Consider the following 454,434-nt stretch of genomic DNA (forward strand, 5'->3'; position numbering starts at 1 on the left):
TCCACACCCAGGGGGTCTGACACATGCAAAATGAATGAACCTGGACTGATTTCCGACTGTTTTAACCCAAAGAGAAGTGAAACTTGCACTGTGGACATACTGTGGCTTTTAGCCGCACCTTAGTGCAGCAAGGGGGGGGGAAATTATGGTACAGATGAAAGCGTATCTTCATAGATAAATTCTATTTGAAGAGAAGATGAATCATATCACATCAGCTCGGGGAATACCAATCCAGACAAAAACACCTGTTTGAACAGCGGGGCTTGCTGGGCATCTTCTGTTTTCCCAGATTTCTCACTTGAGCATTTTGATGGCGGAGTCCAGGCTATTTTATAATAAACTACCCTTTCGGCAACCATTCCTGCAAAGGCTCAGCGTAGATGGCAACGGTCACACCAGGGCTTTGGTGCTAAACCCAGCGATGCCTCCTTCTGCGGCTTGGCAGTCTGTGACAGTCAGGCCACTGACCTGTGTGGGGAAGAATACAACTCACGTGGCAGGTGAGGTTTGACAAGTCAGGGTTTCACGAATCACACCCGATCTGTCACGTCTCACTCACACTTAAACAATTTAGGAGAGTTTCACTTTCCTAAAAGCAGAGCAAGCCTGAGGCTCGTACTCTACACCACCACACCAGCAAGTGCAGACGTGCACAAAATGTGCCATGTATTTGTGCTGTTCACAAAGGATTTAAAGTGATATTCAGAAAGGTCGTAAGGTGCCAAATAATGTTCTGTCTCCCTTCATTCTTCATAAGAGATAAAACTGATACCTATGTAGCATGATGAAATGATTTCTATTTAGAAATTATATTTTGTTGTCTGAATAAATGGGATTTTTTTTCTCTTCTGCTGCTTGGGACCTTGATAGAGTATCGGTCCTTCCTCTCCTGCTCACCTTTTCAGTTTGCTGCCCGTATCCCCGTGATCTATAAAGAAGAGAAGAGCCAGGCTTGCAGATGTGACGTTAGCCCCATCCTCTGCTCTGTGGATATCCCTCCCAGCAGTGGACGCGCTTCCTTACTGCTGCCCTACAGCTGCGTGGTCCAAGAAGGATGGCGGTGACCACGATAACCTCCCATGCACTCACTGGAGTTGAATGCTCATCCATGCAGTAGCATTGCTAACAAAGCCCGTGTATATTTTTAATTCCCAGACAGCCTATTCGGTGTGGTGGGTGACACGAAGCAGATCTCTCCTGGGCTCAGTTGTGCCCAGGTTGAGGAGTGGGAGCATGTTTATACAGTGCCATTAGGGCTAGGGTTTACTGTGGGAAGAAAATAAATCCTGCAAAAAAACCCCCAAACAACTCTCTTTAAAACAGAGCTTGATTGTCCTGCTCAGTGCTTAGTTACAAGACAGACAACCCCATATGGTAAATGAAGAGGTAAACTGACATTTTTCTTGTGGACTTTGCTGCAGCCTCTAAATCACTACCACACATCATTTTTATTCCTTTAGCGCAGCTTATCTCCTGCTAAGCTTGCCATGAATTCATTGCATGTTTTTTAACTCATGACTATAATATTGAAAAATATAATCCAGACAGATGGATGATTAATTATATGAGAAGTAATTAAAAAGAAACATGATCTCATACTTTCATGAGTAGCAGGATTTTTGGTAGTTGTCTTGTTCTCCGTGTCCTGTAGAACTTATTGATAAATTATAATCTAGATACCAACACTTCAAACCAGACAAGAAAAATTAAAGAGCTTCATTTATGCAATTTGAAATTAGACTGGAGGACTAAAAAATAGAGGCAATTAAAATTTGGGATGTCTCATCTGCCTGATTAAACATCCAACAAGATGCGTGACTGACACTCCTCTCCAATCTTCATTTATTTGTTTAATATTAAAAAACTCCTCAGATGTATATAAGCCATCTGCTGTTCTCAGATTCACTGAGCCTTGGCATATTATGCATCTGCAAAGCATTTTCATTTGATGCCATTAACTATGGAAATTTGCTCATGAAAATTTCCAGTAGAAAAAGCTGATGTTTTCTAGACATTTCTGCTTATGGCCCAATCTTCTTTCCTCTTTTGTCTGCAACAGCTCTATTTTGATCATTACAGCTAAGCTGCAGACTGCTTTGGTGTAATAAATAACACTGGCCAAGTGACAGCAGCCAGGCTGGGTCCTTCTCAACATGTTTGAGCCACTTAACCTTGTTCTTTCCTCAGCGCACTGCAGAAATCTCCACCTGGAGATGGGGCCCTTGCTCAGCCTGTGGACTATAGAGCAGCTTGGAACCTAGATCGCAGTGTGATGAACTTCATGGTCTAACAGTGCCAGGGTGAGCGTGACAGCATGTGAGGAGTTTCAGATGGAGGAGGAAGTCGTGTCCACTGATGTGGACGTCAGGCAGCCCAGGGAGTGACTCACCTGGGTGAGCATCCCAGCTGGCCACCTTCGCTCCCTGCTTCACACCCTCCATCACACTAAAATAAGCTGAATCATGCCTTAGCGCTGCCCCTTCCCCTCCTGCAAGGGCAAGGAGAGCCCGCAGCCCTTCCCAGACAGAAGCAGGGTTGCAAGGAGATGTGGGAGGAAGCCCAGCCTGGGTCAGCTTCATCCAGACCTGCCATGCAGCTGGTGGGGAGCTGCTGTCCTCTTTCTGCCTCCATTTGCCTTCCTACCTACTGTGCCTTCTGTCTGCTGGAAGCTGTTATACGTTTGTACAGTAACAAGCGTGCTGGGATTTGCTGGGACAGCTGCTGTAATACAGCAAACATATGGAAATGAGAAGGAATACATCAGTGCCATAAAAGAAACTAGCCCTTAGGTCCTGGATGCAAGCTGAAGCAAGACATGGCAGTTGCAGTTGGTTAACACTGTGAGTTACTTCAGGCGTTGGACTTCCTGGTTGACTCGTGTTTTTCTCGATTTGAACAAGTACCTGTGGCTTTCAGTCATCTGCCTGCCTGCCAGCTGCAGTGTCTGAAAGATGTGAATCCTTAGAGATGGTTTCTTCTCAGCCTTATGCATCAGGACAGGGATGAAATAGCAGTGTTTCAGTGGGTAGCTACCATTTGACCTCCAGTGCTGATAATCTGCTGCCAACAGCAAAATGCCAGGAGAAGGTCATGCACAAGGGGAATAGTCCCTAACCCTCTGCTGCAGGGAGCCCATTATATAGCACCAATTCTGTGGGCCTCTTCAAGCCCCCTGAGGGAAATAGTGGTGGTGGGGACTCTGGCAAGTGAGGCATGATTTCACTGTACCAGGCCCCATCACACCGTAGAAATGTCTTTCTCTGAGGAAAGGTGGTAGCTGACCCTCTACCTGTGCACGTGGCACTGCTCGGCTTCCCCCCCCTTCATCAGTCAACCCACTTAGCTGCATGGAGGGGAAGTCGTCGGTGCAACACAGCAAAGATTTCATCTCTCTCAGGAAAAAGGTGAGAATGGAGTGTGCAACTTCTCATTTGTGAAGCATGCAACCAATTTTCAGGTCAATCGCTATATGACTTGGGCTTCTCTGTAGGCTTCACCTACAGCTGCACCAGCACTTCCCATTCACATTGCAGGAGTAGCCAGGACTCGATGCAGATATGTGGAGCAGAGTGAGCTAGGCACATCTGAAGAGGTGGATGAGCTGTTACAGAAGCTGATGGATGCAAAAGAACGGCTGTGGAGACTATCCAAGTGTCTTGCTGGGTCCAGGTATATTTAATGCACTCCTTTTTTCCTCATGCTTTTCCCTTTTGCCATCTGTGTTTGTACAACCCTCCCTCCTCCTCATTCCTTGCAGAGATGCAGCAGAAGAGCGCAGTGAAGTCAGCAAGCTGTGTATGTTATTGGTCATACAGCAGCCTCTCCACTTCGAATTCCAGTGTTTGGCTGCACAGTGCAGTATGTGCACTGCACGCAGTATCACAGCCCCACTGCAAACTAAGAGAACTCAGCACGAGAAAGTAAGCTCGGTGTATTTTATTTTATTTTATTTTATTTTATTTTATTTTATTTTATTTTATTTTATGTCTCTCTGTTCCTAATGACCCTTTAGTCTCCTATGCAGCAGAGCATGAAAGGAGGAAGTGGATAAAAAGGCAAATTGTTATGGTCACACCTTATCCACTTAATGTACAGAATGCAAGTATTAAACCAAGAGGACTGCAAATGCAGAGCACCTGGCATATGCGCAAAGAAGCACTCCAGTTTATGATGGTCTCTTCCTGGACTGGATAGAGATTTAATCCAGTGCAAGCAGTGTCTGGAGCTCACAGAGTATGCTGAAGGGATAGGCTGCCTGTCACTCCAGCAGGCACCAACTAACTCAGCTCTTGCTGTGGCTGCGATCATTGATAATGATCTTTATTATTGTCACTGGGGCCAGTTTCAAAGATAGAGACCTTCCTATAGCTGTCTGCAGGGTCGCCCAAATAAGCACATGCTATATAGCATTAAACATGCCATGTCCAAGGTGCACGTGCCCTAGGGGCACTGGATTTAAGATTTACTGTACTAGCAGTCTGTATATTCATACTGAACAAATCAAGGGTTGTTTGTTTACAGCCAAATCAAAACTAACACTCACTACAAACCAACCCCCCCCAAAGATTATGAGATTACTAGAAATCTGGGAAATATCCCAAGTCCTCAGATGATGATCCCAAATGATGCCAAGCAGATGTAATTTCTGGATGGGGAAAAAGGACACATCCAGGAGCAATGGCCATGCAGTAGTCCTACACAAAGGATACCCATAATTTAAATTCTGTTGCACTGTATCAGCCTTTGTACTATATTTTTATAGTACACCTCTTTATTGCAGTGTGGTTATCGGCAAAGTTTTTTTGTCTGCTTTGGAAAACCATTTAATAAACTCTTCTGGGTTTTGTTTGATTTTGCAAAAATAACAACAGCAAACCAACATAGCACTGAGTTTTGGTGAGGGCAATAGCACCTTGTGGTGTTAACAGCAGCAGGTACACGGAGTACTATTGCTCAGTTACTTTTTGACTGAGCACTGAAGTGGAGGCAAAGTCTGGGGGCTGTGTCAGATTTCCTCACTCTGTTTTAAAACTGCTTGAAGTGTTCAGGAGCACTTTTGACTACAATGAAGAATAATACACTTCTGCTTGAGTCTGTTAACCTATTCCATAGAGGGGTTTGTGATTTTTTTTTTTTTTTAAACGTCTCTCACTTTTCCCCTGAGGAAAAAAGAGACATAGATAAAACCCAGTCCTGTAAATGACAACATGTTATTTTTAGTTCCTGAACTCAGCTATGCTTAATTAGTTTATCCAGCTGAAAATGAAAAAGAAAACCCCATGCCCTACAGCAATATGCATTCATGTAGAGCTCCTAATAACTTAAATCCTTTAATTTGTCTGTAAAGAACACCCATTAAAGTTGTGTGTGAAGAAAGTGGCACAATCCTTTATATACAATCCTCATACTTAAAAAAGTACAAATACTTTCCTCTTCTTTATAAAAGCGGGCAACTTCACTGTCAACCTGCACACACCTGTAACATGCCTTGAAAAAAGCCATCAGAAATCTAAAAGTAATGGAAGAATCCCATCCTCTCTGTTGGTTTCCTGCATAGCTCTTTCTATTCTGTTGTGTTCGCTCCTCGCACAGCCCATGGAGTTAATCTCTCTGTGACTGACATATTTTTCTAAATTACCTCTTCTCTCCAAATATGGAATATTCCCTTTCTTATGTTTTCTTCTTTGATGTGCCTTTCAAAATTCTCATCTTTTGCACTATTTTACATGATTTGTGTCACATGCCATATCATTGCCTCCTTTTTGTCCTTACCTTGGTTTTTCCTTAAAAGAAGTGGAGCTTTTATAGCTCTTCGTTTAAATGGCATGTTCACAGGATGGTTTTGGTGTTGCCTTCTCTATTCCTTTTCTTTGCAAACGTACCCATGCTCAGAGCTTTCTTCATGCCCCACTTCACGCCTCATTTTATCGCCCCCATGTCTGTGTCCATAAAGTGAAGAAAATAAAGTGGTCAAGAGAAGGCAAGGGAGACCTTATGGCCTGTGAACTTTCCATGCACTCTGAGGTCAAGTGCAGCCAAAATTCAACCCCCACCCCGTACAGAGATCTTCTCCCTGTGTCCTGCCCATGAAGGCTGAAGGAAGAGGAGCCCTGGGGATGTTGTGAGCCTCCTGCCCCTGCCCTGGGATCTGGTGTTGTCCTGGTTTCGGCTGGGACAGAGTTAACTTTCTTTTTAGTAGCTGGTACGGTGCTGTGTTTTGGATTTAGTGTGAGAATGATGTTGATAACACTCTGATGTTTTAGTTGTTCCTAAGTAGCGCTTATCTTGAGCCAAGGACTTTTCAGTTTCCCATGCTCTGCCAGCAAGCAGGTGTGCAAGAAGCTGGGAGGGAGCAGAGCCGGGGCAGCTGACCTGAACTAGCCAAAGGGGTATTCCATACCATGGAACATCATGCCCAGTATATAAACAGGGGGGAGTTGGCCGGGCGGCGCGGATCGTGGCTCAGGAACTAACTGGGCATTGGTCAGCAGGTGGTGAGCAATTGCATTGTGCATCACTGGTGGTTTTTTTTTGGTTGGTTGGTTTTTTTCCCTTCCTCCCCCCTCCTTTTTTTTTGTTATATTCCTTTTCTTTACTATTATTATTATTATATTTCATTATTACTATTGTTAGTATTATATTTTACTTTAGTTATTAAACTGTTCTTATCTCAACCCACGAGTTTTACTTTTTTTCCCCTCTTTCCTCCTCCTCACCCCACTGGGACGGGGAAGGGGGAAGCGGCTGCGTGGTGCTTAGTTGCTGGCTGGGGTTAAACCACGACAGGTGTTGAGGATGGTGTGTGCTCCAGGCACTGAAGCTTTGCAAAGTGGTTGGTGGTACCATAGCCGTGCCCGCTCCTGTATGCACATACGTGACATACAGCATATTCAACAAGCTGGGGAGAGCTGTCACTGTGGTTATGCCAGTACAGAAAATAGAGTGGGCCAGGGCCTGTGCTCTGTTTGCTCAAGGGGCCCTGCACAGCTCATTCACATGCTGCTAAAGCCCAAAGCAGGGTGTACCCATCCATACTGACTACTGGGGACAGTCCCCGGCCCATGCTTTCTCCCAGTCTGGGCCAGCCTTGATGAGACTTTGAGCTGGCCTTACTGAAAACCATGCCAAGGGGTTAGTGACCATGCCACAGCAATGGTGGTCAAGGGTTGGTGCCTGAGGCCCCGTCCTACATCAGTGTACTAGGCGCTACAGAGCCTGAGCAGCTGCCATGCCCTAATCTTTACCAACCACAGCTGTGGGCAGACCCCGGGCCCCCCTCGTCAGACTAGACTTGGGGGGATGGAGGGGAAGGGAGAAGGAGTTTGGCGCCAGCACAGGTTTGCTTTCTGAAGGAGGTACAGCCTTGGTCCTTTGTCTTTGCAACTACATGATAACTCCCATCTGCAGTCAATGGAAATTGAATCTCAGAAGATGACCTGGGAACTACTAGTATGGCATCATACTTTGTAGTCAGCGGCTCCGCTAAATAAAATAAGTCAAATCTGAGTAAAATCCTGTTGCTGTCAGCAAGTGCTACATAGCTATTACTATTCTCATTTCACAGAGGAGTGTGATACCAAGAGATTAAATATTACAGCCCAAGTGCCACAGTGGGACTCCACGTCACAGCCACAATTCAATTTGGGCCATTAGGTTGAGGTCTCACTAGCAAGCAGTGTTGCTTCTTCGGAGAAATCCCAGAGTGTCTTCTGTTTACATAAAGTTTCTGTGGCAGATACAGCTAGCAGAATGCCTTGCAATTTTCTAGCACAAAGGGAAAAGGCCTGCATTTTCTTCTTGGTTTTCCGGTAAGGCTTGGACCTCAGAGTAACAGCTGTGTTAAAGTAAAGTAAGTAGCCACCTCTACTGAGGAAGCCGAGTCTTCGTTCTTTTCCAAGAGGACAAAGACATACCTACACACCATTAATTACTAATGCATTGGCCCAAGCAGGTTTTCATCAGTCATTTTAAATGTCATTATAGAGGATGTGAGTGTTTTCAGAAGATAGCTTTTGGAGTATATATTCCAGCCAGCTCCAGGAAGTCATGTGTATGTAATTTGGAAGCAGAAACTCTATTTATTAAGGAGCCCCCACTTCCAACATACTGACTAATGTTATGCAAAATTATATGTCACACAGAGCAGACTGAGAGTCATAATAGTTACACTGGATGAACAGAATGAATCTCAAAAGGTAGGAAGCTGGTCTTGTAATGCATTATTCATGGCTGGCCAAATTAATCCCAGAAACTGGAAGCAGGGGAAGAATGCACAATTTATAGCTTTTTTTACTCTCCAAAGGTTCTGATTCCAATGTCACATTTGCTCCACACATGATCTCCTTGTTTAAGCAATCTTCAGAAAGAGGTTTCAGGGTGATCAGATATTTCTGCATTGTAAGTTTAAAAACTGGCATAGTTACCAATAAATGTATTTTGTTTTGCTGTAATAAACAATTGCTTCTGAACAGGAAATAACTCGTATTTTTTCTGATGAGGCTGGCATTTTAATTTATTTGCATGGTAAGTCATCCTTTGGGAATATGAACTTTCTGGCAAGTCAGAGAAATGACGACGATCCCTAAATGCATCAGTAATTTTGTACTGCAGATTACTGCTCCAACAGTGCATTCCCTGGATAAGAGGGAGAGAACCCATCCATAGCCTTTCTAGACATACAAACCAAAAGCATTTTATTATCTCTGAATTAGATTGCATCACAACCAGGGCACAGCCCTTTTTTCAAACAACTACATTAATAAAAGAATCTGAATATTCAAAATACAAATGGTACCTGACTTTCACATTCAGTTTTACAAAGTTAACCTACAAGTCTCTTGCTGAGAGATAAACCAAGTAAGGTTTCTCTATCCTCTGTCATGATGAAAGACTGTAGTACCCTTTAGAAGAGGAGTTTTAAACTGTCTGTAGTCATTTCTCATGTGTCCTGGATGGGTTATCTGGTTTGTGAGTTAACCAGGTTGTAGAAAAAACCCAAAGACCTAACTTTTTGATGCCTGTCCTGGTTTTGGCTAGGACAGAGTTAATTTTCTTCCTAGTAGCTGGTATAGTGCTGTGTTTTGGATTTAGTAGGAAAATAATGTTGATGATAACACACTGATGTTTTTAGTTGTAGCTAAGTAGTGTTTATACTAAGTCAAGGATTTTTCAGCTTCTCATACCCAGCCAGCAAGAAGGCTGGAGGGGCACAAGAAGCTGGGAGGGGACACAGACAGGACAGCTGATGCAAACTGGCCAAAGGGATATTCCATACCATATGACATCATGCCCAGTATATAAACTGGGGGAGTTGGCTGGGAGGGGCGGATTGCGGCTCGGGAACTAACTGGGCATCGGTCAGCAAGTGGTGAGCAATTGCATTGTGCACCACTTGCTTTGTATAGTCTAATTCTTTTAATATTACTATTGTCATATTATTATTATCATTATCATTTTTTTTCATTTCTTTCTGTCCTATTAAACTGTCTTTATCTCAACCCATGAGATTCTTTTTTTTCCGATTCTCTCCCCCATCCCACTGGGGGGGGGGGGGGTGAGCGAGCAGCTGCGTGGTGCTTAGTTGCTAGCTGGGGTTAAACCATGACAATGTCTCATTTCCACTTCACAAGATGGCATGTGCCTAATTAATAAATGTTTTTGCTTTAAATATGTTTTTGCTTTAAATATGTTTTTGCTTTATCTAGATTTCCTCAGATATTGAGGAGCTGACCATACTCTGAACTGTCTGAAGCTGAGTATGCTTCATTGAAAGATCAGGAAAGTAAAACCACAGGATTTGGAAGTACGTTTGTTTCACGTTCCTCCGGCTTGACTCTGGATTGGACTGAGATGCCCAAATTAAGAGCTTGATTACCTCAAACCCCATACTGGAGCAAGAGAGACACAGCTCCCTTCCTCCTGCTCCTTTGATATGTCAGGACTCCTAAATTTAGATATTTCATATAAAAATGCCTAAACTTAAGTGAGATTAATCTATTTCTACTCATATATGAGCCATCTGAGTCCAACCCATTGGTTTTAACAAACATTGTCTCCAAAGTGACTTTAGCGTGGCTGAGACTAGGCATCACCTAACTGGCTGTACACTCCAGGTCTCATCGATTCACCCAGCTTCCATTTCTACTTCATTGTATAATTTATTCTAATGTAAAAATGTAATCCAGTCTTTGCTAGTGTATATTATGAACTCCTGACTCAAGTAAAAATCATATTCTCCTGAGGTTCTGGATTTTTTTTACCTGAAGACTTTTAGGTCATGGTAAAATCCAGCTCCGATGATTAGGTGTATATTATACACCTCCATGACTGGAATTCCATGTTAGTTATCCAACTGTAAGTAAATAATATTTCTTGTTACTGAAGTGAAAGAGGCAAAGAGATGATACTTCCTGGAGTGGATAATACAGTGTGCTTCCAGATAATGGCAACCTACTGAAACAAGTTAAACATGGGAATGTAGCTCCACAGGAGGAGTTGTTTATGGGATAGTACCAGGTTAGATTTGGATTACATGTTATGTTAGCAATATATTTGCAGTAAAACAGCAAATTCAACTGTTAAAAGGAGACATGTTTTGCAGTGCTTTGTCCTTATATATTATATATAATTCAAAGATTTGATCTTAGCACTCTGCAATGATTGATCCCAGTGGGACTTGTGACATTTCAGCAAGATGTACCAATAAATGAGATGTGCTGCTCTTTTTCCTCTGCTATATTTTTGAAACAGCACTCTTAAGAGTGTGGTGGTATTTCTGCTACTAACCATGAGGTGGCATAACATGCACAGCAGAACAGCATTCAAACCTTCCTTTTAATATTCCTTTGTACATCATATTTCTTGGCATATTAGATTTTAATGGTGAAAGACAGGCTGTAAAACTAGTTGAGCTTTTAGAAACCCTACACTATTACAAAAGCAATGACAAAGATACATATTTGCGTGTGTGTATGTCATGGTGCTTTTCATTCTAGCGAATAATCATTTTGAGCATACTACTACATGATGATGTTAAAAATAAAATGACAGTTCTTTTCCTTTTTTTTTTTTTACTTTGCTTTCCACTATCTAGTTTTTTTTTTAGCATGCTGCCTGTTGTAAGTCTGATTTATTTCTTTTCCCAAATCTCTCTTTCTTCACAGGGCTAGCCTCTCCAGGCTTGATTTTCCTTTCAGATTTTTGTGATGTGAAATAAATTTGATGAGTTAAGAATAGCCACAAGTCTGATTTCTTACTAACTGGGCAGATTAATAGGAGTGTCTTTTAAATCAGATACATATTACACATCTGTTAACTACATACCTGAGTTTAATACTTGCCAAACACACAACTTACCTTAACAAGATGGACTCTTAATTTGGATAAGAACACCTTTATCAGAGTGCATGAATTTAATATTTCATCATCAAAAGCGCATCAGAAACTCGTTTCTTGAGCACAGCTTTTTGTATTTGCTTGCTTGAAGAAAAAAGGCCAAAGATTCTGTAATCCTAAATAGAATCCAGCACAAAAAGACTTCTGGCAGATTTGGAAAACTCCCTGGCAAGCCATAAATCAGCAAATGGACTATATGCCATGGGTCTTGCTTCCCTAGTAAACAGTCTCTATTACAGCTGTCTCATTTTAATCACCAGAGCACCTTACAATAAAGGAATGCAAAGGGAAGTCATTTTAAGCTGTCAGTGGAGGATACTTTATACAGGAATAATCCCAATCCTCCCCTTCCCAGCCCACAGAGAGAGGAGTGGAAGGATGGAAGAGACGGGGCCAGGATGAAGGTGTTATGTGAGCCTTTGTTGAGGGCAACAGGAGGGGGGATGCTTGGCCAGGGGAGGCAAGCCAGGAGCTGCAGGTGATGGCCAGACCGGCAGGACCCTGCCTTACCGATGGGGCCCTGTCACCCTGTGCCCAAGGAGAAGAGCAGCCACCATCCAGAGATCACCAGAAAAGGTGGCAATGACGAGGCAGGTCCGAGGTGGAGCTGAGAAGCGGCATCAGCGAGTTGGGGTCAGGGAGGTCCCTGGCCAGGCACAGGCATGGCCACAGCACAGCTCAGGCAAGCACCACAGCCCAAGGCCTGGGTTTAAATGCAGTTAAATGCAGCTCCCAAGCAAAGCAGGGGAGGTCCCCGAAGAGGTCTCCCAGGACTGTTTCCCAGCAGGCTGCTGCAGGTTGCAGAGCCCAGGGGTGGGACCTGGCTGTGGCAGCCAGACCCTCTTGCTCCTCTCAGAGCTCTGGGTTTTCTCCAGAGCTGCCAGCCAGTGCTGGCACCAGGACAGGTCCTGGGCGTGCTCCCATGGGCAAGCAATGGTCTCCACAGGTGTTATTCTGGTCTCCCAACAATCCAAGTGACACTCCCTACAGCAGTCTAGATACAGCCTCCTCTAAATTTCAGGGAAAACAGACTTATTTGAATTATAAGGCCTTTAGAAACCAAAACATGACTGTGAATATATATGTGTAAGAGTGGCATAGAAGGTTACTGGTTATCACACACCTGAGGATCTGGCTGCAACCTATAAGCCAAGCAGCTTTATTTGCTAAGAAAAACAACACATTGCAGTGTAGATTATTAATATCAGACCAAGGTTGTTTAAACAAGTTGTTGGCTTGCATTTGCCCCAGCAGCTGGGACTCTACCTGCTTGCCGCTCTGGTTCTGGCTACACAGATAAAGCAGGATAAGTACACCCTAGTGACGTTTTATTGAATAGTACGGGCCAACATGTGGACCTGATTTGTTTGCTCATATGTAACACATTTCTCATTCCAAATATGTCACATGCTAGGAAATGCTGTAACCCTTCCTTGTATATGATGCTCTACTAATTGGGCAGGTACGCAATGTTGTGGAAAAAGAGAAATTAGATTACTCTTGGAATTGCATTCAGCCAATTTATAATTCAGCTTCAGCGAGTCTGCTTGGCACTGACTTACAGGAGTGTTTTGAAAGCATAGTTGCATGTGGCTGGTGTGAAATATATAGGAAACTGGGACAGAAAGCTTAAAGTGATACAGGGTCCTAGGGGGATAAGCGAAACAAGGAGAACCTTTTTTGCCTTCCTGGTATTATTTATGCATGGCTGCTGTTTAGTGAGACTCTTCAGAGTCTGTTGCTGTTTTTGAGAGGCAACAGACTATGCAAGGGCAGCTATTCCACAAAGCTGTCACAGCCAGGACTGTGTTGTGTGACTGACCAGCAGGTACTCACATGGAGGCAGGAATTAAATCCAAATATTTAATTTGTTTAAAATCAAAGAGAAACATTCAAACTACGACTTGTGTGAAGGAAATGGAAATTGCGGCAAGAAACCATCATTTATCAGCAGTTGCCTATCAACCTGGGGAAAATGGCACATCTTATATGTAGTTGTCAAACAGCAAGCAGTACAGGCTAGACCTGTGTCCTTAGCTGCTAAATAATTATTTAGGGTCCTGAACAGCCTAGTGCCCCCTTACAGTGAAGCAGAGTGCTGCTGGTACTCCCGGGTGATCAGGGCTGCTCTGACATGCTGTGAGCACACCACCAGCATGCAATGCAGACATAGCTCTAAGGGGCAAACCCTGCAGCAGTAATCTTGATAAGAAATATCTTCTTTATGCGCCCATTTTCACAGGTCTGAATTCCCTGATTGTCCGTAACGCATATATTAGTTTGCTCATGAACCCTCTGCAAATTAATGAATCTTTCAGGCTGATTCCCAGTTATGGTTGCAGGGCTAGTCAGCTCCTTGGACAGAGAAGAGAGAGAGAGACCATTTCTTTAAGGCTGCATTGACGAGAGCACCCTCCACCTTATGGAGCCCTAGCTCATCAAACCTCTGACATGACCTCAGGGTACAACCCAGCCACCCTGCTGTAAAAGCGCTATTCTGGCAGGCAATGACATGGCCCCATCACTGTGTCGGGCACTAAAGAACAGGTTTCTGTCAAAAAGCTCAGCATAGCGGGTAAGAGCTGAATTCGTTTGCGAAAAATGCCCTGCTGACATTGGAGCTTTACATGGAAGGAACATTTTCCCAACTTGAAAAGAAACTTCTTCAGTGTATAAAAGAGCTCCCAGGTTGTAATTTGTTATAATTAAACTAGATGAGGCTGATACTGGAAGGAGACAAGCCAATTAGTTTGGGATGTCAATTTTTGTTTGCCACTGTCAAAGTCTGTTAAAGGAACTTGACAGATTGCTGGGTTGGCTTTTTCAACCAGATAATCCCCATGTGAAAGGCAGGCAGGCAGCCGGGTGCAGAGAAGCACATATTGCAGTTGGTGTTGAAAAAAGGCTGCACCTGCCGATGTGGTGCTCGGAGGTGACAACGGCGTTGCAACGCCTGAGCTGTGGACGACTGGGTGGAGAGGTGAAACTCAAGATCCAAACATGGAGAAGAGCCCTGCACGGCAGCTGTGAACAAAGAAAGCCTGCACTCAAAGTTGTTTGAAAGAGACAAGCCACCAGTTGTTTGGGCTAAATTCTGTCATTTTGGGGGGCAGGACTACAGGCTTTTGAGCAGCCCAATTATGTGTTCTCAGGTTTTAAACACGAAAAGTTAGTCTTGCCGCATGCTAACCAGCAACCATACCCCTATCTTCAAACTCTGATATCCTTATTAATACACGGTAAACACCATCTTCTTAATACCATCTTCTGCACTTCTGAAAGAAAGCAGATGTTAAATAAAACCAGGCGTAATTCCCAGGGTTTTAACTGGTAGAGCTCTATTGAAAATTATTTATAGTAGTTAATGTCATATTCTAGCACTAAAAAAAACCTTCAGCAAATCCAGGCTATGAACTGTTTCATTTTAGAGAGTTCCTTCAGATTATAAATGAACTTCAAAAAATTTATTTATTTCAAATTTTTTGTAAAAAATCTCTATGGATAGGGAAGAGCTGGGGACATCAGCCCAACCAATAATTCCTCCAGCAACACCAGACATTGTAATATATAATCACTCTATGTCACTGTACCAGGCAAAAATCTGTTAATTTCTTGATATAGTTCCTGTTTCCAGGTCCTGAAGACATCAGCTGCTCTTTTACGAAACTGGTGGTACCTGGCTCTGTCCTTAGTGAACATGTAGTGCCATATTTCTGCAGCCACATCTCCAGTTTTGCTGTCAGTTAAAGTACCGTTGCAAATCTGATACTCTGTAAAACTTGAATTAAGCAGAAACTTGGGGAAAGGAAAAAAGTCTGAAAGTTGGAAGGACAGATCTTCAGCTGTTCTAAGTTGTAACAGTATGACTTATTAATGCCACCAGAACAGTTTATACCAACTGATAATCTGCTCTGAGGTTTCAAGATTGTCAGCAAATTCTGTTTTGCAGTACAAACCTAGTAATTTCCTGAAATTGCATGTTACAGTTAAGCTTAAGAAAACTATCCAAGTTTATTTAGAAAGCCAACACTTATTTCCTATGTAGCTGGCTGATCTGGGACTCACCTAACACCTTACTGAAAGTATGTGTTGCAAAAATAAAGGAATTATTGCTCAAGGCTTCCTACCAAAATGTTAGCCAATATGTTCTACTATATTGGAGGACACAGCAATTAACGTTCAAATCCATTTATTATTCTCAAGATTTTTTTCCCCCAACATGTACAGATTGATTGGTACTATTTTTTGTGTCTCAATTTAGAAAAGAACGACAGTTTCCTTCGGCATTACAGTGTGCATTTTGGCTTGTTCTAATGAAGACAAATTCCTCTCAATCAGGATCGTTCTGTTCATTAAGTGAGACAGATGGCAGACTCGCTGTATTGGTAACGATTCTGAGACTTTAAGCCTATTTGGGATATACTGGTTTGTGTTCCCCAGCTAAAAAGTGATCGATATTTCAGATGGAAGAGAAGTCAGGTTCTGTCTTTGCAGAATTTTTGTGGTATGTACACAGTTCTTCATTAGCAAGCTGAAAATCTGAAGGACCCACAGAAAGGCAGGGTTTAGACACATTCAGACAAATTTGTAAAACATGGTCCAGCAGACGTGTCTGTCTTGGTAGAAAATTAAACACGCGCTTCCAAAGCTCTGCCAGAACAGAGTGTGAATCTGTGCAACCAGCGGGGATGTAGCGCTCCTTCCCTTTCCTCCTGCCTGGTCCTGAGGTAGCACTGGGTTCAGCTGGAGGCCTTTAATCTGCCAGACCATAATAATTAATGCAGGGAAATTAATGCTGAAATGTAAAGCCCAAATGGAAACCGTGTTGATCATAGGAATCATTGTGCTAGAGGCCCCCGTCCTGGGCTCTCTCTGTGCTTGAGAAAGTTGAAGCAAGGCAACCTCTGGAAGCTGTCAGACACTGAACGGTGCTCAGATATCCCCATCTCCGAAGTTCTGGAGCCATCACAAACACAGAAGGCTGCATGCACTGGCTAGGTAGACATCATCACTGTTTAAGGCATCATGTAAAGAAACGAAATAATCTGTTGTGCTAAGCAGAAGTAAAATATTACAGAAGTAGATAAGAATGTGTTCACCTTATTAAAATATTACAACTATAAAAAGCAATTCACACTGTATCTTCTTCATGATGCCTCAAAAATGATATTCATATTAGTTTTGTTGCAAACTACTTGTTTTTTAGTGCTAAGATGAGGTTTTCAAGATGGGACAAACCTGGTACTTTGGTACTTTGCAGTATTCTAGAATATAGGGGAAAAGAGTGTATGAGGGAACACACAAATACATAAGGACAGATGGCTTTATCTTCATACAAAGCATCCCTCTTTTTGGCACAGTCTGACTTCACACACAAAGACATACCACTTGAGGTATATCCAGTCCTAGGAATACTAAGAAAGGGCTTTATTCAGTTGTCATTTCTGTTGACTTTATCTTAACATTTACTTTATACTCGGTCTCAGGGAAGGTTAACCTATGTTCAGGTTGTGTTTTCTCCAAAGAGGGTGAGGTCTTTGATTTAACCAGCTGGGAAACAGGTGGATGCACCACGAGAGCCTTGTCACCTAAGTGATAAGACTCTACCTCCGTTGTATTTATTAGCACCCTCATTAGCTTCGTATTGATAAATAACACAAATAGACTTTAGAAGGGAAAGAATCAAGACAAGCCTTCTTCCAGCTCTCTCTGCTCAGACCTGAAAATATATGATTCAAGAGAAGACTGCAAATTTAGGATCTAAATGTTGTTGGACCAGAAATTACCAGCTGAAGACTGTTTAGGATATTTATGAAGGAACTTAGTGGACCTCTGTTCAGCTTCTGGTGGAGAGGTAGAGATACACATATCAGAAGGAATGTCCTTCCTGACAGTCCCACAAAAGAAATCATAAAATGAGAAAGTGCATAAACCAGAAACAGCCCCAAAACCTTAATGAAGTTTCCGCTGAATGCTGAGGCACGTAGGCTCTGTGGAGAGACGTAACTCTCTGGGGCATACAACTGTGCACAGTACTTTATATAGTAATTAAGAAGAAAGAAACAAAGTGTTCTATTAAAAAGACTGCCAGTTCCCCAGAGAAAATAGCTTTGTGTATCACTTTATGCTAGTGGTGACAGAATAGAAAACAAAGTACCACAGAGTTACATACATGTTCTTTGTCTAGAAGTATTTACAAATAACTTTACAAATTTTTACACACATCTTCAGGTTTGCTTGTTTACTTTTAAATTAAGAGCAAAATTAGTCCCCAGAGGCTTCTAAGGCTTCAGTTGGTGCCTTGTACTGTACATTCATGCTTGGCTTCTTCCTGGGAGAAGGGAGGAAAAGAGTTTAAAAATGTGCAAATCACAGACATCTAAAGAGCCCTGGATGTAAGGGTTCCTAGAGACTGACATCCGTACAGCGGGCGTCCTACTTCTCTTCAAATCAGAGACAGCTACTGGTGGTGGGCTCAGGGCAAAAGAGATTAGGAAAGGAGAAGGAGCCATATATGAATTGCAAGAATTAGATGAGTACATTAGTGCTGGAACATCTGTTCAAACAATGCAAGGAATGGACATTGTGAATTCTAAATACAGCATTGAAATGATCTCTTGTACACTGTTACGGTTTGACTCCTGCTGCATATTTTGGAGTCAAAATTACTGTTTACTGACACAATCTTGACCAGGCACAGTATGATTCTATCAGTCAAAAAATACTGACTTTTTTGAGAAAGACGCACCCTTCTCCTAGTTTTCACAGGTTGTTTTGTTTTCATGCCTTAACACTAAATGTTGTAAAAATATTGAAATTAAAAAAGAAAAAATTTACAATTTACAAGTGTCCATATAAGTAAATTATTCAAAAATTCAAGATAATCTACAAGGATCTATGAAATAACAACGCTGATAATGACACTGAGCCTGTGGGAAGAACAATCCACATGCCGTGAGAAACGGATGGTGGGTTTCTTCCAGAATGATGAGTCACAAGATTGGTCTTTTCTTCTAAAATATGTTTCTTCGGCTACAGCAGCAGAAGTCTTGAGTCCATGTTCATTACTTACTTCGACCTAAAAAGCAGAATAGATGAATTACTTACAAATGAAAACCTATTCTGTTTATCTTCTAATTTGTGAGATGTAAATTCACACCAGCTGACAGGTCAGTAACTAACGAACAAGTGGATAAATCACCTCTGGTCACTAATTTCCTCAGCTGTAAGACCCACATATAAGGTCAAGAATGAATAACTGGGTACAAAGCAGTAGCTTGGTATCATGCGTACCACAAAGGCAAAAAACATTTGGGGAAAAATCCCTCAGGTGGTGAAATATGTTTGAAGCTCACATAATAATAGATTCTTTTTAGCATAATAAGTTTTAACAGTGTAAGATGTATTTTCACCAGGTTATAAAATTCTGACATGACCTCATTACAAACATGTGCATTTGAGCTGGACTCACACTATTTATAGTCCTCACCACAACCACACGCCTGCTGAATTTTTGTATTCTCACATGACTCCCTGTAAACCACGTTCACTTGTGTAACCTCGGAAAATCTATGATGGTCTTTCGTAGCAATTTTACAGTGGGTAGAGTCTCAGGAGAAGATACAAACAGGACAGGACCACACAGACCCATCGCAGAGCGGTGACCTCTCCACTGGCAGAGTTTCTCAGACACTGAATCAGCCACATGAGCAGAAGTTAGCAATGACCCTAGAAATGCTAGGGATATCCCTAATCGGAATTAGGGATTCAGTGTCTGTCCAGACAGGGCTGCCCAACGCTATAGTAGTACTGGGTCAGATGTACTCATCCAAACAGGAATAAGGCACATGTAAACTTTAACTTCTGCAAACCATTAATAATAATAATAATAATAATAATGATAAAAAACCCTAATGCAAGCCTAAAATGCAACTTCTTATTATTTTTCTTCTAATCCCCATGCCTCTCTCTTTTCCACGTAGTAGTACATGAAGCAATTCTAAATACTATCGAGTGACCTGGCTGTTGATATTGTGCTTGAAACAGATGAAAACACAACAGTCTTCTTTATAGTCCGTGTGCTTTAGTCCCAAAGAGAACATGATGATTTTTTTCCACTCCCCCTGTTGTCTCCTGCCTTACACACATCTTAACTGAAACTGCATGGTTCAGGGCAAAGATCCTGCTTCTCCTTGTCCGGTAGCCTAATGGAGTTATAGGCAGAATGAAGAGCAAACAGACAAGCTATGATCATTCATATTTGCATTAAAAAATGATCCCCATGAGAACAAGTTCAAATTTAACCTCTTCTCAGGGGTGGAAAGGAAAACTAATCTTAGACTTGCTAATCATTAATAACTATGGCAGCACTAAGTAGACATACTGAATAAGAGTACTTGATAAAAACAGACTGTCTTCTACGTAGTTTGAATGAGGCCACAGAACCTTGTATTTTCAATGGGCTATGCTTAGTTCATTTATGAATGAAATAAGGGAAATAAAAGGGGTGAGAAAAAGGGAAATATAGCCAAGCTTTCATCTATAAAAAGCATCATGCTAATTTTTCCCATGAATAAGTGACCTGGTTTTGGGATACAGTTAATTTTCTTCCTAGTAGCTGGTACAGTGCTGTGTTTTGGATTTAGTGTGAGAATAATGTTGATAACACTCTGATGTTTTAGTTGTTGCTAAGTAGCGCTTATCCTAAGTCAAGGACTTTTCAGTTTCCATGCTCTGCCAGCAAGCAGGTGTGCAAGAAGCTGGGAGGGAGCATCGCCGGGGCAGCTGACCTGAACTAGCCAAAGGGATATTCCATACCATAGAACGTCATGCCCAGTATATAAACAGGGGGAGTTGGCCGGGAGGGGCGGATCGCTGCTTGGGCACCGGTCAGCGGGTAGTGAGCAATTGCATTGTGCATCGCTTGTCTTTTCTTGCGTTTTATTTCTCTTTTTTTTTGTTATATTCCTTTTCATTACAATTATTATTATTATATTTTTATTATTATTATTGTTAGTATTATATTATTTTGTTTTACTTTAGTTATTAAACTGCTGTTGTCTGAACCCACGAGTTTTATTTTTTTTTTCCCGATCCTCCTCCCCATCCCACTGGGAGGTGTGAGGGGTGAGGGGTGAGCGGCTGCGTGGTGCTTAGTTGCTGGCTGGGGTTAAACCACGACAGTAAAGTGGTAAGAATGGCAAAAGATCTGTAACCTTTTTTAAGGTTTTGAATTTATTTAATAAGCATTATTCGTGTTCAATCCTAAGAGAACAGAAATGGAATTTTTCACAGCCTGGATACCAGAAGTCACATTTCTTAGGGATACTATGGATTTTCAGACTATATATAACTGATACAGATAGCAATTAACTTATCAAAAAAGTATTGCAAGCTCACCAACAACCCCAAAATCCTTTGAGCTACTTAACCAAAATCTGCTATCAAAGAACAAATTCTCAGATTCTGTGACTTTTCTACTGCAAAACAAATGAACATATTTTGCAGGAACATATTTATAAGTGTCTTGTGAAAATGTCCTTTTTTCTTCTCCTTTAATTATAGTACGTTTGCTAAGAAAGTACAAAACATTTATTCACTTAATACTTTAAAATTAACCTGAATGCAGGTTTAGAGATTAAAATCTTTCATGGAGAGGTGTAAATGTTGTAGCTGTGGCTTTCTTCCTCCTGGATACCAATTTCACTTTTTCAGTCTAGCAGCTTATTCAGAATGGTCAAAAATCCATTTTGCTGTCATCTTTCCCACAGAAAATGCAGCAAAACTGGCATTTAATGAAATATTACTGAAAATGCAGATTCCAATGTAGAGGGTGTACTTAATGCCATGTCAAACTGTTCATTGTGTCCTTTTGTTGTCTCAATGTGATTTTTTTCCTGTTCTAACATACACCATCATACTGAGAAAGGGCTTTTCTCCTTTTTGGGCCTTCATAATCCTACAATATTTACTCACTAAATTTGAGTAAAATTTTATCCATGTTTATTTCTACAAACTGAAAGCTGCAGCACAAATAAAATATATTTAAAAACCATGCAAAAATTAATAAAGTCACAAGCAAAGTTCAGGTGTCAGGTGCCGACTCAAAACATTTGGTTAGCAATTGTCCACTTTAAATCAAAACTCCCAGCACATGCACACATGCGTACACCAGGAAAAACCTTCAAACCCATTTTAATTCTGTTAACTGGTAAGTAAAAGACAGTAAGTCATTAAATCAGTTTCAGTCAATTAGCTGCACATGGGTTTCATGTTGCATTTAAGATGCATGAAAGGCCTGAAGGTAAATTTAAAGACAGAAAGCATCAGGGCAACAATTTACAAGCATCTAAGAAGAATTTCAAATTGACAATCTTCTGTTTTACCAATAATGCTTTGAAATATCATCTATTTGAAGTATTCTGAGCGTCTGCCAATATATGTACTAATAATGTCTCCCCATATCTTAATTTATTCCAAATAAAAAGAATAGATATGCATCCAAACTTATTCATTAGGTACCAGAGTAGGAAAAGTCTATGAAAACATGTGATTTTTATGGTGGGACCAAATAAGTGATGACAAAGAGATATTGAACTTCCAGTGAAACGCTACAGATAGATAGATTTTAAGCTGATTAGCAGTTTTTCAGCAAACATTTTTCTTTCAGTAGCTAGACAAATGTAAAGGCTTCTGCTTTTCCATAAATGGCTTAATCTCATTAAGGTTTATGCAGCAGCACCAGCCATAAACCAGCTCTTTTCTTGCTAAAAAGTCAGCAGGGAAGCAATTCCATCCTTCACTGAGAGCTTCTCCTTGCGTTAAGCTGAGGCACGACATAGCAGATGTGATGATACCTACTAATCCTTGCTTTAGCGGATATGTCATCAATGAGAAAGTGTCCTTACTCGCATGTTTGATGCGGATTAATTTTCAATTAAGTTCTAATTAAAATATAATTAAATTATTAGTAACCTGATGCCAAAATTATTTCAGGAGAAGGTTAGCTTTCAGTCCAGTTAGAAGGATTAATGTGGTCCGTAGGACCAGAACCTTACCTACAGGCTTTACAGGCTTTAACTCAACATGTTCCTGGGGGGGCTGTCGGTAGGAGTATGTGTCAAGTCCGCCTATGAAATCAACTGAAAATACAACAGTTCCAGAAATGAACAAATGGAAATGAAAATATGTCAACTGAAAAAGAAATAAGGACAAATTATGTTAAAAAAATTGTAAGCGCATGCACAGGTTTGCATACAAGAAATAAACCAAGTAGGTAAAGACGCTGTGGGAACTGCTTACAGAAGACTCTGTGCTCTGTCTTCCTTGGGGTCCATTTAGCCCGGCGCCTGGCAAGGCAGGCTAGCAGCTGGCTGACCAGACATATACACGCCTGCCAGTGCGCGCGCAAAAGGAGCATTCACGGGTCTGTGGCGTATGTAAACAGAAACCGCTGTGGGGTAATGTAGCTGCTTCTCTTTAGGACAATCTCAGCATATATTTCATAATTCACTTTCAACTCCTTTTGAAGCGTTTAGAAGTTTAGGCAGTGGAAACAGTTTAGCTCGTGAACCTAATTTAACCTAAACTTTTACAACTCAATGGACTCATAGGAATGTAACGCACCAACAAAAAACAAAGGTGTGTCCGCTGAGTTAAGAGTAAACAGGTGAGAACTGAATGTGAAAAAGCAGCATCATCTTCTCCGGATGACCTTGTGGGGACAGGAAGCCTTTTCAGAATCCTTCCATTTTCTCTCAAGATTTCTATGTCAGAAATAATGTGGGGCTATCTGCTCTTGAGAAGTTTTTAGTTTCTTCTGTAGTCATAATGATTTTAAAATAAGACATTTTAGTCTGAGTCTTGTATCTTGTTATTTTTGGTAAGATTTTAAGCAGCTTCAAGAAGCCACATGTCCAAGCTATCCTAGAAATCTTAAAAGCAGGTTCATGGAGAAGGTTATTTTTCTGTTGATTTAGAAGGGCTTTTTGCAGACCTGTGCAGAGCTGACAAATTCACAGCACGTTAGGATTCTTTGGTCACATGGAAAGCAACTGCCTTCATTTGTTTATATATAGGCATACATATAAAAGTCCTAAGCAGAATTTAGATCCTCATTGTGTTAATTGCCATATGAGCACCTAATAAGAAACAGCCCTTTCCCAGGCAATGTATGCACTAGGTAAACAAAGAAAGAAAGAGTGCTCATCCAGGATAAGGAGATGGGAAAGTAAGGCTTAGAGATTGAAGGGCTGATGAAATACCCACTGAAATCTGTGGAAAAGCTCCTGTTGATTTTAGTTGCCTCTCCTCTTGAGTCCAGGAAAGGGGTAGCTTGGCTGAAAACTGAACTCGATGTACTTCAGCCATACAGCATCACCTTAGCCGCAAGACTGTTTTCTTAAAACTGTCTGAGCAGTACATAATGCTGAAGAGCTAGCCCAGCCTGAGTGCCAGCCCTAGCCTATCTGCACCTCCTCTTTATACTGTATTATTTCTTTCCTGTTGCAGCTATCCTTCAGAATGTTGTCACTAAATAAAATAACATACATCAAAATTGACTTAAGCACTATTGGGACCGAACCCTTACAAAGAGACATATTTGCAGATATATTTTTGTAAAAGTTCATTTTTAAAATATCTAGATGTCTAATGTAAGACATAGTTACTGATTCATCTTTTAGAATAAATCGTGTCCATAGTGATATAATTTTTTTTTTTTGTGTGTGGTTATATACTTTAGTTTTCCCTGCTCTGTGAAGGGGTCAGTTTTTTTTTACTGAGGACATGTGATAGGAGTTAGAAAGTATGTTTTTGAGATAATTCATCACTTCAGAACCACACATCATTCCTCTCGGCAATCACAAGCATCATCTGCAATTGTAAGCAGGGAGAGAATTTAAAGTAACTAGTCCTTCTACCAACAAATCTTTTGGAGAAAGAAATGAAGTCAATATGTATTAATGATTGACAACATAGACGTGTCTTTGTCTGACAAAGAAAACATATTTTATAGCACCATCCAACAAGTTTTGAGATGAGCTGCTCAAACCTGTTTAACTGAGGCTTTTTCTTTTGCAATCCAAGATGTGTTATATAGTATTAAAGTTGAAGTTCAACTTAAAATTCATGTGAAGCTCATTCTCAAGGCAAGAAGCTGCTCTATCACACAAGACAATGGAATGTGCCATTTTTCATTATGCACTCTATTTTATGGCTGATAGCTCTTTAATATGAAGATTCATCATCAGTTGTTTGAATTATAAGTTACTTTTAGTTTTAAAAATTCAGTCTGATTTTACCTGATATTTTCACCACTTATATCTAGTAGACTTCCAGGACTAAGACCACAAAAGGCCATTAAATATAGAAATTTGAATTTTTATTTTCATTCGATACAAAGACATTACTATGTACGTTTCAGTTCAAACAGACATCTTAGACATCCAGCTTTGATCAAATACTTTAAAACTTTACATTGACTGAACTTTTCGGATGCATACATCCCTTTCTTTAATTGGCCAAAAATAAACAGCAGCAACATTTGTATAGGTTTCCCAAGGGGAAAACATTAGTTTAAGGATGATATCAAATAATTGCTTTTGCTTATTTCTGGCCTGGTTAATGGATTATGGATAATTTCTGCCATAGATCCATAGCACTACAATAATTAACTTCAGAAAGTTGCATATGCCTGGAAGAAAGTTCAATTAAAAAAAATTTTTTTTCTATACATTTCTATAATTCTATGCATTAAATAAATAAAAAAACCCAACCCACAACTTGTTAGCAGTAGGGATATTCAGTCACTAAACAAGGAACACCCCACGGAGTCCAGTCATTAACTACAGTCATGCAGAGAGAAACTTAAAATCCTGGGGAGAGGATTTTTTAGCACCCCACAGATAATAGCAGATTACAGCAGAAGCTAGTTATTTTATCTGCAGCTGGCTGCAAAACATGATCCATATTCCCGGGGAATTGCTCTCTCCTTGTGTCACCTCAGTTTTGTGGTCATGCTGGATGCTTAATGGCCAGTGTGAAATGTTCCTTTAGAGTTCACTACCTGCTGGGCTTGGAAGTGCAAATCTGTGCTGGCTGTCCACCGCGGGTAGTCCATTAAAATGATGTTCATTCACTCATGGGCCATATCAGAGGAACAGTTGTCATAATCTGCCTGAGTGAGAAAAGTGCAATACGCTGCTGGCTGAGGAAAGTGTATCCACTGTCATCAGTAATTCTGAGGGCTATTCTTTTCTAGACAGATGACATTTAGGTTTGCCTTACTACTATTAATCCAGCGCATTCGCCCATATGCCAGTTAAAATTTGCTTTCCTTTGAAGTTAGCACAGAAGAATCAGAGCTCTGAAAAAATCCTTTCTCCTTTCCCACCCTCTCATCTGGAATTCAGCTTCTCTGACAATATCCCACTGACCTGCTGGCAGGCCCTGTGCAAACACCTGCCAGAGCTTGTCAGCCCATTGGTATATTACTAATTTCTCCTTTCAAAGTTGGCAAATTCTAAGCATGTCTGGAGGTGCAGGGTATGAACAGAGCAGCAATATGCAGATAGCACAATTCGTAGTAAATCCTGCAGCCTCTTGGCCTGGAATACCTTACATCCTATTGATGCTTGCCTCTCCTTTTTATAAATGAGGGTAAGCCCCAAAACTGACAGCTTGAATGGCTTTCCAAGAGAGGGGCAGGCTAGCAGCTGCTTGAACGTGTGTTTTTATGTACAGAAGATTTTCTTAACCTATGGGGTTCCAAATACTATATTGCATTGCTTTATTTTTCTTGTGCTGCGATTTTTTGAATGGCAATATATTAATGCAATTGCATTAATTTTAAGAAAAGGTATGTAACTGGGGAGGGTGCAACCAAGTCACGTAAGTGACAGGTAGTAAGAAAAGGAGCCAAAGTCAACAAGAAAGAGGAAGCAAAAAGGGAGGATTGATGATAAGTCAATGCTAGATGCATAAAGTCCAAACTTTGGACTTTCCAATGTTTGCACTTGTAGCTTATATAAACTTTCCAGATAAGCATGGTTTTTTCCTAGGGTCTCTACTTTTTCAGTTGCCTTCTGTTCTCAAGAGACACACTGTTCTTACACCCTTCACTGAACCAGCCAGACTGACCCAGCTATCTGTCTGGAGCCAATACTATCCATTTCCCCCTCTTCATACTAAGTTTGAGCACTGAAGCCTCAAGTCACGTAGCAGAAGAATCACACGTTCCTTTGCAGGATCCTAGGAATAGCTTCTCATTTATGTAGAGGACTAAAGGAGAGAAAATGTGTGCAAGACAATTAAGAAAGGGAGAAGAAGAGACATCTGTAATCATATGTGGCACTGTGATTGCTACTCTGTCTCTATAAAGTACTAGCAGACGGTAATCAGGTTAAAACAGGATAAAGTGGTAGAAAATTACTAAAAGACAACCTTTTACATAAACTTTTATTACTGGAAGCTAGAAGGGGAATATTTCAGGGTTCCACAGTGATTATTAAGATTTTGCACCAGATTTTCTTCTTAGTCTTCACCTATTGAGATAGACCATCATTTTAAAAACTGCCCTACATTGTAACACGAGTATCACGCTTCTCTGTAGGACTGCGCTGAAAGAAGCATCCTCTCACAAGCTGCCTTAAAAAGGGCACCGGTACAGAAATTTTAACTAGATCTTTGCTATTGAACTCTCTCATCATTGTGTCAGTGTTGTGACATCCAAGATTTTAATATCGGATATTCAGAGATTTTTTATTTTCCAAGGATATGACTGCCCAGTAAGATGAAAAAAGTATGAGGAAGATCAAAGTTATTAGAAAGTGGCTCAAACCTTCTTAGCCCAGATCCCTGAGTCATTCCAAATATGAAAATACCTTTCCAAAATGTTCTCTGTGCCATGCCTTTAAAAGCTATTTACAGCCATACCATCCCACTACTGAAGTTAAATGACAGGCTGCCTGATTATGGTTTTTTTCTTAAAGTAAGTATTTCTCAATCACTTTCAGGTCATTGAGGACTCCTGGCCACTACATGGTAAAAGTCCCTAGAAAAGTACAGTCATCACACGTAAGGTCTATAAGAAAAATACTTGGTTATTCCTCCTACAATGGAGGAAGGAGCAGCAGAGACAATGTGGGACTAACTGACCGCAACCCCCATTCCCGCACACCCTGCGCCGCTGGGGGGAAGGAGGTAGAGGTATCGGGAGCAAAGCTGAGCCCAGAAAGAAAGGAGGGGTGGGGGGAAGGTGTGTTTTTAAGATATGGTTCTATTTCTCATCATCCTACTCTGAGTTGGTTGTTAACAAATTAAATTGGTTTCTTTTTCCCCAAAATTGAGTCTGTTTTGCCTGGGACCGTAAGCGGTGAGTGATCCCTCCCTGTCCTTTTCTCGACCCACGAGCTTTTTTGCTGTAGTTTCCTTTTCCCCATCCCGCCGGAGGGGAGGAGTGAGCGAGCGGCTGTGTGGTGCTTTGTTGCCGGATGGGCTTAAACCATGACATAGTTCTAGTATAAGACTTCAAATACAGTGAAGGGTAGCCTTCTTTCTGCGTATGACCAAAGTAAATTGTAAATAATTCCAATTACAACTTCCTACATAATTTTTATACAGTAAGAAAATTAGAAATGTGAAAAATCTTAGCTCACTTATTTTCACTAATTACTGATTTTTCCCTCTCCGGCACCCTTTCTGATCTAATCCCTTTTGGTGCAGAATGCTCTGGGATTCCCTCTTTTTCTTACCATTAAAGTTACTATACTGCCTATGTACAAATTAAACTAGCAAAGGAAAAATAATCCATGCATAAAACATATTAAATGCCCAGAAATTACATCTATCAATTACATTCACAAAATACCAAGAGAGAAACAATGTGTCATGGCTTAACCCCAGCCGGCAACTAAGCCCACACAGCTGCTAGCTCACTCCCCTCCCGGTGGGATGGGGGAGAGAATCGGAAGGGTAAAAGTGAGAAAACTCAGGGGTTGAAATAAAGACAGTTTCATAGGGAAAGCAAAAGCCATGCACGCAAGCAAAGCAAAACAAGGAATTCATTCACTACTTCCCATCGGCAGGCAGGTGTTCAGCCATCTCCAGGAAAGCAGGGCTCCATCACACGTAACGGTTACTTGGGAAGACAAACGCCATCACTCCGAATGTTCCCCGCTTCCTCCTTCTTCCCCCAGCTTTATATGCTGAGCATGATGTCATATGGTATGGGTATCCCTTTGGTCAGCTGGGGTCAGCTGTCCCGGCTGTGTCCCCTCCCAACTTCTTGTGCACCCCCAGCCTCCTCGCTGGTGGGGTGGGGTGAGAAGCAGAGAAGGCCTTGACTCTGTGTAAGCCCTGCTCAGCAATAATGAAAACATCCCTGTATTATCAACACTGTTTCCAGCACAAATCCAAAACATAGCCCCATACCAGCTACTATGAAGAAAATTAACTCTATCCCAGCCAAAAGCAGCACACAAAGCCATTGAGTTTTCACAACACATACCAAGTCAATCCACTAAAATGGCAGCTCAGTTAGTCAAGAGTAAAGGCTGTTGTACAGAAGGCTGCTACAGCTTCAGTCACACCTCCAAACACATGATCTTCATGATAAATGTGTCCAGGCTGGCTTCAGAAGAGACAGAACTCTGAATCTGCTCTTTGAAGTTATGCCTTGATCTTTTTTGGTATTCGATTCAGGGATACATGTTATCTATTAGCATGCCTTTATATTTCTGCTGAGTTTGATGCCATAAACTACAGAGTTCTTTTAAAAATGTTTAGTGCAGATGCTAGGACTGATTGGAATTGATATATTCCACTTACAGTTCATTGCTAAGTTGCAAGTTAGGTGTTTTGTTCCTTCAAGTGGTTCTTTTTTCGTATCAGTTGAGTCCCACGGGTCTCTATTTCTGGCCTGTTGTTCTTTGTATCCATACCAATTTCTTTTTGCTTCAGTTATTTGTCAGTATGATCCAATTATTTAGTTTTGAGACAATGGTTAAGTATTTATATCTGCCGGGTTATTATATATCCAAGAATATCACAACTGCTGTTTCTAACCTTAACTCCAAGTCACAGAAGCTTTAGTGTGTGAAATTAATGATCCTTTTATATAATGCAGACCCTGTTCAACTTTAGTGAATAATTAAAGATAAACTTCCTACAGCAAAGTATTTACAAGATCAAATACATGACGTAAAACCATGCCTTTCAGAACACTTGTGACATTTGGAGGAAAGGATTTCTACGCATAGAAGAAAGTTCACATCATCCATTCACAACAGAATATTAACTTTATTTTTAAAAGTAGATTACAGGACTGGAGGGATTCTTTTTATCATGGAGTGATTCTGGAATTTTGTTCCCACCTTCCTAGGGATGGAAGACTGTTCCTGAATTTTGCTGCTATCGTCCTTTGTGACATAATATTTGCTTCATGTGTTTGTATCTTTACTTGTCTTATGAAGAGTGAACAGGAGTGAGCCAAGGATGTTCATGAGAGCGTGTCTGTGTTCATGGCACAGCGCAGGACACAAGCCAGAGGCAAGGAGCTGCCAACCTGCTCTTCAAGCAGAGGCTGCAGTGGGGAGCAGCAAACCAGGCGGGCCTTAAAGATGATGGAGAGAAGGCACGGCTAAGGACTCGGGAGGCCAAGCAGAGTCTGCTGCATTCAAGAAGCCGGAGACTTGGCTGAGACTCAAATGGGAAGCATGGTTCTCCAGCCGCACAGACACAGACAACAAGGGAGGAAATGTTATAAGCCTCTCATTTCTGTTCTGTGTGATCCAGTAACTTTGAGTTTTCCATTTAAGAAATGTGTTAGTTTATAATCCAATTAATTCTGCCTTTCTTGAGTTTTGTGTTGTGGTTTTCTTTGGGAGTTTTCTATAAAGGGGAGTGTGCACATCCACTTCAAAGATCTGGCTGACTAAAGCTCTGTCACATTCAACCCATGTTGCAATTTTTCTTGTGTTTCCTTTATAGCCCTATTTTAAAATCTTTGCTTTAAAATCTGCTTAACATCTCTGCCCGTTAACATCTTTTGCTGTCAGTCAGGAGAGTGTCCTTCTTCCCCGACCTTTCCTTCCTTTATTAGTAGCTGACTTCACTGGGATCCAGGTACAGAACTACCATCTTTACCTTGACAGACTTGACATCTTGAACTTGATACACGTGCTAAAACCTGTACTTCCAGTAGCCTGAGAGGTCAGGTATCAGCTTTTCCAGAAGAATACTGATCTAGTGATATTTTCCACTTTATGATATCAAGCACATTAACACTGTGTAACACTGTTTTCCATTTCAGATGAGGCAATTTCCATTTCCTCATCCTCCTTCTCATTTGTCATCCTGCCTTTGCCCCCATGACCATCAGTGACATCCTGTGCAGAAATCCTGCTTCACCACATAACATTTGCTCCTTAGTGTGGGGCATTCCCTCCTCTGCAACTACACTGCTCACAGCTACACCTTGCTTAGCAGTGGTCTGCTTCAGTCATTGAGGAGGCAGACCCCAAGGCTTTCTACCACACATCTTCCAGGGTTTCAGCCTCTTTAAACTCCAAACTACTTTTTTTCCTCTGCTAAGCAGACAATGCTGCCTCCAGCGCCGCTGGAGCCTTCCTCTCCTCATCCCAGCAGAAAATCCCACATTCTCCCTCCCAGCAGGTAAGCCTATGGTCCTAGTGTGCTTTCTCTGAATTCAAGTCTACAGATCAGAAGCAGAAGTGGATAAACTCTTTCTGTGATCTCCAGATTCTCAATCTTCTCCTTTCAATCTTTTATCTCTGTGGATGAGCACAAACCAGCAAGCTCTAATCTTCTCTCTGTTCTTGCCTTTAGTTTTTCAAGATGTAGAAGCCAACAAAATAACCCTTCTGTTGATCAGTGTCATGCCAGCGTCATGCCAGCCTTCTCTAGCCCCAGTAAATGCACTATCAAGTCCTTCTATGGTACCCTCAGTTTGCCCCAGAATATCTGATCATCCACTATTTCAGAGCCATTGTGGATATATCTGCTAAGTCTACTACTTAATCGCATCCAAGTGCATCAATGAGTAGTTGTTTGTCTCCGTAAGTGTTTCTCTGCAAATGGGGAAACCTATTGCACCTCATATTGTTATTGCTTTTGTCCTGCTCTATCTTCACCTTCAAGTCATCTTGCTGATCTCTTACTATTTCTTTTGGCATTACCATCTCTGTCACCAACTCAAATCAGCTCCTCAAAACCCCAAAATATAATATGACTACATTGTCAGCTTTGAAAATAGAGCTAAGAATGTAGAGCATTATAAAATTGGAGCTTACAATGGCCAGTGGTCTTCTCATATACAATGGAGTGAAAAAAGAAATATCACGCATGTCAGCAAATGTGATGGCTAGGAAAATGGTTTTCTCATTGTTAGAAAGTTGATATCATTTCATATTAGGAGAAAGATGAATGTGCAAAAGAGAAATAGAGTCTGCAACAGGATTAATACTCACTTTGAAGCCACCAGTGAATCAATTTGCTAATGATAAAGATAATGCAATACTGACCTCATCCATAAAAAATCCTCTCCCTAAGAAAGATGAAGTAAAAAATACACTTTTATGAAAACCTTGCAACTCTCGAATTTCAGTCCTCCAAAATAACACATTGTCATGATTAAGGAGGAAAAGAAAACGAGTAGAGATCAATGCCAAGAGTAAGAGTCATCATACAAATGGTGCGAGTCACACAGCATTACTTGGTTTTGCTGCACCTAACCTGTAATATTGAGAAAAACACAGATGTACTGAGATTAAATTTCTGCTAACAAAACCAACTGTATATTTACTGATTCAAGGCAAAAGAATGTCAAATGAAGTTTAAAGTGAGTCCAGCTGTGACCCAGATTACAGAGCACTGGTAAGAGAAAGACTTGTTAAGATACAGAGCTAATAAAGCACATCAGCAACACAGACTAAATACAATAAATACAATGTAGCCTTTTTGAAAAGTAGGTTTTCTAGGAACAGGTAATATATTTTATTTGACCAACTGGCCCAGCTGGAAAACCATACCAGCTATATCACCCAATTTAGTGAGATAACACCTCTTGCTTCTCTTATATCCTGAAATCATTAGGGCTATTGAAACAGTACAACTAGAAAACCTGAAAAGTACAACGCACAGACAACAAGTCCAGGTTTACAAATAGGAGTGTGCTGCTTTTGGCTGGGGCAGAGTTAATTTTCTTCATAGTAGCTGGTATGGGGCTATGTTCTGGATTTGTGCTGGAAACAGTGTTGGTAATACCGGGATGTTTTTGTTACTGCTGAGCAGTGCTTACACAGAGTCAAGGCCTTTGCTGCTTCTCACCCCACCCCACCAGTGAGGAGGCTGGGGGTGCACAAGAAGCTGGGAGGGGACACAGCTGGGACAGCTGACCCCAACTGACCAAAGGGATATTCCATACCATATGACGTCATGCTCAGCATATAAAGCTGGGGGAAGAAGAAGGGGGGGGGGGGGGGATATTCAGAGTGATGCCATTTTGTCCTCCCAAGTAACCGTTACGCATGACGGAGCCCTGCTTTCCTGGAGATGGCTGAACACCTGCCTGCCGATGGGAAGTAGTGAATGAATTCCTTGTTTTGCTTTGCTTGCGTGTGTAGCTTTTGCTTTCCCTATTAAACTGTCTTTATTTCAACCCCTGAGTTTTCTCACTTTTACCCTTCCGATTCTCTCCCCCATCCCACTGGGAGGGGAGTGAGCTAGCAGCTGTGTGGTGTTTAGTTGCCGGTTGGGGTTAAACCATGACAAGGAGGAATTTAGAAAGGTTGTTTTATGAAAGGCTGAAGGTATGATGACATCAGAGACACAGTAAAGAGAACTAAAGAACAGGTAAAAATTCAACAGGATAAAGAAAAGAGTTTAGCAAAAAAAGCTTAAATTAGTTTTAATATTTTAATATCTTCTCCTTTCTCTTGTTCTTTGTGGTTCTTCTAAGAAAACCTTGTGATACTTTATTTGTAAGGGTCTTTCTCTTGTTTTGATTTTATCAATAATCAACATTGTTATCCCTCCCTATTCCAAATAAAATTGACAACTTTTCTTGGTGGAACATGCTGGTTGCCTTTAGATTTATGAGATTTAGACCTGAGATTTTGAAAGATGGATAAAACTGTGGATAGTTAAGTCTTATTTGAGTTGTTCGATTTTGCCACATTTTGAGAAAGTATACATTACCAAATAAAATGGTCTTCCAAAATTACCTGACTATGACCTGAAATTTATGGCTTGGTTCAATGTGCTTCACTGACTTGTGCTGGTTAGCCATCTCCTCTTGAATTTATACAGTAGCTGCTTTGCAAAGTAGTTGTTTGAGTAGCCTCTAAGGGTCTAATGTATGATTACATACACTGGGATCCATTACTTACAATGGGACCCATGTTGTATGATTTTTGTCATGGATACTCCCTTAAAACAAGAAATGAGCAGCTTTGGCTTTTTTAGTGCTGTGTTTCAAAGCTTAGTATTGTTAGAAAGGAATTGTGAATAAACCTCATCTTCAGGAAAATTCAGTGGCAGTCTCTCAGCTCAGCTGGTCTGCATGGATCTGTTTTCGTTTTTGAGGCTACTGTCTGTAAGGAAAAAGGGAGGACTTTTCTTTTTTCTAATGAAACTTCACCATCACTCTCTCAGGCTAGACGTGGGCATAAAGGAAAAGGCATTGAGAACTCTGGCCACCTAAACTGCTAATTCATCCACAAGTCTGTTGAGTGTGTCAAACACGTTGAGATATGTATAACGGGAAGCTGTGGGAATATTTGCCTCAATTGTAACTGTTCAGCTCACTGAATCCCCAGATTCCTTATCAGCATATAACCAAGATAATTTACGGCCCAGTGTAGAGCCTGATTAATCGTGTACCCTCCTTGGCTCAGTACAGTGCCTCATCACACGGGCGCACCACTCGCTCCAGGCTTATGCTTCCCACACCAAAGGCAGCAGTTATTACAAGACAGAGCTCTTAGGTATGATGTGCTAACTGGGAAATTATCTCTCAAGCAACAACAGCAATGAAATGGATATTACTTAAGTTGAGGCCCAGAAATTAGGATAACCCATCTGCATGAAAGCTAAGACTTGGGGGAGACGGCATTTACACAGAAGAGTGGGGGTCTGAAAAGTTTCTTTTCAAGCTCCACAAATTAAAACAGACACAAAGATGTTGCCATTTAGAAATCAAGAAGTAAGAAGATCGGTACTGGAAATGGAAAATGGATTTGTAAAGAGGTTTCATTTTAATGGAGAAGCTGGGTGAAAGGTAGGGACAGGAAAGGGCACCATTTAGGCCTGTATGTGATGTCAAGTGGAAAGCTCGGAGAGGGACGCTGGATGCTGGAGTAAGATTGATTTAACAATAGATGCAATTTAAGTGAAAAGGCTAAGGTGCTGGCAACTGGGGGTTGGGATAGCATCCATTTAAAAGCAGATTTAATTTAAACAGAAAGGCCAAGGAGGTGGAAGGTGGAGACTAAAACAAAATCAATATTAAATTAGCTAAGTAGAAGCTTGAATCAAATCAGCTAGTTAAAAAAAGGGCGTACTGAGTATTTGGGAGTAGGGAAGCAATGCATGGACCTAAGAAATGTCAAGGAACTCTCAATAAACAATGTATCCCCTCTAATCAGAATAATAACTCCATTTTAATAAGAATATTATTTATTAAAGTACTAAACCAAAAAATCTCAAAGGAAGGTATGATCCCCAGTTTAGGGAAAATTATATGATTATAATTATATTCCTATTGAAGTTAATTGTCTTTTATGTATATATATGTGTGTGTGTGTGTATAGAATCATAGAATAGTTTGGGTTGGAAGGGACCTTTAAAGGTCATCTAGTCCAACCCCCCCTGCAATGAGCAGGACATCTTCAACTAGAGCAGGTTGCTCAGAGCCCTTGAATGTTTCCAGGGATGGGGCATCTACCACCTCTGTGGGCAACCTGCTCCAGTGTTTCACCACCCTCATTGTGAAAAAAATTCTTCCTTATATCTAGTCTGAATATTCAGAATCAATGGCAGAAATACTTAACACGAATTATATTTGCAAAACTTTATGAGGTAGCAGTGAACTAGCCTTTAAAAATTCTCCTTTCTAGTTATCAGTCTGGAAATCAATTAAAAGCTAAGGGGAGTCTGTATATACCTACATTTCAAACAAAATATTTATATATACAAATACATACCCATCCATATGCATATACATATCCATCTACACACATCTATACATATATGTATGCACGTCTTTATCCAAACAAGTAAAAATTGTCCAATATATGACATAATACTGTTCTGACACATTTCTCTGTTCAGAGAACTGTGTTAATACTTTCTGCAAATAATACATAAAAAATATTTTGCTTTCCATATGGATATTTCTAAATGCTTCATCTGTACTCCTGAAGTCGCATTTAAACCATTATATATATATGTGCATGTTTCTACAGTCAGAATCCAAAATCGTGGATGGAAGCTAGTGATTGCAGCTCTGTACGTTTTGGTATCTGAAAGCTCACACAATTCATTGGTATGAAGGACATCTTAAAAAAATACTGAATTTTACACTCCTAAACTCTCCCTCAACTTTGTACAAAAAAGAATGAGTGGATAACTCCGACTTGATCGAAATGACCAAGTATCATTTTGATGTATGAAGTAGAGGAGAGTATGTATCATCTACTGAGCTATCTGTAGTGCCAGGCAGCTGACTCTGAGTACTCGGGTTTTTCTCACCCACACAGGAACACTTCAAAGCCATACCGTGTGTTCACCACTACTGCTCTCATCTACTAATACTCTGGGGAATATCTGATAATAATTCTTTGTGCTAAAGTGATTGAGTGATTCTTTCCTACTGAATTTCAGGAAAAAAATTCTGTCTTGTGCTTATGGGAGGAATTGTGGGAAGGCACCAGAGGAACTCTTACAATTTGAGTGATTTACCCTTTTCCTTAATGAAAAATAAATGAGCTGCTGGCTTGCATGGAAATGGCATCTTGACTATTATCTTCATACCTATTTCCAGGGAAGTTAGTCCGAGTTTAAAGTCATAATTAAACTCAGTACAGGAAGAGAAAATTAGAGGCAACCCTACAGTAAGAAATGAATTCTTTACTGAAGATAAACTAAAATGTTTTACTCAAGTGGTATAGAAACTCAAGGGGGATTTCTTCAAGTTATTAGATTCACACCTTATAGTAAGCTATGCTCTATCAATGAAAAACTGGAATTAGTTTACACATGTCATTTAGATGATGCCATTTTCTCACATTTTGTCCGCACCCTATCTGGATAAACCTTACATGTTGCATTCCGCATGAAATGTATGGTACTTTCAGGCAGATAACTTCTGCTGCTGCTAGAAATATTCCACAACCAAGACTTCCCTTTTCGTATACTGTGCACTATCTATTATTTAAAGACAATCTCTCAGCTAGAACAAGGTGCTGTGCAACAGTCCATGGAGATTACAACTGGAAATGAAGACTATTTTGCACATTTTGCTAGGGGAACATAAAAGCAAAGGGTGGCATGGATATATATTTTTTTAGTCGTTTTCCTGTGACGGATTATTCATCTATGGTTTTTAAGCAGGAAAAAAGAAGGGGGAATCATGCCTCCGCTGCAATTTTTTTGCCACTGACTTACTAGGATCAAGATTTTTTCTAGTTTTTAGTATTTACATTGTTTAACTTCTTTTATTTTACACCACTTCAGAGGTTTTACCCTTGGTTGTGTGCATTATATCTATGCACATGTTTCCATAGGAACTAGAGCAAATACTTGCTCAGGCAGCGTATGATAACTTAATGTAAAAAAAAAAAAAAAGGAAAAAAAAAAGAAAAAAAAAGAAAAATTGAAATAGGAGGTAGTGGTAATTTAAATAGTGTAACATCCCTGCTGTATTTCTTCCTTCATTAAATACTTCAGAATTCATTGTGTTAGTTTAGTGTAGGAGTGAGCATGCATTTTCAGTTAATTCACACCATAAGGCTAATGATAAATAGGAGGACACCAATGGGCCTGTAAGACCATACAATGTTGTTAAAGGTTTATCCTTTATATTTCCAGTACGGGAGAAAGTGGAGTCAGGTATAAGTAGGATAGTAAATAGGTGAGTCTGCATCTAATCAACAAACTTCAGCTGGACAGACCTCTAAAGCCTACAGAAACTGTAACTTGACATTTGTCTCCATTAAATGTTTGGTGGGACTGGCCTGGGCCACAGCTGACCTGAGGGAGCCCCCTGGATACTCCTGGTGCTATTGCTGATCGCACTTCAACCTCTCCTTTGGTTCATGCTGGGCATCTGCAAGGCGACAGGAGCAGCTGCTAGCAGGGAACGAGTCACTCCCTGGCACCAGCCACCCTGAAACCTGGGCAGCACCTCAGTGCAAGGAGCAGCAGGAACCGCCTATCATCAGCCAGAGGTTTTATGGCGTTAGCTGGGGTCCCTGGCTTTCCAAATGTCACAGACCATGTTTGAGGACAACTATGTTAGACTTCTCATCTCTGCAGGAGTCCACATCTGGGTTTTTTTTTTTCAGAAAACTGTTCAGTTGAATGAACACTTACAGAATACATTTGGGTTATGGATCCATTACAATTCTGCACCTAGCAATATGTATACTCTACGCCTGGCGAAAATAACTGATTCTGTTGTTTTACCAAAACTGGTATAACAAAATTCTGGGGTTTTGGCTTGCTTGTCCAGATGAACAGAAAGATGCAAACTGCTTTTCAAGCCTTCCAAAAATACTGATAGTCACTGCCATTTTACAGAAATGCCAAAGCCAGGAGAATGCTGTCAACCTGGCAACTGTAGTGCTGTTTCAGTGCCAGGCAGTAAAACTTATTATCATTTAAAAAAGTCTGTGTTAAGCATATTCATCCGTTGGTCAGTAACAACATGTTTCAGTATCTCAAGTCATTATGTCCTAAAGGTGAGCGCTAAAGCCCAGTGATGATCTGTGCTGCTGGCTGCTGTTTGGCAACTTGCATAAGTCCTCATTTTCAGTGAGGTAATTTAGGCTAGTCATTGTCTGGGGATGTTTGATTTTTGTATTGCCCAACAGAAGCGTAGTGCAGTATCCTCCTTGGTCATCCTTGATATTAACCATTTTATGATAAAAATTTTTTCTAGAAGGTAAATGGACTCAACCACATGGGCAATTGCAATTGATGTAAAGATACTAGTAGTGGGTTCCCAAAAACTCCTTAATTAAGGAAACTTGTGTATTTACATATAAAGGTAATCACACATACAAACATATATAGGTCTGTCGCTAATATTAGCTATTGCTAGTTCTTAATTCATTTTGCAAAAATTAGCATATTTATAAGAAATTTATCATTGCTGGACCTACTGTGTAACTACAAATATTAAATTAATTGTGAGGAAAAAATTCTTTCTCTTGTTTGATTACTGCCAACAGATGCTCAATGGTGTGTATAAATATAATGCCATATGTCAGATAAGGCAATGCAGTAGTTTTTCAGCGGTCATAATAATGTACCTTGTTTTACTTAGTATTTGTCTAATGATGGCATATGGAGATTCCTATTGATACCACAGTATGGGGAAGCTCTTTCTTACTTTTTAAAAACAGATTAATCTTCCTCTCTGTTCTGAAAGTGCAGTTGAGCTCTGAATACAGCTAGCACAGAGGAGACACAAAAAAAAAATCATATTTTGTTTATTATTTTGTTCTTGTGGTTTCATTTAGGGCATAAAATGTCCTTCATAGTGAATGGAAGCCCTTTCCTTTATTTTTGCTCATGCACAAAAGAGGTTTGAGCTTCCTTGGATTGACCTTTTGGTGTTTCTTGGTCTTGTTTTTATAATAAATGCTGAAACTGCAATTGTACTTTTGTGGCAAATCTTCCCCTCTGATTTCACTTTTTTTCCCTTATACAATTTGTATGCAACTCAGCTTCCACTCCACAAATTCACATACAGTACAAAACTATCACTTCTGACATGTGTCAATGTTGTATTTATGAACTAGTATTTAGCAGCAATAGTGCTAACAACTGTTTCTCAAAAAAGTCCAGAAACTATTTAGAAATTTAATAATGATTTTAACAATGTATTTTGCCTAGTCTCCAGACTCTGCTTTATTAAAACCATTCAGTAACTCTGACAAGGTAGCAACAAGCTTCTGAGTTCATTTTTAGGAGAAAATGATTCACAAACAGGATAGTGACAGGCTTTTATGATTACAGATTTCACATATTCTGTTCCTTCAAAAGGGCTTATATAGATTGATAGATCTACAAAGAAAGAAATGAAAAAATGAAGAGAAGAGATATAAATAGACTTTTTCATTAGGATGAATGATGGAAGGTATTAACCCCACTACAGCAGTGTGCCTTTTACATGTCTTCTTTTTCATTCCTTTTGACCTGCTTCGTCTTCCTTCTAAGTAAAAGTTAACTACAGTCTGAAACGTAGGTAAGGTGAGCAATAGCTGGAAATAAATGTTTCCTCAAGCATTATTACTGTTCAGAAAAGTGTCCATCAGCCGAAATGTCAGGCTCAAAATCCATTTAAGCACTGCATAGAGGCTAAACAGGCAGCTGTTATTAATTTTTAAGTCTGCCTGATGGGTTTCAGACCAAGAACTGGGGTTAACTTGATGCACTGAATATTGCAGAGTATATTTAATTAGGGAGGCTTTGACTGTCAGATGGCTGAGGATTTGTTCTGTGCAAACTACTGCAAAAATATGATGATAGAATAGCTGCATCTACCTAAGGAAAGAGTCTGCTGCATCATACCAAAATGCATAAAATTGCTCTTTCATTGCAGTTTCTTGGACTTTTATCCTAATGTAATCATTGTCTACTTTTAACCTGACTGTTTTGAAGCACCACTGTACTTCTCTCTTAAATATATTTTTGTTCATTATGCAAGTTAATAATGTGATTTTTTCCAGAATAAGTCCTGTTCTTCTCAGCTAATTACCAAACCATTCTCCCACTGTGCCTTACACAGACATTTCTTCATTTAAAACATATCTGTGGGATTGCTATGAATGAGTTAACATTTGTCTTTAATGTATTTATCTATAAGCATAGAGGACTCTAAAACACAAATAGGCATTAAGACACAAATCAGCAGAAAGTGAGATACTAAAGGGCTATTTAGTTGCTTTTGATTGGATTCAGGATCTTGGAAGGGAATAAAAAAGTAACAAACCAGAAATTATTTCCCTCCGCTGGTTGTAACATCTCCTAGCTGTATCTATTCTGCTTCTTTTCTCCACTTCCAGCACACCGCTCTTGCCCCTGCTCCAGATCATCCTCTGCTAACTAAAAAAATCTATTCACACAAGAAGAGATTATATATAAAGGTACAAGTGAAAATGGGAAACTTGCCCGTTCCTAACGAAGGACATTGAGCTAAATCACACCATACTTTCCAAGATGAGTGAGATGATTTTCACTTGTAACAAAACACCAAATTGCCATCGGCAGTTCTGGAAGACAAGCAGAAATTAAACGTAGATACCCAATTCCTTTGTGGGGAATGGGCACTGGGTTAGTTTTACATACTGCATCACCTTAGCACTTGATGTGTTTTACTGGTTAATAAATGTCAGCTGTTCTCCATTCTCAGTGATTTAAATTTCCATTGGTATCATATGGCATGAAACTCTCAAAAGACAGTATGGTGGGCTCGCAGTCAAAGGAAAGTGGATTGGGCCTTGGATGTCAAATACAGACCTTGTCCCAACTCTTCTGAAGTAGACATGTTTTCTAAGTGAGCAAGGCCCTTAACTTGAAAATAACCCTCTTGTGAGGCTCCTGAATATAAACCACAAATACCCTTTAGCAGGTGACTGCATTTTCCATGAACACGTATTCTTTGGTGGGAGTTTTGTCTTTCTTTCACACATGCATAAAATATGGATGTATGAAGCACACTATAAAGGACTAAACAAACCCAACAATAATATAACATACTTGTGTAAAAAGTGAAGATCCTGTCTTCCCAGGTACAGATATATCTGTGTTTGCATGTGAGTGTGCGTGTACACACTTACTCTTTTAAAGGCACTGTAGTTTGTGTCTTCCTTATCAGTCTGCCGGCCCTCCCAATCATTTAATGAAGCCTCCCTCTTCCAGGAATTTAGTTAGTCATTGTCTCATAAAAGAAGTTTATAGATATCCATATGAAGCTCTAGCTACCATCATGACTCACCACAGCCATACGGAAAGGAGTTGTCTCTGGATTTCACTGACCAAAGACTGTTTATACATCCCAAATTACACAGCCATCTTGCTGCTGCGCTGTTGTCTGCTGTTACCCTGTGTTACTGGTTCCTGACTAACTGGCAATTCCCAGCGAGCGTTCTCTGGCTTTTCCTCCTCCTCAAGACCTACATTTCATGTTGCTTCTCCAAGTGTTCATATTTCTCCTTTACAGCACCAGTCTTTGTCCAGGCTCCTTGCTCCTTTTCACAGTACACTACGTGCACAACATGCTTATGACTCCTTCCCACTCAGTTTTATCTGAGAATCTCTTTGATATATTTTCTTCCTATTAGAAATCTAAATGAAAGTGTTAAAATAGATTTGACACTAATGTCTGTTGCATTATGATGGAGAACCAAACGTTGTACAGTTTGTAGCAATGGAAAAGTATTTTGTTTATGGTCCTTCACACTGTTTTCAATCAAAAAGTCTGCTTTTCCATCACAGCCATGAATTACTTGAATTATGTTTTCAATAAGATTTTGTAGATATTATCAATTGCTTTCCTACAAACTGAATTAATTTTTTCTACTATATTCATTTCACCCACTAGTGTTATTCTGTGAAGAAACAAACCAACTATGTTAAGATTTATGAATAAAAGTTTATGAATAAATATTTGGTTGTGTATTATTTATCCTATAGCCATAAAATTGTATTGGCATTTGTTCCTTTTTTTTTCCCTAGAGGTAGATATTTTACTGCTTAACTCCTCATATATGAGAGGAAGTAACTGACATGATCACACGTTGTCCCTTTTTTAAATAGGCTTGTTCTTGTATTCACTCCTCTTTGCTCATCCAATATTATTCCATTCTCACTGCTGCTTTTACCAATCGCTATGCTAGTCATGTGGGTATGGTGACCTTGTCAGGCAGTTCTCACATCTCTTTTCACACAGCATCCTACCAAAATGTCCAGCATATTCAGAATTTTCCAATGCCCATTTAATGACTTTTGATAAATACTTTTTAAAGGTGTGCACATTTTCAAACTTTTTGAACAATATGGGTATGTATATAGGGGTTTTATTGATAAAGGCAGGTTAAGAATATGGGGTCAGCATTTTAGATGCATGGTCTATTACTTGTAAGTGTTGAACAGGTCTATCTAATTATTGATCAGAGTGATACTGCACACTGTAAATGGCTTGATCTGTCATCTCCAACAACTTTACTGCTGACAAAGCTGTCATATGGAAAAACAGGCTCAAGGGCTTCAGGAGCTTTGATTCAAATTTAAATGTACATACATAAAGACTTACATAAATATATATATGCAACGTGGATCACATGATTTTCAGCAGTGTGCTGCAAGCGGTTCACAGACCTCTATGAAGAACTTTAGTAAGTACAATCCTGACACCTAGATAAGGTGGTAGTACCTAAATAAGTCTGTCTGAGCACAATTGGTTGTGCACATGAATGCCAGATTCTGCCATTTTTCAACCTTTGTTCTTCGCCTTGGTAGTTAATGCAAGACTAAGTCTCACCCCAGGTACTGTGGCTCCAGAGATGGAGAGGTGTGTATCAGTACTTACAGCTGTCCTCCTCCTCCATGAAAATACTGATCACGTAACAGGCATACACAAATCCAATCAGCTGTATGAAAGAAGAGGAAAAGCAATCATTAGAACACATTGAACAGTTATTAAGCTTTTAGTACAATGGTATATAAATACAGATATCACAGCTAAATTTAAAAAAGATTTGCTTCCATTTCCTGTATTTATATGTAAATTTCAGTGCAAATGGTCAAAACCAGTTAAACTAAAGGGACTTTCTCTCTTTTGCTCATGTTGCATTTTATTTTAAAATCTTTTCCTAGTCCCACTGAGATCCGTATTGATGAATACTACTATTGAGTAATACTGGTGGAAAACACTTGGACCTTGATGTTCAGCTATTACTTACATTCCTTTGTTTGTTCAGTACCTCTGTTCTCACATGACTTTGTCCACATGAATGTGGACACCTAATTACGCCTAAGCACCTAATTTACATATTTAAAAGATAAAATATTTATTGACTGCTACAGAATTAAGTCACAGTAAAGCTTGTATGGAATCCACAAGAGGTGTCTTTGTGTTGCATAAAGTGTCCCAGTGAAGAACTGTTTGGCAAAAGTTTAATTTGATATGTGAAGTGTCATGAGGTAGCTGAATAGTAAAGCTGGGTTATGATTCATCAGTGTCGGGAAACACCTTATCAGAAGGGCCTATCAGTAAATCACATCATGAACTATGCAAAAAATGAGCAGACTCATTTCCCCAAAGGACAACGCCAGCAAAATCATGCCATTATTTTAACAGCAGCTCCCACAAAAACATCCTCCTCAACCCAGATCTGTGTCAATTGTGCCACCGAGAGGAAGGGTTTAAGATCTTTAGGATCAGGAAATAGAAACTCTGCTCATTTGTTTTCCATATAGACAAAATGTTTTCTTATGACCACCACCAAAGAAGAAGAAAATCCCACTGGGCAAGGAAACCTATTAAACTGCACTGCCCAGACGTGTCCATGCTTGAGAAAATATTGTTTGTGCAGCTGTACACAATTTGTGCTATCTGAAAGCCTTGAAAAGACTGTTCATGAGAGATTTCTAAAATAACCCAGAGATTAGTTTTAAGAAAACTCCTTTTTCTCTGGTCCATTCAAAAAATCTAATTAAAATAGTTCTTCTAAGGGTGTCACGGATCAACCATCTGAGAAAGAGGTAATTTAATAGTATCTAGACAGGTATAAGCTCCTTCAGAGGCACAGAAATCATTCCAACCTGCTTTCTGGTTGGGCTGCATGAGGAGCTTTACAAGCAGCTCCAAGAGCCTCTCTGCAGACAAAAAGCTTGTCCACACAAGGGAATTCAGGGAAGTTAAGATGAATTAACTAAAGCTGTGAAATCAATGCACATAAGATAAAGTACATTAAATCCCTGTGTGGCCTTTCCCATTCAGAAATAAAGTGGCCTTAGTTCACTGTAGCTTAATCCTCCTCCAAGGGATTAATCTTCCCCATGGAGAATTAAGCTACAGTACGCTGAAGCTGAGTTACTTGTGAATGAGAGCTGTCACAGCGCTGCGGCACAGTCCTGTCGGAGCGTCCCCTCCAGGGCATTCACCTCGCTGGTGTTTCGGGAAAGTGAGTTTAATCCAACTTTCCTCTCGCTCTGAGCAGACTGCAGTATCGGCAGCTTCCCTGGCTTTTTTTGAGTCCAGTTTACTGGGGCGGTATTGCCACAGCCTTTATCAGGTGGACACCACTTTGTTGCACTGATGCTCTGAGCCAGCTAAATGCAAACCAGCTCTGGAGGAGGCACTTGCTGGAGATGGCTAGGACCAGGCTGTGCCTGAGCTACCAAGCCCCACTGTGCCCATGGTGCCTGCAGGTGGATGGGACCTCGAGCCACAGCGGGGCTGGCCGGCTCAGTGCAAGCCCACGTTTACCTGCTGAAGACTGTGCGGGTGGGTAAGAGGAGTGCAGCCTCCTGCTATTAATGAAAATGGGATCCTGTGGTTCTGCTGCCCTGCACCTCTAGGACCAGCACTGGCTTACAGACTCCTTGACAGATGAAGCACATTTTTTCCCTAAACTTCACAGTTTAGAGCACCTTTCAGGCATGACTACTGAAGCAATATGATATAAAGGCTTCCAAGGGATCAAAAAACCAATCGTACTTGAGGTATATTGCTTGGGCCACCTGAACGTTACATATAGATTAAAGTATTTTGCATTAGTACCACACAAATACCAGAAAATAGGTGACTTTTCACGAGGGAATGTCACCTGTTTATTTACAATATTTCCTGTTCACTATTCGTGTTGTGCAATTTGACTGCGTAAGTCATTTGGGTTTGTTTCTTTTCCCTAAACATGACTGAAATATTTTGAAGAGTAAAACTGCTGAGTAAATAATGAACATGATAAACATGAATTGTAGCACATCTTGTGGGTTAAATGTTTGTGAAGGAAGATCAAATATTTAGAATTATTTACCATTTTCCAATTGTGTCTTTCTTTTTTCTTCTTCTTAGTATTCTGCATTAAATTAACTTTATTTTTATAAATGCAATTCCTCCTTTATATGTACATGTGTACTCCATATCCATGCATATTATATAAAACATCTAACCGTGAGGGCTTCCAGCAAATTTCTCACACATGTCTAAGATGTTGGACAGGCGGATAAAGCACAGAAAGAGACTTCCACTCTAATGTGTAATAAACCACCTGACACAAAGAAGAAAGCAACAGGGAAAAATACTCTAAGGGGTGTTCCCTCCAAAAAAGTATGGGGCATGGCAAGCCTGATTGTTTTAACAGTCCTAACAGCTTACATCTTGCTCTTTCAGTAGATCTTCTTCTTAAAGTAAATCTTCTCCCACTCTCTTCAGTGTTTGAAACACACTTTGTCTAATCTATGACCTTCTTGCAAAATCAGCAGCCTCTCTCTGCTTCTCAGTATTTCTTTATATTTCTCAGCATTAGTAGATAAATATTCCTCAGTCAGATAGAAATCACTGCCACCTGTTGTATGTATGGCATATACTTGTTTAAAATATACCATTTCCCCCCCTCTGTTATGTTATTAATACCAGGAGAAATAAAAAAATATATTCACCCTCTCTCAATTTCATGGTCTTTTCGGGGGAAAAAGAAAGATCAGGTCTCTAATCATGCCGGGAGGTATTAAATGGCAGAATGCACATTTCTGAAAGAATAAATCAACAAAGAGGAAAAAGAGCCCTTTAGCATCAATTGTCAGGTATTGCTGTTCAGAGGCGGACAGCAATGTTTGGCTTGTAACTAACATACTAGTAATTACAGTTGGGTAACTGATATCTACAGTACAATTAACATGAAGTGATAAAGTGGGAATATACCCCTCTACAGATGAGACCTGTTTCCAGATCCTTGAACAGAGTTACTGCCACCACAGTATGAATATTTTTATAAATGAATTAATTAAAACCTCTTCTTTTGCTTTATTGATGGACACACTAATAAAATATTTATTCCAACAAATTACTTTTACTATCTTGATTAACCTAGCTGCTGTTTAATTAATAATGTTATGCGCATGCGAACCCATCTAGCCATCATGTTAATTACCAATTTGCAGTGAGCTGACTGATGTGTACTGCCCGGTTTCTTGATATTGAAAATGTTGGCTATTGGCCTGGCACCAAGTGATAGACTTAAATGTGTGTTGTCTGATAACTAAAGAAAATGTGATGCAAATGAGCTGGAAGATACTTAATTTGCTTATCTTGGGTTTCAGTAATCATTCAAAGGGACCAATGAAGTGGTTGGAACAGGATGTCCAAAGCGTCAAAGGTCACAAGCACCTGAAAGTATAAATGGGAGCCTCTGGCTTGATCCAGACAGCAATTTAGATGGCAAGGTGGACTTGTCTTGACAACATTGAGTTTCAAGGCATGGAAACCTTCTGGGATACCTGCAGTGTACAGAGGACTGCCAATCTTGCCTGCAGAGCCCAGTATAGTAAACTATCTCAGAAGACACTTGTTAGTGCTATTCTGCTGAAAACCAAGTGGGAAACTGTGGGAAGAGGCTGTTGTCCCCTGCTCTCATCCAGCTACACAGTGGTTAGGGTACATATCTTGCTCTGGAGAGAATAAGCAATACATAAAATACTCAGATATTTCATGGAATCACAGAATGGTTTGGGTTGGAAGGGACCTTTAAAGATCATCTAGTCCAACCCCCTGCCACAGACAGGAACATCTTTCACTAGATCAGGTTGCTCAAAGCTCCATCTAACCTAACTTTGAACACTTCCAGGGATGGGGCATCCACAACTGCTCTGGGCAACCTGTTCCAGTATCTCACCGCCCTCACCGTAAAAAATTTCTTTCTTATGTCCAATTTAATCTACCCTCTTTCAATTTAAAACCGTTGCCCTTCATCCTCTCACTACAGACCATGGTAAAAAGCCTCTCTGTCTTCCTTATAAGCCCCCTTTATATATTGAAAGGCCACAATAAGGTCTCCCCAGAGCTACATAACTCCAATTCTCTCAGCCCTCCGATCATTCTCATGGCCCTCCTCTGGACTCGCTCAAACAGACCCATATTTTTCTTGTGCTGGGGACCCCAGAGCTGGATGCAGTACTCTAGGTGGAGTCTCATGACAGTGGAATAGAGGGGGAGAATCACCTCGACCTGCTGGCCATGCTTCTTGTGATGCAGCCCAGGGTACAATCGGCTTTCTGGGCTGCAAGCGCACATTGCTGGCTCATGTACAGTTTTTCATCCACCAGTAGCCCCAAGTCCTTCTCCACAGGGCTGCTCTCAATCCATTCATCCCCAAGTCTGTACTGATATTAAGGATTGTGCTGACCCAGGTGCAGAATCTTGCACTTGGCCTTGTTGAACTTCATGAGGTTTGCACAGCCCCACTCCTTGAGCCTGCCAAGGTCCCTCTCTTCCCTCTAGTGTATCAACTGCACCAGTCAGCTTGGTGTCATCAGCAAACTTGCTGAGGGTACACTCAATCCAGCTATGTCATTAATGAAGATATGAAATAGCATTGGTCGCAGTACGGACCCCTGGGGGACACCGCTTGTTACTGGTTTCCATTTCGACATTGAGCCACAACTCTTGGATGTGGCCATCCAGTATTTTCAGAACCACCAGTACTTTTGTATCAAAACCTTATTTCTTCAATGACTAGCTCATAAATGTTGCTCACACTCTCCAAATCATAGCAATGAGCTGGCTCAGGGTGTGGGAAACAATTCTCACCTAGGCTAAGTTGTCAGAGACTTCAGTGTGGATTGCACAAAGGCATTTCTTGTTAGTGGAACATGGGTACATTTATATGATGCTATTATCAAGGCTTTTGATGCATAATGTATTTTCTGCTGATAGCCCTAGCTAGAAATGAAGTAGTAGTCTCTGTTATTTTTCTCCTGTGCAGGCAGTATAGTCTCTAGAGGACCTAAATGCTTTAGTCTAACTAAAATCTCTAGGCTTAAGCTATGGACATCTGCATGAAATATAAATGCCCAGTTTAATAGAAGTGAAATTAGATTATATAATTGTCCATCATTAAACTGTAAGAAACTATGAAAACATGTAAGAAATTAAAAAACAATCATCTGAACAAATATATGCTGTGACATATAATTGCTTTAATAAATGAATATTGCTAGAATATATCCTATTAAAAATAAGAACCAAACTGAGTGTAAAATGTATATTTGCTTGCAAATTAATGTATTTTAATAGTTACCAGTTAATGTGGATTAACCTTTCCTTAGGAAAACAAGGACAAATGCAAAATAAAATTAGAAGTGATTATTTAAATCAAGCCTATTGCCTGCAGACTGAAATATGTTTGATTAAAATTGATGATTTAGATAATTTTGATTTAAATCTTTCTGCTTGGCTTTGTCATCATCAGCTATGGCCTTTAAATACACTCTCACAGTATGTGATTACTTTCCTATCTATCTGTTTCGCATACTGCAGTTCCACTGGTTCAAAGGAGATATGTCAGTGTATACTGGGTATTTAAGATTACATGAAGCAGTGCCCTAGGCTATCAATCAGGTTAATCTTCAAAATCAGGTCTACAATAGGACACTTATCACTGTTAAGCTACTACGCAGAGTTTTGTAGAGATCTCATTACAACAACATAGGACCATCCAAATAAACTAAATAAACGTTCAGTAGTCCTGGCTCCCAGAGGATGTATGCGACGTTATAGGTAAAATAGATTTGGAAGATTCCTCCAATCAAAAAGATAAGACAACTGTGCTTCACGTCCTTCCTTGTACACACCCAGTCCACCCAGATTGTCATCTCACTGAATACAGCTTTTTCTTGACTTCTTTTTTGCTGATGACAGCTGAAGAACATTATTTCCCATCTATCTCTGTGGTACTTCAGAAGTGTAACTTGGTGAACACAACTCCTGTTTTCTGCAAGATATTTCACTGTTACCCAATTTCCCACAAAGATTGAGGGAGTATGAAAGGAGAAGAAACTTTTAAAATTGAATGTTTATGTATAAAAAGGGTGTAGGATACAAAGCTTGACAAGATGTCTTTAAATTTAACTTATAAAATGGAAACTGTGTAGCAAGAGTGAATTTACTGAGTAAAAAGGTAAAAAAGCATTAAATTACAGAACGTCCCAACTATTACTATTTTCTGACTAGCATTTTCAGGAAGCTAACAAATTTTGAGGAAAGGGTGAAACATGAGTAGTTCATCTTCTTAGCAACCTACTTGCCACTAACATTTTTAAGACTCTGCAAAGAGGACAGTAAAGCCCTTTTCTTCCATTAAAGACTAGAAAGCGTTAAATCAGAATGGGAGATACATAAGAGAAACAGGATATTATCCCAGGATCTGTGTGTATACACATGTCAGTAAGATAGAAATAGGACTATCAGGCACAAAGAAATTATAACTCCACATATTTCAAGACAATGACAAAGCAACCAGGATCAAGAGTAACAGTAGTATATAGTTGTAGTATAATAATAATCGTTCACTGTAACTGCATAATTATATACTATATACTATTCTATATAGTTATCCAATTATATGACTGTATATAATTATCCACTATAACTGCTTGATTATACACATTTTATTAGAAATATATTGTAAAACTATATAATTATAGACAATTTCAAAACTGAATGCAATTTTTTTAATTAAAGAGACAGTCTCAAAGGTATGTTCTCATTTTCTAGAACTAAATGATGAAATGCACAACATTTTACAGTGGTAGCAGTAGGAGCCTCAACCTTAAAGTACTTAGAAATCTAAAACCATAAAAACAGGCAAACAACTGGAAAAATGTCCAGAAAAAATAGCAGGATATGGTAGCAGCAGCTTCTGAAGTATACTATGTTGTCTAAGCATTATTTTTTTTTTCTTTCCTTCATCTTCCTAAAATCTATTGGATTTGATTTGAATAAAATTCAGGCTTTAGGGCATTGTCTACCAATTTCGTCAGCACGACCCAGAGCCAGTCTGGTCCAACTGTGCCATTTATAGCTGTAGTGGCGAGTTCCCAGAGGCTAGAGCTCTGATGATAGGCCTTAAAATGTGTTAAGGACTCTAAAAGCAGATGACAGGAGCTTATGGGTACTTTTGCTTTATATTGATCGGGGAGAAACAAGTGAGCAGATATACTAAAATAAATGTCTATTCTCAAAATACATAGAGGCTGCTGTTGGCTGATACTGCAGGAGGTAATTCCTCTTGAATGCCATCTACCTAGCACTGGGAGGGGAGAGCAGCATGCCGGAAAAGACTATACCTGTTAGCTGCAGTGCTTTCTGAAGTTCTACCCTTTATCCGCTGTTCTCAAATCCTGGTTTCCACAGTGTCCCTTCATCTTTAAATTAAAAATTGTATCTGACAATCTGATTTTCCCAGGCCAAGATCAGAACCATTGTTGCCTGCATTTTGTCGGGAATTTATTTCTCCAGCAGCATAAACATATAATTACCCCTGTTGCCCAGTTGCCGAAATGGACTTTACCAGTTAAGAAGGAGGACCGATGTATTAAGTTGCCAAGGTGTGTCCCAGCTTTGTTAGGATTGAGAAAAACAAGTGAGAACATCCTGTGTTCTCTCTCCCCCTCTCCCTCTTTAACTTAGTTATGGCTTATTTTCCCTCCTTTGTTTTTGCTGCAAGACCTTTAGAAAAAATATCATATGTTCTGAGAGAAGAAAGATGGAGGATTTGGAACAAACTGTGTAATCCAGGCTCCTGTGTGATTCTGTAGGTCACAGAATTTCATCTAGATACTTTGGTAGCCTAATGATAACGTTGTCAGAGCATCCATCACAGACTAGGTTGGGGTACTGCTGCTCCAGATGAGCTATGTGCACAGAAGGGATCTGGGAACCTTTGTCCTTCACTCACACAAAGAAAGAAATAGACCTCAAACATTAATCCTTATTTATTTGGTTGTCTATCATGTGATAGATATCTAAGTTTTACATTTTGAATGAAATTAAAGTCTCAATATGTAAAAACACTGAACACAGTATTTAAACATGACTGGCTAGAACACAGTGTTTTATCTTGCAATATATTAATTGCTTGTTAATGATTCAACTGAATACAGTGAAAGTCAATAGTGTAAAATAAAGACAATATTAAACTTTGAAAGTTAAAGAACAAAACAATGGAAAGTGAAGGGGGTGAAGGTAGTAAGAAGGAAGAGGGAGAGGAAGGAGATCTACATCTGAATAGACTCTTAACAAAATCACCAGAAAAGACTGGATAAACAAGCAAGACTAGATCTAGTTTCCCTCCAGTGGTAATGAAAGTAAAAGTTCTCCTAAGAATGGGGTCAAAGTTCTCATATTTAGGTTAATGACTAATTAGCTTGTCAGCTGAATAACAGGGAGTGAGAAAACCCTTTACATCTAGTTTTACAATAAGCAGACAGAAAAATGGCCTTCCTTCATTTCTGTAAACCTGACTTTGTGTTATTTGTTTTTATATTTTCTAAATAACTACTTTTATTTGCTTTTACCTTAACTTGTCAGTGTTAAGGATAATTTCAGAGCTACTTGCAGATGACACGATATTTCACATCTTTTGATATAGCAAAGAAATTCAGGTTTGATGGTGTCTTGTAACCTGAAGTGTTTCTTCAAGGTATCCATCAGGTAATGACTTCACCTCCACTAAGTTGCACGTACCACTTTGGAAGCTGGTAATGAAATCAGAAGAAAGAATGAAAGAAATGTCTGCCAGTGACTAGACCCAATGTAAATCTCTTCGGCATGTGACAAGGTACTTTGCAAGGTTTCTGAATCCCAGGGAAACCGATTATGCATGCAGGGAGTACCAAAGTAAACTCCTTTCAGAACAGCAGAATATTGCAAATCTTGGCCATTTTTTATGCTAATACTCCTTTTAAAATTCTTCCACTGCTTATACTGCAATTATGAAAGATGTCCTTTGTTGATAGAATGCCAAAAGATATTTTTTCCCTCCTTATTAGATCAGAAGGCACATAATGAGAGTATTATTTCCCCTTACTTGTGGCAAAAGACACAGAGAATGCATTTTAATTCCAACACTGCATTGCAATCTGCAAGAATTACTTATTTTCTACTGAATAATTTCTTTCCCTTCATGCACGATGTAAATAACACATGCATGAAACTATTATATCACCATGAGGCAGTACCCATTTAAAGACAGACAAACTGTGGCACGGAAACAAAAATAACTAGTTCAAGATTTCAGTGGGGTGACAGTGAGTGTAAAAATAGAAGTACTACAGTCTGATCCCCACTATTATCTAACCTCCTTTATAGATACTTCTTAAATATCTAGGTAATAATAGCTAAGACTGAACACATTATTATTCTAGGTCCTGTTAATCCGTAAACATGGCTTGAAAATTGTATGAAAAAACATGCAAAGCTTTCACTAACACCAATTATGCCAGAGTATACCTCAGGGAAAAATAGAACAACAAAAAGCAACCCACAGATAAAACCTAAGCCATCATATTAACTCATGTTAGGAAACGTTATATGATCTAATGAACTGCAAAGTAAGATTTAATCTCTACCCATACTAGGCTGCTCATATTAGCCCCCCTAGTGGAACCCTCAGAGAGGATTTTCAGGGGTGGTAGACACAGAAATGCACCTCAGAAGTAAGCTCCAAAGCCTGAAAGACATGCACCAGCTTAGACCCGGCACTAATTACATCACAGGGAAGAAAAAGGCTTGAATAATAACCAGGAGCTGGTTAAAATTCACAAGAGTGTAGAAATTCATATAAGGCAGCATGGATGAGCACAGATTGTCTGAAAACTTTTCTTATAATCTAGTCTGCAGGGGGAGCTGGAAAAGCAGCATACAGTATTTCTCTCTGTGGATCTCAATCCCAAATTATTTTTGGATATTGCATAGTTCAATTTTCTTTTTCTATTAATATTTTGTTGAACACAGACAAGGAAAATCACACACACACAAAATTTTGTTGTTTTTTCTTGGATGCGTAAATATGTACTGGAAAGTCTTAAAATCTTATCTTTCTTAGAGGACCACAGATGATAAGTCTGTCTATTTTTGGCAAAGAAAGTTTACCTCCATCTTTAAGAAAGTAAGAAAAGACAGAACAGGCAAACAGATGATGGCTTTTGAGTCTCAAAAATGAAAAATGAAATAAATCACTTCTACATCCACCAGACTTTGATATTGTTTTGCCTTTTTGTGTGTATTTGTTGAAATACTACAGTGATGAACAACAGTATATCACAGATAGACAAGGTGAAGAAAAGAAACTCCTTCCTGATCATCACTTTGTTTTTCCTAATGAATTTCCATCTAACAGGATATTTAGCAGATGATCTACCACATGTGTGCTTTCACTTGTGTATGAATCTGCTGTATTCAAACCACAGAACAAATGACTCTATTCTGAGCCACAGTTGAGCTGGTTGTGCTCTTTGGAAGAAACAATACTATAATCAGAAACGTGGCTGGATTTATGTGTTTGGCAGGTAACATAGCAGACTCTTCATTCAGCTGTAACGTCTAAAACTGTGCAACACAAAGAACTCTACAATAGCAATGCAGGTCGTTTTGAAAAACCCTTGTTTGATAGTTGGTTTTCTTTTATGGATATCCTTCCCACTGTAGTTTTTCTTGTTATGGATAATATTGTTTAATTCCTTCAAGCTGCTACCTGAATGTGCAGATGAAGGTACATAAACACAACACACACATGTCCTTATGATGCTTTGTGGAGTGATCTGCTGTGATACGTGAGAAACAAGGCTACCATAAAAGCAGCAATGTTATCAGTTTGCTCAGGTATTCCCAGTTACACTGTGCGCTAAAAGGCTTTTGTGCTGGATTCCCACTGGGCAGAAAAGCTATCAAGAATTGCAATGAAGCTTCACTTTCTATCAGTGCCTAATGAATTTCAGAAGCTCCTTCTCCAGTCATATCTGACCCAGTGTGATCTCTTATACCACATCGCCCTGGCACAGTTTATTTGCTTGCAGTATATAGTCCCCATACGTATGTTGTGGCTTCGTATCCTATTCACTCCTGTTTCTTACCAACAGCTTTCACTTGACACTGCATCCCACTGCTCCCTTTACCTTCATCTGGGTCTGATTCTGCAGCCTGAAGCCCAGGGTGCACCCAAAATCGATATTTCTTTTCCAAGGAGCCTAAGCTCAGCCTGTAATCAGGCAAATACACAAGCCACACTGGAGCCATTCTAGAAAGGACTTTGTCTCCCACTGTCAGTACAAAACCAGCATAAGCATCCCTACATGGCTGGTGAGCGTGCCCCCACGTGCTGGGCGTATGGGCGGCAGCAAATGTATTGCCCCAGAGCCAACTGTCAGGATGTTTTAGCAAATGGGAGGCAGATTTGGCCCTAACTCCTACCTTGAGGCTACTGCCAGAAAGAAATGCAAATGCAGCAAGAGAGTCTGCACCTGATAAAAGCAATTGCAAAAGAAGCCAAAGCAGAATTCGCTGCACTGAGAATACGTCTTGACCAGAGACAGGTATTAACTGGAAGCACGTCTTTGGAGTCCTTGACTCTGGCTCACCTAGACTGAGCTTTTGGCTACAGCACATAGAATTTCTTTCCAGAAAACAAGCTCAGATTTAAAGAAATCTAGGACATAGGTGATGGTGCTTATTTGGGTCTTGTTCTGACATGAAGACAGACTCTGAATTACACAGCCTGAAAGAGAGGAAGTGAGGCAGAGAAAAAACTAGCCCACTTCCCCTCCTCCTTCTCCTTGCATCCAGAGCTGGGACAGATCTTTGCCAAGAAATCTCCCCCCTGTACATGGGGGACACCAGGACCTCAGGAGTATGTCCTTAGTCCTTGGAAGAAACCTTAATATACATGGGGAGACTGAAGGCATCACCAAAGCAAGCAGCTTTGGACATCTAGAGTACATTTCTAGGGTTCCTCTGCTTCCATTGGACTGGCTGTTAGCTCGAACCCCCTTGCTTTGCTTCCTTGCAGGTACAAATAAGTTTAAGCCTGCTAAAGCATGCGGTGCTGCACAGACTAGCTGAATAAATAGCTGGGAGGTTAAACTTTATGGCACTCTTTCCCCTGCTGTTACAATTCCCTTATATTGTTAGCAGAAGTAGAGCTAGCTCATTTAAAGGCAGCTCAGGTAGGTCTATTTTATTGACAACTCTCACAGTTCTTTGGAATATTAACTTTTACAAAAGCCATTTTTCATCAAAAAGAACATAAAGGAGAGGCAGTCTGGCTCCTGTAATAAGCAAATTGGCACAAACTGTAATTATTCAAAAGGAGGACACGGGAACAAACATGGTAGAATGGTGAAGAATGAAAGATGATGGAAAAGAAAAGCCATGTCCCATGTTAAAGCTCTTTGGGGGATAAGTGATCCAATTGATATAGAGCACTTGCACCTCCAAAAATTTGTTGACCGGATCCCTAATCACAGTTTCTCAAGAATAATATGCTGTCATGGAATAAAAAGGATTCATCTCTTAATCTCATAGATTGGTAAAAGAATAGAATAGAATAGAATAAAATAGAATAGAATAGAATAGGACTAGACTATTTCAGTTGGAAGGGACCTACAACAATCATCTAGTCCAACTGCCTGACCAATTCAGGGCTGACCAGAAGTTAAAGCATGTTGTTAAGGGCATTGTCCAAACGCCTCTTAAACACTGACAGGCTTAGGGCATTGACCACCTCTCTAGGAAGCCTGTTCCAGTGTTTGACCACCCTCTTGGTAAAGAAATGCTTCCTAATGTCCAGTCTAACCAGCCCCCTGGTGCAGCTTTGAACCGTTCCCATGTGTCCTATCACTGGATCCCAGGCAGAAGAGATCAGCACCTCCCTCTCCACTTCCCCTCCTCAGGAAGCTGTAGAGAGCAATGAGGTCGCCCCTCAGCCTCCTTTTCTCCAAACTAGACAAGCCCAAAGTCCTTAGCCGCTCCTCACAGGACATTCCTTCCAGCCCTTTCACCAGCTTTGTTGCCCTCCTCTGGATGCATTCAAGGACCTTCACATCTTTCTTACATTGTGGGGCCCAGAACTGCACACAGTTCTCAAGGTGAGGCGGCACCAATGCTGAATGCTGCAGGATAATCATCTCTTTTGACCGGCTGGTTATACTGTGTTTGATGCACCCCAGGATGCGGTTTGCCCTTTTGGCTGCCAGGGCACACTGCTGACTCCTATTGAGCCTGCTGTCGACCAGCACTCCCGAAGCATAAGGATAAATAAATGGTGTACGAGTAGATCAGTGTTCACAGTGGGGGAAGTTATCTGTAGTGCCCGATACAGAATCAGGCTCAGCCCTATGCATTTCAAGTATTCATGAATGATTGCGAAATAGGGTGAGGAACTCAATCAAGACTGGTGACAATGCAAAATGAAAGTCCACAGCGAAATGTTGTATATGGATCTCATGACACTGAATGACTGGGTGATAAAATTAGAGCTGAAATTCAATGTCAATAAATGCAAAGTAATGCACATAAGGAAAACCAACCGCAACTACACATATACAGTAATAGGCTCTAAATTTGTTATGACCTCTTGGAAAACTTGTGAATAGTTCATTATAAACATCAGCTCAGTGCTCAGCGGCAGTCAGAAAGGAGAATGAAATAGTAGAAGAGCAATAGAAAAGAAAGTAGAATACATCATTATGCCACTGTACAAATCCCTTGTGTCCTGTATCCTCAGAGCTATGCACAGTTCTTTCTCCTCATCTCAGAAAGGAAGTAGTTGAATCAGAACAAGTACAGAGAAAGGTGTCAAAGATAATCAAAGATATGACTGGCTTTCGAATAAGGAGAGATTAAAGAAATTCACCCTTGGAAAGGAGACAATTGATGACAGAATTCTAGAAAAAAAATAAATGAATGGCTTGGAAAAGATGAATACAAAATAATTAATCCCACTTTTCATTATATAAGAACAATGGAAAATCAAACCAAATTATCAGATCACAGACTAAGGGGTTGCCTTTCATCACTGACTGAAGGAAGGACATTTTCCACACAAATCAGAATTAAACCATGGAACTCAATGCCCAGAACATGCTGGAGAGGTGAGACCTATAGATGGGTGTGGTGCTCCCCCGCCTCCAACCTCACCTGTATTTCTGTAACCCTGCTCAAGTGATAACCACCAGTGGCGGTCGTAATGGATGCATCTGGTCGTGTGGATTCTGGGGAGACAGATAGCAAGACAATAGCCAAGGGGTAATTTGAGCAATGTGCCCACCTAACCACAGTGCTGGTCAATGTCCGACTCAAGCCAAATTTGGAAGAAAATAACATCTGTAGTTGATATGTAAATATAAGTTAATTATCTTACTCCATAAATAGTGGACAGCCTAGGGCCTGTTGAGCTCTCCTGCATGGCAACAGGCTGCACGCCAGGATCTCCCCTTGAGTAGGGACGCCTCTCAAGGTTACTCCTTGAGGTTGAGAGATTCCTTGCCACTACAGATTCTCAGTAAGTGATCAATAGCATGCTAAACTTTGAAATCCTAACTAAGTGATATAAAGGATTGATTGTGCACATATAATTCTTTACACATAAACCATTGACCAAGTCTAGGACTAAGTCTGGATCCAGCCACACCTAAACTCCCCTCCAAGAAGGAGTTTAGAATGCAAGGGAGGCCTTTCTGAACATCATGACTCAACGGGAGGGTCTCCCTGACAGTTTTGTCTGACCCTGTCCTCTATGCAGTAAATAATCAAGTGAACCTTGCCATCGAATCTTGTTAAACCACAGTCACATTTATTATCAAACTTTGTTAAATCACTGTTTTATATCAATAAACATATTGTCACTTCTATCTTAGGAGAGAAGTGCGTCACTCCATCCACGACAATGGGTCAAAAGCTGATTAGGCACATTCAGGGAAAAAATGTTCATCGAAGGCTATGAAAAACAAGATTTCAGCTACAACAGATTTGTCCCAGGAATTCCCAGGCAATATTGCCAGGAGATGTTAAGCACTCATGTTTGCTGCATTAAACATGTCAATTTATTACTATTTACATTTGCTAAATTCAGCTGTAAATCACATAGCTGGAAAATTAGACGTATGGAAGTCTAACTTACACAATGGGAAAGAGATTAAAATGTTAGCTTTAGGCCTAATGTATGTATTATAATTTCAACCCACTGTTTGTTGAATTGAAATGCATTAACTGAAGTTTGGTTGCATTCATATTTTGGAATTCATATGAAATGATTCAGTTAGGTATGCTACCTATTCCAGATGAAAGGGAAGACATAATGTTAGATACTTCCATGTAAAATATGGAGAATAGATATGAGTGATGCTCAGCTATCATGCTAGATTTCTAGGATTACTCTTAGCAGTTCATAATCCAAGATTTCCTTGCAACTTTATTCATTTTGAGAAATATGGCCTATGATAGGGGCTGGGCCAGGAAAACTTTTATTGTTTAATTATGAGTAAATTGGCTATAACAAAATGTCAAAATACTTTATGGATTTGGTTCTGAAGTCTTTAAAAAGTCAAAAAGTCACACTAGTCGGCCAATCTTTGCTGGTAAAAAATCATTAATACTTAAGAACTGAAACAACTGCAGGGAAAAAAAAGTCCTCTTAAATGAAAGGAAGGATGTGTTACATTAATCATTACATTTCCAAAATACTATTTAGTTGACTGTGGGACTCATATTCACAACCTTATCTCAAAAACTGACATCAGTCTTCCAAGTACTAACCATACCTATGAGTCCTTTGTATTTTTCAGATTTTTGGAAAATTAGTTCATCCATGGTCAACTTAGCAGATATGTTGAAATGAAAAGCTGTGCACAGAAGCAACTTTCCTCTGTGACCAAAGGCCTAAAAGCCTGTCCAGTGGGAGAGGACTGAACTGTATTCATAATCCAGAATATCAACTAGTTGGTCCTGAAAAATGGCCTGATAAAACTGTCCCCAAGTGAAGAGTACTTAGAAGAAAATTGTTCTTTTGTTATATATCCTATTTTCTTATAGACTGGCCTACAAAATTCAATGCCCTCTTTCTCCATTTAGGCTCTCCAGAAAAAAAGTGACCTGAGGATTTAGTTAAGGGAGTTCGGTAAGTTTACTAAAACCTAAAGAACTCGCATTCATCGGGTAAACTCCTACTGCCTGTTTAGAGATATTCACAACTCTGTGACTCAAGCTTCACTAGGACTCATTCTTCCTTAATTTTTCTCTGTATTTTCTTAGGGATATGGCTCATTCTTTACATGTGTAGATGGGAAAATGTGTGTGCTTACAAAATGACACATCCAAAAATACCCAGCATTAAACGACAAAGATTTTTAATCCCTAAATTATATGTACATTAAATATTTTAAAATAATTATCAACCAAAAACTTGTATTATGCTGAACTTGACATTTATTTATTTTAAGTTAGGGGAAAGATTCTATGTTATGAAAAGAGGAACATTCTATACATGAAAAGAGGAACAGAGCAATAAACCAATAATATTTGGTAAGAATGAGGTTTAAAAGATAAATGGTAAAATATCTTCACCATGTGAGAGCCAAGGGACATCTCTGTTTGTTCTGGGAAATACCCAATAACCAAAGTGCAATAGTCAACACGCCAATACGCAAGTCATACCTAAAATGTGACCTGTGGCTCCTTATGTCTTTTGCACACTAAATGCTAAATTGTATTGATCACTGATAGAATCTTAAGCAGGAAGAAAAATGGACTCTAAAGAAACAACAAATAATTATTTCCAGTGGCATTCAATCTGATTATCTGGTAGCATATTAGCTGGATGATGTGAGAAACTGAACTCACTGGTTCATTGACTCAATCTTAATTGTAGTCTTGATTTGATCATATATTCCATCCTTTCCATTAGCTGAGTTGAAGTAAATTATCTTAATAATGTGCTTGCTTGGGGTCCTATTTGTTTGCTAAATGTTTTAACAAAATCCATAAGAAGTTTATAGAATAAGTTGTCCTCTCAAATTGCAGCATGGATCATGAACACAAGCACAGTTAAAGAAGATATTTACAATGCACTTGCCTCTGTGTCCAAATTGACAGGGATATTGCAGAATGGATAAAGAGTGAATTAAAGAAAACAGTATAATACAATTCCCCAAATTAATCTAAACAGAGAAATAATTTTCAGATAGTTCCTTTAAGACAAAAAAATAGCTTGTGCATCTTTACTGGTGAAAAAATTAAAATACAGATATCCAACAACTTTATTTAAAAATCTTTAATGTATTAAGGTAAGAAGAAACTTCTTAAAATAGCTTTTGATAGATTATAAATTATTGTATAGCAAAATGCTAAAATGTCAGTAATCTCTTTTACAATTGGAAATATTTCTAATAGTCAGGGAGCAGACAAAGTTCTACATGGAAAATGAACATACAATTTCAGCTTGTGAAATTCTTATATAACTTTTAAAAATTATTAAATCTAGCAATTTGGGGAACTCAATGCAACCCTAATAACTGTTAATATTTTTTGTAAACTTCTAATATTCTTAGATAAATATTGTTATTTGTTTTAAGAACACAGTCATTTTGTCTTCTATATGGTTTCTCTAAAAACTTGCATCACTGTGAAGAAAAAACTTTAAGTATTCCTTATATTCCTTTAGAGGTAAGAACTGTTACTAAGAAAGCTTTAAAATCTGTATGATCTTACTTTCATGCAGAAAGTCCCGTGAAAGGGATTAGATTTCCTTTTTATGTTATAATGAATAAAACTGATAACAATTATAAGAAATAACATTGAACGGGAAGACAGCTTGTACTACAGAAACCGTGAACCACTATAGGTAACGATTCTAGGAGGAGAACAGTGGAATGAGGACAGTAAACACCCAGGAACCAGATTGCAGTGACCCGAGATGGAAGGTAGCTTCTAGGAGCAAACAGGTCTATCAGAAAGAGAAGTTCAAGAAAGTGGTCAGACTGACTGGAAGAACACACACTGACCAAGCACGGACTTTTCCAAGCAGAAGCATAGAAAGTTATGGATTTGGCTCAATAACAGTCTCTTGGATGACCTGCATACAGATTACCAGAGACAAATATACAATAAAAACAGAAATGATTAGGGACGAACTCAGAAAGGTCAAGACACAAGATACAACTAAGAAGAGAATAAAGCATAATAAAAAATATTCAGTGGCATATTACTAATAGAGAGCAAGCTCAAGCAATGAGCTGTCACAGCCCTCAGTGATGTGACCCTGAGGCTGTAGGTGCATGTGGCAGCAATAATTATTTTCCAGCATGGGCAGCTCACCCATCAGCTGGGCAGCCAACTCCAGCTATGCAAACATCTTCTCCAGCCGACTGGAGGCATGGGTTTGAGCAGCTGGATATAAGGTTTGGCTATGTTAAATGGCATTGCCTTCAAGGGAATGAATACAGAACCATGGCCTTGAGATGGCTGAAAAATCCAATCTCTTTTCTCTTTATTCCCTTCTTCAGTAGAAAGATAAATTGTGGTCAGTGAAGTAATGCCACTGACACTAATGAAGGACTCAGGTGAGAATAAGGAAGAATATGTTATTGATCATTTGCATAAATTAGAAATCTAAAGAAATTCAGATGTACCAGCCCTGGTAAATTCACCTCAAAGCATGTAGAAGTCTGGCTAAAGCAATCTCAAGCATGTTAGAGCATACTTGTGAGAATTCGATTAAAACAGGGGAGGCTGAAGACCAGAAAGTCAAAGATTGTCCCTATCTCTTTACACAAAGACAGGAAAACAGAAGGGAAAGAGGACACACAGAATTATATTCCTAACTTCATTTACTATAAACTTATTGAAACAAGGAATCAAATTATTAGTGGGTAAATAAACATACTAGTAAGAAGACAAGGTGATAAGTAATAGCCAATATGAATTTATCAGAAACTGAATCATGTTAAATCAAGTCTGTTCCTTTTTAGGAGAGATAATGGGCTTTGTGGTTAGGGAAGGAGCAACAGGTGTGATATATCTTGATTTTAGTAAGCATTTTGACACTGCTTGACATTCTTATAAGCAAACTATGAAAATATTGCTTAGACCAAAGTACTGTTATATAGATTGAACAACTGGCTTGAAAATTGCACTCAGAAATAGCTACTCATTGTTCTCCATCAACTTAAGAGACGGTAGCCGATGGGGCTCCGTAGAATTCCACCTGGGTCCAGTACTATCGAGTGGTTTCATTAGTCACTTGGTTATCTGAAGAGATATTATGCCTTTTACACTTCCAGATGGAAGCAAGCTGGCAGCAGTTGCAAGTCCCATGGAGGACAAGATTAGAATTAAAATAATCTTAACAAATTGACAAAGGGTCTGGAAAAAAATAGGATGTGATTCAATAAGGCCAAGTGCAAATTACTATACTTAAGTAGGAATAATAAAGTACTCGAAGACAGAATAGCGTGAACAACAGGCTACGTAGCAGTTCCACAGAATAATGAATCACACCCAGACTATGACTTGATAATATAGCATTGGGGAAAAAATCAGACAGCATACTGGGATGCAAACCTGAATTTCAAGGCGAATACAGAGTGCCCTAGAACACAGCACCAGTAAGGCATCAGTTGACTGTGTATATTTTGGAGATTTCCCTTCAGCAAAGATGAGAACCAATTAGAGGAAGTCCAGATAAGAATTATAAGGACGATCAAACATCTAGAAAACATGACCTCTGTGGAAAGCTTATGATAGTAAATTACACACTTCCTTAAAACTTCTGGATCTGGGAGACCGCATTTACAGTGTATTGTTAGCTCACATTGTTCATAGAAAGATTAAGTGCAAAGGGCTTCTTCAGACTGCTGCCATCTAAACCACTTATCAAACAATTTTATTCTAGAAATAATAAGTTACTGTCAGAGGATAAAAATCTTAACAGAGCTTTTCAAATTCAATTACAACATGAAATAACTACTAATATCAAAAGACTCAAGGGTTTTCTCATTAGTATTTTAAAGCAGCATGACAGATTATTTTGAGTGTGTCAATAATGATTCATACTTCTGGTTGAGTCCCCATTGTAAGGGAAAATCTTAAGACAGTTGAACTGTCTTTTTTCAGCCCAATATATGAAAAACATCATTAAAGTTGTTATGAATCTAGACAGGGCATAACTTTTTCTGACAGCTATAACAAGAGCAGATGAGATGCAAAGCAGAATCTGATCACTTCAGGTTTTGTGCTGGCTACCATGGGGGCAAGATTCAATTATTGTGAAAGAAATGTGACACACAGGAAATCTGTCCAAAGCTGAAAAGAGAAACAAGGTGTGTGGGGGTATTATTCTCTGATGGTGAAGAGATACTATTCAAGATGGGATATTACCTTCCCAATAGGCTAAACAAATCATCACCATGAAATAGTAAACATCTTCAACATTAAAAAAAATGTAAATTACTGCTGGACCCTGGGCTGTACATGAGAATAACTCTGTAATTCTTTCTAGGAAGCACCTCTGAGACATTGCCAGTCAGAGGTCCAGATGCCCACAGCTATCCAGAAGGTGAATAGATGCCTAAACATACATATCTAACATAGTTTTAGGAATCATAGAGTACTCTGCCACACTTCCAGTTGCCACTCCAGGAGGTCGATACCTTGTAGGTCCCACTTCACACCCATTTACCACGTGCAGATGTCTTAGGCATTTAAAATACCAGCTGAAAACTTGGTGGGATAGCATAAGGCGCCTACAATGACACCAAATACTTTCATTTAGAAGGCACAATATATCTTCCAAACTGGGGAGAATAAAAAAAAAGGTATTCTAGAAAGTTTTTCTTCATTATCCAAACTTTACCTCACTTATATTGACCCAAATGTGATTAAGTTTTGTACAGTTGTACTGTACAAAATGCTTGATGTTCTTCCTATCTACATAATACAGCTTGACACTATCAAGAGAAGTTGAATTAGATGTGGGTTGAGGGTGGTTGTACCTAGATTAAAGTCTTCTTCCCAGAGGAGGCAGAGGAGAGCAGGAACCTAGAACTGGTCCATAGGGCACAGGAGAATTTTCTTCTAAAAGGTGTGGTTTTGTGCTGTGGTCAAAAAGACACCAAGAAACACAAGTTTCAGATGAAAACTAAGTGGAATGGGTGAAAGATATGTGTTGTACTAAAAATACTGTGCAGGCTACAGAGATCACCCTCCAGACTCTGGGAAAATAACACATTCAGTCAAAGTCTGAAATGGCAGTCTCCCCTGTCCTGCATGTACCTACAGAGATGTTTAACTAATTAAGAAGGTGGACAATCTTAATCCAGACTAAGAATCAGGAATTACTTGATTACAAGATGGTATTGATAAGGAATAGTTATTATATTTTGGTTAATGTCTTAAGTTTTGAAAAATTACAAAATGAGTTCAGGCAATATGTTTCTTTTTGGTCTGGACCCTCAAAGGAGTGACATGAGACCATTTTTACATCCTTTCCTCTATGAACTTTCTCAAGATCACCTGCAAAAAATAGCAGAAGGGCAGAGTGAGAGTTGTCAGTTTTCCAAAGAAGGAGGTGAAGGAAGTGGAAAGGAAAGCAGAAGTGCCTGGCTGTATGTGTATCTGATAACTTCGTTTTCAAGAACAGTTTGATTCTCAGTGCTTATTGGTTGGGGGATTGGAGAAGAGGAGCTGTACATCAAAAGGCCAGTGAAGGATCAGGATGTGATGACTTGTCCTACTCTTGCATCAATGCATACCTGGCTGCCTTTTTGAAAGCATATGCAAAATTAAAAGGCTGTGCTTTCCAAGCTTGGCTGAAGAGTATAAAAGAGGTAAAATCTTACCTTAGAATATGTTAAGATACAGTCCAGCTGGCTTTTAGAGAGCAGAGAAAGATCCTGAATAATAGTAATGAGAGCTGCAGTTAAGTGGGAGGTGACATGAATGGTGGTTCTTACTGTGAAAACCTTTGTCAATAAGGTTTGTATAGCTTTATTAAGATTTAGTTGACTAAAATGTAGTGTATAAACATGAGCGATTATTATACTGAAAAAGTGGTAGTATTATACAGAATGAAAATATTTTATAATTGCAACATTTCAACACAAAAATTCCTGAAAGCTGTATCCATCTCAGATTTTGAAGACAGATCAAGAGGTTACACTAGCAAAATAACTATTGTTTTATCTTTTTGTCAGAAAAGGAAGCTGTATTTTTGGCAGTAAACAGTAGTAAATGCAATTTCCTTACTGCATTTTGCTCATTTTCTTATTCTCTCTTTTCAATATATGCCTATCCTATCTGTTTTGTACCTATGCCATGTCCTATCTGCATTACAGAAGGTGAATAATCCAGGCTGGAAGAATTTTCTCTGCTTATTTGTCTGTACAGAACCCTGGGAAATGAGATATTTTGACTGGCATTTCTAGTTACTTTTACTGTTAGTTGTAGCATTATATATCTCCCAAATACTTCCTAAAAACGTTTACTTCATCTGAAACTTCCTTAGATGAGTTGTGCAGAAAAACTATTATTATATCATGGTATATAAAAATTAATCTCTACTGTAGCAGAATTTCTATTTGTGGAAGACAGTTAATTCAAAGAGTGATTTAATGCATGTGAACACCAGTTTAGGTACTGAGTTACAGTCAGAAAGAGGAAAAAAAGATATTGACATACAGGCAGTTAGGTAAACAACTCTTCTACCATGCATTTCCCATATTTTTAATAACGTCTTACTAGTACAATGCATCCTTTGTCCCCAGTAAAGTGCTTTACAGACCCACTTCCACCTATTTAAAATATCTTTCTTTTTTAAAGTGATGGACTAGCAAGAATAAAGAATTCCGGTTAGTGCAGTGCATATGCAAACATTATCTTCTCTTAGGTAAGTGACGGCAGTTTTGTCTTCTGCCCAGTTTAGCTAGTTTAACATGGCTAATATGCAATAGGCATTAACAGTTAGCTTATCTTATCTTGCTTCCTAAGGTTTTTTTATGATGTGCATGATGAAAATTGACAGAAAGGAGAGGTAAGGGGAAAGAAGAAGAGATACTAGAAGTGAACTAGAGGTGGTGTGGGAAAGAGGACTGGCTAAACCAGAGCAAAATCCTTCCTTATATTTTCTCATTGCTTGCTTGCAGGAGGCCAGCTGACTCCACAAAGGGCTATGGAAATAGCTGCGTATAATCTGCAGCTTAGCAAGGATTTCAGACTAACTGTTCATTCTAATGCTATTGCCTTGCTTATTTTCCCCTTCAAAGGAGGATCTACTGGAAAGTTATGTATTTATATTGCATATAGATAGCATGCTTTGGATGTCATGGTTAGTGTCTCCAGCTGCAGAGCTCAAGGACATCCTCCGTCACAGTGGTTAGCTGTTTTCCGTCCTCAGCTCTCATGAAGCTAACTTGTAGTCAGAGCAGCAAGTCAAGATCAAGAAAAGAAGGAACTTGGGTTTTAGGATTTATATATCTAAAGCATCCTGCAGTCAAAGCTCAGCTAAATTCAAAGAAAAGCACTTATGGAAAGCAATTTCTCTACTTTAAAAGGCATCTCACTCTAGCAGTAGATGAGGTTGGCAACCCTTAGGAAAGGCACACCTGAGACTGCTGGGGTCCTTAGGGGAGGACAACTGATCTCAGCTGAATCCAGCTGGACTGCCCTAGTGATTGATTCATTAACAGAAGAATGGGTCACCATAGAAACTGTTTTGACGTGGCACAGGAAAAACTTTTCTATTCCTAAAAAACTCAGTAGAGGGTTTACAAGGCCCTACAATAACTGTTTGAACTGTTACTTTTATAGCATATTTTAAGCAAGCGCTCAATAAAAATATGGTACACTATTGTATAGAGTGGATATTTAAACTTGCTAAGATAAATTTGCAAAACCTCTAAAAAAGCCTGACTAGGTATTGCAGCTGAGGCAGCCGAGAGAGAAGTCATTTCTTCAGTGAATAAAAGCTGATATTGAGATAGCATTTATTGGATTATAAACATGGTAGCATTCAAACATGGGTTTATTGAAACATTATTTTAATACTGTTTAAGATCAAATGATTCCAGATGGTTAATCTGGAATCCCCACAGCTAGGCCTGTCAGATATACTGAAAGTTTAATCAGACTTTTAACACACCAATGGGCTTTGAACAGCCTGGATCCTCAGGAAAAAAAAAAACCTTAGGAACAATCACGAAGAGATTGATGAAGATACCTGAATAGTAGGCAGCAGCAGTTGTGAACATCAAGAGAATGCTTGAGTGCACTGAATTCAGGCAGAAGGTAATAGCACATTAAAGCAAAGCAATTGTAGCCAAGAATAATGCACTTCTAACATAGGAAGCTGTGCGTCTGATTTTCCCTACCTTGCTGAAGAAACCTGGCTGAGACTTCAAATCTTGAAAAGAAAGGCAAATATATAAAGGATTAGCAAATATTTATTTTAACACTTTGTGCAAGACTTACCTATAGACAAAGATCACACTAATCATTATCTCTAACGTTTCACTACTGACAGAATATGACAAATTACTGTCCCTGTTTTGCTATGGACAGCAGCTGTTCAACCTAGAATGAATCCAGAGTAGATACTTTCCAATCCCTTCCTTTCACCGAAATGCAAAAATTGTGCTTACTTCTGTAAGTACAAACATTGCTAATTAACCCTCATATAAGGTACGTAGCTACATACTGATATTTTCATTTAATAGTTATGGAAGCATAACTATTAAACTATTCCCCATCCTCCCCAAGTGTCACACACAACAAGAATAAGGACCAAGACCTAGCAAGCTTACAGGTTTCTATCAGTGAACCACCTAGATTTCATCTCAGTTTTTAAAGGTACACAGTGTGTTAAAAGATATCAAGTCAAATAATGATAACTCATGAACATATTTTAGAGCTTTTCTGATAAAAGCCCAAATCACACAAAAAAAAAGTTAGATACTGGAGTTTAACTGTAGCCTGGCAGAATAAGAGAAGCCTAAGTCCTGATCCCATGTCACATGCTAGCCAACACCCAAAATCTCGTGCTAACATAAGTAGGACAGGCAAACCCCCAAGGTGCAAATCAGGTCTCTAATCCATCCTTATCTCTGTTTCTTGCCTACAAAATACTTCCGATGAGAGTACTTCACACAGAATTTTTCCAAGCCAAAGCAGAAGACAATCTAATCTAATGACCAATAAACACACTTCAAGTGGTGTTTCTGAGAGGTGCTGTGATACAATGAATAAGAAGCTGATCTGACATGAAAGAAATTTGGCTGCTTCTCCCAGATCTGCTAAATCATCCCACTGAGTCCACTGTGCCCTCTATGTTTCACCTATCGCATCAGTAAAACCAAGTGAAAGGGTGCACCTCTTTATTAGGGATGTGGCATCCCATCACAGGAGGCTTTGAAAACGTCTGTCTCTCTCAGCTACTCCCTAGAAGCGCAATTCTGCTGAGGCTCATGCTGTCCTGAAAGGCTAGTCTAAAAACCAGTTGCATCCAAAGGCATTTCTGTGGCTTTCCAGAGACCAGTCTGAGGTTGCTCCACACCACCTACCTACCCCTGGCTCCCCAGAGGAAAATCCACACAGTGCAGGGGTCTGAGCCACTGCAACGCTGTACTCCTCCATAGGAAAAGCAGGGGAATAAGGATATGCCGCACAGGTAATATTGGCCAGATTAAATGGATGATTGTATCAAAGACCCTAATAACAGCATACGGGTGCTACAGCCCCACAGAACCTCTCCTGTCGGCAGCTAATTGTTTCTGCTGTGGGTCTCCCCGGCCTTACAGGGTGATTAATAACCCATTCTCTCATTACTAGAGTTTACATCTCCCATGTCAGGTCATAGCCTATCTCTCTCATAGGTAAAACTCATTCAGAACAAAATGAGGGATCCTATGTCACGACAATTATTATCTCAATTAGTGACATTATTAATATGCTCTAGCAAAAGAACAACCGCACTTTACTGCATTAACAGGTGGAAATGTTCAATTCTTAATTAACTTTATAGGACAGAAAATTATTAGACTACATCTAGAAAGGTCAAATTAAAGGGTAAGAGAAGAGCAGAACTATACTGTAATAAATTCTGTAGCCAGGGAGCCCATTTCAGGTTGTGGAACCCTTTGCAAAAGACTGAAAAGCAGAAAGCCAAAGATCTCTTCGCACAGGGACAATTTCTGAAGGTGTATGCTATGTTCTTCTAAGAAATCAATACTGCATTTGTAGAGCAAATTATTGCACAAATGCTAACGTGCAGATGCACTGTTGACTGCCTCTGCATTTAGAAACTCCAAATCATAATTCAGAGTAACAGAAAAAGACTCCCCAACGTGCTTTTTCATTGACTACTTAGCCAGCCACGCAGCAGGAATTCTCCCACCTTTCATGCCCTATGTCCTTCACCATCCCTGGAGGTATTTAAAAGACGTGTAGATGTGGCACTTAGGGACATGGTTTAGTGGTTTAGTGGTGGACTTGGCAGTGTTAGGTTTACAGTTGGACTCGATGATCTTAAAGATCCTTTCCAACCTAAATAATTCTATGATACTATGATTCTATTATTTCCCTGGTTTCCACCCTCCTTACTCAATGAAAGATGACCTGAGGCTAATTCACAATATAGTAGAGAAGAATGTAAAAATAACAGTTTTTACACAGCACTTGCAAATGGTTGTATGTTGCTGAAGCTTCAAAACTCAATACTAGGCAAATCTAGGCTCTCCTTCAAAATTCCCAGGCTTCCAATGAACCTTTTCTTTTTTTTTAGCCCAGTCACTCTGGTTTTTAACACTCTCTCTTCCTGTTCATTATGTTTTTTTCTAAGGATTATCTCATACAATGTTTACAGAATTAGCAATTGGGTTTTCAGAATACCACTAAATAGTGTGTTTGTGTGGAGGAATTAGTCTCAGTCTTTAAAGACTGAAGCTATTTTCCCTTAATAAAGCCTGTTCTCATATTTTCAGTCCTCACAGCTTCACCACAACAGAACTAAACAATATGGTATTTATTTCACATGCAAACTTAGCCATGGAAATCCAGAACAAAGTCTTCAAGCTTCATGTTTGGGTGTACAGCAGGTCAAACAGTCTGAGGGGGTCTCAGGGCACTTTCCCGAATTATTTTGCATTGTTGTATTGCAAAATTGATTTAGACTGGAAATTCATCTTTGTCCAGAGTTTTTGGCAGGTGCCTATAAATACTTAGACATGGAGGGCAAATTGAGTAAGTCATTATTTATACATTTAAGAGGATTTATGTGTATTTCATAGAGTCTAAAATCCTTGCAATAGACATTGCCTGCTCTGCTGAGAAGCTTCAATAGTCGATATGGTGCCAAAACTTGCTTTCAGACTTTGTGTGGCCTCAGTGAAGTTGGACACGATAGGAGGACTGACAGCCAAGGAACACGCACAAAAGGGAAAGAGAGCACTTTGGGCTATGGGAATAACATAAGAAACTTTGTGAGATGGCAGAATTAACTTGAAAGTGAGTAGAATACGTTATTCTGTAATGATTGCCATGCTCCCAGCAGCAGACAGATGTACTGAGTGAAGAGCTTCTCTCCCTTTCATTATTATTATGGTTATTATTGCTGTTGTAAGGAAATGGTACCTGAAAATTTATGGGAGACTGATGTGCTATTTCCTTTTCATTAATTAATCTAAACTACAGTTATCACTTAAACTCTCAGCATTTTTTATTTTTAAATGGCATTGGAGAATGTATTCTGTGCATGTGGTAAAATCTGTACACAAAGGAAAAAGATTTCCTTTCTTATTTAAACCAGTGGGAGTTTTGTGATTTGTTGCACCAGGGCCAGGATTTCATCCACACTCTTAACTTCTCTCAGATTCCTGCTTCTCATTTTGCTAACAACAGTGATGTCTAAAAATAATTTCCCATCTTAGGAACTAGCTTCCTCCCCTTTCCTTGTTAACTGCTTCTGTATCTCTTATCTGACAAGGGAGTGAGAGAGGTGATTTAAAGACTTTGGTTGTTTTCATTTGTATGGAAAAAAGCAAAACATTTTGCTTTTCAGCACCCAGAGTCTTTGGCAACGGAGGCTGAAGTTACCCAGGCACTTCCATCACCAGGGAGGTGGATTCCTCATCCTGAATCCCCCTTGGTGTCTCCTGTTTGCCTGTGGCACGATCTGCTGCTCTTCTCTCAGCTACGCTGCTGGCACTGTTTGTGCACACAGGCTGTAAGACTGATGGTAGAAACATCTGAACTTTTGAAAAAGGCGAGGAAAAAACCTTTAAAATAATAAACAGCAAAGAAAAAGATTTAAAGTGTGCCAGCACAACTATTTGCATCAGTAAAGAGACAGGGAGCTGCCGCATGCTGGGTCAGAACATTGTCTTCCGAAATTGGCTTTCCTGCTCCGCAGGCAGGTTGGTGTCGCTGTGCCCAGAGGGGCTCCTCCCACTTGGAAAGTCCTGGCTTGTGAAGGCTGAGGCTCCCACTCTGCACCATGCAAGCAGTGATTAGCCATGCAGAGCAATCGTCTTGAATTTTCACTTCTCGCACGTTTTCGTTATTCGTGACCCTATCACACTCTTTCTGCAAGGGAAACATTCACTGAATTGAAGCTTCGGATGGGTTTCGATGCTTGACTCTTTTTCTCATTTTTTTGTCAAATCCATAACATATTTACTGATGGAATAGAACCATTTTCTTTCCTACTTCTTTTCATATTCATTATTACTCTGTTGACAAGTTAACCTATGGGATATAGAAACCTAAGTACCTTTACTTTGAATCGATAACTTGCAAAAGGGACACAGAACCTCTGGAAGTCCTTATGTAAAGGGTACATGATCTCTTTAACTCTCTGTAACTTAACAGAGCTTTCCTTTCAAATAAATGACCTAGGATCTCAAATAGTCTTCAGCCTTCAGGTTTTTCCCCCTCTCTCTTTCTCTCTCTCTTTTTATTTATTAAAATATGGATCAAAATCACATTTTCCTCTGATGCTTTTTCATCCTGACTTTGAATGTGTGTGAAATTTTCCCTGGAAATAAATGACTATGTTCATTTTCCAACAGATACTCAGATAATGAAAATGCTTTCATAAGTCATGTCTGTATAGATTTGATTGAGAGTCTATTTTCAAGTAGAAGGAAACAGTCACATTCATTTCAGAGTTCCCCAGATCAGGCATTATTTGTCCTCCATCTTCTTCAACTCTCTAATTATATGTTTTATAAGGTACTTATATCATGATACCTATTGTGATTCCTTTTAATCCAGTAGATTTATGTTTAGACCTATACTTTAGTATCTCAGGTGGCGTATGCTTAGAATGGATATTGTACTTCTCTGCAAGGTAGCAGACTTTGCTTCTAGTTTTATCTACTGGATAAAAGCAGTTTGAATTCTTTTTGTCAATAAAAAAAAAAGCAGGAGACAGCTGCTTAGTTTTACTGCTCTTGTCTCTGCTAACATCCTCATTTGTTCTTATGAGATGAATCATTTTCTTCCTTCCTATCAGAATCAGTGGTCAAATGGAAAATGTGAATGGCACGTAACGAAGTAAATAAGGCACAATGCGGGGGAAATTTGGTTGGTTAGAGCAGAGGTCTAGGATATAAGGACAATAATAGAGCTCTAAAAGTGCCATATGGTGACTAAAAGGCTCAATTTGTTTCAGAAGCGCCGCATTACACTAGATAAAAGACCTTTTATATCAGCTTCTTTATATCTCGTCTTTGCAAATAGACCCTACTTTATTCCTTCACTCATTTACATATTTTTCTGCTGTTAATAGCAAATGTAAGAAAGCTCAAAATTGCCCAAGTTCCATAAAAAATCAGATTTATTCTTCACAAGGTTGCAAATGTATGGATAGTCTTAGAGATAGAAAATATATCTATTACACTTTTGCCCAAGACAAATATAATAAAATACAGTGTATGGATGGAGATAGGAGTTATCTATAAAATCAGAATTCACTAACATATACCAGATGATTGTGTTAATCAGCTAGACCATGAAATAAGTCATTTGCATCTTTCATTTTTTGATTGACATAATAACAGTTTAATGTATACATACTAAAATATGTTATCTGTATTTCAATTTTAGAGAAAATAAGGCAAACATGATTTTAGGAAAGGAAATTAATATCTGCCTACAAAGAAAACAAATCACATTGGAGTGCTAATTGTATACACCCCTAATTTGGCCAAAACAACAAGCTTGATATCGAAGCAATTCAATTGTATGGGTTTTCATTTCTGTACAAATAATACAAAGATACATAAAGCCAACATTTGCTACAGAGGACTTGGTTCTAATCTTGCTGAAACTAGCACAAATCAAAGGCTGCTCAGCTAACAGCAGTAGAAATACAGCAATGTAAAATAAGTGTGAAGCGAGAATTAAGCCCATACTCTCCTTTTGGCACAGCTTTTTTCTTCCGAGATGTAGTATTATGTGCTGTTCTCTCAGCACCAAAGACACTGTCTTTGCCAAGGGCATAAAATGTATTGCCTGGCACACAATAAAAGAACTCATATTAATGCAGAATGACACTTTAGAGTAGGGTTTGGTTTGCCATGTACTCCTGAAAGACATAGTAAAGGATAATTGCTATTTTCATTAACTATCTCACTTACAGAGTTACTTGCAGTGGTTTAGAAAGCCAGCAACCTGGACTGATCCCAAAAAAACACGGATAGCTGTCTCTTTGATACCCTGATAGCCAGAGGCAATATTCAGTCACTTCTGATAGACATGCAGTATCTTTTAATTGAATGCTAGCACTTCTTTATACAGCCAAGCAAAAATCTTGGAAGTATACGGAACAGAAGTGAAAACTGGCCAGGAAAATGTTTTGAGATTGAAATACTCCACTGCAGTCAGTGGGACAAGATACTTATGGCTGTGAAAATGCCACATGAATCTGCACTTCTCACTTCAAATTCTTTCTTTTAAAAAGAAAAAGAAAAAAAAAACCATAACAGACTATTTTAGTTCGCATTCCACTAAGGCTTCATTCAGTTTTATTTTCCGTAATCCATATAAGAAATGCAGGTCAGTGACCATTAGCAGCAATGTATCTTGAGAACATTTAGAAATATGTGTCAGAAGCCCGAGTGCAATAAAAGACAGAGTAGAGCGTCAGAGTACAGCGTATTCTATTCTTGAGTATCTGATGTTCTTGGAGAAAAGGTGAGGAGTCACTGGATAGACATTTAGCAGTGAAAGCTGGCCAAAGAAAAATGGAAAGAGGAAATGAAAGAGAAGGCAAGCAGACTGTCTCTTTGCTTCCCTTTAACCTCTTTCCTTGAGGTTCATTGCTTTAAAAAAACAAAACAAAACAAAACAACAACATCAGGAAAACCTGACTCTGGTGTTCCAGAAACACGCCCAGTGGAGAATCAAAGAGTGAGCTGTTATGGCCTGGGGAGTATGAGCTTCCCTACACCATAAATAAATGAGTGCATAAAGAGTCATAGAGCTATATATTTTTCATGAGAGAAAAGATGGACACTAGAATTTAATGAGGCTGACATTTTATAACAAGGAGATCATATTCTCCTCATAGTTACCTAAAAAAGGAGATAGTGAGAGCAGTATACGAGAAAAATAGAACAAAGAGCATATATATAAGGATTTTGTTGTAAAAATGCCATTTTTAATACTTAAATACACATTGATTTGGGCTGTGCTGTATCCTCACATGCATCTGTTTTCTGGAAAGATCAAAATTTGGCCATTAGCCATTGTGCCTGAATATCACATAAAAAGGTTGATTTCTGCCATATAATTTCAAAAAAATGAAAACCTTGCACAATACCCATTCTTCTGTTGATAATTCCAGCCCAGTATTTTTAATCATTGTTTTACAAGAAAAATGTTTGCCTAGGATTTCGTTAAGTCTTGCTGCTTACATTCAAATATGGTTGCTGCCAATGCACACTCGGTTTGTATAAGTGAACTATGCCACACAAAACTGGCACTCCTGACTTTTAATTCTTATTAATAATTAAATTATAGATTGCTTTGAAACGAAACCATTAACAGTGGCACAAGTAGGAATATACTACAATTCTTCCTTTTTGTTCCGGGGGACGTCCAGACAGCGATGGTCTGACCACGTGTACGGGAGCATTAAAAGAGCTGTATTTTCAGCGTGCATTACTGCAGTGTTATGAGCCATCACCACCTTACCCTGTAATTTCCTGTGATTACCTTGCTGATGTCTAACACATATAACAGTGAGACTGTAGTACCCACTTACATTGGAAAGCTGATACAAAGTTTCCTGAAATCAATAAGAGGCATAGCATGTTACATTTATTATTATGGTAAGCAGAAAGTATGGGCTGCTAGAGAGCCCACTGAGTATTTTCAAGTGTACATTCAAACTCTGAACTTTAACCATTCTCTCTTTTTTCTAATCAGACAACTTAGAGTGTAATTATCTTGATATATGAAAGGAGGAGGGCTGAGCAGAAACAATTAATACTTGCAATGCTTGTTTCATCTGCTAGCAGTGGACTTCACCATCCTTCACTCCCTCACGGTGCCATTTAATTCTTGTTTAAACAGCTCCTGTCTTATTATTTCTTCAGCTGTGACTGTTGAAACATTTCTCATAGTCATGGCTCTCAATATGATAATGGCTTTGCAATTTTCAGGCACCTGTTCCAGATTTGTTTTCCTTCAAGTTTCCTCTATGAACGTATTTCTTCTAGAGTTACTATCTAGCATGAACAGAATAATTTACCTAAAGTGGACTAAAAATGACACTCATACACAACTAATTTTAGAGGATTTTTCTGTCAGCTCCTAACCCTCTTAATGTATGCATTTATGTGGTTCTCCATGTCTCTGCTTTTTGATTTTGTTGTGCTAAAATACATTTATATGGATTGACCACATTTGAATTAAATAAGCAAACCCTGTGTTGAAAAGAAAATCAATCCTGTTTTAATTCTGAACATACCACTTTGTATGTAGGAGAAAAATATATCCTCAATTAAACATGTGCATGAAACCACACAGACAGAAATACAGATTGATCTTTCAAAATCATGTCCTTTAAATATGTATGTAATAAAAATGGGCCAGATTTTTCACAGCCACTATCAAGTAATGAGAGGAAGTAAAGGAATTCAAAAGGACCTACTGAAAAAGACAAAATTATTTCCATTTTTCTGCATCCTCATTCTAGATTTATGATGTTTTAAGTCATTTTGCAGCTGTCCTATGCTTACCTCTGGAATCCATATCTTATGCTTTTAGCAAGAGTCTAGCTTGTCAATTTTTATCAGGGGCTTCTAGAAGATGCTAATAATTTACATCAGTGGATATAGATTGCCACTACCATTGAGCCTGGTTAAACAAAATATTCCTGAAGTCTAACTGACCATTTCTAACGAGAATATTATAACTCTGTATTCAGTAGTTTTGCATTCAGTACGTCTTTTGATAGTCCTAAGGAACTTGTTCATTGTGGGCTTTCCATTTAAAAATCCACAAGAAAAATGAAAGTATGTTAAGAAGGATAAAAAATAACAGCACTCATCATGAATCAGTTTCAGGACTACAGGCTGGTCTAATCTCCCTATACATAGTGGTAAATCTAGTTGCCCAGACACAATTTTAAGCTTTGTGTTTCTAACCCTCATTTTGGTTTTTCCTCCCATGAGCATTTCACTGGTAACTAGAGCCACATAATTCAAGCTGGTAAGTCTATGAATGTATTTAAGTATTATTTACATGAGCCAAGATTTCTAGGACTGAGTGCCTAGCTCCTCAATCCCATCTCATACCTTCCATTGTTTTCAGAGTCAGAGTCGTCAGACTTATTTCAATAAAGCCTGAGTTTGCGCATGCCTGATGTATTCCCAGCGATGCCAAAAAAGCATCTTCTTCTTCATTTCTTTCTCTGCAGTCCTGGATTACTTAACTCTTGAAGGAGCTCTGGGATACACTTTCTGTCTAAACGTCTAAAAGGCAGTTGCCACAGTGCTGTATTGCTAAAGAGGAGATAAAACATTATTCTTCAGAGCCAAGAGACCTCCTTTCTCTGAAAATAGCCTTTAAACCCAAATGCATTCCTGAACCAAGATTTCTCCAGGCAAAGAAGTAGAAGATAAAAGCAGCGGTGACTCTTCCCACGTACATTGTGGAGAACCAAAGACATCTAGCTTGTTACTCAACTAAAATGCAAGGCAAATAAAGAGAGACTGTCAAGAGAAACAGCATAGACACTGCTGGCTACAATAAAACGAATTGCAGTTCCCCTCCTTAGTGGGAACTCTAAACATCACAAGCTACTGCTTCACACCACTTTTTAGCCCTATCCTTGTCAAACAGACCTTGCATATCCTACTGCTGCAATCCTACTACTTTTCTCTAGTTTGGTGATATGATGGATCCTTCTGGCGAGGTTCAAAGACAGAGATAGGACACATGTTCTTTTCTTTGTCCCATATTAGTTCCTTTATCCCTCATAAGGCTATCTATTTTATTTCCTCTAAAAAAAAGTGTTCTCTCCATGTTCTCTGCTCCACTCTCCATCATTCCTTGTGTCAGACCCTGCAATTGTGACGTCGGCTGCTTCTTTGTGCCGGCTTCAGTGTTTCAGTGTTACCCATTCTGCTACCTCCTTGCTGCTCTGCTTGGTGTTCTCACGGTCTCTCCTCGTCCCCATACCTTTTCACTTCATTACTTATCCCCATCAGCTCCTATGGTGTCTTGTATGCTGTCCACAGTCATGGCTCTCAAACACATCTCTTCATCCATGGTGTGACTCCCTGCTCATGTTATTTTATGTCTCTCTCTGTTTTCAGGAATGTTGACACTTCTAAAAGCAAAACTGCTGCACCTCTTCTGCAGAAGCTACTTTCATATTATTTTTTTTTTTACAACTACTGTATTATCTCAGTTACTTTGATATAAAATATTAAAGTTGGTTTTGATTAGTTTCCCTTTCCTTCCTTTTATGTTCATATCAGTATTCTTGCACACAAACTAATCTTCTTACTTTTCCCCTTATAACTGTTCTAAATTCCTCTGTTCTCCTCCACTGTTATCTAAAACCATGATACGGCTATGGTTTTATTTTTTCTTTGTGTTTTATCAGAACAACAAATCATCTTCTTTTTTTTAGCCTTCTTGGACTTCTTTGCTTTCAAAAACGAACTTACAACTATTTATAGCAACAAAACTGGAGGGCAGTATCTGGAAGGGCAAAGCATGCTCCGAGAAGACTGAAATGAGTAATCTGTCACAGGATGTACACAAGAATGAAGCAAGGCCATGCTCATTAAAAATGCATGTTAATTCCTTAAGCAATGTTTCTCATAGCCTTTCTAACACAGCCTAAGCCTTTTACTGTTAGCTGGGACTTCTCAGAAAATAGGTATTAACGAAGTCTTGCAGCAGTGATGAATAGAGACTAGTAGATCCTTCAGCTCTCTGTGAAGAGAAAATGTCTTTTAGTGGCAGAAAATTAGACCTTTATTCTCTCCGGTCCAGAGGGAGCTTTCAGTTATGCAGTTAAACAAATGGCATGTGCTCCTCTTCTCTTCATTTATTCTGTTGGCAGTACCTGTGCAGGCGTTATCCTTGTGAGACTGTTAGCGTTATGCCATTTAAGATTAATTGAGCAAGGTTAGGAATGAAATTAATATGATTTCATTAATATTGAACAGCATGTTACAACTGCCTATAAGATTATTTATAGCTCTTTGTGCATCACAATATCATTAATATATATTGTCGAAACGAAAATCTTGTATTCAAAATATGTTTGATATTGTGAATTAAAATACATACTACAAGGTGAATGCATGTAATAAACATATTAATTATTAAGATAAATATATATGTGCATTAGCTAATTATTTTATTAACATTTCCCAACTAGCAGCAGAATGAATCCATGTGTGACACAATTCCATAAATTAATTGCACTGTAAATAAATTGACCTTGCTTCACCCTTCTAAACAGCCTTAGAAGGTTAAAAAAAAAGAATATTTTTGCATGCTCAGAAATTCAATTACTCAAGCCCCAAACCCGAGACCTATTTGTAAAAAAAAATTTACTAATCTTAAGTGAAGTCATAATTTTAGTTTTACTCTGTTGGTCGAAATACAGGCAGTAAGTTGCAGTAAGGCTCAGAGAACTCCCCAGGGCAGCAACCACCCCATCCAGTCAGTGCAGTGGTTAATGTTTTACTCAGAGGAAAGATCAGATTAATTTGTTGTTGGTGTAGAAAAACAGATATGTAGTTTCCCAAATATGCACATTATGCTAAAGTAGGAAAAACCACGAACAGAGGAAATAGGATAGCAAGGAAGAAGGTGGCAATGTGGGCAGGAACAGGAGCTTGAGATCCAAGTGGCAAAAAAAGCGGGTCAGCACATTCTGAAAATAATAATCTAAACCATAACTTTTCTGATGGAAATACTTGCAAAGCAATAATGCTGGGAGAAACTAAGGGGAGATACAGGTCATAAACTGGATGTGAATCTGTGCTGGGAAACAAAGGAAGCCAGTATGATTTTGAGACGGATATGAGTAAGCAGTGTGTGCTAGGACACTGATAGCCCCTTTCTACACAGCACCAATAAAACCACATCTAGAATCTCCCATCTCAGTATGAGAAGATGCCAACAGAGAGAAATTTTGAGGAAAATAAATAAATATATGCGTGTGAGAAATGGAGTTTTCACACGCAGAAAGATGAAAATAATGAAAAGACCCCACCCAAGACTCTAGAAGTGGGAATATAATGCTGGACTCCCAAATTTACAGCTCTATGCCTTTATGTATGATTTACTTAAAATGTATTAGTTTGTCACAACAACAAGAATTTCTCCTCAACACCTTTAAAGTAAAGCTACTTAATAAGGAAAACCAAACTTATTAACATAGATTTAAATTTGGCAGATTAACCCACTTTAGGTTCCTTTCTTTAATTTTCATTTTCAGTTGTTGGCTATTATGCATTGTTTAGGTGAAGTGCTGAAATAAAAAAAAAATATATTTCAGGAGGTACAAAATTAGAGAAAAAAAAATAAGAATTTTGTTCACAGATATTACAATAGTGAGTAAATAGTATTTCTTTAGACCTTCTGCACTTCAGTGTGTTCTGAGCAAGTGCTCATGTTTTGCTCTTCTTACAGCTGTAGCAACCCTTCCCGGCTCCAGAGTGTTAATTTGGAAAGGTATATCAGAATATTTTATATACACATATACTATATGAGTATGTAAATAAACTTTAAAGATCAAAAAGATGAAAGAACCAGAAAATATTTGTGATACTGAGATAGAATGGGAATCAGATTTTTTCCCATATGTTAAACAATGGGAACTATTATAACCATCATTTAGAACTGGATTATATGTTTCAAAGCAGACTTCTCTGACCCTGTATGGATGTTGAACAGAGGAACTGTTATTTTTGCATCTGTGATTTAAATGGATTGTTAATTTTTACCTTCGCTTGTAAGAAAACAGCGCAATGACAGAAAGAGGGCAGGAGGGCAGAGCCAACCCAGGCTCTACGTCACCACTCAGGGCAAGACGCAGAGCAACAAATTGCTCAGATTCACCATTTTCCATCTGAAAATCAGTGAGGTCGTGCAGAGAAATTAGAGCTGCCTAATATTTCCTGATAGTTCCAGTTTCCTCTGATCACTCATTCTCAAGGACAGCGAGTCAGTGAGTTCTCCAGTTTCCCCAAGCACCTTTCTTTGCTAAAGCTGAGAGATTTGTTGCAATTTATAGCCGTGCCCAGAACAAAATCTCAGATGGTTTTAATCAGCTGCTTGGCTGAAGAACAGTGCCTTGGGTTCATTAGGGCAATGCAGGAGGTATTTGCAGACAGTGCCCTAGTTCTTTATTGTTGTTTCTTTTTCATGTTAAAGAAAATGTCAACTAGGCAAAGTCGGCCAGTTAGAAATGCTGGCAAAAAAATGCCTGATTAAGATCTAGCATATTCAGAATTTAACATTAATGGCAGAAAATGTGCATGGTCAGAAATGCAGGTACCATATATAAATGTCTGTGTCTTGGATTATTATAAGAAAAAAACCATACTGCTCAATATCTTGAAGAACTAAGAAGGGATTAGTGATGAAAAGAGCAGGTATTTCATTTCATCCTAGACCCCTTCTGCAGCTTTTGCTAGTGATAATGACTTCTGAGGCAAACTAATTAGCTGATCAGAGACCTACCCCTAAAAAAGCCTGAAGCAAGGGTCACTTCAAAGGTTTTGCTAAATCCAATTCTGGTAGATTTTCAAGGCTGTCACATTTTGAATTTGATACTTTTGATTGCCCTGATTCCAACAAGATGTTCAACTGGGAAAAAGAAGTCTTGTGAGAAATACATGAACGATCTCACAGAAAAAGATGTTTTATGGAAATGAGAGCAGTGTTTTTGAGAATGTGGAGGTGCTCAACACTTAGGATATCTTTCTCCCTGTGTTTCAGCGGTGTTTTAGGGGGCCTCTTCACAAAACATTCCCACAGACAAGTGCTTTGGCAGTGCATTTTAGGCAGTAGCCTCTTAAATTTCTCCACAAGGCATTGCCAGGACTCACCTGTGCGCTCACTGTGTTGCTTTTAGAGATTTTTGTAATGAGAAACCTTTGGTGCTTGTCTGTTTTCTCCCTTAACAGCCTCATGCTTACAGTCCTTTAACTTCTGAAGGGAGCTGAATTGAGCAGGGAATGGTGGCTGCCCTTTACAAAGGACGGCTAGAATGGAAAGTGAGCGTAATAATAATATATGTGACAGCAAGTCAAAGGATGGGGAAGACTGGTGGGAGGAGATGCCAAGCAGGCAGGTGAAGCCTGGTGCAAGCAGTGGGATAACGGGGAGGGTGCACAGCTGAACTGGGATGCAGTTCAGGCCCATTTTGAATGCACTGTTGAACATCTCTGGAGATTAAGGTCAGAGTCTTGTCCTTTGTTGGTTTTTTTTTCCTAAGGTTAAATTAGTGGGTCTTTTTATCAAACTGACCAAAACAAAGAACAATTTCACTTTTTAAGCATGTGTATCAGAAGTTTCAGAGATTTGCAAATTTAGCAGCAGATCCTGCTTGCTGCTGCTGCTGCTGCTGCTATATGGTGTATCTTGATTTAATCTGAAGAAAATAAGTCTTTTCAAATACATCCGGTGATTGTTCAAACAGAATTATGCACACTAAAAATTTCTGCTAATTTATTTTAAATAGGGAAATGCATTTTCAGCATATATCTTTTTTCCCCTGAAAGCAATTTTCCAAGCTGAACTTTGAAAAAGATCTCACCCAAAATTAAGCTAACAAAACCCAATAACCTTTAAACTATTCCCCATTTAAATGACACCTATTAATCAATTAAAATGAGTAAAGAAAATATTCAAAATATGATTACACAGACATTGTTATAAATTTAAGATTTTCTTCATTTTACAGTCAACTCTACTTGCAAACTACAGGTCATAATCATATTAAAACTTGGTAGTTTAGCCAAAAAAGAGAGCAAAAGTTTGCCAACAAAGCCAGATTATGCCCTCTAGCAAAACGAATAATTAAAGTGTGATTACTTACTGTTGTAGCAAAGCACAGTTTGAACTGATTTTAGGAAAATTATTTTCCCACTTTTAAATACGTTTCCACAACCCTAGACTTCCTAACTATATAATTGTATATATTTATAAATATAGATTTACAATACATATAATATGTTTATATTTATTATTTTATAATTATAATAATATGTCATATATATTGTCCTTCTAAGGGCTCATATCTGTATAATTCAACCACAAAAACAAAGCACAGTCAGAAGGAAATACTAGAATTATTGAGAACATATGTTCTCATTCATATTAACTATTCAGGTGAATATGAATTTTTTCTTTGAATATTTTGGGAGCAGACTGCAGTTGGTCCTTGGAGCCAAGTGGACTAAGCAGTGAAACAAAGCCTGAGAAAGGGTAGCAGTTTATAATAGCTGCAAAAACATTCCTGCAAAAGTTTGCTTTTCCAAGGAGGACAATATTTATGAACGTAAAGTTGCAATGCAATTAGTGTCTTATGAAAAACTTCATTTATTTACATTGCTGCTTCTTTCCTGAAGATATAGATCAACTTGCAATTCACGTGCAGACTGTATAGTCCTATGAGGATTTTGAACATAACAAAGCTAAGATACAGGTCGGCAAGGTGCAATATCCCTCTCATTTTTTTCTGCCTGTAAAAGCATTTTACAATGAGGTAATAAGGCAGAAAAAAACGTAAATGTAAGAAAAGTTCCTGCATGCATGTGAATCATACTTTCAGATAGCACCAATATAATGAGATTAGTTCAAACTGGGATCATTTCCCAGCCTCATTTCAGCCTGCAGGTCTTCCTCAGACACTGGTCGCACAGGTTCATTTGAAGCATGTGGGTGCTCAATTAGACTTTTTTATGATGCCTATTAAATTATACAAGGTGGTCTATGCTTAAACCTGTGAAGCACTCATTAGCGCGGTTTTATAATGGTGAGCAAGCTTGATTGCAAAAGCAGAGGCTGAGTAGCTCGTTCATGTTTTCTGAATGAAACGGATTTTAATTGCCTGCCACCTTACACTCTGTGCCATTGCAATGCCTCATCCTAACAAACAGTACCAAAGGCTCTACCAGCTGTGCCCACGCTTTCATCTTCCTTTCAATAACAGCTTCATCAAGAGGACTTAGGACGTAGGACTGTGGTTAACCAAGGAAAGGTGAGCGCTTCTTGGCTCAAAGAGCCCCTGTAGGAAGACAACCGGTCAGCCAGACAGTAAGATCAGCACAGCTTTATGCTTGACAGATCAATGGTGCTGCATCCCTGACAGTATGTTTGACTCCCATATCAGAAATAGGCAGCTTGACTTGATTTCCTTAACTTGCTCACAACTCTCTGTTGCTGCTTTGCAAGGCTGCTGGAGCCTGCTGCAAGTTTCCAGCAGCCTGGAAGCTGCTCTGAGCTTTTTATTTCATTCGATGTTTCTCTCAAGCACTTGTGTTCAAAGGGAACATCAATTACTCCAAATCAGACTGATAGCTTGCTTGCATGAAACACATCCGTGAGTCCGATGCCTCTGACTCACATCCCACCTTTGTTCGCTATTAACCCTACTGTTACTTGGCTTTTCTTTTAATTTCGACCTGTCTTGCAACTACCTGTAACTCAGCAGCAAGCCAGAGAAGAGACTGATCCATGACTAATAGTGTGAGCACGGCGACGCGCCGTGTGACAAGCATATGTCAACACTGAATAGAGAGAGGTCGTAGGACAATAAACCAGTTAATAACACAGTAACGGCTGCACAACCCAGCTCTGGGAAAGTGATAACACCAGCGGTGCCTCGCCAGGGAAGAAAATCCCCCCAGAGACGCCCATAGGTGAGGCCGCGACACCTCTCCGCGCAGTTGGTGATGTGTTCATTGTGCAGTTACTTTGCTGATTTTGACAAGCTCCCCTCCACAGTCAGGTGCTGCTCAACCAGCAAAACGCGGCCTCACGGAGCAATCGCGTGAGGTAGCAGGCAAACCACGACCTGCGTGCAGAAGGAATATTCCTGCTTCTTACCCGCAGTGTAATTTCAGGCTACATTAGAGTGGTGCATAACACGTTTCGCACAAATATTTACTAAGGGATGACTACGGCAGTAGTACTGACATATCTCTTACCGGCTCGCAACTGTTTCTATTCCCACGCTGACCTCCTTAAGAAAGAATCTATACCTTCTGCATATTTCATTTACAGCAAAAGTAATTGAAAAATAATTTTGCCTCTGGCTGCTATGTAGAATATGAGAAAATGGCATTTTCTAGGATTGCTACACAATGCTCCCTTCATATTAAGGAGTCTCTGAATGGAGAAAGTGACTTTTAGCAATTCCCTCAGTAGCAAAATAATATACATGAGGCAAGATAATATCTGTTATCAGATCAGCTTTCAGACATAAAGAAGGAACCACATACCTGGAATCTTGTTTGTTCTTACCAGCTACAACCATTGGTCTGATTTCTGTTGCCCAAGTTTCGTACAACCTTTGTAGATGCCTGGGGAAGAGCCTCACAGATGCCAGCAGAGAGGCGCGATCAAAGTTTAGACTGGCAAGACAGAAGAAGGCCAGACTTAGGGAGGCTCTGCAGTCACACCATGAGAGCAGAAGCAACCCATGAAGAAAGAAGGTCATGTTATCTAAGATATACATGAGGCTCACCGCTCAACTCACCGTATAGTGGGTGAAATTTTTAAATGATGCATTTGGAGAATTTCGCACAAGTATGAGGTAGGATGACATCAGAGGTTAAAGTCTACCTTAGCTACCATGTTCTCTGTTGGGCACCACACTTCAGGAAATATTGGAGAGAGTCCAGAGCACAATGACAATAATCACAGGTTTGGCAAGAGTGACCTAAAGTCACAACTGGAAGAATTAGTACAGCTGATCTGGAGAAGAAAAGACTGGTAGTCAGCAGAATATATGATAATAGTTTTCAAATATGTGAAAAAAAATTCTAGAGAGAAATGTAATAAATTTTTTTCCTTGTTCACTGAATGAAAAATGTGGGGGAAAAAATGTTCTTCATTTTTAGCACAGAAAACCTAGGTTGGAAAACTTTCTATATATGAGAATTGTTAACTAGGAAGACTGGAAATGCTGGCATGGTCAGACTTTGCAGAACAGATTGTATGAACATCTATAAAAAGTGGTAAAGATTACTTGATCTTGCCTCCGTGCAGAAAGTGAGACCTGATGATCTCTGGAAATACCATGGAACTTTTTTCAGATATTCAGTGATGTCTTAAGAAACAAATATTACATGCACTAAAGAAGTACGCACTGCAAGCAGTAGAATTTTTTAGCAAACATATGTAATGCTGAGCCATATTAACAGTCGTTGCAGACTAGAAAAAGGATAAACTGAGAGCAGGTTTTTGTTTCTACGGCTATATGTCCAGGTCAGCTGTTTGCTTACCTGTTATCCCCAGCAGCTATGTCTGCAGTAAATTAACCACGTAGACTACTTTCTCATAGGAAAAAGATACAAAGAGGATAATAAGTCAGTGTCCAATCATTGCTTTTTCTTAGATATTGCATAAATATATATTCCTAAGGCTTTCTACCGTCCTCGGAGCTTGAGCAATAATTTCACACATATGTCTTTCTGTGAAATGCATAACGTGTGTTAGCAAGCTAAAAGCAAAGTGTGTGTATGTATGTGGTGTATGATAACGGGAGGAAACAACTGAGGAATTCCTTATAAGCTGTAGGTTAGATAAGGCAGGTCCTAGTTATTGTTTATATATCTCCATGAACTACTGATGGGTGGGTTGATTGTGGAAAGGTTCAAAGCAAAGCAAATAATTCCTTCTGCATGTCTCAAAGTTGTTTGGAGGTGTTTTTCAAAAAAGGCACTGAAGAGCTCTTTGCAGAAAGGCAACAAGAAAACTAGGCAATGGTGGTTACCGCTATTTACTCCAGTAAAGTGCAGAAGAGGAAGGTAGAAAGAAATGTTGGCAGCAGGACAAGGAGAGTTGTATGGCAGTGCCTGGCAGCGTGGGCTCTGTGCTGGATGCAGAGACAATACAGGGCACTGGCAGTGTTCATTTTCATACCTGCAAACCAACACGCAGTGGATATACTTGTCTTTTAATACTTCACGTCAGCTCAAAGCAGAGTCCTTAAATGCAACCAAAAGACAACCCCCTCCTTTGCTACTTTTTCTTTTCTGTCTGTTGCCATAAATGCTCTTTTTTCCTTGAATGTTGTTCTTGTCAGCCTATGAAGTGCCCTCACCCTGGGCATGGAGAAAAGGAAGGAAAAAAAAATAAATCCTATGTAGGGGTTGAGAAGAAAAGCACTAAGCACTGGCTATGTTGCATGCTTAGGAAGGGGGGACATCTAGGTATTTGTATATTTTTTAATACCTGTCCCATTTTGAGCAGTAGGTAGTAGGAGGGTGAGAGAAAAGAGACTGAATGCTCAGGAGGACAGAAAGATGATTAGAATGGTGGTAATGCCATCGTGCTCACAAATCAACACTTTAAGCCTTTCTTACAATCACATTAATATCACACTGTGCTGATTGAATATAGTCTCCTCTCATCTTTGGGCCTCCAACAGATGTGTGATAGCTCCTCACACAAGTTTTAGACAGTACGAAGTGTCCCAGAGGCCCTATCATTTTGCTAGCCCTCCTCCAACCTGCCACAAGCTCCTCTGCTTTATTATGTTGCTACTTTCCGTCCTCTGCTTGCAGACCTGCTAGTTGATCCTGCTAAGTGACTGTTAATCACTCAGAGGGACCTGTACTTACCCTCTCTCCAGAGAGGACTGGTACCAGCAATCATAATATGGGACTACCCAGAAGTGTCCGCACACCCCACAAGCTAGAGCAGCAAGGGGTGGCATCCAGCTGCACACCCACGTTTCATCAGGAAGGTGACACTGGGCTGGGGTGGTCTCAGAGCAGCAGTGGCAGACGCAGGCAGGCTGGCAAGCCAGGTACTGCGGGACACCCGTGAGAAGGCATGGTCATTGCACGTCACTTCTTCTGGGGGAGGAAGCATCCAGCCTTGTTAACAAGCAGGGCAAATCAGCAGTTTCCAAAGGAAGTGTGATAATGCTCATGAAGATGACATATTGTACCCAGGCACAGAAATGGCTTATGAAAGAAAAAGATGTCAATGAAAATAAATCCTAGTTCACCCACAAGAAATCTGAAGTTCAGACACATCCTCATCCCCACAAGAAATATTCCTTTTTACTCCCTGAGAGAATCAAGGGTTCCAGCACTTGATCTTAATAGTCCTCTTGTCTATTACAGCCATGTTTGTATAACTAGAGAACAGGGCTTAAAACACACGGCTGAATGACTGACCCATTTCCAGCTGATAATTATTTATAATTAGTACAATCAAAAAATTGTGCAGGCAACTGACTGCCTAAAATTTATTTGTGTGGAAGATTTCCTGAATAACTTTCTGTAACAAAATCAGAAAAATCAGTCTATTGACACGAGATTCATGAATGAATGTGGGAAAAATTTATTTGTAATTATTTGCTGCTAGTAGTTGGCCCCACTAAATATTCTCTCCAGTTTAACAGACCAGGCCATGATTACACAATCACAGATATTAATGGTGGGAAAGAACCAGATAATTTTCTTCTCTAGCTGAGTACTGTTGTCCTCTCTCTTCATGATGTGCTTCCTAACAAAAAGCCATGAGGAATTTCTACAGTGTCTATGCATTCCTTTGATGCTTTGTACTTGTCCAGTCTCAAAATCTTCAGCATTGCTTTGAGCATGTCTGCTCAGTTGAAATTGTGTTAATGACATTAGGTTTTTTACTGCTTACTGAGATTGATGCTTTCTTTGAAGGCTCCTTGCTCATTTAAATCTTTGCCTGGTAGTTAAAAAGCAGTAGTACACGCCATGTGACAGGCATCAGTGTTCTGTCTGCTTCGTCCCACGTGTCTCGCTTTGGCTCATTGTGAATCATAATTCACAGACAAGACACTACTAAAACTTGAGTGAACAAATGTTTTGAGAAACTCAAAACACCAATTAGTAAATGACAGTCAGATGCAATGAGTTCCTGCGTATTCAGGATTGTAACTTCTAAAATAAATTGGTCTCAGTATGTAAACCAGCTTTTTTGCCACTAAATTATCCTGAAGAAGCTCTGGAAAGTCTTCAGTTACCACTGACCATGTCTTGTGCCTGTATGACAGTAGCCCAACATCAGGCAAACAAACTGGTGAAAGCGGTGACCCACTCTCTCTTAGACTACTTATTTTCAGCTACATATCACTGGATAAAGCCTAAGCACAGCGTTCAAGCAATTGCTCACCACAGAAAAGGAGAGAGGAAAGAGTGGGAAAAACCACCTTACGGTATCGTGTGGTGCATACAAGGAGTCTGACCATGGCTATACGGAGCACCCTTCTTCCAGGGCTGCCTTATTTTATTCATTTGCAGATGACGGTGTTTCTGTTTGCTAAGCACCAGCACTGTGCTTACCTGTGTGGACAAGTACAAACAGAATCACTCAGCCAACACATTTACATCAAAGAGTTTGATCTGGGAGGTGCTCATCACCTTCTGAAGATCTTCAGCATTTTTTTCAGAATCAGACAGATGAGAGAAAAGTTACCAAAGACACTACAAAGGAAAAAAAGAATGATAAAGATAGTGTAATTTGCCCTAGATTTTACAGTACACGTCACCTGAGCAGCAACTAGCAATTCTTCTGAGCCTTTGCATCCTTTACTTCCTTGAAAAAGAGTAAACAGCAATTAGCCCTTATATGAGCAGGTATGAAATAGCCCAGTGCCAATTACTGTCTGTATAAATGCATAGAAGAATAAAGTTAAGAGAATTGGGGTATTTCAAAATTGGTACTTAATTAGTAATGCTCTTTCACTTGAGTTCAGACACACTAACTGTAGCTAACACTTAACCCAGAAATGTCAGGCTAGATTAGGCATGCACGATAGTTCAGGTACTGATATGGAAAGGTGCTTAACACTAACTGTGAAGGATGGATCAAAATATGTACAAGAAATAGAGCATCTGTGCTTTCATATAGGATGTGAATACACTGCTTAGAGTCAGCTTATATGTCTTCTCTGAAGAGCACACCTAAGGTTAGAAGCGGAGAATTTCCCCTCTCCTTTTATCACTTAGCCTCTTCATACATTTTTCACTTTTCTGCCTTCTCTATCGATCCTTGCTTACCTTGCTTCCTCACATGTCATCAGCAAAAGCACAAGATCAAAAGGCAATGCCTTTCGGTCACTCCTGGAGGAGCTGCTCTAAGTGAAAGGTTTGCTGGGCCTTTGCAGCTCACCTATGGGGACAGTGCAAGGCAGCTCTGAGGGCTGGAGCCTGCTCTGCATTAACAGAATAATCAGAGAAGGAATATGACATGTTTAAGAGAAGTTACTGAAACAGGACTCCACCAGATTTCTGTGTAGTCAGAGAGCAAAAATATTGAACGTCAGAGGACTCCCCTTCATCTCTTCCTTCCCGCAGACTTCAAACTCCTGTTCTACAACAAGGTTCTCCTCGTTTTTTCTAATTGGCAGGGTGGACCATTTTATCTCGGTCTCATTCTCAGAAAAGTTTTGATAGTTGAGCTAAGTTAGCTTCAGATATTAACATACTAGGGAAAATTTTAGGCAGAATGTTTCAAATTTGGTAGAATTAGATGCTAGCGGAAAAGATTTTATAAAGCTACTCAACCTTAACAACAATGATGACCAGGGCTGTGTCTACACTAGCAAGCAGTGCAGACCCACAGGCACAGAACTGTACAGTCAAACAGCTGGACCTGAGAACATCACACCCACACTACACACACATCAGGTTCTTCTGTTTTGGTTTGGCTTTAACTTTTGGACTGACTCTGGTCTGATTCCATCAGCTGAATGCCCGTTTGGGGCTTTCATGCCTGATGTGTCCTCCAGGAGCTCACCTTTCCGTTCAGTTCCATGCAGAGGGAATCCAGCTCACATACTTGGAGATCTCTCCCTGATGTGGACCGCAGCACAGCAAGCTGGCATGGCTGAGTGATGTGCTGTAAAAGCCAGCTCTCATCGGAAATGAAACACTAATATAAATGCACACTATCAGTACTAAGGATAATATTGCAAGAACTGTAACAAGGTTATACATAAAATGTGATTCCATTACCATGGGTTCTGGACACCTTAATCTTCCATTTACTTGCACAAGGGCTCACCTGGCATCTTTTGTGCTCAGAATTAGAGGTTCTGATTTCAACAGAACCTGATTTGGGGTTCAGCAGAAACCCGAGTTAATGACATTTGCCCATGTCCACTCTTCAGAGTGAAACAAATGTGACATGATTGATCAGCAGCAGAGAGAAATGTCAAAACGGAACATAAATGACTTAGCCCTCAGTTTAGAACAACTGACAAATGAAAAAAAAAATTCCTAAAGTTGCTACAAAGACAGTAGATTGTGGTCTATTTTATGACTAATGGTGAATCATGGAAGAGGCAGATGAGGGAAGCATGGAAATTACTCTCAGCTGAAAGATATTAATATTAAATTTGAACTGAGCATAGACTTGTTCATGTGATAGTACCAGAAACCAAATGAATTACGCATTTCAGGAAAAGGGCAGCTTTGCAGACCATAAGGCTCAGCAAGTTGGCAGTTGGCATTCTCAAAGCCATTGTACCTGTAAAAATCCAACCAATAAAGTGTAATTTGATTCTTCTGGGTTTTTTTATTTGTCTCCATTCCTTTCCACTAGGATTATTGCTCAGTCAGGACTGCTCATTGAAAAACTACTAATCCACAGAGCCCAGCTGATGCTGCCTCAGGTCAAAGTGCAAAGCAGCTCCTACCTTACATTCTCTCCAACCCCAGCATATGCTGTGTGTATTGGCTTTGAGAATTACGTGGTCATAGACTAGTTCCTCCTGAATTACGCCCCAAAATATTGTCTGTGAGTAACTGTCTAGAGAGTATGCATATGTGATGCAGAGCCATGCTGTTAGATGTATTAAGCAGTAACCAAAACATTAGGTTTTACTTTGAACTAACATGGTGCACATTATAAAATCTCCACATGCTGGAAGAAAGAGTAAATCCTCTGTGGTTTACTCATAAATATTTATGGGATTATTCAGTCCATTGTGTAGTGAATAACCAAATGCATTCTGATGTAAACCAGCCCAGCTCCTGCGTTTATATAGTCTATCTGACAGAACACAATTACAAAACACGTTTTTCTTTTTTAAATTTCTACTTGAGCTCCTTGAAGCACCTAGAATTTGAGCTTGGCAATATAGAACTGTAATTGTCCAGGGACCTGGCATCTTACAGATTAGAAGTACATGTATTCTTCAAGGACAAAACTATATACTGTATAGTTTATATTCACATAAATGTATTCTGTAAGGACAAATCAATATATTATATACGTACATCCTGTATTTTTGCTCCTGGTAGGGAATTCTATCGCCAAGTAGAGCAAACCCACAAAAACAACTTAACTTTACAGATTCAAGAAAGGAATACTGCATTTGCTTTTTATGACTCTATTTTATGTTCAAAATGAACATGGCTCAGGTGTAGGATGTGAATTTCAGTTTAGCATATTCATGACTGGGGCAATTGGCAAGGTCTGCTATTTCTGACAGGTGTAAACAGTCAGGCTCAGCCCTAAATGCATCTTGTCTTTTTGTATTTATTCTGGTTGTTCCCCACTATTCAGTTTATTTGCTGTTGAAAGTTCTCTTTTATCAGAAAATCATAATCTGAGCCAGAGACTGAAATGCTGATTTCAGCGACAAATTAGAAGCTGAAAAATAAGAGATGAAAGGAGTGGGAAAGTGAGTCTGTACTGTGCAGATGCACTTTCATTCTCAAGAGCCTCTGTTTCCTCAAATGAAAGGAATTCTGACAAAAAAAGGGTTTAATTCGCCATGGAAATGTGCAAAACTTTTCAAGGCAAAGTCTTTGCATATGCTAGAGGCACAGATGATGTTCCATGTAAAGCATTACTTTTATCTTTATTGTTTTGAATATGTTGGAATGGATGCACTCCAACTGCCACTTCAAAGCTGTACAGATAATCCCACATCCCACTTGCTTTGTTTGCATTTTTAATTTTGCTCAAGTAAAAGCAGAATCAAAGCTCATACTTTATTCTCTGAAAAACTTCTGTACAACCTTCCTCAAAAGTCCAGCTCGTCTGCATCAGGGTGAGTTACAAAGTTCCTAACTCATTTGAGGATATTTCTATTTACTCTGTGTGTTTGCCTTATTTTACATGATAAAGTGCTTCAATTTCTCACTGAGTGGAAGTCATCAATCTCCACCATGTTCAAAAATTCTTCCCGTGTAGATCAGGGGGCCCCTAATCTGTGGAGCAGGTGTTGGTGTTGAAGCAGGGGCAGCAAGAGGAATGTAACTGTTTCTGATGCACGTGACAGTCCTTGTCACTCAGCCTGCAATGCAGGTGTCAACAAAAGCAAGGTCAGGCTCCTAGTTGCAGGACATTTTTACCTGTTCTGGTCCCTGAGCCTGAAAAATGGGCCTGAGAGCAGGCAGTCTGTCCCCGGCTGCAGGCTCCATGGGCCGGTGTGGTGCCCGGGGTGCCTTGCTCAGAGGAGAGAAACAATTTTGCAATTTGCAATTGCAAAATTCCTTCATTCACTGGTAACACTTTCCCAGGTGACAGGGAGCAGAGAAGTCTAGGGCCTCTTCACCTGCCAGCTCTCTCCATTCCTTCTTTGAATCTCTGTTCAGGCTCTAAAGGAGACCCCAAAAGATACAGTCCCCATGTTGACATCTACCACTGAAAGACTTGCCCCCCCAGAAAGAGGTCGAGAATATTAATATGAAAGAGAAACAGTTAGTTTGGAAGGGTTTATAGATCAAGTGCTTTTCAATGTCATTTCTGTTCAAAGCATTTCAAACACAAAAATAAACGCAAGTTAGGAGAGCTTTAAGTGAATAACGCCTTTTTCTAGATGACATTATTCCCTCAGATAACTTGATATGCAGTGGCTGGTAATTAGAAATAAATATATCATGGTGATACTCCTTTGGTCTTTCATGCAATCTAGCGCCCTATATAGCAAACGTGTGGATGCATTCCTTCTCACCAGAAGGAATACACCTTTCATCCCTTCTGTAAAACCTTACAAAGAAATGAGTGTCTAGAAACACGCTATTTATTGTAATGAGTGCCCTAGGTTCAATAATGCTGCTAGGAAATATGTGAAAGTCCTCGAAACTGCAAGGTCTAGGCAATCTTCTCCTTATTCATTGTTTCCTATATAAATTCTTTATCAATGAGCACCTAGGGGCTTATTTTTCACTTGCATCGGCTTTACAACTGTATATTTCTATTTATTTCACTGGAATTATTTCTGGTGAAAATGGTGGTGTGTTTTAGTGGTGTTTTAGTTTACAATATTTTAATAAAAATGAATGACTCCCCTATGAAAAAGAAAAATCCCGAATCAGCTATTTTCAAGCGGCACCTCTAGACTGAAACTAATAGACCAAAGGAGAAAACACCAGTGGCTACAAAATATTCTTAGCCTGGAGGTATGAGAATCTGCCAATATAACATCATGAAAAAACAAGTGCCTGGGAGATTTCAAAGTTATTTATGCTTTTAGTCTACAGACCTCCCATGGAGTCCCATCTCCATCATCTGGGGACAAAATCCACAAATCAGTAGAGTAAGAAGAATTTCCAAAAGGCTTAAAACCAAAAGAAAACACCCGACTCTTTCAGGCACTGTATTACAAGAGTAAATTGGACACCACCCCATGTTTGGTATAGGAGCTGAAGAGTGCGTTTGTATGAAATCACTGACATGGTAGCAAGCAGTCACGTTCCTGTGAAATTGAGTATATTTCCTCAGGAACTCCTGGAGGTGAAGTATGAATTCTCATTAATGTGGGGCTGTGTGTAATCTCATAACTGGCCAACACAGTCTCCCTGTACCAATGAAAACTGGACAGGCAGTGTGGAAAACAGGGGAACAGGGAAAAAATAAGACCAAAATAGTCCCAAACCCTGAACAATTTTGGTAACTGCATCAGGCACAAACACCATGGAAATGTCCCATTTGTGACGGTGAATCATGGAAAACCCAAGCAAAGAAACTCCACAGCACTTTTGCTTCCAGGGGCTACATGGGAGGAGTAAATGAAATGGGCCAAAGTACAATCCCGGCCGCCCCAGGGTAAGTGGTGTGGCCGGCATGGCTCACCCCTCAGCACCTATGTCCTCCCCATCTCTCTCCCTGCACAGCCCAAACAGGGTGGGTTCATCTGTTTCATCATAGTCCCTGACCTGCACTGTGCCCACCATTGGTGGTAACATGGCCAAAACTGTGATGTTAACGTTCACACATGATGGGTAATAGAGGACGATGCTCAAACTCATTTTCTGGCCCTGTTGGGTTCATTGGTCTAGACAGAGCTATTGAAGTTCTGCAATGCACGCCGAATGTGTTGGAAATGTGAAGATGTCCTGCCTATTAGTAGGAGCGATACAGAAAGCAGAGCATCAGAGGGGAATGGTGAACTGCTCTTTTTATGACTTTCATACCCCACTTTAGCTGACTGCGGAAAAATGAGCAGATTAAAATATCCTGAAGTCTTTTGTGCTGTTTCCTTGGAGTCTAATTACTTGGATCATATTGTAGTTAGGTAAGATTGCTAGGGAGAGTTATATTATTACTATTATTAATTGGATATCATATGATAATATTAAGATAATTACACATTATACTGTATCAATATAATTTTATATTAGTATTCTAGCTCGCATTAGAAAAATTTCCGTGGTTAGGAAAAGCAGACAAACTCTCTGGTACAACAAGCCCTGATTAAGGTCCCGTCTTTACATCATTTTTGTAGGATTTGCACAAGAAAATAAAAAAATTAAGGCCAAAAAGAATCTTGTAATGCGAAAGTTTCTCAAGACAGTCACTACATTTGATAATTATATCTATTAAGCTTTCCAGTTGGAAGGGCCTATCCCAGATTGTATATTGATAAATGATTGTATTGTATTGTATCACTTGTTAAAGCTTGGTAGCATGAGGCAGATATGGTCCATGTTACCAGTGAACAACATGATGGCACAGATAACAAGACTTTCATTATTGAAGACTGAAATGTGTTTAAATGGGGCTGTGGTTTGGGTCTGCAAATGAATTAAACATGGCTTCCAGTACTCTTTAAAAATAAGAAATGGAGCACAGAGATTTTTCTTTTTCTTTTATAGTTCGGTTTTGGTCAAGAATCACTTTGATGGTTCATTTTCTGCTCACATAGACACTAAACTCACTGCCTTCCAGAATACAGGGGAAGCTTCAAATGTCTGCTGAATTTGGCTGATACCCATGCCTATGTAGTTTATGCAGATAAATCTTTTATTTTCAATTGTAGTAGATTTGTTTGGCTTACTTTTGGATAAAAGCAATAGAACAATTTAATCTGTCATAGACTGCTGTTCTTACAAGCTTTTAAGTAAACAAAGTACTAAAGAAAAAGTTCTGTGCTAGTTTCAGCAAAAAAAAATTGATTAAAACCACAAAAAGTGGAGAAAGCCAAAACCTTCAAACCTTCAAATATTATTTAAAACCTTCCCTTCCCACAAAAAAAGTGCAAATACTGCCAACAAACATTCATAAAGTTGTCCCCAGACAATTAATATTGATCCTGGGTTGCTATTCTCCTACACAAGAACTGTTGCTGTGTCTTGGGCTGATAGAAACAAGGCTAGGGGGCTGGTTTCAAAATCCTTCTTAGGTCTTGTGGATGTAAGGCACTGAGCATTAAACAGTGCCTGTAAATGCTGCCATGTGGATAGAAAAGGTATTTTGAACCTAAGAAGGGGTAAGATGTTAATAAAACCTTTGCTCATTATTGTAATATTTAAGCATGAACTGGGGTTTTGCATCATATTAAGATTGGCTTATTTTTCGCTGTATCTCTGTATATCTTTTTTAGTACTGAGTTAGCAATACAAAATGTCAAAACATTTGATATGTAAGATATTAAGGAAGAATTTGAATTAAAAAAAAGAAAAATCCTGTATTTCTTTCCCTCAGGTTTGACTGGGAGAGAGTGAAGAGATGAGTCTTAATGCAACCCACCCTCATTGAGCACACAAATCCATGGCATGCGATATACCCGTGGCAAGTCTCATGACAGTGCAACCTTCCTGCCCCACCGCACGTCTAGGCTAGAGAGGTCCCGTGGAGAGATGGGTGAATGACTATGGGACATGACACATCCATAGGCCCAGATGTTTTTCTGCATTTTGGGTGGGAAAGGGATCTTTAGAGGATGTTTAGGGGGGAGCTGAAGTAAATTACTTTAGTAAACCTGTCTCTTCTTTTTCTTTCTTTCTTTCTTTTTTTTTTTTTTTTATAAGAAGTAATCCCCTTCTCTATTTGAAAGTTTAAGGAATTGCATTAAAGTTGCTTTCTAAAGCAAGTTAGGTGAAATGGTCTGGGGTAGCTGTTATTGCTAATAAAGTCTAAGCTAGACTCTTTTCAGACAAAGCAAGATAAACACACACAAAAGAAGGTAGAAATGAACAGCAAAGCCAGAAAATATAGCTCCTTTTTCTAGCACGGCCTCTTATGTGTGAGGTCAGTGGTGGGAAACCCCAGTACAGTATGGCTTCCCATAACTCACTCCCGCTCCTGGTCATTTGTACCCATAACAAAATATTTAGAAAATTGATTTCAACTGCCTAAAGCAATGACAGAGTCATGGCAGTGAAGGAACAGATGCGTTTCATTATAGTTAAGCCAGATCTCACTGCAGAAGTGGTAGAGAAAATAAGGAAATAAAGTGGAGAAGTAAAAGAAATGTAAAGCTTGCAGTCCAGTTGTGTTCTAGACTCAGACAAAGCTACTGCTCCTCTGTGGGCTGGTTGAGGGAGAGCAGCTTCATGTGGTGTTACTGGTGAAATCATGGTCCCAGGAAGAGGAAAGGGAGAAGAAGGAATAATGAAACACTTGGGTCTTTCCAGTTCACTCCTGCTTGCCTGAGTAAAAAATCAGTACCCAGGCAGGGGGAACTTGGCAATCCATGGCCGTTAGTGATGAGAGCTACCAGGAAGATCAAATTTGTAAGAAAAGCCTACAGGTGATGGAGAGTGTATTTCAAATACCCACCATGCAGGATTTCACTCTTGAAAACTCTTTCTGGAAACCAGTGTATTACCTGAATAAACACTCAAGCTATCTGGTATAAGTGACCAGAATGTAGCTTTAGTTTTCTGTGTTGATCTTTATATTTTAACTATTTATTTGAATCTGTACACATGTACGTGTGTGAATATATCAGGCGCATAAGTTAATAAACAAGATAAAAATAAATTAATCACAAATAAAAATGGAAATGATCATGTTCTTTTAAGAGGCTGTTTAATTATCTACCACTTTTTACTGTCATTCACAATGATTATCAATTAATCTACATAGCAGGAATTTACACAGGAGGTAATGGAAAGTTAATCTAGAAAAGTTCCACCTTACTAGGAATGATTTCTGGAAAAATCTTTACCTATATCATAGATTCAGACAGAGATCTAGTAGATGTCTTTTGCAACATCTGATTTATTTGATTATCATTTTGATTCAGACTAACATCAGAATTATGGAGCAACACCATTATTCATCATTTTTGTCCTTCCATGTGGGCAATTGTTTCAACTGAAGCCTTCTACATATTACACAAGGGTGAGAAGAAATGAAATTTGCTTTTCAGGCTTCTACTTTAAAGTGATTTTGTTCTCTCAGAATAGTTACTGACACCAGACAAAAGCTTACAAGCTGAAAGTAATTCACATCAGTCTCCCTTTCAAGACCACTAGCAATCTTACCTGTTCAAATCATAATCAAACCACAGCAAAGAAATGCCTCAAGCATCCATTTCACTCAATCTCTGTCTATTCCGAACCTTCAGAGAACACAAAAATCCTTATATATACTTACTCCTAGCCACAACCTCAACCACCATCCTTCTCACCTGTTTGTCGGTTTTCTTTCCATGACATGAGACTCATTTCTTTTGTTCTATAAAAGTGTATTAAAAGTGCTTACTCCCTTAGGCAAGTCTGACAACCACTGAAAAAACAAACTCAAACTGAAAAAAAGGCAAATTCATCAGGCAACTCTACGTAATTTACTACTGTGATATTGTAAAGCATCACTTCTTAGGTACTTATCAACATGCATCTTTGCGCACTCATGTACAAAATTTGTAATAGTCTCCCTTGTTATATTGCAGTGTCACCTAAACTCTGCTGTCTGCTACCTATGTGAATGAGTTTTGTGGGTTATACTTTATATATAGGCTCAGTGCCTTTCCCTACAGTCTGTGTCAGAGGATTTTGCATGAACTGGGCTGTTTCCATGCCCAGCACCTTCCATGGGAGAGCTGATAGGAGCTGAGCCGATATTTGTAGCAGAGGATGGAAAAGCCCTGTAACAAGTCCGCCGTGCCCCATTTCCAAACCTGTCACCTACGCGGGTGCCGGGGAAACACACCTCGTGCTGGACCTCGCACCTCCTGGTGGGATTCCCTGCTCCGCTTTGCAGAAATATAAAGGAAACTGTTAAAAGAAGTTTTACAACAGTTTCTGCGATGCTAGATGGTGAACTAAGAACAGTCAAAAGATACGCAGATATATTACAGCATTTGGGCCAAAAGCATTAACTCTAAAAGCTTATGAAGGCAGCATTCACAGAACACAGACCTTCAGGCCTTTTAAAATTTACTCTGGACTGCAATCTTCCTAAATCAAAATATATTTTCCCAGAAAACCTTGTCTGTCTTTCTGTGAGTTGTTCTGAGAGGAGCACACATACACATTGACTTTTTCCTTAGTGAAAACCAAATCATTCCCTCAAAGCTTGAGGAGTACGAGCTTTTCACTGCTTGTTTAGTGAAATCCCTGCTCTGGCTTCTTATGGTTCCCTAGGACAAAACAGAGAGCGTTGCAAATCATCAGGGACCACAGTCAAGAGAAAAGAAGAATTCTTTCTGCAGTCAGGTCACATTCAGGCAACAAATTTTAATGGAAGAGCCAGGCTGTGAATTCAGTAGATGATTAAAAGAAAAATGTCCTGTCAGTGGAAGCTCACACAGAGACGGGTTTTAATCAGTGAATATTTTTCCCCCATGTAAGAAAGTCTGGTCATGTGGTTATCAACTACGATATGCAGAAGGAATCATTCTGATGAGTATGAGTGAGCACAGATCTATTGCTGTTAGGATCAGCGAGACCACAGCGTGAGGCTTGCCTCTGGTTTGCCTGCATCCTTTACACTACATGTGCAGACGCAGGCTAAGGAATCAGACCCTCTTAGTAAAATACCTTTTCATTATTTAAAAGCACGTCTGCATGTAAAAATCAATTAGAATTGCGTTTTCTGGAATTAAAAAAACCCAAACAAAGTCAAGCCTATTCAGCCAGAGCTGTCAATCACCATGCAAACACAGCGTAGACAAGCAGTTCATTTCCGTGGTTGGTTCATCAACTTTGCAAATGGAGCAGACCTGATGCAGCACACTGCTGGAGACAGAGCAGAGCTGTTTGCACTGAATTGCAGCTTGGCAGAAAGGTATGAATTTGATTCCACCTTCCGAGGAAACTATCATGCACTGATTGCCACAGAGGTTGCTGAAAGCTCAGGAGTGTCCTGAGGGCACGAAGACAAATATCCTTGGGAGCACCGTGCTCTGGCTTTCTGAATTTCCAGGATCTTTGGTGTCTCAGTAGCCCATCAAACAGTTAATGGCTTCAGACAACATAGTCAATAAAATATCCCTAAAGTACAAAGGAAATAGTTTCAGTTTTTATAAATAAAAAATGTTGGATTCCCTTGTTCTCTAAAAAAATGTTTAAATTGCTAATCTTTGCTATGCTTTCCACTTTCTCTTAAATTTCCAAATTCCTAGTGCAACATTCAGCATTCTGCTCAGCTCTAAAGACAGCACGTAGGCATACAAGTTTGCAAGGCACTTCAACATCTTTACCTCTTCCACTGCCTCTCTTGCTTATTTGCAGAGATGCTGCCTTGTATTTGAATCGGCAACCACCAAGTTTACTGTGCACCCGGCCGCTGCAGTTCTCTGTTCAGTTTCAGTTCAGGTTAACTTGAAAATACTGGAAATGGGTCTGAATGAAAGTATCTAACTGAGAATTACAGACATATAGTCTATTACACTGCTTCTGCCATAGGAGAGGTAATTTTGGGCAAAAGCTAAAAGGGAAAAAAATTTATATTTTCCAAATCTTCCATTTATCTTCAGTGTTTCTGCATCATTTTTATCGAAATATTAATGAACTAAAAAAAATTAAAATAAGCAATTGACTTTTATTTTTACTCTACATATTTTTCATGTAAATAAAAATGTTTCATAATACCTGCACACAGTTTCATTGAAATTTTTGTACAATATTGAAAAAATGCCATAGTAACTTTCACGTAAAAAGGAAAACAAATCTATACCAAGTACTGCAAAATGTCTAGAACAATTTAGTTCTCATATCGATTAGTTGACAAGGTGAAGGCACTACTATATTGCGAGTGCTTAAATTGCTGTCCCCTATCCCCTTACCTTTAGCCAGCTCCACTGCAGAAGTTGCCTAACTCTTTCTCACAAATTCGTATCATAACAGTTAATGAATAAATGAGCATGCAAATAACTATAATATCAGAGGTTTCAGTTCCTTTTAAATGAGCTGCTTGAAAAAGCAGATGCCCCCGGAAAGGACAACTGAGATGGAAAAAACACATTTTTCTTGATTCTGTCTCATGTAGCGGCTTTATTGACCCAGACTGGTAATTAGAGAAATATACTTGTGTATTTTACTACCTACGCACTACCATGCATAATGGGGTCTAATTCTAACAAGAAAGGACAAGGTCATTTCTAGAACGTAGGTGCAGATACAGTCTCTCACTAATTTTGTTTCTCTTGGTTATATTTTTTTAACGCTGAAGGCTTGATATTGGCAAAGGGCTGTATGCATCCCTGATCTAATGCTATAAACATTGGAGGAACTGCACAGGGCATAGATTGCCATAAAAATACAATAAGGCAACTACTACAAAGAATTGGGGGTAACTTCAAAAGCCATTTGCACAAGCTGTCTTCTCTGTAGTCTGTTCCAGAGACTGACAGCTCCTCTGTAACATTGCTCAGGCTGAAAACATTCTTCTGAATTTTAATAATCTGGTGATCATTCTAAACTTACTAATGAATCTTTGAGAAGACAACAGTCTACCTTAACTCACTATTCACATGGCTAAAAGACAAGTGTTCCTGGCTATGATGATGATGATGATGATGATGAAGAATAGGTATGTCTTTCATACCCTCTTTGGAGTAATATTGAACTTCAGCTCTGCAGACAATGCAAAGTTAATTTTCCATGCCACTCGTGCAATTGTTTATTATGGAAAAGGAGACATGTTAACTGTTTCCTAAACAAAAAAGGTGAAAAAGTTGCAAGCAAAAATTCAAGAAAAGATGTAATACCTTCAGGGCAATTATATTTTACTCATGTACCATTCCTGTAGCCCTTAACACTAAATTACCTCATGTTTTTCTATCACATGCTGATATTGACCAGCTTTCTTAATCACACGTCACTCAAGGAAATGGAAAGAGAGCAAGGAACCTGGCTGAGCACTGGTGTCAGCCCCTACAGGGATTTTCTTTGGAGAACAACATACATGATGTGCTTCCTAGCATCCTTTTCTGTCCAGTTATAAAAATAACAGGGCCATAGCTAATGGGGAAAAAGGGGCTGCTGCAGTGCCCTGGAGAAACCACATTATATATTGGTATCATTAGCCCTTTTGTTACATTTAAATGAATACGAACCAAACTGCAGCTCTGGCTGCCTGAAAGGAGGGGCAAAAGCTGCTCTGCTACCTCTTTCGGAGCAACTCCTGGAGCTTTTCAAATGGCATAGAGAAGGCAATCTTAACATCGGGGACACAGGAAGAGCCATCCAAATTAACCCAAAAAGGATTGAAATGTGTGGCTCAGTAGTAAAAGCTTGGTCAATGATCTGAACTTCATTAAGTCACTCCGGCACTGCCCCTGATCTTAGTCTCTCTGTAGCTCAATAGTCACAATGTTCCCCTTGATTAATTATTTACACGGGACTCATAACCGCCATTTTAATGTCTGTTGTGCTAAATATGGTTGTTAATTAAATTCTATTTTTCACTGATGAAAAAAAGCATTTAAGTCTACCAAATGTCATAATTCATTTTCATATTGAATAATCAACATTTGGCAGATTCTTTGAAGACAGCAGGGCAGAAATAATTCACAAAGTGAGCGTGCTGCTTTTGGCTGGGGCAGAGTTAATTTTCTTCATAGTAGCTGGTATGGGGATATGTTTTGGATTTGTGATGAAAACAGTGGTGGTAATGCAGGGATGTTTTCATTATTGCTGAGCAGTGCTTACACAGAGTCAAGGCCTTCTCTGCTTCTCAACCCACCCCACCAGCGAGGAGGCTGGGGGTGCACAAGAAGCTGGGAGGGGACACAGCCGGGACAGCTGACCCCAAATGACCAAAGGGATATCCCATACCATATGATGTCATGCTCAGCATATAAAGCTGGGGGAAGAAGAAGGAAGGGAGGGACGTTTGGAGTGATGGCATTTGTCTTCCCAAGTAGCTGTTACACATAATGGAGCCCTGCTTTCCTGGAGATGGCTGAACACCTGCCTGCCGATGGGAAGCGGTGAATGAATTCCTTGTTTTGTTTTGCTTGTGTGCATGGCTTTTGCTTTCCCTATGAAACTGTCTTTATCTCAACCCACGAGTTTTCTCACTTTTACTCTTCCGATTCTCTCCCCCATCCCACTGTGAGGGGAGTGAGCGAGCGGCTGTGTGGCGCTTAATTGCAGGCTGGGGTTAAACCACAACAGTGAGAAATTGCATAGGGTCAGTATCAGGCACTGACTGGTGACAGATATCCAGAAATAATGTGATCAGATCACATTGTTTTTCATTTCCTTATGGAAGTGACGTATGTTCTGCGGAGAAGAACACACATATAAGACATCAGAGACTTGTGAGGAAAAAGTAAGAGGAATTAATTCCTCAAAAATAAGAGGGACAAATGATCTTTATGACAGGCATGACTGCAGTATTATGAATCGTCATAATAGCAACAAAAATTCAAAATCTTTGAAATCATCCTAATTGTTAATTAAAACAGGAGAACCTACAAATGTAAGGATGACAAGTCTAAGAATATTAATGTTTAGATTTTTAAAAGTGTTCAGCATCAATTTACATCAATAATTATGACTTTTTTGGACAGGTAAGTACTATTTTTACAGAAAATTAGGGAAGAGCTAGAAATATTATCAAATTTCTTTTTTAGCATAACATGCCTCATGAAGTTCAACAAGGGGAAGTGCAAAGCCCTGCAGAACAACCCCATGCACCAGTACATGCTGGGGCCACCCAGCTGGAAAGCAGCTTGGCAGAAAAGGCCCTGGGTGTCCTGGTGGACACCAGGTTGAACACGAGTCAGCAATGCGCCCTCGCCACAAAGAAGGCGAACGGTATCCTGGGCTGTGTTAGACAAAGTATTGCCAGCAGGTCGAGGGAGGTGATCCTGCCCCTCTACTCAGCGCTGGTGAAACTACATCTGGAGTACTGTGTCCGGTTCTGGGCTCCCCAGTACAAGAGAGACATGAACATACTGGAGAGAGTCCAGAGAAGGGCCACAAGGATGATCAAGGGACTGGAGCCTCTCTCGCATGAGGAAAGGCTGAGAGCTGGGACTGTTCAGCCTGGAGAAGAGAAAGCTCAGGATGGATCTTATCAATACCTGAAGAGGTACAAAGAGGATGGAGCTAGGCTCGTTTCAGTGGTGCCCAGTGACAGGACCAGAGGCAATGGGCACAAACTGAAGCACAGGAGGTTCCCTCCGAACATCGGGAAACACTTTTTTAGTGTGAGGGTGACTGAGTACTGGCACAGGTTGCCCAGAGAGGTTGTGGAGTCTCCTTCCTTGGAGATATTCAAAAGCTGTCTGGACATGGTATACATGGAAAGTATACACTATTTATAGATTCAGGAACTGAAAGATGCACTGAGAAGACATCTTCTCTGGACATATATTTTAGTGGTTATGTTTTATATACTCTTGTTGTCTAACTCAAATCCTGGAAGACAGCAATCATTTACATGTGGTTTTGTCATCTCTTGCATGCAGATTCATAGTTGGATATACCCAGATATGAAGTCATCCACCTCTAACTACTATATAACGATGCAAGCTGCTTCCACACTGTCACACTGCTGTACCCATACTGGATGCATTCCTGTAGCAGAGTGAACACATGATCCAGACCAACGCAACCAATACTGAAGGAAGACCAACTACTTTATCTTCAAACTCTTTTAATGGTTTTGGCTCCAATGGTCTCTAGAGCACCATAGAAAGAGTTTCAGACTAAAACTATGGTCAGCAGCCCCACTACTTCTGATAGTATCTTCATTCCACCATTTACACAAAAGACAGACCTTCCTTGGGGGCCAGAATGAGGCCAAATATAAATGAAATGAATTGCCACAATAAATAAAGAACATCTCAAGCCTTGCAGATCTGTACCCCAAATTCAAGGTATTTTCAGCTTTCTTCTCTGTCTGCACATCAAGAGGGCACACGTTCAAGAGTGAAACAACATTCAGAGAAACAGCACAGAAACTCAATCCTTATCCAGATGAAGCCTCAGCTCCACGCCCTGTTGTCCATCTCGGGAGAAGGTGGCAGAACAGACACGAGACAGATGTATGTTGCTTAATGCAGGGCTGGAGGTTCCTGCATGAGGATGGTAGAAGAGCTTAAAAGGACAGAATGCCCCTGAATGGAAACCCACCACCATCTCTAGTTTCTTCACTGGTGGAATTAGCTCACCTCATAAGGGAATATTAATAAGAATAACAATTCATGAAATTAGTCCAATATTGCTTGCCTGACATTGTGTACTGCCATAAATGTCACTGTAACCACTAGATGTCATGTGAAAACATATCTTTCTCTACCATGTCAAAAAGGTAGGGGATAAGTTTCTCTGGCAAAGACTTAAAAAATAAAATGTTGATATAAGTCACTGACTTCTACAACCCTCTAGCTAAAGAGGCCATTCCTGCCAGCTCCTGCCTCAGTCCACTCTGAAGAACAAATTGCGGCTGGATGTTTGCCCACTATGGCTGCATTAATAGGAAGGAATTCCCGCATGCCTGGGAGTGTTCCTGGCACCGGCACACCATCACCCATGCCGCTACATGCGCATGAGTTTGTCCTGCTCCAGCCAGCACTCTCCCCACACAGTTTCCAGGCACAGTTTTGGTCAGGAGAACTGACAAAGTTATACGGCTGCTAATTCCAGAGCTACCTCGGTGAACCCTAGCTTGGGGGGTGTCTGTTTGACAGTGTAGCTGTGCACAAGCTTACTATGATATTAGGCTCAGGGTCTAATACAAAACTCTCTGCAAGAACCTGCAGAACTTTTTAAATCTCAGGCTATTAAAACCAGTGTCTACCTGGCATTTAACATTCTCAGTGTGCATCATCTATTTTCAAATAACAAAAAAGACTGTGTGAAGGGCCTTTCTCAAAGTTGCTAAGTCACCATTTTGACTGTACTATCCATTTGTTCTCCAAAAATTCAGGTTTCAGTAAAAATGATCTGCCTTGCATTTTAAAATTAAAGGTGTTGTGTGGAAGGATTTGTTCATCAAAATAATATGTACTGTGCCCTAAGCATCAAATAAATGTAGATTTTAAACACACAATTTAAATATATTTCTTCTTTACTATTAATTGCATCCCACTCTCTCATATTTCTCTTGATTTTCCCTCAATTTAAAGAAATGCTTAACACCTTCAACTCCCAATCACTTCAACAGCCACCCAGAATCAGGATGAGATACAAAGTTACCATTTCACCAATAAAATATACTTTTTTTTAGAAACAACCATAAAGCAAATACATAAAGAGCCTTGCTATGTTAGAATTAAATAAATGACTGTCGAGCCTATTGCCTGAAGCAGGGTCTAATGTAGTCACAGCTGCAGCATTCTGTGCATATAAAAAAATTTATACCAGTTAAAAAAAAAGATTTCAATAAAAAGTCACCTTTCAAAAATGGAGAACTGCTGCTAGTGAGTTATATATCTTGACAGGTATCCAATATTTACCCCTGGAGGGATTGCTTCTTACAGAGGCTCTAACTCCCTACCAAATGGAAGTGCTCACCTTCCCAGTCATTTGGACAAAAGTTAGCACGATAAAATGATTTGTTATGCCAATAAAGTTTTTGTTACGCTGTAAAATGGTTTGTTACGCTACTGCTGCTACATAAAAATGTTATGAAAATTAAGTAGGTTGTAAGGTCCAAAAAGAAATAGGCTACTTTTAGGACTAGATACTAGGAAAAGAAAAAAAGGAAGGATCTTCTGATCTACAATTCTTCAGTACTGTAAAAAGACAACCTAAATGACCTTTTAACTAACAATTGAAATTGGTACCCCAATTAGGAAAGCAGTTATGCATCCGAAATGAATGGGAACTTCCTCAGGTCAACAGTACTCAGAAAATGGGAGGAAACCGCAACAAGTCTGATAATCTAGGCGGTGACTTCTGTCCTGTGTGACAGTAAATTAAACAAGCCTAAATTACAATTCAGAACAGAAACTGAAGAACAGACTCATGGTATGCTAATCACAACGTGTCACAGATGGGATAGCGAGATAACAAGACTGGAGGAAAACCTTACTTTGCATATGGGATTTTAATTTTAACATTGTGTATATCAGTCAGTCAAAAGCAGTATCTGAAACTGGCAACTATTTAATTCACAGTCAAGCCTTGTAAGTTCCTGACACATTTTGAACTTGCAATGAATTGTATCCAGAATTTATTTATGATTGTTCCAGGCAATCAGTCACTCCACAAGAAAGGGAAGGCCTGTGACATCCTATTCTTTACAATTATTACATAATTTTTATACTTTTCCATTTTCATATTTCTTTTAGTTAGTATATAGTAAAAGTTTTTATTCTATTATTCTAATATTAATATTTGTGTTCCTGTCATTAGTAAATTTTGACCAGAACTGTACTGCACTAAGTGCAGAAGAAACTGTTTCTGATTTCAACAACCAGTTGTATTCCCACTGAACTCTAAATTTCTTTCTAATCACAAAAATTCTAGAAAAATTTCTAACACGATACATTTTTTCTTATAGAAGTTCGGAAGTTTGGAAATATTTATGGTTTTCTCCTTTTAAACCAACCACATCTCAGTTTCCCTAGTACAGGCTCATTGAAGCAGAGTGAACAACACTGCATTGCAAGGGGAATTTGCTGCAAACTAAGAGCTCATGGGAGAATGAACCTGCTTTGAGTATCAGGCCCCCACAAGAGTAAGGCAGGTGCATTCAGTTAAGCTTTGCAGATGTAGTGTGCAAAACTCTTCTGCAAGACCTGCTTTCACAGAGATGTTATTATGTATGTTGACATACACAGGGCCGGGCCTCAAGAGAAGTAATTTTGTCTTCACTGGAAAAGATCCTGACTCAAAGTCTTTGCTGCCTGACTGAATGACAGTCAGGAGAAGGCTTGTGTAGGTGCTTGTGATGTCACTGGTGCATGAGAAGCTGACAGGCCAGGAGCAGACACATGGCTTGCGTAGGTGCTTGTGATGTCACTGGTACGCTAAGTGCACTAATTCAGACCTGGATTGTCAAGGGGAAGTTCATTAATCACTGCTGTAAGATACAAGTTTATCAAATTTTGATTAAAAGCAGTGGCAAGGAAAAAGCACTCGGCGTCTTACAAAAGGCATTTAGTAATGCAGAGAAATTATCTTGAACTTTTAGATTACTTCATCCTACACAGTTGGACAGGATGATAGATGTAACCACATACACTGATTTTTTCTGTCAAAAGAGATATGTCCTTATCTTGAAAAAATGTAAAAATTAAAATTTGAAAACATTTTTAAACTAATGAGTGAGTTTTATCTTTGTGTTGGGTTTGTGTAGGGGGAGGGGCTACAGGGGCGGCTCCTGTGAGAAGCTGCTAGAAGCTTCCCTGGCTCCAAACTCGGACCCACCTCTGGCCAAGGTCGAGCCCATCAACAACGGTGGTAGTGCCTCTGGGATAGCAAATTTAAGAAGGGGAAAAAGACTGCTGAGGTAGAGAGTAAAAAATGAGGGAGTAAAAAGGTGGAGGAAGATGGAGGAAAAAGAAGAAGAAGAGCTACAGTAAAAAAAGAAGGAGAGGAAGAAGAAGATGGAAGAAGAAGAGGAGCTACAGGGAGGAGAGGAGTGGGATGTGAGAGAAACAACCATGCAGACACGAAAGTCAGTGAAGAAGGAGAGGGAGGAGGTGTGCTGGAGCAGAGATTCCCCTGCGGCCCGTGGAGGACCCCACACCAGAGCAGGTGGCTGGGCCTGCAAAAAGGCCGTGACTGTGGGAGAGCCCACGCTGGAGCAGTTTGTGGAGGACTGCAGCCCATGGAAAGGACTTGAGTTGGAGAAGCTCGTGGAGGGCTGACCCCTGTGAGAGGGACCCCACGCTGGAGCAGGGGAAGAGTGTGAGGAGTCCTCCCCTGAGGAGGAAGGAGCAGCAGAGACAATGTGGGACTAACTGACCACAACCCCCATTGCCGCCCCCCCTGTGCCACTGGTGGGGAAGGAAGTAGAGGTATTGGGAGCAAAGCCGAGCCCAGAAAGAAAGGAGGGGCAGGGGGAAGGTGTGTTTTTAAGATATGGTTCTATTTCTCATCATCCTACTCTGAGTTGGTTGTTAACAAATTAAATTGGTTTATTTTTCTCCAAAATTGAGTTTCTTTTGCCTGGGACCATAAGTGGTGAGTGATCCCTCCCTGTCCTTGTCTTGACCCACGAGCTTTTTGTTGTATTTTCTCCTGCCCATCCCGCCAGAGGGGAGGAGTGAGCAAGCAGCTGCGTGGTGCTTTGTTGCCGGCTGGGCTTAAACCATCTTAAACCTTAACCAAGGTTAAATCTTGCAGATCTCTTTTACTTTGCTAGTGGCAGTATTTGCCAGTCAGTTAGTAAAACAGCTTGAAGTACTGAATAGACCAGGAATATCCAGTCTTTCTGGATTGCTCAGACCAGGTACCTCACCTGACTAGTAGGTGTGGACTGCAGACTGCATCTCTTTTCCCACTGTCTGACAAGCACTGGTGGCCATGGTTAGGACCATGAGCCACGAGCATTTATGTTCTCAGAAGAGGTCTGGACATCTGAGGTGTATCAGACCTATGTGCACCCATTGGGGGTGGGCCAGTTGCTACATACTACATAGAGCTATGTAGAGAAAGAGCTACCACTTCTAGGAGATCATACGCAGCTCATGCCAAACAACCTTTTAACCACAAGCAGAGGCAGCCATCAGATTGAGGAAAGACTGTGGCCAAGACTGGGCTGTTGCTCCCAAAACGACTCATCTAGCCCCAGCGCTTCCCTGCACTGCAGACTTTTTATAATGACTTCTTGTATTTGCAGTTTTTGACTGGCATTGCAACTACAAAATATGGATCACGGAGGTAGAGTATTCTGATAACACAGAGTTCCAGCAAAGAACAAATAACAAGGTTAAATATAAATGAGTACTTTAATTCCTAATACTTCTCTGACCTTTTTCAAGTGTTACATTCATATCTCACTTTGGGAAGAAACTTAGCCATGTATCATGTAAAATATATTTACATTCAGGGCTGAATAAATACCGTCATTGATTGCGAACTTCAGAAAGAGTTGGGCAAATTAATTTTGGACAAGTCTGCTCTCCTTTGCTGTACATGTCTCAGTGAATGAGAGCTAAGAACTCGAGTTAATTTTCACCTGTCCCAGCAAAGGCCAGAACGGGGACTATGCCTGTACAGACCTTTACGAGATATAAGGAAAGAAAAGAGCAGTGCACATTTTAATAACGTGAATATCATTCTCTAATTCAAAATACAATTAAAAATCTGCGCTGCTATCCATCAACTACTATGTCTCCCTTTCAGGACAGAGACACCCAACAGCAGCAGACTGCATGCAAAAGGACTGCCAGAATCCGAGTACAAAATGAAACAGGAACTTACAGAGAGGAGTATTTGGATAGCGCTGTGAATGACCTCTAGGTACTGGAAGTCAATTATGCAGCCTGTCACGGAGACGTAGGAGTAATCCTCTAGGATGCCAGGGGCAGAAGGACGCACCACCCTTCGTATGCAGCCGGGCCCGTGTTCCCTCCACCAAGAGCGGTGCATTGAGATGTTAAAGGTCATGAGATCGGTTTCCTAGGAGACAGGGAGCGAAAAAGTGTGAAAACCTCTAACTTTGTGTTATTTAAGGTAAAGCAAGGGAAATAAAAGATGTTTTCAATTATTATAAGGAAAATGAGATAAATAACTTGCCTTCCCCCTCACCCGATGAAAGTAGGCCGTTAAAGGGGAGAGAGGAAATTGCAAACATTTATCGTTTATTTTGTAATTGTGCATAGGAGCTTCTGTCTGGCAGAAGAACAGTCGTACCAGGTACTGTACAAAACACAGTGCATATCCTATGTCTCCATGGACTTACAGCCTGAAAAGCAATTTCATTGTTACTTGTTTAGAATGTCACTTAAGAATTTTTTTAACAGGCAACAGAGTTTTACCCCATGGTACTGGAGACAATCTAAAACAAACTTCCACCATATTTTATTTAAAATATTAACTATAAATTATAGCTATTATTTTAAGTAGAACCACAGCAGGGCAGTCTGTTCCAGCTGTCAAAGATTCAAATGAAAAGCCATCTCCAGCCAAGCACCCTGCTCTCTTTTCTCCCCTCTGCCCCCCATCCAGGTTATCATCTTCTCAGTTTAGTGAAAAAACCTGCTTCTGTGAACTGATCTGGGTTTAAAATACAAGCAATAACTTCTCTTCACGCAAATCATCCTCAGCCTCAACCACAGCTTGTCTGATCAGGCCTTAAATCTACCCTAATGGGTACTGGCTGCATTGTAACCCACATAGTATGTATAATGTCTGTGCATTTTAGTAAACATCATCCCACTTCCACTTGGAGCAGTGAAAGTGGCAAACATACTAATGTACTAAAGATTTTCTAACAGCTTATCTGTAAAGTACAAACAGGAAAATTCATCTGATTCAACAACAGATTTAGGTCTTTAGGTCATGCTCAAGTAAAATACACTGAAGTTGAATGGATGCCATTTAAATGCAAAAAAACCCCTCCTCACTGGAGATAAACGAGAGTTGAGTTACATTGATACTTTAAATAATTAATTCATATTTACGTTTCCTGTTCTCAACTCCAAGGTAGTTGTAAAAAATGTGTGCAAAGTTGTCAGCTGTATGCTCACAAAATACCCCCGTTTCCATACATGCCAGTTTGTGAGCATTGCTGTGACACTGATTTGCCCTTTACATCCCACTCTGAAAATCTGTCCTGTCAGTCTGTCTGTGGCCATTTACTTTCACCCTGACCAAAGGCACATTCAGTGCAGATTCCAGTTGCAGAAGGAGTCCTCTTGTTGTTTTCCTCTGTTAACTGCCTTTATTCTGGCCACACCTGAAAATTGATGGGTGAATTACATCCTGCCAGTCTCTGTTACTGCTAGTTAGCAGTAACGAATCTGCCTTTGTGATCTGCTGTTTTGCTCTCCATAACTTCTTTACCCTTAAAATGCAGACTTGCTGGAGCATTATTTACAGTTGATGAGGCATTTGTCTTTTGACTTTGCATGTCATTCCTTGATACTGGTTTAGAAAATTTTCAGCTGCAATATGAAAATGACTTGTGAAATCAGAAGTTGACAGAAAATTCAGTTTAATGAAAATATAATTATAAATATATAGTCATAAGAAACAGCCGAGGCTTTCTGTGTACAACAATGCCAGAGATTGCACAGTGTTATCAAGTGTTTTTAACAATTGTCAACTGTAAGAAATGCCATTTGTCAAGCAGCACACACATATTCACTCTCATCTATTTCAGTAACTCTTTGTTGAGTAGGAATATGGATTTGCCACGTGGGTTAGTGTGTATCAAATATTGCACGGTAATGCTTTGTTATCACAACTGTGGGAATAAATTGTGATGTCTGTGGTGCTGGTGTCACAACTTTCTTTGCTCTTGAGGGTTTTTTTCTTTTTTTTTTTTTTTTTGTCTTTAAGTTTTGATTACTATGCCCTGTTTCAGTGTTTGTGCTTGGCTAGTTCACAGCCAATGGCAAAGAAAAATGGTAAATTTGCATAGGGGAACAGCTTGATAAATGTTGCCGACACATTTAGAATGTAATAATTGGGCATGTGGTCAGTACAAACACCTCTTATAAATAAAATTTTTCATTTCTGGAATACTGTTATGTTTGGTTCGTGGGGTGATTAAAAAAATTGCTTGACTTGATGGTCATGTTTAGAGATGCTTAACTAGATGGTCATGTTCATATTTCAAGGCTGCTGGTGATGCAGTGAGAGAAGGAAATGGCAATATTATAGTTAAAATTCTTTGATTAAAAACAAAAGAGATGTCATCACAGCACTCGCTGCTTTTTTTAAAAAGATTATTATTCAGAAATTTTGGATAAAGGCTGGGAGAAAAGCTTTTCATAATTACTTTTCACTATGTATATGTCCTGAGTCCTCAAAGCAGGTAAAAGCGGACAATGATGGCCCAGCAAAGATCAGTTTTAGAAATGCAAACAAAACCACCTGGTGCATTAGCTTGACCTCTAAAATATCACTTCACAAAATGGCAGCTGTAAGCTGTTTGAGCTGATAAATGTTAAGCTGCCAATCAATAAAAGAAAGCCTGAAAAAAAATCAATTCTTTTTTTCACCGGCTGAAGCACACTCCTCTCTAACTTCTTGGAGATTCTTAATCCATAAAGTGAGTCGAATGTGCCAGGCGTTAAAAAATTAACCTGTATCTTTCTCATCATTTACAGAAGTTTAGAAAATTCAAAAACTCTTTGCCTGGGTATACAGGTTTTAAATATCAGTGAACTTCTGACAGTGTTTCAGTATTTGTGAACTCAGTGCTTGGAAACCCTGTGCATGGTGGAAACCGTGCTGCCCAAGTGGCTTATTCTGAGTTGTATGCTTAATGAAAGTTTAGAATTCTTTCAGAAAGTACAAGCAGATACTTGAAGTTTTTCAATAGATCATGTACTGTTTTCCAATGTCACAAGCAATCATTAAGCAAATGTGTATAAAATGCTTAATCTTCAGCAGGTGATGTAATGTAAACTGCTTATTTCTTATAGAAGAATGCTGCTGCTTCATAGCAAGAGACTCGTTTTCAGGCTCTGTACCAGAGACTTCAAGTAGTCTCTTTGATGAAGCCAGTTGGGATTCATTTAACAATTGAAATTTCAATCATGGATGGAAAATTGCCGTCTTCTGAGCTTCAGACTCATGACATACATCTTGATTTTAATTCCATACATCAGCGGGTAAACTATACTTCCTCAGCTGGTAACTTCTCAGACAGATGCCATAAACGAAGAGTGGGCAGAACATAGGTAACAGGACTTCCAGGAAAATCATGTGGGACTTATGGAAGTGACACAGGGAAGGGAAATCCTGTGTCTTACTCCTCCCTTTTTCAGTCAGCACTAAAGCAATACTCCAGTCTGTGGTAAGAAGTTTGCTCCTGAGTGTAGGATCAGCCCAATAATCACACTTCTACTGACGCAGAGTCCCGGTTAACTGTCTACGGCTTTTTAAGCTTTTAAACTATGTATAGGATTTGTGTTGGCTGTCAGCCCAAGGATTAATTTTGATCATTATTGGAAATCATTGCTATGGCAGGTACTTTCTTTTAGGTGAGATGTAATCCCTTTAAGTCCCAGTAATACTGTTTCTAAGAGCTTGGAGATAATGTTTAATTTCATTATATCATCTGCTTAAATTCTACATTTGGTTTCAAGTGGACATTTTCTATTGGGCAGGGCTTTGAGCAACCCAATCTAGTGAAAGATGTCCCTGCCCATGGCACAGAGGTTGGTCTAGAAGATCTTTGAAGGTCCCTTCTGACCCAAACCGTTCTGTGATTTTATGATTCTATTTTTAGGTGGTGAATCTAGATAAATTTTAACAGATAACTGTAACATATATTATTACCAGTCATAAGCATAACACAATTTATTTTAAAACTAAAGAGCATTAATAAGGATTATGTTCCTTTCACTTATTTGTATATACTTTATGTACAGTGCCTATAACTACAACACAAAAAATTAGTGAGAAATTAAGACTAACTAAAATCACCAGATATAAAGAAAAAAAGACACTAAAACTCCAGGGAAAAAAACAACACACCAAGATTGCCTTGTATAACAAACAAATATTATGCTGTGAGATGATGATTATGCATTGCAGAAATATTTTTTTTCACTGTATGTTTCTGCTTTATGACATGCTATTTTATATTTCTTTCATTCCTTGTTAGTATCTGAAAAATACACTCTTAGGAAAACTGTAAAAAAGACATTAGCGTGTTGAGTGGTATGGGGGAGAAGCAACTTTTTCTCCACAAGACAGCAGTCAACACTTGAAATTTCACAGAAAGGTGCAAGAGCACAAAGGCCTGGCAAAGCATAAGGTTAGAGATCTTGACTTTATTGTTGCTTGTGTGGTACCTAGCCCTTCCTAACACTTTTTATTTTATTGATACATACTATAATGCTTATTATAAATGAACATTAATTAGGCTGAGGCAATAAATATTCCCGTCCCATTTCCTAAGAGTAACAAGGATGCGCTAGTTCTGACTTGCTACCCAGTTTCTGTTTTTACCAGTGAGGAGAAAAGATTTTCAATCAAACACCTGGTCAAAAGGTAATAAAAGATAATATGCATAATGCTAGGAAAAAAAGAGTACATTTCCTTTTAATTCCCTACACCCAGTTAAGCTCGTAGTTAAGATGCAGTGGTGTTGGCATGGACAACGGACACACACATTCCTTAGTATCTAATTTCAAGGAGACATTAATCCTCATTAGATACAAATGATGTGTTCCAGCGTTAACGAAACCTGCTTTAATTGTAGAAGTACTTTGAAGCATGAGCATCAGCTATTACCAAAGACCCCCATTGGCAGCATCAACCTTAGTTTTCCACCCTGTCATTTCCTGAAACCACAGGTTCTGCTCCCAGCTTGCTCTGCGTGTGACCAGTTCCGCTCTATCTCCTCTCACTACCACTGAACAAATCGGTTTTGAAGGCCTGGGCGGATAATACTGAAGAAGTCCACTGGCAAATAGGGAAACTTGCGTCACTAGCTCCCACACTGTCTTGATTGGGATGATCATTTTTGAATATTGACTATTGACTCATTTTTTTTTCTGTTTGTTTTTAATTTAAACTCTTGCTTCAGTGTTACACAGATGGCTTTTACCTGCCCCATGAGCTAGAGATCGAAGGTAGCCCACTCAATAATTTTGACATTCCTGCTAATGGGATGGAACAATGAACCATGCTGCTTCCAGGCAAGCTCTCTATGTTGAGGTGGCTGCTGAAAATGTAATACAGTGAATATCTCATCCTCATCCTGAGCACTCTGGTGAAGAGATTACATGAAGAGCATTCTTAAATTGAAGCTTATGGGTTGACTCTATTGGGACTATTAGCTGTTTGAACTGGCTGATAGACTAGACCTGGAAAATTCATGTCTTTGTGGTGGCAAACCCAATGCACACTAAACCAGAGGAACCATGTGATACACCTAAATTAATTACCACTAAAAAAGAAAATTCACAGTATCGAGATCTTCAGACATAGACCATGAGGTAACCCCAGCATCACGGGCTGAGAGTGGTTAAGAGAGGTAAAGAGGCAAAGTCACTTTTGGGTGGTGTGGTTAGAGGTTCATGGTTCCCACTCACTGAGATTAGAGGTTCACAGATTGAGCAAATCCTGTAACCATGACATCAGACCATGGCTACAGGAAAGGATTTCCATCTCAAGCATAACTACTGTTAGAAAGTTACACTGGTTTAATCTTTTTTTTTTCCCAATCAATCCACACTACAACACTTGTTAACCATTTGGCTACAGGCCACCCCCCACCCCTACACCCCCCCCAAAAAAAGATGTATGAGTTAGGCAGTACTGTCTTCTCCTTCTTTCACTACTTTTACTCCTTGGGCTATAGAGAGTGTTGTCAGAATTTATTTTATTTTTTAAAAGTGAACAAAAGAACTTTTGGAAATTTATTTGGAAAACAGGCAGATGATCTACCTAAATGATAAAAATAGTTCCTCTGTGTTGTTTAATTTGCCACATGCTCAGGGATCTGTTTCCTGCCTTGCAAAACAGGCAATTTTAAAATTAGATTTACTGAACTTACTAGCGAAGTGGAATGTCTTTAGAAAGCCAGAAGGCAAGAAGTCAACAAGAGAAGCATATTGCTGTCTTCTTCATGCAGTGTTAGTGTCAGTATTAGTCACAAGAACAAGTCATAAGAACCAGCAAGGAGCTGTTTTCTGCAACTTGTTGCCCCTAAAGATGAGCTCTGATCTTTGGCAATATTCAGATCCATGCTCAAATCCCAGCTCCATGGTTTATACCTTTTGCTAGGTCTACCTCCCTTTTGTGGCAGTCTCTCTGTCTGAGAAACAGCCCAGAGAGGTAACACAGTATGGCGGAAATAAGCTCCAACCCCAAAGGAAAAAATGGCATGAACCAGGGTAATTGGATCAATATGAGCCTTACTCATCACTTGTCACAGGAAGTTTAACATGAGCACAGAAGTTCAACATGAGCACAAAGAAGTCATGACTGCCCAGAAAAGCTGTTGTGCTCTGACGGAGTCCTTGACATGTGATTAAGCCAAGCACTTAGTCTGAAAATTGCTCTCATCTATTCCCTCTGATGATCCAGAGGTATGAGTCAAACTAGGTTTGGAGTGATGGCAAACTGTGAGCACTGCTTCAAGCCCTGAAGACTGGGAATAGAATAAAGGTTTGTGCGAAATCAAGGGTTTGTGCAGGTTGGTGTGTCCTTCACTCAAGCCATATCTGATTTTGACTGAAACGGAGAATCAAGACAAGACCGAAATGTAACTGTAATAGTAGAGAACTGGAAACATCATTGGCAGGGCATATATAGCCACCAGCACAAATGCTGTAAGAAAACTTCTCAGGGCAGAGAGCCAGAAAAGGTAAAAGAAGGCTTGAAAAAGCCTCGGTATAAAAAAAAATGTGAAAAAGTTCCAATTATAGACCATTAAAAAAAATCTGTCCAAAAGGTTCATAAAACTATGAACATTTGAAAAAGGAGTTTATAATGTAAAGCAATTTTGAGTCTCAGCAAGAACATTTTAACCTATCTTTTTTTTTTTGCTGTTTTTAAACAAAATTGCTGAGATCCCTCTGAAATCCCTATGCATAGATTTGAAATATCACAAAATTAAAATTTGTCACCAACATACCTTCCCTCAAAGATAAACTGCCTCAAACAGCTATAGAAAGCTCTTCCCACACTATTTTGCAACATTATATTTATCGATACCCAAAGCAGAAGGGATCAGACTCATGTGCCTAAGTACCTCGCCACTGTATACAGCCTTTAAGCATTCAACAAATACATTGGTTAAGAAAGTATGTACCTATTGAGAAGACTCTTGCAATGTTGATGGGGACTGGGTTTCTACACGTAAAATGGACAGTTCTGGCCTGGCTTGATCATGCTAAAACTGTTTGTTCTTCTGTAGTTCGCTGTCTTTTGTACCATGGACACCCTAATGTGACAAACCCTGCAAAACTAACCCTTTCTTGAGGTGGTAGGTCTAACTTTACTAGGAAATGTATGCAAATAGGAGACACAGTTCGTGCCTAAAGCCCACATAATCCAGTATGAGGAACAGATGCAATGTAGCCCCTAGCCAAAACAGGATTCAACTTCATTATTATCCAAATAACTGTGTGCACAGTGGTTCTGAAAAAAGACAAAGCATGAGGATAAAAGCATGATTAAGAATACAATGCTACAATAGTAGTACAGTTAATTTTAATAATTTCCTTCACTTCTGGGGGGTTCTGTGCTCTGTCTCTCTGTCCCAACTATAGGCATACCATAACATCTCTTGCTATATAAGGAGATAAATGCTACACTGCAGATAAATGCACGAGAGAGTGGGTCCTAAATTTAAGGGTCTGTACCAGACTCCAATGACATTAAAAAGCACAATAAAAAGACTTCTGAAAACTCACTTGAATGTTAAAATTTCTGACAAGAAAAATAACTCCCTCTTTTGAGACTAACCAGAATGTTCCTACCTGCATCCAGGAACACTTTTAAAGATTAATAGGCCAGTTTAAGCAACTGCTGTTGTGTTCTCTGCTTTGCTTGCTCGAAGCAATGCAATTGCTCACAATATTGCCAACTCTTGTTGTTTTATGGCAAATCTGGTTATGTTCAGCATTTTTGTTAAAGCCTCCATTCCCAGGGACATGAGATTACAATAAGAAGTTTGGCTTGTTACAAGAAAGTGAGCTGAAGAGTAAAAGCTTCAAAAATCATGAGCCCTACTGCTACGTACTTCCAGTCTGTGCTGTAACTTGCATTATTTGCTGCTTTTCTTAAAGCTGAGCTCCTGGAATCTAGGTGGGAAGCATCTGCATCACCAGTTCAGATCACGGCTATCCAGGGCACCATGTCCCCCATCTCAGACAATCATGGATCCTTCAGGGTATAGGAAAGGATCAGCTGTTTTTTAACTGTGATCAAAGGGAATGACTGACGTGCACCCTAAAAGCTTAAAAGTCAGAGGTCATAAACAATACTCATTTTTGTGGTTATTTAAATCAAACTGCATGATTTATTCGAACTTCTGTCAGATCTTATTTTTTGTTTTAGAGTGCATGCAAAGGGCAACCAGAAAGCTGTGCTAATTCACTGCATCTTTTGAGTGAACTCCTATACTGCTCATTGTATAAAACTGTCTGCCACTAACAGATTGCCAAGAAGTGAGTGTCTGCACTGCTGAAGCCCTTCTGAAGACTCAGAATACAAAATGAGACAAGATGCAATAAGCACCAGAAGTGTATTGAACTGCTAGGGGTCTATTTTCTTACTATTTTCATTTCAATGAAGCACAAGATGCTCCTAGAAACATATACTTTCTCATGACACTTTTGTTTCTATATTTCTTGCCTGTGATATCAGGTCATCACATTTTTGCCAGTCCCTCAAGTTTTGTGGTGCTGTTTGCCAATGACGTTGGCTTTAGCAGAGCAATCCTTTAATCACAGGCCTCGTTTGCATTCTGCTAGAGCAATGACAGTCGTCTCCAAAATGAATTTAATACACACTTTTAAAAAAGCAAAGACAGTCCCTATAGAAACTTTAAGGTCAGATGATGAAATTTGAAATCCTCCCTCTCCTAGCAGAAGAAATGAAGCACCGATGACTATGGAAAAGAGAATCTGCTGTAGCAGAACTCAGTTAATATGATTTATTAAATTATTCATTTCAGATTGACTATAGGCATTAGTCCACATTTTAGGTTCCTTAAAACACTTTATGTATTTATGTAAATATATAAATATATGCATACCGTGTATTTTATTTATGTATATGCAGTATGCATATATTTACATAAATATATAAAATAAGTATATTTATATTTACCTGTACAAATTAATGACTCAACAGTGCTTTCCTGAGAACAACTGTCAACTGTGGTCAAAGAAGGCAGCATTAACAATCATCTTCAGCAATGCATTGTACCCTGGCCTTAATCAGATTAATTTAATTTGCAGCCTAATCCACCTCCAAACCTCAATAACTCTCACAGACATTCACACAAAAGAGAGTTTTCATTTGTCCTCTCCAGTAATTTTCAGATTTTCAGCAGACTATTTCAGGAACAACGAACCTTTTTTCTCTGACATACTCTATAGCAGGTCTACACTCATCATAATCAAACTTCTCAAGTTCTTTTAATGAGATCAATCAGAAGGATCTGATGGTGTCCAGTAACTTTTGGATAATTTCATGTTTGTCAGGCCAAAGGAAATCAGTGAGGTGCTAAGTCTACTTACATTTTTTTTATTCTGAAGAAATTTCTCACAAAAGTTCCTTTAATGAACATGGTTGAATATGTTCCCTAGAAATGTATTTTTAATTCAAGAGGGAACTATAAAAGGCGCTGTCAAGAACTTCAAGTCTAGGTGGATTACTTAATGGTCCTGTTAACAGATGTTATATAAATCTGGTCACTTTAACAGATGAATAAAGCCACGGAGAAACCTAATGATCCGTTCACTCTTTAACATCACAGAATTGTCGGTAATCTGTCTTCATGCAATTTTTAATACATCCTGCTCTAATAAATAAGAACAAAATGAGACCACTGCGAAGATATAACAGCATATTGATATTTGAAATGATAGTTTCATTTGACTGTCAAATTTGAAATAATATTAACAGACAAAGGGAAGAATAGTAATCAATTTTTAGATAGGCTGATAGAGTTGTGAATGACAGCAGGACATAACTGTAAAATGACAAGTAATATTAGCATCAGTTTACATACTTACTGAATACAAAATCAAGACTACTACATAAAGAGTTTCCTCAAATATAATAGAAAAAAAAATTTCAGTTTGCCTGAGGAAAAAAAAAACCCAAAACATTGCCAATATGAGGCCTCTTCCTGCAAGCTGCTGAGTATCTACAAAATCCAATACACTTTGGAGATCATTAATCTTTACAATAAATAATAGTAATTACTAATGTAACTAGCATTTTCACTTTGTAAGTGTTTCTATTTTTAAAACTGGTTTTAAAAGCAGTGATATGAGGATGTCAGTGTGACTCCAGAAGGCAGCTGAAAGTCTGAGAAGCCTACAAAGCTACAGAGTTGATTCAATAAGCATTCATGCACGTTACTTCATTTCAACAAACATCCCATTGACATTAGGGATCTACATATATTGGCTGGATTAGGGCCAGCAAGAAAGGCAATAAGAAAGATATGAGAGGAAAAGGATGAGAAACGTAAGAACATGTGAGTACTTACTACTAAGAACAATCTTACTAGCCTAATTGTATACGTCGTGGAGATAATACAGAATTTCTTTTCAGTATAATATGTCCTATAGAGTTGTGTAGTGCACTGATGCATAGACGAAGATTTCCTTGAACAAACATGTGGCATATTTTGCTGTAAAACTCTAGTTAAGTCTGTGAAAACAGTCCACAGGTAACTGTAGTGGATGTTAACATTACTCTTGGGTGCAACTGCTGCTGTTTTAAGAATATGTTTTTAAAGGTGAATTTCCCTTTCAGCCTCTGGGAGAGGAAGAGGAGCATGAAGAGAGTAGATGTTGTTTACATTTAGCTTATTCCTCGCTTGTAGCCACCTAATGTCTGTGTGCTAAATAGCAAAGATATAGACAAATTCAGTGCTAAGCATCTCTGGGGGGAGACAGTAGATAGGATAAAGCAGGGAAAATTTGAGATGTGGAGTTATTAAGTAGGACGGGAGAAAGTTTCCTGCCTCTTATTACACCCTGGCCCTTGCAGACTTCCCCACTGCTGCTCTTTCAGTAATTGCCTCTTCTCAGAGCCAGAGACTGAACAACAACTTTGCTTCTTAAAGCATTGCTGAGGGCTGGCTGGATGAGAGGGGACGGGTCAGCTTTAATTGCTTGCTGGCTGGGCGCAGGCTGCGTGTCTGTGGGCATCAAAGCAGCGCCAGCTTAGGTGACAGCAGCTGTGGGGAAGAACAGAAATCAGCCCTGCCCAGGAAAGCCGCCTCAGCGCGGTGTATTTGGATGTTGTTTAACAAGGCTAGGGACCAGGAAACACGATGGGAAAAATCTCACCAAGCGCTACTCCCTCTCAGTACTTCTAGGTAACTCTCATGTCTTCACATCTATAGCACTGCAAGTCTTAACATCTACACATTCATGGATTTGGTTTTAAATATAAATTACATAGCAGCGATACGGCCAAGCAGCCATTGGTAGTACAGACCCTCAGGAACTTCAGATAGCTTTGAATTAGATCCCTTTCAGCTTAACTCCGGGACAGGGAAGCACACACCACTTTGGTCTAAAACAGAAGGATCTGAGATGACAGGATAGCCACAGGTGCTATAAAGGCACATCAACATGCACACCTAGGAAACAGATATGCCTTCACTGTCCTCCACTGAACTTTGCTTTCCTGTTCAGAATCAAAATAGATTTTTGCCAACTTGATATTTCCTTTTAAAAAAAAATACAATTACTTGCGCAAACACAAGGAGGGCCTTAAGTTACCCATATACTGTAATTAGCTATGGCTTTGCACAGCATGCAGAACATTGTGGGAGGGGTTACTTAGTTTTGCAAGTTAGAAAACAAGGTAAACATGTGCAGGCATCTGAACTTGACAATCCTTTTAAAAAATGAAATTGTTATTTCTGATTTTTTCTCTTGCCAACAGGAAAAGCAAATATTGCACAGTAAAGACTTATGACCGGAACATGGAAAATTAAAATATCCTAATGGGAAAAAAAACCAACCCAAACAAAACCCTCTGAATGTCACATTCTGTTTCATTTTAAATGCATTGGGAAGGAAGCAATTTTTCAGCTGAAAATGCACTTCCAAAGTAAGAGTACTAAAAACCAGTAATAAAAAGACCATATGTCTCAAGGTTTATCTCTGAACAAAGAATATGGCCTAGTTAGAATCTCATGAAAAGGAGAATTTCTAAGGAGAGATCTGATCTAATTTCACAGCTTTAAACATAATCTAGAATATGTTACGTATAATTCTGCTACTGGTCTGTTTCTTACAGAAATATGATGATTATTTCACATGATTTTATAAAGTCATTACCCATATCAGTCCAAATTTGAAACAAAAAATTAAACGTTTGAGATGTCACCTTTAAAATGCTCCCTCACATGATTTTACTGAACTCTCTAACCTGAAGTTAGTGATCTAGTTAGAGTTTCTTTGTAAAAAACTTTTAGTGATAAAAGCTACTTGGTTTTCAAAAGATTCCAAAAACTTTACCATTAACTTGTTACACTTTATTAAAGTCAGCTTCTACTTGGGAGAAAAAAAAAATTACAAGTTTTAATTACTTTCACTGATATAGTTCAGAAAGTATGAGTCTTGTAAAATCGTGCTAACTTTACTGCGCTGTATTTTAGAGAGGTAAAATCTGTGGGCTGCAGTTCAAATCTGTCAGTCCACGGTTGCCATTCACTTTCCAGCTAATTCTCCCTGTTGGAGGTATTGTGGGCTGCTGAGTGCTGGAAGCCACGAAGCAAGATATTTGTGGAAAAGAAATCCTAATCCTATAATCAGCCAAACTGCTCAACTTTCTTTTCAGAAACAGCACAGTGGATTGGATGCTCTGTTGGTGTAGCTTGAAATTTGATATTGGAACAGGTTGCCCTGTGAGAGAAGTTGTGGATGCCCCATCATTGGAAGTGTTCAAGGCCAGGTTGGATGGGGCTTTGAGCAACCTGGTCTAGTGATAAACGTCCCTGCCCATGGCAGGGGGGTTGGACTAGATGATCTTTAAAGGTCCCTTCTAACCCAAACCATCCTGTGATTCTATGCTTCTGTGAAATAATTCCACTGATTTAGGTTCCAATAAACACAGTTTATGTAAGTATATGGCAGGGTTACGTCTCCTGTTTGATAGCAGAATGAGCAACTGCTGAAGTCACTGTGAGTCAGTAACATCTTCTAATGCCACCACTAAATTCCTAAGTCAAGAGTGAGACTCATAGTCATTTAAATTAACTATTTTAAAAATGTAGATGACTACTCTTAATTCAACTTTAAAAAATATGTGATGAGAGATTGACAAAAGTAGGAAACAATGTCTAAATGTCATAAACAGATTATGGTGTTAACATGTTTACACATGTTATGTAATTTTAAGTAGTGGTTGGCAGAAACGAAGCAATTAAACTCCAAGGCTCTGTCATGGCCTCTCTTACATCCCCAAAAGAGCTTTATTGGAATGTACTTGCAGAATGGAGTACATTCAGGTGATACTATATAATGAGAGGAATGAAATATTGGTACAAATGAGGGCAACTCCTAATGCTAGCATTATGATTCATGGAGGCATAACTCTCTTTTTATTCCTGTATTAGTACATTGCTACTTTAAAATTCACTTTCCTGTGATTTGGGGAAAATATCTATGTTCTTCAAAAGTTGTGTTAGTCTGATTTGTCAGTCTAAGTCAATAATGCTGTGATTGACAGAATAATAAAGTTATTGAGATTACCTTAACAAGATTATACAGATGGACTTGTCAGCAAAAGGATGTTTCAATAGCTATGACTAGCTTAACTGATTACTTCTGTGGAAGGTGCACTTTCTTTGAAGTGGGGAGACCACCTCCACTATATGATTTAGACTCAATTCAAGTACAATCCCTCCCACAAGTTTTTTAATTTTAAGGTATGTATCTCAGAAAGGCCAAGAAGGAGTGAGAAAAGAAAAAAAAAGACAGCTTTCTACAAAACACCTGATTTCTAAGAAAGCAAACAATTTGTTCTCCCTGAAATAAAAATCATAAAACCCGACAAACTTTATACATGGATTAAGCCTGTAGAATAAATTCTTTGGAGTCCTCTTACTAAAGCAAAAAAGAGAAAACAGCTCTAATCAAAGGAGGTTTGTTCCTGCTGACTTTAAATACTGGCACAGGCGATTCTTTGGACAACCTTTAATCTCTAAGAACTTTACTCACGTAGATCATGCCAACTCATGAATGAAAAGCAAAAAAATAACCTAAATCCAGACAAAACAAAAAATTCCTATTAACGGAGCACGAGTAAACCATACAGAAGCAAATCACACAGATTGCCACAGCCAAAGCCTGGTTACAGAGTGGTACTATTTCAGCTAAATTGATATAATTAAATTGGCATGACTTCCACCACCATAGAAACAATTATAATGTTATAAAGGCATTTTAGCAGTCTTTCTTATTGTGCTACAGTATGGAAAATAAACTATAATGGTATGAGGAAGCTTTGCAATATAAAGTATAATAATGACCATGGTGGTGACTATACCGTTTCAATAATTTAATTAAAACTAAAATTTCACCCCTAACTCTTGTAGTAGTACTGCTGTTTAGCCCAAGTCTTTACTCCCTGTAAAATGTAAAATGGTCTATCAAGGAGTAAATTACCCTGCAAATGTCATATAAAGGGCCCTAACAAAATTACAATTGGCCATTCACTGCAGGTGTGACTCAAAGTCCACTAAAGAATTTTTTTGCATATGGTCCTTACAGACACTTTTAAGGAAATGAGAGAGCCTGTTTGATCTGTACCTAACAGCTTCACCAATATGCATGGATGAAGTACTGCTTTGGGTGGTAATCTACTAAATTCTGATAGTGATGTATCAAGTTTCTGGAAATCCTAAACAAATGACCACAGATCATGTGCAGAGCAGCTCTACATCAAATATACATCGTGCAGACTGTCTGACTTGCTGCGCGTCTCAGGTCAACTGAGCATTTGCAGTACATTCCAACTGAGAAATGTTGGACCTATCAGTCTTGAGCGGCCAATACTCACAGGTGTATAATAAATCAGGTATGCTTTTTAGTCTGATCCTATCTGTTTTTTGTTTGGTTTCCTAATGAAAGAAAGCTCATAGCATCTCAGTATGTACACGTGTCTGTCCCTCAGTTCCCTCGGGGCATTTTAACGCATTTGCAAATGAGGAAAGGTGTCAGGTATATTAACTTCCCTAAAGATTTCATTAAAATGAGAAACCAGGAAGAAGAGAAGGATGCTAGGGAAAGTTTGCCTTTTTCTGATATCAGAGAAACCATAAGGGAGATCGATGTCAAAGCACAAATATAAAATGAGGCATCTTTACTTCTACTGCTCGTACAACTACCTATATTGAATATTTACTAGGGTTTCAACAATGTTACGATTGAATGTTGTCAAGCAATGGAATTACTACATTTTTGGGAGAATGGCCATCAGAAATTGTGAATTATTTTCAAAGTATCAAAATATATTATGTACCCGTTAAAAGGAAAAAGAAAGAAAAAAAAAAAAGCTTGCCCCACTGGAACCGAGAGGCACAGACTGACCTTTTCCTGCCTGCTGCATTCAGGCAGGATGTCCAGGGGTGCTGGACTTCTTACAAGAAGATCCTGTAAGAGCAAGCTAAGTTGAAACAAAACGGACAGCTTGCATGAGGCAAGAGGTTTAAAATCCTAGAAACTGGTACCGGTTGCTCAAAGACCATGAGAGAAGTCCTCCCCGCTGGCCAGCCTTGGTTGTTGCAATAAGAACAGGCAGCAAAAGAGCATGTGGTCATTGAGTTTTATGGGCAGAGAAGGATGTTTGAAGACTGGGCTGAGGAAGGCTCCCAAAAAGAGTGAGAGAAGGTGTCTTGAAAAGAGACAAGGGAGCTTCTCAGGAAAATGGGTCTCAGGTCTTTTGTACGTATTCCCAAACAAGGGGGATTGGTAGTTCCTTTTTCCCTTTTTGATACCTAAAGACATGTGGAAAAAGCAACAAAAGTCCAACCTAGGGTTTGGGAGGAAACATGGTTAAAAAAAAGAGGAAAGGCTGTAAATAAACAACCAGATACAAACCGGTGATCTAAGGGAGAGAGAATGGGAAACCAGGAAACTCACTCCAAAACCTGTAAACAATCGTTGCTATCCTAAAGAGCATATGACTTAAATTTAAGATCAGAAAGTAAAAAAAAAAAAATCATAGAAGGAGAAAAAAAGAAGTTGCAGGCTGGGGAGGTATAAGACAAAGTCTTAAAAAAGTCTGAAAAATACTCCACCAGGTTTCTTGTCTGTCATGACCAGGAGGAACTGATGAGTGAGAAAAGAGAGAAAGCGTACAAGAAAATGAAAGTGCTTAGGACTGGTCTTGTTGAGCTCTGCATAACAGCAAACACCTTCCCCTCCCCAGTATGAAGCAGGGAAGTCATCAGAAGACAGCTCCCAGTTTACATCTTAGAAGTATTTTGTAACACTCCTTTCAGTATCATTTCTTTCAATTCCTCACCATTACTTCTACTTAAAGCCACATGTATTATCCTACAGAAACTATCTGGGTCTTGTGTCTCATTATATCTTTTTAGATTTATGTCTTGTTCTAGCTGTTACTTCAGCAGATATGAATCACTTATTCTTTATTGCTCTATTTTCATAATATAGTCCATTTTGCGTACTTTGATCTGTACAGAAAACAGCTGCAAAAATTACATGAATCACATCTGGTGAAATGCTGGTCTACTGAAACCGACATATGTTTCTCTGTTGATTCCTCTGGAGCTAAAGTTTCACTCCAGCTGCATTACTTTTGCTTCTCTCTCTGCTTAAATTTCTACATCCTATGTTGAAACTTGTCCTTGTCTTCCAGACCCTACTCTTCCCCAACTCAGCCACCACGCTGGATTGCTATTCCTATCACAATCTTTGGTCCTTTAAATTGTGCCAAAGACTAGGTACTTTTTCTGTGCATTTTTAATGCCTAAAGAAGTAAACAAGAATAAATGAAAACAACTATTATCTACTACAACTCATAGTATTTTAAAAATGTTCTTCTGTAAATAAATCAGAGAATTTATTTTCTACCATGGTACAATATGCAAACAAAATATATAGTCATGGGAATTACTGCTCCAGAACATGACATGAGGCTGTGGCAGTACGGAAACACTTGGCTCTTTTTAAAAGTTATGAATGGTTATGAGCCCTTCCATATTACATAAACAACAAAGGAAGAGAAAACATAATTCAAAACTAATGCTATGCTACAGGGGGAAAAAAAAGTTTGTCTCTCTAGAATATTTCCTTTCCTCCATCCCTAGCTTAGATTCTCTGCTAGAGAAAATGGGCAATGAAATGCATTGATGCACCTGCACTGAAGCGAATGCAGAGAAGAAAGTTTAGCTTGCTAAAGAGTTTGGCCTTGGGAATGTGGTAGTCAAGGAAGAACAGAAACTAGGCATTGGATTTTAGCTTGGAAAAGCAAATAGTAAGAGAATAAGAAACACCAACAGTTACGAATACTGACAGCATCACTTGGGTAATTAGAGTTTCTGCAGCAGCAACATTCTAGGCATTAAGGCCATTGTCATTTATAGCCATAGTGTAATTATTAAAAGTTTAAAAATCTCCTGTGACTGAGGTTTACTGTTGCACATCAGACTTACAGTTAAATAACTACTGCCATCATATTTTACAGCATTGTCTATTGCTGTGAATAATTCCAGGTGTCTGACTGGAAAGATACACAGTGATGCTAATATTACCTTGTTAATATTTAATCCCTGTCATGTTCAGAGAAGTCTTTTTTCCTATCTTTTTGCTTTCAGGATATTAGGGTGGATTTAGAGAAGTATTTTCACTGATTTTTACAGGTAAAATTGGTTGAAATTATAACATTGCAAATATCACATGTATTTCTCCTATTTCAGTATTTGATTTTGTAAACTGTATAAAATACCAAAGCTGCAATCATGCTTCATTCAGAATGTTGATTAGCTAGTCCGAGGTCATTTCAGCCCTGCTTATTATGAATTGCTTAGGTTCAGTTTTTACGTGCATGCTGGCTGTCTAAGAAAGGGGAAAAGCAGCTCCAAATCAACCTTACGCTTTTGCCAAATCTTGGTGTCAGGCTAATTCAGAGCAATCTTTTTGTAACTCCCTATTCCACCAGCTAAAATAATTCCTCTTAATGGAATCTCCTGTACGTAATGCACTTCTCAAGTATTTTTTTAAAAGCTCTTAGTGTTGCAAACAGGTGAGGTAGGTTTACGACACGAGTCTCTTAACCTTGAAGGAAATCCTCAACCACTTATTTAAAGCAGGATTATTTGGACTTTCTTTAAAGATCTTTCCAAAGAAGTACAATGAAGGGTGGCATCTGTCCCACCCTCTGTCTGTGTCCCTCCAGTTCTTCAGAAATATCTAAAAGTGGCACCTGACAGACACCATCTGTATCGACAGGATCATCAGTAGGACGTTGTCACAAACAAAATGCTGGAGGCAATGTCATCATTAACATCTTCCTCCTCAGTTTAGGCATGTTTTTTTCCTGAAGCAGAAGATAATGTAAAATAGATTAGCAGCACCAGCCAGGCAGGGAGATATCATCAGTAGCAGCAGCAATCACGTAATTACTCCCACTGCATCATTTCTGAGATGTCACAGGAAAAGCCTAAACTTTCAGTTTTCCAGAATGCAGCTAGTTTGCCCAGAGTCAAATGGTGCAATAGCAGTGAAAGAGCTCTTTTATTCTCTGAAAATGGCTACAGATTGCTAAGGAAGGGTTTAAGTGTACTGGAAAACACAGTGTTTGCCTCAGTGCTCCTCTGCGAGTGGTTTATGCTCTCAGTCCATCATCCAGTGTGGTCTTCAGTGTTGCTAGTGACAGTCTGAGAAAGAAAAATAGGTAAACACAGCAGCTAATGTTGAGAACCTCATTTTTTAATGAATCCTCTGGAAAATTTCCCAGATTCCACATCTGCCCTGGCACAACAGCCTGCACTTCAGAAAGCAAGTCTCACTGGAGGTGCAGTGAGAACAGCTACATTTACTCACAGTGGGTAGGCTGTTTTCCCTCTCTTCATTTGAAATACTGTGCCTGCTACTTATCCTTTCAAAAAATCCAGCTAGTTAGTAAGAACAAGAACAATATAAAAGCCACAGGTAGGTCCCCTTCCAGTTCCCAATATGCCAGTTGTGACACCAAGAGCAGAAAAGGTGGAGAAACAGATCCATATGACAGACAGATCTTCAATACAGTTAAGATGCTTTCTTTTGTTGTGTCATTGCAATACTTTTAGCTTGTCTCCTGTGTTTCTGTCCTTAGTTGTAACATGGAAGTGCTAGTGATGGTCACGACACAAAAGGTACAGTCCCAGGCATTAATGCTTTGGACAATTTTTCTATAGTACAAATATCAGGTTCAATTTCCCATATGTAATCTTTTATCTCCCATAGAACTTAATTTTTAGAATATCTCCATCCCTATTGCACAGGATTTATAGCCACGTAATGTTAAAAAATAAGTGCCAAAATAAAGCATTGTATGATTTCATGAAAGTCATTGTGTTTATTCAGCGTTGCCAGTAAGTGAAGAGGACATCACAGCGTATAGGAAGGAGTCCCCTTATTTCTGACAATACAAAAAAATGACAAATATTCTGGTGTTTTTTCCAAGATGTCCAACAGTAAAATGATGCATGCTATACAGACTGACTGACTATTATTTTGCCATATTCTTAAACTACAGAAGTTTGAAAACAGTGGAAAACTCAGCCAGTTTCCAACATTCTCACAGTCCATTTTTCCCTCTAAAAACAACTCTGTCTTCTCCTTGTGAGGAGAATGAGATAAAGAAAATCCTAGTAAGAAAGAAAAAATGGCAGAATTGCTTGAGAAGCTTGCATTTTCATTTACAAGCTGGAGTAGATTTAAGAAAGTGCCTGTTCATTTCATAAGGAATTTTTGTGTTTTGCAGAGGACTATTTATTTTTGTGTAAGGAACAGTAATTGAGCAACCATAACACACAACGTCAGAGTGTCCTCTCTTTTCTTTGTATGGCTAAAGGGGGCACTATCCCCACAGGACAGCCCTTCCAGTCCTTTCTCCTCCCTTGACCCTCCCCAAAATAATCCTTTGCATAGAGGCCCCAGTTCAAAACCTTAAAAGAGTTTCTTAAAAAAAACAACCCTGTAATGGGCCCTGTAAGGCCCCTTTTTTTTTCATGGCTATTCATCTGATGGAGAAAATAAGTTCTGTATCGGCAATGAAATGTCATTTGTTCTGCAGTCCCATTAAGGCACCTGTGTGCGTGTTCCCCAAGGACCAGGGTACATCTCGAGACAATCATGGGCTCAGGTGTGCTGAAAAGGTTATTCAAGAGAGCTCAAGGGCAATCACAGTCTCTTCATTCATGTACCTTTTGTCCCTGGTAAGGCTCCAGCGTGCACATACAGTATTGGACATATTTTCTTACAAGTTTGAGATCTTTCTCATGCGCTGGTTCTGTGCTCTCCCTGGCCCATAAGTCAGCTGTTACATCATATTTTTCATAGGTTTCACTACAATTAAAGTCTTACAGAAGATGCTTGAATATCTATGTGACCGTAAATGCAAATAAACCCCATTCTTGACAGGCAAAAGAGAAAAAGCAAAAACAAAGACAAAAAACAAGGAAAAGAAAAGCTACCATTAATTCAAAGGCTAAGAAAGGAAAAAAAAAATCAACATCCCTTAACTCAGCTGAAGGAAAACTAACTGCTGATGATATAGACTGGGGGACTAAAAGATGATTTGTTAACTGCTGAAGATTGTATTATGATAGTGGACCTGCGGAAAAGAGTAACTGTTTGTTAAAGCCGTTTCACTTAGTTCAGAGGACTGCACAGGTCATGAAAATGAGGAGAACAGAAGGAGATATCCAAGTCAGTGACCTAGGAGTAAGGTGTGCACTGTTGCTAATATGACTTGTCACAAAAATAATCAGCTGGTATAATAACTTAGCCTTCTCCAATTAGAAGGTCTTCCCAGGGTACCAAATTTAGTGACAACAGGCAAGTAATATCTAGCATTACTCTCTAACAGTCCCACTCTGACTGAAACTTTGACTTTCCAATTACTATATATCAAACAAATAGCCCTTTTTAAAGATCTGAATTAATATTTAAATAGAAGGATGATCTGATACAGGCTTTCATTATTTTCCCTTGATAATAATCTTTTTCTTTAAATAAAGAAAATAGAGAAAGATTTTTACTGAGGATAACAATTTCTAAGTCAATTAATAGCAAGGAGAGTGACAAAGAAAGAATCTTAGGCATCTTACAGGTGAGAGAGATAAAAAGAGAATTTTGCCTCTCTTTATCAGTTAATTAGTTAAAGCTTACGTTTAATTTTACCAATTCTTACTACAACTTAGATGGATCTAATTTGTAGAGCCATGCAGTCCATTCACCATTTATCTAAAGTATTTCAATGGCACACACTAGGAGTTCTTTTACAGGGTATCAAAAGGAAACTAATGATTAGACTCTCAGGAGGAGATCAATCTCACCTATCTTCAGTAGGTCTTAAGTGTCTAAAAGTTAAGCACCTCATTTCAGCCAATTGTCTATCCCTCCTTCAGAGATGTACCTCTGAAGGGTGGTTGTTCCTACAAATGGGTATTTAAAAGTAGTGTGAGATGCCTCTGGAGGATGTCTCTCACTCTTTCCGCTGAGGATGGAAGGAGCCCACATAATCAACCTAGACTAGTTTGAGATGATTAATTCTCCAAAGTGTTTTGAAATGTAAATTAAGACTTTAAATCCAGCAGACAGGATCTGCACTAGATGCATTTATTTAATAAATGGGTTTTTTTTTCATCATTTAGAGGTACTGATGAGGCTAAATCCATTTATATGTATAAGTTGCTTTCATATCCTGGAAGATGGTGTATAATAAGGTGACTACTTCATATTTCTAAATAGCACACTAAAAAGTTGAAATATAGTAATTTAAAAGGCAGGCAACAGCTTGGTTTTCTTTAAATGTAGTAATCATACTAATAAATTATATTAGTAATTATCAATAATAAGATTTTCCTTTAATAACAGTTTGTTCCAGATTGACATTGCCATCTTTTTATTTTAGTAGTGAAAATCTAATCCAATTTCCAGCTATAAATAACGCTGTTCTGAGCTCTTTGGATTTTGAAAGTTGTTGACAAATAGAGGATAAAGTAGAAGAGAAATAAAACGATTAAGGAACTGAAAAGGCTGTTCTAAGGGCCCAGTAGAGTAGCTGGTCAGGCTTAAGCGTTTTGGGTACTAGGTACTCCAAAGCAGGACAGTATGTTCAAGTGCATAAACTGGATTTGGACACTTCACAAGAGTGTAACGGGATCTTAAGAAGAAAGTCAATGGATGTTTGGGAGCATGGCAAAGGGTAGCTTGCTGGGCAGCCCCACAAGGCTGCAAGCCCTCCAGCCACATTGCTCTGAACACCGAAGACGGGGTTAATTTGTTCCCAGGAGAGTAAAATGCTGAAAAAACCATGGAAATGTCATGTTCTTCAAGTCTCCTCTTTAAGAGAAGCTTTATAATCCGCCTTCACACAGAAAGGGCAAATGAGGCTTATAGGCCCTAAAATATGTGGTATTGTGGCATTGTCGTCCTTCTGTGTGGATGGCCAAAAAATCGCCAGTTCGCGGTTTAGAGCTGGTCCAACACTAAAACTCCTGTTGCTTTCAGACTGCTCCATCAGACTGCCATTCCTCTTTTGTCTAACCTGATCTCTGTTGCCTTCCATATATACTTCTTTTGGTGTATCAGACCTTTTATAACCCACAATCTCTGCTCTTCCCAGAAAGACTTTCTGGAAGGGCTGAATACTTTTTTCATAACTTACATACATTTATATTTGCACCACATGTAGGAAAAATAAATCATTTTTTGTGTACTCACAATTTATCAGTATCTATGAAATAACCATTTCATAATTATTTGATTCCTTCCAAACTACAAAACATGAAAGTAATCTGCACTCCTAAAGTAGAGAGGAGCACAAAAATCAGTGTACGTCTAGAATGACTTGGCATTTTGTAGCGAATAACTTCCGCTGCATTTATCAAACTGAAAAGCTCCTTTCCTCAGGGGTGCATAATCCTTTCTGCTCCTTGCATTATAATGAACTAGATTTATCCCTAACCTTCTCTTCTGTATAAAATTTTGCAGACCTACTACATGTCGGTTTTAAACCAAATCTGCAAAGATATTGCTTTCCAATTTTCTCGAGAAAAGCAGTCTTAACGCTTTAGGGAAGTCACTTCCTATATTTCCTTCTTGTTCTGCTTCCAGGCACAGAAATCACACCATTAAGCTCCATAAAAGTGAAAAAAATCCAGAAATCTCCACCAGCCAATATTTTGTGAGTGTGTCTATTTTAATAGCTGCAGTTACTCTTGCAAGTAGACTAGCTGAATTCTGCTCTCAGTGCCAGTTACAGAATTGTGTTAAATATGAAAGCCCAAACCCAAATAATACTCTATGTCTAAGAGTCAGCAATTTTCTCAGTGAACAGAGGGCAGTGGATAATGCTAAGGAATATCAATGACAGGTCACTTCAAGTCCAAAGAGAAATTTGACTTCATAGTATTTGCCACAGAAGATGAATACATGATAGAAAAAAATCTCAAACATTCCTTTAAAAATAGCATGAAAATAAATTATTCAATAATTCACTACTTTTCTTCACTAACTTTTCATGACTTATAGCTTAAAATTTCCAAAGTCAAATTTGCAGAATGAGTAAGGAAAATAATATTAATTTTTCTAATGAGATGTAATCCTTTTCACCCGATGTAATTTGAAAGCAAATTGGGTTAGCAAAGTTAGGTTGTCCAATAGTCAAACATCAGCTCTAGCGTATTCAGAAATAGTCAGAAATATCTGTGAAACCAAATCAAACAAAATTCACTGTTTCTTTGAACAGCATCCAGCCTTATCTGCAAAGGGAGAGATATAGACACGAATGTGGCAGAATGGCTGCTCTCTTGTGATATGAAGTCACGTTTTCCTAAGACAAAAAGGCTACCACCAATATTTGTCCTCATGGAAATGGTTGCCAAGGGAGAATAAATGCTAAGAGAAATTAATTACACTAAGATAACGGAATTATTCTTTCAAAGATACAAGTTTCAAGAACAGTTCAGAAAAAAAGTTCTCATGCATACCTGACGAGAAAGATATGATGTAGGGTTATGTTTAGTCTATTGAATCCAGCTCATGGGTATGAAATTGAAATGCAATAGCTATGAAATTGCTGAGATTAAGTGGCACATGGACAGAGCAATAGTGTATTTGATTTCTCTACCACATTGGAGTCCAGGCTCAGGACAAAACCAGAAATAAATGTGGTGGCTTCTCCCTAGGGTTTATTAAAAAAGATCAAAATCCTAACAATTTTCCAAATTAATTTTTCCAAATAAAACAAAAAAAGAATTCCTGGTTCATAATAGTAGACATATCACACACTCCAGTCTGATGGGTACCACACCCTCTAATTTGCTGGCTTTTCCTGGCAGCAGTGCCTGTGTTCACCACGTTGTGCTCAGTAAAGAGGCACGAATTGACCTAGCACCCCTATGAAAAATAAATCCTTCAATAAGTTCAGTCATGGACAAAATCGGAAAATAATACATTGTGCTCTTATATATTACTTCTTTCTTGACTGAACTGTAGTGAAGCAAAACCAAACCAGGAATTCCTCCCTGAGCAAGATGGACCGGAGCTTTTCTATGATTATACTCAGGGTGAGAATTTGACCTTCTAGCTACATTTTTAAAAAACTCTGGAAAACGTGCCCTCTGTTGCCTGGTATCACATTTAACTTTGTAGAAAATCCATAAACAACACTGTCTCTTGCCTTGTGGAAGCAAACAGAAGGATGATCATTGGCTAACTGAAAAATAGAATAACTGTTTTTAAAAAATAATTTTTGGTGTACCAGCAGGAATTTTCAGATAAAGGAAAAGCAACTCTGACATCAAGCACCAACTGATATGGACCTTATCCCCATATAAAAAATGGTATATCTCCTTTTGGATGACAAAGGATTGCATGCGTACACTACCTGTAAAGCAGTACCAGCAGACTTATGTTCTCAGATCCATAAACACAAAATGATGGAGATGTCATCTTCAAGTAATCAGGTATACTTTGAAGTTACCAGCAGCATCTTTATGTAATCAACATTGGCAAAAAACTACATTTATGTAAACTAACTTTCTAAATGGCTATTGCAATATGTAACTGCTGAACTAAATTTCAGAGAAATTATGGCTTTAATTTAAAGCACTTGGGGGAATTTTCCTTACCCATTTTATTTTTCAATGCCTGTATAAACATGAAAAGAAATCTTTAATAATTCTATGAGAAATGCTTTATACATCCCGAGCAATTAACTATTTCTGCAGAACATTTGTCAGCCACGTTTGAAATAATCCAGTTGTTTAGTGACTAATTATCATGCAACCTGCAGTTTTTAGATCTCATGAAAATGGTGACTTTTAGAACACAGAAAAAAAAGGGGATAATTATGTACTACTAAGGATACTGTGTCATCAGTTTTTACAGTATAATTAGGAAGATGTTACATTATTGTATAGAAAAATAAGAGCTGACAGGCAGTGAGGCTGCATAATTAGGACCCCACCTCAGTGGTGATGGCAGATGCAAGGGCAAAGAGCGAATCATTTCCTCTCCCAGAAAGAGCAAGTAGGGAGTGCACTCCCACAGTGCTGTTACTGATATGAAATGGGATTTATGCGCAATGAGGGAAACCAGATTCAGGAGTTATTGCCAGGGCTACGACTTTTAATACCATCGCGAGCACCTAAGAACATTGTGAGGAAGAAATACGCCAAGTGCTTCACAGACAGAATGATACATGGGCAGGGAACGCAAAGTTCTTTCTGAGCATCTCAAGCTAGTTCTTAGTTTCTAGCAACCCAAATCTTAATCATGATTATTTTCGTGACTAAATAACTCCTTGTTATTAGGAGTTATTCTGAAACACTGAAAACATTCTGAAACACTGAAAAGTCTGGCTGACAGCTGAAGAAGGCATGGTTTTAAGTCATTCAAATCCCCTCTCTGCATCTCTGATGCTCTATCCAAACTAAAAAAGGAGCCATAACCAATGCACTAAAAAAAAAAATCTCCCAAACTAACTTTCTGAACTACAAAGGGATGCTACAAGTTCCCCCCTCAAAATATTCAGTGAAAATTCCTCTTAGTGAGTGAATTTACTTTAGCAATTTTAGTTACAGAAATCCCTGCCACAGCCATGATGATAAAGTGTGCCTTCCACATGAGAAAGATCAGAAAGGAGAACTTCCCGAGCTGTTTTATCCTGCACCCCACTTTCAACGGAGCCCAGAAAGGACTTTTGAAGGGGTCACAAGAGCTATCAAGATTGGTTTTCTACAACCACAGGCAACTACGCAATAGATTTTTAGTTCAGAAAGGTCCACATGATTATCCTTCCACCTATTCCCGTATCTATCCATAAAACCCTTCCCAGAGCTTTGTAGAAAATGTAAGACCTGCAGTACAAAAGACCAAAAACTGCAAAAATATAACTTAGTTACTCTGAGTTCATCATGGCGCTGATGTGATTGAATGTATAGATCTACTTCAAGAAATTGCCTTGTATCCAGATCCCTTCATCTTCTGCTCTCATGGAGGATTTCTCAAATCAAAATTAGGAGTTCTACAATGCCATGTAATGCTCTGTTCCTCTAGAATGGTGGTTTTTTTGTGTTTTGTTTTTTTTTTTTAACTGTGTTATCAAACCATCTTTCATGGTGTAATAGCTGACACAGCCAACATTTTTTCCAATGCAGTTTGTTCATTTTTCTTTTCTTACACTTCTTTGGGGAAAACTGTTTGACTCTGGGTTTGTACCAGCAAAGGAAGGATCAAAGCTATGTCCCTGCCATGCCTCCCATCTCGGAAACAGAGCTGAGGTCTCAGTCCCAGTGTGTAGTACTCCATTTGGGGACGAAGAATTATAAGGCCAAGAACAATCTGCTTTATTTTATTGTATATATTACTATCTTCCAGCTGGGCTCCTGGCAGGCTGACAGAGTAAACCTCAGCTGGGAAAGATTTGGGGCATCTGAGCCTTATCTCATTTATGTATATTTATACCTGCCAAATGTCATGGCCACATACTTGTCCCGATGGCTCTGACCCCTCCTGAAACACCACCTACGCAACAGAGGAGGAGATTGTTTTCACTTCCCTCTTGTAGCCACTCAGGTTTGCTCTTGAAGTAGCCCAGATCTGAAATTGTTTCTCTGCCTCATTCAGACAACTGTGGATTTCAGCACTGTTTTCCTTTGGGAACAGCATGAAGCCATTCTAGCTCCCTTTCTAGGAACCGAGTCAACTAATTTGGGAATATTACAAAGGCTTATCTCCCTGGCCTTCCTGCAAACCCTACGGTCTTCTCTGTGTGCACCATAAAAGATGGAATAACAGACAGATGTCACTGATGTTTGATGTTGAGTGTGCAAAAACATATTTTTAATAGCTCCAACTGAGAAAGCTAAAGTTGTTTTAAAAGTACAGCTAAGTGGGAAAGGGAGGAGGAAGGGGAAAAATTAATGGTGAAGAGGAAGAACAGCAACATCTACTTCTATTCTCCTCACTTGTGTTCTGACTGCATAGTAACAGAATCAAATTAGAACTGGAGAGAAATAAATGAGGAATAATACTGGGGCAGAGGACGATGGATTGAGCTAGTGGAAGGCTCATGGGATAGGACAGAAAGAGGGCTAGAGCTGAAGGAAAGGGCACTTGCAAATATGAGAAGGTAGCAGTAACAGAGAACACAAAAAAGCCAAAGGAAAAAAAAAAAAGATAAAAGGGAAACAAAGAGACGTGATCAGCGGAGAGAGAACACTACAGATAAAAATAGATCTAGGAAAGCAGGCCCAATTATAAAAACAGCTCCCTTACTTCCCATGCTCACGCTGATGAAAAACATCCCCCTTGAAGCTACACCGACCTTCACAACCATGCGTCCTGCCAAACACAGAATCACTTTTTTGTGTTCTCCGATACCTGCTCACCTCTTCACAAAATCACATTACTGAGATGAGCCATTAGCAAAAAGGTACTTAAAATTCATTTGTGAGCACATTAATTTCTTTCTCCTCTGTTCTGTCTCTTCATTACCTCACTGCACTGCAGACTCTTCTGTGGTCTTCTGTGCAAACCTTTATTTGCCCATGCTCAAAGAATTTTTAAATACTGGACACTTAGTAGTTTTGGAAACAAGACAGAAGTGGAATTGTTAGCCAGATTGATCCAAATTTAAGCTTTTAATGCTCCCTTCTTTGACTTACTGCTGTGACATTGTAAAATTGTATTTAATTTTCTTTTTTCCAGATCTTCAACAGCTGAGAAGCATGTAATAAAATGTAAAACACTCACAAAGTACCTTTATTGCCAAGCCTATGTAATGTAATCTGTCTCTGTAATATTTCATGTGTTCACTGATGAACTGGAAGAGAGAGTTTCTTATCAGCAATAAAGTTCAGGTAACATGCCAAACTAGAAGATGTTCCAAATAGCAGCATAGGAAATGGATTTATGTGCAGCTGGAGAGCTGGGAGTAGCTTAGAAGGATACTATATTTGGGAGAGAGGGTGAGAAGGGAACAAAAGGTCCCAATAGGGAGTTGGGACTGTTAGTCTTGACAGAAATGCAACACTGAAGGAAGCAGGAAAAGACAGAGGTGCCAGGGGAATACAGATCAGGTAGAGGATAAGGCTCCTGCATGGTGGAGTGGGACTGACAAGTGAGGAGGAGAGGACAAAAAGAAGGAGGGAGAAGAAACAGGTTGGGGAGGACAGAGCAGAAAGTGGCAAACACTTCACCTCCCCAGAGCTCTGTGCTTCCTGAAGCACAGTCACCTCTTTGCCTGTGAGTGGAGTCCAAAAACTCCTATTCCCCTTGTCCTGGTTTCGCCTGGAATAAAGTTAATTTTCTTCCTAGCAGCTGGTATAGTGCTGTGTTTTGGATGAGAATAATGTTGATAACACACTGATGTTTTAGTTGTTGTTAAGCAGTGTTTATACTAAGTCAAGGACTTTTCAGCTTCTCATACTGCCCTGCCAGCGGAGGCTGGGAGTGCACAAGAAGCTGGGAGGGGACGCCACCAGGACAGCTGACCCAAACGAGCCAAAGGGGTATTCCACACCATATGACGTCATGCCCAGTATCTAAACTGTGGAAGCTGGCCAGGTGACACCGCAGCTCAGGGATTGGCTGGGCACCGGTCAGCGGGTGGTGGGCAATTGTATTGTGCATCACTTGTTTTGTATATTCTATTCTTTTTTTCCCCCATCCTTTTCTGTCCTATTAAACTGTCTTTATCTCAATGCACGAGTTTTACTTTTTTTTTCAATTCTCTCCCCCATCCCACTGTGGGGGGGAGTAAGCGAGCGGCTGTGTGGTGCTTAGTTGCTGGCTGGGGTTAAACCACAACACCTCTGTAAAACCCATGGGCAAAATCTCTTCTCTCACTCCAGTTCTGGTCCACCAAGATGTCAAAACACTTTTTCTAGCTGCTGTTCTACTAGTTACAGTGGCAGAGGTCTATGCCAGGGATCAGAAAGCTCAAATCTAAATAACAATCCATGCATCAATATTATTAAACACACATAGCTCTGCTTAAGAAGTATAACAAAGCCCTTCAACCAAAAATAAAATTTCTGTTTTGTTTTGGTGAAAAATTGGTACCCCAAAATTTCCTCTTGTCCAAGTAGAAAAAACAATAACTAAATTTCAAAAAATAGAATGGCATTCTAAATATTATGTATTTAGAAACCTCAAAACAACGTGGATTAGCTTTAACAATTCCTTTCCCTTTCTTAGTTTATGTAAAACAGTGTCATACAAGAGTGACAGAAAACCTGAAGCAGTACAATGAAAGTGAGACTTCCTGACCTAACCAAAATGGAAAGTTTTGAGAAGAATCTTACTAAGATGTCAATTGAAATCCATACGCTCCTGAAATTTCATTCTGTGGGTGGAACATTTTCTGCTAGGGAACCCTTTTTTCAGAAATTCCTGTCCAGCTGCTAGTCAGCTACAGAGCTGAGATGCAATGCCAGGCTGCTCCTGGTGTGTCCAGACCCAGATCAAGGAGGAACTGGGGCAATAGTGGCAGTTTCCACAGAGAAGCCCTTTGCAGTTCCAGAGCAGGCTGCATGCAGCAGAGATCATTTAATTTTATTGGATTTTTTTGCTGTACATGACTAGTGCAGAGAGTGCAATTTCATGCTGACGAAGTCAGAGGAGGATTTACCGTTTGGGAGTAACCAAAGAGGCTGCAATCTCCTCCCAGTCCTGATGTCATGGCAATGAAATGACCGCCCAGCTCCCCCAGTCTCTCTTGTAGTAGCAGGTGGTTCTCACTGGAGACCTTTCACAGTATGACCCACCATGTAATAAAATAAACCTAAATACATTCAGTATTAAATCATCACCCTGCATCCCACTCCACACTATCCACAGTCGTAAAAAATTAAAACCAAAACCCAGCTAATTTGGTATCCTTCCCTCCTACTAGGTTTGTGCCTGAGAGCTGGTCTCCAGTCAGTGGCATTCCTGGTTCAGGGCAGCCCTTCTCCCTCACCTCCCCACCTACGCATGGGGCAGAGACTCTCCAAAACATGAGGAGCCACACCAAACCCAAGGAAAGCAAGGAGACATTGTTCCACTCTCACATTCTGGAGTTTGGTGACAATTTCTAACAGTTTCCTTTACATCCTCTGTCTGCTAGAGCAGCAGTAAAAAACAGATAGGAAGAAAAAAAGTGCAAAGACTTAATGGTAGAGGGCTAAGTATCTCAGCCAAAAAGAAACAGAGAATCTCCCAGGGGAGGATCAAAAGCAGGGGGAGGAAAAGGATGCTGAGTAAAAAAACTGAGAATAAGAAATTCCTCCTTGAAGAGGAAGGAGACTAGAGTAAAATACCAGTCTGTTCTTTAAAAAATAGAGAATAATGTACCATAGATAGAAAAATGTGGAAAATAATTATTTAAAGGGAACTGTGATATGAGGAATAGAAAGCGAGGAGGTGATATAAAAGAACAGAAAACAAAGGCTAGATATGTATAATAAAATTTATTGTTTAATGTAAATTCTAAGTAAAATCTCAGTTCTACAAACAGTGTATTTTCTTCCCTCCTTGCATTGACCCGGTTTGTGCAGATGGGGAGACTATAGTAGTTTACAGACCTTGAAAGGTTTACACACTAATTGGGTGAGAAAGAGGATTCAAATAGAAGTAAAGCAGTGAAATTCTTTTTGTAGAAAGCCTTGCAGATTCATAAGAAAAACTGAGAAACCTCTGCTTCTTAAGATAACTAATTAAAAAAAAAAAACAACAGAGGACAAAGCACTGTGTAGAGAATACATTGTCAAAGACTAAGATGGACTGAGGACATAACTAGCTTCTGGCAATGGACTTCTTCACTCCCTGTGTAATTTTCATGATTCCATACTCCTGCAATTTTGGGGGCACAGTCTATGTTAAGAAAAAGAAAACAGGAAAAGCATTTGCATGTAGAAATACCATTTGCATGTTAAAATTGGATAGGAAGGAACCTATTTCATCTGCATGCACTTATCTACGTGTAGAAGGGAGCTTTTGTGGTGTCAGTACTAGTTCATGAAGACCTGAGGGCTTAAATGTGGAGGCCAAGTTGATGATCATTTACAAATTAGACAACTTGGACTTTTTCATTGTAATCTTTGAAATTTCTTTTTTTTTTTTTTTCATAACTCTGTGGCCAAGAACCACATTGCTTCCAGAGAACCAAAGATGGCAGAAAGGCATATCAGAGAACAGATTAAAGCATACGGAACCAGCGGCACTCAGAATAAAGGCAGAGAGAACACTGGGATTTGCTTGGCCACAGATTGCTGCTTTAAACCTCACAGAAAAATGATTGAAGAAAACAGGTCATTACCGATAGATGAAAACCACAATTATTTCAGTTTCTTCTGGCAATATGGCATCTTTAGAGGTTGCAGGAGAAAATAAACAAATATAATAATAATAACAATAATAATAATAATTTCTGCTAGAAATTATATTGGAAATTCTGTAGCTCTATTGTAGGGCTCAGTGCAGACTAATAGAATCAATAAAAAAAAGGAGGCTGCAAATGCATTGTGCTCCACAAGGAATTAGCAGCATCACAGTGTAATTTGTGGCTGCCACAACAGCAATTGTTTCAGAGACCCAATTCTTGTTTCTTATTCAGAGAACAGAGATGAACTGGATCCAAGGGAAATAAGATTCTTTCTTAAACTAAGAATTTCAAAAGCAATAAACTACAATTTCAGACAAAATAATATCTTTATTGTATATTTTGAGGACTAGAGCTTATACTGTTTGTTCCAGTCTTGGTTGTGTTGGCTGCATGTTATTTAATGCAGAGGTGGTTTAAAGCTCTGCTTTTAGGCTGTCATCAACTACAGATGCCCATGCATTCATCGCTAGGCAATTCTTCCCATGCAGAACACATTTGTATGATCATATGGACAACTCAGCAAATGGCAGATGTTTACATAGGTTCTGGCACAAAAAGTAGGTATGGCCTAGTAAAAAATTTACTCTCTGGGACACACCAGAAGTAGAAGGTATCAGTAAAAAAAAGAGAACCACAATAATAAATGGTGTGAACCAAGTCAATTTTTAGTAACAGATGAAATCCAATAGTCCAAAAGTCTTTCACTTAGGGAATGACTACGCATGCTATAAAATGATCATTTGGAAATAACTTGAGTTTAAGCAGGAATGGAAGCTTTAGTGTATATTGGAACAACTCAGAAATGCCAGTGCAAAAAGGAAACGGCGGCTGTGATCCACCAGAGGTAATTCTCAAAGAAACAGGGAGGCTCTGGCACAAAGCACTGGTGGGATCCCCACCGGGTCAGGTCACCTGTGTTCAGACCATCCGTGCTCAGAAGCTACAGCAGATGCAAAGAAGATTTACAGGGCTGCTCAGGGGAATCTGGAAGTACTGAGTGAAAGGAGACCAGAAGTCTGGCATGTTTAGGCCAAGTAAAATGAAGGCTAAAAGGTTCATGCACTGATCGGGGGAAAAGGGGGAGGGAGGAGAGGAAAATGCTGGTGTCAGGGGCAGCGGGAGGGGAGGTATCAGCAGGAACCCACCCCCATCACTGACACCAGCCAGTTTTGTGTGACCCTTTTATTAGCATTAGGTAGGATCAGAATTAGGGTCACGAGTCAAAATCTAGGATCTAGAGGAGATGTGCAGGAAGCTCACTGGAATACATTCAAGCTCAGTGCCTCTGAAAATCAGATCACTTCCTTGGTGCTTCCCTCAAACAGCACAACTATATGAAATTACCCTTAACTCTCACCATGAATAAAATGAGGCTATTGTTACCTAACACAGCTTTGAAGATCTGTAAATGATACACATCCCAGGTTGCAAAGATTATCAAATCAGTGAAAGGAAGCAGATTATTATTTTTTATCTCTAATTATTTTATTTTACATTAAAACATAATGATTTTAATAATTTATGTATTTTTAATACAAAAATTTTTAAGTCATTTTGGATATATGAATCTACTGAAAGCAATGGGATCCAGAAGCAAATATACAGAAATCTCCATGCTCTTCAGTATGGAAGAAAGACTCGTGACATTTCAAATAAAGTTAAAATATATCACTCAGAAGACTTATGGAATATGCAACTACAGCTTCCCCTGAATGCAGAAACAAGGAGAGACTGAGACAAGTTATCTAAAGGTAAAGCACCTAGTATTTTAATTTGAAATGTCAAAGTGATATGATTTAGAAGGAAGAACTAGGAGAGGATCCATAAAACAGAAAGTATTATTGTTTTGTCCTTTCATGACACTACTTTTCTCATTCCATTAAAGTACTCAGAATCTTAAGGCTTGGTCTCTAAGTTCCATCCAATAAATATGTGATACTGTCATGGATTCTTCTTCGATCTGTGTTTAGGTTAGAAGGGCACTATTCATTTCTGAGTGAAAATCTCTGAGGACAGAACCTTTGTGGAGTCATCTGTCTGACACGCTTAGCCTGTACAGGAACGAAGAGTACCTCTTAAATTACTTCCAAATCTATATAGGTTTTTCCCCTATACTCTGCTTTATTAGCTTGAAAAGGGGAGGGGAAGGCAGCTCTGACTTCCCACAGTACAGCTGTTAGTAAACGTAATGCGCTGGCCCAATAGCTAAATACTCAGCTCAGCAGGATTTAAGACAGCTCCATCCATCATAGCACAGCTCCTTCCATACAGTTATACCAACCAAATGGATGCAAAATAATGATTGTTCTAAGCAGTCAAATGAAAGGAGACAGTGAGAGCATAATATAAACTCTCTGGACACTCCAGCATTTCTTGGAAATCTTTCTCTTTCTCACTCTGCTTCAAGTTAATTTATTTGCTATTCTTGCAATATCTATTTCTATAGTAGAGACATTAGGGTGAACGTTGCATTGCAGGGCATACTAAGACTTTCTCATCTGAACTGAGATTACAGCAAAGAAAACAGGGTTAAGCAGGACTGACAGCAAAGTAAATGAATACAAGCAGGCAAATCTTGGTCTCTGGTCCAACAGTTGGATGTAGAGGGTTGCATGCATAATGCATAATATTTTTTTTTTATTCAGATGATGAACTAGGAAAAAAACCCAACAAACAAGTCAAGCCAACCCCAAATCATTCTTATACAGTTTCCTCACTGAAAGGAAAGTTAAAAATGTTACTTAAATTAATGCCAGAGAGAACTAGTGAACATAATCTTCTATTAAGTCTGTTAAGTCTCAGAAATAGCAGGGTGGAACATTTTCACTTTGTCCTGTGAAGGATCCATTTTACAGAAAACATTCAGAAGTTTTATACAAATGGGTCACACAGCCCCTGTGAAGGACCTGGAGATTTATTTAGAAGCATAGGAAAGCAACTTCCAAACCTATGATCTGAGGTCACCTATGGCCTTTGAGTTCATATGCTATACTAAAGGGTAATTGAATAAACTAGCTCTGCATGCTTTTAAGGGATTTTATTTAAAAGCCTAAGCAAGGTAATATACATGTTAACATGTATATAATAAGCACACTTACTGTAATATAACTGTTCATTAAAGTGGAGCAACATAATGACCAGTCTGAAGGTGGGGCTCAGACTATGTCAATGTATCTTCCAGTTTCATTAATAGATTAACACAGCTTACAAACAAGTAAAACAAGCAAACACAGTGGAAGGCTAACATCTGCAGGTTCTATCCTGTGCTAAGATTAAAGGTAGCAACTACAGCACTTTGACCCGTGGTACATGGTACTCAGGGAAGGACGATGGCAGCAGGATTCACTCAGTTGCGGCATTATGCTGCCACCATAGCAATATTTTCTGTTCTCAAGTTAGCTATTTTAAAGCTGCCTAGCTAACTGCTGCTGGGAACAACAAAGAGTTCAAGATCTATGAAAATGCCCAGAGTTATCTGGGCATTAAATCAGTTTAAGGATATAAAGCTACCCAGCACAATCTCCTTGTATTTCACTGCTATCAGAAATTACTGGCTGTTTTTCTAACAAAAGATTACAATGACCAAATTCAATGATGGACTGACTTAGTGTGCAAGCCTATGTATAAACAAACAAATAATAAATGATATTTGTCCTGGTTTTGGCTGGGATAGAGTTAATTTTCTTCTTGGATTTAGTGTGAGAATAATGTTGATAACACGCTGATGTTTTAGTTGTTGCTAAGTAGCGCTTACCCTAAGTTAAGGATTTTTCAGTTTCCCATGCTCTGCCAGCAAGCAGGTGTGCAAGAAGCTGGGAGGGAGCAGAGCCGGGGCAGCTGACCTGAACTAGCCAAAGGGATATTCCATACCATGGAACGTCATGCTCAGTGTATAAACAGGGGGAGTTGGCCGGGAGGGGCGGATCGCTGCTCAGGCGTTGGTCAGCGGGTGGTGAGCAATTGCATTGTGCATCACTTGTCTTTTCTTGGGTTTTATTTATCTTTTTTTTGTTATATTCCTTTTCATTACAATTATTATTATTAAAATATTTTTCTTATTATTAGTTAGTACTATATTTTATTTTAATTTAGTTATTAAACTGTTCTTACCTCAACCCATAAGTTTTACTTTTTTGTTCCCCGATCCTCCTCCCCATCCCACTGGGAGGTGGGAGGGGGGAGCGGCTGCGTGGTGCTTAGTTGCTGGCTGGGGTCAAACCACAACATGTTAAAGTATCATTTCACTAAAATATAGGTAAAAATAGTTTGCACTTTTTTTTCCTTTCGTTTCTTGAACAATCTGTTTCACAAGTACTATTTTCTCCAAACAGGTGGGACAGGCTTGAAGCCTTTCTTGAGGCTGCAGATTGCTCAGCTTAATCCCATCAATTATTCACAGTTTTCACCTCTTTTTCTTCCAGATAGCCTGTTCAGAGGGCTTATAACTTTGGATCTTGACACAGACACATGCAGAATTAGAAATACCTGCTTACCTATTTGCTCTATTCAGTGAATATTTTTTACAGTTTAAAGCTCACTTAGGTCAGTTTGAGAGTTTTGGAAAGGCAATGCTGAATTGTTCCTTTTATAGCGGACACTCCTTAGGCTCGTTCATGTACAATACCTAAAGACCACGAGTCCATTCCAGGACTATTTACTCTGAAAAGTTAAGCATATGGAGCAACACTTTGGCACACTGGTCTGGAATAATTACGGAGAGAAGTAAGATGACAAAACGGTCTTGTTTTCACAAGGTCAGCTCAGACACTCTTTCAGAGATATGCAAAGCAGGCTTTATGAGGAAAGTTTTGCTTTCAAAGCTGAGAGGCAGTAGTCATAGCAAAGACAGAACTGACACAAGGATGAGAAGGACCAGAGACATTAGAGGCCCATTGGTTGCACCTTGTGCAGGAGAGATCATGCAGTTGTGTTTTTTCCTCCCTCTTCTCCCTCTCATTCCCCACCCCATGTCCCAACATCACCAGTATGGTTCAGTCAACCCTTGATATTGGAAATGCACTTGAGAAAAATAATTTCTCTATAAAATAATTATCACATCCTGAACACAGTTCTCTTCCTGGCAAGTACGTGAATGTTCTCCATACTGCTTAAAATGTCATGATTTTTTTTCCAAAAAACCCCCATGGAAGATTAGCGGAACAGTCATGACTTTCACTAATGGCTTTTTACCTAAGAGAACTTAACATTTTATTGTAATAAATTATTTTACAACTTATTTACTTATCAGTATTTGTGTCTGAACCATTTAACTGGAACTTTCCAGAAATAATTCAAATTAAGATAATTCAAACATCAGGTCTGGAAATGTTCATCATAAATAGCTTTAAAAACCAAAAAAAAATTACCACTTTTATTTACTATAACTGTGAACAGTAGACAAAGGGCTCAAATGTAATAAATTCAGCTTTAGTGGGACTAATCAGTTGCTTTCCCAGGCCAGACGAGAATGATCAACACCTTGGAACCAATTATCATTAACACATTTCCACGCTGTCACATAACTGGTATTTTCAGTCATTTAAAAAGCCTTAGCCAAATGTTAACTTATGCATTAGGCCCTTGCTGCCTTGAACTGACATTTCCCAATCACACCCTATGGACAGATGGGAGTTTCTGCACACAGTGTAATCACTCAGTAAAAGCACATACACTTTTGCTCAAATGCAACTAAGCATAAAAACTTTCGCTTATTCAGTCAGAAAGATTCTACCTCTACGTGATCAAACGTACTGTTAAATCTAGATCAGAAAGCACTAAGCATCGAGTAAATTGTGTGTGATGGCTTTGGGAGGGCACTGTTCCTCATTTTGTCCAGCAGACCATACCACAATATCCCCTTCATATAGGGAAGCTGTTCAGGACTGCAAGGAAAGAAATCTGTGCTGTAATGCATCATTAAGTCAAATTAACCCAATCACCCACCTGTTCAGTGAACAAAATGAAGGAAAACCTCATTCTCAGCAAGTTCCTTTGCACACAGTCGGCAGAGAATGGCTGCATCATGCCAACAGTTCCTTAATCTCATTAGTTAACTTTCAGTTCTTTTATAGCCAAGTAATGTACTTTGCTTCTAACTTTTTAGCACATTTATTACTGCCAAATACAAGTTCTTTCTCAAAATTAACTGTCATAGAAAAATTGTACTTCCTTTGAATGCTTTTGTTTGTTTTCATGGGAAGTGGGATGTGTTTCTTTATTACATAAATAAATAAACAAACAAACACACACAAATCCCTAAGCAGAAATATTTAATATTGAAGATGTCACTATGGTACTTTCTACTTTTAGTTTGCTTGTGTTATGTCCCCACCCCATCTGGGCCTGGACTTCCACTTAAAACTACATTTTTCTTTATTTACCTCCTCTTCACAACCAGTGACATGACGCACTGGGAACTCCCAACCTTTGCTGGTTCAGAGTGGGGACTAATTTGCTTTTCTTCCTTACCAACACAGCATCATGAAAACACAAGAACTATCCTAGAGCATTTTTTTCCCTGTAAGACTGGTTAGTGACTGAACTTCAGGGGAAGGTATGTGAAATTGCAACAGGCCGCTTATTAGAAAATAAACTACCACCTATGAAAATTGAATCCTAGTCCTACTTCAGTTTTACAAATTGAAGTATCACACTTCTAAGCCCTGCAACAGCATTTTTGTTAATGTGCTCTGACACCGCATAGTTTTATTATTCATATAAACATGGTACCTTTCTTGGTTTGGTAATTTATTGTATCAATAGTATACAGTTTTCTTATCTGGTGGAAAAGTATTTTATTTTTTAAAAAGTGAGGTCTTGCTTAAGAGGGGGGTAGGCGGGAGAAAAATCATGATATATTGGCTGATATAGGAAAAGTTACAAGCCACTTTCCTATTATTAATTATACTAAATGAAATCAAATTATATTTGGATTTACACAAATAAATAAACCTTCTTGTTTATTAAGGGAAAGTAGACAATCCTTTCAAAATACAAACTGGAAACTTAAAAAGAAATCAGGAATGACTGCAGTTGATCTACTTCCATTGCATCTGGCAGGTAAAGAATTGTGGGTAAAAAAATTTGAAAAGCTGTGGGAGATATGTATCTATTGTGTTTATTACAGTAAAGAATGAAGAGAAAGGTTTTAGGTTGGACAATAATTTAGAAGCATTGAAGATCACACCAGAATATAAAATTGTTTCTTAGAAGATGAAATGTCTCTTGTGATCCTATTATTAAGCCTTGGTTTTGGTTCTGTGGGCAGATGTACATATGTCAATGAGGAGATTAAAAAAAAAAAAAGGCAGCAAGAAAAAAGGGAATTTAAAATTATGTGCTAAGGTTTCTATTTAAGATTACCTTTTTCTACATCCTGGTCAGTCTATTTTGTAACTACTTTTCATGCAGTAAATTTTGAATTTAAAATGTGGGATAACAGAAATATGCAGAAAATGCTGACATTCTACAATTTATAACTAAGGACATAATGGAAAAACTACCCAGCAAACATCCAGCAAACAGAAAGCGAAGAAATGTGCGTGCAATAAACATTTTATTGCTCAATTTCCTGAACAAACAATAAACCTTCAGTCTAGCTTTCAGATAGGATAAAACCATTGATAAAATAGGAAAAGAGACTTAAGTGTGAAAAATAATTAATGCAACAACCTAATTATTTCAGGGATACACCAGGCTCTTCAAAAATTTTATACATTTTCAACATTTAAAATTTTTGCACATACCTACTGTATCCATAGGATGTGTGTGAAATTTACAGTGGAAAAGGCTTTTGTGATCAATGCTGTGGAAGTACAAACTCTGTTGACAAAGCAGCAAGGTTCTTTGCCCAAGGTGAACTACTGTTGCACAGTATAGTAGCACAAAAGGAGGGACTGAAGAATAACACAAAATCATCATCCTTAATGGCCTGACATTCATTGGCAAAAAAACCCCACCTGAACAACACCACCATCTCCCCCCCACAAAAAGGGTCAGAGAATAAAAAGCATCTGCTTTCAAAGTAGCATGACAGTAGCATTTGATGCAGTCAGGGCCATCACCCATAGCTCTGACCCTGACCTTCTTGAGGAGAAGCAACACGTGGGGCCAGTGTTACCAGGGGCTGCGAAAACCTCTTGCTTCGAGCAATGTCATAATTCTTGTACGGTATGAATTCTCTCTATTACCCTCGAGCTAACCTGGGAACCAGGAGCGTAAGTTAGCCTTTCACTCTCTGAGTCACATTTAGGGCTTGATCCAAAGGCATGACCTGGTGTTACAGACCAGTAAGGTGTATATTCATGCTAGTCTCCAAGAGCTCTCTTTGATGTTATCTACTGACAAACACCAAGTATGTTTGTCCTCTTTTGAAGAGGCTGTGAGGGTGTTTGGGAACAACCTTTAAGTGACTCGTATCACTCAGACTGAATCCCTACAGGCAATATTTTGTCTACATCAAACTTTTTTCTGCAAGAGCCAAAAGGCTGATCTGCTATTGCACGCAGTTATCTAACACAGGCTGATTTCTAAAATGAAAAACACTTAAGAATTCCTCTATATAAAAACAAACCACCTTTCTCTTAGTTTTCTTAATGACCAATGAAAGCTCCTGAAGTGTTACTGCTTTTTAGCAAAACACTGAAGTGAGGCATTTCCTGAGATAAAAATGTTTTTTGATGAACGTGATTCCTTTACAGCATCCCCCACTAGGGACGGGATCTCCACCTGCATGGCTGAAACACCAGGATACTTGGAAGCCGCTTTTGAATATCAAGCAGACAGTGCTCTTGAATGTCCAGAAACAGAACTTGGGGAGAGGATTTCATGCAATACAATTAAATGGAGAACAGAAACAAAAATCCTTGCACATGAGACAGTTGGTCTTGATTGGTACTGGCAAAAAAAAAAAAAAAAAGAATTACAGAACTACCATCAGACAGTAAACATATTAGTTTCTCCACTGGATATCTCAGGTTACTTTGAACCTACCTCCCCTTTGCTCTTTGCCCCTGACCAAGATCTCTCTTATGATATTTGAAGCCCTCCATAGGTAGACGTGATGTACACTTCAAAATTGTTAAACTGAGGAATACCTTAAAAGTTTAAACTCGGGAGAAAAAACAAAAAATCTCTAAAGTGAAAGACCAAAACTTGAATATGAGCTCGACCAAGCAGGAAATCAAATGGCTCCACAAAAAGAACATTTGCAGGACTTTAACTTTCACATTTTTTCCCTAAATATATTTTCCTCTCCCTGTCTCTCTCTCACACACTCACCTATCTTTCCACCTCTACTCACTAAAAGCTATAAGCAAGCAAAGTGTCTCTATTACCCAAGTTATTCCTCTTTCAGCCAGACTGGGAAAAGAAAGAGCAAAGGGTCTCTCCACTCATTACTCATGAAATACCATGAGCTGCTCAGGTACTGTGTGTTTTTTATACCATATAAGAATCTAAACAGATAGGATTCAAACTCCTTGCATCACCATAACATGTAACACACAGAGAATTGTTTTATAAAATTCATATTGCTGTAGGTGAGGATGCTAATCAGCATATGATATAGGTTTATATAATTATAACATTTTAGTTGATAATTAGGATAGAAGCTGGCAGCTAGGACCCAGTATGGGGCTGAGTAATGCTGAATAATGCTGGATCATACTTAATGCCGGCAGGCAAAGGACACAAGGGTCCAGCAGTCCAGATGAAGCTGGGCTTGCAAATAGCCATATATATGCCATCTCCTTTAAAAGGTCACTTGCAAGCTGGAGCTACTCCAAACATGGCAAGGGTGTGCAGGTGACACTCAGTGGCAGAAGACACACATATGTACGTATATACCTGTGCACCTGAAGTCTATAACTATGTTTTGAAGTTAGGATGTAATGCCCTGGAATATACAATGTAGAGAGAAGCTTTGATTAGTAAGATTTCTTTGTGCTTCTGCTTCCTGAGGTATAATATAAACTGAGTTTTTGCTCTGCAGCTTGCTATATTGCCTGACAATCCTCCTGCTGCACTTGATGGGGCTGAGGAACTCAGCAGGAGGGGCAGCCATCACATGAAAAGACAAAAACATGTTAAAACAGAGGTTCCCAGACTAAGCTCCACGTATCTCTGCATGCAGGTATACCACAGGAAAGGAAAACGCAGATCCTGTGTGATAAGCAAACATCTCATCTCATGTATGTATAGACGTATATACGTATAGATGAATATATGTATAGATGTATATATGTTACTAGGTAGTGCTGCTTCTGCTTTCTCAGCGGTCAAGAGCAAATTAGGAAATCCCTGTGTAAAACATGCCTGTGCAGGAAATAAACCATAGGCCTCCAGCTCTAACAAATACAGATCAGAGACATTTTCTGCTCTACTCCAAAGATTTTCTATGTCTTTTCACTCCCAGCTTCCCAGTCACCTCAGCTGCAGGATGGATGGCATGAAAGAATCTTTCAGAAGGGATGCTGAGCAGCCCAAACATCTGCTTGGATTGGAGAAAATTTGTTGAAAATATCTTCAACATAGAAGATCCATCTCTGGGATGATTCATTCCATTAAAAATGCAGACTCAACTTACAGAGTCACCATGAAAATAGCAATGCAGCAATATTTCATACAACCTTCTTAAAAACATAGCTGTCTGCTCATATCAGTAAAAGCACTGGAAATCATAGTGGATTGTATATACAAATTACTGACAAGGGAGACAATTTTTAAATTTTCATTTTATTACTGGTTTTCTCCTATGAATGATTTTGACTTTCTGGAACAATCTTTAAAAGAAAAGTGGAACCTCTTTTATCATGCAAATGTGAATGCAAAAATGTGAACAAAAATTAAACTACAGGTTACACAAAGAAGAAAGAAACATATCAAAGTTGCTCTGAAAAGCTCGCTTGTCCCTAGGGAAATTAAACTTGCAAATGTATTCCCTTTCTTTTCAAGCGTTTTTCCTTTTTTTTTTTCCCCTTTTTTTTCTTTTGCAGGTGCTGGTGGGAAATCAGGGAAGGTATTCAAATGTAGATTAATTTAAAAATATACGTCTGATTGGATACTGTATTTGCTGTGAGCTTTTACTGACTGCAGTTCAAAGGCTCAATTAAGACAATAAGAAGAGACTAAGATGAGGCTCTTCTAATAGAGGCCTTTTCTTTCCATGGAGAGCAAAGATTGTTAATTTAAAAGAAAGGTCTTGTACAGCCAATTCCATCTGTGTAGCTGAGCCACATAAATGTTTATTTTCAAACACTCTTCCATAAGTGATAAATAAACAAACACACATACACACAGAGAGAAATAATCACCAACATGCTGCAGACACACATTCAAGATCCAATATTTAAATCTATATATTCTGCAAACCTGCCACTCATTAAAATTCTGGCACCAAGTGATTACAAACATTGGTGACTATCCAAAAGGATTACTTGTTTTCTTCATCGAGAATATCTGGTACTCGGAGAACGGGAGAGAGGAGGAGGCAGGATACCAACCACTCCATTTAAAAAAAACCTGAAGCAAGTGAGAACACATGAAACAATACAGAGAAGGCACATTTTTCCCTTTCATACACTTTTGCTGTGGTCACTGCCTGCATCTCCCCCATCTTGCTGGGGTCTACATTGGGACTGTCAGGTGTGTGTGCAAGTTCTTTAGTTTTTCCACGGTATCTGGATGCAGCAGCACTTTGCTGGAGCACTGGCAGAGCCTCAGCTGAAGAGCAACCCTCAGACAAATTGGGTGTACTGGGCCCATGTGGTGACCACATCTGGAAGCCCTCTCTCCCAAAGCATCCTAAGCCTTCCAGTAACTATTCTGGCAAGTCACCGAGTACAGCACCTACACCGGTGCCCCCAACATCCTATCAGAGTTTGGGTTAATGCATTTACTAGGCAGTGGATTTACTCGAAGTAATGCCATCGCCATAAGAGACCAGAGGATGGCAGGGACCAGTCAGGATACTGAAAGCCACAGCATTTCCAGTGTAAAAATCCCCAAAGATAAAGACATTTTCTGTTAAAACAAGGAATGAGAGCAACTCTGCCCATTCAACAGCAACTGCTCGTCCTTTCTCCGGTGCCTTTCAGCAACCATCTCCACCTAAGAAATCCACCCGAACCAGAAGCCCCTGGAACCTACCACGTTAGCCGGTAATCGGGCCCCTGGCTTTCCTTTCCAGAAGTCTCAACTTTGAGCACGAGGAAAACACCCTGGGAGCGGACATTTGAACTCTCTTCATTTGCTGTAGTGGAGCAGAGCTGGACGGTGCAGGAACCCCGAGGGGTGGTGGTCACCAGCATACTGCCCTGTACCCTATAGCGGAGGGTACGCTGCCTTTACAGCAAAGCTCGTCCAGCTGGAGCCACTGCTTAGTGATCTCCTGCTTGTGCTGGAGCTAACGCAGCCCTGAGCACCCTTTCACTGTCTCGCTACAGCAACACAACTTTATTAAAATATCCATTCACTTCCTGAGTCTCCCCCGTGCTGACGAAAAACATAAGACAAGCTAATGTAATCGAAAGTCAGGTCTTCAGAGACTGTATGCTTTACCTCCAGTATTAAATATATTGAATTTATTTATTTTAATTATATTTATATTATTAGCTCTTACATTAGAAGCTGCTTAAACTGATTTATTCTGAGAAAGGAATTATGAGAATGATGTATTTATAATTTTAATTCTGTTTTCATCAACGTTTATTACTCTGATGTGTTTTGTTTGTTATTGTTCTTAAAACATTTGTTTTTATGATGTTTTTCCTGCAGCAAGTTGTTTTTCTATTAGTGCCACTGTTTGTTTATGCAGTTATGAGATTTGCTCGATGTGCTGTTTGCCTGGGCACTAGGATAGATAAATTGAGGAGAAATGTCATTGCTCTCCATTCAGGCACAGTTATTACGCTGCAGTTTTATTTTCTACTGAATAATATCTGACTATGATATTTTTCAACTGATTTAGATTCTTTGATCTTCAGTTCTGCAGCAGATTTAAATTATGAATAACTGGAGGAACACTGAAAAAAAATGTTACTTGGATAAACAATTTTAAACATATTTTCATATCATTGCCGTTACCACTAGCAAGACTGCCACTCTCTTCTACAAAGTCTATTGATTATCACCTCTAAGTGTAGCAAAAACAATTCATAGAGGTTACATGTATAAAGCCATACTTTATGCAACCTAGAAAAACATGAACAGAAATATGAGTGCCACGTGTCTTCAATGCCGGGTTTTGAGAGGTCATCTGTAGTTCCTGCCTGATCTGCTCTTCTGTAGCTGTCATCACTGCAGCTTCTGTATCTGAGCTTCTGTCAACAGGACCTGCAAAATAGCTTCTCTGTACAATGTGAGGTACCTGAGTTAGGGTAGATAATTTCCTTTTTTTCTTCTTCTTCTGTTCACACATTTTATGATGTATTCTTATACACCTCTGCAGAGGTAAATGGATATATGTTTTTATATAAAGATAGATGCACACAGATATCTATCAATATATACATACATACACGTATACATACAGGAGCCAAAATACAGTGCTATTATGCCTATAACCCAGATGCTATGGTAATGGTGTAAAAAAATGCTGGAGCATTGCAGAAAACAGGAGTATTTGCTGAAAAAGTAAATACTTTAGTGGCTGTTACATGCAAAACGTTTTGCAGAGAGGTCTATAGTGTGTATCTGAAAGACGAAGCCAGGGTTGAGAACGCAAACATGGAATTAAACTCACTGTCTCCTTTCTGTCTTTAAAGGTTTTAGCAGTTATCATTGTTTTCTTGTTTGTTACATCATTTATGGACTTCTGGTGTTCTTGTAGAAAACTCTAATTTACACCTGAATTCCTATCACTTACTACTATTTTTACTTTAACCACTACATTTTAATGCTACAGTTACTTATTCCAGATAAAAAAGATTCATAGAATCCTAGATGCTTCTTAGACAACACCATAAATTAGCCACAAACAAAACCCATAGGTTTTATACCTTGCTTTTGGGCTTTAAAATAAACAAAAAAGTATTACTGATCTTGTTAGGGACTGTAGCTAGTGCACCCATCTCTATGGTGATGAATAGCTTGTGTTTTAATAGGTAGTTTACATAAAAATTACTTGGTGTCTGTGAATAGTAAAACTATTCTAGAATGGAGACACTTAGAGTTACTTTAATACATTGGTTTAATACACTTCAGCAGCACTCCTACAGCGTGTTTTCAACTAGGGAGGAAAGATTGGGTAATTTTTAATTGTTCAAACCTAGTTTTAATGTAAACTGGCTGTGCTCAGCTGTACTTCATGACTCTGAGGCCTCTTACTATGGTGGAACAATAGCATGTGATAATTACCACTTCTGCCAGAGCAGTAGGAGTGAAACAATATACTTGATAAAATTCAATGACCTCGAGGTTACATGGTCTGTGCTCTCATATATAAAACTGTGAATGCCAGGAGGAATAAGAGCTCATCTTGAAAAAGAAAATGACTGCTGCCAACAACATGCCTCAGCAACAGGTATGGCTCAACTGGCAAAGCTCAGAAGGCACTTGCAAAGGTAGACAGGGAAAAGCAGCATTAGGCATCCTCAAAGAAATGATTGTAAGTGAATGCTGTTTGTTTGTCCTGATCTAGAGTGGAAATATTTACTCATGGCATCAGTGGCAAGTATAATCTTCATAGTACACATAAGCCATTTGGTGGTAGGTCCTCAGCTTAAGGACTGCACAAGCATGTTGCCCAGGAAACCCTCTGGTGTACTTCATGAGTGAGGAGATTAAAACAAAGAAAACAGAGTCCCACAGGGAGAGCAACAGATGATGCTTGCTGCAGTACATTACTGGTCTTACTGGTTATTGGCCAGCAAAAGTTAGGGACCACTACTTTAGCGTATATGCTCCTCAGACGAAATACTTTGTCATCTTACCTGCTTGCTGTGTATTTGGTACATTTCATTGCTGAGGTCATCATTCATCAAGGCATTCAAGACTGTGTTGGATTTAACAGTAACTCAGAAGTCAGGCATGCATTTAAGTGTTTGGCTGAAAGATGGTCTGTATTGTGAGAAATAATATCTGCACTTATACCTATTTTCCAGCTTACACACCTCAAACTTCATGTTTATGTTGCCATAAGCATGGCAGTCAGATTCAACCAGGTACTAGGCAATGAGTTTCAGCTGAGATGACCCAAGACTTTAAATATCTGGAATGCTTTGTTTTTTTCCTCTCCAGACATGCACTTGTGCACCAGTTCTGGCATAAATATTTGCCATACAACAGTTGACAAAGTAACCATTCACACCTACTTTCCCAAGCTTTGTCCTTCATTCACCACAATGCAATTCATAAGGTAGATGATGGCACTAAAGCTGCAGAAAAAAAAAAATTGTCAGGATTTCTTCTTAATTTTTCATTAGAGTCTCAAAATGGACGTATACAGTAGAAATTTACACAGACAAATGTTAGTGATCCATATAAAACTCACTATAAAACCTGTTTAAGGTGGAGTAAAAACAGCATAGGATTTAGGTTTTGCATTGGATCTCTTTTTCTGTTTCTTTAAATGGACACTAATGTTCACTGAATGAACTCTTTAGCAAACAGAATGTATTGGGTTTGCGTGGCAAGGTTTTGGTAGCGGGGGGGCTACAGGGGTGGCTTCTGTGAGAAGCTGCTAGAAGCTTCCCCTATGTCCGATAAAGTTAATGCCAGCGGGTTCCAAGACAGATCCGCCGCTGGTCAAGGCCGAGCCCATCAGCAATGGTGGTAGTGCCTCTGTGATAACATATTTAAGAAAGGGAAAAGAAGTTCCAGGGGAGTTGCAGTTGCAGCGAGAGACAGGAGTGAGAAGATGTGAGAAGAACAACTCTGCAGACACCAAGGTCAGTGAAGAAGGAGGGGGAGGAGGTGCTCCAGGCACCAGAGCAGAGATTCCCCTGCAGCCTGTGGGGAAGACCATGGTGAGGCAGGCTGTCCCCCTGCAGCCCATGGAGGTCCACGGTGGAGCAGATATCCACCTGCAGCCTGTGGAGGACCCCATGCCGGAGCAGGTGGATGCCCAAAGGATGCTGTGACCCTGTGGGAAGCCCGTGCTGGAGCAGGCTCCTGGCAGGACCTGTGGACCCGTGGCCCTGTGGAGAGAGGAGCCCACGCTGAAGCAGGTTTGCTGGCAGGACTTGTTACACCATGGGGGACCCACACTGGAGCAGTCTGTTCCTGAAGGACTGCACCCTGTGGATGGGACCCATGCTGGAGCAGTTCGTGAAGAACTGTAGCCCGTGGGAAGAACTCACGTTGGAGAAGTTCGTGAAGGACTGTCCCCGTGGGAGGGACCCCACGCTGGAGCAGGGGAAGAGTGTGAGGAGTCCTCCCCCTGAGGAGGAAGGAGCGGCAGAGACAACGTGTGATGAACTGACCCAAACCCCCATTCCCCGTCCCCCTGCGCCGCTCGAGGGGGAGGAGGTAGAGAAAATCAGGAGTAAAGTTAAGCCTGGGAAGAAGGGAGGGGTGGGGTGAAGGTGTTTTAAGATTTGGTTTTATTTCTCATTATCCTGCTCTGATTTGACTAGTAATAAATTAAACTAATTTTTCCCTAAGTCGAGTCTGTTTTGCCCGTGACGGTAATTGGTAAGTGATCTCCCTGTCCCTGTCCTTATCTCGACCCATGAGCCTTTTGTTTTATTTTCTCTCCCCCTGTCCAGTTGAGGAGGGGGAGTGATAGAGCGGCTTTGGTGGGCACCTGGCATCTAGGCAGGGTCAACCCGCCACACAGAAGAACTAAAAACAGATCTTCTTGAAAAAATTCACATTAATGAATAAAAATAGAATAACGGACATGTTGATACTTTATTTCAGGTAGAAAGAATAAATTAAGGTACAAGCATAATCCAACTGTGAGCATCTGCTGAAGGTGTGTCGTACACTCTTTGGTATCATTCACCAATATAGGAACCGCAAGCAAGTTCGGCAACTTTACTTCAAGGGGTTTGAGTCTTGCGCATTATAAGCAGCCCAGCTGCTTTTCCTTCTAATTTTTCCACTGAAACTAGGAATGAAGTTGACTTAAACTGATAAAATTTACCTAATCTGTGAGATAAGAAAAGCTATGCTGTCTGTTACTGCAGCTTAGAGGACGTAGTGTAACTTATTAAACTCTGGCAGATGGATCACCTGTCTGAGCTGTTGCCACCTTCAGCACTGTTAGGTACAAAAGATCTGATTTACAAGGTCTGGTTACTTACTGGTCAGTCACAGTATCCCGTCTCCTAAAGTGGTCCGCATTTGAAATTTTAGAAAATAAAAGATACACAAATACACTTGCTTCATTGTTTGACAGGGCACAAGAGATGAAATTCCCTCTTAATCCTGGAGCTTATACATAGATGCTTGTGCACTGTTATCTCAGTTCACAAAGACTGCTGTTTGTCCTCATAGCAAATACAGATAGATGATCTTCAAACCATTTTTACAACAGCCTTTCCAGCTTGATTTGCAACTTGTGTTCAACAAAAAAAAAGGAAAAGGAAAAGGAAAAGGAAAAGGAAAAGGAAAAGGAAAAGGAAAAGGAAAAGGAAAAGGAAAAGGAAAAGGAAAAGGAAAGAAGAGGGGAGACGTTTCCTGAAACAAGAGATCCCCAAAGCAGTAGCAATGTCTCACTTCAGAGGCCCCTTATTTGGTTCCAGAGAATGAAGGTGCAAATACCATAACAAACTGAGAAAAGAAAAGCATAAGAGTGGAATCCACATCCCCAAGTGAATTACGAGGGAGGGGGTGACTGAACACAGCCACAGAGATATGCACAAGGTGCAGCTTTCATTTATGCAGCCAGCTGCCTCACCAAGAGAGCACCCAACCTACATCAGATGAATTGATGCATTTTACAACTACCAGTCCCACTAAAAACCAAAGTAGTCAGACAATATGTAAGTAATAAGGTGCTATTAATATAAGCACAAGACCTGCAGATGGCGTGAAAACTGTTTTAGAAACGTAACAAGGCAGAATTGCTGCCACACTACCTATTTTATTTCAAATGTTGGAAGAGACAAAGCAGACAATGAGTCTTTTCTTGGATGATTGCTTTAAGAAGCAAACAGTCATTTGGAGATTCTTGCTTTTTTTCTTTTTTAGTTTTAAGTCAAAACATAGAAAGAAGAATCCTCTTGTTTTCCACAAGATGTTCATGGAACAGCAATAAAGCATCCATTTCTTGGACTAAAAAGCCCCCACATTATTAAGGCATCCACTGTTTCTCATAACTGCAGCTACGGGATCTGCTGCCCTGTGTTGGTCAAAAAGACTTAGAGTTATAGGAGTAGCCTATTTACAGCAGATAGCCAGTTACTCTCATTCCTGTTTGGATTTACCAGAGAATACTCCTGCAAGGCTAAAGATACGTAAAGTAAAATCAAGAAAACAAGCATCTGAAAAACTACATGTTACTATGAAGTACTACATATTACACAAACATTGCTTTATCTACCCTTATGGACTATAAAAACAGTAATTTTTTTCCCTTTAAGATCATAACGGTAATGAACACATCTTTCACTCATTTCTTCGCTTTTAAGGAGTTCTCAAAAGAAATGCCTGAAAGGGTGACATTACTTTCTTTTCTAATGCCTTCAGCCATCAAGTTCCACATGGGTCAAATTATCTTCCATACACTGGGAACCCCCAAAGAGGCAACAACAGGTGAAGCATCAGCATTTTACATAAAATGCCCAAATCTGCATCTTTTTAAAAATAACATTAATAACATTACTTTTCAGCTTTCAGAATCACTATGCATAAAAAGAGGTGCTAATTGTAGGAAAGACTAATATAACCGGGAAAGAGAAGGAGTACTTCAGAAAAACAAAAAGACAATCTCATTATTTTGAAGTCATCTAAGTTAGCTTGATTTGTTTGGGTGATGGGTACTAATGAAGCTGTCAACCTACAGAGGGAAAATTTTCAGATGAAAACTCTTAAAGAAGCTAATAAGAGATTAAGATCATGTTCATTCAAGAGCCTAAACCAGTCATAGGTTTCACTACTTTGCAAAATTAACTCAAAAACTCAAGTCTCTAGCTTTGATAATTTTGAACGCACAAAACCACACAAATGTACCAATTCATCCGCAAATAAAGAAGTAGACAAAATTCTAATCAAGATATTGGAGACTGGGAAAGAAGCAATAAGAATTAAGGATTAATAAACCATGAATCATTGACACGGGTTTGGACCTGAAAATCAGACGTTTCCAGTGTGAAAAAAGCACATTTTTTTCAAATCCTATTACTAGACAGTCACTAGGAAGTAATCTTTACACATCTCAGAGGATGAAGGATGAAAGGTGTGCTACATTGTTAGCTCCCCTTAGAGATTTTGCTACTTTTGCTTTGATTTTCATCTGAGTTAAAATCTGGCCATTTCTTTAAGGTAATACTCAAACCGAGGCATTGACAAGCAATTCTAAAATTTAAGGATTAAGAAGTGCAGCTTGCCAATGGCCTCCTAATATCTCTCACTAGAAGCATGCACATCTAAGTTAATGATCCCTTTATTTCATTACTACCAACGAGAAACTTCCCTTATTGCTGCTTCAATAGACTTGTTGGCATTGCTCATCTGCTCATCTGGGAACACCTTCTGTACTGGAACAGCTCGGCAAGCAGCTCTCCTAATAGACTCTGGCACTTACAGTGAAGGCTTCTGGACCTGGATGGCTTCATCCAGACGTCGGGGACAACAGGAATGTTTGTATACCTTTAATTTCAGTACTGCGTTACAGATCATTGGAGCCTTTGAGCTATCTGTGGGGTAAAAGTGTGTGATGGGCGATCTATGTCATTTCCCTGGTATCTGTCTCTGTCAGTGCTTCATGTGGACAGAACTCTAATGCCAAGGCAAAATGAAACATCGCCTGACTTGCTTCCCACGCACCTTGTGATCCAGCAGTCATAACGTACCCTCTTCTTGAATCTCCTCTCTATTTTTTCTTCAATAGGTCTGCTTATTTTAACCCCCTCTGTAACCATTTACCATTACTTTATCAGTAGTTGCAACAGTTATTTTATTATTTACAAATATATGATGTATATATTAATATATTTATTATATTAATATGCTAGGCTACGATTGCAGCAGAAGAATGTTTAAGAACTGTACCTTGTTCAAAATGCAAGAGTTTAGCCTTTGTTATTATAGAAGACATTATGAAAATACCCTAAGATCTGAGACATCTGAAGGAAAATTAATAATATTCATTTCTTATTTTGAAATCTCATTATTTTTCTGGCCTTGATTCGTTACTTTTGATTGTCTGGGTTAACAGTACTCAACCTTACCAATAATTCTGAGGTAGTGCTGGACTCAATCCTTTTGAAACATATGGAAAAAAAATTCTAAATAAATAATTGTTCTTTAAAAATCCTCCGGTCTTTCGCAATACAAAATGACAGCAGCATTGCCAGACTCCACTTCAACGATACATGTACAGTGGTTTCACATTGCACAGCCACACGGTGGAATTACTCAGGAATCATCTGACAAAATTATTCAGACAAAAGCTATTATCTACAGAAATGTACTGGTTTGGGTAACACATAGAGGTTTCTGCTAATAACTTCTTGTGTTTTCTGACCTTCTGTATCACAAGTCACTATGTTGTGCGAGCTCTCAAAATTTCTGCCTACTGGGCAGCACCGCTACACAATGCTGAAAGACCCCAGGACTAAGGAACTCAAGCATTTTAAATTATAGAGCGGCTTTAAAATGCCTTAGAGATAGGTAAACCTGACCTTTCAAACTTTCAGGAGCCTGGAAGGACTGGAGTCCTGAGGTTCCCATCAGGAGCCAGGATTATCAGGGCCTCTGTGTTGCCTGTTATCAGGGGATTGCTATGACTCCTCTATATTTCCCAGGAGGTGCCCAACTTCCTGGGAATGGCATCTCTTTGGGCCAGGACAGCTGGGGAATCTGCAAGACTTGTCCTACCAAGTTGTTCTGGATTAGGATTTTTTTTTTTTAAAAAACATAACAAAACATAAACTTGGTCACTCGTCTCAAATATATTTTTATTTCAGAATGTCTTTTTGCTGAGAAGTTTTGGAGTTTCTCATTTCTGTTCTGATCTCTGAGTCTTAATAGCTCATTTTCAACAACACTTGTCAGGTTTTGCACCAGCCCTGAGGAGCATTCAACAGCCACCACAAAAACCTGCAGGAAACATATACAGCGAAGATAGGCTGTGGTGCCAGCTTTGGACTTAGTTCCTTAGTGGAAATGCAGAGGGACTGTAGTGTTTTCATCTAGTTGTTATCTCCATTTGTGCCACTGTAATTTAAAAAAAATTGCTTTAAAAACCTAGATGCAAGATTGCAGCATGGATGTAGATAGGTCCTGATCTTCTACAGCTCTGGTGGCTGCACCCAGCCTTTAAGATTACACAGTGACAAAATGGGTGACAAGACTGACCTAGTTGGACGCCATCACTCTCCCTGGTTCTTCTGGCTGCCTGCAACAGGAGCTGCCAGCAAGGAAAAACACCTGAGCATGCTTAGCCACTGTGCACAAAGTCACACAACCCCTCTGCTTTCGCTCTTTCTGAGCCACTTTAACAAGGTCAGAGTGCTGCTACCAAGGAGAAAAGAAACATTTGGCGTATAATAAACAGTGCTGTTAATCAAGAGAGAGACTTTCCCTGGCTCTTGCCCAGACGCGCAGGGCTATAAACAACATATGAGGAGTTTTGCTCTTTTTTGCACCCTCTGGGCAAAGGCAGGCTTTGGGGAATGCAATGACCGCTTCTTCTATCAACGCCTGAAGTGCAAATTCCTCCAGAGGTGCCCCGGAAATGAGAACCACAGTTTCAGTCACAGTCCAGACTCACGCTGGGGTGTTGGCCAGCTGAAAAGGAGCATGCATGCTGTTATCTCTTTTGGGCAGAACCACTCAGAATTAATGCGTACCAACACACATTGCCTCATGTATGGTTTCGTTTTGAAATGCTTTCAAGATGTGTAACTAATTACCAGAACAGTCAGGACCTCGTCTCTTCCCCATTCCTTTAAAAAAATCAATAGAATAGAATTGTGCTCTGAGACTAATTCAGTCTCATTAAACACCAGTGTAAATATCCATGCTTTTCCCATTTAAAATGCAATTCCAAATTAATTCAAGCATCAACAATAATACTCGGATACACACTGCTCCAAGCAAGTACAACTCAAAGCATATCTGCTAATTTTGCTGTAACTTCCATACTAATGGTTCATCTAATCACCAGTTGAGCAGAGAAGAGAACCTATGAGAAATTATCAAATTAAACACTTAGAAACAAAAAGATGCAGATAATAAACCACTATATCTGTTGGTCATTGATGTTACAACTTTGTTGTTTTTATTCAAGGGCTCATCTAAGAAATGCTCAAGACAATTCTGATTGATTGGACAATTCTAATTGAGATTTTACAGACTGACTGCATAATATATGGAAATGGAAAGTGCCCAAAAGAAATGACTGATGTTTGAATTTTCCAAACCTTATATGAAAATTTGCACCCCTATAGCTTCTGCAAAAAGACCTCCTTGTTAATTGAGGAATTCTATAAGAAGATCAGGAGCTCACAGAAAACAACTATTTTTTTGACAGAGTTTTGAACTGTGGCTTCAATTTTGCAATGAAGGAGTGACCAAGGTTATGGGGTTTAGGTGGGTATTTTTTGGGTGGTTGCAGTTTTTTTGTCTCCACCACCAGAAATGTGTCTGTGGCTGGGAAGACTAGGTTTCCAGTTCAAACAATAATGAATTCTACCACCAGCAGTCATTTCCCACTCTTTGACAAAGAAGTCTGTAATACGTGATTCTTTATCAGCCCCACCTGATAAATGCATCCAAGAATGAATGACACAAAGTTCCCATTTTTAAGTGAACTACAGAAATAGGCCAGCTGCCAAAGAAATATTTAAATGCACAAACATGCACACACATGTATACACAAACAAAGCATTTCAGAAAAATTCTTGTAGCACACAACATAATCCTCTCTGTCATCAACACCTACTATTATTTATTCACAGCTTTTCAAGATGGAGATGAAAGGATTGCTCTTCCAGCATCCATCCTTAGATGACTAAATTTACAGTAGCAAAAGTGATAAAAATAAATCTTTGAGAAATGCTGCAGTTTTAATTCATGATGTTGTATCATACTGAGAAACCAGGTCTCTGTCTGAATGCCAAGTCTAACTACGTAGGAGTCAAACATCCATTTCTGTCTAAGTTATACCTTCATGACAGAATTCCTGTGGATTTTTTTAATTGTTGTTATTAACTGTTACAACTGTCTGATCTTTTTATCGTGATTCAGTAGCTACTGTATCAAGTAAAACTTTCAAAATTTGATTACTGCCCTGTTTACAAATTTTCCAGAGTGGTAATTTTCCATATAAAGGAAGATGCTGTCAGTCAGTGTAAACTACATGGGACCTCATTACTGAGTACAGACATTCCAATTAATCTTAAATACATGTGGTGCCAAGAGAGTAATTAGCATCAATAAATTGCTGTGACTTTTTAAAATAACAATCGCTTCTACAAATCTCATTAATGCTTCATAAGCCCCAAAATAGGAAAGTGTATTATTTACTAGTGCTATTTTTAAAGACACTAGTTCTTTCTGATTTTCACCAGTGAGCGACCTGATTTACAAAGTTAGTCATTTTAGCAAACTCCTCCATGGAAGTCCAAAGCATGTGAATTTTGCAAAATCAAGCATAAAAAGTTATTACGTGCAAGAATTAAAATTGCTTATGCAGTCTTTACTTGGCCCCTTTGTGCATTTGCAGTTTGATACAATCTTTAGTTCCGTGAACACATGCTTTTTTTTTCCCTTAAGAATTTATGTTCTTTATAATAAGTATTTGCTTAATTATTCACTCTTTCCTTTCATATCTGTTTAGTGCATAACTCTAAATCTTTACTGCAAACAATCTACTTACTTGTACTGGATGTTGCTTGGGGTGGCACACTTTAAATTTGCCTCCACAACTTCCTTGGGATATGAAGAGGTATTACCGTCCCCATTTTACAGAAGCAAGAGCAGCTCCAAAAGATTAAGATCAACACTGTTTGGGGTATCCAGCATATTTCCTGCTTTTGAAAACATCAGCCAAAACATGCATTTTGTGCAGAACAGATCTTGCTAACCTTCTCTGCAAGCACTCAGTATTTCTGCCACTCTGCTTCTAAACAGTAAATCAGAAAATGAGGAACATGTGACTAATGACTATTACAATGCTTGTATTAGGAACTGTCTCATGCTGTGCCAGCAACTAAAGGGTTAAGAGAGGCTATTCATCTACCTGGATGTCGCTAATGGATTATCCAGCAACAGCAAAGGGGTTGCAGGTGAGGTGGGAAGATGGGGTTGCCGCAGAGACAGATGTTTCCCAGCAGGAGCTTGTCCATTATGGACTGGCTGAGATGTGAAAGAGCAGTCATACCTCCTGCAAGGAGTAAAACAAAGGGTAGGTATGGCACTGTGTTCCCCCCCACCCAGAACCATGCCTAGAGCTGCAGTGTGGACCACAAAGCTTATAAGGCCAGGTGAAAACCACGGCACAGTGGTAATTCTTTGACTGATGGCACAAGTACAGGCATACAAACTTCTCCGGCGCTGGCCAGTGGCAAAGGAGGTGCAGGTAGGTCACTGTGTGGTGACACCAGAAGGAAGCAGAACAGCAGCACCAGCAGCTTGGAGGAGCTCGGCAGCACTGCCTCAGTCACCACTGGGTCCCTTGATGGCCGTAGCCAAACCCAATAATAAGATGTGGTTGGGGGGTGAATGTCCTTACTGAGGCTTTTTTTTTTTTTTAATGACAAATTGTAGTTGTTGAGATCAAGGGTTATGTTGTGGTTTAAGCCCAGCTGGCAACAAAGCACCACGCAGCCGCTCGCTCACTCCTCCCCTCCGGCGGGATGGGGAGGAGAAAATACAATGAAAGGCTCGTGAGTTGAGATAAGGACAGGGAGGAATCACTCACCACTTGTGGTCCCAGCCAAAACAGACTCGATTTTGGGGAAAAAAGAAACCAATTTAATTTGTTAACAAGCAAATCAGAGTAGGATGATGAGAAATAGAACCATATCTTAAAAACACACCTTCCCCCCACCCCTCCCTTCTTCCCAGGCTCAGCTTTGCTCCCGATACCTCTACCTCCTTCCCCACCAGTGGCGCAGGGGGGGCGGCAATGGGGGTTGTGGTCAGTTAGTCCCACATTGTCTCTGCTGCTCCTTCCTCCTCAGGGGAGGACTCCTCACACTCTTCCCCTGCTCCAGCGTGGGGTCCCTCTCACAGGGGTCAGCCCTCCACGAGCTTCTCCAACTCAAGTCCTTTCCATGGGCTGCAGTTCTCCCTGAACTGCTCCAGCGTGGGCTCTTCCAAAGAGTCATGGCCTTTTTGCAGGCCCAGCCACCTGCTCCGGCGTGGGGTCCTCCACGGGCTGCAGGGGAACCTCTGCTCCGGCGCACCTCCTCCCTCTTCTTCTTCACTGACCTCGGTATGTGCATGGCTGTTTCTCTCACATCCCACTCCTCTCTCTGCTGCAGGTTTTTCAGCAGTCTTTTTCCCCTTTCTTAAATATGCTATCCCAGAGGCACTACCACCATCGCTGATGGGCTCAGCCTTGGCCAGAGGCGGGTCTGAGTTGGAGCCAGGGAAGCTTCTAGCAGCTTCTCACAGGAGCCGCCCCTGCAGCCCCTCCCCTGCTACCAAAACCCCGCCACACAAACCCAACACAGGTTATGACCAGTTGCTTCCCGCTATTTTGAGGGGAAGACGCAAGTAGCCTGCCATGGTCTGACTCACAAGCAGCTCTTGGCATCCAGCTGGAAAGGTGGCCTTACTAAATTGGCGTGCTGGGTTGTGAGAGGAACATCTGATACCACACTTATACCAATCTATTTTTTAGTAGAACCACTGCAGGAGCTGGGCCCAAGAAGAGCTTTTGGATAATAGCTGGTGGCTTCAGGCAGTAGACACTACTGCACATCATCCTATATCATTTCCGCCTGTTCCATCACAGCTGATACCGTAACAGCTGGGCTCTTACAACTTTGTGAGAACTGGCCTAATGAGAGACTGGAGAACACATTTCACTCAATTGCTGAGAGACACACCAACCCACAGACCAAGAAATTGATTTGAAGCTTTAATCAAAAGAAATGAGAAAAGGCTTCACATAGATGCGTCTATACCACTGGGAGACGATTCTCCTATAATTTCAGATTGCTGTAAGAAAAATCTTGCAGGCCTCACCTAGCTTTTTTTCTTTTTCTTTCTCCTGGGAGCATGTGGAGCCTAGCAAGAGAAAGCTAAAATCACAGATGGACCCGTTCCTCCCTGATAAAGAAAAATTTGCACAACAGAGTCTCCAGGAAGTCCAGCTGGTACCAAATGCATTTACAGAAGGCATCCTCCTAAATGTGGTAATTAATTCTGTTCTCTTACTCCAAATTACTGAAGAGGCAAGGACAACATGAAGACCCACAGAAGTACAACTTACAAAGTTTATTAACCAGCCTGCAAGAAAGACAGACTGTGATATCAGATTAGGTATAGGATTATAGGACACTTCAGGTTGGAAGGGACCTTAGTGGTTCTCTATTCCAACCTCCTGCTCCTTGCAAGATCAGCTATGAGATCAGATCAGGTTGCTCAGGGCTTTATACTGTTGGGTCTTGAAAAAGTCTGTCAAAATTTTAAAAGATTCTCATAGTCTTCTACCTTGACAAGTTCAAACTGGGACTCAGTATAGATCATTTGACAGAAAATCTTAACCTCCAACATAGGAGTGAGTATTATTTTTGACAGATGCCTTCCATGTCTAAGATCTAAAAAAGATGGAGGGATGGGAGGGAGAAAAGGAAGAACAACATTCAGAGCACTTTCAACTATCCCAGTTCCTCTTCTTCAACCCTCACTTCCCCAGGATAAAGGCAAAAAGTCTTTACACAGACTTAGGCTGCCACAGTGTTTGATTTGGTGACTTGCAGTAGAAAAGGTTCCAGAAACCAAGATGACATTTGTAGAAATCATTCTGTAAGAACTAAATTTTTAATGTTCATAACAGCTCCAATTCTATAACATAAAGCTAAATTCCATCCCCAGGAAGTCAGATTTCTTTAACAAGAGCTGCTGAGTAAGCTTAGTGTTGTAGAATACAGGCCGCACTCATCACCATGAATACATCTTTGCAGCTATGAGATTAAGTGGAAAATGCCTAATCACAGTAAAAAAAAATCATCACTAATCCACTAAAGCCTAATAGCACATTTACTTCTGGGTTGGTTTGCACTAAGTAGCTCGATGAGAAACCAACATTCAGGAAAACTAAGCCGAGACTTTATGCTACTTAACAATTTCGGCTTGCAATTGAGTTATTAAACACAGAAATGTTTCTTGAGAGAGTTAATGCACATGTTTAGCAGAAGCTGAAGGACTTCTTGGAATACATGCCTTTTCTGAGAATTTGCTCCAAAATAAGCTAGCCTATTGCACACTGTCTACTTTTGTTTAACTCTTGGTGTGGATGTCATCATGTATTAAGTGAACTGAATTAATTCACATATTTTATGTGCCCAGGATTTCCACAGTGAGTATTAAGACACAGTAGCTAGCATAAATTAAAATCTTAGTGTCCTTCACATTTTCCAGGGTAGCTAAGCCCATAAGACAAACCTAAATTTAAAACCTATGTTAGCGTAATAATGCAACTTTTTAACGCCGTTCTTAATATCGTCAAAAATCCTCCGATACTCGGCTAGAAAGAAAAGGTACCTTTGCCAAAATACCTTCCTTCTTTTGTTCTGGAAGCTGATACAAAATAGTAGCTACTGGCACTAAAATATGAATGCTATGCCACTATAAAATCTGTTCCAGGGTGCACTCAGCCTTGCAGGTAATTTCCCAGGTCAGTCCCCCTTGCTTGTAGTGAAGTCAAAAAAAAGGTATGATAGAAAAACGTTTTATTGTGAGATTAAGAGGTTTGCTAGACTAAGTTGAAAATTCATCAGTTCTTTCTCCCTTAATTCCCCCTCCCTCTGATAGTATTTATTATTAGTTTTGACTCATTTACAGCACAGGGTTTGTTCCCTAGTTTGAAGGCTGTTTGAAAGATACTACAGGAAAGAAAACAGCCCCGTGGTACATCTATTTCACTATCAAGTGTGGCGGGAGACTTGGACATCTGACCCTTCCATCCAGTCTCATGATAACCAGGTTTTGTGCTCCAAGCACAAAGGAGTCCATGAAATGAGGCTGATAGTGACCATAAGAATTACGGCTGCTGCTGTTCTTCCTCTGAACTGCCTATTGACCCCATCCATCCCTTCCCTACACCTTAGCCATACTTCTTTGTCATTCATTTCTAGAACGCTCTTCAGACTTGGTATGGCATGATCAAAGCCAGGCCCACTTTTCAAGAAGGCGGGCAGTATGCAATGCTATTAAAGATGCATTAGCATTCCAGTTTTGAGGCAAAAAAAATGACATAGCCCTCATGAGGAAAGAGAGCAGGCCCTTGGCAAGTGTGAATGGCTGGCATTCAGCCGGAGGGTCTCACAGCACCAGGGGAGCTGGGAAAGGCCAAGGTGTGCTCAGCCACACTGCCGTATGAACCACTCCCATGGGGTCAGAAACACTCCGTATATGCTCACTTGTGTAGATACAAATTGTACACCACCAATACCCACTGTGTCGAGCTCGACCATAGACTGAGGGGAGTTTGAGAGGGGGTTATTAGTTCACGATTAATGAGGAAACACTAACTGGCTTCCCTCCTTCCACGCTTCTGGTAGACGAACACCTGGCATTAGCTTCCCCTTACCAACATGCTTGTTTAGAAGTGGTAAGCACCCTACCACACATACTCCTTGCTACCTTTCAAATTGAGGTAGAATAAACATTTCCTCCAAGCTGGCTAGATCTCTCATTAAATGCTATTGACATCTCCATCCAGCACTAGGTTTGCTATAGATTTTACCTTACAAGTATAGGCATTTTTCAGTTCTTCCCACCTAGAACCTAAGGAAAATATAGCTTCTGACTCCTAGCTACGTACAACAAATGACCCACACAGTTAGGACAGTGTTATTGCAGCATCCCTCTTTTAAAAACATAACATAATGATCTGAATATTTGATACCATTCATATTAACTGGAAGGGAAGGAAACTTTTCCCAGGAGCTGACAAAGTATGAAAGATTATTTTGCCTTCCTAAGGAGGCAGAAGAGGTCTAGTCATACCTGGTCATTCAAAAAGCAAAACCATGTTTCACCAACTTCAACAGTTTTCTTTCTTTCTTCTCATACAGTGTCTACTTTCTGTGCTTTTAATTCATTACCCATAGTATCCATCCAGGAGTGACATGGAAGATCTTTCTGCCTTCCCTTTTGGCTTGCTCCCCTCTTACAAATGAGGTACTAAATGCAATTAGCATCCTTATCTATTCATTTAGTGCTGAAACGATATAAAAGAGCCAGCAAAGAAGGAAGCGATTGTTGAACCAAGCTTGAGAAAGGAGCCTGCAAGGCATTTGACTGGTGGCACTTAATCTATAACATGAATGAAAGATGTGATCTCCTACAATCTTCTCCTCTCCCATTCATGAGAGTTGAAAGATAGTGCCCTCATCCTCGGCTCCCTTGGAGACAGATCTCACTGACTGAGTAATACACAAAAGCATCTTCCTCTGACATATAGTGCAGGTATGCCACAGCATAATCCACTGTTGCCCGTCCACTAAATGGCTGCTCAATGTCTAGGGTGCTTGACATCCAATCTATCTTTTTCAAAGCACACTAAAGCAAGCAGTCCACTGCAGCAGCAACTGTTTACTTCAGAAATCTGGGTATGTATCTGCCCCTAGGAGACCAGCTCCCTTTGAAGGTTTTTATATATCATTTGTGTGGTCTAAAAGCATGGAATATTTTGTATGAGTGGGTATAAATTCTCAGAAGTAAGAAAGCAACAACGCTTTGTATTTATATGTTGTCTTTTTAAATAGTGGTTTCAGCTTCTGTATCTATATTAATTGATTCTAAAATATAGCCCAGCAAGTAACCAGAACATCTATAGAAGGATTACTTCAGCAATCCCTTGGGCAGGAATACAGCATTTCTTTTTAATACTGATAAGAAATACCTCATCATGTCAAAACACTGTGGGGACTGCAGATACAGGAGAGTGCTCAACTTCAACACCAGCTAACTGTTCCAGAGCATCTTCAATGATTACAAACAGGCAAAATTAGATTTTTAAAAGACGGCAACTTTAGTAGTGTTGTGCCTCTTGGCACCATGCCAAACGCTAACTGGTCTGGGCCTGATTTACAGGAAAAAGAACAATTTAACTATTTTCCCAGATAATCTGCTTTCTATTTATGTGTGTCTGTTGTGCACACCACAACAAGAGACTGGTTTGATTATTCCTGCAAACAGCATCTAATTTACAAATAAGCAAATACAAATACCTTCCCACCCTAAACAGTGCTCTTGCACCCCAGTGCTTTAGATAGCACCACCTTAACCAGAAAAATGATGTACAAATGTAAGGCTATGCTTGTGTCCAAATGTATCAGGAAACTGTTCAGAGTAATTTTAAGGTAGATTTAAAGATACCTGTTGTTTTCCATTAATAACAGCTGATTAATTGCAACATACATTAAAAGCCTATATAAATAACTAAAACATGGAAACTCCGGTAAGTTTTATTAACAATTCCTAAAAATGAAGAGTCAGCTATTTAAAAGAACTCTACATTGGCAATTTTCACCTAGAGAAAATAAATCTAAAAAACTCTTGAAAACAATTCTCCTCTTTTTAAATTTTGAGCAGCAAAACTCATCCTGGAATGGGAATAGACTAATCTTAAAATGGGAAATAACTTTTGGAATGAAAACTGATATAATAGGTTAAAATTAGATTGTAAGCACTTTGGAGAAATAAACTCCACCTTTATTTTGCCTAGCACAAGAAGGAGAGGGAGTCTAGCCTCCATAGGAGAGATTCTGAATTGCTACATTAATACAAACTATTAATAAAATGTTAACTTTCTGGGAAAGTTAGTGATTAAAGCTACAGACCAGAGTGTTGTTGCAACCACCATATGCAGGATCACACGCCTGAGCAGTTGTCCCTCACAGGGTAAGACAGAGATGAAAATGCTGTTCCCTGTTAGAAAACCCTAAGGTTTTAAGTACCTTTCAAAAAGGATCATTATTAGTATTTGATTTTACTTTGAAGCATCTTCTTAAATTTCTTTTGGATATACTTGTTTGCTTATCTGTCTTGCCAGTCAAAGTGAAAAAACAGACAGTAGTTCTGGATCAAATACATATTTCACTTCAACACACAATATTTTAGTTCAGGCAGATCTTTATCCAAAACCAAAACATCAGAAACAAAGGTGACTAGAAATAAGAATCTTTTCCCATTTAGAGCAACCATTTTGTTAGGGCAATCAGCCAGGCTACTTAAAATCCAGGTTGTTACCCTCTTTTGGATCAAAAGGAGAGATTTAAATGATGATCATCTACCTTTTAAAAAAAGTTCCTTTGACAACAAGCTACTCACTCTTCTGGGGGATGTTTTCCTTTTGAAATCATTCCACTGCACATGAGATATTTTAGTTTGTGTCAAAAAGGAAAGAGAGTCCTCGTGGGAGCTGTGGGTCCACTCTGGGAGAGAAAAATATTAGAACTTAATCAAATAGATCCTGTCCAGAGCAGACCTAAAAGATAAAAGAGAGCACAGAAGTCTCTGCTCAGCAGTAAAATTAAGAAATAAAAGTCCCTGTACCATCAATTCCCTGACTACTTTACCCAGAACCACCTCTCTCTCACATTGAGCCCTTTGATTTTTTTGCTTGGAGCCCCTTCACTACCAGCTGTGACTAATAAAATCTACTCATTTTCAAATATCCCTTCTTAAGTTTTGCCTTGCTGCAGAGAGCCCTTGTGACTTAGGCAGTGCCATCTGTGCACTAGCAGTTTAGACCGTGAACCCCTCTCTCCCACATCGTGGCTATGATGTGCTCTGACCATTGATGGCTGAAAAAAAAGCAGACAGTAGCATCACCATTTTCACTCAGTTTGCGACTCTAGAATGGGGAAAAAACCTCCAAAAGAACATACTACTGAAACTTTGGGGGAGTTGAGGTCACTCTTGCTGCTTGATGCTCTTCAGTAGACGAATCTTTTGTTGGAAAAAAACCCATGAAAACTTAGAATTTGCTACAGTACCTGTCTATGTCCATCCAGAGCACAAAATATTCTCTTCTTGATGCTAAACCAAGCTTATCCAGCTGGCATAAGAGTGTGTACAACGCACACCTCTCACCCACTTAATGCACCTCAGACCTCACCTGATGGGAGCAGTGCACAAGGGCTGCTTCTGCCTCCTGTAAAGCAGCACTACGTAGCAGAAAATGCTCCTAAAATCTTTACCACATCTTATTCTTGCATCAAACCCCTCACCACACTTAACAAAGAGTTTTAACACATTAATGCTATATTAGTGCAGTGAAAGTATGTGTCTATATGGACAACATGTTGTGCATACATTTTTAACAATTTTTTTTTTCTAATGTCAGCACTGGGAATGGTGCCAGTTACTGCATTTGAAAAAGGACGTTTTAAAATGTAGTTCATTAGTTCTCGGCCAGTGTTAAAAACTACTTCCCAATGGCTGGGCTCTGTTCCAGTAAATAATGATTCTCTGTACCCAGTCCCACCTCTATAAGCTGTCCCATATGGATAGGGATGCTGTCAACAGAACTGAAATAAATAGGTCGTTTACTACTTCAACTTTACCTAGTAGTTTGGATTAAAAAAAAAAAAAAAGATGTTGAAGGTGAGAAACCTAAAACTGGATCAAACTACAGAATTGTTCAAACACAGTGTTCAAACTGCTCTGGTAAAATTATTTTTATAGGGGTGCTGTCTTCACTCTTGGAGAGTGAAGAATACCTGTTGTTTGGTGACATCTTAGGCTTAATACACAGAAATAAAGTAACACACACACCCCCAACCATCAGCTTGGTGGTAACAATTTGGAGTGAAAAAGAAAGGATTCTGAAATATCAGCTCGATGTTAACAGCAACTGTAGTTTGTTTCTTCCTCCTATTTCCTTCAGCTGACTACAGATCATAGCATCACAGTGGTTCAGCAAGAATGGAGAACATGGCTCAACATGGGATGTAGTCACCTCAGATTTCTAGATCAGAAAAGAGAATTAGAGACACAAGGCTGGTCTGTTACTCCCATGAGATGCTGCAGCAGCACTTCTGGATCAAAACTATCAGATTTCAAGTAAAGGTGCTGTTTCATTGGGAAATTTTTAGTTTTCCATTTACTTATGTTTAAAATTTTAAATGATCTCTGAAAAGTATTCTCAGTATCTGCAGAGCTGCTTCTCATAGGCATACAAAGCTCTGCCCATCATAACAAATACTGTATTTTTTATAATATTATATAAGCTACCCTTATTGGAGCACTGAATTGCTGTAAATATTACCTCAATTCAATGTGAAACAGTCCTTTTGTAGCATAAGTGCTGAAAAAAAATGATGATACAGTAGGAAAAACTATTCTTATATTCCACATTTACCCTTTCCTCAATGAGGTCAGAGATAGAGCTGTAACCTAGAATGTACTAGATGAAACAATGTAACTTTGAGCTATATCTCAAAACAGTGGTCCCAGTCATATTTGACCACAGGCAACAGTACTGACACAGAATGAGCAGTAGGCAACATCATCCTCCGCTTCCTCAGAATGTCTAGGTTTTATTTTTGTGTTTTTAATTTCCTATGCCCACAAGCAAAGCTCGAAAGTCTTGTAGGCAGCACATTGTCTGTGACCCTAGGATAGAGAACAGTGTATTTAGTATTTCCCCAACACACATCAAAAGATCACTTATGCCATGTCTTCACTTGCCAATTCCTCTTGGTTTTCATTTCTCATCCCAAAAGAGATGAGCTATAACTTTCCATATTTCTATTGTGAGAGAAGGCTGAGAATCAGGGGAAAGAAGAAAAGTTATGTACTTGGTGCACTTCATGCAAAGATACGGCTTGTAATTAACAGTTCTAACTCAACATTGAAAGCACTGAAGAAAGTCCACTTTTCTTGTTTTTTTACAGTTATGTCTGAATACAGAAAAAGTGTTTTCCTTTACAACAATGTAACAGTGTAACAGTCCTGTAAAACAATATACTCACCCTGGCTCAGCTGTAACCTTATCAGATCTATCTACAGACCCTTGGTGCAGTTAAATTTAAGAACAAAATGACACACAACTATTACAGGCACTTTTCACATGGTTGTGACCAAGTGCTTATCTGAAAAAGGATTTAGCTGTTTTCTTTAAGATGCTCTGTTGGTTCTTCTCCGGAAATAAAAATCTCAGTCCGAGAGAAGTAGTTCAAAACCACCCTTGCTCTTCTCCTGTGCTAGGTGGGATGGTGTCCTGAATTTATAAAGCAGAGGTCTTCAGTAAGAGTCTCTGTACAAGAAAGGCAGTTACAATGCTGAAGTATAGAGAAAGAGGAAAAAAAAGAGACAAGATGGTTAAGGGGTTTTCTTAAGATCATAAAAAATACTTAGTGTCAAGAGAAGTCCGTCGTGTTATCCAACAAATCCAAAATCTGCAACTGCAAATGATTATGTGGTACGTGGATCATAAAATCCATGTATTTTGTTATATGGCAAAATAAAACAACACTGGATCATATAATCACATGATATGTAATAAATTGATTAGTTTATGAAAGAGATAATATGAGAGGACTGTTGGTTATTCAAAAGACTGCACATGGTGACTGAATAAGTGTCTTTTATGTCCACTTTTCTTAATCCAGCCCCCTTTTACCTGTTAGCTCAGAAAATGGAACTATCCTTAACAGGATGCACCATTGGACACTCTTTGTTCCTGGATTTTTTTCCTGCTTTGAGATATTTGCTTCACTTGGCTGACCTACGAAATACCAACTGGATGCGTCTCTCACTGAGTGGGCCATGACTAATTGATTTGCCAGATTTATCCAACAGCCTTGTTATATTATAGTGTATTTGAAAAGGGGAAAAATCTTCAGAAAACCCTGAGGAAAAAATAATGAAGCAAAGACAGAAACTGTGAAATCTGTCAAGATTTATTAAAAATGGCAAGAGCAATGCCATTGAGATTAAATTTTCAATTAGCAAAGTTACTTTGGTAGCCAAGTACGAGATGTTATTAAAGTTTTCCGAGTTCTACTGTTTGGTTTAAATGTACAGAAAAAGTAATGTAAAATGTACAACAGAGAGGTAGAAATCATTATAGTTAAAACTACTGTGCAATTTCTGCTATAGCAGTTTTAAAACAATTTAAATCTCAGGTTTGAGGGAGCTGATGTATTGACTCTTTCTTCCTAATCGCTATGTTTTTCAGAAAATGTGAGCAAAGTACGGCAACCTATTCTTTAGTTGTTCAAGGAAAGAATAAGTAGCTTATTTCATCGCTTGAGTCGATATATGTAATATTTATCTTTGAGTATACATAAGGTCGTAGGCTGTGAAAGATTATTCACAGACCTCCCAAAAGCATTTTCTAACACATTCCTTTATTCTGAGTAGTTTATTTAGAAGATGTTCAGGTTTCAACAATATTTTCTACCCCTTCCAGTTACCTTAAATAACATAGTATCCTGGACATTTCCTAAAGGAAGATCACAACAGCACACAAAGAAAAAAAAAAAAGGGACAATGTAAGTGTTCATTTTAAAGATGCTTTTTTTGTCTGTGTATGTGAACACTTATGCCTACTGCACCTGCCTACATCCATCTCTCCTAGGGGAGACCCAAAATGTGCAATAACATTTCATGATGTGAAAACATTTTCTGACCTTAACACTACAGAGGGATCACTTACCCTTCTAATAAATCCACTCCTGTTTTCTGACTTACACTTCTCATCTATTTGATGTAAATATAATTCACTCTGATAAAGATGTGCTAAAATAAAGCAATCCTCTTTTTAGTGACCTAAATGATGTAAATATGAGGAGGTAATGAACGGTTATGTGACTGAGTCTGTGAACCGCAAGGGCTGCATTCAGGACACAGAATGAGTTGTCAACAAGGATGGGATTTCATCATTGATTTCTAGTGATAACGTCTTCAGAATTCAACACTGAGCAAAAGGATATTATTTACTTTTTAACGTGAAGTCACAACCTATTAAAAATTTAAAAAAAAAAAAAAAAGTGTTGTCTTCTCATTGAAGGCGAACGTTAAACAAGAAAACTAATTTACACCAAACAGAACATCTTCCTCACAAAACACTCACTAAGAAGTCTAAGTATATATTTCATTGATGTACTTGTCCCTCTTCTCATTTTTCAGCTATGCCTTATTTTTTTTTTTTTACTCTTAGAAAGAAATAAAACATCTCTTCCATTGTTCTGGAAAAAACCTGCACAATCATCAGAGAAAACTGACTGCGCCAAGGAAAGTTGCATCAAAATATCATGATACAATATTTTACATCACGCAAAATATTGCCAGATGTTCAAAATAAAGAAAAAAATCCCCCAGATTTTTTCCATATAAGATATTAATGTAATTGTATAAAGCAGCAGGTTAAAGACATCCAGAGAAAAATCAAGATTTTAAAATCAGTGTTTTTCTCTGAAATCAAACACTAAAATGGTTACCAAGCAGAGAAGGTGTTTATTCCTTGCATCATTATAACTATTTCAATTATAGGCAACTTTGCAAAAGGAAAACAAGCATAAATTTTAACAAGACTGCCATTAACTGTGCTGGAAAAGAACTAAGATATCATAACCTTACTGCTAAAGACTAGCCTAATTAACAGGCCAAATTCATTACCACAAGTTTTCAAATCTGTGATATTAATTAAGAAACAAAAGGAGACAAATGGCCTGCAAAGAGATGTATCTGCCTTCTGGCCTACAAATGAGCACTCGCAATCTGTGTAATCAATACCAAGAAACCTGCTGGAATTAATGCCCAACCTCACAGCTTTCTGCGCCAGCTCCTTCATTTACCTGACCTTTCAGGTAAATGTATCTTGTGGTTCTCAAATGACTAACTGGCACCTTTCATTACTTTAATCATTGACCTAAAAAAAGTATGTAAATGTCAGCCTTTCTAAGACCACAGTTTGATACATCCATAATTTCAGTACGGAAAGGTGTGTCAGTATGGAAAGGCTGGGAAATGGTCAAGCTTTAGGAGTTCTGAGGGGAACAGGGAAAATTAAAGTTATATTTTTCACTGTCTTCCAGCTGTAGCAGTAGTAGGGCTGCTGCTTAGTGTGCCCCAGAAAAGACTTTACATGTTATATATACCACTTCCTGATATAAAAGACACACACAGCTGGCTTGAACGGCAATTAATGTAAAAGCCATAATTCAAATGGAGATGTGTGGATCAGGAAAGTAAATGTTCTTCAAGCTTTTATTAAAGAAAATAACAACATATTAGATACCAGCACCTGGAATATTCAAACTGCAGATATTTCCCTCCATCAAGATGAGGGAGTTTAAGTACTTCCAGACAATCAAAGACGTAAAACCAAGAAACAGCCATTTTCTTTACCCCTCTTTGAATGGCACAAAACTCTCCAAACTAGACATCTCTGTAGGACCTGCTTGTATACTCAACTGCCCATGGAGATGGAGATCTGCCACACTGAGCTTATCATAAGAAGTCTAAAACAAGACCAGTCTAAAACAAGACAATAATGCACAGGTTTTTCCAATAATGTCAACATAGAAGGCAGTCTGGATGACCAAACAGGTTTGAATAAAATAAGAAAGACTCACACCTTCTTCTAAAACTAAATGAACTTTCTTGAACTTTGAATTACCAGAAACAAGAACAAAAATTTCCAGAAAAGCAACAGAAACATTTGCTTTAATAAGACTTGCAAAAAAATTTCTAGAACCAATAGATTTTTTTGAATTAAGATTATGAGTAAACTACCACGTCCTTAGTCTCAGTCATATCCAAAAAGGCTTGTTTTGATACAATAAACATAAGAAAGTTCAAATTTCAAATAAACTTTCCCTCTATGTTTCATATATGTAGATGTGCCTGTGAAGTGAGGGCACATCGTCCCGTTGATACAAGTGAATCTGATTATGGAACAAACTATCAGGGCTTTTTTTTTTTATTTGGTTGTTCGTGGATTTTTTTGGTTGTTTCTTTAATTTTTTTTTGTTTTCTTTTCTTTTTACTGATGGGAATGGTTCAAAGCTGTGTCAGAGGAGGTTCAGACTGGACAGTAGGAAGCATTTCTTTACTGAGAGGGTGGTCAAACACTGGAACAGGCTTCCTAGAGAGGTGGTCGATGTCCCAAGCCTGTCAGTGTTTAAGAGGTGTTTGGACAATGCCCTTAACAACATGCTTTAACTTCTGGTAGGCCCTGAAGTGGTCAGGCAGTTGGACTAGATGATCGTTGTAGGTCCTTTCCAACTGGAATATTCTATTCCATTCTATTCTAAAAGTAAGCATTAAAAGCTTTTTCTATAAAAATAAACACTAAGCCCTCCAAACACTATTTTATCATTACTGTAGAATACACAATCAATGAATTAACCCCCCAAAAACACTGGCTTTGGAGAAAAACTGTGAAGACATGATTTGGGATAGCTAATGGTTAGGAATCACATTATGACTTAGGATGGTCTCTAGAGAACAGTATCTTGCAAGCTTGAGGTCTTGGTCCCTTAACCCTTCACAAGCCTGTCCCAGCTGAAACATACTTTAATCAGGAATTCTGCTTACGTCTCATACATTTTCTTGATCTTTCTCTCCTCTCCAGAATGTAATACGAGGCTTGATATTTATGTAGAAAATGCCAATATTATTTGTTTAAATTTGCTATTGAATTAGATTCACATAGAAGTACTATATGACACTTGCAAAAAACCAATTAATCATCTAGTGAATTTATAGTGTTCTCCCTCTCTGTGGACACATGCTCCTATATTGTGTGCAAAGACTGCTGATCGGATAGAATGAGCAATGGAAGTTTTGATCAAGAAAATAACACACTAAATTCAAACCACAACATCCTTTGTCCACCCTCAGGTGACGTCTACAACCACAACCACATCCTGCTTTTCACTCATAATATTCTCTCCCATTTTCATAGCAGAACCCATGAGTTCACACAACATGCTCAAAGGCAACACATGACAAAATTACTTAACTAGTTCATTATAACATATTCCATAAATTCATTGCAAACCGCCTTGGTTATTTTTGTAAAGATTTTGTAATCCCAAACTACTGAGATTAAGAATATGCTTTTTCATCTTTTTCAGCAATTTTTTACCTTCTTTGTTCATCAAAAAGCATTTTCCCTAGTGAATTGACCCCAGATGACTCATGCCTCTCAAAAATTTTTGATAGGTAGATGTCAAAGCAGCTTACGTTTTCCAATATAAAAATTGGTGATAAAATGACAGGGCTTAGAGCACTCAGATTTTAAGGGAAGATGTTGCCTGACATACTCAAACAGAAATCCACAGATAGCAGAAAGTGGTTTTTACAAAGCTGAGTTTTCCATAAAGTCACTTGTTCCATTACTGCTCTTTTTGTGGAAGCAGATAAAATAAGATCCTCCTTGCATTTACTAAAAAATGAAGATAAAACAAGCCAAAGAGTCAGAAACTGACAGTAACAACAAGTTATAAATTATGTGTCCCAGAACATTTTAAAACATGACTTAGATATTCCATTGATAGAGAATACCATGAGATGTTACTTGGTTTCTTAATTACATCCAATAATCCAGGGATCTTCAAACAAGTCACTAATTATTAAACTTTCACTCTCATGATTTATTATTGTTTTGATTACACCGTTTTGACATGTTTTCATTTAAAATGGTAATGAAACTAACAGAAACAAGGTTTCCTTGCAGGATTACTTTTTATTACAACACATTTTGGAGCTGGGAGTTCCAAGTTATTTTAAAAACATACTAAATTCACGCTAAAAGTTGACTGCACCTTCCTCAGATAAAAACAGATGCAGTGCATGTATAAATTGAGTAACATAAAAGAATCATCAACCGTATTGTTAGGATACTTTTAGCCATAATGCTGCAATCAATTTTTTTAAAACCAAATCTTCTAAATAAACAGTTTTTAATCAGACTTGTTTTTTAGTCCAAGTATTTATACTTGAGAGAGGGCAATACATACGGTAGCAATTTAAGATTGTTTCTTGCTTATTGTTCTTTTGTGGTGCTATTTGGTACTTATAAGTATCTATACAAAGACCTTTTGTTTGTTAATGTCAGGTGGCCAAGAACAACATAAGGCATTGCACAAGATCAGAGGGAGACCAATAGCAAACAGCCCAGGTGTGGTTATTTGGAGGAACTAGCATTTGTAGAGCATCAGAGAGAGACAAAGTAAATGAGCTCACACATGAGAACAAAGTATTTAATACTAATGCTAAAACATCTTTCCTAAAATTAATTTGGCAGCCTACTTTGTTTAGATTCAACACTGGAAAGAGAGCTTGTTTATAACAGTTCAAAAGAGCTAGAAATTTGCATTCAGTCACTTCTCATATGAGAAGGTTGTTGTTTTGTTGTTTTTTTTTAAAGAAGAGAACATGAGTGGAGGAACTGTGTTTCTTCTACGTAATTCAAAGTAATGCTTCTGTTATCAAGTCAGATCTTATGACGTTGTGAATAACATGCAGCCCATATCTTCCATGCTTGAGGTCTGGCTGGTAAAATAATTACTATTGCAGACCCAATTTAAAGCTGCTTTTCACACTTCTGAAAAATCAAAAGCTGAGGAAAGATTTCACAGGCCACTTGGAACTAGCTTGTACAATATCGATCTGACTTACCAAATAACCCACGTAATACCAGACTAGTGGGCTAATATTAATATGTATTCACTGACCACTTCACTTTTTTAATTCCTGTGATGAAGTTCTAACATTTTCTGTTCTTGTCCATGGAAGCTGGAAGGGGAAAGAAAACCAGTAATTTATTAAAGAACTGTCATAGCTTTCCTTTTTGAGGAAAACTGGGTGAGGGTTGGCATTCAGATAAACCAAAGATGAAAGCAGATACTAATTTGGAGTAGGCTGATTTGAAACGCAAGGAATAAAAAAAATACTCTAAGACAGCTTTAGGCAGAGTTTACTTTTGCCTTGCTTATCCACAAAGCAGCATCGCTGAACTCGCTGGGAGACTTCATAACTCGTATTAGCACTCAGCGAGGTGAATTCATGTACTTACATGTGAGGCAGGAGATCTCACAACAGCAGCACTGTGCATTACCAATAGCATCGTGGCCTCTACCACTTCGCATTGCCACAAGTTCTCATGCAGGCAGGCTTGACTGATGTTCCACCAAAGGAAAGAGAACTACGTGGACAGTACACTCACCTCACAGAAACTAAAAAGGGAGCTTTTAATAAAGCAAGTTGGAAAAGGAGCCTTTCTGTGCATATGCATGTATACATTTTGGGCACAGTGACTGAATTATAAATCAAAAGATGCATAAGTAAAATGTCACAGCAAGACATTTGCTATAAGGTTTTGTCTTTTCAATAAATCAGAGACTAGGGACTTTTTGCTAGTGGGAAAGTGAATAAAATACCGGCTGGGGACAATTAGATGCCCAGATGTTAACTGACATTTTTTCAACACCCTGTCTAGTCCAGTACGATGAACAATCCAGGTCCCCTCTGAAGCCAGACTTTCATTTACTGAAGGATAATTCAGTTCATTCTATTTTTTTCCCTCTGTTTTTTAATGAATATTCTTAAGAACCTATTTGTAGTGAAATATCCCAATATCTACTACTCTCTGTGTTACAACCTTATTGGTTTAGTGTGTGCTTCCCACAAAGCTGTTCAAGCGTAAGAGGAAAGAGGACTGATTTCTTCCTTGATGCTTGGTTTTTTTGCCTGTCTCTTCACTTGTTGTTCCCCCCCCCCAAATACTTCCTGAAAGCAGAATTTTCCAAAGGCAACTCCACCTGGCACGACTGAAGAAATTACAGGAATCCCAGGCTAGCACCTAACCCATCTGCAAATACTAACACACATGGCTACTAATATCAACAGAGTGTATACAAAACATTGAATTCATTGTTTAATACAGCAACAATATCCATTCATTCCCTATAAACAAACTCAAATCCACTGTCATCAGCTAACATGTGTTACCTGGGATGCATGCTGGCTGAAACCTTTCACCAGTTTGGCTGGAGTAATAGGAGTGGCAATGCCTGAGGGATCACTTAGTTCCCAGAAGTCCAAACTGTCACCTGCCTGTGACAACTATAGCTTGTCTGGTTTACCAAGAGGTCCATTCTTTTTTTTACTCTAATCTCTGTTAGGTTTGCCACACATTTCCGTTGCCTCTTGTTACCACCTGCCTGCAACACAAGTGCTTATCAGCTCTCAGGTATCCCTGGCTCATACAGCTGAACAGGACTGTCTCTGGATCTTCTCCTCCAATGCATTCTTACACATAATTCAGATCCCAGTGGTCTGTATCTTTTCCTTTGTCTCTTTTTATATATAATACTATCTCAGACTCTTTTCCCCAAGAGATTCTTCTGAAAATGTTGAACTTTTAAGTTACAGTGCACCTCCTCATGGTCACCTTTTAAAATGTTCTCCAGTGTTTGTGATCATTGTCTACTTTAATGGTTTCCTGTCTTTGAATCATACTGATCAAACAATTTTCCAGGTGAGCAGCACTACGAGACATTCTTCTTCATGCCCATCTGCTAGGGAAGAAAAGTCTGGTGTATCGACAGGGTAATGGCGAAGGAAAGAGTCTCCTGTCAATAGTGTTAATTTCTGGTTTTACTCATTTGGACGCCATGTCCAGAATACTCCAGGCAATGCAATTTTAGGCTGACTGGCTTTCTTCCTCCTCAGAGAGTTATTGAAAGTAGAGTTGTCTTAAGTTTTTATGCAAAAAAGTTTTTCTGCAAAATCTAGGGATGTCATATCCCTGATAAGAAGAATTTTATTTCCTCATAACAAATAAGGAAGTTTCAGAATGAAACTTTCAGTGAAAATTTTGGGAAAGATTTATCATACCTGTAGAGTATACCTTTTAAGATGGGCTTTTAGCAAAAGAAATTAAAGTTCACTTTTTCTATTTTGGCAGTTCCTGGATTATTCGCTAGCTGCGATGACTTCTTTATACCAAGGACCTATCCAGACCAATAGCCTGCAAAACTGGCCAGGTTTTGAATAAGTGACTACCAGAAAGTACTCTGCAACTATTTGTTGCAATTATAGACAATTACTTAAAAGACAGAGAACCTGAGCAGGAGTTATTTCATGTCAAAAATAAGTTCTGGACAACAACACAGTACCTAAGTTAGTGCATGTCTGAGTGCATGCTCATTTCTGAAGGTCACTAGAGAAAGACAAAGACGGTGTCACTTATACTGAAACTGCTCCCATGATGTCAAAGAGAAGGTCGTTAAGACAGTGATGAAATACATTCCTTAGGTCAAGTACTGCATGTCTACATGCCATGGAAATACAATGGGAACTGAGTTGCTAGGAAGACTTCCAGTTTAGTTGATAATTTAAAAAAAAAAAAAAAAAAAAGAGTAAATCAAGACAAATATTCCCCCCTCTGGCCCAATGTGATATTGTGGAACCCAACAGATCATCTTCAGAAACTACTTTGATAAACATCGCTTACAGAGAGCAGACAAAATGGCAAAGCTGATGCGTATTGCTATACTGCCAGCCATCTGCAGCACTTACAGTCAGAATTTCTGACATACCTCAGAAGAAAGAAGGTATTTCGAAAATATATTACTGTGTTTATGAGATGTAAAATGTCAGCACAGCACCATACACCACTGCAGCACATGAATGTCTAAAAAGATCATATATAATTTCCCTTGAAAGCGCTAATTTGCATGCATACATACTTCAGTTGCGGTAGGAGGTCTACGTGCTGTTCTCTACCCAAGCAGAAATATAGCTCAACCTCAGTGGTAAGCAGTCCTTCAGTAAACTTTATAATCTCATTCCAAACTCCGGCTGTCAGTTAACAGCTTTTCAGAATGACAGTTTAAATCAAGAAAATGTCACATATGTATAGTAACAGGTCTAATCTTGTCTGTAAATTGCTGCCTGTGGTTTTCAGAAACAGTAAATTGCTGGCGATTTACAATGAGTCTCACTGCAAGGATAACTTGACTTTTGCACATTTAACAAAACAGTCTTAAATTATTCATGCATATCATTCAATGTTTGGGCAATTTTGAGAGTCATTGATTTCAGAAACCAGTAGTCTGCCTTTTTGCTAGATAAATATAAATCTTACACTTGACTTTTACTTCTCAAATGTAAGACTGAGAGTCTATCCTGGTACCAAAGATCTATAATACATTTTAGGACTCACTCATCAAGCTTAAGTGGCCAACTTTTTTCAAACACCCAACAAATACAAACAATGTTTTAGACTGTCTTTGTATAGTACTTCAGGTACCTCAGGGCTACTGGTATCTACAACAGAAGAGATCTGATCCTGGTGATCCAGAACACTACAGCACCCATGTCCCTTTTAAAAACACAGTGAAGCCAATGTTGTCTTCCATGAGTCAAATATCTAAGCAATGGCTGTCTGGAAAGCAAGGGATAACAGAAATACATAGAGGAAAGCTACACAGATCAGGTTGAAAAGCAATGGCATGAATTGGTGGACAATGCTTTATGGAAAAAGGACATCACAGCAAAATTTCTTCTACCCTGGTAGATGGATGAGGTGGGACTGCAGCATCCTTCTTTCATGGATGGGAAGAGGTATGGTCTATTTATGGAAAGGCATAGTAGGAAAAGTCCTGAGCACACAGATGATGCCCTCCCCTCCCTCTGGAGAGGCAGCAAGACTCACAGAGAGACAGTTCCCTTCCCAGCATTGCCACCAAGGCAGAGTCTTCAAAGGAGAAGCTTCATCCTAGCCCACGAGAGGCCTATGTGAAACCTGTGACTGCATCCCTAAAAACGCATTGTCGGTGTCAAGTTAGCTTTACATTACTGCCCTCCAGGGTTTCTTCCTCCTTAGAAAAGGAAACAAAACCCCATCTCTCCTTTAAGGTTACTTTGCACACAAGTGTCTTCCTTTTCTTTAAAGAAATAACTCAGCCAACAACGTCAAATTTTTATCTAATCTGTATGATCAGAGTTTCAATGCTTTTTCATGTAGCTATGTCAGTTTATACTATCTCAGCAGAAAGCCAAGAACTTTGAAATATTAACAACATTTCACAAAATGAAATCCTATTTTTTTCTCCTAAAAATGGTATTTACCAACAGCCCACACATGAGCAGCAGAAAAATCTGCAGGTATTGAAATATTATATTTTGTTATCAGTACAATGTATAGTTATTATGTAATATCTTCTGTTCATCTTAGTGTAACTCATAAGCTCCTGTGTTTCTTTTCATCTACAGTAAAACCTGAATTAAACAGCCACTCAATGGACTGACAAAATAATCTATTAATGCAAGTGGAATTACAAGTAAAAGGGAGTGATAATTCTGTTAGAAAGGCAGAACACAACCCTGCAAACTATTAAATCATACTTATTTGACGCACCAACTTATTTTACTGTTGGCAAAACACTTAAATACAGGAATGCATTTATATTTCCATGCTAATAAAGGGACTCAAAAGGCAAGTACTAAATTAAAAGACAAACTATGTCAGAAAGACTATTTATTACACTATTCACAGTCTTGGTGATGTGATGTAGCAGGACAAACTGTAATGAATTATTCTTTGCTAGGTGGGTCGCAGATCATAAAAAGCAACGTATTGTGCAGTCTTTTTCACACAAACCTAATGCTTTCTTTGGCTCTCAATCTTTTTGGGTTCCAAGAATAGCTTTAATTCTCAGTGGTTTTTTATTCTTCTTTATAAGAACTATAAGTTTTTTAAAACACTGAATATTTCAGAGATGCACTGAAATAGTAAGCTAAGGCGGATGATTGCTTAAAACAAAAACATTAACACAAATTTCATACATCTACATATCCTTCCCTGAATTTTTCTGACTCCAATTCATTGAATTTCTCTCACCTCATGTTATGTATTGGAAGAACTGACAAAGCACAAGCACAACAGAAGAGATGCCACAGTAATATATACAAGATCAATACAAGTAAATGCAACCTAGATGACCTGAAAATGCTGTTTAGAGATACTATTAAGCAATATTGTAATGTGCATAATATAAAAACATAGAGTAATATAGATAGACCCATACATCAGCATTTGTTTAGTATGTTATATATCAAACATATCAAACCTTTGCCTTTCAACTTTATCGCATAAGACAAGATTTTTTGTATCTATCTGATGAATACTTGGGGTTTTTTTTCAGCTTTTATGTTAAACCCTCCTCCCTTTCCCAAACTTGAATATATGAGAAGTGGAGAGGTCTATGGATTGCCTTTTATTTTAATGCTGATTCTGCAAACTACTTAAATGCATAGTAAGCATGTGAGTAATTTTATTGAGTTTAATGAGACTACTCATGCATTTTAAGTTAATCATGCATCTTGCTGTACTGAAGCTGCAGAAAAAAACTATACACAAATCTAAGTAGCGGGAATACACAATGTTATAGGACAATAATCACTGTAATTTGCACACGCTATCCCTCTGCTTTAGGCTATAGCAGCCTTTTGGGTGTGTGCTGCTCTCATTGCCTTTCTGAAGCAGACGTAGAGGTTGTGCACATTAAGAACACAGCAAATACTTCTCAGCAAGGGAAAATACATTTTTACCATACTGTCCTGAAGGACTCAGAGAAAGTAAAAGTCCACGGTATTGAGCAAGTCACGGAGAAGGGCTGTGGAGGCTTTAGGTGAGTGGCACATGGAATTTCAGGGGTTAATAAGTTAAGGAGTACTAACTCCTTAATATCAGGTCCAGAGCTAGGGTGCTTTGGGTGAAGGAGAGCAACTGGGAAGGAATAGAAAATGTTCTCTTTCCCTTCTCCTCCATTGTGGTCTTTCTTCTGATTTAGTTTAAACTAAAGACAGCAATTATAAAGTTTCTAATGAGACGTTGCAGCAACTTTTCTCTCTGTGGAGGCACTAGATGACAGTTTCTTCTGTCCCCTCTTCCGGCTACCTTTTTTCATTTGTAATGGCACACATATACAAGAATTTAATTACAAAAGGTTCATCCTTTGTGAAAATTTCTGCAGTCAATGGGTACAAAAGTTTTCAGTGCCAGGCACACAAACACATGCATACACTGATTGTGTCAGCCTGTTCCTCAAGAAACCAGAATAAAAATGGAGAAAAGATTTCAGTCAATATAAATTAGAGGATATACAGTGGAGAATATTTAACGGGGAAGAAAACTATGTCAGGTAGCATCCATGCTAGCAAGGTTAAAGGCAGTAAGAAATTGTTCATTAAGATTATTAGGAACAAAAGAAGTTATAGAGATGATCTAGACCTACTAATAGATGAAGACTGTGAATTTTTTAAAGAGGCAGAAAAAGCTGACATCTTTAATAAATGTTTCTGTTCTTTATTTAGTAAAGAACAGAATGAGAAGAGGAAGAAGCACTTTCTAAAACATTAGTAAATGATCTACCAATTTATAAATCGTATTCAGTCTTTAGGCCTGAACAACTTGCAACCACACAAAAGCATTGGATGCTGAGATCCATTAATGTAAAGAAGTTAATTTTTAATAAATCTTGGGAACTCCATGAGACTGAAGAATTTTAAAGCTTATATCAGGTTCAAAATGTGCACATGCAATGGTTCAAGGACAGTTAGTCTAGCATCAGTCCCAAAGTAATCGAGGGAAAGATGACTTAAAAAAAGAGGCTTGAGAACCAGCAAAAGCAGTATAACTGATGCCAGTCAATAAGATTTCATGAGACATTAGGACCTGTTAAACAAACTCAATTTCATTACTTCAAGAGGTTAAAAGTTGAGTTGATAGAAGCAGCTGCAAGAAGATAATATACTATAGACCTCTATAAGGCATTCACAAAACATTCTTATTGAAAAAATTAGAATGGTAGTACATTTTTAATGGACTGAAAATTAAATAGATTGAAAATTAGCTAATTAACATAGTTATCAATAGAAAATCATAGCAGAATAAAAGTGTTTCTAGCAGGACTCCCTTGGGATTGATGTAAGGTCTGATGTTATTCAACGTTTTCATCAGTGATCTAGAAGTAAATATAAAATCACTGCTTGTAGTGGATATATTTGCAGATGACACAAAGAGAAGGAGAAGTGTAAATAATGAAAAGGCAAGCAGCTGTACAGGGCCATCTGGACTACTTGGTAAGCTGGGATCAGCGAAACAAAATCCATCAAATTATAGGCACAAGCAAAGTGATATAGCCTGGAAGCAGGAAATACAGGTGTTCTGGTTTTGGCTGAGATAGGGTTAATTTCCTTTATAGCAGCTAGTACAGGGCTATGTTTTGGATTTATGCTGGAAACAGTGTTGATAATACAGGGATGTTTTTATTACTGCTGAGCAGTGCTTACACAGAGTCAAGGCCTTCTCTGCTTCTCACCCCACCCCGCCAGCGAGGAGGCTGGGGGTGCACAAGAAGCTGGGAGGGGACACAGCCGGGACAGCTGACCCCAACTGACCAAAGGGATATTCCATACCATATGACGTCATGCTTAGCGTATAAAGCTGGGGGAAGAAGGAAGAGGGGGACATTCGGAGTGATGGGGTTTGTCTTCCCAAGTAACCGTTACGCGTGATGAAGCCCTACTTTCCTGGAGATGGCTGAACACCTGCCTGCTGATGGGAAGCGGTGAATGAATTCCTTGTTTTGCTTTGCTTTGTGTGCATGGCTTTTGCTTTCCCTATGAAACTGTCTTTACCTCAACCCACGAGTTTTCTCACTTTTACCCTTCCGATTCTCTCCCCCATCCCACTGTGAGGGGAGTGAGCGAGCGGCTGTGTGGGGCTTAGTTGATGGCTGGGGTTAAACCATGACAACAGGTTATGCAACAGAATTGGAAACTGCATCCTAGACAATAAAATGTTTGGATAAAAGTTAATATGATCCTGGAATGTTTAAGCAAGCTGCCTAGTTACAGATGTAAAAAGTGATCTTACTTAGATGTTTAGGAATGAAGAAATCCTAGGAAACTGAAGGCATAGCTAACATCTAGGAACATTTTAAAAACTCTCTAACAACCTTTTAAATCCATTTGGTTATTTTATATATTAAAACTAGGTAAATTTGTGTCTCAAGCGCATTTTAAGATGTACACATTTTCACAAATATTAAGATGTTGTATCAGAGTGAAGCAAGAAGTTTTCAAAGAAAATGATAGCACAAGATGATTTAAATTTTTTATAGAAAATTGCAGTTTTAAAACCAGAATATAAAGTATATTTTTAACTAATCATCAGGTAGTCAACTGATTCATAAGAGTAAAATATATACAAACTAAACATAAAATAGATACAAATTTATTAATAATCACTTTTTAATTTGTACTTCTTGATATTTTTATTACTAGCTTTTCAAAAATAACTATTTACACTGACTGTGCTAATGTTTGCAGGGTATACACAATGTCTACATGCCTACAACATTTAACAATAACAATAGCTAGCTCATGTGAAAAACAAGGCATAAGGATGGAAGATACCCTGAAGCAAACCATAGTTGCGAGTCAGGGTAGATGTGAAGCATATGAAAATAGTCCCAAAACAGCATGAACAACTCTGAAGTTAAACAATGTACAAGTATATTTGAGATGAAGATCTACTGGAAATCAGTTTCTTCACAGCTGGACAGGTACATAGTTTTTTCCTCACTGAATGTAGTCTTTTATCCAACAGCATCCCTTTGAAGTGGAAAAAATAAGAAGCACTTGTGAATGCCTCGGTAACAGCTAAAGAGAAAGAAACATTAATTTAGTCAAGATGAGAGGGCTCAAAAGGGAAAATCATCTGCCCTGGCAATTCTGGCCATGAGAAGGCTGGCCAGTAGTTTGGTCACTTCTGATCAAACTGAGGAAAACTACTGAACTGAACGAAAATAAAGCTGAAAAGTAAAAATATCATCCGTAATTCACAGAAAATAAAGGTAAAATGAATCAACTGTGTTATATCTGCTGCAAAGAAGTAATCTAGGTTTTAGGAATAACACCTATGCCCCTCGCAGCAGAACTAGACAGAGGGTTCAGCAGGCAGCTCAGAGAGTTCAAATTGTCTCAGCATAAAAAAAAGTGTCCAAGCCTGCAAGCATCTTTGAGATAGATAAACAAACTCCCAAATCAAACCTGAATCTCTCTATCTACCACAGGAGGAAGGAAGGGGGGGGGGGGGGGGGGGCGGGAAGCAGCTGCTTCCAAGCACGCAGAAGTGAGATCCATAGCAGTAACACAGAGCAGCAGTTCTCAGCAGACGGGTATAATATATTCTCCCCCTGCAATGGAAAAGCTATTCCAAAACAACATCTTACAGAACTTCTACATGCTCTCTAAAGATATAAGCAGAGAGGGAATCCAAGTTTACAGAATGCAATGCTGCTACAACACAGAGACAATCAAATTATTCATAAACAGCATTTGCCCTTGGAAGACAGTCTCAGGCAAGCACTGCTGCCATCACTGTGACTTTTCTTCCAACATTTCTGCCTTCCCCATTTGACTGAATAGGTCAAAAAGACCCAGCATTATTCCTGGTATAGTAAAGCCACTCTGAACAATAAACCTCCTAGCAAAGCAAAGGGCAGGAGGGCAGCCAAACCCCCAATAGGATTCTCTCACTCTTTCCCCATTAATCCGAACTGAAGAAGTCTGCTCAAAGGAGTGCTGATGCTCATGAATAATAAACTCAGTCACATCAACATGAGCGAGGAATTTCCCTGAAGGACAGCTGAAAAAGGAAAAGAGAGTACAATAATCTAGACAAGGAATAAACCCTCCAATTCCCTTGTGCATTGAGAAGGAGTTCTCAAAACCCATTCACCTTATGAAGGTTAAATAAATTATTACATGGAAACCAAATTTAGGAGATAAACTTGCTCCAAGACTGGAACCGCAAAGATTAAGAGACTACTTCCTATGACCTACAGAATCAAAAGCCTTCTTCCAATTAAGACAGATTAACATAACATAAATGTTAAGCATTCTACAAGAGAAAAGATTGTCAAAACAGACATGTTGGAAATATATTTAAGGCTTACCCAAGGTATGCTATTGAACTAACTAGAGGGCTTTTTGTTTGCTGAAGCCTTCAAAAGAAATGAATACTGGGAGTAAGGCAGGGACACTGCCCTATAGTCCCCCTTATTGTGCACCAAGAAAGAACCACTCAATAGGAGCTGAATGGCAAAAATTTCTTCCAGATGCTCTTTTGAAAAATCTGGTGAAAGTCAGGTTCAGGTAGGCCCACCAGACTTACAATGTTTGTAAAACTCAAAGGCAAAATGCCAACACCAGACCCCTGGAGCAAAGTAATTTAAGGCAGATGTTAACTCAGAAAGTTCAAGACTATGCACGTCTAATGCCAAGATAGAAGAAAATCCTGAAGAACCAGGAAATCTCTGAGTGGATACACAGGCTCTATGTAGTGAGTAAAATTGCCTTCGTTGTCAAATGCAAGTCTATGAAAAGTAAAACAAACTTGTATCCTCCCTTGCCTTTCCTCTAAATTAGTTAGAGTTCATGAATCCCAAAGGATGTAAGTGCAGTCACCTGGATGACATCTAGAGGTGATGAGCAATCACCTGCTTCTTGTATTTCTTTTCCAGGTCAAAGATAGGCCCATGTTAACACATCTATCTACATAATATCTACAGAGGGACCCGGACAGGCTGGATCGATGGGCTGAGGCCAATTGTATGCGGTTCAACAAGGCTAAGTGACGGGTCCTGCACTTGGGTCACAACGACCCCATGCAACGCTACAGGCTTGGGGAAGAGTGGCTGGAAAGCTGCTTCACAGAAAAGCACCTGGGGGTGTTGGTTGACAGCTGGCTGAATATGAGCCGGCAGTGTGCCCAGGTGGCCAAGAAGGCCAATAGCATCCTGGCTTGTATCAGAAATAGTGTGGCCAGCAGGACTAGGGCAGTGATTGTCCCCCTGTACTCAGCACTGGGGAGGCAGCACCTCAAATACTGTGTTCAATTTTGGGCCCCTCACTGCAAGAAAGACATTGAGGGGCTGGAGCACATCCAAAGAAGGGCAACGAACCTGGTGAAGGGTCTAGAGAACAAGTCTTATGAGGAGCGGCTGAGGGAACTGGGGCTGTTTAGCCTGGAGAAAAGGAGGCTCAGGGGAGACCATATTGCTCTCTGCAACTACCTGAAAGGAGGCTGGAGCGAGGTGAGTGTCGGTCTCTTCTCCCAAGTAAGAAGCGATAGGACAAGAGGAAATGGCCTCAAGTTGCACCAGGGGAGGTTTAGATTGGATATTAGGAAAAATTTCTTCACCGAAAGGGTTGTCAAGCATTGGAACAGGCTGCCCAGGGAAGTGGTTGAGTCACCGTCCTTGGAGGTATTTAAAAGATGTGTAGGTGTGGCACTTAGGGAGATGGTTTAGTGGTGGACTTGGCAGTGTTAGGTTTACGGTTAGACTCAATGATCTTAAGGGTCTTTTCCAACCTAAATGATTCTATAATAGCCTGAAGTCACACTATTATCAAGTCCATAAGAAGCATTTGGCATACTTAAAACTCCCACGCAATTCAGCATCATCATTTCTGGGAAGAACTTTTTCAGATTCTACCATCACCAACAATAAATCCTTTGTACTTTCATCAAGGTACAGAATCATCTGTACATGAAATCTTCATCATCTTACATGTAAATTATTACAAAAAACTTACTTAAAATTAAATTTTCTTCCAAGCAAGCATTGTCTTCAAATGGAAGAAAAAAAAACCCAAACAACTTATGAATCTGTGCAAAACTCCCTTCAAAACAGTAAAACTGTCTTAAAACTGGACATCAATTGAATGCAAATATTTATTAGAAGACTGATGAAATGATAGGCTTCCCCATAAATAGGAAGAACTCCTTACTTGGCCAATGTAGGAACTAAAATTCCAAAGGATACACTACAACAGAGAAACAGTGTATAGAAATCATTAGCAAAACCCATCAATTTGACCTTAGGAGGCAGTAAATAGAGCCTGCACTAGCACTAAAATAAGTATACTGTCTTACATAAGGGTCAAAATCTGTACACTTCAGTCACTCTTGTCAGTAGGTAGAAGCTGCTGGACAAACAGCAGATGTGGTTGATCCAATGTCTAAACAAGAATATGATTAAAGAAATAATCAAATTATCTTTCATTGCAGTTTTGCCAGAAGGACATCACATTTACAAAGAAGAAAACCAAAATCTCAGCAACAGTCTTCCCTTTTTCTACAATAAGGGCATAACAATCACTACAAAATAGATCAAAGTGTCAATAAGTAGATAAAATAATACCCTGAGCAATGAAACCTACGTTCACCCTTATCTACAGATGGATTTGCCATACTTGCTTACAACCAACCCATAACTCGGAGAGATTTCCCTTCCTCACTCCATGAACAAGCTAATCAATTCAACTTTTTCCAGACACATCAGGTTAGAACAGATGACTAGATGGTCCTTCCTGCCCTTATACGCTCTGATTCCTTATTCTGTATGTTCTTGTTGTACATCTAAATACCCAATTCTTTTTCAAATTTTGCTGTGGGCTTCAGGTACAGATATGCTAGAGGTACTCAGGAATTCACCCTCTCTGCATCACTAGCCCTTGCAGCCTGCACTCCTGCATCACAGGACCCAGTTCAGACTGGGACTGCATCTTTATTTCTTTTTCATATCCAAAGGTGTCTTTGGAGAAATTTTGCAAGCTACTTGAGCTACTTACCTCCTCCCTGTGAGGCTGCATTTTAGGTTTGGGGTTTTGGGGTTTGTTTTTTTGTTTTTTTCTTAAATCTTCAAGATCCCAGAAATTAAGCTAATGATCTCAAACAAATATGAATGTGATGTTTGTATTAATAAGTTTACCTGTGTAGCAGTTAGCTAACCATATATATCACACCCATCATTCCGAAAGCCAATCAATCATGGATATTAAATGGATTATTAAAAAAAAAAAAAAAGAAGCCACAGAGATATCATCTCAGTTATTTAAACCAATGATGGTGGCCTACACCTCAAATATCAGCCTTAGAATTTAGTATCAAAGGGTTATAAAAGAACACCAATTCTGTTTGCAAAACATATTTTAATGGTGCTGATTGTATATAATATTATGAACCACTGTAAATGTCACCTGAAAGGATACAAAATTCAATTTTTTGCACCATCTGGAATGTACTCCTGATTAAGTTGTTCAGCAATGTGATCGTATCACCTAAACAAACTAATTAACATCAGAATGACACATTCTGCAGTTTCGGTGGCATTTATCTGTGTCCCATTTGTTCCACATAATTTTTTTTCAGAATGACCTTATGCTCAAGTTGTGCCACCAAGCTAGCTGCATGTTAATTCTCCTTCCAAGAGTAAGCATATATTTCATTAAAACTTACATGATGCTACAGCTTTACACAGCAGTGAAACAGACTGAATAACAAATTACTTTGGTTACGTGAAATCTGGAACATCAAAAGACAACCACGAAGTCTCTTCAGCTAAAATAGAAGTCTTTGAGGCTAGTTCATTGTTGAAAATTTTGAATTGGAGGAATGTGCACCGATTTCAATATTACAGTACTAACAGATTAAAACTTTTCTGCTCTTTAATTTGCGCCCCCCCTTTTTTTTTTTTTAGGAGAGCATGTATTAAGTCATCTTCTTAAGCACTCTGCAGGCAGCATTCCTTTAGTTTTATTTTCAAATGGCAAGCACGAATGTGTAGTTATTCCCTTTTTTGGCTGAGAAATGTAAATTGCAAATAAAAAGATAATGCATTTTTCCATAGCTTCACCATTATGAATTCACAGTTTGTGGCTAATCGTTTTCTAACTTTTCACAGAAACAGTCATTGTATTCTAAACAGAAACTACCACACACACTTTCTGGTCCTGCACATACTGATGTCAGCCTAACACAACACCAAAAACCACTGTTTGCAAATACCACTGAAAGGCACAGCACCGACACACTGAATCTATGATTAACGGTACCTAATACCAGCCAAGGCCAGAGCTATTATTTTGAAGCGCTGAAATGTTGTTTCTGTTCAATATTACACTGCATAACTTCACAGTAAATTGGTTTCCAAGTTTATTGCCAAAGTAATTAAAAATTCAAAAGGTTGCTGTTTGAACAGAACATTATGGAAAAGTATTAAATACAATTGAACCTGGAGATTATTTCTCTTTATGGTGAGAGAGCAGCAGGATGGGAGGAGCAACTTGCATAAGGGAGGTCATATTAGAAGTTCATATTTTAGCAAACACATTTCAGTGGAACCTCTATTGTAGGAAAGGGTACAAGAACAACAAAAAGGAGGCAACTGGTTCTAAAAACTTGGTGTTTTTTTTAAAAAAACAAACCAAAACAAAACCAAAAACCAAACCTGTTACTTCTGAGAGCTGGTTCAAAGAAAGAGTGAAGACCAAGGGAATTAAATGGATTATATGATGCAAGCATTAAAACTTATATTGGGTCTGTTTTTCTTTGCCTTTATATTAGTTTAATTCTATTTACTTAAATAGTGTTTAATTAGCATTCCTCCTTTTTCCATATCAGAGAAGATTCTGGAACATTACTTTTAAAGCAACAGTTCTTTAAACCCTTTTGGAATAATAAAGTTGGGGAAGGAGGAGGCAGCAAGAGGGTCCAAACCTCAAAGAAACGAAAACAATCTTTTCATCAGGTTTAATTTCTGCAAGTTGAATTTTATTAGTGCACACACTAGGAAGAGGTTATATTTAACTACTGCTATAAAACTAGTCATTTGTAATGTCTAGAAATTGTAGAATGCCTACAGCTACATCCACTGCTTTAGCGTGATCCGTTATTGTGCATATCACAGCTAGTAGCAGCTGATGGCATCAGCTGAAGCAAATGGACATATAGTAGTGGGGAGAATAAGAAGGTAATGGGTATGTAGTCTCCCAAGGCCCAAGAGAGATGCTGACCAAAAGCAACTGATATGAATCAGAGATGTGTGGGAAGAAATTCTCAGCTGAGTTTGACATGAATGTATGCACCATGTCCAGCAGCGAAGAAATATACTATTATCACTCTCACATTGTCCTCAGTGAAGGATGTGTTGCTGTGAAAGGCAATGATTTGTGTTCAATTAAAAATCCATCAACAGAACAGAAAGCACATGAGTCTTATCTGTAACAGATGTCTAATCTCTATCAGGAGCGAACAGCAATGACAGCATCATGTCCCACTTGGTGTCACACAGCTGAACACCAAAACCCCACCTGTGCCTGCTCCAGAACTGTTGTCAGCCACCTTGGAGCCTCCACTGGGGTCCCCCATTTTCTGTGTCCCTACACACTCGCTGGGAAGAGAAGCCAGAGACACCCCAAGTTCCCCAGCTGGAATGCCACTTCTGCCTAAGTTAATGAGTCCCTGAATTGATTAAAGATGAGGTTTTGAGTCTTCAACTTGTACTCACTTTTTCATTTTTTAACACTCTTACCCTAAACTATCCATGGACACTAACTTGGGTTTTTATCTTGACAGAGGCTTATTTCTATAGATTAAAAATAGTGGGGCAGAGGAGTGTCCTGGTTTCAGCTAGGACAGAGTTAATTGTCTTCCTAGTAGCTGGTATAGTGCAGTGTTTTGGATTTAGTAGGAAATTAATGTTGATGATAACACACTGATGTTTTTAGTTGTTGCTAAGTAGTGTTTATACTAAGTCAAGGATTTTTCAGCTTCTCATGCCCAGCCAGCAAGAAGGCTGGAGGGGCACAAGAAGCTGGGAGGGGACACCACCAGCACAGCTGACCCAAACTGGCCAAAGAGCTATTCCATACCATATGACATCATGACCAGTATATGAACTGGGGGAGCTGGCTGGGAGGGGCGGATCGCGGCTCGGGAACTAACTGGGCATCGGTCAACGAGTGGTGAGCAATTGCATTGTGCACCACTTGCTCTGTATAGTTTAATGCTTTTAGTATTACTATTGTCATATTATTATTATCATTATCATTGTTTTTCATTCCTTTCTGTCCTATTAAACTGTCTTTATCTCAACTCACGAGTTTTTTTTCCTGATTCTCTCCCCCATCCCACTGGGTGGGGGGGAGTGAGTGAGCAGCTGCGTGGTGTTTAGTTGCCGGCTGGGGTTACACCACGACAGTCCTTTTTGGCACCCAATGTGGGGCCCGACAGGTTGAGATAACAACAAATCTGACTGGAATGTGTTAGAACAAATTTGTTATAAACATACATTATATTAGTTCAATAGTTGCTGGTCACAATGTTAATGTATTTGCTCTCAAAGTTGGTGCGCTTGTTCTTAAAGGTGCGTTATGTAATACCTTACTTGCAGTATATGCTCCCTGTTGTGCTGTTTATCACCCGTGGGAACTGGGCCAGAGTCATCATGTTGTTCTACTTTGTAACACTGGCTTATGATACGATAGAATTGCTGGTCATGAAACTAATCTGGTATTTGTACTCAGCATTGCCGTCACCTCTGTACTTTGGGAGCCGTCTATCAGAAACTATTAATAATTACACCTTGTACCTTTTCTCATCGGAGAGCCAAGCCACGGAGGAGACACATTTCTTCAGCTTCCCCTTCTCCTCCAGGCAAATTACAGTAGCTCTTGAGAATTTTGAATATCCTTGGGATGTTCAAACCAGCATGTTCCTATTGTTATGTCTCCTGAATGTGTTCCAGGTCTTGTTTAAGGTTAAACAACTATTTAAGAATACCTTTCGGAAATCTGCCCCAAGGCTTCATAGCCATGGGTGGCCTGGCATGTGGGAGAATATGGGCAGGTATCTAGAGAACTTCTCACCTCCAACGGTTTGGAACTTCACTCCCGAACAACTACAGGACCCTGATAAAAAGTGATAGACTATCTGAAAGGAAAATGCTGTGGCTATTCCGAAGAGGCACAACTTATCGCACTGTGCTGGGCCCTGGCTAGTATCTACCAAACACTGCTCGATACTGTGCAGCACCCTCAGGGGGAAGGGAGGGAAAACAGACCGACAGATACTGCGGCTACTCCAACCCCTGCAACAGACACAGTGGCTACTGCAACCCCAGCGACAGGCAAAGCGGCTACTCCAACCCCCACAACAGGTACTGCGGCTACTCCAACCTCCGCAACAGGCACTGCGGCTGAACCAGAGAACCAATCTGTGCCAGTATCAGTCGCCCCTATACAGAAGAAGAAATATACAAAAAAATCAGTTCGCTTAGCGAAGGACGAAGATGAACCAGGGTCATCACGAGAACAGGAGGAAGAGGCAGAACCAGAAGTAATCACCCGATCTCTACCCCTGAGTGAGCTGCGGGATATGTGAAAAGATTTCAGCCGTCGTCCAGGTGAGCACATTATCACCTGGCTGCTCCGATGCTGGGACAATGGGGCTAGTAGCCTGGAATTAGAGGGTAGGGGAGCCAAGCAGCTGGGATCAGTTGCTAGGGAAGGTGGCATTGATGAGGCGATTGGAAAAGGGACACAAGCCCTCAGCCTCTGGAGGTGACTCCTGTCAAATGTGAAGGAAAGGTATCCCTTCAAGGAAGATGTTATATGTCAACCAGGCAAGTGGACCACCATGGAAAGAGGTATTCAGTACCTGAGGGAATTAGCCGTGCTAGAGATGATTTATTATAACCCGGACGGTGCACAATTACCCAGAGATCCAGACGAAGTTCAATGCACACAACCCATGTGGCGAAAGTTTGTACGGAGCGCACCATCATCGTATGCCAACCCATTGGCAGCACTAACTTGGAAAGACGAAGAGGCACCAACAGTGGATGAAATGGCTCACCACCTCCGGCAATATGAAGAAAATCTCTCTTCATCCCTACGAGCCTGTGTCTCGGCTGTGGAAAAACTGTCTGAAAAGTCCGAAGAACTGATCGAACTGATCAAAAACTCCTACTAACAAACTGAGCTAACCACTGGGCAAACCAGAGGACTGTTGTGGTTTAACCCCAGCCAGCAACTAAGCACCACGCAGCTGCTCACTCAATCCCCCCCACCCCTGGGATGGGGGAGAGAATCAGGAAAAAAAACTCGTGAGTTGAGATAAAGACAGTTTAATAGGACAGAAAGGAATGAAAAACAATGATAATGATAATAATAATATGACAATAGTAATACTAAAAGAATTAAACTATACAAAGCAAGTGGTGCACAATGCAATTGCTCACCGCTCATTGACCGATGCCCAGTTAGTTCCCGAGCAGCAATCCGCCTCTCCCAGCCAACTCCCCCAGTTTATATACTAGGCATGATGTCATATGGTATGGAATAGCTCTTTGGCCAGTTTGGGTCAGCTGTGCTGGCGGTGTCCCCTCCCAGCTTCTTGTGCCCTCCAGCCTTCTTGCTGGCTGGGCATGAGAAGCTGAAAAATCCTTGACTTAGTATAAACACTACTTAGCAACAACTAAAAACATCAGTGTGTTATCATCAACATTATTTTCCTACTAAACCCAAAACACTGCACTATACCAGCTACTAGGAAGACAATTAACTCTGTCCTAGCTGAAACCGGGACAAAGAGTTACCTAGATCACGCCACACTGATATTCCTTTACTTCATTCTTTAAAATATCCGGCGATGCTGCTTTGTAACAGCTTTAGATCCTATTCAGTGCCCTTATTATTAAAAAGCTTCTCCTGACCTCCAACCAAATCTTCTTTGCCACATGCTCAGCAAATTATTTCTTGCCCTTCTTCCCAGTGGATATGAAAAAAACTGATCACTTTTCTCCACATAAAAGTCTTTTACATGTGAGTAGATGTACGACGACCTACCTTCAGTCTTCTGCTTAGACTAAGGAAGTCCTTTATCCTCCACCTGATTTTCCATATAGGTTTTATGGATGCTGCCAACTTTGTCCATAAGCTTTTTGGAGGAGTGGGCTATCCCATAGAGCTAATTATGATGATAATTACACCAAAATAATTGTCTCTGTTTTCTCACTTACATCAGCACAAGTTAGAATGAGAATCACTTTTTCTTTCATATTGTTAGCCTAAATTCAAGCAACGCTTATGCTTTCATTTCACATTAAAAAAAAAAAAGAAAAGACAACACAAGCCCTAGCATATACCTGTACGTCTCTATTAATTACGAAATAACATTGGCTTTGAGTTTAACTTACTCCATTTGAGATGATTAGATATAATTGCACAACAATTAAGGATTGACTGACATGCACCAGATGGAATAAATTGGATTCCAGAAGTAGCCCGGATGAAGTCCACATAATTAGTCCCCACTGTGATATACAATATTTTGTTTAGAAAAGAGTACTAGGTTTCCGTTCCCACAGCATTTTACTAAGTAATTTATTAGTCCATTTTGTCCTTGGATGGAATAAATCATTAATTTTAACAGTTATAATTCTATCCTCCGACTACAGATCCATATAAGAATTTAGCCCATAGTTCTGTCTCCAGCTTAATAAAGTTGGCTGGGAGCCCTACGGACTTTGAACTTCCATTGATAAAAGTACATATTACTAGAAAAAAAATAGGTGAAAAAAGATTGTTTTATTAATTAACATATGCAAAATTTCCTTTTGCTTCAGGGGAAAGGTTAATGAAGCTAGTGTCACAGGCACATTAGAGAGTTGACATTCACCTCCATTCAATACCTAAAACTAAGGACCAGATAATAAACATAAGCTGTTTTAGAACTAGTTTCCTACTGAATATACGAGCGTTTGTCATGCAAATCCTTGGCCAAAAGCAAGAAAAGAGTCAGCTGACAGAGCGCTCAACCTTGAGAGCTAAACTTAAAGTAATCCAGACTGAGTCAAAGTTCATGCTCAAGAAGCATGCCACACAAAAACTGTGCAGAACAAGCAGAAACATCATAGAAAAAGAAAAGAGCTCATCAGCATTGCCCAGCTGCTTAGGTAAGGTGTATCAAACAACAGGAAAGGAGTACGCAGTACTGGAATGCTGCTATACATTTACTGAATAAAGGCATTAACACATGCAAACAAATGTCAGTAACTCACAATAAAACAAGCAGTAGAAAAATGGTCTATCAAAAAGTATCAGCTGGAATAGCAAATGATAAATACAAATAAACACAGCTATTTTCATACTGGATCTGAAATACTGGAGGGATATAAACGATAGAAATAGTAACTGTACACACTAAACAAATGAAGTCTCCTTTGTACAGAAGTACATACAGGAATGTATTGCCGGGATGGAGGGCTGGCTTATACAAGTTAGAAGTTCTTTCACCCATATTTAAGAAGTACAAAACTTCAAAATAACAGCTTCTGGTATTGTATCAGGTAAGACACAATCAATGTTTATTTCAAATGCTCTTTAGAGAATTTTTTTTGCCTCTTATTGCTTGAGATTTGTGTTTATGTCTATATGTTTTAAATTGCCACATTTGAGAGTATGGACAATTAGAACACATTTTCATTTCAAGACACAGAATAAGATCCAAACAACTAACGAGCTTATGTATGGACATAGCAATCTGTCATCCTGCTGTGGAGGATTAAAAGGTCATGTTATAATAGCAGCTTTGTTTCTCTCATACAGAGTGGTCAACACTAAAAATTATGGTTTCAATTTAATAAAAGTAGTAAATGAAAAATACAGGCAAATTTCATTTTTCATACAGGCAGTTTTTTCACTGCTAAAATCAGAAATTAAAAGAGGAATAAAAAACCCCTAAGTTAACACAAACAAAAAATATTTATATGGGTATATTTATTTTATTTCTGATCAAATACAATTTCTTTAGCCCTGAAAAAAGCATTAAAATTTTATTTGCATATCTGTAACATAAGTGAAAAAGGAGCTTGACTTATGTGTTGTTTATAAGGTAGTTAAAGAGGAACCTTTACTCATTAGCTTTCTACTTACAAAACTTGGCTGTGGGAGAGCCAGATTTATTTCCCTTTCACACCTGAGAAGACTTGAATCCCTATCATCCTTTTCCCAGGAGATTGCCCTGATTACCATACTGTAGTTATTGGGGGGTACTTCGACAGAAAGCTCTTCTGTGAAGGTTTCCCTCTTTGTATAAAATAATATGATATTACTTTGAGCAGGAACTGAGACCCAAGTGAATTCCTTGATGACAAGCCTATAGCCATATATACAGTCTTTCAGTTCCCTGCTCACTCCTCCCCACCAGCTTCCTCCACTCAAGTCTACCAGTTTGGCCCTCCAGATTATTAAAAACAAACTTTGGTGGGAATTTGGGTATGTATGAAGTTGCCTTTTTTTTTTGCAAGTTAGTTTAAAACATGAAATGTGTTTTCAACTAAAAATATACTTTCCATGTCAGTCTTGTGACGAAACATCATACTTTTCTGAAAGAATGGAAAATGGAAAGGATCAAGTCTCATACATTGTGTTTGACACTGGGAGGGCAGATGGCAGAAGTTTTCATCATTCCTTATCAAGAAAAGTTTAAAGATCTTGGTGTACTAGATCCATAAACTTTAAACTAAATATCAAGCTGAATATTATGCATTATAATTGAAGGAAAAACATTTCCTTCAAACTCTCACAGCAAAGAACAGGCCTAAATTACCTACATCCTTCTTATTCTTATCAAAATTTTCCATTAACAGTAGTGGAACTTCTTGGCAGAATTCAAACAGAGAATATTCAAAGATCTTCCTTTCTGCCGCAAGAATAAGGTCTGAGCAAAAATTCAGTGGTGGAGGGTTCCTATTAGGACATTTGAAAAGTCTGCCCACATTGTATACATACCTCATGTGAAGACATTGAATTAAAATTACCATTTAATATTGCACCGAGTTATATTTTCTGATAGTATTCATAATCAAAGACCTAATAAATTCACAGGACTCCAAGCAACAGCTAACTCCAATTCTGATCGGAGCAAATATAAACATGATAACTCTTAAAAACAAACAAGCCAACAGAAAACAGTCAGCTGCCCGACAGCACCATAATTTTCCCTGATAGTATGTCAACAGAAGTTAAAAATTATGATCAATCTGCATTCATTTCAGAAACAAAACCTTTTTTTAAATGGAAAAATAGAACAATAGCAAGAAAAAAGTGAATATTCCCTGCTGAGATTTCAACGCTGAGAAAATAGCCATCCTTGAAAAGCTTCTGATAGCGTTTGATTTGCCAACCACACTAACGTACCTTGATAACAGCACCTTTCTATCATGCCTGACAACATAGGAGCATATTCACAGAAAGCAATGATGACATTTTTAAGCTAGCATGTTGGGGAAAATGTGGGTCCCAATTAAGTCAGTGTCAAATACCCATCAATTTGTAAATACCCAGGACTTTATGCATACGGTGCAAAAAGACCTCAGTCTCTTGACGACTGCATCATCTCTAGCACAGTTTTCAGAAACAGCATTAAATGAACCCCAAATTCCATGGTTTACGGAACAAAATTCTTGATTCTATCATTACTAACTTGGTCCCAATACTGGTGCCTTTGATGTAATCTATAAAAGAGCAGTTAACTTCCATGAAAATAATTTTGTGTCTATCACCTTGTTGAGAACTACTTTTCAAATGTTGTAATCATAAACCACAAGATAAAAATTCCACCAAAATTCTGAGACCAACCAAAGTACATACTAATAAAAGAGATTTTTCTCAACTGTTGAGTAATATTTGTGTTACTATTTCTCTGCATTGTGATTTGTCATATATGTTAAGTAAGAAGACCTAAAAGTGAAATGCAGTGGTAAAACTGGAAGATACAGGATTTCAATTCATACCTGCTGGTTTATAACCCCCTTACACTAAGGATATGATCAGAATCTTTTGCAATCAATAGAAAGACAACTAAAATTTTCACAAACTCAGGGGTCAGACTAAAAGTTTCACTTCACTTCCTAGGCACTTCGATAAAAACATTAGTTATCTATAAAAATACAACAGTCACTATAAAAACAGTCATCACCCAACTGATTGAAAAAATACAAACTCTATGTATAATGAAAATGAACAATTCCTTTGGGCATTCATAATTTCCATGTGTTGCTCTTCTGTTCCTCTAATAGATTTTTAAGTCAGAACATACCAATATGATCATTTATTTTGATCGTCTATGAAGTGCACTAATTTCCTCATCAAGCTTATGACTTTTGGTGAACTACATCATATTTGGAGAAAAAATAAACTGTTGTAGCTTTTCATTATGTAATTTTATCACCAAAGGAATCTATCACTGAAAGCTTTAATTTTAATGGAATTTTTACTGAGTAAATTAAATTTTATTTCTTATTAAATTGGATTCAACAGTTTTCTGTTTGTTGTCAGCCAAAAGCTAGGACTTTTAATGCCGAACCCAAAAAAGTATGTAGCTCACAAATGTTCCCATCTGAACTGAGTGGAGTTCACAATTCTCTAAAAGCATTCCATGAATTAACAGTGATGTAGTTCATATCACTAAATCTACAACCAATAATGGGGACATTTATTCTATTAATAATACCGGGATCAGCATGCGCTATGGGCATACTGTGCCTGGAATCATTTAAGTGTGAATGTGGTAAACAAAGATCAAGATCATCTATGCCCAACAGGAGGATAAAAACCAGCAGATGTTGTATGGAACTCACTGTAGATACAATGCTAAATATAACCTATGCTAACATAAGCGCTACCTTGTACAAACGCAACATGTATCTCAATACTTCCAGCAGACATTTCTCCTCTAATCAGAGGTTTGAATAAGGAGTCGGTGACCTAGAGCACTGAGTGTCATGTAAAAGAAATTTTTATTCAGATGCAAAAAAAGTCATCCTTTGCCATTTGTTCTTTTTTATAAAGAATTAACATTCTCGCCGTGAGACCAATTTGCTCAACAAGTTATTACATGAACATTCTTAGTAAATTTCTTTAGCTGCTTTCAAAGCAGTCTTGGAAATTCAGATACATTTTTCATACACACTTGAAAATTCAACCAAAATGACATTGTCTGTTTTTCAACAATCAAAAAGGACCTCAGATTTTCCACTGAGTAACCTCCCCCCGCCCCGATAGTACTTCAGAAGGCAACTGTAATTCAGATTCATTGCACTTATGTACTTCAAACCCATGACTATTTACTATCAGAGACAAGTTCAAACACTGGAGTTCTCGGTGGAGGGGAACTCTGAAGATCAAATTGTACGTTCAGACAATCACATTTTTCCTCTGTGGTTCCAGCCTTCTAAAATCTGAGAGTCCTGCTGTTAAAACACCCTCCTATAAGTCTGAAGAAGGATAAGTGACCTACCTTAGAAAGTCCGCCTACTTCCAAATAGAAGCAGATAATGAAAACATTCCAGGTGACCCACAGGGCAGTCCACACCGTGTACTAAACACAAAGCCAGATGAAAGCAAAAAGACAGAAAAATAAAATGTGAAGATGAAAGGACTTTATACTGAGCAGATCAATAATAAAAAACCCGATATCAATAAGCATTGTTCTTCTGGGAACAGCCAAGCACAGAGAGTTCAGAAAAGGAGTTCTCCCTGCAGAAGTCCCCTAAGAACCATAGGAAATTACAAATCCAATATTCGTTGCTGCTCTAAATAAATACCAATAAAACAGATTTATTCTTTACAGTTTTACACTATCCTACTGATACCAATTAAGTCCAAAATGCTGACTTAAACACTGGTTTTGGGGCAACTGTGAGTCATTCGTAAATCAAGATTTAGCTTTGTTAAAGGAGATTCCAGAATAGTACAATAAATTAAATAAGCAAAAATTATTAATATAATATTTAAATATTATGAAGAAAGACACAAGAAAAAAACAACACCAAATAAAACAGAAGATCTATTGATCTGATAATTTGGATTTTTTTTTAAAAAAACAAACAGGTAAAGGGTAAATCTGATCTCTTAAGAGTCTTTCAGTAAAAGGTATTTTAATTACATTAAAAATAGCTTACTACTTCTCCAGCCCTTGCGGCCATGAACCCAATCCTGCAATGCACCCTTAACACCTGAACGTATCCATATCTCTTCTGGGTTCTCCAGTATCCTACCCTAGTGCAAGACTGAACTCATACTCCACCCACAGCATGAACAGGAGATTAATTTTTCTACCTTAAATCATCTTTTGCATTTTAATTGTCAGCATAATTGACTGGCACTATTTCCTTACAGATGCACTGTTTACCTACATACGACCGTAAACTATGCCCAATTAACTCTCCAAGCAGCACACCTCAGAAGCATTTCTGTCTGACGGGCTAAGTGCACTCAGCCACGCTGGAGCTACACCCACCTGAAAAATGCAAGGAGCAGCAGCACTGCCGCTTTACATTTATGCGCTTATAACCTTCACAGTGGAGAACTGCTGCTAAGTGCCTTTGCAAGTCTAATTAGCTGTGACCAGGTGAGCCTAATACGCTATTGTTTTCCTTCAATATACTCAGTAAAGCTCAACACCCTTATCTACAATATGCTGGATCCCATTTCCATTGCACAGGTGCCGTCAGCTTGGCTTTCTTGGGCAGTTTTGGGTTATGTTCCCCTCTTCCTTCCTCTCCCTGTGATGTATAATGTTCAGGTGAAGAAGGCTGAATGTTTCCCCACTTTGATTACCCCCACATGCATACAGTCTCTGTACATCAAACAGGTTAACTGCTTTAATTTAATTTCTTATGAGGTACGTAGGCAGTTTGGAGATGGCTATGGCATGAGAAGTAGGTCATTAATAAACAAAATGAGAGTAACACTCCTGGGCTGTTTCCTCTGGCTTACAGAGAAGGGCAGTGTGGCAACTGAAGGCTGGGCTATTAGAAAATAGACAAAGCTGCTGTGGTCTGTGCAGTATAAGGTCTGTACTACTAATAAGATTAACTGAAAAGAGGGTATCACATTTTACCACATTTGCTGACTCTGTAGTAACTCATCATAAGCTCCCGATTTTCCAACGTATGTCCCCAGAACATTAGGTGCAGAGTGTTCAAAATTAATGAACACTTAATACAAGCCCAGCTGCTCATAAAAAACAGATTTCAGAATATTCAGGAGAATTCCCCTTTTTAAGAAAGGATTTTTATCTGTCTGTCCTGGTTTCGGCTGGGACAGAGTTAACTCTCTTCTTAGTAGCTGGTACAGTGCTGGGTTTTGGATTTAGTGTGAGAATAATGTTGATAACACACTGATGTTTTAGCTGTTGCTAAGTAGCGCTTATCCTAAGCCAAGGACTTTTCAGTTTCCCATGCTCTGCCAGCAAGCAGGTGTGCAAGAAGCTGGGAGGGAGCACAGCCGGGGCAGCTGACCTGAACTAGCCAAAGGGGTATTCCATACCATGGAATGTCATGCCCAGTACATAAACAGGGGGGAATTGGCTGGGAGGGGTGGATTGCGGCTCGGGAACTAACTGGGCATCGGTCAGCAAGTGGTGAGCAATTGCATTGTGCATCACTGGTTCCCCCCCCCTTCCTTTTTTTGTTATATTCCTTTTCATTACTATTATTATTATTATTGTATTTCATTATTACTATTGTTAGTATTATATTTTACTTTAGTTATTAAACTGTTCCTATCTCAACCCATGAGTTTTACTTTTTTTTTTTCCCTTTCCTCCTCCTCACCCCACTGGGAGGAGGGAGGGGGAAGCGGCTGCGTGATGCTTAGTTGCTGACTGGGATTAAACCATGACACTGTCCATGAATGAAATCTGTCATCACCACAACAGGAAACCTACTTGATCTGCCAGGCCAAGCCAAATCTGTTAATGGCCTCATTCTGTCCCATGGGCAGCAATGACAACTCTGAACCACGCAGGCAAAAACTGTCTGAATGTGCTTTCCCAGGTCAAGCTACGCTGTTTTACACAGTCAGGACCTGTTCGGTTCCTTATCCCCTGTGAGGATTACTGAAAGATAAGTGCAGGTGCAAAGCAGGTGTGCACCTTGAAACCCAGCTGTTGTGTATGGAGAGCATCTTCCTATACTCTCACTGAACTGCAGGAATATAAATTTAAGCTCCATTTGCTTTAAGAACATAATAATTACATATTCAGTAATTAGTGCTATATAATTTTTAAAAGTAAAAGAAAGTTATTGTCCACATTTGAAAATACATGTTTTTGGATATGCAAGTAGCAGATTTTTTCCTTGTATAGTGTCATAGGTACTTAACGAAGACTACATTAAAAGAAAAGTTTTGAGACAGCAAAAGCAAGAAAGCAAAATTAGGAAATGTCAGGATTCTGGTTATATTTGCCATCTTAATTTTTCTGTTTTGTGGATGTGCAATACAATGCAAACATTAATTAAATCATCATAGGTATATTTTTATTTTAAAAGACCCTACCTTACTCAATACATTTTATGAACAGCTAACTCAATACTTCATTTCTCTTTGTCACTCAGACCCTGCTCTGAGGACAGAATATTAATTTCCTCATGAGGTTTTCTACGATGCTCACCGCTGTAATGTGAGAGAGCTGCACAAACATTAACTAATTTATTTTATGTTATAAAGAAATGATACAGCTCTCAGAATGCAAATGATGTTCTGATACATGCAGAGATTACGTTCAGAAGTATTCATACATTATAGGCATCCAACTCAAGATGCTTATGACTTCACTTTTCAGAACACTTGGGGTTATACAGCACTTTAAGCTCAGTGTTCAGCTCCCGTGGCTGAGCATTCAGCACTTGCGCAAATCAGACCAGAAGGTCTCAAGACAAGAACCCAGAATGCAAGGGGAAAACAAAGCACTTGAGAAGTTTGGTTTAAGTGACTCGCTTTGTGTCAAAAAAGGTTTTGGTAGTTGAGGGCAGAGATAAAACTCACTACCCAGAGCAGCCTTCACAACAAAAGCAATCCTTTTATTCTTGCTGTCACATGCCTCATTCTTCCTATGTCTTCTGTTTTCTGCAAATCAAGTTTCTATTCTATAGCTACTATCACCAGAAAACCCAAATGTCTGTCCTTTCTATTGCAACTGAGGTGCTCCTAGAAAAAAATTGGTATGCATCCACACAGTTCAAAACTGCAAATATATAAAAGGATGACATTAAGATTGCACAGGAGGGCTTTAATAACAGCTTTTTTAAATTTTTGAGTGTTTCTTCCTGAAAAATTTGTAATACTTTCTGAACATTATGTGTGTAAATTTATACATATATGCCTTCAAGGTTTTTAGAAAAAAAAAAGTAACAATACTTCATTATGTGGCATCACACTAACACCTGCTTGGGTTGGTATGTGAGGCTTAACTTTTAGATCCATTACGAAGACCTCTCCTTTGAGCTAGCAGAGAAACTGCCCGCCGCCCTGGGTTGTCGTCCTTTGCGTGAAGGGACAACAGGCAGGGGAAGGTGTCATGCATGCTGGCAGACATTTGCTGTCAACAGAGGAATGGTTAGGGTCTGAAGCATCAGGTTCACACTGAACCTCAGGGTTAATTTCCCTCCCAAGGAGCCTCACTTATCCTGTTTCAAGACCTGACCTGCCATTCAACCTCCCACACACCCTGAACAGTACCCTGACCATCCTGCTGTGCCTGCTCACTCTTATCCCCCCCCACCCAGCGATTCCTGCCCCAGTTCTTTGGCCACCCACATTCAGTCCCCCTGGCTCAGCTGGTCTCATGCTCAGCATCACAACCCTCACCATACCTGGCATGAAGAAGGAATTTTCCACACAGGTGGAATCAATAAGAAGAGTTGAGTTTTATATTTTATAGCCCATATGACGCACTACTTAAAAATCATCTGGACATGTTCGCTTAATGGATTCCTTCTGCTGGAAGGACCTAGGACACTGGTGATAATCTTTGCAGATTTCTCCCTATGTATACTTTCTTGCTTTTGGTCTTTTGCATTAAGGATTGTATACTATGCGGTGTGAGGAAGCATTTGGAATCTTATAAGTTATGTGGAGACAGTACTCCCCAAATCTTACAGGTTAAATGTCTTAAATTATTGTTCAACCCAGTAGGTTCCTTTCAGATTGCCTTTCTTAATGCCAGCCTCTCTAGAATAGTGATATTTCTATACCTCTTTTGACTCTACAGGTCATATTGAAGCTGATGCAAAGATACGTTTCATATACCAGTGAAATACAACCATTTCTAGAGTTAATATTAGATGGACACAATGTCACAAAAGGAAAGGGTTAAGGAAAAATGCAAAGGATGGCTTCTTAAACTGAAAGGTAAGAGAGAAAAGGGAAATTTCTAAGTTTGAATATTACAAGGATTGTGGGATAAGTTTAGCTTTAATGAATAAACTATCTCAAGTGTATATTAATCAGCGCAGCACCTCCTCTGACAGTGTCTTGGCATTAGGGGAAATGAATGTTGGCTCAGGGATACTGCAAGGGAAAGGCAGCAACTACTGAGTCATCAGATCATCCCCCTGTAATACCTGGCTGGGCCTCAGAGGCATCAGTACTTACAGAGCCCTACTAAGTCATATTTGTGAAAGATGGCAAGGGAAGTGGCATAAATCAACATGATGGAACAGTAACAACTCAGGACTTACCAGGAAGGATACTCAAGGAGTAATTTTGGATGCCTAAATATTTCACATGTGCTTTGAGTGTCTGTACAACATTTGCTTGAATACTGTGTAAAGTATCCTGTATAGCCTTTCTTCTGCTTTTGTTTTTTTTAAGAAACTACCTCCTGGCTTTTCAGGTGTACACATTGCCTATATATCATATTATTTAATGGAATAAATTAAGGCAAGTAAAGCAGAGATTTCCACCTTGTATTCCCCCTATTTAAGTGTATTATTTTCATCTCTCACTGTTCATTAATACATTAACTTTCAGCTTTGGGCCAGGTTTGTGCAATTTTAGCTACATGACTCATCATTCAGAAGGCGTTTGAAGTCCCATATCAGAAGTAGGAGAGGGGAAAAACCCCCGACTTTAACAAGTATCCTGTCATCACCTTTAATCAATTTTAACAGCCTGAAAATCTTGCTGGTGATAGCAAGTTCTATTAAGAAAGGAAAAGCATGCACAGGAAAATGGATCACAGCAGAGCTCTGGAGCTGCGTGATGGGTGTGTTACAGTGTAGTTAGAACTGAAATTTAGCTGTTTTTCTTCTTTGCAAATGTTTGGGTAAGTTTCAAATGCGCTAATATGGGAAAATTAGGAATCAGCTCTGCACTTTTATGTCCCCTGGGAACTTTGCACTGATTTAATTCAGCCACAAAATATTCAAGTACTGAAAATAGCACATCTGCTTAGTGACAGGACAAATTGTTCACAAAAATTGATCTAAATTACTAATTAATACAAAAACTATTAGAAATAATTCTTGGATTTAAACTAATTAGGACACTTGGAATTAATGCTGTTGCTTTCTCTGTCTCTCTCTCTGTGTTTCCTAGGCTCTGAGGACTCAGAATTTTACCTATGAGCAAGTGAAATTCCAGATTTATTTCAGAATCACCATCCTTATAGTCCTGTATCTGAGGGACCATAGACAGGGAACATGAGCCACTACCTTTATCTACGTGGAATGACAATTGTATTCAACGGAGATGCTTCATGACTCAGCCATTGCGTGGCAGCTCTTAGACGGTGGGGCATTTTTTTGGTAGAAAGCTCTCAGACCAAATTTTATATCACTCAAACTATGAAGCAAAACTCATTTCTTTATTCAGACTTTTAATCTACAATGGCTATGCTTATGCTGCTGTCAAAGAAATGACTGTAGCTTATGTAGTCATTAAATGCTAGTGATAAACTAGCTAGCCTAGGTTCAATGACAGTGGAAGAGTTAGAAACATCCAACTGCTTTTGTGTTTATCCAGCTCTATTGCAGCTGCACTAGCAAAGCTGATCTCCAGGGAAGTCTTAAGGAAAAGACAATGGATACTAAGCATACTTTTCTTGAAGTATTTGGTTACTTTCCCAGTTAAACTGGATTTAGCTGAATCTAAACCAGAAGCTTCAGCAATCAGAGTACACAAAAGCATGACTCAACATATTTCTTTTGCCAAAGCCACAATACCAAATTCTTGCTCTAATGTGAGACACCAACCACTAACATATCCAGGGGCTTAGATGTGGCTGAAGGTGCAGTTATGGACTCGGAAGCCCATGAAGCTTCTCAATGAATTTGGAGCCCAATTCACTACTCAGAGCCCAGTAGGAATCTCTCTGCATTGTGTTTAAGTAATACTGAAATTCATGACCCTGCTGAAGATTTGCATTAAACATATTTGAAGCCAGCAGTAAAAGTTTACTGCTGTAACAGGTGGACTGTGTTTTTAAAGGCTTTCAGAAGCAGGGAGGCAGTCTATGTCCTTCCTTGGGAGAAGTGCCTTCGGATCCCCTTTTGCCTTAGTAAAGACAGCCTGGAGCTGGCACTGGTAGGGGTCTTTGCTGTCCATACCACTGACTCCTCTAGGGCCTCTGAGGACAGTTGGCAAAGCCCAGCTGTGGCTGGGACAGCCCTAGGAAGCACAGCTTCTCGGGAGCATGTGTTAGGTATAGCCTAGAAGATCCCCAGGCTATAGCTTAACGAGCACTTTAACCTGGTGTAACCCTGCACTGCTGCAGAAAGACTCCATGCACTTTTCTCCTTCCTCTGGCTACTTGTTCCCATTTGCCCTCTCGCACCTCCTCCCTTCTGCTGGAACAGCAAACAGGTCAGAGAGCTGACTGTCTTGGTTTTGGCTGGGATAGAATTAATTTTCTTCCTAGTAGCTGGTATAGTGCAGTGTTTTGGCTTTAGTGTGAGAATAATGTTGATAATACGCTGATGTTTTTGGTTGTTGCTAAGTAGTGTTTATACTAAGTCAAGGATTTTTCAGCTTCTCATGCCCAGCCAGCAAGAAGGCTGGAGAGGCACAAGAAGTTGGGAGGGGACACAGCCAGGACAGCTGACACAAACTGACCAAAGGGATATTCCATACCATATGACATCATGCCCAGTATATAAACTGGGTGGAGTTGGCCAGGAGGGGTGGATTGCTGCTTGGGAACTGACTGGGCATGGGTCGGCGAGTGGTGAGCAATTGCATTGTGCATCACTTGTTTTGTATATTCTAATTCTTTTAGTATTATTATTGTCTTATTATTATTATTATAATTATCATTATTTTCTTCCTTTCTGTCCTATTAAACTGTCTTTATCTCAACCCATGAAGGTTTTTTTTTTTTCAATTCTCTCCCCCATCCCACTGGGTGGGGGGAGTGAGTGAGCAGCTGCATGGTGCTTAGTTGCTGGCTGGGGTTAAACCACGCCACTGACCTACACTTAAATTAACACCAGAAAAGAAAATGGTTGCTTTTCAGCTGGATCTGTTCTGGTTTGATAGTTTATCAAGTGGCTGAACTGACACTTGTGCTGGTGCAAATGAAGGAACAGCACAGGGACTGAAGGTAGCAGCTGAGCAAAGGGAGGATTATTGCTTATGCTGGCTTGAGGTATTCACTGAATTCAGCCTGAGGGTGAAGCTAGACAGGAGGCTGAACTGACAAGTTTGTAGCTAGCAACAAGGGAAGTCTTGCATCTCCTCCTGTCCCCTCCACCTCTGCACTGCTGTTCACAACTGCGCAGTGCCAACCCTGACTTATGCTGGGCCTGGCACCCACTGGGAACTTCACAGACTGGATTCAGCTCACCAGTCTAGCAAAAAACTCTCCACTTTCTGCTATGTTGGTTTTCTGACAGCTGTCCTGGTTTCGGCTGGGACGGAGTTAACTCTCTTCTTAGTAGCTGGTACAGTGCTGGGTTTTGGATTTAGTGTGAGAATAATGTTGATAACACTCTGAGGTTTTAGTTGTTGCTAAGTAGCGCTTATCTTAAGCCAAGGACTTTTCAGTTTCCCATGCTCTGCCAGCAAGCAGGTGTGCAAGAAGCTGGGAGGGAGCACAGCCGGGGCAGCTGACCTGAACTAGCCAAAGGGGTATTCCATACCATGGAACGTCATGCTCAATATATAAACAGGGGGGAGTTGGCCGGGAGGTGTGGAGTGCTGCTCAGGCATTGGTCAGTGGGTGGTGAGCAATTGCATTGTGCATCACTGGGTTTTTTTTCCTTTTTTTTTTCCCTCTTCTTTTTTTTGTTATATTCCTTTTCATTACTATTATTATTATTATATTTTATTATTATTGTTGTTAGTGTTATATTTTCCTTTAGTTATTAAGCTGTTCTTATCTCAACCCACAAGTTCTACGTTCTTTCCCGATTCTCCTCCCCATCCCACTGGGAGTGGGGCGGGGGAGTGAGGGAGCGGCTCCGTGGTGCTAAGCTGCTGGCTGGAGTTAAACCACGACACAGCTTAGGGGTGGAACTGGCTTACTGAAGGGTCCAGTTAACTGCTGCCAGAATTGGTGGAGAGGGTTTGGAGAAGTATTCAGCCAGGGAGAAGAACGGTGGGAATAGGGAGGCATGCAAGGCACCCCCTTCTGCTGGTGTTGAGCTGTGACACTGGTTCCAGACAGCTTGTGTACTTCCACTCTTCAGACTTCAGGACTTGGCTCAAACTATTCCTACTTCACCGGGAACCTTACGTTAGTAAGGACAGAAGCTGCTCTAAAGTCTTGATCTTCCCAAGTAGTGAGTATTTGCACCTACTATAGCTTGAGCTCTTAAATATATGCTTAAAGTTAAATCAGAATGTGAGTTCAGTTAAGTGTGAGGATAAAGTATCTTCTTGAGGTGTTTCTTTCTTTAATTATGAGTTTTCTACATCTACTTTAAAACAACTTTAATATAGTCTAAAATGTTCATTTAAATTGGAAAAGATATAGAAACAGTCAACATCTGTTGTGTTGTGTTTCATTTGAAAACTAAAGCAGAGCTTCCACCACTGAACAGCAGTGCTGAACCTGAGGGGCAAGAGATTTTCTGGTGTTGCACTTCAGACACGAATTTCCTATGTAATTTTACAGATGCTTTCCCTCACCTGCTTCCAATGTCTTATGTCTAAAATGGAGAACATGAAGCAGAAAGGTGAGTCATCAATATATGGCTGTATATACACTGCTGTCCAGTTCTCCAGCCACAGGTAATAGATAAAAGGCCTATTATTTACATCAATCCATTTTCAATTACTTATAGTCTGCTTGTGAAGCTTAGCTAATGTGAGTATAAAGAACCTTGGGTGCACTTTTTGTTCACTTTTTCTTTTAAGACATGAAAAGAATTACAGGATTCCAGGCTTGACTAGAAAAGATGAAGCTTTTTAAGTATTTGTTTAATGAGTTTTCCCCAGTAGACATTTATTTCACTCTTTCATGAGAAAAAAAAATAACTTTAGCCTCTTAAAATCCATTACTGACAACGCAACTGAAATGTTTCAGATACAGACACTGCCAGGTAAAGACATAATACTCATCCATTCAGGAGAGACTGTGGGGGAGGAAAAGGGATATTTTTTGTTGGCAGTTTCCTTCACAGCTTTGAAAGTTTTTTTTATTCCTGGCTATGTTGAGAATATGGGAAAAAAGTCTGTGAAGCTTCAAGTTACAAGCATCAGAGACAGTTTACAACAATTTAGGGTCAAAGCTGTAAATACAGATCTTGGCAAAGTAAGTTAGATGTGAGAAGGAGATTTCTTTGGAAGCCATGGGTCACAGGACCAAAGGAATTTCTATAATCCTTGCTTCTCTCTGTTTAAGAGGAAGATGTAGCTAAATATAACTTGACTATTACAAATATATTTTTTTAAATGGCCATTGATGCTGCTTGTCTCTTGCAAGGAGAACAACAATTTGTATTTCTTTTCTTCATTTATGCATAGTCTAATTGTAGATGTTCCCATGACCCATCTAGGTATTCCATTCTTTAAAGAATCTTACTAAGAACTTGTATCATGGTCATAATTTTGGCAGTACTTTCTCTAGGTTACTCGTTCTTCATAGCTTCCAAAATCTCAGAAATGCCACTCAGTAGTCCTAAATTTGCAAAAAGACATGGAGACCTCTAAAGTTTCTGCAGAAATACCATCTGGTGTTTTGAAGCCAAGAAAATTCTGCTTTGTAATATGACAGGTTTTAGAAACAATTGCAAAAAAAAAAAAAAAAGATAATAAATGATACTTACCACGACTATATATCGAGGCCTAAACTGGATGGTTCCAAACAAACCCAAAATGACAACTATTATTTGTAGGAAATTGCCAAGGATAGGAGCCCATTGGAAACCAAGGAAGTCAAAGATCTGTCTCTCTAATGCTGCCAGCTGTAAGAAAACACATAAACAGAACATCCACTTTTTAATGATGAGTGAGACAGAACACTTGACATTTTGTTATTTGCACCAGGCTTCACCAGAGAAAAGTACGGCAAAATTCTGAAACTACAGTTCCTGGGTGCAGCCTTTGTCAGCATTGTCAGTACACTGGTATCTGAGGATAGCTACTAGTCAACATACAAATCTTCTAATGAAAAAGCATTTGGAAAAAAATTTAATTTAAGAAAATATTTGTAAAACCCTCATATAATACAAAAATACCTCTACAAACCAAATGCAGACAAGTTTTATTCTTGTATGCTGGAAACTCTAAGGCTTGACAATATTTATTTAAATACATTTGTCTTAAACAGAAGCTCACCTAGATTGAGCAAAGCCATGTGAACTTTGCTATTGTTACTGAAGTATCATCATGCTCCCTCCCTTCCCCATGTCTTTGTTTTCTTAGATTTAGTCTGAACTAGACTTGACTGCAAGTTCCCCAATCTATTCCTAAAGCAGAGAGATTTGGGCCAAAAAGGGCAGAGCAGGCTCAGAGGAGACCCAGATGTGGCTATTGGGTACGTTCCCGGGAATTCCCTAATGCAGGAATTAAGAAAGACTGCTGGGACCTCCTCGCTATCTGAGGCACGGAGGTAGGCTCAGGGAGTGAAAGGCTGCAGAAAATGTTGGAAGACCTGGGAGTAAGCTGCTTCAAAACCAACAGCCAAATGAGCTATCTGCACTCTGCCAAAAGCTGCTAGGTTACTTTGGGCAAGCACGAATCAGAAAGACAAGGTGGCAGCCCAATGGCTCTCTTCCCACTGTTGGGTGTGGAAATGGAGGAAGCTAAGAAGCATCAACCTTCATCCTTGCATCAGCATGTGGTTCTTAGGTAATTCTGCATTTCTGAATGTTAAGCAAAAAAGAAGAAAAAAAAAAAAAGCCAGATTAAAATTCTTCTGCAAACACATTTGCCACTCGTTTTTGGCAATCCAGTCTATTGTTCTAAAGATACCAAAATCAACTTTCTCAGCAGCACACTTGTTGAAGTTTAAACTTGGTTCAATATTTTTCCAGCCGTAGCAAGACATTTTGGAGCAGCTAAACAGAATCCTACTGAGAAACAACTGATTTCTGTGCTTGCTAGAATTCATTACACATCTACTTGATTTTACTACATCGTTACAAACCCTAAAATTTACTGAAATATGCACTTAAAATATTTATAACTGAGACAGATGGAGTAAGCATGGCCCTATGAATACCAACCAAAGTATTATCATATGTGGGTATTTCACATAAAACATTTCATTTTACACATAACGACCAGATTCAGTCCTCACCTACAAGATGGGGCTAGGTGTCACGGAGATCAGAATCCATCTTTTCTGTACAAAAATCATCCCTTACACCAGTCATGAAAACCACATTCTCTATGCTGAGGTTAATAAATATGATAAATTTAAACAATTAAATGAACGAAGGTTGAATCATCAACTTGGTGCAGCTCCTCTGCAATCAGTGAAGTTACATTGACTTTTACCAGCTAAACATCTAGCCCAGTATATATAAATGAAAAATTATCACACAGCAATGTTAAAATGATATTATCCTCTTGGACATGTAAGATGTTCTTATCTTTACAGAAATTATCTTATCCTTTTCATGCTGTAGGTAAGCGAGCGTCTCAGAGGGAACACCACGCCCATGTGACTGAAGCTGTTGGCTCATGTGGCATTAGCTATCTACCTTGCTTTTGTCACACTCTGCCCTCTCTTCTTTTAACTCGTCCATCTGGCTCAATAATTCGTTTTCTTCCCTAGATATGGAGAAGTACTACAGAAGTTAATGACCAAATCCAGAAAATGACATATTTACATGGACCTCAGATGGAATTTCAGTGCCTAATGCTGTGGTTGTCACATTCCTGGAAGTATGTGGGCATCCTAACTAGTACACAACAACAGTGTACCCGATGTCATTCTTGTAATGACTTCACCTTGTAGCAGACTCACGAGCATCACAATAATGGCCTAGTTGGCACTTCACTAGGGACACCTCAGAATCACTTGCTTTTTCTACCACTCTCTAATGCACTCCCTCAGGCAATTCAGGTGACCTCAAATTTGGGAATATCCCTGCCTGTAGCTTCCCTAAACCACAGCATACATCACACAGTACAGTACAAGGGTGCCTCAAATCCCATGTGTGAGATGGTAGAGAGTTTCAAAAACTCTTCGGCACAGGCAGAACTCATAGTTTATGGTATTAGCAACAACGTACCAAGAGTCCTGTCCTGTATCACATAGGAAGACATTTATGACATCCACAACCAGAGCCTGAGCCTGTTGCATTCCCACCACTACAAGTGGAGATCTTCCAGGGTCAGCAAGGCACCTAAATAATTCACAGACCACGATTTTTCAGAGACAATGTGTCTTCTTCCTGGAGCCCCACATTACCAAGCGAGCAGAGGATGGAGTTGCCAAATCAGACTAGAATCTGCTTATCAGCCACCTCGCCCTGACGTTCATTGAAACTCCCATGTAGCCTAGGTCTTCACCTGTACCAATAAATTGAGTGTGTCCTATAACAGTCCCAGCACTGAAGGCACCTGGCTTAGGATTGCCTCCAGTAAAGTGTTCTTGGCTCTGAAACAGGCAGCTGTGTGCAAACTACATACCTACCTACTCAAAATGGTCCCTGGGCATGGGTGAACTGTCTGGGAAGACTGCTGATCACAATGAGTCGGGTTAACACGATGGAGGACTCTAATAGCTCACTAGCACCCACAATGGCATGCTACTGCCTGGCTTCTTCTCCAGACACATGTGAATTTGCTGGTGTAGAGAGCATAGGGCTTGGCCAGAGTGGGTATTGAGGAAATTCATTTCACACAGATGGTTCTCTGCAAGAGATGGCTGCCCTTAGACATTTTATGTAGTGTTGAAACACCTACCTAGAGCTGTCTGAAAGACAAAAGCCTGCAGCACAGATATGAATACTGCAGCACAGATATGAACGAAGCTGTTTAGTATGTGTCCCTTCTTAAACTGATAGTTAGGAGCAATTTTCAGAGCCATGTAGATCAGCGCCTTAAATGCCTGAAAGACATAGTACTGCAACATCAACTAACACAGCCACTGCACTTTGCCAACAGACCCATGTTAACAGGCTTGGTACTCAGCTCATGCCTAAACTGGATCAGATACAAAGTTTGCCTTCATGTGTACCTCCTTGCTATCTGCCAAGCAAGCTCTGAGCACGTCTAGCAGGACTGGGCTCCCACAAAATAGCACAGTGGCCACAAGTATGTTCCCAAAGATGATTGTACAAATGTGTATATGCACTGTAGATAGACATACACATATAAAAAATAGTCTTTTTATGGATTGCTGTGGTAAAGGCGCCCACCACAAACACAGAGAAATAAGGTTCAGTTTCCTCTCCTGCTGCCTACCGAGGTGTCCATTCCTCTCCTCCCACCTCCTATCCATTAGGATACCAAGGGGGAGAGCTTCTCCTTGAAGCTGTGTCACCGGCCAAAAAATAAAAATTTGTATTTAGTGAGTCAAAAAGAGAGCACAAGCAGAAACATGAATCTACAGCCTACTGCTTATGGCACTTATCCGGGATTGGGAGAGTTGCTTGTATTTCTCGCCTGCAGGGCTCTTTCTTTATTTTTATATACAGTGACAGCATGTAAACCACCAAAGGAGTCCTGGGAGCAGGACACCAAACATACAGCACCATTCCTTCCCCACTAACAAGTGCTTTCACCACCGGGCTATGCAGTGAGACTTTCCTGTGCAGCTAAGTCTCATTTATTTTGCTCTTGTCGCCAACACAGAGTAATTTGTCTCATCCCTAAAGCCCACAGAATACATTAGTGAGGGGAAAAAATCTAAAGAAAAGAAAGAGGTAGGAGGCATTTCTATCATGCTCAAATTGCTACTCTCTTCTAAATTATAAAACCTTCTTGCAGACAGCACAGACAGAAGTTAAAAATCTAATAATTCATGATAATGGCAGAGGAAACATATTAAGTTCTGTTTTCTTTATACCATGAGCAATATGCACTGAATAGTCAAAGCATATAAGTGCTGCTGTTCTTATGTCTAGTATTTCACCCAACAGAGTCCCCAAGCAGAGGTGAAGGCCACAGACTTTTTAGCTCTGTGCAAATGAATAAAAGCAGTCCCTAACCCAGTCTGTGTTTCAGGTAATTCACTGCACAGAAATAATCAGAACAAAGGGAAGGAAACAGGTAGCTGTGCACAATTACAGGCTGTTTTCACACAGATATGAAGAGCCAGTACTATCTGTGTTTGCACAGGTCCAAAATCTCAGTAGCCACAAGTTGCCACCAGACTAACTTACGCCACGTGGTGCAGTCGGAAAGGAGCAGACACTGTGACAGATAGTTTCTCTTGGAATTACGTGCATGCGAGTACTTTGAAATGTTTCACCAAAAATATTTTGATGTAAAGAGGCTGTTTTTTCTCAATGAGAAATTTTCCCAAGAGAATTTCTGTTTTCATCCCCATTTTCAGATTCTTCTGAAAACAGCCAAAAAAACTGAACCCTGAAGGCAAGGCAGAGGTTCCCAAAATTAGCTGGTGCAACTTCTCCCATTGCTAGAAGACAGATATCAACTTAGCAGGGCAGAGGAGCTCGAGGCTGGAGAAATGAGGTATGCTTGATGTGACTGAGGTCCTCTGGGGGTTTACCGTCATATCACTTTCCTAACAAGCACATGTTGGGAGAGGCTGGCACCTCTACTACTTGTGGTAACTAAGACAATAAAGTTTGGGAGTGTCCATCATAAATTGGTGTTTGATACTGTTTTTTAATGATTAACACAGAAGTGAAATGAAAACCCAAACCTTTCTTGCCAATAAGAGAGGAGGGTTTCAGTTTTGGCAAATTAAATAGAGGGCCTGTTTTTAGTGAAACCTGTGTCCAGTTGTGTGAAAAATTTTCATGAGAACTTGTAAAAATCTATCAAAGTTGATAGGAAATAACATTTTCTTATCACAGCAACACTTGGAAAAGGAGACATAATATTTCTTATTATTGCTGCCAAGGGAGTGCTTTGTTATTTAGTCATCATCAGCACCGACAATCTTGTAATGTAAAGTGCACAACTCAGGAGACTAGAACTAGCAGTAAAATGCTCTAGTGGGACTGTATCAGATCACTTAATGAAGATGTGCCACATTTGTTTTGTTCTTTTACCTCTTTGTTTCACTAAGCCTATCAAACATTCCCCATGTCCCTCTTTCTGCAGAGTGCAAGGAGAAGCTACTAAGCTGCAGGACAGGCTGAACTTTCTCTTCTGGCCATGCCCAAGCCCTTTTGTGTTAAGAGCGGCAAAAAGTTCAGGTGAGCTAATCTGTTTGAATTTTGAGCTTCTCCACCTAGATGGATCAACCAGATGTGCAGCACATTTGGAACATCCTGAACAGAAGAAATAGGGTAGCTCTAGCCTTAATGCCCCATATGCTGCTTATGGTGAAGGAGTAACAAAATAAAAGGTGAGGCAGTCAATAGTTTGAGCCAAATCCTGAAGTCTGAAGAGTGGAAGTACACAAGCTGTCTGGAACCAGTGTCACAGCTCAACACCAGCAGAAGGGGGTGCCTTGCATGCCTCCCTATTCCCACCGTTCTTCTCCCTGGCTGAATACTTCTCCAAACCCTCTCCACCAATTCTGGCAGCAGTTAACTGGACCCTTCAGTAAGCCAGTTCCACCCCTAAGCTGTGTCGTGGTTTAACTCCAGCCAGCAGCTTAGCACCACGGAGCCGCTCCCTCACTCCCCCGCCCCACTCCCAGTGGGATGGGGAGGAGAATCGGGAAAGAACATAGAACTTGTGGGTTGAGATAAGAACAGCTTAATAACTAAAGGAAAATATAATACTAACAACAATAATAATAAAATATAATAATAATAATAGTAATGAAAAGGAATATAACAAAAAAAGAAGAGGGAAAAAAAAGGAAAAAAAAAACAGTGATGCACAATGTAATTGCTCACCACCCACTGACCGATGCCCAAGCAGCACTCCACGCCTCCCGGCCAACTCCCCCCTGTTTATATACTGAGCATGATGTTCTATGGTATGGAATATCCCTTTGGCTAGTTGGGGTCAGCTGCCCTGGCTGTGCTCCCTCCCAGCTTCTTGCACACCTGCTTGCTGGCAGAGCATGGGAAACTGAAAAATCCTTGACTTAGGATAAGTGCTACTTAGCAACAACTAAAACATCAGAGTGTTATCAACATTATTCTCACACTAAATCCAAAACACAGCACTGTACCAGCTACTAAGAAGAGAGTTAACTCTGTCCCAGCTGAAACCAGGACAGGCAGCAATCAGCAATGCTACATAGGATCTACAGAAGGAAATCACCAAGATGGTCCTAGTCAATAGAGAGGTCAAAAAACATTTTTGAGAGCAGACTTCAACAAATGCCCCCTATGGAGTAAACCCCTCCTCTAAATGCTCAGGTCCTATTATACTTCAAAACACATATCAGAAGCTGTCTGAGTGATGAGACACCACAGCAGAGTTACAAAGTCAACTTCTCAAAATGAGTGTAAAAACTCAATTTTCTCTTCTGTCAGAAACCTCTTGGATAACAGTTGGTTTTATATTTAAATGGAAAAGCTTTTATAAATGACACGTTAGTTTGAGATGAATAAACAGATCTACATCCATAGCAGAAAGAGTCACTGGATCAAGAAAAGAGGCTTCATATGTAACAGATCATTTTAGACAAGAAAAGACCTACAAGTGGCTTGGTAAAAATATAAAAACATTAAATTGCTTAACATAAAAATAAAAGATTAATGATATATAGAAATATCTGCAAATTTGATACCTTATAAATTACTGAATTTACAAAATTGGGAAAGTATAATCTACTCTGCATTTGATATTAAAAAGCTGCTTCAATTTGTCATGTAAGACAATCCCTAGAAATTACAATAACCAGAAGAGTATCCATTCTATATCTAACTAGCTTGTATTCAAGAAATCTAATAGTAATCATAAAATTAAATACATAGTAACTGCAGAGCTGTAAAACTATATAGTTTTGAAATCTTATCTGAAGTAAAAAAAATCTGAAAACTAGGAAAAAAAGACACAAATTATTATGACTTCCCAAATGGACACTGTTTCCCCAGCTTTCAAAAATGAAAATAATATACAAAAAATGGTGAATCCAAAAATTACAGTCCAGAGCACTCATATTCTAAGTTCAAGTCAGGAATTATCTGAAACATTTGAATTATGCATGTAAGACTCAGAGTTGGCTGATGCTGTTAATAATTACCACAGGAGAAGTGCCAGGGCACAGCTCATCATCCATACTAACTACTGCTCCTAAGGATAAAGATGTTTTCTCCAAAACTCTCTGCTTCATCTTATGGCCATAAATTTAATCTGTGGCTTCAGAAAGAGTTTCCTGGACATGAGGAATCTCTGAGGACGTTGCTCCTTTTACCATTACTACTAGTTTCCAGCATGCCGTGCTGAATTACAGACGATTCAGTCCAGTTTGGTAGATGCAACTGTTAAAATCTGAACTGGTTCTCAAGCCTCCTCCAGGAAACTTCACCTGGAGCTTTAAGTGCCCTCTGTTCTGAAGCCCCCGGACACTTTTGCTGAGCTCAGCAGTGCACTCACCTTTCTTTCCCAACCCATCCTTCCGTCCCATCCCATCCCATCCCATCCCATCCCATCCCATCCCATCCCATCCCATCCTCTCTCTCTGCTTCCTTCTTTTCTTCCCTCCTTCCTCCCTTCTTTATTGCCCAGATCGCTGTGTGCCCCTGAAAGCTACACACCAGCACAAGGAGGAGGGCAATGATGAGGCAGGAGAGGAGCAGTGGGAGCCACTTACACCACCTTGTAGCCTGGGTACTCGGCTGGAATAGAGAAGACCTTGGATCAAGGTCATTTTTAGCACTAACCACATTTGACTTAAACTCTGTCTTCACATTCCAGTGCTCTTAGGCATGTATTTCCTTTTTCTTGACAGATGTTCCACTGAGGAAACACTTTTGTAAAACCTCAGGGCAAATGCACAATGTTCACATCATACTTCTACATTATTTTGGAGAATATGCACTTTCTAATTTAAGGGAAAAAGACACCAAAAAGCTACCAAACTAGTCTGGATAAAACCCCAGCATTGGAGAGTAAAAGATTACCAAATGTTAAAATCCAGAATTTCTAACAGAAAACTAACAAGTGAAGCAAGAAGGTGGTTAAAAAAAAAAAAAAACATAAAAAAAAATTAGTTGCATCACAGACTGACCGGTAAAGCATAAAACACTTTTTATACAAATTTTATACTCTTGGTGTAATTTCAGAATTTTACTGACAGGCTTGACTTCAGTAAGAAGGAACATAAGATTTAACATGAGAGAAATGCCAGGTTTGTAACGGAGGGGAGAACATTTAAATCTGGAGTGGAAAGGTGGTGTCAGATGATTGCTCTTGGCTGAAGAATGCTATTTAGGAAGTTACTGTCCCTCAGCTAAAGGTTACAGCCTCCTTACCTGTGACTTACCACCTTTCAATAGAGGCTTCATAACCACAGATGAGTGTAGTCTGTGTCACAATGAAATGTTAAAATTTGACTTAAATCACTTCTTTATACCTTCGGTGACAGTTAAAGCAATCATCTGACCACAGAGGAGATTCCCATTAGATTTTTAATGATCTGAATTCACTTGTCTAGGTGAAATACTAGCTTTTGGGTGATTTTAAGATGGTAACCCCTTATAACAGCTCACTAAATACATTTATAAGATTATGTGACATGAAGGTTATTGAATTTCAAGGAAGGTTCTGAATAAATCACTAATGTTTATAGTAAGTTCAGTTTCATGGAGCAAAAGAGAAACTGCTAGCTTTCTGACAAGTAATTGTCGAAGAAGAAAAACCCTTATGATCTAATATCAAAAGTGCCTTTGCAGTGTTGGTCAGATAGATAGGTAATTGGCTGTCACTTGGGTAGCTGTAAGACTGGATAAAATATAATGCAAAAGAAATATATATGCTGAAAGAGCTCGACAAAAGAGTAGTAGCCAAGGTTAGTGAAGGCCAAAGCACAGAAACAAAGAAAAGGCAAGTACGAAAAAACCCCCATCCTTCTTTTTAAGAGAGTCTGTGTTGCCTTTCAAAAGTGAATATTACTCTTATTCAACTCTTCAACTCATATGGAAAATATTCAGAACTAGGTAATGGTCTTTCCACCATTCTTGCAAGCTCTTTAGTGAATGAGTTCATTGGAGGATGATGGTAGTGATAGCACATAATATTGCAGAAGACATCATATTTTAGCAAAATAATTCAAAGTATTTTTTTGGAGACAAAAAAATGTGTCACTCATCAATACTTTACCAGCAGTTCTTCGATAACTGCTTAAGAAAAAAGACAGGTAAGTAGCGAGCAGTATATGTTCAATTATTTTTGAAAGCCAATACGCTGTGCTAATGTCTCAGAACCAGCCACCGCTAAACGACTGGCAAAGAAGTTGATCTCATCTGAGAATTTGGTCCATAGTATAATAAGGAGAGCTAGTAAATGCCAGATCTTAGAAATCTGTAATTATAAGATGCTGAAAGGGTTCTCTTCCTTAGCTCATTTTCTCCACATCTTAACGAATACTTATATATTTTTTAATATCACTATTTAACATTATCAGACAGGCACAAACCAAAGGTAATTCTTAAGGGAAAAATGTTTTCCTAATTATGTGTACTACAAAAGCCTTGCAGCTACACCAGTGATGTGCAGGAAGCTTTTGAGCGATGGATTTGATATGAGGGTGTTGCATAGTTTCACCAAACAGAGCCTGAGCCTCCAGTTTTGGCTCAGACAAAACTCCCGCAGAAGTCAAAAGGAGCTGTGACTGCATCAAGGCTGCAGGACCTGGCTCAGAAAGGCAACAGTAAATTATTTAAGAATCTCATCAGCATGGAAGGAAGAGTCTGTTAATATTTATTCTGCAGGGTCGCCTGACTGCAGTGATGTAAAAGGTGGCATCAAATAGTCCCACTTCCCAGAACATTACGGGTGCCAGTGTGATATACCCGAGGCTGACTGCTACATCTGTACCAAACAGAGACTATAAAAATGCAGTTACAGTCTATGGGTAGCCATGATAGGGAAGAAGCCAACTATTGTAATAAAACCCCGTAGCGCCAACTCGTTACAGCACAGCGATTTAAGATTGAATTTCAACCCTCCAATGAAGCTGTAACTGATCCCAAAACACTGAAGTCAAGCGCCTTGGCTGGTTGACCTATACAATCCTGCAAACAGCTGGAATGAACGTGCTTATAATGGCATTTAAGACTCCCTTGGTTGTTTCATTTAAATGCCAGCACACATACAGCAAAAGACAGTGTAAGAGATGGTTAAAGGTTAAAGATCTTTAAAGATTTCTATCTTACTATGAATGATAATGTCCATGTCAAAAGCTACTACAGAAAAGGGAAAAGCAAATTAAAATTTGTCTTTGTAATTATATCAAGCTACACATGCGGTGGCTTTAATCCAAAAGAAAGCTTTTATTTGCCACACCATTATATCCCTTCATATCTTCAAATCCTAAATTCTCATAATTGTAAGGTGGTTTTTTTTCATTTATTTGCACATTTGAACACATCCAGTAAATCTATGTACCTTTACAGGCTTCCTCAATCGCTGCTTAAGAAATGGTGGAGTAAAGCACTTACTGACTAACTAACAATAGTGAGAAATGAACATGTTTACTACTACACTGAATTCCCAGGGCATAGTAGGTAAGGCAAGGAGGTAACTGGTGATGCCAGCACTTGATAACAGTGATGCTGACAGCCCTAGATCCCTCCTAGATACTGATGGTTATGGTACCCAGCCAAAAAAAAAGAGAAAAAAGAGAGAAAAAGAAAAAGCTGGGAACATTTGCTGCAGGATCTGTACCCAACCCATCCCCAGCATGAACAGACAGACTGTGAGCGTGTGAAGGGAGAAAGGCTGAGATGGGCACTCAGACTGCAAGGCATGAGATGAATTGAAATCCCCGTAAGGTAAACAGATAAAACAGTATTTAAAGCCTCTAGTAGATGAATGGCGTGCTCCTTGTGGCCAAAGAACAATCTTCTACTCTTATGAAATACATCAAGGACTCTTTAATGCCCTATAAACCCCTGGGTTTAATGGAGGCTCCAAAAGACAGAAATTAAACCAGATGGAGCTCTCCTTCCATGACTAAGGAAGACACATGTTCAGAGTTCACAAGGAGCTGGACAAGTCACACAGTTCGTTCAAGGACTGAGTTTAATCGAGTCAGATTGTTTGGTATGAGCTCTGGCATAAAACATCAAACGGCACAAATTGACTCATGCCAGATCTTGTGAAACATAAAGTTTCCCACAGGATGGTGCATCTTCTGTTAGGGTTTAGTTTGTCATTCCAAAGAGGCAGTATATCTTAAATCACCAACTCTCTTCAGGCAAAACAAAGTATTAAGCCAAGGCAGCAAAGTAATAAAAATCATGTGCTGCCTGTTACCCCTAATTTAAGCCACAGCATAGAGCCTATTTCCGCAGCAGGGAGTTCAGATGTCTGCCTGAATAACTTTTCCTTTCTTTCCCCAGAAAACTTCTCTCTAGTGCCTCTCTCGAGTCCCAGCTATGCAAAAATAGAAGAACAAGAGGCTGCATCTGCTTAGATTCACCAGATGTGCAAGGGAAAAACAAGCAGTTTAGCACCAGCTCAGAAGTCTGACGACGTGTCTAAAGCGATCCCTGCATTGTAGTTCATTCATTTGCTATCAAATGCCAAGTTCAAGAGTACTAGAAACAATCATGGATCCTTTGACTTCTTCATTGCATACGGGTTTGACGAGAAAACTCTCTGATACTGGATCATTTCATGCTGCCACATAAACCAGACAAAAGTCCTTCCCTGTTTACAGCATAGCAACAATATCCCTCCACCTCATGAGTTATTTGGCCAAGAAGAAGGGTTGTGGTGAGGACAGAGGATGCACTCACTACTTCCACACGCTGAAAAGGCTGTTGCTTTTTTTTCTTTGATGAAAGGAAAAGATATTTAGCGAGTATCAAATTGACCTGAATCTCTTCCATAGTTGTCTTTACTGTTGCCTTTTTTTTCTCCCTTCAGAGCTCTGTCTCATCCTCACAAGCAGCCCAGCTCACCCCTCTGAGGCAAGTCCAGTGAGACTGTTCACGACATTATAATTGAGCAAGTCAATTTACATTGTTGTTAGGAAGGTAAACTGAAGTAACTGAACCAACTGAACCTAAGGCAGCAACATCTAGAGCAGATGTCCAAGCCTGTTATTGAAAAATAATAAATACAAAGCTGCTCTTTGTTCATTCTTCTGTGTAATCAAGAATATCTAATGCTTCCAGCAGTTCTGCCTGCTGTATGCTGAAATCCTGCAAACACTCAAAATATAATGCAGGATCTGGACTGGCATATACCAGCTTGTATCTCCTAATTCCTACGGATCCAGGTAACTGGCTGGATGTGAGCCACCAATGGTTCTATGTGGAATGCCCTTTGCACTAGATCTTTTTTTTCTCATTCAAATACCATACTTTAATATCAAATATCTGGTCATGCAGCCTGGACACATAAACAGCATCCCATGAGCATCCTCTTGCCAGCTGCTATCAACAAAAAGTAGGGCAACTGTTTTCTTTTCTTTTTCTAACCTCTCCCACTAAGGGAAAGAAAAGGATAGGACTGAATAGCAGCATGACAAATTATTTTGACCTCATGTTATCTCAAGTAATTCATCAACAAAGTTTATTGTATTAATAACTTCCAATAGGGGGCTATATTTTACAAAGCTCTCTGCGTTGTTTCTCTGTTGTGGTTTAACCTCAGCCAGCAACTAAGCACCACACAGCCGCTTGCTCACTCCTCCCGCATCGGGGTGGGGGAGACAATCGGAAGGGTAAAAGTGAGAAAACTCATGGGTTGAGGTAAAGACAGTTTCATAGGGAAAGCAAAAGCTGCGCACACAGCAAAGCAAAACAAGGAATTCATTCACTACTTCCCATCAGCAGGCAGGTGTTCAGCCATCTCCAGGAAAGCAGGGCTCCATCATGCATAACAGTTACTTAGGAAGACAAACGCCATCACTCCGAATGTCCCCCCCTTCCTTCTTCTTCCCCCAGCTTTATATGCTGAGCATGACGTCATATGGTATGGGATATCCCTTTGGTCACTTGGGGTCAGCTGTCCCGGCTGTGTCCCCTCCCAGCTTCTTGTGCACCCCCAGCCTCCTCGCTGGTGGGGTGGGGTGAGAGGCAGAAAAGGCCTTGACTCTGTGTAAGCACTGCTCAGCAGTAATGAAAACATCCCTGTATTATCAACACTGTTTTCAGCACAAATCCAAAACATAGCTCCATACTAGCTGCTATGAAGAAAATTAACTCTACCCTAGCCAAAACCAGCACATTCTCCACCCCATACCACTACATCATGCTCGGGTCCCACACTATCCAATACACCCTACATGCTTCTGTGAAGAAAAGAACAAGAAAGAGGAGAATGACTACTAAATTAATTGAAATATGAATTATAGGTTTATTGGAGAACTGGGAAGAGAAAGGTACTGTGTTAATGCCAGAATTAGTGTTAGTGGCTGACATGTTAATCCTGTTACTTTGCTACTTTAGAAATAAGAATGCTGAAGAGCACTTAAAGTGAGTGTAAAAAGCAGGATTCAGTGCAATCTGGCTGCAAAAGTGTACTCAGTGTGCCATTTCAACACATTCATAGGGCAGGGAAGTAAGCTTAATCACATATGAACAGGCCTCGATTCCCCTAAATAGGGAGTGGCATGTATATAGCATACAGATAGGAAGGCTAAAAGGGCTTTTATGGCTCATTTAGACATATAAGAACATTCTGATTAAAAACAATGGGAGGTTTGAGATTATTCTCAAACATGGAAGAACATAACTATAGTTAGAGGTGGGTGACAAAATAGTAATATCCTGCTTTAAATCCTGCTCTTTTACACGTATTGTAAGATCTGGCCATTCTCTTGTAGAAATAAAACCCCAAACTCCCATTGATTTCTGTGATTTTGTAGCATCCTCACATTGAATGGAGAATGAAATTCTCGAAGTATATATATAACTACATGTGTGGTTTACTAGAAAGTTGTCAACAGAAGCATGGAACACTATGTACACTATGCAGAACGAGGTCCTAAATGTGAAAGTGCCCTGCCATAAGGATGGTATTTTGTGCTGAGTGCAGGACTCTTCGCAAAGCCGCTGATTGGCAACTCTTTCTGGAAAATGCTGCAAGATTGATTGTGATAGAGGTACAGGGGACTAAAAGATGTCTTTTGGGTCATCTAAGCCTGTTCCCTGATACCAAAAGCAACTTCATTCTATTACTCCTTTTAAGAATTGTTTAGGTTGTATCTAAACTAGCTTGATCCCACTAGCCTTTCTGGGATGCCATTCCAAAATGTTGTCTTTCAAACAGCAATATACCTCACCTGCTTCACCATGAATTCATCTTTCCTGAACATGCATGGCCAGAATTCTCCTAGATGTGCAGATGAACTCTCATTTGTTCCTTTTCCAGTGGAAATACCTATTTTCATTTGGTATCAAATAAAAACATCTCAACTTTTGCTTGTCACTAACTGGTAATCCATAGTTCATAAGAGAAAGAGGGATGAATTACGATCTGAATGAAAAACGAGCATTTAGAAGTAGGGATGATACCTTTCAGCGCCATTTTGAAACTCAAAGGTATACATAAAGAAGTACAAAAGTTCTTTATATATGATATATTTGGAACTCTTTCATAAAATAAGTGTTCAAATTGTTTAATCTTAATATTTCTAGTCTGATTTTAACAGACCTTAATTCATCTCTCAGTGACTTACTTCCATTTGTCTTGTTATTTCCATTTAATTCTCCAGCTTCTGCTTTTTCTCCCTTGAATGACCTCTCATTGACAAACAACACTGATTTAGCAGTTGGCCTGCAGTGTTTAGAAAAAGTTTATCTAGCCTTGTCCCTGCAAACCACAGATGCAGCAATTATCTCCCTTTACCTTCACAATTCCTGCCGCTCTCCACTAGCCTCACTGCTGGTATTTCAGTATACACTACAAAAAGAAGATAACTAGTGATATTCAGTGGAGCTCTTCATTTATCTCAGCAGTGTTCTCTCTATTCATCTCATCAGTCAAACCTTCTCCAGCAGCTCTTTTGTCCATTCCTAAGCTCAGCCAGCAAACAGAAATACCCAAACTTGTCAATTGTGTCTCAAAAGGCTTGGAACAGAACAAACAAGTTGAGGAAAGCAGCAGGGCTACCAGAATGTCATGAAATATACCAACGTTGTTCAAAGGCTAGAGGTAATTAATTATCCCTAATTATCTAGAGATGCTCAGCAAGACTACACAGGCAAATGGAAAGAGAGAGACTGGTCTGAAGTCATGTAATATAGTAGATTCCCATGGTACAAGATTTCTCCTTTGGATTTCAGGGTACTGATTCCAAAGGTTTGCAAAATCCCCCAAACATTTGTCAGTGCATCATCAGAAGGAGGTGTTTGTGTTAACGCTTTATACGTAATGTTCCTATACAGCTGAGGTAAGAATGCAACAGCCTTAAATAGTTGTAAAATATCACACTTTTGTGCTGTGCTTTTCTGAGCTGGAGCACAATAATGTATCCTCCAGACTATTTGCATTGCATAGGCTGTTTATGGATAACAAAAATACCAGAGCTAGTGTGCTGTGTAAGAGATACCTCACAATCCATTTCAGACATAATCCTTACTGTAACAGATGTTGTGCAAATACCTCCTGGCTATCATCTGAAACTGTACAAACTGCCCCACAGGAAACACAAAGAGACTGGATGGTTTTACGGAAGACCAATGTTAAAGTTAATGCATAGGTCCTACTTGAGTACTAGTAGAGCAAAAATGCTTCATGGAATGGTTAAGGTTGGAAGGGACCTCTGGAGGTCATCTGGTCCAGCCCTCCTGCTCAACCAGGGCCACCTAGAGCAGTTTCCCCAGGACCGTGTCTAGATGACTTTTGAATATCTCCAAGGACGGAGACTCCACAAGCTCTCTGGGCAACCTGTGCCAGTGCTCAGTCACCCTCACAGTAAAAGTGTTTCCCTTTTCAGTGCCTTTCAGTATATGATTTCTAGTGAATTCAGCAGATGTGCTATGACGGTATCTGTGGAAAAGGGGTAACTTTGTGCGAATACAAGAAACTCGAAGGCATGTTTCTGTCTTCAAAACATGCTATTTTTATTGCTGTGGTAGATTTGATAGGACTAAATCAGGATCAAATTTATAAACTTGAGCAAGCTAGAATTTCATAAGGAGGACAAAAGGAGACAGTAACAAATAAGAAGCTAAGAAAGACAAGTTTAGAGCAAAGGCCCTGGCAAAACTGAGGGCAGTCATACCAGCATCAGAACCTGAAATCCTTACTCTCAGCAGAAATCCCAACGAAGTTGCTGAGGTTGTTCAGGAACGTATAAGCTACAGGATGACATAAATGAATGGTAAGTGTGCTAAAGGGTAGAACTGCCAAAATTCACCCTCAGCTCTATGAGATAAAGGAAGATCTTTATAATGTGACTGGAGCACCACAGCACTATGCAAGTTCCTCTATAAAATCATGATGTTAACTTAAGCGAAATGAATGTCAGATGAATCAGAATCTGATTAGAGATACTTGCAGTGGAGAAACATGTAAGACCAAGCAATCAACTGATCAGTGAATTAAACATAAGATAAGGATTGAGAAGTAAATGTACCTCAAGCATCTGTAGAGGAAGACAGTATTGCTGGCTTCATGGTTGAAAAAAATTACACTTGGGAAAAGCAGTTGCTACCAGAAATCTCTAGCATTTGCTATACCAGAACTATTGGGACTACAGACCACAGTGAGACTTTTGGATGATATCATCTAGAGATATTTGTTATGCAACTATTGAAGTTCATATTAATGACAGCACATGCAGTCGAAACACTTCAATGCTGCTTGTCTCCTCTATTAACAGAGCATTAAGCATGCCTTAGGACATTTACTTTGCCTAGTTTTCTACAAAAGACACACATTGCCTGCACATAGTTTGCAGTGCTAGAAAATATTCTCACCTGCCCAACAAGTGTAAGGCTGGAGAGAATATCTCTACCAAATTGGACTTTACTAAGTTCTATGTACTTCAAGACTTTCAAGAAGCTGTACTATTTATATGATGGCAGATTTTTGTCACTGTGGCACAATAATCTGTTTCCCAGTAGAAGTAGGGTTGTGGTCTTGAAATTTCAGTATTATGGCTTGATTTCATGATTCAGCAAAAAAAGGAAATGAATCAGAAGATTTCAAACTCTTATTTGAGCACAAATACTATCAACAGAAAATGCAATGAACAAAATTATGACTATCAAATAGTTATGTTTCATCTTTAGTGTAATATTTGTCTGAAGGTCTTACTGCTGTGAAGGTCATTCTTAAAAGTTAGTGAAAAGAATCTTTGAAAAGACCAAGCGGATAAGTATGTTACGTGCCTTCCTTTCTTATACATTTTATCTACCAAAAATAGCTGGATTAGTACAAAATGTGAAGGGAAGCCTTTAAACCCAGGAAAAAACCCTGCTGCAGACCTTCTGCCTCATTTAATTTTACTGTGCAACTTCAGAAAGGGAAGACCGTGGAGAGAAAATACAATGCTAGGTATCATTGTGAAAACCAGTAACCACATTAGGCGGTCACATGCTTATACATCCAGTGGGTTTCAGTCACCGTAGGCTTATTTATTCCAGCTTCATCTCCCTGATGAGAGACACCAGTTTTCAGCAGGGTTAAGCAATCAGTCTGTGACAGGGAGTTTTCAGACCCCAGGGAAGACGTGCTGTAATCTCTGTTCTTATCACCGCTGGAGTAGGCATAAAGACAAGGTGAGCCTGCCTTATCTGATGCCGTGGCAAGAAATGACAAATATTCATTATCTTGCAGGAGCTCCTGAAAATCCACTGTCAGAAGAGAAGCCTCTTTAATCCAGTGATTCAGCAGATGGCAGTAATATGGAGGAAGCCGATACAATGAAAACCTACTGTATTTCTCCATGTGAGGCAAGCCCCCCATATCTCTGTTGTCTCATGTCCTTTGTAACTTCAGAGTTGGAGAGGCTGCAAACATGTTTATTCCTGCTTCCACCTGAGCCGTCACGTCTCTTGTTTCATCTTGCCATAATGCCTTCTTTGCACACTCACATGTCTCCTCTGGGACACGCTGCCCACTAAATCCACAGGTCTTCCTTTTACTTCTTTAGGACCAACATATTTCCTGTGTGCCTCCAACACACTCTTCTGTAAACTCTTAATGCAATGATTGTTGCATTTTTGCATCACCTGGGGTATATCCCACCGTCTGGTGTACTCGGTATTTCTAAGGGATTCCTAAAGTTTGAGGTAAACCAGGTACACCTTAAGCTGTTGGTGGCTTTATGTTTGTCGGGAAGTTTGGATTCCAAAAATGCACAGCATATCATATAAGTTATGTTTTGCTATTTAATGCTCAATAAGGTGACAAACAGATTATTTATTCAGAAATATCCCAGAACATGGACACTTTCACTGTTAAATTTATACCTTACAGACCTTTTATTCCTGGCCTTAATTAAGGGTTGATGTCTATCTGTTCTGCTCTAGGGCTACTTTGGAGACAAATAGCAATGATGAATTTTAATGACTTGCCTCTACTTTCACTGAAGAACAAAGTAAACCACAGGACCCAGGAAAGATGCAGTTTATATTGGGTTTTGTGCCCTTTGCACTCTGCCACTTCTCCATCCCTTATTCCCCAGAAGAGAAACGTGGGAACAAGAAGCAGTTTCATGCTCAAGAGTCAGCTGCATAGTGTGTTAGGAAGGGACAAAATATTTCTTACAGTAATTCTTTGATAAAATTAGTAAAACAATAATCCTTTTTGATTGCAAATGGGCAATGTATTAACACTGTCTTTTCATAAAGTCTCTGACTGTCAAAATCCCCCCAAAGTCCCTGTATGTTTCTCACACTCTCTCCTAAAAATCTGAGCACTGTTACAGATAGGAAAGTGGATTACCTAAGTATTTGCTCTGATCCAGTATGACCATTCTTACGTTCTTGAATGTTCTTGAATTCCTGGGAGTAATTTATTGCAATCTATTACTACTTCCAAGGCTATTGCAACTCAGTAAGATGAATAAAATATCAACCTTTATCTCTGTCTTATGACTACTTACAAAATACAGTGAGAGGCTGTCATCACTACCTTCATTCTCTACTGTAAACTCATCATATTTCCTTCATTATAATGTATTCTTCTACAAAAGTCAGAAAACTGCTGCTTCAATTGAAATATCTTTTATATTCAGATGAAGACCTGGAAGCACACAAAATATTTTTCCAGAAAATAGGTAACTTCCTCTACACTAAAAGGATAAGGACAAAATCCAAATTCACTTTCTCAGAGGTAATTCAACTTTCTCATGCATCACTTGCTCATGGTAGCTGACTTCCAGACCCACTCTTAAAAATACCATGCACACGAGCGGCCCGAGGAGGCTTTTCATTTTCAAGCGCTTCCACATACTCTCATACCCAACCTCCATCTTTCCCCTACCACTGGTAGACAATAAATACATATAACCTCTTTTTCATGCTGTAAAAACACAACTCTGAGGAGCTGCAACACAACTTTCACCTTTTATTTCAAGCTTACCTCAGATTCTTGGAAGAGAAGAAAACCGCGCACAACAAGAGCAGTTATGCCTTTGCACCACAGGCACACCACAGAGAGCCCAGAGGAGCCTGCTGGGCTTCTTTCCCTTCTCTATTTGGTAGTATGGGTGTACCCTGCGTTTTAGTTCAATTGGCGCTTGCAGGGCCTTTTACTAGGCTTCCTGTTTTTAAATTCTAGGTTTCTAACATAATATACATATGTGGTGGGTTGACCCTTGCTGGATGCCAAGTGCCCACTAAAGCCGCCCTATCACTCCCCTCCTCACCTGGACAGGGGAGAGAAAATATAATGAAAGGCTCATGGGTCAAGATAAGGACAGGGAGAGACCACTCACCAATTACTGTCACGGGCAAAACAGACTCAACTTGGGGAAATTAGTTTACTTTATTACCAATCAAATCAGAGTAGGATACTGAGAAATAAAACGAAAACTTAAAAACACCTTCCCCCCACCCCTCCCTTCTTCCCAGGCTTAACTTTACTCCCAAATTCTCTACCTCCTCCCCCCCGAGCGGCACACAGGGACAGGGAATGGGGGTTGCAGTCAGTTCATCACACATTGTCTCTGCTGCTCCTTCCTCCTCAGGGGGAGGACTCCTCACACTCTTCCCCTGCTCCAGCATGGGGTCCCTCCCACGGAGACAGTCCTTCACAAACTTCTCCAACGTGGGTCCTTCCCATGGGCTGCAGTTCTTCACGAACTGCTCCAGCCTGGGTCCCATCCACGGCGTGCAGTCCTTCAGAAACAGACTGCTCCAGTGTGGGTCCCCCACGGGGTCACAAGTCCTGCCAGCAAACCTGCTGCAGCATGGGCTCCTCTCTCCACGGGGCCACAGGTCCTGCCAGGAGCCTGCTCCAGCACAGGCTTCCCACGGGGTCACAGCCCCTTTGGGCATCCACCTGCTCTGGCATGGGGTCCTCCATGGGCTGCAGGTGGATATCTGCTCCACCGTGAACCTCCATGGGCTGCAGGGGGACAGCCTGCCTCACCATGGTCTTCACCACAGGCTGCAGGGGAATCTCTGCTCCGGCGCCTGGAGCTCCTCCTCCCCCTCCTTCTTCACTAACCTTGGTGTCTGCAGAGTTGTTTCTCTCACATATTCTCACTCCTCTTTTCTCCGGCTGCAGGTGCTGTTGCGCAGGGTTTTTTTTTCCCCCTTCTTAAATATGTTATCCCAGAGGTGCTACCACCGTTGCTGATGGGCTCGGCCTTGGCCAGCGATGGGTCTGACTTGGAGCCGGCTGGCATTGGCTCTATCGGACATAGGGGAAGCTTCTGGCAGCTTCTCACAGAAGCCACCCCTGTAGCCCCTCCGCTACCAGAATCTTGCCATGCAAACCCAATACAACATAATACAGATTAAGATAACTATTAGCTATATTGCCTATTCTGCAATCAACACCTGTTTAACCAGGTAAGATACCCATCTTCTTTCTATTTTTCTCCACAGACAAGGCAAATCCATTTCTTAAAGTTAAGAATGGACAGGAATAATAGGACAGGGAAAAGGTACAAGATATGTATGTCCTCAGGTATACCTTTAATCTTATCTCCATTTTGACTCTCTAATGATCCAACTTATGGTATATTTTCTCTAAACATAAATTCAAGATCCTACTTCTGAATTCACAGTACATACCCTAAAGTGCTTTGTAGTTAAAAAAATGTTCTTGTTCTGATAAGCTCTTTGTATTACTCACATAAAAGAAGTCAATTCAGAGCTATAAAAATTTCTCCAAGCTCAACTGTAAATTAAAGCTGTCACCTTGTATTGAAAGCCTGGAGATGCTACATGGCTTTGGGAACGCACAAGGAACCATCACCTTTCTATCTCCTTTTTCTCTTCACATTCCATGTTTCTGTCTTATTTTAAGTATTTCTCTGGGAATAAATATCTTCCAGTTTGTTTTCAGTGAGGACTTATTCCCATTACACAAACACAGGATTACACCACAAGGCCAAGATTTCAATCAAAAGTCAATGAAAAATGCTGAGTCTGTCTACTGGGAATACTAAATCATGAGTGTGATTTTTTGCTGTTTGCAAAGTTTATGTAAATAGATTATGTTGTTGCATTACACTTTTAGCCACCTTCAGTATTCATTTCCTTTTTTCCACGGTATTAGAAGTTATCATTTTGCATTCCCCATCCAAAGTTTGTAAGAGGTCCTACAGAGAATAGAAGCCAGTGAAACAGGAATATATAATTTATCAAAAAATGTTTCACTGAGGTCATTCAGTCAAGTCTTTGGAAGAGCTGGAAGCAGAATACAGTTCTTAGATTTCTATTTCTAAGCGTTCCCTTACGATATATCCCAAAGTATCCAAACCGTTTTTTTATGATTAAGGAATAGTCTTGTGGTTAAAACAAAGGAGACATTTACAACAGGCTCCTGCACTTCTCCCCATAAAGCTGTGTATGGTCTGTTTAAGAAGGCTAGCATCAGACACGAAGGCAAGTCATGTATGTCCATGAAAATATCCAAATGTGCAGGGAGCTAGTTCATAACATATATTTATATAAAATACATATACATATATGTAATTTATTCAGTGTCCCTGACTGTTTGGATACATAAGCAATTGTACAGAACTCATTCTGAAAGTCTCGCCCAACCACACATACAGTCTATCTAGATTCAAAATTGCTCCCTTTTCTGAACAACGGAAACCCTGTAAATGGTATGAGTAAGCAAATCGTAATAGTGTAATAACAGGGAGGTAATTTAACCCAAAAGCTCTTCCCCCAGGAAAACTACTAGGTTCAGCGGAGCATGTGCATGTGTGAGGAGGGCAGGGTTATGTCTGATGTCCTCCCACCAGCAATGGCACCTGCAGGATCACCCAGACTAATCCACACTGTCCCCACACCAGCACTGAATCAAGTCATCTGTGAGGTCCTTATTCCAGGGGGAAGAATTGGCTTGTGGCTTCTCATCTCCACCAAGCACTAGGACAAACTAACCTACAGCAGCTGATGTCCCACAGAATCCAAATCCTGGAGATAGCCGCAGCACCAGGATAAGGAAAAGGTGTGGGCAGGAGGTGGAGACCAGCTGTTCGGGGAGCCCTTTCCGACCACAGCTACTTGCAACTCCAAGCAATTTCCTACGCCTGAACACAGCTCTGCTGGCAGGGCTTTTTGGCCCTCTACAACATGGTTATTGCAAAGACTGAATTCTTACATCAAATACAACTCTCTAGGTATCTGCTAATTTTATTTCTTCAGTGTATTTTCTTCTTGTGTATTTGTTTATATTGCACATCTACCTGCTTTCAGAAACATTGTAAAACTGGTTATGGACTCATATTCGGTAAAGTCTAACATTGCCTGACTAAGAATTAAACTCTTGCATTTGAAATAAAAGAATATTTTGAAATCAACAAGGTTTATATACTATCTGTCTTCTAAAGGAAAAGATTATCTTTCAGTGATTAAACTAGGGTGCAGCATTAACATTGTAGTAGTAGTTCTTTTCAAAGAACTTAATGTAGTAGTTCTTTTCCACGAACTTAACTACCCACTTCGATGTGAGGAAATATTTACTTAAATGGGAAGGTCTGATTCTTCAGACACAATGACAACTTGACATAAGGCAATTACTCAAAACTACCACATAAACTTTTCCCCGAAGATGTTTTCTTTGACTGACCAAAAGCACTACAATTAGCCTCATGTTACAAGATAAAGTCCATCTTGGCCAAAAGCATGCCAGACACAATAAGTTAGAGTTCTTTTCCCAAGATATATGATTAACGCATTTTAAAAGCTACTGCAATAAAGCTTTTGTTTTCTTAGTAGACATGAAAAGGTATCAGCTCAGATTCAGGCTGTTTTTAAAAAAAGACCCCAAAATAATAGAACAATTCTGATATAATATTTATAGGATTCTAAATAATTTGGGGGGTTCAGGGCTTTTTGGAGACAAGAACACTAGAATTTCAATATTTATCTTCATTATTTATCACTTCCCTACTTTTGCATCCCTGCAAATCTTATAAATTATGATTTTAGATTTTCTGTTGGTCATTATTGAAATGTTTGACAGCACAGGACCCAAAGCACCTATACAACCATTAGGAATATGGCCTTTAAACATAATATTCTTAAACAGAAATCCCTGAGGAAATGGTTATATTTTAAGAACTAGAGTTAATGTATTTTTAGTGTATTTAAGGTATGCTATATAATTTTCATAAAAATTTAATTTCTTGATTGAAATTTCATAAGGTGCCCAATTAAGCACATTACTAAGCACTGAATATAGTAGTAAATAATTCACTTATGACTCCTTCTAAATTGTTACATAACATTAGCTCTCTTCTGGAACTTCTTTGGTGTTCCAAAATATGGTGAAAAGCAAGATCAAATCCTGAGAGAATTCCTCACCTAATTCTTTCAAAACCTCTGAATGCAAGATACAGGAACACGCTCTTTTCAAAACCTCTATCATTTTAATATTTAGTGCTAGACATCCTCTCAAATTATCACAGGATCAAAAAATGTTTTATCTTCATTATCTTTTCAAACACCTCTATCATTTACTTCTTTGGATTTTTTCCCCAAAGATCAAGAAGAAATACTGAGTGATCACTTCTGTCATTGCTACATTTTTGAGCAATTTGACTATTCTATCACTGCTTGAGACCCACATCATTGTTAACATCCTTTTTACTCCAAACACGTTAATACTTATTTCCATGCCCTATTTCCATTGCCACAGTTTTCTTCCTTGTGCTCTTTTGATGATTGTAGCAATTTTCTCACAGCTCTAGCTTCAGACATATATTGCTACATACTGGAATATATATCAATTTTTACCTGACGTACTTTCATTTTCCTTCCTAGTATGTACATTTAAATGCTAACATTGGTTACATTAGATTTAATATTTTCTGTGTTAACCTAAAGCTAAGTGAAGTGGGTTGCTTCTTGTAACTGATCTTCATTCCTTGAGTTTTAAGGGAAAGTAAAGGGAAGATAATTTTTTTCCCAAGGCCCAAGATGTACATTCTGTGGTTTAGCCAAAATCCCAGTAAGTTGTATAATGTGACATATTGTATAGCTATTCTTTTTTTATATGTTGTACACTTATTAAAAAAAGGATGTGAAATTGAAAACTTTCAGTCATTTCTAGGTACAGAGTCTTGTTCATTGTAGCATATCATAAATTTAGTTCTCTAGACCGTTTTACAGAAATGACAAGTACTTGTAGAATTGTTAAAAACTATTCTGCTCTACGATTTTATAAAATAGCCCCAAGAGCAATCTAGTAGAACATTACAAAGCTACCGTGCTTTCATCTTTCCTCATTATCATCCTGCTGCATCTCTTGAGCTAAGCAAAATAAGGAGAAGATGTACTGGGGAAAAAGCTCCCCTTATATACAGCTATTGCTTCCTCTTTCCTTTTCAGGAAATTTCCTTTATTTCCATATTAGTGGAATGGCTACATCAAGATACCAATCAATAATCAGTTGTGAACCAGGCTTTCGGTTACTACAAACTGCTTTATGCAAGCAATAATTCTGGTCCTACATTTTATTGTGGTCCTCATGACATAGCCCTAGGGGAACTACAACTACTACAAAATCTCTGCTGAGTATGAGTATGTGTGTGCAGAAAAGGGCACACAGGGTGAATAATAAATAGCTGCTGTTAAGAAATCATATTTAACTCTATGAGATGTACAACTATAGGTTTCAGAGCCATATTTTTAAATTTTACTGCTCCACTTTTTTGCTGCTATTTCCATGGAAATGCAGTAAAATGCCAAACAATATTTACTAAGCAAGTATCTGAATCACAGTTTAGAAAGAGGACAACAAATGAGTTGAAAGAAACACATTACAGTCAAAGGCCTGCATTTCAGAGGTATTATTCTTCACCTGAAATGAATTATGAAAAAGTTATAGGACCTTGCATTTGGTCTAGTATCTGTAAAAATACCATATGTAAATAAATTGGTCCTGTCACTATGTTATAAGAGAAATCAAAGCTAGTGATGAAACCAAGATAAAACATGTAATCCAGAGACCAAGCCTGTTGAAAGGTCTGCATCCAGTCTCAGCTCATTTTCCATCAGGAAACAGCAGAACCCCATTTATTTAAAGGTCAAGACAGAATGTATTTAAGTTAGTGGAATACTTGCTTCTGTTTAAAGATATAAACTCCATCAGCAATAAGGAATTATATTCCAGCAGGCACCACTAGTAACTAGCTGTACAGCCACTAAATTCAGATCTGAGTCCACTGGATTTCAAATTGGATAATTATGGTTAAAGATAAACAGATGAAAACTCTCTTTCATAATGTCCTATAATGCAAATAAGAAAGTCTTGTCAGCTTGGAAGAATTGCCCAGACATGATAAGACCTCAGAACAAAACCATGCTGAAATGGCAGTATCAAGCGAAATGAGCCAAGTCCACTCCCCACCCCACGGGAGTAAGCCAACACTACTACTCTTGGCAGTATTTCTCATGTGTTGAAATAAGTATATGGGGTGATGATGAGATGATGAAGAAGATGAAGAAAAGGGAAACTAGTCACTGCCCAGGATCCCTTTGAAGACTGACATACACATTTTGTAGCAGTCATCACTATCGAAGTGTTGTGGGTTGTTGAAAACCCTTTTGTCCCCTCCATAGTTGCTCATGCTAACTTTGGCATGTCTATAATTCCCACATAAGAACACTTTTATCAATAACTTTTAATATTATTAGCATTCATTATAAGGATTTGTGGCATAATGCTCAGCATACCACTCTCTATTACAGCTAACTCTGGTTTTTAAACTTATAGAATTGCAAAGCTGGTGCCGGTTGAAGAAATGAGTATGGGCATATTCATCTGTTTCCTATAATGGCACCAGTGAAGGTGGAGGTGACAGGCTAAAGGATTGGTATTTTGTGGGCTCTGATTTCAGAGAACTTTAAGTCTATGTTAATCCTGATGTGCAATTAATACATTTTAATTTGACTGTATATACTGCTAACTGGAACAGCTGTTCAATCTGAGCACATTGTGTGTCCTCTGGGGACCTGTGTTCATTTTCAAAATGTCAAGATGTGCTTGGGAGCAAGTGTTGAGCAGTCTCAGCTTCCTATAGAATGAGGAAAATGCTCTTTAGAATAAAAGAGTATAAATATCACAGTTGTTATGTTGAAAGCCTTTAAAAGGAAAGCAAAACAACTTGAAAATCCTCAAGGCCTATTTTGGCAAGCCATGGAAATGCCGTATGTTACAAGGGTATTTTATGCTGGTGCAATTACCTCGGGCTGCAGGGGTTAACCAGAAGTTTTGGAGGTAAAACCAAGAGAACCACTCAAGTTGAAGGCTAATTGTGTTTTCTCTTTTGACCTAATTCTTAAATGACTCCTATTGGGTCATGTACTTTCAAGACATCAGTTATCCCTATTTTGCCAGTATTGTCACTGAACTACTCTTTCAGTCAATCAAGAATTAACTCAAAATTGGGACAAATGGGGGTATATATCTCCAAAAAGGAAATGCCTCTTAACTGGCACTGGAAATTTCAAAGCAAGTTACTAATCCAATAAGTATATTTCCATGAGAAATTACAATGGGGTTTAGATCTACCTGTAATGATTCAGGGATAATATATCCAATTTTATGGCACAGAGTGACACAAGCTATTAACTACATGAAGTTCTTAGCATCTTATGTTCCCATAGCCCACTATGGAGTTCTACCCCTTTCACATGGAAAAATCACTGAGCATTATTCATATTGAGATTGATTCTCATATATGGGAGAGGATGCTTTACAACATTATGGCATTATAACATAAATACAGTGTAAATACATTTCATATACTACATTAAATTTAGAATCAGTGCGTCTTAAGTGTTTTAGAAGTGTGAATAAGCTTTACTATCTCCATTCCACAAATGGGGAGGAAAAAAATCAGACAATTATGGGCTGCAGTTTTGCTCGAACTTCATGTGCGTGCAAGGAGATAAAAATTAAATCTTTGTATGGTTATGGGAGATAAAGAGTCCAAATACATAGAAAGCAAGTAAGGACTTGCATGCTGTGCATCATATAAGGAGCGAGTGATATGAAAGCTTTAAGAGCTAAACGAAGCAGATGAGCAAGTGTACGTTTATGTTAGGTTTTCTGTGCTGATGTAGTAGTTTTACTACAGACAAGAGGTAAGCAGCTGATTATTATCCCCCAAGAGCAAGAGGAAGCCGGTAAGCAATTATTCTGAATTGTGGTATGAGGCACAATGTCTCCCAGAGCTATTTGTAGGTTGATGCAATTTACATACCATTGTTTGCTCAAGCTCGTGCTTAAAAAACACAGTTTATCCAAGGTAATGCTGATGTGCATGAGCGGTCAGGTCTGAAACAAGCTTTCCTGTCTCATTGTCTCCTTAGCTGCTTTCAGAGACATTTTGCGGCTTTGCTGGTGAAAACGGAGGGTCCTCTCCTTCAAACTAAAACATTAGCTGAAGGAGCGGTGTTGTTTCTGGAGTGTCAGTGGGAGATAAAAGGAGATGTCCATGTCTGACTGTTATGGGAAATTAGGAAGGGAAGGAATGGACCAAGTCTTTGTCTTCCATACATGGGGATGGAGATGGAGCAAAATAGAAAGTCGAACTGCATTTCTGAAGAACAACTTTAGTGTGGCTTGGTTTTGTTTTTTTTTTCATTTTGAAACACCGTAATATTCCCCTGTTCCTGCCAAGATGGAAGCTCTTCGGGGTCCCAGATTCCTCCCCAACTAACATACAGAAAGGGGTCTGGGTGAAGAGGCAGACACAGATGTAAGTAGGCAGCAGTTATCTCATGTTTCCAATGGAAACCTCCTAAAGTTCAGTGGGAATCTCTCCAAATGGACACACTCAATGATTCTTTTTCCTTTTTGTTTTAGCAACATCAGAAAATTTCCAACCAGCCTTTGAAAATCCAAATGTTAATGGCATCTATTTAATAATAGGTGGCTCAACCAAAATCTGTAGTTGAAAGTGTTAATATTGCTCTTTGAAATGTGTGTGATATGTGAAAAACTGAGGGTAGGAGGGTTTGTATACATAGAGATATCTGTCTATATATAAATAAATCAATAGCTGAAGATTGTAGCTAAGATGGCATATGAAGCTAACATGAAGACTTCTTTTATATACTGTCCTGGTTTCGGCTGGGACAGAGTTAACTTTCTTTTTAGTAGCTGGTACAGTGCTGGGTTTTGGATTTAGTGTGAGAATGATGTTGATAACACTCTGAGGTTTTAGTTGTTGCTAAGTAGCGCTTATCTTAAGCCAAGGACTTTTCAGTTTCCCATGCTCTGCCAGCAAGCAGGTGTGCAAGAAGCTGGGAGGGAGCAGAGCCGGGGCAGCTGACCTGAACTAGCCAAAGGGGTATTCCATACCATGGAACATCATGCCCAGTATATAAACGGGGGGGAGCTGGCCAGGAGGCGCGGATCGCGGTTCGGGAACTAACTGAGCATCGGTCAGCGGGTGGTGAGCAATTGCATTGTGCATCACTGGTTTTTTTCTTTCCTCCCCCTTCCTTCTTTTTGTTGCATTCCTTTTCATTACTATTATTATTATATTTCATTATTATTATTGTTAGTATTATATTTTACTTTAGTTATTAAACTGTTCTTATCTCAACCCACAAGTTTTACTTTTTTTTTCTTTTGCTTTCCTCCTCCTCACCCCACTGGGAGGGGGAGGGGGAAACGGCTGCGTGGTGCTGAGTTGCTGACTGGGGTTAAACCACGACATATACCTAACGTACATTTTCCTTTGGAAATTATTTAGACAACAAGATTTTTTTTTTAATCTATCCTGTGGCATTGTCCTTTAAATTCTCACTTTCTTATTTCCAAATTTTCATACAAGAGCAGCAAAATATAACCATAACCAGACTATTTTCTCTGTTTAAAAAGCAGGTCTGTTTCTGTAGCCCAATGATACGAAACGTGAAATACCCAGACTTTGCATAAACTTAATGGCATGTAAATTAACTTAGACCTAGAACAGACAAGAATGCATTTCATGTAAATTATTGAAGAATTCATACTATGAGATAAGTGTACATTTTAGCAAACTGCATAATTTTTGACAGAAAGGGTTGTAAGCAAAATTGGAATCAAGGAAACAAGCTAAAATAAATGAGAACAGGTGGTCTGGGATGTATATAGGTCCAGCCATACAAGGCATTCAAAGTGAACCCAAAGGTATCGGGCTCATTTGTCTCTCACCAAAATGTCACATGCTGCTCATGTCTTACTTAAAAGACAGCCCATATTTCTAACCTTGGAGAAGCTGAAGACTAAGTCTTCCCCGTCCTATGGTTATTCAGAAGTGGTATTAGGAAACAAACACCTTTCTACCGTAGCAAGGAAAAGGTCACCCTGATTTTAGTCTAGCACTGTGGCAAATCGGTAGTAACCCCTTGAAATACTAAGTAGTTAGGCATGCTTAAAACAATGTAAATGAGAGAAGAATTAAATCCCAGGAGACAGATCCTTGCCTGGTGTAAATATCACAGCTCTGTTAAATCAATTGTTTTATGATAATACACTATGAGTGAGTATTTGCTTATATGTTGTTTTTTTCCACAGAAAATATAAATAAATTGTATCATCTCATATATTTTGGGTTTTGAGAGCAATCACCACTAAAACAACTTCTAAAATAGTCTGCTCTTTCAATTAAATTTGATTTAGGACATTAGAAGCTCTAAAGGAAAGTATGTGGAGGGCAAAAGGGTTAGAGGGGGAAGGAAGACTCAGAAATTGTCTCTCTTCAGCATTCTTTCTCTTGTTCCTCATAGCTCAAACTATATTCCTCATCTGTTCAGAGATCAAGTGTATTTTTGTAATTATTTCCTCCTGTCAGGAGACAATCTGAGAAAAGACCTCATTGTCTCATTCTTTGAAACATATAAAACTTCATTACTAAGGCTGCTGCCTTAAGTTTAACTTATCGAGTGAAATTAGACTGCCTACACAGGTTCCTAGTCTGCCAGAAAATCATCTTTTCCCTCTTCTGAGGCTCACAATGAATCTTGCATGAACCACGTCTGAGTTAAAAACACCTATTTTTGTTCATTTGTTTTTATTTTATTATTAGCATGTCTGATTTGCTTTAAATTCTATGGGCGTTACTTGGAAATTGTTTTGACAGTGCAGCTCCTCAGCACAGGCTTTGCCAAGACTCGCCATTGCAGCTCATTAGGATTCAAACCGAATTCAGTCTCCTTCCAGTTTCTCCGGGTTGTTATCTTGTAGGCTGTCTTGAATGTTAAGCCCCAAGTCAAGGAAATTCTATCTCAATAATGTCCTAAAACACCTACACTGTAAATAATAAATAACTGTGTCAAGCCAGGGGGATGTTCAAAATGTTTGTTTCAATCTAAGATCAACAAAATCTCCGCAAAGCAAATCATTCATATGCGAGAGCACTGTCTATTATACAAGTACAGGATTGATTGGGTTGTCTCCCATAAAAGCCATTGGGCAATAGTTATTTACTGAAGGAATCTGAAGAGCAGCACTACTATATGATCTTAAAACATTTTACGTTTGCTGTGTGCTAGATCAAGAACCCTGGCTAGATAACAAAGTTAAAATTTTACTGTAAACTCTGTTCTTCATACTCTTGAATAGAAGCAAGGTATGAGCAGTTACACACTTATACGAAAGTTCAAAATGCTTGTCATGACCCTGCTCCCCACAGCTGGATAGCAGAAGAGCCTGAAGATGATCATAAAAATATAGGGTTGGTGTTTCAGAGGTGGTCCATAATGATTTAATGCCTGGGGATGCATTCAAGCATCCTGCAAGTGTCTTTTAGCACACGAACTATAAATTTCTACAAGCAACTCTGAAACTTGAGTTCTTGCTCACTAGACAACATACTATAGACAGAAAGTGAAGAGATTTCCTTGATTTAAATGAGACTTCTCATTTATAATAATACGATTAGGACCTGAGGCTGTTTCTCTCACTAATGACACTGTGAAGGCTCAATGATGTCAATGAGTGAAGTCAAGGAACTAGTCCCATATTTAGCAATTTAAATCTTTTATTCTGCCTTGAACTAGAGTTTAGGAAATCATCAGAAGTTTCTATCTTTGTGTTCTAAACCGTGCTTAATCAATACATAATGTTTGGTTTCACTATTTTCAAATTGTACAATTTTTTTTGATTGACTTGTTGGAGTCTCATTCAATATATCACTTATGTATCATATTTATGGACCATTTGATCGTGCTTCATTTGTGGTTTGTGCCCTTCCCCAGATGAAATAATCAGCCATGGTGGTTCTGAGATATTCTTGAGGGAATTGAAATCCATTCCTCTGCAAAGAGCCAGAGGGAGCAGTTTCTGCATCATTAAATTCCAATTTAACCCTTCAAAATGAGGCTTGAGTAAGTACTGAAGAGACATATAAGCTTTCTGTTAACCTTCTTCAGAGGAATGAACTTCTTTCTACTATGATTATCTTTTACTGTGTATCTGTATAACTATAACTCATTGACCAATGGAAACATCATTCTTAGCACAGTTTTCTAGACAGTGCTGTTAAACATTTTTTTCTTCTTTTCAATAATAATTTGATACAAGAGGTCATTGCCTTTATGCTGTTTTTTTTTTTAAAAGACTCCTACTACTGCAATGAACTTTGTAATGAACTATCTTTTCCTGTTACATTAACAGTTTAATTCTATGTGCACCTTCCATAGATATGGAACAAAGCACTAATATAAAAGCACTTAACAACTAACATTTTAGCTAAAGTCTGCTGCAACACCATAATTTGACTAATTCTGCTGACAAGCTACAAGAAAATGTGTGTTAAATGATTCCATTCAAAATACAAAACTAATAGACCTTTTTTTTTTCAGACTGAAGAAGACAGATTCTCTATCTGGATCAATTTTTACTTATATTCAACTTTTTAATAGCAATTCAAAAATAGAGAATGAATCATTAACATCACAAGAAAAAATATCAAAGAATATTGTAAAATCCATAATTCTGTCTGACTGTAAAAGTATGCTTGCTTTTTCTTCCTCTGCTCCTTTCATTTTTCTGGCATTGACACATATTCTTTCATGGCATGATTAGCAAGAAACGCTAACCTGATGAAAGCGTCATCACCATATATTGTATGTGTCCTGTGAAACAAGCATTTTTCACAGCCATGATAGCAGAGTCTTAAAAAAAAATGGTTTTGCTTTTCAAAGATACATGCTGAAAAATTGTGGATGTCAAAATGTCAGTGTAATCAGATGGGACCAGATACAAAGTAGGCATATATCCCGGCTACTTGCCTAAGAAGCTGCAGCAGAGATCCTTATTACTATTTCAATTGTAGCTGAAATGCATTTCCACGCGGACAAATTGTAGGAGCACCTGCATGGCACTTAAGTTCTGCTTTAGCATCTTAAGTGAGGCTTATCGCTAAGGCCTCTCCATTTGGGTTACTTTCACCATGAATAGGACACGCTTTATATAAATCAACATATGGCAGTACAGACATATCAGAGAAGTTTACAGTGATGAGTATGACAAGAAAATTATTTCTGAAACCAGTTTAAACACTTGAGTAAGGTACTCCGAGTTAAGAATTGCTATTACTATTCTAGTGGTGTAAACATCCAATGCACACATATAGGCAGAAAATGATTAGGAATCATTCTGATGGAGCAGACCAGCAGCCATTCTTGCTATTTGCATGACCTGCTTTGTCTTGCCAAGAATGTCTCTCTCGCATGCAAACAAAGGTATATGCCATGTTCAAGTCTATTTCAAGAAAATAGATAAAAGCAATATATATAAATTTATGCGCATATGGGTCAGTCAGAGCTAAAAAAGCTATTCTGAATAAAATTAAAAGTATTTTTAAATCTTAAAAAATTAACTAGGCATCTACACTAGAAGATATCACAAACAGACACTGTGATAAGACGAGCACATCCGCAACACTTCACATAAATAAACCCTACACTTTATACTTCAGCATCTAATTTTTAACATGATTTACTAAGGAAATGTGTGTAATCACCTTATGCACCAGCATGTTTCTGTGTCTGTCCCCTATCTCTGCTCCTCCTTTCCTTGTGTGGCCTATTTCAACTGCCCATTGAAATATGAGACAGGAGGAGACGTCTCAAAGATAGTATTTCAAGAAAATAAGGTAAAAGAGACATCTTCTTAAGCAAGAAAAGGCTACAACAAGCAGTCTCATTTGGTAAAACACCAGACAGAGATTACATCAAAGCCTACACCAAAGTCAATTAACTGGAAGACAAACCTGTAAAACTCGGCTCCTCCTTCCAGAGCTCATAAACCTCCTCGCAAAGCCTGGAGAAAGGGAAAGATCCAACTCTTGTGTCTCAGCAGATGTGCAGAGAAAGGCAAGGCAGCTCAGCTGGCTGACCTTGCAGGAGGTTGTGGTTACGAAGTTCAGTTCATTTCTTGATCGTACACAAAACTCTGCTGTCTCTGAACTGAGACAACCAGCACCGAACACGGGTGCAGAAGGAAGGATGACAGTAACAAGGGTCACAGCTAGGTTTGTGAGCTAAAGCACTGACAGGCTCAGGCCCTTTGAGAGATGGGTTCCACTCCCTGGACCTCTTTGAATTGAGATGGGTGTTTTTTCAGGTTTTATGTATGAGGGAATGCCTCAGTTGACCTAATGTATAGGTGACATTATGGTATCCCTACGGAAGTGGAACCTTTGTCCCTCCCGCAGGCTAAAAGATATCGAGAAAAAACATTTAACTAACAGTTAACCTTTTAAATTAGTATCAATTAAGCAGCAATTTGGTATAATAAGGTGAAAGTCCATCGTGGTGCACTAATAACGGGATTTCAAGATCCATATTTAACTTTGATAATAGGGAAAAGTGACTCTTATCATGTGCAAAGCATAGAGAAGATATGGATATTTTATTTGTTCACTTCAATATCTCTGTTGGCTTCTATTTCACTAGAAGAAAGTCAACAGCACAGGTCAATGAATGGACTAAAATTCCACTTTCAACATGCTCAGAGTTTTACTGAAAGGAAGTTGGAGCATCTGAAAAGACACTAAGATGTCTGTATTATGTTCAGCTCTAAAACCATTAAGTGATTCATACTGTATATTATAATCAAAATAGGTACTGAATAATTACCTCTGAAAGATGATTAGAGGATAATGTGTTTATGTGAATACCAGCATACTGAAATATGCATATTGAAATGAAACAGAATGTGGCAACAGGAACAAATTGGAATAGAAGGCACAATGTTTGATTTACTAATAGCTTCTGTTTAAAGTAATTTAGCATACTCTAAATACTGTTTGCAATTTTTTTTTTTTGTTTATTAAATGCATATTTACTCGTAAATGGAAGGTGCTTTCTTTACGGCTGACAGAACTGTTATTAAGAGCCACATTCAGGACTTGACCACAAAATTGTAGTGCTTAGTCTGTTTCATGTTTTCCATAAAATCCTCAAAAGACAAAATTCTGTCATATGCTTATTCCACAAAGTGTTACACAACAGCACAGAAAATAGTCTAAGGCAATTCCATATAAATCATCAGAATACATTACACACACATATCAGACTTGCTGATAAGCGTAAGTTTGCTTATATCAGACAGTATCCTTGTATTACAGATCTTTAGTATTTAAAATATTGTAAAACTTGATGACCATACCAAGAGCTTTTAAAATGGTAAAAAAGGAACAACTGCAAAATACGCGAGCTGCCATTTTGCAGAGAAGAAATGGAAATTTTCATCAGCTTGCACCGGTTATGTCTAAACCAGTTATGTCTAAACATGTGAGCGTTTCTCAGCTCCCAGGCCCAGTGCCTGCCCTGGCTGACATCTGACCATGCTAGACTGAAAGCCAGGCGTGCACCAGCATACCCTGCCTTCCCTCTTCTCCCTCCCTGCCTCCTCGAGCATGCCCATTCTCCTGGGGCCAGGTGACACTTGGAGAACACTCCTGCCAAAAGCGTCCGTCCCACAAACGGTGGTCTGGGACCTCAGCAGAGCAATCAACAGAGCACGAGATGAACTGGAACTACATTTGAGGCTTTTTACCCTGCAAAGGTATTTCTGGGGAGAATTAAAACATTCTGTCTGCAAACCGACCAAAAAATGTTGAATGTAAATGCGCTAACCCCATAACCAGGCCAACCTACACAAAGTGGGTTGGGAACACTGCCAAGCGTAAATTGTGGTAACGTATATAGGCAGTGCAGCATGAAGGCTCTTGATGACCGGAATACCTATGGAGTCAATAAAGCAAAACGCTATAGATAGCAGTTTTATGAGTAAAGGGATGAAGGGGACATGGGTGTAGCTTGTATGTGGACTCTGTAATGCCTAGTGAAGCGACAGGTCTGATAGGAAGCTCCCTGCCCAACAGCCTTGGCTGGCTCTCTCTCCTCTTTCTCTTAAACAAGGCCAGTAGATTAAAAATACATCAACAGGAGTGAAAACAGATGGATAAACAAAGGACTGGGTGTAGTTTTTAAAAACCTAGGCTAGGATAAAGTTCTATTACAAAGCTTAGACTAAACTGTGGTCATTTCTAGCTTTGTCACAGACTTCCTATATGGCTTTAGGCAATCACTTAAACCCCATTTATTAAGGGGCCCAACTACTTCTAAACACCTGGCCATCAACTTCTCTGCCTCTCAGTCGCCTATAGGTAAAATACAGGTAGTACCATTTCTTTTGCTCACATCTTTGTCCATCCATTTAGGATAGTAAACTATACTCAGGCAGCACCTAGCAGAAGTAGCCCCTGAGGAGCTCTGCTGTTACTAGAATAGAAATACTGAGTCAGGCAGTTCAAGAAGGAGCTGTAATGTATATATGTACATATAAATATATATGCTAGTTAAACAGTCTATTCTGGGGTAAAAATACACATAGCAACTCATCTGCCCCAGGCTGTATGATTCCAAAGTTGGAATGAAAGGGGAAAATATGCCTTTGTTAAGGACATACACCTTCTGAAGAGCGATGTCCTTGATATATTGGGTTGTACATATCAATGCAGTAAAGCACCAGCTTCGTGACATGTGGTGGTGTAGGGCACAAATAAGTTTGGAGGAAGAAATGGTCTAATAGTACTTCACTGAAACTCCCACAACAGTCCCCAAGTATCTGCTAAGATTACCAGAAGTGAGAAACATAACGATTGTGAACACGCGAGTCATTTTTTTAAGAGTACTACTTCCGTGGTAAAAGTGTCGTTGGTTACCGTAGCAGTATATGGTATAGGAAAAGTGCAATTACAAACACAACCAGCCACTGAGGTATATAATTAGCTGATCAAAAGACGAATACATACAAATTCTTTTGAGGGTTGCCTAATCTAAGGTGTTGTGACTACCTCCCTCCATTGACCCCAGCGGGGAGCCAAGGTCTGGCACCCTTAAACACCAGTCTAAGATGTCCAAGCCTCATGAGGGTAGATGTAACAGTAGACGGCAACAGGTGTGAAGATGGCCCTAAGTGTGAGGCTACCAAATGTGTTTGACTCGGAGAATACATTTTTGGTCAGAAATCACTGTCCTCCTTTCTGAAAACGTGACCCTTAAAATGACCCCCTTTCCTTGAATACATCTTCCTGTGTCTTCTCCTTCCTTTCTTCCACTTATTGCTCCTCCTTCCTCTTCAGCCCTTTGCCCTTATCTTTCCCACATGCTGTTGAGCCTGATTTTTAAAGCAAAAATCAGGTGGGAGCAGTCCTACTTAGTGCAGCTCAAGTTAGCAGAGAGAAGTAACCAGTCTTTCTTCCACGCTTTCTCTGCTCTTTAGACAAGTAGTGTTGGAAAAGGTTGTTTGGGAGCAGGTGGCTGAGTCCTATGTAAGAGATTAAGATAAGTAATAGTAAGTAATGTAATGTAAGATAGGGGTTGGGTCAAAACGTTGTGTGGAAGTCGATATTACATATATTCTCAGTAAAACCAGCAAAGGAGCAGGATCTTTCTTACTGGCCAGAATGGAGACGTGTAAGGGCAGGTTTAAAGGAGGACAGCTCTTTATTTCGAGACCAATGGAAGACTTCAAACAGAGTTTGTTTTCAGAACTGGCAGTTTCATTTGGAGAAAGAAGGAAAAATCACTGTTCATCATGGGAGCGCCTTCTGTGAAGTTCTTAATGACGGCACGGGCAGAAAAGTGAGAGCAGAGCAGGCTCTTTATAAGAAACTGAATGCAAAAAAAGTAAAGGTGCTTTATAAAACTATAGAGAAAGAACAGGGGTCAAAGCATCCCTGATACTGCTGTGAGTTTTCTTAAATTTTAATACAAGCAGTCCAACTTTGTTCATAATCTGTATCTACAAAAAATCATCCACAGAAAATGAACAAGCAGATACCTTTCTGCAGTGCCAATTTACACTCATACTCTTAATACTACCAATCCTCCAAAATCATGAATATCAGACCTGTCATCTATGAAAAATTGGTTTAGATAGTAAAAGAATCTTTCTTGCAATGTTTACACCATTTAACAAAAAACAAAAAATAACCCTGGCAGTAACATACACCAACAGTCACCAGCCAGTATCTCTCCAAATGTCACTTTGTGTGCACTCTCTCTCTCTCACCTTTTCCTTTTTTGTGTGTGTTTTTTCTACAGGCTTGTTGCTCCCTTGCTGGCATTTGCAATGGGCTGCCTCAAGTCAGATCTCTGTTGTCTCACAGATCTCACGAAGAAAAGGCTTTTTATCTGCTGACACATTTGAACCATCTGTGGGAAAAGCAGCAGCACTTTAGCACCAGGAAGGACAAAGAAGTCACAGTCCTGTCCCCGTGATGTCTTCCAGAAGCCCTCGCTCATAAAAATCAGAATAAAAGCAATTTCAGCTTTATTGTTCCCATTGAGGGAGAATGTAACTTCAGTGGAACCAGTGACTTCATGTAACTTCATGGAAAGAGTGAACATAGAAAGATGTCTATACAAAACTGAGCTAAAGCTGAATATATTAATACACATAAAAAGAGGCACAGGATTCAGTGCATCTCCCCCACACAAAATAAAGCCTGTATCAGCGTGAGGAAAGAGGAAAAGGAAATGGATTGCTATATACCCGTCTAGTAGAAGGGAAAGCACTTTGACTAACTCCACCAGGGACCAATTAGGTCTAGTGAGTCCAAATAAATATTTATCAACATAGCCAAAGGGCATGTCCTTGTCCACAGGTTAATTGTGTAAGCTTGTATACTATGAACATAAAACTTGGAAACCAGGGAGCTCCGATCCCGGTTGGTCCGGATTTACTTGTCAGTGTAGCAATGTGATGTGCCATCTTTGCATAAGTGAGTGCAAACTCCTCGGTGAAACTTACATCCAAGCTCTTGAGATTCATTTGGGATTTGAGATCTCATGCATACTTCTCTAAATTAGAGATAGGCATTGACCAGAGGTCTCACACCATCTGGCTCTCTTACCCCCGGAATTTCAGGGACGTTTCAGGGAAGGCAATAAAGTGCAATGCATTTCTTTTGTTCATTTTCTTTGAGCAACATAGCGAGGCCACCTCCAATTTTGGAGTAGAGTGGAGATGGAGCTTTCATCTCTCTGCATACACCTCTCTGCAAAAAGTTAATATCAAATGCTAGCAGAGCTCACCAGGGTTTTCGGCACTGAGCATTCCTTGGTATGGCCGAGTTTACTTATACAGGCTCAGCCTACAAGTCTTAGATGGCAGGCAAGATATATCTTCTCAAACACAGATACTACATGGATTTTCCACACATTCAGAGTTGCCCAATAGTTGAGAAAAACAGGCAAAATAAATAAATAGTTCAAGTCAAGTAGGGGGCAGAATGGCTACTTCATACATCTTTTTGTGAGGAGCCTGCCTCCGTGTTTGTGTCTAGTTAAGCGAATACAGAAAGAGAGAAAAGCACTGAAAAGGACAATGGAAGAAGCAGTAACACAATTGGGTGACTCCCCCAGGAAAGCCTACAGGAACCCAAGAAAAGAGTGAAGAGAAGCAGCAAAACATGGCAAGAGTAAAGGGCTGGGAGGGCAGACACAATATTTCCCATTGCCCATCAAACCCATGTGCAGAGAGGTAAAGTGGCCTTAGGCTCACTCAATGGGAGAATAAGCAGTGAAGGAGGAATGAATTATTGGATTTCACAGCATATTCCTCATGTAGGGGAATTCAACAAAGGCTGATCCCAAAGATGAGGTTTCATGGCGATTTATCCCAGTGGGCTTCACTACATTACAGAAAATTATGAACTTCATTAATAACAAGAGCAAAAAAGTTACCATATAAAACAGCTTCCCATACACATAAGTAGCGAATGAACCACATTTACACCACATGTTATCAGTTGGAAGACACAAAAATTAAACAAATTTTCAAGACCATATCTCTGGCATTAATGTTTATTGTAAAAACCAAGACACTCCAATCAAAGGTCTACACTTTGCAGGAGGCACTTAGAAACACATCATGAAACAATGATTTCTGACGCAGGAAGCTTTTCCTTTTTCAGTCCCAGAACAGCACAATGGGATTTGCTGTATTAACCTTTGAAACAGAGGTTGGATTCACTCAGAAAAGAGTAAATCCAAGAGTATCACTGCAAATCTGCTACTGTGCTGTGACAGCCAGGAAGGACAGACTCAAAGAAATCAAAATGTTCCTTCTCTTCTGTATGGTCAGCAGGCAACCAGAGCACAAAAGTATCAGCATACTGCACTCTGAGAGCAAAAGCCTAGCTAGGTAAAGAGAAGGGAATACATTAATGCCAAAGTTTATGGAACAGAATATTTATTTACAGCTTCCAAAGAATCAACATCTTTTCATATACAGGCAGAGGAAAGTTTGAATATGAGGTGTAAAGGGGATAAAACCACTGTCCTGGTTTCAGCTAGGACAGAGTTAATTTTCTTCCTAGTAGCTGGTATAGTGCTGCGTTTTGGACTTAGTAGGAAAATAATGTTGATAACACACTGATGTTTTTAGTTGTTGCTAAGTAGTGTTTATACTAAGTCAAGGATTTTTCAGCTTCTCATGCCCAGCCAGCAAGAAGGCTGGAGGGGCACAAGAAGCTGGGAGGGGACACCGCCAGCACAGCTGACCCAAACTGGCCAAAGGGATATTCCATACCATATGACATCATGACCAGTATATAAACTGGGGGAGCTGGCTGGGAGGGGCGGATCGCGGCTCGGGAACTAACTGGGCATCGGTCAACGAGTGGTGAGCAATTGCATTGTGCACCACTTGCTTTGTATAGTTTAATGCTTTTAGTATTACTATTGTCATATTATTATTATCATTATCATTGTTTTTCATTCCTTTCTGTCCTATTAAACTGTCTTTATCTCAACTCATGAGTTTTTTTCCTGATTCTCTCCCCCATCCTACTGGGTGGGGGGGGGAGTGAGCGAGCGGCTGCGTGGTGCTTAGTTGCTGGCTGGGGTTAAACCACGACAACCACTTAGTTAGAAGGTCTGAGCTATTTTACAGGACCCTTGAATAACCTAAGAGGCAAATTTATTCAACTCACATTTTAGTGGGACATAAGACATCTCACTATCACACAATAAGTGCTCAAATCATAAAAACTCTGTGCTTTGACAGTTCTCTAACAGGGGTTGAGCACTTCTTGGGACTTCCTGGGAGTATGTTCATTTACATACTTACAATCTATAACAATTAAGCTTACCAATGATATCTTGACAAGGTATCTGCTTCCTCCTTTAAGTAGTTTTGTCATTGAACATAATAGGCATTGTAGAGGAGGATTTTGAACACTTCTGCTCTTATATTACATTTTGATAGGAAGTGACTTTCTGTGGGAGAGCCCCAGATAATAAATCACTGGAGCACTAAACTGTATCGATAGCACATCTCTTTTAACAGTATGCAGTGCCACATGGTGTACTGCAGAATAAACTGTTCAGCTGGAAAAGGCTTTCACATCTGTTAAAGGACCTTTGCACATGTTCACATGAATTCACATTTCATATTTCAATTTTTTTTCTGAAATTGTACCTGTGCAAAACGATCCAAAATCTTAGGAACAAGCATGGCTGGGATAGGGTATAGCAAGTTGAAAGAGTCAAGATATACTTTTCTTTTTTTCTCTCCCTCTCAGTAGATTAAATCAGCAGGAAATCAGAGGAAAAACCAATGATGGGAGTTTAAAAGGAGGGCATTATAGACCAGAAATGACATAACAGGAGATAGAGAGGGAAGCAGAAGGAATCCAGAAACCGGAGATATTGGCCAAGAGGGAAAAAGTATTGGTCCTACCGATGACATGTTAAACCTGAACTCAAAAAACTCTTTTTTTCTGAGCTCTTGGTACTATGTTCTTCCATAACCTTGAGCATATCATTTCACCACACTGTATCTCAACTCTAGACACATTACATGGGGACCACGACACTTTCCTAACTACCCAACAGCAATACTGCCAGGATAATGGCAATACTGTCTAGATGTGTCTAGACACTCAGAAGGACCCCACTCCCAAAGACACAGCCATAATACTAAATACTAATACAGAATACTAAAACCTGAGAGTGGCACTAACCAAAAAAAAGTAGTACAGATCTAAGCAGAAGCCACAACAAATTCTGATACAGGAAAATAAAACTTGTTTTATTAAATCAGTCAATTTCTTTGCAAATATATTCCTTTGCGAAATGCTCATTTTTTCCTAAAATATATTAATTAGCCACCTAAACCCAATGCTTTTCTATTTAGAGAATATATTTTTTACTTCTTTCATAAGACCATTCTTCAGAACTTAAAAATCTTCTGAGAGTCACCCATACTCAGATGAAGCAGTTATTCTTGTTAGCTTTTGGCAAGAAAGCTCCAGTTTTTCATGTGTAATGAGTCATTAATTTAACTCTCTAGAAGGCTTAGTAAATAACAAATTTAATCCCTAGTAACCATGAAAAAGAAAAACAGGACTGTCTTGTTACCTTCTCCTTTTACACAATCACAAAACAAGTGAAGTGCAGACATATACCATGTATTCTAATCCACTGCATATCGTTAACCTAAAACACATGGAAAGGGAACGGGAAAAAAACACCAGCACGGGCCTTGTCTTGCTAATGGGTTTAAAGGACGTTGGCCAAGAGTATTCCAGATGGCTAGGTTTTATCTTAACTGTTCACAGAGTGAAAAGGTCTGTTGCTGTGAGTGATGCCCCACATTAGTAAATGTTGGTCTTTCTCATCACATAAATCATAAATTATCTATCTTCCTGATGCTATCAGTCCTCTCAAGATGCCTCAACCATGACAAGAAATAATGTGAGATTAATTAAACTGTTAACCTGTTCTGTAGTACTAGCCATAGTAAGAGAGAGGGAAAGATGGTCCTTCATGGAGAATGCTGTCACTACACCACACCTTGGCGAACAAGTGCTCTGAATTAGCCCATGACTCTACAGAATGTATAGAATTATATTCTATTCATTATACTCTATAGAATAGTATATGCAGGAATTATATTTTATATAATTTTGTAAAAGAAGATTTAGCCTGCTGTGATTATAGCTCATCCATACAATGAACGACGATGTTAAAGGGTATAAATGATGACAATTTTAGGTAAGTTAAAGGCAACCCTTAGGCACCTGATAAGTTTCCAGTCCATGCAATATTTTCCAAGAATAAACATATGCTGCAGCTGACAGGGACACAAGTAAAACAACAAAGCAAAGCTACTTGGATATATCAAATAGTCTAAAAATCACATGCAGCGATACTGGCTGAGATTGGGAATAAGTGATTTCTGTTCCTTGTAAAGAGGAATACTTAAAAAAAGATAATTTATCATCTTGTCCATTCAAACTCATTACTAGCACAAATAAGCTTGTGCGTGCAATAGAAGCAATACAGCAAACAATGCTGTGTAGTACAAGCACGTCTATTGAGCAAAACATCCAGTCTATAGCATATGGAGGGGCTTACTTTGAACTAGCCTGGTCTCATGGAATGAATGCTCCTGGTTTATTTTCATTTGAAGGAAACCTAGTTCATGTTCTGAGAGTGCTCCATGACAGAAAGCAAAGTGCAGTCAAGAGGAGACAATCAGGATGTTCCCTTCAGAAGCACTAATGCTAATGCTACTGTAGACACAAAGTTTGTTTTCAATGAGAAAGAAAGAAGCATAATACATAGTTCCTCAGTAGTTCTGCATTCCAGTAAGAATGCAATACATCCTAAAAAAGGAACCTGAAACTTTAGACTCCGATACCACACAAATGAAAAACCTTATTTTTATGCACACAAGTCCATGCAGATTGGCTTCAGTGGGACTGTTACATGTTGCCATTTCAGCAAAGCAATTTGAATGTGTCTTCACAGTTACGTGCAGACACCTCCCTTCATGCTTTCAGTTGAGTTACCTGCGCATGAAGTCCTGAGAGACCTGAAAGGTGAGTCTTACAAAGCAATCCAAAATCACATGCTGATGTGTCTACATGAATTTAACATTACATATAGTTCATGTTTCACCAGTTCACTATGCCATGACTGCCTGCACTTGACTGGATAAACATGCCGTTCGCTGTCAAAGGGGCAATGCTTGGTTGAATGGATGGGTTTAGATTCATACCTTAAGCGGAGCCGAGCACTGCAAGCAAATCATCCATGTATCAGAATAAAATGGAGGAGGAACTATGGAACAAAGTACATCACAAATTTGTGACACAGAATAATTACTGCTTCAAAAACTTGATAGTACTAGATTTAAATTTCACATATGTAAAAACACAATCACTTGCATTTACATTTTTTCTCTATTTCTGTTGAGCTGGAATTCAAAATTTGGAATAAAATCCTGACACAAATAGCCCTTTGCTATTTGCAGAAGAGTATTTCAGCCAGCTTCTGGGATCAGGCAAAGCTGATTCATCCAAATGAACCAACATGTGAAAAAATCAAAGACATTTTGTTACTAGAATATCCACTTCTCATAGGGCAGTAAATGTTGCTAGGGAAATGACTTGGGTTTTTCCTATTTGAAAAAGACCTTGAATCAATGCCTTCTTAATTGTGAAATGTATTAAGAGTTTTCAGAAATGACATTATTCTCTAATGCCCCTGTCCATTAATGGAGCACATTCATTGTACTTATTAAGATGGTAAAGAATCATTAGACTGGTGGGAATGAGGGAAAGAAAATTGAAACATTCCCTGCTAAGAAACTAATTTCACAAAAATGACAGGAAGTCAGTGGAACTGAAAAGCAGGAGATGTTAGAATTAGGTCTACTCATTTGAGTCACGTTTGATGGCATCAACAAAGGCTGCTTTGAAGAAAATCATCCTGGTCCTCCTGCTCTCTCTGTTTTTCCACAGAGTACTCCCTATTCTTTTTACTCTCTTCTGCCTGAATGCCTGTGCCCCTACTTCATCCTCTGTAATGGCTTCTGAACCAGGGACTGACCCCTTCAACAGTGCTGGAGTTCCTACTGCACTGCCTCAGATGGCTTTAAAGGCTATAAAGTTGTATAGTCTGTTTTATTCTGGTTATATAAATGAATTGTAATCATTTCAGTCCACCAACGCATATAAAAGGTTATTGACCATTCAAGGCTTGGAATGGATACCCTAAAAGCACAGGCAGGAGGAACATATGCAGTAGTGTTAGGAGGGAAACACTTTCCTGAAATGATTTTTTTTTTTTTTTTTTTTTTTTTTTTGAGATTTAAAAAACGTTCATTATCTCTACGGGGAGGACCTGTGCTCATCCCAGCATTTTGGAAAAAAAACAGGGATGGCAAATGCTGTGCTAGTGATCATCTAGCAACCAGGGAGTTAGCCTGGGATATGGGAGCTGAAGACATATTTGGATTTGACCTGATTCAGATTCAAGAGTTAGATCTTGCTGTCCTGCATCCAAGGGAACTGTCCTAACATGGATGAAATCAATCACATTCGTGGTCTGGTACAGCAATTCTTTTCTTTAATACTTCAAAGTGCAAAAGATAAGATACAAAGGGTAGGCCTAAGTTTTTAGTCTGGAGTGATGTACTTCATATAGAATACGAGATACTGATGTTTGCTTCCCTAGTCTGACTCAGAACTTAGCACTCAACATGGGCATCCTCATATCCTGGCTGAATTTTCCAGGCTTCAGGTATTTCTGGGGTCTTGGGTTTCTCTGGTTTTGAGAAAAAAAAAATCAATTATGGAATACAATATGCTTCCTCTCAAAACGGAAAACAGAAAGGAAAGCAGTTCCCACCAAAAGGGAAAGCAATTATAATAAAATTCCTGACTAGCCATGCTCTGTGGTAAAAGAGTAAATGGAGATGAATTTCCAAAACAAACTCTGCATCAGATTGAAGTCTCAGAAAGTGGTAAGGTGGTTGATTTAGTGTTTCATAGTTTTGCTGCCCAAAGTCATTACTACACAAGTGAACTGTAAGAAGACTGACTGCACCTATGGGACAGCCCCACCACAACACAAGGGCACAACTACTAGTATGATCTTTTTCACAGGATAAGAGATAGTGGTTTCCCAATAGTCAGCTCAAGATCCAAGCCTTATTTTGTAACTCAGAACCTCAGCATTACTTTGTCCTATTTCTAGTATTAACCTGCAGACATATGATCTGAATCAGAACATAGCAAAACAGGCAGCAAGAGAACTACTCTTCCATTCATTGGTTTGCTATTTTAAATCCAAGGATGATAATAGCAGTAACAGTTGAGCTGGAGGTGTACGGAATCAGCCCAGGGAGAACAGCATTAGCATGGCTTTAGTGTGCAGGCTGCTGGGAGCAGAGGATTCAGAGTGTGGGTTTGAGCAGCCAGGGTGTTTGGGGAAGGGAAATCAAGCAGGTGGTGAATAGGAAAGCTGGATCAGTAAGTGGAAAAGAGCTGTCAGGGGAATCATTAGGAGCAGTTGCCTGGCCAGCTCCCATTTAGAAGCAGCAGCTGTGCCAGCCTGCTGAGGGGAGGGGATGCTGCTCCACGCCAGATGTGCACACCGTGAGCGCGCTGTGTTGGCTGCCAGAGATGGGGAGGAATAAAGAGGGAAGCCGTAGGGAGGGTGGTGCGGAGAACTAGGGGAGCAGCTGCCAGGTTACTACAGGAGACAGATGCTGTGAACAGAATAGCACGTTCCACTGCTGCAGCCCTGTGATCTCTGAGCCATTTCTGCCTAGGAGTAAGGGGTTAAATAAATGTCCAGGGAAAGAAATATTTCAGGGGCTGTAGGTGTTGATTAGGCTGATCCATGCCTTTGTGATCGCTTCCTGCAATCAAGATGAGCCGGTATTTTCTGCTTGAACTACTGCTTAATTTTATCACTGTACAGTAGCTAAGAATTATTTCTTGGACTAGACACTGGTTTAAAACTGCAGGGAATAATATTAGATTTTGTTCTGCCGACTGCCCTATGAAGTCTGATTTTTCTCTCTCTTTCTCAGCTCAAACGTAATTTGTGAATTCACTCAGAATAGACACGTTTGGCTCCTTCTGAAGCTGAGCTGTGATGAACACCACAGAACGCAATCAATCAAAAGTTTCAAGACAGTGTTCATGCCTTGGGACTCTGAACATCTATTTCGATTTCCTCTCTTGGTGCTATGTGATGCCTCTACTCTGCATTCGCACTTCTTTGACCATCTTTTGCTGAAACTCTTCTGACATACGGTAGCAGTTATATTTCTGACCATATGGCGAGGTCTGAGTTTTGGCTTGAATATTATAACCCAGCAAGCATGTTCTGCCTCCCCTCTTTTATAGCAAAATTTCACTATTTCATCCTTCATTTTCTGCAGTTTTTTCAAGTTCCTGTTTTGCCCCACTTTCAGTTGTTGTATCTGTAGAATATTCCTTGTCTCTTTGGGGAGATCTCAAGTTTTTTAAACCATAATTTTTTATACATAAACCTTTCAAGCAGGATTCTAACACCCCATTCCCCTGACATTGCCGCTGGAGTACAACAGTATGAGCCACTGAATTGAGCTAAGCTAAACCAGCATTTTCTGTACTTCTGCTTACATTTCAATTCATCAAAGAGAGCATATCTGGTTTAGGCAGCTTCTTTCTGCCTGTTTAGAAGTCAGAATATAAATAAATATCAATTTTTATTTCTCCCAAGAGATTAAGCTAACTGCCATAATATACAAAGAAAGAGGGAGCATGTTTTATGCAACAGAAAATTCCATCAGAAACATTGTACAATGAGCAGGATAGAGCAAATAATTCATAGTGATTACATTATTAGAGAAGCTTAACATGTCTTTTGTCTAAGGCACCGATGCCAGGAGATTTCTATTCTTTTAAATGTGTACAGTATTCAGTGTTTATGCCATTTTTTAATGTCTAAATGGATTGAAATAGATATGTGCTAATACTTCCTAGTTATTATTCACTGACTGAGTTATTAATCAGACTAATTAATGAGAGGTCACATATAGCACACATTTTGAAGTCTGGATAGAAGTTGCATAGAATAACCTTTTAAAGCAAAAAGATGTATGTGCAAATGCAAAATATGTTCTGCTAAACCAGGTACTTCGATACATTCTCTTTTTAGTCTAGTAAAAAATATAAAAAACATAAAAATGTTATAAATAATATAAATTGTTATATAAAATGTTATAAAAAACCATGCAGAAAAAAATCAAGCATTGGGATAAATTTTGTTAAGGTATATTTTCACAGCTTTAAAGAAATGTTATATTGTTAAAATAGTATGGACTATTTGTATTTAGGCAGTTTTTGACACTCTAATGATGCATACATTTAGATAAAACCAGGAATAGATATGATTCCCTGCTATATTATTACTCCTATAAAAGTAAACACCTCAGTAAAGTTCTACAATCATCTTGTGCTCCAAACTCAGGTCTTTAGTGCACTTGCAATATCATTTTCAATTTAAATAAAACCAGCTCTTGAGCTTGTAGCCTGAATTACTAACATGAAATAGAAAAGGTCAGACTGTGGTCCCAGCTCATGACACCAGAGTAAATAGTCCTTTGTGAGTCTGCAGTCTGTATTAACACCACCATTCACAAAGTTCTCAATTTCACATGACCACAACCAAGCTGGTGAGAAATTATGAAGGCGGACCATGGGCCATTAGTCAAAAAAAATGGAGTCTCCTTTTCTAGCCAGTAAGTCATTCTTTAACTGCTTACTCCATCCTGTTAAAGCCCCCACAGTAAAGTTTTCTTCTGTACGACACCAATCATCTGTGACTGATTTATTGTCTTCATTCCTCCCTCCTACTCCATATATAATTTGAAGTAGGTAATTAAACACTACAAAATGCTTAGTTGAAGCTGCTGGGTGTAACACAGAGCCTGGCATCAAAACCAGAGGACAGGTTTCCAAGGTGCAACATTAAGACACCCTAACAGCATCATCATTATTAATTTCATAATTATAAGACACTTTTGGAATTCCCAGTATTGGACAATATTTAAGAAGTGCATCTTGTTTGTCACTGAAATAGGTATTCATATTTGTGATAATGGTTATCATATGCTTTTACAGAACTTAGCCTCTACATAAAAAATAATTGTATCCAGTAAATACATCTATGTAAGCTATAAACATATATAAGATAGAAGTATGTCCAACATATTTGGACGCTTTAGCCCTGATTTAGGCAAGCATTTAATCAGATGCTTAACAGCGTGTAAAAAGTCCAAATGAACTCAAATTTTCTTCTTTTTTGCCTTTATTTAGATATAAAGCTTGATCACACAGGCCGCATCTCACAAGGAACATTATTCACCAAGATATACACTGAAATCAGTGCAATGCACTTACACGTATTTTTATTCTAAAACATTGCTTCAACTCTCACACGCACCACAGAAAGGGAAAGTGCTGCTTGAACTGGGGAACTAAGAGAAGCCACTAGACCAGAAACTGTAAAATGAAAAAACAGTGCAAACCTCGCAAAAAAAAAAAAAAAAAAAAAAAAAAAAAAAAAAGATTTTTTTTCCTGCCTTTAATTATCAAGATGAGATGGAAATAGCCTTGTTTCAGAGAAATTAGCATCCAGAATCTTTACTATCTCATTAAAAATCTAACTTGAGGCTTAACAGAAAAGCTAACACAATTTTTAGGAATCCCTCCCACTAGAAAGAGATAAAGACAATCACAATATTGTAATTGTCTTAGGTCATTCTGCCAATTTTCATTTTAAAATAATGTTCTGTTTTGTTTTGAGAATTTCATACTGCCTTAGTCAAATTGTGGTCAACAATATTATTCTGATGGGTTTCTCCCCCAAAACGGCAGATTTTTATCTGTTTGACCTCTGTCACACGGACAGAAAAAGCTAACTGAAGAGTCTGGATGAAAGATGGAAGGCAGAGACATAAAGTTTGTATTCCAGCCTATTTCACCTAGGGCTTGCATTAACAGACATCCTCAAAATATCTCAATTTTCCATTTTACACATTGCTTTTATCTTGCTCTTTGCAAATAAGCAGAGATTTCAGCGGAATTAACCCCATGACACACTGGAGTCTGACTTGCCAGAACTCAAGCTTTTCTTCTGCGTTCCGCCACAAGCCCTTACAAAAGGAGTTGATCAGGGAAGTACTTGAAACACGAAACCCCAAAATACTGGCGTCACACAAAATTCCCTCAACTTTTATTATCCATCAGACTAAAGTATGCATTTCAAATTCATTTTCTGGAATTATCTACTTACTATCCACCCTTGTACAAGAAATAAGACTTTCCTTGGTCACAGCATCCTCTGCCATAAAAGACAGCCATGTAACCCTACCATTTGCACTGAAGTGATGTTGTATCTCACTTCAGTTAAATATGGTGAGATGATAAATATACACTCTATCTATATATCTCTGTAAACTCAAAATCCTTTGCATTGGCCCAGTAGGAACTAAAGTGAAAGAGACCATGAAAGCTATTTTTTTTAAGCTATCCAAGCCATTGACAAATGTCTTCTTGGTTTCAAAAGTTTTCTAAATATCCAAGAGAGCACAGTTCGGAAAATTCTGCAGGAAATAATACAAAGATTCAGTTAGTTTCCATTTTTCTTCTCATTCTCACCCTTTGCCTAGGAGCTGTCTTGCTAGTTCTCCTCGTTTGAACAGTAATTTATTACATATGTTTATTCCCTCTTGTGTACTTAAAGCATTTTATAGTTCCTAATTTCCTAGTTATAAGATTATACCCTCTGATTTCCATGGCTCTCTGCCAAATATAACAGTTCATTCTGGATTATTGAAAACATATGCAGAAGCTTCAGCAAGCCTGATTTCCCATCCGTCTTTATTTCTTTCACAAACGTTCTTTCTGAACACACCGATGCCTCAGACCTTTTAACATTTATTTCTTTTCTTTTCTTCATGGACTTGCTGCAGTCACTAACTACGGTCCCTTGCAATATTAACTGCTTCAGAAATTGCTCACCAGATATTTTGTAGTAAATGGGGCAGACTCTGAGCAGAAGTAAATTGTACAGATGGAGTTACAGGAGCGTCCAGCTGCTCTGGAGGAGTTGCGGGCTTACCTAAAGGAGGAGGCTTTGGACTCCAGGTTCCCCCACCCTGCCAAAGGCGCTACAAATATCTAAGGTTTTGCCTACGGGGCAGATTAATGAAGCAGCTGTATCTAGCAAAGCAGCTGCCATGGTTATACCCTGACACTGCTCCACTTGTACCCAGCAGAAAAGCCATTTGCATTGGTTTTTGCCTTGCTTCCCTTGCTAACAAGTTTCTTTGTCTATTAATGGAGCAATAACACAACATCTAACTCATTCGTATCAGTAAAATCTTAAAGCTTTCATGCAGTCCACGAAAATCCTTTCTGAAATTGTTTCCACTAAAATCCTACAGGGAACACTACAATTTTGACTCAAAGGAGTGCTGAACATATCCCCTGTGCTTAGTGTCCTAGCCTTTCCACAAAGCTGCTGCCTCCATCTGCATAAACATTTCCTAGTCTGTCTTTTCATTCTGCCCTCGGAGATCTGTAATAGTTCCCTGTGATTGCTCTTATGCCTTTCCTGTGCTTCACTTCAATCAAAGCTGTCTCTGCACTGGTAGCCAAACCACATGTCATTTCATCCTTCTGTCAGAGTGTTCTCCTTTGTCTCTCATGTTCCTCTATATCGGTGCTGCAATCCATTTTAAAGTGTCTGCGACCCCGTTAGACTGCAACAGGGGAAAAAAAGTACACAACGTGCAATCTCGGAGAAAGATAAGAAAAAGAAAGATGAGGAGACAAAGCAAGGAGACGACTAAGTTTGAGAGAGACTTTCTGCTTTATCTAGAGAGGCAAAGTCCCCACCGCCTGCAGAGAAAGCCTGCCCATGGAAGGAGGCTCGCGCTCCCCCCGGGACAGTCGCCCACCTTCCCGCGCCGCTCTGCAGGTCACCACGAAGGTACAGGCATGCTTTCAAAACCTGCTTCATGCCAGAAGTAATACTGGGAAGAAAAACAGAGGTAAAGCTGTCCTGGGAGGTACGATTCAAATAAAAGCATCTGCTGGTTATTTTTCTTTAAGCCAGATCTACTAAGGGGACATTTTACTATGCTGCCCCAACTCCTCCCAGCAGCTCCAAGAGGGGCTCTGAAGAGACCTCTGCATTTTCACTGGCCACATGGTGATTTGCCCACATTTCTTTCCACAGTTCCTTGCCACGCTCCATTTGTATCTTAAATCTACCTGGCTGAAAAGTTCCACAGAATATATTTTGTTTATCTAAATATCCAGTTAAAACTCTAGGTAACTGACAATTATTTTATGCAGAACTAACAACCTGAACTGGTTTGAGCTCCCCAGCTCACTGTCACACAACTGCTTGCTAAGGCACCATACCCACAGCTGACCTGCACCCACACCTACCCTGCACCTCCAGCCGAGCAATGGTGTCTCGACACAAGCAATACAAACATGCCTCTAGGAAAGCAACTCATTCTTCTCCTATTGCAGAACATTCTTCCTATGCCATGTAGATGAAGTCAAACTGCTAACGAGATAACAGGGAATAAACATCACTTGTGGTCATTTATCATCTCGCTACTCCATTACAGGCTGAATACTTGGTTTATGGGGTTTTTTATTATAACTGGCTTTCATCTGTGATGTGACCAGGATGAGCTTGGTCCTGAGATGTACTCCTGTCCTGGTTTCAGCTGGGACAGAGTTAACTCTCTTCTTAGTGGCTGGTACAGTGCTGGGTTTTGGATTTAGTGTGAGAATAATGTTGATAACACTCTGAGGTTTTAGTTGTTGCTAAGTAGCGCTTATCTTCAGCCAAGGATTTTTCAGTTTCCCATGCTCTGCTAGCAAGCAGGTGTGCAAGAAGCTGGGAGGGAACATAGCCGGGGCAGCTGACCTGAACTAGCCAAAGGGGTATTCCATACCATGGAACATCATGCCCAGTATATAAACGAGGGGGAGTTGGCTGGGAGGTGTGGATCATGGCTCTGGCATTGGTCAGTGGGTGCTGAGCAATTGCATTGTGCATCACTTGTTTTTTCTTATTTCTTTTTTGTTGTATTCTTTTTCATTACAATTATTATTATTCTTAGTTAGTAGTGTATTTTTATTTTTACTTTAGTTATTAAACTGTTCTTATCTCAACCCACAAATTTTACTTTTTTTTTTTTCCTTTCCTCTTCCCCACCCCACTGGGAGGGGCGAGGGGGAAACGGCTGCGTGGTGCTTAGTTGCTGGCTGGGGTTAAACCACGACAACCCCAGAAGGGGAGGCAGCAGACACCAGCCCACCTTTTCAGAGGCCACAGCTTCCTGGCTATCATCTTGACTGTGGCACTCAAGTCCAGCTACAGCACCATGAATCCTCAACAACTACAACAAATATTTTAATTAGATTGCCTTATGCTTTGAAGCATAGACAGAGCGTGAATAAAAAGCATGTTTGCTATATTTTATACAGTAATTTTGTTCAGAAGAGAGTCATAAATTGAGTAGCAGTGACTAAAATTAGTGTCAGAAAAGACAACAGTTTGTTACTTGAAAAATTTAAACTGTAAATACTGCAAAGTTATTTGAAATGGCTATTGTTTGTGAAAATTCATTTTCCACACTGCATTGCCGTTCTTGATCAAATCATGAGCATTAATGTACCACTAGCAGCTTATTTTTCTCAAAGAAGTCTGAATTACAGTGAGCAGGGAAGCAGTGAGAGGAAGTGAGCCAGAGATAATTCTTAGACAAGGTGACCAAAATTACAAGCATGCCTACAGACTCAGTCTTTATCTCCAGATTGATTTTAATTGCATCAAAAGGCTACAATGCCTGATCTAAATAATAATAATAAAAAAAAGGTTTATATGATCAGTTCTATTGGAAAATCTATTGGTCTGTCAAGCTAATTATCTGACACCACTGTTGCAGTACATTAAATTCTGCATTAACAGGCACTTGGCATCCTCGTTTGTAGATTCGTGACTCCTTGGGAGACTGAACATTTGATAAACAACAAGCTACCAGGCAACAGGACTTTGGAACTTCCTACTTCCCAGGCTCCATTTCTCTCTCGGTGTATACACACTATGCTTCCCCCCGTGCACACCATGTATCCTGCACGTGGAAGGAAAAACGAGCTGTCTAACAAGCAGCTGAAGAAAACTACCTTTCCAAACCGAAGTGCTTTGGGATTTCCCGTGAAGGAGAACCATCACACTGAACTAAACCATGTCTGGATCAGTGTAATCCTCTTCTTTGACTAATTTAACTTTGGTTGTGTGTTGGTTTACAGTAAGACACGGCCATTGCAAGCATGACACTGTTTAAAGTAGTAACGAAAGCCTTGTCATCCCCTGTGCAACAAGCAGGACAAAATCACTTAGGGGGATTCACTGAAAGCTTGTTGGGTCTCCCCTCTGCACTCACAAGTGTGAGGAACAAGACTGAGGAAAGAAAAAGCGTTGTCTGCTACCTTTGTATTTCTCAAGCCCACAGCTACCAGAAGGAAGGCTACGGGGAAATTCTCTTCTGGTTACTTGGGCTGGCTTTAATGCTGCTTTGTGTCAGTGAAGACTCTCAGTTACCTTACGAGACCTTATGACCCAGAGCTGGGAGCTTAGGGTTTCACAGATCTCGAGGTACCAGCTGCTATAATATTCAAATATCTCCAGTTTATCACATTTACAATATAAACTGGCAATAAGAATCAATTTAATGTCCGAGGTTGGACAGGAGGAACTCTTTAAAATTTTATTTGGCAGTTTGCTTCTATAAAATCTCATTTTTTCTTTTTCACCATTTTTGTTATGTTTTATAATCTTGCTAAGCTCAGATACGGGCAGAGGTGGTGAACACATAGCTTGCATATAAAATAAATGAGCTTTTCTAATTTTTGCTGATAAAATAAAAACTTTTCAACCTAAATTAGGTTGAAATACACATCTATTCTTCTGCATTTATGTGGCTTTATTTATTTTAAGTGCCTCTTTGTACTTCAGTGAACAATTACAAATCATTTTCCCAATTTCTTCAGACACTCAGGCATGCCAAGAGCTAATTAACTAGTGTGACAATTGCAAGAAGCAGCAACATAATTCAGTTTTTGAATGGCTGGAAGGTATTTAATTTGAATAAAAGAGGAATTAAATAGCAGTAGTAATAAATGGTATTGACAGGTAGGGTACACATATCAGAAAGGTCGCTAACAAAGTATTTGCAAGTACTTTCAAAACTCCGCTTTGGAGTTGTGAAATTAGGATTAATTGGCTGGAGCTGTTTTATAGACTATTTCACACATTTAATACCTTACAATCTATTGAGGTAATCAGCCATGTGTAAAGAACAAGTTTTGAATCAATTCCCTGATTAAGTAAAATATAAGGGTCTTTGTATGCAAAACGTGGAATGCTTACTGCAAGATTCATCTGGCACAGTAGAATACGGGTAGGAAAGACCTTTTCAGTGTTATGAATCCCAGTGTTTGAGATATAGTGCTCATGGCACTGAACTTATCAGAATTTGAGCAACTGTTGTCACAGCTCAGAAGCGAATCCTGCTCTTGCTGTTGGAAGTAAATTTGATAAAAATAATAACTGAATTATGTAGACTTCTATTTGGTAACCATCAGTGGTATCCTACATCCACATTTTTTTCTTGTTTAGTTTAAGTAAGCTTTCACTGTGTCTTTTAAAATACCAAAAAGAAGAGATCCAATTGGCTAATGGGAAAATATTCTGCCTTTCTCTTCCTAGAACAATAAAATATATAAGAATGAGTAAGTTTCCCAAGAAGTTTGCAAAGCAGAATACAGTTATGAACTAAAAACCACATTGCCCAGAATTACTGGTCCTATGGGAATTGGATTTTGCTTGACATTCTACCTCAGCCACCACTCTCATGTTATGGACTCAAATTACTCCTTATCCAGGGCAGTCCACCATTATTGCCCCTAGTTTGTGTGCTCCCAGTATTGCCCTTCCCTTGAGTCGAATATCTTGTAGCAGCAAAAACAGTTGGATCAAATACGTGATGGACTCAAAAGAAAGAATAGTTCTCCACCACTGATCCAGAGAAGGGACATATAAGCATGGGTAGACTTGATTACAGAAGACTTACATGGTTAAATCTTAATGGAAATCATAAGTACAATCGCATTCCCATGGAGAAAAGGTGCATCATCTATGGGTACATTTATATTAATGTTCTTTATTTCAGAGCAGTAGCAAAATTAAGTGAATCCCCTGGTCATTCCCACCTATTATGTATTTGTTCAGCTCTTCGAAGCTGGCAGATGCACTGTAGAGAATCACAAGAATCCAAACCAAGAAGTAGGCCCCACTGTGACAAAGTCTTCCAGTGAATAGTGACACCAAAGTACTGGTAAAAGGCTCTGAAACTGTCAATCTGCAACTCCCTGATGTGCTTCTTGTGCTTCCCTATGTGTGGCATGCACAGAGAGGCCCACAAAGATCAAAAGGACTGCAGTTTCCCCAGGACTGGGGGCTGCAGAATACATCTGAACAATCCCCCCAACGGAAATTTAGGACGTGTACAGGTTGGAAGGCAGATCTATCTATTTGGCATAGCAGGTGGTCGGCAGCTGAGGTAGAGCTTGGGACCAGTAACACTCTTCTCATACCTGTCCTTTATATTTTGGCAAACATGAAAGCCACCTGACCTCAGTCTGGTGTGCAGAAGAGACGTACTTCCACTCCAGAAACTTTCAGGCCCCCAGGAAGGGAGAGAAACAGAAAAGGAAGCTCTGTCCTGTTTGCTAACATGTCACTCTGAAGTCCCTGGCATGCCACACCATAACCCAAGGCAAGATGAAGATGTAGGCAAGATGAAGATGTAGGCAAGACCGTGAATGAGGCAGAATTTCAAGTAGCTGACTACCAAAGAAGCCATAGTGTTTTTTACAGTCTTGGCAACACATCAGCCCATCTTCCAAGCCGAATAGGGAGTGTCTTGGTGTGGAACAAGGTCATATTAAACAGTGGTTGGATGTCCTCACTGAGCTTAAAAGCCTCATCCACCATCTTTGGGGACATTTGAAGCAGTAACATGTTCTCATAAAGCAAAGCATGACATAATCATGGAAACTCACTCCTACTTTTCTTCACTCTCACTGCCTCAGGCCTTTCTCCCATTTGAGCACCTGAGAGCACCTCTAGCTGTCCTGCCTTTTGCAGCTACCAAGGCTAGCAGATAACAGAAGAAAGATTCCCATGGTACATTGCTGGCCATGGCATAAAGGTAACTTACCAGTTTTGAGGTAGCTCATCCTGTTCAGATCTCACCTTCACCAGTCCCTCTCAAAAATTAGAGAAGGAATGGGTAAATCTCAGTACTACACAGAAAATTGTGCCCTAGAGAACCAGGGGGCTGTAGGGTGGATGGCTGTAGGCAGTAGACTTGCCTTGTAACCTTGCAGACAGTCCTGGACTCACAGACTTGCTTTTCTTTCCTCCACAGAGGTAAGCCACAAAAGCTTTGCTCTCTTCCAGTTTCCACCCCCAGCCTCTGGTACCTCAGCCCTACATTTCCTCAGGCAGGAGGTAGTGTATGTCTAGGATGCCATCCTAGAAAACATGCTGTAGTATCAGTCTAAGGCAGTGTTAGGCAGAGAGGAGGGAGAGAAGGTCAACTCAGGAGATGTTCACGGACAGGATCATCCAGAGTCCTTAACAGGCCTGACAACAGTTCTTGACGAAGAGGCTTCAGATTGCAGAGCAAGGGAGCAGGAGGCTCTGGAGATATGGCAGGAGCAGCCTGTGCTCTTGAGTGGCAACTAGTAGACAGGCAGATGTAGGAGGAACCAATGGAAGAAGGAAAAGAGGACCAGCCAGGTCTGGGGACCACCATCTCCACCAACACTTGCTGTGCAACCCCAGACCCCCTCTAGACGTCAAGTAGTCTTGGGAAGATAGTAGTAGTAGGCTCTGCATAACCCGGTGACTGTTGGGCCTCTCCTCTCCTCCTCACATCCGTGGTCAAAACAGTGCAAGCGACAAATGAAAACAGTTACAGCGCAAAAAGTCCTAAGAAAGTCTTTGTCCATGTTACTTCCTCACTCAGCATTTGGTAGAGTGGCCCACTGAGGAGCTCACAGACAAGAAGCAAAGATCAGTTTTCATCTGAAGAGCCTCAGGCAACAGGTACTGGGGATGTTAGATCTAGGGGATCAGCCTAACTCTAGCCTAAAGTAGAAACTGATGTCTTCTATGGTTCAGGAAAATGGGACTCATGTATTTTTACACATGTAAAAAATTTGCATCAGATAAGTATCTGGGACCATTGCAATTTCTTCTAAATGAAAGAGTCTAGCAATTTTTTTTTTCCTAGCTGCTCACTTTAAAATGGTTACAAGTTAGGAAAGGCAAGTGCAAATTCATCTGTATATTAAATTAGATGAGAAGGATTCTTATGTACTAACTCTTGCCAGAAACAGATGGGCTTGATAACAGTACACTCTAGTTGGGCAAATACTTTGCACTCCAGTTCCTATGTAATGTATCAAACATTATTTAAATTCTATGTTGAGTGTTTAAACACAACATGTTACAGCAGTGCTAAACCAACAATCTTTACTTTTCATTGTGATACAAAATCCATATAAATTATTAGAGACAGATGAATTTAGCTCAACTGTCCTTTATCAGGACTCCTTGCAACACGATCAATATACAAAGTAGTTTCTTATCTTTTTGGGAGATACTCATTTACCATAAATCTCCTGCTCACCAGTCTGGCTGGTATGTGTCTCAAGGAAATAAGAGCATCAGCTTTGTAGCAGTTAGATTTAGTTTCTCAAGCGAAGAAGTGATTCAGCACGAATAAACTTGGAAATATTCTGCAGGTTGGACTAGGAATCACGTGACTGATAGGAATATATTTATGTATCTATGTGGAGTTTTTGAAAAATATTTTTCTGGTTTGTTTGGACTATTAAAAAAAAGTACATACAACTTATTAATAAAATCATCACATGGTGTTACATAATAACTGTTTTTGTTACTAAACACTTCTCTTTTCCTTTCACGCTGATAGCATGTTCCTTATAGCTATTTACTTGTTAGCCATTCTTTGATCTCTAGGCTACAGCTTTTTATGTTACAAGCAAAAAAAAAATGCTGTTTACTTCCTGCATGACCAAAATACACAACTTGAGATCTTTGTGCACCACAGTTAGCCCCATTTCAACTTAAGACCTTCCCAAGTACAGTTCATCCTGCTCATTAAAAATCATGCTGTGCTTGTTTCTTCAGAACAAAATTCAGACTTTGCTGGGAAGTCAAGACATTAAAAGTAAAAGAGATTTTTTGTATTTTTTAAAGAAAGTAAGAGCTGATTTGGTAATTTTTTTGGACAGCTGCCTTTCTCATAATCTGGACTGCACTCTAGACAGATCTTCTTTCTTTAGTTTCAAACCTTGAGTTCAATTTGCTGCTTTGCATTCCCCAGTCAGAAACAAGAGGCCTGAAATGACAATTGAATAATGGCACATAGAAGTCAATTAGGTCACTATCCTTCTTTTTGTTTGTAGATTCCTGTTCATTTTTTCTGTAGAAATATGATAAATACTATGAGCCATTCTAACATATCCCTTTTTGCTTGCCATTTATTTCCTGATTCTTCCTATTTGAGTTTATCATTACTTCCTTCTTGATTTTTCAAGAATATGTCTACAAAAGTGTAAACGAAAGACTTGTGTATCCTGAGGGAATGCCCTCAGAATGAAAATATATGGATATATTCATCCCTGGTGGCAGTCTACTAACACATACTGAGTTTGTCATGAGTTACCCAAATTTTGAGGGAACAGATTGAAAGAAGAAAAATCTTTTAGGCCCAGGAGAAGTCTCTCCTATTCAGTCTTTTCATAGAGTCTGGACTAGGATAAGATTACTAATCTATGAGGGACTGAAAATGTACAGTTAGGAGACTGAAAAGCATTATCTTGTAAAATTCTTCTTTCACTAAGACAGCCATATATTTTGCTTCAGTGGTAACCACCCTTGCAAGAAGAGATTCTCTCAAACACTGAAAATAGAACTAGCAAGAAAAAAATCCCCAACATTTAAATTTACAGTGCTAAAATTCATGACGAAAATACATCTGTAGAGGTAAGGACAGCATCAGAAGCTTTTCCAGATTTTCATATTCCGTGACCCTGCTTAATCTCACAAAGCACTGTGCAGCAGCATGGAAAACCACCTATAATTTCTCTAACAATATGATGTGCACTTCATGGAATAGACAGTTGTTGACCTATTGTAGTAATTGTTTGGTTTCCAATTGCACAGCTTGAAAAACATCCAGTCTTTGTGAGAGTATGTAAATTTTATCAGCTAAATGCACCCCTTATTACTTCACTATAGTCAAGCTATTCTAATGGAATTACATCAGAGATTAATTTTGTCCAATGTATTATTTATCCAGTGTATTGTTTAACAAAAGAAAATCAAAATATCAATTAGCTGTTTTGAAGAGAAATAACAAAGAATATAGCAAAGGGTATTCATAACTTTTTTTTAACCTTTGGACGCTAGCCAAATTCCAGAGCTCTGTAAAATGTTTGCATTTTGAAGAGACATTAATGGGGGGGTCTGGTGTATTTAATCTGATCCTGCTTACCCACAAAGACTATACAAAGACCTGTTTCTCTGAATTCAGTAGGCAATACTTTCCTGATGGCTTCAGCATTGTTTCATTGTGTTCAGCTCAAGAGCTATCCTTCTAAGTTTTCTCTCTGCATCCACAAAATTTCCCCTTATTCTTTGAGATACAAATCACCTCCATGCTACATGCTTATCCAATATCCAACACAGCAGCCACATCAGAGGAGCTGCCACAACATTTAACAATAAAAAGTAATGATGCTTGAGCTACCTCTGTATCTGCTGGAGGGACAACACAGCAGGGCACAAGCAATCTAGGTTTCTGGAGTGCATTGATGACAACTTCCTGACACAGATGATCAAGAAGCATAAGAGGAGAGATACTCTGCTGGACCTTACACTTGCAAACAAGGAAGAGCAGGTTAGAGATGTGAAGGCTGGGGGCAGTCTTTGCTGCAGTGACCACGGGATGGTGAAGTTCAGGATTGTGAGGGGTGAGAACAAAGCAAATAGTAGGATCACAACCCTCAGCTTCAGGAGAACAGACTTTGGCCTGTTCAGGGATGGGCTTGGAAGAATCCCATGGGTGATGATCTTGGAGTGAAGAGGGGTCTAGGACAGCAGGTTGATTTTCAAGGATTGCCAGACCAAGATTGGTCCATCCCCATGTGCAAGAAGTCAAGCAAAGGCAATAGGGCACCTGCATGGATGAACAAGTAGGTCGTGACTAAACTCACACATAAGAAGGAAGCATACAAGAAGTGGAAGAAGGGTCAAGTGACCCAAGAGGAATATAGAGACACTGTCAGAGCATGCAGTTATGGGGTTAGGGAAGCCAAAGCCCATCTGCAGTTGAATGTGGTAAGGGGCATGAAGGGTAAGGTTGTCCTGGTTTCAGCTAGGACACAGTTAATTTTCTTCCTAGTAGCTGGTGTAGTGCTGTGTTTTGGATTCAGTAGGAAAATAATGTTGATAACACACTGGTGTTTTTAGTTGTAGCTAAGTAGTGTTTATACTAAGTCAAGGATTTTCAGCTCCTCATGCCCAGCCAGCAAGAAGGCTGGAGGGCACAAGAAGCTGGGAGGGGACACCGCCAGCACAGCTGACCCAAACTGGCCAAAGGGATATTCCATACCATATGACATCATGACCAGTATATAAACTGGGGGAGCTGGCTGGGAGGGGCGGATCGCGGCTCGGGAACTAACTGGGCATCGGTCAACGAGTGGTGAGCAATTGCATTGTGCACCACTTGCTTTGTATAGTTTAATTCTTTTAGTATTACTATTGTCATATTATTATTATCATTATCATTGTTTTTCATTCCTTTCTGTCCTATTAAACTGTCTTTATCTCAACTCACGAGGTTTTTTTCCTGATTCTCTCCCCCATCCCAGGGGTGGGGGGGGAGTGAGCAAGCAGCTGCGTGGTGCTTAGCTGCCGGCTGGGGTTAAACAACGACAAAGGTCCATCAGCAGCAAAAGGAAGACTAGGGGAAATACAGGCCTGCTGCTGAATGAGGCAGGGGACCTGGTGACAAAGGACACAGAAAAGGTTAAAATACTCAATGCCACCTCAACTTAGTTGGGGAGGAATAACCCCATGTACCAGTGTAGTCTGGAGGACAACTGCTTGGAGCTGGAAAACAGTTTAATGTAAAAGGCATGGAGTTCCTTGTGGACACCAAGTTGAACACGAGACAGCAATATGCCCTTGCAGCAAAGAAGGCCAACAGCCTCCTGGGCTGCATTAGGCAGGGCGTTGCCAGCAAGTAAAGAGGGGAGTAAAGAAGATGAAGGCAAACTCTTCTCAGTGGTGCCCAGTGGGAGGACAATATGCAATGGGAACAAATTAAAAAATAAGAAATTCTATCTGAACTCAGAACACTTTCTTACTGTGAGGGTGGTCAAACACTGGAACAGGCTGCCCAGAAAAGCTGTGGAGTCTCCCTCTCTGGAGATACTAAAAAACTGACTGGACAGTGTCCTGAGCAATCTGCTCTAGTTGACCCTGCTGTGAGCACGGGGTGGAGGAGGGTGGACTAGACAATCTGCAGAGGTCTCTTCCAACCCCAATTGTTGTATGATTCTATAATTTATAGGTAATTTAGTTTTTTTCTGAATTATTTGTCTATATTCATAACCAACAAGCCATTCCACTTTCTGAATATCCTTTAGCTTCTCTCATCTACACCATTCTTAAAGTTCTCGTCCCTGGCTTTAAGTAACATCTCTCTTCATTACATCAGCTTTCCTTATGACTCTTCTCTGCTGCTTACCCTTCTCTTCATCAACTCCCCATAATATTCCACCCCCATTTTCATGTTTTCTCCCTACATACTGATAACTACACGCCAGCTCCAGAGAACATCTTGAGTCTTTAATATATGTCTGATTTATATTAAATTATTGGGAAAAATACTTGGGAGCAAAGTTTTCATCTGCATTTCTCTCTCTGCTATTATATCCTTATCTACCACCCTTACTCACAATGTGTAGCAAGTTCTTTCGCGAAAAATCCCACAAAAATGGAGTAGGTATCCTTCAGCAGCAGAGCACTGCACAACAATAAATTATAACATCCAGAAAGCATCACAGAGTTTTCTATTTCAGAATTTTAAAAAATGTGAATTTCTTTTAAAAAGTAGAAATAGTCAACAAAGTAGTTTGATCACTTTATACCATCAATGACAAGATGCAGCAATAGATATGCAGGACTTTGGCTATATTGCCTCTTCTTGTTCAGTCATTCTAGTGTGCTTTCAAGCAGTCATGTAGTTCTTTTTTTAGTAAAGAGAAACACAAACAGATTTCTTATAACAGGTGGACTGTTAACTCATTTCTTGTTCTGACCACTCATCACACAACTACTAGGAAGAGTTTTTCTGACATTTCCAAGATAGAGATTCAGCCTACAACCTTCAGAGACACCCTCATCCCACTTTAAATCCTGTTGAAACTTCTTTTGTGTTTTTGTAGCACCCTCTTCTCTCATCATCCTTCGCAATAAGTATACTTTCTTACTATGGAAGCAGTAAAAATTACTACTTACAGGGTAAAGAACTCTTCAGCCTGATTGGGCTAACAGACTTGGTGAGCATTTGGTGAAATAAAAAAATTATTAACAAAGAAAGAAGAACAAAACACCCCAAAACCTGAAAATAAGATATTTAGAGGACCTTTTCTTATTTTGCAATTAAGTAATGTGAAGAAGGGAAGTTTTGACCTGTCGTATCAGAGCATTCCTTTTCAGCAGGCAATTATGAAAGTGGGAAATTGCAGATACTTGTTCACACATGCGCACACAAAGATATTCCCTAATATACATTTTTGGAGTATTTTCAAGCCTTTTTCAAGAAACTTTTTTAAGTACTAAAAATGTAACATGTCACTATTAATATGTTCAGATTGCCTTTAAACAAGTTGAAATAAGTGATAAGATATAAAATGTAATAAAGCTCTTGCATCAACACTTGCCTTCCTTCTATCAGTAGAGATGCTGACTCTCATGTTGTTGACCTAATATTGGTGATTGATGTAATTCTCTAAGAAACCCATTGTTCACTAAGGATTGGACAGAGGAACAGTGATTCACAGACTAAGTTTGAATGCATCAAACTTTTAAAGAACATTTAGACAAGACAAAAATACAGAAAAGGAAAACCAAATCGGTAATATATCTATGTCAGCAGTTTTCTCAGATCAAGGTGCTGTGTGAAATGCGCTTTTGTCTACTTCTACAAGGTGATCACGGCTGACGAAAAATCATACAGACATTATCAGAAACTTGAGGACAGAGACATCCATGTATACAGCAGGATATCTACATCTCTGCACACTGGCACACCTTACAAACACTATATCCACCAACTCCTTGACCTTAGTACTCTAATTTTTCTGCTTTTTCTTTTTCCTGCCTGAAATCTAAATTCAGTGAATGACATATAAAAATGGCGTCAACGAACGGAAAAGATGAAAATGTGAATTTATACTGGCAACATTTAATGGACAGAAAAGTAAAGATTAATTGTAACAGACAAATTCAAGTGCGCAGACAGGCACACATACAATTACCTAAACCTTTTTACAACAAACTGCACTGGCCATAAATGGATTTAAATAGATGCTGTTTATTTCTGAAGCTCTCATAGAGGTATAACCCAAACAAAGGGGACAGAAAATCACTATATGATCAATAGTGAAAATACTGCAGTTGCTCAGGTGGTTTCTGGACATTTGTCTAACATACAGAAATAACAAGATACTAACTAGTACATGGGATGTAGATGAGCAAAGGGCAAATTTTGATGCTAATACTGAGACAAAACAATGTGAAATATAAGGTAATCTGCTAGGTTTTAAATATTTCTTTGCCTTAAGTAAATACACTGTGATTCCTTGGTGAAAAGGAATCGGTGATAAATTCTTCCTGCAACCATTGTATTAATTACAGCTAGAATGAGGAGCAAAGACTTGTTAGCGAGAAAGAGAATGTGATTTTTACGGAAGAGAACACACCTATGTAAGTACTTTACTTAGCCAGATGAAAGAAGTCTTGCACCCCACCTTTGGATATACCTAGGTTTCATCTTTAGCCAAAAATGGATCTATGAAGTATGAATCTGAATAAGATTATTCAATAAATGTCTTAAGTTTAGTTACATAACCAGATTGTCCCAAATGTTCAGGATCCAAACTATTTCAATGAATAGTAAATTTTCTTTAGTTATGTTTCAGGAGGAATAACTGTAAGTCACGATGTGCTGGCAAATAAATCTTCCTAACAAGCTACTGGCATAATAACACTGTGATTCTGTCCTAATGACTCACTCCACAATTACTTTGGGTCAAGTTAAGTTCCTTTTCTCATATTAAATAATATCTTATTCACTTCAATAGGGTAAGATATTCTGAATGGGGCTACTTTTCAGTAACATACATCTCAATCTGACTAACATGGAAGAATCTGTTCCTAAATAATTATCACATAGGGGGCTGTTGATTATATGATGTTGAAATATGAAGGCATGTAACTAGGCATATTGTACATTGTGCTGGTTTTGGCTGGGATAGAGTTAATTTTCTTCATAGTAGCTGGTATGGGGCTATGTTTTGGATTTGTGCTGGAAACAGTGTTGATAATACAGGGATGTTTTCATTATTGCTGAGCAGTGCTTACACAGAGTCGAGGCCTTTGCTGCTTCTCACCCCACCCCACCAGCGAGGAGGCTGGGGGTGCACAAGAAGCTGGGAGGGGACACAGCCGGGACAGCTGACCCCAACTGACCAAAGGGATATCCCATACCATATGACATCATGCTCAGCATATAAAGCTGGGGGAAGAAGAAGGAAGGGGGGGACATTCGGAGTGATGGCGTTTGTCTTCCTAAGTAACTGTTATGCATGATGGAGCGCTGCTTTCCTGGAGATGGCTGAACACCTGCCTGCCGATGGGAAGCAGTGAATGAATTCCTTGTTTTGTTTTGCTTGCATGCACGGCTTTTGCTTTCCCTATGAAACTGTCTTTATCTCAACCCACGAGTTTTCTCACTTTTACCCTTCCGATTGTCTCCCCCATCCCACTGGGGGAGAGTCAGCAAGCGGCTGTGTGGCACTTAGTTGCCAGCTGGGGTTAAACCATGACAACCTCATACTCAGATAACTCTAAAGATAATGGCAGTTAAATTACATGATCAAAAAATGTCTCCTCTTCATATTTGAAAACCAGGCCAAGAAATGTTGTAAAGTTAATAAACTGTCATGCTCATTCTTCTTCTATGCCATATGAAAGAAGCTCAAAGGAAAATTTCCTTGCAAGAAGAAATGCAATTAAACAGGACAGAAAAATAAAAGCAAAAAAGCTTCATCAGAAAAGTGTCTAAGCAACCTTTTCTTCTCTTTAAATATTCAGATGTTTCTGTGCCAGAGATTAACATCCAGTTCATACTCTCAAAAAAAAAAAAAAAAAATGCAGAAGAAAACAGCAGCTTTTCTGCTTGAACTGCAGTATTCAGTAGAGTGAATGAATGACTTAAAAAGAAGTTCTCAAAATGACACAATATGCTTTGATTTGTACCTTCTGGAATATCGCTGAAGTCAATTAACTCAACTGAGGGTTTGGCTTTTACCTGCAATGTACAAAAAATATGAGATTCAAGTGATTAGATCATGAACGAAGGGTATCTGCTCAGAACAAAGCTGGCTAAAATGAAGGATAGCTTTTTCAAAAAACATTTATGTTTGTTCAGAATTTGTTTTCAATCCAAATTGAACCTTTTTTTTCCCCGAGAAATTTTCCAGTGAACTAGAAATTCTGAGAACAGGCTTTTTAAGAAACAAAAGGACTACTGTGGCTGCCTTCTTTTCAGTTTTCATGTTTGATCAGTTCATAACTCTTCAGCTAGTGACAAAATCAGAAGACAGTATGCTCTTTAACAGTAGAAAGGGTCAAGATGCTAGGACTAGCCATCCCTGTCCACCACCATATAGGACTAAATAGTAATTTTAACAAGAAATAGAAGATTTTCAATCTTAATTTAATTTCACATCAAATTCTACTACCGCTGGTAGAAAAGTCTGCTGACAGTGGTATAACTCAGTGCAGCCAGGACATACAGTCCAACCTCAATTTTGGCAGGTCAGCAACCCACATTACACCAAAGCTTCTGTGGAAGTTTTGGATACCCCTAGTCAGGACCTATGCTAAAGGAACATGAGGACACATCAGGTTACACCTGTAACAGTGACAAAGCAGGTTTCTTCGTGGAACTGAAAGGAGGCACAATACCTTGCAGTACAGTGGAGAAATGCTAAGGCTGAAGCTCTGAGACATCTATGAGAACTGCTGTAGTACCATTAAGCTCTCAGTAATATGGACCGGACATGCCAGCTGGAGCCTGTAGGTCTATCAGCCCTCTGCTGACATACGTATGCATGTTAAGGATGCAAAAACCTTAGGTGGCACCTGTCATTCTACCTCCACAGTATGACTGGAGCAATACGGATTTACACCAGTTGAGAGCCTGACCTAGCAGCTGAACCCTCTGTGAAATGGGTGGAAGAAACCTCACCCATGCAAACTCCTATGCCGAGACAGCCACAACAGCCTCTTCATGCGCTGCACCTCCACGTGTGCAATGTGGCAGCTACAGCTCTGCCAAGAGCCTCCCTGGACCCATTTCTGGTAAGAAACAAGCTGGAACTTCCACTGTGGACCCACAGGAGATAAGGTCAAGTCAAATATTTATCCTTTGACCTTTTGCATCGAAGCGGGTAATTGGAAAAACAACAGCAACAAAAAACCGAGTGCACACGTCCCTACAGTAGCTTCAATATATTACTTCATTAGAAATGTAGAAAATTACCTAGGAAATCCAGTGCCAACTGGCACCACTGTTACTAAGAAAAAAAATGCCAATGGCCACAAAGAGTCTTCTTTATTAACAATACTTTCTATTACAAAAACCTTTCCTTCAAGCAGAGTCTTATTAGTAATGACACAGGTCACATATTTTGATTCATTTATTGAATCCCTTGCTCTTCTGATTTATTAATAGGGGACTTCCCCAGGTTGGTGGGGCTTATTACAATCCTGTTTAATTCTTCTTCATTTTTCATTATTAGGTTCTTACACACTTTAAGCCACTACTTTTTTCTGCTTTCTGAACTCCAGGCAACTTAGCCCAAAGATATAGCACAGGAATAGACTGCAGATAAGGAAAATAGAAAGCTACAAAATTCTAAATATGCTTTAACTGGACAGTGGGCAGGGGAAGCTTAAAAGACGTTTTGATTCAAATATTCTCCACTTCTTCCCACTAGGGACAGCGATACTCTTTTTATTCTGCAATTTATATACATATCCTCCCACACGTTTCTTTTAGTCAAAGCTTTCAGGCTAAGCCGATGACAGGTGGCAGTCCTAGCACGAGAGGACCACATGCTGTGGACATTAATGAGTTTCCTTCAGGCCCAAATGGAAGTTTTATAACCTTAGGTTGACTTACTCTCCTCTTCAGTTAAATAAAAATATTTCAGCTCATACAAACAGCTCAGCAAGACACAGAAACAGCAAGATCCAAATGAGTGGAGGGATTTAGAGCTTTTCCAAGGTTTACTTCCAGTTCAATCATTTTTAGTCACTCATTAGGCAATGCCGTAAATCTCTTACTCTCTCTTTTGGAATCCAACATGCATTACCCAAAAGTAAGTGAGAAAGGAATACTGGGATTGTAAAAGTGTATTCCAAAGTTTATTTTTACTTCTGTGATGGACTTCAGTGAAATATAACAAAACAGCAATTCTGGCTATAGCTAACAAGCTGCAAATGCTGCCCTAAAAGACTCAGTGTAATGCCACACATGTGGAATAGATCATTTTGATGTTTGCAGTGCCTTATAGGCTTTAAATATTTTATGCCTTCCCCATTTGTTAATGTTTTGAGTCTAACACAGAAAGAAATCAGAATACAGCAAGTTGACTAAAACAGCGGATCATGAGGACAGAAACATTCTTAGCAAACGGCAAGTTTTAGTTGTGGATTAAATGAATGGAGCTTTGGCCTTCCTTCATTCAGCTGGACTTTTGGGAAGCTTCAAACCCATGAATTCAAACCTTAGATGGCAGAAAAGAAACATGATTTTTGCTCATGACAATCTTCTTTATACCATGCCTGAGAAAGGAAAAGAAGCAAGTCTGTATAACAAAGCATTTGGCTCTAAATGACCTGCAATAAGTACTGGATATATACTCTCTCTCTTGGATGACCTCTGGTCTCACAGTGACCGTGATAAAGATTATGATGTAGAAATCTAGACATAAAAAAGGCTGGACAAACAGAATATGTATCAGAGAGGTAGCGCTGTGATGCTCAAAGAGTTTTAGCTTACTGCAGGACATCAGAAAGCAAGAAAGTCTCTACATCTATCCACTTGCTTATCTTCCTGTTTTAAGTACCTCATGCTGGTTTTTATCATCAGGATAAAAAGATCCCCAGCAGTCTTCAGGTGATAGCGACTACAGCAACCTGGACTGGGATTTAAATGAAGGACTTTGAGGTGAAAGATTCTCTTTCTCATTACCAACTGCATAAGTCATAACTTATTTATCCTGCCCTTAAAATAAACCACATTTCCAAAAGTGTGCCTTGACGTCTCTTCTCTTTTCCTTCAGTTATGACAAATGGAAAAATTTGTACAACACGTATTTCTACTCTGACTGACAGCTTATACAAATTATTCCTTTATGTCTTTGTAGTTTTACATTCAATATTTTAAATGTCTGAAATTGCATATAGTTGTATTGAATTCCATTAGGATTCCTGAGTCTGTCAGAGTAATGATATATTTGAGTTTTTGAACTTCATACATACTTCATTTCATTTACAATGGTGAAGTTAAAAAGTCTATTTTCTTATCCTTTTAAACCATGTGCAGAACAAATTCTAATCATTATCCCATGAGATCATGAAAAATTATTATTTTTCTATCAATATTTGAAGCTAGTCTTTCAGAGATGGCTGCAACATATGTACTTAAAAAAATGTGCACCCATCCAAAGGTCTTCCAATAACCTCCCTAGTTCTCATTACACATGCAGGATTCCCTCTTAACTTTATGAACATAGATGCCATTCAGATGGTCCCTTCAATAAAGCCGTAGGAGAGACTCCCTACTGCCCAAAGAAATAAGAAAAATGGGGCCCTATGGCTCCAAACGATAGGACCGCAGAGAGAAGAGGAATCAAAATTGTACAGAAATGTTTGATAATCTGAGTATCAATAGTAGAATATTGTTTTACTCTTGCTCCCAATGTTAAATAGAGCTAGTTATACTAGCAAATGGTGAAACAGGCCATTCAGCCAATTTCCACCCATTACCTGATGGTTTTGCAGTAAATACTTACTAGGTCATTTAAAGCTTTCAGTGTCATACACTGCAATCAGTCTGAGTGCTGAACTTTCATGCATTAAGCATCAGAATGTTCCAGACATTTTTAGTCAGGAGCTGGAAACCCTATTTCCTAGTCATATCAACAGACGTTCGGCATACACAGCATGAACAGCTTATACGCAGGCTTTGAGAGAAAGGGCTTTTCATAAAAGGCATAATATATGAACATAATATATAGACATAATAGGCAACAGGAGTAGATTAGAAATTAAAACTGTTATAAATCTGAATCCTTATCAGCATGGAACGGAATATCTGAATTATGCATAATGTGGGGAAGAAGAAAACACAGTAGTGCACACGCACACACTAAATTACAGGATGAATATCAGAGCCCATCATATTTCATCCTCTACCTCCCCTTCACTAATGACCCTGCCAATGAAATAAGCCTCAACAAGTTTTTCTCTTGCTTTGTCAGTTCCTCTTGTTCATTGTACCTTACACGTCATCCTGATTTACTGGTCTTTCATACTCTGTCTCTCCTAAGGAGTAATTTTTTCACAATGCCCCGAAGAAGCAAACAAATAGCACATATTAAATTCCGAGACAAATCCTTCCTCAGTCTTCACAGTATATCCTGCCTCTCTGTGTCTTCATTTAGATTTTGAATACCTCAGGTTAAGGATTTCATTTGTCTGCTTGTACAGAGCAAACACATACAGTGACATTTAAGAAAGACTCGATCATCATGATAATTAGCTCCTTAAGTTAGCATCCAGAGGCTATTGCTGAGGTCACAGTATATTGCGCAATATCCATAAGCTCATACAGAGAATTCACATATAAACTCATTAGAAGACCAGGCCAGTCTCAAAGAGTTTACAGAGTAAAAAGCAAAGGCAGGCGCTTGGCTGCACAGAGCAGAAACTGAGTCTCCACTATGGCAAAGTAAGATGCAGGGCACCTCGGGCACAGCCAGGGCAGGCAGAAGGCTGGCCCTGTGCCTTGAATGCAGCCGAGGTTACCACACAGGCAACCTTCCTCTCCTCCGCTTTTGGCCAGATGCTTGCAAAAATCATTCTCATGAAGGTGAAGGGAAAAAGGCAGGAGGGACTGGGGCCAGGGGGAGAGAGTACCTCTTGCTACAGGAGGCTTGGATATCCAAGGGGACAGAAACATGAAACTCATCATTTTCCCTTCTACCTTTCCTACACACTCAACATACCGACTGGATCGTGAAGTCAGGAAAAACATTTTCCACAGTTCAGTAGCTGTTATGCTCTGTATGTACATCTCCTCATTACTCCAGGGATGCCCTTTCTGCTATGTCACTCGCAGGCAGAATATGCCCAGACAAGGTAGCTGTGACCTCCAGTCACTCCCTGCGTGGTACGGTCTCTAGCACCAATGGCCTTGTTCATGTTTATCCATTTATGCCCAAATGTTTACAATGTTAAAATAAATTTGTTTTGATTTTGAACACATACATTGTACCTTGAACAAATGCAGAACGGATAGTTTTTGACCATATGGATATACGATGGGCATTATTCCAACTGTCTCCCAGTTAAAAGAGATTTTTGTGTATAAGAAATTTCTTTTTTACTCTAGCTTTTTGCCTGTCCTCAGGGATTTTGTCATTATTGATGAGGTGCAAAATTAGATCATAACCTGACTAAATAAAATTTCCTTTCATATGACAGTTCTTTGGTCTCTGCTTCCCATGTCACTTTATTACTCATTGTGCAAATTATATTAAAAATTTAATTTTCCTTTTCATGTAAAAAGAGAAATCAAGATATCAGACTGCATCCAATTTACATCTATCATTCATAATGACAGAACAAAAATAAACCTGTCTTCACATAACAAATGAGCATTGCTTCACAGTTTTGATTATAAACACAATACATCTTTTGCATAAAAAACTCTAAAATGTACTCTCCCACTTCTCTAAGTTCTTCTCTAAGTCTGCTTGTCATTGTTTGGAAATTCCTGCTATTTAAAGGGAAGTTGTACACTGTTGCCAAGAAGTACCTTGTCCCAGAATAGTACAGGGTTAGACATCTTGACTGTACTGTCACCATAGTATCTGACTTTGCACATGGTTAGCAAAATAAAAAACCAAATCCTTGCAGAACTGGATTTTCATTTGTTACAGCTCCGTACTATATCACTTTTTATCCTTGTCTATTGTGCTGACTGAATACTGAAAAACCCTCCTATGATACAAACATTGCAAGCAATGCATGGCAAAGATTGACAACATAGAAGATTTCAGATCAAATATTCAATAATGTATTTGACTTATCATAACAATTTGCTATGAACAAAGCATCTTGAAGCTAGCTGTTAGCAGGACAGCAAAGTCATGTTTAGCTAGTCTGGAAAAGAAGGAGCAAACTAAGAGAACTTAAAAATGTTTTTCATTAAAATTCTGAAGTTAACATTTAGGTGAAGTTTCCCATGTGATACTGTTGCACACAGCCTTACAAGCTCTCCCTTTTAGCATCTGAGCAGTGTGAAATCCTGTACTGCTCTGAGACAGAGTTTTGGGGGGAAGAGGCTGTAATAAATCAGAAGAGAATTTGGCCTCTGCCCTGATTAAAGTCAATTTTAGAGCAGAGTTGGGTTTTAGTCATGAGCATGTTTACTGAAGAGCATATCTGTAAAGTGTAGGCTTGGCTTTTTTGACCATTTTGTTCAGTTACGGATATGTTAAACAACTACAGACTATGTTTATTTCTTCACCAAACCCACCTGAAAGCCCCAACAGCAACTAAGATACAGAGGGATAAATATTCTTATTATTTTTACATGACAGTGAAACCTGGAGAAACAACAAAATAAAGTCAGGACTTTAAGAAAAATCTAAAGCAAAACATTAACAAGGAAGCAGAGAAATGATAAAATTGTAAACAGAGATCAGAAACCACTCTGAATAGTAAGCCATCCTGACTCTACAATGTGAGTCATACTTGAAAGTAGGAAATTACTATACCTTTTGTATGGAAAAAGAACAGTCTATTCACTTCTAAAAATCCCATGACCAGAAACATGATGTCAAAACAGAAGGAGTTCAGATATTTCTGTGCCTCCTTTCCAGTTTTAATAGATGCCATATCCCCATGAAACAGGAGAGAAAAAAGGTCAGCTGAGCTAAGCTGCATGAGGGAAAGAGTACCTAATGGAGGAAAAAGGAGAGAAGTGATGAGGAGAGATATGTATTGTAAAGGCAATGCCTTGGGAACAGAGAAACCTAGTTTTTACTGCTCATGTTTTCTCCCTGGCCCACTGTACAAATATCAGCAAGTCACTGAATCGCTCTGCACATCTGAGACAAGAGCCGTGCTCCTAACGAACTGGAGAGAGGAAAGATGCACAGGCAGAGGCAAAACAGAATAGCTCCCGCAGCATTTCTGTAACGAGGTTTCTCATATCACCAGCAAATAGTCCCAGCAGAAAATACTTTTTACTGTTGGGGCTGAATTATTTATTTTGCAGATGCATGTAAAAGCCACCATCGGGGCCTGCTTAGCCCTTCGGTATAAAACAAAGCATATGTATCATGAAAAGGTAATCACTGCCCCAAGGAGATGACAATCCACCTGCAATGTGGGGAGTGACAGATGGAGGCCTCCAAAAACCTGTGGGGCAGCACAAGGTGAACGTGAAGCAATTATAGTCAGTGTCACTGGCTGGGGTCACATCTCACCACCTGCTAAACCTTCGCAGAGTGCTCCTCAGTCAAAAATCCATCTATTATTACTAAGTTATCCACAAACTCCATGGCAGATGTAACTCTCTCTCCTTTGCTGGGGAAGACTGGTATAAACCCAGCCTACTTCACAGGACCATTTCAATTCCTGCAGGATTCATGCCAATAAGTATCCAGTGCTTGCTTTCAGAAAGATTTCCAGGAAGACATTTTTCCAGAAAGAAGCCAATCTAATGAAAATGAAACTCTGCAAAAACATGAATTCAGTTTTGTTAAGTGTTTTTCCCCAGCCGTGTCCACAGCGGGGTTAGAGACAAATTACCCCATACAGCCATTATGATCAACATTAAAATTACTCCTCATGAACATGAAAATTTGCCTAACACAGGCTACAAACTGTTCAACTAGTTTTCAAGGCCCGAGGGCATGTGTTTGCGATCAGGTTATTGGTCATTGTGGGTGGGATGACCTGTTCCACCTTGTATAACTAATGAACTATTCACTGGGGTAGGAATGTGAGCCTCATGTACCCACATGCCCGTTAAGTGCGATACCCCCTGGACCATGGTGCCTGTCTCACATGCTTTAAGAGTAAAATGACAATGTTCCAGCTAAACACAGTGAGAAAGTGAGGTCCTACTGTCTATGGGATGTTGGAGATCCCTGTCCTGGCTTCTTGCTTTAGTCAATCTTTAATTACTGATACAAAAATAGAGAACTCTGTGTGGTAGAAACTGAAGGAGATGCTTCAAACTTGCTACTAGTTCAGTGGCTACGTGTTATTTGAGTCCCGTATCTCCACTATGTGCTTTTGCAGCTACACTGCTAGTTGCAAGGGGGAAGGACATGCTCCTTTCCCTAAGATCTGTGATGAAGCACACAAGGTAGTAGAAGAAACACTAAAAAAAAAAAAAAAGCTTGAAGATTTCTTGGAGAATACTTAACACATTAAAAGTGTCTCTTCATCCAACTCCAATTTTGGTACTAACACATGGTCTAATTTTCAGAAGTATTCAGCAGTGTCATCTCCCATCCATATCAGTAAGAAGTGAAATTGAAATGAAGATGAGGTCACTGGGCTTTAGGTTATTTTCCAAATGCAGAAAAGTAGAACGCTTAGCTTTGCTTTGCCTGGCTGCTTGGTTTGGGGGAGGTAGGAGGTTGTGTTTGGTTTTGTTGGTTTATTACTAATTACCTGAAGAATATTAAGTAGTTTTAATCAGCTAAAAAAAGTCATAGAAATGTAAAATTTTAATTTTTTAATCTTCTGAGCTCTGTTGGTGACCAGTAAAGGAGGTACACAAAAATGCCCCAGTGAATAAATAAAAGAATAATTAAGTTTTTCCAAATGAAGAAAAGCTCAGTCTTGTAAATGCTTAAGATCTTACACACCTTTCAGAAAAGGAGTTTCCCACCCTGCTCCCTGTTTTTCTACACTCTAGAGATCTAACTCAACTTTCAATCAGGAAGGTACAACAGGGGCAAAGCAAAAAAAAAAAAAAAAAAGAAAATATAAAGTTGGTAAAAGGTCTTTGAGTTTATATGAACAGAGGAACATAAGTGTCAGTGAAAATGAAAATTTTTATTTACAGTATTCATAAGCAAGTATAAAATCTGGAGGCAACAATATCATTTGAATCTTTCACTGCAACAGGAGAATAACAATTGGAGAATCAGGACTACTATAAAAGTGTCAGATGGTATTGAGCAACACTTTCTCTGTGTAGCAGTTTGTTACTAGTCCAAATTTTTAGTAGGAAGACAGTAACTTCTAAAAGTGTGGCATTTTTTAACAATAATATCTCCCTAAACTTTTTCCTCATTGGATCCATTTAAACCCACAGTCCTGGTAATACTCCATTTTTTTTTTTACAACCTTTTCCAAATTTGGAAATAGTAAAGATGATCATTAAAAAATAAAATTTATTCACTAAATTCAGCTGCTTTTTTTTCTGTTTCTAAAGGATATATATAATTTTACAAATTCTTTCCTAAACCAAAATAGTTTGGTGTACCCTTTATGCGAAAATATTACAGAAGCTTATCTCATATTATTATGTTTACGTCTTACTCCTCACAATGTTCTTCACATTTGTTATTTGTGCTTTTGTATTACTCATTAAAATAACAGTATTGTGTCTCCTGACATGATGACTAACTGTACTTCTTATATGTTCCAGCAAGGACACATTACTGGACAGGAAAATTAGTATTCACATATAAATGAGTCTCTCTTCATTTATGAAAGCTTCCCCATACTTTCATGTTAACTTAGTCAATGTTCATTAATATTTTAATAAATTCAAATGACTCTTCATCCATTCAAAATTTATGAACATTGACTGAGTGCGGGATTTGGAAACTCATCGAACGGATTTTGCTGTTTCTATTTATAAAAATATTCATGAATAGTGTCCTGGATATAGCTACCATCTTCAGCTCTCACTGGGTAAAGGTAGGATTTGAAAAACCATGCTCTTATTGCAACATTTGCACGTGCAGATGAAAGTTAGGCTCCATTTCACTCTACTGGAATGGTAGCACTTACAGGCACAGAGCAAAAGAGGATCTCAGCACCAAAGGGTTTACAGCCCTAGGTAAAAGCTACAGACAAAAGGAAGGGGAAACATAAAAACAGGAGAATCACGATAATGATTCTAGGGAGTTAAATGTGCTTTTCTTGTAACTAATTATGTGCAGGCATATAATGAAGCTTGTTGTTATCTTGTACGAAGATAGAAGATGAAGACAGAAGATGAAGTTATCTAATATCAGTCTGGGCATGTTTCAAAACTCAAGAAAGAAAACAATATTAGCAGTGGGATCAGTATCAGGAAACTTACTGATAAAAATGACAAGCCTTACCGAACTTGGCACTGAAGAACCGTGTCTCACCCACGTCATTTGTTTGCTCTTGGCACTCCCATCCTCTTGCCTCTTAGGAAGCCTGAGAAGCCCGCCAGCTCTCCATTTTGCCATCTCTTCATTCCAATAATCCCAGAAATAATGTCTTAAAATTCTAAATAAATTTAATCAAAACCAGTGGTAGCCTTTCCATTAATTTGAGTAAGAACTGGTCAGGCCTTTTGACTGGGAGATGCTTGAGGCAAGAACTTAGCATTTCTTCATGTACTAATTGTATAATAATTAATAAAAGTAAATTAGATCAAATATAACTTAGAGAAAACCACTCTCCTGAATTCTGATTGTTGAAACACAGCCAGAGGAGCACTTTCAGGAGCCTGCTCAGCTGATTTAATTATGATGTTTAGACATGGTCTACTACTGAGACACCTGCTGTAGCTTGCTAGCTACGCTAGACCTCAGGTAGATGAGCTTATGTGTTAATAGTCGGAAAGACAAAAGTGCAATGTACCAATACGTGAATGAATAGGGCTTATTTTGTAGAGGTTTGTGTAAACTGTTCCTTTAGTTTGGACCCAAGAAAATTCAAACCTGTTATTTAAGTCTGAAATACAGATTCTAGAGAAATTTTGTCAAAACTCATCTTTACGCAGTTTTTCTGCATTAAAACGTGACTGCACATGATTCTGCAGATTCTCAATGATTTGGACATAAAATCCATCAGTCCATCTAACTAACTCATCAAGTACTAGAGCCTTTCATTCCCAAAGTTGCTTCTGACATACAGCTCCGGAGGTACAGCAAACAGACACAGAATTTGCTGATCAAAGTTCACTGTTACAATCTCATCATTTTAACAAAATTAAATAAAGACTGCACAGAAAAAATCCACTAAGTACTAACTTTACTATACATTATATATTTTTCTGGCCTCAGGAAATTTAATCTAAAAAGCAAAAATAAATATTCTTTACCATAACTGATAAGGTGTTTTCTTTTTTTTTTAACTCACTAATGAAAACAGGCAATTCTGTATTTTGTTTCACAGTGCTTCCCTAAGGGCAAAGATAAACTTCACTCTTATCTGTTCTGCTGTTTTTCCTGGAATGATTGCTCTGTTCATTATATTGTTTGATGTTGCCATCTCAGCTTTCCAGTGCCTGATTTGTTCACTTAATTCTCTAAGTTATTAGGCGCTCCATTCCAAAAATAAGCTGTTTTTCTCATTTAAAAACCAATGTCATCTTTATGTATTATGGATTTACAGTTCACAGTGTTAATGGATCATGGAAACAATGACATGAAAGGTTAAATTATGAAAATGTATTTCATTTGCATAAAAAGGGAACAAGTGATAGTGCCATATAAGTGAATATGGATCATTACTGCACAAAGATCATAATCGAAAGGCACCTATAAGGCACGTGAGCCACAACCCTCACAAGTTCACAGAATGCTAACAAACAAAATCTGAACATGTGGATTATGAGATAGAGCGTGCTGGCCACACAACCACTCTCCCGGTGTGCATCCATCCAGCTGCACAGTGACTTTACCTCCAAGGTGGGAGTGACGAAGACTGTATCTCACCCACTTCAGCTGTGCATATGGATCCTGGGCCATGGGCACAACAGGAGCTGCAACCACTCCACCTTCCACTAGGCTGGTACCCTCCTTGTGTCCAGCGGACACCACAGGTCAATGTAGAAAAAAATGTGTCTACAGAAATGCTTTATCTTTTTCTTCAGGATAGTCTGGGATGGAGAAAAGCAGCCCAAATCCTTTTCTTTTCACAAGCACTTGGCTCCAGACCATCCCTCTACCTTCATCCAGGACACACAATGAGAAAAGCTTCCAGAGCATTATGCACTTTGTATACCTTCCTAGAGGTTGGATCTATCAGGTCTCCATAAAACTGTAGCACTGTTACATGCCCCAGATGTTCTCTGACCATTTTTTTTTCCCTATTACTAAATCATGTTCCCAGTTTGTACTTCACACTCTGGTTTCTCAGTAGTAATCCATACCGTAACTTTGTTCACCAAGAAGCTCTTGTTCTGCAGATTGACAATGTTATAATACAGTTTACGCTTCAAATCAGAAGACCTACATCATCTAAGTAATTAGGATGCTGTTTCTACCATTTTGAGGGACCAGTCCTTTCCACACACAAATAACATACAATTAAGACACCACTGGTTCCTTTTAAGTATTGTACATATCCCAAACCAGCATTTCTCAGGAGGACTTTATATGTGACAACTGAGTAAAAATACAGTGACTCAGCTGTATTTTGACTTTAACTTTCAAAACTGGGGCCACTGTAAATTTTCATCTTGAAACCACTCCTCCAGACGTCCTCTGCAATGGTAAAAATAAACAACCATCCTTACATTCTTTCATAAGAAGATTTTTTTTTAAAGTATAAAAGGGAATTGCTGATAAAATAAATAAAGCTAACACTCCCAAAATAAAATCTCTAATCTGGTGTTATCTGTTAACATAATGGTTTTGTTATGTGTCTTTTAATAACAAACAGCAGAAATAACAGGCAATGTTGGGACTGACTTTCACAATGCTAAACTCTAATTTCATATGGAATAACATACCACACAATAGCCTGACAGTATGCCACTTAACTTTGTCTTTTTAAATGGCCACCACAAATCCTACTAGGTCATGAGTTCCCAAAGCCAAAGAAATTAGTAAAGATTAGAGACCAATATCCATGTTGTCTTCACAGGGTAAGGGAGCTTGACCACTGCGTGTGGGACTTGTTGCAACAACTAACCATCTTTGGTCTATGTGCACACAGCATGCCAGTCTACTGCTTGTCTGTGCAGACAAAACCAATACAAAAAGGACAGCACATAGTTTTACAACATCTGGAATCCCAAAGGGTCAGTATCAAGGTGTTCTCCACTACCATTTCAACCTTCTTCGTGTAAAGATACCACCATGAGTCTTCCTGCCACTTGAATAACCAAGCCAATACTTACGCAACTGCTGAGAGCTGCCGACTCACAACTAATGACACAATCGTCACGACTATGAATATGGGCTTATCACACAGCTTAGCTTTAGGCTGTTGGGTGCGCAGGTATCTAAGCCACACTAAGTCCTTTTCTTGTGTACTAGCTTATGCTGCTCTGACGTACTGTGAGCCCATTCAGTCCACTGAGCTGGCATCAGACTAAGGTTTTTTTCATTATATGGAGTTAATTTTGTGCCTTATCAGTGAGCTGAACTGGTTTACTGCTGGATGAGAGGACTGCCAGCATAAGGAAAAAAAAAAAAAAAAGAAGGGACTGGTTCATACACATTAAGTTAGCACAGACTGCCAGATGAGAAGTAAAATTCTGTGTTGCTCCTACTAGAAATGGTTAGATTCTGTTCACCTTTGTTTACCTCATCCATCTTGTAGGTCTACAGTACATAAGTGGAAAGAAAGGCACCTATTCCTAAATGCAGATGTTGAGGTGGGCGGGGGTAGGAAACTAAAGACAGCAATTGCAAATTGAGTTTGAGGCCAGTTTAAGTGAATGATACTTGAAAGTCTCACTGTGGAACAATGTGATAAATGCTTTTAAAAGGACAACTTGCAAGCAACCAGTATCCTGCTTATCTGTGTCTCATTAAACACTTTAAACTTCAGGAACAGGTCAATCATCTGGAGCTGACACTCATCCACCTTTAGAATTAGCCATTCTGTAATTCCAGCAACCAGAACTATGCACTTTTACAGAAATAAAAGCAATTTTGTCTAAGTTTGCAACATGCATGCTGCACACTTGCATTTCCTTTAAGGGTGCTATTCCCAGCCACGAACTCTGCCCTCCAGAAAGGATCAGAGACAGCATGAAAAATATAAAGTCTACAACTAGTATGACAAGGCATCAAGTATCATGTTAATATGCAGTGTCTGTCACAGATTCATTTTAATGCACAAGCCCTTGGGTCACATCAACATCACAGAGTTTTCTGGGTCACCAAATTAAAAGGCATAGCATCATCTTCTTTTGACACAAAAGCAGTTCATTAAAAATATTTGTAGAGATATAGGAAAGTAATTTTGGTCAGACATATGCTTTCAAAATTCTTCTTCAAGTTCTGCTGGCTTGAGTAGAGACTTGTACAGAGACAAGGTCTTCTGGGAAGAAAAGTCAAACTTGAAAATTAAACTGGATGAAAGTTCTCAGCTGGACTTTGTTCTCAGAGAGGTGAAGTACACTCTTTGTGAATGCATAAGTTCCTGACATATCATGTACAGACAATAAATGCTCATTTTTCAATGGGTTTCTGTACCTACTGTACCTCTGATTCATCATGAGAACAATGTCTGTGGTCTTTCAAGAATGATTAAATTTTCCCTCCAAACAGCGCTCTATTCCAAGTGTCAATTTTGATGAATAGCCTGTCAAGCCAAGATATAGTCAAAGAGTTGAAATAAATCTATCATCACATGGTGTTTGTCATTAAGAAAACCATTTGTACTTTCTTGAGTATTGAAGTCATCTGCTTCTATTTGTTACTACAGCTACACGAAAGTATTGGAGTTTCTTGTATTATCTAAGCAAATTACTTGTCAACTATAATCGGAAAGATTATATTTTGCAGGAAAAGTTAATTCACTTTTTTATTAAAGTTGTTTCAAATATTTTTTTTAATCTCAAAAAAAGATAATTAGAGCTCTAAGCCACTGTTACTGTCATTCTTCACAGTAATCACCAACAACAGTTTGCAGAAAATAAATGAGATTCTAGTGTCAAGTTTTCTGAATACATAAAATATTATGGCTGATAAAAAATAGAGAAAAACCAATCAATATAACACAAGCAAATAATGATTTCAAATACAAGACTATGGAGAGGATGAACACAGACAGACATCAGATACCTTCCAAAATCTTTAAAGTATCTGAAAGAAGAATGTGTACTTGTGCATTCAGCAGTTCGATTCTTGCCCCTTACGCGGTAGCAAATGCAAACTCATGGACTCCAGTACAGTGTGCCTGTCATGGTAAGAGCTCTCGGCTTAACCAGAGTTTGTACAGAAATTTGCTCTGAATGTACCTGACACATCAAAAAGAATAAAGTGATGACAGAAAAAAAGCAATGTTATTAAAATGTATATTTAACTATGATGCTGTTCCAGAAACATGAGTCAGTTTATACCAAAGTCATGGCGGTTTTGCCGTTCTGTTTTACTTCTCTACATTCTTTGCTTGTTCCTTTTATATCAGTGTCCTTTAAAATGGAAAACTGACCAAATAAATATACTAGCCCATAGATGCATTCATGGAATTATAACTTTGGATATCTTTAAAATGTGAAAAAGACTGTAGGCACATCAGAAATTAGAACTGGACACTCAAAATAGAAAATTAAATTGCCTTCATTATCCATTCTTTGAGAGAGATGTTGACGTTGCATCTGAAGGACACAGCTATTCCATGAAAAGGCATTAAGGTGGTGTAAGTTGTGTTGCCAATACCCTCAAACTCAGAGACACATGGCAAGAGAGACATTGTCCATTCTTCTTGCACCCGTTTCTGTTGCTGCTCTCTTTGACAGCTCTATTCCTAAGAAGAATCCTGATACCGTGAAAGTTTGCATATGCACTTCATTTTATGTGAGCACTCCAACTAAGTACTTCTCAAAGTCCTTGTTTGTTCTTTGACAAACATTACTTACATTATTCTTATGATTAAGCTGCAGACACTTGTGGTGCTTTTGTTCGATTAGTTTCCTTGATCTTCTCATAGCTGACGCCTATGGAGCTAAGTAGATGATAGGATAGTCTAGCACCTGGCTAGATAGGACTCATTAATTTTGCGGATGATAAACTGCAGGATATCCACAGCATATTTGTAACACATCACCTAAACACTGATATGCAGGAGATCCCAAGGGCTCAGGCATTTTCCTACATTCTTCACAGCTCTTCTCTGGCTAATGCTTGTCCTTCTGTCTCCCAAACAAGAAATCTGTTTTACCAGATGCTTAAACAGCCCACACACCTTCAGAGAGAACACTACTGCTTCTCAGTATTTCTGAGCATGTACGACACAACAGGTTACTAGAGAGTGGAATAGTCTCCTGCTTATTGTGGGATACTATTGCAGGATATTGCAGTCTCCATGCAATTCTACTGCATAACCCGCCACCTTAAATCACCTTTTAAAAGCCATAAAAATGAAAAACAAAGAATAAAATTATCTTATAAATAATTTATTAACAAATTACTAGAGTCAGATCTGAAATAGAAACTTAAGAATTTTTTTTTTACAGAGATGTAAAAAAGTACTGTTTAAAGCCATCTATTTTTCAGTTTACCTCCCAGAGCTTTCCTTTCCATTCCATGCAGTTAAAAAGCTGTTGGGATGCTTGGGCAGTTGGATCCAATTCTCAGCCATGATCTTTATCCCATGAATCACTTTCACTGAGTAAGGACCATCTCCAAATGCATTTATAAGCATATACCCATTTTCCCCTAGGAATTTCTTTTTGTATTCACACTTTCCCAAAGACTACCCATGATTCACGAATGTGATAATTAATTACAAAATCAAGTTTTCATATTCCTCTCCCAAGACTATCAGTTGACCACTACCTCACTCTAGAAACACAAATATCCCTTGGGCATGGCTAGGCAGAGCCATCTCCTGGCTAGACCATAAACAGAACATGCTAATGACTTCACCAGTGCTTCACTCAACTAATAAACAAAGCATTTACCTGAGTGACTGGCAGGGTAGTGTTCAGACCTCAGCACGTAACTCTTACATACTGAGAATGATCCCATACCAGCATATGAGTTAACAGGGAGAAACGTCCAAGTCGTTCATTATTAGCTGTGCAGAGACAATCTTAGCTACAGTAATACCCAAAGTTCGAGGTAATAATGATCCTAGGATAAGTGGTGCACTGATAAAAGACTTCTGCCACAACAGTGGAGGGAACAGAAATCTATAGGGAAAAAATTGGGAAATTAAATCAAGATTCTGTAAAATCATGAATGAAAATATGCGAGTATGAACCTGTGTTAGAAATTGGTTGTACTAGTTAGTTATGCCGCAGTATATCTCTGCATCCATATAAATTCCTGCCTTGATCATCTTTTATACCTAGGAGCAGAGATAGTAACTAAAGTTGTGAAAACTACATTCATAATGATTTTTGCTTGAAGTATTTGAGGCCAGCATCTCTAAATCTGGTCTTCATAATCCACCTGATATTTCCAACAAGGTTAGAGCAATAAAGATAAAATTATTCTGAAGCTAGAACAATTTGTCTTTGCTATTAATATGACATAGTGACACTGTCACAGACAGTAAGCTTGAGATACAAAAGAGTGCTACTTTCTTTTCACCAAGAGCCAGCTCAAGGCTTCTGAGACACATAACATGAGCTTTGCCATGAAAGAAGACGCCTCACGACCTGGGCAAGGACTGGGCCACTCCTTTTAGGTAAATGGTTGTAGAGAAAGGAGAAGAGAGAGAAGCAGCAGGCAGTCACAAGAATATAAAGGATAACTGAAGCAACCCCTGTGAGGATCTCTCTCCCTACTTCAGCAGAAGATAACATTCATCCATTACTTGAAAGTAATGGTAGCACTAGCTGACAATCTGACTTTTCAGGGATCTCGATGAGATAAAGTGGTCTGTCTGCTTTTTTCCACCATAAGCACTGTGCCTAATTTGCCTCTGTTTAGAGCCAGGCCTGTCCTTTACCATCTGATTTCCAGGATTGCACCATTGTCTTATGGCAGAGGCTATAAATCCACCAGCCAGAAACGAAGCTCTACTCTGATGTAATTTGTGCAAATATGTGGGAACAGGATGAAGCTGTCATTAAGCAGTCCTATCAGCACCACGTGGCACCATCCGGTCATGCACTTTGCAATGAAAAAATAACCCTAGTATTACCTTGTGCATTGGAAATGCTACCGGGTAAGTCAGGGACAGTTCACGACTGACAAGAGTCCGAAGTACTTCATACAGATTTAAATGCTCCATCAAAATGTATCCAGGGACATGCAGAGCAAGGCAAGGTCGAAAGAAAAGTAATAGAAAACCCCTGTCTCCACAGATGGAGACTCCACAACTTCTCTGCACAATCTGTGCCAGCATTCGACCACCTTCTCAATAAAAAAGTGTTTTCTTGAGTTCAAATGGAATTTCCTATTTTTTAAATTCATGCCCATTACATATTGTCCTGTCAGTGGACTCTACTGAGAAAAGCTTTGCTCCCTCATCTTCATTCCTTCCCATCACACATTTATTCACATTGAGGAGATCCCTCCTAAGCCTTCTCTTCTTCAGGCTGAACAGGCCCAGGTCTGTCAGCCTTTCCTCATACGGCAGATGCTCCAGTCCCTTCATCATCCTAGTAAAGCTAGGACTTGCTCCAGTAAATCCACATCTCTCTTTTACTGGAGAGCCCAGAGCTGGACTCAGCACTCAAGATGTGGCCTCACCAGTTCTGTGTAGAGGGGAAGGATCATCTCTCACAATCTTCTGGCAATTATCTTCCTCATGCAGCCCAGAATACTGTTGGCCTTTTTTTGCCTCAAGGATGCATTGCAGGCTCATGGTCAGCTTATTGTCCACCAGGACCCCAATGTCCTCCTTTGCAAAGCTGCTTACCAGCCAGTCAGCCCCCAGCATATATTAGTGCCGAGGGTTATTCCTCTCCAGACGCAGGAATTGGTATTTCCCCTTGTTCAGCTTAATCAGATTCCTCTCTGCCCATTTCTCCAGCCTGTCCAGGTCCCTCTGAATGGCAGGACATTCCCTCTCCTGCATCAGCCACTCCTCCTAGTTTTGCATCATCTGCGAACTTCCTGAGGGTACACTATGTCCCAGTGTCCAGGTCATTAATGAAAATGTTAAACAGCTTGGCCCCAGTATTGACCCCCATCAGTAGTCCAGTCACCATTAGTGACTTGTCTCCAACTGGATTTTGTGCCACTGATCACAACTCTCTGGGCCCAGCTGTTTAACCTGTTTTCAATGCAGATCACTGTTTATTTTTCCAACCTGTATTTCATCAGCTTGTCTACGAGAATATTATGGGAGAAAGTGTCAAAACTCTTACTCAGGTCGAGGTAGACAACATCAAGTGCTCTCCCCTGGTCCACCAAGCCAATCACATTGTAGAAGGCTATTAGGTTGGCTAAGCATGATTTCCCCTTTGTAAATCCATGCTGACTACTCCCAGTCACCCTTCTTGTCCTTGAGGTGTTTGGAAATGGTTTCCAGGAGGTTTTTCTAGGTGAGGCTAGGAAATGTCCACTATAAACGTCTCTAATCCTCACCAGAACTGCAGCGAGAAGAGAAAGTGGGAAGTAAGAACACCAGTAGGTGAAACTACTGGTGTCATGATAAACAGCTGTGCACACAGGTTTTTCACTTCACTTCCTTGCTTCTAGCAAAACACCCTTGGAAAGGCAGAAAGTATGCTGTATTAGGTCATGACATAAATACTTTCAAATATTTAACATGCTTCAGGATGGATTTAAGTAGTTGTTTTTAGGTTCCCAAGTTTGACAGCTCTGGCTAAGATCTCTCACTTTTTCCACAAACGTATGATTACAGCCTAAATATTTTTTCTAGAGAACTTCTTCCCCAAATTAGGAACCGTTTCAAGTCTTTTAATTGATGATCTGAAACCTAATAGTGAATTGTGCTCTACAAGTGCACCAAGCAGGCTGCCAGACAGGGTCTAGAGAAAAAATGTGGAGGGGGAGGGGATGTAGGAAAGAAAAGAAAAAAAGAAGTAAGAGTACTGCTGTCCTGCATGCTTAGTTCTCCAAAGGTGAATAAATAGAGATTGAAAACTGTTCAAACTATCATAGAGACATTCCGTTCTTTTAAAAGCAACAAAAAGCATTATTCTCCCTTTTAAATAGCTGGTCTGTTGTTAGCTCTTCTGTCACCATGGAGACTACCACTGCTATTGCTGCTGCTGCTGATTTTCTCTTAACTGGTCAGCATATGTTTGTACCATCACCTAATATCAACCTGAGTCACTAGAGAGAAGTTTATATTTATTCTGAATGAATGTCAGTCCAGTAAAAGAAATGCATTTGGTTTTGTTTTGTTGATTTTTATATTGCTGCTTATTTTGTATCATATACAAATTCCTACGAATTTACTTTCCTTATTCTCACTCCAACACAAATTCCAGGACTGCTACAAGTGTAATTAATGGACTGCTGCTCTCACTGCAGGTGGTCCCACCTGCTTTTATTCTTATCTTCCACTTGTTAAATAGGATAGAAAAAATTACAATGACTTAGTGCAGTCAGCTGAGAATACGATGTCTGAATCCCTTCCCCAAAGTAATACTGACCAGACACTACATCTCATTGAACCTGCACTCAGTTTCTTCCTGAGAAGAGTCAAAAATGATACCAAGTATAATATATGATGTTCTCCAACAAACACTGTCCAATGTATTTACAGATATATTTAAAAATCAGAAGTATCTATTTTCAGGTATTCAATCATATATAAAAATGTAAGCATTATTTACATAGTTATTTACGGATTACTAACATAATTTCAGAAGTAGGCTTCCAACACCAGCACCATGAGACTTTCTGCTTTTCTTTTGTAACAACCTCAATGTAGACAACAGTGGCTTTATTCAAACTTTGTGGAGTATTTTAGATACTACATTCAGAAACATAAAATAACTTAGGGAGCATTGCTCTTCATTTTAGCACTGGTTTCTTTGCAAGAGGATGTCCTGGTTTCGGCTGGGACAGAGTTAACTCTCTTCTTAGTGGCTGGTACAGTGCTGGGTTTTGGATTTAGTGTGAGAATGATGTTGATAACACACTGATGTTTTAGTTGTTGCTAAGTAGCGCTTATCTGAAGCCAAGGACTTTTCAGTTTCCCATGCTCTGGCAGCAAGCAGGTGTGCAAGAAGCTGGGAGGGAGCAGAGCCGGGGCAGCTGACCTGAACTAGCCAAAGGGGTATTCCATACCATGGAATGTCATGCCCAGTATATAAAGTGGGGGGAGCTGGCTGGGAGGGGTGGATTGCTGCTTGGGCATTGGTCAGCAGGTGGTGAGCAATTGCAGTGTGTATCACTTGTCTTTTCTTATTTCTTTTTTGTTGTTGTATTCTTTTTCATTACAATTATTATTATTCTTATTTAGTAGTGTATTTTTATTTTTACTTTAGTTATTAAACTGTTCTTAATCTCAACCCATGAGTTTTACTTTTTTTTCTTTCCTCCTCCTCACCCCACTGGGAGTGGGGAGGGGGAAGTGGCTGCATGGTGCTTAGTTGCTGGCTGGGTTAAACCATGACAGAGGAATAAAAGTACAGAACTTCTTTGAAGCGATAATGAGAGTGCAAAGGATTTGAAAGCAGAGAAAGAAAAGTTCTAAAAATTCCTTGCTCAGATTGCACCAAACGAGACTGCTATGGTCATGAGAAAGAGAAGACACAATACATCCTCTTTTGGTTACCCTTTCAGATACCCAACCCTTCATTTATTCACTCCTGGTTTCTTGCCTGAAACTAACTTCCCCTATAGCAGCAAATAATGTTTTTCATCTTTCCTAGAAACGCAGGATTTGCCACTGTAACATGGATGACTCTTGACATGACTCATGTTGCTCACACTTTCATCATATCTTGGCTGGACCATGGTAATGGGACACAGATGGACATGCAGCCCTCAATGCTTAGGAATTGCCAACTAGTAAAGATCACTACAACACATCTCCTCCGCAGAACACGTTACTATGAGCTAATCAAGCCCTTTTCTTGTTGACTGTTACTGATTTCCATGAAATTTCAAATCAGGTACAAGACCTTGTCCCTTCAAGTTTAAGAACCTGTAACCCTGCAAGATGACAATTGTGTTTAATGACAGCATCTGCTGTGGCACAACAGAAGGCTGAGGAGACAAAACTCATCTAGACTGGGAATTTGGGCATGAACTTTCTGAATAGTTACAAAAGGTCACAGGTTTTACTACTTTCTCTTCCTAGAACAGAGGATACTGCTTTGACATCACCTTGTCTGGCACATACACAATGTGTGCCTTTTAAGGAACGTAATTAAAAATAAAAACTTTAGCAAGTTTCAGTCACCACAGACAGTGAAATGACTGAAAGATACTGCTGACCCCTTGCTTCATTGGGTGAAGATAAAGAAAACGCTGAGGAAATATATGACAAACATTAGCCATGTTGGCTACTGAAGAGACCTCAGGTGTTGGCAATGAGCAAAAGTTACAGAGTGCTGACCACTCAGCCGAACTCAAAGACAACTGCTTAGTTTCCCCATTGAGAAAGCACAGAACAAAACATTTTAACTAACACAGTGGAACAGTGGAAACAAAGTATGTTCTTGCTTAACCAGGACTTCAAATAAGGAACTGCCTTTTGCTACCTCTAGAATGTAAAAACTTTTTCATGAACAGCAGCCCAGATCTAACCCTGCGGTTAGATCTAAAGATCTAACCCTGCAGCTTCTTAGGCCAGCAAAATTTTGTAGTGTGGACCAAAAGAAATTGTGCTGATCAAGGCTATGAAAACATCATCCCAGGCTATTTCTGCTTTCAGCCTCAGTACACACATACTCTGGGTCTACAACTCCACATCTTCCTCCTCCCAAGCACACATCACTGATTCATTTCAGATCCAATGACACATTACTTGTTGCACAGTTATGCAGCTTAAACAGAAGGGCATTCCTCAGTCTTCCTCCTGTATCCCTTCAAAAGACCATTATCAGAAGGGCTATCATCTGTCTAAATAACACCCTAGAACCTGTAACTGGTTACTCATTTGAAATGTGATTGAAACCTCCTCAGCCTGCTAGGATCTGTATCTCATACATATATCTACCTTGGACACTTCACCCAGCACTGCTTGATCAAAACCAGGAACAGAAACCTGATTAATTAATAACATAAACAGAACTTTTCTGTTCTTTTACAAAACTTGGGTGTTGAAATCCAGGTGTAAGATACCCTGAACACCTACTTATCATCTAAGTTTTTGCTAGTAAAATTCCTCAGGTGGTTAAAGCTCTGTTCTGGGATAAATGTGCCCCAGTATTTTGTCAGCGTTGAACAGCTTGGCGTGACCTGTACATAAAGGTTCTTCCTTACATATAACCCCACCGCAGTCCCACTTAAAATAATGTGGTTCCTTAATGCACATAGTGCTTTACCACATCTTCTAGAGACCCTTCATTGGGTCCTGCTCTCAGAAATATACTGGTGGACATGATTTGACTCAAAACAGTATCCAGAACAGGAAAAGCTGTTTAATTTACAAGTACCACAGTCAACTCCCCCTTCTGCCCACAGGGCTTCAAACAGAGTGTTTCCCCAACTGTACTCTAATCAGCAGGCTAGAAACTGTGCCACAGTGAAACAGTAATAGCCCCTTATATGTAAAAGTGATATTCAGTATCGAGAAAAAGCTGAACATCCCAGTTCAAGTCAATATATAATTAAATGAGCATCCCTGACTAGATAAATTTGTTGGTTTTGCTCTAGATACTGCCTCTTACACATTGATTTGGCAACTGTAGTTAAACTACAGTTTTGAAATCACTAACTAATTCTGTTAACCAGTATTTCCACTACATAAGCTTATGCACTCTAAAACAAAGACTAGCACCTTAAAAATGCGTGGATCTCTCAGATGGACAGTGTCAGCAACTTCTCACAGTCAGTGTTTATTCTTGGATTTACCATTCTCACCTTGATGCTTTTCATCAGGCCCTTTAGCTGGGGAAGAAGGAGGCATATCTATTTATTATGCTGATACTTTAGCAAAGCATCAATAAACTTCTCAGAACTTTCTATGTTCAGTTGAAGATGTACCCTAGATTAAAAACTAAATATGTTGGATTTTGATAATTTTCTGACTTAGAATCGGAAATCTGCTGAGCTGGATGTGGCATCTCAGCCAATAAAAAAACTCAGCTCAAAGGATATTTCTGTCAGTTAGTCTGCATTTTTTTATCTGTAAGTGATTTCAAAAGAGTAATTGTCCATTATATATAACTAAACTATGCAGACAAAAGCTGCATTCAGAAGAGAAGAAATTCTATAGGTACGACTTCAGATGAACCGTATACATCCTAGTTGTGTAATTTGAGACAGCCCAGGCCTGATCATAATTCCAGGCCTTTGAAGTAAGATTCAGTCAGTTCATGAATCACAGTCAGGTTATCAACAAATATTCACCTATGTTTTGGCAGGGTTGAGCTTTTCCTTTTTTGGAGCTGGAGTCTTCAGCTACACAAGAAGCAAAATCATCAACACAGTGAAGGAAATATAATTTTCTTATCATGGTCATCAATGGAATAATCTTTCAGTCTAGACTAATCAGTCTTAAATCTATGCTTCTAACTGAAACAGTTAACAGTTCCAATTATCTCAAGTGTTGATGTCTCTAGACTAAGGGCAAACATTATGTTGGTTTATGTTTGTAGAGAAACACACTGTGTAGGTATCAGTCTTCTAGACCTAAGACATGTAACTGAGACCTTATCACACTTTTCACTGTATCAGTAAGCATTTAAATAAAAAGATTTTTATAAACCAATGAGAATACACATTAAAAATTTTTAGACATGGTAAAATAACTGTTATGAGGATACCAGCTACTGCAACATTAGGCTAATGACTGATAGTCTTTCAACTTGGCTTCCTTTTATGCAAGTATTTCATAAAAATAATTGCAGAGGTTGTAACCTATGCCAAGCATATTTTTAGACTTACATATTGGATAAACCCCTGTTTTCTACACTCTTCAGCACAATCAATAGTGCCATAACTATCTGAACTCCCTCCCCAACATTTAAATTATATTAAAGATTAATATCATATTCTCCTCTTCTCAACATCTCAAATCAAGTAAATAACCCATAGCAGCTATCTTATAATCATATTTAAAAGTCTTAGTCCCTGCACTAATCTCATTCTGAAATATTAAACCTGATTTTTTTAAATCTAATTTACTTCTCATAGCATACTACATGTTTACTTTTTACACTTTGCTGGCTGAATCAAGATTTGTGCAATACTAGTATAGAGTTGTTAAGGCATTTATGCAGCTGAACTGTTATGATTTTTTTTTTTCTCTTTTGCGTCACTCCTGGCCCTTTTTCTAATTCGGAAAGACTGAAAAATCAGCATTCTAATGAGAAATTATTGTCACAATCAGCACACCCATTTGCAACTATCTTGCTACAGTTATGTGTGCATAACTAATCAATACATTAAGCTAGAAGAGACCCCTGGAACTGGTTTCATTCTCTACAGATATTTCTCAACGTAGCAAGACAAGTCATTGAGTACAGGAAGACATTTGCAACTCAGAGCTCAGGAATAAAAGAAGTCCTGTCCAACAGGTCTTTACAGACCATGTTGCTGGCAAACTTAAATGCTTCTGTCAAAGCTGATTGCTGAAAAGACAATGAAGGCTTCATTTTAAACAACAACGGACAAACATCAGAATAAAGGTGGGAATGAGAGTAACAGAGGATCTCCCTAACAACTGCCCAGCTGGTTCCTGCCTGAAACAGGCAAATCCAACCGGCTGAGTGCAGAGCCCATCCCAACCATCTTTCACCCACCTCATTTCCAGTCACCATCAGCGCTGTCTGGAGTACCGTGACGGTTCCCAGAGCGACCAGGAACCCTTTACCCGACCGCTGGTGCCCGCTTCATCAGTTACAATGTCAGCACAGAAAACTGAGGTGCGTCTTCTCTCAGGAGTACATCTGCACGTTAAACGAAATTCAGTGCTAATGTCACCTTGGAAGTAGAAGCCTGATGCTGTTCACACACAGTGCATAAGTAATTATATATGTCTTATTCCTCTCAGGAATCAGTGCCATGACATACTCATGGAGCAAGCAGATTTTATAAAATCTAGGTTTATGATACAGCAGCACATCAGCTCCATTCACTTGAGGACTGGATCCCAGAGCGACAGTCCCCTCGTAACTGGCATTTCAGAGGGTGAGGCCAATGTTTCCTCGACGACAGAGTGTTCTTATCAAAGGTCTGATCTTAAACAGAGAGACTCCCATCGACTTCAGTGCATTTTCCATCACATGTTTCATAATCCCACCGACTGTGCAATACAGTTTTGAGCAACACATGAAGAAAATATGTGTTACGTTTAATATCTTTGAAAACGAATCTCTTTCTTTTCTAAAATAGTTCAGATGGCTTCTAGCACAGTCTCCCCCCAGCTCTCAGCTGCGCACTTTAGGGATGTATCTGCAGTCCAGAGCTGGCCCTCTCAAAACTGTAATATTTGAAATTTCCACTTTCTTGGGCACAGAAAGTTAATTAAAACACTTATCCAGGCAACGGTAAGTGACAGTTCAGTGACAGCTACATGCGACAGTCAGGCTGAGAAAATCTAAACATGAAATCTGAACACGGAAAAAAAACCTGAACACAGATGCATAATTTCAATAGGCTAATTCTACATTTTGCTTCACATTCCTGATATCTTATACATGCAATGTGTCACTCAGCTGAAGGGAACTCAGGGAGGAACTAATAACTCATTCAGACAAAAAACACAGTTAGAGGGGGCTGGGAGGAGTACAAGAAAGAAGCCTGTCACGTCTTTCGTTCACAGGTCTTCAGTATTTCATCTTCTCTGTTAGATTTTCTAGCACAGAAAACCTTTGCATCACTCTTTTGCTTTTCTCTTTGCATTTTGTATATCATTACATCAAAGGGACCCGGGAAAAAAACTGGGCCAAATTTCATATTCAGGCCAAATATATCTTTAAAAGACTAGCAACGTTGAATAGGAATTAAATTGACCTGTCCTTATTAATCTCAATGTATTTCATATAAACAGCAACACTGCACAGTAAAATTCATTTGAAATATTACTTTATTAATTGTCAGCTTTGAATATCCCAGAGTGAATTCAGCCCATTTTATATTTTAATTGTAGTCGAGATGAAGAGTGATTGGATTAGATTCAATCTATGTGTAATTGAAATTAATGAATTTGGCTAATGAAATATTTATAGGTGACCTTTCCTTGAATTGATAAAAAAAGCCTGTTTTGTTTAAAATATCTTTGATATTTACAGTCTGAGGTTAGATTTAAATTATTCCTTTACATAAGAAAGCTAAATAGACATCTGTTACTCCTGTAGACTGGCAAAAAAATCAGCCATATTGCAGTTTTCTCCTGCCAGACATATTTAGTGCTTCTTGTCAGGTATACAACTGCCATTCCCAAAAGTTAAAAGTCTTACAGAAAATCATTAATGCACTTGTTTGTATGTGAATAATTTATTCTCACCTTGGTCCACCCACCAATTCTACTGACGTTTAAATGTGATCTAGTCTCAGGCATGTTGTCATTAATATTAAAGCGATGTGAAACTAGGACACAGGCCCATGCTGCATTAATGAAATTCTTATCAAATTTAAGTATGTTACCATTGTCAGAATTAGCAATGCAGAAATGCTAATACAATTCTCCTTGGATTACAGTTGCATATTCCACTTTGTTAGAGCTCTGGTGTTACGATGACTATTATGAAACCATGGCTGCAAAATACTGACCTAGCAACTTTGTAAACTTTGAAATAACCAGCATACTTATCTCTACTTAGCCAGATGTGAAACTATATTAAATTAAAATCAGATACAAAAATGGATTAAAACTCCCTCAATGTATTTTAAAATGTTGAGATGACATAAAATGATAGCATTTATTGAAGTCAGAATCCTCCATGTCTTACTCATGCGATTAGCCCAATGCTGTCTGATGGACCATTCATTTAAGAAAGGTGAAAGACATTTGGCCTTTAAAAACTCCTCTTTCCCTTCTCCTGCTGCCAACAGTTTCACACTACTTGGAATGTATAAAAGAGGAACAGCATCTGTGAGATACACAAAGGTAATCAATCTCCTGCTCACCTGTACATGGGTAAAACCCACTCTGCAGCATTGCATAGTTTTGAGCATGGTGGACCTACCAAGGTCTAAGGTCTAAGAAGCAAACAGCAAGAATGATCAGATCTAGAAAACTTGATCAAAAGATTGAGAAAACTCAGGACTCAGCTTAGACTGAGGGGAGGCAGGATAACAGTCTTCAAATATATAAAGGGCAGTTGTAAAAAGAAAGGCAATGTTTTAATCTCCCTATCCACTCTGAGAATGGAAAGAGAAGTAATGGCTTAAAAAGCAGCAGGGGACAAGCGGAAAAGACCTGAGGGGAAAATACAACTTTCTAGTGGCAAGGCAGACTGCATGAAAGCATTGTACAATTACCACCCTTGCATGTTGTGCTGGTTTGAGCTGCGATAGAGTTAATTTTCTTCATAGTAGCTGGTATGGGGCTATGTTTTGGATTTGTGCTGAAAACAGTGGTGATAATACAGGGATGTTTTCGTTATTGCTGAGCAGTGCTTACACAGAGTCAAGGCCTTCTCTGCTTCTCACACCACCCCACCAGCGAGGAGGCTGGGGGTGCACAAGAAGTTGGGAGGGGACACAGCCAGGACAGCTGACCCCAAATGACCAATGGGATATCCCATACCATATGACGTCATGCTCAGCATATAAAGCTGGGGGAAGAAGAAGGAGGGGGGTACGTCTGGAGTTACGGCTTTTGTCTTCCCAAGTAACCGTTACGCGTGATGGAGCCCTGCTTTCCTGGAGATGGCTGAACACCTGCCTGCCGATGGGAAGCGGTGAATGAATTCTTTGTTTTGCTTTGCTTGCGTGCGCGGCTTTTGCTTTCCCTATGAAACTGTCTTTATCTCAACCCACGAGTTTTCTCACTTTTACCCTTCTGATTCTCTCCCCCATCCCACTGGGAGGGGAGCGAGCGAGCGGCTGTGTGGGGCTTAGTTGATGGCTGAGGTTAAACGATGACTGTCCTTTTTGGCGCCCAACATGGGGCTCGAAGGGTTTGAGATAACAACAGATTTGACTGGAATGTGCTAGATTGAATTTATAGCTGTTATTGCTGTTTAGCTTTTAATTGGCAGGCTCCTCTGCTTGCCATGGGGCCTGCTTGCCTTACTCTGTATTAGTTATAGTTAATGGCTGCTTTTTGCTTTCGCTGCTTGCTGTACTGCTGTACTGCTTATCACCCAACTCTGCTGTGCCTGGGAACATTCTGATAACAGCAATGGCCATGCGCCTGGGCTGGCAGATGGCCAGGGCATCGCTGCTGTTTCTGTGCTGCTGTCCTGGACAGGCTGAAATTCCAGTGTGAACTCGAGTCAAAGGGACCGTGACCTGTGGATGAATCCACGCAGGAGCAGGACACTTCGAAGCATCTGTGGCCATGGATGAGGCCATGCTGGAACAGAGGCACCTCAAAGCGACTGTGGCTGTGGATAAGTCTATGCCGCAGCAGGTATACCCCTGGAGAGACTGTGGCGCATAGATAAGGCACCACCTGGAGCAGGTACACCCCTAAGGGACTGCAGTCTGTGGATAAGTCCAAGCCGGGGCAGGGGCAAGGGGAGGAGTTCATTGCAATGTTAAACCCGATGGTCTGGTCCAAAGGGACCAGGGGAGGAGACTGTAATGGAAATACCTTTAAATTGTTGTAACCTGGGACTTGAGTTGCATGTTATGGTAATTACTACAGCAGGAACCACCTGAACCAATGGAGGACAAGCCTTACAAGAAGCGGTGCAAGTGCAGCAGCGACCCAACCTGAGCTGGCTTTGATGCCCAATAACTCCGTGCAACACAGCACCTCTCCTGTCCTGAGTGACGACCATAACAGTTGGAGCCCAAGGTCATGGACTAAATGAACTCGATGCACATTTTGTGGACATCTGTGGGCATTTTAAAGACATTTTATAGAGGTGGTCCATAGACTAAGGAAATTATATCTGTGTATTATATCAAAGGATGGGAAGGAGGGTGGTGGGTAATGAGGTTGTATTGGATAGTGGGGGACCTGAGCATGATGTAAATGGTATGGAATAAGGGGTGGAGAATGTGCTGGTTTTGGCTGGGTTAGAGTTAATTTTCTTCATAGTAGCTGGTATGGGGCTATGTTTTGGATTTGTGCTGGAAACAGTGTTGATAATACAGGGATGTTTTAGTTACTGCTGAGCAGTGCTTACACAGAGTCAAGGGCTTTTCTGCCTCTCACCCCACCCCACCAGCAACGAGGCTGGGGGTGCACAAGAAGCCGGGAGGGGACACAGCCGGGACAGCTGACCCCAACTGACCAAAGGGATATTCCATACCATATGACGTCATGCTCAGCATATAAAGCTGGGGGGAAGAAGAAGGAAGGGGGGGATGTTCAGAGTGATGGCATCTGTCTTCCCAAGCAACCATTACGTTAATGTTCCAGAGCACACTAGGCAAATACCTATCAAGAACAGAGTAAGCCTATTTGGTCCTGTATCATATCCAAGAGACAGAGTGGATGAAGCCTTGCAATCCCTTCTTGTCCTATTGATGATTCTGTAAACTCATGGGGGATTCTTTTCAAAATCCAAGGATCTATAGCAGCCATTTCAAAGACCAACAGTTTGCTTTCCCACAACGTAGATGAGACTAACAGTGACACTATCTCCAACACACGCATATCCCAGCTCACAGGAGGACACACATTATATCCAGGATTAGGGCATTCAATTATATTTGATACTCCAAGGTTTTACTTAAAAAAAAGTCCTGTACCATTAGCTTTACATCAGTTACATTTCAGAGAACGTACGATGGACAGAAAGGCAAATAGAGAAGTGACAGCTTTGTGCACAGAAGCAAAAAGAAACAATAAAGTCTTTACCCTGCCAAATATGCTTTCTAAGGACTTAATGTTTACTAGTTTAGGAGGCTTGGTCAGAGGATTAGATGGATTTAACTCTTGGCAAAACATTCTGTGACAGCCATTTTGCCAGCTGTAAGTTATAAAGTGCTAAGAAATATGAATATGAAAGCAAGAAGGACTATTTTAAAGCCTTTAAGTATCCATTTATATACCTCCTGCAGTGTTTATCTCTTAATTTTCCTCTTTTATGACTTTAATGTGTAGATAATCACTGGTCCAAATATCTCTAAATACAGTGCACTTTAAAACTGCACATTATCTTTATAATAGGGGATTTCAGATAAACAATTCTTGGCTAGTCTCTAGAGATATAAAAAGAGCTCACTATAAAAGACTGAAATCTAAAGCAGCAGAAGCAAAACAACAAAGAAAACATTATGGCCACCATTTAGATTTACAGTAACAAAAGTTACATATTGCAGATTGAGAATTGTAGCCTTGAATGAATAAATATAATAAGGAAAGGGAATGGTCAGCACATGTTCTGGAGAGACAGTTTTTCCTTACACTTTATGGTTGGGGCTTGCACTTGTTCTTCAGTGCGGGGAAACTCCAAATCCAAAGCTAGCAAATGGGACCTTCTACCCTACTTGTCCATTTCCTTGTTTTATTTCTTTTTAGAGCTACATTTTACTGTGATATGGGAATTCCCCACTTACAAAGACGAAGATATCACTCTCCTCGTTTCCTCACCCCTCTTCCTTTCCCTCAGAGCAGATAGTGCAGAAGGCAGAACAAAGAAACCTTGCTTAGAGGAAAATGGGAGATTTGCATGCAGAACCATGACACAATCTATTCTGACACAAAACAGAAACTAGACTTTTTGAAACTCCTCAGGGGAGGAGAAAAAATACCATTTATTCTAATTAAATCACAGTATCTAAATAGCAGGGAAGACCACCGGATTTTGGAGCACCCTGGATCAACAAGCAGGAACCCAGCAGGTCTGGGAACTATGACCCCAAGCAGGATTCAGGATTACTGAGGCTCCTCAGGCCCTCCAGCTCCAGAGCTGCACCACCAGTAACCTGGGAGCCCTAAGAACCCTGTCACGGAGGGAATTTGGAGCTTCCTGCTTCAAAGCCAGAGCTGAATCTATAAGAGCCCTCCCTGGAGCTCAGGCTCTCCCAGATCCCCATCTCCCAGCTCGCAGGAAGCAGGCTGGAAGTCTTGAAATCACTGACTCAGAGGCAACGCGTCCAGCACAGCTTCCTGGAAATTAGAAAACTCAGAAGGTTCTCATGCTTGTGTTTTGCTGAAAGTTTATAAAAGCATGTAAATATTTGGGCTTCCATAAACTGGTGCCTTTGAAGACCAAGACTTTGTCAAAAAGTTCCTGTCCATCTCTAAACACAGTTAACCTTCACAGTGGGAACTAAGTGGCCACTTGAAGACTTGGCCACTTGCTCAGTATCAAAATACAAATGAAATCACAAACATAACACTTTTCCAATATTAGTTTCTTTAGCTGCGCAGTCACACTGCAGCAGTCGCAGGACAGAATAGCAACTATAAAGAAAATCAGGATATGGCAGAGAGTTACACACCCACTGCTTTGACTTTACTTCTAGCTTTCAGCTGCTAATCAATAGTTTTTAGTGCATCATTATTATGCTGAGACAATACTATAATAACTTTATTAAGGAGCATTCCATCTGTACTCCCTGTGTTTGAACAGGTATTGACAGCCTGTATAATGCGTAAGAGTCCTCTTTTTCCCTGTCCTTTGTAAATGCATTGCTTGGAAATTCTGCATCCATCATGTTGCCATGGTGACAACCCCCACGAGATCGTCCATGACCTCCCAAGACATTTGGCACCTACCCATAATTCTGCGCAATCCACATCAAAGAGAACGGAAACCAATTACCATATGGATTTGTAATTATTATTTTAGTAATTAAATATATATTGGAATATACACATAGTCTAAGGGATTAAGCATAGACAAGAGGGTGAAAAGATCTGAATTCTGCTCTCGGGCTGGCTGACTACTTGGACAAGTTTGAGTTTCAGATGTGCTGGGCACTTACAACTCACCATGACTTCAAGCGGAACTCTAAACACTCCACACTTCTAAAATTCAGGTCTTTAACCTCTCTGTCCTTAATTTTCCATTTTGTAAAACACAGTCACTTTTGCAAATAATTTTGTGGTTTCTATTCAAAATGAACCACACAATTACACAGTATTATTTTTACCCTTAATAAAGCACAAATTGTATAGCAATATAATCCATATGTTTATTATTTTTCAGAGAAGCATAATGTTCCCAGTCAGAAAATTATTTTATTTCTTTAGCAATTCTGAATCTGTAAAAAGAAAATGAAAAAGCTTGGAAACTTCCTTTGCAAGTCACAGATAATTCTCTTCCTAATTACCTTACCTCTTCCTAATGAACCCTTACTTCATTAAGTCTGTTTTGGGGGTAATGCATACCTGAAAGGACCAGCTCTGATAGATTTTTGTCCCCATGTATAGTACATTGGATTTCAGCTAAACTAAATTGATAAAGTGATAGTATTGTACCTTCCTAGATGATTTATAAAGACAGGATTTACAAAGGTGGGGAAGAAAGCAGAAACTGGAGATAGTGAAAATATGTCTGAAAATAAACAGCATAATCATTCAGACAGGTTGTAGGTAAGCTGTGGGTAAGCCTTTTCTGAGCTCCGTAACATTTGTTAAGGAATATTAACATAAGCATCCTTAACATAAGGATTGTATGTATATAAACACACATATATATATGCATGCATGAAGCAGGTGGATAATGAAGATTAAATATTGATGAAGGGCCACATTCTTCATTACCAATGTCCATGCCAAGTGCTTTAACAAAAGTAGGTTTATTGCGCTGCATACAAAATCATCCCGTCAAGATTACCTGAGCTAAGGCAGCACCACAGTCACATTGAAATTTCCCCGTTTCCTCAGAAGTGAAATACTCTGACCAATGAAAGGGGTGAATTTCCTGAAACAAATTTGGTCTTCTTTCTCCTGCATGGCTGCAGGGTTTTGCAATGGGCCTGCATCAAGATGGCACACCATGTCATGCAAAAGGTAAGGCCAGGTACAGCTCAGCACCTCAAAGCATCACACAGCCTTTCCTCTTGTATACTAGAAGACCATTTCTGCAGTTACAAAATCCCTCTAGGTCAAAGGGAAGGCTTTAGGACTTGTGCCTCAAGAGATGCCTATCCACCTCCTACCAGCACTACAATGTGTAATTTGAACGAATTCCTAAGAATTACAGTGGAAAATGCACAGCAGGAGCAAAATACCATTTTACAGGATCTGAATCCAATGACTTTATTAAAGAGAGACTTGTGAGTTATTTCTACCACTGACGGTTGTCTAACATCATGGAGTTAATTAGGTCAAACCAATAATCAATGCATCACCATCTACCCTGTTAACACCAACAGTCTGTGGTTTGTTATGGAAGGCAATACACATGATTAAACTGAAGGCAGTTCACTGCACTAGAAAAGAATACTGTGGTGACTCAAAAGGAGTCAGGGTATACCGCAGGTGTGTTCAGAGAAGGCTTCAACATGAGTTAAGTTAGTACTAACCACATCTGTAAACTTGCCTGGCATCCTTGCCTAGTTTCCAGCTAGTATTCCTGCTGTCACTCAAATGGATCATGCACTTAGCCTGAGCTGTCCAGACTTAAGAACTGCTATAGCTCAGGTAAATTACTTTTAAATTTAAGTGAGAGGTGAAAGGATTTAAGTTCAAAATCCATATTCAATTCTCCATTATGCTAGTGTAAAATCCACAATAACACTGTCAGGAAAGTTATTTCAGACTCATACTTGCTTAACCGTGATGAGAATCCAGTCTTGTAATTTGAATTCAGTTAAACTCAGACATGGAGCTGTGCGCCTTTTTTTGTTACTAAAGGATTAAACTATGTCAGGCTTTTCACAATTTAGTGCCTGTTTCAGATTGCCGACTTAGAATATGATATAAAAATATTTAGTGTCTATCCAGTGCTCTTTCATTTTAATTCAAAATATATGTATTATTCATACCGAAAGTCTATCTGAAGTCCCTGGAATGCAGAAGAGATACAGAGAGTTACCGATATCACGTATGTAAGGCTTAGCCACAACAAGATATAATAGAAATAGGAAAGCTGTCTATTGTCGTAAATGAGAAAGGTAAATGAGCTAGGACTCCAAAATACTTTCTAATAAGGATTAGAACCTGCAGCAAAGTATAGTCATTTCACTGTGGGCCCAGCCTGCTCCCTGCTGTGCTGCAGGTGTTCCATTAGCGTTTCACCGAAAGCAGTGGCCACTAGGATTCAGTAGCACAGTGTGGTGCAATCTAATAGACATATCTGTCATTTAGTTAGCAGCAAATGGGTTAAAAACTCTTCATACCCAGGAGCTCCACCATTCTTCTCAGAAAAGAATATATAAATGAGGTAAGCAGCAACCCACCACATCTTCCTGCCTGACGTTACATATTTGTCATTTGCCAAAGCATCCGTCTCTTCAGATAGCATCGGGAACTGTGATCACACTATTTCATTTTGTTCATTTCTACCAAGTGGAGCACACATTCAGCTGTTTCCCTTTCTTCTTCTGTGTGTTTCCTTCGGCTCTACAATCTCTTCTACAGCTTTCAAGCTAGCAAACCTACAGCAAACATCTGTGTAGGTTTTTAATGCAAACGTAACTTACCTATTATGTCTTACCTATTAGTTCAAGAAACTACCACCACTGAATAGGAAATCAATTTTTTTGGAAGTTAACTAGCAATATATTCCATGGTATATTGTTACGTCTCCCATTTAATTCTAATCTAACACTTTAAAGATGACAAGCACACATGAATTATAATAAAGCCCAAATAGGAAGACTATTATAAAAAAATTGGGCTACACCATTCACCTTGACAAACAGATGCCACATTTTGACAGCTAGTCACCCTGGGCTTTTTCCTCTGCCTCCACCCAAGTTTCATGCTGACCTATTAATTTTAATCACTTGCTGGACTCCCATTTAATGGTTCAATGAATACAATAAACTGGTGCTTTCCTTTGCATAATCAAGAGGTTCAGTAAGCAAAATAACTTTTTTAACTTAATATACCAAAAGGTTTCTGTAAACGTCATAAACATTTCAACTTTTTCTTTATTAATAAAACTTTATCTAAATTATTTTTAAACTAGCTTTATGCCTTTCAAGAGACCTATGAATATATTACCTGCTCCCAACCATGCCATATCTCAATTCACGTTCACTCTTCAAGATGCGTATCCTTAATAAGAATAAGGAGCCTAATCCTGTGAGATACTAAGAGTTTTTTTAAGAGAAGAAGAAGCCATTCTTTTTCAACCTCTTACCAGCACACCCAAATTGCACTCTCTCTTTTCAGGAGCCATTCATTCTTTTCAAGGACCAGGTTCTGTTTCATGAAAGTCTGATGATTTTAGGACTATAATTAATCCTACAGTACTTTGAGCACTAAAATCTACATTGCTTCATAATTCCCACTGCAAAGAAAAAAATCATTTGTTTCAGCCAAACAATTTTGTGGCTTTTTAGAAAAACATGTATTTATAATGCATATTCTTAATTAATACTTTCTGTATGCAGACAGCTCATACACATTTTTCTTCCACCTGAACTACTATGATTCCTCTGCACATCCTCCCTTAGCTGAAAGTCAGAGAGAAATTAAAAAACTCGAAGCAGAAACTAAACTATTACTGCACTTACAAGAGCCAAGGTAGAGTAAAATGAACTGAACTTTAACACCAAAACCATGATAAAAAAGGCCATTCCTTGGCCATTTTACAACTAGTTCAGAAGCTGATGAATAAGCAATTACAGTAAAGCTGCTCAAAAGTTAAAATTCCCTTTTCACAGGAAATTCTGACATTTCAAAGAATATTTCATTCTTGTTAAGCTCAAAGGGGAAATTTCATTTTTTTTCTCTACCAGATTAAGGATCCAGATCCTCAGTTTCTCATCATGAATACTACAAATCCAGAAATTTTAACTCATCTAGTTGATCAAGCCCTTCCTCTTTGTTAAGGTGGCCAAGCTTCTTTGAAAGCTCCCTAGGATTCCATGCTCTTGAATTCATGGTAGGCAATCTGGAAATGCTAAAAACGTCAATTTAAGTAGACCTTCTTTGTGCCTCCAGCCTCCCTGTTGTGAAGCTTTGATTCAATCGCAATTTTGCTAAGAGCCAGGAGCCAAGATCCATCCAACGCATGAATACCCAGCTTTGCCTTGGAAGCCTCAAATCTCTGATCTCACAGTAGCAGCTCTCAGGGAAGGGACTGAACACTGAACACATCCTGGTGGCAGCTCCAGGAGGCAGCCCTTAGGATCCTAGACAGCGAACAAAATCTCCAGAGCTGTGGGACCAGACTGAAATTTAACTGAGATATCATCCCTGCTTATTAAAAGGTAAAAGTTAAGTTTTTCCTAATTTGCAAAAAATTATTATTAGGTATCATTCAGTCCACAGAAGTTCCTTGACTGGTAGCCTTGAAGACCAAAGAGCTCCTCTCAGGCACAGACAGAAATGGGAATGGGAGTTGATGCATGCAGCATCACTGACTTATTTCCACGTGTCATAGCCAGACTCTGAATTTGGTAGAAACTGGATGAAGACTCCTTTGAGCCTAGCTGATGTGGGCGTTCATACACTGGCAGAGGATGTGGACTGTCTCAGCTACTGAGCAGCCATGAGACGATAACATGTTTTAATCACTTTTACAGCAGCTGGAGAGGAGCCAGCAATCTACAGATAAAGGGCTACAAGTGACTTAACGTACCCATTAAATATGTCTTATTGTTAGCAGTACCGAAGATTAATGAGTAAAATGAAAGTGAGAAGATAACACTGGTAGGTGACAGTTCTACTTAATCAAAGAGCCTCTGGGGCCTGTAGAAGTATGTCAGGGTCACAGGGATTTATTTTCTTCCTCGTTTATTTAGACAGATCTGTTTTGCAATGCTGGTATAGAGACTTCTTATATTTACACTATACAAAAGCTGTATTAGAAGACAAGGGCAAAGGTCTCATACTAATAGCTCTAGCCCATGGCTGGCTGTCAGTCTCTGCTCCTCACAATCTTCCTTGCTGGTTTTGGATTACTTGCTGAGGCAATTCAAGTACCAAGCTTAGCTAAGTCTAAGGGTAGATGATAGTTTCCCTCTGCAATCAATGGCAATAAGTAAGTACATAACATTACATTTAATTTGCATTTAGGCACCTCACACCTTAAATGTAATAAATTGTACCATATAGAGGTCTATAATTATCCATTGACTGAAGGGTAAGGTTAGGCTTTTCTTGCTGAAGCACTTCAGCTAGGTGCTTAAAGTTAGACTGAATGAAATTTAGGATACGGCTCAGTGGAGTACCAAGCAGAGCTGGGAGCTCAGATCCCAGAGCAATATAAATCCATTAGCTGAGAGTCTGATACCTCACAGTCTGTGAAATGGGAGTAAGTGTACTTCCTTATTTCACAGTGCTATTAAACTATACGTATTAAAAATCATTCAAATACTCAGTCAGTGAACATAAGGAACTTCAAATCACTACGTGTTATGAAAGAATGTTACAGCAAATATTCAGAAGGTTAAAAGTACCTGAATTAAAGAATATTCTTGGAAGTACCTTCATCTAAATTTTTCAAGGTAACCATTTATTCTTACACTTTCCATGTCTGGTACTCAGGTGAGAGACTCCCAGGATCTATTTTTTTTAAACAACAAGAAATTTCCAATGGAAGGAAATATCTACCCCAGGGAAAAAAAAATTAGAAAATTGAGTTACTTGAAAAATAACTCCTACTAAAGTTCTGTGAGAAGAAATTAGTTAATATTTGTGAGGCACTGATTATGCAGATAAGTGCTCTTGAGTATTTCCATGAGGAAATTAATAACCACATATTCAAAAGAACTGACTACTACTTGCATAAGGGCTTTATCAGCATGCTGCCCTCCATTACAAAGTTGTTGACTATCTGCACATCTAGTGCATCCTTTGTCTCTTAGCTAAATTTAATCAGACATGAAGGACATGAGCCCATACTACGAGTCACTGTCTGAAATTCCCCAAGCAACAAAGTGAAGAAAACTATTGAAAGTAAGTAGCAGTAGATGTTACTTCCTGCTATAGGAACGATGAGACACTACAGAAATAGGGATCAGGTTTGACTCTTCCAGATTTAACTAACAATCCAGAATGGCTCCTTTGGCAGAATTATTCTATACACTTTCGTAGATTAAAAGCACTTACATTGATTCCAGAAATAGTAAGTAGATGGCTCAAATTGCTATGACAAAAATTGCAATGATTATTCAAATTTACAAGTAAGAGTTCAACAAATGCCCCTTTTTCCCTTTCTCTTATTAAGATGGCATAGGAAAAAAAGATATTTTCAGGTGTTTACCAATAGGCACCTAGTATTTAAAGTATCTGCTTTTTGTGGAAAGATGAAGCATTCACAGCAAATTGAGAATATGCACTTACTAATTTGAAAAAATTATTCATGCTCTAGCTCTATATTCTGAAGGCATTTTTAAGTCATTCTAGGAAATAGTAGTTGAATAGCACAGAATGAAACTTCATAACTAGAGCATGTTACACCTGGGAAAAGTTCCTTGATGAGCAAAGCTAGCTGTTAAATTGGGAAAAAAAATCACATTGATTATGGTCATGAGTCCAAGACAAGCTTAATTAAAATCAATGGAGAATTTTCAAGTGAAAGAAAAAAAAAAAGACAGCAGCAAAGTGTTATCTCTTAATTATGTTACGGAAATTTTCTCTAATTGATACCTGTCCCATGTCACTATAACTAAAGCAATCTACAGATCTCAGCCTATAAATATTATTTCACATTATAAACCCTGGAGCTTAAGCAATAGATGGTCCTTTCTCCTTTCTCTACTCCCTCCACAGATCACTGACAGCCCTGTTCAGCTTTTCTTTGGTGGCTCTTCTTCTTTTCTTGAAAACTATGGATGGTATTCTAAGACAGAAGGGAAAGCAGGGGCAGCAATTCTATCTGCGGCTTTTCCACTGACTTACATAATCTGCCTGGGCATGTCACTTCTATCCTTGTTTCCCAGTATTTAAGTGTGTATGATTATTCTTTAAATGTTCAAGACACTGCTCAGAGAGAGTGCCAAACACTATAGCTGGTCCAAATCCAGGTATTTTTACTTACATTATATCCAACTAGTTTCAATTGGAGTTAAAGAAGGAGTAAAGTCTTACACTTTGTATTTAATCTCTGTTTTTTCCCGACAAGCTGCAAGGGCTCTCAAATGCTGAGCAAGCCAGTGTGACTAGAAAGCTATCCAGCAGTTCTTGGAGAATGGCAAAGTACCAGAAGCAAATGCCAAAGCCATAAAAAAGAACAGGACTACCACACAGATACTAACTGCTACTTGGTGCTCATGTATTGTGAGTGACTGGATTACTCTCATGACTTATTCTTTCAATACAATAGTTCTTTGGCATTGGTATCTTCATACAGCTACCATCTTGCCCAAAGAGGTCCTACAGTCACAACTGCTGCTATTGAAATCCATCTACCACTTCTTTGAGACATTTCTGCTCAATTTTTTCTGCTCTGTACCCTCTCTTCTCTTCCTCCCCCCCGCCCCCAGGTTTTTCCCTTAATTCTGTTCGGAACACACAGGTAGAAACTAACTCTGATGTCTTGGGTCAGATGTAAAAATGCACCTGCACAAAGTTCACTAAAAATTAGTGACTATGATTCAAAGCCTGTTGGGATTCCTTATCCAGGGTCTAGCACAATCTGGATGCTTAAGAAGAACATAGTCTAAATTTTTACCGGGACTTTTAATAAGGTAGCATAGCTAAAATCAATTTAAAAATTATAAATACCCTTCCCTTGGTCACCCTATTCTCAAAAGAAGAACTGGCTATTAGACATCAGTGAAACAACCCCTGTGATTCTCCTGAACAACAAAACTAAACCCCGCTATTCTCATGACAGCTTCCCTGGTTTTACTTTCTGAACACAAATTACTACTCACACATGCTAGCAGTGAAGCCGTGGTCAGGCTGGTGCTAATAAGTTGGCAATCATCCCTGATACAGTACTGTTCATCAGAGGGTGCTCTTTAACAGATTCCCACTGGTGTTAGAAAAAGCTCTAAATGGCAATAAAGATGGTGCTTCATCCTGTTAAAAAGATTTCGCTTGAAGTTTCAGACACCTCTGAGTCTGTGGTACCTACAGCTCTGGAAAGGAACAGAGGCAATTTGCGTCTGCTAGTATCTTCTTTTCCTGGTTTGTTTTCTTGTAGAAAACTGCACATAATAAAAACAACAGCTAATGAAGAAAGTTTGGAAGTTTTCTTCTAAATACCAGGGAATGTAACCAAAGCATACGCTTCCCATTAGAGTATTAGAAAAAAGGATTTGCCAACTAACTTAACACCACCACTCCACTTTAATTAACCACTGCTCCAATTAATTATTAATTTTTAAAAATTAAAAAGGCCCAAATCTTAAGCTGATTTCAGAGAAATGTTCAGCCCAATGTACACAATAATAGCTAGGTTAGGACTCTTTCCATCTAGGCTCATTACATGTATTGTAACAGGCCACTAATTAAAACAGCAAGTCATGCATAGCTACATTTATTACACTGTCATATTCACGAAAGATGGGTGAAGTTCCTACATAGCTTTTTCTTCTTTTCCCCCTGTCAGGCTCTCTAAACTTGAATGCCCCAAGAACTGAATGGAATAAATGTCAGATAAGTGTTAGACATTTTGATAATCTTATTGGAAATAGCAACGGTAGCAATAATTTTAACGGTAGAGCTACCTGAACGTTTGTAGTAGCTTTTCACCCCAAAACTGCTCTGGCTGAACCTGATGAAGGGCTGGGGATGCGCAGGTGATTTACAGTTCAGAAGAAGGTAAAGGAAGGCCTTGTACTCATTCCTCTGAGTAAACCCTCTCTGGCCTGTTCGCATGCCGAAGCGAGAAGGCAGGGAGTGAAGCATCCCCAGCTCCCCCCAGGAAGGGTCCCTGGTGGAGCAACAGAGGCTAGAGAGGAGAGAAGGGTAAATCAGCAATGTTACGTGAATATTTAAGCAATTTCCATTCCACATTACAGACACATATAGCAGCCGACATTAGAAAAGCAAGCAGAGAAACATCACAGAAATAGTCTGTAAGCGTTGAAAGGGCAAGAAAGTTCTGGAAGAATTCAATCACTGATGTTTTGTAGAGCACGATGCTTCGCTTGAGTTGAAACCCTTAAAAGGTCATGGCAAGTAACTCAAAAAAAGCTACATTTCCAAGAAATAGTCATGAATTTGTGCTACTCAAAGCCAAAGCCAAAAAAAGTCTCGATGTGTTTTTTACAAAGTCAATTATAAAACCCTGTTTGGGATGGAATATCTCTTAATATGAAAATCAGTTCTCAGTTAGCACTTTATAGATGCTGTGTTGTTTTAACACATAATACAACAGAGTTTCTACTTTACTTGCTGAATTATGTCTGAATATATCCATGGTGATTTCTTTTATATCATTAGTTTTTCTTAAAATCAGTTGAGTCAAGTGAACAGAGTCAAAGACACTACTCATCTCTTTTCATTCTCCATATTGTTTTGGAATAATCTAAATTTTGGATACTCCTGAATGAAGCTGAGATTACAAAATATATCCTCAAGGAACAGTACTCTCAATCTTTAAACGCCAGTGTACACAAATGATACAAGAGGAAAATGTCAGGGTCTTGCAGTACATCCAGATCCGATGGTATTTTCATTTAAACCTTCCACAGTATACTATTTACTCTAAAACTGGAAACAGTTGACTGATTTAACTTAGATTACATGTTCTAATGGTGTAATAAAAAAAAGAGGATTTATAACATAGAAGTACTACAGATTGCAAAGGAAAGCAAGAGTCCTTAATACAAAGAAACCAGGCAATAGAAAGAGAAGTACAGAAATCTTTGAGACAGAGAAAATAGGTCTGCATTTGAAACAATCTTTTGAATGGAGAGCAAGTAAGATAGAGAGTGAGTGTCAATACATCCCCTGAAGGCCTTGAAAGCAAAGATTCCAGGCTCTGGAAATGATTATATTTTTTATGTAAAAGGATGAAAAATAAATTTAATTAGTTAGCAAAATGCGATTTTATTCCATTTGGAGTCATTTTCCAATACATTAACTTTCTCATTAGAATTCAGTTTTGTTTTGCTAAACAAAAGGAACCACTTCAACCCCTGTGGCATGAAGAATCATCTAGAAGATGAGTTGTGCCCCAAATTACTGCAAATAACTGAATGCAAGTTCTACATAGTAACACCAAACAGAAGCACTTGGGGAGACAAGCCCAGCCTGACTGAGCAGGTAGCCAGCATAATTAGCAGCATCATTCACATGTCAAAAAAAAAAAAAAAACAGATTTGGAAGTAGTGACTACCTACTAGAAAGCAAGTTCAAATAGCCACTACATTTTTTCTCCAATCCCTCTTTTTCCCTCCTTTTCCATATTCTCCCTTGCCGTCGCTCATTCTCAGCAACATTATAGGATGAGATTAAATGCAACACCCTGTTCTTCTAATTAATTTTGCAATTTAAGATACTTTGCTCCATCAGTGCAAAGAGTCATCTACCTACACAGCTTAAGCATATATAAATGAAGCTATTTCAGTTCACTCCATCTGCCTCTAATTGAAATGGCTACACTAACAAAAATGATGTTCTGTATAGGGTTTTGCACAAATTGCTTACATGTCAGTTTATGTTACACTAGTACAATCACCAGAGTTTGATGCAGTTTCCATTTAAATCACCGGAACATCAGGTCAGGGACTGTCTCAGTACAGCTCTGTTCGGCTTTTAATACAACAGGACTATGACTTACTGAAGCATTGTGGTACATCTGGAACAGAAACATATTTGAAAGACAAGTAATTATGAAAAATAGGGACAACTAGGCTAATGTTAATCTGTGTCAATAGGAGAGGTAAAAAGTGGAGTTATTTACTGATGTGACTGTTCTAACACTCATGTTGTTTGCTCTTCTTCATCTAAGCAGCCAGTTCAGGTAGAAGCCATAATTTTATTCAAACACAGACATTTAAAAAACTGTTCTCCCTGTTCTCTGCCCATAAAGAAATACAAAACCTCACTCACAAAATATGTTTGCTAGCTCTAAAGACCACAGCAGTAATTGTTTGCATTGTCTGAGTTGCTATACTGCTGATCAGTTATTATAAACTCTGAACAATCTCATCAATAACTCCATGCACTGCTCAGAGGACAAGGACTTTGTGCTTTTAAGGCAAGTCACTACCTCTGATCTTGTGTTTTTACAGGTCCATGAAATGAGTTATAGTGATCTAGAGTTCTCATCTATAAAGAAAAAAAGAAATCAAGAAATCAAAGGAAAACAACTGATGTAATTATACCTAAACTAAAAAAAAAAAAGGGGGTTTGGAAATACCAGCTCTGCTTCCAAGCCAAAACAACCCTCAGGCTAAATACAATTTGGAAACAATTGCACCGAGTTTAACTTAATTATGTTAATCATTTAGATAACTGATTGCAAGAAGAGTATGGCTGGCATCTGTGAAGCAGAGCAAATCTAGCAAGGAGACAGATGAAAAGCTTGTTTGTCCCTGTGGGACAGGGAGAAAAGAGAGAGGCAATTACCAACTGCAACACAGGACCATTTCAGCTGGGAGAAGGGTATGGGGAAAATTGTATGTGCCAAAACCGAAGTTTCTACTAAGTCCCTGAATTTTATTTTTGTCATTTGAAGCTATTTTACAGGTTTCCTGGCAAATGGGGCTTAAAGTGTCCGCCAGTAAGGTAGCTATGTATTATTTAACTGGATCCAAAAGCAATATAGCAATTATCTGACTACTGGGAGGGCTGCTAACTCCCTGTTCCAGAGCAACCTATGAGGGCCTGATGAATGTGGACACGGCATAACCTCTTCTGTTTTTTCAGCCTGGCCTTTATTATGACAAGATGCTTGAGAAAAAGAAAAAAAAAATCATAACTGGTTCCTAGGTTCTATTCAAAACCAAGTCCCACTGGAATAAACTTTGAGAAGTGCTACCAACTTTAGTCTGCCATTAACTCTCCCATCCTTTTGACTTAAAAAAATAATCAATTAAGTGCTCAGTTCCTATCCAAGTGGTCCAATAATTCCACAGTTTTGTTCAAGTAAAGAGGGAGGAAAAATCTTATTAAGATCTTCTGCTGTACAGCTGTGATTCATAGCTTAATATTTTGATTATTACTATCCTTCAGTATTGAGATGCTGTGAGGGAGCTTTTCAATATATTGCCTGAGCACCATGTCCCTGTAGGTCTTTCTCTCCGTTCCTTCAGTGCCACTGATGAAACCAAGGACTGGTATTCACAGACTCATAGAATCACAGAATGGTTTGGGTTGGAAGGCACCTTTGAAGGTCATCTAGTCCAACCCACCTGCCATGGACAAGGACATCTTTTGCTAGACCAGGTTGCTCAAAGCCCCGTCCAACCTGATCTTGAACACTTCCCATGATGGGGCATCCACAGCCTCTCTGGGCAACCTGTTCCAGTGTCTCACCACCCTCATCATAAAGCATTTCCTCCTGTGTCCAATCTAAATCTACCCTCCTTCAGTTTAAAATCATTGCGCCTTGTCCTGTCACTACAGGCCTTGGTAAAAAGCCTCTCTCTGCCTGCCCTACAGAAACTGTTCTGGCCAAAGGAAATGGCCCTGGACCATCTCTGTGTTTTTACTGCTCTGTTCATGACCCATCCTCTACTGTACTTTACAGTGCAGGTCTCTTTATTGCTTGGTTTTTGTACTTTATGAAGCAATTTTAATTATTTAAGGTATTAGATTCTTCTAGAGCTATTCTGTTATCCTTTATTAAAAAAAAAGACAACAAAAATCTCAGGTATTTTTTTCACCATTGAAACACCTTCAACCATATAACAACCTCCAAAATATTTTCCCTCAGAACTACATAGCACTTTCCCGAATGAGACTGTTACATGATTCCAGACATATTCTAGTTCATTTTTTCTTCTGCTTTTTTTCTGTTCTGGGTTGTAACCACTCAAGAAGTGCAGAAAATGAAAAATGCCTATAAAAATGAATTCTCTGCCAGATCTGAGTACAGAAGCGAATGTCAGAGAAAAACTTTATTTGTCCTTTAGGACTTGCGTGATGGCTATGATCAATCATACCACACGAACTCTGAATGCATTGGTATTCAGGTATTTGTATATATACACATGCACACCACAGTGGAGAATGTCTGCATATCTTTCAAAAGTTCACTATAAGTAATTCTTCAACTTGTAACTTCGCATCATTTTCTCGTTCCTTCTTGCTGGCGCTGCAGGGCTGTTTGCACCTTAAGTGACTTACACCTCACAACTTTTTCTTTTCATGGTACTTTTCAGAGCTCACTAATCTTTGTGCTAAGAATCAAGAGCCTTTGAGAAAGACACAATGCTATTACGTGGACTATAACCACGATCTGTGACAGTGAATATTGTTCTGTGTTGTTCAGATACTTCCAGGGATTAACAAGTGCCACCATCATCAAGAGGAACACAATGCAGGATCCTGAAAAGGCTTTTCTAATCTAGGTTGGGTTTAGGGTTCGAGGTGCTTTTCTTTAAAAAAAAAAACTGAAAAAATCACAGGCTGCCTGAAATGAAGCGATTTTGAAAGTATAACTTTTATGATCTCTACGTATATACATACAGAGCAATACACCTCTAATATCTCTATGTATCTAAATATATTTATTTAGAGCATTAAACCAGGCAAATTCATTTGAAATTGATGCCCTGATTCCACAAAACATTAACTATTGACGTTCTGAATCCTTCACTCTTAACTATTTCCCTTCAATCTGAAAGGCATTTTCTTCCCCATATGTTCAAAGAAGTTTGAAGACCTTCCTGTCACTCTGATGACATCCTCTCCTAAAACCCACACCACCACAACATCACACAGGCTGTCCCCTCATTCTTCTAGGAACTTCCAATAACTTCTGCATCAGTTCTTGCCTGTTCCAACCCATATTCAGAGCCCTGGCTGAGAAAGCATTTTAACCTGCAACTTGGTATTAGCAGGTGCACCAACTGTGTATTTAGTATTTGCAGGTGAAATTTCTTCCCATACAGTCAGCACTAGGCCAGCTCTGAAGGCAGCATGCACCAATTAAACTACTGTGGGTAGGCAGGAGCTATTCATTTAAGCTGATAGAAGCATCTTTTAGAAGCCACTTAGCAAGATTCTGGCCGCAACAGTGTCCTAATTCCCACAACTTTGCTTACTAGCTGCATAAGGGCAGCAATAATGTTAAATCTGCAGCAGAATATATCTAGGCCTGTATCCCTTTCCAACTTGCCAATAACCCTCATTTTATGGGTCAAAGTGCAAAATGGCATTAGGAACTTTCAGAAAGCAGCAAGTTCTGCCCGTTTTTTCCTTTGACAGCAGAGATATTCTTGGGTTTTGACCCTTGAGACTCCTCCAGAGATGCAGAGTAATGTAACAGCGCTGTGGAGTCTGAGCATGCCTTTCACTTCAGCTGTCAGTTCAGTGAGATGGGAGCAGTGCTACATAGCTAGAGCTAATTAATTTGATTCAGTCTTTTGGAAGGCTCTCATTTTGTATATAAAACTGTATTAGAGGTCATTTTCAGGGATGATATTTGCCTTAAAAGGGTTCATCTTACAGCATCACTTCTTCAAAAGCTGATAACCAATACACAGTTAAACAAAGGCTGTATTTTCAAAATTTAAGGAAGGGATTCAGCCTTCAGGGCTATATTGACAATGCATACCTTAGCACTCCACTGAAAATATACTTTGTAAGCAAACCCTTCATGATACCAAGGATGAGAGCACGGTGACTGATTTGAGTACAGATTAGAATTCCACCCTGCATACAATGGGGGAATCTGTATGTTCTGCAGCACTATTGTCATTGCTATTTAAAGGACATCACTGTTCTGCTTTGTTACAAAACATGCTGTGTGATCTAAATAAATATCTGTGCATGCTTAGTCTGTTAATGATGCAGAAGAAATGGAGTCAATTGGATTTTCTCCCATGAATACTACGTTGGTGTTTTGTGGATTATTTGAGAAGAGGTTATACATAATAGTCTGGTGAGTAGGCCAGACAAACCATTTATAGCATGTGGTTTTCTTACAAACTCACACGTTATAGCTGTTGTGCCACATCATTGATCAGCTAAACTGCATGGACTGGAGAGAAAGTGTTATTTAAAAGATCAATAAGGGAAAAAAATCTCCTCTCAACGTCTTCTAGGAGCAGAGAGGACAAACTCAACACCCTCCTAGTATTTCAGAGCAGAGATCAACGGGACAGAAAATAAGAGGCCATCTATAAAGGAAATAAAATTTCAGAGGCAGTGTCAAGAACAAGGGAAGCAATCTTCAATATGCAGATAGCTTAAAGGTCTCTTTAAAACAAGCCAAGTGGCTGGGCAGACTAAGGAAGAGAGAGGATGGTCCAGTTCAAAAAGGCTAAAAGAAAGTAGAACATACTCGTTTTTCAAACCCTAACAGCCAGGAGTGAACAAATGTTTCTGCTACAAAGGTTTCTCTTTCCCCTATTTCTGTAGCATTGCAAACAACTTCTAGAGGAGATGCAGGAGTAATGGAAGCATCCAATCCTGCTATCATCTGCTGTTGATGACAGGACATGTCCTGCCCCAACTCAGGATTTCCCAAGCCAAACCTATCATGTGGCAGAGTAAGACACAGGCAACTATCTGACTCTTGTAACAATTACCAAATAAATTTGTTTTCAAATAAATAACTCCAGTGAGTAAAGAGAAAGTAAAATGATAGTGAAAAAAATTAATTCTAATCCCACAAATGAGAAAAAAGGTTTAAAAGGAGAACACTAAATGTAAAAAGGGCAAATAACTTCCTTTATTCTTTCTAAAACTCTTTCTTGGTCACAAGGCTCCGTTAGAGGAGGCTGTGGATGAGGAGGGGGAGAAGGAGGAACAAATTCTGCAAAGTACTAAAGAAACCCGGAAGAGTGAGGAAAGGATAGATAAGAAAAGTCATAAGGAGGCCCAGCTAAAAGAGTGAAGAAAGGACAAATTAGTACGACAGAAATAGCATGTATCTTTCCAAAGCCCACTGCAAGTTATGGAACAATCATCAACAAAGCCTCCTCATTCGTGGTACTTCAGTGGGTACCTGACAGTCCTTAGAAGCACCATCTATTTATCCCTAGCAGAAATCAGAAAGATACAGTAGAAAAGAGAAGGGAAACAGTAAAGGTTTACACTAGGGTCAGAGGCTGGAGGAGTACAGCCTCTGTGTCTCTGTAGGTGAGGGATGCCAATGAAAACCGATGGTGTAAGAAGCTACATTTTTCTCTGATCTCCTCCAGACGCTATGCTACCAGAAGAAATTGAAAATGAGGTATTAACTGTGCTCAGGCACCTGCCTTAAACTTCACTTGAAAGCAAGTCCACAGGGAAGGCTTAATCAAAAACTCCACTGCCCCCGTGACTTAGGCATGATTCAAGTGATCCACTGGAGAGACATCTGTGACTTTGCTGTTCTGGGCCCACTCCCAGGCCTCGCTGTGTTCCTGCCTCTCCAACAACCATTCTGCCATGCAAACATTTTTTGAAGCCTTTCCGTTCTAGGGGAGAATCCTTAAGGAAGCCTCCTTCTTCAGTTCAGGTGCCTGGGTAGCCGGGCCAAGGGACCAGGGCAATTCCCCTGCACGCTCCTGCCAGTGTCCCTGCCCAGGCAGCAGCACAGGCTACCAACAGACCTCCCCCTCACACAGCATCCCTGGGCTGCTGCTTCAAAGTTGAGGTCCCCTTTATCACACTGCAGTTTTACAAACAATGGCTGCCTGGGGACAATGACCTGGTCAATAGAGATGAGCTCTATATGTGGCCCATGATCTCATTCACCGGAGCTGAAAAGCAAAGAGGAGATGCTGAGTGGCTTTATAGCAAAACAAACCATTTTGCTTTTGGGTCACTAGACCGCAGTGACACAAGACAGTAAAAGCCCAGCATAGCTTCTACATCGTAGCTGTTTGATGATCTGATACTCATGTAACGATGTTTGCTTTATTCTTGATAATGAAAGAAAATCTAACTCACACCTGGCAGCCCTGCTGGAAATCCCATCGGAGAGGGCAGAAATTAAATGGATGTAGAAGGTCAAAACTGTATTCTCCCTTGTAAAGATGATCTTTCTCCAATCAGCACTGGGAAGTAAGGAGTGCAGGGGAAAGTATATATGCACTGAGAAAAACTGTGCAGGTCCTCTTATGTAGCATCAAAAATTCAGGCTTGATTATTCCAATTCCTTTTACGATCAGGAGAACTGTATAAATGGAAAAAACTATGTTTACACCAGAAGTTCAGCTGGCATAAACTGGCTTAGCTCCATTTAAAGGAAAAGGATTTTGCCCGTTTACATTAGTTAGCTGTCTACATTTTATCATCACCCTCTGAGAACATCTTTGTTTTTCTCTCCCAGATAAGATACTTTCAACACACTTAAGATAGATACATTCAACTTCATCTTTCCTACTTAAGAAAACAGTGTTCTTCTGAAAGCCATTCAGAAATAAAAACAAAAGGAAGGCCTGTCTGATGGGCTAAAATCTGCCCAAATCATTACTACTAATTACGTGTACAGCTTCTTCAGTGGCATACGGTTATAAATAGGATTAAGACCATAACGGGAGGAGACTGGAAGAACATAAACAATAGTTCTAGAGAGCAGTAGGGCATGGTACGTATGTGTAGGAAACTGATGAAAAGATGGAGTTAAATGCAAAGTCTTACCCCATTAAAATCTGACCAAAAATTGCATCTATTTAAGGAGAGGAAAAATACTTTTGAAAAATATCCGGAGCGGGGGGGGCGCAGGGTGGGAAGAAAAGAAAGATTTATTCCACCTACCCCTTTTTCCTCCTTCCGTAAGGACAATAAATAGTTCTGTGTTCAGGGCACTTGCCCAAGATGGAGAAGACCAAAGTACAACCTTCTGTTTTGATTAATTCCAAACAGGGCTTTGACAGGATCTCCCACATCCCAAGTGAGCACCTTATCACCTGATTAATTCTATGTGTATAGTCAAATGAGCCTTTCACTTGCAAGAGAAACTGCAGTTTGTGTTTGCTGGAAAACCATAGTTTCAGCAATGCAATCTTCTTCTCATTCCAAAATATCCATATTGTGAAATTCCTAACCAGCTTTAACCCAAAGTAACAAAAAATTAAAGAAAAGCTGCATACAAACTGTATTAAGGTCTTTTGGATTAGGCCCAAGTGAGGGTGGATTCTTCCAGGCAGAGAGTGACCCCGGCCTAAACAATGACTAAGGCAGCAAAGACTTCATGCATCGTGAGTAGAATTCCTCCTAATGATAAATGATAATTTTAGATCTAAGGCCATAAAGCGATTAATAGCAGAAGCCTGAAATATGTTCTTCTATTCAAGTACTTGTTGATCTTAAAAACCCATCATCAAAATTACCTATAGTACATCAAACACTGAATAAGCTGAAGCACTTCCGCGCTGCACTTCAGTTCTAAAGCAAGTCCACGCACTATGGAATGCAAAAAAGTTAATTTTGAGTTACCCAGGCCTAGATCCTCTTTGCAAAACTGTATTTCAGATGACAATGTCAAAGAGCAAGTAAGGATCAGAAGGGTCAACTGCAGACACAGAAAGCAATTTCATGCTCCTCAGATGGTTTGTAAATTGTTTCTCTTCCCACTTCTGGGCCAAGACTCACAGGCTTCCTCTAGGGTCAGCAAGCCTTAAAATGACTCATTGCTCAGGACTTTGCAAATGGGCACATTTTATCCATCAGATTCTGATTCAGATGCAATAAAGGAATTACACAACTTTTGGTACTGTTCTGAACTCCAGTCCCTCACAGTACACACTGATAATGCAATAATATATAAAGTCCATTTAGTGATATCCTTACCACATATAGTTTGATCTTTTTCATATAAGCTAACATGGTACAGCTACTTCCTGCTTCTACCCGTAATCAGTTCAGATATTGTGGTTTTTACAGTGGAAAGGAAGGAAATTGCCAAATGGCTGGCAATAATTAAGTATATGTAAATAGGCAGTGCTGTTTCCATTCATAATTTTGTACAGGTGACATTTTAATTATTCCTACTGTTCACACAGCAGTTTTCTTAAGACTTCAGCCATATACACTCTGCACAGATATATACAGGACCAAAGGCTGCATAGCTGATAACTATCAAACAAATCCTCCTCTTCCTCTGTCTCTTTCTTTTCCGTTTTCTCATACTTCAAGCCATGTGGTTTGTGATGGGATTTTGTATAACCCTGCCTTCATAGTTTAGCTAAAGTTACAGTGGAAGGAAATTCAAGCTACAGCACTTACTGAATGCAATTCAATCTGATTTATCAGTCAGGACTGTTGAAACACCTCTTGGAAGACAGCAGCTCTTGGCTCGGTCCTCACGTATTTTACAGGAATATCAGTATAACAAATTGACTTACTGAGTTTCCTGATATGACAACTCATTCAATCAAATCCTTCAGACAAAGATATCTGCGAAGAGAAGCATACTACATCAAATTGTGCATTCCACAAACCACGTACAATAACATCTGCAAATAGGTTTACAAGCGTGCACCTCTACAGCCTGATGCTGCCACAGTGGGGGAGATGTTAAAAAATACCAGATATTAAATAAATAAATATGCACAGCTAGTGCCTTGCAGTCCAAGTCTTTCTACTAGTCAGGCAGATTCTGTTTATTTCCTGAACAGGTCAAAGAGGTATAGCAACCATACGTTATTGGCTGCAAGTCTTATGATCAGGAAGCACTTTGCTTGTCAATCTAGGTAATACATTTTTAATTTGCAACCTCATTTACAAAGGAAAGGCTACATGCCAGATATTACAAAAATTATCAGTACTGAAAGAAATCTAGCAGTTTTGTAACAGACTCTTTGCAGTTATCCCTTTAAACACGCACACACATTTGCTACCACTATACCTTAGCTTTCTCCCTTCACTGAAGCTTGGACAGAAGCAGTGTCAGTAAGTGCCTCTCACTTTTAAGTCCAATAAGACACAAATTAAAGTTTACTGTTAATTTACTTTCAATTTGTTGGGCTCTATGTCTCTTCATTTGTACATGATCTATTTAGGTTTTAAGCTTCTTCAAGCAGAGACTGTTTCTTTATCTTTCCGTACAACTTCCAGCATATTTTGGAGTTGTGCTTGCAATAAACAGTAATGCTGAATGGACAAGATATTAGCAAAGGTTTTGGCTGATTCATTTCTCTGTGCATCCATTACACAGTAAATATTTGCTAAAATTATTCTGTACAAGGGAAAGAAGTTACTGTTTTTAAGTTAAGTGCATTCTTAATCACGCAGGCTGTCTTTAGGACTTGAATTTATTCGTAAAGAACAAAATCTTCACTGAATACCAGAAGCCTGCATTAGAACAGCCAACACAGAAGTTTGAATAAAAACTTGTGTGCACACTGGTATAAATAACATATATAGGAACAAAGGACTTTATACATATACAAGAATAAAGCACCACAGAACAAAGCCCTTTTCTTTACAGACCCTCATTTTAAGAAACATGCTGTGATTTAGAAAAACCTACTGGACTTAGAAAAACGAATTGAATCATGGAAATCGCATGGCTTCTCTATGCAGGATGTTTTGTGGCTAGGACATCACAACAGCATTAAAAACTCTGAGTCTTTGAGAAAACAAATAGTCAACTCTATTGAAAAACACACTACTGACTCAGGAACTGTTTCTACTGAGATCATATTAAATACCACAGGAGTCAAGATAAAATGAAAATAATGAATTCTCTACCTAGTCTTTTTCCTAAGTGGACTTCTGGTAAATACTCTCATAAGTCAGGCAGAGTCACAGATGTCCAGCTGTCGCGAGGGATGGCCACACACCATGCGCAGGGCCTGAGCCTGGCCATCTTTGTAAATGCACCCAAGCACCGCGTCGCCTCCCTCTTTCAAAGGCAACAGTGCTCACACACAGAGTTAAGAATATAAGATGGTAAATTTTGCAGTCACATTTTAGAAGGTATTAAGCTGCCTCGCTATTTCAGAAAACAGACTTTATACCCATCCAAAAGATAGTTAAAAGCATATCACTGTATTCAGTGTGCATGCTTGGTATGTTGTACGCATCGTTTAGACATAAACTGCCAGATTGTTCAGATTAGATTTAATTCAAGCTCCCAGGCAGCACTTTTCTTTGGAACTATGGTATGAGCTGTATTTAAAATAAAACTGCCAACACATAAATAAGGAAGGCACCACTGGTGGCACGACTTCAGGCTTGCTAGGTGGATTGCCAGACCTTTGGCACCTTACAGACACTCAGCAGTGAGTGATGGTGAGCGCCTGCACTTCCCTCGTTGTCACAGACTCTGAAGGTAAGAGGCTGACTGTCACAGTTCCTGGGAGAACTGGCATCTTATCGCCTGCACTGCCTGCATCTCAGGATTTGGAGCCTTCAGTCTCATTCCAAGTCAGAAACGTCTTTGTCCTTAGCACAAGATAAGGAAAAGGAAGTCATTTCTAGTGCCCAAAGATGAGAGGTCAGTTTTGTACCCAGTGACGGTGTACTCCTCTGGGTCTGCCCTCCTGGAGCCATCTTCCCTGTATAAGCTTTATCAGCTCTAGTGAGGATGGGCACCCAATTACGCCTTGATAAAGCAGTAATGAAGGAAGAGATCTTTAAGGCATCTGTAATAAAATGTACTTGTCATGGTTGTTTGTCTATATACTCTGATAATGATTTGAGGACCAGGAAGGATTTTTTTCTTCCATTTTCTTTTTTTATTAAAAGCTCTCACATTTCACCTTTAAGGCATTATTGCAAATTTTATCTTGTTAATTGACTACTCATATGGTAATAATTTTACACCATGTTAAGTGATGTTCTAATTTGTTTTAATGCCCTCACTTAATGGGAATAAAATGCAGCATATACAGAAATTATTAACTCATTTACATATTCAGTATACATGCTTGTCATCTGGTTTTAGGTAAGAAGGCTGTGTATACATGAGAGAGAAATATAGGAGGAATATATGTGCAGGAGAGAATGAGAAAAGCAACATAATAAACTGTCAAACTGAGAAGAATGGTGAGACACCAATCCAGCAGGCATCAATTCCACATTGTTATGTACATCACTGAATGCTTTCTGTTGCTTCAGTTGGGCTGAAAAACAAACAGCAAGATAGAAGTAAGAACCTGATTAAACACATGACTGAATATACCAGGGATGACAGATTCAATGAATGTGTTTCTTTCTGTTTAGACAGGGGAAGCATCTTTAGTTTGTGTGTGCGAGTAGTAAAGAATCAGGAGCGGTGGAAAAGAAACAGAGCTGCGTCCCTGTGCTGCACAGTGACTCCCTCCATGGCCCCAAGTCATCTGTGAAATCCACGTGGCAACGAAGCAAAGGGTATTATCTCCCTGACACATTTCTTCTGCTTTTGTAGGGATCTGACTCCATGCTTGGCTCCATTATAGTTCATTAAACCGTAAGTTAAGAATAAAAAAGCAGTAAAGCAGTCACATCATGAATATTCAAAGTTCCCTGCGAAACCTCAGAGATTTGGAACTTTTTTGTACGCATTTTCAAAAAAACATCAGCTTGAGCCTTTATATGTAATATTCCCCTATAAACACCATAATAACAAGAATATTTGTCCTTATATGTCCTACTCGTGTACACTAAAGCATATTAATGACTGGAAATTGAATGGCATAAATTGAACTCCCAGCTGTTTGCATTCTTGTTGGTGGCTCTCAATATTCCCAGAGCTACCATTTGGAAACTATTACTTTTCCATCACTCGCTACTCTCCTCCAGAAGGTCTAATGAACTGCGTAGGTCAACTTTCTGTCTTTGTCTCAGAAAGAAGAGCTAACATCTTTTCATGACCTGATCTGACTTTTATTGCTGTACCAACATAGTTACACACTTCATGATACTAGATTTTGAGAGAATTGTGTACATCACCGAGGACACAAAAGTACTGTGGAAGGACTGAGATAAGTTACAGAGATAAAAAAGCTGAAAGAGGCTTATTATTTTTTTCTAAATCTGCAGATTTAAACATGTGTAGATATCTTATGACAATTAAAAAGTTTGCAAAGAATAGTACTAATAGCACTAGAATAACCTACCTTTTTTTTTCCATTAACCCAACATTAGGATTACAATACAGTGATCTCCCTGATTATCTTTATGCAAAGATCATTGCATGACTGTAATCTTAACTTTAAATCAGACAATTAACACAAAATTCCCATAGTTACTTTAAACCAGATGATACATTGAATAGACTGGCCAAAATTCAAAAGACTTGTGGGTACTGCCAACTTCTGTTGGGCTCTCTGTACACGAGACTTACTACCAGCATAACTGGACATGTCAAATGCTGTATCATCCCTTATTGACCTATAACAAATAGAACCTGTACTTTTGATTTAAAATTTTGCAGTCAAAATGGCAATACTTATTGACAGATATAAACATAGGTATGTGAATACGTATAGATACAAATTCATAGGCACTGCCAAATTTCTGCAATGTTTACACAAGTTATTTCCACACTAGCCAGTGTGGAAACTTTTCAGCTGCACCGAAAAGTTATTTAGCAAATAATTTCAACAACAAATATCTCAGTGAAAATATTTTTAAAAAATCACAGATAAGGAATTTTTTTTTTCCCATGGATTGTAAATTACTCGATGCAAATCTAAGCATGATGGTCTAGGGTGACCAGTAAGTCAACAAAAAAAATTCGCTTCACCAAAATATAGATAAAATAAATATATGAATGAATGAAATTTAAAAAGCTAAGAAACATCAGAAAAACATGAAGGGGGGAAAAGAGAAGAAGGAAAAAAGTTACAACATCCAGAACAGCTCCGTGGTCTTCCCCTTCACAGCAGATACAAACAGGGGGATAAAGGCAAAAGCTTTTAAACATTTTTTCTTTTAAAAAAAAAACAACAGAAGTCTTCCATTTCAAGAGAAAAAAAAAATCTACTTGTAAATGCTCTTCGAAATTTTTCTTGTCTTTAATAGAAGTTGTTGTGATAGGTGTAAGACAGCAGAACTGAAATCTGGAATCTATGCTTGCATGGCATTGACCTGACACTTCTTGTCGGTTTTACATAAGACACCAACCTCTCAAACCATACTAACTTTCAGCTCCTGAAGATGAGCCCTTTCTGCTCCCATTTTTCCAGAGCGTAGAGTTTTCCTCTTTCCCCCAGATATGGATAACCACATGGATCGCACATTGTGTTCCACCATCAACACTTTTGGATACCTCCAGTCATTTCTCCCCACTACCTCAATAGTTACTGACCACCACATTCCCACTGATAGCTTGGTCTCAGCTACCATCATAAAGGTTAGTATCCACGCAACAAAAACTGATCAGGCTTGGTGAAAGAAGGGTTTGTATTAGCTGCAATTCACTGACTTCCCCTCAAGACAATATCTCTCAACTGTTTCCTCATTACAAATCCTTTCTTTATTCAACCATGATGCATATGCAACACTAGTCACAATGCACTAGTGCAAAGAATGCCATCATGTAAAGGGGTAGAAAACACTATTTAGACTCCACTTGTTTCTATTTTCGTGGTCATTCTGGGACCATATGTTCTCATTTGGCCTATGCAGAGAAAGAGGGGAACAACTTGTTTCTTGCGTGAAGCTCTCAATGATGCAAGTGAGATGTTTTTACTGCACTCACAGTTAAATAAATCTGGTTGAGGAAGTTAACTGTTAAACTTCTCAGCATCCCTAAAGCATGATGCTAACCAATACACACCTGTAGGAGGATAAAAGATAGCACAGTCTAGAAACTTGACCCTGAATATACAAATCACACAAGTCTTATACTGTAGGTCCAAATAACACTTAACTTTTCTGTTAAGTACCCTCTACAGGTGTAAAAGATACTCAAACCAGGACTAGAATTTTTTCATTCCCTTTGTCTCATATTTGTCACTACCCTGTAAGAGCTTCTCCTTGTTACATGCACCAAGAAGTCCCTACGAGGAATGTATTCTGCTCAAAGACAGTCTATGCATGACCTATTTCCCTAGCGAGTGGAGGTTCCTGTGCAGCAATTTAAATTAAAAACCTACCCAAAGGGGACCTGCTTCTAAACACTGTACAATTTGACATTGGAAACAATGCTTTTCCTCTGTTTCATGATATCCTTAGGGCTGGAGGTCTCTGTCTCCTCAGCAAGCTGCTGTTTTCAGAACAGGTCAGCATCAGTTTTCATTCCTCCTTGAAAACAGCAAAAACACCACTGCAACAAATGAGAATTTGTTATCCTTTCCCCTTCCCATAGTGACTTGCAACATAGCCCTTCAGAAAAATATGTAAGTTCTATGCACTGGAGACGTGCTAATACTAAGGAAAATTTACTAGAAACAGTTGGCAGGTGGAGTAGTTCGAGGTGCTGGCAGAAAAATCTTTTCTCGACATTTTCCAAAATGCCAGGTTATTCTTACGGCTTTCATTTCTAAAGTTTTCTTTACTTGAGATACTGAAAAGGTTTGATTTGCAGGAGATGAGTGTCCAAAACTTCAAAAACTCAAGTCTGGAACAGACAGCACACAAATTGTTCTGAAATTTTTGTTGCTATATTTTAAAATTTCTGTAACTTTGTCGCTATTGTTACTGCAGAGCATGTCCATCCTACAGCTTATATTTGACAGAAGATTGTATCAAAGCTCTTCTTGACACAGACCTCAGGCAGAGCTGAATACCTTTTGGCAGCAGATGAAGATGGAACAGAAAGCAGGCAGCAGAAGATAAAGGCAGCTCAACTTAAGCCCACGAAAATTAAGAAACTGGGCTTTCTGCAAAGCTATTGGACACAGCGTAGCGTTGTTAAAAATCACCTTTCTTTTTCACCCTAGCACAAAGTACAAAATGACAACTCATTCCTGAAAAGCCTAATACACCTACTCAGGAGGAGATGCCGCTGTCAGCAGTAGTCAGTTACTTGTTGTAGCATCATATGAAGGGTTTCAGTTTCTTTTAACTGAAGTAGAAAAATGTAAATCTATTTGTGCCTACAGATTTAATGTGTAATGGAAAAGAACCTCTCTGTCTGGCTTTGCACCTGATCAGCTACCATTAAAATGCATTAAATAGCTCAAATAATGGTGCACACTTGACCTGCATGGTACCTCAGCATTTCTAATCATCTCCAGTTTGTGTCTAAATACAAAACACCGTCTAATTATCAAACTACTAACTTCGGGTCTTCGGAGTATTAAAAAAAGCAGCATATTAATTAGTTTCAACAATACGCTTTATGAACTTCAGAAAGTTCAGCATGATATTAACATTAGAGTATGTGTTATGGTTTGTCTAAGCTTGAAAGTTATTTTGCACTGCAATGTTCCATTTGGACTAATCGGGAATGGCTATTCCACAAATGGTGCATCCACACAGTTTTGCTATAGCTGCTTCACGCATTTCTCTTCTGTTGCACCCACACAAATCTCCAGATTTCCAAAGTAAATATAATCTGTTTTGGCAGAGATGCTAACAGCAAACCTCAGCGCAACAACCGCAAATTATGGAGTTTCTATTATTATTGTGGTAGGTTTTGGTGTATCTTCCCTCAGCCTTTGGAATTTGGATCAGATTCCCATAACTCCTCTTCTGTTATGCCTTAACCCTTAAGAAGTGAGCATCACCATCATTTTTAAACTGCTGTTGAACAGTATCATCTAAGCATCAAATGCCCTGTTCCTGATGGACTTTAATACAAGTAACACAACTCAGCAGTGACAGAGCCCAGTGGCTTTCGGTGCTTTGCAAGGCAGCAATAGCAGTGCCGTGTAGGGACTGCAGTGGGGATGCTGCAGCTGCTGAGGGTGGTTCCACTACTGTCCCCAGCATTCTCACAACTCTCATCCAATTCCTTCACTTTCCTGTAGACCAGGGCCATGCCAAAAGCATAAAAAAGGTAACCTCATTTGATGTGATAACCATTCACCTATTTTGGCATCCGATTGACTCTCTACAGCTAGAACAAAAGACAGCAAGAAAGTCTTAGACTTCAGCATAAGACAAGCTAAAACAATGGCTGTTTTGCAACTGGTATGCAATGTGATTTTGCACAAGCTAGAATTGCAAAAAAGGTACCATACAGAAGCTGTGAAACCAGATGAGCAAGCCCAGATCTGAAGAACAGCAGTTAGTAAAAGAAATGTTAATATCGCCAAAAGCAAGACAGCAGTTTTCACATGGGGATGTGTCTACTTCTACCTTACAGAACAATTTCTTCCAAATTCAAGCATTTGTTTCAAGAAATGTAAAATAAAAAGTAAACAAAAGAAGAAAATGTAAATAAAAGATTCATGTTTAGCTGCCCAGCACATTCCAGTTATTTTCCCTAGTTACTTGGCAACTTAACCTGCCTTGCTCTGAAGTATTTATTCCTCAGGCAAGTCCTTATAAAAAATATTCCTATGACCACTTTCAGATGTGAATGAGCAACAAAAAATAAAACAGTTCCTTTTTTTGACAAATTAGGTGAAGTTTGTACTGGCCATAAGGCTGGAACAGAATATCCCTCTCTAACAAATCAACTGATGAAGTTTACATGAAGACATCTCCTATTATTTCAGAACACGCTCTAGGCTGCCCTTAGCTTTGGGAGGGTAGCACCGCAGAATGAAGATGAAAAATTAGTCACAGAACTTTTCTTATATTTGTAATTCAAGTAAAAAGTGTTTATCCTAAACTGACTGGCCCATCTGTGTTTGGAAGTGATGACACTAAAAAAAAGCTAGAAAGAGTTGACAAAATCACTAGCTTTCTCAAATAAAACATCTAAATACCACTTCAACATGAGGGCAGAAAGCAAAACAAGGTAAACTGCAGAAAGGAATACATTTATAGCAGAAAGAGTCTCATTTGGGAGTGTGAATTACATTTGCTGCTTCTCGAATGCGATGGACTGGTTCGTAATTGGGGTGAGTAAGGGTGGGAATGAAGGGATGGAAATTTAGTAAACTTCATAGGTAGACACATAAATATCACCTTACTGAACACTCAGCAGTTCTCTCATCCACACTCAGAGCTTTGGGGGAGACATAGATAAGCAAATGGGACAGATAAAAATAAGTGATTGCACAGTCCACAGCATACAGTTTAATTACTGAATTTATCAGATGTGCCAATCAGGAAATACACAAGAGTTACCTGAAAAGTCCTGGGAAAAGCCCTGGTGCTCAAGCAAGTAATCAAACAACAGAGACAAAGAGAAATGACCATACTCACCATTCACAAATGGCACTATATATGCAAATACAAACATAAATACTTTGTGCTCATGTGAGAGAAGAATGCTGACTATAGCATCTACCCAACAGCCAGTAAGTGTCATGTATCTCATTCTCCTTTGTGGCCAAAGAGGCATTTTAAGTCTAGGGTTATGGGAATAGCTCAGTCCCGAAAAGTATCAAGCATCTCCTCGTGCTGAGCATCTTGAACATTAGCTGATTTCACCAAAAATCAATGACTGTTGATAATGATGTCAGTAAAAATTGAGTCTCCTCAGCACAGCTGAGATGACACCCACAAACTGTAGGATCAATGTTATCTTCTGCAAAAAAGATCATCAACACCCCAGGTCTGTTCTTCAGTTATTGCTCTAAGGAAATGGAGGACTGACAATTTCTTCTTATTTTTCTTAAAAACTGGGAAGGGAAACCACAGGTTTTCTACAGCAAATGAAAGAAATGTACTGTCATCAAAGGCAGAAGTCTATACTTTTATATTTATATTATATTTACTTTTATGGGAAGTAAATATAATAGATAAGCTGTGCTTGATCTGCTGGTGAAGTGTTCATTAAAAAGAAAAACTCTACATAAAACTGCCCATAACAAATAATTCAGCCCTCTCCTGGATTAATATATTTTTGATTTCTATCACCAAGGTTGCACTGAAATAATTTGGGTCAAACTCCTGCCAAGTTCCTGGTATTGAAAACTATTTTCTAATTCAGCTAACATAGATTTACAGTGATTGCTAGACATTTTGTCACCCTTTTTTAAAAAAGTCACCTTGAATGTCACAGATAAGCCATTCTGATTTTCTTGACTCACCAATAGTTCCCAGTGGCATTAACAGTATAGAAATTAAAGTTGGAAAAAATACCGGAGACCAAGAGTTGCAAGAATTCGAAGTGGAAAACAAAAAGCCACTAAGAGGATCCTCATCCTTTTAAAATCTGTTCTGTCATTTCACTAGGCTGAGATAGCTATTTAATGTCTTCACTAGATGTATCTTCTGATCTTGGACATCCTCCAGTACCGGACTGCATTGAAATTCTGTGCAAATTCCAGAGGGATTTTCATGCTTACATAAAAATCAGAATGATTCAGAGAACCACATCTGAATACTCCTAACATTAAGCTACACTGCTCTTGACAGACTACAGAAAAGATATGTGCTTTTACAACCTCATTTGTTGATATTCCAACTAAAAGTAACAGCGAATGAATCTGGAGTGCAAACCCAAAACATATCCACATAGATATTTAGGCCTCCTTTAGGGTGAAAAAGTAGCTTTATACATTCAAATTAGCAGAGGTGATTGTGGGAAAGGTAATTACATTATTAATACCTGCCAAGCTGCCAATAATGCTAATTTGAGATAGGTTACTCAAAGACTGGTTTTCTCTATACTTGTAAAGAATGACTGTAAATCTCCTTTGGTCATTTCTAAGTCCCATAGGAGTAAATTCCTTAAAAGGCCCAGGACAGCTCATGCTAAGACCTCAGATATTAAAGGGCTTGTCGAATGCCTTCATGGGAATTATTACTGGGAGAGAAGATGTGATATTTCAGTAAAAAGTGTGTGACAGGAAAGGAAACAATTGCAGAAGTAAAAATAACAGAGATTTTTGAAAAGATGAAATACTCTTGGACAGGTGTATCCTATTTCACAACAACGCATGATCCATGGGGTACATTTATTTGATTTTCAGAAAGGCACAGATCAAGCTCTGTTGTCTCATTCAGCTCATTGCTGAATCCTAAGCGAAGTCTCCTGTCTGTTTTCTAACATCACTTGCGGCTTCTCCTGACACCTCTGCAGAACACTCCTCATGAATAAAGCTGGGGGGATGGGGGGAAGGTGACTCTCCAGCCTCAGCTCTCTCCAAACAGGCTGCTGTAGGACTGACTGACAACCCAAGACAACCGTTGACTCCAGTAATATATTCTTTTCAGGCTCTGTGACAAAGGATGTAGGCAGGCAGTGCCACGTAGGCTGCAGCTGTTGTGATAACCCCTCTTTCATCCAGCTCATCAACGAAAGAGGGGCAGAGTAACTCTGTGCCACCAGATCATGAAAATAAAAAGCTCTGGGAGTTCCTTTGTCCAGTAGCCTTCCCGCTCCAGCACCAGCGAGGAGCTGTGAGCCTGCCCCTGTGCAAGGGACAGGATTCAAACCACTTCCATGAATGTGGAGTGCGAAAGAATGAAAAGCTCTGTTGCAAAGGAAGAGTGTCAGGACTGCATGGATAGCTCGCACTCAGGAGAGGTTTTGTCACCTCTGCAATGGATTTTACTAACCACATAGCATGTCGGGCCTCAGCAGCAGAGCCTGATTGCGTGGCTGCCTCTGTCAGACCAGCAAGAACTAAGCCAATACTGCTAATACTATATTTACTATATTTACAAGTAAAACTCCTCATATTCCCAAAGAGATTTGTTTTCTTGTTGATGGTACCAAGAATAAGGTGGGCCATCATCTGTTCCTATAGCTAAAAAGCCAAACATAACCAAGTGTTTCATTGCTCACGTGCCCAGCGAACATGAAAGGAGTTACTCAACTGCAGAGGAACTAGTTTTCCTCATCTCCTGCCAACCAGCAGCTTTTGCTTGCTTATTCACTGGACAAAATGAGGTTGGTTGTTCTGCATTTGTTTACCTACAGGAGAACAGGTGCCACGGCATGAATATTGCCTTGCACCCTCCAGGAGGTAAAGTGTTCTCCAATGTGACTGCCAGCTGAATTTCATAAGAAGAAAAGAGGAATGATCTGAATTGGAAAAGATTTGGTGGACTGGGGTTTGTTTAACCTTCTTCAAACTTATCCGAAGTCCTAGCCAAAGGTAATCATCAGCAATTTAAGTCAGGACTATCTGAGATCAAATGTTTCTATTTACTCTACTTAGACATTAAAGCATTTGTTCTTGCTTCTCAGCAAAGACATGAGGAGGTCCCTCTGAGGTGGAGTTTTTCCTACCTCTCCAAAATGATGTAACTTTCAATCCACAGACAGAATTCTTTTTTTAATCACATAACTCCACAGAAATTAGGTGAGTCGTCCTCATTTATACTAGTATTTTTTTATGTTTCTAGAAGGACTTTTCCAACTAATTTTATTCTGATTTATTCAGAAATAGGGGCAGTGCACTGCTTCTTCCTCAGATGTCTGAAAGGAAAACTACCTCCACAGTCCAGAACAATTTTGCCACTTGCTTGTTTTGTTTATGACTGTTTTAAACATTTAAGCTTCTTTAGAAATAAAGGAAAACAATGTCTGAAACTACGGGTTCATTAACCAAACAGACCAGAACTGTACACAGCTCAGAAGATATTAAACTACCCCACCTGTCATTGGGTTTGAGAATACCATGGAAGATAACGTTGAGCTTAGTGAGATGTAATTCAAAAAACTCCATTAGTATAATAATCGGTTTGTCTACTGGCTCTGTTTCCCAGCTACAGTGCATTAAATGTCATTTAACTGTTCCAATAAATTCAGGCTCATGGGTGCAATTGGTAAGCAGGAGAATGGAATAAACTGGTATAATAGACGGATCAATAGACAATACAAAAGATGTAATGAGCAGTTAATGTGTTGAGGATGGAACCAATACGAAAAATCATTATTAAGTTAATTGTTCTGAAATTTTAGCATTTAAAAAATGATCCTCTGAATTAATAGTTAATTTATTGTATGCTGCTACAAGTCTCCTGTTAAATTGCAAATGAGTTACTGCTAGAACTTACTTAGCAAGAGGAATAAAAAATTTGCAAACACAGACGAAGTTGCTCCTGTGTCAGATGTAAACTTGTAACAAGATCATTAGTGCTGTGCTTTAAAGACAAACTGAGTATTTCCTGGGATTTTCTGGTTCCCATGAAAGAACAGAGCACAGCAAGAAATTGCCTTGTGTACCATCAATGTTGATACAGCAGGGAGAGTTTATCAAGAGATTTACATTTTCACAGCTCACTTGCCTACAAATAAATATTTCCAAATGAAATGTTTTCCGTGGTGTAGTCCAATTCGTTTTCAGAATAGCCAAGCCTGTTAAAAGAAGAATTACCTTCAGTTACGGTGCCTGTAGGCAAACTCAGCACACAAGCACTGGCCAACACACCTACAGCCACTGCCACCGGAGCTACTTTGCTGGTCGGTACAGCCAGCAACAGCGTGTGGCACAACACCTTTGCCAGCGGGGTACCATCACATATCATGCTGTTCATCTTCAAAGCTTCTGCTGCTGAGTGAACAGGCACTGCATGATGGTTTTAAACCTGCTCTGCTGCACTGCTGCCTAGTCTGGGATTTTAAGCCTCCTTACAGACTTCCCTGGCACAGTAAGAATTACCTGCCATTCTTTAGATGAGGGCAAAATCAAACCTTAGAGAAATTTATTAAAAGTCAAATAAAACGTCCAGCTGGCTCCATCAAAATAGGGCACAGAGCTCTTGACTGCAGAGACACTGCTCTTGAGAAAGATGCTCTTACTCAAAAATCAAACCACAGACCATACTAAAGGTAGATATCAAACAGGCACATGGATATGCTGAGAACCCAGTCCATTTATTTCTACTTTATTTCTGAAAGATGGTACAGCAAGAAGAGAGACGAGAACGATACGAAACTGGAAGTGAACAACAGTACCCAAGTACCAAGTCCTTAGACTTGAATTGGAGAGGAACACCTGATCGGGCAGCAGTGACTTCTTTCTACAGCTGATGCAAGGTGTTGGTGTTACATCTCCCACAATGGGACAACAGGCACGTACTCTGAAAATCATTGCGCAAGGGGTTTCTTATGTCCTACAGTGACAACCATAAAGCCAGGGCTCTGCCCATTTCCCACCTTTTTTGCAGCTCTTGTTCACCTGTGCAGACTGGGAACACAACCACGCTGCAGAGGCTGCTCTGCCTCCTTCCCCGCAGATGGACAGGCTTGGCCATGAACTGGCCCACAACTTGCCCAGCCACAGGGCTACGCTCATGTTACTTTTTCTGATCATGCTGTCTTCGTTGTCAGTGAAGGAATCACTAAGGCCATGAAAAATCCTTTCCACATACCTTTAGCCCCTCACAAGCCACACTTTTTATATTCTGCTGTAAATTTGCAAAAGAGAACTGAACTTTGCTTCCCAAAAATTTTGCAAAACCAATGGAAAATTTACATATTTCAAAATCAGGGAAAACAATTTGGACAAAGCACCACAGTTTTAATCCCTTTTTTTTAAAAAAAAAAGAACTCAGCTGCTCATTAATTTGCTGGACCCCTCATCTTATTATTTATGATGTAAACTCTGTAAAGGAAGAGCCAATCTCTTCACTACTTGCATACAAAATGCCTAGCAAGGTGGGAACCTGGTTTATACAAGCTCCTAAATATCATTACAAAAATAAAAATAATACCAATAGTAATAATACATCTTCTCAGTGACATCAGCTTTTGTGGTTAACTCTTCCCTTTGGGGAATCTACACTAGGAAAAAGATAAGAAAAGTGGCCTGGCATCTCCGTTATGGCTAAGTACTTTTCTCAGTCAGAACCATAATCTGTGAACTAGGTAATTATTTCAGGAAGGTCTTTTTTCCACACATTTGTTCAGTGAGTGAACCAATGTTGAAATAAGTAGGTTTGAGATTAATTATTTTTCTCAGGAGCCCCAGCAGGATTCAGTGGGAGGTCTGCTGCAGTGATTTTATTAACTGCTTTGAGGATTTGTGATTTGAATTTACTATTCAGGGTTACCAAAATTGTGCAATATAGGCGACCTTCCACTGGTTTTAAACAAAGGAAATGGAGCATGTGCAAATTTGGCACAAAAGAAGGGAATGACATGCAACTGAGAAGTGCTTCCCTGGATTTTTCTTTTGTTGAGGCAGAGGGAAATGAAGTGCCCCCTCTCTGACATTCACACAGTCACTACCTGCATTGAGAGTTTTTTCTGAGTGTTTCTCTTTATACTTTCCAATGCAGGAAGAGAAAGTTGAATGTGGAAACGGCATGGAAACAGCAGGCACATATGGATGGCTTCACTCCTATTATCCAACGTAAGCACGTCAGCAGGTGCAGCTTCTCGTTTCTACTGGTGGGCACATACGCTGCCTGTGTTGCCCTTCTCATAAAAGTTAGCATACGAAACACCTAATGATTTGCAAAATGTAACCAGATGCACTGAGTGGCCTAGTGTTAGAGCCAAACTTGATTCTTATTTCTTCCAAGTATGGTTTGGCTAGTTCTGTGACACCAGGTTTGAATTCTGCTTCTGCTCCACTTCTTCCATGAGCCTTTCTGAAAACTGCCTTCTGTCTTAAGAAAAATTACTGAAAGCAGCAAAGCAGCAGCTACCAGCATTCATGTAAATTAATTCAGTATTGTGATTGCAATTTCCTCAACCTCTTCTATCTGATTGGAATATACTCTCCATTTAATGATCCACAGTGATCCATTACCCCTCTCTTGAAGCATCATTCCTGCACTTTAACATGTTGCTTCACCTTTCCATTCTTCTAACAGAAGGATGAAAATGAACAATGGAAAAATCAATCGACAACCGATAAAGCAACTCTCCTGCTTGTAAATACCAACTAAAGCACAGGATGCTACTCAGCCCACATGAGAGTCACGCTAGAAATGCATCTGAGAGCATGAGGAAAGAGACAACAATGAATGACAATAAAATAAGGTGGAATTACATACGAAAGAGCCTAATTTAGCATAAAGAGAATGTTTACAAAGTTTCATAGTTTAACACCAGGCATTGGGCATCCTCTGTAAAACACAAGCTCATCTTTGTTGTTGAATTCTGCCAAGCATTTACGTTTATCTTAGGATATGCACACTTTTGCATTACTAAGTGCCAACAATGCATCAGAAGCCTTTTTACATAAATCACATGAAGCAGACTTGCCTTAATTCTTCATTCAGAAACAGCATATAAAATTCAGCTTCCATCATGGTGCGCTTTTCTACACTATCTTAAAAAGCTAAGACCTAGAAACCTAGGTTTCTACAGGTCTGAAGCTACTGAATGATTTTGTACTTTCTCAAAACACAGTCAAATACATTCACAGTGGCCAAAGCTTTTGACAAAGATGACTGGACAAAAAGACTGTATTTCACATATCCCTGTAGAAAGTCTGTTAGCAGCTGTTGTTTTTTTATATGAAGGAATATAAGCAGAAAGCATCTCCTTTTTTAGTGAATACAGCTTTTCCTATCTACGAGATTCCCACTGGTGAGATCTAATTTTTCACCCTTGAGCTGTTAATAATAAGAATTCTCATGAAATTTCTGATATACATGCCCTTGGGAACTCACTTTCCTAAGTAGAAAGAAACTCTTGTCTTACAACACAATTATGAATAAACCCACCACAACACTACTTAAGTGTCATTTGTGTTTCAACAACAATATAGCTGAACAACAAATTCTTTTCTGAACTTTCCACAAGGCATGTAAAACTCAGTATTAAATAAAAATTATTCTGTATTTATAAATCTCCAATTTTACTTCAATAAAGTGACTTATCCAGAGTGATTTACTATATCACTCACACAATCTAAAACTTTGTGTTCAGAAAGGAAAAGTTGACTAATGACTTCTTTTATAAAGAAAATTTCTCATCAGCATCCTATACAGACATTGGTAGACCTCAGGATACTTGTTTATGTTTCTACTGAAGGGTTGAGGTATTATAGATTTCAAAATAAATACATGCAGTACATATTTTACCATTAGTTGTAGCACTTGGTCACGCAAAAGGTTCCTCAATATTTTCTGATGGAATAGCCCACACTCTCAAAGAACACAGTGAATCTAATTCAAGGTATCTATCTTCTTAAAACAGTAAACGTTGTATAAGCTTCTCTGAGTAGTGAAACAGAACTTGAACTGCCATTCAGTAGGCTGGACCAAGGGCAGAATTTCTTGATGTATAGTTTATCTTCTACATATGCTTGATTGCTATTTAAAGTACATTAAAACCAAAACAGTGTACATTTCCTAGGCAAATTACAAATTCCACCACATGACAGCAGAAAGGATGTGCTTATGTACCAGGTTTTTCATGGCAAGAATGTGTGAAGAAAAACTGTTATAAAGTAAGATAGAAGTAAAGGATTCTACTTTATTAAATACCAACAGTTTCAAGAGAGCTGCAAATTGCTTAAAGCTGACAATACAAAGATGACCATTGTGTAGATAATTTCACAGATACTACAGAATGTGCTGCTCACTATTTAAAGTGAACAGATGTACAACTGCATCCTCTAAAGTGAATAATGCCAAAATAATCCTTTGATAATGATAAAAATACCTCATTTCCAAAGCACATTGCAACATACTGAATGGTAAACTTGTCAGAAGTATAATTGCTTTTTTTACACCACATTGAAAAATATGTTTTATAGCTGATTAAGAAAAAAGGGTTATACAGTATACATTAAAGACAAAATTATACCAGCCACCAAGTTCTCAAAAGGATCTCCCTTCAAATCGGCAGTGAAAGTGAAAATACATCTTTATCTACAGATATATCTATGGGAGTTATTCCCAGATGATACACACAAAATTCAAACAGAAGAACAGGCAGTCTAGAGCTGCAATGCCTTTGGTGGTTGTGGGGGGTGTTCATTCACTCTCGCTATTTGCCTGATACAAGGAGGGTCCAGAACCTTGTCCCACCTGAATCTGCAGTAAATTTGCTTTCAGTAGAAGTTCTTGTTATGGTATGCAGGTAGATGATCAGTCCTTGACCTGATGTTTAGCTAAGCGAAGAGAACATGAGGAACTCTGGAAATGACACAAGAAATTGCTGGACAGTAACAAATACCAGAGTAAGAAGCTGACAGAAGCTACAGATAGTGCCATGAAGGGTGGTTGGATTGCATGGTTAGTTAAGGGGAAGCTATGTGAGAAATGTCCAAACTTCGCTCAGAAGCAGAGAGGAGTACTGGGGACCTCTGAGGAGAAGAGTCTTGCAAGGCCAAGAGTACCTAGGTGGCCATATTAGTGATACCATATACGGCTGAGAAGACCTAGGTAATGCTGTCAGGAACATCAAATTTGGGTATGGATGTAGTGAAACTGGGATTAGCAGGGGAAAAATAATTAGGGACAGGTTTTTTATTTGGGAAGGAGGCAAGGGCAGAGACCAAGAGAGATAAAACTAGGTGGGGGGAAAGAACAAGCATAGAAAAATGGAGAGAAGGGGAGACAAAAGGGCCCAGCCAAGTATAAGGAAGCTCCTGGTCAGTACAGTTGTCTGGCCAAGCCCAGCACCTGATCACCAGTCTACTCGGTCTTACTAAACCCTACATGTAATTGTTTTCTCTGTAACTATGCTTAAATGTGCTTTCTGTTCTGTGTATGATTGTGTGTGTGAGATGTTAGCAAAATTCATTCTGGCCTAGCCAACGAGTAGGGTAAAAGGTCTGGCAGCCAGCTACCAGAAGAAGCATGGTCTGGAGAGCCTGAGAGTGGGCTGTTCTCAGGAGCCACAGGTCTGGAGACATCTCTGTGTGTGTGTCTTTATGTATGGATGTGTGAGTGTGAGATGTACTAGCATGCCTGGAGTCTGATCAGCCAGATGCGAAGACAGGATCAGCACATTTGTATCATTCATGTGTGAGCATACATCTACACAAGGCACCAGACCCAGCACTGTCCTCCTGTGTGTGTTACTTTGCTGGTGGCTAGCTGTGTGTGTGCATTGGGAATACACGCTCGGCCTTTCTACTGCTGGGACCAAGCAGTACAGGACTGCAGCAACCTGGATCTAGTAGCTTGAACTGGAAAAATCCAACAACTCCCAAAGTCCATCAGATTGAGCTTCCCTCAACAGCTCTGAGTGATGGCAGAAAAATTATTTCAAGGACTGTTCTATAGTGAATTATTACAGGATGTCTTACCAGAAACAACAGATAAATAAATTATGCTTGAATATTTCTCACGCTATGTTTACTTTTAGCCAAGAATAGGATGGGAGGTATTTTGTGACATATGGCTAAACAGCAGAGGTGTGTTATATCTTTTGCTCCCTGAAATTTAAAAAAGAAAACTACATACAATCGCCAAAGATGAGATCTATCTTTCTTTAGGAACTAAACATGGAAGGAAGTGGTGGCTTGTAGGGCTGCCTTCTTCAACACATCCCAGCTTACCACCATTCATTCTTCTTTTATTTTCCTCCCACCTCTACCCTCAGCTTTAAAAGCACCAGAAACGCCTTAGCCAAATACATATCTTACTCTCTGAGACAAGAAGATGTATCTCCCATTTTTAGCCTGTCCACTTCTGAACCTACAGGAAAAAAAGTTATATTGTTTTCAAAAACATATTCCTGTAATGTAAAACTTCTTGCTGACCTTCTCCTCTGACCGCTCTGATCTCATGCTCACCCACCCCCTCTTCTCCTCCACTCACCCCTTTTGGTGTCCCTCATCCCTCCCCAGTTGGGAAGGTCATGCTTTTGCTTTCTCTACCTCCTTTGTCTGTAATTCAATCCTCTCCTCCCTTCTCAGCCACAAAGGCAATTTATCTCCTTAAATCACACCTTAAAGGCTTGGTTTGTGTCTGTGGTTTAGAAGTTACTTCCTCCTGAATCCTTTTGTGATATTCTGTACGAATGCCACTATATGATATAAATTATCTTGCGTTTCATTTGCTGGAGCTCCAAAATAAGTTAAGAGTTCCAAATAATCACACAAACATGTGTATCATTAAACACTTCCCTTTTTTAAAAAAAATATTTAATTAGAATATTCTCTGCCTTAGAATTGCAGTATTGGATGCACAATTGTAACTGAGACAGAATGCAAAATTAAAGTATTTCAATCAATACAGAAACATAGACACTAAGCTCCAGGCAATAGGGTAGCCTATCACTTTCCATCTATTATTCCAAAGTTGCATGATTTTTTTCTTTTTTATGTAACTTTCCCTAAAGCTTGATGTCTCTCAATTACAAGCTGCAGAGTCTTCTCCAAAGCAGCCATAAAGCTGTATGTGCATTTTCTAGCAAGCAAGTATATGAAGGGAAAAAAAATTATTCATTTGAATATTATCACCTGATAATTCTCTATTTAGAAACACTGAATTAAGCAAGAAGAAACAAAGAATTAATTATAAGTGCCAATATTCCATCATACACTACATGCTAGTTCATTCAAAATACTGCTTGTAGAAGTATATATATTATATTAAAGACATCAGGTATTCAACAAATGTTTCTGTATTCACTTTTTTTTTCAAACAGTATGCACATTTGTTAAATTAGCAGTTGATAGAGGAACATTGAAAGGGTCACCTTTATGGGTCATCATATGCAGCCTGTTGCTAGTGCACTTTTTTCCTAACTGCTTACAGACATTTTTTAGCAAATGATGTCTTCCTCTTCCTCAGCTATTTGAAACAATGTAGCTCTATGTTAAGAGCAGTAAATCCCAATACCAGTCCCTAAATACAAGGTCTTGCATTTTGCACTGTTGAATTTCAACCCATTTCTCTCCATTCAGTCACCCTGCCTTTGATTTGACAACGCCTCCTGGCTTCATCCATCACCAAATTTCACAGGCGCAACTTCTTGTGCAAGGTCATCACTGCAAATGCTAAAACTGCCTCCAAAACCACTCCTCAAGGCACTGGACCGGTATCCTTGCTGTAGATGAACAATTCCACACTCAAAAAAAGTTGCCACCCCCTCTTTCATTAGTTCCTACTAAACTCACAGTACTTAGGCTAATCGCCATGATCTACATTTTAAAAAAAATATTTCCTACACAGAATCTTTGGGTTTTTAATTGTAGGATGATTTCCTTATTCTTTAAAAGAGTAGCCCTCTGGTAATACCAAAACCAACCCCACCCAAACCCACAGCCTATACTACATGCTTTTGTATTAATTTTTGTTTATTCTATCTTGCGAATATCCAAGCCTGAAGCAGCATAATGTACAAATGCAGATTATATCCGCATAATGTACAAATGCAGATTATATCCACATAATCTGAAGTAGAATTCAGGCTTGAAAACTGGACGTAAAGTTTATACTTTATGATTTTTTTCAAACTAGCAAATATTCCAATTAGAACCCAATTAAAATTACGATATCAACATTCTTTTCAGACACTGTTTTTCATCTTTCTTGTAAATAGAGGTTATTCTCATTATAAGGCATAAAGTTATTTATTTTAATGAAGAAGCACCTAAAAAACAGGGGTTCCCTCCCTGAAGTCATTATCAAAACAATCAGCAATGACATAGTACCTGCTCCAAGAAGTTTACTAAGACAATGTACAACATGCATATATATATAAGTAACAGGTGGGAAAGGGAAGATGTGAAAAGAAATACTGAAGTGTTCAGCACAGCCACAAGTCAGTGAAAACATTGCAGATTTTAAATCACCTGCCTTTACCATGTATATGGAATATGTGGAACAGCAAAACACCATTGCATTCGTTTAGTTCCCATCCAAAGTAGAGAGAATTAGGAACACATGAGAGTGAAAGGTCAGTCACCTGCAGCCATTCATTTTGTTCTACTTCGTTAGGGACTCATCCCTGTCGAACACGTTAAACTACAAACCCTGAAAAAGAGCCACAGTTTTGCAGCAATGTTATCTGCAATTAAGTTGCATGATCCCTGTAGCAAAAGGCTCACTTGGGTATTTTGAAATACAGTGAGTTCCTTCCAAATACCTAATCTATTTTTTGTACAAAACAGTTTAAAAAAACATGATGTAGGGGTTGAGTTGGCTGGAAATTGGACCTGTGCAAACAGGCTATATTTCAAGACTCTTGTCATAACTTTAGCAGATTAGAAGGGAAAAGATCTACTCACATTACCAAGTATGTCCAGTTTTATTGTGCTGAGAAAGAGATAATTCAGCACTTTTACACATTTCATTTTAATTGTCACAGAATTAGTCGCCAAAGACTACAGCTGCTTTCAAAGGAAATGTTAAATCAACAACTGTGAAAAAAGTATTATTTGAATACATTTTCCCAACAAATGCTAACTCACTTTTACTATGAAGCTTTAGCCTGTGGCATCCTTAAAATGCATCAAAACTATGACTACGTAGAAATTAATCTACTTCAAGTCCTGATTTCCAGTTTACAACCTTGCTGGAAGGGTTTCCTGTATGTTACTTGCTGTGTCTTTCCCTTCATCTGTCCCTGAAAGACCTATCAGCAATTGATTGATCCTGTCCTTGCAGCACAATGTTGTCCTAGTAGTACAACCAAGACCACCAGCCCAGGTCTATTGCTTTTCCAGTGACTCTAACTCACTGAAGACTGGAGGAGGGAAAAGTTCAAGAAGAAAGTGAGAGACTGCTACAGAAAAGCAGGCTCTGACTGCAACCAAGAGCCGGGGAGGGGAGCATGGTCTGTAGAAGACACTGAGCAGTCCCAAACAGGCTGCCAGGAAGCCAAATGAGGCAGATTTTGTGGGTAGACACCTACCATTTTTCAGTGTCTCTTGTGCTGTGTGCATGATAGAGTGTATATGGCTTACACTGTCATAAGACCTTTCCAAGGTGAAATAGTAATGCAGCATGTCCATGAGCACAGAGCTCTGGCGGGGTATTTGTATCCTCTATAAAGAGGAACTGACTTCTCACCATTGATCTTTGCTCGTACGGCAGCCAGCCTCAGAGCTCCACACCACAGGGAAGTGCAGTATCCCATAGTTCAGACATAAGGACAGGTTCTGAATATTCCTCAGATTCAGTCATCTTAAAAGTCATGGGCCCAATACAACAGCCTGGTGAGCACCCACAAGCAGAAAACAAGCAGGGACATGACTGTAACAAAGATTTTATAATGATCTTCTCTAAATAACCTGATTTCAAATTCTTCCTATTTCCTTACAGTTCTCTGAGAAAGTAAAATGCAGCGTAAGACTGACAGATTGCAATGTACTCTTAAAGAGTGAAGTACTACACGGCACCAGAGTGGAAACTACAATTACAAGTAACACTACAACACAGAACAAACACACAGCAAGAACAAAAGCAGCTTGGCATATCCATCGCTCTTTTACTTTATAGGCTCCTGTCCTGACAGATACTGAGTATGCTGTCCCTCTGAATCAAGTCCACAAATACTGCCATAATCTCTGACCTTGTTCATGTACACGTGAAAAGCTCCATTAACTTGAAAAACCCCCAAAGAGTAAAGTCAACTTATCTATGCTTCCTTGTTGAATGGCACCACCCCAGGACCAGCAAATCATAGAAAACTCCTATCAAGGAGCAAATTACTAAATCAGTTTCCTCAATTTGTGTTTGTACACATACCAAAATACTGGAAGCTTTCAAACCCCAGCAGGTAGCTGTCTTTTGTGCAACAGGGCAGGCACAGAAGGTGGCAGTGAAATGCTGTGGTCATGCCACAAGTGCTCTTGTGTCATTCTCCTGGCACACACTGTGGGACACGTGGCTGGAACTGAAACTGCGATACAGAAATCAGACGCACAATCAAAACCTCTTCAATAACACAGGCATCCATATGGACAACGCTGAGTTCCGAAACATCAGACTTAGGCAAGCGAAGGGAATAAATATCTAACGAGGTAAGCATAAACTGTAAATGGATGATACTCCAGTTCAAGTTCATCAGTTGACCCCCACGTCCTCATAAAATGAAATTTTATTATTTTTCCTAGTTTCTAAAATCTCCTAGTCCTTGTGAAAAGAATGCAAGTGAAAATTTGGAATAAACTTAAAAAAAAAGTGTCTCAGTTACTCCACAGCATTTTTCCTCACTTTTAGAAGCAGACAAAGTTTCTATCAGAAAATTCGTCTGTTTTCTTAACTATTGCATTTGGTAATAGGCACATTTGTAGGGACAGAAAAAGAACTTCAACCAACAGTGAAGAAATTCCAACAGATTTGGCATAACCTTGAAGGAAAAGAATTGACTTTCTTATTTAATCCACAATGGCACATACATTTCAGGGAAATACCAGTGCTGGACTACAAAATCGTTACTACTGTTAATTTTGAAAAAAATATGCCACAGTGATAGTGTAACTAGTAAACACAGTCACAGTGTAAGTAGCAAACAGCAGAAAGAACCACAGCTCTGTACACCCAGCGTGCTTGTTAAACTTCTCCTAAACAATCTTTCCTATGACCCCCCAACCTAGCAAAAACATACATCTTTCCTGCCCTCACAGACTCTACCACATCTTCTTATGCAGATTTCATCCAATTGATAGGAATATAAAGGTAAATACAGCAATACCCTAATTGTGGAGCTATTGCAAAATCATGCAATTTATTTTTCTGCTTTTTAGAATGACTGATTATACTTCAGAAACTACCATCTCCCTCTGGTTTTCCACACAATCTTTGACAATATTGGAATCAAGAGCGCATTTGCAGTAGTTATTCCTGCTGTGAGTGACTTAGGAGCCTTCTAGGCATGCAAGAGAGACAGAGTTGTGTTTAATGTTATTCAATGCTCGGGAGGTGGAGAACTGAGAGTAAGAACAGGCAACTACAAGGTTGACTAGCTGATGAAAGCAACACTTCTCAGTGGAGAGTGAATATCCATGGACTGGATGGATGGACAGATGGATGGAAAGGAACCATTTAGGACTTTCTCCCAAGGAAAAAATGGAAACAAAGGTTTCAAGACACCGTTTGCAGACTAAGTTATTAAGAAAAAGACTTAAGTTGGAGACTTGGAGTAGGAAAGTGTAAAAGTTATTCAGAATTACTACATATACCTTTGTTGTGTACTGTCATTACTAAATGAAAGCCCAGAAGGGATATTCTATGCAATGCTGTACATGTGATCTGTGTGTTTGTGTTCATTCAAGACTACACACCAGACAGAAACTATGGCTTATCAGCAGCAGACAGCACAAGACGAGCTGACTTCTCGGCCTGAGACTCATGAACACTATTCTGCTACCTGTTCATTTGAAATTTTTTCAAAGTATTAAAGAGGACATTTTCACAACTCATTTTTTTTCCTCCAGTATGGGAATTCTGTCTAAAACAGACTCTTTCTGCAAACAGGTGTGCTTGGGGGGTGGGACTGGCAAACCTATTTTTCAGCAGAAATATTTTCCCAGAAAATGCCTCATCATCCCTAACTACAGTACCACATTAAATTTGAGTACAGTCTCACAAAGAAATAGCAAACAGGGAGAGTGCCTTACTAGGAACTGTGCCGCAGAGTGCTGCTATCCCTCCTTGGGTTATTTAATCTATGTGTAGGACAGAAAAACCAACCCATACCATCTTTGACGCAGAGGATGCATTGCGCTTCCTTCCTTTCTGTACCAACAGGGTAGCGGTTCCCTCAGGATACACTAAAAAGAGCCACATCCCTTTTTTGCAATGTACAAACAAAAGATGTCTAGAGTTCTTTGCACCCAGTGGACATGCCTAAAGATCAGTTGCAATCAAATGAGACAGTACCGTATCTCACATTGCACAGCTCACAGTAGTAAATTTCCGCTTCATTTATTTCAGACAGCATACTCGAGCACACTTGTGGTTTGTCTAGCTGTTCTTCTGTTAACATTAATATAATTTAGCCCATACAAGCCCATGCTTTAGTTATTACATACATTTTAATGACACAGTATTAAAGATATAATAGTAGAACTGAAGTTTAAATATTGCCTCATGAGACAGGAATACAGGCATTTCTAAAATACAATCTATAGTAAATCTGTAATAGATTATTCCACATTTCACCAATTATCATCTTCCCATTAATAAACTCATACAGGAATGATGAGCTTTTTCCTTGCTAGAGCATGCTGAGGTAACAAGAGGTAACCTGCTGTGAGAAAAACTGCTTTTAGTTGGCATGATACTGAATTGGTGGCTATGTCAGATAGTATATGAGTTCTGAGTACACTGCCTCTGGGTCTTTCAGAAAAAAAATCCCTACATAGCAAAACTTTATTTTGGATAGGAGCTGGTTATGAAATTAGAATACATCTGGTTAGTTTTGGACAGGCATATCAAAGAGAAAGCCATCACCATAATTTTTTTTTTTTTTTTTAATAATTCCTGGGATTCCCTTGATGACAGAGGAGTGAGAGGGCTGCAAAACTCCATTTTGTACACAGAATTTTAACTAAGAAGTGCTTCAGGTCATCAGCCCTGAACTGCTTTCCAGTAGTACAAAATTGACTGATGAAGGTAAATTGACTAATATTTTTATCATAGAATAGTTTGGGTTGGAAGGGACCTTTAAAGGTCATCTAGTACAAACCCCCTGCAATGAGCAGGGACATCTTCAACTACAGCAGGTTGCTCAGAGCCCTGTCCAACCTGACCTTGAGTATTTTCAGGGATGGGGCATCTACCACCTCTCTGGGCAACCTGTTCCAGTGCTTCACCACTCTCATCGTAAAAGATTTCCTCCTTATATCTAGTCTGAATCTGCCCTCTTTTAGTTTAAAACCGTTAGCCCTTGTCCTATCGCTGCAGGCCCTACTAAAAAGTCTGTCCCCACCTTTCTTATAAGCCCCTTTAAGTATTGAAAGGCTGCTATAAGGTCTCCCTGGAGCCTTCTCTTCTCCAGGCTGAACAACCCCGACTCTCTCAGCTGCTCTTCATAGGAGAGGTGTTCCAGCCCTCTGATCATTTTTGTGGCCCTCCTCTGGACCTGCTCCAACAGGTCCATGTCTTTCTTCTACTTTTTCCATGGTTTTGATTTATTGTTGTCTAAACTGAAAACCAGAAACTTTAATAACAGCTAGGTAAACAAACCTTGCTTAGATCAAAACACATGGCTGTGTCAATTAGTGACTGAGTAAACAGCAGCATGAAAAATGGTAACCCTTAATTACAGCCTCAAGTGTAGTGCTGGGCATTTTGTATTTTCTGTTTATCCAAAACGAACAGTAAGTAGCTTGCCACATGTTTCTCATGTCTCCGAGGACTAATTAAAACTGGCCATCCCTGTTCCCGACCACCTGAGTACCGATTAGATCTCCCTGGGTAAACATTGCTTCCAGCCTTCGTCCACTGATGCTTTCTCTGTGACCTTTTGCTTCTTTTGTGTAGTAGCTCACTATTAAATTTTGTCTGCAAATTCAGCTGAACGGTGCTGAACTGCAGCGATCCCGCTATTTTAGTAAAGCAGTAACTTACCTATATAACTGAGCTACTAATGTTAAGATAATGAGTCCTGTTGACAACTCCTCCTAAGTTTCCGGTAGCTGGCTCAGCGTGCCTTCGCCTTTGGCCACTGCTGCCGAGTGCACACTCGGTGTACTGTGCAAGAATCACAGGCTCCAAAGTGTTTCCTGAAGGGCCATGCCTCCAATTTCACCTCCCAAACAATCCTACTGATGAAGTGTCTCCTTTGAGAGAAGCTGGCATTAGAGAAGCTACCTCATTAGTAAGAAACCACAAGGGTACTAGTACCCTTAGTAATTACTAAGTACCGTGAGAGTACTAGTTCTAGAAAGCAAAGTGACACAGAGTCTCCTTGAGATTAAAAAAAAAAAAAAAAAAAGAACAAGCCAGGTTGTTAGAACTATCTAATTGTGCGGACACAAAGAATTTGGATCCAAGGCATCTCAAATTATTCCTTCCAGTGTGCATTGCTTTGCATGTATTTATAATGAATCTCTCAGGCTTTCATGACACTGAGTTCCATTCATTCTTCCTCAAGCCTGAATTAAGAAGCCTAAATGATTTGCTGTCTGCAAGTGTGCTGATGACTGCTAGTCTCTCCCTTCTACCAACCTACTGGCAAACATTTTAGCAGCACCTCATCCAAAGAAGGAATCCCCTGTTACCATATGGCTGTATCAAATGTCTTTCAGATGCCACACAGCAGTTCTTTATATTCTAAATCTTGTAAATTAGACAAATAGTATTACTAGTAACTATTTCCTCCTAACTGATTTTAATGCTATTGCACAAAAAAGAGGACACCTAAAGTATAACATATTTTAATAATCCCAGATGAAGGCAAAAAATGAAAAAACCCTATCAATTTAAATATCTTGTAGAAACATACAAGTAACACATGGCAAAGGAAAAACAAAAAGTTATTTTTCATGTGTATATACTTAATGTCCATGATAAAGATGCAGTCAGAATCTGCCAGCATCCTGCAAGGAAGTGGTTTTCTTTGAGGGACACAAAATCTGGACCATGGTGGAAGTCTAACTCATCCCTCTGTACAACAGAAGACAAGGTCTTACAGGTAGCATGGGAAGGCTTTTCTTCCCACTGAGCTAGAATGCAGGATTTTACACAGCTGATGTGAGTTCCTCCTTCCAAGAAAGTAACCGGTCCACTTAGATCCCCTCACAGGGTGCTTAGCTCTGGCATGGAAATGTTCATGGATGCTTTTCCTTTGGACCTTGGTGAGGTAAGTGTAACTGCCACGTTTCAATACCTGGGGAGATACTTTTCTATGTATAACTTGTGGGAGGGAAAAAAAAAACAAATGTTTGACCATTGGGGATTTATATAAAGGAAGACCTTCACATCATACCAAGAAACCTGACAATTGGGAGTAGGCATCTTCTTGGAAGGGGCCAGCATGGAGCCATGAATAGTAAAATAACTGCTGCCCTGAAGGGAGACTCCCCTTTATTTCAGCAGCGGAAACTTAAGGAGACTTGGACATAGACAGCCTAACTTTGAAGCAATACCAGCACTTTTTTTATGATAATAAAAGTGTTGATGAAGGGTCTGCTTAGAAATGAAGCTGCTTCTCCTTCCATGCAGAAAGGAGATGGGTGATAGGAGAAGATGAAGCTCAAAAGGCTGAGTTAAGAGACTGAAAGACTTCACTGCAAGACACTTTACTGAGGATGCCACATAGAAAACAAAAAAGACAGAGTAGGAAAACAAGAGTTTCTATGTATACAACACACTAACATCAAGCCCAGAGTAGTTGTAATGTGTTAATCTTCACTGAACAGCATCCCATATACAAGATGATGTGGTTTTGTTACTTGATGTGTAACATATATCACTTATAAACTATTGTACCATTTACACATTTAAATACAAAGACAAAATCATATGTAAAAACATGAGCTTTGCAATTAAATCACTTCAAAACATGATATTGGGCTCCTGTAAAATGCTGTGAGGTTATTGTTCTTCTGAGTACCATTACAATAAAAGAGCCCACAGTTAATGTACCACAAATTAGCAGTATCAAACAGCTCTCCTGAATAAAAGATGCAGAATATCAAAAGACAGACAGGAATACGACTGGGATATTAAAATTTGCCAGCAGTAAGGAAGTTCAGAGAAATACCAGGATCTGTCTACACAGGAAACAAAGTCTTGAGGTCAAGGCAACCTTATTTGTGAGGAGTAATGATAAAATAAAGTTCATTTGTGTTGAAGCACATTGGAAAGGACAATTATCCAGGGGATTATATTTCCAGATCTGAATTCATGCCTTGAAGAGCACTGTATGTTGATGGTGTCCCAATTGTTCTCCCTGGGATGCTGACCTGTTTGCATGGTGGCAGAGGACCTCAGTTCGTGTCATCTGGGCCTGTTGCGCTCCGGTACAAGGCACACAGCTAATCCATCATGAACCCATTTGCTGTGAAACAGAGTGTTTGACAGCTCCTCAGCCTCGTCGCTCCATTGCACTAAAAACCTCTGCTTGACAGAAATACCCAGTCAATTAAGGGAGATTGCTGCTAAGAACTGAAATGTGTTTTTTTTTTTTTTTCTTCTAACAATTCTCTACTGGGTCTAAATAAAGAAATTTAAAATGTTCCAAAGAAGGCGACAGTGCTTGTACAGGGCTTCCCAACAGCCACTTACTGCAGCAATTGCCAACATTTTTGTTTGTAAAAGATAATTGCCCTTCTAGATCATTTAGGAAACAAGCCCGGCTCTCAGCTTCAAAACTCCAAACAGTTTGTGTTTAACTATACTTAGACATTAAATGCCTTTTCTTGTATACTGCAAAAAACCAACCCAGGGCTACACCAAGATTCATATACAATGGTATTTTGGAAAGTATTAAATATAAAATATACCTTGAGTATATTTTGAAAATATAATGTATGTAAATGTTAAAGATTAATTATTTATTGCTAGACCCACTGAAATTCCATAATATATTTTGAAATATTAACCAGGGCTATGCTTAATTTGGTTACATATAAACTAAGGGAGGAGAACTCTGAATTTAAGAGAATTCACAGCAAGGGAAGTAATAAGAATAAGAAACATCCTGAAAATGTTTCCTCAGTTTTATATCTCAATTCTTTATATGATGCTCCCATCTTCTTGTGTACATTTTCTATAAATATTTGAGAGATCAGGTTTTATTACCCTGAGAGGTCACATGAAATAAGAATTTCCACTGTATCTGTAGAAACAGTATTTTAAATTGACCTGACCACGTATTAGCAGTACAAATGCTTACTCTCCCCATTCAGTTACATACTACACAGAATATTCTCTTACTTGTTGAATTAACTATTTACAGCAATAAAAAAAGAAAATAATTAACTTGCTTTTATATTTTTCTTAAAAGCCAAATGGAAATGAGAAATAAATTTAATCTACTTAAAAGAGTTTAAAATTTAATGTAACATAATGCTCAAATACATTCAATTTTAGCTGTTGAATGCCCTGAAACATTAGGAAACCTGAGTTTTGTGGTCACCTACGCAATCTTAATTTGATCCAATTGCATGTAGGCATTATGCTTCAGCCTCGTTGACCTTTTTTGGTTGATTCATAGCTTCATCATTATTTAGCTGTTGTATTACAGTGACAGTCTTCACAAACACATGACTAGATCTAGGTTTCTAGATCCTTAGCTACCTGTAAACTGTCTGTTTTTCAGAAGTATTGAGCTCCCAACAACTGACTCAAACTGAGATCAAATCTTGCTCGCACTTAGGTGCCTTCACCTGCAATGATCCTCCAAAGTGGGATGCTTTTGGTCATACCACTGTGTTATATGGACACTCTAAAAATAGGACCAAGATCAGGGACACTGTTGATTATCAAGAGATTTTGTAAGAAAACAAAACACTGAGTTTGGTTTTGGGCTACAGTCCAGCCCAGACTTCTGAAAGTCTCCATGATCATCTTTTCAGAAGATATTATCCACATTACTTTTCAATGCTCAGCAAATGGCAGCTGCACCAAAGTGAACACCAAGGATGCGATATTGTTCCTGGTTGGAATTCTTTTGTTTTGAAAGTATTGCAAAAAACAAATGGCCTGCTTATAACCCTGAAAAACATCCTCCATATCATGCAAATCATGTGCAATCAGTAACGCCAGTTTTGCCTCGGCCCCAGCTCAACTGAAGTTATTTCAGCTATTTGGTTGGAGTGCTTATACAAATATATAAATATATATTCCATATACTTAAAACAATATATAATTGCTCTGTACATCTTTTACCTTCTACTTCTGAAAGTAGAAATAGTTTCCTTATACTTCAGAAAACTGAAGTGCTGTCTTTTCTAAAGGTTACATGGACATCTGATATATAGAAAACATTCTGCCAACATGAAGCGCCAATTCTCTTCATGTATTTTAAACCTGACACATGTTATTTACTGAAAACTTCAGATGAAATTTCTATTCATAGATAATGTTCAGGACATAAAATGTCTCAACTTTCTACAAAGCTAGAAAAAATGCAAAAAGCTTATTTAACAGTTTCAAAACTGCAAAAATGAAAATGGGAAAAGTAAACTCTTTGCTTTACAGGCTTCTTACATATTCCAAACAATCAATTTATGCTTGTAACAGGAAGAAGTAAATTTTTGGCAAACTAAGAAAATCAATTGGACTCTTTCTAACCTAATTGTTGTCTCCCAAGGGGATAAACACATTTTGTGACAGGGTTTGTTCTTACAATACTACTTAGATTTACTCTCTATACATTTCAAATCCAAAGATCAAAAGACAGAGAGATGGAAAACCAAGTTCTTAATCTGTGCCCCAAAGCTGAAAATGTGTCAATATTCTCATCTTTCATGTTTTCAAGGTAATTACAGTAAAAAGAGCTCTTTACCGTAGATTTCAAGAAGAAACTTAACCTCTGATAATGGTGGACTTTAAAACAAGAGACAGTATTGCCTTTACTGCAGAAGAACTTGTTGGATATTTCCTGGGTTTAAAATTGAAGTCTTTATATCCACTGTGCTTACAACAATTCGAAAGTGTTTTATCCTCAGAAAACCAAAAAGCACCTGCTATTATTTGACTTTGTTACTTCTACATAATGTAGAGATAAATAATACTAAAGCTTTGAGTAATGTATGCTCTCACCAAAATTAACACGAAACTGTTCTCAATCAAACTTTTATAAATTCAAATTTATAATACAAACTTCATCCTTAATAAATTTACTTCTCCCCACACCCCTTTCTCTATTTCTAAAGCAGAAATCATTCTGTTTATACTTCAGAAAGGAGTTGTGATGAAAAATGGGCAAAACTCTTTCTTTGCCTTGCTGACAGTTCCAATAAATACATACATGCATTATTATTGCAGATCAATACAAAACCAAATTTGCTCCAGTTTTTTACTGAATGAAATAAAACTGTTTCCTCTTTGGTCATTTTTAACTGTGTTAATAAAAGCAAAGACAACTTGGAAACACAGAGCTGGATTAAGTGGCTTTAGATACCGTTCACAGAGGACATCAATTAATAATATCTCATGTGCTACAGCTTAAGAATTAGGACACAAAATGAGCCTGCAGAAAACTTGCCTAGAAAAGTTCACTTGGCCAGAGATGGAGCTTTCATACACAAACAGTTTTTTCAAAAGGCTCCCTTCTATATCATTTATTATTATGTTGCAGTCTTCATGGGCCACTAACATTGATGTACAGTTTTTAAGTCACTGAAAACTTATCATGTTTTATTTATGAAGCACTACATGACCTGTTTCAATTTTTGAATTTTTATATTTACTTTTATTTCAGATTAAACTACCCTGTGAATTTGACCAAACCTATGCATAGCCTATCTATGCTTAAAAATACAAATACTCGACTCAGGCTGCAAGAATTAATTCATTAACGTTTATAAATTGCTGCAAAGTTTTAAAATGTATCCAAAAATCTAAATAACATCACTTTTGTAATCCATGTCATTGGGCAAATAAATTGTCTTCTAAATTGTTTGAGTATACTCTTATCAGACTCTGTTTCAGCAGCCAGTATCAAGTTTTTGGATTCTTGTCTTGGTGACTTCCTATATCACCCTGAGAAAAAAAAAATAATAGTTATAATTTACAGGGCTTGTTTAACTGTGCTGTCTTTGTTAGAACTATTTAACAGGAGACTGTTTCTTCTCCTTTATATGCTCTGGTTTTGTTTTTGCTTTGGGGTCATTAATAGCTTCTTCAGATTTCTTTCTTCTCTTTTTGCTTTTGCATTTTTTAAGTGTATCTTGAATAATGAAAAGCACAGCAACATGCGTTTCAGCTCAATGAAAAGCTGTTTATCAAAAAAGTGCTATGTCCATGTCACCTCTAATCCTCTCACGGCTCTTCAGAGATCAAACGGATGACAATTCATCTAAATAGAAGTCAGTTCTCAAAAGGTTACAGGCACCTGTGCTAGAAAGACTGTAATGATTCCCTGAGAGCACCATAATAATCAATAAACCTTTGTCTTGAAAAACATCAGTAGTATACTTCAGATAAACCACAGGAATTAAGCCAGACAATAATACACACTGGGATAGCTCAAGTCCATGCACTCGTTACTTAAAAAGCACAAAAAAATATTTAATTCCTTTCAGTCTTTTTTAAATGATCTAAAATATATGGATATCCACATGTAAACATGCTAAATCATGTAGCAAAAAAGAAGAAAATTTCTTACGCCTAGCCCAGATGTACATTCTTACCTGATGGCATGTATGGACCACATAGCTGCCACGAATGATGAGGAAAATAGGCCAGTTTTGTGCTGCAGCTCTTGGACTATTTAATTCTGCTTTGATGTAAATCTGCTTTGATTTTTAGGTCTTATTTTATCCAACCCATAATCGTTTTAAGCTTATGACAGGAAACACAGCTGGAAATGAGCGAAGAATTGTTGGCCCTACTCTCCGTATTCACTCTGGTATGCAAGTAACTTGACATGGAATTTGCTTTTGTATATGAAGTATATAAGTAACTGCATAAATAAGTATACCATGGACTTCGGTAAAGCAGTTTACATGGTATTTTAAGGATTAAGAACTAAGCAGTGGGTGTGTTGTACAAGTACGGCTAAGAAAGGAAGGGAAAGACAATTGCTCAGCTCCTTACGCCAGGCATATATACATCCTGGTGGGTAGGAAGTAAGTTATGGCTTATATTGGGTTTTCTTAAGCCAGTGTGAGTTTTTGACGGGATGATGCAAGGATGTTGGATGTTATGGAAGAGCACTCCAGAAATTACAGGAGAAGCATAAAGGGAAAGTACAAAGATACCAGAAGGCAGAAGTTCAAAGTACTGGAGAGGATCCCAAGATCAGTTTGGTCAGACAGAGAAGCAAAACCACCCACAGTTCTTCCCTCAGATTCTGAACTACATTTCCTTTCAGTCAGGCTTGCACTGCCTTTTCATTGCTTCTGCAACGTTTCTGTTGATAAAGTTTTTTCCCCATAAGCACTGTGGAAATATTTAATGCCAAAACTGATTTCAATAAACTAATTTTATGAACTGAGTGTTAATGCTGATATAGGACCTGTGATCCTATGATCCCCTAAAGATCCGCTGCCTTCAAAGGAAACATCTTAAGAATAGGAAACCAGCTAGATCAGCAATTCTAAGATTACAGACTAAAAGTGCTGTGAGGATTTTGATGCCTAACTCTGAACCTGATAAACTCTGCATTGTTGGAAATAGTTAACGACTATTCCCAACCTCAGTGTCAGTCACAGCTGCTTTCTTAGATCTCCCTCAGCACTTTAAAATGTAATTTTCTGCTTTATGCCGAATTTTCTTAAAGAGGGAGGAAGTGTTTGACATCTAGTTCATGCCTAAATCAATTTGAATCCAGAAACTAAGGGGCTCTGAAATACTCTAATTTGGGCACTTCAGTTGGATGTTCATACTGGAGCTTTCACACTTTTTAGAGTCACTTTTCCAGAGCAGCATCCATCACTAGCTTTTTCAAAAGCATCCTGGGGAGTTCCCTGCTTCCTCTCCAGAGCAGTTCAGGCTCTTTTCCAGGCTGATTGCTATATTTTGGGCAATTACTGAAATGTATAAGCAGCCCTGAAAACACATCCAGAACCCCTTCCAGTGTTAATAGCCTCACTCACAAGTGACAGGATAAGGTACTTCCGTGCAATTCTTGGTATCTCTCCAGCACAGTGAATGCCTCAGTGCAAAGGGACCACTTCAGCAGGTGCAAGAAGAACCTCCCCAAAGAGCTTCTGGCAATGCTGCCCTAGCCATGGCCATCCACTATCTCAGGAAATTGGAAAGGTCAAACAGTGGTTGATGGGAAAAGGACAATGTTGTCCTTATCACGTTGCTTTGTCACTGTTGCATGCCCAGTAAGGTTTGATCATCCAGTTGGGAAATAGAGATAATCCCATGTGATTTAGCCAACTGATCATGTAGCTCTGATACCTAGAACAACCACCGTGAGTAGTTTCCAAACAGTCAAGAGCCTGAAATACATCCACATGAATTGTTTAATCACTTATCCTGAATAATGCATAGATATGTAAAAACTGAGATCTCTGTGCAGAATTTGCCTCCAACCACTAGAAGAAAATATGTCTAATGAGTAATGTCATCAGCTCTACTGCAAACAGTAGGCATCTTCCACGCTGCTTACATTAAACTCTCAGTGAGTAAGGTAAATGACATAACTTCTGCTTTAAGTTAGCATTCCCCCATTACAACAGAAAAAAGATCAAAACCTTGCCATTAATCACATCTTTGCTCTTAAGCAGCACCATACCATTACTTCAAGAGAGGTTTTCAGTAAGTAATAAAGTACTAAAAGGATAATGGTAGTGGAAGAGCAAATGAAATCCATTCTTGCTCACATTTTTTCCACTTCTCTGCACTGATAGTAAAAATACATAAAATGCGACACTGAAGATATCCATATGCAGTGCGGTAAAATGAAGAGGAAAAAAAGAACACCTAGTGGATACCATTTGCTCTCATGCATCATCAACTACTTTCTGCCGAAGTCATACTAAGCTGCTAAGAAGCAATAAAAAGCTGTAATTGGAGAACTACAAAAGATTCAGGGCATGTAAATATACACTAGCCCAAAAAATAACAGTTCTGATCCATAGAGACATCCCTCTTACCCACCTTCTTTTCCATATTTTGGACATCATCTTGACTGAGAATACGTATTTCTGTGGTTTTAGTCAATGATTGGATGTTCACCCCAAAACATTTCTAACTTCAGCAACCTGTGAGTCCAGCAATACTCATACCTGTTCCAGAGCCTAAAGTTTGGCCTGCCAGTCTACAATCCATTAATATATTGAATTTCCAAGTTTTCCAGTAGACTAATGTGAAGGATGTATATGCCCTATGCTCACCTTGCATCCCCATATCCATATCCATCTATCTTACTAGGTTTTAGGGAAGATACCTGCTCAAGAGACGTGGCCAGTTCTCCATTAGTACAAGAGGATGAGACCAATTGTGGAGAGACTCTTCCATGAAGGAATCTGTGCAGAATAACAGGGGGCTATATTCATGGTGGTTTTATGAATATCTCTATCCAGTGCACTCGAATCTTCAAATACCCACCACTTCATGGTAAGGAGGTTAAATTTTAACCCCTTAAGGAAGTATATCCCACCAATACTTGGTACGTGAAAACTATAGTGAGTCAGTAAAGCATGTCATACAAGAGAGTAATCGTGATTATTATTAGTTCAGAATATTTATCTTACTTTCCAAAGATTTTAAATCTTGCAGACCCATCACCACTTCATGGAAAAATACAGGTATGTCTCAGGACAGAAAGCAAGGGAATGTGGCATTTATCATGTAAATAAAAAAAAAAAAAAAACCACTCACTTGAACCTTTTTCTTTTTCTTGGCTTTTTTTCTTTTTTTTCTTGAAAGAAGTTGCCACTTAGCCCCTGGATCTTTGAGCTTGATAGTCATTGCATTGAATCTCAATGCCAGAGTTTCAGGGGATAAGCATACAAGTATTAAAAAAACCACAACCCAACCTCCCAAAAAAACAAAGAATAATAAAAAAAAACCAAACCAAAACCAACCGCAACCCAAAGCTTCAGTATTCACCTAAGCTCTCCAACCAGCATTATCAATGTTCTTGAAGACAATAAGCATTACTGCAACTGTTTCTGGACCTGACCCTGTAAGCGTGATCCAGACACAAATATTAATAGCCTTTCAAAATATATCTGCCTGTCAGAAACTGTGACATTTATGGGGGATACGTTAACTTTCTATATTGCCCACATCTTCCCAAACAGTTCGCACTACTACAAACTAACAAGAACAAATGAATAGGAAATTCTGAACATGCTAGCTAACACCTACATGACAGCAAGTAATGGTATCAGCCAGAAAGTAAATAAATATATATACATATATGTGTATGTGTATTTGTATGTGTATATTTGGCAGAAAAGAATAAGAAACTAAAGAGAAAAAAAGCGTATTTTTAACCATGACAGTGAATCTATTCCTGAAAAGCAGTTCTGAAAAATAGTTTGCATGTCCTTAACTAAACCAGAAGAAAGCAATATGTAAACCAACGGGTTTTGGAGGCTCCTTTAGTACCAACTAGTTACAAAGAAGTCAGGTCTGTAGTGCAACACCATACCTTTTGTCTCCACTTTGTCCTTATGTTTGACCAAGTCATGCATTGTTCATTCAAATTTTCTCTCACTAAAGAGGGTATATGGTACTCCTTAGGCTTCCACAATTTCCACAAATCAAAATTCATGCTGGGAATCCACCCCACATAGAGCAAGGGGAACCCAATTTGCCTGCAATTTTCTGAATAGTTTCAGCTTCATAAATGTACTCAGCATACTGCTTCCAGCCTTTGTTTTGACCTTATTCATAGTTCCTAGTTTATAATCTTCTAATATTGCATTTCTCTCACACCTGGCCACTCTGGAAACTTCACTAAAATTTAGTGTATAGCTAAAATAAACTCTGTTATAACCCTGCCATTGTTAATAGAGTTCATCATTATTTCCAGCGTGAACATTTTTGCTCTGTTAGAACTGTGTTAGCAGTCTAGAGAGTTGTTGCAGAGCTGGTGGTTCAAAAGGCATCAGAAAATTGTCTACAAAATAATTAGGAATATATTTTTTTAAATTATATACGCATGATCCTCTACACATAAGCACACAAACAAGCAAAACGAAAGAAAAGATTACTTTTTTTTTTTTAAAAAAAAAGGTATTCAGCGTGGTTTTGAATCTGAGAATTGTGGTAACACTCTACACCTTCCAGCCTCTTCAGAAAGGATACACAGTTCTTTGATTAAAAAAAAGTGGGGAAACATTGGACTACCTGTCAAGGTGATGGGAAAAAAGGCTAGGGAAGGCTTGGTCAGGGTGGATTTTAAGGGGAGAAGGGGGAAGCCACTGTGATCACGTATCTCAAACCAACACCTCACTAGTAAGTACAGACATTTCACCCGTGCTGAACTAACTCCTGGTCCTGCCCCCAGAAGGAACAAAACTTCAGGTAAATCACCTCCACCTCTGTCAGCATGAACACCACCTGGAGCCAACTGATCCCTGAAAATATTTTCAAGGGTTTCTGCCACATTTAAAACACACTTTCTGAACATCTATTAGGCAAGAGTTAGCACAAATTTTGTATTTAGTGAAAAGCAGTGGAGAGAACAGCCAAGTCAAAGGTTTATGGAAAGAAGAAAAGCCATCTGTTTTAGCATGTAGCTGTCATGAGTTATTTTATGGGATATATGAAACCTAGTAAATCACATTTGCATCAAAAAGAACCTACATCCAACACTGACTGAAATACATCCCCTTGCTCTTGCTGCAACCTGAGAGTCTGACCTTCCACATTACATTTAATAGGAGACAGAAAGAATGGGACCCACATATAGTAGAGAATAATCTATGAAACCTCTTAAAAATAAATATTTGCAAGTCCTAAAGAAAACATTAAGAAATAAGAGGTGTATGAAAAATTGTTTATGAGCTCAAACGCACAAAAATTGTCTTTTTTCATATACTTATGAATTAATCCCTTTGCAGAAAGAAAAGGAAGACTAGGCGAGCATATACCACACAACATAGAATTCCAACAATTACTTATTTTTTATTTCCATCTATAAATTTGAAAATGCAGTTGCCAGCTTTTTTGGTGCCTACTGTAATTTTCCTGCAGACGCTAGTCTCCAGACAATTTATAAGATTGATACATTAAGTATGAAGTGGTTTCACTATTTAGCCCTTATGTCACATCGACAATTTGCTTATCAATCCCTTTCAGGGAAAATACAGTTTTATACTAAAAAAAAACCCTGATAAAATTGGTAAGGCACAATTATTCATAGCTTAAAGCCCAGTCTTAGATACATTCTTGTGTCCATTTAACTTCAGCTACATGAATCTCTTTAATTTTGTGCCTGTCAATCTACACAAAATAACAAGTACTAGTTTGTTTTTCAGTAAGGGAATTTTTTCCCTATACATTTATTTCAAATGCTGAACCTACCCAGAATTAATAGCAGCCTATCCAGTGACAGCTGAAATTCACGTTTGAACTTTGCATTCATTATTATCAAAGATGCTTCTCACAGCCTTGTGCTTAAGTATATGCTGATTGTTAAGGAATTATTGGAGACAGTTGCAGTAACGCAGTCTAAATGTTGCACATTAATAATAAACTGATCAAAAAATCTTACAGTGGAAGATTTTTTATCCAAAAATATTGATTCAACAGTTATAAAACTATTCCATGAAAATCCATTAACTGTTAAAATCCTATCAGAAACAAAACAGGTGGGCTTTCTACAAGCCCAGACCCCCAATTCCTTGTGCTGTTGCTTTTCTGGATTGACTGAACAATTCCTCAAGGAGCAATTCCTTCCCAAGAGTCAACCACATGGGGAGGTAGGCAGCAGAAAGCAACCAAAAACTGTGTTTACACAAAAACACACACACAGAGTAACTTATTCAGCTCTAGTGACATTCTTCTGAAATACTTCTGTTTTCCTGTTCCACATATGTATGTGCTCATATTTTTCACAGGGATGGCTGAAGTTTCTCTGTAATAACTATTAGATCACAGACACACTTTTGAATAAATTACAATTTTCACGTTAGGTGAAAATTTGACTTTTCAGTTTAAAATATTCTGCATAAAATTCAAACAAACTGAATTTGACAGTGCTTTTCAATGCTTCTTGGCAATTTTTGTGCAGCTTTGTCTTCTTTCTTCTAGGTGCTCGTCACTTGTACGGTATCTGTCGTGATGCATTAAGACTAGAGATTCATACCATACGACAACAGAGGAAAGTATGTCACTTTACACAAAGCAGAAGTCATCTAGACATCCACAGAGGAGACTGAAAGTAGTTCAAGAGGTGTCAACTCTTAGAGAGGAACCATAATAGAATTTCTGAAGAACCGAGTCCAGAGGAGGGCCACAAAGATGATCAGGGAGCTGGAGCACCTCTCCTATGAAGACAGGCTGAGAGAGTTGGGGTTGTTCAGCCTGGAGAAGAGAAGGCTCCAGGGAGACCTTACAGCAGCCTTCCAGTACCTAAAGGGGGCCTACAGGAAAGCTGGAGAGGGACTTTTTACAAGGGCATGTAGTGAGAGGACAAGGGGTAATGGCTTTAAACTAAAAGAGGGTAGATTTAGATTAGATGTAAGGAAGAAGTTCTTTACTGTGAGGGTGGTGAGGCACTGGAACAGGTTGCCCAGAGAGATTGTGGATGCCCCATCCCTGGAAGGGTTCAAGGCCAGGCTGGATGAGGCTTTGAGCAACCTGGTCTAGTGGAAGGTGTCCCTGCCCATGGCAGGGGGGTTGGAACTAGATGATCTTTAAGGTCCCTTCCAACCCAAACCATTCTATGATTCTGTGATTCTCTGCCAAAAATTTCTTACTGAAGGTATTTTTGCCTAGTAAAAAAGAAGCTTTCCTTCTCTTTTGTTTCTTTATCAGTTCTAATTTTTTCAAGTAAAACAATACCATCATATAGTAGAGCAATATGTAATATTTCACTCTGTATGGCAAGAGCATCAAGAGTTTTATAGTTTGCATTAAAAAGAAGATTAAAAAGAAAAATATTGACAGATCTGTTATCAGTAGTTATCAAAAATCCTGCTGCTTTTCTAGCTGTTAAAACATCTGGCTGAACAATGAGCTATCATTAATATGGAAGGTCTCCCACAGGGAACACATTTTATTGACTGTTAGAAATAGGTGACCACTAGTGTAGTTTCTTCTTAAACCAATGTATTAATGGAGACACTCCACAAATTAATGTATAAAGTTTGATCTTTACACCTTACCTTTGCTGATACAGAATATACCATTATATTGCATACCTTAAACGTTTATATAGTTCATAGACTCTAATCTCCACAAGGTAGAAAATATTATGAATTTTATTATGGATGTGCCTCAGTGTTCCAGCCCCATGGTGCCAGATGTTGTACAAACTAAGAGATTAAGATTTAAGCAGTAAATTGTCAGTTATCTGAAACTGGTCTCTTTAAACTCCACTGACTGAACAGAATTATCTAAATTACTGGGATAATAAAAAACAGCACATGTACTCATTTATTCCTTTGACCACTTCTCTTTATGGTTGGTTTTTTCACAAGCCAGGAAAGCAACAGGATCACGTACGAACCTTTGATCCCAAAGAACCCATAGTTCCAAGTGTATTTAACCTGGTGCTTGTGACGGTCCTTGAAACGGCATCACCATTTGTTTTCTAGGTCCACAGGGAGTGGATGCTGGGTGACATGCTGACCTTAAAGTCATTAACAAGATGCTGGTCTTTTTTATTTGTTTGTAAAGAACAGAGCACATCCTGAAAATAAAGAAATAATGATGATAATTAAAAATAAGCCCTTACTAGAAACATATTTTGAAACTCAAGTGAGCTTTGAGCCTTCAAAGAACTCCAACCAGTAGGAGGCAATATCAAAATGCTGTGCTCATTATGCAGAAAAAAATCCTAGAGCCCCCTGAAGATTGCCATGCTGCAGATATAATATGGTTTTCAAACTGAATAAACTATGTGAGTCAACTTCTCAAAAATTAGGATGAGGAGTTAGGGAAAAAAACACCTATGAAAATGTTAAGTCCAGTAGTGCCAAGATTTTCCCTTAGGAACTTACAGCAGATCTGTAAGTCTTACCATGTTTGCCCCCCATATTACAATGGTATATTATCAGCAATGTTCCTGGTTAAATTCCAACCAAGGGGAAGATCACTCCTGAAAATTACTTTAGAATGTACTTCTGTGAAGATTTACTAGCAGATATTCACAAAGCCACCAAGAGAAGACATTCATTATTAATTGTGAGGTTTCAAAAATATTTATTTAGCAGCCTAAGATGAGGACAAAGAAAATAAATGCATGACACTGAAGATTAATTAAAGTCTAAATTGCCCCTCAAGTAATTTTTTTTTTCTCCAAATACGTGGGCTTTTCCACTAGCAATATCTGCATTAACCACTTGTCCTGGTTTTGGCTGTGATAGAGTTAATTTTCTTCTTAGTAGCTGGTATAGTGTGGTGTTCACCACTTCATTGTTCTTCTAAAACCTCTTTGAGCTTCCTTACATATCAAATTACTGGTGGACTGCTGAGGCAGAGCTGCTAAAGAACTTTTTTCCCATAAAACCTATTTGAAATATCCAGTTCTAAATATCTGCGAGGACGGAGATACCACTGTCCCTCTAAACAGCCTGTTACCCCCTCTCATTGTGCTTGAAGATAAACCAGCCCTCCTGGCCCCCATTAGCTTTTCAGCGCATCTCCATGGGATCCTCCCTAGCAGATCCATGAGCAAGTCAAAATCTGCTGTACTGAAGGCTACGATGATAATTCTGCAAGTCTTGTTCACTTCTCTCAGGATTTTAAACTCTACAGTCTCATGGTCACTGCTGCACAGGCTGCCATCACGTACTGGCACCTGAAGGGCCCCCAGTCCTGCTGCTTTCACAAGGGAAGTGTTGCTGTCCACCAGGCACTTCCTTACTGCCCCCCACATCTAAACTTTGCTCCAGACTTTGATCACAAGCCCCAGGGAACACAGAATCATAGAATAGTTTGGGTTGGAAGGGACCTTTAAAGGTCATCTAGTACAACCCCCTGCAATGAGCAGGGACATCTTCAACTACAGCAGGTTGCTCAGAGCCCTGTCCAACCTGACCTTGAATATTTTCAGGGATGGGGCATCTACCACCTCTCTGGGCAACCTGTTCCAGTGCTTCACCACTCTCATCGTAAAAGATTTCCTCCTTATATCTAGTCTGAATCTGCCCTCTTTTAGTTTAAAACCATTAGCCCTTGTCCTATCGCTACAGGCCCTACTAAAAAGTCTGTCCCCATCTCTCTTATAAGCCCCCTTTGAGTACTGAAAGGCTGCTATAAGGTCTCCCTGGAGCCTTCTCTTCTCCAGGCTGAACAACCCCAACTCTCTCAGCCGTTATTCATAGGAGAGGCTCTGATCATTTTTGTGGCCCTCCTCTGGACCCGCTCCAACAGGTCCATGTCTTTCCTGTATTGAGGACTCCAGAGCTGGATGCAGTACTCCAGGTAGGGTCTCACCAGAGCAGAGTAGAGGGGCAGAATCACCTCCCTGGACCTGCTGGCCACGCTTCTTTTGATGCAGCCCAGGATACAGTTGGCTTTCTGGGCTGCAAGTGCACATTGCCAGCTCATGTCCAGAGGACAATCTGAAGCCTCCCTTGCTAGGTTAGCAAAGATGTTCTTGCTACACTTTCTCAGATAGATCATGTCTCAGGATCCATCAGCAGAATGGTTCCTCAAAGAAGTCGTAAAAGCCAAAGCCATTTCTGTAGTAAATTTTGACCAATTCTCACTGACAGATGGATTAACTGGGCTTGCTGGAGGGTTTGTCTTGGTTCTACAGAGCAAATTATCTTACAGATTCATTAATGACTTGGCTGCTAGAATAAAACATGTACTTACTAAGTTTATGGATGACATGAAGGCAGGAACCATCGTAGTCATGTTAGAAGGGAAGATAGTATTTTAAATTATTTTGATGAAATGGGGAAATCCTCTAAGATGAAGAATGAAATTCAGTATGGTAAGTAGGTATGAATACAGTGTAAAACAGTATATGCATAAATACCAGATCGGAAACAGGAGGCTAGATATCTGCTCTGAAGAAAAGGACTGCACTTTACAGTAGATAAACCAAATGAGTCATCAGTGTCACACTACTTCAAACAAACCCAAAAAAAGAAAGATGTACCAACAAGAGTAAGAATTGTAAAATATATATAGTACCTTTTTCTCTATACTCAATGAAAAGGCCTCAGCTGGAGGCCTGACTTCAGATTTGGGAACCATATTTCAAGAACAATGTGGACCAATTGGTAAAAATCCAGAGGAGGGCAAGAGGAACAATCAGGAACAAGGAAACATAATCAAAGAGGAATTTTAACAGTTCAGTCTGAAGAAAACTGTGGAAAGAGATATTTATAATAAACAAAACCATCAAGGGCTATTGTAGAGAAGAAAGTTGCACATCAACAGGGAGAAGAAGTGGAAATAATTGTCTTGAATTGCAGCAAGAGATTTAACATACACCAGGACTGGATCTAACAGCAGTGTGAATGAGCAGCATAGCCATGCCATGCATCCAGATGCTTCTAATGAGAGAAGGGGATACTTGCCCGACCATTCCCAAGTAAATCTGTGCCTGGGCAGGGCACTGGGACACATTTTCTAGTTGTAAGGAAACTTAAGAAGTAGAATGACAAGACTTCCATAACTAGATGTTGTCATGGTTTAACACCAGCTGGCAACTAAGCACCACGCAGCTGCTCGCTCACTCCCCCCACCCAGTGGGATGGGGGAGAGAATCGAAAAAAAATAAAACTCGTGGGTTGAGATAAAGACAGTTTAATAGGACAGAAAGGAAGGAAAAATAATGATGACAATAATAATAATAAGACAATAATAATACTAAAATAATTAGAATATACAAAACAAATGATGCACAATGCAATTGCTCACCACCGGCTGACCGATGCCCAGTTAGTTCCCGAGCAGCGATCCGCCCCTCCCAGCCAGCTCCCCCAGTTTATATACTGGACACGACGTCATATGGTATGGAATATCCCTTTGGCCAGTTTGGGTCAGCTGTCCTGGCTGTGTCCCCTCCCAACTTCTTGTGCCCCTCCAGCCTTCTTGCTGGCTAGGCATGAGAAGCTGAAAAATCCTTGACCTAGTATAAACACTACTTAGCAACAACTAAAACATCAGTGTGTTATCACCATTATTTTCCTACTAAACCCAAAACACTGCACTATACCAGCTACTAAGAAGAAAATTAACTCTATCCCAGCCGAAACCAGGACAGATGTTTTTTACGAATAGGTTAGACCAAGATAGGCTGATACTGCCCTGAGGCCTCAGTAATGGCTTACTTGAGTCTTGATAGTTCCTCTAACTTGAGTTTTTATAGAATCATAGAATCATTTAGGTTGGAAAAGACCCTTAAGATCATCAAGTCCAACTGTAAACCTAACACTGCCAAGTCCACCACTAAACCATGTCCCTAAGTGCCACATCTACACGTTTTTTAAATACCTCCAGGGATGGTGACTCTACCACTTCCCTGGGCAGCCTGTTCCAACAGGTTGTTGACAACCCTTGCGGTGAAGAAATTTTTCCTAATATCACTTGTTACTTGGGAAAAGAGACCGGCACCAACCTTGCTCCAACCTCCTTTCAGGTAGTTGCAAAGAGCAATAAGGTCTCCCCTGAGCCTGCTTTTCTCCAGGCTAAACAACCCCAGTTCCCTCAACCGCTCCTCATAAGACTTGTTCTCTAGACCCTTCACCAGCTTCGTTGCCCTTCTTTGGATGTGCTCCAGCCCCTCAATGTCTTTCTTGTAGCAAGGGGCCCAAAATTGAACACAGTATTTGAGGTGCGGCCTCCCCAGTGCCAAGTACAGGGGGACAATCACTTCCCTAGTCCTGCTGGCCACACTATTTCTGATACAAGCCAGGATGCTATTGGCCTTCTTGGCCACCTGGGCACACTGCCAGCTCATATTCAGCCGGCTGTCAACCAACACCCCCAGCTCCTTTTCCGCTGGGCAGTTTTCCAGCCACTCTTCCCCAAGCCTGTAGTGTTGCATGGGGGTTTTGTGACCCAAGTGCAGGACCCAGCACTTAGCCTTGTTGAACCTCATATGACTGGCCTCAGCCCATCGATCCAGCCTGCCCAGATCCCTCTGTAGAGCCTTCCTACCCTCAAGCAGATCAACAATCCTGCCCAGCTTGGTGTCGTCTGCAAACTTACTGAGGGTGCACTCGATCCCCTCGTCCCGATCATTGATAAAGACATTAAACAGAACTGGCCCCAATACTGAGCCCTGGGGAACACCACTTGTGACCGGCCGCCAACTGGATTTAACCCCATTCACCACCACTCTTTGGGCCCGGCCATCCAGCCAGTTTTTTACCCAGCGAAGGGTACACCCATCCAAGCCATGAGCAGCCAGTTTCTCCAGGAGAATGCTGTGGGAAGCGGTGTCAAAGGCTTTACTAAAGTCCAGGGAAACAACATGCACAGCCTTTCCCTCATCCACTAAGTGGGTCCCCTTGTCAGAGAAGGAGATCAGGTTAGTCAAGCAGGACCTGCCTTTCATAAACCAATGCTGACCGGAATGATTCAATATGAAATATGATTCAATATGATTAAATATGATTCAATATGAAAAATATCCACTCAGTAAATGGCTTTGGGTAGTCTAAGGCATAGTCATCCTTGTACATTCAGTAAATAGCAACAGAACAACATGTATATGGAAGAAAACTACCATAAAATCCAAGACTGAGAAAATAGGTTTCTAAGTCACCACCAGACATTCAGCAGAAATGGGCCTTTTATCAAGTTTGTGGGAAACTCTGATCTCTCCAGACTAAAGACATAGAAGCAGAGAAGCTGACCACAGCAGACTTACTTGTTTTATTTAGAATCTGAGCAACAAGGAGTGCCCCTGGAATCAATATGTCTATCAGAGGTCAGATGATACTTTAAAAGAGTAAGGCTGGAATGATACAGCAACAGAAACAAGACCCTCACATGCAAAAGCATACTCATATTCTTTTCTCCTCCCACTGCCCTCCCTCCTATCCTTTCAGCTGTTTATTTTCTGCCATTATTAGAACCCTTGATAATTACTTTTTAAAGCAACATAATATATGCATAAAACAAACATATCTGACCTAATTCATAATTAACAAAAGGCCTTTCTGATTATCAGTGTTCAAATGGTGTGCACAATTTTCTGCTTGCTGTTAATGAGATTCTCACACTTCAAAACATACTATTTAATTCACTATTTTAAAAGGAAAAAGAGTTGCCTCAACTTTGCATGGAATACCAGTGGCACAGACAGCTTTCACATTCATATGTTAGAACTGATAGCAGCTGAATACATTGCTCACTTTTGCATAGGCAGGTACTATCCAGTTTACGTCACAAAGTTGTGCCATAACTGCCCTGTACTTCTATTAGCTCACATGAAAACTTCAACACCACAGCTAACTGCTTTAGCATGGCAAAGCCCTTGATACAGACATGGTTGTATCAGTAGATAAGAGGTGTCTTTAGCTAAGCTTATACATTTAAAGACGTGGTATAACAGCCTGCAGGAAAAAAGAAAATCCTGTTGGCATATGTCACATCTACACCAAAAGGCTCTTGTAATGAAGCTATGCCAGTATTGCTAAGACTGCAGCCTGCAATTCAGACAAAACCTAAGCAATATATATCACTACAATATCTGCATGTTCCAGGGTCTTTATTATATGATCTTTATATCCAACATAATGTTGCAAGTCCTTATGAGTTTTTCTTCCGCTTGTGCACATTTCCTTTTAGCCATTTCTGAAATCAGGGTCAGAAGCAGCCACAAGAGATCATCTGCCTCAAGACAGAATCAACGGTACAAACGATACGTTCTTGATCAAACTTCCCTGTAACAGAATCCCTAATCCCTGAGAAATTTATTGTTCTCATGAAAAAGTAAGGATGGAGCGGTGTTTAACCCATACAATATATATAATTTGCAAGCAAAAATAATTCCTGAATGAGACAGGACAGGCGAAAACATGCACCGTTCAAACCAGAATCATAATTCTTTTCCCATGAAATTCAGTGAGAATATTTCTCTTATTTTTCAAAAGGAGTACAACCAAGCCAAAGCTTTCTTCACCTGCATAAATGGAAAAGTGCACCTGTGTCTGAAAACGTCATTAAAACAAGTTTTTGCCTTTCTTGTTGATATTCCCACTGCCCCAGTTCTTACCACTCCTTGAGATAAGAACTGAAATTATGTGTATTTCAAATATATTGTCTTACATTTTCAGAAAAGTGACCATTTATTATGGTTTCTTACTTTCTACCGCTATTTTAGCATGATGCTGTGGAACGCATTGGTTCCAGCCCTGAGCTGCAGGTTTGGCTCACAGCTCTTCCTTTCTCCTGAAAGGTAAAGAAAGCATAAGTAATGTGCCTCTCGACACCTCTTGAAAGGTCTTTAGACAGCGATTCCAGACACAAGTAAGTTTCTACCCTGTCAAGTAAAAGTGCTAAATGTGAAGAATTCTGTTAATGCAATGTTATGGCTGAGATTTTAAATAAACCACAGTGAGGGACGCCTAAATTTTGCCTCTCGCAGCAACTCTAATAAAGTGCATTTAGGTGTCTGAAAAAAGAAAACACAACAGGAAAACACAAAAAGCATTGCAGAAAACTATGTGTAGGGCTGACTCCAAAACCTGAAATCAGTGAGATCTGTTCCGCTGATTTCCAACAGGTTTTGGGTCATATCCTTATTTTTTTGAATTTTTTTTTTTCCTTCAATATTAATGAAGGAAATATTTCCTGAACATATCTCTGTTTCTGCTGGCCAGATCTTCAACTTCCTTACCATCATCCCTCCATGCTCCTTCAAAGGAGACATAAAACATGTTCTGGAAAGGTCAGAAGTTACAGGACTATTCTGAGTCTTCCCTGTAACAACAGCCTTTGGCTAAAAACTGTGAGGGTCCTGCTGCATTTAGGACCTTTATACTTTTCAAAATAGGACAAGGATGAAGGAGGCAGAGTGGATAGAGAGACAAACCCCCTAATGAAGATAGTGGTATGAGAAACTACTAAAATATATGTATTTCAAACCAGTGATACCATTATAATCTCAAATCCTATTAAGCATTTTGTTAAAATGTGGAAGTAAGAAATATTTAAAAATATACATTCATTGTCAAAACAATTTTTTCAAATATGTGAAGGACACTTACCATCCAGTATTCAGCTGTCATCTCTTAAAACTGATATTCAGCAAGTATAAATGACCATAACTCCATTGATGTTAATGGATTTACAGAGGCTAGAGAGCCAGAGAAAGTGAGTTTTGAATGATCTAATAATAGAAAAAGCAAGTGATAATGATCTCAGTTGTATCATCACCACACACCTTGTTGCTCATAAACAGACAAGCGTGACATGACCAAACTTTCCCAAGGAAAAATCTCTCTTTGTGCTATGAAAAAGCATGAACACTTCAATCTCAAGGCCAACTTTTCTGAGAATTTGAAAGCACCAGACAAGAAAGGCTTGTAAAAGACAAATGGTGATCTTGTGCTTAAGACAGACATGAGCCTGGGAGTCAAGAGTCTGGGTTTTTTCCCTGGCTTTGTCCCAACTTCCCTGTGGCCTCAAGCAAGGTCTACTAGCAGCAATGGTAGTAAAAGGCTACAAATCCACTTTTGAGCACAGCTGTGGGAAATAGTTCAGAGTGCCCAAAAGATTAAAAATAGTCTGCAAAGAGGACAGAAAAAATAGATCAACTAAGCAGGAAGGGTTATTGGTAAAATTCGATGTCTGTGTTAGGCTTATGACAGGTAAGGTAAGAATGAATCTAGAAATTAACAGAACAAAAGTGGTGCACCTAAAATTAGGCCTATATCAGCCAAATAATAAGGGGAAGGTTTATTCCACCAACAGCTCCTCTGTAGAGTTTTAGAAAACAGAAATCCAGAAATCAAAATAGCAAGAGATTTGCAGGGGAGCTCTGGAAAGCATGATGCAATTTCCGACCCAGTTCCGAGAATCTGCCTCTCTGCTGAGCTTCAGCCACAGGGGGACAAAGGCAAAGCCACTCCAGTTACACTCAGCCATCAGCAGCAGCATATTAATGCAGCACTCCTGAGATACTGCTGGTGTACTTCTCTGTCATGATACTCCTCTTCATTCTTACCTTTTACCTAATCCTAAAACCACATTACAACAGCATTATGGATTAAAATGGCCCATTCCATTCTGCTGCCCAAGAATAACTAACACAAGAGAGAAACCTGACCGGGATGAACAAATCAGGTTCTCATCAAAGCAATAAGCTGGAATCCAACAAAGCAATAACTGGTGGACCCAGTCTGCTCTCCCAATGTATCTCTTTGCAATAGCTGCCTCACATCCTGAGCATGTCAAAGAATGTGTGTCCTCACGTTTTGCTAACTCTCCTCTTTTTATGCCAGTTGGCCTCAGACAGGGTAAGTAACTATTATTACTGTTACTTTGATCAATGCAAAAATCTAAATGAGGCTGGTTGACAGGTCACTGACCCAGCTCCCATGTTCAGGTGAATATCCTGATTATACCCCAGACCCACACACAAAGGCCCTGTTACCTTCCCCCATGAGAAAGGAACGAAGCGTGCAGTCCAAAAAGGGACCTATGGTGCATGTACACCAGCTACATCTCTAAGCTGGTCAATGGGTGGATGTGACTCCAGCCTACACTACAGAATCTGACCTTAGTTTTGACTTAGTCTGAGAAAACTCAGTCAGGTTTCTTTGCTCACAGGAAGTTTAAAACGAGTTCAAATAAATATAACTGGTGTAACCATTCAGTTTCAATATACTTAGAATTTCTTTCTTACTCTTTTTTTTTTTTTTGTCTTACCCTTTTTTTCCTTCCCTCTTCTGTATGCTAATCAATAATTTTCCAGTCTCTGATTTGGTTGGTTTAATCATCCTGATCAGTGATTTCTGTCTGCTAGATCACCTGAGTCCAAACTTTGCTTAAGGTTGTTCAGTGACATCATCTCAACTCCTTTGGCTCTCTGGTAGCAATTCCTCGATCAGAATTAACATGAAATACCTCAACGTCAGTACCTGAGAAACTCAGATTACAATATCTCTTCAGAGAATAAGTATCTATCTAACAGTATTAATCTTACCAAGGTGCGTATCTTTTCCAGAGTGGGTCTGACTGCTTTGCCTACACTCCAGCCTGTCCAGATACAGGCCAGCTTCTGTCCAGAAGCCTTGTGGATGTATTAGCACTGTACTGTGCCTGAGCTACGATATTCTCCGCAGGCTCATTAACCAAGGCACCAGACCATGCTAACTCCACGGTTTCCAGATGCAAACTAGCTTGCCTCTGGCCATCTCAAAGCAGAATGAACATGCGACTGTCTCCATTGACTTGTGTAAGCAAACACAACATTACTTCTCTAACTTAAGAGTTCTCTGAATTCTGTATACATGCCAAAGAATAACTGGTTATGATAACAGGAGAAAGTCTCACCTTGCCATACAGCCAGTATTTCTAATGCAAAACTGTAATTACATATAGGTATGCACTCAAATAGAAAAAAGGGAAATATTTTATAAAAACTGTGTATGAGGCTTAAAGACATCATTATATAATAAAATGGCCTCAAAATCTGAGGTATTTTCTTGCTTATCCAGAAATCAGCATATATTAGCTTCTGACATTTGAAAAGCCTTTGTTCCCAACTAATAAAATGAGAGCAGAACAGACCTTGAAAGCATCTTAAAGTAATGGAAGATTTAGTAAGAAAATGGATAATAAGATACTTTTAGTCTAGCAAAAAATGCAAGCATATTAATAATAGATGACCAGCACTACTCAGCATGATGTAGGGATCCGTGAAATGTTACGAAGCTAAGTCTCATGCTAGTGAAATGCTGGCTGGTAACACTGATAGAGTCAGTATGTGTGAAAGAAATCTTCCCTTGAGGATGTTCAATGGGTATATTCTCAACCACAACACTTTTCAGATTAGAAGAGGGTACTCATTTTTGCAGGCTTCCTAATGGTTCAATGACTTCATCTAATGGCACCCACTAATAGTGCCTGCACTTACCGAGCCCAGTCAGCAACACAGCTGCCTCTGTTACAGCTCAGTCCCTCCAGGTAGTGATGCCTGAGTGGAAGGACACGAGTATCCGTAACTCTTGCTGTTCTTGGTGGGAGATGAGGTTACTCACTCCCATAGAGGAGGTGCTCAACACTTAGCACAGTCAGATTAGTATGCCTCTGATAGTTTATGTTCTTCAAAGCCACAGAGATTACCCCTTAAACACCAGCATAATTTATTGCTTTGTTTTTAGAGGAAGAGAATTGAATGTGAATGGGCTGCCTTGGAAATTACTCTTCTGCCTAGATAGTTGGGATTCACTGTCAGATGTGCTTTTGTCATTCAGAGAAAAAGGTACATGCAAAAATGAAGGTTTGCCTCCCAAGAGATTAGGATTTCTTCTTCCTATTGCAGTGAATATGCTGCAATTTCTTAGCCAATTCCAGTTACTGAAAATTGAATTGAACAAATGGGTTGACAAAGGTAACATACCAAGAAAACCATGAACTCATGGTTCTGTTAGTGCAAATTAAACAGTGCTTCTATCTATCTGCAGAGAGAAAACAAAACTCTTCCCTGACTCAAAATTATCCCTTCCCTGTATGCAGATGGTCAGTTCCAGCATTTTGAGGACACTTGTTTATTTTCCTGTTTTCCAGAACACCCTTAAGAGACTGACTCCTGTCTTCTCCAAGAGCCTGTGTCTAGAGGTGACAACACCAGGGGGAATCCCCAACTAAGCATGTAGTCAGTGCAGGTGTAGATATTTGCAAGTCTCATTCTGCAGGAGAGCTAATCGTGTCAGGATCAACTCAAATCTGTCAACACCTGAAAATAATCTTTCCAAAAGACAATCCATAGTTACTACATTCTTCCTCAAACAGAAGGAGATTTTTGTCTTTGCAATGAATTTTAGCACCTCTAAACCACTTTGCAAACAGTACAGAATTAGAAAGAAATGTGTTCTCCAAATTATGAGCCCACTCAAATACAGAGAACTTGCCTATCGAAATGTTAATACGCTCATAGTCACTTGTGGCCAATATAAAAAAGGAATTATGGTAACTGTATGCAGAAACATGAAGAAGCACCAAGTAGAAAAACAGCCTGAACGAGGACTCCAGAGACTTTCTGTAGGGCCTAAAGCAAAACATTTGCATGCTTCCTTTTCTGACTCCATTACCTGTTTTGGTTTGTAAGCACTTGAGGGAAGTGTATCTCAGATACACATCCTAGTCCAGAGCCAACTTCAGCTGCAATGTGCTTCAAATGATCTTTAAAAGTGCAAACCCAGCACCGGATTTGGGGCATTAATTACTTCAGCTTCTCAACAGATGAATAAGTAGAGTGAAACCCCAGCAGTATTGGAGCACTCCAGCATGTCTGGCACATGCACTAACTACTGTTCAGCCTAGAAATCTAACTACAGCCTAGAAATCTCACAGAAAACTAAGAGATTCACATGGCCAAGAATTTCACAGGTCAGATAGGCCAAGGGAACCAAATATGTAAGAAAGCCGAAGAACAAATAATTAAATTATTACCTTTACAAGGAAAAGGCCAGAATCTCTGTTGCTCAGTGAGATCTCAGATTAACCTTGACAATCTTTTGGCCACAAGGCTCTGCAGAAACAGTTCTTCAGCTTTCAGTGTAAATAAGTATCACATACTGTCTGAACGCTGAAACCTGGAATCTTTCATGGATACAAAAATGCAATTAAACTATTTGACATCAGTTTCTCCCACACTCTTTTCTAGATGATCCAGGCTTGTTAAGTGTGACCAAAAGAGCTCACAGGTAGTATTGTTCTCCAGCCATCATGCAATACACTTCTTTTAAAAATGCAAGGTGTGTAGAAAATTTCAGCAGATCTGGGTGCATACAGGTTTAGCACCTGTCCCACAACAGAACAAGCAACAAGGTGCATGTACCTACGTGATGGGACTCAGTAACATCCTGGTGTGGCTGCTCCACACTGCAGTTAAGGACAAGGCTTCAGGCACTCCGCATTACTGCTGTGCAAGGTGGCACACCGCATCTCAGCTGCACAGGCTACGTTTTGAAAGAGTCATCAGTGCATTCAACTGATTACAGTTGTACAGGTTAACGGATGTAACTGGTTACAATTAAAATCTAAACACACTTATCTTCATCATGTCTACTTAACTCATTAAAAAAATACATATTAAAGAAATGAAGGGCTTCGTCACTTAATCCAATTTAAATAAACTTTGGCACTTTGTGGTTACTTCTGGCACAACTCAGTCAGCTTTGGCTTTCATCAAACCACTATGATTAAACTACACATTAGTAATATGACTTAAAGCCATTCATGGCATCTAATATACTTCAGTATACTTAAACTCATTTGTGCCATTTGAGTGAAGTTTGGATTTAGGCTACTGTCGTTCATACGTCTAGTTTGTCGTTGTAAATACAGACTTGGAAGCACTTTCTCCATTCCATTCCAACACTCCTGTTGCAAGTCCTCTGACAACAGCATTACAGTAAATCACACTACTAGTTCATTTATCAGGTATTACTCATTCACATTGCCTTTTCTGAACTAACCACACCTTTTTATAATGCTGTGCAACCAACATGATGTGAAGAACCACAAGCAACTGTGGCTTAGACTAAAAGAAATCTTACGTTGTATAGATGCAAATCAGACAACCACGTACTTGACTTTCCTACAAGTGAAGAGAAATGGACCACAGTAGCATAAACACATTTCTGCATGCCTTTGCTTTTTCTTAACAGTGCTGGAAGAGAAGTTAGTGAAATACACATGTAGATCCTTAAGACTGGAGATTCATCCTTGTTTTTGAAAGTGCTCTGCTAAACAGCATTAATTACTCTGCCTGTTTTAACTGAGGAATTCTATCTGTCATTTGTAACTGCAAACACATTTGCCATTTCTTCCAGTTCTCTAGAATGATGCAGTATTTTCAGCCACAGGTTATGGGAGAACTCAACCACAGAAGTGAAGGATATTTTCAGGATGGGGAGAACCTTAAACCAAATGTTCACTGGGCCCATTTAGAGCCACAAGTAAGTTTTAACGGTCTTGACTGGTTTGGGGTTGGGGGGAACAGGGTCTGATTCCTACTTTGATAAAACAGACGAAGATCAGAACTTGGAACTTGTTCTGAAATAGTTGGGAGGAGAGTTGGGAACAAATCATCTGGCTCAAGAAAAAAGAGGAACGGGAAAATGGAAATAGTGTTATCATTTCACAGCTAGGCATTGGAGTCAAGAGTTTCCTGTTAATGAGAACAGAAATGGTTTATCAGAAGAAGGATGAGGCTGAGCACCAATCTATGACTTTCACCAACGTAAGAATTAACTGGAAACAGTGGGAATTGGCAAAAATATCTTCCAAATCTGGGCATTTTTAAGGCTTCCTGAATGCACATGTTAGTGGGTACACTAAAACAGGCATCTTACAGATATACAGCTGGCTGCGTATAGACTGATTAAAGAATCTTCAGTAGCTCAGGGGATCTCCATGAGGAGACTATCTATCTTCAGTTTTCTGAGTAGCTCCACCTGTGTTAGAGGGCAAAGAGGCTTTTCAGGTTTCTATGATGTAAATTATTCAGTCTGTAGGAGCAGCAAGGTTTCTGTTCCAGTTAAAATCTAAACACACTTACCTTGATGATGTGTACTTAATTCATGAAAAAAATACACATTAGAGAAATGAAACACCCTGCTCACTGTGCAGCAGAAAGATACAGCAAGCTTTTAGCAGGAAAAAATAAATAGCTGACAAGCAGAGGTAGAACTATATGTTTTTGTGATGTTATTCCTGCATTATAATGCACTACAGTTTCCAGCTTTAGAATTCTTCAGCTTTTTATTCTTTGATTGTGAAGACTAAACTTCCAAAAGGATTTTTCTCTATGCACTCCATTTTAACAGAATCCTGCTTCCAAAATGCATTTAGATATATTATGAGCTCTTTTCAATCCATCTAAAAATCTGCACTTAATTGTTTTTTTTTTTTCCTCTTGTAGGGATGCACAAGGCTGATAAGGATTTACGTGTCTACTCATTTCCACTGTGGCTTGTGCTGAACTTCAGCTGCACGCTCCTGAGCTCCAGAAGCACTTTACTCACACGAGGTTCTGGGAACTGCCGACAGGGCAGTGAAGCTGCAGCATTCCCAGAACAGCACAGAGTATTCAAGGCTCAACCAAAGGCAAATATTAAATTTGGATGAGAAAGACTGCCATTCATTCCAATCTCCCTGGAAAATATCATCATAATATGGTTTTGCTTCCTTGGCTCTTTTTATTCAAAAGGTCTGACGCTAACACAGTAACTTTACAATAGAATAGTGAGAAACTGGCTTAGCAGCAGCAGCATGTTAGAAAAGACAGATAAAAATTTTTTTCTTAAGATCTTGTTTTCAGTGAAACCTTGGACAGGAATTCCTCCCACACACAGGGCCAACTTTTCATCTGTCTGCTGAAGAGGGCTTCCATGTCACACTTACTTTATACTCATCTAAATGCGCCTTTCTACACTTTTCATCCCATGCTCCCACATAATCTCCCTCACTATAAAAGCATTTCAGGATCTTTCTGCTCATGGTTCATCTCCTAATTATCATTCTTGCTTTGCTTTATCTGTAGCTTCTTTGGTGTGTGTCAAAACCCTCCTTAGGGAAGTTCCATTTGGCTCATTGTCAAACATATGCTCTTTATATATATTTATACTTACTCTCAGCCAAAACTTCTGTACTGATGAAATAAAAAAACCCTTTCTCTCAACCCCCTTTGGAGAGATCTGTGGAAGAACCAACTGTGATTATTCAAGAGAGTCACTCTCAACATAAATATTGTTTTACAATTATCTTCCTTTTGCATTTCATAAAATTTTCAATTGTACTACTTTGTGATATTAATTTCTGTAAGCGATATTTGTCTGGCAGAAACTGGTTGTTGGATTAAGTAGAAAAATTTTCTTTTTCCTTTCCTTTTACTGTAATGCTGCCATTCACTAGGTGGAAGGGGTTCACTGCTGCTTTTGCTTGAACCTACCATTATAAAGAGCCTATATGTAAAAGAATGACTTTCAGCAACTTTAATGAGAGCTGGAGGGCATTCAGCAACTCGTAAGAACAAGTCCCAAATCACCACAGCATTAAAAAATCCATCTGAGCTGAGATTACATGCAAGGTATGGCTGTGTTTGAAGAAAGAGAAGATGATAAGGAAGTATAGTAAAAAGTAAAAAGACTAAAATAAAATCTTTTACTACCTTTTTATTACCAGGGTCTTAAGCACTCTGTATGTTCCTGAGATCAGAGAACAGTGATTAAATCCAGCTTACCACTGTCTTTTACAGACCTACCAAAGGCACAGATCCGCAGTGAGATTACAAAGATTTCACTGGTCACACATGGAAAAAAAAAAGCCCATGACATATACTAAAACCTGTCATAGTGCTGCTGGCACTACTCTGTCAAGGAATTGCAGGTCTCGCTAAGTGTAGCAGTGTATGATCCGAAACCTGCTGGCATACGCTTTAGGAAGGTATGCATTAACTGCTCTTGATGGATGAGGAGAAAACTATTTCATCTTAGACAAATCTGAGCTGCTTCAAGATTCAAAGTGAGACATTTTCCATTTGCTATTGCCTGAATTCTATTTTCAAGGCAAAATGTACTAAATAAAAAGAAGTAAGAAATGTTCCTCTTTCTGACCAATGAAAAAGATTAAATTTACACAACATCAATGCAATTAACATTATTTTTCATTTTGATGTAATGTGACTCATACAGCTTACAAATGCCTCCCTATGCTGACATCCCTAGCAAAGATACCATGTCCAGTATGAGCAAAGGCAGTGCAAACTTCACTACGCTGTCCTGCTAGCACCCTTGAAAAGATAACCTGAAGAAAACATTGGCAAAAAGATCACTTTGGTCTTCACAGTACCACAGCCACCAACCTTGACCCTCCTAGTATAACATAAAAGGTGGAAATTGGGACTAATATGGAGATGATATTTTTATATTGATGCTATATCAAGACCACTAACATTTCATATAAACCATAATGATATTTGCCCTCATATAACTTGCAGTGAATTTCAAAATGTGACCTAGAGGTGAAAAATTCTGTATCATATTATCAGTCTCTTGAACCACACAGTCACTTATTACTGCTCCTTTATATTACTCATCTAGAACCAAAAATGTGCAGTTCATTTCCCCATATAGACAGAAATAACAGGCTCTTTGCCCCAAAATGACTGCTTAGCAATTAATTATAGGACTGAATGAATAAAATATATTTTTCTTCAATACTAATGAGTTCAAAAAATCTGACATATACATTGTATTACAGAATTCTTATTTGTGAAATAATAAAAGACAAGGCCATCACAGGTACTTCTCATTTAATTTAACACTGAAGTTTGATACCAAGAGATACAACTGAATACTAGGATTGTTATTGCCATATCAAGCTTATTTCTACAGTATTATGCCCACAACAAATTAAGAAACTAATTATTTCAAAACAACCCAAATTACTGTGTATTCTAAATACCCTCCTAATAAAGAACTGAAGGCCCTTATTCCTTATGCTCTGGTAAGATCATATAATCACGGGATAACCTAAGTTGAAAGGAATCTCTGGAGGTCATCTGGTAAAACCTTTACTCACAGCAGGGCCAAATTCAACATCAGATACACTTCAGTTAGATCAGGTTTTTAAGAGCTACGTTCAGCTGAGTTTTGAATTTATTCAAGGATGGAGTTTCCACAGCTTCTCTGGAAAACATGATCCAATGTATGACTGCTCTCACTGTGAATTTTTTTTTCCTGATATTTAATCAGAATTTCCCCCTTGTTGCATCCTGGGTCCACTGCCTCTCCTCTTTTCACTGAGCACATTCAAGAAGAGACCATCTTACCAATATCTGTATTGAATGTGTGAATTGATTCCGGTCCTATTCAAGTGAAGTACAAAACCTCCACTCACTTTTCTTATGTAACATCAGGGCCAATGATCTGTGTAACTGCTTTGACTCTCTCTTTGCTCATCTAATCAATTAAATTCATTTATTTATGTAGAAAAGTAATTTGGATATCATAGAGGAGCCAAAATGCAACACTTTTACCTGAAAAAATAAAGAATTGTGATTTTATTACTTGTCAACTTACCAGATGATTAGCCCCAAAACTAAAAGGATCCACTTTATACCTATAAGATGCATATAAGATACATACAGATTGAAAACATGACCTAAGATTACCTAGTCTTACAAGTTTTTTTTTCAGATCCAAACCTCACAAAACCAGCAAGATTTAAACACCACCTAATCAACTGCGAGCACAGTCAATCCCATATGATCTCTAAACATAAACCTATTGTGTGTTCAAGTTCTGCAAGTCCTACCCAAATTCCATTTGGATCCAACAATATTATCCTTCTGAATTTCAATGATTTCCAAAAACGCAATCTTTGTTTCCCAGTCCCAAGAATTGTGTCTTGGCAGAATGTAGTAGATCTTGAAACAGAAGCAGATCAGCAGCATATTCCAATGTTCTTAAAATAATTATTTCCAAAACTTACTGATCTTACAGATGGGAAGGATAGCTACATAATTCCCAATTTTCAGTGAATTAATTGCCATTATTATCATTGAAAACTTAACTCTTTCACTTCATCACTGTAAAAATATTCATTAAATGTTTATATGACAATTGACAGTCAGTCACAGAGCAGCAAGGAATTGTAGAAAAATAGCCTGCTGGGGTGAACGGAGCCTAAAACTAAGCAAGAGCTGCATGGCTTCTTTAAGAAATTCACCCAGTTCAGAAATTTCAGAGATTCCTCCAGTTTTGAACTCCCAACTTTGGATCACTGAACTGAAAGAAGTATTACGTGCAGCTTTGGCAGGAGGGGATTTCATTACTGAGGCTGAATTTCTGGTGCATGGAGTGGTCAAACACCACAGTGCTGATGCACTGAGAACGTGTGTTTTACTAACAGGTATCTCCCAAGAATTTTGTAAAATAAATCAAAAACACAAAATGAAAAACACTTATTGCTAGTTCTTACTCTTCTGTCCCTGATAAGAGAGATCCTAAAAATGATATAGTCTCAGACATTTTTTGGATTGCAAAGATTTAACTCAAGTAGTTCTACTGGATGCAGTGTATTACTTCCAACCTTAACGTTAAATGCAATTACACACCCGTACAACAAGCGCATCAGCTTCCTAGGCACAGCCACCAGCAATGGTTACATGTTTTGGGGATGTCGTTTGAGTTATCAGAGCAAAACACCATTCCCACATCAGCCCCCTTAACAGAAAGTGCAACATCCCACAACCAGCACATTGTTCAGGGCTAAAATTCCAAGCCTTCTCCACCCCTGCTAGTACAATAGGCACCCCCTCATACTTCCTCCTCCTTTATCAGTGGACAGATGCTTCATCTCCAGATCAATGGGCCAGTGATTCTTTTACCAACATAAAAAGATGCAGCAATTTACTGGTTCAAATATTTTACTTTCTCAAATTTATCAAATTCCTTGAATCCCTGAGCTGTTAACTGAATAACTGTTATCTGTCAGTTCTAACATACAAGCACCAAGAGCCAAAATCGTAAGTTAGAGTTTCCAGCTTTATAAAGCATTTTAAAATGAGATGAAAATCTATGCATGGTATATATCACTTCCCCACACAACTGCTGAAATTCTGCTATGTACAGTAACAAATGATGAAACGTTATCATTCAGTCTAATGGCTATAGTTTCATCTCCAAGCGTAAGGATTTACATACATCAGTATAATTAATGTTAATGGCAATCACAAACATAAATCTTCTGAATATTGAGAGGAATTAGTCTGTTAAAATGACCAACTACACTCCCCAAACAATTACTAGTCAAAACATTAATATGCAGAAGCTGTGTTTCCACTGGAATCATTTCCCAGTGTGGTCTGCTGACACTTAAACTATTTGGAAAGTAACAGGTTAAATAGGGAACGGCCTATTTTACACTAACTATACTGGATAAAACATACACTTCTAAATCAAGACCTATACAATGAACACAGTGCAGGAAAGTCCAAGGATGAACACATGAAATGATACTGTCAAAGCAATGAAGGGAACTTAGCCACGCGCTTTCCATTAATCTTCCCTTCACTGCTTTGAAAATCTCATTCACGATCTCTGTTATTTAGAATTCTTTGTGTTTGTGTATCTGTATACTTCTAGGTACCAAAAACTTCCACTTACTGTAAATGTTGAAATAAAATTATCCTGCAATGGTAGTTTCTCAGAAAGACATTTTCAAAGCAGCATGAAGGGTTTCACTGTGTGACACATATTAACATCAATTGGATTCACACAGCTAAATCTCTCTGCAATTTCTTGTCAATTTACCCCTTCCAGAATTTAATATTTTTTGAATTTGTTTTATTTTCCAAACGTTTTCATGTTGCAGTATTTTATGGCATGGTGGCTACACTAGCATAGGCACCATCTCTGGCAGCTGCTTTAATTTTCTAGTGCAGACAAGGCCAACATCTGAGACTTCTAGTGGCACCAGTAAGAATTATGGCTGTAATCCAAAGGATTCATATATCCTTATGATATATTTTCCTGATGTAAACATAGTTCTTAATAGTCTTAATGACAGATTTATGCACAAAAAGATACACGTACACTTCTGAGTTCTTAGCTTGACAGCTTTCGAAATGGCATATGACAACGCTTCAGTCAGGAAGAGCAAAACAGTGAAAGATCACAGGGGTTGGGGTGGGGGGCACAATATAGTTCTCCTTACGTAAAATTCCCTTGGCTTTCAGAAGCAGAATCCACCTGCAGAGGTTCAAGGAAACCATGCGGCTAACAGCTTTTCCTGAACTGGTGCCACCTAGCCTCCCATCTCAGTGATTTTTTCCAGAATCCTTTATTATGCATAATGATACGGATTCACGTTTAAGAATGAGGTTATCATTAAATGATAGAAGACTAACTACGTACTGTCCTTGGGACTACTGAATTCAACATTAAAATGTGTTTATTATAAAACGTAAAAGCTGTCAGTCAGAAATAAACACTTTCATGGATCAAAACATAACTGGAAGATGGTATTATTGCCATTTTTATGTCAAAATCCTCCAAACTGAACAAACAGCACTGAAAATTACAAATCTTGAAGTTAATACACCTAACGTATTATCATTAGAGAAAGGGTATTTTATCAACTGTCATGCAATAACTGTTGTTCTCTTCATGTTGTAATTCTTCATCCCAGTAACATATAAACATGCAGCCTAGGCAAAAGTTAGAGAAGACGACAGTTTTAAGGAATCAAGAAACTGTGCTTTGAGGCCGCTAAACACTGTATCTTTCTTTAGAACAAGAACCAAATCTTTGGTATAAACATGTTTCCAGGAATTTGGCTTTTTTACTTCACACCATCTTATACCAAAGAGACTCTACATAGTACATCTATGCTATAAAAGGTGTTGCCAGCTGTGTTTTATAAGATATCTCTTTCTCAGGTGATATCTAAAGGTTAATCTTAAAGTTAATCTTAAGCCTGAACTGTTCCCAGACCCTTTTCTGATATGACCAGAATATGACTAAGGTGAACAACTTCTTTTTTTTAAAATACGTGCCTATCTGTCTCCTTTTCTAAAGTTTTTCCTCAAGTCGCGTAAATCATCTGTACTTCTGAAATGCTACAAACTAGCACTACAAGTGATTTGGGTTTTGTAACATTTAATCTAACTGTTGTCCACAGTCAGTAATACCTCTTTCACCCCTCCATAAATGGATGCAAGGTAAAACAAATCTCGCTTAATGACAGTGATGTCGGGGGATGCAGTTTTGTTGTGCATGCTTTATACTCGTGACCTCTGAGATATTAGAAAAAGATCTAAAACTGCCTGTGGCAACAACTTCTACAGACATAACCTGAACGCTACCACCACTGAGATCATGGAAAGTACTTGAGCTTTAAATTCTAGATGTCTACTAGATTACTTCTTGGATCTAAAACACAACTTTTATTTTTAAATGAAAATAAATTAAAATGAAAGCATTTTGCCATACAGACATTTATCAGTGCCTGGAAGACGTGGATATGACAGTGGAACATCATTATAAAACAGGTAAGTACAGTAGAAAAAACTACACATTAAAGTCATTTTTGAAAGTTGTTATATCATCTGATAGGTCTTTTACAAAATACGAATCTTTTTCTGAAGGACTTTATATGCATTTCTCTGCAGATTATGGTGGCTATTCACACTTCAGTTCAATTTTTATAGCCTCCAAGTAATTCTACAGAACAGTAAATACAGTTATTATAACCTTCATAACTGGTGGAGAGATATATTTGAAGAAAAAGGGTTTGTTTCCCCTCCCGCATGCACTGAAGTAAATCAGGAGTGGTTCTGCTGCAGTCGATAGGACAGTATCTGCAAAACTGATGCAAAACAAGAAAAAAAAAGGCCAGAAATGTATAAACAAAGCTTTCCTCACACTAAAAGTACAAATCACACGTCTTCCCTGCCTTTTAGCAAGGTTGTGCCATTGAAGTACTTATACCACTCTTAGCTCCATCAGACTAAAGCACATCTGAATAAGGTCCAGACTCGCACTGGAAACAATGGAGGTACACCAGTTTACATAGGCTGTGAATCTGGCACAAAGCCTTGAAAACAAATGAGGATCTTCAAATGAAGTAATTGTACGTATTGCATTTAAGTGCATTACCCCTGAAACAGAAGCGATTTCAAAGTGCTGTAACAGAAAACTAGAAAGATTAGCAAAGGATTAGGGAAAAAAAAACCACCCAACAGCAAATGCATCCCACTTTTCTTCTTTACAGACACACACACAAGGAACAGCACTCATCTTAAGAAAGATCATGTGGCAAAATGATGACTCTGAGTCACTAGAAAAAGAGAAAAATCTTTTAAAATACTCTTGGGACCAGGGACTACTGTTAAAGAAAGAGCATTATTTTATCATCCAGCTAATGAGCCAGAGGAAGGATTATTACTGTTTGGCGGTGTTTTGCCTCGACAACTCTTTTCTCTGAAACAAATATGCCAACTTCAGTAAACAAAGAGAAGAAGATGCACCGTTCTGTTGTCTCAATTGCACACTGAGGAATATTCGATCAGCGGAAAGGAATCCCAAGAAAAGTCACAGGAGAGGGCCGGCAGATGCCGCTTTTACAAAGGTTAAGAAAAACAGAAAAAAGAAAGAGGCGGCGACGACGGTGTTTTTCCCGCACCCCTCCCCACCGCGCTGACACGGGAGGTGGGCGGCCCGCGGCGGCAGCGCCCAGCAGTGCCCGGCCCGGGCCCCGCCGCGGCAGCCCCGAGCCGCCGCCCGCCCCGCGGGCCCCGCCGCCGCCCGAGCCGGGGCACCGTCCTCCTCTTTCTTCTCCTCAGCGACTACTTTCAGCAGACGGGGGAAGCCCCTGCCTGGCACCGGCGGGGAGCGAGACCGCCTCGAAGCGACGCCGGGGCGGGGGGAGTCTCTCTCTCCCTCAGGCAGGGAGCGCTGGCAGCCTCCCGGGCTGAGGCACCGCGGCACCCGCCCCGGCCCGCCGCCTACCCCTCCCCAGCCACGGGGCCGCTCTCGCCCCCACGCCGCGTCCTCCTCGCGTCGCACCGCAAAACTTACGGGCCGGGGGTCGGGGGCGAGGAGCGGGCGGGCCGTCGGGGCGGCGGGAGCGGGGCCGGCCGCCTGCCCTCGCAACACGGCGCGGACAGCTCCGCAGCCGGGGCAGCGCCGCTCCCTGCCCCCGGCGGCCGTGCCCGGGGAGGGGGAGAGCGCCCGTCCCTTCCCCCCCCCTCCCCGGCGAAGCCGAAGTGTGCCCCGGGGCGGGCGGCCGGGCACTCACCAGCTGCAGCGAGCAGAGGAAGATCAGCGTGCAGCGCCCCGTGCAGCAGCCCATGGTGGCAGCTGGCCGCGCCGCGCCGCCGGCGAGCCGCCGCTTCTCCTCTTCGTCCCTCCCGCGCTGACGCGGCCCCGGAGGCGAAGCGGGGGGCTCACCGCATCCGGACGGAGCGGCCCGGGCGTGCGTGTGTGTGTGTGCGTCCCCCGCCTGTCGCTGTTCCCCCTCCTTTGTTGAGGGGGTTTCTCCTCGGCGGCGGGAAGGAACGCGCGGAGGTCGGCGCGGCCCCGGGGAGAGGAGCCGGCGGCAGCGGGGGGCTCTGCCCGGCGCGGCGCGGGTCTGGCTCTGGGGAAGGGGCAGGGGACGGGGGTGGGCGTGTGCGGACCGGGGCGGGGGGGGGGGGGGTGGGCAGAGGGAACGCGTACGGGGAGGCGGGGGGCTGGCGGGTGGGGTGGAGGGGTGCCGCGGGTGGGCGTGCTAGGGAGGGCGGGGGGCTGTGGTAGGTGTGAAGGGGAAAGGAGCGGCGGCGGCGGCGGCGGGCCCTCCTCAGGAGGGGCGCGGAGGGCCCCTGGGTGGGCGGTTTGCGGGGATTTTGGAGGCCCCGAGGGCAGGCGGTGCTTGAGGGGGACTCGGCGGGAGGGGCAGGCGGCTGCGCGGGCAGCGGCGGCCGCGGCAGCACCGGCGCGGGCCGCTTGTTGCGAGCGCCCGCGGAAAGTTCAGGGGACTTGGGCGGCTGAGGCGGGGAAGGGGCGGGGGAGCGACGGCCGCCGAGCGGCGAGGCGGGGCGGGGCCGGCCCCGGAGCAGCCCGCCCGTGTAGGCGGCCGGGGAAGCCCGGGGGCGGGCGGGGGGCCATTGTTCGCGGTCCGCGCTGTGCCGGGGGCGGGGGGGGTGTCCCCCAGGGCGGGCGGCGGGGGAGGCCGCCGGGCCCCTGTTCCTCAGGGAGTCCCTGAGGCAGAGGCTGGGTGCCGGCTCCCAGAGGGGGTGGCAGGCGGGTGACGGGAGGTGCCTCAGGGAGCCCGTTTCCCCTCAGGGAGCCCGTTTCCCTCTCTCTTCCCCCCTGCGCGGCGCCGGAGCGCGGGCAGGGCGAGCTGGCTTCACCGGGGGCGGTGAGGGGCCTGGGTGTCCGAGGCTGGCGCTCGGGTTGTTGAATCCCCTCCTCGGCCGCTGACAGGCGGTGCTGGGAGAGGGGGTTTCCCTCCCTGGCAACGCCATTGCGCCAGGAGAGCCCGCCGGCTCCTGCTGTCCCTCGCGGGTGTGACCTGGGGAGGGCCTCCGGGGAGAGGAGCTCGGCCCCGGCAGTGCTCCCGCTTGGCGAAGGTAAATGGACTCCGAGAGTTGCAAAGAATTCCTGCGTGCAAGGAGACGGATGAATAACCGCTGCTCTCCAGGAGCCTCTTCATGGGCAGCTGAGAGAAATAGGATCAGTGGAGATATTGTGGTCCCTGCATCTATATATGCACTTTGGCCGTAGACAAGTAATGTTTTGGAGAGGAATAATAGATACAAATATGCACACTGTCTCTTAAAAATATTTTTACATACGGAGGAAGCGTCAACTACCTTTTTTTCTTCCTCTCCAACAAAGTATGGATAAATCAGATTATTTTTTATAGGCATTAAGGCAAAAGTGCCATGTTCCCCTCACCAGACAGTGCTTTCCTACAGCCTGTTACCAGCTGCTGCTCCATGATACACAGACTTCTGCCAAAGTACACTGAAGCTTGCCCTGAGAAAAAAAAAAAAACCTTCTGCAAGGCATTTTAGCATGATTAATGTCTCTATGAAATATACAGTATTGTATCCCCAAACCACATACAACTTTTAATTTATGCATTAAATGGTAGTGACAATAGTCACAATTACAAAACTACTGCAAAATAGTATTGTGTCAGATTAGATTTGGTAAGCTGCTTTTTTCTACCACTTCCCTTTTACGTAGGAAAGCATTAAGATAGTTTTATATACCAAACCAAAGGAACAAAAGAAAGACAAGTAAGAACCAGATTCTGCTCATCCAGGATATGTATTTGACTAGGTATGTATGTGAGGAGTGTAAAATATAACCCACATTGCACAATATGCAAAACTTGAATAAAACAACCTGAGATTTATATTTCTATGTATGGCTTTTAAGATAAAATTCTACCTGGGGCTAAACTTTACTGAACTTACATGTTCTAAGAACATACATATTTTGAAGTATGAATACTTGAAGATATGGAAGTAAATTGAAAAGGGGAGAGTTGTCAAAAATACATTGTGCCAGCCTGAACTGGTAAATTTTATGGATAATTGGTTTTCTGTACAGAGGACTTAGAGCAGGCATCATCTCTCTGGACTTCACTGCAGTATTTAATACACTACCAGATGCTTTTTAGTTAAACCCAATAATATGGAGATTAATAATAAGAATTGCAGGGTGGGTAAGGAACCAGATAAATGAAATTAGAAGAGCTAGTGCTGAAGAGATTTCACTTGTACTCACCATATTCAGCCCCTGCTTGTACATCAGTGGGATGAGGTCCATAACTCTTCCCTCTCTATTTCTCCCCAGGGGTAGTGCTCTTCTGAGAAGGAGCTAAATCCTTACCTTTCCTTCTCGCAAGAAAGCAGATACCTTCCAGTACTAGGATAGTAGCTGACATTAACCCATGTTCTTTGTTAAGGCAGAATTGTCTGAAGACCTGGATAAGATACACAAGGCACTTTTCACCTGTCCAAGCTATTGTTGTAGCAGCCTGCAGAACCAAGTGGGTATTGCTGTTTCAGAGACAAGCAGTGTTCAAGCTGTCTTCCAGACTATAAGAGGCAGAAAATTCCTTTAAAAAAAAAAAACAAACCAACAACCCCAAACAGAAAAAAGAGAAAGCCAATAGTGGTTATTTCTGTATAGACAGTTTAACAACTCACCCATCTTCACAATTTCTAATCTGTGTGTTACTGAACTTGAATTCCAGACCTGATACCTTTCATAGCATATAAAAGTAAGTCTCAGAAGTGACATATAAAAAGTGGAAAAAAAAAACCAAACTTTTCCAAACCACTTGCATCCTTGCCTACTCTTATAAATGATGGAAATTCCCATCTTCACTGATGTCATGGTTTAATCCCAGCCGGCAACTAAGCACCACACAGCCACTCACTCACTCCCCCCCCGTGGGATGGGGGAGAGAATCGGAAGGGTAAAAGTGAGAAAACCCATGGGTTGAGATAAAGACAGTTTCATAGGGAAAGCAAAAGCCGCGCACGCAAGCAAAGCAAAACAAGGAATTCATTCACTGCTTCCCATCGGCAGGCAGGTGTTCAGCCATCTCCAGGAAAGCAGGGCTCCATCACGCATAACAGCTACTTGGGAAGACAAACCCCATCGCTCCGAACGTCCCCCCCTTTCTTCTTCTTCCCCCAGCTTTATATGCTGAGCATGACATCATATGGTATGGAATATCCCTTTGGTCAGTTGGGGTCAGCTGTCCCGGCTGTGTCCCCTCCCAGCTTCTTGTGCACCCCCAGCCTCCTCGCTGGTGGGGTGGGGTGAGAAGCAGAGAAGGCCTTGACTCTGTGTAAGCACTGCTCAGTAATAACGAAAACATCTCTGCGTTATCACCACTGTTTCCAGCACAAATCCAAAACATAGCCCCATACCAGCTACTATGAAGAAAATTAACTCTATCCCAGCCAAAACCAGCACATTCTCCACCCCTTAGTCCATACCATTTACATCATGCTCAGGTACCACCCTACAACCTCATTACCCACCACCCTCCTTCCCATCCTTTGATATAATACACAGATATAATTTCCTTAGTCTATGGACCACCCTTGTAAAATGTCTTTAAAATGCCCACAGATGTCCACAAAATGTCCATTGAGTTCATTTAGTCCATGACCTTGGGCTCCATCTGTTACAGTGGTCACTCAAGACAGGAGAGGTGCTGTGTTGCACGGAGTTATTGAGCACCAAAGCCAGCTCAGGTCAGGTTGCTGCTGCACTTGCACCGCTTCTTGTAAGGTTTGTCCTCCATTGGTTCAGGTGGTTCCTGCTGTAGTAATTCCTATAACATGCAATTCAAATCATGGGTTACAACAATTTAAAGACATTTCCATTACAGTCTCCACCCCGGTCCCTTTGGACCAGACCATCGGGTTTAACGTTGCAATGAACTTCTCCCCTTGCCCCTGCCCCAGCTTGGACTTATCCACAGACTGCAGTCCTTTAGGGGAGTACCTGCTCCAAGTGGTGCCTTATCTATGCGCCACAGTCTCTCCAGGGGTATACCTGCTGCGGCATAGACTTATCCACAGCCACAGTCGCTTTGAGGTGCCCCTGTTCCAGCGTGGCCTTCTCCATGGGCCACAATGCCTTCAGAGATACACCTGCTCCAGTGTGGCCTTACCCACAGCCACAGTCCCTTCAGACGTAAACCTGCTCCAACATGGCCTTACCCATGGCTGCAGTCCCTCCAGGGGAGTACCTGCTCTGTCGTGGGCTTATCCATGGCCACGTGCTTTGAGGTGCTCCAGCATGACCTCATGCACAGCCACTGATGCTTCAAGGTGTACCTTCTCCAGCATGGACTTATCCTTGGGCCACAATCCCTTCAGAGGTATATCCGCTGCAGCACAGACATAACCACAGCCACAGACGCTTCAAGATGTTCCTGCTCTGGCATGGGCTTATCCACGGCCACAGATGCTTTGGGGTGTCCTGCTCCCACATGGACTCATCCACAGGTCACAGTCCCTTTGACTCAAGTTCACACTGGAGTTCCAACCTGTCCAGTACAGCAGCACAGAAACAGCAGTGATGCCCTGGCCATCTGCCAGCCCAGGCGCATGGCCATTGCTGTTATCAGAATGTTCCCAGGCACAGCAGAGTCAGGTGATAAGCAGTACAGCAGTACAGCAAGCAGCGAAAGCAAAAAGCAGCCACTAACTATAACTCTAATATAGAGTAAGGCAAGCAAGCCCCATGGCAAGCACAGGAGCCTGCCAATTAAAAGCTAAACAGCAATAACAGCTATAAATTCCATCTAGCACATTCCAACCAAATCTGTTGTTATCTCAAACCCTCGAGCCCCACATTGGGTGCCCTATCTGCTAGCCTAGGTGCATGGGGCTTGCTTGCCAGGGGTGGAGAATGTGCTGGTTTGGGCTGGGATAGAGTTAATTTTCTTCATAGTAGCTGGTATGGGGCTATGTTTTGGATTTGTGCTGGAAACAGTGGTGATAATGCAGAGATGTTTTCATTATTGCTGAGCAGTGCTTACACAGAGTCAAGGCCTTTGCTGCTTCTCACCCCACCCCACCAGCGAGGAGGCTGGGGGTGCACAAGAAGCTGGGAGGGGACACAGCCGGGACAGCTGACCCCAACTGACCAAAGGGGTATTCCATACCATATGACGTCATGCTCAGCATATAAAGCTGGGGGAAGAAGAAGGAAGAGGGGGACATTCGGAGCGATGGGGTTTGTCTTCCCAAGTAGCTGTTATGCGTGATGGAGCCCTGCTTTCCTGGAGATGGCTGAACACCTGCCTGCCGATGGGAAGTGGTGAATGAATTCCTTGTTTTGCTTTGCTTGCGTGCGCGGCTTTTGCTTTCCCTATGAAACTGTCTTTATCTCAACCCATGGGTTTTCTCACTTTTACCCTTCCGATTCTCTCCCCCATCACACGGGGGGGAGTGAGCGAGTGGCTGTGTGGTGCTTAGTTGCCGGCTGGGGTTAAACCATGACAACTGAGCGAAGTTTCATAGAGCTCTATGAAAATCTAACATTTTGCTGTTTGCTTTTTCATGTTCCTGAAGTATTTTGCAATTTCTGTCCTCTAGCTAGCCAAAACTGATCCCAAAATGAAAAGGACAGTTGTGTAAAGCAGATTTATTCCTGAGTATAAGGTTCCACAAACAAAAAACTGTTACCTGGACAGGGAAGCAGTAAAAAAATGTTAATTAACAAGAGAATGCTGTAGAACATGACTTCCATAGGTGCACAAGGAACTAAGCTATTAGGGTGCAATTGCCCTACAGCTGAAAGCACTGGGCATAGGAGAGATACAGGAGAGAGAACATGGGTCAGGAGGAGGTTAAAAATGAAGTATGCTTACGAGAAGGCATAGAATTTCTGGAACATATCAGAGAATGCAATATAAGAATAATATAATGTACAAAGCAAAGAGGAAGGACTGTATTTTATAGATTTCTCTACCTATGAATTGGGTAGAGAAGCTGACATTCAAATAACCATAGAAACTCATTTCCAGCTTCATAATGAAGACAGCCCTAATATAGCACTGTGCATGCCAAGTAGGTAAAAAAATGGTGTAAGCACTAAAAAGCCCTGTGGACTAGCTTAATGCCTAATAAGATGTGCTGTATGGATGCAAATCCAGTGCGCTTGAAAAGAAAGCATGTACTCAAAAGCTTTATGATACGTTCGTGTAGACATGGCCATACCCTGACATAAGTGTATGATTACTTATACTAAAGCCGTAATTGTAGGCCGTCAGGGCTTGTGCTTTTAATCTCACTGCATTCAAAGCAGAAGACCAAGTTTGTTCACATTTATAGAAAAATAGCATCACAAATATCTATAAGAGATATTACAACTATGTAGCAGAGACTTCTATTTCCCATAGGTTTATTCCTTGGTAGGTTATATTCTTCAGAATTAAAGATACAAAAATTTTAGTTTTTAAGAACTAAAACCATCAGTAAAAGATCTCATATCAAGAGAACAAAATGAAATGCATAGTATTTGACTGTCCTTGTATCTCTTTAACGGTGCATACTGTTCATCTAATAAGCCATTTACTGTCTGCCTGTGCTGGAGTTTTCCTCAACCTGCATCAAACTTATCTGGTCACTGACCTGGGCTTAAGGAGGTGCGTTTTGTTAACTATGCCCATTGGACTACAGTAATAATCACAGATGATAGCAGAAACACTTCCTTCATAGCCTGTGTCCTGGTTTCAGCTAGGACAGAGTTAATTTTCTTCCTAGTAGCTGGTATAGTGCTGTGTTTTGGGTTTAGTAGGAAAATGACGTTGATAACACACTGATGTTTTTAGTTGTTGCTAAGTAGTGTTTATACTAAGTCAAGGATTTTTCAGCTTCCCATGCCCAGCCAGCAAGAAGGCTGGAGGGGCACAAGAAGCTGGGAGGGGACACCGCCAGCACAGCTGACCCAAACTGGCCAAAGGGATATTCCATACCATATGACATCATGCCCAGTATATAAACTGGGGGAGCTGGCTGGGAGGGGGGATCGTGGCTCGGGAACTAACTGGGCATCGGTCAACGAGTGGTGAGCAATTGCATTGTGCACCACTTGCTTTGTACAGTTTAATTCTTTTAGTATTACTGTTGTCATATTATTATTATCATTATCATTGTTTTTCATTCCTTTCTGTCCTATTAAACTGTCTTTATCTCAACTCACGAGGTTTTTTTTCCTGATTCTCTCCCCCATCCCAGGGGTGGGGGGGGAGTGAGCGAGCGGCTGCGTGGGGCTTAGCTGCCGGCTGGGGTTAAACCACGACAGCCTGACTTTGCCATCTTTGATCACGAATATTATTCAGAGGAAATTACTGATAAAAATGAGTAAGAGTGTCAGAGGATAACTCTAATCCCGGAAAGATTTGTGTATTTACTTAATTTTAAACACTGAGAGTAGCCCTAGATATTGTGCAGAGATTAGGTAAGTACATTCAGGGTCTGCAGAATCAGAGCTTAAGAACAGATTCCTGTGGCCTCAGATTTCACCTTTAATTTTGGCATTTAATGCAGAAAGACTGGGAATCAGAAGCTTTCTAATTACTTTATAAGCTTTCCCAGAATGAGAGAGGATACAGGGATCAAAATACACCTCCATACAGCTACCAACAGGTCACACTTTAGGCAGACATACAGTTGTAATAGCTTAGAAAAACATTCCACTGCGTATTCCCCAAGCAGTCTTGAAATACCTCAAGCAAACTAGAAACCCCATGAAATTTAATATACCTTTAAAGACAAATGAGGGTTTCAAGATATTATCAGTGTTTTTAGTAAATCCTATTTTCAATTTATCCTTCTGAAGGCAGATACACAATATAATGATCTAATTTTTCATTGCAATGTTAACACCTGCTGCTAGGAAACTGTATTCTTCATTAAAATGCAAGTAGTTTATGGGTTTGGTTTTTCTGTCTTTACCTCTTCTTTTTTTTTTTTTTTTTTTTTTAAATGGTATAATGCATGCTACCATGTCCCTATAGCCAGGAACAGCCAGACTAGAATAAAGCACAAGATCTTTGCAACTGTCTCTCATATTAACTACAGGAACAGCAAGCTGACAAATAATAAGGCTTTCTTCTTGTTTGCAGGTCGTAAGTGATTCGTTTTGAACCATTCAGTGTAAATAAACATTGCTACAATCCTCAATTTTAATATGGAAAAACTTGAGTGGAGGTACAGTGGAGTTTACAAGAATGGAGTTTACAACAAAGCCTGCTGTAAAAACCATTGAAGGATGGATAAAGGGTGTTTCCACAATAAACCAAGCTTTTTCTATCCTCAGAGTATTTCTTGGTAATAAAAGATACTCTTTGATGAAGCATTTCTTTAGATGGGTGCAGATACACTGAGAGTCTTTTTTACTGACATTTCCCTGATGAGAATAAATGCAAGGGAGAACATGCATTTTTTTCCCACTGAAACCGTGAACAGCTTATCAGGTGTCCAACTGCAGATGTATGATGACAAACATTGTCAATGATCCATTCATCATTGTTTAAAAATGTTTCAGCTCTCTCGCCGTGTACGTGTTTATATAGAAAAGTCCTTCAAAATGCAAAGCTGCATTTCTATAATCTGAAATGGAGTATAGAATGGACTGTTTTCCTTTGCTTACTGAGGCTCTTGCGTTAGGTTTTTAAAAGACAGCACTGATACCAGCTGTGTTATTCACAATCAAAGGGTTTTAGATGCTAGGATGGTCTGAAATATTCTTGTGACGCTTGCTGCACTCATGCTCTGCTCAGCTTTTGTGACCCGGTGAATGAGATTTTGGATCTGGGGATCGGTGATAAACCATGACAGGTCACGGCACAGGTTTTGCCACAGTAGGAAATGTGGGCAGTACCTCCTGCTCTGCATTCGTTCAAAACTCCCACTGAAATCAATGGGAGTTTGGGAAGCAATGAACACATTGCTAAGGCCTGAATTGGGCTGGTAGGCTGAGATGACAGGTTGTTCCACGCAACTGTTTTAAAGTTTCTGTTGTCGGCTTTAGTAGAGGCAATATTTTTCTCTGAGTAATTCACACTCATTTTCCAGCTATTTTCAGGCATTAAATGTCAGCTTTTCATCAGAAAGGCAAAACTGACTTGTCGCTTGATGCCAAATAACTAAATTTACCTAAATTACGGTTATTATATTTGTAGTTTAAAAAACCTTCTTTTGTTATGTCTACAAAGCTGAAATATTTTAACTCAAGTTTTCTTTTTCCACAGAGTGCAAGGCTGCCATTTGGATAGAGCCTATGCATCCATCCAAGCAGATGCACTAGGGGAATTTTGGTTCAGGGAAACTGCACACTGTCTGACTGAATTTTTAACCCTCTGGAGCCAGCCGTATCCCTCAAAAGAAGGGTTAAGGAACTAGATCTGCATCTGATGCAAACTATCCTATCTCCGTTACTGTCAGGTGAAATGCAGTGATACACACAAGTGGAAGATTTGACTACCTAAAGCTGCCTTACCATTACACAATCCATACGCATGGGAAACATCTCGTCTTTTTGTACAAAGCCATCACACTAGATTCTGGGAGTAATGAATTCCTACTTATATGACTTAATTGGTGTTTTCTGTTTTTACAAAAGTATTTTTTGCCATGTTAATTTTTCCTTTCAGTGAGCTCATACTACAAACAATAACTTTCTAGGAAGTAATTGTCTCTCAGTTTTTCATCAGAACAAATTTCTATTTACTAAATCAACCTGATTTACTAATTAACATCTGGATCTTATGTGCATGCTATGCACACACACAATAATTCCATAATTATATTATATTAGCTATTTAAGGGCTCATCTAATTTTGTTCTATACATAATCCTTGAAAATGAGATTTGCATAAAGTAATTTAAAATAGACAGGGCAAACTAGAAGTATATAATTATGTGTCGCTCTGAAATAAATACATTTTCAGTTTTCAATTTCCATAGCTGAGTTCATTGGAACATAATTTAGCCTCTGAATATCTGAATTAATAATAAAATGACAGTATTCCACTGTCATATATGTACTTACATGGAATTTACAGACAGGGTCTCCTTTGTTATACTTACTGGATTACCTGTGGGGCAAGTAAACCTTGATAACACTGAAGTGATCCTTCTCTAGGAGCTGGGGGAAAGGAGGAAGGTGAGAGGCACTCTCCGCTCTAGTCTCTTAAGAGACTTTTTCCTGTCAAGATTTCTACCACTTCCAATGTGGGGAACTTAGGCTCCTAACCTTGGTTCTCTAAATTGTATTGAAATTTGATGCTTATAATAACCTAAAGTCTAGAACATAAGTATCCCCCTAACCTTCAAAGCGAACCTCTTCTTCAGACTCACTGTTTGTCTGAGACCAGCCTATGACATTATTTTTAGAGATTTTAACAATTCTTCACAGACAGTTCAGAGTTTATGAGTTTGCATGATAACGATCCATGCATAGTGAGGTAAATACACTCCTCCTTGGTTTTCTCTATCAATTTCCTACACATTGTAGATATATTTCCGTAACCTACTAATTCTATTGTAGACTTTGAATAGCCAGTATGTAAGCACGCTGTTCAATGTCCATACATACTGGCAATACATGTTACCAAGTATGATGATTTTATCATGTTTGCTAATATTTGTTAGTTGTATAAGACCAACTCCAGGAGCCAAGTGATTACACAGGAAACTTAGTTTGCATAAAGAAAAATAAATTGAGCCTTCCCCACAGCAAAGTAGAGCTGTTAAGTATGTAAGGATAACAGTAATACATCACTTGAATGGAAGCTGAATCAGTTCCAGAATCTGATAGCACACACTCTGACTGTTAAACATAATCGTGCATACTATATACTGACCAAGAAGGTAGTACTGATGAATTTTCAGCTTGGATGACCAATACTGTCTGAGAAGTTGGGTACTAGTTAATTATTTTAATACAGATAATGTAGTCATCTAGTTTTGCATTCATTTGACATTCCTGAAAGATATCGCGCTATGCTTAAAGTTAAATATGTTGTTGGAAAGTTTCACTACCGCATCAAGCTCTGTACTTGCTTTAAAAGGGCTCTTAAAGAAAAAAAACCCTCAGTCCCAGGATTCAAAGATGAATGTAGAAGGCAGTATTTTGATGATGACTTTATGCTGGGAATTAGGACTCCAGCCAACAAAGGAATGAGATTCTAGAACAACTTTCCCAAGGCTATTGGGAGAAACAAATTAAGCCAATTAATTTTGAGATAAGAGTTGACAAATTAATGAAGGGAAGTGGATGACACATAGATACGTGCAGTACCAGGACCCTATAGGATACCAGGAAGTCCCTTTGAATTATAGAAAGCCATCAAAAATTCTAACACAAAGACAGTATGAGGAGTGAAGGGAAGGAGGTGTGCCAGAGACAGAAAGCCATTGTGTCACCAGGGATACTTTTATGAAGACTCTGGACAGCATGGATGCCTCTAAGCAACAGATCCTGCCCTAAGTTAGGCAGTCCTCCAGGATGCTCAGAAGAAAATGAAAGCAACATTAGGAAACTTACTTGAAAGTTCCCCTGAACAAATAGCAAATTATGACTGGCCCACACTTGAGAAAAATGGCCAGAGCGAGCAATTCAGGAGCAGTGCCTAAACTCTAATACAGCTACATAAAGAACTCACTGAATAACTCTGAATAATAGGCCAGCACATAAAAATCAGACTGTTTGCAGATAAATATCAATAGGAAAAAAGCAAAAAAATAAAAGGCTAAATTCTCTGAATAAATGCTTTACTGCAAATACTTTTCCTAGCTCTAATGAAGAGTTTGCTCTAGCAGCAGACAGAATAGGGCTGTGATGATAGATGATATCTTGGTCATTTAAAGCTGCAAGGGTATTCTCTTCAATACTTGATTTTTACCCATTGCTAAATGAAAATGGTATCCCTAGGTCATTTAAGACTACATGAAATATAAAGTCCAGACAAAAGCCAGGTCAAGCAGACCTTCAGTCAACACTCAGGGAAGGCAGGACCAGGCCAACAGCTAAGGGGGCATCCTTTTTAGTCCCCGGCAGCAGGAGAGGGAGTGGTGCAAGCCCCCTGCCCCCATCGCTGCCGCAGCTGCGGCTCGGTCTAAGCCCTTAAGTGTAATTCCAATTTGACAGCTTGCATGGGTGTGAATACATTTAAGTAAAAAAGAAACCCTGCCAACCTTAGATTAATTAAACAACTGTGACACACACTGGGCCAGATTCTCTAATGCACCACAACAAATTTACAGTGCTGTGACTGTTAACTGGAGTCCCAGTTCATTTTTAATACCATAGTTAACAAAGTTGTATACAGATGCAGTGATTGCTATAGATGTTAAAATGTTTAAGTGCTTTTGTCCGAGATTGCCTTTTGTGGTGGATTTTCATATAATGTTTTAAAACTGGTAATCTGAAATGAGGGCCATGTTTGCATTTGCATGCCTAGTATCAGAGTCTGCTATTTATCCTTAAGAAAGTTTTCTGATGTCTTGATATATTCATATAAAACTTCAAGGCAGAGATGGTGTTCCACTAACTAATCCCTGTTTGGCTCTCAATTAATGTCTCAAAGAATGTTTCCATGGTAAACATAAAAACCTAAACTTCAGAAAAGTTTTTGTGCTGTTGTCTTAAACAGCTCATACTTCTGCTTTTCTATTCACTTGCCTATGTAAAGGAAGAAAAGGGTTTAAAACTTGGGAGCAAATAATAACAATTTGTATAACATTTCTGCAAAAGCCAATGAAACCAGAAATATCTGTGCCTGTCACTTGTTTCCTGAATCAAATATTTCAGAAGAAATGTAATATGTTAGTTTTATATTTTCAAATGTCACTATTCAATAGAAAATGTCATCTTTTCAGCAGGAACATGGAACTTAACAACAACATAATGAAACTGCAGTGAACTTCTGGATATGAATTTGACCTACCTGTGGTTCATTCTTCATGCTTGTGAAGGGTTTTGTTAGCCCCAAGGAACAGAAAGGTAATATGAGCCAGGCTGGGGACACACAGGGACTCATCACGTGCAGCTCCACTGTTTTTTGGCTGTGAGGGAACTCTTGTGGTTCAAATATTACAGTAAATATTGAAATCTGAAATAAATCTACAATTTAAGATGAAATGTTTGCTGTTATGTAAACATGTTACCAGATTTGATCAGCTCTTTTCTGGCAGAAAAAGAAGAATTATTAAGAAATGGTAAGAGAGAAGCAGCTGTGTAAAAGATGGCATCTTTTCATTCAACAAGTTCTGCTCCTCTAGGTGACGGACTATGCTCATTAGTCTTTCTTTTGGAATAGGATTTGAAGCAAACTACCTCAAATCTGGGTGGTAGAATTGTGCAGCTTTTTTTCATGTCTGCACATCCACATTCTTCCTGATTCCAACAATACCATGCTCTTTTTGACTAGGTGCATCTCTGGGAGCCAAAAAAAAGGAGTGGTCCTTGCTTTTTGGTTAGGTAGGCACTTACCAGGAAACCAGTATCACTGCACATGCAAAAGATGTTCTGTCCATATGTAAAAGGAGCTTACACTATGTTTATTCCTCTGAAAAGACAGTCCCATGCAAAGTATGTTTTCTGTGTTACGTATTGTCAATAAACATGTTTCAGTTGTTGAACATCGATATGATCAAACCAGGAAGAATAGAGCTTCCTACTCCAGGTTAAACTTCAGATGACAAGGGCCAAGAAAAACACCTTAATGAATGCTTTTAAAAAGACCTCAAGCGAGGACTGAGAGATGAGGAGCAATAAGAACAGAATAATAGTGTCATTTTAAGGGCATTTGAGAACAGGATCACACTTATACCACATCTTTATGAAAAGTGTAAGCCAAGAATACCAGCCTTGCCCTTCATCTGCCTCTAAATACAAACTGCTGCCCTCCCAGTTGCCCTCTTCTTTAGGCTGACAAAGGCATTCTCATTGCTGAACAGCAAAACAGTTTGAATTAATCTGGATTAAAATTAATCATTACTGTTTTTTCTTTCAAGTTAACTTTGAAGTGGACCCACTCTCCCATTTAGTTCATTGCTTGGCGATGCAGATACTTATACTGGCAGCAGGCAGGGAGCAACACAGGGACAAGAACAAGCATTTGGGAACAGGGAAAGGGCAGGGCTGTTCTTTTTGGCAGCAATGCTATACTGCTTGCAGAATTGCAATGTTAAAGCATCCCATCCCGACCGTGTTAGGTTATTTCTGCTTATGCTAACAGAACCGAAGCAGATCAAGCTACACGGAGTGGGAGGCTTGGACAAGGCAATCAAAAACCACGCTGTTAGAGTGGCTGGAGTGTTCACTGGTAATGAGGTCTCGAGTAGTAAATAGACAGTTTAAAAGCCAATAGTGGTACAGTCAGTAGTGCAGCTTTTGTGAAGAGATGTGGAGACCAAATCCAGATTTGTGCTGCAGCTGGTTAGCACTGTGCCGCTGACACAAAGCAGCTCTAAAGCTGGGATAGCCAATTAATGCATGTCTTATGCCATTGCTCTCCTGGCAGCTGGTATTTCTCTGCCTGGAAAGGTAGTGTAGTCAGATCATCCCTGATCTGTGACTCTCTTAACTGCCCAGGGGCCCTTATTTGTTGGTACAATCCTGAGTCTGTATATCGCATTTAAAATTGCTGTAAGAACAAAATAGGAGTGAATGCATACACCTCCAGGCTGCTTCTGCTCCAAGTGAGCTGTGCGCTGTTTGGCCGCACGACTTTTCTTGTTTCACAAATATGCCCACTAACAAAGAAAACTAAGAAAAGTAAATACTTTTCAGTAAAAGAAAATTATTCTCTTTACCATTTATGTGTACTGGAACACTTGCTAAGCGATAGCTTAGAACATGTATTTGATGGAAATGAGAAATCGCTTGTGATTTGGAATATACAAAGCACTTGACAGCTATCTGATAATGTTACAGTGCATAGAAAGTTCACTTCTTAGGGCTCTCTGGGCAGGACTTGTTAGGAAGGCATTTAAAGCACATAATTACCCCATCTTTTTCCATGAACATAAAGTATCATTCACATGATCAAAAAGTCACCCCCATTATGTGACAGGTGCTTTTTCAGTCAAGAGTACAGGAATTGCATGACTGACGGTTCCTTGTGTGGTCAGTGATGGGATGAGATGTGTGTTCGCCTGAGCCAGTGCCCTGGCAGGAAGCCCACCACATTGACGAAAGTAACGCTGCTGTGGTGACATGAGGGAAGCATCACAGGGCTGTGAGAGGATTCACCAAGGGATGCCTGGAACGGCGCACTGACCTGTAGTCTGCTCACACCAATGTGTTTTCAGGAAAACGGAAAACAGGGAGAAGGCCTGAGACTGGTGAACTGTTCTCACTGCTTCTGTGGGTGACCAGCACTAGGGAAAAGTGAGAATTCATAATGCAAGATGACCTCATTGTCTTAATTACCATTGCATGATGTTAAGAGGATATTTCTTGGAGGCAGCTAAACACTGTAACCTGTAGATCATAAGGATGCAGCGTGTTACCGATCCATAGAGCTGAGCACCATTCTTTACACTTGTAAAATCATATTAGTGAACTGTCACATTTGGCCAAAATAATTTACTGACAAGAACTGATGAAGAGATGTGTTCTGTATGTGTTTGCTCATAGTGATGACAATTCTGGGTTCATGAAATACACAGAAAGTTCAAGGTGCTCTTGCTGTAATCAACATGCTGCAGGGAACAATGAAACAAAAAATTCTGCTCACCCCCTGTGCCAGCCTGAGAACGAAATTCTGCACTCAAGAAGAAAAATGTGCAGCTTCCTTTGTTCGTACAACTTTTAATCGTATCTGTGCACGTGAGAAGTGTTTGAAATTATTCCAAACTTCTACCTCTTGATTACCTCAAATCTGTATTTGCAGGAAAGGCTTTTTTTAAGGCTATGGACCCACATTTCTACCAAAATTCTTTATACTTAAAATTTACCAATGGCCTTATATAGCATTCTTTTTACATGTTTCTATTCCTTCAGCTTTCCTACTCATCTGTCACAAACAATTAAATCACTGGATTTTTCATTGTTTGAAATAACTGGTTGCATTACCATCTGGAATCAATACATTTTAAGTGCATAATTATGGATGTTTGAAATCCCAGGAACCCAACTTTATATGCACAGGACTAGGAGGCAGGATGCTCGGAAATGCATTGTCAGCTGCGTGATGAACAGTTAAGAGGAAAGGAGGAGCAATTCTCAACTGCTTCTCTGCTGCCTTCCCGCCACTAGCCTGAGAAAGCTGAAGTCAGCTTTGACTGCAGAGCAGATGAGAACGTCTTAGACTGCTCTCACTGGCACTGAACTTTAACAATTGCGGTGGCACAAGGGGACCCTAGTTGAGCTGTGGCCTCTAAGTCCTCACCCTTCCTAGAGCTCACTTCTTGTATGAGGCTGGAAAATCAATTTTGCGTTCGTTTCCAGGAAGTGCAAAGAAATGAAGCACACTACACGACAAGACTATTGAGGACAACAGTGTGCATATAACTTCACAGTGGAAAATGTTTCGAGATTCTGAAACAGAAGCTGCAATATAGGATATTGAATTTCTACAAAACCAGCACATCTCAAAGATATGACAGTCAAAACCTAGCCAAAACACTAGCTATTAGCTAAACTTTGACTAGTCCAAATGGCTGACTCCATCCCCTTTTCTACCCTTTCTTTCCTTACATATGACATATGACATACATATGACAATGTATTCATTTGCCACAACATATTCCAACTGAAAAGAATCAGACAGGCCCTCCACCTTCACTAATGACAGCTGCGGGTCCAGATCAGCCTCAGAAATCACATCAGAGCACGTCCTTTATACCACTAAAAAAGGTATCAAGCAACTCGAAAAAAAGTAAAAAGGGTTCACTACATACAGGCCCAAACACGCCATCAAGTTTAAATTCTATTTAGCTTTGATTTCATAATGTCTGTATTCCCACTTCCCCATTATCTTTCTGATTTTTTATTCCTAGGATAACTTTGGACATTTAGCTTCTAGTCCTTTCAAGTCCCTGTGTGCCAGGACATCCATCAGTCAGTTCCCCTTCTTCTTAAACAGTCCATGCTTATACAAGGTGGGAGGGGGGAAATTCTCAGCCATACGCACTTCAGGAGATGTCAGTTTAGTCGCCATGCCTTCCTACTGCCAAAGCTTTTCATCTTACTGATCTGATGGCGCGATGGACTACTATTCAAACTAATAACTAACGCGTAGAGAACTCTTTAGTAACAGATAGTATGCTGGACTTGTGGTCTCTGTAGGAGATTATAGTCAGCTAAGAAGCATGGGGAGAAAAGAACCACAAGAAGTAAATTGGATACTGGTTGATGGTAAAACCTGGGGGGAAAAAACACCAGGTTCTTTCTGGAAACCAGACTTCCTGTAGCTGCAGCCACAGTGGAGCAAAGCCTCAGCTGGATGTACACCCTGACCTGACCATGCAGTCCGTGTCCCATTTAAGAGAGATCGGGGGAAAAAAAGTTGTTATTTTTTATTTGCATTACAGTCATGTATTACAAAGCTCACAGACAGTTTCAAGACCCAGTGTGCTAAGTAGTGATCACACATATGTCTAAAAAAGTTTCTTGCCTCAAAAATTTTTCTATTTTACAAACACGCTAATATCCATAAACTTAACTAGCTTACCTGTTCCTGGATGGCAGTTTTCTGGAGGCATCATAAAAGAAATGACTGTTAAGGTGTCTCCAATGGAGAATAACAAAATGGTCTAATGGGTTTTAACCAGAGAGACTCCCACCGCTTCCTCACACAGACGACAAGCAATGTGATTAAAGGGGGAAAGAGATATTTGGTCAGTTAATAACCACTGAAATTCCAAATGCACAAAAGGCACAAAATATAAATTTCAGAGATTCCACATCATCTTTCTTTGTGTTGGGAGGGACAATAAAGATGAATGATCAGATGTTACCAGCTTTGTGAACCCCATTTAAGCTCTTGGAGTCTCTTTCCCATACTATTCAGGGTTGACATACAATTACCTTTCTATTCCTAGATATGAAAAGAAATAAATTGAACCTTGATGGATGCATCCTACTATCAAACTTTGTAACAGATTCACTACTAGTTGCCTGAGGAGAAAAGCTCAAACCTCTGACCTGCATACTAGTAAATGTTTGTTTGATTAAAAGTGCTTTTCCTAAATCAACAAGTTAAAATCCACACAACCAAGTTTACCTCTGTGAAATTTACTTCTCCATTTCCAAATCAGTTTATTTCAGGACAATAAATCATGTCCTTCTGTGCATTTTTGTAAGGCATTTTTATTTGAAATACTGTATGAAATGCACATGCAAAAATCAATATATCAAAGTTCCTAAAAACCACGTGTGGAATAGCATTTCACACCAGTAATTCCTCCCCACACCTCAGTTCTGCATTACCAGCAGCCTTGTACAGGCACGTACAACTATGCAAGCTGAGAACAGTTTATTGAAGAGTAGCATAAGACACATGACCAGAGGGCCTTGACATAGCTAATGTAAAGGCACTAACATAAAGCATTAAAAAAAGACAAAGACCATTTTAAAATAACAGTCAAAAGAAATTCCTATTCCAACTGAAAAGAACCCAAAACATGCCCAAGTATCTGGTGGAAGGACTAACTAGTTGTACACTCTTGGGCATTGAGGAACGGCATTTCAAACTCCCTGAGACTCTGTATGTTTTATTGTATGAAGACAGATGCCCTGCACTGCACGAAGCCTAGTTAAAATACTGCTAAAAGTTGTATACAATGCCAGATGTTTTTAAACATTTTAAAATATTTTTATACATTTTCTTAAATAAAGGAACTTTGAAGAAAATCAAGTGTTTCTGAAGTGGGAGAAACAGTCAAACTGAATAAATGCATTTCTTTTCCTCTTTTGAATAAAATAAATAGCATTTATTGGCTCATGATATACTGACTGAGACACACACAGGAAAGAATGTGATTAAATAGCTTTTCATTTGGTGCATTGTTTACGTATTCAGCCGTGATGATGATGTTCCCAAAGACAATCAATCATTGATTTTAATTTGCTTTATTGCGCTAAAGAAAAGAGTGAATTAAATGTAGAATTTGTTTAGCCTTTCTCTTGCATTCTGTAATAATCCAGATGGAGCATATACATTTTCTATTTAGTGACACTAGCATGATTAAGCATTAAGACTTAATGAGCAGTGCATTTTTTTAGGGCTCATTAATAAAAGTTAGAGATAGAAAAGATCTATTGGTCATCAAGTTTATCTCTTCACTGTGTTTGTGCGTTTATTATACGGTCAATAATGATGTATTATTACTCATTTATATAGAATTGCTGAGGAAGCTTAACTAACTTTAAACTAAGTGAGATCTTTCTATCCCTAAACGGCTCGAAATCTAAGATGCATAAGTCCCTGCACAAGACACAGACCGGATCTGGTGCAGATGGATGAAGAAAGATGACAGTTGAGAAGAGCAAGGCAGGAATAATTCATAGAAGAAATAGGTTTGACAGAAGGAAGAAGTATATGTGAAAGAGGCAAAAGATAATGCTGCAACAAGAAATAGGAGACTGATTTTAAAACAAAGCAATGTACAACAGCAGGCACACAGAGAAAAGTGAAGGGTCTGGGAAAGGAATTGTAGTGACTCAATTGGGTTATTAATTTGTTTCAATGCAAGGGTGACAAATTACACCAAGCTTTAGACTAGCTAAAACCAGACAATGGCTACATTACAGTTGTAAGACAGGTACAAGCATTTTCTGGGAGTGCATTTTGAAACGAAAAAAAACCCAAACCCAAACCTAATAGGTGGTTTATGTCTCTTAAAACTACTTCTCAATACAGTAGAGTATCATATGAGAAAGGAGGATATTCCAGAAAAAAAAAAAAGGGCAATACATAAGCTCTATAGCTACTCCATCTCTGCTTCTCTCCTTACGACAAAAAAAGTCATAACCAGAAACATCATGTAGTAGCATAATGATATAGTGAATGGTAACACAAAACAGACAAGCAGCAGCAAGGAAGGGCTGTAAATTGCACCTAGACTATAATTTCTAATAACATGTTTCTGGTTTTAATGATTAAATTAATTCACACTATCTGTTTTTACATAGCTCCATCTTTACCTCCTAACACACATACACTCAAGCCTCTAAAGTGTCCATCATTTTTGTCCTGTATAACTTGATATGATTCTTGTCCTGTTTTAGAGACAGTCTTGAATAATGATGAATCACAATGATACTATCAGATTTTATAGCAACGAAAATGGAGTATTTAAATTAGAAAGGGAATTTTTATATCCCATATAGCTTTGGATTTACCTGCAAGTGCTCTCCGCTTGACACTTTTCAGCGAGCTTGGTTCTACTGCCTCCTCTTAAATATAATAAGTATGTTTAGTTCTACAGTTGCTATTCTTTATAGTGCTTCCCCCGGTACAGTTACTAGGGGTATCCGCATTCATAATGGTTTGTCTCTGGCCACTACACCTGGAAACAAAGCTGCATGCAAGCCTGGAGCCATAGGACTGCAACACTGAGGATATGTATCAGTGACTGCACTACTCTGACAGGGGCTGCTTCCCATGTAAATTGTGCACGACAAAATTGCAAGTATAAAAATTGCATGAAATTGTTATTTTCTTTTCCTATTCAGGAAGGAGTCAAATAGCTGGTCCACAGCCAGACTTGAACCTCCACCTGGTTCAAGCCATACCTGGAGTTTCATTTTTAGTAAAAAAAACCCACAGAACTTACACCACGCTGCAAAGTCTGCAATCAGTACTCAATTGCCTCATCAGCAGAAGATGGTAAATTGGCTGTTTTGGATTTATAACAGTAGCAGGAGTACCGTGAGTCACCGTCTTCCTCTCGCAGAGCCACGGGCACTGTGGGAGTGCGCCAAACTGATCACAATTTGCTGTACAAGGACAGCAGCGGGCTGCTTTCTGTGAAACGGGCTCTGGAGCTCCCCACCCATCCAGTTCCGCCAGGAAAAGGCAGGCGCACCTTCTCCCTTAATGGCTGCATCACTTCCTAAAGGTTTGTCTTAACTGGTCCACATTGCAGCATCCCAATCTTTTGCAGATTGCACTGGAGTCAGTAAAAAACCCCACTGCTGTGCCCCAGAGTTGTAAGGAGGAGACAGAAATACAGCCTGGATTTTCAAGCCTAGAAATGCTGAGCATGGGCATGCCAGGGGACAGGCCACGGTGTGCTCTAGCAATTGTTATATTGTATCTCCTGAAATCATTAAACCCCATCAAGTATTCCTGAGTTTATTATGGCAGTACCAAGGGGCCCCAATCATGTATCAGAGGTCCATTATGAGAGCTGATACACAAACACATTTAATTAAAAGTTGTCAAGACTTGTATGGACAAACAAGGGGGAATTCTTACACTCACAGCTGTTCAAATTTGCCAAGCCACATTCCGACAGAAACTGAGTCAGTGTGAGGGAGCAACTGAGAAACAAAAAATATTTCCTGCTAAAAGTAAGTGGTTCCTCAACATGAAATTGGAAAACAAGTCTACATTTATTAAATTAATGCGGTGATCTAAGTCACGTGAATTTAAAAATTCAAACCACTTTTGTATGATCCCTGAAAAATCATATTTATATAGTTTATTTGCAGATTAACAAATTTTATCTTTGCATAATTAGTTTCTCATTTTCTCCCCATTGCAAACCATTTTTAGTTTCAGGAAAATGATTTTCCATACAACATTCTCAATTCTTTATTTTCCTGTTTTCAACAGCTTCCTTAAAAGCCAGTTATTTACTTATTCAATTTCCTTTCCCTTTTGCACATGCAGCATCTTGAGTAATGATGCACCGTTTTCTCTTGGGCAGGTAACAAAATCCTTCTATAGATTATGGGAGCAATGAAAATCATGACAAGCTGCAGTAACTGTATGATAGTTATTGTTCCACGTTTGGTAGTAGAATTTCAGTATGTATGGGCTCTGAAACTGGCAACTGATGGGAAAATTCTTCCCATTTAGGTAAATGTACCAGTATTTAACTAGCAAAAAATTCTGTTGACAGGGGACTCTGTTCTCAAATAGTAAGGAGGATCATTTCTCACTCCTATCCCCTGCTACCTATCAGGAAAATAAGCAGGTGCAGAGAAGAAAAATAAAATCAGGCTATACTTCGGTGTGCAGTAGTGTTGTGGGAATGTAGAAAACTTCAGGAGACCAGAACATGGATTTTTGTTGCTGGTAGCAGCACTGAGCTGTTACAGTGCTAGTTTATTAGTATCACCACTGTCAATTTAGAGAGCTAGTAGAATTTGCCATATGTAATCCTTGGTGCCTTTCAAGGTGAATTGAAAGATGAGTGAAGAGAAATGGGAGAGTGAGAGGGAGAGAAATGTTACAGCCAGTGGCAAAACAGCTGTGACGAGAGGGTACAGAGTACTCTCACTTATTACTCTCACTTATTATCCTTAACTTGTAAACAAGCCTTCAATCTTACTGTTCTTTGTAGTTATACGTGGTTACAAGTAGGGGAAATTATACAAGCAGTTGTGAATGCCCCCTGCCATAGTTGTGCTACAATAAATTATTTATATCATTATTTAGCCTACAACAGTACCTAACAATATCAGCCATAAATCAGGACCCTACTATGCTAGCTGGTGTACACACACAGAGTAAAAGTAAATCCCTCTCCCAGTGTGTTTGCACCTGAGGTAAAATAGCAAATGCTTGTTGCCAAGTTGCTTCCTGCAAACCAGATACACATTTTGAGCAGTGTCTAGAAAGAGGAATTGACTTTCATCTCATTTGGCCAGCTTTCAGGTGTGAAGTAGGCACGTAAATAACTGCACATTTGCATCATGCATTCTGTCTTCACTGGGAAACTGAAGAAGAAGCTCGGACATCTGGTACTGCTTGGCAGATTGTCACAACACCACAGGACAGAGCTGCTATAGTGAAAACAGGATATTGCACTGGCTGTCTGAAAGGGTTTGTTTGTCTTTTCCTTTCATATCCAGAAGAAGTCCTGGGGATGTTCTAGGCTGTTGTCTTCTAGTGCATTGGATCCTAAACTGAAAACTTTAAGTGGCACTATCTACATAATATTTACTTATGGGGATGAGAGCTAAAACCATAACACATGCTCAGAAAGTCCAGTATTATTTTTTTCCTCTTTGATAAGAATCTGTATTCAAAATGTTGCTTAATGATGCCACAAAACTAATTCTGCATTCTTAAAGCAGTAAGTATGAAGAGATACCATAAAGCCCCTTCAGCATCTACTAAAACCTTCCTTCCTCCTCTCCTGACCCCTCAAATACCCAGGAAAGACTAGTAGAATTACACATTTCACCAAGGAAGCCTATTAGATTAAGATGGCTTTCTTTAAAAGAGTTGAGATTATTTCCAAACAAGGAAAATAGAAAATAACAAACTCTGACAGGTTAAATGTAAAAATCCTATAAGGCAGGCCAATAAAAGTCTGAGGAATAATTCTCAAAAAGCTTTAAAACTAATAATAAATCTTGTTCAAATACACAAGGAAGAGGAAGCTGACCAGATAGTCTGAAGACTAATGGGTAATGAAGGCATAACGGAGCACACAAGATAAGGCTACAGCAGAAAAGTTAGATGAAGATTTCGCATCCTTCTTTGGCATGCAGGACTCTTCAATATGCAGGAGCTCAGGAAGAGTCCCATGCTGAAACACGATAGCAGATACACCACACTATTGTCTCAAATTGAAGTGTGAGTAGAAAAAGTTTTTAGTCAGAGTGACATAATGGATAGGAACAAAACTCCAGAACCAGTGCTAAAGGAACTCAATTATGAAACAGCTGAAATAAGCATTGCAGGGTGTAACCTCTCACTTAAAATTGCCTCAGTGTCAGCAAACATGATGTGCTTCCAGGAGGTATCCAGGGAACATCAGAGGAATAATACTGTACTGCGCAAAATGCTGTAACAGTGAATCGAATTAGTGGGCATCTGGAAAAACCCTGAAAAACTTTCAGGAGTACCTAGGAACTCTGCTCAAAGACCATGACCCCATTATGCCAAGTACTGCAAAAGCACAGAGCAGATTGCTTCTAGCCCAAACAACAAGCAGGAAAAGTACACAAAGACTGCTAAAGGAGATACAGTAACATAGATAGACTTTTGTAGACCTTTCAGTTGGATTTCTGAATACTTGTATTATGGCTTATAAGTTAAGTGTTTAACATACACAGGCAAAAATAGAAATGCCAGGGGAAGAAGAATCAAAGGAGACAGGCATTGGCAAGAAAAGGAGCTAACTACGAGACATTGCATCTGCTTGCCTTACTTGTATTAAAGTAGTCTTACACTGGTGATGGGAAGCCCCAGGCAGCATTCCTCTGGCCCTGACTCATACTGAGGTGCCTATCTGTAGATGTGACAGCCTCATTTCTTTGCAACTTACCTCTGATTCTTGAATAATGTTTAGCACTCACCACATGTTAGGGTTTCTTAAAATTTTAAAACATGTTAAAAATTTAATGTTACAATTTCTTGCCTTCTGTTAAGTTTAAAAACTTTACATTATTTATATAGTATCATGATATTATCATTACATTATTTTCAGCACATTTTCTTTGGAGTGCTTTGGTACTCAGGACCTGGTTCACTGCATATGGTTGGGAGTCAATACTATGACATATTTGAGAAGAGCTGATATGACTTTCATGAAGGGAAGTAATGTTTCACAAATCTCTGCCAGCTCTGCGAAGGAGTCAGGGAGAGGTATGTGAATCTTGTGGATACAACTACTTAGATATCCAGAAGACATTCATAAAGACCCCCTTGAAGAGCTCCTAGAGAAAAAAGCTGCCTTGGGATAAGAGGAAAAGTCTTCATATAGCTAACTGACTGACTAAAGGGAACAGCAAACTGCTAATTTTCACAAAAGAGACGAGTCACCAATAGAGTCCCCATAGGAGACATATGCTTAACTCAAGCTTATATGATTTGGCATATTCATAAATGATGATGAATATCAAAGTGACAAAGTTTAAATCATTCACAGAAGTAAAAATGAAGGCTGACTAAGAGGAGTTGCAGAAGGACTTCACAATACTGTGCAATGAAAGGACAAATGAAATTCAATAAAGACAAATGTGAAGTAATGCCAGGAAAAAAACGAACAATTCTAACTTTATAAAGTGAATGAGAAGCTCTCAGCTAGCTATTACCACTCAGGAACGGAATCTCAGAGTTATAGTAATAGTTCTATAAAAATGTCAACTCAGTGCCTCACAGTTGTAAAAACAAAAACAAGCAAAAATGACCTATAGTTTGGAAAGAAACAGGAAAGAAAACAAAAAGATGTAGTGTAGCGCTAATACGGTAGGCAGTAATCCCAGACCCAAAGAGTGCATAATGGAACTGGAAAAGTAGCATCATTGGCAACAGTGATGATGAAAATTAGACAATGGCTGTCAGGCAAGGAACAACTAAGTCAACCTGGATTCCTCAAACTGGAAAGAAGATAACTGAGGGGACTATGATAGGGATCTATAAAATCATAAGAGGTATAGAGAAGGTGCAACCCCCCTGCCCCAGCCCCAGGGAAGAGACTTTTGGACATTATCTGTAGTTGAAATTCTTGTCGTAGGACATCATGGATACCAAAAGTTTCCATGGTCTCAAAAAGACTAGACTAGTTTGTGGAAGACAAATACATAAAACACAAAGATACACCTCTGAGTGAGAAAATCCCCATGATCCATTTTGGAGGCTGGGAGATCACATCTGCAACAAATGCATTACCAGTTACCAGTGTAAAACCAACAAATACAATGTTCATTAGATTCATAAGCTGGAAGATTCAAAAGAAAATACAAACTTCATTTACCATTAGCTCAACCCATATATAAGTTTACTATATTCACCCATGCATATAAACTGATAGCATAAGAATCTACTTGTTGAAATCCACATTGAAACTAATGTAATTTCAATAAGGCAATCTTAGTTTTGAAGTTGCTTCTAACATAGTTCTGTGTTAGTACAAAATTATAAACTTGAATCAATACAACTAATTGAAGCCAAAGTCACTGGAGAATATGTAGGTATTCAAAAGTATAAAAACTGAAATTAGAGTCACAGTCATTCTCTAATTGCATTAGAAAAAACAGGTGCACAATTTCAATGGAAGTGGGAAGAACTGCTTTCATTGGAAACTTAAGCATCAGGATCATGCAAAGTAAAAACAAGTAAGGCTGACATTGGTGTATTGCATGTAAACATACGTACTCAGACAACTGCCTAAGAGCTGGATGTGCATTCAGTTTTGCTTCACCTGCGACAACAGCCATTGCTCCTGTACTAGACACAGAACTATACCCAATTAAGCAGCTGAAAAAAGAAAACTGCATTGTGTCAATCCATTAGCAGGCAATTGCAAAGACACTGCGAGCAAACTACCCTATCAAGTCTAGCGATGGTCCCTCCAGCTGTAGAACATTTCAACCACTATAAGAATACATGTTTATGTTTCACCCATTAGCCGAATAAACACAGAATTTCAATCTTCATGTCTGCCAATAACTAAACTCATACATGTGTATGCTCCAGCTCAGAAGTGGAGTATCTCTGAATGACTTTTAAAGTTGTTGTGGTTTAACCCGAGCTGGCAACTAAACACCACGCAGCCGCTCGCTCACTCCCCCCACCCAGTGGGATGGGGAGAGAATTGGAAAAAAAACCCAACCTTGTGGGTTGAGATAAAGACAGTTTAATAGGACAGAAAGGAAGAGAAAATAATGATAATAATAATAATATGACAATAATAATACTAAAAGAATTAGACTATATAAAACAAGTGATGCACAATGCAATTGCTCACCACCGGCTGACCAATGCCCAGTTAGTTCCCGAGCCGCGAGCCGCCCCTCCCAGCCAACTCCCCCCAGTTTATATACTGGACATGATGTCATATGTTATGGAATATCCCTTTGGCCAGTTTGGGTCAGCTGTCCCGGCTGTGTCCCCTCCCAGCTTCTTGTGCCCCTCCAGCCTTCTTGCTGGCTGGCCATGAGAAGCTGGAAAATCCTTGACCTAGTATAAACACTACTTAGCAACAACTAAGAACACCAGTGTGTTATCAACATTATTTTCCTACTAAACCCAAAACACTGCACTATACCAGCTACTAGGAAGAAAATTAACTCTATCCTAACCAAAACCAGGACAAAAGTGTAGATGAGAACAAAGATGTAGATACAGGAATGGGTAGAGAAAGGGGCTTATATTGCTTTAGAAAGCCAAAGGTCTGGAGAAGCATTGGTTCAGTGCTGCCCTATGAAGAACATGAAAGGAAGAGTTTCAGGTAGGATTGTTCTGTGAGACAGAGAAAATTCTCCTGCCTGGCACACTGTTTCTGCGTGGCTGTGCAGTTGTCGTGGTTTAGGCTCAGCCGGCAACAGAGCACCATGCGGCCGCTCGCTCACTCCTCCCCTCCAGCGGGATGGGGAGAAGAAAATACAATGAAAGGCTCATGGGTCATGACAAGGACAGGGAGGGATCACTCACCACTTATGGTCCCAGGCAAAACAGACTCGATTTTGGGGAAAAAAGAAACCAATTTAATTTGTTAACAACCAAATCAGAGTAGGATGATGAGAAATAGAACCATATCTTAAAAACACACCTTCCCCCTGCCCCTCCTTTCTTTCTGGGCTCAGCTTTGCTCCCGATACCTCTACCTCCTCCCCCCCGCAGCAGTGCAGGGGGACAGGAATGGGGGTTGCGGTCAGTTCATCACACATTGTCTCTGCCGGTCCTTCCTCCTCAGGGGGAAGACTCCTCACAATCTTCCCCTGCTCCAGCATGGGGTCCCTCTCATGGGGGTCAGCCCTCCAGGAGCTTCTCCAACGTGACTCCTTTCCACAGTCTGCAGTCCTCCACAAATTGCTGCTTTCCCACAGAGTCACAGCCTTCTCCAGGCCCAGCCACCTGCTCCCTCGTGGGGTCCTCCACGGGCTGCAGGGGAATCTCTGCTCCACCGTTAACCCTCCATGGGCTGCAGGGACAGGCTGCAGTGGAATCTCTGCTCTGGCACACCTCCTCCCTCTCCTTCTTCACTGACCTCGGTGTCTGCACGGCTGTTTCTCTCACATCCCACTCCTCTCTCCGCTGCAGGTCTTTTTTTCAGTGGTCTTTTTCCCCTTCTTAAATATGCTGTCACAGAGGCGCTAACACCATCGCTGATGGCTTGGCCTTGGCCAGAGACAGGTCCAACTTGGAGCCGGCTGGCATTGGCTTTATCGGACACAAGGGAAGCTTCTAGCAGCTTCTCTCAGGAGCCACCCCTGTAGCCACTCCCCTGCTACCAAAACCCCACCACACAAACCCAACACTGCAGTCAACCTAACACTGAAGGAAGCTATGCACTCTAACTCATATCATGGAAGAAGAGGTGCACTGGTGCTGGCTTTGCCATGCTTCCTTCCAGGGAGGTTCTGGGTACTCCCAAAGGAGGGTCATCCAGAGGGCCTGCGGGCACAGCAGAGGGTTCTGTGAAGACCAGGTTGTCCTCTGTCTTTCTTCTGGCATTCCAGATACATCAATATGCAGAAAGGTCAGAAAAGGTGGCCTCAAGACAGCAAAGTAGGTGTGCTTACAGGGCAGTGCAGGTGCAGCTATTCATGATCTTATGTTCGAAAAATATTCTAGAGTGCTGCCACTTTCAAAACCTTTCTCTTCTTTCAGAAATATCATTAGTATAAGATTACAGCAAGATATAATACCAAGTCATGTCTTTCTTTGAAATGCCTGTGTTCCTGTTACCTATGCAATAGGACTGGTTTGCATAAGTCTTGCCACAGCAGAACTGGACGCAAAAATGTAGTGAGGCATCCACAGATTTCTATTGAGTATGTGGAGAAGTGGCATCTGGAAGCCTCTGAAATGCCAGACTTCAAGGTCAAAGCAACAGAACAACTACACACAACATACAGTGCCAGCAAAGAAACAACATTGTGCCAACCAATAAGTAACAGGTACAGACATGATCAGCATACATCCTAAGCATCCTAAGCAAAGTTAACAGAAGCATCTGTGGAAAAATTCTAATCAGAGAAAATTTAACTCCAAAAAGCAAGATGTTGTCTTTTAAGTAAATAAGTCTCATATCAAAGTAAGGCAGTGCCAAAATGATCAGTCAGAGGAGATGAGTGGGGGCAGGAGGTGGCAGCTTGCCATCCAGCAGTAGGGTTACATAAAAGTGCTACTCTGTGCTTTGGGTTTTCTACAAGGTTTTTATGGGCACTTATGTGCCTAATTAAAAAAGATTGTGAAAGACACCAAAATGGGAACACTCTTCTAGGCACACTTAAGTAGAGGAGGAGAAATAGTAAAAAACGAAAAGGAGACTGCAGTTGATGTCTTCTTAAGCCGCAATCCTGGGACTCTAAAATGGATGCAATCTGTCCTCCTGTTTCTACACTTCCTTTTCATTGATGGCAACTCTGCCAAATCACAGGAGAAAGTTAATGGCAAAAAAGATCATCTGTTTCTTCCAACTGGTTTGTTGAGTACTTTAAAAATTGGCAGCCTGGAAACGTTTCAAGCCAGAAGGGAAAATATTCATGTACCCACACATCAAAGTGTTTCTAAAGACCGAGCATACGTAGTTCTGAACATTTCTCAGGTGATCAAAACAGAAATGCATTTCTAAGATGCTGCTTACAATATAACAGGCAGTAGGTCAGGGACAACAAAACTGGTTGATCAAACTGAAGCATTGACTTTACAGCTAAATGAGAAGCAAAAAGCGTTCTCTGGGGGGCAGAGAGCAGAAGGAAATATTAGGTGGGGAAATTACTGGTACTATAAGCAGCAGAAAAGGAATCCTGCTAAAAGAGAAGAGTTATAGTAAGAAACAGAGCTATACAGCTAAAAAAAAAAGGGGGGGGAAAGAGTTAGGGAGGATTAAATAGCAATCTACAAGAGATAATTTTTGTTGTTGTTTTAAACTCAAGGCATTGCAAGGTATCTGCAGATGCAATGAAGTGATCTTTGGGAAAAGATATTTATGTAAGGATGATTTGCCCTGCTTTTTGCCCTTGCATTCTAATTAGAAATTTGAGCCCCAAATTAATTTGAATGTTTAATTTTAATCCAGGGTTGCAAACCTACTAACTTATCAAATTTTCATGTATTCGGAATACTGTGCTGGTCTGTCTTTCACATACTGCTTGCTATGCTCTGCACTGAGGGGAATCTCACCCAAATGTTTTCTTAGGGAGACAACAGTCGGTTTCATAGTTAGCAGTGAATTAAAATTTAACACGTTCTGAGAAGGTTCCCGTACCTCTCCTTTCTCTAGCTTTCATTTCCATTATAAAGCTGTAAGTTATGGTCCCACAGCAGTATCCAGCGTCGTGTACATACAGATGTCCTTTTGGAGTCCTCCCCCTTCTTGGAATCTCAGTGTCAGCATGTAAAGCCACCACACACACTCTTCAGGACTTCACAGACATGTTAGAGAATGTGAAACAGGTGGAACAATGTAGAAGTGCTACCTTTGCCTAACAGTCCTGCACTTAGCAGCGCAGATCAGCCTGTAGTGAAATAATACAACATTATGTGAGGTAATATTTATAGGTCTGTCCTGTGCAGCCACTCAAGGAAACAGACATGACAGAATTGTATTTATTATCAGATTACTCTCTTTTCTTCATATAACGGAAATAGCCTGGAAGTGTGACAGAAGACAGAAGCCTGATTGACTCAATCTCATATAGGACAGCCATGCAGCAGATTTGCATTGCTCCTGAGCATTTTGTGGAGACACTTTAATTCATGAGTCTGAATGGTTTCACAATGCAAATGTTGAGTTCCAAAATGAGCAAAGTGAAAGAAGTAGTAAGGACCTGCAGCATCAGCCACCAAAAACATAACTGACACTGGAACTGTGCTGGTAGATTAAGAAACACACAGAGAAACCGAGTTGAGAGCAGCTCTGCTGAGATCCACATGAGAGCATACCATGTTTAGCTTTCATTACCTGCTGCACTGCTGATTTAAATTGTTGGCAAAAATTGTTTTCAGAACTCAGAGCTGCTCCCAGGCACCGCTCCTTAGATAACATTTAATTTTGCTGCCTTTCTAAAACAGCAAGAATTTAACACCTCAGAAAACAGTCTAAAAGTGGTCAGAATAGATCAGCAGAAAGAAGCTGACCAGCTCAGCCTGGGTTTCCACTCCACAATGGTTGCAGTAATGATGCTCAGAGTATCACACAATTTCTTAGAGCTTTTGTACAGGCGAGAGTAGGTACCAGAAGCGGCACAAGGAAAATATTACAGCTAATGCACTACTAATGAAGAAGAAGGGCTCTAGAGTGAAATACAGAAATGGATCCAAGCCAAACATTTTGAATCCAAATTGCTCCAAATGTTGTAGGGTTTTTGTTCAGACTCAGTGGTTTGAGAAGCATTTGCCCCTAGATGGCTACTAGAAGGAAACCAAATTATCAAGAAGAAAATGGTCTGTGATGAATTCTGTGCAGCTGCCCGGGGGTAGACAGTGTTCATACATGTGAAAGAAACAGACTGAACAAGGAAGCGAGATCTTGGACATACACAAAACATTGTTTCCTTTAATGAGGCTCTTCTTTTTCCAAAGGCATATGAGCAGGTGTATAATAATGATCCTCCACTCTGTCACAGTAGGGCTTCAGTGGATTTCAGAGGGTTCGAAATTTGGGATGGTACGAATAATTGTGATGCTCAGCAAAGTCCCAGTAGGGCACAACAGGCGTAGTAGAGATGAGAACACATCTGACATATCCTAAAGCACATTATGGTCTGTACAGTTATTGAAACTGCAGAGCTAAAACTGAAACAGTCTTAGATGCACTATACTGCCGTGTGCATTTATTTTTTGTTCTTCATCCAAACTAGAAAATAGCATAAGGCACGAGAACTAGCAGGCATTAGATACCCCACCTCATATCTTGCCCTGGCAACTCTGTCACAATTTCCTCCAGCTGAACCATGGTCTCAAACATACAGATGGCCTGCAGAATTGCTGTCCTCACCTACCAAGGGTAGGGTGATCTGCTGAGGAGAAAAAACACATCATTTCTTCTGTTTCCCATCTCATGACTGATAGGTCTGCACTGGGGAAAAAAAGAAAGCAACATCCATCCCCAACCCAAAGGCACTGAGAAGCCTATGTGGTGACACCAACAGCCAGTAAAAGCAGCAGCGTCAGTACTAATGCTGCCCTCGGGCTCTCCTAGGACTTCTTCCTCACTTCAGGCTGCAGTTACATTTTATGCAGCTTCCTGCATTTCTCCTACATGATCTCAAGCAGAATATGTTGAACGTGCTACAGTTTACGATATCTGCATTACCTCCAAGCATGCTGTCATGGTTTAACCCCAGCCAGCAACTAAGCACCACGCAGCCGCTCGCTCACTCCTCCCCACTCCCAGTGGGATGGGGAGGAGAAACGAAAAAAATAAGTAAAACTCATGGGTTGAGATAAGAACAGGTGAATAACTAAAGAAAAATAAAATATAATAATAACAATAATACTAATAAAATATTAGTATTATTGTTATTATTATAGTAATGAAAAGGAATATAACAAAAAAAGAGAAATAAAACCCAAGAAAAGACAAGTGATGCACAATGCAATTGCTCACCACCCGCTGACCGATGCCCGAGCTGCGATCTGCCCCTCCCAGCCAACTCTCCCCCAGTTTATATACGGAGCATGATGTTCTAGGGTATGGAATATCCCCTTGGCTAGTTCGGGTCAGCTGTCCTGGCTATGCTCCCTCCCAGCTTCTTGCACACCTGCTTGCTGGCAGAGCATGGGAAACTGAAAGGTCCTTAATTTAGGATTAAGCGCTACTTAGCAACAACTAAAACATCAGCGTGTTACCAACATTATTCTCACACTAAATCCAAAACACAGCACTGTACCAGCTACTAAGAAGAAAATTAACTCTATCCCAGCCGAAACCAGGACACATGCAAATAAGCCTGTTGTATACATTCATTATGTGTCTTGCATGGAGAAGGACGAAACTGGAGAGTGAAAGTTTTCTTTTTGCTTTAATATTTGTGAGACACTGACTCTCACTCTTAAGCATTATCTTTCAATGTTTGGGATGCAGAGCACTGCAAACCCATGTTCTGTCTAGGTCTGATTCAGTGTAAACAAGTGGCAGAATAACTAATACATGTGGGCAGAGCCAGGGTCCAGAACGCTAGCCTGACCATTTCTGCACAACATTATCTTTTTATTATACATACAACCAAAGTTTGGTCTAATGGGCATAACAGCGAGCCTTGAACCCAGAACACGAGACCTGCCACCATGTTGCACTTGTTACCGGGAAGGCATTGCTCCATAGAACCTGCCTGTTTATCTAATCTGTGCTAGTGCAAACACAATTCACAGACCAAATTCATGCCAACTGACAGTAGGGCAAGACAAGCATCAAGAATTTCAGATGTCTTTACCTGACATTGAACATTTTTCACCATCAATAGCTCTTTCAGTTTTTCCATGTATCAGAGTGGTACAAGCCACAGCAAGCAGGTATCAGAGCCCCACAATATTAATAGACCTATGAGATCCATCTCCCTCTCTGCTACTTGTCTTACCTTAGGAGGAGGAATACGGGATATAGCTCTGTCTGTCCCACCATTGTTTTTACGATCAAGATAGACAGTGATGGGAGAAAAACTAGAGCAGACCTTCCTTTGTGATGTTTAAAACCACAAAACTCAGGAAGAAGCAGGTGAATGGAATGGAAATAGTATTGTCCATTGCCTTGTATCCCTCTTGTGTTATCTGGCCTACACATGCACAGCTGGTGTAAGGGCTTTCTGAGGTGACAGGAATGCTGGTGCATTATCCCTGCTGTGAGACAGGAAAAAAACAGGCTCTGGAGCTGTCAGATCCTACTTCCTCTGCAGCATTTTAAATGAAACAATTTTTCACTCTCTGAGTCCTTGTAAACAAGTTTTATAGTGCTTTCAACTTGAGTCTATCGCATGTTGCTGGAGAACTGCAAGTGTTTAGGATTTAAACCCTTTTCTCAGAACATCAGACTGGAAGAACGAATAAAGGCTTTATCTCTAAAAGCTTTCAGAACCTTCCAAAACAAAGTTCTTGCATTTATCAGTACGAGCTGGCATAAGACACCTGGTGAACAAATTGCTCACTCAAGTGAGAAAAGCTCAAATGAAAAATAAATACAGAGTTTTAAAGTTCTCTGTTGCATCCATCTTTCCATCTACATCCTGTGTTCATAACTGCAAACACTTCAGGCACAGACCTGTCTTTTCACGCCCACACTAAGTGCCTAATCCAAAGTACACCGCCATCAATGCACAGGCTTCTATACTTCAACAGGCTTTAGATTAGACCTTATATAAACAGCTATACACAGAGAAGCTCCTGGCAAAACATTTGGAAGCTTTGACTCTCTGAACTTTGCACAATTATTGTACAATAATCCCTTCTGCTACCACTGGGCTAGTTCTTCCACCTCTCTCACTGCCCTCCTATGCATGTATGTGCCATAGAATTGTCCCCATGAAACTCATTGCAAAGGAAAGAGGCAGTGACTGTAGGTTCACAGGGACTTTGAGGGCTCAGCATGAAGCATGGAAAATGCATATTCTCCAGCTGAAGTCCAGGAACGAGTTCATTGACTTAGGGTTTTAGAGCATGCAAATCTGGGCAATCTGTCCTGTTGAATGTTGTTTTGAGAACTGCTCATTTGTACTTCTATTTATGGAGCTAGAATACTGTGTTGGAAAACCTAATGAACTCCATATCCAAATCTTGGAAATGCTGGACAACATTTGGGGGCAAATGTCATTTCCCTTAGTTAGCTCGTTGGACACTGAATGGGGACACCAAATCCAAGTGGCTGCCAAATCGGCAGTTTGTGTCCACGTCTTGCAATTCTACAAGGAGTGAATCAAGGTAAGCATTAAGGGCACAAACTCAACTGCTCCAAAATAAATGCAAAAACTCCTACTGACTTCAAGCATTCTGACTGAGAGAAGGACATTCTGGGAAGAGCGTATTCTCATTTACTGGCAAATTTACTTTCCAGAAACAGAAACATTCTTAGTGTGACACCTAGTGTCAGCAACAAATACCTTACAGACCCATCAAACACCACAGACCAAGGAAACAACTAAGTCAACTGTACTGAAAACTCAAGTAACAAAAATTGCAACAAAACATTTTAAATATGAACTAACATCTAAAATACAGAAAATTCGGGGGGGGGGAGTTTGTTTCTATAAGTAAATCCATTAAAATACATACTGGTCATCCTCTCTGCTCAAACCCAACTCTGACCTTATTATTTCTCTGGTCACCTCAGTGTATCTCGTTCTCTGGACTCTGCTTATACAGCACCTACTACAAGACAGTCCAGCTTTACAGAGTATTTCAGGTGTCATTGTGGGATGCAAACCCATTCCTGCTGGCTTGAAAGGGCACAAAAGAAACTACGGTGAAGCAGACTTTGGAGGTCAACACACTGACTTGAGCTATTGCTGCGTTTGTATATTTTTAGGTCCTCATGAAACAAATTCAAAAAGGAAGTAAAGATAATACAAGGATTATGAGATGATGTTCAAAATGTTAAATTCTCTTCAAAATCAAGTTAGTAGCACCTCAAGAAAGGTGTGGGAAAATGCCTCTGGATCATTTTTCAAGTCAGCAGTTGAGGAAGGCCATTAATTCTGAACACTAATTACAATTGATTATTAATCAAGGTCTGGCACTTTTAGGCCTAGACATACTATAAATATGATTTGTTACCATAATTATGCTGACAGGTTACAGTTTTACCTTACTCTTTCTGCTTTGTCTTTAAGTTCCACACAGTTCCATGTTCAAACTCAGAGGATAACACTGTCTGAAAATGGACTTCATCACTGCTGGTGTCTTATGACCAATTTTTGGTAAATGCAGGCAAAATACAAAGGGAAGTATAAGTTACGTGCCAAATTTTTGCAAACTGAAGGCTAACCTGGAAGTCAGGCTTCTGGAAGCTGACTGATGGCTGGATTTCTTAATTTAGCAAACTGCAAACATTTATTCTAAGGAGCAAACTTCCAACTTTTTCTGCAGAGAGGAATTACATTTTGAGCAGGCACAGTGACATTCACTGCCACCTCCTGGAAATGCCTCTGAGGTACTCACGCTGGAGGTATTCAGAGCACTGTCAATGACTTAGCAAAGTGTTAAAACCATAGGGGAATCACTGATCTGATGTCAGTTCTCTTATAGAACCAAAACTTCCTTCCAAAATAGGAATTTTCCTAAAGTTTTCATTTTTATAGAATAAACTTTCCCACAAAAGACAACTGCAATGACAAGTCCCCGTGTACTTACACGTATCAGCTCAATTGCTGAATAACTGTATGGAAAGCTCTTACGGCAGCAAATTTAATCCCATTAATAAAAGTTCTATTGATAAAGGTACCTGTACACAAGCTCATTGCTGTGATTATATTGATCTGACCATTTCATTTTATGAACAAATGTAGTTAGAATGCAGCAAAAGCAGCAACCCCCTACAATATTGCTACAAGTATTATATAAAGGGAAAGAAGCAAAATATACTGTTAAATTTGTAAGTTACATACATTAAATATATACATATATCTGACAATGGATATTTTATTTTTAGCTGCCTCATTGTCAAGTCATTATTTCCTGATTAGCTGGCTAAGTTCTTGTAGGGATCATGATTTAAAAAGGTCCGGAGGAACAAGTTCAAGGAAGCTGTTCTAGACGCGAAAGTCAAAGCTGTTACTAAAATGTCCCAGTGCAAAGGAGCCTGTGGACATAAAATCTATCTGCCCAATATTTGATGGTAACAATATTAAAAATGGTGAGAGCAAAAGAAAATCTCATGTCCTGGAATTGCATGGAGCTCATCTCTCTTGCACTAAGGTAAACAGATACTACGTGGTCATCGTGCCCTTCTCGCCAGGGTCCTTTACCACACAACACACAGATCCTCCTCATGGATCTGGTTTCCTATAGCTAAGAAGAGCAAATCAAAATCAGGACAAAAAACGTCCACACCATCTACTGCTGCCAGCCTGTGAGGAATGCACCAAAATAATAAAACAGCACCAGAATCTATGGCTTTTCAGCATACCTCGGCATGAAATCGGGTTTTCCCTCTGCAGGAACTGCATGGGTTAGGCAAGCTATGCTGGTAGCGTGTCCCAGGAGTCTCACTTCCAAGGGCTGGAGAGAACACCAAGTGCTGGGAGGGGTGCTGGGTATCCTCACAAATAATGCTGATCCCCCAATACTGACAAAGCTTTCCATCACTATGTCACGGTGTGGGTGTGAGAACTTTTGCCTCCTTCAGTGTCCTCATCACTTCAGTGTTAAACAAGTCAGGAAACCTCTAAAGCAGAGGCATAAAGAGATTTATTTTTCACTGGTTGCTCGCAATGGGTCTTACCTCAGGAGGCTGTGATTCCAGCCAAAACCTTTTATTTAGCTGTAAGAGAAATACACATATTCAGTTGTGGAAATTTATTTTTTCAAGGCTATTTTCATTGGAAGTGACTTTGAAAAAGACAGAATAAGACCATAGCCAAAAAGTACTTTGAAAATGTTAACAACAGAAGCTAGCAATTTCTGATGAACTCTAAAAATATTTTTACTAGGTTTAAACTTACATCTGTATGCGAGATGCTCAGCAGAAATTAATTACCTCAATTTATTAGGGAACGGCTGGTAATCAATAAGGTGTCTGTTTCCCCTGTGTAACACATTTAATGCCCACTGCATGGGCAGTGTGGAACACATTTGCTCTTTAATTATGGTTACAACAGATTTATTCTGCTGCATCATTGAGGAATCAGTCATCTGTTACCTTCATGAATTTGAAAGACTTCTATGGCTAGTAATAAAATCACAGAGCAGAAAAATAAGACCGCAAAAGGGTTTGTATTTTCTCTATAAGTTTGTTATGAAGATTGTGAAAGGTAAATGAATTCTGACTTGAAAGGGTTCTCTCTCTTAACTATTTCTATAGGTGTCTTCTAACAGAAAGCACAGCCGATGCAGTTTTTGAATGCTTGGATGCAAACCTAGAGCCCAAACAAAGAAACAGATCAAATTTTACTTCAAAATCTACTTCACAATAGATAGATGGTATTTTAACACAGAATATTTCTTTTAAGAGGGCTTCTTCTTGGGGAAAATAAGGAGATTCCCAAAAGAAAGGGTTCAGTCACAGAAATACCACGTCAGCAATGTGAAGGAAGTTATTTAGAAAGCATACATGCACTGGTAGTGAGTAAACACTTATACTGCTTATTGTATATGATGACACACATCAAAGCCTTTACTCATGAACTCAGTCTAACACAGGCTGAAATCTTTTCTTAATTTTTTAGACTCACACATTAAAATCAATGTCAAAGCTCTAACTGAGTAAAGATACTGCATCAGGTCCCTAAAACATATGCTTAGCTGTAAGAGTATGTTTAAATCTCATTAAGTGTTCTTTACAACCCACAGCAGGGTACAGAGTCAGCTCAGTGACTGAAATGTAAATAAATATTCCTGACATTCTTCCTGACATAAATATTGTCAGGAAGAATGGAATTTTTTTTTTTTTTCATATAGGAGTTTAAGAAAAGTGTTTATTTTAACACCATTTTGAAAAAAGGTCTAAAACTTCTGTACTTTTCAAAATTAAACTTTTCAACTTTTTCAAATATTTTCATCATTCTTTCCAGATATTCCTCTTCCCCACACCTGACACTCATCATGAACGATTTTGTCCCTTCCCAAACTGCATTTTTCAGTTAATTTACTTTTAAATGAAAACAGTTATCCAGTTCTACTGGCGTTCTAAACTGGCACCAGTTTGACTTTTCAAAATAGTGAGGCTGCTTTCAAAAAAGTTTGAGGCACAACTGTGAGGAGCAGAAACCTATAAAGCAGAGCTAAGAACTAAAACTTTGTCCGGATCACTGCAGGGAACTTGGCATAGGGGTGACTGATGTCATGTATATGTTTCTTAATAAAAAGATCTTGTTGATTTGATAGTATTAAGTTACTTTAGTACTGCTATGATGTGTTCGTACTTCCTACTTATGATCCTGGGACATTGTCATCATCCATGTTCCAACATACTTTCCCTCTGAAGGGTGGAATTTTGCATTTGTGAATGCAAATGTTCCTCTGTTAGCACCACTTTCTTCTTCCTCAATCCCAGAAAAATCCTTTTCTAGAAACTCTGTAAAGCCCCAAGACTAGAAGGATCAGCTTAAATGGAAATGGGCAAGAATATTAGCATTCTTTTATTTCTTGCTTTCTCAAACACATGGAGTTATATTGCCTACCACTATCCCACACATAATTGAGCAATAGTTCAAGATAAAAACCTCAAAGGACTTCCAACTGTTGCACTTCATATATGGGTCCTTGTTGTTGGATGTTCCAGTACACGTGGGTTGACATCATCGTAGTTCGGTAGTAATATGATTTTAGTCTATCCCTGCTTGATGAGTCAAATGCTGTTTCTTTTTGTACTGTTGAAACTATGCAATCCCCCAGGATGGATCAGAAACTGCCCATCTGGCTTGCTGGTTAACACTTTGGTTGTGCATCCTGGAACAAGCTACTTCAAAAAATCCACTTAGATGTAGATGCTAATTTTCGATCTGGGCAAGGATTCAATCAGAACTGTCCTGCTGCAGTATTAGTCCCAGGATAGTGTGCCTGGTGCATCTGCATTACTCTATAGGCAGTAGTCTTTGCTCTGCTCACCAAAATGCCATCCAGCCTTTGCTGCGTGGCCTGCCAATGAATGGTTCGCAGTACTTTGTCCTTTCCATCTTCTCCACAGCTTCTTTCTTTGACAGAAGGACAAACAAGTAATTTTTGAGCTTTCAGAGAAGGTCATGCAACAGCCATAGAAGAGAGACTCTCTACATGTTATGAATCTGTAAAAGGACTATCCACCGTTTAGCCCACAATAACTTACTATTGATTACTTGCGATTTTCAAGCTATTATTTAATATACTAATTTTGCCCCACTTTTGTACAACCTGTCTCTACCACAGACCAGAATATGCAAAACTTCTTTAATCCTATACCAGAAGCTTAAATGGGGAAGGAGCATCCCCCTCAGACTTGTGTCAAGGCTAGAGCCAGCCACCTGTCCTTCACAGAAACAATTATTCATGAAAGAAAAATTAAATGGATGTTGATCGAGAGTTCGCTTAAGCTAATGGTGCGATCGGACATTAGTGTGACTAATGGTAATGGGCCCTCTGGATGAGTTATGTGGTAATAGCGCTCCAGCTGCTTTGGCTTTGCAGAAACCAATCAGATGGCTGAGAATCACTTTTCTGGTCTTTCTACAATTAATCTCTGTTGAATGAAATAACAAATGAAAATTATGAGCAGTTCTGAAACTAGAGGGGGGGTATTACTATGTCTGTGTTAGGCATTAAAGTACACTTACAATCACCTTGGCTGCTTAGAATTCAAATAATCACTTACCAACTTCTCAAGACGTACACTTAACATTGCATTACTTGAAACAAAGGGCTGATATGTCAATCCTCATTCAGCAAAAGGCCACTGTAGCACACAAGTTGTATCATGAATATGTCAACTAAAAATAACTATGCCCCAAACCCCTTCACAGTTATTAGCAATGTAAATGTTACAAATAAAACCTGCAAGGCTATTAAATTATAATGCCATTATACTATATTTCTCGTATGCTCTTGAACATTTTCTAACAAAGGATTTTGAACAAAAACTGCCTATTACTTTTCACTGCCCCACATTTCTGGCCAGTGTGTGGGTTCTCAACACCCTAAAGTTTCATTTTCAAAAAGCCTTTGTCCCCAAATCCTCAAGTAAAGACTCCAGGAGTAGAACTTCTTTTCAGAGATTTAGCGAACAAGGAAATTTGGTCTAAGTCTAAGGTATGATCATTCAGTAATCACTAAGCTGCAAGATGCTGATGGTATGGATGAGCAAGATAAATACTCTGCTTCACAGATAACAGATGTCTAAACAAAACTTCTCAGGGCTACAGTATAGATGACTGACAAGTAATGGTGTGAAGTCAGTATCTTTTGAAATTAAAATACCAAATTTTTTAAAAATTACTGAAATAATTAGTGGAACAAATTCCACTGTAGTTTGGCAAAAGTATCTTATTCCCTAATATGCTCTTACTGAGCATAAGCCTGAGTATAGTCTGATTATATATACACGGGAAACGCTACCTTCATGTTCAGTAGAGTTGTTCTGAAAGGAAAGAGTTTATGTAATGATCATTTTATCATCTATCCAGAAGTATTCATTTGTATTATACCCTGACTCCCTTCCTTGCTGAAAAGAGATGAAAAAGTGACAATGGAATTAGGACAGATCTGGACAGGTTTTTAGAAATATAACTAGAGACAGAAACAATATATGATAAATCTATAGTGTCTTACAAAACTTAAAGTGTTGAGGTTTCCAGTTTTCCCATAAGTTAGGTGCTGAAAATATAAAAATATTCATGCAAGAATGTAGAATGGAAAAAAATGTTCAATAGTCATTTATTCAGACATCTTATCTCACCATAGACAGTTACATGATAATGCCAATAGGAACATACCTAAACAGACTTTCTGGTTTCCTTCTGCTCCTGTTCTGCAGGAGGTTTGTTTTGCCTCTGGGTCGGGTCTTTCATTGTGAAATCACTTGGGAAAAACTAACCTGTCATGGGTGCAGAGGGTTTTCAGATCAGGATTTTCAACACATTGGCACATTTTACATCATTTTACATAGATCAAAGTGCCAGCAAAATACAAGGCAAGGACGAGTTAGGTCTGCAACACACTTGCTATGTTAGGCCATTGCTCTGGAACATTTCCTGGAGAGAAGAGCAGCACAATTGCACTGAGCCAAACACAGACTGCCTGGGAAGCCAGAGTGCCTTTTAGTGCAGCCTGCAGCAGTACCTGAAAGTTAAAATTCTCTGGCAGACCAGCATGTTTTCCCTGCTGCTTCACTGAAAGAGAAATAAGGATAAAAGATCAAGTTATATTGTAATATGCTGAAAGTTGAAATCTAGCATAGAAAATTTTTTTCCCCATGCTTCAAACTAGGAAATAAAGGTAGATACAGAATATATGTCCCCACAATTTAAAATAATGCAGCTCCATGCTGCCACAGCGAAGTGCTAGGATTGCCCTTGTTAGCTAGGTTAAAGCAATATTGGAAATCTCTACACTACACTGTAGTCACTTCTCTTGCATGTGCAATAGAAGCATGACATGATAAAGACTGGGGAATGATATTAAACTATTTTTGTGCCTTTCTGCTCCTTTTTCTAAGTACTAATGAGAAGAAAAAAAAAGAAAGAAAAAAAAAGACTTACTCAAGGAGATTGATGAGCAGAACAAAACACCTCCCCTGCTGTACCTGCTGTTCTCCTTTCTCTTCCTCACAGCAGCCCTGGACAAGGGGAACCCAAATGCCAATTCAAACCAATTTCAATCTAGCTGGCTACGCAGGTCACATCTAGTGGAGCAGAAAACCTGGTCTTATATTTGCTGAATTAACCTAGAAATAGTTAGACTGCATAGCCAAAGCAACCTGGAATCAGAACATGATGTCCCATCATTCCTCCCCACGTACCGCACAGAGATTCTGCCCACAACATTGGAGACATGCTGGGGACAACCAGGTATTTAGATGCCTATACAGCTTTGTACCCAAATGTACCAAGAGGCTGATTAGAAGAGCACAGATTAAGCCCTTTCAGTAGCTAAGTGCGTTTCATGTATGTCATGCAATTCAGGAATGACTAGCTAGGCAAAGTCTACAAAGTCTCACAACTATGCCATTACCCACCTGAAAGGAAGAGAGAAGGAGAGGAGGAAAGACAGAATCGCATGATAACTAAAAGGGTTTCTTTTCTCATTGCCTCAGAATACATTGTATGATTGCATTACATACAGTAGAAAATTAAAAAAATTTATTCTAGCTATTTTTCCAGGGGCGGGGGGTGGGGGAGTGGGGGTGTCTCTACTTCCCTGGAAACATATACAGTTACTCCCCACCTTTAAGGCCCATCTATTGGGTCAAATCCCAAACACTTTTCTCTGTTTTATTTAGCTAGCTCCCTGCTAGGATGCTTCCACAATTAAACCTTCATCTTGAGCTGTCGTCCACTGAACAGGACGAACTCCAGCACCTGAATATACACAGACAGTCCCTGAGATTCGTTTGAAAATGCAGTTGATCTTGACTTACCTCATTGACATTTACCACTTCACTTTAAAAATGTTGATGTCCCTGGGACTGGTAAACAAAACTCTCTCCTATGAGAATGGCAACCAGCATATGCTAATGGATTTCCTGGTACTTCAATATAAACAGTTAACTCTGTCCTGCCCATCGGAACAAGATTCAGTTTTGAGTGCCTGATTTCTTTAGGTATTTTATGTACCATGTTTAACATAAGCCACACTTTTCTCAAAACCAAAAATGACAATAAGGTATTCCATTAATTTTACTCTTGAGATTAACATGATGGCAGCCAGATAGCTTGGAAAGGACAGTGGCTGGAGATGGGTATATATCCCTGATACTGATTGAAGGAATATACCCTTTTTAGAGGTAATTCTAACTTACAGAAAAAGTCATCAAGAAGGATTTGTTTGATTTCAATAGGAAAGAGCCCAGCTCCTTGCCAAGCTGAGAGAATGGGGTAGAGAAGACAAGGACTGGATCTTTGGATTCTTAAGGGCATCCTTTCTATCTTTACCTCAAAGCTCATAGAAACTTTTCAAAAAATAAAACGAGGCCCTGAACTTTCATAAGAGAGAGGCACATGTTTATGCTGACTGACTGTGATTTTTATTCTTCTATGTAAAGGCTGAAATGTTCAGTTGAAGCTTTGGGCAAAACCTAAAAGGGGAGGGAGGGGAAGATGTGCAACTGCAGGGCCTCTGGGAGCAGTTTATGAGGAACTGCCTTGGCAGCAGTTCACAGTAGCCCGAGTGCTGAAAAACTGTTTTTTGAAAAACTGTCTCAGACCATGTTCAGAAAGCACCAGAATATAGTAAATGCTTCTATTGATTTTGCATTATTAAATCCTGAAAAATAACCCAGCTTTGCATGATATCTCATTTACTTGATTTAGTACGTTAATAATTCTGTCCCTAAGACCGAAATGAAAACCGTAGCGATTCTTCACTCTGGAATTAGATGTCTGCAGAGGAATTCATTTTTTTCAGATTATGTAAATTATTCAAGAATGTTAAAAAGCACTGTTTTTAAACTGTTAAACTGCTTCACCATTTCCACTGATATGAACTGCTAGTCTCTTGGGGACTACTATTTTAGGGTCCTGACAAAAAGTCGGTAGGAGGCAGTGGAGTCTTAACGAGGGTGAGGTTTGGATTGGGGCCATAACAGGCCTTAGAGGAGACAGGTCTGAATGATGCGTATTGAAGCTGGAAGATCAGATGACCAAGTGAGCGTTATATTGCATGCATTTGTGCATTTGGCATCCACATTAAAATATAACCAAGGTCATAAAATCTAAAACTTTTAGATTGTACTCACCATATGTCTGTAGCGCTGATTTGTCAGAACTGAAGATAACAGTCACGCACCCTGTCCTTAAGGCAGTAATGTGATTTTCTCTCATGTAGTGTATCTCTGTTTGGAGGCATACTGAGATAATTATTACACCTTTAATTTGTAATTTAAATCTGTTGGTTTTGCCTGCAAAATCATCTAGCTTGCATTCAAGTGATGGATACTCTACTATAACATAAAATAAATATTACCAAGGAATTAATGACTTTGATGTTGAATCTAATATTCAGAAACCATATCCTCATGCATTTTAACCTGAAATCTCTTTTAAGGGAATATATTTAAATTCCACATCTGGAAACCATTTTTTTTTTCCTGTCTTAAATACAGTAAAATAACTTTCAAACAGAAGTGATTTCTTTAAATGACTGCTCAACTCTTCCTTTCCATCGTGCTTCACTACTGACCTCTAATGAGCAGTAAGCATATTGCCTGAATTCCTTACCCCTTTACAGAGAAGAAACGTAATATTAACAAAACTTCTTCCTCATACAGGTTTATCCTTTCAGAGTAAGTAGTAATGCCTGCAAGAGTTTCTGGGTTAGATTCCTGTGTTATTCTTCCTAAGAAGCTGCTTTCCAGATGAGCATATAATACAACTGGGAGATGGTATTTTTTAAGCACTGTGAACTAGCAAAATTTCAGAGATACTAACAGATTAAAGCCAAATCTGCAAACACAGGAAATGACACTCAAAGTCCAGAGTGCTCCTAGAATCAGGTTTGCAAAACTCGTGTGAATACAGTGAAACCTGAGTGTTTGTGAGAAGCAGCTTTGTAGTATATTGCAAAAATAGCACACCGTTGAAATAGTCTCACACATCTCTCCCTTGGTATGTGCTTGACTGGTCAGGAATTTTGCTCGTGAGGAATACTGTATACTGTGTCAAGCACATGACATTGAAAACCATATTACATTTTCAAAGTATTACATAGACTTCAGACGGTTAATATATTTTCAGTTTTATTATTTATTTTAAATGCATGTCAATTGTATTAATGTTTTAGCTGTTGACCCCTCATCCTAGTTCATAACATAGTTGTTATTGTATAATTTGACAGTCTTGTAAAAATGTCTAGGTTAACAGCTCTTAAAATGACAGTCCTTCCATCTTCAAACAGTCTATTAAGGTTATCATATTTTTGCACTATGCAACTATCTTTACGTGATATTGAAAGAACCTCCATTCAAGGGTAAGAATAAAGCAGAAATCTTTCCATGTCCCAAACAACTTCAAATACCCAGTGACTGACGATGTTGTCTAATTGTGGGCATTTCTCTAGGACTCCCATATCCTTTCATCCCGGGTGCCAGGAGCCAGGGGAATTTCACTAGCTGTAGTCCTTTGTAATCAGTCTAATATAAAATTTCTATTTCTAGCGACTGAGCAATTCAATCCCCAGGAAGAATACAGTATACCTGAAAATTGCTACAAGGTATTTCCTAAATTGCTGTCTTCATCTGTGACAATAATGACATTCACAGGATTAAAAAAAAAGAAGAATAGAGAAAGTTTTAACAGTTTCAACTGCCATCAAAAAATCAAAAGAGGACATAATTTTCCCAAAACAGACTGGTAATAATTAGTAGAACAAGAAGCTGTTTTTAAGAAGGGACAGGGGAATACCAGCGCAAGTGAATGACAGGGTCAGTTGGGTGCTATGAACTTCCAAAAAAAATATTGTGAAATGAGGGTAAAGCTGCACTCCCTCCCAGAGGGTTGCAGCCACAGTCCCTTTGGACCAGCAACACGCAGCAAGCTCAACCAAAACCAGATGCTGCATTAAAAGCCATTTTGCAACAGCTAGCGCAGAACAGCTCTGCATGCCCTTTTCTGAAATAACCAAACACTGAACTGGAGAATGTATTTGTATCCTGGAGTAAGCAGTCCTAACAGGGTATTATTCCAGAAGTGCTACTGAGTTTTAATTTCACTACGTCACTACATAATAATTTCCCCCTACTGAGGAGGCCGTAGGCAGTTGTAAACTTATGCATAGATTGAGGATTGGTAAAAGTCATGGAAGCAGCAGCATGTTACTTATACCACTGGGAAAAGGACAAACAACACTAGAAAAAGACACATATTAATGAGCTCTCTGCCTACATAGCACTGAGGACAGACACTGAAAAAAGCTGAATCACTCAGCAGGAGCCGGGAGCACCCTTTTCCCTCGTTGCTGCCTGTTTAGGAGAGGCAAGAAGACCTGGACGGAGATTTTTGTCAGAACTATCACTGAAATTAACGCTTTCCAATTAATGCTGCAGTGTTGCGCTAGGTGACTGCAGCAGTACACTACTGTTACAGTCATGGTGTTACGGTCTCTGTGCTTCAACAGCAAGGCATCACCAACACTTCACTCAGTGTGTGCTTCCTCCCCAAGGTGGTGGGAGGCTCTTACCCATCCACTGAACCTGGGCAGGAACTGAGTCACAGTTATGCTTCTGGAGCCAACTTCGGGAGCTACCAAGTCTGCAACCTCACTGCACTCAGCAGGAGCTTAAACTGACAAAAAGAGGGAATCACACTTTTCCTCAAACTCAAATTGAGTATTGCTGTTGGGTAGAAATCTCTTCAGAGAAACTTCAGGAAGTTTTCTAACCCCTACTCTGGAATAGTTTGGATACAAAACAAATGAGTGGGTTTATGGAATTATAATTGCAAATGTGCAACGTTTAAAATTTGAATTATTTGTTTCTCTTCCTTAGAGACAGAAAACATATTTACAGCAGCAAACATGGTTGTAATTACTTTCAAAAACTTCAAAATCAAGTAACTAGTATAAACTGAAAAATTAACACAAAAGAAGTGTTGGATATGTGCAACATATCTAATAATTAGGATACAAAGAGGATAATAACTTCTAACATATTTTTGAAAATAACAAAAAATAATTCTCCCCTACTACAAATAACAGCTCTGTATGGAGAAAGATATAACTTGCATTACAGTGTTTTGACATTTTTCTACATAGACTGTGAAAAACAAAACAGTTAATTCCCTTGTTGTTTTTAGAGACTGTTTAATAGCAATATAATGTTTTTATGTGTTTCTCCAAAGCTCCACATTTTGTAAGCAGTAAAGGTGAATATTTATGCTAAGCAATCCTAAAGGCATTCATATTAATATATCAGAAAAGCTCTTGATCAATAGCCTTGAGCAAGATACTTTTCTTTTTCCAAAACAAATAACATTTCAACCCTATCCTTATTAAAAAAGTAAGCAGTGCTATGTAGGTGTCCTAAACCGTAAACACATGCTCAGCTAGAATAAATAGGACTTCTTCGTTGCCATAGAGTCAAAAGATAGACTAATTCACTGGGTAGTGGCTCAGGTCTCAGTGAGATGCTTGAGAGTAGATGAGATGTTAAAACTCCTTGGAGGAAAAAAAAAAAGGTGATAAACACCATTTTATATTACATATAGATTTTTATTGCAGAACGACAGAGAATGCACCTGTGAATGCAAATGCAACTTAGGGATTTCAGTGCCTGCCCCGTGAAGAATACATGCAGTCTGTTAAAGCTCTTAGTTACATATGTCAGATCTAAGCTCAAACTAACTCATGTTATTAGTTTTGGGAACTGCAACCAGTAATCACATAAAGGAGAGTTTCACCCTGGGACAGAGTTATAGGGTGCAAACTGGGCACTGTCAACCATCTGCTATATAGTGGGGTAATATACCAGTCCCTAGAGAGGCTGTTGCAAAACCCGCTCTGCTCTCAGCCTGTAAGGGATACAAGTCTGCTTCCATTTCTAAGGTATGAAAGCTGGCTTTTTGTTTCACACTTTTCCATTGAGTAGTCCCTAGTACAAATCCCAATGGCCAAAAGGACTGCCATTATACAAAACAGAAATAAATCTGGAAACATTGCTTCAGGAAAAGAGGTGAGTTAATGTTTAATTAACAGCAGTGACAGAACATTCTTAGGATCAAATGGAAACATAAGACATCCTCTAACTTTGAGAGCCAAAAGTGATCATGCAGACTGACAAATATCTTCCTCTACCAGAGCCTCCCCATTGACAGTCCATGAAGGCAGGCAGCTCCACTCATGATCATCTCACATAAAACCTTCTGCCTTCTGACAAGAGTCTTTTTCTGATCTTTGAACGTAAGCAGCCCAGATCACCAAAGTCAGGCAAAATGAATCCAAGCCTCCTCCTTTTTCTAATCCCCAGGAAGTCCAAGAATATTTTCCATGTTTCTTAAGAGAACGATAGAGATCATTCTTAAGCAGAAACCTGAACGTATCATCATAACATCTTTAGCAACAACAGAAGTCCTCAGGACTCTCTGTTGTGGATCAAGTTGTGTACACCAGGACT

General features: G+C 39.5%; 1 protein-coding gene across 1 annotated transcript; it reads right to left on the reverse strand.

Annotated features, from left to right (window-relative positions):
• Nucleotides 1–18,421: 18,421 nt before the first annotated feature.
• NKAIN3 (sodium/potassium transporting ATPase interacting 3) lies at nt 18,422–405,230 on the reverse strand. Its single transcript, XM_050892047.1, has 6 exons — nt 405,177–405,230; nt 220,152–220,289; nt 209,396–209,476; nt 111,397–111,594; nt 43,229–43,289; nt 18,422–18,472 (listed from the first exon to the last, which is right to left on the reverse strand). Exons 1-6 carry the CDS (start codon nt 405,228–405,230, stop codon nt 18,459–18,461), a joined length of 546 nt encoding a protein of 181 aa, XP_050748004.1. The 3' UTR covers nt 18,422–18,458.
• Between the last annotated feature and the right edge of the window lie 49,204 nt (nt 405,231–454,434).

This window comes from Gymnogyps californianus, chromosome 2, assembly GCF_018139145.2.
Source record: "Gymnogyps californianus isolate 813 chromosome 2, ASM1813914v2, whole genome shotgun sequence".
NCBI classification, from domain to species: Eukaryota; Metazoa; Chordata; class Aves; order Accipitriformes; family Cathartidae; genus Gymnogyps; species Gymnogyps californianus.

What these genes read in the sequence shown, in the direction of transcription:
- NKAIN3 (XM_050892047.1), bottom strand. Translation starts at nt 405,230, where the DNA reads ATGGGCTGCTGCACGGGGCGCTGCACGCTGATCTTCCTCTGCTCGCTG. An exon ending in GGCCTCGATATATAGTCGTG is followed by an intron (nt 209,477 to 220,151) that starts GTAAGTATCATT and finishes CTTTGTGTTTAG; the next exon opens with TACACGGTGTGGACTGCCCT. An exon ending in CTATCCAAATACTCCTCTCT is followed by an intron (nt 43,290 to 111,396) that starts GTAAGTTCCTGT and finishes TCTTTCATACAG; the next exon opens with CTGATTGGATTTGTGTATGC.